General features: G+C 39.9%; 7 protein-coding genes and 1 long non-coding RNA gene across 12 annotated transcripts; 6 read left to right on the top strand and 2 right to left on the bottom strand.

The window, feature by feature from the left end:
* The first annotated feature begins 81,672 nt into the window (after positions 1–81,672).
* SELENOK (selenoprotein K) lies at positions 81,673–85,393 on the top strand. Its single transcript, XM_075761991.1, has 5 exons — positions 81,673–81,805; positions 82,391–82,481; positions 83,241–83,321; positions 83,959–84,051; positions 85,169–85,393. Exons 1-5 carry the CDS (start codon positions 81,715–81,717, stop codon positions 85,170–85,172), a joined length of 360 nt encoding a protein of 119 aa, XP_075618106.1. The 5' UTR covers positions 81,673–81,714; the 3' UTR covers positions 85,173–85,393.
* Positions 85,394–88,043: 2,650 nt separating this feature from the next.
* ACTR8 (actin related protein 8) lies at positions 88,044–97,905 on the top strand. Its single transcript, XM_075761989.1, has 13 exons — positions 88,044–88,266; positions 88,441–88,611; positions 89,477–89,587; positions 89,838–89,942; positions 90,593–90,766; positions 91,327–91,420; positions 93,489–93,621; positions 93,947–94,100; positions 94,651–94,746; positions 95,320–95,460; positions 95,865–96,126; positions 96,446–96,609; positions 97,229–97,905. The coding sequence occupies exons 1-13, from the start codon at positions 88,144–88,146 to the stop codon at positions 97,370–97,372; spliced, it is 1,872 nt and encodes a 623-aa protein (XP_075618104.1). The 5' UTR covers positions 88,044–88,143; the 3' UTR covers positions 97,373–97,905.
* A 7,943-nt stretch (positions 97,906–105,848) lies between these two features.
* Positions 105,849–125,300, top strand: CHDH (choline dehydrogenase). The gene is made up of 9 exons (XM_075761984.1): positions 105,849–106,416; positions 108,189–108,313; positions 110,953–111,747; positions 112,189–112,340; positions 116,134–116,263; positions 116,929–117,063; positions 118,156–118,298; positions 119,111–119,213; positions 119,802–125,300. The coding sequence occupies exons 3-9, from the start codon at positions 111,009–111,011 to the stop codon at positions 120,218–120,220; spliced, it is 1,821 nt and encodes a 606-aa protein (XP_075618099.1). The 5' UTR covers positions 105,849–106,416; positions 108,189–108,313; positions 110,953–111,008; the 3' UTR covers positions 120,221–125,300.
* A 106-nt stretch (positions 125,301–125,406) lies between these two features.
* On the bottom strand, positions 125,407–409,697 carry CACNA1D (calcium voltage-gated channel subunit alpha1 D). 2 transcript variants are annotated; one of them, XM_075761982.1, is made up of 51 exons: positions 409,511–409,697; positions 388,660–388,759; positions 370,461–370,603; positions 315,782–316,100; positions 313,255–313,360; positions 247,850–247,989; positions 244,440–244,582; positions 242,867–243,019; positions 241,683–241,879; positions 228,420–228,523; positions 217,183–217,352; positions 208,635–208,722; positions 207,904–207,930; positions 200,080–200,240; positions 199,264–199,489; positions 198,911–199,118; positions 196,884–197,004; positions 195,699–195,813; positions 194,919–194,988; positions 194,224–194,293; positions 193,288–193,429; positions 192,014–192,143; positions 189,127–189,186; positions 184,669–184,775; positions 183,456–183,543; positions 182,849–182,956; positions 182,626–182,678; positions 182,223–182,369; positions 181,318–181,519; positions 179,951–180,109; positions 178,576–178,686; positions 172,966–173,049; positions 172,553–172,636; positions 162,191–162,229; positions 161,644–161,772; positions 160,840–160,905; positions 159,058–159,149; positions 157,625–157,784; positions 156,250–156,377; positions 156,038–156,134; positions 154,516–154,618; positions 153,632–153,733; positions 147,879–148,009; positions 138,394–138,510; positions 136,505–136,872; positions 136,167–136,193; positions 135,038–135,187; positions 132,660–132,823; positions 129,066–129,187; positions 127,962–128,282; positions 125,407–126,930 (listed from the first exon to the last, which is right to left on the bottom strand). In XM_075761982.1, the coding sequence occupies exons 3-51, from the start codon at positions 370,597–370,599 to the stop codon at positions 126,637–126,639; spliced, it is 6,642 nt and encodes a 2,213-aa protein (XP_075618097.1). In that variant the 5' UTR covers positions 370,600–370,603; positions 388,660–388,759; positions 409,511–409,697; the 3' UTR covers positions 125,407–126,636. The 2 variants fall into 2 exon arrangements, with proteins under 2 accessions (XP_075618097.1, XP_075618098.1); XM_075761983.1 differs by lacking the exons at positions 370,461–370,603; positions 388,660–388,759; positions 409,511–409,697 and adding an exon at positions 318,359–318,451 and having other exon boundaries at positions 193,288–193,432.
* LOC142603142 (uncharacterized) lies at positions 135,085–162,164 on the top strand. Of its 2 annotated transcripts, none has more exons than XR_012837015.1 (3): positions 135,085–135,189; positions 137,174–137,351; positions 161,704–162,164. It is a non-coding gene; the product is annotated as an uncharacterized LOC142603142 (long non-coding RNA). The 2 variants fall into 2 exon arrangements; XR_012837016.1 differs by lacking the exon at positions 161,704–162,164 and adding an exon at positions 145,057–145,147.
* On the top strand, positions 362,935–400,822 carry DCP1A (decapping mRNA 1A). Of its 2 annotated transcripts, none has more exons than XR_012837014.1 (10): positions 362,935–363,145; positions 364,196–364,236; positions 366,023–366,150; positions 375,249–375,315; positions 381,787–381,925; positions 385,939–386,058; positions 389,541–390,305; positions 392,840–392,905; positions 394,984–395,137; positions 396,712–400,822. XR_012837014.1 is itself a non-coding variant. In XM_075761985.1 (10 exons), exons 1-10 carry the CDS (start codon positions 363,011–363,013, stop codon positions 396,790–396,792), a joined length of 1,761 nt encoding a protein of 586 aa, XP_075618100.1. In that variant the 5' UTR covers positions 362,939–363,010; the 3' UTR covers positions 396,793–400,822. The 2 variants fall into 2 exon arrangements, 1 of the variants encoding a protein (XP_075618100.1); XM_075761985.1 differs by having other exon boundaries at positions 362,939–363,145; positions 394,919–395,137.
* Positions 409,698–410,429: 732 nt separating the features above from the next.
* On the top strand, positions 410,430–435,647 carry TKT (transketolase). 2 transcript variants are annotated; one of them, XM_075761978.1, is made up of 14 exons: positions 410,430–410,780; positions 416,208–416,325; positions 417,939–418,052; positions 418,718–418,815; positions 420,478–420,669; positions 421,081–421,199; positions 422,923–423,116; positions 423,750–423,914; positions 425,198–425,354; positions 428,735–428,865; positions 430,201–430,284; positions 430,464–430,557; positions 432,156–432,278; positions 435,345–435,647. In XM_075761978.1, the coding sequence occupies exons 1-14, from the start codon at positions 410,674–410,676 to the stop codon at positions 435,530–435,532; spliced, it is 1,884 nt and encodes a 627-aa protein (XP_075618093.1). In that variant the 5' UTR covers positions 410,430–410,673; the 3' UTR covers positions 435,533–435,647. The 2 variants fall into 2 exon arrangements, with proteins under 2 accessions (XP_075618093.1, XP_075618095.1); XM_075761980.1 differs by lacking the exon at positions 410,430–410,780 and adding an exon at positions 414,313–414,355.
* A 1,236-nt stretch (positions 435,648–436,883) lies between these two features.
* Positions 436,884–451,706, bottom strand: TMEM40 (transmembrane protein 40). The gene is made up of 14 exons (XM_075761981.1): positions 451,626–451,706; positions 451,242–451,298; positions 447,390–447,440; positions 446,652–446,791; positions 445,913–446,066; positions 444,677–444,784; positions 443,734–443,787; positions 442,803–442,838; positions 441,321–441,353; positions 440,064–440,129; positions 439,583–439,654; positions 439,426–439,500; positions 438,608–438,670; positions 436,884–438,158 (listed from the first exon to the last, which is right to left on the bottom strand). Exons 3-14 carry the CDS (start codon positions 447,430–447,432, stop codon positions 438,139–438,141), a joined length of 864 nt encoding a protein of 287 aa, XP_075618096.1. The 5' UTR covers positions 447,433–447,440; positions 451,242–451,298; positions 451,626–451,706; the 3' UTR covers positions 436,884–438,138.
* Between the last annotated feature and the right edge of the window lie 63,604 nt (positions 451,707–515,310).

The following is a 515,310-nucleotide window of genomic DNA, read 5'->3' as shown; positions in this document are numbered from 1 at the left end:
TGTAAAAAAAAAAGCAAACACCACCACACACACAAACAAAACAACCCACAACTACCCACACTTATAAGCAATGAATATTAGACAGATTGTAGAAAATATAGAAAAAGAAGCAAAATTCTGAGCCAAACTTCTTGTCATTGGTGTCATCCCATCCCAGTGTTTTGGGTTACTTTTTTTTTGTTTAGTTTTTTGTGCCATGAAAATACTTTTGCTTAATCTTCAATTTGTTAATAAATGGGGCCTAATACACTAAACTTAGATAATGGATTCAATATGATATTTGATCAAAGGCCAGTCACACCCCCACTGAACCCAAAGGTGATATTTTATTAATAAACAATATATGCCATTTATCAAGGACCTCTCAAATAAGCATAAAAAAGGTTTGTGCAGTTCTCAGTCCTCTGTCTCTCAGACACTACTGGAAATAACTGTGTCCATTTTAATGGAGAATGAACTAAACTTTCCCCAAACTGGTATTTTTGAAATTAGCAGGGGACTGCTGGAAAACACTCAACAGGACAATTTGTCAATGTTTCACAGAAAAGCTTAAGAAAGATATCAGACTCCAAGAGCTTCTCCTGAGCATTACACAACCCGATACATAATTTGGTCCCTGAAAACTAAGGTTCCCTATTTTTCCTCCAATATATCATAGAATGGTTTGGGTTGGAAGGGACCTTAAAGCCCATCTAGTTCCAACCCCCCGCTGCGGGCAGGGACACCCTCCACTAGACCACGTTGCCCAAAGCCTCGTCCAACCTGGGTCTTAAACACTTCCAGGGATGGGGCATCCACAACCTAATATTTACCCCCCTAAATATAATACTCCCATTCTTCATTATAAGTGTAGTAAAGGCTATTTCATGCTAGATACCCTTCCGACTCATACAGACTGCTGCCCATAGTCTTACTACTGGAGAACAGAAAGCCATCTAAATCACAGCCTATGTTCAACTGTCTTTAAAATTACCAGAAATCCAAACTGCAGAAGCTGCTCAGCTTCCAGAACAGGAGGTGTCAGAAATTCATGAAAAACCTTCCTTATAAGATGTGCTATGCTCACGTGACACTTGCCTAGTAATCAAGTGTTAAAGCTGCAAGCTCATAAGAGTACCTATTATCATCCATCACTGATCAAGACCACTGACCCACTCATCAGTGCACTGCTAATTCACTTCGGGTTTATTGCTCACCAGGGAATATCCACCCGAGGTATCATCTACTTACACTGTTTAAAATTCTCCTCCCAAGCAGCTGTTCTAGGAAACTTCTTACTTTATTTCAAGCTTTAAGATCTAAAGTGAGATCTTTTTAGTTGCCAAAGGAAAGCAATACTGTGAGGGTTTTGTTTTTAAGGAAAAGAATTAATAATTACCACTGCAAGACTTCAATAGCACTTCTTGTTAACAGGTTTGGGGTAGTAATCAGACATAGAAGATAACTGTGTTTCTGGAGATGCTTCATATCCATATATTTTTCACTTAATGTGTTAACCAGTACACGTACTTCAGTGTATTTGTGTTGCAGATACTTTTGTAATCACAGTAACGATTTGATTGTTTATTGCTTCCTAGATTCAGAAAAAGAAAACCTATGAGGAGATTAAAGAAGCATAAGAAGCATGTTCTATACAAGATAATAAATGGTTGAACATTAGAAATCATTGATAAGTCAGCACTCTTTCTAGCATGTTTTATCAGGATGTTGCGCCATGCCCTTCAAAGCTCGTGCCATTCTCTCACTCCCAGGCAAGTTTCCAAACTACTCAGTCCCAATGCAGACTCTGCACTCCTAAAATAGTTTCCCCCCACCCCTCCCCAAACTGCACTCCCTACATGTGAGAGAGGGAGTAATAGTGGGAATTACTAGGTCTCCTGTACTTGTGCCTACCCTGCCAAGAAGTGACTAAAACTAACTTTTAGGAAAGGATAGAAAAAAAACAATAGAGAGAGAGATACCTATCTGTCTATACATCTGTGTACATACACACAGCACTGAGTGTAAGAGATTAAGGAGAATAAAGTTATGACTAAATGCTTTTTCTAGACATTTACTTTAGTCCAACAGAAGTTATTCACATCAATAAAATCATAACTGGAAATTATGGTATTACATTTGTTACAAAGTTAGTGGACCTACTCTGGTTAACCTACTTGTTAACCAAAGTAATTATTCCCAGGCAAAGAAAGATAGCCATAATGCACAGGCAAGAAGCTGCAGATCTCTGAAGATATAAAATCTCCAAAAATCAAGTAAACAAAAAGCTTCTAACAGTTTCCTGAGACAATGTCTAAAGTTATTCTGGATATAATCTGTACATGGCCAGCCATGAACCTACTGATGCATACAGTCAATACAATCCTTTAGATAAACCGAACAACTCTTTCATACTACCCTGGGTAACATCTGATAGCACAGTTCTGGTGTCAGGGAAAGGCAGCACTCCACAACAGCAGACAGTTCAAACAGCACTTCTCAGAGCAGCAGTTACTGCTTCAAGAAACAGGCAAGACCAGGGAACTGCAGTAGTTGAAGACACCACATGTCATCTTTCTGGGCATCTTGCCTTAACTCTATTCCCAAGAGAGCTGGCGTTTTACATTTAAGAATTGTAGATGAAGTGACTAGGGATTTATTTAGAAAAACTACAGTGTCCTAATTGACCTTGTGTACCACAATTGGCACAAATGCACCATCCAGCATACTGCCATCCCCGAGCGCACACACTCTGCAAGAATACAAATTGCCAATGGGGAAAAGTAATAATCTCAAGGCTTGCATCATTTCACAGCCGAGTTGTTTGAAGACAAGCTAGCCATTACATAAAGCAGCTATGTATTCCGGCTTTTCCTTTCATTCATTTAGAGATTCGAGCTGTTTTTCTAAGTCAGTTAAACTATTTTCCTCATTACAGGTTTTTGTTCAATATGCAAGGAACTTAGCCATAGCAAAAAACTACAAAGGCTTCTGTTCTGTACATGTCAATATTTTAGAGACATCGTTAAATCAGAAGCCCATTCGGGTTCTCCAGATACGTTACAGTATTGGCTGGAATTCACCACGACACAACAGGAAAATCTGTCTCTGCAAACTTGTGCAACCTTCCTTTTCACTGAGCTGACTAACATTACTTCATTGTGCATCTTGGTGTTATCAGACAGACAATGTAAGGAGCAAAGACACTATCCTCTATTAACAAAACAGAATAATCCAACAGTAATGAAAAAAGTAAGTTTTAGCACATTTAGTTTTTAGTTCCCAGTTGCAGGCTTTGAAGCCCTCCTCCTGATGGACACTGTTCCATTACTTTAAAAAACAGTATTCTATGTAGAAGAAAAATATTCTGCAAAATCCATTACTACTCCATAAAAGTCTCATACAGAGGTATTTACATAATGAACTGCAATTACTCACATTATATTTATCTAGTGAAGAATGAACCTATTGTGTGCAGTGAAACATATCTGTTCTGCACTAATACACGCACATAGTAAGTTACCTAGTGAAATAACACATCAATCACAGGTTAACACTAAGCCTGCATCCGTATAATGCCATTTCCAGTTCATTAAGAAAAACAGCTGCAGAATCTGCAGTGGTGCCAGATTGTCAAGGCTCAGCAAGAGGTTAGGAAGAGATGTGCGGTGAGCTCGAGAGTTTTTAGCTGTGGACAGGGAAAATCTTTCTATTGAAAGTGCTGTGACAATGATCATCTGAAGCTGTAAAGATTATGCATGCACTGTAAATATGCCTCTGCTAGAGCAGAGCCCTCAGCTCCTGGCTAATAGGTGTTATGATATACAAATAGCACCACAGTGATAGCTGAGTAGCAATCCACCATCACAGATACTAAAGTCCTGAATCCGTACCCAGCCAGGAGAAATTATTTTCTTTGCTGACAGCACAAACCTGCATATGTATTTTAAAATTTAATGAAAACTTGACAGTGAAAAAGTCTGCTGTTCTTAGTCTGTTCAAAGTTTGCAGGCTAAGTAAGGTTGGGGGAGCCTCCTGTTAATGCGCACGCAACATTCAAAAACGCATACAAAAATCCGCCAGCAAACTGGACCTTGATTTCTGGATTAGAAGGCACTTGATCAATTTTTGCACACAACTGAACGTTGCCAGAGTTAGGTATGCACATTTGTACTGTACCTTGGACTTCTAATAGCACATTCGTAAATAAAGTATAGTTTACTAGGGAGTACATGCAGATCAGATGCAGTTTCCTCTGCACCTCATCTTTGAGTCTTTCTCTTCAAAGCATTGGGAGGCTATGAAACCCCTTCATTTTACTTGTCAGAATAAGACTGCACTTAAATGCTCCGATACAACAATGATCAAGCCACTGGTAGACTGAAAAGCAAGAACCAGGTACATTTAGACATTTTGTAGCATTTCTTAATTCTATTCTTTAATATTAACAAAGTCCATCACTTAGCACTAATTTTCTTCTGTCATGGTGTTTTAAAATAACACAATCTTTGCACAGTACCTGTGTGGGTGCAGCAGGTCTCCACACGTATAAAGACTCTCCCACCTTATTAAAGTGAGATTTTTCCTCTCCTCACATTTCCTTTAACAATTATATTCAAATGCTCTTCCAGCATTTCACAGCATTAAGGCACAGTCCACTTCGAGTGGCATGCTGTGGGACAGTGGAAGGAAGAGGAGGCAGATATAGAAGCCAAGCACATGTTCTAGTCCAAAGCAAAGTGGAGTTCGAGCAGCTGTAACCAGGCATCTTTACACTCAGAAACCTATGCTGTTAGTTCTATGCACACATATATCAGCCAAAAGCAAAAATAAAATAGAAAAATGTTACTACGTATTTACACCTTTCCTCTTTTCAGTGGTCTTTAGTTTCCCCCACCACAGCTGAGAAGATTCAGGAGTTTGGCTCTCCTCAGCATGCGAGATGCTGAGCAGGTCCTTTCCCCAACAATAGGTTTCGCAGATCCTGCCCTTGCTGATGAGAAGGTAACTCCACTTTCCGCTATGCTTTACTCCTCTCTTTTCTCTATGGTTTGGTATCTTCAGCTACCCCAATTTGAGAATTTAAGAGATTAATTAAAACATACTGAAATTACCTGTGTAACAGCCACTTGAGATTAATAGGAATGTCAGTTCACTGTACCACAGAGCCCATAATCTACTGAACTACAATACAAGATTTCAAATTAGTGACATAATTCCTTCCCCCAAAGGTCTTAAATTTTCAGTGTGAGAGTTTATCTTCACAGTAAATTTCTGCCTTCTGTGAGTATTGACCAACAGCAGAGAAGTGGTCAAGCAGAAAAGAGGACGACAGCTGGGAACTGGCAAGCAAGCACCATTCTAATTTTACCTAAGGCTCCAAAAAATTAAAACGCAGCAGAATCAGCTCCTCAAATCCAGGATCTGCAAGCACAACAGAAACAGCTTCAAGGTGCTTAAAGGAAATCAAACTATTCAGTCTTCTCTGCCTTCCCTTGGCCACTCCTTTTTCAGGGATTAAGAGATGGCTTTAAAATTTAACTTAAAGATACGCAATTTTTACCAAAATAAAAGTTAATGTTTCATCTTAATACCTTCAGTTTAAGAAAATCCATTTTCCTCAAAAGAAAAAGAGAAATTGCAATTCTCTATAAGGAAAATAAACCCAGTTCATACTGCAGTTTTTGTTAACAATATTTTTCACTTTCACAATAAGTACTCAAAGAATACTCTAAAGCCTGACATGTACTAGTCTATCACTATTCTCCCTTCCCACCCCTCAAACTATACCTTTACTGGAGGCTAATGTGAAAAGCAGACTTTTGATAATTTACAACTTTCAAAGTGTTCCCCCCTCCTTCTGTACAGTCCCATTCAGACGCACTCAGCTACTGTTTATCTACAGGTTGATACAATGTAATTCCAGGGCTTGACTATTTCGTTTGTTTACACCACATTGATTTGTGTAAGCAAAGAATTTCAAACACAAGGTTTAAAACAAGAATGACCCACTGCTAAATAAATCCTCAAAAAACAGGAAAAAAAAAAAGGTGCAACTGCATCATGTCTTCCAGTGCTATTGGCAGGCATGCCTCACACCACTTGGTAATGTTAACACTATTTCCAGTAAAAAGATTACAATTTTCTATTACCCCTGTGATCCTGATCAGGCAGGACACATTGTACACGAGTCCTCTGCAAGAGACAGTAAGCAAAATTTGAAACCGAGTTTAACTGCACTGTATCACATACAGGTCCAAGAGTTTACATACAAGTTTTTATGCTTACAGACACACAAAACAATTTTTTATGAGACAGCAAGGTACAATAAACAACTCCTTCCAGTTTTATAAAGTCTGCAAATCTACTAGTTAACAATGGAAATAGTACACAACAGTGAGAATGAGGAATAAGTTGGGTTTTGTTGGATTTTTTTAACTTGGTGTAAGAACTAGAATTACACTTTAAGAATTGTACTACAGCTGAAATGAAATTACTGCACACTGGAATAAGAGCTGGAACCAATTCATTACTATGGATCTAAAATAACGCTAGGACAAGCGTGCAAAAAGTTGTTCATTGAATGGGTACAGAATTGCATATAAAAACTTGGCATAAAATGAAACTGCAGGCAGATATGTACTCTGAGCATCAGCAGGTGGCATTAGCAGAGCATATTTAATGTGTTGTTTCTTAGCTGAAGCCTTAGGCTACTTAAAAAAAAAAAACTTGGCAACTTTGCATTAATTAAATTGTAAAGTAGCAAACAGTGATATTAGTAATAGTTATATGCCCACAGGAGGCGAATCAAATGTGTCAGTCTCTAAGGAACAGGCTGGTTCAGTCTTCAGATTGAGAATAGCCTATTACTCATTAGTCCCTTCAGGAGGGAATTATTCTAGAATGACACTATAGAACACACAGAATAACCTGCCACTTAAATATTAAAAATATCTGACCCAGGATGCTAGGAGGACTAACAGTGCCAGATCGATACAGAGATAACTAGGGTAAAGGTATTACTGCTTAAGCAGGAGTTCACAGTATCAATAACAAGGAAGTATTAGTTAAAGCTTGCAAGGCTTTGAAACTACCAACTGAAAATATCTTTACTTCTGAAAAACTTGCCATTACAAGGTACCAATCCAAGCAAAAAAATCACACAAAGTTATATGATTCTTTTCACAGATTTCAGCTTTTATTCTGTGCTCTGTCTGTAACGTTCTGTAATGATTACTAAGGTATTAGTACAGTCACCCTGGACTTGCATAGAAAGAAAACTTGTTCTTTACTCATATTACTACAATTTATTTCAAATTCTTTCAAGACTGAAGACTCAAAAGAAAAAGAAAATGCATGCTTTTTAGTAGATGTTTTCACACGTATTCTGGGAGTGGATTAGAAAAAGGAAGTGCTATACATTGTATATACAAGTAGGATAATCCTGTTAAAGAAACAGTGCAATCACATCTATGCACATACATCAAGAAAGGACCCATCCTACTGCACAGTAGATCTAGTAATGCACAAAGAGAAACAGCAGCACCCAGTCCCTCAGAAGTCTCTACCGCCTCATCCCTGACCACTCCCCACTCATCAGGGAAAGAGGAGAATCATAGAATCTTTAAGGTTGGAAAATACCTCTAAGATCATCAAGTCCAACCATCAACCCAACACCACCATGCTTACTAAACCACGTCCCGAAGTGCCATGTCTACATGCTTTTTGAACACCTCCAGGGACGGTGACTCTACCACCTCCCTGGGGAGCCTGTTCCAATGTCTGACCACCCTTTACATGAAGAAACTTTTCCTAATATCCAACCTAAACCTCCCCTGGAGCAATTTGAGGCCATTTCCTCTTGTCCTTTCACTTGTTGCTTGGGAGAAGAGACCAACACCCACCTCACCACAACCTCCTTTCAGGTAGTTGTAGAGAGCAATAACGTCTTCCTCTTAGCCTCCTCTTCTCCAGACTAAACAACCCCAGTTCCCTCAGCCGCTCCAGAAGAGGAAAGAAAAGAAAATTACACCGTGCAAACCTTTTAGAGAAAGGATATTCAAGTCTCCAGGATATGAATTTGCTCTTTAAACTATTTTACAATTAAATATTGCTGCCTCCATGCCAAGTGTCCATCTGTGCTATAAGCTGATTTATTTTAAAGCAGGTAGCTATGGCCTATTTTGGGGGAAATCTTTCCTGCTGGTGTATACCGGGCAGATGAAGACACACTCACTAGACTGGTTCCCCAGACAAAATCCCTGCCATTGGGCGTGGAAGAGCTTCATAGCTCAACCCTTCCACAGCACAACTCCTAGCGTGCAGAGAATCAAAACTGTCCATATTAAGGAAAATGTATTGATATCCAGAGGGACAGCAGTTCTGAAGATCAAGTATCAACAGCTAAACTTCATTTAACTGGCAAGTTAAGCCTACGTCATATTCTGGCCCAGCATACTGCACAAGACATGTTCAAAGCGCTGTATTTAACTAAATCAACTACATTGCTCCTATCCAATTTCCTGCTTCAGAACCAGGATCGGTTTTTTTAACAGCCATCACTGATTTTTTGGTCCAAGATTCTTTTGTGCCTTTCTTTTGTGCTACTTAACTTCTTTATCAAATAATCTGCCCCTTACCTCCACCTCTGTTCACCTTTTCTGCTGTACTTACTCCATACACCTTTCCTCTTTATGCTTAGAGGATGTACTCAGAGAATCCATTTGGAAAATAAAATAGTATTTCACAAAAGCTTTGATCTATTATTATTTGCATGCTCCTCCCCATTTCAAACTGTTTCAGATCTTTGTTTACTATAGCTACAAAAAAACCCCCCATCCTCCCACAAAACACCACACACAGCACACACCAAATTTCTTTACAGAATTTTAAACTAACAAGCTGTTAGTTTCACATGCCATATTGGGAAAATTCCTCCTAAAATATAAAACACTTACAAAACCCATTATAATCTTTACAGGATGTTAAAAATATCTCTCATTCACTGTAAATTTGGACATTCTTGCAAACAGTTGCAATCACAAGCATAAATCATTACACTTAAACAAAGACCTTTACAAATCAGCTAGATGTAAATGTAGCGTGTTCATCACATTCTTCCTACATAACGAGCAAGCCAAAGGGCCAGGGGAGAGAAGGAGGAGTTCAAGACTATTTGAAAACAGCTTGTTTTGGTTTTAAGGATATATAGACAGTTTGGCTTTTAAGGGGTTATATATGTGCATTTCTACATATAGTGTTCATTCCAAACTTAATCATTTTGTGGATTCTAATTTAGCTTTATTAAGCTATATAATGACAGAAATTCTATTAAAACCCCAAAACCAGAACTATAAACTATGTCCTCCATGTTATTAGAAGGTGCTGACCAAAGGATACTCAAAAGGACCTGCATCTACTGTATCACATAATCCGTTCTTATTTATGAAGCCTGCCTCAACATTCCCCTTACTTTATTAGTAATAAAGTAAGAGGAAAGACTTAGTCTCATACTAGATGAGGTAAGCTTTTGTACCAGAAGGTACATATTTATTGAAAACACACTTTTAAAACAGGACTAAGTGACTTTTCCTTTCCCCAGCCTCCCACATTTTCAGAGAACCGAAATACAATTTAATCATTAAACTGTCTCTACAACGAAATACTCAAGCAAGGTAATGCTTCAAACGCCATGCAGAAACTCAGAAGAAACCAAAAATAAGACAAGAATCCGTGCTACTTTTAATGAAGACTCTTTTACAGTTAGGAAATATCTCCCTAACAAAAAGTTCTAGATTAAGCCTTGATAGCACAGACCTGTGTGTAATGCAATCATCAACTCTCCACTTCTGCTAAAGAACAACAGGCTTGCATCTGTCAGCCCTTCAACATCAAAATAAAAATCAGTTAAGTAATTTGCTTTGGTTTTGCCTATGCCTTTTCCACACCACTCAAATAACGCCGCTCTTCCCTTTGAGGAACTTATAGCTATGCAACTGTGCACCAGTTTTGCAGGAGACCTAGGGAAAATAGCAGCTAGGCATACCACATCACCATCAAACCATGCTTCTAGTGGCAAGAGTAGCATGGTAGCCACCAGCTCACACCATTCCTGCACTCTCAAGACAAATTGCTCCAATTCAAATCCTGTTCATCTGGAAATACAACTTTGAGATTTCTCTGTTCTAGAATCAATATCAAAAGATGATTGGTTAGCCTATACTTGCCAGTCAGAAATGCATTCCATCTGGCTATTATTGCTGCTAGGCAAGCACAATGCTATATCTTCAAATTCTGTATTATTATAAAAAACCCTACCTACCAGGCAGCAAAAGTGATGGCTTTTATGTGCAGCATAGTTATAATATATAGATAGGAAAAAAAGTTAGTTGGAGCCATTAAAGTGGCTAAATGAGTTAGAAGACTGGACTCATGACCAGTCAGATGAAGCACACAGTGAGATATAGCTAAAACATACATATATGCACCTGGTGACACAGCCCAGCATATTTAAATAGCCAAATGTCATCCCTTAGAAGAGAAAGAAATTTAAAACAAACAATCACACCCTCTCACCAGCTAACAAGCTACTCTACCAAATGACAGAGAAAATTGAATATTGGGGTAACAGATAGGTAATCTTCAGCTTTGGAGAAAAGTCATCCACAGACAGATCTGCAGAGCTAGGACTATCCCTTCCTGCGGGCACCTGGGGGTTCTCGGTATCCTCCAGCAGCAGCAGAGGAAGCTCAGTGCCATGCTAAAACAGGAATTACCTTTTGAGAGTCAGATCTTTCACATATATTTGTATTTCTGAAGAAAGTTGTAGCCTATCTATATTGCAGCATCCATAACAATGTAAGTCTGGCTGTTCTGGTTCAAGCTAAGAGTTGCTGTAATCCTGTGGTCTGTGTCCAACAGTATCTACAAACAGATGGTTAGTGAAGAATGATGCCATACTTTCACCAAAAATCAGTTACAGCTTTCAGCTCTGAGTATGGCATGTTCTCTTTAGATTTAGGCTTTACAGACTCTTAGATTTGAGCAAATTTTACAGAATTTGATCAAAGAAAACTGTTCAACTGCTGATGACAGGCAGCACTTCTGTCGCATGACTAGTAGCTTGCAGTATAATCTTCAAAAGTACTCTCCAGTAATATAATTTTCATAGAGTATAAACTTATTAAAAGATCTTATATTATTTACTATACACAAACAGGCTAATTAGACAATTCTCTCACCTAGTCACTTCATATATTACTCCACAAGTTCTATTTTCCCCTCACTGTGCTATTTGAAGACTGAGACCTCTCATGTATTGCTACCCACAAGAAACAGACTTTGGCTTTGTGAAAATTTTGCAAAAAGGTGAGAAACATCTAGCAGATAAAGACAATTCTAAGTTATCATAAGATAAAATAATAGATCTGTGAAAAATCATAATTATATATCACTTTTCTGCTACCATGAGCATAATTGTAATTAAGAACAGTTTCCTTCTAGAAGCTCCAATATGTAAAATAATTATACTCCAGAGCATGCAAATTCATGCAAGTTTTAAATGTATATTTCTTCAGTCCATCAGGTTCTTCTGGGAGTAACAGTTTCATTACCCTCGCATGCAATGCTAGCAACAGCACATCATAATGCTGCAAGTTTCAAGTACATTGTGAGAGACAAGTTAAGGGATGTTTCCATTCTCCTATGCCACATTTAAATGAAAACCATACACATAATTATTCTAGATGCCTGCTGCCATGTATAAATGAGATATGAGAAAGTCTTCTCTGCAGTAATTCACCTCGCAAAGTAGATCTTGAATACATTAATAGCACCCTTTAAAGCTGACTAATTTTATCACTTTCACGGTAATTTTAATGACTTCTTTCTCACTTCCATCAGAATTTTGTTTCACTGTTAAGCCACTGTTGCCTCCCACCCATTCACAGCCATTAAGAATAAAATTACCTGATAGACTTTATTCCTCATGGGTAAAACATTTACTAAAAGCAAGCAGGCCAGGTGGCAGTACAATGCCTGAATGGCTAACAGAAGCGGTGGGATAGAATTTAAACTTAGCTAGTGAATGGTGTACCAGCCAATAAGATGGCAATAGATGCTTAACAGCAGCTCTCTTGAAGGCATCATCCCCCCAAAGGATGCCAAATTTATCTGTCCAGCTATGTAGATTTTTATTTTCTTATTGTCTTCGCAAGAGAGCTTAAAAACCAAGGAATACTTATTCTACTCTAGACATCACTGAAGTCCCAAAGCTTTGAGCCCCCAAGCAGTAGCTTCAGGATTTTCACTTAGGTTAGCAAGCTTGCTGCTTCAACCCCATCCCCCATGCTTTTTTTTTTTCCTTGAGAACAATGGCCAAGGTTGCTTGGCAGGGAGTTATGCACAGTGTTATCCAGGACATCAATCAACATCATCACAAAGGTCAGAGCCACCACATGCCAAGGCCCAGAAATTTTCCATTTCACTGATAAACCTTCTTTCACATCTCAAAAAGGAGTGTCAACCATAGGAAGCAAAGAAGGTATCTGCCAAACCACCACCTCAAATTATGATTTAAGTGTTCTCCCAGCTATTCCTTACCATTCTCTGCGTGTATTTAGAGAAAAACACCCCAGCACCGGAACAACAGAATCTCACTAACTGACTCTTAGTCCTCATCAAGCATAACTAATGCCATCTATGGGAATATCAAGTACAAATATCATTTTGAGAAAGCCTCAATAGGAGAAATGTGTATAGAGTTAAGTTAAAAGGCTTAAGAGGTACATCTTCGTCAGCTATGGTTTGAAATACTCATTACCTTATATTTAAATTACATTGTGGATGCTTGACACTTCTACCCTCATTCCAGAATTTCTATTCCAGTCTCTGCAAACCAAACTACAGACAGTGGAAACACTGAATAAGCCCAGCTGATAATGCCCTTTCCGGTACTGGACAAAGAGGATTGGACAGCCTATCTGAAGTTTCCAGCAAACTAAGGAAAGCTACATTTAAGCACATTTGAACTAAAAAAAAAAAACAAAAAAAACACAACAAAACAGGGTATATTCAGAAGGGTTTATCTAATTATTTTTCTTGAAGAAACAAGAATGTGAATAGCCTCATAGAAAGAGGGCTTCTGAAGAGAACTGACAGCAGAAGAAAGTAGTCTGAAGCTTTAAGGTATGCACTTCTGTCATGACCAAAACAAAGACCTACTCCTCACTCAAAGAAGGTACATGTAGCCTAGACAGATAGCAGAAGGAGAAAGAACTGTTGATGGTGGTACCAAAGGTAAAAATCAGAAATCATTTTTATGAGTGTTTGTATCCAAATAATACCATGAAGAACCACCTTTGTTACCATTTCAGTGAACAGTAAGTTTCTGGTGATGTTGCATTGTTTGAAAGTAAAATATCCTGTAAGTCTCTCAAAATGTTCATAGCGTTTGCAGAAAACAAGTTAATAAAACAGATAGTTTCTGTACCTGCATTAATTTACCATGAAAATTCTAGTGGTATCTTCAGGGATTTTTTAACTTTTTCAGACAAGATTCTGAAATGTTGTTCAAGAACCTAAAAATAGAGTTAGACATCTGCTAGAATTTTCAAAAGCATCTAGCACTTCAGATGCCTTACTTGGCGAGAATTGACTACAATTGCTTTCCACTCAAAAACAGCAGCCAGCTTTTCCCACCCAATAGATTAATAATTCTTATTCAATTCATCTTAAGTGTTACACAAAAACAACAACAGGCTGCAAAGTCAATATCCATTTCCAAAACAATACAATCCACTTTCATTAATACCAGTGTATGTTCAAAACACATCTGAATAGCACTAACCACAAACTGTACCAGCAGGCATACATGTCCTGCACATCCTGTACCCACATAACCCAGAAAAATGTTTATTCAGTCTTATGCCTTTTAGACAAGTAACTTTGAGTTAGTGTGAGGCATTTCCAGAGCACGTAATGACAGAATTCTTAGCTTACTTTACAGTGAGTCAAATTTGCATGTTAACAGGACCTACCTCTGAGAAAGTGCTGAAGATCTGGTTCTTGATTTTATATTCCAATTTTGATTGGAAGTTTTACCAATTACTGAATTATTTTTAGTTAAAAATTAACTGTAAAAAAGTTTATCGTAATCCAAGAAGCATATATCTTTTACAAATTCTATTCTTTTACTTTTTTAATCAATGCTTTGTTGTTTGGCAAGAGAACACATCTTTGCTACTGAACCCCCTACAGTCGTCTTTTGTTTCCTACCACACCATCATATGTACTGAAAACACTCCCCAAATGTGAGCTACTCTATATATTCCCACTATAGACTTTTTTTCATTTATCCTGCTGTTTTCCAAACCAGCTGCCGCTGATCACCATCAGATGCAGGTAATGGAGCAGAAGAACCACTACTCCAGTCAGAGATGACAGTTTCTAGGTCAGCATTCTCACTAAAGGGAAAAAGTCAAACGAGATCCAAATACCAGACAGCAGCTGCTTATACATTACACCAACCTGTACAGCAGTAGTGCATCCAACTTAATTATTTATTACAGGCTTACAACAAAGATGACAAGAAAGCAATTCTGAGTAGAGCTGAGTAAACATTAAAAATAATTTTGCATCACTGTTTATTTGGATCTTCAAAAGCATTTGCTACTATTCTATTTTTCCTCCTTTTGAAATACTAAAAGAAGGTAAGAAAAATGAAGTCTCAAAATAGAAAAAGCGGACCTCAAATGCTCTAGTATTACTTGGAAAATAGAGTGTTGTATTCGTCTACAGAAGATAGCACTGCAAATTTGAAAGGTCAGCTGCAAAGCTTGGCTTCAAAAGCAACTCACAATCACACCACCAGAACAGAAATAACTCTTCCTGGGCCAGAGAAGAAGTACAGGATCCTGGAGATTGTTTTTAGGCAAAACTGATGACAGAGCCAAATATTTCTTGATGCAATCCTGCCCATCTTTAGTGAGACCGTATAAAGTCACATTTCCTTCAAGGCAGGGAGAACTAAGCAACAGGAAGCAGTTTCTGTGCTTATTGCCCATGCTTCTTTCCTGACAGCTCTGTGCATTTGCTCATTCTGCACTGACTCCTGTTCCCAACAGTTCCAGGCTTCTAACACCACTCGTCAGAAATGGTTTCCTCTACCAACCAATATACACGGCTCTTCTTTCTACATCCCATCTTCCTTAAAATCCTTAATTGGTTTTATGTACATCATGAATGGCAAGTAGAGGATCTAAAACATCAGTCTGAGATGCTTGGGTTGAACCTCTTTCCCCCTAATTTGTTCACAATAAGCAAAGTTCAAATGTGGAGACGGATACAGAAATAGTAACATTTTTCTTTGATGAAATTCACAGACTATAGGTCTGTCAGGTTGATTCTTTTCCCTCCCCAGTAAGACCCATGCATAAGAAATTCACAGCATGTTTAGGCAAATATGTTTGTATTTACTAAATATGTTTGTTTATACTGGGAATAAGCATTGTATAGCTGACAGCCAGCAATATTTTCCAAAAAATGAGCAATCCAGTACCACTCACCTAGTTAGTGTTACTATTACTAGTTACTACTACTGATTTATTAATATTCTACCACCAAAATTTAATATAAAAAAATGGGTAGCCCTACAGTGACTGAAGTTTGTTGTGTATTATGATTTAGCCTGCTGGAGCCAATAAACATCTTCAGCAGTACTCGCAGACAGCAGAACATTACTCTGCTACGCCACATATTTTCCTCCCCCCTTTTCATGTTGTTTCATTTGATGGAAGGATCAAAGCATTAAGTAATTTTTTCACCCCAACTCAATCAGGCAAGGAACTCTTTGAAGTAGGTGGGGTTGTTGTTGGGGTTTTTTTTCTTGTTTTTCCTTTCCCTCCCCCACTTCATTAGGTAGAATCTTTCCAAAAAAAATCTGATATTCTGAAGTTTCATAATTCTATTTCTAGTCATTTCTATATGACTGAAAGCAATGCTCCGATGGTTTATTTCTGGGCTTTACTCTTTCCTTCCATTTAAGGAGAGACCTTGAATATGTTTTCATATATCCAACATATATTTACAAACTCTAAAGGCAGCATCCATTCATCAAAAACATAAAAACTAAAGACAAGAGTTCAAACAAAAAATTTGAAAAGCCATTTGTGGCTACGGCTTAAGGCTATCATGGAAAGAAGTATATCAAAATACCTCCATTAATGATTGCCTTGCAAGCAATGCAAAGTTGAAAGCCTGTTACTAAGGTTCTTTTCTCTAATGGGAATTCACACTACTGCGTAAAAGAAGGTGAATAAGAGATGCAAAAAAACAAATTCAAAATGGTTTAATTTCAGAAGTCAAGAAACATGGCACTTTTTTCAGCAACACAAAAGAAGAGACACCATAATTTTCTCCTGACCCTTGATAACACAGAGAAAGCAGGAATCATCCAAAGCAGCAGGAGCCAGAAAATTTAGTAATCACTGACAACAAGTACCATTAGAAAAAGCTTAGTGAATCACTGTATAGTTAATGCATGCTTGTCACTGAAGATTTTTTTAACATATTTCAACACCCGCATTACAAAGAGCATTGAGAAACGATATAAACAAAAAAATCATTGTATTCTGATCATATTGTGACATTTTATTAGTCCTATTTAAAATTAAGAAATAAAACAAAAAGCTACCAGAGGACACTAAATTGAGAGCTAGTACACACTAGCCAGGTGACATGCCCATAACAGTCAAGAATAAATCAAAAGAAGTGAGCAGGGAAAGGCACAGATAGGCAGCAGAAGTCCCAGCCTTTCACGTGTAAATAATATCTGAAATAGCACATGCTTCTAGCTGTTATAGAGCAACGGTGTAACTGAACAGCCTCCATCTCTCCATCCAAATGGTGGCGTAGGGCTCAAGAAGAATTGTTTGAGATTGATCTTGAATTGTTCCCCACAGCTGATACCACTGAAGAAACATCTGAATGAAGAACCACAGAGTTTGGACGATCAAAATATGTAGCTTCTGTAATCATTTAAAAAGACATTGGAGCTGTTGTGTATATGGGTTTTCAAAATAGAAACTTTAATCACAATCTAATTTATTTTAATAGCATTAATTTACATTCATATAGAACTCAGGGGGGAAAGAATCTTTAAAATATCACAATTGCCTTATTCAGGCAGAAATTTTTATCACCAGCTTGTAGACCTCAAAACTGAGGTACAACAATTTGCACAAAATCAGAAATATAGGTTTTAAGAGCAAGGAACTGGAAACCTGGGGGTGCAAGAAAATACAACTAGTGCTGCTCTTTCTAAAAACAAACCTACACTTGGCTTCCTCCCATTTTCACTTATTCACATCTTCAAAAAGACTCTTCAAGTTTGCAGTGGAATTACTAATTTAAGTGCAGTATTACAGAGCAGTTACCTTTGAATTCAAATTAAAGAGAGCCCTGATAAAAATTACCATGTGTATTCATTTCTGAACCATACTTGTACTGGAAAGAAAAGAAGAAAAAGCCCTATTCAAAACTCAGACCCATTCCATCTGGGACGAATCTCCACAAAGTACAAGATAAATGAAGGCAAGAATAAGAGGAACTAGAAACTGCTATTTGAAGAGTAAAACAAGGCAAACATCCAATTCCCTTGTCTCCATTTTCTGTGTAAGTAATGGACAAAATACATCTCTTCAGTAATCTTGGCCCCATAACTCTTATACTGTGTTTGGTTATTTTAGATTTCTTTTTGGATTGCCGCAATTAAGATGCAAGAACTTTAAAGCAGTTCTTCAGTATCAATGTTTCTCCTCTCTCTCTCTCCCCTCAGGGCAGATACAGGGTACTGTGATCCAGTGCTTCCAGCTCACAGAGACTGATGCTAATGGAAAATCTATTTCATTTAAACTCTTAATTCAGCTGCATAAGGAAGGTCAGAAGGTCCTGGCTCTTGTTTTAATATTGCCTGCACATTTAAGATAGAAATCAGTGATGCATTTCAAGATGTCATCCAGTTTCCCTTAAAGCTCCACTGTATACCTCAAATGAACTGGTAAAGTTTGGAACAGCACCTATTCCAGTCAAAAAAATAGTTATTTATAGAACAAGTGTTCTATAAAAACAACAGAAAATTTATAAATACAATGTAATAGTATATATAAGAGAACATTTACAGATAACATTTGTTTTGTTGTTATTTTTGTGAGTTATGGCAAGACAGGGAACTTGAAAACATTACCAAGCTTCAAGAAGTCAAACGTGAGCAAGTGATAGCTCCAGAAGTTGTGTTAGTCTAGCAGTGGGTATCCTCTATCAGATAAACAAAAAAAGCCACCAAACAGAAGATCTGCATGACACTACCGAAATACAACACAGAAGTAGTTAGCGTGGGTCAAGGATTTTCTTAGCCCCAGTCACTTAAACACAAATTATACTGTTTAAGTGCATTAAAACCAACACACACACAGATAAAAATTATGGTTGGCTGAAAAGACATTCCATTATTACTTTGTTTTTTGTGGTTTAGAGGAACACAAGTTCAGAATACCCACAAGTGACATGTGGGGCCAAAGGACAAAATACAGGCAGGTTAGAATCTTCTTTCAGAGTCACAGTAAGGGGTTTATTGCTCTGCTGTAAAAGTTCAAGCAGTATTAATAACATTAATATTGATAAAACTAAAAACTTGTGTGTACTGCAAGAATTTGAGTATTGTATATTCTAATATCCCAGCATGATATAAATTATGGTTATAATAATTTTTAAATACCAGTCAGTTGCACATACTAAGAATAAAAATATGGTTACATTGTGATAATGCCATAATAGATGTTTTCAGCATCTGCTATTGCATTTGTGTCAAATGAACTGTCCACTTCACATGTGTACTTATGAACTAAAACCTCCTCATATCTAGCTGTATTGCTTAATATTTGTTTCTATTTCAGCACCATTTGCAAACTCTGCTTTCACTGTCATAATTGCTAAGGAGTTAACACAGAATACTACTACATTTGTTGTTTGGGGGTTTTGTTTGTTTTGCTTTATACTGGCCATTTAAAGTTTAGATCTTCTAGGTCGCAAGTCTTGCATAATTCAACTTATATCAAACTCAGCTTGGTATAAGATTGTAATTTCCATACATTAAACAATCACAGAAATTATGTGGAACTCCAAATAAATAAATAAATAAACAAAACACAGTTTCTTTCTGTGATGAGACACAGGCCTGTTATTACCTATCACACCATAGAGTATGCAAACTATAAATAGGAATATTGAGTAGACTTGATGTTAGTCATTTAAAATTTCTGTTATGTATACAACATTAAAAGTTATCAATATCAGCAGCTATGAGACCTTTGAAATAGTGTATTAGTTATTGGCCATTAGTCCTTTCCTTACATTAAAAGCACTTTCAAGTACACAGGTTTCTTAACTAAGTGGAAAACATACCCATGCTGACACTTGCAAGTCAAAAAGCATACAGCTACTATTTATTATATTTGATCTTCACATATAAGTCTTCAGAAATCCCCAGTATGTATTTGAAGACATACTTCAATTTTTTCCACAAAAAATTTTTTGTATTGATTCTTTTTTACATATCCTTGCTAATGAATTAAACCCCAATTTTTATTGACAGAATTCTAACAAGCCAGGATTTCTCACAAGTACTGTAGGGCAAAGATGTCTACCTACCAACAAAGAGTATGGATGTCTATGTGTCTCTCCCAGGTCTATTAAAGCTATGCAGGCTGCTAGCATGCCAGATGACTTTTTTTTAAAAATACGTAAATTAAAAAAGCTAGCTATGTGCAAGGTCTCCAAGATGTTAATTATGATATGAGAAAAAACAACTGCAATACCTAGACAAATTGATAATGCTGTTTGCCAGACTCAAACATGATTTTCCACATAACTCGAAGTAACAGCTTAGCTTTTATGAGTGACGATAAAAAAGCATATTGTAACCTTTTTAACCTACTTTCTTTTCAAAGAAAATTACAGCCCATAACACTTTTTCCCCTCTTGCACTTAAAGAAAAAAAAATTGTATTTTTTTCCAGCTCTGGTTAGTGTTGCTCCATAGACCTTCACTTATTAAAAAAAGGAGGAAAAAAAGATTGAAATGTGTTTTATAGGTAGCAGAAAATTGGAAGCAATGGAATAAAACTAGCAAGTCATTTCTGCACCTGGGAAAGCATTATCCTTCTCCACGATATGTGATGTTTCATGAAAAGGCTAGCTAATGGTTCCACTGCTATAGGACTTGCTGTGTTATTTTATAATACAAAGGTTCAGCCTGTCAAGTTAGAACTCATTATCAATATTTCCTGTTTTCTTTTCAAAGAAATTCCTTCAACAAGACAGCTCACCATACATACTTTCAGCACACTCACAGCTATTCAAGCCCTGAAGCAGAACAAAAGTATCTTACTACTTCATAATTGAAAAGTCAATGATACCTGTGGTGTACAGGTTTCCAGAATCACAAGCACCGGAGATAATCCTTAGAAAAAGGGGACTTGATAAATTCTCCGTTACAATTATCCAAGAAAATTCACAGGTTTGAAGCATATTATTAAATCTAATTCTTGGAATGGCTGGTTGTGCTCCAGATGGGCTTTTACCTACTATCTTAGATACATACAATGTCACAGTTGATTTCTAGCTAAGTATTCAAACTTTCTTTCTTGAGTAGTAGAATGACTACAAAGAAGGAGACAATATTTCAAAAAAAAGCACAAGATTGCCTGAAAGTTGATGAGTATTACACATGCATCTGGTGCTCCTATGGATAAGCATCACCTTTGTGCTTTATTGATCACTGTGAAGAATGTTTTTCTTTTACCACATTCAATTGTTTTATACTTTATGTTCTCCTGTACTCAACTGGAACCAAGTACAAAATTCCAATATAATAGAAATATATCAACAAATTATATAGACAATCCAGAAAAAAAAAAACCAAACACAGGCAACAGACTGGATATTGCTTATTTTTAAATGAAGATTGAAACCGTTCATCAGTATAGCTTATCTAACCATCAGGGAAAAGGAGAAGCTGCAAGTAGGACAGGAGTCGGTATCATTCAAAATGTATACAGCTTTCAAAGTTAGAATAAACAGTGTGAAAAAACAGACTCTAGATTGAAATTAATAAATGTTTTACCACAAGCTATGCTAAACAAAGAAATAACACACTACTGAGTCATTTAAAAAATAACAAAGCTTTGAAAAATATACAGCCAAATTCACCAAAGGTAAGAAGAATACCTAGTCAAATACTTAGTTTTATCTTATATCTACAAAGCTATCAAATCAAGAAAGACTCATCAATTTCTCATTTTAAGTGAAAATACTTCAGTGACAAAGAAGGGTCAAAATAAAGGTGAATAAGCCTTGACTTTCACTATTTAAATATAGTTTATGCATATTCTGGCACCACTGAAAGTCTTCTTTAAACCAATCCTAATTTTAAAGGTATCTTTCATTTTTTAGAAATGAAATATCCTCTATACATATTCACTTACTTTATCTTCATTCATTTTGTCTCTACAGTTTGCACAGAAAGCAAAAAAAAAAGGTAAATTAGAAAAGTGATGTTTCACAAAAAAGAAAGCAAGCAAGTTTGAAGTATACATGTTAGAAGGACAGGTAAGTAGATACAGAAGCACATTAATTGCAAGGTTTGTTAAGAGTATTGGTTTCTAAGTCAGGTAGAAATCAGCTTTTCCTTGCTCTGTAAAGCAGCAGATATTCTCCGTTTCCAGAAAGCAGCCCACGACCCTTCAAGGACCTTCTACATGGGCATACAGAGGATTGTTATTGCCCCAGACATTGTGTTTCAATATTGCTGTTATATCAGATACCTAATGAAGTGGCTATTGAAGCTAGTAAATGGCAGAACAGTTGCAGGTAATGACCTACTGCTGCTACTATTGCTCTTCATATAGAGAGTAACTACACCGCAGCGTGCCAGGTAGCAAAATATGAATTTATTACCCCTGCTACATCCAAGGGAGGAAGTCTACAGGCTTTAGAGAGAGAAAAATCTAACTGGAATATTCAAAGTTCTCAAAGCAATCCACAAGTTGTATACATCAAATAACCTGCTCATTTTTGTTTCTATAAATTCTTCATGTACCAGGTTCCTTCTCATTTTTAGCCAGAACTGGAAGCAACTGTTCTAAATACATACTGGAGTCCCACTAGTAGTTTTTACCTTACCATATTCTAGGCTAAAGCTTTTTTCTCCAAATATCTAGTGATATGAAATGATGGTAATTATGAAAAAGAACAAGTTATATTATGAAATTATAGTTTTACTAGCACAGATGTTTATAAGCACTTGTAATAGTAGCCATGAAGTAAAGTTCATGTACTTGAGAAGTCTTAATGATGATCTTTCACCAGTAACTTCCCATTTGTTAACAGAATTGGACAATTTCATTAAAAATATTCATACTTTTATTTCTATTCTTACTATTTAGTGTACAGTACAGTCTCTCTGTACCATATATTACTGTCCTGGCAGAAATGTCAGTAAATGGCATTTCCTTCGTTGATGTTAAGACAGTGACACATGTACTCTTAAAGTCATTTTCATAATTTAAGAAGTCATGCTTTTCTTGTCTGTCTCCCCCACTGCACCCCCTAAGTCATACTTTCGTAATAGAAAATAAAGAGATAACAATGCAAGGACTAGGGAAAACAAGGCAAAACCAGCATCACTTTTTTTGTTGTTGTTAATCGATGAGTAAAGTGCATACATGTGCAGGTTATCTGACATACTAAAAGCAGATACATGTAAACCCAGCCACCACTAGTATCATCTGGGATTTTTATTTTAAGATTACACAAGACATACAAAGCATAAGCATGTCTGCAAACTCACTGCTGTTGGCTTGATGGCCAGTCCCAAGTTCTGCAGCTGTCAGCTGCAGCAATCTAACAGAGTCAGAGTCTGCAGCAAGCAGATTGTAATTTGGTTCCCAAGAGAACTGGGCAAGGGATGCCAAAGGTAAGTCATATTTATCTATGGACTGGAGTGAAATGCCAGGCATAAGCAAGGTATTATTAGATCTTCTTTGTTTTCAAATCCTTTTCTTTGTCCAGACTCTATTGCTCAGTAAGTGAATCACAGCTTTGTTCTGAAGAAGCTTTAACTTCTGTTTAACTTCATATTTCCTACAGCAACCCAAAATAAAATTTTTTGTAGGTACCAAGGTCACTGGACCACCTGATCACTAGCTAAGACACTAGTAGATGAGACAGGATGATTCAGCAGTACAAGGAGTTAGAGCATAATAACTGAACATAACAATAATGCAGCAATCCAGGCTGAATTGCCACCTCAGTGGGACCCAAAGTAGAATAGATCTTTCTGGGAGGAGATGTAATTAGCACTGGGGGGAAGGAGGAGGGAAAGGGAAGAGAAGCAAGCAGCTTACTGTAGCAGCTAAATTGGATGGCTTGTGATGAACTCGAAATTAACATTATACCAGTGAAATTTTCTAACACATGGAATTCAGATATGTCTATGTCAGACTGTAAACTTAAGGAACATCACAAAACTGAGTGAAAAACATTTATCTCCATACCAACACAAGAGAGATTCCTGTAAACAACAGAAGTCAAACTTCAGTTCTCAAGTCTTAATAGTTATGCATTACTACGCAAAAGTAATTACTGCTAATTGCAAGACAAGCTTTTCATATCAGAACTCCAAGGGAGTAACTACATAACCACCTGGACATGGACGTATACCTTCAGAGCAAACATACCATATGAAAGCTTTGGAAAGGAAGCCATCACTTGTAAGAACAAAAAGGTCTCACAGGCTATTTTAGAGACCAGAAGGGCATTGACTGCTACATCAGAGAGTAAACACTTAATGATTCAGCAGGAAATTTATAGGCAGGAGAGGAAGGACAAGATAGCCCTTAGGGGATTCTGCTCTAAGCCAAACAGCTTTTGAGGAGTTAACAAAAAACTGTAACAAGGAATTTCATGCACCTGCATTATCTAGATCAGTCATTTTCAGCTGCTTTCAAATGGACTCATACATGGCAAATACATGTCTGCTGACAGTAGGTACTTTTTCCTCAGTTACCTTTCAATCACCCTTTAGAAGTAGCCCACAGATTCTCAACATTGCTAGTCTATACATAATTCTAGGTGCTTTGAGGTGGAAGGGGAAACTAAACAATTAGGTCCATTTCCCATGCAGTGCCAGTAGACGGAGATATGTGCCGTAGATGGGAAATCTAGTATGGTTAATAAAAGATGCAAAAAGTGAGAAGCGTTGTATTATCAGCCTTAATGATCCTCAAATAACCATTGAGAAAGTCTGATGTGAAGCATATGTCCACAGTTAAAGGATAATAAGGCATTAAGTACAACCTAGAAACTCTCAAGATGGCCCATCCAGACAGGCACAGCATTTATACCAGCCTGACGAACATCTCAACACCAGCCCAAGATCTAAAAACTGGTTAGCTGAGACCTAGCTCTGCACTGATATGCCTACATGGCTCCCTATTAAAAAAAAAAAAAAAAAAGGAGCAACAGCAGACTGGGACACTCAGCACTGTTCTTCATTCATGCAGCATAGTCCTACCCTTATAGTGATAGTCTGGAATAAGTGCTTTTCAAATTACAGCTCTGCAGGACAAGCACAGGAACAGTCGAACATGATATCTAGCCACAACCAAAAAATATTGGGAGGGGTAGAAGTCATCTGTGAGGTAACATCTGACTCATGGCTAAAGTGACAAGCCTCCATTTCTATATACTTATGAAATCCCAGAACATTTTCCCATGCCTGATCGTCACCGATTTTACACTTCTGTTCTGCATAAACACAAAGCATTATCATTATAAGCAGCACTTATAGTCAATGACGCATTACTGGAGATTTCTCAGAGCACACAATAACATCCAGTGTGCTCAACTTTGAGAGAAGACTTTCTGCACCAGAAAAGAAATATTAGGAAACAAAGATTATTAACCTCTCTTCTAACTTGTTCACACTACAGTACAACCTTCCTCTACTACAAGACCACAGGGGGGTTTTGTTTCAGGTTTTTTTTCTTTTTTTTTTAAACACTGTTAAGCTTCAACTTAGGAACACAAAAACCTCAAAAAAAAGCATATTTGCTTTTCATAGTACCATCCTTATGGGCTAGAAGCACCACATCTTGAAACATCAGTGCTCAATACCTTAATCACTAGGCAGTGTTAAACAGACCCTTAAAACTCAGAGCAATATGAACAGCAGGTGATACTACCATGTGCACCATTATGAGCTGAAACTACCAAGCACTGCATAACTGAGACAAGTTTTATGAGTCAAATGGACCTCAGACATTTCTGTTATGTGTGATAATGGTATAAGCAAGAAACACAATTTTTTGTACAAATTTGTGGTGAATTGACAGGTACAACACATATCTATGCTGTGCCAAAACATATTAGAGATAGTAAAGGACATCAGGGTCATGTGAGAAAGATAAATAAAGCTTAAGAAAAGCTGGTTTACTATAAAAATTGATACAGCAGTAGCTACTTCAGAAAAGTATTTTATTTTAAAGAATTATGCTAATAATTCAAGTAGCTTTCAGTTCTTGGTAGTATGTCCAAACATGAAAACATAAGCGGGGTATCTAGTTAAGCTTATACTACCAGGATACTAAAGTTTGAGGTACGATGTACTAAGAACTTGTCCTGACACTGTGGACAGAAAATGATGCAATGGCTTTAAGACCCATACCATTCAAGTGAAAACATTTGGAAGTGAGCTTTAACATTCAGTTTAAGCATACCTTGCCCACCCATAAGTTAAATCTACATTTTGATATACCAAATTCACTGGAAGCAGCAACTGTAGACTTTACACAAATATGAAGAAAAGATGTACTGCTATGCACGTTTCTCATTTTTACATTTTATTCACTTATTACTAGCATTTAATGAAACAAAAACAAGATCTCTTGAAGAACCAATGGGTCTAACCATTCTCACTCTAAAGATTAGAAGCCCAAAAGATCTGGTAGTTTAAAAAAAAAAAAAAAAAAAGAGAAGCTTTGAAGGTCTTTTAAGTATTAGAAGAAAACAACAGAGCTTAGATAATGTAGAGTCAGAATAGAGAATGAGAGTTTACTGAGAAGACACAGTTTGTCAGAGAGCTTTCTCACAGTATCACGTATCATCATTTCCCCCCCCACCCAAGACAGAAAAGTCACAACCACTTAACCCACTGTTTTGTTGTAAAAATAGGAGTTCTACATCATCTTATTGCATTTTATTTTTAAATAAAAAGCAGTATTTCAACAAGCAGGTCTAATACTAGAAATACTACTAACTGCATACACACATACTACAAAGGCTACTACAAGACTGAAAACTGCATGTACTTAACTTCACAAACAGTGAGACCCATCAAAACCAGGATGAACAGAAGCCAGACAGACCATACACCACACAGTAGATGAGGATAGGAACCTGTACTCACCCACATGCAGGCCTCACATATGTCCTCTCACAAATCACAAGAATATATTCGTCATACAGTAAGAAAATTCAACAGGACAAACTTCAACCACCCCTTAGTTCTACATTCTTTACTCTCCAGCTCTTTTTCCCACTATATCTTTCTCCACAATCAACATCATTTCACATAACCTGGGATGTTGTCTCTAGAGCACCTGAATCTAATGGGTTGATTGGTCCCAGCTGGGGAAGATAATGAGGCACACAATGAGGTCCACATGTATGGGGTGGGTTCTTTTTAAAGTAACCACATAGAATTTGTTGAAAGATCTTTACCAGCTTATACCTTTCTAAAGTTATTTACTACAAATTTTATCTCTGCAATTTACCCTGTAAGGTGAACTTGAACTTAATTTAAGTTTCTCTTTATTAAGTGAACATGCTATTGTGAATGCTTTAGAAATAGCCCATTAAACCTTCAAGAATTACTGGATCCATGATCTAAAACAATGAAGAATTTTATTGTTGATAAAACTTTTTATCATGATGGTTTTTTTAGGTGAAGGTTTTGTTTGTAGTAGTAATTTATTTTTCTAGTCCAGAGAGGTGCAATTTGTATGTCCTGAAGAATTAGAGGATTCCTATTTTTTACAAGTACAAAAAATCTTTACCTCTAACAGAAGAGCCAACTGAGGTGCTTTGAGGGCAGAGACAGACACCTGTTATGTGTGATAAAATATCAAAATACATTATCTCTACCATTATCACTGATTCATGTTGGTGTCTATAGCCACTACTGCGATGAACATGAGTAATCTGAGCTCAAGAATGCAGATTATCTCAACACATGCTGCTGATAATAGGATGTGCTAAAAATGCATAATAGATACAATTTGGGTCCAAATAAACTGAATAAATTAAAAATATTTTTCATTTTCAGGTGTTCTAATTAAAATATCTGAAGCCATCATTGCTGTATGCCAGCACTGAACCCCATGTCTAAACATCTAATACACATATCCTAATATTTCAGCAGTTTTCAGGTCCCCTGACTTAAATAAAAAACCTTGGCATGAAACATGTGCAAATGAAGCAACTTTACAAGTTGCCTAAGTACAAACTTAACATGGGTGTGTTACCCTAAATTTTCCATAATTCTATCCTTAGTATTACAGCATTAAAACAAGCTTTTCTTATTGTATTAGTGAATGCTGGTCTCCTTACAGCATAAATACTTTGGGGTTTTTTGTTCTGTGGCTTATTGTAAAAGAAATGCAGGAGTTAAGTAATTTATTTAGATCTAGCAAGATGCATGCCTACGAGAAAAAAGTCAAAGAACAGGCACCAGACCAAAGCCACTTTTATGATCCTTAACAAAACAAGGCTCAGTCTCCCAAATGCAACTGCCAGAATCATTAAGACCTTAAACATCAAAAAGTATTTGCATCTAGCAACCTGATCTACTGAAAGATGTCCCTGCCCATGGCAGGGGCATTGGACTTGAGGATCTTTAAAGGTCCCTTCCAACCCAAACCATTCTATAATTCTATTACATATTTGAATATTTCAACTGGCATCCCCAACAGGTATTTGGAGTTATTCAAGCCTGAGATTCTCTGCTTCTTCTTCCTTGTTTTTCTTTCATTTCCCCAACCAACCAAATAAAATTCAAAATTATGCCAACTTCTATTGAAGTAATGGCCATCTTAAAATGAGAATATATTATTGTTTACAGCTTAGTCCTTGGTAAGACCCAGAGGAAAAAGCAATTTTATATATATATATATATATATACTCAATAGAGAGACAGAGCAACTAGCTCTTTAGTCATTTTGTAATTTCACATCACTCAAAATACATCCAGAAAAGTAATTCCATGGGGCAAACTAAGCAGATAAGGTGGGTTAGCGAGGTTACATGGATATGTAGTTTGAAACTTCATCCTTAGAATCTGCTCCGCACAAACAGACAATTCTATACAGAAAAGCCTTAATTGAAGCTATGGAACTGCTTAGGGGAAAAGGCTGGCATTTACAGTTCAAATGCAGCTAAGCAAGCAGAGACTCAATGCAGCTGTTATCCCTGGCTGTTGTTCATTGCTCTGTGTAATGTGACTGTCCTGATCCAAGTCCTATAGGATAAGTTTCCACATCAAAATCACTATTCCTATCTTTACATTCTCAGTAGAAATCTAATCTAAACTCTTATACCAACTGACTGTTTCTCCAGGCTGAGACATTTCAAAGAACAATTTCTAGGAAACTTGCATGTGCATTGGTTGCGCATTATCTCCTGGAAGGATAAATAAAGAGACTTCTGACTCCATAGGTAACAGAACTTTTACAGAACTTTTCACCAAAGCTAAAGTAGCACAATGAAGAAATGAAATAATTCTGCAAACAAATAATTAAACACACAAAACCAGTAAAAGAGCTAGAGGAACTTTCCTTAGTAAGTCAGTTAACCAGAAACAGAACATATCTCCGGATGTCTGGGTTTAGAACAATGTATATTTGCTCTAAAGAAATCTTTGGGGATTTTTTCAACAATTTTGCCGTGGAATTTACAACAGACCTAAATCTGCACTGCAGTACTTCCAATGCAGTTTAAATGTTAAAAATGACTGTGAAAAAATACCATTCGTTTATTGAATGGACATATAGGTGAGACTTTTAGTAAGGTTCTGATTCAAAAAATGAGTTTTGTCTATTCAATGAGGAGGTTCAATCCAGTCTCTATTTGAATTCAGGACTGCTTCTTCTAGTAGCCATCCTGCTGTCTGCCAATGATGTCTAATCTTCTTCACACATTAACTTACGTCTTCTATTTTTTATTAAGCATTAAAATACCATACATGACACAAATAATTGTAACATACTTTCGAGGTAATGAACATTTTCCCATCTTTTTTTAATGTAATTAAAGTAAGGAGTTACTTTCTAAGAGCCTACTCATCCTTCAGCAATTGAAAAGCACCTTTGGCATTTCAGGGATTTCATACCCTTGCAAATTCTTCATTAATCAAGATATTCAGAGGCAAAATTGTAAAACAGTGTCCAGTACAAGTGAGTAGATTGGAAGCCACATTACGCTGGTAAAAAGTACATAGTATTGGAAATACAGAAATTAGTTTTGTATTTGGAGCAGGATATGAAAGACACAAAGGAATTTAAGGTTACAGTTGTTTTCATGTTTCTCTCAAGATATTCAGGTATGGACACTTTAGCTCTTTAGTTGGCTGGGTCCATGATAGCATACAGAATCTTTGCTATAAACTTTACCACCTTTGACTTTCCTCTCTGCTCAACTCATGGAACAACTGCTAATGTGTTTCACATAAAAACAATATTACCTGTAAATAAACCCACTGAAAACAAATTTAAAATTCATTGTTGACACCCTCACCTTTCAAAGGTACTCAGACTTTCATTGTTCTGCCTTTTGGTTCTGGCTCTTTTTATGAACAAGGTGTTTGTCTTTTCTAAATGCATTCAAGCATTTAATTCTGCTTTGGTGTTTCAGTTTATGCCTTCTGTATGTGCTTGCAAGGCACAGAGGTAAGAGATAAAATTAATTTATGTGTCTAAGATCCAGAAAAGAAAATGGGTATTCAATGCAAAGAAATATTAGTGTTCACTATTATACACCAGATAGTTTTAGAAATCTCCCTCTCCCACACGATTATAGCTAGTGGCAAAATTTTAGGAATAAGAAGAAACTACAAACATGATGGTTTAATAGTACTTTTGTGATCCCAAATCAACTCCACTCAACACAGTTGTGTATATTTTTCCCAAATGCCTTTACTATGTATTGGAACAAGCATTCAGAGGATTATTTATGACGTGACCAGAAAAGAAATCACTAAACTATTCAGCTCTAGTAACTGTTTGAATGTGTACTAGATTTCCTGCTAAATTCCTCAAGGCAAAAAGAAAAGATGCACAGATGGGAACTATCTCTCTGCAAACTGATGCATCCGGAAAGGAAAATCTGATTAAATCAGAGTTAGTCTCACCCACTTCATGAAACACAAGAGACCTAGAATATCAGTGGTTGTAACTTCAACCTATCCTTGGAAAATATTTGTAAAAAGATGATGATATGCAGGTACTTTGATATAAACACTGATAAAAGATTTGACCAAGGCAGAGACACACACTCTGAGATGAGTGAGAGCTTGATCTGTACCAGAGGAAAGGGGTGCACATGCTACACTGGGTCACTCTCAGTTTCTTACACAAGGTTATGTAGTGTTTGGTTCCTCAGGAGATAACACAGACTGCAGTGTTAGAAGCCTACACCTGCCAAATGTCATAGTAGAGCAGGAAGAGGCAGAAGTTAATGAAGAAGTAAATGTCCCATGTTGTTTCTTCTCTCCAGTAAATCCTTTTTTGGGGAAGATCCTGGAAATCCTTCATTCTTTATTAGTGAGTTTTTATTCTAGTTTGCCTTCTGCATCTGGTCAGGCACAGCAGCAAGGGCATTTGCATTTGTATCAAAAATTTAAATCCTTAAGGAATAAATGACACTATAAATAGGAATGGAGTCAACCAGATCTTAAGAGTAATTTCAGCTTTCGTTTCATAATTTCTACAAACTCTAGACTCTGAAGCTAAGATATGCCAAAGGTACTCCAGATGAGTGACACAGAAAAACTGGTAATGTTTGTTACATATATATTTTATACTCATTTCACTTTTCTTTTTTCACACTTATAACTAAAACCCTGTACTAAAAAGCAGCTAAATGGACATTGGTATGTTTTACTACTAATCTCCCATGCTGTTGCAAACCAAGATTTCATTAGCAAAGTTATAGGGCATTGTCTTCACTGAAGTAATGAATCAAAATAAAATTGCTTAGATGGTCTTGAAGGAACTGGGGATTAGGATGCATTCAGCACAGTTTGCAAACATGGTATTGAAAATAGGTGCCAGCTCTATGAAAGACGTTTTCTGTACTATGAGCAAACTAGCCTCTCTCTGGCCAGGAGCAAGCAGCAGAGAAATTTCCCTTGGCTCCTGATGACCACAAGCATCATTGTTGTGAGCTCCCTAAACAAAAGGAACCCCTATAAGGTTTATGCACTGAGCTATCCAAAGACAAACACCTTCCTCTACCTAGGATGCAAAACCTCTTTCAGTTACACAGATTACCTCTATTTGCAAAGAAATCCTGAAAGAAAATGCAGGCACTGCCATCTACAATTTCTGCAGTGTGGTGTCAAGACCTCATTCCAATTTCTTGTCATCAAATTAGGCAAAATAGGGATTTGTATCTACTTGCAACTGCTTTAATCACTGGATTGTTCAAGAGAGACACACATATCCAAAGCGTACTCAGAGTAAGCCTATGGGCCTGATCCTCAGTGCCAGACAGGCAGAGAAACAACTCACAGTCAAAAGTACCATTAAGATCTCCTCTCCTATGTCTTTCAAGCAGCACAGCTATATTGACATCCTGCAAGTTAATTGGTCTTGATAAAGAGTTCAGATTATTACCTTATTAATGGAAGCTAAATCTTGACTCTATCCTGCTCTATGAAGAGTTATCAGCTGTTTGGGGTTCCCTGCACTATACTCCACTACTTAGTGTAGACATACCCTTATGTTGATATTAATACATTATGAAGTTTCTTGGGAACAAGATCCTATGATAGTGCAAAATACTTACTATTTTATGTTTATAGTACAGTAAAACACACACGCGATAAACAGCATTAAGCTTTTGTACAAGCACAAAGAGAGCACGAGAATGTCTGACCCCAGAGTGAATACAGGTGGAAGCTATTTGGCAAAAGTCTGCATTTACATGCATGAACACCTGCGACAGAATTCAGTTAAGCGCTGCATCAGTTTATGTCAGGTTCAGTCCAAAACATTTGAAATCATTTGAAAGTAATAGCCATTGGAGCTAATCATGCAAAACCACCTTGGAAACTGCAAACATTTATTGACAAGGCTCCTTTTTGTCAACTCCTTCTAGTACTTACTAGATATTCCAGACTTAAAAACTCATTACTAGGATCTATAGATATTCTTTGTGATGTTCTTTCTCCCACTGATTTATCATCTATTTCACTGTAAAACCTTCAGTATAGGACTGAAATGATTTCAGATTTGCATACAGCTTCGTTAAAGTATTTTAGAGATATTTCAAGTAGCATTAAATTGAGGCATTTGACCTTGGCAAATCATTTTATTATAGTTTTGTTAGATGTCTCAGAAAGATTGCCCACCTCCCTTACTGCTAATTTCTCAGTATAGCACACATTTCTAATTTTAGATTTACAGAGCTATTGAACTTCCCCTGAAAACAAAGTATCTGAAGTCCTTCCAACACCCAGTCTCCCTCTCCTTTTCCCTTCTGCTCTGTAACTGAGCATTTGGACTAGCATAAGAAAGATATTCCTTATTCAAATTGACCTTGTTCTATTTCATTGAAAATAGCCAAGTTTTATCAGTGTCATTGATTGCTTAGCAGCAGCCAAAAACATTTCCATCCCTCAAAAGAAAGAAGGAAAAAAAAAAAAGAAAAAAAAAACCATCGGAAACAGCTCCAGTGCAATTTTAGGTTTGAACAAAACAGTAAATTAGTTTCTAACCTGTGTAAAACTAACCTATTTGAAGAGAATTAGACAAAAGCCTCTGCCATCTTAAACAGCAGAATTCACTTCAGCTCAATAAAGCCTTCTAAATTTTTCACTAAAATAAAATACTTAACTTTGCCTAGATCCTTGAATCTCATCTTACATGAGTCTAATCGCATTTTTTTAAATAATTGATGTTACTATTAAAAAAGTGAGCTTGGGTCTATAGCTCCAACTTGCAATATTATTGCATGACAGAGAAAGGTAATGACAACATGTAGTCACTCACCTGTACTCACATTAGTATAGAGTGATGTATATTTAGGCAATGGCCTCGCATTTTGTGTTAGAACCACAAAAAAAGTGTTTATAAAATATTAATTATGACTTTTCTTAACCTGAATTTTCACTACTATGGAACTTTCTTTTTTTTTTTTTTTTTTTTTTTTTTGTGATGATGTGTCATAATATTTAACTTTAAAATTGCTAGGTCTATGTTTTTTAGACTGGAAGTGTGAGTGCAGTTATGCCCGCTGTCTTGCTTCATATGGCCGTATGTAAATGTTGCAAGGCTAATCTTTATATGGTTTGGGGAAACAAAATATTTTTAAATCTGGAAAGTCCCATCATTTCTGTGGAATTAAGTATCTTAGTAAGACCTACTGCAGCAGCTGAGCTTATATTTTATCAATAGCAGCTAGTACCTGAATTCACAAACATGTTTGCATTGCAACAGCTTTCCCATTACCTCCCAGTCAAGGAGAGTTGTAAGACTGACTTACTACTTCCATGAAAAGACACATTTAAGGTTCAAAATTTCTGGCTTTCAATCTTCACCAAGGCACCTTTAGTGTTGTCTTTAGTTTTTGCCCAGAAGTCACAGAATACTACAATATGTGAAAGTGGTTTCTATGTGTGTAATACCAGCTTGCAAAAGAAATCACAAGGTGCTGATCATGGCAAGTCTGCACCCTTGCACCATAGTAGTTTGGGGGGCTGCTCTACCTTGCAAAGATGACCACATTTGTCCTGGCTGCAGTAGTATGAAGTAGGAGCAAATTAGATTAGTCAAGGGAAAGTAAATCCAGGCAGACTCCATCAAATGGCTGTGTTAAAGCACTTTACCCGTAACACCTTCACCCGTCTGACAAGAGATCCTATGGGCTAGTCAGTATCTATCTAGTTACAGGCTTCCATGGGATTCTGGATGCCATTTATCCTGGACTTTGTCAAAACAGCCATAGATGGAATCTTTTTCACCCTATACAGAACCATATAACAATTGAACTATAGGTATTTAATCATCCTAGGACTTCAAGAAAATTCATGGTTACCCTGGCAACTTTATGTGTTTCCCTATGGATACAAAAAAACCCACGTAGAAGGAAAATGCCTTTATCAATATGACAAATTCATCGGCTGTTTCTAAATCAAACATTCAAGCTAGTCAGAATAAAGTAGCTATACTCTTTGAAAGATCTAATAACTTATTCCAACATATTTCAGGCACCGCCTTGGATGTCTCAGTGTGTACTGTGTGCAGGTGTACATAAACACACACTTATGTATATCAATTACATCTCCGGGAATTCATAATTCCATCCAAGTTCATTACTTAAACAATACAGTACTATGGAATAATACTAACAGAATACAGGCAATGTTGTGATAGCAATTTCCTTTTTTCCATTTGGAGTCTTTTGAAAAACTGTGAAATCAATATGAATAAATTATCATGCAGAGAGTATCAATGTGAATTGCTTTTAAGCTAGAGTTACAATTAGAGGATGCAACTATTAAGCAAAAATACTTCTTTGAAGTATCTAAGTTATATATTCTAAGGTTTTAGTCATTTTTGTATTCCTGGCATAGTAAATCTGTATAAAATCAAAAATCCACATCCCTAGGGAAAAAAAAAAGTTAAGGGGAAAATCATCTAATCTTCATGATCAGAACATAAATATATTCAGTAGAACCTGCTTTCCTTCAGTAGACCATTCAAGTGTGACATTTTGGTCATTTGCATGCAGCCATTCCAACATTCCTCACTTGTAACTCTAATTTTACATAGGCAGATGTCAGAACTGTAGCAAGATTTAACCTAACCTATATGTAAGCTTAGAAGTGACCATAAACCCCAAGTAAGTGAATGCAAGCCAAAATCCAGCATACATAATCACACGTTCCGATTCAATTTCTAATACTCTCAACTTTTTACTTTTATGAGGTATTTTGGGGAATCAATAGCTATGTTGATTTCTTCTGTGAATTGTTTCCAATGATTGTGACACGAGTCAAGTTGATTTGCCTTTTCCAAACCTTTTAATGTTACATGTAAATACCAGTAGCACTTATATACCAATTAATGTCTTTCCCTACTTTCAATCACTATATTTCAAACTTCTATTTTGCTTCAGTCTGCTATCCACTGCTATCCACTGCTATCTATTTTCACTCTCAGTATTTATTCTCTGCTTTTGAGTGTATTTCAAATTGTTTGCTTTGCAGACATATTACCTTCCAGAGGCAGAAAGTGCATTATCACTAATGTCAGCTCTCTTTTTAGTTTTCCAGAGTTATTATTCACCATAGCTGCTTCCTGTAATGCTCTTTCCTTAATGGATAAGGGAACAAAGGGCTGCAGTTCATTTAATTGTTCCAAACTTTCTTCTCTTCTCATTACCTGCCCCTTCACTAGCATGTAGTAAAAGCAAGTGTGCTTCATAGGAATAGGCCTCCAAGCACCATTCACACACTGAAAAACAGTATTGTAGATGAGTCTGTGAATGGGTGAATATGAAATGCTTCCTTTTCCTGAGACATCATACCTGATAACTTTTATTTCCTTCCTTCTATTTTTTATCCCTAAGCAAGGGACAGAGTACATCAAATCTCCTATCAACATTTGCTATTTCTCATCTTGGTTTTTATTTAATCTCTTATGCTGGAAGATGTGCCTGAATGAGAAGAAATTTCATTTTGGAAATCCACCTGATTTTAAAATAAGTCAAAAGGTGCAGGGGTCATACGTTTGAACTATACTCCTCATATATTCATTTAAAGCAAAACTAGTATCAAGTAGCAACATTTCTCTTCTAGGAAAAAGGATGTTCACAGACATTAAGAAGAAATAAATAACCTGCCTTCCATGGTCAAAATCAGTCAGACTGATTAGGTCAATGACACACAGGACAGAGATATTTTGATGATAAATTTGGGTACAAACTAGTGCCACAAAGACCAGAAGCATGAATGAAGATAGAAATTCTGTCATGATCATCAAACAATGCAGCAAAATGATATTGTAAGCAGTAGATGATATTGCAAAAGATTTCATGACCAAATATTTACAGTTACACAGGGACAGAGGTTTTATTAACAATGATTTGAATAACAATCCTGTATTGCACTAATGCCAAAAATTCATTTAATGCACACTACTGAAAATCTACCACTCTGGATTCCTGTTGAAACATAAGACAGATGAAAGGCTTCATGAATTTACCTTGAGCTGTCTAATACCTCGAATGTTTTGCTTTTTTTTTTTTTTTTTGACAGATTGACTTGCTTATACCAAATACCTTCTCTAAGTCATTCCTAACATTGAATAGGCAAGATTTACCAAGGCAAGTACCACTGAAAATACCAGGCAATTCAATCTCAAACTAAATAAAATGCTCTAACATTTTCGTCATCACGCAGAGGAATTTAAAAAATCTGTCACTTTGCAATTTTCATTGAGGTGTTTGATCTTTGAATGATTGATATAAAGGCAAATCAGAGAGGTATTTTCACTATTTGCATTCATTACTTACACTTTTAACTAGCATTTGTGTCTACAGGCCAACAGACTGGGAGCTACTGTAGCAAGACATAAGGGAAGTGTCCTGCCCTATTCTTAAAAACAAGACTAGATGCAACAGGAGCTGCAGTCAGAACTCGTTATCTGCTGATCTTTACAGAGAAACTCGAAAAAAGGACAAGTGTCTTATTTTTGGCTGAACATAAAAGCTAGCACAAACAAATGATGAAAATATTAATCGCAGAATTAGACAGTTAGCTTGTTGACAACAGCTTTGCTACGAGACCAGAGGTTGGCCATGCTTCTTCCTCTGTAGGGAAACTGTGACCTGTTGGATATGAGAGTTGTAAATGTGATAGATCTTCCTTTATCTAAGATTTTGACACAGTCTCACATAATATTTTATTACTAAATGAGGGACTTAGATAACATCCCCTCCCACAGGGCAAATGGTTGAAAAACCAATCTTAAAGGATATTTCTGGAGGCTACACCTAATGTGAGCCCTGCCACAGTCCTTCCTTTGTCTGAAGCTTCAGCAATGGAAAAGGATGCTAGGATGACACCCCGCTCACCAGGATTATTCATCGTACATAAAGATATCATTCTGCATGGTTCAAAATAATTTCCTTCTAATTTTTTTCCATGTAAATTATTTCTGTACTTCTATACAAGTATTCCAGTGTTTTCAAATGATGGTGGGAATATTGCAAAGTTGACCTCTCAAGTTAGGGTTCCAATTAACACATACCAGTTTCTGAAGCCATTAACACACAAAAAAATGATATTCTGTCTTCATTCCCTTGTTACAATTATTTTGACTGGATTTGCTTTTTCACCCCTAAATCCACTCTGGGATGTCATAATTACGCTAACTTGTGGTTGAGGACACATTACAAAGAAATTTGAGAAGAAAACGGAGAGCACACTTTGCATTCACTTTGGTTTTGTTCTTAACATTCAGATAATACATAAACTCTCATGTCGAAGAACATCAGACAACTTTTTGGCTGAAAACTCTAGGATGTCTGATTGACAGACCCCCGATAGTAATGTTTATGTAACTTATGAATATTATTTGTTGATAACGTGCATACATTTATCATTAGAGATCTTACATCTCAATTATTTTAAAAATAATCTAATACTGTTTATTCACTTCAGAAAGCATTTCTACATTATACCGAATTAATTAGCCGAGGATTTTATCTCCTCTGAAAATGATGACTATGTATCACAAGTATAAGATGAACATAAAGAACAAATAAAGGAAAAGGTCACTCATCTCTCCCCCTCCTGACTCACCACTCCTTTTCTCATGCAGTCAGCCTGTTTTTCCCTAATGTATAAAATGCTGCATCTACAAATTTTCACCAAGGTATATCAGGTTGCATCACCACAAATAATTCATCTTAGGTGATCTGAATATTTTAGGGGAGTGCATTATTTTAAGAGCAATTATTTCTGATCAAAAAAGCTTGCCACAAAAGATGAGTGATAATTACAATAATAGGTGAGCTACTGAAAAGTCAAAGAAACAGGAATAATATATTGCAGGTTTACAGAGGATTTACCCACCAAAAGGAAATTGCCTCTCATACAATTATAATTAATTATATATTCATCTACATATGTTACTTATGTAAAGAACCTCCATTTTCTAACAACTTCCCTATGCTGTTTGGCACAGTTTCAGTATATGTGGCTGTTTCACAACTGCAAGGAGAAAAATGCAGCCAAATACTGGAGAGATGATTAACAGAATATGCATTCAAGTATTTTAAGACTTGTACAGGAAAATATATTTTGGGGGAAAAAAAAGGAGGGAAAATCACCAAGTGTTGTGCTCATAATATTTCTAAATCTCCTTTTTCCATTATTTCTATTTTCCCATAGCCTCTCAAACTTACATAGAGCTGCCTGCATATGCCCAAAGGATACATCAAATTAGTATCCTCCCAGCTCACACAAATTGCTGAAGAAACAATATTAAAGACTAAAACAATAACATATTTTTCCATTGCTGTGCAGTTACTCATTGAAAAATGTAAGCATTGAAGACAATAGGACTAAACAGGCAACAGCAGGAGAAAGGCATTCACAATCTGGTCCTAAGTAATGGGTCCTCAGTTTCTCAAACCTCCTTGAGTTGTGGCTCAGAAACTCACTATGAATTCTGTAATGATCAGATAAGCAGAGAGAATTTTTCCATAAAAAGATATAATTACCATATCAGTTATCATCTTTTTAATGGTCATTGCTCTGTGAATACTCACAGAGCCCTCACCAACCTCTCAAATCTTTCTTTCAAGAGCCATTAAACTAACTTAAAATTCAGAAAGGATTTTCTGTGTATAACCTTTTCTTTGATTCCAAATCTTGTTAAAAAATTCTAGAAAAGTGTCTAGATGCAAATAGATGGATACAAACTAGTGTAGCATTACTGTGTTTAATGTTCTGTTACTAAAATATGGAACCACAACAATTATTAACATTTTAACTGTTTGCACAATAACAATAATAAAATTAAAGCAGTAAATTGTAAATTATGGAGTCTAAAGTATTATTTCACTATTAAATCAAGCACATTACAGCCAAAAGGCCAAGTCCAGTCCTCACTACTATTCACCGCCACATGATTCAATTTCCTGACCTGGTGAAGACGTTAGATATTATAGGACCCTGTGAGGTGTCAGGTCAATTTGCCATTTTCACAAGTGTTACCCCTGTGGCCACATGACCATCAGTGCTGATGCAAGGGAAACAGTGGGAACACACAGATGAGGACAAGTCTTGCATCTGCTCAGTCTCCACCTCTGTGACAAATCTGACCGATCAGAGGAAAATGCACTACAGCAAAAGTTTTCATTAAACATTCAGACTTAATAATGTAGCATTTTCCAACAGAACACTGTTCTATGAGATAATTCCTGTCCAGGTCTACTTCTGTGTTAACTCAAACTGACATTTATTCCATTTAGCTCAGTTTACATCTGAGAAGTTCATAAATATTCAGTAAAGGGGCACTTACAGAGCATCTGGATTTAAACACCTGGTCATCTGAGTACATGACCTTCAGTTTCAAAATTCAAAACTGCATAAGTTCATTAATAACTTTTCATTCACAACATTTCACAAAGCTCAACAGAAAAAATGTAGATGTGCCAAAAAGAAAAAAAGAGTTATTGTATATATTATAGAAATCACAGCCAAAAGTCCAAGTTTTCCAGACTCTGATACCTAAAACCAGTCTCTGGTGTCTATACCACGGGAATAGTTTCCATTGCTTCAGTATGACTGACTAATATTCAGTCCTCTGAAAATCAGGTCAGTTATATTTAGGCACCAATCTATGGATTTCAAATCTGATTTCAGACTTCTGAATTGAAAATTTACCTCAATATCCACAGAAATCTACTCAATATTCTTGGCAACTAATAAAATGACTAGAGAAATTTGAAATTTTGGTCTACATATACTTTTAATTTCCTAAGGACATATTTTCAACAAAGGTACAACAAACATGTAATGTAGATAATAGGGCTTTGGCTTCTTTTAGCATTGACCATGTGGATATTTTATTCATTTTCCATATTCTTTGAAATATATAGGTTTAATAATTTTGAAAATAAAGATTACAGTAAGAGATAAAAAATGTGTACAAGAAAAGCAAAAGAAAACCAAGCAATAAAGAATGTGTTCTGTCTTCACAGAAACATACATCCCCACTAAATCATCAAATCATGTTCACATCACTGTAGCTCAAATGTCTTTCAGAATACAGAATGATAAGAATATTAACATTGCACAGCTTCCTCAGCAGATGCTATTAACCTAATAAATCCAAAAATGAAGTTGCACAGAAAGCCAACAGTTCTGTTTTCCACAAGTACACTACTATGAACACAACAGGCTTAGTATAAGATGGACTATAGGCTTATATATTAATATGTTTAAATATATGATTTTACTACAGTTAGGACCAATGAAATGAAAAGTTAGCCCTGCTGTGCTAGTAATGCTATGTGTCTGGCATATTATTGTAAGTATGCAAAAACTATATATGAGGAGTTAATATAACTATCATTCTCTGTACTAACCAGTTCTCCAAAATTAAAGTACTGCAGTCTATGAGTATTTGCAGAGAAGGTAGTCATAACTCCCTGGCAGAGACCGAGATCATTGAACATACAATTGCTGAAAGTGGCCCAGAATTAAAATCCCATATGTCTAGTCATGGCTCACGTTTTTTGCTGTCAGAAAGCTTTGGCAAACCCAAACGACAGCGCAGGTAAAAAAAAAAAAAAAATAGAAAAAAACTTACAGTACTCTGGATTGTCCCGAGATGCTTCTAAGCAGTGAACACCAAAAGACACGTGCCTTACTCTCTTACACTCTACTTTCTCAGAGGCTCCTGTGTCTTCCTGCTGTGCCTGTGATAGGTGAACTCACCTACATCTCCTCCTGACTGCCATGCATGCTTTTATCCATTTCATTAAATAACAAGTATTAGGTAACTAACCTGATAAATTTCTTACAGCAGAGAGGACTTCTTGAAGCAAGGGTTTAAGCATGGGGAGTAATTTGCAGGGGACAGCAGGGAGGACATACTTCCTATCAATTTCACAACAGGAAAAATCTCTGTTCACAGTCATCGGTGTAAAGCAGGTACAAGTCTTCATTAAATATATTACTGGGTCTGAGATACACAAGTCGAGGTAAGAGTTGAAAATTCTATATGCTCTATAACATTAAAGATTTCAGGTAGACTTTTTTTTTTTTTAAATCTACACTGTCAACAACAAAAAGTAATGCTACTTTTGTCCACCTCATATTAGGTCTAGAAAAAGACTGGTTATACTTCCTCTATAAATAAGAAAAGGTGGTAAGAATACATCTGGACTGGAGAGCAGCTGAACTTCCAAGAGACCTCTTTTCCAAAATAAACTCTTTTATACCAATATTTTTTTATATTATGGGCAAAAGCATTCAAAGAAATTGTTGTGTCATCTCTGATGGCAGCCCTGCTTCCCTTGTAAAGAACTCTCCATCTTTAAAAGAAGACTAGTGGAATCATCCACTATATGAAGGAAAATAACATAAAAGCTGGAACAGGAGCAAGAAGAAAGGAAAAAAAATGCTACACACTCACATAGTGATATAAAACTGTAATAAAAGCTGTCAATAACTTGAGTGAAACAGAAAACCCCCTCCATTATCAGTTCTTCCACTATATCACATTTGCTCTGTTTGTGATGTGGGAAAAAGAAGGAAACCCTGTCTAAGAAAAATCTTTGCAAATTCTTTGGTATTACTACAAGTATTTTATATTTCAAAAAATTTTCCATCCAGATAGTTTCATCCAAGACTAAGGTAGCATCTCAAGCACATTATACATACTTACTCCTTTATGATTCATTTCTCTCGAATGTCAGATTTGTTTTAGAAGTGACATGCAATACCTCATCCTACCATAGAATCCAGATGAAGGATTATATATCTTTTCAAGTCCGGGTTAATTTGGAATTAATTGTAATTACTTGGAATTCACAGCAATATATAATGAACATATAGACATGTCCAGTACAAAGGCCACTAGAAAAAATAGGGAACCTGTAACTGCCTGATATTTTAGATGATATAATGATGCTCAGAATTTCACTGATATTTTATCTCTTTTTTTCAAATTCTAGACTAAAAAAAATAGCTGACATACAAAAAAGTGAATGCAAACATAACTATATGTGGCAAATATATTTTATTAAATAAAAAGGCTCAGTCACGAAGCTTGATAATAAAGCCTAGTGTATTGTTCAGCACTGAAATTTCTAAAATTATAATGAGATGGTTCATGAACATTCTCATTATGTTAATCCAGATTCCTTCAGGAACATCCAAGATAAAAGCTGAATCTGACAGAAACCATTTGTGGCTAAGCAACAGTTTCTGCACTCACATATCTGAAGTGCATGTTAGTTCTACAAAAATGCTTTGTTCCTAATCTTTTGAGCTGTTCTTCATTAGACATGTAAAGCTCACTCTTGTATAATTTGACTGAGTTAAACAGGCAAACCAGAAAAAGTTTACATCCTATACAGCTGTAACAGCAAATATGTAAGTGAAATTCTATTCAGATGGTCAAGCAATAGAAGCAATCATTTATTCTTTTTTGCAAAAATTTGGATACAGTTTTAAATGCACTATGGTTAGCACATAATGATTAAACCATCCACAATAGCAACTTTATTACATGACTTCAGGTATTATTTCTTAAACAAAACCAACGTACATGTATTTTGTCATGCAAAGATATGTGTTTTACTTCTGAAGGAATTTGAAGACATTTCTTTTTGTGATTTTCAAAGGGAAAACCCTGATATTTATTTTGTTACATATGTTTTACTAATTATTCAAATACCAAACAAAGAGTTTAAAGAATAATTCTAGTATTACAAAAATTTTCCTTCTTATTGGAACCTCATGGTCCTTAGCCTTGTAGCATGATTTGCAAACCTTAATTAAAGTTGGCATTAAAAATGCCTCTTGTAAGCTGGAAGCGGAGTCTTTCCTTGTGCAGTTAGCAACATTCCAACTTACGTAAATATTTCTTAAAACTCTAGTCAACTTTTCTCCTCTCCAGTAAACCCACAAAAGGATGTGAAAATTTCAGGGAACGATATATTTACATTTTCAATCTCCTCACTAGAAATATAGTATCTTTGCACTCAGCAAATACAAACACACTTTCATGAAGAAAAAAAAATAAAAATCCAAGAAATAATACATCCATCATCTGCTTACGGCCAGTGGTATGGCACCCTCACTAAAATCACCAAGACCATCAAAAGTTTGACTTTCTGTTGTAAATAACAGCCTAATTTGTTGTAAATAACATCCCTAATTTTCTTACATCTTACGTACATTTTCAAGCACTAACATTTCAGAAATTATGCAATTCTCATAACACATCTTTTACTAGTAAGTCAAGGAAACAGGGTTAGTATGAGGTAGGATCAATGCCTAACAAAATTGTTTTAAGAATACGTAATATGTAGCCTAATGACATGATCTTCTATCGTCATCTGGCTCAGGCTCTACATATCTAGAGGTTTTTTGCTCGTGCCACACACAGTTCTGCAAACCTGTATTTATTTTGCTGTGCCTCACTACCTCTGTGTTTAGCTACCACAGTAATATATCATCTACAATATGAAAAGCTTAACAGAACCCCCAGGCATTTATAAATTTAGCCTCATAGTGCCTAAGGAAAGCAAACTATCAGTATTGCCATCAGTAGGAGCATACCTGAAGACAGGCTGATTGAGGATCAAATGTTCTAAAGCAAATAAATGAAGTGAAAGGAGATATTATATATATACAAATATATAAGTAAATCTGAAAAATCAGGATCATTGACATGTGAAGAACTTCCTGTTTTTCTTTAAGTGCAGCTGACATATGTACCTTACTCAAAACTATTGCATGTAAGTGATGGGCCACAGCAATGAATATAATGCCAAAATCCCAAATCTGGAGGAAAGTTCTCTCAAACCAGTTTTGCCTTTCTGACTACCAGGAAGTGTCCTGGTTTCAGCTTGGGGGAGGGAAGGATGAGCGAGTGGCTGCCTGGTGCTTAGTTACTGGCTGGGGTTAAACCACGACAGGAACTTATGCACCTTAGTATTCACTGGCTAGCCAAATAGCACTAGGAATGAAACATATTTGTCTACACACCCCAATTATCATTTTTTGTCTTACCCTAAAGTTGAAACACTGCAACACTACTCATTATCACATCATGGATAGTGTTTGGATTTAAAAGTAAACATTCTTGCAGAATTCTATTTAACTATGGCTACTCATTTTAGTGTAGACTTGAAACTAAATGCTTGTAGAAATTCCAGTGTGGAAACAGTACAGTATGCAGCAGCTTATCTTCTAGACAACATGAGACATAAAGCATGCATCATTTTGTCATTTCTTATGTTATACCAGCTACTGATTTAATCCTCAGGTCCTACTCTCCAAAATATGATATATTCAAAAATTCATAAACACAATTTCAGAAATATTTGTTCTCATCAACAGTTCTCAGAGATTATGAAAAAAAAAAATTGAAAACCAGCAAAGACCAACATTTACTTTCACAACTTATTAGCAGTCACAAAGACGAATGCTGACTAAAGATTAAGAGTATTGTTTTAGAATCCTGGTAGTATTCTGATTCAGTGACACACATACCTGATTGTTTACAGAGAAAAGCTTCCCTACATAGCTTTGCTGGAAAGGAAGACATAGCATTTCTTATCCTTTTCCACAAAAGAAGGTTCACGGACCAAGGTAGACATGAATCTGTATTATTCATGCCAATCCTTACACTTTTTGATGAGTCACCAGTGAGGGATCTACAACTTCAATGTGGAAGCTATTATGAGACAAAGCACATGAACATAGGCATCCTTTTGCATTGAAGAGCTCAAAATTTTTCAAATGTCAACAAGCTTCTGTTTCTGGTCTATATTTAAACCAGTGAACTATAAAATGAGGTATAATAAATAATAATTAAAATTAAACAAAGGGTATGAGTTTTCCTTGGACTCCTCCAACAGATAGTTTCCTTTATCTTGTGTTACTCATGACCACTTCGTTTTCTTTGCATTCATTGGTCAACTTTCACTTTGTGTGAGCCAAGACTTTTATCCAAACCAATTTAATCAAATCCATTCAGTAAGTTCTTTAGTATATAGCTGCATGCTTTAAAACAGCTCTTTGTTGTGGCATTTGCAATAGCCTGCAGTTATCAACTATTCACAGTTACAAAGGCTGACAGTGCTATTAATTGCAATATAGGTTTTTAGTGAAAAATTTCACTTAACTATTTATGTGGTCAACTAATTGTTTTGAACAGGAAAATAAAATACAGTTTTGTTATAAACACAATTTACAGTAATGGGATGGATGAGTCCAAATAAAGAATGGATGAGTATGTTTGAAACAACTGTAAAAAACCTGCATAGGTATGTCTTCAGCCATTGTGATTATTTTTTAAACCAGTCTTAGAACCAAATTTAATATTAAATCTAGTTCACAGCTCTTAAGCATATGGAAGATTAAGACTGTCACATGACCTAGCAGTCCTTATTCTGAAATTGCAATAACAATATATTATGACATCTTTAAGTATGAGTCTTCACATCCTTTGTTTTTTAATATGGGGGTTTCAAAAGTGAGCATGGTGGGACAGCAAATTAATATTAACAAAATGCTTAGTCATTTGCTAGCTCTGAAGGCAAGTGGCATTTCTGATAGTATTTAGTGAGCATAAATTGAACTGACCTTGGAAGAAACCTTAATGTCCTCATGTGCATAAACCAGTGAGGAGCTATCTATATGCAGTTTCACACCTCATGAACTTTTACACATTATTCATCTAAATCGGAGATCAAAATACAAAATCTGGCACTTGGGACATCATGTGGATTTCAGATATTCCTTGGCAAATGTAGGGTCCTGAAATAAATGGCTATATTTAAATGATTTACAGATGTAAGAGTAGGATAGTGAGGGAGAGGGTTATTTTCATTTTTTATTCCAGATGCATACCTAAAGTATAGATAATCATTGTTCTGTCTAAATGGTGTTTCAAAACACCACATTTGAGAGAGCACAATGGCATGGAAACTGATTATACAAAACATGAGTGGAGACTGCAGAATTTCCTAGCATCTGGCATACTCAGTTAAATGAAGAGCTTGTCATATGCTGGCTTTTCAACTGTGGCGTGTCACCTAAAGTCTGCAGTGCTATAGCGTGGGTGAAATGACACAGCTGATATGCCAGTATGTGACTTACCTTTAATTTCACGTGCCATGCATAGCTGCATCCCCCACTGTGAAATGTTGCAGGGGCATATTTTTCAGGTGAAGTTACATTGTTTTGCTGGACTATTTGCTCCAATTTAAAGTCACATTAGCATTTGAGATTAGAGGAAAAATGTTAGCCAAGCTGTTTGAGTGGTACACTTTAACTGGAGACTGTTTTTTCTCCTCTCATAATGCTAATCACCATTGCTACTGTAATTTATTTTATGTCCAGGAGATTTTTTATTTTTTTTTCTGAATTGGACTATCAAAGAAGGCACACAGCAAATGCATGATAGAAACCTCGACGTAACTATTTTTGGCAGAAGTCAATAGCAAAATAAAACGGCAAAATATGCTATATATTCAATATACAGAAATCTACAAAATATATGGTTTAACGCACATTATCAAAATTTCCAGTAATATGTTTTCATACACAAATGACAAAACATACAGAACAAGACTGCTTTAAAAAGCTACAGCAACAGCATAAATACCAAAGGGATGTACTGCTATGAATGTAATTACAGAAATAATCTTTCATGTTGTAAAATTGCAAAATATAGTCACAAACACATAGTTGAAAGACAGAGTTCCAAAACAAAGTTTTTGATAGGGCTCCTCATACAATGACAAAGGAAAGATCTATATCACTTTGCTCTGAAACTTTAGATATCATGTTATGCAAATAAAATAGGCTATTCTCAGTCCCCTTTTTATGAACTTGCTTCTTTAAATATGACCTGCATCTCCACCTCATGTCTGCCTTTGCATCTCTTGTTGGAAGAGTAATTCACATCTTTATTTGAGAAAGAATGCAAAATGCTGACCACTTGATGACTAGCAAACATTCCAGCTAGGTTAAGGCTTTATTTTTATAAATACACAATATATAACAATTTTTTTTTCTAAATAATAATGGTATTTTTAGAACTATAAACATAATTTAAATGCTACTAGAAGTACTTTTTGAGTAGCAATGGAAACTTAAAGTTATGTTTGAGAGGATAGGCCCAACATAAGGAAATAGCCATAGAGGATTTAACACTGACTTGCAATATATATATACCTCAGTCATTGTCTGGATGTACTGATCATAGAGTAACTCTGTCTCTGTGCCTATTCAGTCCTTGGTCTTTCTGCTAAAACAAATATGTAATTTGCCTATTCTGAAGAGAGTGTGTAATCCAAAGGATTTGATGTGGATTGATACCGCCACCTCAGTTATAATGTGACAGTACAGTGAACCAGGGTCCAACTCAAGCCAAAGTAAAAGCAGTGGAACTAGTGGCAAGCTCTGTATCCTATTGCCACTCCCAATAAATCCATTATCACCATTTTGACACAGTAGTGGGGAAACTAACAATCCATTCTCCATTTATTCAAATTCTAGGACACATAAAGCCTGTACATAGCCTTTTCCACATTTACGTAGCCCTATTGTTTTTGTACACTTCTAATATAAAGACTCACAAAGGGATTCTAAACTACAGTTCCTCTATGTTGATATTTTTCAAAATTTTGTGGAGGAACAAGTCAATTATTGATGGGATATAAGCTGGAAAGAAAGAAGGAAAGAAAGAAGGAAAGAAAGAAGGAAAGAAAGAAGGAAAGAAAGAAGGAAAGAAAGAAATCATTACTAACTCCTCAGAGAAGAAAAAATGGTATTGAATCATCAATAAATGCAGTGTGAGCAGTCTGTGAGATATACACTCTGAACTATCAGAGAAAATAATTTTGAAGTATAAAAAGAGCTCCACAAACTAGATAAAAGAATGTAAACAAAAGATATTCTTTTTATTCTGAATTACCGACCTGACTCAGTGCCATAATTTTCTAGGTAGGAGGAGAAAGAAAAGAGAAAAGCTTGAATATCTTTTCCTTTTACTCTCTTTCTCAGGAAGAAATGGCTGAAGAAAATGTAAGAATCTGAAAGGGCACATTTTCCATTGTGATTGCAAAAGCTGTGATATACTGTAAAGCCTGGTACCTTTTAGCTGTCTTAAAATTTGTGATGGTATTTTAAAAATGAATAATTTATGAAAAATTATAAAATTAAAATGCTTCCCACAACTCCCCTAACAATTTCATGCAAATATCTTAACTACACATCCCTTGTTCTTCATCTCCTATTAACCCCTTCCAGTGGAATGAGGGGCTATATACACTGCGTTGAATATAACCCTAGGCATGAATAGCCTTGAAGTTAAATTCACAGACTGGGACATTTCTATCACAATGATAATGATGCAGCAAAAAAACAGAAATACATTGATTAAATTACTTTTCCTAGAATTTTAACTGAAACTATCATGAATTTAACATAGTACAGATTGCATATACAATAAAAACACAAACCAATCTGTGTACCACATGAGTACACCGTAAATACTTCTCCTCAAACACTGGCTGAGGAGTGGGCTGTCTGCGCATTCATTGGTCTAGTCTTTTCACATAAATCATAGCTATCCAAAGTCTAATCGGATTTACACAGGCTGCCAACGTTCCCAAAGGCTTCTGCACTAGCCAGCTTGGCAGTTCTATAAGGAAGGCCCAACCACACGCTGTACAGCCTCCAGGGAGAATCCTTATGTTGAGCACATCCCTCCATGGTCAATTAAACTGGCTTTAGAGTCACCTTGCACTGTTGGCATGGTGCAAAGAGCCTGCAGTGCAGCTGAGGACTAGGGCCAAGGTGTTGTCAGTTCGGATCCTAAGGTTGGGGAATGCTCTATTAGAGAAATTTTAGAGTTATTTTCACAGCTCATTGCAAAAGCACCACACTCATAACCTTCTCATAAAATAAAAGCCTTCCCCATGATAAAAGCTGCAAATGAAAGCATTCTCACCTCAACACAGAGCAGCTCCAATACCGGACAAAGCAGGACTGGAAGACATTATGGTTATGGCTGTTGACTACAGAAATTTCTGATAGAAGCCTCAGAAAATATTACGTATATATTTTGTAGGTATAACAGATTAAAAGATATTTAGAAAGCTCTTTATTTTAGGAAGCATTTTAAGGATTATGTTGCTTGCAAAAGTTCTACGTTTATTAAATATATATATGAAATTATTCAGTACAGCATTTTTACTGCCATACTATACAATGACAATCATCTATAAAATGCTGACTAACCAGCAGCAGCTGTTGAAGAACTAGCTGGAATTGCGAACCAACCTTTCTCAGAAGTTCAAAGTACAAGCTGAGAAAGCTGAAATATTAAGGAAAGAGCAAATGGAAACAATGAATAAAAACTGGCAGCTGACTTCACAGTGCTTTCAGAAATTGAAGATTCAAAATCTAACACCACAGTCACCTGCAACTTCAAGAACCTTATGAGAACCTTACAAAAATTTGGAAGTACACTAAAAGGACTCGAGGAAGCAGCTTTTTAAATAGTGACACAAGCATTTCACATTAATTGTGAAACACAAGCAAGAATTATTATGTGCAGAATTCTTTTTTATGAATACACATGTATATATCCATCTGTGTGTGTGTGTTTGTGTATATATACATATATATAAAAGTATATTTAAATGCAAAGCCTTTTTGGTAAGGTCACATTTTGAGCTGAAGCAAAGCTATCTGCTCCACAGAGTATACATGGTTTTATTACATATTTCCTATACACGTGCATATATATGGCATAACTCTCCTTGGCTTTAGTAAGAATGTGCTCAGGCTCTGTGTTGGCTAATTAGTTACAATCAGGAAGCTGTGTGTCTATTATGAATTTAATTAAATCAAATTGCAGAGATTTTCTTTGAAGCATATTTTTAACATGCGTTGCCCAGCAATGTTTCGTATTTTGGGACACATCTTAATATCAACACATTCCTGTGGACCACCAATCCTTTGAAATGCTAGAACTATACTTTACCAGACATACTTATTAGTTCTGTACTAATTGCACAACTGAAGGATCTTTCCTTGCCTCTTATTTTATACTTTCTTTGCATCAAATCATGGCCTGGCTTATATTAAAATTGATTGGGTGTATTTTAAAATGAAAATAATTTCTTTAACACAGTACATGTTGGTGACATTTTTTCTATGCATAATATACATTCGATTTTTGGTCATGTACTTATGGTAGGAAGAGGCAAAGTCAAAAGCAGAGAACATCAGAAGTGGACGAATTCAAGATGCTTAATAGCATCAGAACTGTGGAATTCAAACCCAGATCACCTATTTGTCTTGAGAAAAGAGCAAACACTGAAAGGCAGACAAGTCTGCGTGCGTTCACATTTACTTTTGATAGCATCCTTTCTTCAATGGAAATGGACAGTATTTCTTTATACAAGTGGACTTCTAGGGATGTCTCAAAGCTTAATAATCCAGGCAAGGGGTATATTGACAGAATGATTTATGATTGCCATGATGCAGTCATAGAAATAAATGTTAATGAGCTAAGATACCTTGTAGAGTAAAGCGTATATATTCCTTTAAAAACAATGTGCTTCAGTAACAGATAGCAGCTCCCAAGACGCTGCCTTCTGATGCAAATATCATGGATTCTTACAGCATAGTCATTTAATTCTTTTGATCATTTCCCAAAATATACCACTTAGATATGGACACACTAAAATGAAATTTTTCTCCATCCTTTCTGGTACTGTAAATAGTACTCAGAATAAAGTAACAGTCATGTAAAGAAAATAAAGAAAAAAGAGCATTTCTTTGTCTGAATCCAGGTATTCTTTTCCATAGCTGTATTAGTTTCATGATACAGTTTCATTAGCTAAGTATCAGGAAAATACATTCCATCCAATTAAAAAAAAAAAGATTATTATTTATATTTACTATTTAATAATACATGGGAAACACAAGAAAAACACTTGTAGTCATACTATGGTGAATCACCAACCAATCAAACTGTTTCTTAATTACAGTGTCTCTCCTCTGTGCTCTAAGCTTCTCAGCAGAGGGAATGGGAATTTGAGATTTTGCACAATGTCAAGAGCAAAATCAGCACTGAGTAAAAATCATACGTCTTTCTTGTTGTAACTTCATGGCACAAAAAAATGAGCAATTTGTTCTAAACAAGGAGAGAACGCAATCTTCACGTTGTGGATTCAGTAACTTAGACTCATTTGTATTTGGTACAGGGTCCTCTATTAGCAGGAACATTTACTATTTAAACAAATGTAGTGGAAAATGAAATCTTGTTTCTCTTATATTTCAAATAGGAGATGATATAGATCAGTTATGAATAATAAAGTAGGAGCATATGAGTCCAGACTTGAGGTTATTTCTAGCTATATGACAGCCTTTTTGTGGACTCTAAGTGAACATTTCTGGCTTTGTGCTTTAGCTTTCGTATCTGCAAAATGGAAATAAAATTTTAAAAAAGTTCTTCAGATGTATTTCCACATTTTTAGAAAATACCGGGCATATGAAATGCCATAACACACTATTGGTGAGATAAGAAAATTATACACTAAGTTTAATAAATACAGCCATATTAAAACTCTTAAATATAACTAATATAAGAAGGTAGGTTACAACTGACAGTTTTTGCATTCAATGTGTCTCATGGGATACCCAACTGAATATGGGCAGAAAAGCATTTGCAAAAAAATATTCTTCAATTCATTCTGGTGTAGTTGAATTTAAGGACCAGAAACTATGAGCAAGTGATGATACTAATGGCAAGATTTTGTTTCCTTATTGATTCATTCCGACAGACCACAAATGACAGCATCCATCATCTGTAAAAATAAAGTTGGAAGCACACAGCTGCAGAACTGTGTAGAAGCAGGCATGGTGTATCCACTAAATGTTATGCCCTGTAGACCACAACTCACTATAAATCCATCTATCTAGCAATTAGACACTGCAGCCTGAACTTTCTGTTAAAAAGGGCACTGGTACAGACTGCACTGAAACTAATAATTATTCTCACACACGCCAGTTCATAGCACAAAGAGAAAAGAACGTCTCAGGAACCAATCATTAAAGGCTTCCCAACAGTACACAACAGTACCACCAGTGGCATCTGTCTGTATATGTTTAATAAACATATTCCATGCTGTCCTAGGGAAAATGAATAACCATGCTTAATTGAAAACTGCTTTTTTTTTACAGGTGTGTTCATGAAACACAAGAGTAATTGTTTTGGTATGAACATTGCCAAAACACATGGAGAAATGTTTTGATATAAATAAGCATATTTTCTTCCATGTTCTCTCTCTCCTAATGGATAAAGTTTACAAAAGGAAACAACACTGCCTGCTGGCCTGCATGGCAAAAGCAGCAAAAAGGTAACCAAATCAATATGGAAGTGACTTTGAGCTGAGCAAGTGACTTTTAAGCTGTATTTTACTATCCTTACAAAAATACATAATTAAAAACACATGACATACACTTGTAAAAGAGAGGGTTCCACATTTCTTAACACTAACTCATGCAACTTCCATTGAACTGCAGCAACACCTCTACACATTAGGCTTGTACTTGCAATAGAGAGGGGAAAAGATGGTAGACCCCAAAGGGAAGTTAATAGGCAGTAGATTGTCTTTTCATTAGAAAAGAAACTGATGAAAACCAGTCAATGAGGGATGAGGAAAATGCCTACATCAGCAATCTGGTGTTCCTCCTAGGTGGGTTCATGTTAGAATTTAGAAATAACATCCATTTCATTGTAGATTTTTATGGGGTTTTTTAACATGACATTCCAGAAAAAAACTATGAATGAAGAAGCTAACAGTTCCTGCTGAACTGTAAGAGTCCTTTGCTCAGCATTAGAAGTTCAAAATGTTCAATATCCATTCAAGGGTTTATTAGTTTGCCAGCTCTAAGACAGACTTCCCCCAGATGTAAAAACAACAGTGTTACCTAGCTGTGCCCCTGTAACTATGAGCTGCTTAACAGCTATTTAAATGTTTAAAACAAAATTGAAATCTACAGAGGCAGTTCAAAAATGTTTCACTTTAGAAAAAAAAAAAACCCACCTAGATTTAATAATATTTTAATCTCAATGATTTTATGTATTTTTTCTTTACACTGGACTCACCTGTTGACCTGTCAGGATGTACAATATCACTATCACAGCAATTTACCACTAATATTACTACAAGGTAATATGATTCTGGAACAGCAGATCCCATTCTACATGCTCACCTATGACTCATTTTGGCACATTCAGTTCATCACAGCAGTGGCCTAGGAAACACTTTGAAATTTTTAACACTTAGATTTTTCCACTGTGTATTTATAGCAAGTGGGAGCGAAAGCACAGAAACTGTCAGGAATCTACATTGTCAAGGACTGAACGTGGATTCTTAGACGACCACAAAAATGGTCTTCTACTGTATCATATGCCACAGATTTTCATCCACTGAGCTCTTTAATGAGCTCTAAGTCAAGTATAGCTGAGGCTAAAAAGAAATCTCCAAAAAGCATCCAGTGTTATGATGAAGACTTCAAGACATGGAAAGCTTTACTTCCCTTGGAGAAGTTTGTCATAAGCTTCTTCGCCATACTAGTGTCTCACATGGGCTCTTTTGCCCAGAAATCCTACACAGGTGAGGTTCTCAAGGTGCACTTCAGACTGACACTGCACTAAGAGGCCTTCCAGAATACAGCTTCCCCCTTTAGACACATGGCTGGAGGGACTCCCAGGCGTGAAGTATTTCACTAACTGTGAAATGCAGTCTATCAACAGTAATCCAAATGGTATGGCTGATGCTGGAATTAAACCTACCTCAAAGTTCTGTAAGAATTGCAGTGTTTGGCAACTGTGATGAAATGATATCTCTTCTGATTGTCAGAATTATTGATCACTCCAAAGAGAAACTGGATTACGACATCTACCTTGTCTACCATGCAGATGCACTTTGGTTTCATCACATGTCCACAAAGTGGCAATGCCAACTTTTTGTAATCCCAAACAAAAAGCAAAAGGATGGATAACCTAGTAGGTGCTTTTACACATCTCTGTAGCCAGCATAAGGATGCTGTAAGCCCTGACAGTGTGCATGCTGAGAGTTAAAAAAAACCCAGCACAGAGAGACTCTGTCACAGTGCTCCGGAGAATACTGAAGAGCAATGCGGACATGGCCATTCTGCCTGCAGTGAAGAGCATGGTGGAGAACCCACGTCTACGAGAAACAGGCTCCAGGGATTACCTGGTGGTTAGTTAATTTCAAAGCTATCAATCATTGTCATGACAGTGTGACAGATGACTGTCTGCAGCCAAAGGTGAAACACATTTAGAAAGTGCTAGCAAATGTCTAATTCAAAAGAAGAATGTCGATCAGAGTTCTGTAAGTAATGTACAGGTTAAAAAAAAGACAGCAAGATTTTGGAATTTCTCTTTCCATTGGACACTCATTTCCAGTTTGGTACTATACTGGGAGAGGAGTTCCTCAAAGTTAGATCAACATAGAAAGAATAACTTTATCAGCACACATTTCTAAATTTTTTGGTGAATGGAAGAAAAGTCAGCTGCCACTCAAAGCTTCAGATCTTGACGACAAGGTCAGTGTAGATATGCTCTTTTTTTTTTTTTTATTTACTGTTGAACTGTGTTTCACAACATGCTTTTTAATACTCACACATTCCTTGAGCTATCATGTATTTGCTTTGAAAAGAAACACTGCATGTCCTTCTTATGTAGTGTGGAGACACCCAGTGGAAAAAACAAAGTAGAACAGGAATTTAATGACACTATGGTAACTCGAGCTGTTGTTAAGAAAAATCGTTTCTATCTCCACTTATGCTGCGATTTCCAGCAATTTTAGTCCCACAATTGAAAGCCAAGAGGCAACACTAAGAAGTTCTCATTTTAAAATCTTCACAATCAATACCGAAATAAACAATACATTTTAATTTCCCAATAGCAATTTCTTCTTTGAGATTTCTTTTTCTTTTTTCCTACGATTTGGAAGGAATAGAAGATGATATAAAACTACAAAAGAATTAAACCTCATACTTTTTCTTCTTTAACAATCATAAATATCTCCACAAACTGTTTCAGTTTTATATTCTGAATAAAGATTTCTTTTTTCATTCTATTTCTGATCTGATTTTATCCTCCTTTCCTTAAAAAGTATTGTAATACAGAAACAGGGAAATAGTTTAAGAGAAAACATATGTCTGCTACTTACTTTGGCAACTTAGAGAGAAGGGCAGCTTACTAGCTGTTCTTTCTATTGTGTAGAAATCAAAATAATAAATTTCCTATTTTAAAGAAACATTTTGCTTAAGGTAAGTACTCCTTTATTGTACATCTTGTGACTAATGAGATCCTCACAAATTTTTGTACATGTATCAGGAGAAATTGTCTAAAAGACTCAGTTTCACATCTCCCTAATACTTTTTAGAATTTTTTTTTTTTTTTTTAATTGGACAACCATTATTCAGAAAAACAGTAGGGTACAAATTCTTCTTGCATTATGTTATCTCCTACATTCTTCATCTGACCTGTGCAGCAGATGAAAAACAAGGAAATAATTACAGCTCCACAATTCTGTGAGCAAGCCAACACCAATCTAATGTCCTAGCAACACATGTTTTTCATAAGACATTACACATCAGCTGGATTAATGGATCAAAATTTTGTCCCTCTTCTGATGTCAGAGAGGCAGAAGTGTTTGGAGCAGAAGCCAGCTCTATGTGCTTTATTCCAGCTGAGAGCTTTCCATCAACAGAACAATTCTCTGCTGATTAATTACAGGCAGCATCTGGCTCCTTTATATCACCTGAACAGTGAAAGATGTCAGATCAGTGTGGTGATATCTGTCCTTTCATGTAGCAGTTAGTGAAACCAGTACTACAGGATGTAGTACTTAATTATTACATAGTATATATGTAATTCTTTGAATAAATTAATGGTATGAATCACAGCATTAAGTGCCACTAGAAATGACTGATGGAAAGGAATAGCATATTAATATTAAACAAAACAAAAAGACAATAGGGCTTCTCATTTTACTTGATATTTTCTGTTAATTTTGGATATTTAGGTATCTTAACTTTCTTTGATTTGCTTTAAAGGAACTAGATGGATATGAGAACACTTTTAAAAAAGATAGGGGTTTTTTTGAAAATGGATTTGTTAAAAAAGCATACACATTTCATCAAAAGGAGTATTTTCTAAAGCCACTTGGAATAATCCAGTGTAAACCTTCAGCTGACATTTTTAGAGAACTATCCAGAATACTTCAGAGATTTTTTTTTCTCCTGAATAACAACAGCCAATTTAGAGATCATTGTGTATAATTCTATTTGGTTTTCCTCTTCATATTACTTGGCATTTTTTGAAAATTTATTATATGACTGTATCATACAGTACTAAAAGATCTTTCTCAAACTCTCTGCAGTCAAATTAAGTTTTCATTGTTTAAAATAATTGGGGAAACAAGATTTGTTGTTGATACATATTATTTAGCCTTTGTTAATAAGTTATTACTGTATAGAATTAGAGAGAACAGCACAAGTCTATGGACAGCTCTTTGTGGGACTTCATGACTAACTTCGTAATGAAAATGCATAATTTATTCCTTATCTCTCTTCAAAAAAACCAGTATTTCAAATATTCTTCTAATCATTATTGAAAAGCAGCAATGATCCTTTTTCAAAGATCCTTTATATGTGTGTACATTTGGAAAAAGCAGATCTAAATCTTAATGCATATGGTTTTCTCTTTGACAACTTGATAGGGGAATACATAAGGTAACAGGAGTATTTGACTACAATTCCAGTAAATATAGGCCTTGTCTTTTTCCATAAACACAGGTAATCACATATTCAGTAAACTTTTTAAATAGCCATTCAATATAAAATCATTCTAAGAGAGATATGCAAAATCTTACTCTATATGACTAAAATTCAACAGATTACACTAGCATTGCAGCTCTACAGCTGGATCTCTAGACACCCATTACATTTTGTGAGCTGTTTGTACTGTAGCTTTTGATACTCTTAAAGGATTGACAGCATCCATTTCCTTTCAAATAAGGTCATTTTCAATTTAGCAGTATTCAGCAACCTGCAAATCTGAGTCTGCAAGGCACTCTTAAGAATATCACTTTCAGACGATGGATGTTTTCCAGGTGGTTTTGCAGAGAACCATGAAATGCAGCTGCTACAAAACCTTTGATGAGACATAAGTAGAACAACATCAAAAGTGTGTTTCTTTTTGAGCAAATACATGAAAGCACAAAACTAGCTGACAGTGTCACATCATGGAATTCATTTTAACTTGCAGACAGAAACCAAGAGGAAAGATGATTTCTATGGCTTGCTTGGAGCATGGCCTATACAGTATAAAAACACAGAAACAGATTTTTAACTCCATCATTATATAAGCAGACACAAAGCAAGAATTAAGCCTTTCAAATAGAAATACATACACACATATATGCATGGTATCATAAATTGTGATAATAACTTCTCCAAAATTTCATTTCATTGCAAACAGCAAGGTGCATAAACAAAATTCACAATGGCAACTCTCCTCCCAGCCTCACCCAGCCCTTGAAAGGTACAGCAGCTGGAAAGGACAACAATGCTCAGTAAGCCTAAGGCAAGCACGGTATACTCCTTTATCTAGTTTGTTAACAGCCAGGTCAGTCTAAATGTTTCATCAAACATTTATAAAACATAACACTGGCTGCTATATAAAAGGTCAGTTGTCTAGACAGAAATAATTGAGTCCAACTTGATTATATGCTTAAGTTCCTAATATATATTTCTTTATATCCTTTATAATTTTGTTCAGAAGGTGGAAAGTTTAAATGACAAAGCCACCTTTCTGAATTGCCTATGCACATTTGGACCCATTAGACTTGTCTCAGTTATGTGCAGAGATGGACAAAATAATCTTATCTGTAATTAAAAATAATTTCTTAAAAAGTCTTTTCCTGAAGAAAACATAATATAGAAAATATCATTGGAGGTATACTATTGAGAACACATTTCTTCAACTCACAGGAAACGACTCAGGGGCAGGGGGTGGGGGGATAGGGGACCATACATTTAACAATTAATGCCTTGACTCAGTAAATTTACCAGATAATATTTCACCAAATTTGAATACATCAGGCTTTATTTTGATCAGCATTTGGGACCATTCTGATGAATGAGAGGAATCTGAAACAGTGTTTACCTGAATTCTTACAAAAGTTGATTACCAACTACAGAAAAACAAAAGGATTTCTCTTTTTAATGTGTGTGAGGTTTATTGCAAGGAGAAAATTGTTGCTATTGCAGCCACAAGTGCATGTTCCAAAATCTTTTGCTTTAATTAGAGTAAGCAGTGCATTTTGTTTCTACAGTTAAGGATGTCGGCAATTCCACTGAAACCCTTTATAGCGATATATGTAACCTATAACCTAATCACAAAATATGCTCAAAGCTGGCAACTAGTACATCTCAGCTACAGAGAATTTCTCGCATTTTCTAAACATTTTTTTAAGTGTGTTTCTCTGGTTAAAGCCAGAAGAAAGAAACTTGATAGATCAGCAGATATAAGTTGGATCCATGGTAAATAGGTACTTAGTCTACTTAGCTCTGCTGCTGCTAGAACTAGCTTTGATTGTAGTCATATCCCAAACTTACAGTTCACTCATAAGTACACTCTATGCCAACTTTAAAGGAGTTTTAATTCTTATGGACTGATCATACAAACTGATTTTTCTCCACTGGAATCCAAGGAGACACTTGAAACTAAAAGGCTGAGCAGTTTATGCAAATAATCTTCTGTCATATTTATACTGTCAGATTGTATACCAGCAGAAAATCTATATGCCAATGTTTGCAAAAATGCCACAAGTATCTTTCTGGCCTCCACAAAAGAAAAATCCAAAGATTTGCTTCTTACCTTAGGAAGGACACTCACACACCTGATCTACGGAGACTTTTCTTTGGCTTGTTGTTCTGAAATAAACCTGATCTTGTAGCAAGGACTAAAGCTATCAAGCTGTTAACATGAAATTATGATGAGGAAAAATATTTTTAAAATTTAAAGTGTGCTTTAGCTGTATTATTTAGTAATTTTTTTCAATATCTGGATATTTTGTTTATTTTCACTTTAACACACATCTTTATTCACATTTGCTCTTCAGTATCAGTGCAGTTGTAAGTACTGTATTCTCTTTTGGTCCACTGAACTCCCCCAGCATTTTGCAGTGAAAAAATCAATTTTATTGGGCTCAGAAAACAAAAAAAAGTTTCATTTCAGTGCCATTTACAGCCATATTAATTGTTAAACATCATTAAGTATAAAGACATTTCAAATCTGTTATCTTTCAAGAATTTCTTCCAATAAAACAGAAACTGAATATACTCTGTTCATGAAGTCACTGACTAAATCACAGTTAGAGCAGTGTTTCAGTAGCTCTCTCCCTTCTATTGCCACTATCCTCAGGTACCATTAGATTTCCTGGCAACATCCTTGCCAACACACAATGGTCCCACAGCCATTCACAAGTTTCTCTTTCTGGTCAAACTCATTCAATTCAGGTTTTTTCCCTTTCATGGTTCTTGCAGAACAGCCACAAGAGCAAAAGGGTCCTCGTCCTAGGCTTAGCATGCATATCCCTTCACTCTCAACTACAGGAGCTGGTTTTACTCCTTGTTATCCTACTACTCTATCTGGAATTTCTAAAATATTTTTGGTCCACAGGACATGTAGGCAGTTATTCAGATGGTTTCATTGAGTCCTGTATCTGTGGCAACTTTTCCATCTAATTAACTTTTCCAAGCTGGTCCCACTCACACGCGCATATACAAAGAAATTTAACTCACTCAATAGGAGTCCCACCTGCGCATCTGCTCTTGTTACTGTCATTTACAAGGCACTTGTAAATTTTGTGCATTTTATACAAATGTTTTTGCAAGCTGAAAAATAAGCATCCCATTCACAGTGCTAAGTAATGACAAAAGATAGTGAAGAGAATATAACCTTTACACAAAAGCTGCAAATAGCATAGAAGCACAGCAATGTATTTCAGAATGTTATCCAGAATGATAACTTTAATATTGTTATTCTATATCTGTCCATTATCAGAAAAATGTCTATTGTCAGTATCATTCAGCCTTGCTCCAGAAAACTATATACAAAGCACTTCTTGATGAGCCCAGAAGGATTTTTTTCCTTGTTGCTATAGGATATTTACACTTTCAAGGATGCCCTGACTGGAAGCAGCACTTAAAATATATCAGCAATATTTCTTTGACATCTGTCATACACATTTCAGCACAGTCCTTTCCAACACATTCTCATGAATCATCTACTTAAAATCTACCTCATGTGCCAGAGAGATGGTGATAATGGAAACCTGACAGTTTTTTGGATTTGTTACACTGATGAAACCAGGCAATATGCTGAGACAAGTCCAAGCACCTATAGGGAAGGAGATGGAATGATACAGTTGAATTCCATCTGTGCTACATTTGGCTTTTCCACACAATAAACTAAATTATTCACATTACTTCCCATTCCACACCAGGTTAGCAACTCAGCCACCACTGACCATCTTAAAAAGAGGGGAACTAAGTCAGGTAGACTAAGCTTATTGGTAGAACCCCAGTAGGTCCAGCAATCAAGGAGATGGCAACACAGATATTTAGATTCAAGAAGATACAAACATATTTACCCTCAGTGCAGAGGCTATCACCAACACCACCTTATCTGCTAAGTGCTGAAGCACTCACAAAACATTTGATAAAGTGTTTGTTATTAAACAATTTTAAATTTTCTAGTGAAAATCCTTAAAGTATTGTAAGAACTTAGCATAAGAATATCTGCATTAAGCCAGCCAACCAATTCAGTACCCCACCTCCAAAAGATACCAAGAGTGGATGTAAAGGAAAAAAAAATGAAAAATAACTTGGAATGATAATTCCAAAGTATACTCTCCCAACTTCCACCAGTTTGCAACTCAGACTTCTCGACCCAGAGGTGATATCTTTGTGCTTCCCCATCCTTCAAGAATTTGTCTTTCATGAATTTTCATAGCCACTTTTTGAATTCACATAAAATCTACAGCATGATAGAAAGGTTCCTCTGCCTAATTGTATGGTGAGAATCACACACAGCTTTTTGTACACCTGCCACTTGCAGCTCCTCTGTGCCAAAAAGGATGAAACTGACTGGAGTTACTTCTTCAGTGCACACTATAATGGAACTATTACAGCATGTACTACACACAAATTATCAATCAGTAATTTGGAGATGATCCCTGCAATGAAAACCTGTTGTACAGAATCTGCCAGGGCACAGTTAGATAAATGATGCCACAGACAATCTGCACGTTTAGTGAATAACTGGATCACTATCCTTGAAATTATGAAATGAACTGCATCTGCACCTGCCAAATCAGTGAATGCATATGCATTAACCACAGACCGAAATAAACAGAGAAGTGCAAGCTGCAAATTTTTTTAGCAAAAAGATTGATGAGAGGAGGATAGTGTGAAAGGTCATTTCAGTGTAGATAAGAAAGAGGATATTCACATCTGAAATGAATATCTAACATCTTGTAAGTGCCTCATATTACATCTAAAATGCTTTCACAAAAGAGTATTATTACAATGGACCTCTTCAAATAGCACTAAGGGCTGACATTTTTACCCTACCCTATTGACTATTCATTCTATATTTTTTTCCATAATTGTTATTTTACAATATAGCCCACAAGTAGCAGGGTCTTTTGTAGATGTACTCTTGAAGTTCAGTATTATTTACATGAATATATGCTTTGCCTTTTAACAGTTGTTGCCAGGTTTTGTTTGCTTGGGTCTTTTGACAGTTTTGATATTGCTTCTGCCATTGAGTTTGCAATGATGCAGTGAGAACATGACAGTCAAATTTTGTTGCTCTGCAAAATTCTGAAATCCCAAGATGCAAACCAAAGTCCATTATCTGCAATGATACCCACTGGAAATGCATGCTAGACAAGCCATGCCATGGGAGAAGTTTCCATTACTGTATGAAAAAGATCTATTTCTTAATTGGAAAAGCAACAAACTATCACAAGGTATACTTGATTTGTTTCATGCTATCCCTCTCTTGCTAATTCGCTGGAAACCTACTGCAGACACTACATTGGCTTTATTGGGTTTTATGCCTAAAACTGTCGAATCTATAATGAACTTGCTTTGCAAAGGAGATTAACTGTCTGGAAAGGGTCAAATATGGATTGGCCATGAGGGCCTGAAAAGTCTCCATTTTTCAGACTTTTTTTTCCCAAGTTTTTGCACATACAAAAGCGACCTGGAAAAGAACTTGTGGTTTTCACATGAGAAGAAGTACTTGCATTAAAAAGAGAGGCAGAAAGGTAGTTATTTTCTGTACCCAGAATCACCATAACTTTGTGCATGTCAGCTACGGGTAATTATCTGTTAGTTATCTATACATACACACTGATATTTATACTGTTCTTGCATGCCATTTATTGAATATAGGTATTACATGACATGGCCACTAAGTTCCAAATATTCCAATATATTTAGAACCAAAGTCAAAATGTAGTTTAAAGTCCTAGCAAAAATGGTGAACTAAGCAAATTCCCTAAGAAGATTCGGTCTTGACAATGAAAGAGCAATGCACACAATGTAGATTTTATCTCTCTTTCGTTCATGTTTATGGTATAGTTATTTTACTTTACTTGTTAATTTGAAACATTATGACCATTTTATTCTGCTTATAAATTACTCCATCTTAATTTAAACACAGCTACTTTGAGTCATTCTTTCTAAGCAGCTGATAAAAGCAATTTATAGAAACAGGAAGCAAAGCACTATCTGTCACTTAATTTATAAAACTTAGGTTTTCCTTTAGTGTCATATTTTTAATTGGATACATCTGTAATTTATGTATTTTTACCCCAAGAGAAAATATATCATAAAATGGCTACATATTAATGATGAATACATCAATCAATGCAGAACACAGCCTCTTTGACCTACAACGCTGATTATAGAGGTTCTTAAAGTTGGTGCAGTGAGTGAAACTAGTGCACCGGTAATGAATTAACACCAGGATATCAGCCAAGAGATGCCCACAAACTCTTTGCTATGCTACACTGACTTTAACATTATCAAATAACAGTAGTTGTCTGCAAATAAAGTCAACTGTTCTTCCAAATGTCTAGGTTAACAACAAACAGAACTCCCCAGATTCTGTATCATAAATACTGAATTCAATGCCAGTAAGAATAACAGTTTAAAAGGCTTCATTTAGAAAACATAATTCATGCATTTTTTGTATACTCATTCCATTACGATAACCTCTTTTAACCTTGAAATGCACATTTTTTTTCAGTTTGCATGATTTCCATCTGAAAGATTTGAAAAATCGATCCTGGGGATAATTTTTCACTAGTCTGGGACCTAAAATTTCTTATCCTCAGATAGCTCTGTGTTCTCTGAGGAACTAATGAGTTCATCATATATGAAAAAAATTTATACATAAAATTTGGAGACTTTTTATCTGAGCCTACAGGAAATAACATCTAAAGGTCTTGGCATCACTGCATAATGCTTCTTAACTCCCTGAATTTATTTTATGTGCCATAGATCCTTTGGAATGAAATCAAAACAGGTTGCTACCACTTTATCTTGGAGGGACACATAATAAAATCATTCATCTCTTTTTTTATCCATAAAGGAAGCCCATGGTATCTTCAGATAAGTCTTTCTTTCTCTTCTCAGGTGAGGATTTCATAGGGTCCCTCATTTAGATAAGTATCTTCTTCACTTCCCACCTGCCCTCTATATTACTCATGACAGGTGCATGCCATGAAAAAAAATTTCAGGATCCAGTTAATTTTCACAGGAAAAGCAAGTCCTCTGGGGAACTGTGAGGCATTTCTAACTCCTTTCAGTTGATTGCTGCATGGGAAAGCCTTTGTTTCCTTAAAAGACATCATACTGCTTCAGAAAGATTAAAATACTAATTGTGTGACTCAACCAGTTTGCTATGCACCTGGGTCAGTTTCAAAACACAAGGTATGATTTTGATAGTCACCAATGTTGATTGGACCAATGTCCAGCCTGTTATACAGTGAACACTACACTAACAGGGGCCAAATATCTGCAGTTCTTAAGTTTTGCAGGAGCAAGAGACTTGCCTATTTTGCCAAGTACATGGAAAAGGAAATCTCCAGAGAACATACCCTAGGTTTTAACATTTTAAATATAGAAAATTTTGTTAGTATTTGAGGAAGATGCAAAGGATAGAAGAGTAGATATACCTTCTCTGTGCAAAAACATATTTTGTGGAGGATTTTGCCCAGAAGAGGTCCTATTTTCTCACAAGGAAGTGGACTAGCTCATTAAAAAGAATTTTTCTTAAGCATTATATATTCTTGATCCCAATTTTGTAAAAGTTTGGAAATGTCCAAGAAGGAAAAAATTCTCCTCTCTCTCACCCTCCCTCCCAATCAAATACTATTCTAGAACTACATGCCTACTGGATCAAACAAACTGATGGATTGCACACTTTAAAATCACTAACTAATGAAGTGAAGGTCATCACAAATTAAAAATTGAAGCTAAACTGTACATTAGCAACTAACTATATAGTCGCCAAGACTATAGATCAGACTGTGCAATATGGGATCTGTGGAATCCATCTGGCTAGTGCACCAGAAAAACTCCATCTTCTTTGGTACTTATCAAGTCATATGATTCTACAGAACTGTGAAAGTTCTCTCAGTTTATTTCAAGATAGAATGTACTGCAGACATATGCCTTCAAAGGCTGCCTAGACAAAAAACTCAACAATTTTAGAACAGAAGGGCTATTAGAGATCATTCAGTTTATGGTATGCAGCAGAGCTGAAAGTGAAAAAGCTAACCTCTAACCAGAAGTACAACCTTTTCTCCAGAATGTATTTCAAGGAATGATGCGGCTATGAAAAAAGTTAATTAACACAACATGTCTCCTGCTCTACACCAGGGAGACAGAATCCACCATATTCTTCACCAGCTCTATAGAAACAGTTTTGTATACATTTCATTCTGACTCTCCAGGTCAAACTGCAAAACAAAGGGAAATTTTTTCAAAACTACAAGCACTTGGGAAAAAAACCCCAACAAACAAGAAAGAGGTTGAAAGCAAGCATAATTATTGACATGTAGATTTTCATACAGACTAGTACATAAAAAAAAGTAACACTGCCTGTTCCAGAAAGAGATCTAATTGTTTTATGCGCTTCATAGGTTACACATTCTTAAAAAGAAATATCAAAAATAAAAATAAATGTTTTCACAATCACTTTACACTTTCATTAGAGCCCTTCTCATTGTCTTTAATACAGTACAGATCTCATTTATTGAGGTCTTACCTTTCTTTAGTAAAGCTAACTGAACTATGATGACTGTTCCTATGTATACAAACCCTTAGACACCTATGTACTTTTCTACACATGGAACAGTATACTATAAGCTAGGGAAGATTTTACAGCGCACTCACCAGCCCATCCTAACTCCCTTTTTGGGCACTCTTTTACCTTTCACTATGCACAAAACAGCCTACTCTGATATCTGTAAGAGTATTTATAAGGATTTAATGGAAAGTCAGCAGACTAAAACCTCACAATCAATTTTTTTTTTCTTTTATTATCTCCCCCTGAAAATCATTCCAGGCACATCTGACCAATCACCCAGTTCCTCAGATTATACATTTTGTTGTTCCATAGACATGGCAGGTTGCACAAATGGTGGCCTACTTACATATCTCCTTTTTCCTCCACAAAGCCCCTATGCACAACCTCCCTAGGCTGGAACTGGTCTGTGCCCCCATATGCTAGGAGCTTTGTGTGTCCTTTCCCATATTCCTGTTGATTGCTACTACTCTCTCTTCCTCTTCTCTTTGCACTACAAGGGCACACTATAATCTGCATTATAACCTTCTGCCTATCTACCAAACACTATTCTTAATTTCTCTATTTCTTTCAGATGAGATTTAAACCTTTCTTCTTTTTTTTTTTTTTTGAGCTTGCAGTCTTGCATCATTTGGTCAAGAAGTCCCGCCTCCTATCTCAGAGCTGTGAATGTAATCTAATCTCAGTGGGAATGAGTTCACAGATCTAATTTTCACACTAGTTCCTAACAGACTTTTTCACATGTCATGGTGGAGGGACCCAACACCCTTGAGATTTTTAGTACCTGTCTTTACTTGGGAAAGTTTTAAAAGTAGAATAGCAGGAACATTTGAAGATCATGTCTGAAATCCACTAGCAGATATACGTGTTTACTCAATGCTTTTCTAGAAATTTCTTCAGATATGGAGCCACATGAGTATATTTCCTCTTCATCTTAAGTTCAAGTCCAAGGACTTGTTCCCCTAAGATCAAATATATGCAAATTCTAAACTAAGAATTTATTTTAGACATTTTTCTTACTCTTGCTCCTACATGCGAAAAATGAGTGCGGTGCCAAACTGATGTCTGTAATAATGAAAATCAATGCATTCCTTTTTCTTCTTTTCTTACAGTAAGTTTCTAGCACACAGATATTTTTATATGTGATATTAATTCACTTCCTTGTTTCAAGTACATGAGGTATATTTGATAAAGACTAGAAGCTGCCTGCATCAACTGCTACCTGAATAAATGTTTCTACAGGTTCATGGTTGTGTAACTGACATCAGAACCTTTCCCCAAGTCTTTGTAGAATGAACTTCAATTACATGAACATGGATCATCAGGACGGTTCTAAATAAGAGCCAATTTTCAAAAACCAACCCATTTTCTATACAGTTTTTGCCATTATTAAAGTTATTTCTAAAAAACATTTAACCTTTGTCTAGACCTACTACCCACTGTTGATTCATCTTCAGGTAGCCCTTATAGCCACCTCCAGCCAGTCCCAATAGTTGTGACTAGAAAGTTGAGCATGCCTTGACCTACCTTTTGAATAAAAAGAACTGCTTGAAAAACATCTAATTATTTCTTCTGAATTACCTTGCATCATATCCTTTACAGGACCAATGAACATCTCTATCTTTTTTTTTTTTATTCTAGGCAACCTTGAAGGTAACCTAAAAGAGCATCCATCAAGATAAAAACCACGCACACAACTGGCTAAACACCAATAGGTTTGCAAATTATTGCTCTAGAGACACTTGCTATTATTTCAGTAGGAGTTTCAAGTGGCTAAAGGGTATAGTGCTGAATTTTTTCCCCTTTTGGTCCAATTCCTAATACATGAACAGTTTGAGTAATATCTTGAGAACCAGAGAAGCATCAATATATTGTTGATCCAAGCGAATGGTAAGCATTAGTATCTTCCCTAAATAAGGTAAATGCAGTAGGGAGAACATGATGACAGTGTTAAAGTTAACGACCCGGTGCAATAGTATTTAAAACAGACTTGGCACTAGCTTAATCACATTAATTGCTACATTGGACAAACTGAAGAACAATGAATACATTGTCCCTGAAAGTCCTGAAGCAGTATCTTGTCCATTATCTTAAGGATGCAGTGACATTCATGATCTTCAGGTAACTGAAACTTTGAGTCTACTTTGTTTGTCCTGCTACATCAGCTAACTATGAATTATTAATCTAAGCCATTCTCAAATTATTTTTTTCATACTCTGTGATGTACCTTTAACAAGGCAATCTGTGTCTTAATCACAGCAATACAGGTCAAAGACTACTATTGATTTTGGGATACGATGGTAAGAACAGGAGAGGGAGACAGATGTCATTTAGTGCTACTGCCCTAAGATGGTTGGCACTCAGCTTAAAATATATGCACTCTTCCCTTTAAAAAAAAAAATTCATCATGAAGGAACTAGCTTTCTCAGCGAGCACCAGCAACCATTCCCCCAAAAGTAACCGCACATACCCCAGTTCCGCCATGGTCAAAACAGTCTGGGAAGTTTACAGAGTCTTTTTGAATGTGAAGTTTCAAGATGATTTAGGGCAGTTGCGCTGTGGTCCTGGAGCAGTCTATCACCAAGTACCACTGCAGTCTCATGCTGTCCATAGCCATCTGAAAAGCCTGTGGTCCTTTGGTTCTGGGGGGAGAGGGGGTGGGGGGGTGTCTTTTTTTTTTTCCCTATAGTCTCAGGGTAAGTATATCAATAAATTAATGGTCCCTCAGACATTCCTCTCCCAAGACTATCTAGCTCTCCTGGGAGTTCAAGTAATGCATGAGAGTTCCCATATTTCCTCCAGAGGCCCAGAAATAAAGAATGAATAAACTAAAGAAAAAGAAAAATTATAAATAGCACTGTCTTGCTAACCTCTGCACAATCACAGGAAAAGACAGACATGGTAGCACTTAACCAAGTCAGAATGCTATAAAACAAAAACATATCATGGCTGATGGCACTTAGATCTGATTTGGTTAACAATAATAAAATAAAAATATGTAAAACAGTATATGTGCTAGAAGAGCATGAATCAGACTTCACATAACCTGACTGCTATCACAGCCATCAGATATTTAAAATAGAATCCTTGACAAAAGGAAAAGAGGAAATTATTGGAATAGGATTTCCCATGATACAACAAACATGGTCAGATGAAAATGTCTATTTTCATTTAAGAGGGTCTAAGGGCACATACTCACTAATGAAATAGAGAATATAATCAATCAGATAACTTTGTAGAATAAGGACAATACTCATGCCTTTTTAATTAAAGATTTGCACGGAAATCAAAAATAAAATCAAAAAACTTATTTTCTTTTCTTTTTTCCTTAGCAGATCTGCTACATTAAACGGAACGAATAGATATAAAAAAGTAGAAAAATCTGTATTGGTTCAGATCTCAGAGAGCACAATTTTTAATAAAAAATTCTTAGAAAAAACAATTAATATAGTTACCTTTCAAGTCAAGTTCCTAGACTCTAGCTTATTTTTCCTCTTTCTTCAGAAAATCCGTCAAGTTTGTGTATAGCACTATCTACGCATTGTTTTAGCGACAAAGATAGGAAGTCTTTTAATTACATCCAAGGTCATAGAACTCAAGTGGGCAACAAGTCTTCCAGATTTTTTTCTGCTTACACTATCACATTATGTTTTCTTCTTGCAAGCATTATCTCTTAAGGGAAAGAATCTGCTGTCAGCAACTGCAGTATTTTCTTCTAAGTCATTCCACCACCTTGCAAAGGCATTTGAAAACATAAAAGTGATTTACAACAACATTTTACAACAAAATGCTGCACTAGATATACGAGAGATGAGCCCAATATATCAATATGCAGAGTAGGAAAGATCCTGAAAAAATATTAGCAACAATCTATAGGAGTTCTGCAGAGTCACAGCAGGCCTAGGAGCTCAAAGACCCTTATGATTTCACATAGTAATACATTCTGATGAAGCAGTGATCAAGCTTAAGAACTCTGTAAAGACTCTGCGAAGACCCTACCTGAAGAATTATGAATTAGAAAAATTAAACTGACTTTACAATACAGGTTGTGAAAACTGTATCTACTATAACACATGTAGTGACTTCTTCAGACAAGTGAGATATACTTTTGCGTTGCACTAGCCAGTAGAAGCCACAACATAGTCTCATAGAAACAAATTCAGTTATTAATGGAGGCTTGAAGAGCCACAAAGACATTTACTTCAAAGGGAGGGTCTGCAGACCTCAGAGGAAAAATTCTGAAGATGACCTGGGTTTTCAGTACCATCCACACCAGCAAGGAGACCTAAGTAGTTGCAGCACATACATAAACAACCACTTGCACAGAAAACACTCTTCTCCCGCCTTGTTTCCGTATTTTATTTCTTTATTTATATGCTTCCTCTAGTTTCTGCCAGTGGCTACACACAGGTGCCACAAAATACTGAAGGAATTAAATGCTGAGGTGAGGAGAATTGCATAATTTGCAGGGTATCTATTACTACAGATAATATATTGCAAAGGAGATCTACACTTCACAGTCAGGGGACAGAAGTTTTAGGAAGGCCAGCAAGAGTGGGAGGGAAATTACAGAATGACATGAGGAAGCTCATTTTATGTTGAAGGACTGAGATGATTATGGATCCTCACAATATCAGTAATACAAATTCTCTAGGATAAAAAAAATCACACTATAGAATTAAAGTTCTTTTGTTCTCACAGTTAATATACATTGAGTCCATTCTGAAGCAGTTACGTTTTCAGTGTACCAGCTGCACAGAGGGAAAGTTTATGTGATGAAATGGAGAGGACTGCAATCTCTGTTCTGTCCCTTTTAATTCTGACTTTTTAAATGACATGAAGAACCCAGGTGGAAAGATATGCTCTGCATGTCTGGCCATGTGGCAGAGAGGAAAATGTAATTGATTATTCTTATTAAGGAAACTGGTTTTGCCAGAAGTATGAAATTCATTCAGTTTCATCCTTAAAATGAAATATGCAGTGTAGTTAAATATTCTATCTTTATTTTATACATAGCTTGAGCTGACTATAAGTATTTCAATGATAACAATAACAAAAAGGGCAATATTAACTTAATTATAAAATTAATGGAGAGGGAAGGATGCTGTGACCAGAAACTCAGATCTTTACATGCTAATAATCCATACCCTGTCACTGCTTCTGTCTGTAAAAATGTGAAGAGCTGCCTCAAGACCATCAAAAAGGAAGAATGGCTAGAAAAAGACAGATATATTCAACGTTAAGAGATTCTAATGGCTTCAGAGAGTGAAAGGAACAAGCTCTCTTCCAGTTTTTCTTTTGTATCAGTCTGATAATAAATTTATCTTCTGTGCTTCATCACTCTTTGCAGAAACATTACTTTGTGGCTACCCAAATACTAGGTATACTCAGACACTGGATATGTTATCATTGTAGTATTTGTAAATGTATCAGAATCTTCTGAAGCTAAGGTTCAGGGAAGATATGGAACCATATGAGCAATTTACCCAATGGAAGAGATCCCCAGATTTTATATTGTTGGCAAGAAAACACTCAAGAAATCTCTACATTTGCATCCCCAAAGAACACATACTTTCCATTAGTATATCAGGAGTCTACTATTGGCTATGCAAATTAGGTAACTTATTATCAAATTATGCAATTTCCATGCAAAAAGGTAGGTTGCATGAGCTATTATTACATTTTCATTTTTAAAAATGTATTAGTTTAGTCAGGTGTCATCTGAAAAACAGCTTTAGAAAACAAGCCTTAGGCAAAAAAAAAAAAAAACAAAAACAAAAAACCCCGCAAAATCAACACGTGATGCTTTCAAGCATATCTGAACATCTGACATCTGATCTGTCAAACATCTCTGAAATTTGGAGGCAACAGTGTCACTGTTTCTACTAACCCAAAGTAGCAGAAGGAACTTTAAGAAGCTATCAGTGAAGTTTCTGTCTCTTCAGAGCAGCTGTAATTGACAACAGCAAGCAACCTGACAAAATACAGCTCACTGGTTCCAGAACTTAGATTCTGCCTCTCAGCATTAAACAAGTAAAGTCTGATGGGACCAGTCACATTGCAGCAGAAGAACAAGTGATGGCCAAAACTACTCTATTGATTTTTTTTTTTTTTAACTTGCTCTCAGGAGCATGTTTTGAACAGCTTCAAGAGGAAGCAATCTGTAAACAAGCACTTTCTAAAGTCTATTAGCCTAATAAAGCACTGTAATCTATTGTGAGTTCCGTTATTTGGAAGCCTCCCTCATACCATTTTAGTTTTCATTTCTCTGATCAGCACTACAGTAATTCATATACCTGGCTAACAGCCTGGAAGAAAATCTTGCAATATAAAGGATGAAGACTGAAATTGAGAAATAGGCAGAATAGAGAGCCAAAATGTTCAAGGTGGAAGTATAAACCCAGAGGAAACAATTCTTTTTACACTTTCTCTCTCTCCTTAATGACCTAAAATTATGAAAGGTTTAAAGGGTGCAGGAAGTATCTTTAAGTTAAGGAAATACCCAAGAAAATACAGAACTTCCTTACCAACTGTCTCCTGCTTACCTTGCTGCCACACACCTGGAGACCTCCTGTACAGTGAACAAAAGCAGCTGTCTCAAGCCTGGCTTCCTTGTCCTTCTTGATCTCTGGTGGCTATATGAAGGGCCAAATACTGACCTCTTCTCTTTTCTTACATCTCAGGGAACGTGTCTGGTGTGTTGGGTCAATAGTAAAGACAAGCCTACAGGGACATGTTGTAGGTGGGGAACGTTCAGGTGCACCTTCTCTGTGAGTCACACCCACCTAAAGCATCATACAAAAGATATCCAACATCATTTAGAGAACTTTAATAGATAATGTAGCCTTGCTACTTTGGCAGCATCTAAATTTTGACTGAGATATATGGTTAATAAGAAAGCTAGCCATGGGACCTTTTTGTTTAAAATACTTGCATTTTCACACTGGTGCCTGACTTCACTCTCACAATTAACTTGAGCTGATTCCTACTGGTTCTCAGCAAGATCGTGTCTCAGAATGGGACCATGCAGTACATTATTATCACGCCTTAGAAACAAGTTAGACAAACACTGCCAAGACAGCATGTGGAAACTTCTGTTAATGATGAAAAAAACTGAAGCTGTACCACAAACAGAATGAGAGAAGCAAATATTCCAGAAGCCTAATGACTGCTTCTAATATCCATAAGAAAGGCTGCAGGTCTGCAGCAGCAAGGTAAGCAGGAGACAGCAATGATGATTGGAAAGTCTCTGAAAGGAATTCCAGGCATCAAATGCTCTGCTATAGCTCTTTCCAGTACCTGATGTCAAACACTTCAAAGAAAAGTACGAGAGATACCATATGAGATAAATATAGGAATAAGCTACTTCAATCAAATGTCTCACCGTAATTCCTATTGCTTGGAGATTCATGTATGATTGTTTATATCCCTGACTTTTTAAAGCATAAATTAAAACTCATTTCTTACTCAAAAGCATCCACATCCTTTTGATTCTTACTGACTATTTTTCTTTTGTCCCAGGGCAACAAAAAATGAAAGAATCCAATGCCTAGGGGAAAAGTGTCTTTCTTAAAATCACCCCTACTCCTTCCAAAAGAAATTTGACAGTAGCCTAGAATGTGAGGATCCTACTATGAAAGCATAAAATCTAAAATGCTTTATTTCCAAAGTATTTATAAAGAAAAAAGTCTTACAGTGCAGGTTTTGGTAGGGGTTTTGTTTGAAGAAGCACAACCTCCTTCTGCATGGAACTGTCTTTCTGTCAAGAGACTATAAAGGGCTTCCTGATACCTGTTATCACCCACTAATTTTCATTGTCATCAAATGTTTTTCTTACCAAGGAAAATGCAAAACTTTGTGCTACTTAATCAATTTACATTTTTATATATTTCAACTCTCTTATTATTTCTCAGATACCGAGGTATTACTACATATCCGGGGTTAAGCCTGACTTTGCTTCTAAAAGAAATCAGCTTTTACTACCATCCTCTGTACTGCTATAATGTCTATTTTTTTTTTTATGATGCAGTAATTATAACTCAACATACTACTCTATGGAAGAGTTTAACTAGAAATTTTATCAGCTCATTACTTAGTCTGACTTGCATTCTTTTTCTCTACCACTGAAGCCCAGCTTCATGCTGACTGGATTGCTGGAGAACCTTAATTTTTATGATAGTTTTTGGTGAATTAAATTAGCACTTAGGAATTCTTTACAGGCTAGGTTTTTTTATTCGTTGAGCATGAAACACATGACAATTCAATTGCAACTAATTGTCAACATAAAGAAGTTACTGAGGATTCTTCTCAATGTCCTGAATTTTTTCCTTCTGAGTTTAAAAACTACTTAAGCCAGGCAGAAAAGGGAGAATTTTAAAAGTCATGATGATAAGAACATAGAGAACTGAAAGCATGATTTTGACACCCAGTCTGATGGAGGTGGACAAAAATATTAAGTAAGTTTATATGTAATTATTTCTTACTGAGGGCTAGTTCTGCTTCCAATAGCACTGAGCCAGTGTACGTTATGTTCTAGATTATGAGGTATAAGTCAGTGGACTATCCTAAATGAGAAAAAATGGAAAATGCAATAAAGAGGATAATAAAGAATTTCAGCTGTACTTTAAAATCAGATTCTTTCAGGTCCTCTATCATGTGATAATGACAGAAGCAAATGTGATATTCACATAAAAGCTAAACTGGGGTTGAGCTATATGTTCCCCAATAAGATATTACATAATACTTCTTTTATTAACTCTACTATAAAAAGTCTCACATGTACCTAAATTGATTTCATATGGTAATTCAAAACCATTTTTGCAACCCATGAGACACTGCACAGCATGGCATACCAACCTCCAGCAAAATGTGGAATTTGGGGGTGTGTTGTCCCAGATTAGTTCTATAGCTCGTAGGGAATTTTTTCCTACTGGAAGACTACTGTTTTAAATACATCTTTCAGAGGAGGCAATCTGGTTTGCAATGCTTCTTTTGTCATGGCTGTAGCTTCCCTTTTATGTTCAGTAACACCAAGAATGGCAATGCTGCATACAGAGAAACATCAAAATCAGGAGCAATAAGAATGGACCAAGAATGCTGCAGCCTCAACACAAGTTCCTTTTAAAATCTCTACAGAATCATTGTGTCAGCACCCATTGCAGGCTTCACACCACCTGCATCTCCCCAAACACCCCCTAACAAATCATAAACGTGTGCTTTTAAAATATTGACACTGCTTGCACCCATTGAAAGGTTTTTCGATTGCATTAACATATTCCATTAAAGTAATAACTTTTCAGAAGACAGAAAAAAAGATATTAATACTCCAACACAACTATAAGAGCTCTTCAGAACAATGTGTCAATTATCACATCACTGTTGTATTCACCAAATGGATTATGGAATTGGCTTCATCCACCTACTTCTGACAAGTACCTTAACTGTTATTTTTATCTTGGCTGTTAAGTGTGAAACAGTTACAAGAAAGTTCAAAAGCTACAGCTGTAGATCAAGTATCAGAGATGCCTCTAGCAACAGTTAGAGCCTTTTTTAATTTGTCACCTTACTTGCATTACCCTTTCTAGTGCAGTAATGGACATTCTCAAAATTTACGTTAATCTTGTCATATACGATTTCCATTGACAAGTCTCCATTGCTGGCCATTATGCTGAAAAGAGGGGGAAAAACTAGGTTTCATTTGCTGAAATCTGGTATGATTCCAGGACTGCATATCCACATTACATCTTTACCAGCAGCACAGTTCATGCCAGCTCCCAGTCCTCAGTGTTCACAGCATATGAACAGAGTGCTAATAACTCTCTGTCCACACTGCAAGAGTGTTCCAGCTGCTGTGCAAGCTCAGCCTTGGATCATCAGGAAGGCATCCACTCTTTGCACAACAGTAGTATGTTCAAGTGCCTACCACAAGACTCCAAATGCAGACACAAAACTCCAAACATATAGTAAAGCAAATCTGCATCAAGAAGAAACATTCCTGCTTACTCAATCATCAGTGTAGATGCAACCCATGCATATCCAGCAGAAAGCAGCACTGTCTATATCTTCACTGCATGTATTTTCAGGGACAAGTGCCATGTCAGTTGAGTTGATGAAAAGTAAGAAACAATTAGGTGAGTTTATCTTTGTTCTTTAACAATATTTAACAATTTAGCAATAGAAGTGCTGATTATATTAAAAGGATTAACATAATCAAGAAATATAATTCATGCATAAATATCTCAGTCGACAAATATTCAGCAAATCTCCCAAGAGCTATAGCTGGAGATATTACTGATGTGCTATGCAAGTTAATGTTTGAGGATGCAATTTTCATTTTCAGTTGACTCATCTGATGATCATTATTTTTCCTACCTACTGTACTTAAAAAGGTAATTATTACACTTACTTATGTCCACCTTTTCTCATTTATACAAAAAAATTGCCAACGGCACTTCTCAGCTTCTCCCTAGACTAACTGGGGGTAGGAAAAAAAAAGGCCAACAAAACCAGCCAACAAAAAAAAAAAACAAAAAACAAAAACAAAAAAAAAAAAAAAAAAAAAAACACCTCCAATCTTTGCCATTATATAATAATCACATGTAAACACACAAGCATTTATCCAACTTTACCGAAGTCCCGACCAGTATGAGACTTCTAGCAAATTCCCAAAACAGTATACATTTGTGTATTCACCACTGGTCCTTAATCCAGTAGGAATGTGCCACTTATGCACTACGTAAGTGTCTAGCATCACTGGACTAAGGATTTTTATATAAAGTAGAATCCGAACACTGTATGACTAACTCGGCAGAAAGCTTGCAGTGTAATTAAAGCAAGCAGATAGCGTTATTTCACACTTACGCTGCCACCTGATGGATATTCGAAGTATTGCCACTACTCAATAACCATGCGTGAAACACGGGTGTTTCCTCACGGTGGTCAGACAGTTTCACCAATTAATATGCTTTTTTTTCTGCCTGAACAGAAAATTTAGCACACTATTCGCCCTACGTACAGGAGTGTGGCAGTTCCTTTCTAGACTCTCATACAACTTTAAATTGAGGACCAACGATTTCATTCTACTGAGGGCTGAAGTCTTTGTTACTGAGAATACGTAACATTTACAGACAGTTATTGCTTTCTGTATGTAAGGATATGCTGTTATCTAAAGAAATATAAAAGCACAAGACAGTCCTTTGACATTCCTCCAGCATACATTTGCTTTCAAATTGTTAACAGTAGTAATTTTGCACAAAATTGATATCAATAAATGGTATATTTAAAACAAACAAACAAACAAACAAAGAAAACCCAACAACAACAATTTGCAGACAAATTCTGTTACTAGAACACCTAGTCTCTGTCCTAGCTAGGGAGAAAAAATAGCTCACTGCATTATGTGCTTATTTTCTTGACCTGATTTTATGCTGAGATCAGAGCTGCTGATTTTGCAAAATGTATCTTCCATTTGAAATCTGCACAAGGTATCTTTAACTCAAACCCCACAGTACACAAGTATGTCATTCTCTGGGGCACCAAAGAATAAAGAAATTAGGTCTTCAATCAATTATTCAGAACTGAAGCTTACTTAAACAGGTAAGTTCTGTTTAAAATTCTGACATTAAATCAACATAATTTAGTTCCAAGAACTGAGTTTCAACTCTTCCACAAACAGAAACTTTTTTTTTTTCTTATAAGAGCTGCTAAAAAACAGAATCCCATGAAATATCCTCTGAATTTTATGTTTATGTTGCAATGAACATTCTACATTTGCAATCTGGAGTTTAGAAGACCTCACTCCAATGCATACAGTATTAATTGTGTGTGCATAAGACAAATACTACATGACAATCAGCTCTTCTATGAATAATTCAAGTGCAAATTAAGTTTTAAATGTTTCCATTTAAATTATGTGATGGTGCAACATGATAATCACTATAAGAAAAAAATCTATAGGTCAGCAAAAAAAGATGCCTTTTCTATTTCTGCTATTCAAATGTGGTCAACAGTTTGCAAATCCTCCTTAGGGCAGGGTCAAGTTTCCCCAGTTTAGCTTTTAATTCAAAAGTATTTCTCTTAAAAAGTTTACATTCATATTAAAATGTAGCATAGATTTTAGAGAGTATAAGCCCTGTTCGTGCTGTATCACCACTTCTCTATGAACACAATTTTCTAATTTTCATGCATCACAAAAAAAAAAGGTCATCCCTCAGTATATAAGATGCTATAAAAATAGCTGACCCATGATCTTGCTACTGTTGAAAAAGTTACTAAAGCACAGTAGTATGTTACTCAGACACCAGTACTTAGGTATCAATATGTAAATACATGATTCACAAGGAATCAAACTATACAAAGCTACATCTGGAACAAAGCCTAAAGAAACAAACCACCTAAAACCAGAAGGTATCCCATTGAGAGTTCAGATTGCATTAAAGAAAATGAAAAGCCCATCTAGTATTGGTCTTTTTCAATTACTTAATATATGGCTTACACTACTCTTCACAGCTTTGTGCACATATTTACTTTGCCAGACATCAAAAGGATCACATCTTTCCAGTTCCCATATGGCATATATGGTAACTTCTAACTCTTATACACCAGTGACTGCCCAGCTCTATTCCTCATGGTACCCACCTTCAGAATGGCAACCCAGCTGTTTTGTATTTCTGTTGCTGGCTTTCAAAATGCCTTCTTCTACTGGTTCTCATTAAGCACAGGTGCACTGCTCCTGTGGTCCTTGGAACTTCCGAACATCAGGCACACAGACTGCAAGGAAAGGTGTGGGTGACTGAAGGGCTCTAGCTAGCAACAGCTAGAGACACCTGCCCTGCTCTTTGTGAAGAAGTAGCTGCTTGGAGTGGGATGCCAGGGCTGCATCACTACCAGAAAGGGGCTCCCACCAGAGCTTATGTCTGCACCTGCTGTCCCAACTGTACCATAAACTGCAAATGCACCTGAATAACTGTTTCCCTATTCCTCTTTACTCCATTCCTGACCCAAGAACGGGCCAACGGCCGATAAGCTTGATAATGCAATGCTAACCATTGATTTTTAAGCACACCTTTTAAATTTCACATTTTTGTGTGTGAAACTTGAATATGAAAATAAATAAATAAATAATCTTATGTAAGTACTTAAAAAATAGTTATAAATACTAAAATTTCCATGTATCATTTGATGCAATGTTACATGGAAATTTTAGTATTTATAATCCAATTGCTAGTGGTTATTTTGCCATTGTTAAGTACCTGGACATGCTTTCTCGGAAAAATAAAACTGTCAGGAATACACATACACTGCTACTCTTAATTTAAAAAGTATATTTCTTTAATTTCATTCACCAAAAACACATTTCACAGAGAAAGTTTGCATTGTAATTATACAATTTTAGGGCACTGACACAATACTTATTATTACTTTATCATTAAACAAACCAAGACTATCATCTAACTATGATTTTACTTAAAAAAAAAACCCAAAAAAACCAAAAACATAACTGAAGAGCCCACTAATCATCATCTTTGCTGTTTGGTTTTTGGGGAGGGTTTTTTTGTCATTTCGAAAACGAAAGATACATTGTTCCTTCCTGCATAATTAACCCATTCTCTCTGAAAAATAATACATTAAAAAAGTGAATTAATTGTTCTAACTTCATTACATTAATTCATGCAGGACAACATCAACTGCATACAGAGCATGAGTTCAGGTAGAATAATTACCTGCTCATATTCAAGGTCACTATCATGTTTCTGACTAAAGTACAGTGAAAAGTTTGGACTGTGATGTTTGTTTTTATACAAGAGTCAGTTTGTGTGTGTGTTTTCAATACATCACAAAATTTACTATATGTCCTTTATCTCTACTTACTGCCATTATCTTCCCATTGTCATCCTCTCTCTTTTTGTTTTCTTCTTGGTAAATGTTCTAACTACAACTTGTGTAACAGTTCTTTAAACATAAGCTAATTTGCTGTTTTGCCTCAAAGTCTAGTGAAAAGAAAACAAAGTAGATTTATTAAAATCATTTAAAAACAAGACTGTATCATTTTCACGTTAGCATACTAATACAAAGGTATGCATTCGTCATATACTTTCCTTGAGTACTGTTGTTTTCCTATTATTTGACAATACCTTTTTAAAGTAGTATTTTCACTTTCCATATAAACTTAGTATTTATATAACAGTATCACCTAACGCATGATATCAGACCTATGATGCATTCCATAAATTAAAAGTACATCAATACATCTGTCTTCCAGTTTATTGTTCCATTTATCTGGTTTCACTGAGAATGTAGAAACAGTGTCCAAATGCCTTACTGACTGAATCTCTGTTTTTCTTCTATACCTACGTAGCTGTTTTGCAATATATAAACTGAAACTGATCGGACTACACTTGACTATTATTTGAAAAAATAATCATAAATGTAGCTCATTAAGAAAAAGTATAGGTGCTGTCCCTGAAAGTTTTAACATACTGCCTGCATTTATGCCCATTATGCACTGTGTAGCACCCACTAGTTTCTAAACATTTTTGTATTTCCCCATTTATTGAGTGGTAGATTACCTAGCTATTACAGTAATTATAAATATTTATTCTATATACCTGGTGATAGATACATTTCTTTTACAATTGCTTTCAGTTGTTTACAAAAGTTTATCTCTGGAACACCGAACATTTAAAAAGACCCGTCAGTTGCAAACAATTTCTTTACTAGAGGACAACAATTTTTCCTACTGCTGTTTCCCAGCAGAATTATACATCCCTTCTCTACTAGTTGAGTTTAAAAAAAGAGGGGTGTTATATTAAATTTGTCTATATAGCTACATAGTTGCCTCCAATTCTGCACACATGGACTCTCCATGAGAAGAAATGCTAGGCACTATTTGCAGGGCAAAGTTTTTGTTAAAATAAAGTAAGTTAAAACAAATGCTCAGCTTTGGGCTGAGGATTCCCACCAACATAAAACGGGAAGATACACAGCCACATACCAGTCATTATGTAAAAAGAACAAATGTTCCCTTTGGAGAGAAGTTTTACATGAATAATCTGCATTTGGTCGTATTTCTAAGATCACTACAGCGAGTTATCACTTTTACCATTACAGATGAGGCTCTTTTCAACAACTAGAGAAAATTGAGGTGGTGATAAAAGACAAAAGCACCAGATTTTATGTAAGATCCAGCAGAAGTTACCGATGGAAGACTACGAAGTCCTTTGATTTTTATGAAAGCTATCCTGGCATACTACTAACTAGGGTTATTGTTTCCTGCTGCTGTTGGTAAAATCACACGTTTGCCGGGCACAGCACGTAAGTTCCGACACAGCATTATTCAGCGGTGTAACTACTAAAATAAATACATTTTAGGGGTGAAGCAGAACCGCCCGCTCTGAGGGAGGAGACGCCCCACCTGAACACCTCCCGCCCCAGACCGGCCGGCCCCGCAGCCAGGCTGCTGAGAGGGCTCCCTCGTTAAAAGGGGGCTACACGCCTCTCCATTACGGTAGCAAGGGAACCAAGAAAGCAAGGGCCAACCAGCACGGCCCCCACCATGCCGGCACGGCCCCACCATCACCCCTTTCCCCTCAGCCCCGTCAGCCGGAAGCGAGGAGCCGGCAGCATGGCAGGTTCTGGGCATGCGCCTCCCGCCCGCGCTCGCGCAGTGGGGCCGACGGCGGGTGACGGGGCAGCGGCCGCGGCCGTCCGCCATGGTGTACATCTCCAACGGTGAGGGGCGGCTGGTGGGAGGGGGCCGCGCCTGTTCCCCTCAGCAGGGCGGCGGGGAACAGGCCGGAGTGCGGGTAGCGAGCGGGTGGCTGCTGGGGGGGGCATCGGGCCTGCGCTGGGCAGAGCGCTGCCTCCGCTGCCCGGGGGAGCCCAGCACGGCGCCCCGAGCGAGCGGCGCCTCTCGGCCGCTGACAAATCTTCCCCACATCCATGCGCGTCTGTGCGGCCCGAATCCGAGCCTTACGTGCTTCTAAACAGTTTTTAAGGACTTTGAAAAGTCCAGGTGTGTTCCACAGACACCGGGAGCGCAACAGATCCGCAGCTTAACAACGTTCAGGGAAGGGGGAGTGCACTGGTATTTTTTGTAGGTTTACCGGACACGGTGTCTGCTCGTGGTGGCCGTCCGATTATTTCAAGTACCTGGACGATACCCTGTAGGGAATGAAACTTGCTACCGCTGCCCGTGAAGTGTAGTTTCTCCATCCTGTTTGCCAGTGCTAGGCTGTCAGGTGTGTTTTTACGTAATACACTGTGCAGCGTCGCACACTAAACATCGCTGGATGTTTCATATCTTGTATGTTACAGGACAAGTGCTGGAGAACCAGAGTCGGGCTCCTTGGCGTTTGTCAGCTATAACAGATTTCTTCTGGTCGATAGCAGATTTTGTGGTTCTGTTGTAAGTAGAAATTAATTCTTTTGATGAGCTTTATTTTAGATTTGTCATAGGTAGAAGCTGCTCAGTGCTGTCAATAACACAACAGTAAAAATGTTAGATTTACTCTTTACCACTCCGTATCTACTGTTCCCAACACATCTATGAATGCTTTACTATGACTGTGTGGCTTTGGTTATTAAGCACTATAGTACATTTAATGAAAAGTGATCCTAACTTACTGGCAGTTCAAATGAGTTTTCTTACATTTCTTCCATTTTAGGACCGCAAAAAGAAAAAGCATTCACTTTTGCTAAACAGCTAGCTTCTAATAGCTGATCAAATAATTAAGATATTATTTGGAAAATTTCTACTGGTGACAATAGATTCTGACTATGTAAAAATAATCACACAGCAGTAATCACAAATTTATGGCCTCAGGTTGAAGCCAGTTAACAAACAAAAATTTCTTTTGATGTACTTAACAGTCTTTCATTATTTCAGTTACAGGTTTACTTTATGCATTTCTTGCACTTTATTTACCAGAAAAAAATTATATTTTATGGTTTGAGCCTTATTGTAATTTGGAATTACTTGATATTTTTAATTCATATGTTGAAGAAGTATTGCAAAGATTTATTACACAAGAGTAACCTTGAGAAGATAAACTGTTCATTCCTGAACACTACTTACTGTTTTTCAGCCCATTTCCTATCTTGCAATCCAAAAGTTCAGAAACTATATCTAGCAATCAATTCACCCAACTCCTGGTTTATTTTTCAGTTTCCAGAGCATTATTCAACCAGATTTGAGAAGAAGAGGTTACACATCTTCCTCCTATTCAGGATACAATGACGGAAGAGGGTATTTTTTCATATTCATACTAGTTCTGAATTTTTTTCCTATCTTAGCAAAATGACAACATATTCAGATTACAGTTGTGATTTCCATTGAATCAGGTCATGTAAGATGACTAAAGTGTTGTTTATCTGTGGTATTTTGTCTGAAACTCATCAATAACAATACATAGCTTTTGATAGCTGTATTAACAGTATAGTCTAAGGCTCACTGAAACAATTTTTCAAGCCTGCCTAATAGACAATGTGGATCTTTGTTAAAATTCTTCATTAGACTTGCTTATACTGAGTATTTGATTTACAGTAAAACAGCCATTTGATGTATTAGATTATCTACAGATAAAGCAAAAGACTTTGTTACTGTGTTTCTTTGTTCTTAATGGTTTGCCTAACTCTTTTGTAGGACTGTGTAAAAGCCTGGTAGCTGTAGCTTCTTGTGAGACAGGAGTAGTTAGAACAGTTTGCGTAAGAGAATTTGTGAAAGTGGGGTCAGGGTTGTTTGTTAATTTTTTTTAATTTCATGTGAAAAGCAACTTTTCCAGGGGTTCTAACTTCCTCCTTACTATCATTTAGAGACAGTGTTGTTATATTTCTAGTTTAGCAACTCAATACCGATTGAATAGATGTTTTTCTTGCTTTGTCAGGCCTCCGGCACTTCCTCGCCGTAGAATGGGTCGAATAAATCACTGGGGTGGAGGCCCCAGTCCACCACCAATGGCTGGAGGTGGATGAGGAAGGTAATTCCAAATCTGCTGTATCCTGCTTTGAACTTTAGAAAAAAAAACAAAACAAAACAAGATCATTGAAGGTTAAGGTAGAATGGAGTGTTTTGTCCTCCTTTTGCAAAAGTTACCAAAACAGGAAGAGAATCAAAGTGGTTAGATACTTTCAATAAAGTGTGAGGGGGTGGGGGGTGGGTGTTAAAGTTTTGGCTCAGAAGTGGTGAGTTCACATAGAAGTGGATATACAAAGCATAGCAAAGATTTTTGAACACAGCTGATAAACTATTTAGAGTGATAAAAAGCTATTTAGAACTCTTCATCATTTTTGGCTGCTAATTTGAAGTCCAGATAAGTAGTGACTGAAACTTTGTTTGCATTTCTAATATTTATCATGTGACATGAGTTTTTGTTTGAAGTACATACTTGTTAATAGAAAGGAAAATTAATAAAGTTGTTAAAAGACTATAAGTAAAAATCTTTTTCCTGTTACAGTGATATAGCTATGCAAATCTTGAATTCTAGTACAGCATAAAAAAAATCAGAATTGCTTAAAAAGGGGGGCAAAAGTTATTTAAAAAGCCTTGGTCTTTAAGTTTCTTACAGCTGCCTCATCTTTAATGAATGAAACAGAATTAGTTTGGCTGGTGGGAGTTTCTTCTAACACTGAATGTATATATAGTATGGTTTAATTTACTCTAACAAAAAGGATTGTTTACTTAAGTCTATTTCATTTCATCAACTCCCCATTGTTAGCATAACAAAAGTTACAAGGAAAAACCCACACATGCAGGTGGTTAATACCTGTACAACTTTTTCCTACAAGTTCATATTACAAAAAGCACATACACACCAGTATTTCAGTTCCCTAGAAAAAGGATAAGCTTCTTCCCATGATTTTTTTCACTGGGATTTTTTTTTTCTTTTTGACCAGCCATGAGGCCACAAAAGCTGCAGGGAGGGCTTTTGGGTAATAATAGCAATGTGTAATCTGCTCACCAACATAAGTTTGCAAGCATATGTCATTTAGCTAAATTAAAAACAAAATTTAAATTGTTACTTACAAAATTTTGTCTTGCAAAAAAAAAAAAGGCCTTGTTGTCTTTAAGTGTGCTGTGATTACTTTATCTTTTAGGTAAACACCTGCTGAAGAGGCAGGCAAAAGACCATACACATTTGCAAGATGAAAGGAAAGAAGAGTTCAATGGTGGACCAAATGAGTTTGAATGCTGTGAATGTGCATGGCTAACTGGAAACTGTTCTGCGATATAAGCCGATTAATGAAGTTGTACTGGGAACTCCTTCAAGGATCCAGTGTAACTGAACCACAGTTTTATTAAATATATGTTTACTGTCTTAAGTCTTTGTATAGTTTCTGAACATTTTACTGTAGTTGCAAAGTAATAAGTAAATTATATTTGGCTTGTCACAAGGCTACTTTTCCATCAATTTTAGAAAAAAAAATTATGTTTCAAGTACAGTAAACCCTTTTCTGTTCTGGTGAGGAAGAACACATTTATATTTGATACAGAAGATCCCTCAAGAGTCAGACTTAAAGCAGTGCTTCCTAATAGGTTTTGTATTTATTTTTGTCAGTACTAACAATCTGTACCTTGCTGTATTTTTATGATGATAATGATACTCTAAAAGTACTTTTTAAATGCAGCTTCCAAATTACCATGTCTTACAGTTCTTGCCTTTTATAAAGTCAATTCCTTAAGGTCCATAATGGGGTTTAGAACATGTCTTTTATAAGCAACTCTTGAAACAAGTTCTTTCTCCATTATAAACTTACTCAAATGTATAGCCTATTTGCTGTACAAATCACTTTTCTTCCAATAAAATTAGTCTTTTTATTACAGGTAGAAAAGGTAGTGAACTCAAATACAAAGTGCTATCACAGAAGAGTTCTTTCTTTCAAACTACCTTTTAACTAATTTACCCCATTTTAGGAGGCAGGTTTCCTACTGTTCTTAGAATTTCATAGAATCATTAAGGTTGGAAAATACCTCTAAGATCATCAAGTCCAACTGTCAACCCAATACCACCATGCTTACTAAACCATGTCCCAAAGTGCCACATCTACACATTTTTTGAACACTTCCAGAGATGGTGACTCCACCACCTCTCTGGACAGCCTGTTCCAATGCCTGACCACTCTTTCGGTGAAGAAATTTTTCCTAACATCCAATCTCAACCTCCCCTGGCACAACTTGAGGCCTCTTGTCCTATTGCTTGTTACTTGGGAGAAGAGACCAACACCCACCTGGCTACAACCTCCTTTCAGGTAGTTGTAGAGAGCAGTAAGATCTCCCCTCAGCCCCCTCTTCTCTAGGCTAAACAATCCCAGTTCCCTCAGCCACTCCTCCTAAGACTTATTTTCCAGACCCTTTACCAGCTTTGCTGCTGTTCTCTGGACACACTCCAGCACCTCAACATCCTTTTTGTAGCGAGGGGCCCAAAACCAAACACAGTACTCGAGGTGCAGCCTCACCAGAGCCAAGTAAAAAGGGGCACAATTACTTCCCTAGGCCTGCTGGCCACACTACTCCTGATAGAAACCAGGATGTTATTGGCCTCCTTGGCCACCTGGGCACACTGCTGACTCATGTTCAGCCAGCTGTCAACCAGCACCCCCAGGTCCTTTTCCTCCAGGCAGCTTTCCAGCCACTCTGCCCCAAGCCTGTAGCATTGCTTGGGGTTGTTGTGACCAAAGTGCAGGACCCAGCACTTGGCCTCGTTAAACTTCATACAGTTGGCCTCAGCCATCGATCCAGCCTGTCCAGATCCCTCTGCAGAGCCTTCCTACCCTCAAGCAGATCAACACTCCCACCGAATTTGGTGTCATCTGCAAACCTACTGAGGGTGCACTCAATCCCCTCATCCAGATCATTGATAAAGATATTAAACAAGACTGGCCCCAAAACTGAGCCCTGGGGAACACCGCTTGTGACCAGCTGCCAACTGGATTTAACTCCATTCACCACAACTGGCTCGGCCATCCAGCCAGTTTTTTTAGTCAGCAAAGAGTGCACCTAAGCCATAAGCCGCCAGTTTCTCTAGGAGAATGCTGTGGAAGACAGTGTCAAAAGGCTTTACTGAAGTCCATCCACAGCCTTTCCCTCATCCACTATGTGGGTCACCTGGTCACAGAAGGAGATCAGGTTGGTCAAGCAGGACCTGCCTTTCATGAGCCCATAAAGCCCATTCTTCTTGGGTTTTGTTTGGGTGTTTTCGTTCAACTGGAGAGAGCTGTGTCTATGTGACACAAAAAAATCCAGACTGAATTATCTTTTACAAGGTGCCACTGCAAATTTTTTACTTAAACCTCTCAGTCTCCTTAGGAAATAGTTTCTTGTAGGAAATTATAACATTAAACAACACCCCTTAGTTAACATAAGCATCTACTAATTGGCTGGCTTTTGCCAGCTAGTCATGGCCAAATCACCCCACCTGGCAGTTCCCACTCCTGCGGCACATACCCAACACGGTTACACCTCCCAGCCTTGCTGTGGGCCTGCGGTCTAACGAGCGCAGCTTCCTCCGCTCCACTCACGGCACGTCTTCAGAACAGAGCTTCCGACCCGCAGATCAGGTGTGCACAGCTAGTAGGTAGGTCACCGTTAGTTCTTCACGGGTGTCTCACACATCTATCAGCTGTACTGGGGTACTTTCACAAGCAGTATTTTTTAAGTTGTTCGGATGACTGTATTACCCTTCCTCCAGCCCCACCAGCAGTTAACAGCGCAGCTGACAGGGTTTGCTACTGCTAGGCGAGACCTCCCGCAGCGGCGGCGCTCCCCAGGCTCTCTGCTCGTCCCCTCAGCGCAGAGGCCGGGGTAGTCCCCCGGCGCAGCCGCTGCGTCCCTGAACCGAGCCGAAGCGGCCCAAAGCAGTCCCCCCTGGGTTAATCTCCCGGCGCCGCTGAGGGGACGGCCGGGCTGGCGAGCCCCCTCCCGCCTCTTGCCAACGCTGTACCTGCCGGGGGGGGGGGGGGGCGGCGCCAGGCACGGGTCCGCCCGCTTCCGCCCCGCGCGAACGCCAGCCTCGGCGCCGCTCGGGCCCTCGCAGGAGCGGCTTCCGCTCGGCGCCGCTCGCCCGGCGGGGAGCATGACCCAGGCGGAGAAGGGCGAGGCGGAGAACGGGAAGGATAAGGAGCGCGACCGGGAACGCGAGCAGCGCGGCGTCAAGCGGCCCATCGTCCCCGCCGCCGTGCCCGAGTCCCTGCAGGAGGTGAGGCCCGGGCGAGCGGCAGCTTCTCGGGACGGCACTCCCTTCCCGCTGGTAGAGCGGCTGCGCTGGGGGCGGGCTCGGCCTTTTAAAGGCCTGGGCGCGGGGAGACGGCGGGGCGGCTCCAGGTGGGTGTGGGGACACCTGCTGACTCCCGTGCGCCTTGTGTGCTTTCAGCAAATACAGAGCAACTTCATCGTGGTGATACACCCCGGCTCGACCACTCTGCGGCTCGGGAGGGCCACGGACACGCTGCCCGTGGGCATTCCCCACGTCATCGCGCGGCGGCACAAGCAGCAGGGGCAGGCGGCCTACAGAGACAGCTGGCTGCTCAGGGACGGGCTCAACGTAAGCCGGGGCAGGCACCGACCGAGGGGCGCGTCTTCCAAACTGGCTAAAATGGGTGTTTTCGCTACTTATTTCTGTTGCATTTTTTAGTTGTGTAATGCATATCTTCCCCTCGTGCATCACGCTTTTCCGGAGAGCAATATGTCTCAAGACAAACATTTTTTTCCCTTTTTATGTTCTGTAGATGCCACCTTACTGAAGTCAGTAGATTTGCTCCAGTCTGTGTAGGGCTTTATTTGATTTGGCTGCAATGAACTAAATTAATAAATTGATAGGTTGAGGGTTTGTACACATTGATTTCTCTGCTCTGTGGGTCTGATATCACACACAGTATTTCTGATCATGGAATCACAGCTGTAGAACTAGAATTGGACTGCTCTGTGAATGCGTTGGTTATAAGTTGGGTTGTAACCTGGATAGCATAGCCAGTAATTTTAGTCTAACCTGCTCAAAAAATGCATTCATACTTCGAATCAGTACAAAAAATTGTTAATCCAATTAATGTCTCTAATATTAAACCTCACCTTTAAATAATTGAGAGCTATTGAAACATTTTTTGCTCATACTTAGTATTTTTGTAGTTAAATAGATAATGTCCTGAGCTCATCACTTTGGAGATTAAATCCAGCACCCATTACAATCAGTTAAAAGATTCAAGTTAACTTAGACAAATAGGTGTCTAATATAAAAAAGAGTTTCTTTGAAACTAAGCCTATGTTCATAGTACTATGGGCAAACCTTCTGTCCTTTCTACAGTCTATCACTACAGTAATGATTTCATTGTTTAATAATAGCTACCGTATTACCAGCATACAGACACATAGTTAGAAAGTATTTACATTGCATATTTTTGGGTTTTATTTAGAAACCTGAAAGTACTGAGCAGAGACAAAATGGCCTTAAAATGGTGGACCAAGCGATATGGTCCAAAAAGATGTCAAATGGCGCCAGGCGCATACCAGTGTCACCTGATCAGGTAACTCATTCTTAAGATTTTATTAAATTGTTTGTTCATATAGTCATTTGGTTCATGCTCTATTTTAGTGGAGAAGAATAGATATCCTTTATATAGCAAATATGAATAGTGCTGTTGCGTGGCCTAATTCTGCTGAGAAAATGAAGATTTAAAATGGTTCTTCGAGGGGTGGGGGATTATTTTTTCTTTCATGTATAACAAGTTACTGGTAAAATATTTATCAACAGCATTTGTTTTGATTACATTTCAGGCCAGGTCATACAACAGACAGATGCGGCCAGCTATTTTAGATCACAGCTCTGGGGCCAAGTGGACAAACACATCAAATCATCCCGAATTTTTGGTAGGAGAAGAGGTAAGATTCATTTTCCCACTGAAATGAGGCTTACTATTACATTTTAATGCAGCTGTGTAATCAGTAGCAGTTTGCTATATGTTAGTATGTATTGAAAGGCATATAAATTTAGTCAAGAGATACATGAGATGCTTTACTATGGACTAACTGAATGTTTATTGTCATTCAGCAAGACCAGACAGTTTCTCTCATTTGTCTAGGAAGTAACCTTGATCCTTTGCTGCTATAAATCAGTGTTTCTGCAGGGACTAGGTGAAAACTTTGTCCACGTGGTATAATTTGGAAAAAGGCAAGAAACTGACAAAGGGATCGCTACATGGAATCGCTGCTGAGTAATTAGGTATTCATGAGCTTCAAAGAGTCTTTAAATTATTTTAGTTATGAATTTGAGATAATGCGAAAATATACTGTTATGTTCATAGTAGATGGCCATGGATATGAATATTCAAATAAATTAAACTATGTATTTAATGCCTTTTTTATTTTAATGCTTTTTAACCAAGCCCTGTTGAAAAGAAATCTGGTGTATTGCTGTCACATCAGTCTGAGTGCTGCTCTATGTCTTGTATCTGCTTCTGAAATATTTTTCTAGTATTTGTTACTAATTTTTTGGCAAAAACAATGCATAGAACATTGTCTCTTATTTCCAGGCACTGTATGTTAATCCACTAGATTCTTATAACATACATTGGCCCATTAGAAGAGGGCAGCTGAATCTCCACCCAGGACCTGGTGGCTCCCTCACTGCAGTATTAGCAGACCTTGAAGTTATATGGTCACATGCAATACAAAAATATCTGGAAATACCATTGAAAGACCTAAAGGTGAGCTGGAAACACATTACTGTGGGCTGTACCCACTTCTGTAAACCTTACTGTACAAAAGCAACATGCTGTTATTGTTAGAATTTATTCTTTAAGAAAGCCACCAGTAAGAGGCTTTCTCCTGGTGAATATGGTTCCTAAGACTTTTGTGCGTGTCTTTAAGACAAAAATTGTTCATAGAACTTCTACCAAGGAGGTTTGGAAATCCCATTATAGAAGTATAGAAGTATAGTCTGTTTGGGATTTATTTTGTTGATTAAACAGGAAGCCATTGAGGAACGGGTGCCTAATACTTGCATAATTTCTTCTCCTTGCCGAGTAGGTGTTTTTCTTGTAGATGATGTATTTTTTAAACATTTCAGTGACCTATAAACTCTTAACTTGGTACTTACTCTGAACTAATTTTTTTTGAATTATTAAAACCCTTCCTCCGTCCATAATTTTGCTTCTTTTAATAACTTATATATATATCCTGCTTTCTTCCTTAGCATCAGGTATTCAAGAATGCAAAGAGAAACTCAATTTGAAAGCTTGCTTTAATTTACTGTTCTTATCTTCAGTACTACAGATGCATTTTACTAATTCCAGACATCTACAATAAACAACATGTGAAAGAACTGGTGAATATGATCCTAATGAAGATGGGCTTCTCAGGTAAAACTGTACATAAGCAAGCACTTAATGATTAATAGTGTAAAGATTTAATTTTTTTTACCTTTAAGGCACATTTTTGTACATCAATCCCAGTTTGGCTGGGACTAGCACCTTTCATTTTTTGCTATTCCCATAACTGTCATCTCCTTTAATGGGGCAAAATGGTTGGCTAGCACTGAAACAAGGTTCTTGGTTTGCTTTTAGGTATTCCAACTGTGGGCTTCTCACTTCAGCTGAGATAAAAGTAGCAACAGTCTGGTTTCTCAAGTATTTCTAAAATGCATGATGTTAACTCCACAGAATATTAAGATTCTTAGACTTCAAAACAAAAGTATGTGATGTAAGACACTGCTACTGCCCTCTCTACAGGATGACATAATAGGAGGTTTCAGAGTTGCATAAGTGCATACACTAAATATAGAAGGCAATACAATTTTAAAAAAATAACCAAGTAGTTGTTAGCTGCTTCTGCATATTTATTTTTGGAAAGCCCTCTGATGTGAGGAAAGAGTAATGCATTTCCTTTCAGTTAAACTGCTGGAAGTCTCTGGCTAGTCTTCTGGAAAGAACTGCTGTAGCCTTAGCCAATTTTCTCTGATTTCACATTTAGAGAAAAGACAGCAAGTCATTATGGAAGGCACAGTAACTCAACCATATGGACCATATTTAATTTGAAATAATCATACTAGTAGTACCTTTGGTGCTGCAAAGTCCTTTTTTGTATTAGGTATGCAAGGAAAGAGGCTTAAAAAGTGGACAAGAATAGTAAGTTAAATGATAGAGACTAGTCAAACAGTAAGTTAATTGTAAGATGTTGGAGATTAATAGTGCTCTTGTTTAATAATTAATCGGTACAAAATAAGTGCAAGCGGTTCCCAAGTATTACTCTTAGCAGAATGTGTGCTTAGATATTATTGCTTCCCATCTGAAAGAATTAAATAGGTGGTAAATAAACACTGCAAAAAGAGAGACTGATCTCATGAGATCTAAATTTTGTTGACATGCATATATATATATTTGATTTGTTTCATTGTGTTAAAATGAACAAGCCAGATTTGCTGTTAGTTTTAGATTTTGATCAGAATGGTTCTAAATCTTACTTTGTTTGATTCCTCCTCAGTTTTTACATAGAAGTAATGTGAACAGTACCTAATAATACTACTATGTAAAAATGTACCAGTACTAGGACAGAAGAATTTGTAATTGAAATGCGTTAGCTTCAGAGGAACAGGAAGAATACTAAAAAAATAATGCAAAGCTTCATATTCCTCTGATACTTGAAAGTGAAAATTAAACAGTATCATTAATCAGAGTGTCATTTCCTAAATAATAATTTGGTGAAGAGCTGAACTAATTATGCAGCATAACTAAATTATCTTAATCTATTCAAAAGTATTTCATAGAATCATAGAATGGTTTGGGTTGGAAGGGACCTTAAAGATCATCTAGTTCCAACCTCCTGTTTAAAAGAGTAATTCTACTTAGTTTTTGTCTACAAAGCACAGCTGAATTGAGCTATTCTTTTCCTTCGTTGGCTAGAAGAATATACTGAAGCCTCCAGTTCTTCTCTAGTATGAGGTGGTGATAGAAATACAAACATATTCTTTTTACAGAAGTAAAGGTGGATTGAACGGAAAGCAGACAGTGAAATTAGAGTTTGTTTTGTAACTACTTAAAGAACCTATCTAAAATGCTAACAGTAATGATACTTGAAAAAATTAGGAAAATGCTTCATGTGGACCTTATAACCAAGACCCTGCAATACTGGTTACAAAAACAAGTCAAGTCTGGAGACAGTATCTTTAAACTTGCAAAAATAAGAACCTTTGAATATAGGCATCCACCCCACTCAGCTTTTCTCAGGACTTCAAGGGCCTACTCAACAAAAAAAAAATCTGTAAGTCGTCCCCCCCACACAAACCCCATCTTCACTAAATATACAAACTTTCAGTGCAGAGTCAGGCCATTAGTAGGTTTTAAAAGACATTAGGATGTCCTTTAAATGTCAGCAGCATGGCTCTGGAGCTTGGCATAAATTGGATATTTTTTTTTTTTCTCATATTGCTAGGAATTGTTGTACATCAGGAGTCTGTCTGTGCTACTTTTGGAAGTGGTTTAAGCAGTGCGTGCATAGTAGATGTGGGAGATCAGAAGACAAGCGTTTGCTGTGTAGAAGATGGTGTTTCCCATCGCAACACCAGGTATCTTTTAATATGCGGAATTATTATAAGCATGTACTTAGTTGCTTAACAGAGACTTGACTTTAAAAACAAATTTTTTTTTTTACAAATACAAGGTTTTTTACTGTGAGCTGCATGACAGGGTCATCACATTACAGTATGAGCCTTAAAGAATTCTGATATCTTTAAAAGAAGAAAACAGGCAGAACTTATACTGTGCTCTGTGAACTACGTGATCATGATCACAGCATGTCTAAAATGTTGCTTGTATTCCTATGTATGTTACTGTAAAAGGTCAGTATTTCAGCAAATTAATAAAATAATCTTTTTCTTCTCTGTGTTTTAGGCTGTGCCTTGCATACGGAGGATCTGACGTGTCAAGGTGTTTTTATTGGCTTATGCAACGAGCAGGATTCCCATATAGAGACTGTCAGTTAACGAATAAGTTGGATTGCTTGCTGCTTCAGCACTTAAAGGAGACATTTTGTCATCTAGACCAGGTGAGAAGGGAAAATGGTATATTCTCCTGAGTATTTTTTTTTTTCCTTTACAGCTTGCTTCTCTGGGCAACCCTTTTGCAAGTCTACAATTGCTTATAAATGGAATAAAATGTAATATTTCACTTAGTAGAATACTGGAAAAAGCTGGAGAAGCTTTAAACTTGAAGTATTTGTAACTAGTTTTATTTTTCTTCTAGTTGAAAGAATCCCAACTCTTAAAAAGGTAGTTTCTTTGCTCATAGTACTGAAAGAAGCTGATAGTAGCTGCATATTTGCTGTTTTTCAACTTAAGTTTTGTAAGATCTGCCAGCAGGTCTCTTCTTTCTGCACAAACCCTTATTTTAGGGGCTTAGGCACGTAGAAAGCTGTTTCGGTAGATTGTGCTACAAGGAAAAGACTTTAAAAAGACTTCAAGAATAGGTAAATTAAAGTCACAGTCTGAAGAGTTTTGTTACTTTTTGTTGTTTCCTACAGTTTAAATAGATTATGCAGCTTGATAGAGAGATATACAAGATACTTTACTTTTTTTTAACATTGTTTTTGACCTTAGGATATTTCTGGATTGCAAGACCATGAGTTCCAGATTCGTCATCCGGATTCTCCAGCTTTGTTATACCAGTTCCGATTAGGAGATGAAAAATTACAGGTAATTTTTTTTTTAATTACAAGAATTACATTCAGCATATTCAGGCTCAGTGCCTAACTTTGTATTGGTCCAGTGCTGCTAAGCCAACATGATTTATGGATTGTTCTTAACACATGCTCGTTGATAGTTTTAAAATTAATTCCTATATGTATGAATGGGCCTAATGCAGCACTAGTGGATGCACGAGACTTCACAACAAGCTTTGGCCAGAAAGGTTGTAGCTTCAACCAAATATGATGATTTTTATCCTTCAAGGGCAAGGAATAAGTGCTAATTTTGCAAGTTTTTCACCTCACCATTGAATTTTTCTAATTTTCTAACAAACTGCATTTGAATACTTATTTGTCATACAATGCCAATATCTGTAAAGAAACCTATATACATGTACAATTGTATCTTTTGGGGTTTTTTAATTATACAAAGCTGAAGACCCTTTAGCCTTTTACAAAACTATTTGAAAAAAACGTGTCTTTAATTTTCAGTTGTGAGAAAAATAGAACAAGCTTATTTATAGTAAATACCAAAAAACCCACAACTGTATAGTAAAACCATGTCAAATCTCTCTTCCTTCAGGCTCCAATGGCTCTGTTTTATCCAGCAACTTTTGGAATTATTGGACAAAAAATGACAACTTTGCAACACAGGTCACAAGGTGACCCTGAGGATCCTCATGATGAACATTATCTGCTAGCCACACAAAGTAAGCAGGAGCAGGTGTGTGAATGCTCATTTTATTTTTCATTAAGTATTATTTAATTGGGGAATAAAGTCAGGACTCATTAGCTCATCTCAGAAACCAAAGTTTGTTATCTGGGCCAGAAGCATTAAGAAATAGAGTAAGGAATTTCGGGTGTCTAGACAAGTCCTTACTTAGAACTGTTTCTTTTCAGAGTCTAAGAGGGCTTCATAATATCGCATTGATATATCTGATAGAGTTCAAAATAAAACTCTTACTTTGAAAGTGGGGATTAAAATGAAAAAAATACAATGCTCAACCTTTCTGTGCATAAAGGTGACAAGAAGTACAGTGATGTTTAGTGAAGTGTTTGTATTGTTCTGTAACCTGCCGAAGATCTGTTTGCATTTTTCATAGTTCAACTTGTTTTCTCATTTTTAAGTCTGCAAAAGCTACAGCTGATAGAAAATCTATGTCAAAGCCTGGCACATTTGAAGGAGAGTTGAGAGGCCAAGCCTCAGACATTTCAGAGAGGATTTACCCACAAGAAGTGGAACTGGGATCTTCCCAGAGTGATTGTATATCTGGAAATGATTCAGAGGAACCTTTAACTGCACACATGTCCAGGAAAACAGCTATTTCTCAGTTTGAAGGCAAAGCCTTAGGCCTTGACAAAGCCATTCTTCATAGTATTGACTGCTGCGGTAAGAATTACATTTGTAATCAATTCTATAAGGTATGCATGTCAGTGTGGATTAATGTTAACTCCTCTATTTTACCAAAGTAACACATATGTCCCTAAGTTTTCATCATCTCTAGAGCAGCTACACTGATCCTTATATTTGATTCTTTGTTGAGGTTTCTTGAGCTAGCTGTTTTGAATCTCCAAGGAATAGAAAAAGAATTTTAAAAGCAAACACTTAGCAGTTTCTATCTGGTTTGACTTGCACTAAATTCTTTATAATACAAATACAGACCGTATTAACTTTAAAACCCAGATATATTTCTATATATCTATTCCAGCATCTGATGATACAAAAAAGAAGATGTACAGCTCTATCTTAGTAGTGGGAGGAGGCCTTATGTTTCATAAAGCTCAAGAGTTTCTTCAACACCGAATTCTCAACAAAATGCCACCTTCTTTTAGAAGAGTCGTTGAAAATGTTGAAGTCATCACAAGACCTAAGGTATACTGTTAACCGATAGCTAAATGGTTAATGAACAATGATTGGTTGAAATCTTCAAAGGATTAAAAAAAATCTATTCTTTCAAAACCACAGATTCATTGCATATGTGAGGAGATTTAGGATAGCTTTCAGCTCATAATACAGCACTCTCCAGCTATAGGCAGGAAATTAGAGGTATGGCACCAGTGTTACTAATATTGATCACTGAAGTGTTTATTAACTAAAGGCCATATTCTTAAAGGAGCAGTTAGTACTGGCCCATGAGGGTAACCTGTCTGCTCAGCAAAAAACTGTGTTAAGAGTTTTTTATTACTATTAAGGTAAAAGAAAGTATGGCATTAAAAGAGCAATTTTCATTTGGCATTAATTAGGTAAAATTTTTAAAATCAAAACAAGTCTACAAGACATCTTAAAAAACGTGACTTCTCTAAACACAATAAATATTCTTTCTATATTTATCTCACTATTTTTTCCTGAATAATTTTGAGAAACTTCTTTTCTCCTCCCCTCACCCGCGAGATTCTAAGTGGTGAAAACTACTGGAAAAATTAGGATACAAGTTTTGAGAACTATGCAAATTTACAGCAGTGATTGTGTACAATCTGTGTTTTGAATTTAGGATATGGATCCCCGCTTAATTGCATGGAAAGGAGGTGCAGTTTTAGCCTGTCTTGATACAACTCAGGAGCTATGGATATATCAGCGAGAGTGGCAGCGTTTTGGTGTCCGAATGTTACGAGAGCGAGCTGCATTTGTATGGTAAAGGATGTGTTTACAGTGGGACATGATTAACTGAGGATTCCTTTCCCCACATGCCCCCTTTTTCCAGTGCAGATGTATTGATCTTCTGCTGATAGGTATTTTTGTATTTTATTAAAACTAACTTCAACTGAGATTTTTCCAAAAGTGGCGCAAAAGACTTCAGCATTGCTATACTTTATCTTTTGAACGGTATGCACTGAATTCTGTGTATGGAGTATCAGAGTCATCGCTAAAATCACTACATTTGTATAGGTTACATATATTAAAATTGCACAGTGTGGGAATTAGAGGTATAAAATATTGATGTGGCAGATGTTAAGCCGAGATTCACTCCTGATACACGTACACAGAAGCAATAGCTGAGGAACGCAGGGTGTGGGTTTAATGCCTTGTTCTGATTCATACTCTCATGTTATCAGGAGATGAAATTGTTATATAAGTGATTGTCATGGAAAAAGTGAAATGGAGAACCCAAACTGCAGTTGCTGTTGGTATTTTGCTTATATAATAAACTATATTACTCAGTGGAAAGAATTTGAAAGTGGAGTTTTTCTCTTGCCTGTTCTCATCATCAAAAGCTTTTGCTAGCTTTTCATTATCCATGGTAGTTATCCTCTCTTTTCCCTATTTAAAAAAATCCAATATAATACACTCAAAAGAACTAGCTGCATTTTTATATAGCCAGCACCAACCTCAATCTTGTGGTACAGGGACGTGGGCTTTTTCTCCAACAAATAATCCTTAGTTACAGAAGTGTATTTGTTTGGGGTTTTTTCCTTCTGTAATAAAGGCTCCCGCCACTCTCAGATCACACCTCAAATCCATATCTGAAATTAGAATCTATATTAAAACTATTAAAACACTTGTAAGAATGTAATAAATATCAAAGATCAATGACTGTAGTTTGTACAAAGCATATGAGAAAGAACTGACTTCCCTTTAATCTGCTTTCATTGAAAGTTCTAAAGAGAAAGGATATTTCCACCCAAATTATGCTGTAACCTTATCTGAAAGTAGATTCCACCCTGCAATACGAACCAACCCATAGTGAGGCCAGTGGGCAATTCCCTTCAAAAGCACAATACTGATTCAGACTAAAACATTCATGTAGCCATATCTGGAGTGTCCTAAACAAACTTGAGAGAGTTTCTATTACAATGATACCTAAAAGGTAGTGTCCTTCATATGATCTTATGTCATCTAAAAGGACGCTTGCAGCAAAACTCAAAGGAACAGGAATTACAGAAATACTAAAGGTCAAAAAAAAAAAAAGAACTTTTACCTTGGTCTGTGATGACGCAAGCTACCTCAGCTATAATACATACTATCACGAGGAGGGCACCGAGGAGAATGCACACAAATCTTCCCACTGAATTGGTTGTGAGGATCTCTGGAAGAAAAAGAACAATCACTTTGAAACAAGACAGCTGAAAAAGCTGTCTTCAGTTAAAGAATTATTGAAAGGAGCATTTCTAGTGTCCGTACATGGAAGAGAAAGTGTGCTAAAAGGCAATGCAAAATGGTTAATAATCACAGTGAGAGCTACAGAGCTGCTGACCAAGTTACAGAATTTTCTTCCCTGCTTTGAAAGAAACAAAACGTAGCAGTCTGAATCTGCTCCCTCCATGTTCCTCCTACGTTTCTGGAACATACCTCCTCCCGCAGCCTGCCATCTCATCAGTTGTTCTCCTCTCTTCCCTTTTGTTTAGAGTTTTACCATGAGCAATAGTTACAAAATAACTAATTCTGGAACTGTGGCATTACTGTATTAAGGATAAAACTTCAACATTTAAGAAGATGAAAGGCAAAATTTGCCAAGGCTGGTGTGCATAAAGTCAGCTAAGACCAAAGTCACCTGCTTTTTAACTGGATTTTGACAGTCAAGTATCTGTATACCAAAACATACATTTTCCCAGATTTTTTGGAAACATGGGGTGGGGGGGGGAATCTGCTGAGTATACACGATCCATAATGCAACAAACAACACTGAGCAGTTTCTGTTTAGCTTACATTTAATATTGACTCAAGAAAGATAAATACTCAGCTAACCACTGGCTTTCATCTGCACGCAGGTTATTAGGTTTTCTGTAAGCCTTGGGCAGTCATATTCACACTTACTGAAGTAAGGAATTATGTGGAAGAAAAAAAAAAAGAGTAATTCCAATATGCAGTTACATGGGATTTCTGCACAGATTAATTACTTTCATGTATTTCCTTCTGTACTAGTCTTTTCACTGAAAATAAATAAAAAATGTTACTTACCTCTACAGAATTATCAGTGCTGTTATCATTCCCTAATATCCTCACAGAAATTCTAGTTTCAGTTATCTAATAATGAAATGAAATCCCAAAGAGTGTGGGAGGGAGAAAAAAGTTAGACATTTATCATAACAGGAGTCATTACTAAGTTAAATCACATTTAATATTTAATTGCATTTCAAACTGCATTTAATAGGCTTTAAAACCATTATATATTCTTAACATCAGAATTACAGATCATGCATATATTTATCTTTAAATCTACTAGTCTACTATAACAAAATAGGGTGAATATCTTAGTAGGAATTCCAAACGGTGCATTTCACATTAGTGAAGCCTAATTAATATAGATTTTCATGTTCATTGATTAATCAATCTCTTTCTGAATAAAATAATATTGTTTAAAAACATTCTTAAAAATAAAGAATATCATCTCAAAAGTAAAATAACAGTGGAGCAGAGCTCTTCTGAAAGCAACCACAGTTCTTTTTTTCTGTTTGCTGGCCAGCGCTGCTGATTTGACTTCAGTGGAAGCGTATGCTTCCTGCTCTGCTAATACAGAAGGAGAACTTAGACAACTATGTTTTCAATTTATTATGATTTAACAGAAAATTACCTTTGCTTCCACATTTTTTTCAAGAAGCACAGTATTAAATATTCAAGCCCAAGACTGCTTGTTGTAAAATTCACTTCTGTCTCTATTTTACAAACAGTTATATTTGGATTCCACAAACTTCCTGAGAGTTGAAAAGGTTTCAGTTTAAAATTGTTAATAACCATGTAAGTGATCAAATGGATTTCTGCTATAACTGTGGTTGTGCTAGGCACCATAGACCCTGCAGATGGCACCTTATGACCTAACAGAGTGTTTGTGCTTTCGAAGGGACAAGAGAGACGTGTTCGTTACAACAGAGACTCCCTGCAGTTGTTTGAATTCAGACACTGTTGCTTGAAAATGTACGTGGTAAAAATATCTAGCCCATTAAACCTCCAACAGCTTTAGAAACCGTAGTACTTAGTATTAATGACACATCTGCATGCTCAAATCTGCAAGGAATTTGTTTAGTCTACTAAAGGTACTTTTGTTGGTGTCATAGTGTACCAACCAGTAACTAGATTAAGTTCATCATCTCAGAGAATCCAAGCAAATTTCTCAATCTCATATTCACAGATTGGCAATCTTAAAATTTGCCATGTACTTGATCCTTTGGCCTGTTTATAGAACTAACGCCAGGGACTGTAATACCATTCTCAATTTGTTTTTATCCAGTTCATGCCATGCTCATCACTCCAAAGCAAAAAAAGTCCGAGTTATTAAAGCACAAAACATTTAAGTAATACTCCCTGCTTTTCTGCTCCCCACTCAGTCACAGATATACTTCCATTGTGTCTTTGTACCCATGTCTGTCCTTGCAGATCTAATAAAGTGATTTTCAGTCTTTTCATTGCAGACCTAAAACCATCCCACTGAAGGCAGGAAATCCTATATAAAATAGCTTATATCCTAACAAGTGTGGTCCCAGATCTGGGAACCAGAATTTGTAATTCTGCTGAGGAAAAGTGGACTTTGAAATTTTATAGGATATTATAATTTCTCACCCTCTCCATGTCCACAAGCTATAAGCTACCTTTATGTCCCCTCCACTCCACCTACCTTATCTTTTGTGAGAATATGAGTAAGATACTCTCCTCCCTAGACTCCAAACAATTTTCTCCAGCTTTTCTCTTTGACATTCACTACTTTTGTTTCTAGCATAAAGAACTGTTTGATGCCCAAAAGCTTGGCAAGTTTTTCTCAACATAGTACTTTTGCCTACACGTCCTGTCCTGTCCATGGTTCTCAGTGGCATAGTATCTTGTGGATTTATGACTGCAACCATGTCATTAACAAATAAAAGCTTTACTGAGCATGTATTTACTCCTTAGACGGGCCAGCTGCATTCACTACAATGATGCACCCAGAGCCACAAAGTCAGTTAATATATTTGTCAATCCAAGAGAAAATACTTCTGTGGATTTGGAAGCATGTAGGTTTATACAAACCAATCTCTTCAGATCGATTATCTATCTAAAACCTTGACAATTAAACTGAAAAGCAGTAGGATACCTTTTATTTGCTCATGCCACTTTTCTGGCATTACCCTCTGCAGTTCATTTTCTTATTCTCCTTAGGATCCCAACCAGCCACTGTGACAACAAACTTACTATCTGTGCTGGGGATCCAACTTATCTTCAAGAAATAGGACAGGAATCGTGTTTCAACTTCTTTTTCAACCAATACAGCACTGAGATTATGAAGATCAACTGGTGCAATGCCATACCACCTTCTCAGCTCAGAACCTTGTGAAGAAACGTCGCCAGGAATTAAAATAGGCTGATCATAGCTATCATACCTCCATCTGTCCATCAGTGTCTGGATTGCATGTTTACTGGGGGGGGGGGGGGGGGGGGGGATTTAAAAAAAAAAAAATGACACTTTGAATTTTGAATTTCAGTATCAGTTTACGAATAACAAAGCCATTCTTCTCCCATACACCCAGAAAAATCTCTCTCTAGAAATCACAGAATGAAGAACCTGATGTTTACTCCTTTTCTTGTTTATCTAGATGAAAACCATTTGTCTCAAGCTTCAGTAACTGATACAAATCAAGAGACATAAGCAGATAAAGCCATAATACTAGCATAAGTTTGTAGATCAAGTTTGTGGGATGTTTTCTATACCAGTATATACATATGTCTCTCATTAAACGTAAGGTAAAAACATTTCTTGTGAAAGACACTAAGCCATACTTTTTAAAAGTATGCAAAATGCATGGTTTGCACAATGCAATAGCCCTGGGACTCATGAACTACTCCTGTGTCTCTGGCAACGCAATGAGCTGAAACAAACTGTCAGAATTCCAGCGTTCCTTTGGATGGACCAGAAGTTAGGTGACACACATGGAACCCCTCCTCTCCTGCAGAACTGAGCAATGCCCCTTATCCTAAGGGTTTGTCAGGGAGAAGTTGGGAGGCAACTAGAAATCCATCTGAGAAGGGAGATAAGTTCCGGGGACCATTGAGATGCAGAAAACAAATTTTACTGGAATCTGTCTTATCAGTAAGATAGAGAGAGCAAATTTAAAGAAGGACAGTGCAACACAAGTTCCAGGTATGTAAAGAAAGTATGCCACTGTTAGTTTATTTTAGCAATCACAGATCAGAAATTGGGTTTTCTGAAAACTTTCTATTTGTATGTACCTGTTTCTAAACCACACACAACAGACTGTATGAAAGAGAAGTAGTGGTTTGGTTGGTTTTCTTTTTAAATGCACAATTTGAGCAGTTATCTTTATCGCAGCTTTACTTCAAGTTGTTTTGTTTGCTCACCGGGTTTTTGAGCAGAAGACAATATACAGTGCAACAAATGCTTCTTTCTCCACAACACTACTTATAGGCTTGGCTTCTGCAACAGTCTTTTTGTCAATGACTCTCTAAAGCAAGACCAGGCCATACTTCTTTTTGACTAAAACTGATCAGAAAGACCATCACATCAAATGCTTATTAGCACCTCTTATCCTAAATGGTTAGCTTTACTCAATTTTCATGTGCTATTTTAAACATTTTTCTTTTAAGGATTTTTAACGTCACAGTGATCAGATAGGTTTCTATTAATACAGTTATGGTAACTAAGCACATTTTATGTGGCTTTTTTTGTCACTGACCATAAATAAAGCTTTCAGTTAAGGCTTTCTCTTTTACCCATCAATATTTTGATTCTCACATTGATGAAATTAGGTGTTGATTCCACTGAAGTAAACTAAGTTATCCCAGTGGAGGAGGAGGAAGTGGAGGAGTAAGAAGAGGAGGAAGGGGGAAAAAAAGATGCAACAGAAAAATCCACATCCTTTCTCCAAAATTGAGAAATAATTGTTCATATCTTTCACATGCCAGCCCGTTGGTTGAATAAGGCAGAGAAAGAAAACTTACACAGTTTAACTTCCTGATACTGCTTTCAGTTTTACAGCCAAATACTGTGCTAACTCAACAACCTCTATCTTCTACTACAACAATGTAATAAAGTATCCTTCAGAATTCTGTAATCTAGCCATTGACGCAGGAATATTAATGGCTTCCTAGGTAACTAATAGTGCCACTTGTTCAACTCGCTTGTTCAAGATACAAACATAAGTTTATTAACACTTCCTAAAAATACCGTACTGCATCTAAGTCCCACTCTCTAATAGTTAGGACTAATGTTAGCAGGGCAGTTGCTAGTATTGCTTACAAAAATCATCCCTCTCTATTATAACACAGATCTTGAAGTGCATGGCGACTGCCAGTAACACTTTTTTTTGCATGCAGCTATTCCTACAAATATTTAGCAAAAATGTGAAACATCAACTTCTGTTCTCAATTGAAATGCAAATTCAAGGATGCAAACATACTCCCAAGAGCAAAAGTTATCCATAATGCATTTCATGAAATGTGCTAACATGAAATTTTGCATGTCTCTTTAAAAGGAGATTACATTATAAAATTAAGGTAAATATACTATTATATTTTATGTTTATATGTACTTTTCATCATAAAGGATTTTAAAGTGCTTTAAAGAAATATTTAGGTACTACAGTCACTTTTGAGGTCTCATAGACACCAAAACAACCATTAATTGTACTTTGCAAAAGTGGTTATTATCCATTTGTGAGAACTGCCGTAGAAATAAAAGGATGCTATTTATTTTGAAGTTCACATGGTCATTACAACAGTATTTGAGCAGTTTACTAAGAATAGCTTAGGGAACATATTCATTAACATTTAAGCCCCAAGTACAAATGAAGAATTGAGGGAGAGACACTGAGGAACTTTCTTAAAAGGAGACTTGCTCAAGAACAAAGAACTCAAATGTATGTAGAAAGAAACCCTAAAGCTTAAGTTTTCCACTGTATCCCTATTTGTGCCATTGAGTAGTAGGATACCTATGAAAGAAAGACCAGTAACAAATAGGTTCATGCTATATATGGTCAGTGTGCCAAGATTCAAAAAATTAGGCACAGAAGCTTAAATTTTGTATAATCAGGTCAACACCACAACACATCAACCACATCTAGGCCTTGCACGTATACACATATATCCAATATTTGTTTTTAGCCCTCATCATTATACTTATTCTGGTCACACAGGGGTAATTTTCGAGCATGTCTCATGGAAATTTATTAGAGAACGGCTTATTAAAAATGGATATATTTTTCCTCTACTGTCAACACAGCTAAAGAGAGATGGGTGCCTTTTTGTTGTACGCTTACAAGTAGGATTGACTCAACAAGACAGGAGCCCTGCCTGCATGCTGGTTTGGGAGATCCAAACAGGGCACTTTTAGAAAACAGAAACTGAAAGGAATAATGGAGTCTCTGTTAAACAAAGTCAGTGTGCAGCAGGACACTGCATGACTAGAAACGGGCAATGACAGTACTGGCGAAAAGCAACAGAAGACAACAACAGAAAAGATTTAGATGATAATGATGGGACAAAGCAATAGAAAAGATCAGATGCTGATCCAAGGCCAGAAGGGCTGATCCCCAGAGCAGCCAAGCATAAGGCAGCATCACCGATTTGTAAAATGTGACCGAACACCCATGAAATACCCTACACCTGCAGAAGGAGCCCCTGCAATGAAGTGGGAAACGCCTCCCGGTTTTTTGTATCCAAAACTAGCACAATATTCTGCCTGTGTTCACTCAGATCTGCTCCTGCTTAACTGCTGAAATTACTGCTTCATAAAAACCTTTTTTTAAGCCAACATCTCAACAAAGGATAAGTCATTGGGCATCAGGAAGTAGAAACATAGAAGGATTGGGGGAAAACTCCCGGACTCCCAGGCAGACGACTCCCTCATGAGGGAATGGCTCTCTGAACAGCTGATTTCTGTTTAGTGTCTGAAACAACTATTTCTAATTGCCCTTACCATAATTGCTGGATACTTTTAATTATATGGTTGGTAGACTGTATAACGAAACTAAAAACGCCGCCCGGGGACTCCAACGGAGGGGGTGAGGCGGCGGACTTCGGCCCGCTGCCGCTCTGGCCGGCTTCGAAACAGCACGCAGCCGCTCGAGACATCTTCCCGGCGGCCAAAGGGTGCATTCCTGTGGGAAGTTCTCCCCGCTCTCCTGCCCTGCCTCCCCGCGGACCTCTCCCCCTCCCGGGGCCAGTCCTGAGCGCGGGCCACCCCCCCGCCCTGCGCCTCCCGCCCTCTGCTCCGCGCCCTCCCGCCGGCGGCCCCAGCACCTCTCCGGCACCACCGCCGTCCTTCCTCCGCGCTGGGGAGCTGCGAAGGGGAGAGCCGCCGGGGCTTCCCACGCAGGGCGTGTGAGTGAGTGAGGCCGCAGCCGGTGGGCTGAGGAGCCTCTGAGGGGGAGTTCCTGGGAGCCGGAGGAGGAGTGAGGAGGAAGGGCCGGGGGAGGGCGAGGAGGGGGAGTGAGGCCGCGGCGGGACAGGAGCGGGTGGTGGCTGCTCGACGCTCTCTGCTCGACAGCCGGTGGCAGCCCCACGCACACAAGCGGCTCTGAGGGAGGCAGAGGCCTCCCCGGCCGGGAAGGAGAGAGTCGCGGGCCGTGCGTGCCCCGTCCTGCGGAGGGGACCGGGAAAGCCCTCCTCTTCGGAGCGGCTGGGCGGGAGCCGGCCCCGGCCCCCGGCCCTTGTGTGAAGCAGGAGCCGTTGCAGGCGCCCGCGGACCTGCCGGAGTTCACAGCAGCCTGACGGCCTCGGCCGGCAGATACGTTTGTTCATAAAAGAGCGAATGGTGAGGTAAGTAGGCGTGAACAGTTTCAGCCGTGGAAATGAAACCTACTACAAGGTTTCTGTAAGTGAATGAACTTTTTTACTAGCAGGGCTGAAGGAAAAGTTAATCCAAAACATTCCCACAGGAGGTCAATTTAAACAGTGTACACAGTCTGCAGTGTGGAGGAAAACCCAGCAAACAGCGAGAGCTGCTTTTACCTGAGAAGCTCTTCCTCCTGCATCTTACACAGGCAGACCTGACAAGATTTGGCAGCGCAGTGCTGTGAAGGGTAAATGTCCTGCAAAGGTCCCGTTGCTCTGCTGCACCGTGTGTTGTCCATGCTGTTGGACATCTCTGTTTACATCTGCCAGAGTGGATATTACTGTTTTAGCCTTGGCAAAATAGGACGGGGAGTAAAGTTTCAGCCGCAGTGACCATCTCCTCTTTGTTTCAGGATCAGTTTAGAGGAAATGAAGCAGGACAGTGCTCATGCAGGAGGACCACATATTTTGATCCATACAGACTCTCATCTATGACAAAAAGAATTGTGCATTGAAAATAGTATTTTAATCCATACACTCCAACTATGTATGCTGGATTTAAATCAGAATGGCTTGGGGGTTTGACCTGTGTGCTTCCAAACTTAAAAGCACAGAAGTTTGTGAGTCATCTACACATTGGTTTTCAAAGTTACTTGAATATTATGAGCAGGACACTGTTGACTGAGTTCACTCCCAACTCTCTCTTTGCAAGATAAAAATTCTCTCAAATGTTACTCTGCCAGTCCTGTTCCATTTGACATAAAACAACAAAAAAAGCAAAGAAAATCATGAAATAACATCTAATTATAAATCTGACAAACATATGTGGTAGAGTAGATTCAAAACACTATTACATTTACTTAAAAATATCATTAGATTTAGCTTGCTTGGTAATTCTAGCTTCTAGTGGATACCCTGTCTCAGTACATATTTTTGATCACTCTTATTTCTGGTTTTATCAAAGAACAGTACAACTCTGGTTAACGGTAGTGATGCCCAGTGCCCTGTACCTTTTTTAGATTAGCCACTATATCCACCTACAGAACCATTTCATTACTACCCATTTTTCAATATAACCCCTTCCTTCCCCCCCCCATGCGTGCAGGATACCTACCCTGCTTTCTTAGTTGTGGACTGTGAGCCCTTTACATCTAGAAGTCTAGGAGTAAGATCCCTGGGCTGAATCCTAGCACTTTTGCTTAGCTTTCTTACAGAGAGGGCAAGCAATTTAGGCCTTAGATACCCTATGCAGCCTCTTACATATCTTTTTCTCTCCTTTTTGTCTCCTCCCCCCCCCGCCCCTTTTTTTTTTTTTTAAAGTAACACATTCTTCACCTTTCACAGCATCACTGTTCCTTAGAAAAGTCTGTTTTCACATGTGTTTCACATGTGACCCAAAATGCAGACTTGAAGTGATAGGTACCTATGGGTTACATCAGAGTTTACTTCCCCTGTGCAAATCTGATACTGTATTCAGAAATGTGTTACAGTGATGCAGAGAGCCCCAAACACTTCAGAACTCCACTACTAACTTCTAGCTTCCTGGTGTACAATTACATGTATTAAATTGTAACAACAGAATTTTCCTGCTAAGATGCTCCTGCTCTCCTCACTCTTGTAAGACTACTGTCTATAGGCCCTGCTCAATAGTAATAATATCTGTAAATACATACTTTTTAAAAATGACCTCCAGATTTTGAAGCTCTAGTGCCTTACAGTGAATATATTTTGTGTTGCTGCCATATGCATTTCTGCAGGTCTGCTCACTGATTCCTGAGGAACATCTTACTACATGTTCATAAAGAGGTCATGATATGCGAGAAATGAGATAAAGACATGCAGTAATATCCAGTAAAGACCAAAAGACAGCGTTTTGTTGGTGGTAAGTACAGAGCATTCCAGTAGAACCACGTTGTGTAAACCTCCCTGTTTCTACATATATTATTTTGACATAGCCACTACAATATTTAATAGACCTGGCCATCAAACTACAGTTCCCTGCTGGGTAAATTGGGTCCTCTTCCATGGCACAGCTCAGAGCTTCAGATGACTCTACCTATTAAGATAACAACTTGATTTTTTCCAGTTACTGGAAAAGGCATATTCTTGCTGGAATGCAGTTCTTAGGAACACTGTACAGGTAGTAAATTCTCCCTGGCAAAAAAGCCAGATAAAATAAGGGAAAGTTGAGTATGAAGATGCATTAGGTTAGTTTTTGACTGATGTTCTCTTGTTCAAAGAGGGACTCCTGCAAAATTCCACAAAACTACCTTCTGTAGAAGAACTTGAACTGTGATAAAGCCATGCATGCTCATAGAGCTACATGGATTAGAGAGAAGCATCATCACATTCTAATTTCAGGGCTTCGTGATCTTAGTCCTTGATACCAACCCCTTCAATACAAGGTTGAATTGTTTTATGAGTTTCAAAGCCTGCACAAGTGAGAGGCTCTTAACAAATCAGCTTTTAAAAGAGTGTAGACTTTAGTATTAGGGTTGTGACATAAGGCAAGAAACAAACACTTAGGCCTGTAACATCAGTGCTGCCTTCGAAGCGTCACTTGAAAGAGTATTTTCAGGAGCTCAGTAGCCACTGCTTATGCTGTAGCAAGCTGTAGAACTACAGCCTCCAGCACTACCAGAGTAAGTCAGTCCCTGACTGAACACAATTCCAGAGATTCTGCAGAATCTACCCTCTTTACAGCCAACAACTAGGTAGGGGGTAGGCTTAACAGCTGGCATTCTGGGTAGGAGGCACAGTAATATTTGATAGCATAACAGATCACATGCCAACATATGCCAGCTAGTACTTGTTCCAGAGTCTGTGAGCCCTGCCTATTAAATAGTAAGCATTGACAATTTGTAGGACCCAAATCTGAGAGTTTACTTCCTCAGGAATAAGGTCAATCACCTCATCATAGTAAATCTCCAACAGAAAAAAAGGAAACAATTCACATTATAGGGACAAAGCATCTTTCCCAGATTATCAGAGCCTAGCAACCCTACAAACTCCATCAGCAATCTGCTGTTCCTGAAACAATAAAGTCCCATGACCCACCAGTTCTGTAGGTTGAACATAGGTGCTTCAGAATTGTAGCCCTCTTCATCACAAACAAGGGGAAAAGAAAAGAGAGAAGGAAGACCTCTTTACCTCCTCCTCTGCTGAATCACAGGAAATTGCTAGAACTTCTTTCTAAGAAAGAATCCTTTAATAGTCTCCACCTGTAAAAGAAAACATCACCTTCAGCTGGGATCAATTTTGAATTAGCCATGTGAGAATCAGCTGTGTTAATTCTGGGCTCAGAACTATCCCCTGTATCCTTTTTTTTTTTTTTTTTTCCTAGCAGAGCAAACTGTTCTCCATGATTGGTCGTTCATTTTCCAGAAGTTTGAGGGTTTGTACAGCCTTTTATAAGTTTTTCTGAGAAGAGTAAGAGATGTATGCTTCTTCTCATCCTTTCCCTGAGAGAAAAAAAATACTTTTGCATATGAGATTGTACATTAAATTGTAAATAAATATAGTTGTATGTGGAAGACTTTTAATATTTGTCGGGAACCTGCACCTAATTTTGTTACAGAGTTGGGCTTTAAGGGTTTGTGTGTGCTCTCACAAACTTACATTGTAGAGGTTCAGCCAAGAAAATGAGTGCAGTTCTGTTCCACCTTTTAATAAGAAAAAGCTGATTGTTTCAGTGATTCATTAAGACATTTTCTTTTAGTGAAAAAACCCAGACATTTTATAAAAATATAGGGTTTGTATTACAAAATATTGGATTACTATGAAACATGAATGTATGATATTCAACATTCACAACCTAATTAATTTCTGAAAAATTAGATTTCACAAACATAATACAGTATTCAATATATTTCCAGCAGAAAGCTTGCTTATCTCTTTCAGATGGGCAGTGCATTATACTATAACAGCCTCTAGAATCCAAGACAACCACCTGGGCCAGGGAGAAATACTTTATACAGCCCAAGGATATCAACTTTCATTAATTGTTTATATCAAGATAAATGGTTTCAAGGGGAGAGGGCAAGAGAAACACACTTGATTTGGTCTGGCAGAAGCTCCAGTGGACACGGTCATAATTTCCACTGTTGTGAATTGGCTATGTGATACCACTGACTGTCATAAACTTACAGACAAGTTTATGAAATTGTTGTTTTTCTTGAATTCTTACCTGCTAGAGGCAGATGAAGAGAGATTACAAGGTAAGCAAAGGTTTCCATCCTTTATGGTTATGGTCTATCTCAGGAACCAGAAGCAAAGTAAAATCAGATTGCATATAATATAAAATTATGTATGCCACTTGACTGGTGCATAGACTGCATTAAAATAAGACAGCAAGTTACAGAGTAAATGTCTATTGTTTTATTGACATTGTTGTTAACCTTTTGGATAGTGAGAATGGGTAAAGTATACCAGCTTTACCTGAAAATGACTGACATTTTAGAGGTCATACATTGTATTAAGATTTACATCTTAATTAGGATTTTTGTTTATTTGCTTTTTTAGGATAAAACACTGGATTTTTCTTAGAAATTTCTGCAAGAGTGATACTATCAGTAAAGATGTCATACTTAACAAAAGGAGTTAAATGTTGCAGTCCTGTGAATCAGATGCACAAAGTAGCAGGAACTCTGTTTAAAGCACACATACTGGGCATCAATGAACAATTCAAAATTTCACGAACATCATCTCAACTTAGTTCTGAAAAGGCAAACTCTTATAATTATGTTATTGTTGGAGCTGGCTCAGCAGGGTGTGTATTGGCCAACAGGTTGACTGAAGACCCTCTCAATACTGTACTACTTTTGGAAGCAGGCCCTAAAGATACCCTTCTAGGTAGTAAAAGACTGATGTGGAAGATTCATATGCCTGCTGCATTAACCTACAACCTCTGTGATGAGAAATATAATTGGTATTACCACACAACATCACAAAAACATATGGATAACCGAATTATGTACTGGCCTCGTGGAAGAGTGTGGGGTGGCTCCTCTTCTCTCAATGCTATGGTATACATTCGGGGGCATGCAGAAGATTATAATCGATGGAGCAGGGAAGGGGCTATAGGATGGGACTATGAACATTGCTTGCCCTATTTCAAGAAGGCACAGACACATGAACTGGGGCCAGATCAGTACAGAGGTGGAAATGGACCTCTGTATGTGTCAAGAGGGAAAACAAACCATCCTCTTCATCATGCATTCCTGGAGGCAACCCAGCAAGCTGGGTATCCCTTCACAGATGATATGAATGGCTATCAGCAAGAAGGATTTGGCTGGATGGACATGACTATACACCAAGGTAAATCATAAAGTAGTCCTTAAGTAATTTGTATTTCTGACCCACCAGTGGTACTTCTGAAAGCATTTTGGAATATGGACATATAATTTGCACTGAATGCCATTTGGTTGTTTAGATTACTGAACAGCTATGGCACTATATACACCCTGTTTATTTCACAGCAGCTTGTTATCAGTCTAGCGTGTATTTCACTGAAGATTGCATTAGCATGCAAGTCTTCATTCATAGTTAAATTTGGGAAGGAGAGTAGGTTTTCAGAATGTCATTGTGAAATTTGTTATGTTAAAATAAAATCGTTAGTTATATCAAATCAAATTTGCTTTGAACGCTACAAACTCTATGAAGGCTTTCCCTCTGTAAACATATTGATGGTTATTGGCCAAAATCTGGAAGAGTACTGAGCCTGACTATTTTGATGTTTAATGTAAATATACCTTGTAGGTCAAAGATGGAGCACAGCTAGTGCTTACCTTCACTCAGCCATATCGCGTCCAAATTTGTCAGTTGCAGAGAGGACACTTGTAACAAAAATCCTGTTTCAAGGAACAAAATCCATTGGTGTTGAGTATGTGAAAAATGGGCAACAGAAAAAGGTAAGAGATTTTTATTTCCCGGTATGAAAAGTATGAGTCAAAGCAAAATTATTTTTTTTTAAAACAAACTTTTATTAAAAGTGGCACTTTACTATGCAAAATGTCTGCTTTTCAGATGTTATGTTGTCTCTTCCAGTATATGATTCCTTACATATTTTACTGTAGGTGATATTTCAGCTGTGTTGATTTAGAGATTAACAACTCCATTATATTTCCATCTCTTGGTACTGAGGGGACATGCCATAACTTGATGTTACACAAGAGTGTTGTGTAAGATTTCTGGCTGGAACCTATGGTGCAATCATGCACTGTCTCAGCCTATTGACTAGTGTGCTGAAATGCTCTCATTTCTGAAAAACAATTCTGAAAATGCTGTTCTGGCATAGGAAAATCTGTAAAAGCTAGATACTGAAATCTGAATGGCTCAGGGGATAAATAATGAGTCATTCACTTCTACTTTGCCATTATGTATTGAGTTTTGGGATAGTAATGATGAAACGTGCCTCATGGTTGTTTGTGGAATTAATATTTTTCAGTCTCAGTCCAGCTTCCACTGAACATGTGATCATGTGGACGTAAGCTTGATTTGCCATTACAACTTTACTCTGTGGATAAACAGTTCATTTTATGCAGCTTTCAATCCATGGACTTCTATAAGACCTAAAACATTCTCATTTCCCTTACCTTTTTACTATTACAGCTGATTATGGAGTATGTAATTAGGAAATTGCCTAAAAGGGATTTGTATGTTAATAACTTAAGATACTTAGTCACAAACAATTATAAAACAATTAAAAAGTGTAATAGTAATATCCTAAAGAGAGGAGACTACAAATTTTGATGGTTTGAGTTCAGTAAGGCTTACAAGACTCAATGGACAAGTGGTCTGTGACTGAACACCTCCTAAAAGTTAAAATGCAATATAAATAAACTATTCTTTCATTTTCTAATGCACAGAAAAAAATCTGTTGTTTTCCAAGTGGATTGGTAATGATAACCCTTTTAACAATGCAAAACAAAAGTTGCAGAAAATCTAATTGATTTCATGAGCTATTAAATGTCTGTGAAAACAGTGTCTACTTGCTGTTCTTGTGACATTGTCAAGATTAATTTTATTGAAGAAAGTTTTGGAAAGCTAATTAAATATGATCAAAGACTTTCTGAATACTGGACCACTTTAATTGCAAAATTCTTTAATTGCTATGAATTTTCATACATAGTAATACATGTATGAATTATACATAGTGAATGATCTATATTTATAGCATATATCATAAAAAGTACACCTTCAAAGTATTTCCCTTCAGTTTTTTCCCCCCACCATCAAAATTGCAGAACCTGTCTGGTTTTACTTTCTGGAAAATTTTATACCTGTCAGGATGGAAGAGCTAATAATTTTATTACATTATGAACATCCAGATGAAACACTTGATTACATTAAAGCATTTTTGGTTTTACAGTCTATTTTAGATAGGCTCTCTTTTATGTCAGTCATCAGTAAAGTTAAAAGATCACCAAAACCTGATTCGAGCATGATTCAAAACCTAGTCATCAAGCCAGTGACTTAATTGTTATTTCAGTAGATGTTGGGGTCCTGGAGAGCTCCCAGGACTCCAGTAAGCCCTGTGACAAAAGTAGGGGAGGTAGACTGAACATTCCTGGAGTTTCTGAGTTCAGAATCAAGCAGAAAAGCATATTTAAAGGGCAAAAATGTTTTTAATGTATCAGAGACTAAATAACCCATACAGAAATGTTTCAAAGTCAGTTTTTCCTCTTTGCATGTCAGCTTTAAGCACAATGAAAAACTAGGTGGGCTGGGAATAACTACAGTGCTGACTTTGCAGTGAACATCATTGACCAAATGAGCATCATTTGAACATTACCTGAAACAAACTGGCACCAGTTCTGTGGGTACCATAGAAAATATAAGTTATATTTGTATAACATGCAAAATACAGATCTAGGTATTGATTCAGCAGTCACAGATATGCTGTGTATTAGTCTTAACATACTAATGATTGCACAGAGCAAAACAATAACGAACAAAAAAAAAATCACCACCGGCATCCATTGACAATATCAGATAAATAGCATGGAAACAATTTACCAAAATTTATCTTCTTACTACATTTTGGTCTTATTAATAGCAAGAATCTCATTCACCATCATTCTGTATAGCCGAGGTGTCATTCAAAAAGGACAGGATTACCACAAGTTACTATGCACTCCATGCTACTCTGTTAACACTTCACCATACTACAGAAAAAAATTAGCACTTTTTAATGTTGCTTTAGAAGCTAAATGTCTTATCTAAAATAAAAACAAGCAGCTACTCATGACAACACCTAACATTCTGCAAAAGGGGAGAATGCGGATGAGCAATACTAGATATGTTTCCTTCAACCCTTGTGGGTTTTGCTTGCTAATGAGAGGAAGTTCAGGGGCATAATTGTGTGACTCATCTATTTCTTCTTCACTGTGATCACACTGATATATTAGAATTCACAGATAAATGCTATGGTATTACTTTTGCAAAGTGTATTGCTTTAAAACATTGGAGTAGCTTAGCATCAGAATTTGCATCAAATATAAAATGTTGCTTACTTTTTGTTTCTTCTGTGGTGCAGCTGGTCTTTCTTAAGGACAGGTGAACCTTGAAGCTTTTTTCTAATGTGCAAGAATTACTATCCAGTTTGTAATCAACTACCTAACTCAGTGTGTATACAAAGGATAGCTTACATTTCAACAGGCAACATACATGTAGCTAGGGAGGATGCAGTGCATCCAGCGTGTGAGTGTGTTCATGAGCCATCTCACTGGAACAGAAGGGGATAGCTTGAACAATGTTGGGTTCACCCACATCATCCTCTTTCAAAGAGTAAAGGAAGAAGGAAGAGGGTATTGGTATTTTCTTACTCCACACAGTTTTCCATTTTAACATTGAAAAGCACTAAGAGAGGTAGTCCTGATCCTAAATTTAATAGATATGGCAACAGGGAAGAGGTAGCCACCCTAGGTACAAATGACACAGAGAAGGATTTTGGTATTGCTAAATGAGAATATTTTGGGGCAGAAATCCTGGGAAAGAAGATGTGCCAAAAATACTTGCAGAGAAGGTTCTAGAAAAAGAACTACCCAGCACAGAAAACTGAATCAAAGTTGGAGGAACAGTTTGCAGCCCATATCATGACCAGCTCAGGGCTCAGACTCAAACTGATGAAAAGTCTGTCAGAATTATATATATGCCTGCAGTAAGAGTTTTCTCAGTAGTGCTTTAGTGGTTGAGGGGCTTCTGAGGACTACAGTGAGCTAAGAAACCAAACATTAGTCTTAGTTGAATTCAGAAAATAAGCTCTTGAGAATTTTTGAGCTAGCATATCTCTGAATTCAAAATCCTCCGTAGGAGTTTCAGTTTTAATTTACAAACTGTTATTGAAAATGGAAGTGGTGCTAAGCTGACTGATCTGAGTGTCATAGGTACTTTTTGCCTGGAGAGTAGCACGGGAGTTCAGTGGCAGTGATGGTACTGGCTGAGCTGAATGTTTGTGTGCTGTACAGTTTGAATGGATTGTAAACATGGGAATAAATACAGACATTATCTAAGTGAAAACTTGATCATTTCTCTCTGCAGAAACTTCTGGCAAGATAGGAATACATTTAAATTGAGAAAAATGTGAGGGAAGGGTGTCTAATCTGGATCAGAATAACATATGAGAACAGAAGCTCTTGACATGTTGCTTGCATTCAGATCAGGGTTAATAACGTTCAGACTTTTGTGCTTATTTCCTTTTAGGCTTTTGCCAGTAAAGAAGTGATTTTAAGTGGAGGTGCCATAAATTCTCCACAGCTGCTTATGTTGTCTGGGATTGGCAATGCAGATGATCTAAAAAAACTGGGGATCCCTATTGTTTGCCATCTTCCTGGTAATTTTATTATTTCTTTTAAACTTACATCTTCCTATGGATGCAATTCAAAGATCGTCAAATGAATCAAATACATGAAATTCAATTGTCTTTATGTCAGGTTGCGTGGACTGAAATGTGTTACAAATCAGTGGAAACATGCACTGATTTTAGAACTGAGCAATAAACTCCTACACCTTCTTTACTACATTTGATAGTGAAAGATGCTTTTCTGAAAAATGCCACTGAATACTTTTAAAGTAAAGCAGCATACTTATTTAGAATTTTGAATGAGTTTTGATCCACAACAGATTGCATAAACTCCCACTGTCATGTATATTCAAAGATAGAAGGAATAACATGAACTTTTCCTTAAAACTAGAAAAGCTAGTACTATATTTAGAAGTCATATTTGGCAATTTTAGAACAAGTGATATGTCTGCCATTTAACTTTCTATTTTCATTCTAGTTATGTTATGTTTATGTAAAACCTTATTCTGACATGATCAAAAGGCTGATATGACTCATGGTCTTGGTCTTAGTCATCACTGCCCTTGTAAGAAGTTAGTTTAGTTCCCATTTATGCTGTTTTCTGGTTGAAAATGTTGTGTATAATTGTTCTGTATGAAATAACTTTTCTTTTTCCCCTTTCTTTTCCCTCCTTCCCCTTTTTACTCCCCACCCAGGAGTAGGCCAGAACCTTCAAGATCATTTAGAAGTGTACGTCCAGCAAAAGTGCACCAAACCCATTACTCTATATAACGCACAAAAGCCAGTTAACATGATGAGGATTGGTCTAGAATGGCTTTGGAAGTTTACAGGTATGAAACAAAGTATGCAATCGTTCTATCATTGATTGATTTAGAATTATTACAGCCTTTTATCCATGATTTTCAAAGTCTGGAAGCCTTCCTATATAATTTTTTCATGTTCTGGGAAATAACTGGAGCTTGCAAATGGACTTGAACTATTTTTTTCTATATCAGAATCTTTTAAAACAGTTGTTATATCTTAGGTAACAAGGGAGATTTTTAACATTTTTATATCTCTTATTGTAAGAAAAAATCCAGATTTAAAAATCTTGGTGCTACTGACAAAAGCTATTGTAAAAAAATGAAAAAAAATTCTATTTGAAATAGATGTTGTGCCAATAAAAAACATATTGTTGAACTAAACTAAGTTTTTTGTATGATTGCCCCAAAATAATTAGTTTGTTGCTCTGATCAGAACCCATTAGGCTTGCATGTAAATCAGAAGTGACTTTCGTTAAAATGACACGCTCCTTTTACAGTAAGCCAGCTGTATGTTGTACCTGGAAAAGAATCTGTAAAAGTAATAGTCAAAATCAGTAAAATAGTTTGGCCAAAGTTGAGGTCTTCATCATTTGTTGAATTATTGTTAGTACTTGACAACTCATGCTGGGTATATGTGGCTTTTTACCATGCAAGTAAATATTGAGAGCTAACTTATGGTTTTAAATGGATGTGAAAATAACATAATATGAGGAGCATTGTAGGCTCTTCATCTTTCCCCTTCAGGGTAGGTACTGTGGCTGGCTCTGCCTCTGACATGTGACTGATGGGATAACTATACCACATGTCACGGACCATGCAGTGCAGTAATAGTGGGATGCTGCAGTCAGTTCCCTCCACACCTGTTAGCATCCTAGGACCAAATCTGCCTCTGGAGTTAGACCCTAGGCCTGCCAGTTACAGTGAGATAACTGTAACATCCTACTCTCAAAAGCAGGTGAAAATGATGCATATTGCTTAAATTACAAGCTGTTCATAATGGATTTGCGTTCCTTGCAATTGCCACGTTTTTCATAGTAGCGAAACCAAGGGTTAAGAAGTAGATTTCTTGCTTTACTGAGGTCTTCTAATGGCATTTTCTCTCTCATTTACACTCTCTAGGTGAGGGAGCCACTGCCCACTTAGAATCTGGTGGTTTTATCCGAAGTGAACCAGGGGTTCCTCACCCTGACATTCAGTTCCACTTTCTCCCTTCTCAGGTGATTGATCATGGTCGGGTTGCTTCCACAATGGAAGCTTACCAGGTGCGTTGTTGAAGAACGTATTCCAGTAATGTTCTTTATTAATTAACAAGGAGGCTTACACTCTATTATAAATATTGATGATTTGGCTATATACTGAAAAATACTTTGTTCAGTATAATACAAAGGAGCTGGCTTAACCTCCTACATTGGGGAAAAAACATGAGCTTGTTATTTGATGTTGCTACTAAAATTACGTTACTTTTTACCTCTGGGAAAGTAGGCATGTATTGAACTGCTGGTTAAGCATTTGCACTACTGAAGTGCCATAGTGCTATTGATTAGGATGGCATTGTGCTAGATGCTATACAAAACTAAAACAAGGTGTTCCCTGTTTAGACAGAGGTTTAAGCGAGAATGTAGGAGGCCACTCATTCATTGGCACAAATCCAAGCCCCATTTTAGACTATGGTCTTGATCCAAAAGTCTATGCTAATGCTGGGGAACTGTTACTGAATATATGCATTTCTTCTTGCTAATCTCTTTACTTCAGTGATGATAGTAATTTGGTCTGATTGCTGATTGTATTAGAATGCTCTGCTACTACTAAATTGGAATGGTTGTATTTTAAATTAAAAGAACAGCTGTGAGTTGATAGGTATATTTCCTTCCCCTTTTGGAGTATCATATTTACAACAAATCTATATAAAATGGAAAAACCTGCAGTGGCATTTTCTATTATCTCCCTTTTATGTTTATATTTGCTTAATTTGTAAAGACTGACCAAATTGAAAAAAAAAAAAACAAAGAAATCATACTGGATTTGGAAATACGTCTGGTGGGATTGTGTCACGAGTATAGCATGGGTGTTGCAGGTCCATGTGGGACCCATGAGGAGCACGAGTGTGGGCTGGCTAAAGCTGAAGAGTACAGACCCAAATGACCACCCTATCATTGAGCCTAACTACATGTCAACAGGTAAATGCAGCCTCTCCTTGCTCTGATGTCAACTTATTTCCTGCCTCTTTCAGTAGTAGATTTTCATATGTACTCAATACCAGTTCAGAAGTGCTGGTTGGTGCACTGTTATCTATTTCTTATTTATAAAAGTCATTTAGTATCAAGAGAGGCCATTGTGCAAAGCACTGTATAAACCAAAACAGAATTCCCTGTTGGGGATGCAGTCAGGGTTCTTAGTGTTTGCAGCATCATGCTGTTTATTTCATCCTTTCCTCTGCTTGTGAAGGAATGGATCTTGTTTGCTCCTTTTTGCTGAGACTGGTGTCCTTGTCTAGACAGTGGGTATAGCGAAATAAAGAGCAGTTCTTCATAACTCACCTATTCCCTTTTGGGATTGTGCAATGTGACAGTTTTGTTCACAGTGAACGTAAATATAAATATCTGTGACTTTGAAAAATATCCTACTTTATTATAGCTTTCACCAATAAGTGAGAGACTTTACCTCTAGCCTTTTTTTCTTTGATGCTATTTTTTTCTGTTATGCATTCTGTATGTAATACTAAATTAAGGGTGTACTTACAGTTCTCTTGTTTTCTCTCCATACAGAAAGAGATATCTGGGAATTCCGCCAGTGTGTCAAGTTGACCAGAGAGATCTTTGCTCAGAAAGCTTTTGAAAAATTTCGCGGACCTGAAATTCAACCAGGAAACCATGTTCAGTCTGACAAAGAAATAGATGCTTTCATAAGGCAGAAGGCTGATAGTGCTTATCATCCTTCCTGCACCTGTAAAATGGGTCAGCTTTCAGATACCACTGCTGTGGTTGATCCCCAAACAAAAGTAATTGGCGTTGAAAACTTGAGAGTAGTAGATGCTTCAATAATGCCCAGTGTGGTCAGTGGGAATTTGAATGCCCCAACTATTATGATAGCAGAGAAAGCTGCAGATATAATTAAGGGCCTCCCATCACTTCAGGAAAAAAATGTTCCTGTATATAAGCCCAAGACCTTGGAAACACAGAGATAAACAAATGTACTCACCCTTTCACATCTTTTGCTACTTAGGTTTTCATCAGCACGTTGGTATCTTGTACTGAACATGCCAGCAAAATAAATACCATGCAAAACAACATATCCTATTAAAATAACTATTAATTTGAGCCATTCTCTTATATTAGACAACCTATTCATTTTTTTAATTGGTTGGCTTAAGCTGCTTTCAGTAGTTAAATGTGACCTTTTGTGGTACAATTCAAATTTTTTTTTTGAAGAGAAGCTATTTCTAAATGACGGGACAGTTGTGCACATAAAGCAGAAATACTGTGCAATTGCATGAGGAACGGAAGAAATTAATGTGCACTATTTTGAAAATCATTATGGTATGCCTTGTTATTTAAAGGACAGATTTTAATGGCTATGAGAACGTTACCCAAGATAACAGCTAGTCAGTAATCCCCACATCCTGCAAAGACTGGTTAAGTAAATGCAAGCATTTATACAATTTCATATTCACAGGCCAAAATAGTACGTACCAGAATTCATAGGAAAGAGAGGAACCTGCATGTGTTCAGAATTTGTTAAATGTGGTTTTTGTATGAGAGGAATGCAGTTTACAAATTCTCGCGGAAAGTTAGAATTCACCATACGTAGCAATCCTAACTGTATAGTATTCAGAAAGAAGACATATTTTATTTATCAGAAACTTATTTTTCTAATAAATGCAGAACAAGAGCTGATATTTTTAAAATATACTGGAAAACTGGAATTTCTCCTTGCTTTTCTCGCAAGGAGCTTAGTAGAATTCAGTTCACAATTTCAGCTGATTTACTTGCACCAGTTTATCACTTGGTTCAGTAAGAGGTCTGCATTTCCTATAATGTCCTTAAAGTTACTGGTCTTTGCTCAAAGATGAGTGTTTGCAAAAGATATTTCTCAGCAAATATTCTAAATGGTGCCTTACTATCCTTTAAATTTTATTAAAAAAATATAGCCAAGGTAGATTTAAAATGAAGGGTTACTCAAAATAACTGCATAAGGTCAGATATTGATGATACAGGAAGAGATCTGTTTAAATTAGAAGGCAAGTAACCTATTCAGTGCACCAATACCATATTTTAGTTAGGACTTAAATCTTTGTTTTACTATCTTCAGATGTGTAAAGCAAGATACATGATCTTTCATGGCTCTTTTCTGTCAGTCACTTTCAGGTACTGATTGTTTTGAAACAAATCAAAACAAACTACTTAAAGAAATTGAACTAATTGAATTAAATTTAACCCACTGAGTTGTTTGGATTTATTAAGTATTCTGAAATAACTTCTTACTAAGCAGCTGTCAAATTATAAAGTAAAAGCTTCTGCAGCTTAAGATTGCTCAGGACTTGTGGTAAACAAAATAAACTCTTTTTTTTGCAGAAAAAATGGAATTTTACACCATTTGAGCAGATTGTGAAAAAACTTGCTGACTCAGATGTTGGCTAGAGACACAACTGCAGATGTTTAAGGCAGATACTTTACCTGGTGCTGCTTGCTGTAAGGCAGTGGTTGGAAGCCCTGCTGCTAACTGAGGGAAAGGACTTAATTCACTAGAGTATCTGCATAAAGAGTAAACAAACATACTGAAGATGGAAGATGATAGCAGTGAACTCTGCTCCAAAAGGAGACAGGTAAACCCTTTCTATGTATGTGATGCATTCTTTTGGAATGAGGGGAAGAGCAAGAATATTTTAAGTCATAGGTGATTGATTAGCTGTGTTAATAAGACAATTTCATCTGGTGCAACTGTGTGTTTAGGGAAAGCATGAACTCTGTATAGTGCAACCTTTTTATGGCAAATCATTTTTATTCAGCACTTGTGCTTTTGAGATTATCATTTAAAGGTATTCAGTAGATATTTTAGTGTCATTTGGAATACAAAGTATTAGGATACTCAGAGTAATATATACTGGTGAGACTTACCATAGTCTTGTGCAGCTGAGAGGAGAAGCAATTTGGAAGGATGGAATACTTGAAGTTCCTGCATTTGCAGATTTACAAGGTGGGTTTCCACTCTAGGCATGCAAGATGGGAATTGTTATTATGCAACTGCAGAGGATTAACTAGCCACTGTCTTACATAACTTATTACCGAACATGCACAGAACTATCCTCTGCCATTATGTCAAGCTCTGAAAGATGATGAAATAGCAAGGTTAGATATACATGCCAAACTGCATGTGTGTCTTCTGTTCAGGTACACATTGCTGCATTGTGCAACCAGAGAATCGGGCATTTCTTCCGAAACATCATCAGCTTTTCTGGCAGTTCTAAACATCCATAGAGAGCATGCAAATTTCTCCCTTTCTAAACACTTCAATATTTTCATTGCTGTGAACCGCAATTGCTTTATTAATTTAGGCCTCACTGCTATAGGATGTAGAGGCTCCTTCATGATGTTCCTTTGATGCAGTGCTAAAGAAACGGCTCAGGTAGTTGAAAGTTTTGTTGACCTGGGGAAATCTTTAGGTAGCATCAAGCTACCATTAGTTTTGTCTGCATTGTATCTGGTTGCTGATATTGAATTCCTGTTAAAATTGTTCTTACTTCTAGCAGAGTCAAGTTTCCTAAGGGATACTTAGAACAGCACAAGATATTTTAACGTGCTCTAGCACCGGCAGCCTGCTAGCTAAAATTAACCATCTTTTACACCTTGTTGGATTGCAGAGCACAGGCTGCTAATTTGAGTTTTACTTATTTAACAAAATAATACAGTGTATAATTGAATATTATTCCCAGTTCTACCCAGATATAAATTTTTCTGTAAATGTGCAGATGATACTACATTATACGTTCAAAACCAGTTAATTATAAAAGCTGTTTGACATAATAATTTGGAAGTTACTAGACCTGCCGGCATGGCTTGAACCTGCAACATACTGTGAGTGAGAATACCAGCACTTCCATAGTAAAACTTGCTGCAGATGCTGCTGACACAGCTGGAGGTCTCTGGCTGGGGACAGTGAGATTAAGAAAGAGGAGTGACCAAAAATGTTTCTTTTCTACACATACTTCAATTCAAGTTGCTTTAGTATGAGAAGTGCTTTTAAAAGCAGCAGCAAATACCAGTATTTGTAAAACTGCATTTTATTCATGTAAGGCCACTCAAGGTTTTGTACACCAGAAACTTTGATGTTTCTACAGCTTAAAATCCTTTTTCAATTAGTCTGCAACCAAATGAGGCAGCTATATAAACACTGGCAAACTGGAAAGTGGGCTTGGAACATGCATTTTCTATAAAATTTTGAGGAATAATAAAAGCATGAAGAGTTACTGAAGACAGAACACAAACATCTTATTACAGTATTATAATTTTTAGTCTCTATTATTCTGTCATCCAAGCTCCATAAAAAGACACTGTTCAAATATGAATATGTATTTGCTTTTTCAGTTAATTTACTTCACTGTAAAAGAATTAGCAATGTTTAATTCTTTACTAATGTTTTCTGTAATTATATACATGTATAAACAATCTGGAAACTCATGAAATATGCTTTAATTCTTGAGATTACTCAATATGGAAAAACTAGAAGTTATTATTATGATTGGCAGTATTTTAAGGGTGCCAATTACCATGTAATTGTGCCTATATCGATTACTTTTTTCCGTATACTTCTGTAATAAAATTGAACAGGTATTCTATGTATCTATCTATATATGTTCTCCCTTAAACCATTAACTGTATAGAACCTGGTTTGTAACTAACTTCCCTTCATTATTTATTTTTGTAAGGACTTTTTTCTCATAAAATAGCATATCTGCCCTAAAGAGTCTCTCATCAGACTATTGAAAGCTAAGGACTAACCATATTAGCAAGAAAATACAGTGAAGTCAGCATACTGTTTTCTGTCTCCTAAAAAATTGTCGTTCAGCTCAATCTGCCAAATTTGATGTGCTACCCAAAGTCCATGCAGTTAAGTAACATGGTCTGGGATTTTTTCCTTCTTTTTTTAAAACGTTTAACTTCAGTTGCCTTAAAGGTGGTTTTCAGAAGTGGGTATACCACAGTTGGTAGAACTTTGAGAACTACTCGTAGCTATTTCACAGTGATACCAGATCAGAAAGCTCCGTTTTGGTCTCCTCAAATTTGTTTCTGTAAGCTGGGAAAGCGTAACAAAGTGACTACTCCTGGATGACCTACGCAAGTGTTTCCTGCCAGACAGCATCAAAGAGTTGTTTTGACATTTTAGGGGATTTCAGTCAGATTTTGCTAATCATTTCCATAGATCTGTATCTAGGGAAGTAATAATCCTCTAGGTAGTAGGGGAGTAATAGTACCCTTTTTCATACAAATACTCTAAAATCACTCCATTTCTTTCCAGTTCACAGCATTTGTTCATAAAAGACTTGCACGCTACAGAAGTGTAGACTGATGATCATATTCCACACATTCCCTTCCATTCTTCAAACAGTGCAAACAGAATTTAACTTTTGGAGCTTTTTGATGAAAAACTATTAGTAAAAGGAGTCCCAAGTATAATAAAATTATTACACAGTTTTATTTTGAAGAACATTTTGCATTTGTTTTAATACAAAATGATGTAGCTCAAGAAATAATTTACAAACCTTTAAGTTCTTATCCTGGCATTTGAAATAAGAATGATTTCAGAGGAAGTCTGCAAGTTATTCATAGGAAACTGTCATTATGTACAAAATGTTTATTGACATGTTTTAAACATCACATTTGTAAAAATGTGAACTGGATTGCTATCTAGCATATGAAGTACAGGTAAAACCTGATAACTTGTTAGAACAAGTCATTGTTATCCAGTGCTAACAAAATAGACAGTAGCTTTTCAGTGGGTTTTTTTTTTTTTTATTTTCCTCCAAGGTTGTATTAGCCTCAAAGTAATTTCGGGGTTTTACTGCATTCTGAACAATATCTAAGCCCTCTCTTGATTGCATAAAAATAAATCTTTGAAATAGTACACATAGAACAACAGAAAGGTAGAGGCAATAAAATAGTATAGTTCTTATATCAAGTTTTTTGGTTCTGTGAAGAATCATTTTATCGTATTTCCTGTCTGTCCAAGCAGAGTAAGTAGTACTGAAGTAAAACATTTTCACATTTTCATTTACCTGTGAATTATTTTCTGCCCAAGATGCTTCCTGTCAAAGTAGGGTATGTAGGTAATATACTTTGTCACAACTAATTGTCTGATGACCAGTAATAACCCTGGCATGAACTTGCCAAATTTGTAATGATTTTAATATTTATTTTTAGCATGGGATTAATACAAAAATAAAATTAGAGCTTATTTTTCAATCAAAAAATTTAAAATAACTTTAAATTTTTTACCTTTCCAAGTATAAGACTGTAAATAGTCAACTGTGCATCCCTTATGCAGAGAGATTCGTTTGACTCAATTACTTAAAAAAAAAATCTGTTCTGTTGCCAAGTTCAAACTTGACACTTTATCCCAAAAAGAGATTTACACTGAGAGGTGGCTCTATTTAAATATTTATGCTATAGATCTATATATTCCAAGTAAAAATACTTCTATCTAGAATTCTGTGGAGAGTTACAATAGTTAGGGTCCATAAATATTGCTGCAGTTCAATTACGGTACAATAATTACAAAATATAGAACATCTCTTTACAAATACAAATCATTGTATATTACAATTCATTTACAATAATTTCAACTATATATTTTTTAGCAAACTATCTTATCTAATTCTACTATAACCTGGTTGCAAATGCATTAGTAAGAATGCAATTATTCCAGTATATTTTGCCCTTAACGTGATAGTCATAAAACAGACTATCTGAATGATATTTTCCTATGTAAACTGGTGTTACATATGACAGATTATTCTTTATATAACTTCTTTTTCCAATGATCTCTAACAGGTAGAGCATGACAAACTGTATTTTAGAAGAGCATTAAGAAAAGAAATCAGGAGGCAAGTTTGAGAACAATGTTAGAATGGATATGCAACAAGTAGCGGATATGCTAATTGAGTACTGAGGTAATGACATTATTGGTTGTCATCACTCATCTCATGTTGCTATTTCCCACGCAATTTTGTGCTGGACTTATACAGACATTTTCACTGACAAAATCCTGCTCTACTATGAAGGACAGCAGCACAAGGCTGAAAGACAGGCAAGATATAACACCTCAGAATCCTGCTCTAGCCCTCAAAAAATGATTGTCACAATCTGCTTGGTTTCAAAATAACCTTATTCCTACAGAGGAACTGAAGATTCTGTGGGAGGAGACGATGTACTGCAGCTCTGATCACATTTCGGCAACCTGGAGATAATCAATTTATTAGTTATGGCTTCCTTGAGGTGTGACATCACTTGTACAAAACTTGATTGGTTATTCACTCCAGCTAGTGCCTAGCATCTTTAAACTATGAGGCACTTTTTCTGTTACTAAAATCATTTTCCTTGTTAAATACTATAAGCTCGTAATGCATATCATTTCATCAGCTAAATCTTCTTCATATCGTCCCGTTTCTGGTTCTTCATCACTGTAGCCAGGACCAAAATCTTGAAGTTCATAATCTTGTCTGCTTAAAATGGGAAACATATCCCCATTGGTCCCATTGCTAATGTTTCCATTGAGAAGATTACTTGCTGCACTTTCCATCTCATCAATAGTCATGTCACATGCATCAGCAATCTCATGTTTTGTAGCTGAAACAAATTTAGGGTCCTTTGCGTACCTTCCTAGGCCTTCAGATATAAGTACCTGGCAGATGGAGGGGAAAGAATGAGATACACAGTGGAATTACAGAACAGACAGGTCATAGCAATGTTTCTCATTCGTGGAAAATACTAGAAACCCCATGTGGAATCACTACAGCAACCCACGACAAACTGCACATGTAAAGAACAATCAGATCAACAATCATATGGCTCCAAAGCACACTGTATCAGTTATGTGATAATTGAACTGATAATGCAATACATCTGACTTTTCTCTTTAGAAATTTAAGACTAATCTTTGATAAACATCAATCATCAGGCTGATACACTAAAGACAACAGTTAATACATCACAGATTGTGTGATTAAAACCAATTGCCTGAATTGTACAAGTCTAGGAATGTTCTCAGTACTTTAGACTACATGGAAGAAAGATGCTGAAGTCACATTTGCAAATAAAATTTAATGAAGTATATTGTTTAGCTTGTAGCAATGGAAAGGAAGTGATAGATGGAAGCAAGAACAGGAACTATGATTCAGAAATGCTGTATACTCTATCTTCAAATCTTTTTCAATATAAAAGGGAATTCTTAACATTCTTTACTACACCTACAAATCAATGCTTGTAGTTGTTATTCACCTGTCTGTATTTAGTACACTGATTCATAGAGTTCTTGTTCTTTTATTCAGATTACTGCAAAACTGGTGATGTATTTCTATAGAAACAACAGAGAGAACGGGCATGTGCATCATGTCTTCCCTGTCAGCCATTGTGGAAGGACACTTGTTCATAATTGATCCTCATCTAGAAAACTTAAATTTCAAATCTCTCTGAAATCTCTCCAGTCCTCTGATACACTAATGTTAAGATCTGGATTCAGTAGAAATCTTTTACTACTTGACAACTACAAATAAGTTCCCCTGTCTTTGCCTAAAAGTAGTTTTGGGCTTGGAAACTGAAAATACTACATTTTCAGAGAGATAATGCGGACTGAATGATATACTTTTTAAAGTTAACACAAAAACTGAACAGACAGACACTCTTGGCTACTTCAGAGGTTTCTGTAATACTTACCGCTTCTACCAAACTGTCTGCACTCCTCTGTTTGTCACTATGTTTATGCCTAAAGTCATTAGGTACAGTTAAATTGGCTGGTGTAAATGTTCGGTAGGAAATATCAGTGTCGTCTGTGTACCAAGAGCTCCTATGCAAGGAAGGCAGGCTACCATTCATATGCTCTGTAGATTCAGCCCTATCGACCTGGATTAGAGGTGTATAATACGGAGTACGGTCCCTGTTGGGAGGGGTTGCAGGTGGGGTAGCCCAGGAACGCGTTGATCGACTTGGTGAATGTTTATGAGCTTTGCTGGAATCCAGACCTGCAACAGCCATGACCTGGTAATGGGAAGAATTTTAGAAGTTAGTGATTTCAAATGCTCAGTTGTACTCATTTCTTGTTTCAGCAGTTAGTTCAAACCAATTGTTCAGGCAGCAGCTATGCAAAATTAACATTTTCTGATGTTCAATAGTCATGTAAAGGAGGAACAGGATTGAAATTGGTAAAATGACAGGATAAAATGGTATTTTTTCTATTATTACTCAGATCACAAAATCTTGCTATTAGCATTAATAAAGAAAAATAAATGCTTATACAATATATTAAACAAAGAAAGCGAAGTGTAGAAACATTCCTTCTGTCCTGCAGGGACAGGATAGGAAGCTGTCAGCATTTTCCAAGCATTCTGGATGGTGTCTGTAGGCAATGGAAATTGCTGTCCTCTCAGGGCCATGTCAGAGCTGGGCATTGAGCCGCAGAAGATGTGTATGTTGCACTTGCAAATTCTCACAAAGGGAGCTGAGTAACTGCATAGGCAAAGATGACGAGACAGTTGCAGTATTATGCAGTCCTGATCAAAATTCCTTAGGGCATCTCAAGTCTTTGTTGACACTTACAGAGTCATAGGGGCAAACTACTCATTTTCAATGTTTTGCAGAAGGTCAATGTTTGAGAAGCCCTGGGTCTAGCAACTACAAGCCTGCGCTTGGCCTAGAAGTTGTGCGCAGGCAAACTACATAATACACTAGTACTGTTTCAAACAGCAATGAAAGTCGGAAGTACAATATAGAAGCTGAAGAGACATAATTCATTATTAGTTAAATGTAAGATTTTGTGTTTACCTGCTGTTGCATTAAGTGAAGTGGTAAAGCAGTGCGATGGTGGAAATTAGGAGAGAGTGGTATGTCATCTTGACTACCTTGTCGGCGGAGGCATTCGAAGTTAAAGGAAGATCGTCTATTTGCTACGGGGAAATCATAATTCATTAGGAAAATAAAATACTTTTCCTCAAAGTCTACGTGCAATATGAAAACCATATCCAAGTCAAAGCTGACTCATGTTGTCAATCCGTGATGTTTATTCTGTTACTTATGACAATGATAAGCCATGGTCTCTGCTGCTATATATGCTGTTGTAACTCATGTAAATGCTAGAAAGGAAAAAGTAGAAATCGAAACTGGATGCAGAGATGTTTGGCTGAAGTGGAAATGTTTCAGCTGCTCTTCGTGAAAGCCTGCGGAACAATGAGAAGCAGCACATGGGCATCGTTCCTCTGTGTCAGCTTCAGTGTGAAGAAAGCCTGGACGCTGAACAGCAGCTGGAATCCAGAGACATCCTCACAGCTGTGAGCATCACAGTGGAAAACTGGAAAGAGCCTGACTGCACAAAACAACGATAGAAAATTGTGCTCTTTTGAAACTTAGTGAAACTATTCTTGGTATCTTTTTTCCCCAACACCAAGAATTTTGTGAACAGAATTGAAGAGTTAAGTGCCAGAGACTTAGGACTGATTCCTCATAGCTACCACCAGACACTTAAGGCTGAATACTAACAAGCAAGGTTTCTTAAAGAGACATTGGACCAAAGCAGACACCTCCAGGAGGTGACTCAGTCCACTATTGTAAACTTTGTGACTCTCTCCATTGTCTCTATGGTAAATTGATATACAGGACTGTAAACCTGTATATCCCGATCCTAACAAATGCTAAATGTCCCAATACCAAAATGAATAAAAACAAACCAAAAAGTCCCCTCATCCAAAACAAGACACTTCTTTGCACGTGCTTCTCCCCAGGAAAGAGTCTGAAAGAACATCTTAATCATTTCTCAGTATACTTCTGGAAGTTGCTCAAATACTGTGGTGATGAGTTTGGTATAAAAACCTCTAGAAAGCTTGATGCAGAGCTCAGTTTACTAACTGCAGTACTCAGCCAAGGCACTGTATGTTACATTAGCTTGGACTGAATCCAGATGCTAGCCATAAACTGTTTAGTGGCAATGCTGCAGATTTTTTCTATTTTCTTTTTTCTTTCTTTACATGAGGACATCAAGGCTTCCTCCCCAGGCCAAACAGCCCATAGCTGCAAATAATAGGTTCAAGCTTCTTTTAAACTCTGCTGAGATACTGAGCCTCTAACATTTCCCAACTGTGTTCCTGGACATTAAATATGTTGTTAGGACAGGAGGCCTGACTGTGCTCTTGTGACATTACACAGGTGTAAGTCAAAGGACGTCCTACATTACCCTTACACAACTTAGAAGTCGGTCTTCTTATCCTAGGATATCAAATACCCTCTTATCTAGAGCATTTATCTAGTCTCTTGTACATGAGAAAAAGTGCAAGCTTCCTCTACAGAATTGTCTGCTTAACACTGTCATCAAAACTTTATCAGAAAAGTTAAATGAATCCCAAAGGCTGCAGTCAAAGGAAGCCTTCAACCCTCCCCTCGCAACACTTCCATGGAAAGACCCCAGAGGATTTTATAAGAAGGTTGCTCTCCTGCAATGTATGGAATGGATATACAAAGCACCCAAATATTTCTTTGGCTTAAAATTCCTCTGCTATCAGAAAAGCTTGTAGAAAGATCTACAGGGAGTCTCCTTGACAGTCCCCTCTTTGTCTGACGTCTTTTCCTTCTGCCTCTGGAAGAGAGCTAGCAGCTTCCTGCACGTTTCACTGTCATTCAAGTTATTTACCCTCTATAAGGCAAGACTCATAGTCTTTCTGCTTTTTCCATCTGTGCCTCTTAAGGTCAGAAAGCCAAACGACAGAGAGTGTTACTAGTCTGTTGTAAGGAGCCGAGTGCCACAAGTGAGGATCCAGCACTGACGGTATCGCTGAAGAATATTTCCTATATAATATAATACAATAATATATTTTGCTGCTGCCCTTGACTACAGTTTTCTGTAGTTTTAAACATGTCTGTACCTCAGACATTGTATAATGATCCCACTACACTTGTCTCTGAAGCACTTATTTTTCAAATCTATACCTGCATTTTCTTCAGGGTGTCTGAGACAGAAAAGGGCTGAAACCCATTTTCCTACCCACAGAGTCCTTTTAGTCATACTTCCACAGACAAACGGACTATGACACTGGCTGCTAACATCATCACAATGAAAGACAACTCTGATTTTGCTAGAAAGCAGACAGGACGTGGAGCCTATTCAAGAACTCATCCTGTATAGTGTCACCTGGATGACACTGGTCAGATGGCATCATCCACGGACACATGTAACAGACCTGGCTGTGCTGACCGTACTATGCGTAAGAGTACTCTTAGGGATATTGTGGGGTTGCATGGAGCTGAGTGTTGTTTCTGGTGCACCAACAAGAAACAGCCTTAGAAAGAGGTTTATTTTGCACTTCACAGCCCCAAGTGCTTTCTCTCTGTGAAGCGTCAGAGAATCCAAGAGTTTTGAGTCTGTGCCTAGTTTCACCAGAGGACTAGCGCTGCTCATCTCTGCAGTATGGGTTGGAACATACAAAAGCAAAATTACAAGATAAAAAGCATGAGAGCTTTTAGAAATGCAGACAAAGCTATATCGCGCTTGAGATAAGGAGAAACCGAGGGAAAAGATCTAAAGAGGAAAAAAATGAATATTAAAGAAACAGGTTAAAAAAATCAGTTGACAACAGTAATTCAATATATAAATTGAAACATTTTCTCCCTCAGAAGAAATACAGAATATTAAGCATTGTTCTTGCAATTGCAGAATAAAGTACGAACGTGAATCTAAAATAAGATGCTTAGCTCAGGATAACACTTTTATTTTTCACAGGGAATTGAGAAACTAACATTTAAAAGCTAAAGGCACTTCAAAAGTAAGGAAAAAAAAGCCAGAACCAAAGCACCATTAAGTTCGCTATTGGTTCTCTTTTCCCTGAAAATTATCCTACTTCAGTCTCAAGTGTTTACTACAACAGTAGGAGGTAAAGATGCAAGTGGAAGCGATTACATCATTAAGCAGCATGGCTGTAAAGAGCCAGGGGAGGTGCCAGCAGGGGAGTCACTGGAGACAACAGCACTGACTCAGGCAACCTCGCCCATCTGTAGGTGCGAATAAAGGACACACGGATCGAAACCCTTTGATCAAAGTTTCAAAGCAAACTACTGCTGCATTCTACCTTGCTCTTTCTTCACTTGTCAAATCAAGTTAAAGCTGGCAATCAAATTGGTTATTTTTATACTATTGGATTAGTGAGGCAAGAGATATTAGAAAGACTGACTTGTAAGCTAGGGTCCACAGAGCCTCTGACCAGTCTCTCAGGATGGATAGATATTTCTGCCGTACGCAATAACCCACCAGCACCAGCAATCAAGAAACGTCATGTTTGAAATCCAAGTTAAAAAGAAGCCTTTTTAAACTGGAACATGTCTGAATGCATTTAAATATTTCTAGATTTGCAAACAAATTGTCCTTTATGTACTTACGTGTTGGTGTTGGAGGTAGCAGCCGTCTCCTAGGAGATCTTTTTGTATCATAACAGATCTGTGAATCATCTTCCTCAAAAAACCCATGTGGGTGATGGTAACCTTTTGGTCTCTCAAAATCTGAGTCATGGCAGTGATATCTACAGTGGTAATCATACATATGCCTGTGTTTTAAATACAATGAAGAAAATGTTCTTTCAGTGAGTTTCTGTAAATTGATCTATTAGATTTCTTCCAGAAGATTTTCAAATCTACTCTTTCTCCACCAAGATAATCAAACATTGCATTATACCATTACATGACTCAATTTTAAAATCCAGTTTCTGTACGCAAACTGATTTTGAGATAGCGAGCATACACTTTTGTACTAGTATAGTTACATAGTAAGTTCTCAGGTTAAATTTTTATCAAATTATATTTTCAATGAAGTTATTCTTGCCAGTACAGGCTAAAATGTAGGACCTCAGTTGTACATTGCTTAAAAAACAAAAAAAAAACCCGACACAAAACCCCCTCTGTTCTACTCCTGCCATGTCCTCTTGTGAACCCTGGGTAATGTCTGGGAGCACAGAAACTGAGAATGCATTTAAGCCTTTTACATTGTGGATACATCTCTTGTTGAAAATCAAATCTTGGAAGAGTATTATTTGACTGTAATTATCATATAAAAAAATTAATGACCTGCGAATTCTGCAAAATTTAGCTTTCCTGCAAATCTTGGCTTTTATGCAAACCAACAAGATGCAGATCAGGGTGCCAATCTTGCCAGAATTCAGATAGCAAAGACAGACAGTAGAGAAGGAGGAGGAAGAGAATTAAGCGTGTCTGGCACTTGTGCATATGCACTTATGGATCTAAGATAAAACAGCAATAAATTCCTCTACTTCTGGGCTGGAATTCAAAATAAAAAATTATTGACAGAAGTGGAAGATATTTTTGAGAAGTTATTGAATTTATTGACCAGAAGGGAAACATAGCTGTTGGAAGGAAGATATTCACAATCTACTCAAGATCTTGTAAATGCATGTATCTTTCTACGTCACGATGAGAAGGTAAGTATTCTGGAACTAAAAAAATCATGAGATATTTGGGAAAAAGCTGCATTTCTTTTTTTTTTTTTTAAATAGGAAGCCTTTCAGTATTACCAAATATAGGTTCTGTTCCATGACAGTTTGGTATTCAGAAAACACCAGAACAATCACATTTTAAAGACTAAATCAGGAATATCAGGACTTCCTCCCAAAGCCGCAACGAAGCATTGCCTGAACAACTAGAAACCTATTATTTATGTACAAGAGCGGTCCCAGTGCAAAGTGAGGACCTGTCCTGTTGCTGAATCTATCACTGCCTGAAGCCAATGCCACAGCACTCAAATCAAACTACTTTGGTAATGCTCAAAGCTGAACTAACTTGGGAGCTACTGTTTTAAAGTTAGAAAACCCCACCCCAGTCCATTTCTGAAGAAACTGTGTGAAATAAAGTTGCAGAGAAAAGCTTAAGTTTACCAAAATTAAATCAAGGCCTTTTCTTCTTAAATCTGAAATTAAGATATTGCATGCAAAGATCACAGGAGTTAGATACACACGATCGGGCAAGAGTTGTTAAAATAACTACTGGGCCTTGGAAAACCCTACTGGACAGAAATACTATCATTAACTAGGACACTATTCCTAGTTTTGCCGCAGAAAACAGAAACGAGTTAGCAAACTGAGAGAAACCAGGTTACAAAATGAGAGCTCTGCAGTTACAAATTTGGACATTAGGCAGTAACACCGATTTGTAAGAAATGCTAGTTGTTGACTAAAATTCAGTTGAGGGCATTTCCATAAAGCTTATAAATAAAACTTGAAAAAACATCTATTCCAAACATACAAGGGCCAGGACAACTATGACAGTGTTAAGTGTTTGTACTAAGGAGACAAAAACTGGTGGCAAGAGGAGGGTTATTAACAAAGATGTATAATGAGAATTTTCAAAAAGAAGTCGTCCAATTCTTTACTGGTCCAGCTAGTACTACCTGATGATCTCAGTCCATAGTTCACCAGTTTCACCTTTCTTTTTAAGTTAAAAGAAGAAAAACATTTCTAAAAGTTCCTCAATCTGAGCTTGATCCATCTTCCATTGTATGTGAAATTTTATTTATAAACTAAATGCTTCTTTGGTTATGCACTATCTAGTTTATATTCAGTTCAAAGGAACTTTGTGCTTTCCTTTGAATTTGGTAGACACACTATTCCTGTTCACCATTTGACTTGCCAGCAGTTATGGAATATTAACTTCATTAGAGAATTTTCAGTATAAGTGTGCTTAGTGAAGCCTTCACTGATAGGTACCTAATTTACTGAAATATTTTTCCCCAGTTTAATGAACATCCTCACCTGGTTCCTGACAACATACTGTCATCTTCATAATATTCTTCTCCACTAAAATATTCCTGTTCTCCCAAATAATGATCATCATTGCAATAGTCTTGAACTTCACGTTCTTCACGGCAAATAGTAGGTCGACGCCCATCACCAGAGTCAGATCTGTAAGTAACAAACGAATACTTGTATTTTTAACATTTTATTTATATAAATTATATATTGTATATTTTATACAAATGTTTTAATTTAAATATTTTAATTATACAAATTCTTTTAACGTGCTTCAGGGGCGGAGGGGGAACAAAAAACCCCCAAACCACAAAGACATGCATTAACAACTTTCTTGTCAGAATGTGATGTTACAGTACATTGCACAGAACTGCAGTTCAGAACATAACTATTTTATCTGTTTCTTAAAATGACCTCCCTTTATTTCCTTATGGTACAAATAGGAAAATAATTAATATGGGGATGCTCAGTGAAGTCAAATATATTTAAGACACTTTTACAAAATATAAATGCAGAGTACTTTGAAGAAACAGCCTCTCTCAAATGTCTGAAGTTTGCCTAATAGCTAAAATGTTAAGCAGTGCTCACTGAAGTATTCTAAGAAAAATCTGAAAGGGATGTGCAAATGTAGACATGAAAAACTAACACTGAATGTACATTTAGCAATGCACTTCAAACAACACAATATATCCTACTTTTAAAAGTTGTCTTAGAAAATATTCAGACATAAGATCAGGAAAGATTTTGGGCTCCCTATAAATGGAACTGTACTCATTAATATTTATTAAAGCTAAACCCAGTGTTTTTTCCAGTCTTTGCAAGTCAATTTTAAACAAGAGCTACCATCAGGTGTGATCTTTTGTCTGTTGAAAACTGCACAAACCTGCCTGGACTTTTAAAAGTGCTTGAATGATTTTGAACTTTACCAGAAGCTTATCCTTTTAGAACAGGCAGTGGGAAAAATGACTTAGAAATCATCACTTAAGTTACTCAGCATATGCATTGTCATACAGTTAATTTTGAAAATTGTACTGTAGGGGAAAAAAAAAAAGAGAAAAAGAAAAAAAAGGAAAAAAAAAGAAAAAACTACTTTGTCCTCCCTCTTCAGTGCTGTCAAACAATATCAACTCACCTAATATATGTTTCATAGTAGCGGGTTCTATCCAGGTAAGCCATGAAAATAAGGAGAAAGATATTTTAAAATCAGGTAGTTTTGAGAAATTCATTGGTGATTACAATGTGTGTGCTGTAACTAATGATTTCACTTTAAAGAAAACTACTACTTTCAAACCTTCTTACAGTTAATATACATTTCCCATGCATCAGAGTTATATTTTAAATGTTTCATACATCAGTAGGCAACAGAAATTAAGCTAAATATACAAATTAGTTTCACGTAGCATAAGTTTTCTTATTGTGTATTTATAATATATATATTTATTTAAAAGCAAATACATATTGCAAGTTTACCTCCTACTGCTTGGCCTTCTACGCTTCTCATGATCAGTTCTGGAGTAAGAATGGTAACCATTTTCAGATCTACGCTCGTGATGTCCAAAATTTGTGTGTTTTCCATGAACAGCTTTGGACACGTTGGCATTATTGAGATTGGCATTAGTTGAGTTTGAAACTTGCTTTCCTAGTGAGTTGTGATTATGATGATTGTGGTATACAGAATTTCCTGCCTGAGAATATATATTTTTCTCAGTATCACTTGCAGATGGAATTGAAGGCCGCTGAACATGTAAGGGACGGTGTGTGGTGTTGATCTGTTGAAATGAATCTCGTCTGTCACTGCTAATATGGTTTATGTGGTTGCCAAAGAGGGCACCATTCCTCTGTTTTAGGGGAAGAGAAAGAAAAAATTACATCAGATACTTTAACAGAATACATTTTTGACAGTGATAACTTACTGTATTCTCCTACATGCATTCAAAAGTAGCAATTAAAATAATCTGTGATTTTTCTTTCTGATTTTATGATGCTTCAGATGGGATCTCTCCTGAAGTGATAGAGATGTGATTGTGACAATGACTATATTTGTATTTCAGAGTCAAATCAACATTATGCTGTGATCATTATTCTTTTTTCCACACAACTAAATGTGACATCCAGCTTTCTCCATATCTTATTACGCAGGAGAAACCTAGTTTCCCATACATTAACATGCACCAGCTTCCTGAGAAAAGGAGATGTCTGCTTAATTTTGGAGAACGCTTTGGTGGAATTCTCTCCTATTCTCCCAGAGCATCGGTTTGCAACAGGCATCACTCAGACAGGATGGAGTGCCATGCAACAGCTCGCAAGCATATCTCAAGTAGGTAACATTAAGCTTCAGTGCTTCCGTTCTTTCTTCTTGCAGAGGTACAAGAAAGAGTAGTAACTCTTTATCAGCCCTGACGAGTGTAATGGATGGTGAAAAAGAGAATGAAGTGCTGAGTTATGAGGATGACATGCAGCTCTCTTTTACATCTGACCCAGATTATGTAGCCTCCCTGTCTAGCCAGGTGTGGGTCTTGGATGACAGCAGTCTGTCTTGAAGCTCAATCTAGGGAAGACAGGAGTAATGATGGTTGGCTGAGAAATGCACCTACTGGCGGCAGTTGCGGCACCGTCTCCAGCGCCACATTCTCCTTGTTTGCAAAGGGCAATAGCAAGCTATGGGGCTTCGGACATAATTACTGCACAAGCATGCTTTTGCATCTGCTGCTTCTGAAATGCTTGGGGAAAATTAAGTTTTCATGTTGGCTGACAAATGATTTGCAGATCGCTCCTGACTATAATACCAACTTTATGTGTTCACCACTAGACTGAATATCTACAGCATAAAAGAGGAAATCTTTTTTTCTGATTAGTTCTTACTGATATCCTTCACAGGAAATTGGAAATGGCACTTATATTTAGTTGACTTCTGTGTAAATGCAGGCTTTCATTTTAAAATATGCAGCTCTGTGCCTGTTGTGGTTTGGCTGCATAGAATTTCATTCTCTTCTTCCTGTCTACCACTGCAGAAGTTAAGACACTTCCAGTTTAACCTTGCCACTATCAAAATTTGAGATGGCAAGGTTCGTACCTTTTCTTAGGATTTGCTCAAGAAAAAAATTAAGAATTAATGAGGAAGAATTAGGGGCAGGAGAATCAACCTGCAGGAACTGCTTCCTAAATTTATCGTGAGATGCAAGTGTTCTGGGGTAATACCATTTTTATAGATAAAGATATATAAAAATATATTTATTTATATTTATATTGTTCTGGTTTGAGGGGTACTTTTTATTATTATTACATACTCAGGGATATGCTCATTCTTTAATCTCATATTATATGATAAAATAATTCACATAGCTGTGTTCTGCCATTACTTTATAAACATCTTCCTCCTCCTCTGGATTGTTTTCCTCTGGTTCATCATCTTGCAAGTCACAGGATATAGCTCGGCGTATTTCAGGGCCAATATCATGAAGTGTCCTTAGTCCTGCCTAAATCAATGACAATATCATAATACATTAGGAATGCAAATTCTTTTTTGTTATTTAATTACAGGCGTGTAAATTTATTTTAAAGGACAGTTAACAAGTTTTTGTATCCTGTCATCCATAGAGGATGCATCCTGCTATACGTCTCTTTATTGTTGTTAATAAAAGGCTTATATTCCTACAACCCTGCTGAGGCAATCATGTTTATTATCACAGTATAGATCCTGATATTTATGGAATCCTATGGAAATAAAATTCATCTTATAATAAAGTATAAGCAATCAGCAAGAACGATAACAAAACGCATTTCAATGAGATGCATATTTCATGTTAAAAACATGTTTGCAGCCTGCGTCCACAGAGGAAACACAAGATCTTTGCTATAGCAACAGCAGTTTTAGCAGAGCTCAGATGGAAAAGAAAGCAGTGAAATAATTCCAGCCCATCTGCACTGCACTGTGATATGCAGATATTTGATTCAAAGCTTTAGTTTAGGACAGAAAACCATTTAGCTACAGTAGCATGGACCTCAGCGTGTACGGGTTCATATTCCTCTCAAGCCTGCTACCACAAGCAAGCTTCAGGAAAACAGAAAATGCTGAAATGGCCAAGGACAGACCTGCACATTAGAGAGGAAACAAACATCAAACTCAGGGCCAAGAATTCAGTGGTTTTGTATAGGTCTGACTTACTTCAAAAAAGAGGTATGTTCCCCGTTTTAACTCTTCTGGCTGTCATGGTCCAAAGCAAAAAACGCAATCTTGTTCTTCCCAACTCTTTTTTTTTTTTAAATCTCCTCAGGTTCAGAAGAAATCAAAGATTTGTTTGTTTAGCCCTTTACTAACACTACATTTACACTACTAATAATCATGCACAGCACTTGGCTCAATTCTTGATGATGATAATCTAAAAGCCTGATTTATGATTTTTCTGCATTTTTTGGTACAGATGAGGGCTGTTCCCAGCCCATCAGAGCTGTACTTCTACTGCATGACATTGCCTGTTAATCGCCCTGGGGTGGCATGAAGATGTGTAGAAACATTTGTGTGTTTCACAGCTCCAAAAGGAGCTGGAGGACACCAAACGTGGCTTGGTCCCATTCATGCTGCTTATCACACGCGTTCCCTGGAGTACACCACAGCAGCGCAGTCAGGTTTCAGCTCAAAATGGAAATAGTTGGATTGCTGGGGAGCAAAATGGCATTTACGCAGTGTGGGCAATCAGAACTTCGAAGGGGATGACCAAAAAACTTTGTATCTAACAGTGTAGATTTACTACAGGCTCCTCTTCAGGTTTCATTCATACCAGTATTTGCCTTCCTGAAAATGGGGCTTGACTAATCATATTAGCTACATGTATTTGGCAATTATATTTTCTTCCTGAGGGATGAACTTCAAGAGTTATGCTATGATTGAACATGGCTCTAAAAATCATTTACTAGTGAGTTAATATACAATATACATTTCATGAATACATTAGGCTTTCTCCCACTTCTTCTGGTAATTGCATAGTCAAGACCTTAGCAAAGTTGCTAATGTCATCATTTTTTAAGGTGCTAAAGGAAGTAAAATTAACACTTTAAGGAACACATTTTGAAGCAGAAGACCAAAGGCTTCTATTTATTTAGCAAAGGCACTATTTATTTAGCAGAGGATTACTATTATATTTTGGTTATTCAATCATTAGCAAGAAGAGTCACTTGCATTTCACACTCCCTACCTGCTTATTTAATAGCAAAGAAAACCAAAAAGAACAAAAAACCCCAAAGCTGACACGTTAACATAAAAATAAACTGAGGTTAGTATGAACTGAATACAAGGCAAGAACTGCTAAAATAAGAAGGTAAGCATGCAGAAAAGTAGCTGAGGAGACCTACGCTATAGCAGTGAACATAAGAGACATAGTAGTCAAGTCTCGATTCCCCCGTGTTACGCATCTTCACAGAGCCCATCTTCTAACGCTGAAGCGGAGTGCACTGCTCTGCAACTACCCAAGAGCTCTGTGCTTTCGGTCAAACCCAGACCCCCTTCAAGCTAAGCCCTTCTGTGAGCAGACCACTCGCAGACAGCAGTATTACAAGTTTTAACCCTGGCAAGAACTACTAGCTTATATTCCTGCCTGCCAAGTTGTGACAAAGTCCCACAAATATATGCCTAAAAGCTGAGAAAAGCCATGTGTTTGGCAGCAACATATTCAATAGTAATTTAATTTTGATTACATTTCCAGCTGCCTTCTGGTTTACTTCTTGGTGAATTACTCCTCCTTTATTCAAGAGAAAGCAAGCAGCTTTTATCATCTCACCTTCCTTCAGTAATTCTCATTTTCAGGTAACAGATCTCTTGCAATGACAAAGTCAACAGCAAAGGACCAAAATCTGGATCACCATATGTAAAAGTATACGTTAATTAAACTAGACCGATAGCTTTATTCACTCACAGCCAGTAGGGAAGCCACAGGTTCTACAAGCAACATCTGCCTGCAGAATTAAAATATTCCTCAGTTTATTTGCTCTAACAGAACTACCTACAACAATTTTGTGAAACCTATCATTAAAATGACTACTCTCATGTACTGCCTCATTTTACCTGGTGCAATCTAAAAGTATTCTAAGTATTCTAAGAAGAATTTTTATGACAGGAGAGCACTGCATAGTGAGACTCACCAGCTCTTACAATCCGTCACTAGATCAGTCAGCTATGACAGAAGTGGGGCTGATGTAAAAATGCAGGAATCGGTACTTAACTGTCAGCAGGAAAATCCTTCCGCTGAACCACATCTAATGTCTTTTGTGAAGGTCACAGAGGTAGCATGGGCTGATAAAATGTTTGACTTTACCATTTCAGAACCAAATCGAAGATCTCTTAAATAAAAGAATGCACACAAAAATCAAAACAACCTTCCCCACATCTCTCCATTAGTTTACAGGGAAGAAGGGTCCTTCTGATATACATTTCCCTATATAATGCTGCCCGTTTTAGTCTACGCAGCAAGAATTCTAGAGACACTGTAACACGCAAGAGGGCAATGGGAGTTTACGTTGTCCTCCGTTTGTGAAGTTCTAAAAATTGCTACATTTAAATTTGAGATTTCTTCTCTTAGAAAATAACCTGAGTAGATAGATGGGACTTTTCAAAAAGAGAGTCTGGAGAGTGATTTATCTACAATTGCCAGAGGCATGCTTGTTTCTTTTTCACTATGACTGCTTAAGTTCTTACGAGGCAAATAGTCCCCTAAGTAGAACTTTATAAGACCTTTTGTTGTTATTACATAGAATGATTCAAGACTAGCCACATTCCTGAAGGATCATCCTATAAAGACTTAAAAAAAAAAAAAAAGTCAAGTTTGAGTCTTATACAGAAATTACTTCCTCACAGTCTTTGAGCATGGCTTGTCAGAGCTGCAGAGGAAAGGAAATCACAGCTAAATCATCTTTACTTTCCCCAAACGGAACGAGTAGACGCTGAAGACCAATATAAGAACTTTGATAACATTTCTGTGATAACTAGAGAGGGTCATGCCCTCTCTAGTCTCCCTTATATCCTTAGTTTTTATAGCAGATTCTTAATTCCTGAAGATTTTCTCACATCCAGAGAAGTCTCACCTTTCCTTAAAGGAAGCTTCAAGGTTATTTTATGCCATTTCAGCAGTAAAAAAACACCTTTAATTTTTTTTCCCTAAATAAATGGAAATGTGAATAATAAATACTGATTGATTTCCTATTTTTTGAGGACCAAAATACAATTCACATCACTGCAAGAAGCAAGGGGCCAGTTCTGCCATCATATACATGTAATATCCATCTCAGCTCACCAGACTGAAAACCTGCCTGGTTCACAAGTCTGCTGAATCAGTCAGGCGGAACACATTTCTAAGAAAATCTGTTTAATAATCCCAGTATATTGCAGAACACAAAATTGTTCAGTTCTGTTCATCTCTAACTTTCCAACACAGAGTATTATTATTTGCCATGCACAAATGTCTTTTCCTAATGTACCTGTAACTGGAAGAAATACATATTTTTTTCTCACATGGGTGAGAAATATTTATGTGCATTTACCTATACCTTTTAGCAAATTTTGGTTTCATCAAAGACATTGGAAGATGAAAGGGTCTAACAGAACAGATAAAACATGCAAGAGACATGATTAGGCACCAGTTCTATAGGGGTAACTGATTAAAACTGCATCATTGAATTATTCGTGCTGTTCTGCAAGAGGACATCTGTGGTTTCTACTCAGGTTTTTCTATTTTGTTGTTCTTTGAAGTAGAGGAAGAAAAAAAGAGTAATGCTACTGTTTGATTTCCTCCAATTCTATTCTAGAGATTTCACTAGAAGTTTGCAAAAGTTGTTTCTTATTCAGACATTTTCTCTCCAAATTTTAATTTTTGATGCGTTCCTTGCTTAATTTTTCCCTTGTAGGCATGAGAAAGATGAGACGTATCAGTCCAATGGTTAGTGAGCAAACCAGTGACACACAGGGCGCTAGGCAACATAATTACATAATAAACCCAAGCATGTCTTTAAATAGGCTTTCCTGTAAATGCACAAGATGACTTCAAATTAACATGGCCACTCTGTGCAGCTGTGCTTTGAGGCATAGTAGCACCTGCAATGTTTTCAAGATGGCACGAGGAACTAATACACCAGTGCTGCCTCCTAAATAGCATCTCAAGAGACAATTAATGATGCCCCTGTCTCTGACACAGCATTGAGGTAACACACATGTGCTTTCAAATGCTGAAATAATAGAGCTGTAGGAGTCCCTCAGTGAGAAAAAATGTCATATGATTAATAACTGTATTTCTGAATTGGTTGTTTAGAGAGAGATAAGCTTAAAGATGCCTGAAAAGCACCTCATGCCAAAACATCAAAACATTTAGAAGTTAAACATTAAAACACTAAACAGTTAAACATTTTAAAAAGACTACTTTTAACAAATGCCAAATAGATTTTAAATCAATTTTCCACATCTATAGTATGCATAAAACAGTAACACCCTTCTGGATATATGTCATATTAAGAAATTTGTGTATAATGCAAGATTCTAGAGTCATGACTTTCAGAAAAACATTTAAATGCTTATAAATACTGGAACACAAAAAGATAATCTTACCTATACCTAAACTCAGCCCACATCCATTCTGAGGTATGGTGCAACCTACACAGATATGCAGTTTAAGCTTAGTTTAAGAAGGGCAAGCACAATACCCTTATTTAAATAATAAGAATCACTATCACCTACACTACTTCAAGTCATGTAAAATATATAACACTCCCTCTTTTGAGGCACCTTATACTGATACCAGAAAATGGAAGAGACAGTTGTAAGCTTTGCTCCATGGATTTTAGAAGAATGATGGATATTTAAGTATATTGGTATATAAACTCACTGTATCTGAAACAAAGCATAAACGTGAATTCTAAATACTTCAGTCTTCAAAACTTCAGAATACTGAAAGCCTATGACTCTGAAAATGTTCATATAAACCATTACCTTTGTAGATAATGAACATGTTTTTGCTACCTACTTATTTAACAAAAAAACCCCAAAGCTGACACGTTAACATAAAAATAAACTGAGGTTAGTATGAACTGAATACAAGGCAAGAACTGCTAAAATAAGAAGGTAAGCATGCAGAAAAGTAGCTGAGGAGACCTACGCTATAGCAGTGAACATAAGAGACATAGTAGTCAAGTCTCGATTCCCCCGTGTTACGCATCTTCACAGAGCCCATCTTCTAACGCTGAAGCGGAGTGCACTGCTCTGCAACTACCCAAGAGCTCTGTGCTTTCGGTCAAACCCAGACCCCCTTCAAGCTAAGCCCTTCTGTGAGCACATGAACACAGAAGCGCAATTACATTGAACTTGAGCAACATATTAACCCCTCAGCTGATGCCTTCTAGAGGGGATTTTTTTCTTTTTTTCTTTTACTGTTTACTGCAGGGTTGATATTACTTACACAATTTGCAGAGAGAAAAAAACATAATTAGTTTTATCTGAAACGTGTTCCCAAAATCAAGTTCAGCTCAATAAATCAGAGCTTTTGTGTACTTGTGATGTGAAAGAACACATCCTTTAACTTTTATTGGCATGTATTACCAAAGAGGGCTACATGTAAATAAATATGAAATATAGATGCAAACACTACATAGTTTACAGTAAGTATTTTCCATGGGGAAAAAAGTATGGAATTAATTCATTGACTAAGTACTAGATGACAGTAATTAACCTAGTTCATGCTTCACTTAACATTTATTTTACTAGCAATGTGACTACTGTTTGGCTCAATGCAAATTTCCATCACTACAAAAAGACATCTCCTAAACTACTGCTACAAATATAATTTTGTTCTGATTTTACCCAGAAAATACATTTGTTCTCACTGCTTAAGTATCAGTCAATAGCATAAGAACGGCACTGAGAGTCCTAAGGACTTTTGTCCTCATGTCCTAGGAGCATGTGTCACACCACATAGATGGTAGTAGATGGCTAACGTGAACTGGTCACCTGTCCTCTCAGAACCACTTGTTTTTCCTCCCTTCCTAAGGAGTGAAATCCCCCGGGTCTGCAGGAGACAGACTGTTGTAATTCCAAGGAATATTGTTTCCTTTCTGAAGATGCTTTTTGTTACAATACGCAAGATCAGACAAACTGCTGTTGGTTATAATTTGAATCGTCCTTTTCTGAGTGAGGAGGAATTTGAAACTTCACGGCAAAAAGACTACACTGAATAGCCCAAGCAGATAATCTCCTGAGACCCCCTTCCCTTTCTAGAGTGCTTCCTCTTCTCTGATTACACGTACCCAAACAGCAGCCTGTGTCAGGCTAACAGCAAATGCTGCATCCTTGAGGAAAAACTGAGCTATAGAGACTAAAAATCACCCTGATTGCAGTTCTTGTGGAGTGAGAAGGGGAATTCCTGCCTGCTGCATGCTCTGGCTTTCACAAAGCAAATCTGGTTTTGCAGGGAGCTCTGTTCTAATCTCCTATCTCAGCCCAAACTTTTATTGTTTCTTCTCCCACCCAAACATTTCTCAAACCCAATATATCAGAATAAGCTGTTTTCTTTATTCCAGGGGGGTCAAGGTTCTGGCCTCAAAATGGTGAGGGGGCTACTTGTGACATTCTCATGACACAGTACGCACGTTTTGGCATCATGCAACCAAATAAAATTCAGGCAAAGGATGAGATTTTCACAGTTTCATGTGTTAAAATTCCTAGAGTCATAACGACAAAAAACCCCCTATTCTGCACTTATTCTGGTGCTAATTCAGAAGCTGCTGATTTTACAGCTTCTACAACGTGCCCTGAGGGGCAGCCACAGCCACTCCTCACACTACAGTGACTGGAGGAGTCTTTCTCTTAGAAAGATATCCAGGTCTGGTTTAAACCTGTGTCCTCATATAATTAATTATTCTAACAAACATGGCATTTTGACTTTGAATTTGACTTGTAGCTTCCACTATTGAACTACAGTATTCCTGTATACACTGGACTGAAACCCCATAAGCCCGGGCTTTTTCCCCACCATAGGTTTCAGGTTTCTTTGAAATGGTATTTCCACTTTTCTTTGGTAAATCGAGTTGAGTTACTACTGATTTGTTAGAAAGACAAAAGTAGGAGAGAGGCAAATGGAGAGAAAGAATGAACCTTCCCATCTACCAGCCTGACTCATCTTATTACCACAGGAGCATTGTTTCAATCAGCAAAAAACTAATTGCCATGCCTCCAATCCCATAAGCCTTCGTAGATTCCTAGCAGACATTCATTGTCATTTTTTAGCTGTTCTGAATTGAAAAAATACTTGTCAAAGACAGAGGAAGAGCTAATTCTTTCTAGTTTCATCTTGCTCTCCATTTGTTATTGAACAGGAAGCGCGATCTGATAATAAACAAGAGAGCATACTCACATTTGGAAACTCAATGTTTGTTTCGATATTATTACGTGTGCAACTTCGAAAACCCAAGTGGAAAACTGTAATGCTGTGCCTTAAAACTAACTTTGATGCCCTTATGCTCACATGCTTCTGAAATGAAGACGTCTGCAAAGTCCTTCCTAAAAATCCAGTGTCTTTGACTTCCCTCTCAACTGTTTCCAGTTTTTTTTCTTTTTATCTCTTCCATTCCCCATTTTCCCCTCTCTCATGATATGCAAATACAGTTCATACTGTCCTGGCAAGCCATGTGCTCACACAGCAGCAGCAAGAATTGTGATGAATCTCTGCCTGTTGCATCGCATGCTTACGGCTGGAACATAGTTTGTGTCAGAGCTGCCAGCAGAGACATTCTCAGGAAATAGGAATGAAACAAATTACCTGCTTAAGACAGCAAAGATTGTTCTGTGAGATCAAAGTACAATCCAGCAGGATTTTTAACAAAGAAAACAGTCTCTGAATCAGGTTAACACATTCCTCCACTTTTAGAAAGGGATTTTCACAACATATTCCTAAATTTTGGCATCAGAATAAAAAGCTATCAGAAACATTAAATATCTTCATAGTTTGTAGGAATCTACTCAGCATTAACCAAAATTCAGAAAGTCCCAATCCGATAAGAATGGTGCAGTGTATGATGTCTGGAATTATTTGAGGACAGCCTTCCATTTGCCTGTTTCAAAGTTTATAATACAAAGGGTATCACTGGACAGAAACGTTCAGAATATACTCTTTAGATGACATATACTCTATGGACTGCTTGCTGCAGGCCTCGTGAGAGACAGATGGCAAAATCTATTGTCCTGGTTTCCATTTGACAGCTGGTTTTAAGAGACAGACAGAAGTATATGACATTAATGTAGTATGCTAATATTACTTCCTAGAAAAAAAATTCATTAACGTGAAGTTCAAAATTTGCAAATATTAAAAAAATACTGATAGGAAGGTATTTCACCAGCAATCAAAAGTGGAGAAGAAAAAGAATAATGAGAATTAAGAAGAAAAATGATACTGTATAAAACTTTCTTTACTATAAGTTCGTACACATTAGGAAGTTTTTGGAGAACTGGCTTATACCATTGTATGAACACTAGAAATTAAACAGTGAAAGGAAAACAAAGAGTGGAAATTATAGCTCAGAATTTCATTTATCTGATTTTACATCAGCAACTTTAGACCGTGATGTATCAACTAGACTTGCTAAGAAATTTTATAACTGTTGCTACTGTTTGAGTAATCCACAGAGAATAATTTTTTGCACTTACCTGGTTATAGACAGAATAGCAGGATTACGTTTTACTTTTCTGGCGAATAAGGGCCAAAGTGTCCCAGCTAAATAAAATCCTTGCAGCACTGCACAATCATCAAAATTCATCTACCTGCTATTCCAAGTAAGCTCACAAAATGGTTAGTTAAAAATGTAAAAACAAAATCACCTGCAGAGCAATCGTGGTATTCTTCGCAGGATATTTCCCCACCAGTCCTTGTTCTTTGCGTTTCTTGAATTTCCTAAAGTAGTCCTGTATCAGGAAGGTGGCATAGAACTTCCCCACGGTTACCTCATCATCTAAATGAACAGACCAGACAGATCTCTCCCAAGTCAGCACATTTATCAATAGCCTGTACACTCATATCTGATTTGGGGGGAAAAACGTGATGGGTGCAATAGGTACTATGCTTTCAGCTTACAACAATGGAACCTGTAACTAGCTTAAAAGCAATGTTTTAGCAAGCAGCTTAGGCTCAGTCGGTTAAGTGAACTCAACCTTAATAGAGAAGAAAATACAATACTTTACCAAGTCTCATGTACTTCCAAGTAAGTTTGTGTAAGTTTCTAACAAAGCCATAAACATGTTTGCGTATGCGTAGAAGCTGAAAGACTGGCTTTAGTTACTTGGAATAAATGGATTAAAATAAAAGCTACTATGACTTACACACACTGATGTTTGTAAGAGTGACTCTATTAAAAAAAAGGTCCTGCTTACAACATCTCTTTTTTTTTTTTTTTACTGCTGAATCTAATTGCATAAGGACTTTGACATCTTTACAGCCTGCTTTGCTTTGCACATTTTTATTGGTGTCATGCCCTCACTGTAATATCCGAGCATCTTCCAGTTTGAATTTTATTCGTGTCCCAGATGCTCATGTTGGGCAGTATCTTCTGCTACCTTACTGTCACCTGATGGAGTCTAGACTCTGAGGAAATCCCGTAGAGGTTACAACTTCAGATATTTTCTATAAGGCTCTTGTTTATGTGAAGATGCAATCCTTAGCCACCTTCTAAGATAGATGATGATAATAGTAAATGTGAAACAATACGGCGCTTTCCCACATTATTGTACTGTCAGCTCTGCAATGCTGACAGAAATGAAAATTACTTCCATCAGTTAATTTAGTACAATTCAAAAGATACACAAACGGCAAGTGCAGTAAAACTTTGCATTTCTACAGAGTCACTGTTGTGAACAAAATCCAAATTGCAAAGTGTTCAAAGTTCAAAGGCAAGTATCTTACGAGGCTATCGAAATCGCCTGGTTCATCGCATTTTAAGAATGTACGTGCCTGTTTTATGAGTCCCATTGAATCATTCAGCTGTGCAAGTTTGATCTCTTGGTAAGTAATGCTTGCCAGAAAACTAGGAATAGTTTTCTATTCAAAAACATTGCTTTTGTTTTCAAACACTTTTTCCCCCCCTGGAGCCTTCTGGCATGAAGTTAGCTATTTCCCTTTCTGCTGTGTTGCCTAATCTCGCGATTCTTTTCAGCATCTTGAGATAGCTATTTGCAACAGGGTTGCTAGTTGGCCGTTGCCATGCATAAAGGAGGGCTGGTGGGTTTTGGGCATTGAAGTTCTCGCCACTGTCAGGGCCCACATCCTGATGGACAGCAGGTTCCCGTCGTCCCAGTTGCCGTGCTGGGACAGACAGGTGCTTAACGCATCTCAGGATCTGTACAGCTGTGACTTGACTAAATGCGGAAAACCTTAACGTGTCCAGATACGTTTTCAGACACATTTGTTGGAAAGTATGGATTTTTTTTTTAGTTTTATGTCATTTGTTTTCTCCATATTTTAACTCTCTAGTGGAGCTTTAGGACAGACTTGAGTTTGTTTTTTTGTTTTGTGAGGTTTTGGTTTTTTAACATACAAACACATTCTGCTAAGCAAGCTTTTTCTCTAATTGACTGTCAAGCAAATACTCTAATCGATTGTCATATACTGTAACGTCATACATTAACATTTTATTAAAGCAGTGTCCTTGTGTCTTCATTTTATCAGTAATAGTATGTCCCAATATATCTCACTAATGATAGTATTTCTAATAGTATATTTACCTGTAATACGACAGCTTTTGCTAATTTCAATTTAATTAACTTTCTTCTTTCCGTGACTTGATTTCACATCAATAAAAAGGATGGGGAAATCCAATTCATGTACAATACTGTTTAAACTCATTTTTACCTCTGTGACAAAATTTGTTTCAAAATGAATCCTCTATCATTCCAAATACGCTCAATATAATGTCTGAAATGGACTGTATACGTGTGAAAAAGTACGACAGGCTTTACCTTCAGTAAAAGCATACCAGGGATGTATTATCCCAGCATTTGATTTGCCTTTAAATGTATCAAAGTAAAAATAATTACAATTGCTTTATAATATCTTGGTTGGGAGACCAGTCTGTTGCAGGAAATATCCTAGCACATTAAAAAGCCTGCTCTGCCAAACACTGACATCTCTTCAAGGGCCCGAGGCCCCGCAGTTCCCGCTAGGAAATAGCAGGAACTCCAACTCCACAGCTCACAGGAAAAGCTCACCAGTCTACAGATTCAGTCTCAGCAGTGAAAAGCTTTTTAGTTAACTCTCCAAATCTAATTTCGAAACTTTCAGTGAACATTGGCTTTGATGTTTATCTGTAATCTCCCTTGGCAGCTCCTCAGGAGGCTAATGGTGTTTTGTATTAGAGATCTCTTATAAAGCATCTAATCTAAACTTGCCTTCCCTAGTTTAGCCAAACCTGCTGATCTCCAGCAGAGCCTTGGTCAAACTCCCCAGATAAGCCTTTCCCCATCCTTTATGCTATTTTGTTTCAAGTATTTGAATAGAACTTTGAAGGAAGTGATATAGCAAACGGCTCCTAGAAAGGACAAGCACATAGAAGTGACAGACTTGGTATAACATACACTACCATGGGTTGCACCTGGAGCACGTCTCCAGTCAGGCTATGACATTGCACGACTACTGACTGTACCTGAGATGACAATACCTGTGAAATCTCAGTATGCAGAAATGAAGGGCCCTTATTGATCACTCTGGACATGCACCAACTTTTTATAAGCATATTAGACGAACTCATTACTGGTTTGCTGAATTGTGCATGCCAAAGTCGAACGTGTACGAACAAGATGCGCGCGTACTTCACAGGCACAGTCAGTTGTACTGCAGACACGGGCACACAAGAACTGAAGCCTGGCCAAGGGGAGCCATCCTTGACTTTGTTTTTTTGAGTAACACACATATAGCCAGATATGGACAGGTATAGGGAGGCAGCTAAGCATAACTGACCACAGAATAGACAAATCTAGAATTACAGTTAGTGACAGCAAAAGGAATCATTTCAGTAGGATGTTTTTGGAAGAGGGCAAAAAGTATTAGGCAGGATTCAACGGGTTTGCAGGTGGAGATTGGGGAGTTTAGAGAATACAGGTGAATCTTTAGTGAGCTGTATGTATTTCTCTTACTCTCTAGTCTCCTAAGAATGTTAACTCGTTCATACATTCAGGCATTTGACTGACATTCTATGTTTTTGCAAAGCAGTTTCATTTTTCTGTACTGAAAATGTGTTGCTAACTATTAACAGTTCAATGAAGTTATAGCAATGAGTTCTTTGGCCAGTACCAATAATTAACTACCTGTTAATTTCTAGTGCATCTATTTATAATTCAGGAAAAAAAATGCTATACTGATTATTTTCATTGTGCTCTGCAAATAATTGCTCTGTTTGTGTTCTGGAGGCACGGTCATGAGCACACGAAGGATCTAGCATTCAGTAATATCAGCAAAAGTAATACTAGAGAAAAACATTATAAACTAGAATGCTCAATATATTTAAGTGCAAGTGATTTTAACAGATTGAATATGGATGCTTGGTTGATTTAGACTGAAGAGAATTTTCTGTCTCCTAGCAGACTGTTATTATCAGCTGTCTCTGGTGTCATATACAATTTTGTATTGAATATTAAGCACCAATTTCTACTGTATACTAAGCTATTTTACACTCCTGTGGCATATGAATGTAAAATAGCCATATTCCTCTCTTTTCTAGGTGGGTTATGATATTTTCAATTTTCAGGTAAGTCACAACAAGGTCTACAGAGAAACAAACCAAGCTAAAATAAAAAATTTGTAAATTTTAAGGACTTCCCAACATGTTCTTATTTATACTGGGTTGTAGAAGCCATACTGTTTCCTACCAATCGAGCAGTGATCCAGGTTTTCAGCCTTCTAGCTACACTGAAGAGCTACATTTGCAGAATAAATATTAGCAATGAATTTTAGTATAGCTGAAAATAAATATACAGCTTATATTCAGCAATGAAGTGAAGCTGAAGTTAACAGTGAGTTACTATAAGATTAGTTCTAGGAATGTAATCTTTGCAGATTCTTTGTCAGATTGATTTAGGCAGGCACAGCTTGCTATTCTGAAGCATGCATCTCTATTTCAATAAAAAAAATGTAGGGGAATAAAGTTGGCAAGAGGCAACACTAATTCCATGCCACCACCCTAAAACAGAATTGCTTCAGAATATTCGGAAAGACTCATAGTTGAAAGGAACAGAGGCTGCAGAAAAAGCTCAAGCACATAGTTACAACAATAACAAAGCAATTCATCTATGCCATGCAAGCACTTAGGTGTAAGGCTCAAAACAACAGAGTAGAACACAAAAAGTTGTTTTAAATGTGCAGTATCAGTTCCCCTTTGGATAGTCAAATTTGCTAGGTTTTTGCCTTCATCCCCACTGTTATCTGGCAGCCACCACACCGATAGCAGTGACTCCCTCCAGCGACAAAGCTAATGCTGCTTCTTGGGTCATGCTGAACAGCAGTGCAGCCAGCATGCTCTTCCTCCCCTCGAGACTGGGAGTATCACCTTCAGAAAGGGATCAGCCTCCACCACCATCGGGCCTGGGTTCTTGAGTCTGCTTCCAAACCTGAGTCTGATCAGTCTTGAAAGCTGCCGTAACACTATAAAAGTACAATAAACTACAAGAAATACCAGATGATTACAACGGATCTGTGTATTGGATGTCTAGATAAATATATCCTGGGTGTGGGTGACAGTACAACAGATCCTGCACCTTTAAAACTTGAAAAAGCAAGTAAAAACAGTCACCTAAACCTACACTACAGCATATTAATAAAAATGTATATATTGAAAAAAGCTAAATATATATATTAGAATATATATATTTAAAGAGAGAGATATAACAAATATTTGACATGTCATTTTACAGCACGTAGGAACACCTAATACACGTGCCTCGTAGTTCTCGCAAACGTATCGGTGTCATTAGAATTTAGATATCTCTACATGGGCCATATTCCCATCTCAGTCACACTGGCATGAATCTGACCCACTTCCATTATCTGTTGGCTATGGAGCTGCTCTGGTTTAAACTAGTGCAACTGAGATAATTTAGCCTCTTGCTTTATCAGTTTAGCAGCAGAATTATTTTTAAGCTGGCAATTAATTTTCAGTTTTCTCCCAGAAGTATTCAACATATACAAGGATATAAGCTATAATGTAGTGTACATTGTCAAGCTTAATTAGCACAAAACATGTTATTTTGCTAAATGCATTGAAATAAAACTAAGTTTAGTTTATTTTGCTGAATGACTTGAAATCAAGACTAGATTTAGGTCTAAGAAGGTGGGTTTTTTTCAAGCAAGAAAATAAGCACAAGATTTTCCTCTCTTTCTTTCTGATCTAAGGAAGTTGTACTTATCAGTCCTATATGTATTACCTAGTGTAACAGGATATAATTTTCTCTGTGTTTGTTTTGGTTTTGTTTGTTGTCCTTTAATGACATTATAATTGCAAAACTGAGTAATTTTATTTCTTTGGTTCCTGACAATCTAGAAAGACCAAAACGCACAGAGAATAGCATATTGCAAAGTTTATCAGACTGACCGCCAGCTGGAGGGACAACTTGGTCAAGTAATTTCATGCTCGTTTTCTTCCATATTTTCTTTATAACTGCTCTAAGTTCTTCATTTGCTTGCTCTAGGTTACCTGTGGCAATGAAATAGAAAAATGGAAGATGGCAATTATTTGTTCAGTCATAGTAATTACTCATCTGTACAGGCTTGAAAGTTCAAGCAACTGACTCCTGCGCAGTTTTTCATCTCTGACAGCGCTCACCTAACCACAGCGATGCCTGAGGGGGCTTTATCTAATCAGTTTGTTATTGGCAGTGGAACTCAAATTCTGCTGAGAATAACAGAAGACATGGACCAGAGAGTAGCAAAAGTTGGTAAAATAATGAACAAAACTATGAAAATAGAAAGAAAATTCTTTGAAATGCACCACTATTTTTTTAAAACTTTTCCCTCCTTGATGCAAATGACAGAAATCCATTCGACCCAGTCAGAACTGGCCTCAGCCAAACTGGGGATTTTGCTTTCAAGTGTGCAAAAGTTGCAGTTGCACCAATGTGGGATCCACAGCACCGAGTTAAAGAGTAGGGAGGAAGGAGCATCTTGGGACAGAAAGTGGAACTCATTCATTCCTTGCAGTAGAACTCCTGTGATGCCAATGCCACATGTTTTTATCTGATCAGATAAAAGCATATAATAATTTCTGAGATTTCTTGGGCTCTGGCCTCACTATCCCTTTCCTTTCATTTTCCAGCAAATCATTCCTAGCAACAGTGAATACAACTCGTGACTCAAAACCAAACCCAGTGTCACTAAGGCAGTCTCACTCATGTCCAACAAAATTAATAAACTGTAACTTTTCGTCATTACACCACCTCCTGACAAGTGCAGTAAAGGCTTTACAGCTAAGAACCTTACCTTCTGTTTTTATCTTTAGAGCAGTCCTAACCAAGGCAAACAAAGTAGCATTGAACATGACGGTTCCATCACTGTTTAGTGGCATATTCATGGCTACTAACCTCTGCAAATCAGAAAAGGAAAACAAATTTTGATCCGCCTTTATTTGAAAAAAATCTCCTGTAATGTTCATTTCTGAAAAGCTGATGTGGTTCAAAGAATAATATCCAGAGGCATAAAAATGATGTAAGTCTTTGAAAAAAGTTGAGTCTTCCATGTTAGCTGTGTATAATAACCACCAAATATTGCTTCTTTCTGGTATTAATCACATGCATGCTTATACAAAAGCTAAAACTGTCCAGTAGTTTTCCTGAGCAATTTACTGAGTTAATTTGCAAACACCGAAGTCCAGTCCCTGGCTGCGACTATAAGCCACACTACATGAGTATTAAGCACAAACACAGTTATTTAAGAGCATGCACTCCTGCTGCAGTCACGTTCCGGGTTTCCCATGGGTTCCTCCAGCCTCATGCTCCATGAAGAGCCACAGCACCAGGTCTGCCTTGTATAAGCAGATTCATTTCTCGGGTAACTCTGCAGTGATGCCATGCATCTCTCATGCTATCTGCGCTGAAATAGCAGGAAAGGGACTTTCCTCTTTGGATTAGTCCATCTCTGCCTTAGTGTTGTTCTTTTAGAGCAGTATGGCTGTGACCCTGTCTGTCAGAAGAACACTATTTAATCTATCAAAATCTTTTCCTAATGTCTGACTTGGATTTTCTTCTATTCTAGTTTAAAAGCATTACTCAATTGGATAATTTATCTTAATGTATAGATACAGATTTGCTTTAAGTATGCCTTGTGGCATTGCATTTGAACTGGTTTATACATCAACTTACCTATTTATAAAACAGATATAAAAGAAGTCCAAATGACAGTGCTGTTGTAACAATCCTTTAATTAAATGCTTGATCTTATTCCTACTGAAATTGCTAAAACCACACTATCCACAGTTCTGAAGCCCTCAAATAACGTAATAATTATTCACCTCTGCGTTGCTTTTCAACTTCTATATAAAAATGCAATTCATCTCATCTAAATTACACATCGTGCCTGACATTCTACATCATTTTAAATTCCCTTTAATTTTCAGTCTTCTCACTCACTGTTTCATATTATATTGCACACCGTTATTCACTTCAGCTTGGTTTATCATCTTGCAGTCCCCACTCTTCAGTCTCATTTCTGTGTTTCATGTGCAGCAAACTTCTCATGAATGTGACTGTATAAGTACTGTATCAGAACTTAATTGTCAATTAAACTGCCACCCTCTCCTCCCCGGGACTGAAGAGAATTTGGAAGTGTCACTGGGTTGAAGTAGTTCTGTATGTGACACTGGGTCACCAGAAATGCTGGGATGAGGTATTTCATATATATGACATTAACAGACTAATGACAGATTTACAGACTAACCCCCTTCAATTTGATGCTCTGCGAAATGAACCGAGAGAGAAAGCTAGAAAGAAAATAGGGTAAAACCTACCTTGCAGGCCACTCGGTGAGGGCATAGTTTGCCAAAACCAAGTGGTGGCTGAATGCGTCTCAGTAATGTAACCACATCAAGATGCTTTATCCTTCCCCTAGAACCAACACACATCAGTTACCAAACATACATCCATTCCCAAAGAATATACTATGCTCTGCTTTTATTGTTTTTTACCAGATAAATCTTATCAGAGAAATGATCTAACTTACTTTGCTTCAGGGTCATATTCTGACCATATCCTTTTGAACTCATCCAAATGATGGGGACCCAGAATAGACCAGTCACGTGTCAAATAATCAAAATTATCCATAATGACAGCCACAAATAAGTTTATAATCTAAAAAAGTAATTAAGAACAATCTGTCTTAATTATTTTGACATTTTTAAAACAAATCAATAAATAAAATAATTTTATAAGGTAGCAGGTTAAGAATTCAAGCAAATAGATTGATCTCATAAATGATGATTGTTGGCAAACCGTATCAAATATCACAGAAAAGACTTGCTAACCATTTAACTAAGTGGAACTCTATCAAGTAATCATGCGACAAGAGCGTGATTCTCTCCTGGAGTACTCAGTCTTTGCCATAGGCTGTAACATGGCTTTGTTGCTCTTCCTTGATTTGCCAGATGCCACTACATCAAATTAAAGAATGGATCCAATACATGTATTTGACACAGTGTGGATCTTGGGAAACAGCTTTTGTATTAAAAGGATTCAATGTCATGACAATAAGACTTCTGCATACATTTGCTAACACAGAAGATGATACAGAACAGCAGAAGGTGTACGTTTACATTGTTAGTTCACAGAACACTGTCTGACCACTCTCCTTTTGCAAGGGGAACAGTACTGTGAATAGAACAAATCAACCAGCTTAGACCAGACACCTGCAATGAGGAAAAACATTTTTCAAAGATTATTTCAAAGCAAATAATCCATTATGCCACGAATTAGGGAGAAAGGTTATTGTTCACATGAGATGTGCCACAGTTTGAGCACACTTGTAGACACATGAATCCAAATTCTGCTAAGTACAAATAGCATTACTAGTAAGTCAAAGGAATTGCAGCTTTATTATTAATGAATATTTAATGATACTATTGAGAAATTAATGAAATAATAGCTGATGAAAAGACTGTTAACTTCGCTTTGAAACGTACAACCAACCACTCCTGCATACATGCAGTCAGAAGAACATCTTGCACATGGGAATTTAGAATCATAGAAAAGTTTGGGTTGGAAGGGACCTTTAAAGGCCATCTAGTCCAAACCCCCTGCAATAAGCAGGGACATCTTCAATGAGACCAGGTTCCTCAAAGCCCCGTCCAACCTGACCTTGAATGTTTCCAGGGATGGGAAATCTACAGCCTCTCTGGGCAAACTGTTCCAGTCTTTCACTACCCTCACCGCAAAAATCAGCATAAGATACAAGATTTAGGACTGTGTACGGAAAAATATCACTTTACAAAAATATTTTAACTATGGGATTTTCAATTGCTCTCTGAACCCACTACTCTTGGCTCAGAAGAAAGTAAAAATGCCAAAGCTCATTTCTGTTAGTAAGCACAAGCTAGACTCACCAAAAATGCACAAAGCATGTAAAAACTGATAAAATAAATGATGGCAAAATTGCTTCCACAGGTGTATTCTTCCCCTGGATTATAATCGGATTCTGGATCACAGCGTTTTCCAGGCAAACACGCCAGCATGATTTCCTGCCAGGCTTCTCCAGTTGCACACCTTTATAAGGTCACAAAGATAAATTAAGCATTATTTTATCCAAATGGATTAAAGATGTATTAATCTGTTAAGTTCTGACAAAATGCTTGGAGCTGTACAAGCACAAATGTGAATACAGATCGTGAACTTTTCAGAGCAGGAACATAGATCTGACATTGCAGACGCGATTTATAAGGTAGACTAATGCACCATAGAGACTTGCATGTAAAAAATTGAACCCCAAACTGTGATTTACAAGTTTGCAGTGGAGCTGTTGTCTACGAAAGCAGTGTTGTGTATGAAAACCTGTCATAAAACTTGAAAGTATCTGTTTGTAAAAGAATTGCCTTTTCCTCAGCATGGTTGAGGAAATGCTCATCTCTAACTTCTGCTATTGCACTTTTTGCCTGTGTACAGACTTGTGATTTCAAATATTTAAAAGACAATTACATATTTCTGACATTTTTGGCTGTGTTCATTATCTAGTTTCAGAGGCAAAAGTCTCTACATGCGTAAAGTGACTCAGATCTCACTGGGTGACGCCCTTGGTCTCAGATAAGGAATGACCTGCCAGTTTGGGCTACCAGGTCAGTAACAATGCATAGGAGCCAAGAGGAATTATAGAATCACAGACAAGAGAACTCTCAAGGTTGTCACCTTTAGAGGCACCCCTGTTCCACGTCATTCCCTCTCCTTGCTCCAGGACATTTTGAAGCACTCCTGGCAAATGTTTACCCTCTTCTTAAGTTCTGTAGTGACGGAGATTCCATAATCCCCCTACATCAAGATTTAGCTACCTTTGCCATCAGAAAGTTTTACCTACTGCTTATCTAATATTTCCCTTCTGCAAGTTACAACCTCTATTTCTTGTCATCTCTTCAGCAAATGTAAAGAACAGTTTATTTCTTTATGTTTGCAAAAACTTTTCATTTCTTCAAACTGTCACGCTAGCTCTGCTTCTAAAGAATACAGTAAGGGCACAGTCTTTTTCACCTTTCCCAACACCTACAAAGTGGTATCAGGGCTGACTATGTTTGGGCTCTACTTGAAGACAATTACTCCATAAATGAGATGTTTCACAATAGCTGTAATGAGTTGAGGTCTGTACCACTTGATTAGAACCCTGCTGTGCTGACGGACACTCAGCATACAGCCACAGAGAGTATGTGCTTGTTATGCTAAATTGCTTCTCGCTTGCAAACACATTTTGAACAAATCCGTGGTACAAGAGCTGCAGACATTTTTCATAATCAACAAAATGGAATGCAGTAAGAAAGAGTTAAGGTTTACTCACCTGAAGAGTAGTAGTACAGCTTGGGGGAAAGTCTGAAAATTGTTGTTTCTGTTTATTTGATTGTTGTCCCTCATGGCCACTTTTCCAAATACCTAAAATAAAACAGGATTTTGACTTTCATCCTAGTGACCAGTACTGTCAGAAGCTGTAGGCTTTGCCATCTAAACTTGCTTCTCAATGTATGAAAAACACACCAATACACTTTCTTTACTCTATTTTTTCCTGCTAATGATGTAAATACAAGATAATTCTTAATCAAGTAATTTAGGATTAATAAACCATTATAATACTAATACATATTCCTGTATTTCAGGTGAGAAAATATTATTTGCTTTAAACTAGCACCTAGAGTCCTTTATTGATATTAAGCCCTACTGCACTAAATATTGTACATACTTGTATGTACAGAAATAACTGCTGTCCTGAAAACCTCGAATCTAACAGAGAAAGAGAGATGCAAAGACGGAAACCAAAGCACAGAGAGTCTGAGCATCCTGTCTCAACCAGAGGTGGAAATGAATTCCGCTCCTCAAAATTAAATTGCAATTCCTTGGCCACAAGACCATTCTTTTTCCCCAATATAATACATTTATATCCTCCTACAACAGAGTGAAGGCTGTTACTTGGTTTAGAGAGATTAACACTATTATGCTCTGTGTACAGGCTGCTGGACTGTAGGACATTAAGTTGCTTTTGGATAAATGAAGAGAAGAAATATGGAAGAAAACCATATTCAAGCATATTTCTTCTATTCATCCCTTTTAATTAGGACCTCCTTTTGTGTTGATTTGAAGAACCTTACAACTTTAAGAACAAAGGAAAACATCTGTACAGTTTTACAGAATGCAGAGGTATCCTAGGGGGGGAAGAGAGAGAGAGAGAACTGCAGCCCAAATTCAGGATACCTAACAGGAACTCCTGTCAACGTGCAGATGGTCACCCAGCCATGCTCCTCGGGCACCTCCTCATGCAAGCACTAGACTTCATGCATGGCACAGAGACTACCATGCAAGTCATCTGCACTGCCGATCCCAGCTCCGTGCCAGGGGCCTTCATCTGCTCCTTTCCTGCAGGACGTGCAGTCCCCTCTCAAACGGCTATCCCACCCTCACACTAGAAATGGTCCGGTAGTACGAATGTTAGCAACAGTTTCCTGACGGGTTTCTCCTATCTAGCTATCTCCAGTCACTAAGACTGGAGAACCTGTTCTGCCCTACAGCGCTGCTGCTGATGCGAGGAGTGGCACCTTCATCCCAACAGCACCTTTTTACAGTTTGAGTTACCAAAACCCTTTCTGCACTTGTACATCTTGTACATATATCCTACTCTTGATTAACCACAGGGTCAGCTGTGCATGAATCTTTAGCTAGATTATTTTCCTAGTTCTTTTCATATGGGAAAAAATATTTAAGAGCTGGAGTTTTAATGCCTGATTCCCAAAGCAAGTCTACAGTAAAAAAAAAAAAAAAAAAAAAAGAAAAAAGCCACGCATTCTTTCATAGATCCATGCATAGGAATAAACGTCACAGTACATGGAAGAGGAGTGGCTCCTTTCAGCAAACCAAGATACTATAAGCTTACACCAAGCTCTTCTCTTGCATCTTTTTGTATTTTCTGACTACCAATATCCTAGCCAGAAAAAGATTTTTCCGTTACTCTGAAAGCTCTGCCTTATATATAGCACCACTATCAAAGGAATGTTTCAACGAGCACCTCAGTAAACAAGTCTCGGCATAGCCAACACTGCACTTTTGTTTAATGCTAAAAAAATTCTATAATTACCTGCATTCCGATGACAGCATAGATGAAAAACAGCATGGCTATCAGAAGGGCAACGTAAGGCAATGCCTAGAAACAGGACAGGTGCATTGTCTTTTAATAATTTCACATCATAATTTCAATTTCCATTTACAAAAATAATGTCTCTGTACAACACAGGCATTTCCAAGGTTTTTCTTCCTATGCAAGTGCTTATTATAAAATGTTATTACCTGTCACTCTTAACATCCTGCTGCATACACTGAACACAAGCTTCTTTATATTTTAAATTATTTCTGCCAGCAATCCAGGGGAAAGAATCATCGTTAGCAGTTTTTAATTTTATTTTCATTACTGATTCTGACAACACAAATATACTGCCTTCTATACCATTAGAGAGTTCCATTAACTTCACATTCATCAGATTTTCAGGAGCAAGGATTCAAATATCTATTTGTTACACTTATGAAATCAGATTTATATAAAATAATAGATTAAATTCCTCTTTTGTAGTCATCTAATAAAATGTGTGGAAGCATGAGACTTGTGTGCATTAAATCTATCCTATCGCTTTTAGATATTCCAAATATTTTTTTATAAAGTTCCATGGAAATCTCATGGTAACAGCTAAAACAACAAAGAATGACTTGGACTCACTGAAGTAACTGGGGAAATTTATTTTGGCAGTAGCAAATAATATTTAAATATGTCATTATTGATAGCAAGAATTTCAAAATAAGTGGGTTTTGCACTCTACAAGTTATTGTTTCATAAAAATTAGTTTATAAATGATTGTAATTATAAAGCAAACAAATAAGTTTTGCTAACCTGAAATGACTTAATAAATGTCCAGAGCAAAGTCCTGATTCCTTCTCCTCTGCTAAGCAGCTTCACCAACCTCATCACCCGGAAGAGACGGAAAAAAGTGATGGAGATTCTAGCGCTGTCTTCAGAGTTCTGAAGAGCATCATGGAGAAGTCAAACCAAATACAAACTCAAACATGCAACACTTCCAGAAAAACAACATCAAATGCAAAGGTGGAAGAGGTAAGATTTGAAAATGTATCTTGAGGGCCTTTTCACCTTGATAAGCATGATATGAAAGGAAAAATTACATGCTAAAAACACAGGACCTGTAGAAATGCTTCACACATCACATGCATTTCCAAGTTTTCTGGTTTGTTAATAAGGATCATACTGGGTTTGTTTGTAGTAGACTTCAATAGTACATTGACAATGAATGCAAACCACTGCGTAACACCTTTGTAGTAAGACAGTTATGAAAAATACAGAAAAAATTGGTGGAAAATAGACATGGTAAAAAGAATAAACTCAAGTATAGGTAAAACCACTGGGGCCAGTTTACTAATCTTACCCCAGACTCATCAGTTGTGACTGTTTCAGTTGGCTTTGGCTTTAAGAAATTAAGAACATTAAATATTAAAATCAAATAAAAGATAAAAAAAATCAGCTTAACCATAAACAGAAGGAAGGACATTTTTCATTTCTAAATGTAAATGAACATCTTTCAACTCAATATACTTCCTGAACAAAACATTAATATTCTTATTAAAACCTTCCCTTTAGCATTTCATGTTGGCTGACTCATACTAAAACATTGTTGACTGACTCATATTAAAATCTGCTAGTATAAAACACCTTTAAAAGACTCAGTGGAAAGTAAATAGAAAATAAAATATCTGCTCCTATGTAAGCCAAACAAAATTAGCCATCGACTCCCACAGGTTGTATGAAATTGTAGCAGTAAGCCTAAGTAAAACTCAAGAGCAAAGCTTTGGGGTCAAACTAGCCTTTCAAGGTCCCTTTTCTGCTGTGCTCTTTTTGAAAATTAATTACTCCATCACTGGAATCTAACCATATTCAAGTAACTTGTGTTTTATATTACATCAGGAGCTCCCTCAAAGCAAAGTAATTCACTGAGTTAACTCAGTGATGAACACTGGGTTTTGCAGCACTTAACAAGGACAGATTTTCACTCTGCCCAAGCAATAGATGTTTTTAGCACAATGACACGGAGGCTAACCCTCCCACAGAGGTGCAAACAAGAAGGCAATACTTGTACTCTTTCACCATCTACAAAGTACTCAGACACCTGAGCTGATGTAACAGGATCAGGGATGGAGAAAGGGCTTCAGGATTTGATTGACCCTTTTGGAACAGATCTGTACAACCCTCAGGAGCTACAGGGAGGAGAGAGGCACACACCAACTTCTTGTTCACAGGAGAAACTGTCTCGATAGCCTAAATGGTCAGACACTCAGCAAAGCAGCTAGCAAAGCTTAAATGACCAACTGTCTATGCTTGCTAGTGCACTGACAGATTCCCAGCAGCTTCTTCCAAAATTGATTGGAAACGTCTTTAAAAGCATTTATAGCACTAGAACAAATGGGATTCAGGACGATGGATCCAAGTGATGGGTCTTACTTTCTTGCCTAAAATATCCTCCATTTAAAGGGGCACCTTCCAATAATTATTGTCACATATAAAGGCGATGACCATGATGCCTCCTCAGTGCTGCTTCCTGCACATTATGGATGCATCAGACACACTCTCAATGCCATCATTGACTGAGAAAAATCGCAAGTATTGCTGTTACCTCAGATAAAACTTGAGGAGAAGGGAGGGAAAAGAGAGGAGCAGATTCTGCTGAAAATACCAAGAGAGGAGCAGATTCTGCTGAAAATACCATCAGTGTATTATACAAAATACTATGGTAAAAAACCCAAGAATAGGTAGTACTTTGTTAAAGTCAGATCATTAGCGGTATTTACTAGATTACTAATTGTTTTGTCTATTACTTTTTTGCAAAACATATATAAATGTATCACAACGGGAAAATGAGGTAAAAATAACTGTTTGTTCAACTATGTGCAATCTATATCTGTATACGTTACTGCCCTGCCAGGGTATCAGTATTTTCTGAAACAAAGAGTTTTAAAACTTTTTAAGGGATTATTACTAAATTGATGCATTAATATTAACCAAAACCCAGATCTCCTCATTAGACTTCAGTAAGCACAATATTTGTAAAATCAGCTGCAACATCTAAGCTTTGTAAGCACTTATATAAAATACACAAAAAAAATGCTGCCAATGAAAGACAGTTGCTGCATTAGAAAATCCCTGCATATTCCAACAATCTGAAATAAAACCATCAAAATATAGATTAAGGAGAAATTCATCATCACAAACACCATAAATGCCAAAATATCACAAAAATTGAAACAATCTTGCAAAGCTGTCTACCTACATCAATCACAAACCTGTACTGGTGTACACAAACCTACATTGGTATTGACTTTTTGGTACAGAAAAAAAATTCCTTTGTATCTGGAACTTTTAAAGGAAAAGGGTTTCAATATACCTTCTGCAGAGGAAGCCTGAAATTTCGTATTAATCTCTAGTGACTGACGCTGAGCTTCATACTGTCTTGATCAGTGAGCAAATGACTTAATTAGCATTCAATATTTTGTATCATCAAAAATTAAATGAAGTATTTGACAGATACAGAACAGATTAAATTGCAGTATCATCACAAATGACACTAAAAAATGAAGTTAAATGCTGGGTCTTGCATTCGGGAATTTTTCCTGCTAGCTTTTATAGGAGAAGGATTGGGCCCCAAATACACTAGGAACAGCATTAGGATAGCAATATGTAATGGGATAGACAAGAACAGAAAAAGGATACTTTAGTCCTACAGATTTTTATTTAATTGCTTTCCAAAAGAAAAAAATAATGAGTATGCATTATGATTTGGTTATGGAAAAACGCTCACAAAAGGAAAGGAAAAAACCCACCCTTTTTCTATGTACAACTCGCTTAGTAATTACTTAATTCTCACTTTTGAAAATGCAGCCAGAGATCAGCTTTCCAAAACTATGTGAACAGTTCTACTGCAGGTGCTCAGGAATGATGAGTGCAAAATCCCTCAACTTTTTTTTGGTTTTTTTTTTTTTTGTCTGAAGAGTACTGAATGTGTTTGTGTATGCACAGGAGTGTGTAATGCACACTCCTCATAGATCACTCTTTCACATCTTCTTTGGACTAAGCAGTCCTAATTGCCTGTTTCTGAGGCTGATCTGCTGCTGCTGGGAAGTGTTAGGATGTGATATGCAAGAGATTATAAACTATGGACACTGAGAAGAGCAAGTCAGAAATGAAAAAGGAAAACACCCTATTCACAAAAAGTAAATTATACAAAAATACTGAGGTGGAGATAGATGCTAGAAACAAACAATGAAAATGAACTTCTCATACCAGGGGATTTTTTTTTTTCTGGTGAAGCTGAAAATATTCAACTTCTGCCCATCATTGGCCAAGTGTTTTGGGTACTGACAGTTTAAAGTGAGCGCACCTAATTTTTTTACCCTCTCTGCCATTTCCCTCTGATAATACAGCAGCTTGGTTTATATTATTAATACTAATTATAATGAAGCTAATATAGTGCTATACCACAAAGAAAACATTATTCATACTTATTTATAAAGGAAATGCTCATCGATGAGACAAAGTTAGTTAATGTTTATGTGTGGCCCTCCAGCATGAAGTAATACTAAGACCTGGGAAACTAAAATTAAGCTAACAATCTTCAGTAGCAATAACAGACAGCCTGACAATAACGGAGAACATCTGCTTCCTACAGATAAGGAAAAAATATATACTACCCAAACACATACTCCTATTTGCAACTTCAGTAATATTACTTGACACGTGTAGGTGGCACGTTAAGGATATGTAGGGCAAGTATTAGAGCAGACTTGAGATGGAGAGGGGGACAGGTTGAGCAGAGTGTGTCTCTCTGTATGATGGTTGCTGACAAAAATGCAAATAAAAATATTTTCTGCAGTCAGGCAATCTACCTACAACCTCCTCTTTCCTCTCACCTTCCACCAATCATTCCAATACTACTCGTGTCCCAAACGCTTCGGGACTGGCTGGTCGTGGTCACGATTGTTTTGCCCCCGTGGGGCTCTGTGGCTCCTAAGAGGACAGGAGTGCTTCTGGGGTCACTGCTAGAAGCCCGGTAATGGGCACGACTAGAATAAATGGGCGCCTGCTTTTGCTGCTTGGCTAACAGATGCGCTGCAATCAGGTACACGAGGACAGAGACGGGCTTAATCATTCCACCTTTTCTGTCAGCCACGTGCCAGCTACACTGAGAGCCTAGTTCAGCAAAGCACTTCATAACTATGTAATTTTAACCAATTCTTAAACACTTCTAATGGGCAGTAACATACAATTTTTCTCTTAATCAAAGTTCATCACAGCAGCTTTTTTCCCCCAAAACAATCCCAATCCTCTGAAAAGATTAACCAATGATCAACTTAAGTTTCTGACTCGCCGGTTAAAAAGTTTGCAACCTGCTAGCAATTTCGGTCAAATATTTACTGCTGCTTATGAAAAATTTAGCACATTTCCTAAACAGTAACTCCTCGTTACACCATATTGCAAGAAAAGTCCGAAATAAACATCCTAACAGAAAAAAGCTTCAATGTCAAAACTGTGAAGTGTGAAACAGATTGCATCATGCATTGGAAGCAAACTGTAGCTCTGTGTTTAAGAAACAATAAACGTGGTGAAAATCAGTGGATATTAGTATACGGTGTTGGCCAAACACTTCTTTTTTACAGACTGTGCCAAAGGGTACGAGAGAATGCCAAAACAAATGAACACATAATGATGATATAACCACGATTACAAATACAGAAGGAAACATCTGAACGACAAATACATATGATGACAATGACAATATACAGGAAAGCATTCAGGTTGCCAAAATATCTTCAGAAATGTGTAGCGTGCATGTGTCTGCATGCATGTATGTATATACATGTACGATTTGTTCAGGGAATAATTACTGGAATTCAAATGTGCTAAGCAAGTAATTTTCTTCATAGTCTTATCGGTTCTCTCTGTATTCCCTGTTCAACATGAACCAAATGCCCATATACATAATTTAGTAAAAGTTTTGAATCAATGTGAAGAACCGTAAAGTAGATTAAAAAAAAAAAAAGTAACTTTTCCCTTGTAAAAGATGTATTTAAAACTCTTAAGTTCATAACTAATATGTTGATGGCATGGTGTATTATTATGATAACTAATAAATATTCAGTTGTGCAATAAAGTAAATAATTAGTATTAACACTTTCATGAAAGTAGCTCAGAAATTTACTTCTATTTCCAAATTAAATATTGCAACATAGTACAGATTTCACATTGCAAAAAGACTTCATACTAACAAAAGCAAAGCCATATGAGAATGTATTTTTCTGACCTATCCTTAGGCCTAAAGAAACACATTTGCAGAAGTCTACAAAATGTGTTAACAGTATTCAAAAATATCAATTAGTAGCAACAAAACACAAGTTCTAACATATGATACTGATGCATAAAGCAGGATTTAAACCAAATTGCAGTGCATTTGTTCGAAATCGGAACTGAGAATCCCTTACAGGAGGTAGGTAGGAGGCTTTTAATCCACTCCTCCGCCCAAGCAAGACCAGCTGTCCCACCAGCCACCAGGTGAGGGGGCCACTATATCAAAATAAGCACCAGCCCTCCCAGCACACGCTCCGCGGGCAGTCCAGCAAACGAAAGGAGCATCCCACTGCTGCAAGTCAACCTGAGGCGCTGCATAGTGCCGAAATGGTACTGCCGGTGCTCCTTCTCGCCAAACGGCAGCATATCCAGTTCTGGTTTTGAGAGAGGCTTTTTTCATGTATGACACTGCTGCTAAGCACTGTTCGTTGTTACGGTAGTGCAAGCATGGAATAAGCCTCATGTGTTTACAGTGGTGATTCAAGAGGTTTTTCTCGAGGGGCTCTGGAGGAAGATTTCAATGCTGTTCCTTTAAGCCCTGTTTCAGCAAAGAACTTGAATTTTACTTAACTTCAAGCACAAAATTAGTCCCATAGGGACTGCATTAAACATTTGCACAAAAGGAGGAAAGTAAACTTTCCGTTCTTTTCTCGACATTTTGGCAGCACATGAATGGTAAAAGAAACTTTAAAAAAAAAAGTTAATTAAAACCTTTGTAACTACTACTGTAACAATGTGATCATGCCTCTAAGTCATCCAGTGCTGGTCATTCAAATGGTTTCTGAGCTGACACATAAGATAATTTATATACAGTCAGGCCAGTTTGAAACTTGTCTGCTAGTTCCATTTAAGAACTTACTCGTTTATTCAGAATTTATTTCCAATTTATTTATCTCTCATTGTCTTAAGTTATAGATGTCCATCTCCCAGAATGGACTGACCATATCTTGTGTCTCACAATCACTACTCTGCTTTTTTTTAACTGAAAAGGAACCATTTTTATGACCACACGAGATCTTGTGTGTCACGTGAAACTTTTTGAAAACCAAAGGTCACAAAACCCAAAAGTAATTAAATAGGTTTTAGTAGTGTTTTTAATTTTTTTACTGCTATACCATATATATATATTTACTTATATATACTTGCCTCTAAAAATTTCTAAAAATAAAATGAACATGAAAACCAATTAGGTTCATAAAAGGGGTACTGATTAAAGGAAGGGATATTAAATGACAGAGTAAATTAAAAAAAACAATCATAGAAAACAGTGTATTGCCCAAATATATGTTGCTCTGAGGTGGTTCATTTCTGAAGTTGGTCACTGACCCAGTCCCTCGAGGATGCTGAGCAGTCCTGTAAATTACTTAACACATTAAACGCTGATTTCCACAGGCACCAAAAATATTCAAACCAAGGCAATTTCCTGGATTATATGTGAATGGGAAGTTACTGGATCAGAAGAATCAGCCTCAGGACACCATATACATTATTGTAAAGCATTAAAAAAAAAAAAAAAAAAAACAAGAAAAAGAACAGCAAAATAAAAAGATGACATTCAATTTCCAGAATTTAATACTGAAATCAAGGTGATATGTAACTAGAAAGTCCAACTCACTCTCTTGAAAAAAATAGGTCAGATACAAACACATTATATACTAGAAGAACTTGCTGGCCTTTGGAATTAGTCTAAATGTACCCAGCTAGACTAACAGAATGATGCTGAGTTGTTTCCACAGCATGAGGCAATTCTATATGCAACCCTGTAAGAATGTTTAGTTCATCTTGAGTACAATTTTTTGGGTATTCACGTTCTTTCAACTCTTTTTTTATATTGGTGAATTAAGATGGCTGTACTTGTGCAGTTAGAACTGCAGCAAGATCTGATGTTCCATTAGTGTTAGCAATTTCCACTGTTTCAGATCACCCCTGAAACAAGGCTGAGCTTCCTCAGTTTAAGAAGTTTCTATAGCGGGAATTTTCACAAGTGCCATTTCAATCACGCTTGAAATCCCATTGAAAACAAAGCCCTGTTAGCATCTCAGCAGAGCTGTAGATTTCCCAGGATCACTGTCAGGTTAGATAAAAAGTACAGGTGGAATGGCACAACTCAGAAGGCCAAAAAAATATTAAGAAAAAGATTCCAAAATACTGAATTTAGATTACAGAAATTTACACAAAACTAATGAAGCAGAAGTAGAATCAAAACAATGAAAGTAATACAAATCTAAAATTTCCCTGGACACTCTGCAGGATTCACTGTTTCATGTTGAAAATGGGAAATCAAGCCCAGAAATATATTGAAACTGTAATACATTAATGACTTGCACAAACAAAGCACAAAAAAGTGGAACAGACCAGAAACAGACAATATTTAGTAGACACACAGTCTGCTGTGCAGTACTAGAAGACATCCAAGATGAGCCTTTTTCCTCTAGTGAGTATAGCATGAAAAACTAAGAAATGACAGGGGTAGTTGCTGACTGTGGTGCATACTTTTCCCCAAAGATCACTACCTGATCTCCAGAATATCTTCAAGACAACTGTGTGAAGTCCTGAAACGACAGTGTTCTTCACAGCTGAAAGCTCAGCAGTGAGCAGTTGCAAGTAATGCTGTCAAATTAACCATCTTCTACAGTCACAGAAGCACATTTGAGCTATTTTTCACTCTCTTCACAATCAAGTACATTTTGCGGTTATTAGGGAAAGCTATTCTAAATGATTGGTCTTTTTATGCTCCTCAGATATTATGCTCATCTACACCAGAACTACTACGAATGAAAATAGTGGGTAAACTGTAAATACTTGGAGCTGAAAGTCTAAGTCCAAACTTTTCGGGGCGGGGGGGGAACCAAAAAACCAAAACCAAACAACCCACCCCCCCAGTAAAAAATTAGAAGTAGCTTTTTAAAATCTGCTCCATGAACTGTAATTATATTTTGAGAAATGTCTCCATGGGACAATGCAATTCTGATGCTGTCAGCTCAGGTTCCTTCAGTTCACAGAGAGAAAGATCCATCGCCCGCTGAGAGCTGAGCAAAATCAGTCTGAAATCTAAGGGTCAGGCTAAGGTCCTTGATTATGTTACTCTTTGAGATGGCAATGTAGAATTTGCAGCTTTACAAAGAAATCTGAAGTCTTTAATGAGGGCTAATAGATTCTGTGTATGCTTAAGATATTCAGCCATCTTAAAAAAAAAAGATAAAAGAATACATTTGTTTTCTATATTTGCTTGAAATGTATTTATAACAGGTATTACTATGCTTACCAAATAGTCTAGAACCAAAGACAATTAAAACCTACGTACATCACTGTTTCTCAACAGCAGCTACTGCCTCTAATTGACAATGTCTGTGCCAACGCTAATATGCTCTGAAGGGAGACCCGTGTAGGCACAGGGTAAGAAGTATTTCCTTTGGCAGCAGCCTTATCCTCTCATTTCTGCCCTACCATGGCCCACACTTGTGCCAATACTTCGTGCTCAACACCTCATCCAGCCACCTGTGAAGTCCTCAAACTCTTGTGGAAGCACAGCTCTCACAGCCACAGGGGTAAGAAGGCCTGTGGGCAAAGGCTGCTTACACTCACGGAGACGCCAAAAGAAATCCTCATCAAACCATGGCCTCAATCAAGACCAGCCTGACAAATCCAAGCTCCTAGTAGGTGGTCTGCTGATCTGAACCACGCACTGAAAGCCAGAAACTGTATTCTAGACAGATCTCACTCGAGAATGATGCATCCCCCCCCATCCTGGAATGCCTGGAACAGATCACATTGTTTTCAAATACAGTTTCTATTCCATGTTCCTGAGCAACTTTATTATCATGGTATTCACAGTTCCAAAATCCAGGTACTGTCTAAATGGAGTATTAAGGGTATTGTTTCTGCTACTGACTGGAGAATTGGCTTCCTGACATAAACCACTTGGAAAATAAATTTAAAATATGTTTTCTCTGAAAAACTGTTTCAATTAAATGGCAATGATAGCAATGGGATGGATTTGCTTCCCCAAAATATGATAGAGATATAGCAACTTAAATATTCACCACTGAAGAATATTTATTCAAATTTAGAAGTATTTTAAAAAATGATGTATATTAAATATCCCCACTGAAAAGAAACCATTTGGGTAAGTACTAAAATCCACTGAGGCAAAAAAAGATGTCTAGCAAGTAGCTTACTAAAACAAATTTAAGAGAAAAGGAATGTTATTAGCCAGCTCATAAACTGTGACTGCTGCAGAAAACCACACAAGCTGTCTTCCAAGAATACCAAGTAACTATTTATGTCTACAGCTTTCTCTGATTAATCTGTTCTTTGATACAGGGAAAACATGTGAATGTGGGGGATCTCCTGCATCACGGGTATTTCTGGATAACTTAGTTCTCAGACTGATAAACCGGTAAGATCTTCAGCAGGTAGGAGACGCTAACCTCACCCACCCAGCCTGTGTGCTCCCTCAGCATTTTCAGTGGCTGGTTGGATCCAGGTCTCACCTTCTCCAGCCTCCCTTTTTGAGGTCTCAAGAAGCATTAGAGGGAAGAGGCACCTTCCTCTGAAGCTTTGTTCTGACTAGTTAAGCAAAGAAACATGCAAGTATGGGAAGCACTTGCCTATCTACTACAGAACTGGTATGTATTTGTTATCTTTCATTTGTCACTTTTGTGATACAGCTTTCCGTGTTAAAACCAGCAAGTCAGATAGAAAACAGGCAAAAATCAGTATTTCCCTATTTTTTTCTTGGACAGGGATCTTTCTGTTGTCCAAACACCTATACGTGTAATGGCCATCAGTCAACATTTTGGTGAAAACATGAAGTTTTCCAAGTACTTTAAGCGTAATTCAAATTTCAAAGCATTTACTGGAGGATAGGAAAAGCAAAAGGAATAGAAAAAAACCCCAACATTCTATTTTCCACAGCATGGAAAGCCTTACTTTCTCTAAGTACCCTTCTTCTGCTACTTCATGAGACATGAATGCTAACATCGCCATAAAAACCCAACCTCCCACAGAGAAAAAAAAATAAAAAATCATTATTTGTTAAACTGAGCCACTGAAACAACTTATAGAATCTCGAATTATCTTGGTCAAGCTACCTACAAAAATCACTGGGCTTCAAGTAAAACAGTAACAGAGGGTTAATTCCTTTTTTATACATAAACTGTTTTAAATATATTCTGTACATATATAGAAAAATATAATTCTCATTGTCTCACTATGCTGTGTGCATATGCAACTATATGTGTATATAGATTTATAACATCTGTATCAATGTTTTGGTCTTTGATTCCAGGATAAAATATACTTTTCTAAAAGGATTTTGGGGGATAAAATTTACATTTTCTGTATTTCTTGATGACAGCAATTACTTTTTAGTGCATGAACAGTTGCTACTTACATTAACTTCTGTTATAGCAATATCAACGACGCTACCAACAACAATTAAGGCATCAAAAGTGTTCCATGCATCAGTGAAATAGTGCTGTTAGGACAAGCATTCAGCAGAAAGAGAGCAAGAGAAAAACACAAACAGAAAAAGAGAAGAAAAGGACAGTGTTATAACACAGAAACACTCTAGGCTTCTCTGATGTACCACTATACAATCTAATCTTTCCCTTTCATAGCTAAAAAAAATTGGCAGAAAAAAAAGGCTATTTATTTCCCATATCAACATAATTGACCTATGACTGGTCTGTACTCAAACTTTAGAAACATCAGATCAAAATCTGTGACTTGTCCAGATGATGGAAATAGTGGGGAGACAGAGAAAGAGAAGTAGGGACTGGGGAAAGTAAGCTGGGGTATACTCACATCAGCTTCACTGAGAACGACGTCTACTATGCTGCCAATAACGATGAGGGAGTCAAACGTATTCCAGGCATCACTAAAATAGCCCTGAACAGAGCAGGCAGGGTGCAAACGTTTGTGATTACACATGAAATGTCAAATATTTGCATACTTCTGTTTAGTTTTGCATAAACAGAAATTAGTTAAACAAAACCTGTGGTCTAATGAGAAAACAAAACAAACCAAACAATATTGCCTACTGAAGGAAAAGCAACATATATGTGCATGTGTGTGTGTATATATATATACTTTATATATACATGTACAGACACACACACAGACACACACACGCGCGCACACACGCAGTACACATGCATAATACACCGTCGTATAAGCACAATGTTGGCAAGCAAGCCATCATCCAAAACTGGGTTTGGACTTCTAGCAAGGCTGAAAAATTCTAACATACGTACCCTAACAAGCACGACAAAATCCCTTTAATAATATTTCTACAAGACCAAGCCAATTGAAATCTCCTTCACATTAATGACTTTACGATAGCCCTAAGTGACTGGTAAACATATTCAAAGGGTCAAAGCTCATCACCGGTTAATCATGCACAATTATTAATGTGGAACTGCGCATAAATGTTAGAGAACTGACCTAATCTCCTGTTCATAAACTAGGTTTAATATAGGAACTCAAGCTGCATTTGCAGTCCGGGCCTGATTCTGTAACCAGTGACGTCAGTGCTAGGAACCGCAGCAACTAGAACAATTTCTTAATGCTTTTAATGCAGCCAGTCCAGCGTCCAAAAATTCATTTTCATAAATTGCTTAGTCACCCTTCTGACATTTTATGGCTTTAAATATATTCCCCATGTGTACATTACTGGCACACTGCTGCAAATGGTTATAAAGTGTTATCATGCAATTAGCTGTCTACTGGCATCAAAACCGCATGTTTGAGCAAAAAGATATTTCAGAAGAAACCTTGAAGTAGGTTCCAGGATCAATCTGTCACTGGGAACAAATCAAGGTGTATTACTCTGTTGAAGGCAATTCTACAGAGACAAGAGATGTAGGTTTTCTGCAATATATGGATCTTGCCTAGTTATTACAGAAAATCAGAACTGCAAAAATACTGAAGTTGCCCTTTTTCTCATTCAGATATATTAATTTATCAGCCAACCGTGACTAAAGAACGTGTGTTACATGACAAAGGCTGAAATGCATATTTTGTACACGTACATTCTTCTTTCCTGGTAATTAATTTTAAAATACTAACTTGTCAGCCACTACTGAAGCTCTAAAAAATAAATTTAGCAAAAAGTTTAAAATGGCAAGTGTGCAAATCTAACCTTATGTCTAGTACACTTATTATTACACTGTTTACTATAAGATAATATTTTAGCTGAGTAGTTTAAGTTGTTACATGTGGTGTTAGCACAGAAAAGCAAAATCAGCTACAAATTTTAGAACTGGACAATATTTTTCTCAAGATTTTAAGCTGTTAGAATTTCTAGTAACTTCACAGCTTAAAAGGTTACACTCAAGTGCATTACTATTTCAAAACCAAAGCTAACTGCATGTGGAAATATGCTCTTGGAGACTACGAAACTGCTGCAGAAGACAACAGCTCTACCGCGTATTCTAGGAGAGCAAGCACTGAGCAGGGTCAGGAAAATCTCACTATGTTTCTAATGCTCCTCTCTCAGCTCTTTTAAAACACAAATTGCTATAATCATTCCCTCATTTAAGGAAGGGGAAAATAGATCAGAGTATGATTATCACTACAGCCCTTTGTGTCACATGCTTTGTTTCTTTGGGATTAACGACCAATTCCAGGCTTGGGGCAAAAGCCAGTGTTCATGGATTTGGCCTCCTGGACAAACGCATCCATTTCCGAGAGCTCCTGCAAAATTCCCTACCGCTCCCTTCCTTACTCGTGCTGCTTCACGAGAACAAGCCGTTCCCAAAGTTTCTACTGACCATCACGCTGAAGCACCTCAACAATACTGAAATTTATAATCCTGAAGAGATTAGCAGCTGCCAACTAAAGAAGGGGAGCTACTCTCACGATATTCTTCCTGATCATTCATATTCCTTATTTCTCTTATTTAAAAGAAGTATATTTCTTGATATATACATAAAATAAGAGACTCTTGGCAAACAGCAAACAGATAACCAGCACAATCCTGAGGTGTGCTATCCATCTTCCTCTACAACAATGGGAACCAAAAAAGGTCCTCCAAATAAAGGTTAATTTCAGCTATAGAAAAAGTTACTTTACTAGACATGCTACAATATAAGGCACTGAAATAACAAATTCACATTTTGATTCAACACAGCTAAAATACTTTACACATTTATTTATTTTATGAAACCTTTTCCATCAGTATAGACAAATATTGTTCAAAGTAAAATGTAAAGCAAAAGCATACAAATAAACAAAAAAACTAAGAGAAAATAAAGATGGTTTTGGAAAAGGGAGGAATGGACAAGTCACAGCAAATAAACATCATGCAAAGAAGTTGTTTTCACCACTGCAATGACCCAAGATCGATTCACTTACTAGCCATCTTTCCTTTTTTCTTACAAAAATCTGATGTAAAACGACATTGAAAATCATTACAAGTTTAAGTAACAGCTAGCTATCACAAAGCTGTACACATGGTATGTGTCGATGTATTATTTTAGATTTCATAGCTGTATTTTGGTTTGTACTGTACTAAACCATGGTAACAGGTTTTAGCCAATGTGAAGAAAAAATGCCTGCTCTTTTAACTTACATTATGTAAAATGTGTTCATTGAGAAATGCTGAAGGATAAAAATCACAAATCTTGGGGAATATGTAGGCATGGAGAATTAACACCAAAATATGTTTCTATAGATCTACCACACAAATATTTTAGTCCTTTTAGAAGTCTCTTGAAAAGTTTAGGGCCTCATTCTGCAGAGTACTGTGTGTTCCCATCTCCCCGTCAAGAAGTGTGCCAGACACTCAGCATCACCTTTAGTAACTATCACTTATCCAAGTTTTATATATTTCAGAGCTGGAAGGCCGTCTGCAGTACCTTGGCTTTAAGCAATACAATATCATTGTAAGAGTATCAATAATTTACAATAGCCTTAAGTCTCCATGACCAGCGAAACCAAGAGATCACAGTTTTCACAGCACTTTTGTTAACATATTAAGGGGACACTGTCAAGCAGATGAGATAAAAACTAACATGTTTTTAAAAACTAAAATGTTTTTATCAATTCTTATTTTTATAGAGCAATGGAGTTTTTATTTGATGCTTTGAGCATCTTCGAAATAATTTTTTAAATGCACAAAATTAATAATTAAAACTGTTCATTCTGCCCGACTAGACTAAGGAACCCACCAGTGACACAAACATAAAGGAAATGAATTAGTCTTTCCTCACGGACGCTACAGCAAAGCATTAAGTTGGGTTTCGGATTGTTCCTACTATTATTAAATCTTAATATGAGTTAAAGCAATTCATTGTTGTTTTAAGCACGTATCAAGTTAAAAACTTAAATTACTAAAAGACATTCACATTCTGCTTAAGACTATGAGCTGATTTGCAATTATTAATGAACTATGTAATATACGTTGCCAAGAGGTGTTTCGTTAGAGTATCTGACAATTTTAAAAGTTACAATCTTCAAAGTATAATTAAGCTCTGCCAAAAGTATGATTAACACCATGGCCTTTTAACCTTGTCCTGCTAATTAACAAGTTTAAGGTGTTCTGCATCTACAGGGGAACAAAATTCAGGAAATGAGAACCTTTCACTGACAGTGTCTGCCCTTCAAACTCTCAGGGTTCAGATCAAGGGATCTCTCACTGTAAAAGCATCCAATCAGAAAGAAAGCATGCTGCAACAGAGTTTAAACTCAAACTGTACAAAGTCTTAGAGACCAGTATTAAGACATTGCATTTGATAATGAGTAGGAAGTCCATAATACAAATGGAGCACTGTGATTTATACACTCATGATCGGACCACTATATTTTGCATTAGCTGCTATTTCTGACTAGAGCCACAAGTGCATGGAGAACCATACAAGGATTCACAATCTTCTTTCAAAGAGCAGATGATAAAATGCAGCAAAGTCTTCCAAAACTTCAGTGTGAAACAAGGATATAGAACAGGAAATACAAGTCAGGAAACACAATTAGCATACTCATGACACTGTGGTCAACGTATCTGAGCTATCTCCTCTGGGGCCTCATATTGTGTTATTTTTAATGTTAAATTCTTAGCATTTAAATAAGATAGGTGACACAGAAATACGAACAAATTCATTAGAAATGTACAATGGACTGGACAGTGCAGAGCGAGACTACGGGAGAGTGGGTAAGCATTCACCCAGAACTCCACACTTCACATCTCAACACCAGACCTCAAGTGATGCATAATTTGTTTATTTTGCAGGTAAATATAAGTTAGTTTTAAATCAAGTAGCTCAGGCTTCACAGCCGAGCTCATGACTAAATGCAAGCTGAATAAATAGTTTTGAAAAGCTGGAAGGTAGTTTTACATCTATTCCATGCTGAGCTCTGGGCAGCGATGACTATGTTGCTGTAAGTACGAGAGCTAGCTTGTTGAAAGCAAGAGTAAGATTGCCCACACAGCCCACGGTCATCCAGTTCGATACTGAACACCCAGAAAGGGCACAGTTCATAGCCAATCACAGATGCAGATATCCTGATTACTTTAAAAGAAGAGCAATGGAAAATGAAAAATACCAGCCTTAGATGGTGAGATCAGTAAACTTCAAATGGCATGTCTGTTTTTTTTCAAATTCCATGTATAGCCAGTGACCACACTTTATTTACATAGATATAAACCCAGAATAAACATTGATTTCATTATACTGAAAAAATTTAGTTTAGTTTTTAATTAACTTTTGCACTGTCATAAATGCAGTATGAGAACTGAACAAAAAGACTGCATTAACTGTCACAGTCTGATTTTCGTCTCTTTTTTTCAATTATCATAGTTATCAGTTTCTCTTGCATATCTGCTTTTGAAAATGTGTTCTGCATTACTCGTTTTGACAGTGTCCCTTTAAGGCAAGGAATCAACTACTCAGTGTGGGGCCCTCTGCCAAATACTATGTACCTACAACTGAAAACATAAAAATCCAAAAAGGCTATTGAATATGCAAATTAGTTATGTGTATGTTTGTAGTACTCAGCTATATTTTATGAAGCAAAGAAATAATTTTGCATTTTAGAATAGGAAATATAATATACAGGTCTTTACTGGAGATTAATTTAGTGTAAAGGTATGAATGTATTCTCCATGCATAGGAGAAGTGGTAATGCTTGTAACAGAAAATGATTTATCTGATTTACAAACGGGCATTTTCATAACCTCAAAACATTCCAGATCTCATCAACCACCTTGTAATATTTTTTCCTGATATCTGCATTTCACTTCCTGGAGCTACATATACACATATTATCAGATTAACATTTCTATTACAATTTCACTAACAGATAAATGTGGGAAATATAGGTTCTTTTTGGGTTTTGAATAATACATAACTAGTGTGAAACTTACGTTGTACTTAATTCCTGTGGTGATGACCTAATTAAATCATATCTAAAACTTACCTTGGGTTTGAATGCAATCAGTTTCAAAACCATTTCAACAGTGAACACTCCTGTGAAAACCATATTCATAATGTCCATTGCATCATTAAAGAGCTTAGACTGTCCATAATGCTGTGAATGAAAAATACGATACTTTTAAAAGTAAAGGCTTTAAAATATTGTGAAAGTAAGGCAGCCTAAGACAAAGCAGGCAAAAATGCAGCACAGTAAAATATTTTCTGGTAGTATTTATGATGCACACCTATATAGATAGAAGACTACCTGAATATCTCCGGTCAAGAATGGAGTTGTTTACATCTATTCGGTTTAGGCACCGAGTGGAACAAAAGTGTCATTCCTCTACATCCTAAGGGAATCTCCAGAGAGATGGTTTTGAGAGGGAAACTGTTCCCTCAGAAAAGGAGTATTAGACAACAGCAATTTCCTGTATTATATGCTAGGTTTTAAAATTACATAAGCTTGTGTCACACCTGCTTAGAAAGCCTGCAGTTAGTCACAGGATAACATATATTGTGTAGGAGAGATATTTTTAAGAGAATACATTGTATGCAGGTTTACTGAAAAAAGTAGAATGGTTTTGTAAACTGAATTTGAGCCATTCTTTTTCTCATCAAAATCTGAAGTACTCAGGGAAAAGAGACAACTTGGAAAAGTAGATAAGAAGTAGGTGGTTAAGAACGGTATGCATAATGTAGAAAAAATCAAAACATGCAAAAATACACACAGGTATATATAGATATACAACTAATATACATAAACGTGTTTGTGTGACGTTTGCATTAGCACAAAAAACTAAAGTAGCTCCATATATTAAGTTTTTAAACTTCTTCAGAAGATATAGACACAGATGATAGAAATATCAGAATGGTTTGGGTTGGAATGGACCTTAGTCCAGTCCAACCAACTATTGAGTAGTACACATACAAAACGAACACACAACAAGTACAGAAACTACACAGAGGTGAAGTAGTGCTTAAAGGCACTGCATAAAAGATTAGATAAAAGAATCTGAGGGGTTAAGAGAAATATTTGCTAACAAAATTAGACTTTTCAGATTTTCTTGCAGATTCATAACCTTGGGAATACACACATACAGTATAAATTAAATTACACTGCAGGTACAAAATAAAGCTCAAAGAGCTAGATTAGGTTAGGAAGACCTTTATCAACATCAAGCTGTTTCAAACAATTTATTTCAGAGTACTGATGAACAGACTAGAACATGTCACAGAGGAGTACTACGATCAGAGGTGCTTTTTTTGAAATTTTACTTCATAAAAATATACAAGTTGCCATAAATTAAAGGCATTGTATCGCCCATATCCTTCCCTGCAATTTATGCCAACAGCTTCAAAAGAGCTTCTGGTTTTCCTACCTGCATAGCCAAGCAAAGTGTGTTCAGCATGATGAGGACAAACATGATGTATTCAAATCCAGTAGAATTCACCACATACCAGAATTTGTACTGGTAAGGATTTTTTGGAATATATCTACGAAGAGGACGTGCCTTCAAGGCATATTCTACACACTGACGCTGTAAAAGCAAATACATAAAAAATCGTCAGACCATACTTAACAGTTAATCAACTGATAATATAATTAATAAGTGCAAATTGTTAAATGTAAGTCTCAAAAACAGGCAGTTATCTACTTGATGTAGGATTTTTTTATTACTAAGTGTTAATGAAGTAATCAAGCAGCTTACCAATCCTCACTTGGTTATTTACAAGTGTACCTAATCATATACACTACTCAGCCACATACAAAGAATCAAATAATGCTCAAGGAAGTTCCGAAGTGTTTCACATTTATACAATGTAGTAGTACACCGTAGACTACACCTATGAATATGTACAGTGTACAGCATGACTATTAATAACATGACTATCAATTTATAAGTCATGCCTTGTCTTTACTAAGTTTTCAACCACCAATGTAACTGCATAGCATAAAACCATACAGTCAGCAAAATAAATACTGAGGAAGTGTTATTCCTAATAGTTCAGTTAAACTGCCCAGCAAAATCATGTCACATATGTTAAGAACATCACAGATTCATCTCCTGCTCTATTAGTGCCTGGAATCTTCATGCAGGCTGGGCCTTCCACCTGGCTTTTGAAGAACGCTTACAAAAGCTGACTGACAGGGCACAAAATGTAGAATGAGTGCTGGCTAAAGTTTCATGCTTAACTTTGTTTAAATGGAGTGTGTTACAGTTGGACAAGAGTACCTGAAAAATCATGACTGGTGACTGATGAGTTTCTCAAAGAATTAAACACTAAAAGGGGACACTTTAAAAAAAAAAAAAAATTGAATCTGAATATCCCCTCTGAATTTCTAAATAAATAGGGTGAAAAAGGAAAAAAAAAAAAAGTAGAACATTTTGAATGCTTTCAGACTATTCAGAACACAAAATTTGTTTTCATGTTCTTATTGTAAAAGCTACCTCTACCTATGGATAAACTGGCAAGTGCTGTATTCTTCTTAATGTGACACCAACAAACGAGACACCAAGAAGCTAACAAGCTTGATGTAACACCTTTCACAACAAAAAGACTGATATGTTGGGCTTCCGGAAAGAGGAACATACAATGACCTGAATACCAGTCGATAGCAGTAAAAAAATGGAATTAGAACATAAGTTATGTGTTTGGTGCCCTCTTCTGACTCAAAGCAGAAAGGAAACTCTTCATGCATAAATAATAAAGAATACTTTCAATAGAGTTCATTATTTATTTTAACCTGATTTTTGTCCAGCTCACAGTTCTTATACTCTTGTTCTCCCTGTTCTTGGAATGTAACAATCACAAAACCAACAAATATGTTCATCATAAAGAAAGCAATAATGATGATATAGATGATGAAAAAAATGGAGATCTCCACTCTATAGTTGTACACAGGTCCTACATTCTCGCCATTTGAATCAATGGCTTTGTACAGCAGCCTGAAAAACAAACAAAATTATTTTTATTAGCATTAAAATGACAAAAGAGAGTAAAATACACAGACTCAGAAGACAGGTTTCAGAAATGGTCTGCTGTTTACTGTTATCTTTTTCTAGTTACTGACAGTGCTTACAAGCACATCGAAAACAGAAGAATCATATCACACAATGTTATATGCTTTTTTCCAAAACAATCCAGGTAATCACCAGATGGTTGTATATTTTCTTTTGGTGGTTTTTTCCAGACTTTTCTCATTCAGGGAAATAGTGAGTGGTAGTTTGCTCTTCCTGGGTTTCCCTATGCAGCGTACTATTGCTTGACTTTTTAGTAAAAGTTTTACTCAAAGGCCTGAAATTTTCATATTACTATTATTTAGAGGGCCTCGATGGATAAACATCTAAAAGGATTACTTCCATTAGAGCTAAGGAATAGCTCATTATAGCAAAAGTAGCTGAAAGATTACGAATCAAACAATATAAAACCAGTTTGCCCTTTATAGATAGAGGTGAATGAAGAAATACAGGACAAGTGCACAGATTCAGAAGTATAGTAGGGGTTTTTTTTCCTTCCTCCATTAACAAGTTTTTATACCATCACTTAAGACTGCTTTGTTGCCCAAAAATGCCTGGTAAACGAGAGTGAACTGTTCTGGAAAACATAGCCATCTTAACAATGCTGTGAAAACACGGAGAAGTCACTCACGCTGGCCAGCCTTCAAAAGTGGATACTGTAAAAAGGGCCATCATAGCAGACAGAACATTATCAAAGTTGAAATCACTATTTTGCCAGACCCTCTCTTTGACCATGGGATTATCAACATCTCCATCTTTATAAACGATGTATATCCCTCTGTGGGAAAGAAACACACTGTCATTAGTGAAATATTAAATTAGCCTCAAAATTACTCAATGCTCTATTCAAAACAATTTATTTCACTCCCTCCCTAAGCTTGTGTTAGTTCCTTGCTATGTTTTCTGCTGGATTTAAGATGATAATTCCAATTTACGCAAACCTAAATGGCCTGACACATGCCTGCCCATATCTGCTACAGTTTAAGTTGTTCAGAATATCATGTGTCACATTCTTAGATCAAGGATGTTCTCACCGGCATTCCTCAGGATTCTGTTTTGCCTCGTCAGTGCACCTGTAGAATTTTCCCTACGCATAAAACAAAAAGCAATGACAAAATGCAGAATATGCAAAATAAACACAATTATACTATGATTGGTTCAGAACGGGACCAACCCAGTTCCCGCAGCAAGCCACCAAGAGTTCAACTCAGCTTTGCTTTTCTTGATGCAGTGTAAATTTTGAGAGCATTTACTTACCTTGAACAGCTGCACTCCAATACAAGCAAACATGAACTGCAGCAGAGTTGTAACAATCATGATATTACCAATAGTTCTAATAGCCACAAAGACACATTGAACAACATGCTGGAAAGAAAGAAAGAAAAAAAGATTTTTAAAACAACTTGTTAGTTAGTATCACAGAATACATACAGTAAAAGTCTATTTTATCAAACTCAAATTATATTTTAAATGACTATTCTTGTGTTGTCAGTATTATACTATCACAATTAAACTTGTTTTCTAAATCTGTCTATAAATCTGTTGACTTAGATCCATCAGCATCACCTGACTAAAAATTACATAAGCACTATGGAAAACCAATTAAAATATTGCTCTGACATATTGGTTCACAGTAAGTATTATGGTCAAAATCTGCTCTCCGTGGCACTGGTGCTCCTCCACATATAAATTGTTGAAACGGTGGGCAGAACCTGACCTGGTATGTTTAAGAATCAGGAACCAGTTTATGTCCTTGCCCTGGGAACTTCTCTGGGCAATTTTTCTTGCTCAAAAATTTTTAATCTGAGGCAGGACTGAAGAATCAGGCCAACAGAAATGTAACTTAAAAAATATAAACAAACACCTTAAGTCCTTTTGCTCTGTTTATTGCTCTTAGAGGCCTCAAGACTCTTAAAACTCTGAGGATCTTCACAACTGAGATAGCACTTGATCTGGGAGGGGGAAAAAAAGTTAGTTAGTTAGTCTGTTACTTTTAAGGTAACTGATTTTATTACTAATAATGTTCTTGCAACTTCCTTACACATGAAATTTCAAAAAGTCTCAAGAGATATATATATACACACACAAGATTTTTTAAAGTATTTCTTTAGTGATCCTTTCTTAATATTAGAAAACAGTATCAATCTCAAATAGCCTAAGAATTATTTTGATTTCTGGAGCAACCTGGCAATTAACAGCTCAGAAGCTTGTCTGGCACTGTAATGCGGTTAAGTTTGGTCAGGAGCAAAATAGTCCCCAAGGTATTTTGCAGTGTTGACAAGCTCTTTCAAAGACACTGTGTAAGTCCTCTAAATCAATGAATACCTTAATTTCCAACCAGCTGGAGATGAAAAGATCCCAAGTGACTCACCTTCTCTTTAAGTAGCTAGGAACGCATTTTGAGGAAATAGCAGCAGCCAGCCTTTTAAGAACATACTGTGAAACTGAAAGCTGGTGTAACAGGTATTCCAGTACAAGCAGAATGCCAACTGGGAAGCAGTCGACTGACACTCAGCCCTTGCTCTTTTCTAAGTCACTAAGGATTTCAGAGATGACTTTCAGTGAGGCACGACTGCTCAGTGAATCAATAAGAACCTTCAGACTCTTTTATAATGTTTAGCCTGATTCAAACAAAGCAAAAGAATTTCTTCACTAGCACTTACAGTCCTGGTTCAGGCACAACTTCTCTCCCCTGCAAACATCGTCAAGTTACACATCCCAGTAGGTCAGTGCTGAAAGAGCAAGCTCGTAGAACTAGACTGTAGATGTGGCAATAGCACAAGAGAGGGTATATAAACCTCCCGAAGCCCCAGGAATTACGTCCTATACAACACAGTGTCATGGTGCTCTTCCTTGTTCTCTTGGTAATAGCGGGAAGTAGTAATTTGTTTCCAACCCATACTAGTAATGAGTTCCAACACTCTCCATATAAAGCACTACCTCTTGCCAGTCCCAACCCTGAATACTGACACTGCGCACCCACACACAACGGGGGAACGAAAGCAGCTGAAACACCGATTTTGTTGTAAAACCCCAAAGCAAAAATAAATCATTTGCATTATAAGTATAGTACTTACTGAATACCAAATGATACCAGAGAAACACCCACAACCAGCAAATCCAGCAAATTAAAATAATTCCTGCAGAAGGACCCTTTATGAAGGAACGCTCCAAAAGCTGTCATCTAAAAATAGAATTGTTACACATTTAGTCTATATTTCAATTTATTCAAATTCACATTTAGGCTGTTTACAAGACACTTGCCTAGAGTGTGAATGCATACAGTATTACCTCACTTTCTAAAAGCAATTGAAATATAAAACAATCCCACTACGTTCATTAAATCTTTCATTTAAATGATAAAAATTCTGCTCAAGCAACACCAGCAAATGTGTTGTTTCTGATGTCAACAAATGTTATATTTTGTGTAAGAATTGATTAGGCTGAGCTGATTACACTAAATTCATTGGGTATTTGTTAGAAAAATGATTACAAGAATCATAAAATTTCCACGCTAACTAAACTGTAAGGTCCAGATGCTGACTCCATTCATATTGTCTTGAGAACTGAAGGAGCTGAAAATGTATTGCAAAAACATGAGTCAAATCTGGTACAGAACCAGCACAAATAGCATTACGCTGCTATTTGCCTTTGGCTGACAGGAGACATGGTAAGATCATGAGTGGAATAACCTGGAACAACCCACAGATTGTTTTGTACTATGTGTTGACAAGGGTCCCCAAGTTTTGCTGGTCTGCGGGGAACATCAAACATTACTCTCCCTGTTGGACTCTTCATTTTTTGCTCTCTGTGCCTACATTAAGAGGAAAGAATTACACAAGGGTTATCTCATGAAGGAACCTGCATGCATCATTTGCAGGTTTCATTAGGAACTGAGAGTAAGTACCAGTCAAAAAATGCACAGAGGAATCCAGTTAAGCAATTAGAAGCACAGAATCTGCACTTGAGTAGAATTTTGAACGGGTTTTTCCATAGTTACGGGCTAAGAGTGAAACACAAACTAAACTTGAAATTAAAATAAGGATACATTTGAAAAATACCTAGTAGTCAGTTCAGGCACATGGATTCTAATTTCTTCAGCCTTAAGGTCCTCTTAAAGTACTCTCAGCTACTCATTGTTTTTTACAGGCAAGAAAACTCGATGCCAGCCAGAGAACATCTGATATTGACTGTGCATTTTAAATCCATTACTTTCTGTTCTGTTCCTCAAGATGGAGCAAAAAGATTTTAGTTCCTTTCCTCTTGCAGCAGACGATTACATCTTTCAAGACTGTTCCACAATGTAGAACAGAGCTGCTGTCAATGGGCATCTTGGTCTACTGCGTCACTAGTTGTGTGCACAAACGTGTGGACCTTTTGCATGAAAAACCATCAGCCAGTGAAAGCTATGTATCTCCCAAGGAATGCAATCTACAAAAGATGTATTTTCCTTGGAAGCCCTTCTCTCCTTATTCTCATGTTAAACTTTCTTTTGTCATGATCAAAATATTAAACATTCCTCAAAACTAGAAGGATAAAAATCCTAAAGCTTTAACCCATGCCATGACATTATAATATCACTATATCATAGAATTTCCAATAAATTCCTAGCTCTTTTCACTTAAGAGTTGTACAGAGTATGGCTAACCTCATTAACATCAGTGGGAGCTGAACACTAAATAACCCCAAATATCAAACCTCCATCTATCTACAAATATTCACTTGCACTGTAGCATGTTCTCAGCTAGCAGCACACAAAGTTTCATGTAAAGACTCCCACAAAAAGTAAAGATATATTGACCTAAAAAGACAGGTGAAGTATGTATCTCCCCATCTTTATATGGAGACTCGTATTTCAATCACTACAAATCCCAGCAGAAGCATTTGACTAAAACTCTCTGTAGCAAATCATTCTATCCTTTGCGTGGATCAAGACCAAAGCAAAGCCTGGAGCAGGTCTGAGGTGGCGAGCGCTGTCACACAGCCTCCAGCGGAGCAGATGCTGCAGGACACGTGCTGAGCCGGGTGCCTGGGGCACCACCAGTGCTGCTCCTTTCCTCCTGCCTGTACTTCCACACCAGTGGGGACTGGTTTCATGGTGTGAGCACAGCTGGGGCAAGGTTAAAAGCACAAGTCCCTAACCTGACCTTTGCTCTGACGGTTTCACGTTTTCCAAGTACTGCAAACAGGATGTTAAGCTGGATTTCAACACCATGTAGGGATTACATAAGAGAATTCTTAAATGCTTTAAACTGATGTTGCAGCTTTTCTGTTATTCATATCCTCATGCATATACTCAACACCACATAATATGGAAATCCTCATGTCTGCAGACCAGTCACTAAGAGCACAGGGAGACTCTCCACATGCTGAGAATTACTCTGTTCAAGTGCTTGGTTTTTTTGACATTTACGAGTTTCTTCGCTGCAGCTGATAACATTGCCTCTGGTTATCTTAATTTTGGTTTCATGCACTTTTTGCCTGGAAATTAAGGAATGCTATTGTTACTGCAGGTCCAGTCTTGAATTTACTCCTTGCAGAACACACGCAGCTCCTGTATGACTTGGATACTGTGGAAAGCACAGCGCAAAACCCAGCACGGAAGACATGGAGGACTCCAGCCATAAGCAAGCAAAGCCATTGTCTGAGACATGTTAGTAAAGCAGGCACTGTATATGTACGTGTGTCATGTTCTGGTTGTCCATTACATTTTTTATCATACAATTTATTTTCCTGTGTAAATACACGGGAGTGCACTGCAAGGCAGAGCTTCCTGGAGAAAGTGGAGTCAGGAGCATCAACATTTTTGGCTATAATGGGGCTTCTTGTTTCTTTGTAATATTTTACAACGCCAGATTTCAGCAGCCCAAGCTCTAGAGCTTCTTACATTCCTTGGACTGCTCTTCACTTGCTCAGCATCAGAATATTTGCAGTTAGTAGGAATGTTGCTTTTCTTAACACATCCAGTTATGCCTCTTTGTGCCAGGTGTTATAATTCCTCTGTCTCCTAGAGAAACACAACTGGAACTGCAGGAGCTATATGACCTGCTGCTCAGAGCATGTGGAAGTTTATCGACCCTCTTCTGCCCCAGAAATGGTGGTAAAATGTTGTATGGCTTCTCAAATTCAGAGTTGGGAACTAGTTTGATCTAATGCTGCAGATCTTTTCAGTGCTTCATTCTTTCCTTTAGTTTGGCCTTTCTCTAGCAGTGAAAAACTGGGTATTTATTTTAGATTGCTACAAATGCTATACAATTAATCAATTCTACAGCAAGCTCCTCACTGCTGAAAATGAGAAATAAGGGGATAAATGTAAGTCTGGGAGAATATTTGCAAGCATAAAAATAGTCTACTACTTACAGTACAGCTTATCTTGTAAACAGCCCAAATATTGCATCAATTAGCATTAATCAAATCGCATTGTGAAGAGTATGCACAGCAATATGAGCAAAAGCTGGGAGAAGAGATTTTGTTAAGCTTAATCCTCAACTGGAAATGCAAAGTTTATGTACAGATTCTTAGTGTACCAGAAATTTTTAAATGTATAGATCAGGGTTACTCAACCAAACACTCATGGTGAATATGCATAGCATGACACTTTTAGGAATCTTGTATATATCTCTGAAAAAATATTTCTTGTATATATCTCTGAAAAAATATTTTGCAAATGCCCACCAAAAATTTTGATTTCTTTGTTCAGCATTTTCTTATATGTGAACCTAATCCTCAGTTATATGGCTTCTTTGCCAGAGTAAGCCTCATACATCTAAAATCCGAGTAACCCCAATGGATATTCTTAATAATCAGTACACAAACTATACATTAAAATGCCAATTTTTGACTCATGCATGGGTAATACATTTAAGCAAGCATATTTATGCCTTTCTGTATATTTAAATGTATGCCCAAGATAAATGCAAAGTATCTTAGTATATAGATAGATAAATGCAAGATATCTTGCAAGTCCTATTGCAAGAAAATAGTTATCTACTATTTCAGCTCTGTGAATATAGTTCAGCAAAAGAAATGAGAAATTACATGCTCCCTCCTTAAAAGACTGATTATCTCTTTTGGAAATGCCAGAGCAAGGAGAAGGAAAAGCTCATGCGCAGTGAATTATTTTTCCCTTTTCTGAGAACTGTCAGTTTAAAAAGGGTAAAAAATGAATTATTAAATTGATGCAATGATAAAAAATTAGCTTCTTCATGCATCCAATGGTAAAAAATAACCAATCAAAACTATGAGGAACTGTCAAATAAAAAAAATCCTCTGGTTTAAAAAAAGTTTAGCTTTGATCGCTTAGAGAAAAGGCGGAGAACACTTCAAGTGCCTTTTCTTGGCAGGTGACACACAAGGAAAATCCTTTTAAACAAACTTCCTTTAAAAACCTGTTACCTTCAAAATGATCTCAAATGTAAACATACTAGTGAAGACATAATCTGCATACCCTAGGATCTGGAAGGTAAACAAAAAGTTACAAACATTATTGCTAAAACTGCTTTTGAGCTAACAAGGATCAATTAACAATGCATTACCTTTAACAGGATTTCAACAGTAAAGATGGCTGTGAAAGCATAGTCAAAGTAACCAAGTATCTGCAAGGTATAATATGTGCCACAGTAAGAAATCCATCTATTAATAAATGTTTACAATTTAGACCACATGCACAACACCACCTGAATTAATCTAAGTAGGTAGATGGGGAATTTAGACAAAGTAGTTTAAAATTCCAGCTATTGCGCAACCATTTTTATTTACTAAAAAATTTATCAGATGCCACTTTGCTTATATACTAGATTTTACCCCTAAAGACTTAACAGGACCAACACTTTCTTTCAGTTCTGACTTTCTTCTATCAGCTTTCACAGGTACTTTCTTCAGTCTTTAGCAGAAATACAGGATCTTACACAAAACCACTTATTCACAAAGAATAAATACTTATTAATAATGTCTTTTTTTTTTTTTTTAACCAAAGTATCACATCAAAAAAATAAAACTTCAGTGGATACTTCTGGACTGCATATCATTCGACATTCTGCTACATTAGATTGTTCCTGTATAGACTGGGCTAGAGTGTTACAAAGCAAATTAACAAATAACTTAATTACTTAAAATCAGCACTACAGCTCTTTTTTCTTGAACTTGGAAGATATAGCAGTGATTTATTTGTATGAAATTTAAAAGAACCCACAACAGTTGCATAGTGAAATGCAAACTTTTAAAAAGATTGTGGATGTGGTATTGATCTCACTGCTGTCGACAGGAACACTGCCATATATTGTAGTAGAACCAAGATTTCACCCTTTCAGGGTGGCCATATCGCTTGCACCTAATTTAGTGATCGACATGAACTGCAGTATGTACTAGTTTAGTTTCAAGGATCCAGCAATCCAATTCGCAAACAGTTGTGCACAGAAACATGTTGCCTGCAGTTCAGCAACTAATAAAATGGGAAGGAGAAATAAAATAAAGAGCCAACACACAAAGTATTCCTATTAGATCATATAAAAGGAAATATTTTTTCCCCATGTTCAGTTGAAGAACACAACCTTCTGTCCCTTGCTGTGGCTGAAAAAATAGGCAAATATTAAAGCCATTCATGAAAGATTAATCCGTCAGGAATTCATTCTAGAGTTAAAAGAAAATATATTAAGGCATTCCAGTTTGTAAACTTTCATTCCCTTGCCAAGCTGGCTGGTTGAAGGAATGTGATCATTGAAGGCAGTAACGAGAAAAATATTCAGGTTTGGTGCATTTGTGAATATTCACAAGAAGGCAATGCCTTCTGGAAATCATTCACACATTTTAACTGTGTCCCAAACAGGAATAATCCTTCCAGCTATCACCACTCCCCAGTTACATTTTCCTAGTACTCATCTAGTTACAAAAACAATTATCAGCCCTTCAAACCATTTCTACAATACCAATTTCAGTATTCACCACCAGCTCCCTTACCCATTAGTGTGATTTATTCATAAGATTGCACTTGTCCAGTTTTATAGATATGGGAAGCACACAGCTCCACTGAATAGAACATGAAGAGTATCTTTGTGCTTTGACCTCTTTTTACCTTTGAAGAAAGTTTTAGCTTTCCGGATTTTACTGTTACTGAAAAAATGTTCAGAGAATTTCAACAGCCAAAAGAGGACTTTCAGAGGCCGCATCTATACTAGCAAGAACTAGAGGGAAACAACCTCTACTGACCCAGCAGGCTCATCTTTCCTGTAAGAGGTGGAAGTTTCTCTAACTCCATGGCAAGCTCTACAGATCAATTTATATCTAAAACAGGAGAGACCTGGAATTTCTGTCAAAGTACCCCAAAAGCCCCCACAGACTATTACCAGTTGCATCACCTCACAGCTATTTCACACGCCTAATCTAAGGCATGCACAACTCACGTGAGAGGCTTGCCTCACCACTAATACAAGTGCAACAAGTGTAAGGCAAACATTAGTCATGAGAGTGGATTTATTTTTGTTTCTCTGTCTAATAATTGTGCGTTTGAGTAACAGGCAAGTCTACTATATTAAGAACTTTAAATGGGGGATATTCAGGAATTTGTTTTAGGAGAACATGGATGTTTACTCACCACACAAACTACATTTTTATTGAATAATAGAGACATTTCTGAAATTAATAATCTTACAAATATTTTGTTTCTACAAGTATATCTAAAAAAGGATGCAGAAACACTTCCAAATTTTCAGATTTGTATATAGGCTGAGATGGCATTTGGCTCTGAATCAAGGCAAGAGGTGGACATGCTCTGATCATCATCTTACATGTGAGTTCAGAAAAAAGTGTTCAGTTTCTGATATAGCCAATCAGGAATCCAAGGATCTTCGGGTCCGACGTAGTGGTACACAAACTCATTATTGCGGCCACACTAGCTTCTTTGAAAGAAGAGGTAGTATCCTTATGAATCCATACACTAACAGAGTGATACTCTGAGTTCCCCAAGACCATATAATAGAGACAATGAAGGAGAAGAGAGGACAGGTCAGAGTCTATTCCCAACATGTTATAAACACTGATAATTCTAACTGACATTTTTAAATCCGTGTCAAACACTGAAAGGCCCTAAGAGTGATTCAGGAAATGCGTATCAGGTACATCAGCTGAAAATTATGAAAAAATATGACAATTACATAGATTATGCTCAGCTTGAGCATATTTTATTCCGATATTTTTATAGCAAAAGGAAAAACATTATGTACATAATAAATGGTTCTAATACCTACGATGTTCCATCAATACAGTTACTTATTTTTAAAGAGCTATGTTTTTTAAAGGAAAGAAAAAATGTATGACTTGAAAAAGGGAAGTTTCTTAACTTGAAAATTAAAAACCAGGCACTAGTTCCAAAGGATTGTTATTCTGTGAGGATATATTTATCTTCAGACATAAAAATGAAGGGCTTACATTATTTCGAAAAGAGTGGCTGCGAATTGGATCTTCTGCTGCTAGGGAAACACTGCTCAGCATGATGAACACAAGGATGAGATTGGTAAAGATGTGGTGATTGATGAGTCTGTGGCATCCCACTCGAATTCTGAAGAAGAAATACAAAAACATACCATGTGTGCAAATAGAATTCAGCAGATGGCTAATATACAACATGTTTTCTATTACTCTGTCAACAGTGACAGAACAATCAGCAGCAGCTAAAAGAAGTGCAATTGCTGAAACTATTGCTCTGATTTCTAAAAATGTAAATAAATTCAAAATCCAATCCACCTGTAGTGAAGACACACATCAAAGGAATCAGTATTTCCGAGCTCCTATTGGTTTTCAATGGGTTATGAATGCCACTACCAGTTCCAGTGTTTGTACCACTGTGCACACACAAACGCCAATGTCAAAAGGATCAGCACTAGATAATAAGTCATTTCAGATCCCCAATTTGATTTGATTTGATTCTTATTAAGTTGTCAAAAATACTCATCTAGTGAGATGTGGCTTAGGCTGCAGATTTCATTGTGCTACTTAGAGGCTCAACTCACATCAGAATCTCCTGTAAAGATTTTCTTATAGAATTACAGGACAAGTGGGTGTTGAAGATCACAGAGCTAAGTTTCAGCCACATAACATGAAGTGGAACTGTACATATGCTTACATTCACTGAGCCCGAGGTTATTACAAATGCCATTGAACACCTTGGTAGAGTAGGTCTGGGATCAAGTTGGCAAAAAGACAGGATCAGGTTCGTAACTAAGACTGAAGTTGTCTAAATTCTGCCGAAGAATCAGAAGATTCTTGGGGAAAATTTGTTCTCCTGTTATTAAGTAGGTGATTTGAGTATGATGATTCTCCTTCCTCACCTGTATCGCTCCACAAAGGTTCCTAGGGTTATTAGGAATCCTATCTCATGTAGAAGATGCTCAAGTCCTGTGTCACGGCTTTTATATTCAGTGACTAATGTACTAAATGGCTAATATACATTAAAGGGTACTTTTCAGATGTGCAGACTTAACAGACTATATATACAAAATGCTATTATCTTCAACAGTGGGAAGCAAATTAACATATTTCTCAAACTCTCTTCATTTACCAAGTCATTCAGAAAATTTTAGGAGAGAAGCCAATCTCTCTCCTGTTGAAGATACTGGAGTTCTATTCCTAACCTCACTGGAAGGAGGCCTGTTCCTTCACCACTAAACCTTGACTAAAACAGTATTTTTCAAAATTATATTTACGGGTTGGTGCTGCTGAAAATGAAGAAGGCACTCCCTTCAGGGATTGGCGTTATCTTCTCCTTCATGTTTAGTTCTGATATTCTACGGGGACGTGGGCCTGCTGGTACCTCTGGTTCATCCTCCTCATCTTCTTCATCTTCACCTACTTTAAATTAAACACTTTTTTACTATAAAATAAAACACACTGAGGATCTTTTCATAACAATATAAAAGCGTAGCTTGTATTAAAATATATATGGTTTATAAGAAATATATTCACAGTATGGCTTTAAAAATCTATGAATCAATATATGAACATCCATACAATTCTCACGAGCTTATACACCTTTACGTGCATATGTGCCCTGTGTGCACTTACAGACTTTGCTGGCCCCGACCAGCCTCATCTGGGGACTCCACTCACACCCCTGCATGTGGGCTCTGGAGCCCCACCCAAGCTCAGCCCCTGACCGTCAGTCCATGCCCGAGCTGTGCGGTGGGGTGCTGAGCTCTGTGCACTGGTTGAGCACCGAGTGCTCAAAAGGTAGGGCAGATTTCTGTAACAGGCATCCAGACAATCAGACAGAGCTGATTGTTAGATAAGTATGATCACTGAACTGGAAGAAGCTAAGACAAAATTGATCAAACATCATCAGCCCTGGAATGTCCTTTTTTGCCAAATGTTTCAGAAAAGTTTAGAATTTGCTCTCACACCCAGATAGAATTACCACAGCAGTCTTCAGGCTTACAGTATTAACTGTCATATGCTGTTTGTACTGCCAAGGAAGCTGCAGGAAAAGATAATACGTAGCAGCTTACAGGTCCATTTCTCCACTGATAATAGAGCACAACTTCACTGACTCCAAAGGAATTGATTCAGGGTTCAGCAAGAGCAAGTTTAGGGGATTTTAGCAAACAAACTTAAATGTGTTTGTTTTCTGGCTGGTTTTCACATACCTGGTACATCACAGGGTGGATAGGGATCTTTATCCTCTTCCTCTCCTTCTCCATATTCAGCAATTGTCACCTACAGCAATGAAAGGGATGCACAAGAAGAAAAATAAATTTAAATATAGATTGAAGTATAAAGTTCAAAAGAAAGCAAACCAAATAAGCCTCTGAGGTCGAGGAAGTGATCCCTATGCTTAGTCTGAGTTTTCTGAAACAGGGTACCTCTGAGAACAGAAGAGACCTGACAGTTTAATATGTATTTTTTAAAAGATAATTTTTTATAGTATCCATATTCCTCTGGTTATGTAGATCACAATGAGAATATAACCAACAGACTATGGTAAAAATTACCAAAAATGTTTGACCATTCTAGGAGTTTATCATTCACTAATCTCTTCCATTGGATTTATCAGGTAAAATACCCACAGGTATCCTAAAATATCATAATTTTAAAAATTTTTCAAACATTAACTATTTCATGATCTAAGAGCTTCCCTTCTCAGGATATCCCGAAACCAAATGGATTTTCTGGATTAAGAGATGCAAAGCATCAGAACTAAGTTTCCTTGGCCTGGAAAGAAAAGGTAGGGATGATGTATTCATAAAAGAAATTGTACAATGCACAGTAATCTTGAAAAGTACTCCCTAGCAAAATCAGTAAAACTGCTTCTTAGAAAAGACACAATTTTTAGAATAAACACCTTACTATCCTTGGGCTTCTTTTGGTCACCTTCTGACTTCTCACTTTTTTTATTTTCCAGACTCTCTTTTCTACAAAACAATACAATAACAATTACAAAGCACATCATGTAAAGACAGAAGATTTTAAGTGAAGTATACCCATTCTATGAAAAGCTAAGAGAGCATACCTAAAACCATATAGTAAAATATTTTAAATGATTTGCACAGCCACAGGTGTCAGAGCAATAAAATCTATTGCATTTGAATGCAATGATCCATTTAAAAGATCATAATTTTGAACACAATTCCAGAAGCTAATCCCTAAAAAATTCAATGCGTGATCATTACTCCTTTCTAGGGGGATAAACTGTGCCCTTGGACTCACACAAACAACTTGCATTGACTTCAATAGGCCTGCACTGATTTCAAAGGAAGGTTTTCTTCTTGTCTATATAAGGCTTAGAGAACTGATTCCACGGGGAGTTGTGAACTGGCAACAACGGATACATTCTTGCTCTAATTGAGCAATAAATCCTACCGCTGCAATGTTTAAATATCAGTTGGCTTATCGTTATGTCCTTAATTCACCCCGTTTTCCCAATTACTACCCAACTTTTATCTAAAATCATACTGATTGGGTCTTATTTTAATGTCTAGGTAAACTCTTTCATTTTTTCCTTAGTTCAATAAATTTTGAAGATGGTAAAGAGATTTATATAAAAGTGAAGAAAATCCTTTAAAGAATTCAGTACCCTCCTCCTTCCCTCTCCTGCTTATTCAACAGGCCCATGCTATTTTACCTCGCATTCTTTTTCCTTTCCTTTTCTTCAGCTTCTTCTTTCTGAGCTGTATTTAGACTTTCAGCATCTGCCAAGTTATCCACAGCAATGGCCAAGAAGACATTTAGCAAGATATCTATTTCAAATCATTTTAAGGACTTTATGCCTTACCATACTTGTTTGGTTTATTATCAGCATAAACACTGACAATGTGAGAGATATAAAACGCGTGTTCCCAATCTACAGTGTAGAGATTTGTGATGCTGGAGTGTAGTGCAAGTAACACTCATTTAATGGACTAGATTAATATTGGGTGTAAAAGCAGCAGAAATCCATTAGGGTCACTGATTTTAAAACAGCAGAATGTTTGATGTATTTTTCTTTTAAAAAATGAAATTCAACTTCATGTTAGCCTGAGCAAGTTTCAAATATGAAACATTGTCTATTAAAAGCAAAGACTGTTCAGGCATTTTGAAAAATTCATTTTTATAATGCACTATCTTCTGCATCTACAACAATCTGCATCAAATGCTGTACTTCAGTCCACATCAGTTAAGTACAACTACTGATACAAGTACCGTATAATAAAGAATATAGAATATTTTTGCCCTTTTATCACTTCCTGACCTTTTAAGAACTTCTGAGAATGACACTAGTTTCTGTTGCTACATGGGGCCGAGGAAGTATTTCCACTGCACTGAAGACAGGGAAGGGGAATGCTTCAGCAGACTTAAATGCTAACTGACTCAACACTTGGCCGTGCAGGTTTCTCTCATCTGGTCCCTGCACTCTATGGTGGATCACTGGCTCCACTGTCAGGGTGTGTCAGAATTAACGGGGCTACACCAAGCGTCAGAAGCATGAACGGGAAACCACTGCCACAGAGATCAGACTGCACCCATGCATTTTCAGAGGGAGAGATGTCAAACAGAGACAAGCAGGTAGAATGAGGCTGTTCTCCCACTGAAGGAAGAAAGAAAAAATCCTCTGTTTTCTGTCACTGTGGTGGCTGGACATGGACTCAGAGATCCCTGGAGTCTCATTCATTAGGGAATGGGTGTACAAAGAAAAGTCGATCTAAAGGACTTAGCACGTGCAGAAAGCGCTTGCACGTCCGCTGCAATTTACTCCCTCCTAGAGAAATTTTGCATATGTCCCTGGCACACAGCCCCATTTGGAGATGTTTCCAGTGAGTACAAAGGATACAGTTACCACAGATGAAGAGGATAATGAAATATATACAGACTATCATGCCTGAAGATGATGGGCCACCATATGCCATTATGCCATCATACATAACAGCATTCCAGTCTTCACCTGTTAGAATCTAAGAAGCAGATATATTATTAGTAACTCAACATCAAAAAAAGCAATTAAAAAATATGTTTCCTCTGAGCACAATACACAATAAGGCTAACCTTCTGTATACATAAAGCAATACCATAATCTTTTCATGCATTGTTTTAAAATTTCCACTTAAATAAGCATCTCCTGAAAGCTTGGGTTTAGCTCTACTAGCTTTTATTTTATGCCACGCGTTTACATCACTGAACTTCAAAGGCAAAAATAATAAAAACAGAAGCCTATAATTTTATTGATTTTGGCACGCAAAAGTAAAAGCCCTGATTTTCAGTAATGCCACATATGTAGTAATGCACAAATGTTCTTCACTCTTGAAAACCAAGTTAGTGTATGTTTTAATGTTCTCTTTTTTTGAAATAGTGGCCACAAATCTTTTCTAGTGTATGCCATTTGTTAGTCCTGCAAACTGGTCTACCCAATTGCAGTTTTAACAGGGACTGGCTGCCTTATCATAAATTATATAATATACATATCACACGTACACTATCGCTATAGCTTTTGAAATGGTAGCTATTTTAAACTGAATGGAGCTCAATGCTGTGGGAGAATTACATGATTTTCTTATTGGCTATTGTTCCACATAATTTCGCCAAAGTCTAAAAGAATTTTACAGAAATCTGTGGATTAGTTAAAAGGATAGTTTACAATGAGATAGCTCCACTTTTTCTGAACTACAACAAAAATTCTGAATATTACAATGCAGGTTATAGGGGCACTTTATGTATTTCTAAGTAACCTCTTAAAAATTATCAGTTCTATCCTGAGAAAACATGCAATATTGACTCTCCTTCCAAGTAACTAAGTGGTTGTTCAAGAAAATTACATGCATGACAATTTCTGAAATTCATTTTTGGAGTGCTAAACTTATCAAGCCAATTTTCATAGTTGTTAAGCACCCAATAGGTAGGTTGTTCCTGTGAGTGCATTCTGAAACTGAAGGAAGTCTATTCCTTTTAACATGAGGCAGCCCAAAATCTGAATAAAATCCAACTCTGCTGAGTTGGTAAGTACAGCCTTAATTTTTTAAAGGGGCAATGTCAGGTCAAATGCAGACACTTTTCCTCTTAAGGAAATTTCTCCTTAAGATTTCCTTATGTTAAAATTACATAGAGAGATTTTTTTTTGCTTGCTCTGGGCAGCCACCAGACAGAACTTCTACCAAAGAGATAGGAAGTTGACACAAAGTTGAGAGTCAGAGTCAGCTTTAAACACTCACCTACAATGTCTGAAACCAAACACTGTGGGAATGTGCAAAGCTGAATGTGAAAATGGCTACAAAGATGAAACCAAATAGCCTAATTCCAGTGTCCAAATTGGGAAATATTAAAAAAAAAGGATCATAAAATAGTGAAAAGTAAACTGTAAGCAGGGCGCTATCTTTTCACAAACAGACAAGTGGCTTTAAAATTGCAATAAACCTGAGTGCCTCTTAAAAAAAATTCATACTTATTTTCATATTATATTAAGTGGTGTGACCCATATGCAAATATGCACTCTTACAATGCTTCTCATTTTTTCCTGCTTGGGAATAGCTGAACTTTTATATAGCTAATCAAGTTACAGAAAACAATTTGATTAAAATAAAAATAACGTTCCACCTCTTTTTCTAGTCATGTATTTGAAGGACAAAGGAGATTTAATTTTGTGAAGTAATATGACAGATATGTTGCATAGATAGATCAAATAAGACATGAAACAAATGGTACAAATGGTGCAGAGTTACCAGAGTACTGAATTTAATGAGCAGAATGCTACTTAAAGTAAACGGAATAAATAGTATTCATGATTTTATTTTCAGGCAACATGATCACTTAAACAGTTTTGTTGATCATCAAAGGTAAAATGTTTCATACGGGATGAAAGAAAGTTACCTGGAATACAGTTAAAAGAGCTTGTGGAAAATTATCGAAGGTGCTCCGTTTTGTTTGAGTTTCATCAAAATTAAATTTGCCTCCAAACAGCTGCATTCCAAGCAACGAGAAGATTATGATGAAGAGGAAAAGCAGAAGCAACAGTGAAGCAATGGACTTCATTGAGTTTAACAAGGATGCTACCAAGTTGCTCAGGGATGCCCAGTGCCTATAAATTAAAATGCGTGTGTTAACACACACCAAAAAAAACCCAAACAAAACAGTAAAAGAGCAGCGCGTGATGAAGTATTACAAAAAGAATTGCTGATCACCCTTCAGCTATCCCTATAGTTAGCAGTATTAGTTAATCTTACCTTGTTACTTTAAAAATACGCAGGAGACGAACACAGCGAAACACTGAAATTCCAAGGGGTGACATAATTTCCAACTCCACCAAAATGGTTTCAACAATGCCACCACAAACAACGAAGCAATCAAAGCGGTTAAAAAGAGAAACAAAATAAGCCTGCAGGCCCAAGCTGTACATCTTTACTAACATTTCACAGGTGAATAAAGCCAGAAGAACTTTATTTGCGATATCTGGAACAAAATATTAAAAAAAAAAAAAAAAGACATTCCTGAATTGTCTCATAGATTTCATTTTTATTTTAACATATTAGTGCTACACTTTCTATACTAGTTTGCAGCTTTTTGCTTAAGAAGAAAGTATTGGTTTTATATGTTGGACTGTATTTGATGCCTAAGTGGCAAAAGTTATACAAGGACGTAAAGTTTCCTGCCACCTATAAGCTACTCGTCTTTCCAATCTGTTCTGCAGTTCATGGCTGCTGAACTCACAACCCGAGTCCACACTGTAACTTAAGCAACACAGCCCACAGCACGTTCTGCTGTGCCAGTTACCATTTCCTTCCTCATCTTTCAAGCATGGTTTAACAGTAGAAGTACAGGTATTTACAATTTAGTATTGTCAGGTTTTTGCTAGTATGCCATTAAGCTGTGTTACAGTTGTGGAAATCAAATGCATTCAGTCATTTCTTTTATCTCCCTTCGGCTGGGCTGAATATCCTTCAGGACAGCAAACAACAACAAAATGACAAAGTACAAAAGTGGCCAGTGATAGAATAGAAGTATCCATAGTCAAAAACAGGAGAAAAAATTTCTGATTGTACCTTGGATCTGGGTCAGCCAGTCAGGTTGATTATAATGCTCCGATGAGATAGTTAATGTGTTCAGAAAGACCAAGACAATAACAAGCCAATAAAATGTGACAGATTTTACTGCAGCTCTGCATTTTCTTCGATTGAATCGATTCCAGCGACGCCAGCGTCGACTGAAAGTTCAAATAAAAACAACTTTATTATTATACAGAAAACACATATGAACTTAAGGTAGTTTTCTTCTATGTAGAAAACATAGTGCAAGTATGTATGTGTGAGCAGGTGTATTTTCATAAATATGTGCACAATACTTCAGATAGTTGTGTAAATTATTACAATAATTTACAGATTAGGGACTGCTAATTTGTTATTCCTTTTTTAGGTTTCATTATAGATTTTCAAATGGAAACCACAACTTTTGGAGACTAACTGCCTGTGACATAATTAGATTAAGCAGCATGTAACATTTCATTGAGTAATAAGATATATCTGTCTTTCCAGACCCCGTACACTTACTAGCAGTAAAGAAAAGCCAATGAAGCAATTTAGAATTCAAATTACATTTAGTCTGAAAATGTAGGCTTTGAGTTAAACCACAGGTGTGATTCTGGCAGGATTAAACAAGTCAGGAATTCTGAGGTCAACTTTTAGAAATCTACCCTGTAATGTTAGAAATCTCAGTCAGCGACTCTAGAGATTTCTGCTGATGTGCCTTGAATTGTGTCAGTGGGCAAATGTCTGTGAAATGAGTAGGAGTGACAATCGAGGGCAAGTAAACAGGCCCTATCTAGAGATGAGTTGGATTCACAAGTGAGAGTGTCAGCTTAGCTTTGGACTCATAAAACCAGATTGCTCTGCTTCGCTTCTTAGAACTCCAGTAAACCAATTAGTCTCCGTGGGTTGCATTTCCATTTGTGAAATAGGAAGAAAATATATTGCTGGGTCACAGGAAGAGAAGGATTAGGAAGCACTTGATATTACCTAAAAGAATGACATATAAAATTCACACACCCAGAACTACAGCCGTGGACTCAGATAATTAATTTTAGGAACTGACAACTGCTTCATCCAAAATTCAAGGTACAGAGCAGGCAAAGACTCCAGCAGAAGCCTGACCTAGCCTTAAAATAGCAAAGAACTGAGCAGAGTGTGCATGCACAAGCTTCTTCCACTATAGTTTCACTATCAAGCCAGTCTAGCACAAATCTGTTGTGATGGAAAGGGGTGGTGGGCTCTCATTGTTCTGGCCTCTCCTTTCTCTTTTGCAAAAACTAGCCCTAATGAAGTGAGTCAGACCTGAGAATTGACTGGCGGAAACCAATTTCTTTTTTTCTGGGGTGATTTTAGCTGGTCAGTTGTCTGATCCCATTCATTGTACTGCTGCATCCAGAAAGAGCAGGAAGAAGGAGTGGCTGAGAGGGGAAGGGCACTGCAGCCTTTTTTGGCAATACCAAAACAGGGAACTACGGCTTTTGAAAATTGTTACAAAATAAGTAGGTGAATTTCTTAATACTTTTAGTGTCTGAATTAGCAGGTATTGTATTCTATAGAATCAGAAATGCTTTAAATCTGCCTCAGAAAATAGAACCAATATGCCAATATGCAATAACACCACCATAAAAATAACTGAGCTTGGCACTGCATTCAAGCATTAGCTGCGTTTTCCTTATGTACCTTAAATTTGTACTTGTAGTAATTGAAATTAATGCTGGTATTAGATATCAGTACAAAAATGTTTCAAGACTTTGCAGTATTCTAACCATATAAAGGAAAAATATCCTGTCCTGACCTAAATCAAGCCACTATTCAAGAACATTCTTATCTTGCCAGTCCCCTGCTAACCAGTGCTATGTCCATGGCCATCATGAGGGTGGGTCACTCCCTGGGTAGGTAAACCAGCCTTTTTTTATGCTTACAGAACATCCTATCATTGAAGTCAATGAGATAAGAATAATATTGTTTGGATATCTCTACTCATAGGAGCCAAAAGCAGTCTCAAAGTGTATAAATCACAGCTCTCTGAAGCCAATGGGGCTTTTTTTTTCCCAAAAGGTCTGTGGAATTGGTGACAAAACAGTATAGTTAAGTGGTGCACATATGAAAAAGCTGCCAAAGGGTGTGCAATGGCACTCACATGCAGAAGTGTACGAATAATATAAATGTATATCAGAAGCCTACAGAAATAAAGCAAAAATTCAAAAAGGAGAATAGGAGTAATTTTCTACCTTCCTTAGAATGGTACAATTAAAGAAATAAACAGTAACAGACTGAAGTAGATGGCCTGTTGTGCCAGGAAAACCTGTGGCTATATAAAATAGGAAAATGTCACACTATTTTTACTCAACAGTTTTCTGTTTTTTAGTAACCTCCCCTCCTAGTTTTAACCAAATAGCATAATTTTTTTTTCTGGAAGAATGAAATGTACCCTTTTATTTTAGAGAGAAATTCCATTTTCATAAATTTGCAATGATGTAATTTTTTTTTCATGAAATTATCAAGCATTTTTCACAAAATATAGCAGTTGAATAAATATTAAAATCACAGAGGACACATAGTCGACAGTTCGTTACAATAAACCAAATTATTCACTGCTTTTGTTCTCATTAAATAATTTATCATTTTTTCTTCATAACTATTTATGAGAAAATCATTATTCTTACAAACGCGTTCCCAATTTCACTTTCACTCAGGTATTCACGTTTAGGTGGTCCTTTAGGCCCTGGTCTTAAATCTGACTCCACACATGGGAAATCCAGCCTTGCATTGAGTCTGACTGTACTCAGTGTCAGTCAGTCATGCAGAATCTATGAAGTTTAGTTTGTTTACTTGCTATTCATGTGTGCTTGTGTATTGCTACTACATCTACGCAAAGGTAAGAACATTCATTTTCAGAATATTTTCTATCAGCAGCCTTTCATTATAACATGGTATTTTTCTAAACTGGACTTTCTGTTTAGAACCGTATGCATAAGCCCTGTACCTGTGAAACTGGCATGCCTCATTTTCACCAGTAAGATCACAAAGTAGTAAATATTAATGCCCAAGATTAATTCTTCTGTAATTGTGAGTGCTAATATCTGTGCAGAGACCCTACGCTTCACTACTCTTATTTATGAAATATGGGACAGAAGAATTGCACCAGAGCACGCAGTCATTATGAAAAAATAGAAGCCTTTGAGATTATTTTTCCATTCCTCATTTTTGTACTTACAGGATTCAGGGCATAGTACCAACTTATTAGCACGACTTAAAGGTTAATGTAATCATATAATCATACTGACACATGAGGAAGTGAATTCTTAAAAAAGGGATCTTCATGGAGGACAACGTGCACAAATCTCTTCAATAACAGATCCCCATCTTCCTCTAATCATAGCTCTGTCACTTCCATGTAAGGAGGAGGAGGAAAAAAAGAAGTTGTTCTAGTATCAAAACATTTCCAATTCCACCTGGAAAATTACAAATATGCATCACAGATCATATTTACCCATATATATCCTCGCATAATGTGCGGTTAATAAACTTCCCTTAATAAACTGGCAGATAATTGCCATATCTTGCTAAGATGTAATTCTCTTGACTAAGTACCCATCTGACTGTATATAAACATATTTCCAAGGATTAACTTCTAATTTCACTTGCGGTAGAGCAGGTAGGCTAGCTTGCAATAAAAAGCGTTTTCTATTTTGATCCAAAGGCAAAGACGCTTATGGTGAAACCAATATCCTTGATAAGTTATGTCCTGATTTACTTCGCCCTGAAACACAGTGTCCTGCCATTGCAGAGCAACATTCCCACAGCTGGAGTGAGGATCAGGCCAGAAGAGTGAGAAATAGACCAAGATTTAGCATTTGGCTTAGGATGTGCTAGGACATCCCTGACAGTTGAACACATAATCTAGGGCTTTGCTGCAGAACTGAGAATTTCTGTATTTTAGGTAGAGCTTTTTAGAAACTAGTGATTCCAATGAAAATCATCTACATTCTTCTGACATATCAGAAAAATTGATTTTGCAATTATGAGATATTAGGTATCTAGAAGCAATGGGATGAACACCATGAGTCTATAGAACCTTATAGAGACAGAAGAGCAGATACACTCTGTTCTTAGTGGCATTGCAAAGCCAGCAGCTCTCCAAAGTGCTTTTTCTCTCTGGTAACAAATGTTGTCAGCTGTTTTTAGGAATCTGAGACATGGTGCAAGCCACATCTCTTTGGAAGACAATGGCACAACTATAATTTTCATAGAATCATAGAATGGTTTGGGTTGAAAGGGACCTTGAAGCCCATCTAGTTCCAACCCCCCTGCCATGGGCAGGGACACCCTCCACTAGACCAGGTTGCCCAAAGCCCCCATCCAACCTGGTCTTAAACACTTCCAGGGATGGGGCATCCACAACCTCTCTGGGCAACCCGTGCCAGTTCCTCAGCACTCTAACAGTAAAGAATTTCTTTCTAACATCTAATCTAAATCGACCCTCCTTCAGCTTAAACCCATTCCCCCTTGTCCTGTCACTACACTCCCAGATTAACAGTCCCTCACCATCTTTCCTGTAGGTCCCCTTCAGGTACTGGCAGGCCGCAATTAGGTCTCCCCAGAGCTTTCTCTTCTCCAGGCTGAACAACCCCAACTCTCTCAGCCTGTCCTCACAGGAGGGGTGCTCCAGCCCTCCAATCAGCTTCGTGGCCCTCCTCTGGACTCGCTCCAACAGCTCCATGTCTCTCCTGTAATGGAGCCCCCAGAGCTGGATGCAGTACTCCAGGTGGGGTCTCACAAGAGCTGAGCAGATGGGCAGGATCCCCTCCCTCGACCTGCTGGTCACGCCTCTTTTGATGCAGCCCACGACACTGTTGGCTTTCTGGGTTGCAGGCACACACTGCTGGCTCATGTTGAGCTTTTCATCAATCAATACCCCTGAGTCCTTCTCCTCAGGGCCGCTTTCAATCCATTCCTCACCCAGCCTATAGTCGTGCTTGGGATTCCGCCAACCCACGTGCAGGACCTTGCACTTGACCTTGTTGAACTTCATGAGGTTCACACGGGCCCACCTCTCCAGCCTGTCAAGGTCCCTCTGGATGACATTCCTTCCTTCCAGCATGTCGACCACACCACACAGCTTGGTGTCGTTGACAAACTTGCTGAGGGTGCACTCGATCCCACCGTCCATGTCGCTGACAAAGATGTTAAACAGTGCCGGTCCCAGTACCGACCCCTGAGGAACACAACTCGTCACCGTTCTCCACTTGGACATTGTGCCGTTGACCACAACTCTTTGAGTGCGACCATCCAAGCAATTCCTTATCCACCAAGTGGTCCATCCATCGAATCCATGTCTCTCCAATTTAGAAACAAGGATGTCATGTGGGACAGTGTCAAATGCCTTGCACCAGTCAGTCGCCCTTCCCTTATCCACCAGTGCTGTAACACCATCATAGGCCACCAAGTTTGTCAGGCACGATTTGCCCCTAGTGAAGTCGTGTTGGCTGTCACCAATCACCTCCTTATTTTCCATGTGCCTGAGCATAGTCTCCAGGAGGGTCTGCTCCATAATCTTGCCAGGCACAGAGGTGAGACTGACCAGGCCTGTAGTTCCCTGGGTCTTCCTTTTTACCCTTCTTAAACACGGGGGTTATGTTCCCCCTCTTCCAGTCGGCGGGAACTTCGCCAGACTTCTGAGCTCTGTTGCCTCAAAACTGCTCCTCACATGGATTCATTAAATTAAGTCCTTCTCCAATGCTATAAGTAAAGATGTGAAAGTTGAAGGGGCAATTCCCATTACCAAATTCAGCTTAAAAAGTTTAAGTATGATTGAAGACCTTAAGCAGCTGCAGACCCCTGCAGCACTTCCAAATGAGAGACACCAACATCCCATTGCCAGTTGCTACAATTTCTCTGAACAGATGCAGCAACACATGTATGAATGAACTGTGTGACTTGCGTTTTTTTTAATGCCACAAGGACAGATTCTGATCAAAGAACTCATGTAAGAGACATTTAGGACAGTGGCAGAATTTAGACAGCTAGAGATACTTTGGAGACTTTCTGGCTCACAAATAAGTTTTCTTTCAAACTGAAGTGCTGAATATGAACATTGCTTGTAGAGATGGATAGCACTGCCTGGACTATTTAAAACATCAGGTTTGGGTAGAAATTTTCCTTTCTCAAAGATGATGTAGCAGCTTTCATTTAACAGAGCTTCTAGAGTTCTCTTCTTCCTTAAAATATGAATAATGGGTATGGTTCAGAACGTAAGCATTACTTTGCTTTTTTCTCTGTAATGTTTCTATGAGTCCCCAACGTGCAAATAGACCAAACTTGGAGAACATAGTATAATGGCAGTCTATTGCACTGCCTGGCATTTGAGGTTTCATGAAACCACTTTATATTCGAGCTTCTCCTTTAAAACCAGCATTAGCATGCTTCATAGCAATAAACAGTATGCTATAAGGTTGATTGGAGACAATCTCATGATTCAAAATAATGATGCTTGTTTGGGATTCTCAGCTAATGAAATACTAAACAAATTGTTCCATTTGTTCTACTATTATGGTAACTGGAAGCAATGGCAGAAGAAATTACAGACCATTAGCACACTGAATTGCTTCTTTTTATTAAGCTAAAAGCAGTCTCATCTCTCATAATTCTCATGAAGGGTTAAGCTCAAAGGTCCACATGGACATAACTGGTCCATTCAGTTGGTGTAGCTAAGCCCAGTTTCTGTAGCAGAAGGCATACAAGAAATGATACAGCTTTTATAATTAATGACGAAACTTCTAAAAAGTCAGTTGTGTATCCACTACCATCCTAAATGGCCAGATCTCCATTGGCCACAGTCTTCAGCAGAGTGAGGTGCATTTATATGCTGTCACCAGTGCGCTGACTGAAAGGGATGAAAAAATAAAGCTCGATCATAGTGTCACCCAAAAAAACCCTCCGTATAGAAAAGCACCAGTTAACTGTTGCCTGTGCGCTCTTCAAAAAAGAAAGACTGTTCAGAAGAAATACAAGTCCGCTTGCAACTGGTCAGCACTGGTTGCTCATTACAGCTAGTAAGGCTAGTAGAATAAACCTGAGTATGCTATTCCTCGTCATTGCCGCAAGGAGAATACACTGCTGTTACCAATGAACTACTTGCTATGCATCCAACACTGAAATCAGTTTTACTAGGGTTAAGAAATTGGAATTATTCCAGATGTTGCTGAATTGTCTCTATTGTCCCCTTTTTTCACTGAAAATTTTCTGTGAAAAATATTTATTCCATGGGTTGTCAGCAACTGTAGGAGTGTCTTTGCCCTTCGTGCTTCACTAAGTCTATCACTTGGTTACTCACCTTAAATCACATAGCTTTTTTTTAATTATTCCTTCACGGAGTAACCTAACCTTTTTGAACAAAATGAGGTATCTCTTCTGTGTTTGCAGTTATCCTTTCCAGTTACTAAACATATGTCCTATAAAACTAGAAAATAAAATCAAAATAAAGAAACCTATTGGGTTTGTACCAGCACATCCAGTGTCTACAATACCAGGACTATTAATTCTTAATTTTGCCTATAACACTTCTCTTCTGTAATCACACTTGAAAACAGAGGCTCATATTCCCAAGTGCTCCTAGTAAGTGAAAAGAGAGCCACAAATATCAGCAAAGCAGATCAGGGAGTTTGATTTCCAAGAGTGTTCACGGATACTTTACTTTTGTACTCACCAGTAACTGTTAGGAAGAATTTTCACAAAGTAAAATTTAAAGTACAGTAAAATAAAGAATAATCTTATGATATCACCGTGATGTGTAATTAGTCACAAGGAAAGAAAGTGATGAAGGGAGAGAAAAATACTGACCTGAATTTGGATTTTGAGATGGTTTGACTAGAAGAAAAAGAAAATACATCTTTAAGAATGTGGAAAAAATTAATACAAATTTGTTCTCTTCAGAATTTTGCAAATCAGTACATTGGAATTACATATACATAAAGACAGGCTTTTAACAAAATGCATCACGAATGTTGAAATTCTATTGTCTGTTATTTATTTTCTGAAATACCATTCCTAAAGCATTACAAATTTTCTAAGTGAAATCTCCTTTAAAACCAAGTAAATAAACTGCTCATGTAGAAGCTGCTTGGAATTCATGAAAGGCTGAGCAAATAAATGGTGAACACCATGGGATGTAGAAATACTCCTATACATTCTGTAATTGCCTAAAAAAATACATATTCTCCAGATCATGCACAATTTAACAGAAAACATTTCTTTTTACATATCATAGGGGACTTCCATTCTTTTCTTATTATTGTGGCAAATAATTATATTTTATAAAAGCTTTCAGGAAAACATGACTCCACTTGAAGTTTAGTTGAATTGTCTTATATCTTAACTTGAGAATTTTAGGAGCGGTAATGCTGTATTCATTGGTCTAATATTAAACTACCAAAAGGCAAAAAACTCCCAACCGTCATACAAAGCCTGACAACTTGAAAGCACTTTTGCCTAAATAAACAATGGGGAAAGAATGATTCTTTTAAATTTTGAGAGGATGAAGGTGGGTACTTGAAAACAGTCTGCGTACTCACCATAAACTCCCACAGCACGCTGGGTTCTCTCCTTCTCCACTCACATTCTCTGTGTTCACGGATTCAGTTTCACTGGTGGGCATGCTTGCTGTTAGGAGACAGGAATTGCTTTAGATTGATAGCCGAGCACGGTATTACACAGAATGTGATCTCCTGTTCTATTGCAAGCATGCCTCCGCTTTTTGCGGGTCTAATGAGAAGATCTGAGGAACAGCAGATGAAGTTAGACACTTCATCAGGCTTCCTCTTATAACAAAAGAAAGCACGCAGAATTCCAGAATGTATTATAGCTTTTTTGTTTCTTTTCAATGATTCAACATAACTGTTGAAAATGCACTACAGAATACAATGTAGAGGAGTTTTGTTACAAAGAGCATGCTACCCCTAGTAGAGAAATAAACCTGAGCTAGGTTTTGTGACTTTTCATTTTAAGAAGTGTTCTGTTAATACTTTGGAGGTGCTTATCAGTTTAAGTGGTGTTAACATGCTCGCTAATTCCAAGAAATGTCATCAAAGTTCTTCTGAAAACAGGAACTATCACACTGATCATACTGACCACTCTATGGCAGAATGGGTGCTACAAAGAATGATGAGAACTACTACTAAGAAAAAGGGGATTATTACATTTGTTACACAGTGAATTACTGTACATATAGTGGATCATTTCTGAATCATTAGCAATTGCAGCTAATGGGGTTTTTTTAGACAAAACTAATTTCCAGATTGGTCATCACCGTTTATCTTCAACTGAAATATAGAGGGAGGACAACATATGTCAAAAGGTGTTCAGAAATGATGAACAGGCAAAATTATCAGGACTACCTAGGAGAGAACACTACTTCCATGTCTGCAAAGCAAGCATGAAAGGAAACCCTCAGGAACAAGGAAAATGTAAAATTAATGTTGCTGGTTTATATGTAGAAATACCATATAAAGCAGGAAAAAATGAGAGAGGTGGAAGATGCACTGAAATTACTGTAGAACAGCAAAACCAAAAGAAAAACAGAGTATCTTAAAGGTATTCTGGGGTGTACCTTCTGCTGTTTTGGTGGTTTACTTGTTTGGATTTTTGTTTTGTTGGGAAGGGTTTAAGCCAATGTCCGTGGACTGAGAGTACTGAAGGCAGAAGGGCTACAATGCCTATTTCTGTTAGGGATGTCTCAATATTTTGGTAGCCTAAAGGAGGCTTAAAGCAGGCTTAATTACACATATCTTAATGTAAGTGAGACTCAACAATCGGGCCTTGAATTAGAAAATTTGTTTACAGAGCAGGTACAAAATGAGAACTGTTAGTTTCTCTGCACAGCCTCTATATTGCCTCAACACTGACATAGAGATACATGGAAGTGGTAAATGGTACTTCGGTTTCCATGCCCATCAATTCATCCAAGTTGAGAGACTGACAGGTCTATGCAGGCTAGATGCTCAGCTACAACTTGCAACAGCTGAGAATCTGTCCCCATAAATGTAAGTCACCATTACATGAAATATTAAACACAGAGTTGGCATAACAAAGAAAGATCCAAAATGTCCATGCAGGTGTTTGAATAAACAAGGCACTTCAGGCAGTAAGCACAGCAAAACCTTCTTTCACAAGGTTCTTCTATTTTGATGATTAAAACATTACTGTAATTGCTTTATATATGAAAAATCCCTGGTTAGCACCTGCAAGTGCCTCAATTGTAATATCATGCTTCTCTTTAAAAATCAGTTTTAAAAAATGAATATTGCTAGTCTTGTGTGAACTTCACAGCTCACAGTCACAGAGTTCAAGAGGAATTTCATTCAAAAATAAAGCAGTCTTTGCTGATATCCAAATTCAAGAATTAAAATTTCAAAGGGTTTAACAAAAAAAAAAATTACAAAACTATTTCAGACTTAGCCTCAGATCTTCAGAACAAATAGTTTTTATTTAAAAATGCCAGGATCTTTTACAATAAACACAAGGAAGGAGTTTCCCTGTGGGTAAAGAACTGAAACGGTTGTCTGGTGCTGGGCGGCTTGCATGCTGTTAGGAGACACAACGTTATAGCCACCTAATGATGAACACTTTAGCACATGTGATAGGAAACTGCAAAATATGAGTGCAGAAGTCTTGTTTCATACATGGTTACTAAGAGCTGCTTTGAAAACAGAGCTAGGCCCACTTTTGCAAGTATTACATATGTGCAATCTGTGTCTCACACTTGTGTTTCAAATTCATCAACCCTTCCTCCATCTAAAAGCAGTACCTACAATCCAGTTCTTCATAAAGTGTCACACAAATGCTATTATTTAATACATGCCAAAGTCTAAGGTAATATAATTTTAATTCAAGTCTACCCAGACTTGATGCGTTAACCCACAGTAAGAAATACAGCCCTTTTTGAACATGACTGCATGAAGAAAAACAAAGTACTAAAGAAAAAAACCTTTGTCCCCAATGAAGCCAATGTCAGTTCTGCTAATTATTAAATACAGCCAGAATGTCACTCTCTATTTCAGAAAGGGCTATTGCTCTAGCTCCATTAGTGACTTGCAGGTGCTGTGTTACAAAAACGGCAGAGGAAAAGCAGAACCATAGACTGTTCAGTTTACATTAGAAACTCAGCTATCATTATACTGTAATTTATATGCCAAAAGAAAAACTCAACAGAAGTAATGAGAAAGGCACCATGTGGAAGTCTAGCTCCAGCCATGTTAGCAAGTCATGAAATCTTTAGCCAGAAGAAAGCAGCAGCAGCACTGCATGACCACATCCACTCTCACTAATGCAAGCAACTTGGCAAGTCTTGAAAAGACCCAATTTCATGACCACAGCTTTTTAAGGGTGGTGTTCACTTGGCAAAGTACAGCACACAATGAACTGTGGAAAAACCATCTGATTTCAGTGAGGCCAGCTTTGAGATTGTTAAACTGCTACTCCAGTATTCAAAGGAAGATACCAAATTTTCTCTATTCTTTATTCACCTTTTGCCCTTATTTTACTGGCATTCTTCTGGAAATATTATCTAGATTTCTAGACAGTATTAGCTCTCTTCAATTATGGTAACTGGTTTCAAACAAATAATGCTTGCATTAGGCAATATAAACAACCCATATAGCATGCAGCTTAATACTTTCCTGAGTATACAGAAAATAGGTCAAATACATCAATCACTACATTTTATTTCTGTGGATAAGAAAATAGATTCGTTTTCTCATGTTATAATGTTCACTATTTACTCTAAACAGTTTTCAGATTTTAGAGCAGGAATTTCAAACTCCACTCCAGGACATAACGTAACTAATAATGCACAGCTAAGCGCAAGTCAGTGTCCATCAGCTTTGATATGTCCTAGTCAGCTGGAGCTGGAAGAAATAAATTCCATAATCCTGCGATATTACAATTTAGTGTCGCTGTAGAATCCAGAAGCAGGCTTAATTATATCCCAAATTATTGAATTGTGGTGGCAAGTATTATTGTTGGAAAAGTTTTCCTCTAGAAAGTATACAATATTTTAATCTGGTTCAACTTCAGCTATGCATTTTTGATCATTTCCACACTGAGGCACCTCGGGTGGCTTTCTGGTTACACCTGCCAAAAGAAAAGAGCTGCAGAAGTGGAGTGACCTGCACAGCTAGGCAGATAATCTTTAATAGCTACTAGAGAGAATCTTACAATTATTAAAAAAAGGTACTATACTGGCAAAATTTTAGATCAACCTTGCAAAATGGTCATCTGTCTGCTAGCAACATCCAACCAACTCCATGAGCTCCAAAATCCTCCTAATTCTTTCTCAAATCAGTACGTGGATTTTCTGAATCCTTTACACCAAATCTTTGAGGTAATCAAACAGGAAAACAGAACAAAAAAAATTCCCCAAAGAGGCAACATTATCATTGCAAATTCATCTCAAATTTTCCTAAGTCCGCTGTATGCCCAGAAAACGCATCGGAAAGAAGTAGTACTATCTATTCTGACTGCAGAAAGAAGTAGTACTATCTATTCTGACTGTGAAGCTTCTCGGGGTAAGTTCATTTTAAGGAGGGGCTGCCTGGAAGACGTTCTACATGATACTGCAGTGAGGCACCTGTTTTCATAGTGCAGATGTAATGTTGATACTATCAGCAATCACTTTTATAGGCTCTCTTTTTATAAGCAGCCCATTGAAACTCAATACAAGGGTGAATGGTTGCATAGCAATGGAAGGAGAGCAAAATAACCAGTCCTCATTACAAAAGCATCACTAAAGCAACCACTTCTAGCCTGAAGGATGACACTATGAATCTTGGGGATGTTGTATTCTCTACAGATATGGTGCTTTTAATAGAAACAGAGGCAGAAGTAATAAAAAGAAAAATATTTATGGTGAGAATTCTAATCCAGTGGTAGTCTAAGTTTGAGGTACTCAGATCAGCATAATAGTCTCACAAATAGAGAAAGAAGTAGACTTAGGCCACCAATTTGTACTTTGGAAAAATCCTACTCATAAAAAAGTATAAGGTATACCTGCCCCGCCAGACACAGATGAAACTCAGTCAGTGCCCACATGCTTGAGAACGCTTTTGACCAGCAAGGTCAGGTACTGGTAATGAGACCACATTTGTGGCCAGCAGACAACAGCAAGTTTCCAGCCAGTTCCATGCTTCTTCATGACTGACATCAGAACCTGAACCTGCTAGTTGAAAGGCTATGTTGAAACACATATCCAAAGTAAAATTGCAACCACTGTCTTTTAGCAATTTTTATGCAAAAATGATTCCAGTCTGTAAAGTTGTGCAAGCTATTAGACTATTTATGTAACAGTTACACAAATAATTTCAACCAGACTCAGTATTTGTAGAAAATGAGTCCACTGCGTCCTAGCAATTTCTGACTTATTCTGCATTCTCTAAAGTAACTGGATAAGATTTGTCAGCCTCAGTCTGAGCCACAACAGTGATTCTTAGGACAGCAAGGAAGTCAGTTGCTGCAGTAACTTTGTTGTAGGTAGGATTAAAACTAGATCTCCTAATAACTACAACTGTGATTATGTCAAATCAATATGTTTGTCAGCATTAAAAGACTGCAGATTTGAAAATAACTGTCATACTCTAAAAAAACCCTGTCCATCTCCATTGTGGGTGGGAAAGAAATTGAATAAAACACAAATTACAGAAACAAAACCATCAATACCAAGAAGAGATACAGTAAAAGTTTGTTATGTTTTGTTAGATTCTACATTAAAAGTATAAATAGCAAATATTATCATCATACTGCTTGAAGATTACACTATGATCCATTATAAAGCTTGTAAAATACTTTGATTAATTTCTTCACATCTGAATTTAAAATACGTTTGTTATCTGATTTACCTGACTTTGAAAAGGAAAACCTATTCTTCAACAAGAACAGTCACAAAGACACTTCAGTGGAAATCTAAATGGATTAAAGACTATGCTTTAGGAAGGTAGAGCACTGCAGCACCAGTCTATTTCAGACATGCACTTAAAAGAGCAGAACTGCATGCACGAGTGTCTACATGCTAAAGATGTATATGCCTTTGTTATAGAAAACGCATACAATATGTGCTTTCAAAAGCTAACATATCAAATGCGGTATTGGCACAAAAGAAAGTTCAACTGCAAATCAGAACATGTTTTACCATGTTTATTGGAAGAACGGCCAAAGCAACTAAGTCTGCTTTTCTTCTTCTCTTCCATTAAGTCAGCCAATGTAACCCCTTCGCGTTAAGTACATGTAATCCCAGCATTTACACAGCAGATGGCAGCAGTTGCAACGCAAAAAATAAAAATGTGTCCATATATACAACACAAGCAATTTTAGGCAAAACAAATTGAAATTACCGGCAGCATAACTAATCAGAGCTAAATCCCTCACCTCTCATTGATTTTTGCATTTTGAGTTAAATATGCAATGCTTTGAAGTCAATAGAAGCTTTTCATTGACTTCAGGGTAACTAGCTATTGGTTCACAATAAAGACTTATGACTTTTACTAAAGGCATATTTACAATTCCAGTAGTTAAAAGGTATTCCATTATTCAACAGCACTGAATACCTGCCCACTAGCAGCAGCAGACATGTACAAATACAGGGGGTTAATATATGTATTACTTGACTTAATGACTTCTCTGGTTAGAAATTTTAAAATGCTGGGGTTGCTGAACATAAACTACATTTTTAAAGGATAATGTAAGCAGCTGTTAATCACCAATTTAACTGCCATTGAAATCTGTACCTTTTCCTGCCATAGAGAGATCTTCTGCATCCTAAACCCAGAGCTCTTCCACATCGTTGAAGAGCATTATGGTGACCTTCTGTCAACACAAATCAGCAGTAATCTTGATCATCCAGAGGTTTAGGTATTCAAAGTAGGGACACAGCTGTCTAGAAGCCTGCAAATGATCACTCTGCCTATCTTGAGATACCTTATCTTGAATATATCTTGCCCTATATCTTGCCCTACCTTATGCTTCAAAGACAGTTCCAAACACACATCACCAGTATAGATGGACTTACAACTCAAGATGATTAACCTAGTGATAACTAGCTCAATTTCACCTGACTTCCTGTAATAAGCTGTAGCTTATTATCAGAACTATGCTCCTAACCCAAAAGCTTCCCACAGAATAACTAAATAGATAGCTTGTGTTGTCTCTCATCATACCTCCCCATGCAATGTGATATGCAGCAGAACATGTCTTGAATGCAAGGAGGTGGAGCAATTCAGCAACCCTTCCTCCTTTACACCCTGTTGTACCCGATATTAAAAATCAAATTCCATGCCACACATTTAAGCACAGCTGCACAAATCCAGAGGAGTGCTAGAAGATTGCCTATTCACTGGAAATTTCCACTCAAAATACATATGCATGCCTGAAAGTTAATTCTTCAGATTCTATGATTTATGAAAGACCTATATGACCTACAAGCTGTTCAAGGAATGCTGGAGCAAATGGTTTTTCTGCAGCATACTAACAAACATTCAATTTGAACAGGATGCAAGAAGTTCCTGGGATTTCACCCGCAGACTTGGAAACCAAGTCCATCAGCATCATAGCCGACAGCATGGGCGTTCAACACTCTTGTGCAAATTTGGCATCACCTACAATTCTGCATGGTAGTCTTGTACAAAGTGTATTTACTCCATAAAACGTACAATCTTTACTTCTCAGTCTCGGGATTTTATACTAATACTCAAACCCACAGTTTATGTATTCCTTCCACACAACATTACTAGCAATAACCAAGGATAGTGAAGTAGTGGCTTTTTTGCTCTGCTCTATATAAAAAAATCTGTATGTGCTATTTTCATATAGACATAAATTATTCCTTTCTGGGTGATGCTGGTATCAACATCAACCCACAAGTTGCCTTCCAGCCTCTCAAAGTCATCTTGTTTCCTTCCAGTCAGTAACACAGATTCATACCCTGCTTTTAGCGCGAACTAAAGGACTAATAAAATTCTGAAACTCAAAAATATAAAGATTTTTTTAAAACTTTACATGCAATACAGAGATAAGTTTAAAAACAGATACCTCAATATCAAATCACATAATTTGCACTATTTTACTACTTCTGAAAAATACTATGGTTTAAAAGAATAGTTCACAATAAATTAGCAGGACTAGAAGGAAAAGGACAGTAATAATGTATTATTTCAACACAGAAAATAATATTCCAAGTTGGTTTTGACAAACCACTTGTAGATGCATTTTCTTATATATACTCAATGGTATCTAAATGAATAAATATCATGACTTTCCGGAGTATCACATGAATAATAAGGTGCTATTTAGCATTAGTATACATATTGAAATTTGGACTTTAATCTTACATTTAGTATTAAATCATAAACCACATCCTGAATTTGTGTTCTCATTTATGTACAGCACTAAAAGTTCTCATGGAAATTTTAACCGCTACTATGTAAACATGGCTAAGAGGCTAAAATAACCTCTACTAAATTGTGACAGTAAAATACTGCTGCTGTTCAAAATTTCTAACACAGAGAAACTGATTATAACTTTTACAGTTGTTGCAATATCATGAAACTAACTTGTTCTTTTGCATTAGGACTCAGATCAGAAGCACTAGAGGGCCACTACAGCATAAATTACCTTTCCCGTAATATTCTACATGCTACTGTCAAATACATACATTGTAAGTAAGTGATAATTATATTTCTCAGTGTCAAACAAAAATCCCACAAGATTTCATTTATTTCACACCCAGTTAATACATCTACTAAAAAAAGATTTTATATAGTTTTTTTTTAGTATCAGAAAAAAGATCCAGAATGTCATTTCCCTACTTCAAAAATCAAAGAAATCCTCACTATTAGCACAAGGTTATTTCTTGGCTGTAGTTTTGGCCATATTTTTAATTTTTTTTTATATTGTTATTATTTCTATTGCATGTACCTACAAACACATATTAATTGACATGATCACTCTGTTAATGAACCCTTTTGCAAACTGGAAATCAGAAAGCGACATCAGATAGGCTGCATTCACCCTAGTGGAACATCCTTTAAAGCATCAAACTGTCCCACACAGTAATAGTACTGAGTAAAGAACACGTACTGTTCCGTTTCCCTTCTTCATCAACCTCTTCGTCGTTCTCAGGGTCAATGTCTTCTGCCTGTGTAATCCAGTCTAAATATCCCTTCAGATCTTCTTCAAGCTGCTGTTTTTCACGTAGCTTCTGAAAGTCCCCCCGGGCCTTGGCTTTTTCTCTTTCCTTGGAAAATTCTCTATCAAATTCAGATAAAGCAGAAAAAAAAATACTGATTGCCAAACTCCCAGGCATTTCGACTTAGGTCTTGACATTGCAGAATAACATACTGACATAGAAAATGAACTGAATAAACTATACCAAAAGATTTGAGAGCTTCTTTGAAAACAAGACAATGGCATGAAGAAGTCATGGCAAATCCCTATCACGTTACATCAAAACTTTCAGAGATTTTATGATTTAATTGAAAATTAAGCAGTGTTCTTGACTCCTCCAGTGTGGAAGAGTCCATTTCCCCCCCCCCCCCCCTTCCCCACAGGCCCATTTAGTTATGTGCTCTTCTATATAGATTCTAAAATTTTACAATCAGTTTTATGTAATGGCTACAAAGAGAAATTGACTTGCAGTAATGAAGTAATTTCAAAGAGTTGAGTACTAGTTTCAATGAAAAGGAAATTCTGGCAGTCAGTTCTAAAAATCCTTCCTCTTCCAGCCATAGTTTATTGGCCATGTCCAAACATACTTATTTCGGTGCATGGTTCACAGAATTCCATTAATAAGCTCTCTCTCACATCGTGCATAGACACCTGTGCTGTTCGAGATACCGATATTTTGCCCTTTTGCTCTCTGTAACAGAACTTAGAAATCCTGTTCTCACAGATCAGAAATGCATCTTTTCATAGAAATTGAATCCTCTGTCTCAGTGTCCCAATCTCAAGACAATGTATTTGACTGTCTGTCTAGTTTAGTTCATGATTTGGGTGAATCCTTAAATTATCATGGAATGATAATTAAAATAATTAAGCCATGCTCTTTGAGAAGGAGGCTGGATAAAATGGCCTACTGAGTTCTCTTCCAACCTGAATTACCCCATGAATCTATGATTCCCTTAATGATATATGACTCAAGACAACTATCAAGTAAATTCGTGCATCATGACACTATTACAACATTTTATATGATACACAGCTCCAAATGTGTAACTGCCTTCACTAGAGGGATCAAACATTTTCCAATTTATCTGAGTATCAATACGTATCAGGAGTAGGCAAGCATCTTTCAAATGGTATTGTAACTACATACTGATTCAGTATTTAAAATTAAGCCTGTTCTAACCTGTTAATTTTACAATAGGCCTGAAATTAAACCTTAAAAATGGCTACAGTAATTTCATTTACTACGAATTTGCAACCCCTTTATCTATTGTGAACTTTCACTTGAAAATATTCCCCAGTTGATACACTCTCAAGGGGAAATTTATTAAAGCACTCAATAATATCCTTTTTGAAGTGGAAAAATATTAGGAAATTAGTGTAAGACTTGCAAAATATTTTAACGAGGTGAACACAATTATCAATACGATGCTGCCCTGCTAATAAAATATAGCAGAATAATAGAAAGTCTCATAAATTTTCAACATAGTATTTCAGTTCAGTAACAGATATTACTTATTTGGAATTGCAAAGATAGAATCTCTCCAGGTTTGGGGTTTTTTTAATTTTAGTTTTATTTGCAGTTTTAAAACACATCTTCTAAATACTAAATTTCTGCTTTGACATTAGTAAAATTGAGAGTTAAGCTCTTTACACGCAACCATACAAATTTTGCAATTTTTTTTAATGTTATGTTGCAGAAGCTAAATGCTTTCTGCTGCAACAGCTAAAAGGCAGGCACTACACCTTTTACAGTAGAGGACTTAATTCAACAAAAATTCAGTTTGGCATGTAGAGATCATCCTGTTCCATCTGATGGCACTGTAACAAAGCTGAAGAACACCAGTGCTTGCTTTGCATTTGCTACCCTTCGCCTAGCATCCAAGGACAAGGTCCTTCCAAAGGCCATCACAAAAACGCTCGTGAAAGACCGCTCAACAGATCTCTCAGAGATAATTGCTTTTTAAAAAGAAAAACAAAACTATTTCATTGTTTTGGCAGAAGATGTCACAAGCCTATAAGAAATTATTTAGTTTATGGAATGCTGGGTTTAAGCTTCTCTCAGAGTATCAAAGAGACCGTCCTTTGCATCTGATAGAGGCAACATATTTGTGACTCACTCCATAGTCAGTATCTTTGAAAAAAAGAGCTTTCACGGCATAGTATGACATCAGAGGTAACAAGCCTTGCTAGCTTTTACTAAGTATTCATGTTTTGTTAAGTCCTTCAAGTGTTTTTCATTAGGGTGAAGGACTGTGATCTGTGTGGGGAAACTAAAATGAAAGCTGCTGTTATTGTATGGAGTGAAGTGAAAGAAAGAATTTAAAAATGAAACCCTTGGCAAGGCTGATACTTGCAACAGCACTTCACCCATGACTGAACCACCTTTTAACTTTGACTTGACATTAAAATGGCTGCATGCAGAGACTAAAACAGTTTTTTTCATAACACAGCTAACTATGACCTTTCCCTTCAATACAGCACAGAGGTCAGACATTGTCTCGTTAAATGCTGCTCCAATTTATCAGTAGGGGGAGATGCAATGGTGCTTAATTTCCATGATATTTAAAAGTCTTATTTTTATTTTTAAAACCTGACTGTAAGGAAGTATGACACCTAGGAAGACTGCATTTTCTTCAGGGGAGGGAAGAATCTGGCTCTATGGTATTTTTTCCCTATCACAGCCACAACGAAGTGACATCCCTCAGACACACGTACGTATGTATTCTTTTTACTGAAATACGATGAATAAGGAAGTGGAATTAAATGGAATTAGAATGTAATGCATTTGCTGTTAGCAGAACAAAAACTTTTTTTTCAAAAACAAGAAGTTATTTGAAAAAAGATGATGGGGGTGAGTTGAGGGACAGACATTGGCTCTTTAAAGCCTCCGACAAAGACATTTAGACAACAGCTATTTGAATATTTAGACAAAAATATGTAGACATCAGCTGATCTCCTGGAAGAAGGAATAAGACAGCTGCTTGTGCAGCATTTCATGGCTACAGGAAGCATAGGCTGGGTCCTGGGCAGAAAGAAAAAGCTTTGGGCTACGTAGGCAGCACAGGTACTGACGTGGTTAGACTAATGGCCTGAACCGGCCTCCCCAACCATCAGCAAGTAAGCACTCAGTCCAGAAGCCTGTGAAGCTGACAGGCTTAGGAAGGGGCACGTTAATTGTGGTAAGTGGACTTAAGCTCTGTAAATATTTGGTTTCACAAATGCCTGTGCTAAGAGCTAATTCCAAAATACGTATTTCATTGTGGGCTGATAAAACGACCTGGATCTGGCATTTGAAAAATGTATATTGAGGGGGGGTGTTCATTGACTAAACTGACAAAAATTGTATTCAAAGGGCTGGTGTGACTATGCTAGCATTCATAAAGGTGTCTCCACTAAAATGTGATTTAAATCAGTCTCCACCCAAGTTGCAAACTGAAAGATTCTGAGGACCTACTCTGATTTGATACCAGCATACGCGAAATGAAAATCAAGCCTCTTGCCTGTAAAATTTTAGTTTAAAAATAAAACAGATTTAAGTAGTTTTCATAAAACATAGGACTCAAAGAATAAGTTTTTGTCCTAATTTCAACAACTACAAAAAGCAAGCTCACTACTGTCTCATATTTTAAAGGATAATATGCTTCAAAATTAAGACTATAGGCTAGCAGGGCTTGAAAGAGTTTTTTCAAATCTCTACTTCTGAAGAATCTTATAAAGCAGACCTGTGTAATTTATGTAACACTACCTTGTTATCTGTCTGCCTTCAAAAATATCTTTCCTTCAAAACAGTCTATTGCTACCTGGATGGAGGCAATTCAGTTTTTGATTTCACTGCAAATGTAAATAAATCAGATGACCCAGCACCAGCCAGCCTAATTTTCATCCAGTTAAATATGACTAAAAATTGCAGCATATGACAATATCCTGTAAACTGAGTAAAGCTTCAAACTGCAGCCACAGTGTAAATAAACTCAGTCAGTTCCACCCACAGCAGGAGACATTACTTGCAAAATAAAGCATTATGTGGAGATTCACCTATATAATCTAACCTATTTTAGGGATAGCTAAACTGTTATATAAAATGCAAGTTTTACTTCTATTGCCCAAAAATTCTTTGTCTCCTTGCAGAAAAATGATCTCAGTTCTCTGTTTAGGCAGAACACCATCTCATCATCAACAGCTGTTGAGGCAGAAGCATATAAAATGCAGGTTTGGAGTTCATGCTTCAATAGTCTGGGGCAATCATTTTCATGCCAGGTTTTTCTTTCTTCAATAGCGTGAAATAACTCCTGCTGGTATGCATCACCTTGGAATGGCTTGATGCAACAGGGTGGAGGTGGCAGCAGGGAGTACTTACTGGGACTCAATCACAGCTCCCTGGTTCCCACACCTTAATCTGAGGCAGGGTCATATTAACCAAAAATCCTACGACAACAATTTGCTTAAACATATCTGGTATACTCTCCCTTCGTTCTGTAATTCATATGGACATAATAGCTAAGGAGACACAGCTGGCCTCCTGTCAGCTGAAAGTTCTTCCATGCTATAGGCTAGACACTTTTTGTAAGGGGGGGCTTGTGCACCAACATGAGTGTTGTTGTATCTCCCATTTACTAGGCATTGATAATAGGAAACAAACAGTTGCCTTCAATGTCTAAGCATAAACCAGATCACTAATCCTTCATTGGCCATATTTACTGCCCTTCTGCGTCACTGCAAACACAGTGAGGAAGAGGATTCATCTGCAGTATGCAACTTACTGCACACAGGGTCTGGTATGAGGAAAGTGTTATGCTAATGCTATATGTAGAACTGTCACCTAGACATCCTAGACTCTCATTTATTCATAGAGAACAGTCACATAATAACAAAAATGTACTCACAGGAGTACAGTGTTGGCCACCAGACGCACAGAAGAGGTTTCACACAGTGGTAACCATACCAACCAACAAATCAGCAGAATCAAATCAGAGAACTCAAACTGCTTAAACTGTACAGATAAGCATGGACAACAGCTCACAGCTGGGTGTAATGTGTAACAGATGTAGAGAGACAAAAAAGTAACATCACATCTTTAATTACTAGAGATCACTATACTAACATCTTTAATTAGAGTTCAGTATACTAACAATCATCATGACATGCACTGTCAACACACTTTTTGAAATCAATGTGGTTCATTACCTGCCAGGAGCTCATCAGCTCATCTCCCAGGACTAATTGCTAACAAGCCTTGGTGTGGTAAATTCAAACAGGACAAATAAAATCAGTTCCCTTCAAGCTCTTATTCAAGAGTACTGAACTACTCCCATTGATTTTAGTGGTCTCTGTCAAGTGGTTAGAGTTACTGCTGTATATAGCTGAAAGTATTTGCTGATTATTGTTAGTATATTTGATTGATCAATCAAGGATAATATGTCCTTGGGTTTGTACCTATTTGTGTTTGAGTTTTATTTTTACCAGCCATACAGCAAACAAAAGGACCTGCTTTACCTCATAACCTGCTGAGATCTAGAGCTGAAGTCCCTCTCCTCTTTTTGAATGTATATTCTGTTTATTTATGTGAAGCAGTTAAATTTTTATCCATAACTGTTTTTTTTTTTAACTAAGCCTTCCCTCTGCTGTGAAAAGGAACACTGTCAAAACCAGTTCATTCCCCTTTTGCTGAAAGACTATGGATGACAGTTCACTGCCGTTTTCGATTTGGTGCATCATTATTCAAATATCTTTTTCTACGATTTTTTTCCATATATATTGTAGACAACAGTTCTTAGGTATATATGCTTATCTGTGCCAACGTATTTTATATGACATTGACAGATATTGCCGTGAGATTAGCATGGATGAGTACATACCCTTAGCTTTTAAAATTATTATGTACATTGAAAATAATACTATGGGAAAGAAATGGAAAAAATCAACATTCTCTTAGTAACCTGCAAGACTTGCATGTAGGAGGATGTATGTAAGGACATGTCAAAGCTTATGCTTTGGTGTCCTTTAGCAAGGCAATAAAGTCAACTTACAGCTTTATTAAAGTGTATTTAAAAGGTCTTATTTGTTCCCACGGCTACCCAAAGAAATACTAATGCCTTGAGTAGAAAATGCTGTCAGCAGAAACCATCCCCTAACGATAAGGACTATCTTGAGGAATAGATTATCATGCCTCATGAAAAGCCATGCCTCTTGATAAATGAGTTATGAAGTTTTATAATTTATTATTTTCTCTGTTCATAGTAAAACAGTTTAATGCATGCTGAATTACTGGCATATTTATTTTAACTTTCAACACACTTTTAAAGGTACTTTCAGGGTGGATGAGTATCTCAATTCCCTTAAGACTTAGCTTTATTTGTTAACTTTCTAAAAACCTTAACTTCACAATTTCTAACTTAACTTCCTAACTGTAGCTCACTGTCTCTTGCACCAATACTCATTATATGCTCTGGTCTTTTAACCTGGAATATTTGGAGGAGGCCTGTCCTCAGCTCCCAATTTCTGTGCCAAGTATTTCACGGCTTCAGAGAACACACGTCCAGTTTATGCCTGTTACACACACTGTGTAACCAAAGCTACATGTAAAAGCAGGCTCCTGAAGCCATCCACCACCCTTCACAGATCTAGAATTGCTGGGCAGCTCCTCAGTGGCAATTTCTGTGCCGTTCCATCAAGTGTGAAGTGGTATCTCCTACAGACTGGACTTACTCCCTGCTGCTGGCTCAAAAGACATAGCAATCCAAATAGTGTGAGCATGTCATGATCACCCTGCGATTTCTAGGGGCTGAAACAATTATTTGGAGCCACATATAGCTTTAAATTTGTAATGTGAATGAGCAAAATGCAGACCAGCACAAGATAGTGAAAATGCAAAGATATCTGAACGCATCTATGGCAGCTTTCCAAAGCTGCAAGCATTTTGCTCTGTATTTCCAAAAATTGAAAGAATTCAAAAAATGCAGTTTTATTGTGAAAGATCAACTGACAGTTCCAGGTGTCTGGCTAGATTCCTAAGAAATTCACTCTGCTGAAAGAAATCACCAACATGCATGTGTTTTGAAGCACACTTCCAAACACATTTCTGGAGCTGGATCTAGAGCCATTTTTTTCTAATAAGTTTAGGGAGGAGCTGTTTGTCAGGTCTGCTCTCAGGTCAGAGCTACAGCCTTCTTCAGAGCCCTCTGTTGGAGTTGGACCAAGAGCCATCAGTAGAGCCCTTTCCTCAAGCCACGTCTGTAGTTGGCTCTAAAGCACTTTCCAGAAATAGATCTTAGGCCAGTTTTTAGAGCCCTTTCCCAGAGCGGGACCAGGGCCATTTCTTGAGGTCTTTTCCAGAGCTGGATCTAGGCTGAATTGCCATTTACTGGAGATAGATTTACAGCATGTTCTGGAGCCCTTTCCGGAGCTCTTTGTAGAGGCCTTCACTAGAGCGTCTTATCTCACAATCCCTTTCTAGAGCTGAATCTAGAGCCTGTTTCTGAAGGGCATATCTAGAGCTGGGTCTAGGACAATTTGTATAGGTCATCGCTGGAGCTGGAACCATTTTTGGTGTCTTTTTTAAAGCTGGCTCCATAATTTCTGAGATGGAACTAGAGCCTGAGCTGGGATCTGAAGCCATTTCTAAAACCTGACCTGGAGTCTTTTTCTAGAACGCCTTTTCCTGTAGAGTCCTGCAAACTGAAATAGCTTTTCAATTGAGAATTCACTTTCAGAATAATGTGAATAATATTAGTGTCTAATACAGAGTAAAAAATGGAGTATTTTGAAAAAGCTGAATTGCCTCAAGCCTATGAATTCTCTCCATCCTTGTTACTCAAGAGAATATTTAGAAAAAAATCTCCACAGTCAGTTTCCATACAGAAATTAAAATATTTACCACATGCAGATTCCACACACATATATTACTTCTATTAATTTACATATCTGTTATTAAAAATATGAACTCTATTTTTAAGAATGTCACCTTCAGCAGGCAAAACTGACATGGATCACCAGGAAATACTCACCTTCAGAAACGGCTAGATGTAAAACAAAAGATCTCCCCAATCATCATTCTCATCCATTTGTACAGTATCTAAATACATCAAACATGCAGTGCACAAGAGGCATTACAGAAATACAAAGGGGCAGATGGTCACAGAATAACAAAGGAGTGCAAAGAGAATGAATGAATATTTTAAAACTGCAAACAGATCAAAACAGCAGACAGATTTAAATGTACACAGCATACCTTGATATTACAGGAAGTAACACTTTCATACAGAAAAGGCGTATTAGGCACTCAGATTTCATTTCCAAAATCTGTATGCAAAGCCATGCTTTTCAAGTAAGTTGGCATAATTTTTGCATTCTTGAAGTTTGATTGGTTTAGTAAAGTTTAACTTTCTTTGTAGGTTTATCATAAACCAAATTTCATGCTATGGTTTGAAGAGCATAAAACATAAAAGCTAATAACTCTTAAATAAAAACAAAGAATGCATGTGTTATATATCCAACACTTGGCTCAGAATGAAAAATACTAGCTTTCCCATAGGCTCTTACTAGTACATCATTTTTACCCATAAAATTTAGACAGGTAGGTCTAAATAGAACGTATGTGAAAAATATTTTTTATTTATATACAGACAGCATTTAGTGATCAAAATAAATCAGTGTAACAGTATTCCACACTGGCCCTTGTCAGAGTTTCAAACAAGTATGCCAAGACATTTTGTTCACTTATGTACCAAACATTATTTTGGTATCATAGGTATCTTTCAGGATTACTCTCTTTTCCTTTCTCCTTCTGCTTTTAATGTCACATGTCTCGGTTCACTAGTATCATTTTTTCAGCACAGAAAACAAAAAACAATAGGAAAAAAAAGGAGTGATAGGAAGTCTTTCACATCTTTAGGGCAAACATGAATTCAAACAATTCATTAAGCACCTTGAGCACTCAAGTGACACTGCAGTTAGGTGAAACTATGGCAGAAAATAAATTCAGGAGTGAATGAATTTAAGGAGTGTTCACATCACACTTGACACTGCCATTTCTGTTCGCTGGAAATCAAAGGCAAGCCAGCAAGGGTTCTGAAGAGCATTAGAGCTCTACGGAGCAAGCAATACCTAGAAGTGAGTGGTGATTTCTTGTCTGCAGAATGGAACCCAAGGACAAGGGGACACCTCTTCCCCTGTATTGTAACAGCAGCTAAAGAACAACTTCATATTCCAACAAATATACGTATCATAACATTGCAAACGTTATAAAGTATTTTAAATGTATTAAGTCAAATGTAAAGCTTAGCTGTGAGACTGTTTCTAAATTTCCAAGGCTTCAGTAGAAGAAATGAACACGTGCAACAAAATACCAAATCTGGCATTACCTTCCCCACAACTTATTTTTAAAAATAACATAAAAACCTGAAACCAATAACAACTTGACTCATGCAAGGGAAAAGGGAAATATTTAGTTAACTGTTAGCACAAGACACCTTCACACAACAGGAAGAAAACTAATTGCTGCTCATGACCTTCTTAAGGGCCAGGGAAAGGAACCGTGAAAACCTAATCCTCTAATGACTGCAGTGGGAAGTCTAGTCACACAGCAACCCTAGGTAACAGTTCCAAAAGAAGAAATAAATTATACCGCAACTACCCTCATTTATCTGTCCTTCTCCTTCTTTTGTGTGGCTGTGACATGAAAGCTAGGCCCTTAGTTTTGCAACAATTTGTTGTTGAATTTGTTCCATTTGTTCCTGAATAAAATAAAGCCAATACAACTGCATAAAACCAGACTTTACAGGGTAGGTCCTGGAAGGAAGAGATTAAATCTAAAAATCAGCAATGTGGTTTTAGCACTATCTCTTTGCTTTTAAACATCTGCTTTGCAAAGCAATTGACAGTAAGGTAAAACTTTGCTTTCCCTAGTTTCCTGTGTGCGACTAATCTAACACAGATAAATGACTTATGATTTTAAAAAACACATTGTAAAACTACTCATCAGATAAAAACACTCTTGTAACAGAGTTGTTATATCAGCAACTTGAAATTTTGTTTGATTGCCTGATTTCCAGGAATATAATAATGCATTATAATTCCTTTCATATCTAATGTTCAACATGGCAAAGCCGTGAATAGGGCTGCACACACAATCAGCAGTCTGATGACACCACTAACCATGGTGTCAGGCTTTCTATGCAAGAGAAGTTTTTCTGTTGGCTAACAAAGACGGCACAGCTTGCCTAAGATTGCCAGAATATCGTCTGTTGTGTAACTAAAAGCTAATACATACAATTATCATAATTTTCCTTTAGTATTCAAATTCTAGCAGGACGTTTTATTTATTTATCAGAAAAATATCTTTACCATGAACTGGAGTTTCCCAAGCTCAAGTGTGTTAGAAACCAGGAAACAGCAGAGGACGTGGAGCTGTAACCTCAGTAAGGGGGCTTTGTAAGAAGAAAACCTTACACAGTGTTGCCATAAACTACAGTTTTAAATCACATTATACAGCTACAACTGACACCACTTCAGTTCTTGGCTGGTGCCTGGAGTACACAAATCAACAAAAAGCTTTGACAACCTCCCACGGACAAGTATATTAAATTGATACTTGATTATTGATAAATATATCATCTTGCTGGTGCAGGTTGTCACAGCAGTTCACAGCTCTACAACGCAGCAAGCACGAAACAGTGTGTCAAGGTAACCTAGTCATACTCTTTCTGTAAGACAGATCTTGAAGTGCTCATTAAAAATAGTTTGCAATGTGACCGGTAAACACAAATAACACTTAAATTACTTTATGGATATTTGAACAAAAGCAAAAGTTGGGCTTTCAGAAAAGGACACACTGTCTACAACTATAGGGAAGAATATTTCTACATGTGCGCTACCCATCTCTCTGTGCAAAGTAATGTTACTCCCTGCTGGAATATTATAGAATAAGGAGATTAGTGCCTCATTTAATGAATGTTTTTGGCAAGCATGGTGAATGTGATGTCAGACAGATACAGGCACTAGAATCACACAGTTCAGTCAAAAGAGCAAACACTGGTAGGACGACATAAGAATCTCAAGGGCATGCAAAAAAGCCATCGCTGAGAAGCTCGAGTAAATGCAGAGGCCATCTTACAAGTAGCAGTAGCATACACAATGTTAACTCAACTGCTTACCCACTAAGTACACCAAGAACCAGGTTAAGTACGAAAAATGAGCCAAGGATGATAAGACTAACAAAATAGATCCATGGCCATTCACATCCTATTGCATCATTTACCTGTAAAATGTAAGGAAATAAGTTATGATTCAGTCATTCATTAAACAGCAGAGTCCTTTTTGCAGCTGCCAGATCACGTAGGTTTCAACACTGAAAGTTTATGGCTTACTCAGTTCTTAAAAAAAAAAAATAATAATGAATATTTAATTTCTTTACTTACCCAAATTATGTTGTAGAAGTGATGCCTTAGAAGATGAATTAAAATAACATTTAAATAACTGAAGGAGAATTATTAGTCCTTTTTATAATTTTGCCACAAATACGGACATGAAGAATATATACTGGTACGTCTAAACTCTGATTTTGGTATTTGTATGTTACTTATACGATAGCTACAGAAAACTGTTTCTGTTCTAATTACAGGAGGAAGAAATAGAAGTTTATCAAAAGATGTCATCACAACTGAAGTCTCACCTGCATAAGATAACCTGTGTGTTCATGGCAACTGAATTCAGGACTCTGCCTTCATGATGAAAAAGGTGTATGCTTACCCGCTCAATACACCAAGAACAAGATTTAGTACGAAAAATGACCCAAAGATGACGAGACTGACAAAATACACCCATGGCAATTCAAATCCCATAGCATCATTCATCTGCAAGAAATAAGATGATCTTATAGGGTAGATCACTATAGTAATAGCAATGAAGAGTCAGAGAAAAAGATAATTTAATCATTCAGGTGAAATAGCATTCTATGCATTGCTTCAGTATTCAAAGAAGAACAATACAAGAAAGGCGGCACTGGCCACATTCACTTTGCATTTCTAATACATACTCTAAAACAAAATACTGAGTGAACCTAGCATTCAGATCAAAAACATTATCAAATGCAAATGGAGCACTGCAACAGTTCTGCTCTTTAATGCCTAGAACATGAACTAAATTTCAGATCTCGCTAATTAAAACGATGCTTACAAAGTATATTGAAATATTGGGATTTTTAGTTCATATATATCCTAGCTACATGAATGATCCTTTGAGAAAAGAACCAGTAATATGTATCTCACCAGTACAAGCAATATTATGTTTTTCTGTAACATGGAATTTCAATATTTTTTTTCCTGAAATACTACAGTTGGATGCAACCAGACATTTTAAATTACTTCATAAATAAATAAATGAGAACGTATAAAAACATAAACACAATTTTAGGAAAATGAAAAAATAAAATAAAATTTTAGAAACATGGTGGAAACATGGAAATAGTCCAGAAACACTTCTGAACAAGAATTATATCAAGATCAAGGTTAAACGAAGTTTAAAAGGTGTTACTGTTTTGGGGTTTTTTAAAAGTAAGGTTGAAGTAACTGAGCTTTAAATACACTCTTTACAGACTCACACAAGCTTTTCTATAAAGACCTTTTCCATGGTCTATTCTTAGTGAGCTCATTATACCTATCAAATGATGGACTTAACATACATACTCATGGAAATCTAAAAAGGCCTATTCAGAAAAACAGAACTTTTAAAACACAGGGTAATTCTTTTTGTGTGTAGCATTCAGGTGCAAAAAGACATTTTGATAAGATACAAAAATAATTCTGACTTGGAACTTCTTGGAAATGTCTCTTGTGGGAGAGGAATTATTCTGGCTTTTTTGTTTATACCGACAAGTTTGCATTAGATTCTTAAGATGCTTTTTAGCCATGAACATTCAGCAGACAATAAAAACTGCATGAGAATTCAAGACTGGATATGGTATTGTAGGACAGTCTTCGGGCAAACCTTCTTCCTCTTCCGTGAATGCTGCTGTGTTTGTTGTATCTGAAATTTGTGATTAGGCTTTGAGCTCTACTGATAGTCAAGTTTGACTCCTGTTCTTAACATTTCTATCGGAACAGGCATATTAAACATGGGAACAAATGTTTTCCAAACTGCACTATTTATTTTATTTTTTCCTCTATCTTTCAAAAACATATCATAATTTCAGTTTCTGCAAGGTGGCTCTGTGGATGGTTAGATAAAAGCACACACATTAAGTCTTTGCAGGTTAAGGTCCATAGGTGGTTTTTTCAGTGGTGATCTGTAATAATACCACCTTAACTAAAGTAAACAAATTCCTAAGTAACCAAAGAAGATTATTTCATACAATTTCTTCATGCTTCCTTTAAAATAATCTATGTATCACCTTTCAAAATACTTTAGTAATTGAACTGAGGCACTGAAAAGTAACTTAAAATTACTTAGACTTGCTAGAGAGAAAAGAAAACTGCAAAATATGTATCTGATTTGGATTTTTCCCTTTTATTGTCAATAAAACTATATTTTGGAGAAATTAAAATGGAGGAAAAGGGTTATAACCATTCAGAAAGGCTGAGACCATTAACTTCAATTTTAAAAGATCCCAAGTTTCCACAGTACAATTCTGCAACAGCATATTCATATGGAAAATAAAGTCTTGCATAATGCTGCCATTACACTGACCTACTTATACTTCGCCTCCTGTGCAATACTTTTAGCCATACTTAGCATGTCAGGTGCCCATGCTAAGGAGATAAATTGTGGTTTGTTTTTGTTTGGTTTTTTTTTTAAATCATCCATGCCCATTGCCTCAGAGTAAGTCCCCTACATTTGAGAAGTCTTAACAACAAAGACGCTCAGGTAAAATACCCTATTGCCCAGACTGGATTCCTGCTTTGTGCCAGTGTATGTTGCCCTTTGCACCGTCTTTCAATTGTAGGCATCTGGCCTTAAGGTTTAGGAATAAAATTTACTCAATGGGTTTTTTTTAAAAAGCATATTCATAATTATTACTTTAGAATTGAGTTTGCTTCATAGCAATGATTCATATGATACAAAGTGTTTTTCTAACAGTAACTGGTAAGGGCAAACATTTTGATTAAATTTCAAATACATATGAATGTGTTTTGCATTTAACTGAACTATACCATTAGCAAATAGTTGTTCAAAAGCACCAGAGTTCAGAGTGAAGGCATACGTTCATCTCGTGTTGATGCCAACATTTTCCTGCTATAAATCCTTTTAAAAACCTGAAAGATTAATATTTGCAATTTTACTTCAAGAAAAAAAGAGCTCTGGGAATCACTGCAATCCAACTTGATACACTTTTTTTGCTCACAAAGAGAACGTATTCAAGAAGCCAGGCATTGTGTTTAGTAACCCAGGAGCAAAGCTGAAATTTCCATGCTCTGTCAAAAAAGGCTCTATTAGCATAGACAACTGTGATTTGCATTTTCTTCATTCATTTTATAGTGCCTAATATATGAAAAAATTCCTTCTCATGTATGCACTTTGATTTTAAGCCCAATGTTTTAGGCTAATCTGTCTAGGACTAATGACCTGTGATGTAAAAGTTGGAAACTGCAGCTAACCAGTGCTAGAAGAAACGCTTTGGTTTGGACAGAACTAATTTAAAAACATTCCTAACTCAGGAACCCTTAATCTAGTAGAACACCTTGGCAGTAATCTAAAGAGTGAATTCCTAAAAGCAACAGCCTGAAACTGCATCTACTCAAGAATTTAACATTTCATTCTAGAGACAATTAAACTCTATTCAAATAATGCATTGTAATTTCTATTCATGAAGTAATATTTCTGATTGCATTAATACCAGAGATGAAAGTATAAAAAGAAGTCTTTTACTTTTGGAAAACTCCACTGCTCATTTCATGCATGTCAAGTGGCATTTTCCATAACTTTCAATTAAAGAAAGATTAAAGGAGTCAATTTGCCTTCTGATTAAAAATTGAGGCATAACTTGGTTAATATATGAGCACAGGAAAATCTCCATCCTCAGAAACAAGGTTTCCTTTTCAGCTGAAAGGAATAATGCTGACTTCTCACCCAAAGTGCAGAATAAGGAGTTAGAAAAACACAAATTCCAGATGCATTGGAAGTTGCAACTAAAAAACAGAAATAAAAGTCCCTGAATTATGCTAAAGTAACACCATCTAGGAGATATCACATCTCAAATACTCAGCAAGTAGTCTTGCAAGACTCCCACCCTGTGTGGCTCAGGGACGTACTATACCAAAGGAGGTGTCATATTTAATGGCTCTCAATGGACTCGTCCCATCTCTTTTTGAGTTCATTAAGCTTTTAGCATCCATAACACCTATTGCAGAGACACCTCCAAGTACCATCCTTCTTGGCCTTCTCTGTGCATTTTTCCAGATCTAGTCTTACTGTTTGGATTTCAATTCTAATTAGTTTGTCCATCATGTCAAGCAGAGGAGATGATGGATGATATGAAGGACAAAGTATTTTTATATCAATTCTGTTTCACCATAAGGGTATATGTGTACACTACTCAGGTGAGTGTTTAAAAACGCTTATTCTCCAGAGATGTCACTTACAGCTATGCTGTGGCATTTTCAGTCCTTTCACACAGATGTTAAATTAGATTTGTATGTTTAAACAGCTTTGAAAAGAATTTTGAACTGAACTCTAAAGCTCTTCCTATCCCTTTCATGAGGGATGCAGTAACTAACAGTTCAAAAGTCCATTTGTTGATGTTACCAGATCTGGAGACAAGTTATTCTATGCAAGTTAAATTGGTGGAGAATAATTGATTTTCATTGTATATTTGGATCTTTATATTTACATGTATATGTTTGTGAGTATAACTCTGCAAAGTCCTGAAGAATTATCTTGAGCTGACAGGACAAACTTGGTACAGTTTGAAACTGCCTCATCTGCATTTGAAGAGAATTATCTTGTTAGATGTGCTGTAGTTGGAGTCAACTTACAACGCAATGTAGATGATCAGAGACCAAGACTCTGAAGTGAAACAGGGAGAAAGCCAAATTTACAGCAGACATAACCATTAGTATTGCACAGCAGCAGATGGCACACTCCAAACTAAATTATCAATTAGAAATCACTAAAATATCTCTTTTATCCCTATCTGTGGTAATTGTGAATAAAATCCCCATATGCAATTGAATGCAGATCAAGGTCTGTACACTCAATACTGGTTTGCTGAAAATTGTTGCAAGCTCTTTGTATGTATCAATTAATATAAGCTTTAACCGGGGATAATGATAAAGCAATGCAGTAACATCTCTAATTCTGCATACGTACTATTACAGTTGCAATGCACTGATACACAAACCTATTTTCAATTATTTTCCACAATGTTTCAAACTTGCTTAAGTTCCTTGGTTTCCTTAGGTTTCAATTTTACCTTCCTCCTTTTATAACATTCCAACAGACGCATAACTGGTGGGTTTATTGTTACCTATAATCTACCTAATCTTAAAAATTATTAACACTAACAAACTCAGTCTCTTGATGGGTGAAAAAATCCTTCAGAAATCAGTATTTTGTGAAATGGGACTAATCCTGCATTCTTTGAAGCATACAGCGTAGGTTCACAAAGCCTCAGATCACAGGCTATTTATTCTACTCATTTTAGAGCATACCAGACAGCTTCTCAAAGCTTTCTACCTTCAAAGATTGTGTTCTGGGATATCCTAGGCTGAAGCGGAGTTCACTTAAAGCTGACTTAAATCAGGCCGTGCTTGAAGCAGGCTGGTTTGTAAAAGCACGTAGTTTTATCTTCAACCTTCTCTGGGTTCTGGAGTTAAAGCATGGATTTCCCTGACATTCTCCTGGTTGCCCAGATTGAACTTTTAGTACTGCTGAGACAGAAATGAGCCAAGATACACTGGTGGGATGTGAACTCAAAGACCACTGCTTTGTTAAGCATTTCAGCTCAGCAACAAGTGGAAAATCAGAATTTCATGGCTCAGGCATTAAGGCTGGCTAAAGAGAAATATTTCCTTTGGAGAAGTGAAGAATTGCTACAGTACCTAGAAAGCCTAATAGGTAATTATACTTAATTACCTCTAAATTTGGCCCCCATCTTCTGAATGTAAACCATGCTATAAAGTTGCACATAGGACGCATATAAGTGACCATCTCAAGTTAAACCTCAACTTTTAAGATGCTGCTTCAGTTTTATTAATTTGCTTTGATCTATCTGAACAGAACTCAATTTCTACCTTCTGTTCTTTTTATCTTTTGTTAGCTAATGAAGCATATAATTTAGGTAGTCACATAAAGCATTTGTTCTTCAAAGCTAATTGCTTATAATTTTTTTTTCTCATATTGATTAGAAATAAGTTTAGATGCAGGTCTTAACTTTTTTTCCATTAAGATACTTTAATTTGCTTCTAATGCTATTTTAGCTAATTACTGTTGATGGCATTTCATTAATCAGCTTACTGTCTTTAACTAGGGGAAGAAAAAAAAAAAATCAAATAATTGTTCCAAGGAAAGCCTGGCTGTCAAATGTGACTGCTAAGAAATTATTTTCTCTTTTTCAGGTAGCTATCCCAGGTTGAATCTGCAGAGCAGATGGACACTACCATAACAAAATTAAGAGTACTGCCTCTGCAAAGTAGTAACCCAGAGAAGATTTTCTATTGGGTTGTGGGAGAACTCTACCAGGTTTAACAAACTCTGTATTCCAGGTATAAAAAAAAAAGGAAGTGTTTGATTCCTTCATTGGTTGCAGCCTGCTAATTTAGGATTAACAATGTTAGTGCTTCTACTTATTTATCTCTATTGCCCAAACTAATTTCACATATATATATATAAAATTTTATTAAACCTTTGTACTGATTTGGTTTATTAAATCTAAGGGCTCAAAAAACTATTGACATTCACTAACTAGTGTGATGAACAGTGTGTTTATTTTAAAATATTTAGTTACAATGTATTAAAATGCATCGAGTAACAGTATCCATTTTGATGATACGTACTAAATGCCTTTTTTCTTTTTGTATCTGCTATGCCACCTATATATGTACCATACAACATTATACAAATAGTTGGATGAATTTAATATTTCCCACATGCTGGATACAAAAAAAATGCAAGCATAATAGCACATACTATTTGGATAGATGATGTAAAATCATTACTTTAGTTTATGTAGAAACAATGAACAAACCCCCAACATTCAAGGTAGATGTGAATGTCTCTACTAAACTGTTATCCTGGGACAGTCTGGGAATTAGGATGGGTTTAAAAGGATTGTTTGGGTTTTGTGGCAAAGTTTTTGGAGGAAGCTCTAGTTATTCAACTAGTGGTGTTCTTAGCACTACTTAAAGTCTAGCCTACTTCTAGTCCAGTTTCTATCCATTTTATTTAAACTTTCTGGGGAGAAATAGTATGTTCTTTTGAATATTTGCACTGATCTATGAAGAGAAATTAGTTCCATGCTTTGACTGCAGTACGGGTCCACAGTCAGCTAAGACTAAGATACCGGATATCTTGTCAAAGTAAATCCAGTTCAGTTCATGGGAAAGATATTTCCCTGTGAGGTAGTAATTCAAACTTTTAATATGTATATCCCTTGGCTTGGTAGCTCTGTTTGCATGTCTGAATTTGATTATTCCCCTCTTCTCTCTTCTCTGAGGTTTCTAATTTAAGTCTTGTCACTTTGCAATCTAAAATTGGTTGATTTGGAGCTTTTTATATCTAGAGAATATAAAAAAGTAATTAGTCCAAATCATTACCTAAAAGGTGAGGGGGTTAAGATAGATTTTAATATGAAATTGGATTCAAGTAATTAACACGCAAATTAAAAAAATCCTGCCTGCAATTCCTGGCCCAAGTATCATTTATGCAGTATATTAATACTGTCATTCAAAATTTCTATCACTCTTTCTCCAGCTGGAGATCATGTGTTAAATTTCTGGCTATGTAGTCATCAAAGGCTGGGTGCACTGTGCATCCAGCACATCAATGCCTTTGGGGATGAGCTGCCTTGTTTCACTGAAGAGTCTCCCTCAGATGACCTGTGCACAGTGTTGAGTGATGCTAAGAGAACAGTATTAAGCTATCCTTAGTATATAACAAAGGCAGAAATAAATGTTTTCTAAGATTTTTCTAGCATATTCCCTCACAATTTTTAACATTGTTTGCTGAATATTTGCAGCTGATGTACAAAAGGAAAAAAAGCTGTCAAGCATCATTTGACTTCTCTCAGAGCGTAAGCTGAAATTCATTGCTGACAAGTATTGTTTGGATGCAATAACATGCCTTCCATTTCTGCAGCTATAATGTGACTAGTATGACTTAAATCACCCAAAGTAGTTACTTCCCATTGGTTTATTAATTCATTCAAAGTTCTAGAGTATTATTGCTTATTTGACTGTTGGTCACATTTTTGGAAAAAATTTTTAGAGATTCCTGCTCAGCACACTGATGACAGTTTTGATAATACTTCAAATATATTTTGCAACTTTTTGTTTATGGACTAAACCACCCCTTGGCTCAGGCACAAAATGTGTTTCTTGTGAGATATATTTGCAAAATATTTGCTTCTGTTTAGGAAAAATCTTTGGCTCCACATCAGCTGCTTTTAAGCATATTATATCTCCTTATAATACTTCTGAGTAGGCTGTCCTTTAAGATTCTTCAGCTAGAGGCATTCTAAAAAGTGAGATGGTTACAAGATTTTCTGAGTTCCTGATCATCTGACTGACACTCTGAAAAATCAATAGACCGCTTTGTTTTATTATTGTAATTATTTTCTTTTCTATGCATAGTTTTATGTGTGAGTTAGAGCCATTTTTTTCAAATTCTCATCCAGTTAGAAAACCAACACATAGTGATTTTCTACCTTTTAGTTTACATGTAATAAAGTCATCTTGTACTACTGGAAAGCTAGTAAGGAAGCCACAGCTCTTGTACTTGGTCATGGAAATACATTTAAAGAAATATTGCTATAGTCTTTTGTATCTTGATATGTTACTTCCAGTAACATTAATGCACTGGCTGTGTAGACACTTGCATACTAGACATACTCAGAAGTGCAGTGCAGCCTAAACAGACTGTGTTACAGAAATGACTGATTTTCTTCAAATGTTTTAAGATATATGTTGGGGCATATAAAGCTTAATTTCTAAAGAAACAGATTTCTAAATGCACACTTTTTGTTATAAAGGCAGAGAAATTAGTATTTCTTTGATGATTACATAAGTTACTACCAAACAGTAGTAAAGGGGACAGTTTTAAGAAGTTGCCATATTAGTAAAGGGTATATTAAAAGAACATGACACCCCTTTCCTTAAATCTTATGCAAGTTTTAGATATATTTTAGATTGCTTAGACATTTCAAGTAATGAATTGTGTATTTTAAACATGAATCCTTGACAGAATTTCTTGTTAACATATCACTAGGTGTATTAATAGGCAAAACCATCTAAGACATCAATGTACCATTCGTTCTTTAGCAATTTCAGCTTGAGTGCTTCAATCTCAAAAATCTCCAAATCAATCTGAATAGTGCTAGCTAGGTGCCAGAGAACTGAGGAGCGGTTAATATTAGAGCTAGTAATGCAATGTCTGTCCATAAAATTGACTTAGTAAAATTCAGTAGCCACTAATACAGTTGCTCCATCATTGAATCAACTGTGCTGGCAACCCATCACATAAAGTAGTTTGCTTCACAAAGACCCTGCCCATCTCTCATTCTAGTAGTGTCAGTGTAGATTATTCCAGTGTAGTAACTCAAGATAACTTCACCACAGTGAAAACAAGAAGAATTAAATGTGATAATTCTGGTATTCATTGGAAAATTGGGGGGTTTACTGGCAAGTACTGCTGCTCATCATGTGTGTTCCTATGTATCAAGTGAAATAGCTAAAAATATAAAGCAATTTACAAAATATGTGTTTGCCATTAATAGACTATAAGTCTAGGTGTTTGAAAGACATGGAAAAAATCTAGAGCCAGATATGCAAATGCAGACTCAGATTTTGTAATTCTTGAGTGTTTGCTAGCATAAATTGAAAATGAGGCAAAGAATACTCTGCTCTCAGCTTTGGAATGTGAGCCAGAGCATTTAAAAAACTTGGGCACACAGAAGCTGCCACTTTGCCAATAACAAGGACCGCACTGGGATCCAAAACTAATAGTGTAAGCCTTTGGTTAGGGCTAGAGAGCCAACAGAAAGGACTGTGCCTGGGAATATACACAGTCCTGATATAAACGGAGATGGTGTACAGATGCGCAGCCACAAACATATTCAGCTATTTGGGAACACATAGGCTGCACTGGCTGGTAAAAACAGACATAACCCCTTCACCTCTATAGTTAAGTCTAGCATTTGGCACTAAGGAGTCACATTTTTTAGTGGATAAAACATGTAATACATGCTACCCAGTGAGCTACATGTCAATTAGAGAAAAGTAGCCAGATGAAGACACTCCAGAATAAATAACAGGACATGTGGGATTCAGATGCAAACTGGTGAGCAGCAGGATGTCCATGTGAGTCACCAGGATCTGAAGGGTGCCTAGCAGCAGCAGGATCAAGCCCTCAACCTATAATAGATATGCATAAGAGAAAAATCATTCTTGATGCTTGAAGAATATTTAAGCCCAGTTTACTGTTGTTAACCAGGTGATAACGAGCTGTGCTAGTGAGTGTTACTGGAAGCTGTCATTTTCAGCTGTCATTCTTGCTAACAGAATGCCACATAACATGATGCAAACTATTGCACATATTTCACCCACTCAGATTACACTTGGTAGCAAGATAAGCCTACATCGTTAATTTTACTGTTCACACAGTGACCAAATAGAAATCAGAATTTTGTGCAGTTTCTAATATTTGTGGGTTTGGGTGTATTTGTTTGTGTTTTGTATAAAGTTCATTCGGTCCGTGTATCATCAGATTTCTAAGTAAAAAGCAACCCACAAAACCCATGCACCTCCAGCTAAAATGCTTTCCTTAGATTCTTTGGATGTTTTTATTTCAACCTAGTATATCCCTAATGTTTTCACAAATTGTAATTAAAACTTTTTTTTTTTCCAATTTTTAGCTAGCAATAACTAAATCTACCTCAGCTTTAACCCAGGGGTAAAATTAAAACATATAAACTGTCATTTCTCTTGTCCTCAGCAAGTAATTTCGGCTTGACAATGGGCAGTTTGATGGTTTACAGATAGAAGGAATGCAAATCTATAATTTAATTATATAAACATAAATTAAGACAGATTCCAAAGCCACTTGAATATTTGACTGTGATATTTCACTAGGTCAATAAATATTTGCTTCTCTGCCTAATAATCCCAGTATGATTTCTAATAAAATGAAAACTGACATCTGTGCACCTGCAAATATCTTCTAGATTGGGAACTTGTTATAGAGAAACAAAATAACTCATGTGTGCAGTTTTGAATTTTTTTAAGTTTTAATTTTCTCACGCCTTGCATTTTGTCTGATCATGACAATATTCAGCATTCTATTTTAATGCTTTTATTTTTTGTGCTGACAATGGAGACTAAAAAGATTTAAGATGCATCAAATCAATAAACTCATTAGTTCTTAGGAGAAAAAAATGTTTAATACTGAGCCACTCAAATTGTTTCTATATCTTTTGTAACAATCATATTCTAAATACAGTAACTCCCTGAAGTTTTTACATTAATTTTCTTTGAAAAAATTGGTAACAGTTGGAGGAATGATCAGGTACTGAAATACGGGCATAATTTTGCCTTGGAAGATGTTAACTATGGGGGGGGGTTCCTAGAGTATCATGGCAAACTTTCCCTTTTCTTTCAGGAGGGATAAAAATAACTGTCATCATCACAAAGACAAATCATATAAAGCACATACTAACTCTACATTCACACAGTCTCTGAGAAAACTAGGAAGAGTTGGAGAGCAAAACCCAAAGAGCTGATAAATCTACACTATGAGAAACAAAATGTTAGCCTATCTGTAGTTATGCATTATTGTTAAACTCTTTAGTATTGAAGGTTCGTATGTTTATAGCCAATTTTTATCTCTGATAACAGACAGTGGAAGCAGAGATTCATACTTTCCCAAATTTTTTTTGTCTTTCAATCCCAAAAGAATGCCACTTTACCATCTTTATTATCTTTAACAGAGATATTCTATACTATCGATATTCTATACTATCACAGATTTTATCTGAGACTACACTCCAGTGTTACATTTTTTATCAACAGAGTATTTCACCTTGATTTGCAACAAATGACCACATAAAATTAAGTGTTCATTCACCAGGTAATGCTACATCTTTAATTGCATTCAATACTCCGCAAGAGAGGTGCTATTAGTAAATAGTCCCACTTGGCCTGACAAACTTGAAGACATTCAAAATGTGAGCTGCTGTGAGCAACACAGTAGTTCCAGTAAGATACATCTTGAGATAGCTCATCTATTTTTAACGGCTGGCTAATAGTGATCCCTACTAGTAATCAGTTTTCTTCTTTCATTTTCCAACATTTGACTGTTAGAATTGTATTGGTCCTAATTGCTGCAAAGACTTACTGCTGAGTACCAAGTAGTACAGAATTTCTCATTGATTTTCAGCACCTATGGTAGCTGAAATGAATGGCCTTGGACAAACCACTCGCATCAGATATTTACGTGCTTAAAGATTCACAAAAGACCATAACGTCCTTAAATTAGAATGGGGTTAGGCAGAGAAATGTCTACCTGTATATTTAGGTGACTCTATTCCTTTAAAAATCGGTGTGTTGTTTTTCCTCCCTTCTCATTTGTAAAATCAGGACTAACCATACCTTCAGTTTCCCAGTCTGTCTCCAGCTGTTTATGTTGTAAGATTGTAGAGGTTCCATACCTGATGCTAGAGTAGCATTTAAAGATGGGGACACACAGAGTTTGGTTTTTTAATACCTTTTGCTGCTTCTACGGAGACAGCGTCAGGCTCACAGCTCTTGGGATTTGTAGTTTCTGAATGGTTAACAAATGGTTTGCAGTCCCCATGGCAAGCAATGACAGTTGAGAGCTTGCTTTGTTCTAATTTATGTTAATATTGTGAAATATTTTGCAGAAATACTGCAAAAGGAGAGCTCTTAAGCTTAATCAGAAAAGACATACTTAAAAACTGTAGGCTTGCACAAAAAAATGCTAGTCCAAAGGACATAAACGTAATATTACGTTTATCCAAATGGAATAGGCAAAAAAATCCCTCTAATAAGCAATGAATAAATTTGTTTCTAAAATGTCTTTTTAGCCTGAGGAGTCCAGTAAGACGCTGTGACTGGAAAAAGTATGCAGCTGAGCTCATCTCCTGCAAAACTCACCAAGATTTCCTGCTGACGTACTGTAAACACAGCTTATTTCTCACTTGAACATTGAAGCTTGTTTAAAAGTAAACAAAGCTCAATGATTTATGAACTTACCCAGTATAACACATCAGTCCATCCTTCCATGGTTATACACTGGAACACAGTCAACATTGCAAATGCGAAATTATCAAAGTTGGTTATGCCTCCATTTGGTCCAACCCATCCACCCTTACATTCAGTGCCGTTCATGACACACTGACGTCCGTTCCCTGAGAATGCACAAGGTGCTGGATCTTCTTCAACTAGTATATCTGAAAATTGACAAAAAATATCAGAACTTTCAGTTCTCAAATGTTTGCGAGTTAACTCTTCGCATGAAGAGGTTTCAACCCTGTTGGAAGGTAAATCCAGGTATCAACCTCAGAAAAGTAACCCATGGGAGCTTCAGAGTTTTAGTTTCTCTCACGTCTGGGCTTTACAACTTTAAAATAGGTTAATCAAGACTGAATGTATAAAAGAGTTTGAGTAATTAAGCAGTTGAAAGTAGCATGTAATAATACAATATAAACTTTTCAGAATCTCCTCAAGCTTTTTTTTTTTTCCCCCCCCCTCTTCATTGCTGTTTCTTCACTTCATGCCACTTCATACTAACAAAGGGACCACCCAGGAAAACACGTCTGGACTAATTCCTACAGAGTCTACTTCATGGACTTAGCTGACAGAAATATGCCCTTAGCCATCAGACAAGATCTCTCCCTCATGATGTTTCACTCCTTCAAAATTATCCCATAACACACACACTTCCATTTCATATTTTCACCTGGATGGAGGAACACCATTTTATTTCTTTACTCATTTCAGAACTGCACTTCTTACCGCACTGCCACAATCTTGAAGGAGAGACACTGCCAGATTGTGAACTCAGGAAAGTATATCTTCCCTGGAGTAGGTAGGACTAGTTAGCATTTCAGTAAACAGAAAAAACTACTGAGTTGTTCCTTGTGGATAGACAGTCTTACCATTTTCACAACAGACATTTCAGTTCCACATTTCAAAAATTAAAACCTTTCAGAGCATGTTCTAGTCTCTAACTGGATTGCATTTTTGTTAGTGGGGTTTTTTTGTTTGTTTTTTTATTTTATTTTAATGCACTCTTCCTAAAATTATGAAGGACAGTGAAAACTGGGGTTACAACAGTTTTAGTGCTTTGGTCTCTATTCTATTTCAAACTGAAATCCCACAGACTTGAAAGAAAACAGAATCAATCCCTTATCTTAGTCAATAATTTCATGACTTACCTGAATCAATAAGAAAACAAGATTTGTGCATTTTTCCAATAAAAAGTTCCAATCCTATAATAGCATAGATTATGATTACAAACAATACCAAAAGGGCAATATGGAGGAGGGGGACCATGGCTTTTATAATGGAGTTCAGGACAACTTGTAAACCTAAAAGAGAAAAAGAGGATACAAGATATGAACCAGACTTCTATGTCTTGGCTTACCAACTTTTCTATAAATACACATTATTAGAAATTAATGATACAGGCATGCAGAGTGAATTAGTTTTTAAAAAATTGCTACTGACCAGAACCACAAAATGTTCCTACAACATAAAATACTTCATAAGAATCTAAAATGTTGTGTCAAAGTCTAATTATTTCCTCTGTTAATAAAGGTTATGTCATAGAAGTCAATGCTGGAAATGTGTCACAAGAATTTATGGGTTTTTTAGAAAGAAAGGGCATGTAGTCAGTGTGTGGCTGGAGGTCATTTTATAAGACCTTTAAAAAGTCCCGTGCTACAACCACAACTTTGTGGCAAGTCCTGAGAAAACATACACTCAGCCAATTGCAGAACTGTAAACTGTAATTTTGGTCTGGAGAGATAAATAGAGGGAAACCTGGGAAAACACATTTTTACTCTGAACAAACTTTTTCATTATTTATCCCTCACATCACTTCCAGAACTACTTCGTTTTTCTTTTCTCCTTAATTACATATTTAGTCAAATTTTGGTTTTACCAAAAGAAGTTAATTCCAGACTAATGAAGCTGCCATAGTACCAACGAGAACAAAATATGCTTCATTTTTATTTTAATAGGCTTCCTTTCTGACATTTCATAAGACTACTTCTTTCTTCACTGAAGTTCTTTTGCTAAATATATACCATCATGATCATTTCCATGTAACAGACTATGATATTATAAACACAGCATTAGAATTCTCCTTTTGAATGTCTTGGAAAGGGCTAAATTTTAAGCCATGAACCTCTTACTCAGCTCAAATAGCTTCAGTAATTAATAATGTATTAAAAGAAAACAGGAAAGATTAGCAGAAAATTCAATTGCTTTCTTTAAATAATATTGTTCTACTTTTTAAGTTTCCTAATTTATCTGTTAGCTCTACCGAGATAAACAGAAGGCATTCATGTGCATTGGAGGGGGCAGGAAATATGAAATGCGTAATGTGCTTTGGCATACACTTACCAACATATAAACCATTTTAGGACCACCTACACTTTCAGATCTGCCGGGTTTTGGAATTAAAAAAATCTGAATTTTATTTTCTGGTGTATTTGCATTTTAACATGTAATTTACTTTTATATAAAGCTTCTAAAAAAGAAGTGTATTCCCCTGTCTGCTTATTGAACTGTGTAAGAAGATCATACACTGAATGAATTCACAATCCTTTGTTCAACTTGAAATAGGGTATCATTCATCTTGAAACTCACTTTATCTACATAACCAGATAACAAAAAAATCAACTTTATATTATCTCATTTCTGTTAGTGTCTGGAACAAGAAAGTTAAATAATCAAATCAGTTACAGCATGCATTCCAATGGAATTAAATAGAAAAGAGCTTACTGGGCACTCCTGATACAAGCCGGAGAGGTCGCAATACACGAAAGGCTCTTAGGGCTTTGACATCAAAGCCACCAGGTTTGCCACCTGAGTGGCTGCCACCTTCTGTTTCTTTGGTTAATTGTTCCAATATTACACTAAATAATCTAGAAAATGAGATGAAGGGTAAGGTCATCACCATCCATTTACCATGCAATTAAAGGTATTAGGAAATTACTTGAACTGCAGACAATTCTGAAATGCTGTTCAGCTGTCAAAATGAGACATATAGTTACACAGTAAATCATGACAGGAAGAGTTATGAAGTGCAAGAGCTTCTACTCCCTCCAGAGAGCGATGATCACACAGTATCCAATAAATTAGCATTCTGCTTGTATACACAATCTGCTATTTTTATATAGACGAAGCTTCTTTTCCACTTCTTTGTTCAAACATTTTAGCTGTAAGGTTTGGCGAATTCGTCTTCTCTTTAGAACATGAAATAGATAATCACTAGAAACCATCTGTTCTAATTTTGGTGGAATATATGAACTCCAAGTGACACTGCAGTTCAATATTCTAAATACAGTCAGCAAAAACTGAATATATTAAAAATAATTAAAGTCCAACATTTAATAACACCAACAAGATTTGTTTCTTACACGTAATATCTTTGAGGATAAAAATATTCCCAGATGACTCATTTATTATATTGTATTTCTTCACTGCAGAAATGAGCTAATCATTCATTAGAACATTTTGGAAGACAAGAATTTTATTTTTCTTTCCCACTTCTAACAGTAATTCAAAGTGATGCAAGTGGTGGAAGTGCAAAGTAATCTTAGGTTTATTTTAGTTCGGACCTGCATTTCAGATGCATGGTTTTCTAGACTGTGGCTAGACCATGCAAACCATATCATCCTTTGCACAGAATCTGTAGTCCAGTAGTTGCAAAACTGAACTTCTCCTGAAAGGATTACCAAGTCAATAGTGTTTTGTAATCCTGAAAAACGTGTCAGACTTGGAAAGGACTCCTGAAGTGTCCAGGTTCTTGGTTTGGTCAAGAAAAGTCTTCACAACTCTGGTTCACAACTCTGTCCTGCCGGATAGTTGCTAGACATTGTGTAATATTTAATAGGTTGCCCAAACTAGAATATTGAAGTCTTTCTCTTCCACCAGTAAGCAACTGACCCGTATCAGCCAATATCCATCCCTACTCTGCTTCATTTTCCTCTAGAGTAAAACCCAGCCACGAACACTGCATACCTCAGAATGAAAACCAGCAACCTACATACTGCTATAACCATAGAAATCCAGACATTTAATATTTCAGGTTCTGATTCAGCCCTATAATTTAATAGAAGCATAATTCTAAGCAAATGAGCCACCTGATGATTTCAGAGTGACTATTCATGCTCTAAAGGCAGACATGATTAAACAGACTTCTGAATCAAGTCCCAAGTTAAGAGAAGCTGCTTTCAACCTGTCAGTTCATAAATCATTAGAAAATTAAAGGGCTACAGGCATAGGAAGGTGCTATGAAAGCTTTCTGTACCAGGATGTTATTCTTTCACAAAAATCAATGGAAACTATGTGGCATAGCATGCAGGCAAGTAGTAGACTGCTCTGAAAGTAATTCATACTCTGACTGGTTTCAGAGAGAAGTGACAAAGGCAGGAGCAAACGTCACATTCACAGCTATGTCTATAGCTCTGTCATTTTATGTCTATTCTATAAAGCCATTAAGATATAAAACCATTGATCTCTTCTTAAAATTGACATTTATTCTCCTGTACAGTTTACCAAAGTTTAAATGCCAAATTTGATGTTGTGGAAAAAAGTCTCTATGTGTGCTTCCCTTTTGCTAGTAGACATTTCTTCTGGTATAATTAAGATTTATGCATTTGGACTGCTACAGTTTCTACTGAGAAAGCACATGAAGCAAATTTCATCTAATACATTCAATATAGGACATTGTGGCAGCTCTTTCAAAGCTATTAAAATACCTAATGAAATTTCACAATGAAACTAGTCAAACAGAATCAGATCCAGAAGTGATTCAATATCCACCTTGAATTATATATGAAAATCAATTTTTCACTGGGCTTTTAAGTATTAATTAAATAAATGGACTTGTGCTTACTCACTTGCTTATGTGGGTTGTGTTCTTCTTAAAAGAAGAAACAAAAATTTTGCTCAAATTGCAAGAACAAAAATATTGCTCACAGTTTTCTTAGTGTCTGATGTTATGAAAGGTCCACCTTGTCTTCCAGGTAGACTGATGACATCCTATACAATAGTTTATATTCCAAAACTTTTGGGTTTGAGCCAGGATTTAAATCTTAGTGTGATATTTTAGGTATTTGATAAGATTTAGTCCTTTTTTCTTTGTATTTTCCATGAATTCAGTGTAAGCATTTGACCTAACTAGATTTAGCCTCCAATGAGTGTTTTATGAGTTAATGGAAAATTTTTTTAGTTATCATGTATTTAGGACAGCCAAAGATAGAGGTCATGTTAATTAGACTGCTCCAGGGTTTACTGTAACTCCATGGTCACTTGACAAGAGGGAAAAGGTCTATTCAAGTGACTGCCTGGCAAGAGAACAGAGCTTTTATGTCTGATAGTCTCCATACCTGCCCACCAAGCTTCCCCTTCAGGCATAGAGGCCAATCTGTTGAGAATGACCTGACCTGATGAAAGAGCTATTTATATTCAAATTTTAGTCCTGGACCAAAACTGCCTGAATGCCAAGCAACTGGCCCAAATACAATCTTCTCAGTAACATTTGCTATCTCAGAATCAAATAGTTATCATAGGGTATTCATACGTTCATTTTTAGCATGCATTCTCCCCCCAGGCAAGCCAAAATCATACAGATGTGGGGCCTCATCTGCAGCACCCCAAAGGAAAGTACTTAAGTCCAGTTTTCCTCAGATTTTGGGAAGGCCAAGGAACCACTCAGTTAACTCTGTCTCCCCTGACCACTCTCTGCTTCGAAACATGTAGGTTCTCCCAGAGGTCTTTGCAGAATAGACGAACTCCACATAACTGCAGTATGGGGATAAATGAATAAATGACAATGTGTGGACCTAAACAGATCAACCTTTATCACATGGAAAGACATCAGGAGTTCACCTTGGGAAAAAAAATCAGATTAAAAAGATTCTGTAAGACAACCACCAAGGATATTGTTTCACACAACTCAGTTCCCTGGGAACTTCTACTATAAGGCTGATTGTGCAACACAGCCTGTGGCCACAGATAATGTGGAAGACTTTTAGGACTTTGTTTTGAATTTTCCACTCATATCTGTTCATTCTTTTACTCCAAAGGAATAGATATCAAGCACAGGCCATTACTCACAGCCAGACCTGTATCTACCTCACTGCAAAGATTTTAAGTCTTTGTATAATGAAGGATAAGTTACTTACCCTACTACTACTATTACAAAATCCAATAAATTCCATCCATTTCTAACATACGCATTGGGGTGTAATAATAATCCATATGCTATAATCTTCAAAAACGTTTCAACTGTAAAAATTATCAGGAAGGCATATTCTACTTTTTCCTGTAAAAGACAAAAAGGTACAATGAAAGACAATGTAATTTAACAGCTCTTTTACTAGTTAGAATTTGAAGTGGGTAAGTTGTATTGATCAGGACTAAGGAAATACTATACCTCATAGCAGTTTACAGGTTTTAATTGCATAGCACTTAACGATAGCTGTACTGACAAAGTTATAATTATATAATTGCATGAGATTTTCCTGTTTTCACATTGAGAGAGAAAAAGGCTCTGTTTCTGTAAACATGGAAGTATACTGTACCTTTGCTTAAGCAAATAGTCCCATCCAGGTCAATAGGATTCTTTGCACTCATTAAACCCAGAAAATGCTGTAAAACAGAGTCCTGGAAATATCCTTACAAGGTATACAGTGGTATACTTACTTTCACTATTCATTATGACAGCCTTTAATTAGGACCCACAGAGGAGTTTCAGACTGTGCTATCCCATACTAAGGAGACTCAGAAAGTTAAGCTATTTAAGAGGGTCTTCATTTAATTTTACACTGTCTTACAACTTTTTCAATTTTGACATGGAAGTTTACATTGACTTATTCTTCCTTCAACATCGTCAGAATTTCTTTAAATCACCCTAATATGCTTGAAGAAATTTTAAATTAATATATCACCACCTTGTATCATTGAAGCTCCAACTTCAGATTTGTGTCAATACTTTTTTTTAAACACTATTAGTTTCTTAATTTTACCAAAATTCTTCCTTTAAACAGAGTTATACATTGAATCTTTTCTCCCAGCTAAATGGAGAATATATTTTTGTAGCTTCTTCTTTCTATAGTAATAGCATATTTGATTTGGATAAATTATAAAAGTCACTCCTATCAAAACAGATCAGTTAACATATTTGTTCTTTCTACCTTCAGATATCATCATTTCATCACTTTGTATAATACTTTTAGTTATCTGTTGCTATGCAAACATTAGAGCCAAGAATAAAAGACACAGAGAATGATTCATTTTTTTTGAACTTGTTCAGGAACACATGATGTTGCTCACTTGTCACACACAGCATTAATTATATGGACTATAACTGCTCAGTAAGGATTACAATCTTCTACTATCATATCTCAAATATAGCACAGATGTTACACACAAAACTATGCATTTGCTATTTGTTACGTAGCTTGGCACTTTCACATACAACCAAATGAAAAACAAGCCTTGACCGTTTGCAATTTAAAGATCTTTATATTCTCATGTGCAAAGTCTTTAATTTGGGAGGCTAGATTTCTTTTCCTCAGGAAAAGGCCATTTAGGGTTGGTTATGTATAGGATGTGATAAATCTGATACTGGTGACTTAAACGTAGAGGCTTATCAATAAACTACATACTTCTCTCCAAGTCTTCATCTCCAACAAGCAGCACCCTGGGATCACTATGAGAGATAAGGCTTTCTTCTAGTGCAAAGTGAGGATTCCTGGATCTCATTCTCTGCTCAGCTCAGTCTCATACTCCTGCCTTTTTCTTCTGCTTTGAGTACACTTCATAAACACTGTAGAGCTTCACCCAAGGCAGCTTCTCCTCAGCTGCATGATATTTTGCATGAGATCATCTGGCCCAGTGAAACTGATGGACATACTCCTCCTCCTCCTCAATTTTTTCCTTATACTTACTTCAAAATTGTCCCTTCCACTTAATCTATCACCAATAAACCAAAACAATTACTGGATAGCAAGCATGAAGAGGCCTCACAGAAGAAACGTGAATGGTTTGTGCACCAAAAGCCATCAGATTTCTTTGGCTAGAGAGCACCACAGAGACTACAATATTATGAATTATCAGCATTCCTGAGAAACATACAGGAAAACCTCTTTAATTCACGCAAATCCTACCATGTACACATTTCACAATAACTATTTTTGTCTCCCTGCATGTAACTAAGTCTGCAGCTTGGATATAGAAAGATAAATAATGTAAGACAACATAAGGAAGACAAAAATATTACGGTTGGCATTTGCTATAGGCAAAATATATATCAAAATCATAGTAGTATAAAGAAAAGGTAAGACAAAAGAGATATGAAGTTTCATATATGCAAAATTTCAACAGCTTCTTTACATAAAGGGAGCATAGGACACAGGACTGGATAGGACCTTCTGGGCCAAGATGACCTCTTGGGTCATCATGTCCAGTGTCCCATTATTACAGGTAAATACGTAATATAATTCCATCCATCAACCTACCACATTTCATCCTAAAAAACATCCTTGCCCTTCACTGCTCCCCTTCAAAGAAGGTTCTAATGCTCTTCTGCTATTTGGGCTAGGTACTAGTCCTAGTCCCAGCATAACTTGCTTAATGGTCAAGCCCCTGCAGTTCAAATCTAACAACTCTATCCTATCACTTAGCATCCATTACTTTTTTATAATAATATTGGTCTTGTTCCTGTTTATTTTTTAATGGATTGAAAGCAGCCCCGAGGAGAAGGACTCAGGGGTATTGATTGATGAGAAGCTCAACATGAGCCAGCAGTGTGCGCCTGCAACCCAGAAAGCCAACAGTGTCGTGGGCTGCATCAAAAGAGGCGTGACCAGCAGGTCGAGGGAGGGGATCCTGCCCCTCTACTCCGCTCTTGTGAGACCCCACCTGGGGTACTGCATCCAGCTCTGGGGGCTCCATTACAGGAGAGACATGGAGCTGTTGGAGCGAGTCCAGAGGAGGGCCACGAAGCTGATTGGAGGGCTGGAGCACCCCTCCTGTGAAGACAGGCTGAGAGAGTTGGGGTTGTTCAGCCTGGAGAAGAGAAAGCTCTGGGGAGAACTAATTGCAGCTTACCAGTACCTGAAGGGGACCTACAGGAAAGATGGTGAGGGACTGTTAATCAGGGAGTGTAGTGACAGGACAAGGGGGAATGGGTTTAAGCTGAAGGAGGGTCGATTTAGATTAGATGTTAGAAAGAAATTCTTTACTGTTAGAGTGCTGAGGAACTGGCACGGGTTGCCCAGAGATGTTGTGGATGCCCCATCCCTGGAAGTGTTTAAGACCAGGTTGGATGGGGCTTTGGGCAACCTGGTCTAGTGGAGGGTGTCCCTGCCCATGGCAGGGGGGTTGGAACTAGATGGGGTTTAAGGTCCCTTTCAACCCAAACCACTCTATGATTCTATGATTTTATTTTCTTTTTATGGAAGCATGACTGTTTCTTATGTCCTAAACAGTATTGCAAGCATTCTATTCAAACAATATGGGATGTAAGACAAGCTCATTTTTTAAATCCAATTGTGGGCTTAAGAGGTCAGTGTGTGTCACCTAGCAAATGGACCACAAGAAACCTTGACAGTTAGACCAACAGAAGCCACATGAATTTCAGCATGGAAGAATGTAAAGTTCTGCACCTCAGGTTAAATAATCCCACATCAATATGGGCTGAGAAAGGACCTGGAACTCACAGTGGGCACCAAGTTAAACATGGACTCATTGTAAATCAGACAAATTCCACATTGGGCTGTATTAGGTACAGCATGGTGAGCAGATAGAGGGAAAGTATTATCCACCTTTACTCAGTGCTGTGAGGCAGCAACACTACTACAGTTTTACGTCTCTTAGTTCAAAAAGGGTGCTGAGAAAGTACAGACTCCAATGAAGGAAAGATATCCTCCACAGCAAGGAGGATCTCCTCTTCATCAAAGAGGAGGCTCAGTGAAGGTCTAACAGTAGAGTACAATTAACTTGAAGGGGGGTTAAAGAACCCAACTATGAAGCTAAATGCTGAGTAGTAGCACATGGTAAAATAAGGGGAAACAGCCACAAGCTGCAGGTTTGGAGGACATTAAGTAAAACTTCTTTATCAGAAGGGTAGTTGTGGTGGGTTAACCCTGGCTGGGGGCCAGGTGCCCACCAGAGCCGCTCTATCACTCCCCTCGTTCACTAGACAGGGGAGAAAAAGTACAACAGAAAAAACTTTGGGTCGAGACAAGGACAGGGAGAGATCACTCACTAATTATCATCACGAACAAAACAGACTGAACTGAGAGAGGAAATTCATCTAATTTATTACTAAGCAAAACAGAGTAGAGGAATGAGGAATAAAATCAAATCTTAAAACACCTCCCCCCACCCCTCCCATCTTCCCGGGCTCAACTTCACTCCTGGCTTCAACCTCCGCGCCCCCCCTCAGCGGCACAGGGGGACAGGGAATGGGGGTTAGGGTCAGCTTGTCACACATTGTTTCTGCCACTTCTTCATCCTCAGGGGGAGAACTCCTCTCATAGTTCCCCCGCTCCAACATGGAGTCCCTCTCACGGGAGACAGTCCTTCACAAACTTCTCCAACGTGAGTCTCTCCCACGGGGTGCAGACCTTCAGGAGCAAACTGCTCCAGCGTGGGTCCCCCACGGGGTCACAAATCCTGCCAGCAAACCTGCTCCGGCGTGGGCTCCTCTCTCCACAGGTCCACAGGTCCTGCCAGGAGCTTGCTCCAGCGCAGGCTTCCCACGGGACACAGCTTCCTTCAGGTGCCTCCACATGCTCCGGCGTGGTGTCCTCCACGGCCTGCAGGTGGAATCTCTACACCCCCTCATCCTTCCTCCATGGGCTGCAGGGGGACAGCCTGCTTCACCATGGTCTTCACCACGGGCTGCCGGGGGATCTCTGCTCCGGCGCCTGGAGCACCTCCTGCCCCTCCTTCTGCACTGACCTTGGTGTCTGCAGAGTTTCTTACATCTTCTCACTCCTCTCTCTGGCTGGCAAAAGCTCTAACTATTTTTTTCCTTCTTAAATATGTTATCACAGAAGCGCTGATTGGCTTGGCCTTGGCCAGCGGCAGGTCCGTCCTGGAACTGGCAGGCATTGGCTCCATCAGACACAGGGGAAGCTTCTAGCAGCTTCTCACAGAAGCCACCCCTGTAGCCCCTCCCCCCCGCTACCAAAACCTTGCCACGCAAACCCAACACAGTAGTGCAGAACAGGAACATGCAGCTTCAAAGCAGGACATTTTGAAGATGCAGCTAGGCAAAGGTACAGCTGACCTGCTCTAGTGCTGGTGACAGTCCTGCTAGTAGCTGAAGGACTAGATAAACTCCAGAGGTCTCGCCCAGTTAACATTTCTGTAATTTCTATTATTCTGATATGATTCTGATAATTCCTACATGATCATAGTGAAAAGTACAGATAGATTCAGGGCACGTACAACTACCTATACCCACTACACATTCAACATGTAAAAGGCCTTGCACTCTATACAACGTTGAACACCAGGCAAGTTTTCCTTCTGTTCTGTGGAAGAATGGAAGCGTTTCCTTCCATCCTTGCTCCCTGTTCTAATGCATTTATATGCCTAGTTTCAGAATTTGCCCCTAGAAACTCACATTCGTAATGGATACAAGATAGAACCAAACCATTTTATGATGCTTTTAGCAGAGCCATAACCACTGGGCAATCCAAGAGCCAGGAGTGCTTGAAATCCTTGAGAAAAGAAACAGAGATACTTGTTCTACAACAAGAGAGGCCTATTATTTTCCAGTGTTTCATTTTCCCTCCCTTCCTCTTTTCCTCTATTTTTCTTTCATGCTTTCTCATACTCTTTTTTTTTTTAAATTACAACTTGTGCCTTCCACAAAGGCCAGATGAATGATTTGGCCCAGTAGTTAACAATATTCAAAGTACAGGCTGTGCTGCCTTTACAGACTGTTTGGTTTGGGTTTTTTTTTTTTTTTAGTAAGTAGGCAGCCAACAGATGTTCTAACACAAACTGCAAAGTTAACAACCTGCTCGCTCTTAGGAAGGTACTGGCAGTCCCTTCTCACACTTCTGTAACTTCTTGCCAGTCACCACGGACATCAATTTTTGCCTCTGCAACAGATACACATCTGTAGGCCATACATCACCTAACACCTCCAGAGCTTAAGCAACCATTACTCAAGAGTAAATAAAGCTTAGTCTATCATACAATTTTCAGTATTATTGGAAGAGTTGCAGAGGTAGGGTTGCTATGTAAAAATAAATCTAAAGTAGTAAAAGATAATTTAAAAATACAGACTGAAGACTGCAGTTCTAACAGTTTGATGCACACATTTATCTGCTTTCTTTTCTCTATAGTGGAGAAAACTATCCCTGCACATCTTATTTTGTTCAAATTAGTTGAGATCTTTAAGTGAATACTTTATTTAATTAAAAATGGAAGTAGGAACACTAAGAAATAAGACGACCAGACAAAAAAAATAAGGAAATATATAAGACTGACTGCCTGAAAACCAAAATCTGTATTAAAACAAACTTAGAGGATACTTTTGGTTCTAAGAAATTGTACAGATTAAATTAGAAATTTTACATAATTTCTAATATCTATTATTGCATTTAGTTCTATATTGCACTAGAAAGCAGCAGAGGAAAAAAATGACAGCTGTAAATCTAACGAAGATATGAAGCACAAAAATATGTCTGTGTTACTAAGGTTCTAATCCTACAGCTGTACAGATTAATAGTAGTTCATTCACTGATTTGATACCACACAGAGCTAGGTCATCTCTCTTTACAGGAGGCTGATTCCTGCAAGGCTGTCTAACACTTTTGTTAATGTTACTCAAAATCTTCAAGTCTCAATCTTTTTCTGAATATATGATGCACAACAGGACTTGATAAGATACGTTGCCTTTCTGATAGAGACCAATGAGCTCCACTTTGATATTGATCATCAAGTACAAAACAAAGGCTACCCTTATCCACTGGGTTTCAGTAAAGTCGTTAGAATTTCATTTTCTCAGGAAAAAAATATGCATTTGCTTTCTTATTTTAAAAAAATCAGCTTAGCAGAAACCCTCTTACTCAGGAAGAAATCTTTTTTTTTCCCCACCCTAGCCAGATGGTGCACATTAGTCACATTTATTATCTTCATATTTTCAAAATCTCTGAAAGAAATATGCAAAGCTACTGTTACATGTTGTAATGTGATGTACCAAAACTCTGCATTTAATTTGTCTCACAAGATAATTGTTTCAAAATAAAAAGTCATTAATTTGCAAAACCTTAATCTATTATGCTATGTAATTAAGTCTTCTCATATTAATTTCTACTCCCTGGGCATAAGAGATCAGAACTATTTCTTAACTGGGGAAATAGATTTTTGCACACAGAGTAACATACATGTATCAGAGTAAAAACTGCTCGGCAGATAAAGTGACTCAATTTAAGGGAAGTAATCAAACAGATCAGCTTTCTACAGTTTAGACATACACAAACCAGATACTTTGACATTCTTGATTTGGAGACTAATAATCAATCACATGCTATAAGATGTGTGACTGATGCCTTGACAACATACAAAGTCATTTATCTTTTTGACAAACAGCCATTCTTTCAAATTCTGCCACCAGGAAAACACAGCATTCATAAGACAGAAAAGTAACTGAGTTTTGAATTCTGAAATACATTAATTTAATTTTTCACTTCATATACCTGTATTCCCCTGAAAATCACTTGTGACCTACACCACAGTAATATTAAAGAAAGAAAAGAAAACCTATTTATTCCCACATGTGGAAAATGTTACAGCAGTTTTCCAATATACAAAATAAAACAAACATGAAATCCATATACTGGGCAAAAAGAAAACAGCACTAAAGCTTTACTTTCTTTCTGCTTTTAAAGCTGATTAAATAATTTACTTCCTATTTTAGACATGAAAATTACTCTCCCTTTATTAGAAGAATTAGAATTATTTATCACTCAAGAATTCGGTGATAACTATTGGGTTAACTACATCTTTAGATACGTAATAGCAAACAAGGGAGGGAGAGTCTGAAAAACAATGTTTTAAGGATTTGTATTCTGATCAATCCAATTAAATTATGTTGCATCTTCCTGATTAGTCCTGATCCATCTGAGGGAATACAACTACTGCTCTCAACTATGCCAGATATCTGCATTAGCGTTCTTGTAAGTGCACCTTTGCTTTTTGACAGAGGAGCTCTGCAGCAACTTTAGAATCTGTAATTACATACCTATAATTCTACTTCTTTAATACAGACACAGGCCAATAGACATTGTTTCCATATTTGAAGCGCACGTGATGTTCCACGTACACAAGACCATTTAATGTTTGACCAGCAACATCCCCTGACCTTAAATTGCTCCCAGGATACTCTCATCCTCACATCTCAGAGTACGAAGAGTTGGACAGACCTCAGAATTTCCAAGGACTAGGATTCCAGCGTGGAAAAGGAAACAGCTTGTGTAGACATTGTGTTTTAAAGAATCATTTAACTGTCGATATAGATTACACTTTTGGTGACTAAATTATCTGTTTCTAGGTGAGTAGTAACATTCCTTCTTAAACAGAAACTGCTGAACAATTCTATCAAAAAGGCACGCCATCAAGATATATATACTAAGGAAAAATGTTTTACGAAGGTTTTACAAAACATTCAAAGATCTGAGAAGTTCTTTCCAAAACGCAGAAATTTGGAAGGGATTAGTGGAAGAAGTACTGACATGGCTAAGCCATTTTCAGTATATTAACTTACAATATGCCTTTATGCATTCTGAAGACTATTTTGGGGAACTTTGAGAATACGTTTCCTAACCTTTATGATACTATCCAGCGGTCAGAGTCCAAGCACGTTCTTGAATTTAAAAACTAACTACTACAAAAAGAAATTTAGGTTTAGTTGTGAAAGTCTGGAATAATAAAACTGAAATTAATATATTGGCTCACATGGTAAAATCCAGGGAAACTCTGGGCAGGAATTTGGCATTAGGCCCAGAAATATCTCCAATCTTCTGAGGCTCTTCATAAGACACCATCATACTACTGCAGATCCACATGCTTTGGCAGTCGGCACCAATACATCTGATAGCAAGGTTGATGCTTAAAAGTCAATACCAAATGCAAACTCCATATTTAGGAGTAGAAGAAGGTGCTACACACCTTAAGCATTCTTAAATCTGTTTTAAATAAAACTGAAGGGATTTCAAATTGCTAGTACCACAGATCTCACTCACAGAATCTTCACTCTTTCCAAAAAGGACACACAAATCTTAATCTCATTTGAACTCTGAATTCACAATCACTTGGTATAGCCCCAATTAACAACAGTTCCACGTTCTAGATACCAAGCAGGCATTTATGCTTGCAAGAAAAGAATGTGCAATGAAACATCTCAAATATTGAGCGCAGCAAATGAACAAAATGGATGTGCAAACTATATATGCTGAAGTGTAATTAAGTATAATTAAGATTCTTAAAGTCCCTTTTTATCGATGTAGTCTGAAGTAGCATTTGAATAACTTACATCCCTGAAATAGTATCCCAGCCTTCAAAGAGTTTTAGGTAGCAGTAATGCCTATACTTTCATCTGACAGATTCTGGCAGCCAGAGATAGAAGAATAAGTAGATCATGTTTAACAGTTCAATTACTTTTTTCCATTATTTCCTGTAATCACTTCCTCTAAATGCACTGTAGACCTACATTGCATCTTTGAGTGTGATGGCTTCCCATATTTTTAATCATGTATTTTCCACTTTATCTTGTAAATAACACACTAATGGAGTTTAATTAAATCTCAGTTCTGTAAATAAGCATTTGTACAGACAGGAAAATGTTGCATCCAAACAAGAAATTTTCATACTGATTACAGGTATCTGCATGGATTCATGCTGGATTTGTTCATGTAAAAGCATATGCTAAATATGTACTTTCCAGTCATAACATTAAATAGGAAAAATCCAAGTTCATTGTCTAGTTTTTTCCTATGCTATATTTAGGTGGAACTCACTCTGACAGCTAGGTAGAAACAGACATATCCATTCTGCACATACATTATTAAATACACTATTTGCACTCCCTTACATACCCTTATAGAGGCACAGACTATCTTTCTGTTGTTTCATGTTCTAAAGGAACAAGGTAAACGGCATGATTTTGGAAATTTGCTCATAAATTACTAAAGCAGCAACAGACCTCTCATTTACCATCTACTGAAAAACTATTAAGAAAGGGACAGTGAACCAATCACTTCACATTGACTACATGCCTGCAAGGTGTGAAAGGCAAATTGTAGAAATGCTAATAGGCAGTGACACATGAGTTTCAATCCTAAATCCACACAACTCCTACTGAAGATGGAGCACAGTATGCCAAACAATCTGAATTGCACAACAGAAAGCAGGCCAAGTAAGCAATAAAGAATATAACTGGAATAGAATCCAAATTACTTGGGTGTCTTTCTGCCACTCTCTAATTGATGATATTCAGGAAAATAAGGTCAGCAAAATAAGGACAGTAGAAGAGACAATATTTATGTATACTGTCACTTGTCACACAATTTTGCTTTACATAGTTGACTAGTCAGTGTCAAGTGATGAATTAAACCTGCACCTAGTCATAAAACAGCATTAGTGTTAAATATATTTTCTTACTTGTTAGCAGTCTTATTCATTTGGAAGAGAGCAGGTTTTGGCTACAAACCCAGGAGCAAGAATGTTACTAGGTGTCAGGTACTTTAGAGAAAGTCTTCAAATTCTCTGAGAATTTATAAACCAAGAGAATTTTCTAATCCCTATAAATTCACCTTTGACCATGCAGAAACCCATGAGCAGAAAACAGACAGGGACAATGACAATAGTAAATCCTCTACTGATTTTTTTTTTTTTTTTAATATATATATAGTGTTAGAACTTGGGAAACTTTCAAATCTTACAGGACTAGAAGTCCACTTTTTGTGTTCAACAAGTGTTTCTTGGATACAGACTTCCCAGAACATTCAAAGAAAAACTAAAAAACAAGGGCAAGGTGGATTAAAAAACCCCACAACTCCAAAAGCCAAAATAAATTAAATTTTCCTTAAAACAGAAAAATTCCAGGCCAAAAACTCACCAATTAAATCAAACTATAATGCATTTCAATATTTCAATATGAAATATACAAGAAAAAAATTCTGCTCTGAAAATATTCCTATGTGAGCTTTCCCCATGTTTTCTGTGAGCACATATGCATCTTCTTTCTAACCATACTTTAAATATATATATTGATTATCTATACATTTCTTAAAAAACCTATCATAGTCAACTACTCAGGTGATACTGCAATGGCCTGCATTTAAGCCTATCCACTTTTTCATGTGTCCATTTTTGATTCCTGCAGGTTTTCCAACCTGATTATTTCATTCTACAATTAATACAGTTCTGAAACGTACCAAAGAGTGGCTCTCATATCTCATATGAGTTAATGCTCATTTTGTCCTCAGCTTTTATTTAGGTGAGCTTGCCAAAAGCAAAAGTCTATCTCAACAGCCAGATTATTTTCCAGGAGATACTTCATGCAAGCTTTCACCAAGCTCTGAAGGAATATGGCATCCCAAATGAAAAGGAAGTGAAAAGACCAAAAAGGTAACATTTTTGTGGGTTAACTATTCATTGACAGCTCTATAATGTTCCAGTGCTATGTTTTAAGAATGTCAAGGACTTTCTGTTAAAAAAAAGATTAAACAACAATATGGAGAACAGATTGTGTTTGTAGTTATGTTCTGCACTGATAGTGTCAGCTAGAAAACAGAACAATGACATATTCATTGCATAGGTGGGTTTTGCCCTAGATTTATCCATCTGATTGCAAATCTAATTTACACTTTGATTACAAAAGAACTGAGTAAAAGCAATAGGATAGTTTCATTACAGTACTTTACTCAATCTGTCAGATATATGACTACAGTGGTTTGCCTTTGTCAGTTTAAAAACAACAGAATGTTAAAAGCCTACCCAATGGGACAGACCAATGGCCCACCAAAGCCACTCTATCACTCCCCTCAGCCAGACAGGGGAGAGAAAAATATTACAAAAGGCTCCTGGGGCAAGATAAGGGCAGGGAAAGATCACTCACCAATTACCATCATGGGCAAAACAGACTCAAGTCAGGAAAATTAATTTAATTTATTACCAATCAGATCAGAGTCAAGTAGTCACCTTCCCCCCCCACTCCTCTCTTCTTACTGGGCTTAACTTCACTCCCAATTTCTCTCCCTCCTCCCGCCAGCGGCCCAAGGGGACAGAGAACGAGGGTTGTGGTCAGTTCATCACACGGTGTCTCTGCCACTCCTTCCTCCTCAGGAGGTTCAGCCTTGGCCAGCAGTGGGTCTGTCTTGGAGCTGTCTGGCATTGGCTCTATCAGACACTGGGGAAGCTTTAGCAGAAGCCACCCTTGTAGCCCCCTGCTACCAAAACCTTGCCACGCAAACCCAATACAGTATTATAAAAAATAATCAATAAGGGCTTTTAAAAGTACTCGCAGATGTGAATCCCTTATATTTGGATAACAATGTTAAGAAATTTGATCAGAACAATATGTATTTAGTTCTTAGTTTCTTGTTTAATACTTCCTAACATCAGACCATCACTAGAATTTCATACAGAAGGTACCGAATGCAATACATGATGTGGATAGGACACTTTGATATTGAGGAGGAGGTACAATTGGCAAATAATATGTTCCACTGTGAAAGACCTAATGCTTTTCTGATAATGACATGCTACACGTTCTAGCATCTCTTTGGAATTTTTTCCTTCTAGAAATAATTTCTTATCTACTTAGATACACATTAATTTACTTTATATTTGTTAGTAAGTAACATTCAGTACTGCACTGTAAAAGATAATACTCAAATAAGGCTAAGGTAACTGCATTACTTATGAGTGGACAACCTGCCAGACCATTAGAAGTCAAACTACAAAAATGTCAACAGCAATTATGTTAATGAAATTAATTTTCATCTATAGGAGAGGGCAGGATACAATACTCCTTGTAGACACTATTCAGAACAACAATATGAAGAACAAAAAAATGCATTTATCTGAACTGACAGGAAAATGGTCTGCAATATCCATGAAAATGTTAAAGCAGTTTGCTGAAGAAGTTCTTCCTAGTACTTTTATTCTATGGTTGTTTTTGAATCAAATATTTGAAGTGTCTACTTAATTTTATTCCACAATCATCAAAAATCAAAGCTTTTCCACTGATAAAAGACTTTGTTATGAAATACCATCTTGTAGCAAATTCCAGATATGCAAAATTTAATTTGGCTGCAGAAATTGGTATTTCCCTGCAGCAATAAAATGCAGGGAGAATCCCATTTTGTGTGCCCAGCAAGCATTTGGAAAACTATGAAAGGGAAGACCTCTAATTATTTCAACTTGAACAGAAGGCTGAATGAACCTGAGAACATTTTCATTATGCATCTGAGGGTCAGATTGCTCTGGCTGTTCCATAACCAAGAAAATACTGATCTGTAGAGAAAATCTAGTTGCAAGGAGGAACATACACTTCTGCCATGATCGTGTTTAATGGAAGCCCTTTGATCCCTAACATCAAAGGGCAGTAGCCTGGACATACATTGCAAACATAGAGCACAAGGAGAAGAAACATTAGAAGGTGGAATGGCTTCCTATAAAGGAGTTCCAAGAAAAATTCAAAGAATAGCACAGCTAAAACACCAATTTGTACACAGTCCACAAACAAGATCAGTGATACACTTGTTTTGATTTCAGCTGTACTCAGGTACAACAGTGGTCCACTCTTCTGGAAATTCATTAAGAAGTGAAAACATATTTAGCTTAGTTCTAGTAACAGCACCATCATGAAGCCTTACTCTTTCCTTCATTTTAACCATAAGAAAGCGTTCAACAAAAGTAACAATAAATATACTAATTTGGAAAGAAATAAACACATGGAATACTACTGATAGTCATTACTAAAGTATCAGGAAAACACACCACATTATTCAGCTATTTCAGTTTTGTTTTTAAAGTTGAAAAAATATTTTTTGTTCACTTCCTGTGATCTACAGATCAAACCTTACTGATAAAATATCTTCAAATGCTGACAGAAAGGAAAATATGAGTCTGCCTGCCCTGAAGCCAAATTTCTTTCTTCTCTATGGACGAATCAGTTTTCCTTCTATCTTGCAGAATGTTACTAACATTAGTTTGTGCCCCTCCAGTGGCTGCTACAATTACAGCTCCAGATTCAGCAAACTACCCATGTATTTTTTTTAATTACATAGCCAGCCAGAGTATTAAAGGCAGTAAGCAGTACTCAAAATTTCAAACCCTTCTAAGTGCATCCTTGTAATTTCAAAGTCGCAATGCAAAATAATTTTCTTCCTTTCATTCCTATACCATTTGGCAGCCCAGGAGATGTATTTAGGTTTTTAATTTCTCATTTCATGTTCCACTTCTCCACACAGAACACTTTATCAGGAAGATTATTTTGTTATTATTCCCATCTGAACTGCATCTAAGCCTTTTTTAATTTATTCCCCTATCTGGGTTATCAGGTTTGATTTCCAGAGAACTCACTGTCCGCAACAATATATTCATAAGTGCTCTGTCACTGTTTCAAGTTCACCTCCGTTACCGCTATAAGCCAATTTGAGTGTACCAACACCTGCTTTTTCTCCACCTATAAAACTGCTCCCCAGTTGATGTAAAATGTCACAGTCCCTGTGATTTTCTCCCACCTATTCAGTGAGACAATCCCTAAAGCATATTTACAAATTGTGTTCTTGAAAGTAATCACAGGGTACAAGAGCTGTTACTTCCCTTTTGGAAAAATCAGGTTTTTCCACCTAGAGAATTGGAGTTTCTACTGCTTCCAGGTAGGCAAGAAAAAGCTATTATTTTCATCAGATACAAATCACTGAGACTCCAAGAGCCAAAAAGTTTTTTCTCCTTCAGTTATATGCACAGAATTTCAAAAACACACATTTGCTGAAGATGATCATGTGTAGTCAGTTCTACATTTTTCCAGCTTTTGCATGCTTCAATACTTGTAAAAATGAAAGAGCAATCATTAGGAATTCCCCAAAAGCTAGGCTAATTTAATCTCGTGCGCATTCTATGTAAATGTCCTCATGAATTTGTATTAGCCATTCCTATGCTTTTTTTTATATATATATATATATGAACAGAACTTGACAATTCTACTAATGGCCCTCAGCCTACCTGGCCCACATGGACATTGCATCCAGATTTTCCCATTTTGTCAAGGACAGAGGAAGAGTTGTTAGGTAGCATGTAAAGCCAAAAAGTCAAATTCTATGTACTTTTCTGTGAGACTATTTTTATTATAATGTACAAGGCAGAATTTGTTGCTGGTGCCTTTTTTTTTTTTAAAAAAAACCTCAAACCCAAAACAAGCAACAAAAAACCTCCAAACAAAGAAGTTCAGATGCTTAAAAAGGATGTGAACTAAAAGTACCTGACTAAAGGCAGTCAAGTACTAGTAGTACATTTAAGCAAGGACTTAAATGCATGAACAGCAGAAAAGAAATCCAATGGAGTTAGTTGTGAAGCTCTTCTTTGGTTTGATGGCAAAAAACACCATCATTTGTTAAAAATAAAGAAAATTACTGAATTAATAGCACGCATCACCTCCAGAAGCAGGAGAGAATTCATTGTTATCAGCCTAAGGTGTTATCTGTTAACGCATCCCACTTTGTCCACGTGGGTAGGATATAAGAATTAGGCCACAAACTCCTTTTTTGATGTGACCTATTCCAAACCATTTATGTTATCTCTCTCATATCAAACTTACTGCTTACATCCATAGAGATACTCAGATTAGCCCTTGTCCTGGCTTCAGCTGAGAGTTAATTTTCATTCTAGTAGGCAGTACAGTGCTGTGGTTTGGATTTAGTATGAGAATAATGTTGGTAACACACTGATGTTTTAGCTGTTGCTAGGTAGTTGTAGTGCTTAGACCAAGTCAAGGACTTGTCAGCTTCCCACGCCCTGCCAGGTGCACAAGAAGCTGGGAGAGCACAGCCAGGACAGCTGACCCAGCCTGGCCAAAGGGATATTCCCCACCATACAGCATCGTGCTCCGTATAGAACTGGAGAAGCTAGCCAGGAGGTGGGATCGCTGCTCAGAAACAAACTGGGCATCAGGGTTTGTTTTTTCCCTTCCACATGTAGTAAGCAATTGCAATTGTGCATTACTTGTGGTTTTTTAATTATTATTCTCTTCCTTTGTTATACTATTAAACTGTCTTCATCTCAACCCATGAGTCTGGTTTTTTTCATTCTCCTCCCCATCCCCTTGTGGGTGGAGGGGTGAACAAGTGGCTTTACAGTACTTAGCTGCCGACTGGGGCAAAACCACAACAGCCCCTAGATCTTCTCTGTTGCACAAAGAGCAAAAAGAAGAATCTTCTTCACTTCTAGGGAATCTGATTCCCTAAGTGAGGACATTTCACAGCCAGAATAGCTGCACTGAGAATGCTAATAGACTCCCACTGTTTCAGTGATTTGAAGAAAGCTCTAAAAATGATGATTCTATTTTAAGTTTTAATAAGTATAACAACTAAAATACAAATCTTTGTACCTTAATGGCCTGGAATTTGCTGACATATTGAAATAAGTTTATACTTCATAATGTTTTTTAAAATAGCTATTGAAACATTTGCAAATATTTTCACAATCCATTACAACATCGAATGACCAGTGAAAATACTGGCAGAATTGAGGTTTGAATGTTAGCCCTTAACATGGGATGAAGGCTAAAAGGAATTTACCCTACAGAGACAGCATTAACTCAGAATTATTTTGGAATAAGCAACTATCATTTTTTGTTCTCTTTTGCTAACTGGCAATTTTACATTGCAAGTTTTCTAGTGTGATTTCACAACACCAATTCCTTGATTTTAAAAAGAGGGTCTTCATCTCTGCAGAAAAAATGCCCAATACTCTGCAAAGTCCCCATAGAGAAACAAAATGCTTTAATTAAAGCTATTTCTTTTGCTTAGTGCTATTTCTAGCTTATGATTTGCCAAAGGCATTGTTTTACTCATGTTTCTTCGGAATACTTAGCACAGCATGAAATAGATGGCATCTCTTCTGTAGCAAAAGTGAAAGGTTGACTTCTGCCCTAGGCATCTTTTATTTTCTATGAAAGCTTAGAGGCAGAAACTGAAGCATGATAATTGAACCTTGAAGGAAAAAATAGTGACATTATAACAACTGCTTCTGTCAAGTGATAAATATCCTGTGTTGCGATATATTTAATTTGTAAAAATTGATAGTGTTGATAAACATTAAGGGAGTTATGCCATACCAAATTGAACATGCTGATAGCTAGTAAATCCCACATCGTTCTGAGAAAAGGTGCATGTTACTATCTGACAAAAAATGTATAATTCATCTAATCTTTAAAAAAAATAATCAGCATTTAACATTTATTATACAAGGCATATTAAAAAGGCGGTTTTCATATTCTCCAGTGCCCAAGGCATAAACCTGAAAACGCCAGTGGAAATAACAAATGATGTAATAGAAGTGTGTAAAACCTGAGGCAATAATACATCATAGTCAGAGTCCAATGGTTTTGCTCAAGTGACATACACATTTGCACTCAAAACTTTTGCTTTTTTTTTTCCTTTGGTTATAGCTATCAAAGCAGCAGTATCCTAGTGAGATGTGTCAGAACTAATGTAGCTGAATGTAGTTCACTGTAATTGAAAGTAATTCATGCTGTCACATTTACTGTAATGAGAGGTCACATCTCGAGGGCCATAAATGTTGTTCACATTAATCGTAACTGACACCTTCCTCCTCCTTCAGGGAAATTCAGCCATATTACAGGGCTTAGTTCACATCCTTTTGAAGCATCTGAACTTCTTTATGTTTGGAGGTTTTTGTTGCTTGTTTGGGTTTTTTTTTTTTAAAAGACAAAATAGGCACCACAACAAATTCTGCCTTGTACATTATAATATATATAATCTCACAGAAAAGTATGTAATTACAGTTACACTGATCTCCAAAAATCCCACAGATTACTAAAAATTATGACCTAAAATCTGCCTATTCCAGAAGCAGATACAGTCCTTAAATTATGTATAAGCCATATTCAAAAGCAATAAATAAGAATGCAACATACCACATAACAACCAGCTGACTGCATAGGTATATGATGATTTAGGAATCATAAGGTCACACAGTAAACGTCTTTACTTTGGAACGTTAAAATCTGTACTGTCCATACCAGCAAATGAACCTCTATTCTCAACATGATCGTCTATTTCAAACCTGACATTTACATTATGATTCCATTTCCTTTTTAAATATTAACGAATCATTTCAGGTTTTTACAGCACATCAGACAACCTTTTTTTTCCCCCATTTGACAGAGCTACACACTTGAAGAAAGCTCTTGAAAGCAATGGGTACACGTGTACTCCATGTATAATTAATACAGTTTTCTGTAAACAACAAGCTTTTAATCAGCATGCTTAGTTTATCCTGGAAACAATCCTGAAAGATGCCAAAGAAGTAAAAGTGGCATGCGAAAACAGAGTGGAGAGAGTACGATGTCCTTGTTGACCAGAGAATAACCTTAATTTCTTAGTTTTCTGGCTTTTGTCTTTTGCTTTTTTCTGGCTTTTCTCCTTGAAAAGTTAAGTACCTGAGCCATAATTAACAAGTGGCATCTTAGCTCAGATTTAAAAGCTTAGTGTTTGTTCTAATGTATATTTATGGGAATGCAAAATATAAATTTTCATTTATTAAAAGCAACAAATGATAATATTTACAATAGAAAGGTTCACTGATGACTCTCAGAATTGAGTATTAAACCATTGAATAAGACAAAAACAGGAACATAAAGACAGTTTCAATTCTACAACAGGTTAGAATAATTCGTTATTTTTTGAAAGGCAGATTAGCCTTAATCTTACAATTATTTAAAATGGAATATAGCCCTGCAAGAAAATCCGTTCCCTGATTCTCCTCTAGCATAAATTGGTAGTAATGCCACTGAAATCAGATAAATTAGATAAGTATATGAATTTTAGAAGAACCAGCAGTGAAAGACTCTGGACTTACTATCACAGAACACAACTCTTCAGGGATAAACAGAAGCAATTCTTTTAAAGACTTATTTTTCGGTTGTCTGACAGTGTCATTTCGTGAGGCAACCAGCAATTGTGTAGTTTCCTACAGTAGTATTTGGTGTAGAGCTACATAAAACATTCCTACGATCCCTGCAGCAAAAGTGTGCTGAAAGACCTAGTCCTATTCTTCAAAGAAACATCAAAAACAAAACTGCATGATTTCACTGACATAAAAAGGCCATATTACACTTGTTCCTCTTATTTAGGATTAATCTTAACTACTGTTACATTTTTAGCTATCGCTCAACACTTTTTGGAAATAAACCTAGGTTTTGCCTCAAAACAGGAATGCACTTCACATTTTAATATTTCTACACTATTACATAATATTTGTCCTGTGCCAGTATCTACGATATTCTTGATGGTTCTTGTTGTACCAAACATACAATTAACAAGAATGAAAACATGACTTACATTTAAAGTAGTTCTCCATCTTTAGTCTTATCTACATTATAATTCCATCAGTTTCTTTCTCTGTATGAGACATTTCAGCACTTCTGCCCAGCTACCTCATTTATTCCTAACTTCACAGGTTATTATTAATCTATACATTTCCAATATATTATGACTTAGGGAAGAAGCTCAAAAATCATAGGGAAACTATATTCCAATAAATCATCATTGTCATTAATCCCTCATTATTACAAAAAGTATATATAATTAAATACCTACAGACCTTTCTAACTAAGGAAGTGATTTCTGCTTTACAAATACTATCCTTTCTTGTTCTATAAAGAATAAGCCAGAAAGTAAAAAAAACAACCACCACATTTAGACAATAAAACATGGACTACTATTGAATCCTAAGAGACTAGCTATTTGAAGCAGGTTAGTTACTTGCTTAGGACTGACTCTCAATGTACTTCAACCCATCAATCACAATGTCAAAATTTTTGGTGAGAAGCAGCAGCACCACCAGTTAACCGTTCTGAATAAACTCTGGCTATTTTATGATTTTGCAGATATTCTAAAGCTATTTTTTTTTTTAATTTCACAAAAAAAATATACAGTCTGGCACTTTATTAAGTTTGAGGGCAGATCAAGATTGCTTTATCAGTATCTCAGTAAATTGAGATTTCATCTTTTATCTATTTTATTGATAGATTCTTTGCTACACTCTTCCAGCAGAGATAACAGCATTTAGATAATACGTGAAGTTGGGGGGGCCCAGTCCTGCAAAAATGAATGTCCTGTTCACACCTACTAGAAGTCTGTTCCCATATCTCACCCTTCTGGTGTTTAGAAAGTTCTTCTAATCTCTAATGTAACTTTACTCACAGGTAGTCAATACCAAACTGGTTTTGTGCCAACATCATCCTTTAGCTTAAGCAGCTTTTCTCTCCCCGTCATGTTCCCCCAATGAGATTCTCTCTCATTCTTCAATTTTCCTACTGAAAAATGTCATGCTGTTACAATTCCCTCTTATAAAATAAGTTCTCTTTACACAGTCATCCTATTATCCTTCCTCTGCACCTATTTATTTGAATTGATCCAAAACAGTATGATTAACTTACCCTCTGTCAGAAAGCAATTTCCAGTGTGACAAAGTATGCACATAAATCTGTTATGTAATTTAAAAATACGTATTTCTTATACGTCTCTGTTTCGGAGAATCTCTCTAAACTCCCTACCTTCAAATCCTTACGTTAGGGGCAAATTTTTCACCACTTGAACTCTACCAAAGAATCAACACTAGTTTTTCCAGTCACATTTGATCAAAATTTCTTACACTAGTATTTGAAGCGCCCCATTCCAGTAGGGCACCTTAACCATGTATCCTTTCTATGTAAACATACAGAGCTTCATAACATTTCACACTTGGGGAGTCCTTTCTGTGGGGATCCTTAAAACGTACATTAATGTTCTTAGAGAAAAGGATTGATCTGGTTAGTATGTGTAAAGTTGTCTTTTCACACATTACATAAGCCTTGACAATGTCTGTACTATTGTGTAGTTATGTCTAGAGTTAAACAATATTCTCTTTTAAGTCAAAAGGAACAGGACTGCATCCAGAATTTGGAAGGTATCCAGTGATACTTTGTTGTAGTAATGTTTTCTTTGGATGAAATATGTTGGACAAATGCAAAGCCTTTTTACTATTGTTATAAAATATGGTTAGATTAGGTCTTCAGGCTATATACTTGTCATTTAGATTCTGTGACAGCAATAAGCAATGAGAAGAGCACAGAGAAGTTACGCAATCAGCCCTTGAGATTCTTGAAAAATCCTACATTTCTGTAAAAAATAGCTCATATTAAAAGGAAGAATTATTTTTTTACCTTTATTCGCAGTCTTCCAGAAGTATGATTTACCAGGGACTATGCTATGTGGCTGTTTATTTTCATATATTTTCCACAGCATATACTGACACAGATCATTTAAAATGCTGTCACGTGTTGTCTGTCTCTTAAATGAGTGTACCTTTTTATATTAAATTGCTTTCCCAAAAGATAACAAGAAAATACCACAGACAGCATCATTATGATACTACCTAGCCAAGCTAAAAGACGACAATTTGAAAGTTAGACTATAAATTATTGCAACAATTATCCCATCTAACAACCACAAATACGGGTATTCTAACACTGTTTTATGCCTCAGTTTAGTTTTGGTTCATTACATAAGAAAGAGCAGTACAGATGTGTTATCAAACAAGATCAAATTATGTATTTTAATTTCTGAAGAATTATGTGTTGAGATGCCATCCATTCTCCCCTCTAGAAAAGCATAAAAGGTCTCTAGAAAAGGCCAAGATAACTTAGGTCAGCTGCTAGGTGACCCAGGGTATTTTCCAGACCAAACCCCCAGCCGCTGGCCATGTAGAACACTGCGTCCTCGGAGGACTTAAGATGCTACAAGTCAGGTCAAGTCTGAAGTCAGATAGCAAAGTATTACTACAGTGATGGGACAACGAAATTTATTCAATATGCTGAAGACAAACTGATAACAAGCTTCTTTACCTCCAAGTTTCAGCAAATTTCACAAAAATTCAGAGCAAAATACATTTGCAAAAGGGAAAGAAAAAACATGCCATATTTGCTTATATTTATTGCATTCTCCTGCCTTTCTCACATTACTACGTTTGCTCTAAGCTAGAGAAAAATACTTTGTATTCACCTTGTGTGTCATTACTTTAGATTGTCTATCACAACAGGTATTTTACTTCTAAATTACTGCTACACTTTGATCATATTTAATTAGTTTAACAGAGTCAAAAATAATTAATACACATATACACTGTAAACTTGATTGCATCAAGGACAGATACATGGACATGTATTTATCTTAACATATATAATTTTACCTATAGTGCTAATAGCAAAGTGACCATAGCAGAAATAGGTAGACTAGCATCAACTGAATCAAGCTGATTATCAATAGCCTTAAAGTTGTAGAAACAAAACATCAGCAGAGGTTATTAACCTGCATAGTGGAGTCACTGACACTGTAGTTGCACTGATCTTCATGCCCAAGCCAGCTAGCTTTAAATCTACCCTATATATTCTGTAATTAAACTTCCGACTACAGTATATACCAGCTAGACACAGCAGTTTGATAGCACCATAAAACCTGGTATTGGCTGGCAAATAAAGCAGTCTGGTAAGTTACAGCATTCCAGCTGTCTAGGGTCTCAATTCCAGCACCTAAGAATCATCTACAGAAATGTACACTCTCCATCTACCACTAAGCATATATGGCGGTGACAAAACCAGGCACTGCAAACAGACTGGGAATCTGGCCCAACACCACTCTGTTGGAGTTCAGACAGCTAAAAGACTGCACAAATTCTAGATGCATCACATTTTCTTTAATATTTTAATGGTATCTTAGATAAATATACAGACTATAATCTGTATATTGTAATATACAGCCCATATAGTACAGACTATAGTCTGCATATATGTAATACACAAACTATTGGTACAGCAGAGAACACAAAGTGTAACACTTTTTAAGTGTTGTAACTAATAGGGACTCCTTGTAGTAGCATGTTCTGAGAAGTGGCGAGAAAGCGAGGAGATTTCAAACCAATCCCCTCTATTTGGGCTTATTCCCAAATGCATCTAAAGGACAGTACAAGGATAGAAAAGTATTCTCCTGCCCTTCAAAGATTAAGTAGGTCAGTATGACCTGGTGCTGTTTCCTGACATTTTTATGCTGGCCAACTATTGCAGACTGCAAGGGAGAAAATTAAAATATATATCCATCAGAAGTTTTTCCATATGTTTGCTATACCATTACATATAGAGCAGAGGAAGCAACCAGATGTAGGAAACTGAAAATGTAAATGCAGAGCTTTTATATCTAAATTATCCCTGTCCCAATCCTAATTACAGAATTCCTCCTTGCCACACCAATATAATGCAGATGAATGTTTCTTTAAAAAAATAAAATTGTAATTGAATATAGGAAGCAAAAATTAAAGAATATCTTTGCTCTTTAAAAGCAAAAGGCAAAAATATAAGCCTTTTCCCCCTCATGTGAGATGGCAGCTTCCATATGCTGTTAATATTAAAACTATGTCACTGACACTCTTTCATAAAGACTTGCATGAAGTTTTGGTTTTCAGCAGGAAAATGAGATTAGGGCAAAAAGTCTAAAAACTGTGTGTGTTCATCTTAGCATGAACACAAATACACAAAGTTCACGTAAGAAAAGATTTTGCAGATGACTAAAGTTTTAAAACATAGCTGAAGAGTAGGTTATAACAGGATATAAATCCTTTCACCTTTCAATCATTTGTTTAAACTGAATTTAGGTGCACAGTGGTTGAAATCGGAGTCTTTGATGTTCTTCTGTAGCCTACAGTATAATCAACTAGTAAGCTTACAGCAAATCCTACTGTGTGTCCACATAAATAGCTGGACTATCTGTTTGGCAGAAACAGTGAAAAAGCTAACACCCTCTAACTTTACCCTTGACTGAACTGTGGATGAAGTTATTTTCTAGTTAGTAAATATTACTAAAATTTAAATAATATACACTAAAATTTAGAGACTCTATTTAGGTGTGCAAAGATTCAGTTTGTCACAACTTGAAGTCTATATTCAGTACAGATAAAAGACTCAATTATAAATATGATTTCTAATGTACACAAAGGCTCATACATATGATTACAGAAGGAAATAACTTTGTAAATCATAACCATTTTTCTATTTTCTGTTCTTTTACCAAGCATGAAAACAGAAGAATTCAAGGAAGGAGCTGAATCCTTTTGGTATGCTGAGGGAAACCTGCCCTGAGTTACAGATTACATGGCATGAACCTTGTAATCCTTACATTGTGCCTACTTGAAAAATGTCAGTATATCAATTTAATAAAGTTTAGGTCAAGTGCTTCAGAATCCATTCTACTATCTGTCTTCAATCACTTGCCCAGCCAGACCAAGTTCTAAGTACATAACAGTAACTACAGTACTTGAGGCTCACAATGAAGCATCTGACAGCTTTCATGAGGACTGTCTGGATAGTATCTTTTTGCAGATAAAGAAGTTCAGTTTGCTTCAAGCAATAAATTCACTTTCCATAAAGAATGCAGATGTTTAGATACCAATATGATGAATGTTCTACAAGCCTTACATGAAGGATTTAAGCAAGCAGTTATTCTATCCATCAGTTATGAAAAATTCAGTTCATTTAGCATTTAATTTGCAAGAGAATATTTATTATTTGTCATACGTAGGTGTTTGCCATAATATTTTCCTGTGCTAGTATGTTTGTATGCTACCTTACCTCAATTTACCAAAGTGCATTAAAAATAATCAATCATGAAATCATGCCAATTTTAAAATGTAGTTTAAGACTTTCCATCGCTGAACTGTACAACATATACTGAGACTACATCCTTAACTTTCTGTAGAACAGATGTTATTACATTAATTCTAAAGTCACACAATATCAAAAAAAAAAGTCTGTTAAACTCGCATCCTTTTCCCTCAACATTTTCATAACTACCTTCCAGTAAAGCATTACAAGTGCTTAAACACTGCATACTCTGCAGATAACTCGTATAGTTGTTACAATACTTTGAGTCACTTTACACATAATATTCGTGCTTCTTCCACTGACAGAAGCAACCATGATAATGTACTTCTAATCAAACTGCCAACACCAAAATCAGTTCCAAACAAAAACTCATTAGCCTACAGGACTTAAAGACACAGAGGAGAAAACAGGAGTCAGAAATATTCTGTAAAATATTGTGTCTCAAAAGTTATTTTTACTATAGTGTTGGGGAATATTTTTGCCATCATTTCACATGTATTCATTCAAACTTCAGAAATCCACAGATGGAAGGTCTGAGCCCACAAGTCCCAGTGGTTTGCTAAAATATGTTCTTTCCTTAAAATTCTGCTCAGAGAATTCAAAACTGAGACAAGTCTGGAGGCTGAGGCTGTAAATTCACAATACATCTATGTCAGTTCACCCAGTAGTAAAAATTTTGATTCACATCAGACATGGCCCATGATCATGTATCTCTTCAATTATTCATGGCACATAATAGGGAGCCTATAGAAGTTTTTGACAGCTATAGTAGGTCAGATGATCCCTAAACCAGAAAAAGACCTACTAGGCCAAAGAGACAATACCTGCACTGCATGAAGTGTCAATGAAAAGTTTATCTACAGAAAAAATGTTTAGCAAACTTGAAACAGCTACATGAATCTACATAAGTTCAGAATGCTACACCACACACATATGGCACTTCTTGTTTAGTACTTTCAGCCTCTAAACAAAACTGTATTTTATTGGACTGACTTAAAAGCTAAGTTTTCCACAGTTTCTCATTTTACATTAGTTCTACATTCAATGAAATACCTATGGTTTTAAGTCCAGTCTGCTACAGGATAAGAAATGCAGGGAAGAACACCGACAAGCCTGTTTTTCCAGCAGCAGCACTGAATTAAACTGAGCATTTTTCCCCTCTTTCCATCTTGTCACTCTTTCTCCTAAAGGCAACACCATTTCAACTACGTGAGAACAACTGGGCATAAGTTGATCCAGTTAATTTTTAAGTTTATTAAAAATTTTAGGGAGGGGCCATTTTAACACAAATTTGTTCATTGATCTGTCTCAACACAGCTGTACACAGAGTTACACCAGCACAATCAAAGCAGCAGAAACATGCACTGGAGCATGAAGGCAATGCTCAAGCAAGCAGTGAAACTGAAAACCGTTCATGAAGCTAAAATCTTAGATGTTCTATTTTTGAGGGGGAAAAAAGTAGTTTTCAGAAGATAAAGAGTAGATATAAAAAATAAAATGACACAGGAAACCATAACTGAAGACATATCATCTAGCAGGGGAATTGTTGAAGTATCAAGAGTTGGATCCTCTAAGTAACTTCAGCACAAGGAGAAAAGAAGAAAGCAAAGCTAGCTTGATACCAGATTTCATCTTCCAAGAATTTGAAGATGAGACCACAGAAGTTACCAATAACAGCAACAGAGCTATAAAACCAAGCAGAACTCACCATTCTCTGATCTCCCATATAACAAAAGCCTATACTGGTTTTGCCTCTGACCAGCCTGAAACAAAGACTGCCACAGCAACCCATGGAAATGTTTTTTTTTTTTAAACAGACTTGACTAGAGCTACCAAAACAAAAAGAGTGATTCAGCTCAATGAATAAAAGCTTCTCCCTTCAGGACAAAAAAGCAGTGCCCCTTCAATCAACAGAGAGGAAATAAATTAATCTATGAATAAAAAAGCATCCTTTAATAAGTTTAGTAACTCCATTTTGCCCTCAAAACATACCTCTGACCTTCATTGCTCTTTCTTGACTGAGACCATATGTAAACTTGTCAGAAGAAAACCACAACACACGAAACTGTGTTTAAGTATTAGGAGTGAATACTCAAGCCTTGTGTCATTCACTAAAGAGCTGGGTCAAAGGCTGACAGGTCCCTAAACAAACCTTGTGTACAATTCCAAACATAAAAATTTGCTTCTGCCCTCTGAGCAGCATTGCCAGTCAAAGAGTATCCCATCCAGATTTTTAGAACAGTCAGATGCACGTGGGTTCAAAATTTTCACCTTGCAACTCAGAGTTTGCCTAGCTTCAGCTTCTAGCGTTAAAACATTTAAGATCACTGTATCTGAGATGTTTAGGATTTCCATGGGAAAAAATGTAATAATACAGTCCAAGTGTTTCATGGCCTATCCAGAACTCTTCCAGTCCTATTATATGTAGGCATTGACATATCTTGACAAAATGTCCTCAGGTACTCTAAATCCAATTACTCTGAAAATGAATAACAATACACTATAGCCTGTCTAAAAAATATGGAATTACAAGATTAGAAGAGTTGCATGTTATAATGAGGGGTGATGCAGTTAAGTTTAAAGAAGATACAAACATCTCTAGCTAGACTAGCAAGAAAAAACATTTGATTAGAAAAACAAAATTTAAAGAATGAAAATAGTTAACAGCAGTCACAACTAAGTCAGCCTACACAAACCTAAGTTCAGAAAAACGGAGCAAGTCTACCATAATTTCACAGACAGTAATTCGCACTAGGCAAAGTCATGCAATCTAATGCATAATGGGAACAAACTGGATTAGCACCAATTGCATAGCAGTGAAATGCAGGAGTGCTTAATGGAAGAGAAGAGACATGCAAATTGCTTTCATAGATTATGATTTTTCTTTGGGACCGCAGATATTAACCCAGCTTGTTTCAGTAACTGAAGAGGAAGTGAATTATTGATAGTTTTAAATAAAAGAACCTATTTTCAATGATGGAGAATGAGGAGTAATTTTTAGGAAGCCGTTTAACTGTATATTTAAGAGAACATGATGGGAAAGATTTTTACAGCCCAGTTGGAAAGCAAAAATTAGATAAAATAAAATTTTGACCAAATTATTTTCTTCAAATTGTCTTTTTTTCACCAGAACTCCTTTCAGGTTCTCTTTGCTTCTACAGGTATATCAGTAGCTTATGGAGGTAACCTTGTTCAATCTTCTGATCTTACAAGGTAGAACTAAGCAAAAGTTCCACTTACCCAAACACAGAGTTCTTTCCTTCATATTAACTATGTTCAATAAAATTGCACTAACAGCAACAACAAAAAACCCACAGTGGCATGTGCTGCATGATCTCACTCCAAACAAATTTCTCACTATAGTATTTTGCTGTAACAAGTTTCTTTGAATGCTCGATGAAATAATCATACATTTCTAGTGCACTGAGAAATAACTTGCAGCTTGGCTATATGTTACTGAAATTTTTTTAAACCTAGCAAAAACTGTATTAAAAAACCACATTCACATTAAGGAGACTGGAAAGGGGAGTTTAAGAATGCAAAGCCAAATTAGTTTTTAACTGCCTATACTAATGCATCAATATTTACGTCAAATGGCCTGAAGAAAGTATAGCTTATTTTGTTCAATAGTTCATATTATTTAAACCAAAGATGCTTTGATTAGTGGATTACATTTTATTCATCTTCACTACAGTTTAATGAAGTTGTTCTAGCTATATCATTTTTGAAAACTCTTTCAATGCAGTTATTTTTGGTAAAACAGGTGACTACCTATCATGGAACCAAAACTACAAATACAAAATTCAAAATTTATCAGAATGAATTTCACTCTCATCTGCACACCATTAAAATATTAAGTTTCTATTGCTGTTGTTTCTTACTATCTGAACACCCAAGTACAAATAACCAGAAAGATCTGCTCACATATGTAATCAGAACACCTTCCTGGTAGCTTGGTGCTATAAAAAAAAGTGTCTCTGGAAGCTTTGCCCAACAGTGAAGTTTGCAGAAAAATATGGAAATTACCTGTCCCCAGAAATTATTTATGTCATTGTTTTAAAGTTAGTGGCCCCCTTGGTACATGTAAATCACCTCCTGCTCCCAGAGGCCTCTGTTCTTATGCATCAGGATTCCTATTTCTCTCCTTACAGCCATAGGATGACTTTCTAACTAGAATTCTGGCAGGACTTTAGAAGGTCATCAGCCTCCAACTATTTCTTGTTGACTACAGACGTGTTGCTCAAAGAAAAGTAACACATTCTCCACTGTGATCACAGCCCCTTCTAAGGAAACGATTGAGAACACGATGGAATCCTAAAATATTTAACAAGGATGTATTTTAGAAGCTGCTGCTGACAACTTTACTATTTCTGTGAGTATGTTTTACAGCATGACTTTCTTCCAGTTTTGAAATATTACTACCTTATTTGGGAATACTGAAATGAAAATCTTACACAGGATAAAAGCTCATAAATTGTACAGAATGGAATGTAGGTAAATGCTGAATATTCTTTCATTACCTGTTATGATATGATCTTTAATTTATGGGATGATGACAGACTAAGATAAAGTAAAAGCTTCAAAGTTCTGAAGAACATCAGCACAAGTTAGTGCAACACCAAACTGAGAAAAAGCACCCAAAAGCCTGTGGTGCTTTCAGGATAATGGCAGCGCACAGAAATATACTCCTACCAACCCAGTGGAAGCAAAACAATGTGCCTGTTAAACCAGTATTCATTGAATGATATCAGTGTTAAAAGTTAAAAAACAAGACTTTGCATATTCAAAGTAGTTCCAGCTCTGTATTACTGCATTTTTCACCCTCTAATTTGGTCTTATATAGGAAGTTGAACAACAAGTTGGCTCATATTTCTGCACATATAGATATATAAAGTATCCCTCAAAACTAACGTGCTCAAGTGCGCTGGCAGTGGCCATATTAAGTACAGAAAATGAGTATGTACTGAAACCAGACAGCAATTTGAAATTTCTTTCCATTTCATATGTTCAATTCTTACATCCTTGTTCATATTCAGTAATAACATGGTCTAGAAAATCCTAATTTCATAGAAGCCAGTCATTGGAAAAAACCCTGCTATTTAATGTACACCTTAGAACACCTACAGAGTAAGGACTTACTCTCCTCTGTCAACATACTGGGGTCCATTTCTTTTCAGTACAGCATAAGAATATAAATATTTACTAAAAATAGTTCAGCATGAGGATGAGTCACAGCACCATGTCCTTGGAGGCTAATTAAATGTGGAGTCATTCTGATCAAGTGTTACAATAACCATCTAATAATCAAAACAAATAGAATTACACCTTGAGTAAGTACTATTTAATGCAAGAACAGCTGAATCATACCTTAAGTTTTAAAAGGTTCTGTTGTGTGCGTAATTTCACTACTTACAATGGGTTACACATGATAACAAGGTTTAAAATATTGGTTTTCACTTTTGGAAGTAAGTTAGAATGCATGTGGGACATGAACTTAATGAAATTTTGCTGAAGAACCCACTCATCACCAGTTATTTGCTACACATTATGAACTGAAGAAACTGGCAGAACTAGGCTCTGCTCTATTTGCTAAGCAGACCAAGCAAAGGCCAGTCTCGGGGAAAGAAAAAACAACTTTTTGACCTTGGCTTACACAAGTCCATAGCATAGTGTGGCTGGTATTTTGTGTGTAAGGTTAGTGAATAAACATCCCAGCAGAATTATTGCAAACCTCTCCAGTTAATACCATGTGCCTCCTAAAGACTGGGTAGAACCTGTCTTTTGGAGGCAAAGAGTGCCTGAAACTGGGCACCTCCGTTAAAGGATCAATTTCTTTTTTAACTGCCAGATTAACCAGAATCATAAGACCAAACAATAATTTCTGGGAACTATGAGGGCAAATACAGACCAATATTAAACATGTGGCTCTGTCTTTTACTCCTCAAATGAATCAACATTTCCTTAGTTGGAAGAAAATAGAGACACATGGGATATTTACATGGGGCTCAAATACATAAATGTTTTCTTGGACATTTTCTGATATTCACAATACTTCAAACAAAATAAAAAAATGACCAAAATAAAAATTGCTGTAGAACAACTAAAAAAGATTGTCAAAAATTTTGAATGTAGTAAATAATTTGCTTTAAAAAGTGAAAAACAAGTAAACAATTTCAAGAACTTGTTCACCATAGTACCCATACTATGAAAGATTTTAAGTCATTAATGAAAATGAAAAAAACTGTCAGGATCCAATTATGCTGTTGTGAACTCTGTATGAGAAACAGCTAATGTTTCTCCAGATCATAATTTTTTCATTATTCATGTCAGAAAAGTTTTCAGCAATCCCAATTTAAATGAAGATTCAGAATAAATAGAAGAAAAATAGAAGGTTGGACAATTGGCTAGTCATTGACTAAGGTTGTGGGCTGTGTGCTCATTAGCTTCGAAGCTGTGATTTATTACAATAAGGCTCTGCACCACTGTAACTGAGTATTTAGAATGAAACTAGCTGAACTTCATTCCTATGCCAATCTGTACTCATAGACTGTACTTTTGTACTCATTTACATTTGAATACCTATTCTGATACTTAAGTGAATTCCTATAGAAGATATTTTATTAAATAAAAGCAGTTCTAGTAATTCTAATCATGAGTATTTGTTATTCTATATGTATGTAATTTATGGTACAGGTCAAAATAAGTCACAATAAAACCTGGAACATTCCTCTACCACCTCAACCTGACAGATATTGCAGATAAGATGGTTAATATTTAAACTTCTCCTCTAGCAAAAATAGTCATACTCTTGCTTTAGCTGCTTTTATGCAAGGAGAAAAATCCAGAGATGAGGTACTAAAAATTGCCAATCCAGGCACAGAATTTTGTTGGTTCGACTATTGCAAAGACACACATACTGCTGCCTACAAAATAAAGCGTTGAGCAGTTAAGTGAGGTTAAATGAATATGCTTGAGTACTGAAATTAAAGATTAGGTTTTTGCTTGCAAAAATCTCAACTTGGTTAACACAATGCGTGAAAGAGTATTAGATATGTACTGTCTTCTGCTGACCATTACCCCTTTTTGACTTTAAATACAGTAACAGTAAATAAGCCTAAGTATCCTTAACTGTAACTTAATAAAATATTCTGAATCAATAAAGAGCTAACGAAAATAAATTTGCAATTGCATATGGACCGCATTAGTACTAAATTAGTAAAGATTCTCCTAAAATATATGTCTATCCCACAGACACACACAGTCCCTGTATTTACCCTTTCCACAGAATTCTTCTTTACTTTAAAAAAATTTAATGACATGTTCAGTTGTTCTACTGATTCGACTACAAACCATACATTTTATATAAGTGGAAGCATAAAAGTAGCTTTGAAAAACTAAGGGATAGTAAGCAGATCAATTCAAAGATTCTTCGTAGTCTGGGCTGGACCAAAAAATGAACAATGAAATTTTACATGATAGAAGTAATTTTGCTGCTAGAGGGGACAGTCACAGCTGACTGCTGCTAGAAAACAAAATATGTTACCTATTTTTGGCAAAGATTATTTAGAGTTCTTAAGCATATTACTAAATGTAATGTCACTTCAAGAACAGAGTCATCTGTAACGAAGTAACATTTAGAAAATGCATCTAAAGCAACTCCCATTACATAATTAATATAGGCCTACTTCCTATATTAGTACCTTCATAACGGAAGTTTTCTTTATATGGAGCTCTGATTACAAGATTGCAGAAAAGCTAACGAGTTCCCAAGGCAGGTGACTGTCATTCATTGTCTTTTACTCCTCCACAAGGAAAAAACTTATACAGAGTAACTACTGAAGGAGAAACGCAAAGTAATTCAGACCAGAATATATTTAAAATATCTTTATCATATCAGTAAACCAACTTTAATTCTAACTCTATACAAGACTTTTTTTTTAAAGACCTAGATTACATTCCTGTAATTTCTTAGCTATCCATCTTAAAACATATAGAAACACTAAGCTGAAAGTGTTCCAAAATGTAGCTTTTCAGGTGTATATAGAAATCAGAAAAAGATTCTGTCCCAAAACAAGAAACATGCATATGTTCTGAATAATCTGTCTTCTACATTAGCAACCTATCATCCCCTTTCTCTCAGATTAACTATTATTAACAGTTGACACTTGTATTGCACTTTCCTTATCAGAAGCTTAGGTAATGCCTTAAAACCTATAAGGACCTATATGAAATTATTGTTTCTTTTTAGATATAAAAGTGTTTTCTCCCCTATGTGCTTGGCACAGAATTCAAAAATTCATAATTTCAGACATGAATATAGCCAACAGGCTCATGCTTGACATTCTTCCAGTACGCCTTAAAAAAATCCAATCCAAAATATCACATAATTAAAAGTTACTGCAGAAGGGATGACAATTTCAAACAATTTTGTGACCTGCACAGCTGGCACCTTTCCCAGAAAGGTCTTAGGTGGTCACCTGTGCTACTACATGTTTTTATTGACCAAAACCACAGTTTTCCTGCAAAATCAGGTCTTTGCCAATGAGTCAGATCAATTTGGCTTTCTGTATAAAATATTCTTTCAATTTACACTGGTCTGTGATTAAACCAGGATTATATAATTGAGCTCCTGGTAACTGGCTTGCAAAACCACCCACAAAAAATACCAGTAAAAACAGCACATTCCATTGAGAGCAATCTGAAGTGCTGCAGCAGCTGCTATCTTTGAACAGCTCAAATTTCCCATAGAAATGCTTATGTGTTGTGTAGAAATGCAACCATTTCCTTCCTACTTTTTTTTTAATCACAGGGAAAAGTTAAAAGAAAAATGAAGCCATAATTCTTCATGCTTTGGACCTCTATATCAGAATTTAAAAAGTAGCATTAGGTGAGCAGACAGACCTAGCCAAGATCAGAAAATAGAAATAGATCAATTGTTTTTCAAGTCGCAATGGTGAGGAGTTTGGTTTTTTCCAATTCATAGCCATACATAAGAAAAAAAGGTCAAGATATTTGGAAAAATAAAGTTGTAACATGTTCATCTACAAGGTTAGTGTCTCAAAGAAGGGAACTTCCATTTTGTGGGGTTTTGTGATCTTACATGAGGTGCAATTAACCTCATTAGAAAGTTAACCTGACCAAAAGGTTAACAAAGAAGAAATTAGCATTCAGGGGGAAAAAGCGTTCTGCCTGTGAATATCCATGCCAGCCTGGTACAACATTGTTCCCATCCTGATCAATCTTACTTTACAGAATGTGATTTTTGTAACAGTACAGAACTTGACAGGTAGACTCCATACCTAGTACTCAAACCCACTACTTCCCATCTCCTGAGAACACACAGGGTGTGAGAATACAGAAGCCATGACCACTTTAACATGACTATCTTTGTACACAGTCAGCAAAAATTGTACGGATCATGTTACTTGAACGCATGTTATTAAACATGACTCATTCCTTCTTCCAATACAGAAATTCCAATAGCAGACTTCCAAATACAGGTCTCTAGTACTTCAAGATATTTTGGAATACCTTAAAAAAATCAAACTAGACCTATAGGCCTAACTAAGCCTAGCACACTTATTTGGGCATAATCACAGTATTGTTTATAATTCATGTTTATTGATCTGTACCTTCGCTCCAGTAGAAAAGAATGACTTGGTTTGATTTCATTGAAAAATTAAATAGGCACTTAAAAAATGCCTAAAGAAAATGTTGCTGATTAATATTTCATATTTTTAAAGAACGCAATTAATCTATTTAGTTATAATAAAAATATGCTGTCTCTTACACAATTTTTCAGCAGTATAAAGCACAGTCAATGAGTGTACTTACTAGCTTTCTACCCATATTTTTCCCCCTGTTATTCCAGTATCAAGTAAATCTCCTACAGAGGTGAATTACACCTCTTTATTTACTTGATAAGATCATAAAAGACAAAAATGTATGAAGTTCCCTTCTTTAGGGAACTAACCTTGTGTATGAACATTATATTTAAAATTTTATTCAAACTGTGCACTTTTTCCAGTATCAGTTACTCCATGACTCATTCAGTCTGCAGTCATGCACGCACACACATATTTCTTTACTTTCTTCCTGCATACTCTCAGATTTCCCCCATTTCTGTGCTCTTGTTTAGTTAATTTGGTGCAATAAGGAGAGCTTTTATTAGTGATCAGTTTTGCCATTATTCCTGCCAAAGACACTATTTTTGAGAATGAACTTAGGAAGCGTTCTCTTCTAAAGCTGATATATTCCTCTCTTACCTTCTGTAAGACTGAAACAAAACTGAGTTCAGAGAAGAACCACTCCTAATCAAGGAGCAACTGGATAAGGAATAGGGTGAGATACACTACTTCCTCGAAGAAAAAAATACTGTAACTTCATTCCTTTTGTGAGAACTTTTATACACACAGTTTTAGGACTGCACTGTCTACAACACATTCAGTAAGGGTGAAGCATGATTTGATCTTGCAAATAATCATGAGGGCAGTCAAGAGATGAAAGCATAATACTGTTATTTCATTCTGGTTTTAGTTCTTCTCCTGCATGTGTACATCCAAGCCTTTGAGCGCATTAAGAAAAAATAGAAGTAAAAAGCAGAATCTGATAAATAAGATGAAACTGCACATAAGAACTATGGTTTATTTCTCATCTTCATTTCTTATACTCCAACTTTTGTCAGAAAACATCTGAAAATTAATCCCATGTGAGCAGCAGACACTGAAATTGTCTTTTCCTGGCATTTTATGTGCATTTTAGTTTCTTTTTTAAATGAACAGACAATCTGTTTAGTTTATCATCACATTAAACAACTACGACTGTTCCCAATTTTAATTTAGAAAACTATTGCAGCAACACTGGGAAGCTATAGAGTTGCTCAAGAGTAACACTGCTGCTTTGACATTAACTCTGTATTCAAGTAAGGCATCCAAGATCATCTAAGACTAAACTGAGTGTTATATGTATCTCAGGATTTCTCTGAAGGAAAAAATTCAAGGTTATTGCCTTAAAACTATCATGACAGATACATCTGCACCACCTGTTAACCATCAACTGTGCAAGTTTCCTTCCTACTCTAAAACCTATACTGAAAATGAGAACAGGTAGGGTAGACATGTAAGGTTTCACTATATTAGCAGTTTGTTCCCAGTTAATACTTAAATAGGTAAGTTAAGTAGAAAGGAGTTTTATCACTTCACTTGCACTGCAGTGGTTGAAAATATCTCTCTCGGATAGCTCTCATAGCATGTATTACACCATGAGGATATGCCTGCCAATCTGAGGCAACAGGACACAGGAAGAGAACAAGTGGTGGCATTATCTTGTCCAAGCTACACTTGCTGAGGGTCATTCCCTATTCAGCTTTCATACACAGACACTCCCATATTACCATAGCATCAGTGCGTCAGTATAAAGCACTGGTCCTTTTTTCCCCTGTAGTTAACTGTCCCCAAAGGTACTGACCCAAGAAAATGTTCAGTATTACAGTTTGCAAAGACCCACAGCACACCTTGGAGCAACAACTACGACCTTACTGCATTGGTTCTAAACTTCTCTTTGCAGTTCACATATATGCATTGTATTTCTAATGTATAACTAAGTCAAAACAGAGTTTATATAACATGTTACGGAATGTTATACATTTGTAAATCCAGTAACTGCTACAAGTATCTGTAAGTATGTGCTCCTCAAAGCATGCATGCCCCTCACCAGTCCCAGCTGTTTCTGATAAATGAGAGTTTTGGGAACACATCTGCTGCCAAAATAATTTATACAGCTTCCTCATAACCACCTCTTTGGAGGGACATCTCAGAAGCTGTATAGGTTTGCAACCAAAAACTTAAAAGATTACTCTTACGATTGCAATCCAGCCTCACAGACCAACTTTTCAGTATTACTTTGACCTCTTCTCCATCATATCAGAGACAAACTGTAGCCCTGTAAATACATACAGTATTGCCGATGACAGGACACAGGCTCCATACTCAGCATGCTGGGTCTCAGGACCAAGGCTCATCAGGCAGACTTCGTCTGAACTTGTCTCAACCACCTGAAACTTTCTTTTCACTTGGTTTAGCTGTAACAGCAATTCTTTTTAATGACTAGGTAACTATACCTGATTTGTTTTACTTTTTCTTATTTTCATACAGCATAACTGTAGCTGTATCTAGCTATGTATATAGCAGTAACAAGTAGTCAGAAATGCAGACTTGGAGAGGGGCAAACTAATTTGGTGGTAACAAAGAGAACAAAGTAGTATGTAACCTGCGTATAACACACCATATATATTAAATTTTGACATAACTTGCACACCACTGAAGAGCAAGATGTAAAAGTATAAGCAAATGTATAAAAATGATCCCCAAGCAGATCCTGGAATGAGAAAGAAGAAACCATGAAACAGCCCCCAGGTCACACATGCAACACCATATGAGCTTTAACTCTGCAGTCATAGGAGAGAACTGCCCCTGCACTGCCAGTCAGCAAAAGCTTCAGGAATATAAACACAAAGGCAGGTGCCTAAAGCTGGACGTCCACACTATGTCAGTATCTGTGTTTCAAATGTAATAAAATATTTACCTAGCACAGCAGGACAGGAAGAGTAATCAATAAGATCCAATTATACAACATATTTAAAAGATCCCTGGTAACACATTCCAACTTTGAGCTCCTTGCTTACACACCTAAGCAGGACTAAAACCACACTTTGTGAACACACTCCTCTGTTCTGGCACTGCTGTAGCACACCAGCAAAATTAATAGCTCTCCATAGAGGGGTAAGAGGTTGGTGCATCCAGATCAGCTTACACAACCACAAATATATAATTTTGGTAGTGTTTCAGATAGGCTGTACTTTATTTCCTAGTGAAGGACATTCATATTAAGTTTAAAAAACAATCTCTGTCCCTAAGATGTATTACTGACCAGAGAGTACCGTGCCGTACTGGAGCTGCTTTTGATCACCAAACCCACTCTTACAAAAAACGTTAATGCTACTATACCATTTGGAAGTAAGATCTGACAAGAAACAGATTATTACACAGTAATTTTAAGGTCATACATGCCTCCTGTAATTATGAATTAGCATTTTAATTAAAAATTAAGATCCTGTCTTATTTTTTTCCTAAACCTATTTAATGAAATATCCCAGGAAAATGAAGAAGCTCTTCTGGGTTGCTGTTGAACCCCTTAATTTTTTTAGGCCAAAACAGACTCTAGTGACAATTTCTCATTGGGGGATTGGGGAGGGGGGACTTCAGTTTTTTATGCTTTTCATAACAGATACATGGCATATTCATTTCTGGTAGAGTATTACTAACAATGCTTTCACTAGTACAGGAACACCTTTCAGGTACCTTCTCCTCCAGAAGCATCAGCAAAATGTGCCCAGGAAAGTACGTTTTTGCTCAATGATTTGCTATGGCCACAACTTTGCTGCATCAGCAGAATGTCACTAAAACAATACAGTAACAGCAACTGTTGATCACGCACCCTTTCTCTGCTGCATCTGGTGACACAAGAGGCTTCATTCAGATCATCTGCATTATACCACTGTAGCTCTGATGCCATTTAAGCCGTCAATCACTCCTCAGCAATACCCAACACTGTCAGCTTCAACGTATATAATCTTTCTGATCACAGACCTCTATTTCCAAGCCCCAAGTTTCAGAAGATACTTTGCATAGATAAGAACATTATCCTGATGATCAAAGAAGTTAAATTCACCAGAAGTGTGCCTGACAACATCTTTTCTATTTTATAATCAGATTGGAATACTAGCAGCTTCTCACATCTCCAAGAGCATAGTAAAATCAACGTGAAAAATACATGTAAGGAAACTACAAACAGTACTGGTTTTTATAATCAGACACATCAATGACAGTGAAGGCAAACAACTCACAAAACATATTAGAAACAGAAAAGCTTTACCCAGCTCTTTGCTAAGTATACAGTAGACCATAATACCATTACTGACCTCAAGCTCTGACAATGTCAACAGAGAGCAGATGCTCTATTACTGGCAAAGTACACTGTTCCTTAAGATAACGGCAGCTTGACACAACATGCTTTAAATTATAGCCACACTTTTCACAAGTATGTGGACTGTTATAGGCATTTGTCACCTTACCTTACAAAACATGAAAATAAAGAAGCTGCTCCTAACTGAAGACCATGCATATTTAATAATGCAGAAATCAAGACAAATAATTAAACTCCAAAGAATAGTCTTTAGCCCACTTCATTGCATGTATGCATCACAAGAGAATTTCTCACTACAGGATAAGTTAAATGTAATAATTAAATCATCTATTTGCTTTGGTACCTGAAAAAAAGCACTAAGTATTTTTCAGATACTATCTTTGTTCCCCACCCCACCCCCCCCCAAAGCCAGGACTAAAATCAGGTATAATTCTAGAACTGCAGAATTATAGTCAACATCAGTATAACTAAAAGAAGAACTTGGCAACATGTCTCTTCATGCTTTGTATAGCATTAAAGGTACCATCTGTGCACTTAACAAATTGGTAACAATGTCTCATTACCAAATGTTGCATGCTCATGTATGTATTAAGCTTCTGTGCTGCATATGCATTGAAGCATTAAAAAAAGACATTAATTCTGAATTACCTGAACTAGTACAATTAATGTCTTAGCCATGTGCTAATGTAAGTACCATTTATCCACAAAACAGAAACAGTCCACAGAGGGCAAAACCAAAACAAACAAAAAACCCCCAAGTTTCTATTCCCAGAATTTCAGTTCTTTTTCTTCACTGATGCTGGAATTGCATCCCTCCACAAAGGAGGCCTCACAGCATTCAAATGCTGCTGTAAATTTATTGAAAAAAGACTATAGACTGTAATCCATCACAGGCAACTTCATACAAGCTCCTCGCTCAAGCACTCCTGCCTGCTTTGGTCCAATCTTTGCTGCTGTGTAGTAACAGAAAGCTCTCAACCTCTGTCACCTCCTGAGCTTCCAATAAAAGGAGGGAGATTCTGGTTGCAGAATCCCCCACAGAAGGGAAACCTTGTAAACTAAGGATTATGTCTCAAACTTGGAAATGAAACTCGACAAACATCATCTGGATCCAGCTACAGAGCAGAAAGCAGAACCCCATTAAATTTGTCCTTAGCTGCTCATCACTGATGAGTTTGGGAAAGCAAGGCTTATTGTTTAAACTGTTTTATTTAACTCACTTCGAAACACTAGGGTAGGGAACCACCACAGCAAGAGTTTGGCCAGCAGATATGAGACAATGGTTTCCTCTGGCAGAAAGGAATATACAGGAGCTAATGATCAATCTAGATTTAAATACATTCCAATATACTATGAAAACTACTCATAACATCTTGTATATGTATAACTGAACTTCAATTCTGAACATCAGTCTTAACATAGTATTTAACAAGTTTCTAAAACTTGTCCACGTGAGTTTATACAAAACACATTTATCCCATCTTTGCCAATGTATTCTACCTTTCAGACTAAAGGTCATGTTATATTTTTAAAGTGCTTGGATTTAAGAAAAGGCTTTTCATAAGACAGGTCTTCTGAATATGCAATCACAACTGCTTTATCTAATCTTTGTATTTATAATATTCATGATGCCTAACCTGTTTGACAATTCTAAATGTTTTGTGAATGCTTATCATTTAGTAAAATATAATAGTTTTCTTTCTCCTTCTTCCTCAGCCCCACAAAAATAATTTCATCAAGACATAGTCTCTTAGCTTGCTGAAATCAAAATTGGAAGCCAGGCATTGAATAGCTAGTCTATACTACTAAGCAAAATTCTTTTCTGCTTCTCTGGTTTTTCATTACTTCATTTTATAACAATTTTCTAAAAAGCTAGATTTCTCCACAAAGATTTTGTACTTTTTTCATAATTTACCTTTCAATCAATATATTACACTTGAAAGATTATTGAAATCTGATGATTTTAACACACACCATAAGCAAACCAAAGATATATAAACAAGGAATTAGATAAAACAATGTCAGGGAAAACTCAAGTATTTGTTAATTTCATCCCTTTTAAATGGCATCCAGTGTTAAATAAGCAATACAGGAAAGTACATAACTTACATCTTCAAGTTACTAATTTTTAATTGTTTAACAAATTGAGACAGATTGGGATCCCTTAAATTATACTGTTAATAGTTACTGAAATAAATATGCTCATTGAAATCAATAGGGTAAGTCAGCTAAATGCTTGTATATACATAACCAGGCCTCTTGTTCAACAGCCAATAAACTCTCCTATTTAACAGGCTGGAAAGCTAGCATAGATCATATATTCAGGCAACGGAATAAGAAAAAATTAGTGCTATAATAAAGAAAGTTCACCACACACCGTTGTCTATAATATCCAAGACTCCTCTGTATGGTTTCTATTTATGGAAGGTTGGGATGGGGTGCCTCCCCAAAATGAAACCTCTAACTTCCTTAGATATGCAAGTTTATTGGTAGTAAAAGAATCAGTAAATGAAGTAATTATAAAGCAAATGTGGTATGAGACTGTTTGTCATTTTAAACAATTACAGGCATTTCTTCGAAACAGGCACTGAGAACCACAACTCACATGTGTATAAATTCACAGTACATTGCCCAGTTCAACACTTGAAATCTAAAGAATTACATGATCTTGAAATCCCCCCAAAAATTCCAAAAGCAAATTCAACAATATAATTAGAAAGCAACCACACCTCGATTCTGGCAACATTCTGAACAAACGACAGATAAAATGATACATCATCCTTGTGCATTGTCTCTGCTGACAATCAAAGTATCCGCATTCCAAGATCCTTCTATCCCCTCCTCCACCATAATTGCAGGCTCAGGTATTGAAAAGCGTTGAAAAACTTGTAGATCATTGACATTTCAACTTAAAAGGTGATGGGCCACGTTCTTATCAGAACTAGATATCTGAAATCAGCTTGACAATAAAACTATACTGCTAAGCCATAAAGGAATATTTCAGATATGCATTTACTTGTGACCTTTTTAATCCTCAATCATGTAACTCATTTTAGTACAAAGACTAACATACAAAAGCACTTGCTTTAGGAACTTCCAGTCATGAGCTCCCCTTTGCAAACTGCTAAACCTTGTGTTATTGCCTTATTTTTCTATGTTGTCACTGTTTAAAATAAAAAAAATTAAATTCTAATTTCATCATATCATAGTACATTTTTGCCTAAAAACATTCCATAAAGCAACTGATGAAGCAAGCAAACTCTGTAATATTAGTGTTGTTTAAATGTGATATTAAGAATCTCATTTTACAAAAAGACCCAAAGAAAGAATCACAGATTACACATAAGTGTCTTGACTCTGCATAACCTGTCATTTAATAGGTTTTGACACTGCAAAACAGACATCTGGCTATAGAAACTTGACATTTCTTCACAAGCTAACCAGAAAAATCTTCATATGGGCCAAAGTTTAGACACAAACTAAAATTTTAAAAGTGTTCTGGTCCAAAGCAAAAAGCTTCTAGACTATAACTTCAAATAACAATGTTATATTCACTGCATTTCTTACTGCATATGACCTTGACCCTAATTCCATGCAAAGTGTGCAGTAAGGACTTTGCTATTTCTTCCCCATCCCCCAAACAAAACTGGACTAATGCACAGAATTTGAGTTGCAAGCTCACTTTGTAAGCTGCTGTTTGCAAGGGATAAAATGACATTATGACAGCTGAGAATAATGCTAAAAAACTGCAGGCTTATTCTTCTAGAGGTAGCTGAGAGATTTGTAACAGATAATGTTAATACTAATGAGACACACAAAGTCGTCTACATTTTTATAGAAGGACAGACAACGAAGCAGAATTTTTCCACAGCATGAAAGAGCCTTCTCTAATGATTTTTGAAGTATTTATCAGCAATGAAAGCAACCCAGAGCATTCCTCTCCCAGCTGTTGTCTACATTTGAAGATAAAAATTAAAGTTACAGCTAACTGATGAGCTAAATGAAAAGGCTCTTCTAATTTTTACAGACATCAGCCTTCAGCACAGAATAACTTTCTAATTTAAAAAAAATGGCAAGTTGTACTATATAAAAATTATGGTAACAACTTCTAAAGATGCACTAACCTGCATTTTGAGGGATGACAGAAAACACAAAAACACAGAATACAAATGAAAAAGTACTATAAAACACACTAACTTAAAGACTGGAAAATGATGTATGTGTTCCACAACATATCTCCCTGTTTTCTTCATAGTTTCTGGTCAAGATGATACACCATCATTAATAGTACATCCTGATGCATAAGTCACATTGATTATTTTGCAAAATTTTTGTTGCTCTCAGGAACTACATCAGCATCGTAGACTGTCAGCACAAGCATAGCAAGGCAGTGGCTGGAGTTTCCTTGGGCCCCATTTAGCACCTGAGCCCAACTTTGTCTTATCCCCGCACCATGAGGACAGAAGACAGGGCTGAGGGAGGAGCAGAACATGCTATCAGGCTCCCCACTTCCTCATCCCACTCGAGGTGCATGCCTGTGGCCAGCGGAGAAAGATGGGAAGCACAGCGACCAGCTGCTCCCATGTGCCCTATGGGCAGGTCAGCTTGGGGGCTTTCCTAGACAGACCCCACCAGGGTATGCAGCAAGGGCAACTGGCATTCCCAGGCATCCTGCATGGAAACTTTCTTTTAAACTGTGGCATGCAGATATTAAGTTACCAAAGTCCTGTATCCACGTGGTGTGGGTACACCAAACAGACCCAGTTAGCCCACTGAATCCTCTCTAGCCTCCTAGAAGATGTTATTTACAAAGGCACAAAGCTCAGTTGAGATGAATAATCTACGAGATTCCTCAACTGAGTCTGCTGACCTTAGACAAGCAATGTAGCTGCTTGTAAGATGGCTCCTTACCTAGTAATCTGCACTGCTTGGAGGCAAAGCCTCCTTTAAGAACTCATAGAAGCTGTTATCAGTGATCCAGAAGCATCTTAATAGGAAAAGGAATTTCTGTAGCATAGTTTCATCATTACTGTACTGATTACTACATACTTCAGTTCAGCAGTAGCTGCTAAAGAGAGCTCTTCCCAAGGAAGTAGAACAACCTCCTAATTAAAATTTGAATTACATTCAACATCAAGACAAGAGAAAGAAATGGGGGAGTGGGGGGGTATTCTGGTTATTCCAGCAGTCTTACTAGGCCCCCAAAAATCAGGACAAGTGACTATTTTGACTAGTCTATGTGGAACTTTCTTCTACACATCAACTCTGTTTTCTCATACAGAGGAATCATTCTGGACCAATGTGGTATCATATGTATATTCTTAGAAAGTTATAGTATATATATTTATGTGCATGCACGCACACACACAGATACTCTACGGAAACAATATCAACTTCAGCAGTGACAATTTCCTGAATAAAAGTAGCAGACTTCCAAAGCAGTAGTTCTGAAGATCTTATCCACTGAGGACTTTATACACTATATGTTAAGTTACAAACCAGTGGACATAAAACAGGATCCATTTATTTTCTCTGCAAGCAACCAGAAATACTCCTGGCAAATAAGGAAATGTTAGGAATTTTTCTTTAATATTCATATAAAATAAGGAAAGAGATTTTTCTGAGCTTGTTTACCTGGCTTCTCATCTTCATTTCTTACTTTTATGCAGTATTAAGACTTATAATTTCCCCTAAATTACAGTGCAACATCTCTATGGGCATGGTTTAACCCCAGCCGGTAAATGAGCACCACACAGCTGCTCACTCACCTCTCCCCTCCCCCAAGGGGACAGGGACAAGAACAGAAAAAAACCTCATGGGTTGAGATAAAGACAGTTTAATAGGATAACAAAGGAAGAGAATAATAATAATAATACAAGTAAGGCACAATTGCAATTGCTCACCACATGCAGAAGGAAAAAAAATACCAACCCTGACGCCCAGTTTGTTTCCGAGCAGCGATCCCACCTCCTGGCTAGCTTCTCCAGTTCTATACGGAGCACGATGCTGTATGGTGGGGAATATCCCTTTGGCCAGGCTGGGTCAGCTGTCCTGGCTGTGCTCTCCCAGCTTCTTGTGCACCTTGCAGGGGGTGGGAAGCTGACAAGTCCTTGACTTGGTCTAAGCACTACAACTACCTAGCAACAACTAAAACATCAGTGTGTTACCAACATTGTCATACTAAATCCAAACCACAGCACTGTACTGCCTACTAGAATGAAAATTAACTCTCTCTCAGCTGAAACCAGGACACATATAAATGGAAAACATTTACTTTATTCTGGAGACTTCCAGATTTGGTTAATGGTACTTAAAAGTGAGGGAACCTTCCATAATCTAGGCAATTTTAAAATTAAGTGTGTTTCATTGATGAAACAATGGACAGAAAAAATGGCAGAGAAAAAGGGGTGTAAGCACAATTTTGTTGGGAAACGGAAGTATACAGACATGAAGCCTTTACACCAACTGCCAAACAAAATCCCATGGGTTTAGCTTTTAGAGATTGGAAGATTTAGAAGTTAACAATTTTACAGATGAGGTGTGTTCTCTGGGATGACACTATCCCTTGCTTGTTATTCATCTTCCCTGCTTTATTGTAGCTACCTTTCTCAATGAGATAACTAGAAGATTCCACATAATGGAGAAATAAATATGCAGTCTGCTCCTCCTCAACGCCTGGTTTAACGAAGGCCCAGATAGCTGAAGGATAACACCAACTGCTTGACAAGCTAGGAAAAGAAAAGTTTGAGTGGAATGATATGTATTCACTAAGAAGGCAATGCATCTTTTCATATCTTGGCTGTGCGTTTATTAGAATCGCTGCAATATTGAAGATAGACAACACTTGGTCTGTAGGGCAAAAGAAGGAGACCTGATAAAGAAGATTGCTCCCCAGAAGCATTCCCATTCCTCTTTCCTGAACAGTGTCTCTAGTAGCAAATTTAGCACCACAGCCATGGAAAGCATATTTGAACAGGATCTGAAAGCTCTTCCAATGGATAATTAGGAAGGTTCTATCAATCTGGGCCTCATAGAGACTTTGGTCACTCACTGGAAAACAACAAAGTGACAGGATTGCCATCATCATCATCTCTTACAGGACTGGGAAAAACCAGGTTCATGAATCAGGGTTGGGATACTGTCCTTCAGGCCTTCAACGCTTCTACAAAAAGACTTATTTTTAGGAAGCAAAGAGGGAGAATAAATTTCTAAACAAAACACACACAGTTTGGCACATTTTAATTCTAACTTCTGCTTTCTACTGTAACTATGTCTTATTTTCTCCTAGATACTTCCATGCTGACTGCTTGATTAACTAATTCACTATTCATCAGGTAACGAAGATAGCATAAGTGGGCTGAAAACAGAACAGTTCATTTTCTTTTAACAGCTGTTGCCTATTGTTGACCAATTTCAGTCCAACTGTGTTCTCCCTCTTCAGCTGGAATCACTAGCTTCTTTTATTATCTTTTAAGACTAAGAATAGGCTATTGGCTTATTGTATATGTTAATTTGGTAATCTGGTAATAGAAAATTGTTTTTAAGAAAACTATGCAATAATCAATAACATAAGATGCCAAATTAGAATAAAATCTTGGGAGAATAAAATAAAGCAAGAAATAGTTGTTAAATTGTATCGACCACACATTTTGATTCACAAACAAAACGTTTCAATATTCTGTCACTTCATCACTACTGGCTGACTTTACAAAAACACCACAGAATATGAACAAATTTGTGGTGGGATGATATGGAGTATGTTTCTATTTACTAAGAAGTAAACTAGGAAGATATTTCAGAATACTACAATATACTTTTATGAGAAATACCACAAACATGGTATACTCAGGAACAGTGTTCTGAGCCATCATTATATGATACTACATCACATATACTTACATCACCAATAATGTGCAGAAACTATAAATATCTGGAAATAATCTGATTTAGCTAAAGTCATTATTAGAATTTGTCCAGGACCTACTGCCTTTACCTTCTACCAATAAAATTACTCAAAGGTGGTACAGTGAAATGATACAATTAAAATGAGAAACTTGTGACAATGTGAAATCTGCTGAAATGCATAGCTGTCAGCCCTAAACAACACAGAAAGTTCCACACACATATTCAGTTTACTTGTGGTATAGAAGCAGCAGATATTACAACCACCGCTGCTACTTTCTCAAAATGCACTTTTCTTACTATCCCTTCCATTACACAAGAAATACTGCTACAATTCAGAGTATCAGAAACACAGAAAATCAGATGCTGGGGTGGAATAGCTGCAGTATGCAAAAAGTAACTCTTGAATCACAGGGGCAGCTGAGGGGGGAATCAGACCAGCATCAGTATCAACTTTGCCACTGGATTCTATTTGACATCTGAAAGAAAATACTTAGACTACTTTTGAATTTCAAACTTTATGCTTGCCAAAATAAATATTAGATTAATAACAAGATACTATTAAGTGCAGTTTGTAACAGACATCTGCTTTATTTTAACAGAAAATCTTTTTATTCCTCCATGAATAGTATGGTTAGTAAATAAATAGTATCTATTATATGCTAAAGGAGACCAGAAAACCTTCAAAGGCAGGAAAAACAAACCCAGAATATTCTAGTAACCCAGATCACTACTTGGTAAATACTGGGTCAGAATCAATCTGAAACAATACTGAATTATGACACACTATACATGACTGCATCTCAGATCATCTTTCCAAGGAATCCAAATGTCATGAAAGCATGAACACTTCTGGTTCAAAACATTATTTCTGAATACCTCTGCAGCAACAATCACCACAGTCTTAAATTTTACTTTGCTACAGGTGCAGAAAAAGAAAAGTAGTATCTACTACAGTGACAAAAGAATAAAATAGCCTGTTAAAGGAGCAATGGAAAGAGTAACAAAAAAATTGCAGGTGAGTAGGAGATTGCTCCATAATGGAAGGGTTTTTTATGGGAGAGATGTTAGAAAATTTGTCTCAGCTGAAACATCTTTAGAAAAAATTGAGAACAATTAAGAAAGCACAATGAACTGATGATCTTTTCTCAAAACTTTTAAAGAAAGTATGGCATGAAACTACTGAATTATTAACTGTTATGTGTATTGTCTCATTTAAAACCATTAAACAGAGACTTCTCCTCTGGCTCAGAAAGTTCTTGAGATGATGACTGCTGAATCCAGTACTGTGCATTTATTTTTGTCAATGTTAGAGCTAGGACTGGGGCGGGGGGGGGGGGATTTGATGCTGTAACCCAGTATAGCTGTTATAATTTGCTCTTCCTACATTAAGGAAAATATTGCTAAAACACACAGTTGCTTCTAGCATGACCAAGTTAATTTTGGGGCACATCCAAACTGAAAGAAAAATCTTGACATTTAACTTCCAACTAATTACGGTGCTTAAATTATTGATAAAAATAACCTTCTAGTCCTTTTTAAGGCATGAATGCTTTTCAAATTTACATGAAAACAATGCATGCAGACTAGAAATCTATAGCTCAGAACAAACACATTGCTCTATTTTAGGCTGATATATATACAATATAGTAAAATAAAAACAAAACTGAGTGCTTGATTCTGCCCTTTTGAATATCTGTGTCTGTCCAAGCTGAAAAGGTCTCCAATCACTATGCACAATTAGGACACTATGCAGAATACAGGCCAGATTTAGCCCTCCAAAGAGTTTCTAAGCATGTCTTTGATTATCTTTTTCTTACACTTATTCCCAGCAATGAAGGTCACTACAAACCACACCGTGCACATTTTACTGCTTGTTACTGCTTACACAAAAATCACAGTTAGCAACTATAAGCTAAAATATGTGATAGGAAAGAGTTAACTAGATGCAACAAAATATCCATAATAGAGCTAATACTACAAGTGGCAAAATACAAACTTAAACTTAGATAAGCTTCTTCTGATTTCAAAACCAGTACAGTAATTGAATTACGAAGCTAGTAATTTAGAAAGGCAAGTTCTATACACAATATTCACACTCTAAGCTTAGCTTCAAAAGTACAATCCCTTCAGACTCTATATCCTACTCGGAGTGATAAGAATTCTAACATTTAATTAATTACAATCTGAAAGCTGAAAATTTCTCTGCTCAAGAGTCAGGTATTTTCACGTGATCATAAGACCGCAGCAGTTTATCACTCATTAGCTAAGTCATTCTACTTTAAGTGTTTGTGTTTAACATGTCTGAACTGCAAGTAAAATGCATTAATTTAAAACATGAGCAGCCATCAAAAAGGTGATTCATTCTGCAACTGCGGTTGTCCAAGAGCAGCACCCAATCATTTCTAATTAAGTCAATACACAAAGACTGATTCATATTTTGTTTAAGGATAAACAATAATTTTAAGATAAAAATTTCAGGCTCCATTTTATCTTCTAGATAGATTAATATTCTTTAATTTTTTTAACCTACAAACCAAAGCTATAAAATCAATTTCTAGTGAAGCATCTACCACCATTACTAGTGCTAAGCTGTCAGATTGTTAAAACGCAGAAGAGATGCAAATCTTCAAGTACTTCACCTGTGACATCTTCAAAAGAGAATTGCATGTCAAAACCGAATAAGCCCTTTTAACTTCCCTAAGTCAAGATAAACACCTATAGTTACTCCTTTTTTTTGTTTTAGAGAAACAAATATTCCACCACAAACTTAAAAAATTAGTATAGTAACATTCAAATTCAAGGATTCAACTTCACGGAGTTTCTTTCATTCCAGTAGGGCTTTAACATGCACTATTCGTGGCTGGAGTAAGAGCAAGTAACAGCGAGGAACCATTTGCAACTTCACAAGTCTTTGCTAAAATACACGATCACAGTTTTGTAGGGTACATCCTGAAATGCCCCTGCACACAGTAAACTCATGGACTTTTTACTCATGGCTACTCCTCCAAAGGATAGGAAAGCTTGCCATCTTTACCTCAAGATTTCCCTGTCTTGTCTTCATGTACTGAGGAGGAGTTACGAATTGTACAATGCAGAAATGCTGATGTTTCACAGTCACCTTATATGCGGAGTGCTGACCCTGCGTTGGAGTGTCTGGCACACTGAATACTGCTTGTCAGTTGAGGAAATGCCTCCTCCAGACAAATGTGCACCCACGTATCTACCCCTTGCCCAGGAAACTGAAGTATCTCTGACCTCCCTAACACTTTAGTGAAGAGCAGGCATCAGCACAGTACTCTAATTATGCAGACTACAAGTGTGCAATAACTATGAAGAGATGCCCAAATCCTCTAAGTTCATTGATAGTTGATTAGGTTACTGATTAGTTCATATCCTTCAAGATTTAGTTCACAGAAGAACAGATGAGCTACCACTACTTGCCAAGATTAAAAAAAATTACATTGTTACCGTGGAAATATCAGCTTGGAGCCTCCACTACCAGCTTTCTTCCAAAGAAGGAGGAGAAAAAGTTGAGAAAGAAAACAAACAAACAACTAATTGGAAAAGAGCCCGAGTACCTGGACCACTAGCACCCTAATTTGTCCTTTACATTTGCCAGGGACTTATTTTGAGATTACTGGCTAACAGGATAGGCTATATATCTCAAACACAAACTCTTTGAAATGCCATACAGGAAGCAAGAGTCTGATTAAAAAAATTACACTTTTGTGGTATAAAATGGCCATACTCACTTATATTTTTAATAGTTTGAAGAAGATTTAAAGAAGTGGGTTTAAACTTTTTTGTGGGTTTAAACTTTTTCTTCAACATTTAGCAAAAACATGTTTTACATGCTTGGTAGAAAAGTTGGATAATCTCTTCTAGAAACTAAATCCTCTTCACATGATTTACATCTTCTGGCATGCCCTTGGAAACATAGGGTTTTTTCTTTCTTTTCCCTGACTTATAAACAAAATTAAAAGTGCAAACATTCATCTTACAAGAATAAATAAATTCTGCACTCCAAAGATCTCAAATCCAAATAATGAACTATCTACATGTAAAATTTGTTCTTTATAAGAAATGAAACTTTTGAATAAGTGTATTGGGTTTGCATGGCAAGATTTTGGTAGCAGAGGGGCTACAAGAGTGGCTTCTGTGAGAAGCTGCTAGAAGCTTTCCCCATGTCCAATAGAGCCAATGCCAGACAGCTCCAAGACAGACCCACCACTGGCCAAGACCAAGCCCATCAGCAACAGTGGTAGCACCTCTAAGATGACATAGTTAAGAAGGCGAAAAAAAACTCACCAAGAGCAATTGCAGCCAGAGGAAGGAGAGTATGTGAGAAAACTGCAGGACGCCAAGGTCAGCAAAGGAGGGGGAGGAGGTGCTCCAGACACTGGAGCAGAGATTCCGCTGCAGCCCATGGAGAAGACCATGGCGAAGCAGGCTGTGTCTCTGCAGCCCCTGGAGGTTAACAATGGAGCAGATATCCACCTGCAGTCCATGGAGGAGCCCATGGCAGAGCAGGTGGATGCCCGAGGGAGGCTGTGACCCCATGGGAAGCCCGCACTGGAGCAGACTCCTGACAGGACCTGTGGACCAATGGAGAGAGTAGCCCAGGCCAGAGCAGGTTTGCTGGCAGGACTTGTGACCCCATGGGGGACCCACGCTGGAGCAGTCTGTTCCTGAAGGTCTGCACCCCATGAAAGGGAGTCATGCTGGAGTCGTTCATGAAGAACTGCAGCCCATAGGAAGGACTCACATTGGAGAAGTCTGAAGGACTGCAACCCATGGGAGGGACCCCACAGTGGAGCAGGGGAAGAGTGTGAGGAGTCCTCCCCATGAGGAGGAAGGAGTGGCAGAGAACGTGTGATGAACTGACCACAACCTCCATTCCCCATCCCCCTGTGCTGCTTGGAGGGAGGAGGGAGAGAAAGTCAGGAGTGAAGTTAAGCCCAGGAAGGAGGGAGGGATGGGGGGGAAGGTGTTTGTAAGATTTTATTTCTCATTACTTGACTCTGATCTGATTGGTAATAAACTAAATTAATTTTCCTGACTTGAGTCTATTTTGCCCATGACAGTAATTGGTGAGTGATCTCTCCCTGCCCTTATCTCAACCCAGGAGCTTTTTATTATATTTTCTCTCCTCTGCCTGGCACAGGAGGGGAGTGATAGAGCAGCTTTGGTGGAAACTGGCATCTAGCTGGGGTCAACCCCACCACAGTATGTTACAAGTTTTGTACTTCTGTAAAAGCAAATTCAAAAGTATTTTATAGTTTCAGTAGTATTTCACAAAGTCACGTATCAAAGAAAATAACATTACTGTTTATTCCCACTTCCCTGGAAGTGTTCAGGGCCAGTATAGATGGGGCTTTGAGCAACCTGTCTAGTGGAGGGTGTCCCTGCCCATGGCAGGGGGATTGGAACGACCCAAACCATCCTACGATTCTATCTTTTTACACTAAGTGAGGAAATACAGAATTTAAGCTAACATTTGTGAACGCAGAAACTTCCTATCTAAAAAGACTACATTGGTCTTGCAATCTGAGGCTGACACAAGGGGCAATTAAGCCTTTTTCCAGCATCATTGCCTTGACTTAAAGATAACCTCTTTATAGGCAAAATAGGCATTTTCAAAGAATGCTTTTACAAAGTCATCTAGCTACAAAATAATGTATCTACTTTTCTTACATGTGTAACCATATTCTTTAGAAGTATATTTATATTGATAAATACTGTATGAAGGATATTGACGCACCCTTGACAATTTATCACTTCTCTAACCGTTAGAAAACAGCTATTGTACAGGAGCCCTTAAGCACAGAGCTTTAATCCATCTCTTTAAATACTTCCAGTATCCTCAGCCCAGAAATCTATAGTATTCTTAACTCAGTCATCACGATTGATTTGCCTGAAGGTTATCTGCTAACACATTTGTATTTTGTTACCTCTGCACTACTTTAAAGGCAAGAAAAAGACAATTCTAATATGCTTACAATCCATGTTACTTAACCCTTCACTGGAAACCCTCCATTCACTGAATACCCCCTCATGTCAAGGTCTCAGAAATCTGTAAATCTTCACCCTATTTTCACTAGAACAGAACAAAGCATATGCAAGACAATCTAGCATAGCCTTATCTTTGCACACAGAATGGATCAAGCTCATTCAGATTGTTTATTAAAATGGGGTATGTCATACCACACTAAAATATACCATTTTTGTACACTTGTTCTTTTAAGTTTGCTTTCTTTCCATTAGCCTTTCCAGTTGCTACTTTTCTTCTGATACTTTCTGAAGCAGTCTCATTCACAAACATGAACAAAGGGGACTAGATAAAGCCCAGCACAGAGTCCCTGTGCAGACACCAATTCCAGTAGTCAGTGCTCTTCACTTCTACCCCCCCTTAAACTGTCTTCTGAAGGTTTGCAGAGTATCTAATCCATTCTTTAACTGATTAGCTAACTTTCCTGAAAGTTTAAATGTAAAAAGAGTCTCCAGAATGCATTTAATGTCCTATTCTTCCTATTTCGTATTTCTTTATTTCAATTACTATTACAAAAATGAAACTTTTATCCACCTAGTTATTTGCTTAGTCTGCAAGCTAAAGTCCTTAACGTGATTCCAGAATTTGCACTGACCAGTACATAAACAGAGGTACACACATCATGCAATGCCTCAGCCTTAGCATTCATTGAGTAAAATGAGTATTAAGGTCCTGTATTTGAGCTTTCATACATATATTTAAAATAATTTTTTGGGTCTATGAAGTATGTAATAGTTGGATTAATAGTAACATTGCTGCAAGGGTTTCTAAAAATACCTTTGTCATTCATGTGTCACATGGTCATGCTAAAAAAACCTTTGGTGGAACCATTCCCACCAGCCGGACAGTTCACATGAGCATGTTTGTGAATGCTCAAAATATCATGTTTTCTTTTGCTATGTGCAATTTCTGCTGAATGGGACATTGTCTGCCTTGGTTTCATTCACAGATCACCTGTTCAAAGAAGTCACTGAACTTCCCACCAAAAAAGAAAAAAAAAAAACATTGAGGGGTGCTTGTGCTAGTAATATAACAACACTTAACATTAGCATTTTCAGATACACATGAAACACCGTATGGAAGCTTACTGTATCTTCCGAGACATCTACCATTAACTCCCCCAAATTTCCTTTCCTACTGCTGTTTACCTAAATGTCACCGCTTTTGCTGTATCACTATGGGAACAGTGGCTGTTCCTTCTGTTCCTATATTGCCACTACCAATCACTTTTTCTTCGCCAAAATTTGCTGCCAAAACATTCTACGTTCTCAAACTTAAAATATAGCCTCTGACAACAAAATTCACCAGAAAGTGTTCACCAGAAAGTCAGCCAAACCATTTCCAAATAAAGACAAAATAAGAAACTAAGAGAACTCTCTAGATCTCATTCTACAGTTCATATGAACTCTATCACCGAATCTGAACGTCTCACAGCTTCAAATTTACTTTTCCTTTTGATATGCTTTTAGAGCAGGAAAGTATTTTATAGGTGGGAAACTGAAATCCTAAAAAGACAAATAGCCTGTCCAAGAACACAACACAAAATTAGGGGCAAACTAAAAAATTCAGTGCTCATTTCTGAAGTTTCTGGCTAGCATTGTTACCTACCTTTTCTTACCCTTTCCACTATGGCAACAAACCATTTTATTTCCTTAACCCGCATAATTCAGTGTTTCTCTTAGAGCAGACAAGCAGTTCTGTAAGCATGAAAATTAATAAAGCCTCATCCCTACAGCCTGGCATTGGTTGATGAGTTTTGGTATGACATGTGGGCTCCTGCTGCAGTCTGTCTTTGAGGAAAGGGAGAACACAAAGTTTCGCTCTTCCTGTTCTCAAAACACATGTAAAAATAACTTTGAAATCTTTGTTTCTGCTGTATTTGGTTGAAATCAGATGCTCTCAGAAGTTACAGAGCTCAAAGAGATATATGTATAGAACATGACTGCAAAAACTTTTTTTTTTTGCTTTTCCCCCTCTCCCTTTCTAATAGGAAGCTCCTGGAAGAACAGCCTCAGCTACATCACAGCTTGTGGCCCATATATTTTTCAACCACATTGATAAATACTCTCAGTCATACAGAGCTTTGGGAAGACACAGATGTGAAAAGCAGCTGAGAGTCCTTTACTACAGGAGACAAAGTTGACAAAGTCCTTAAAGTCACAAATCTAACCTATGCTGACAGACTAGGTCTGTGCATGCTCAGTCTTACCTATGCTCAATCTGCATTAACTATGGGTGTTAAGCTTACAAAGCCTCCAGCAAGTTTCAGAGTTCAGGGTAAGGTCTTCTTATTGTATTAAGAATACAGATGGCAGGCACGTCTGGTGTTAAGATGGGCTTACACCAACACACCCATGACAATGCAAACATAAAACTGAATCATTAGCCAGTAAAGTAACATGGACTCTGCTGAAACCATGCTTTAGGGAACTTCAATTAAATGTGATAGTTTCATTACGTTTAAGGCAAAATGTAGAAAATACCATTCAATTTGGTACTAGAACATAGAGAAACTGTGTTCTATACTATGACTCGAGAATTACGGCAGCTAAGGCACTTTAACAGGAGACAGAGCTAGCTGCATTGCACTGCTAACGCAGGCCAGTCACAGAGACTTTGTAGGTGGAAGTACTCTTCTTTGCTCTAGCAGTCAGAGCACAGACTGTAGTAACCATCATTTAATACCGTGAGGCGTTTAGGTACAGCTGGATTAAACATTGCTCCTTTTTACTACTGAATTTTTTTCATTTAGTTTTTCTGAAGTCAGTGGTGTCAAGAGATTGAGACCTTATTTTACTAACTGTACAAGATGTACATAGTTTGGTAGGTTGTTTTCTTTCAGCTTTTTACTTTGCTATAGTAAGAAATAAATTCTTGAACAATAAAACCTACCTGAACTCAGAACTATAAAGTTTTATTGGGATGAAGATAGGCATAATTACTTAAATATCATTTCATGATGAATAACTGACACCACACATCGTTAGTATGTGTTTTAAAGTATTCTGGGTGAATGTTTGAAAAAATTAAGTGAAGGCCTCATAATAAATCCATCAGAGTGAAAACTGCACTAACAAAATGTCTGAAAAACATAATATGGCTTTGGGGTATTTGCTACTCATTACCTTGGAAGGACTGCATTTTTCTGATTAGCTGAGTGGCACAAGATGCGATCTTGCTGGAGGCTGCTGCACTGCTGCAACCACCGTCAGCCAACCCAGAAAAGTGTAATTATGGAATAACTGAACCTTATAAATGAACATTGTTTATGTTCTTACATTGCAAAGAGCTTTTCAGCCTTTATGCCATACAAATGCAACTGGCTCTGTATGGTCCTTTGTGCCACTGGATCTCCCACAAAATTTTACTGAAATACAACCTGGTAGTTCAGTATGACATATTTAAGCTGTCAAGTGTGATAACATTCATCATATCTGTACCTGTTCTGTATCATATGAGAAGATGACAACTAAACCAGTTGGCCAAATGAATACTTGGGCTGAACTACTTGCCTCAATTAAGATACATCGAATATTAGTTTCTTAGAAAATATGCAATAAAAATAAATTTGAAGATAAAGCTCTGATCTTCTGCCATACTGACCAACACTGACCACAGTTTGTATTGTGTGATTTACCACAGTAACAAATAGCAAGATCTGGATCCTTAATAATGACATTATCAAAAGGTATAATTCCACAAGTTTTAAAACTTGCAAGCAGCTCTCTACCCCATGAATAGTGACCACTGTGAAAATCATCACATAATGGCAACAAAGGAGTTAAGACACTACCCAACTTTTAGCCAGGAAACAAAACTGAAAATGTATTCACATATCTTTAGTGTTAAATAAGAGGAAAAAATTCTTGGTTCATAACCATAAAAAAAAATCTATGCAAATCACCTGCTCATCATTTCAAAGTTTTGTGTTACTATCAACCACCACAGTATTATTCTAGAATAATACCAACACTGAACAGGCAAATGATTATCCTAGTCAGTTGTATTGATTTAATTGAAAATGTTATTTGCATAGTTAAATTTTGAGCATAAATCTCAAATCTTTATTTAAAGTTTGGTGTCAAATGCTGAAGTCAAGCTCCTAGGTTTTTAAGACTCACACTCTGTTTAATCAAGGCATTCTTTAAGAAGAATGGAACTCTACAAGCACTTTTCTTCATAAAAATTACTGTGAAAAAACACAAACAGTAGGCTGCTAATCAGTGCTACTAAGTGAATTTTACACAAGCAGGAACTAAAGGCATGCTCTCAATCTCCTCTGAAGGGATGAGGGGATGATACCGTACAATTCATTAAATGAAAATTTTATTGCAGAGGATTACACGATAACCAAAAAAATCTAACATTGAAAAGCAAATCCATCCTAATTAACATTCTCCCACTATCACTATATATTCATTTTACCTTTCTTCACAGCCCTGTCCTTCCAGATGACCCAACAAAAGAAAGGTTTTGGTGCATGACAGCAGGATAAATAAATGTGAATTCTGGCAAAACGAATGGCAAACCAAATCACACATTCAATTAACCATCACTGAAAACAGTTTGTCATTAAAGCTCACCAGATTAGAAAATACATTTTAGTTGATCTTAACAGCTACATAAGTCTTTTGAAGTACTCAGGGACTGGCTTTTCAGAAGCACCCAGAACCTTCTCCATTTCTGCTCAAATTAAGCAAGCAAGCCTTGACCAGCACTTTCAAAAGCCATGGATCCCAAATCTGTGGTATTTCAAGACACAGCACCCACAAGCACACAGACCATATAAAAAACCCCACAACCCACAGTTCTCAATGCATAATATGCTGCTTGTATGAAACTTGTTTTTAAAAGAAAGTAAACACCCATATTCTGCATAACCTAGAGTTTTAAATAAGGTTTTATAAAGCAAATGCAATTATTATTTATGACAATCTACTCTTGGTGTGGCACCGATACATGGCAACATGTCAAGATTCTCAATTTTATGTGCTCAATTTTTGAGTAAAAACTTCAGAAACGATTTTCAGCGTTTCCTTTAGCATAGCAGCTATTGTCAAGGAATAAAACTGTAGATTAATATTTTGATAAATTTACATGCTCAATATTGGAGGAAATTAGTAATTCAGATGGTTTACATACAGTCAGTAAACTGTTTTTAACCTACTTTTGTTCATGTTTTTTTCAGAGCACTTAAAAAAATCAACTTTTACCCTATTCCAATAGTTTGTATGAAAAGTACAAGCTTCACCACCTCATCTTAAATGCTCACTTTAGATTTGAATTACAACAATTTTAATGTCAAAACCACCTACTTTCCCACTGACATAGTAACTAATAAGATTATTCTGTGTATTTGGAAGTATACAGATTTGCTTTTTACCATGACCAGTCTATAAAGTTTTGCAGGCACACCTTTATCAAAGAGGGAGTAAGGGAAAAGGGCAGGGGTGTAGGGGAATCACTGCTCTTCACAGCACAATTAAACCAGGGAAAAAACCTTCTACCAGTGCAGCGCTATTCTGTTTGGGAGACTGACTTTAGGCTATAATAGAAAAAGAACTCTTTCTGGTGTATGCTGTATCTCCCTAGGCAGTTTGCCAGTAAAGCACTACCAGCAAATCTTTCTGAGGAGAGACAAGTCCTTAGTAGGAATTCCCCACAGGAACAAGCTTGCAACTTTAAACACAGGAAAAACATTTCCTTTCAAATGGGAATTATTGAGTACATCTTTTTGTAGGGCCTTCTGATTTGGATAACTGAGAAATTATCTCCTGCTTTTTTTTTTAATGGGAAATTATTTCTGCAGTGTCATTAACTGAAACCTGTAAAACTATGTTGTGGACCTTCTCATACTTTTGCACTCCAAACAGCCATTTTCATCTGTGCTGAAGCAGCTAGATCCTAAGTTGTATTGGGGCACACAAAATAAAATAAAGGAGAACAAGGACTAGTCTATGTTATTCCCAAACCTCTACTAACCCAAGTGACCCTTCTACCAGTTGGAAATTGCCAGTCATCTTGGTCATCTCTTTCAGGAATGTCCCTTTTCCTAAGCTGGACTGTGAAATAAAATTTGTTCCAACACTAGAGATAGACTTAACACATGCAATTATGTTTACCAAAAAAATCCAGCTCTACTGGTAGAGTGCAGAGCAGACAGAATAGGCCTAGAAACTGGCTGCAGGACAAAGTGGGTGTAAAACACTACCAGCTCAGAATTTTCATCTGTTTTGTACAGGTGTGCATTACGACACATAGGAAAAAAGGTTTCTAAATACATAATCTGCACTGACAGAAGTCAAAGCAATCCATAAATAGCTAATGCATACTACTGGAAGTTTTGAGCTGCCAGTAATATAAAAAATTTGAAATATGAAGATAGGGATGAGTGCAGCATTATAGTATTTTTTAATAATTCCCTTGCAGAAATGTCATTTAAGTAATTCTTGCAGTTGTGCAAAGGTTACTTACTGATGCATACTGTCTCACCTAATAACCAAACAGCTTTACTATTAATTTGCAGAAAGATAAGTCAGGTTGCTCCAGTAATTAAATAGTTACTTCATGTTTTTTTGAATGAGAAAATAGATGCCAGGGTAATTCATGTATATTAAACATAGCAGGAAAAAAATTATCAAAACTATTTGTCAGAGCATTTCATATGCAGACAAAAACCAGTAAGGAGAGAATTCAAGTCTCTTCATTTTTAAGCCCGCATGAAAAGAAAGAGGACAGCTCCTAACATTTGGGGGTTTTTTTTCAAAATCAAACTGACTTTCTCTCAGGCCCTTCTGACTCCTCACACACAGAGCTATAAATACATTTCACTGACTTAAGTCCATATGCAACATAAAATTAGATCCAATATTTTTGAATCTTTTTTCAAATTAAGCATAATGACATTTTCCCTTACAAATAATTTATCTTGTACTTTTAGTACCAGTAGTTAGGTGCTTGGCTAAATACATACAAAACATTACAATGTGTCCATCATGTTTTCCTATATGCAAAATTAAGTATTTTCAGTAGAGTCCAATTATCTTGCATCTTTCCTGAAAAGTTTACTTGTGTGACTTTTGTACCAGCTAGCAGAGACATTTGGAGAGAATGTTAGCTAAGAATCCAAAAGCAGAAAAAAAGATCAGAAACAGTGACAAGTTATTTAGATTGGAAGATATTCTAAGTGAAGAGAGACACACCTAGGCCTCAAAGACCTCTGAACTGAAAAAGTAAACACAGCAGAGCAGTAGACGTATTTTAGAAAGACTTCTACATATATCAGAAAAAATAGCAATTAAAGAAAAATCTTTAATAAGTAATTCTAAATGTGGTTAAAATTACTAACATTCTACAACAATATTTTCAGATAAGCTACATATAGAGGATAACTGGGTGCAAGGTAAAAAGCAAAAACCTTTTCAATGGATGGATTAATTAGTCATGTGGCCTTAGAACTGAATGAGTCATGGGGTTGCTAATGAGATAAGGATAGGAAGCCTGACACCTTAAAGTCAAGAGTTCAACGGGTTCTTCTCAGAGTACTCTCCTGCTGTGCCCTAGATTGAAGGCACAACTAACAGTTCAGGGACAACACTGGCTTTCCTACTGCTGAAGGCACTGAAAGATCCACCTAAATCTATTTACAGAGGAAATCTTTGCCTGAAAGATAGGACACAAGCAGTTACCTTTCTGTAGCAGTGTCCCCCCACTAAGGCTCTCCCAGTCCCAACTGCCTGGCAGGAAGAAGAGGTGTCCAGGACAATCACCTGACCTGCTCTGTAAGCACAGGCTGGAGAGACCTTTTCATCCAGAACCTCACTCTTTGAGAGGGCTCCCCACTGACAGCGGTAGTCAGAAACAAGGCTCAAGAATCCTGCTGTCAGGGGCATAGAGTCTTTAAATTATAATTAGATTCCAGACCTTTATGCATTAGGGTCAAGCCCTTTACTCATGTGACACTGCACTTGCCAATTTGCTGTAATTTATGCAAGTAAGCCTCCCAAAATGCACACACAGGCTTTCAAGTAGAAGAGTGTCACCAGTGAAAACATTCAGGGTCTAGTCACAAGAGATGTTGTACACCCAAAGCAGACTCAACTCGAACTTCAGGGGTCTGGTTTTCATAGACTCAGTATGGACACCTTATTGTTCACATTTATTTTTAAAAAAAAAGAAAAAGGATAACCAAAAATATCTTAATCACAGCCAAAATCCAGACTTGTATTGGGCCAGTCTGCCTGCACATTGTAGAGCAGCCCAGTGCTGGTCAGACCAATGGGAAAGTTAGTAGGCAAAGCACAGAAGAACACAACATGGTACAGCAGGATGATACAAGAAAGAAAAATTGAGGTGGGAGAGTGAGATAGAGCAAAGCATCCTGCAGAAGAGGACAAACAAGAGTAAACACAGGAGGAAGCCAGAGGGCAGAGACAAAAGATAACAAGAAAGAAAGAAATGAGTGGGAAGTTAAAAACAAAAGACATGAAGGGAAATAACATAACACAGATGGGGGGGGGGGGAAATGGAAAAGACAGAAACTGTAGATAGATATATACAGGAAACCCATCCTGCCAGAAACTGTTTCTTATCAAGCTCAGACAAGAAACACTGCCAAATGAAGAGCTGAATCAGGCATGGAAAGTTCAGATCACCTGAAACTTCTGAAGACAGATGAAAGAAACTACATTAAAATATGAATGAGGGACTGAGCTTATGAGGATTTCATCCCAGAGTACACTGGCCCTGTTCTGCTGTAAGAGAAAAACACTTCTTCAGTTCAATAATAGTCTCACCCATCTACCTGCAGAAACACAGGACTAACACTGGCAAATGGTCAAGCACAGACCAGTCTGAATTTAACTCCACATTTCCACTTTGTTTGAAATGCATTGATTTGTATGACCCAGTACTAACATATTCTTGAAAGAGAATAAGGATTAACACGAACCCACTGTGCAAGAAGATAGCTGTAGTGCACCCTCTACTCTCAGAGAATGGCAAAAAGGCAAAACAAATCTAAGCTTGTCTATTCAGAAGATGAAAAGACAGACAAAAAAACTAATGAGACTCCTGTCCTACAACATCACTGATTACCATCTGCTTAATTTAGTCACTGATATCACAAAGAAACCCTTTCTTGCTTCCTTAAGTTATCACAAATATATCGTATCTCATAGCATGCTGCTGGCTCGGTCACAAAAACTTCAATAATCACAACTTGCATCTCAGCAAAGATGAGCAACCACACAAACACACAGTTGTCCCATCCTTACACTTAGCTTGTACTGTCAATTTTCTGTAACGGTCTGCTGTTCCAAAAACAAGGGTGTGGAACCTTCTCAGACATCTACCTTCAGATATTTAAGATTAAAAATTGACTCACATTCAAGAACAACAGATACCCAAGATACTTCCTATTTAAAAAAAAAAGTAAATATGCATACATTTGATTTACTATTTCTTTTAAGACATATCTACCTGTTTCTTAAAACGTTATATTTTTGGTTAATTTGTACTAAAATTTCTTTTGCCATTACTACTGCAACGTATAACTGACTCTGCGTTGATTACAGACACCACACATTGAAACGTTCATGAGAAAGTAAGAACAGAGTTCACTCACAGCTCAGCCAGTGGTGAGGTGGTTGACATATGGTCAGTGTTTCACTGGCTCAGTCACGGGTGAAGAAAGACTCAGAAACTGTATCTCAGGTTTCTCTTACAAGTCTTGGAAATTCCATCATACAGAAGCTGTCTTCTAACATCCCGTCACAAAAGGGAATAAATACCTGTTCTGCACATGCACCCTTGGATTGAGGTTGCCATTGCAGACTGAAGTCATAAAGAATGAACACTTTGACTGCTCAGCTTCTCATATATGCAAACAGCCTTCTTCCTAGCCCAAGCAAAACTGGAAAGTTTCCATTTCTAGTCCCCACTTACCCCTGTTCCACTGTTTGTTGCCCTCTTGTACCATTGCTTCCTCTTTCCACAGCTGATTGCAAATTATGTATAATTTATATTCGCAAAAAAATCAACATGCATAAATATTTAATTTTTCTGTTTACAAATTTAAAAAATATGAGCCAGTTCAGCTAGCTGCTGGAAAGCAATTAATCTATTCAACTCAATGACACAACATTGATTTACTCCCTGATAACCAAGCCCTAGATATAATATCCATATACAAACTAAAATTTATAAAGCTGAACTTTTGAGGTTTACATCATGAGGAAGTGAAGACACTGGAGGCAGACCATGTTGCTGTTCCTCACTCCAGTCTCTCCCCTCCAAGGCACTAAATTATATAAGTGCTGCAATCTGTACAGTGCCACTGGATGCCTGTGTCCAGAGAAAGGAAAGGACGGAGAAGAGAAGAGCCTGTGGGGTTAATAGGACCAAACGCCTGGGCCGGAAGGAGAGGGGATATTATCTTATTTCCCTCAACTTTTGAATTTGAATTAAAGCCAGAGCGGGGTACAGTCTCCTAGCAAGATCAAACTGGCTGTGTAGGGTTCATGGAAGAGAAACATGTCTACATGCAGGGGGCTAAAATCCTACCAAACCTATTCATAAGATTTAATACTGATTTTTAAGATTTGGTCTGGTTTTTAGACCAGTATCACAAAAGATCTGGACATTATTCAACAGAATAATCTCTACTTACACTACAAGACAACTGACAGCCCTCTCAAATATCTATCTGTACAGACACCTCAAGCATCAGGAAACACATGCTCAAGGTTCCCAGGCAAGGCTGAAGATTCCTAATTCAGCTCTTCTAGGATATTTCCTCACAGTACACTTGAATCCACACTAAGAGTTAAACAAAGGAAGTAGGTCTACACCAGGAAAAATGTCAGTGAAATACCAGAGGAAGATGTGAACTCAGATCACTGGTTAGTGTATCTCATTATGTACAACCTTAGTCATAAGAAAAGCCAATGCTGCTCGTTCCACACCTAGTTATTTTATTAGATCAGGTACACAGGATGCGCCTGTGTGTTCCCTTATTGGGCTTATATCTCTCCCAGCACCTGAAAGTACATTGTCAGGATAAATTCTGTTCTTCGAGCACTTAGTGGAATTACTCAACATCAGTATAAACAGGATGCAAATTTAAATGAGAATTTGAGATAATTTAAATGGCCAAGTAAACTTTATATATATATAACTGGGAGTGTTCAAGACCCTTTCTACTTAAAATGGATAAGAATCTCTTACTAAAAAAATGTGATTTATTTCTGCTTAGACAGACCTGGCCACATTAGATAAAAAAAGAAAAAACAACAGGGATGAAAATGTCCATTTCTTTCTAACTACTAACACATTGTAGAACAAGGATGAAAACATCCATTTCTTTCTAAATACTAGCGCATTGTAGAATTAGGTCAGAAATACGTTAGCCTAACAGAACTAATGCTAAAAACATTTCTTTCAAATGTTTAGCCTCTGACACAAGTAACTGCTTTACCCTTTTCATGTAACACTTTATGAAATTAGTTGTTAGCGGATCTCTTGGTGGATTGACAGCTATGGAGATTTGTGCCCTGAATTTCTCAGGGGCGGGAGGAAGGAGAGATAAAGACTTGGTTGGCTAAATACACAGCTGCATAAATCGTTCTTTACATTGACCTGAATTATTCTACCTTTCGCTAGCATTTTTTATTGTCCATATTTGCTTAATCTTGATAAACAAAAAATATATAAAATGGATTGTATGCACAGAAAAACAAACAAGCTTACAGACCACAAATCACGCAAACATGTTCATAAATAGAAGACCTCATATCAACCTAAGTTTTCCACATAAAACCTACTTACTGATATCCAATTCTTTATTCATGAATAGCCTCCCAAAAAAGAAGTCACATGGGGATTTCGAGTGCTGAACTCCACTAAGTATTTCAAGATAGTGTTTAGTATAAACAATGAAATTATTGCAATGTAATTCAATATTACCCTTAAGTGTGACAATCTTTATAAGTTTTATTAAAAGAATTAAAACAAAATTAGTTTTCATGATATGTTTTCGAGCACAACACTAGTATACTATTGTCCAAGAAATACATCTCTACACGCTACTTACTGCAGTCCCATCCTTTTTTGAATTATCACTTATACCAGCAGTGACTGCTTTTAAAATCCACACTGATGTTCCTATCACTTTAAAATGTATTAATGTAAATTTTCCCACCATCTCCTCATTAAAAACTAAAATATATAGCTAAATAACACCATTAAAAATTGAAAACAGACTAGAAAAGTATACTAGGAAAGGCAGTAAAACTTCAGAAGGACTGAAACAAGTGTCAGAAACACAATAACAGCTAGTAAATATATTTAATCAGTATAAGCAATAGAAATTCAAATTAAAGTTTTTATATCACACAAATATACATATATATGCAGCATAATATTAATGTACATTCCCCTCCAAAGAATTTTACTGCTGGAAAATATCAAACATATGTCGTAAGGGAACACAATTAAAACTGGGGGGAAAAAAAACCAAAGCAATTCCATATACATTTTGAAGTATCACTATATACCAATTTTTTTTTTTTTTACTAAAATCATCTATACTTAATACAATCTTAAATACTAGCAGCTAATCATGACCATCAAGTTAAAAGTATAGCAAACAAATATAAAATAAAAAGCTCAAGAGTACATACCAAATTATGATTAGTTGAATTAGAATCATCTTCTGGGAATGGGATGTAAACAGCTAAGGCCACACAATTGGCAAAAATAGACAATAGTATAAATATGTCAAATGGTCTGGAAAATTTTGTTAAGGAATTCATGAATTAAGAGTATCTACAAACTTCTAAATCTAGTTCTCCTTTCATCATCAACACTTGTAAAACAAGTCTTACTTTTAAGGCAATCTTTTGACCGATAACTATGACAAACACTATTGCCTTTAGTTATATCACTATACCATGTTATTTTCCATCTCAATGATCTTTCAGCATCCCCTACTCTTTGGAAAAGATAAAACTATTACTCTTGCTGCCACAGAGCACTTTATATTAAATTCCAGAGATTAATATAACTATACAATGTTAAATCAACACATGGGTCATCATGATGGGTAAGGAATACTTATTGAGCTGTTCTGTCCTCATATGCTCACATAAGTCTCATTAACATTAACAGAAATGTGTTTGTACAAAGGAGAAAAATCATTTGGGATCTAGTTTGTAGTAGGATACAAGAAAGATTCCCAGCAAATCACAGCTGTTCTCCTGTACGAGAGCTGTACAATGGACTCCGGAAAATTCTCAGCCCCTCTTCATGTCTTTGACAGCTGGACTCCTGAACAATTTTGCTTTGGCCAGTTTAGGCGAGTAGACTGGGGAACAGAATACCATTACTGGCTTGGCAGCCATGCATACTGAGAGGCCATGGACTCCCACACTGACAACAGCATGAATTGCAGCTACACTTTTTATACCACATCTGGATGACCACTGTTGAAACCTGGAGGTACCTTTTGTCTTCCAGAAAGAAAAATATTTCTTAAAATTCATACCTATGCAGTTCATCCTTCAGTTTATCATTAATTTGCCTTTACCTCAAAGTATTTCATTATTTTCTTGTAACCACAAACACAGAGGTACCCAGATTAACTTATCTGTGGAAGTTTGGAAAGGGAGTATTTTGGGCTTTAGCTATGATTTTTGACATCCTTTCCTCAATTCAATGCACAGCGTCCTCATACATGTCCATAGAGTCCCATAAAAGACTGAGGGAAGAGTACCAAATATACTCGAAAGCATGTTTTTGTAAGTTTAAAATATTTTTTCCTGGGAAAAAACCTCCTATGAAGCCTACATGCCCCTTAAGGTCTGTTAAACTTTGTTTGTTGGCCCACAAAGTTTTGTCACCTTAAGGGCTCAGTTTATGTTCACAAAACCTATCAAGGTCAACAGCTACTATGTTGTGTACAAAAATAAAGTTACAGCTTCCAGACTGAAATGAACAAAAGATACCAGCACAAGACTGACAGTCTTGTTTTATGATGTAGTGCTACTGGGACAAACTGCCCTGAGTTATTCCACTCTAGATCCATAGTAATTTCATTTAACTGACCTTAGCCAAGGGGAGGCCAATTTACTGAAATTAGTTGGACTTCTACCAGTTTAAATGAAAGCAGAATCTTTAATTTGCAATTGAATTACATTCAAAGAATTGAAAAAACCAAGCCCTATAAATGAGTAACAGTTCCTATTGCCAGGTTGTCTGTTCTGTTTAAAGTAACAAAATGAGTTTTACTTCAGTAATCTACTCTTGAACAGCTGTTCCCCATTACAGGGATGTTGCCATGGCTAATAGTTCTGTTGAGGTACAAGGAGAAAAATATTTGCTTATTTGCTATTTTCTTGAGAATTAAATAATACACAAAATCAACATGCTATCAGTTCTGCCAAAGAAATCCACATACTTCCACATCACAACCACTGAACTCAAGATAAAGTGATCCTTCCCAGCATAAAAGTCATCATGAATACAGGCCAATATATCTCATCTCCGGTATACAGATGTACATGCTTCCAAATATGTTTGGTGGTAGACATATGTTGCAAAAGTTCAGAAGATTAACATATTTCAGACGCTTGTATGTACTTAGAGTGAGTCCTTGGCTTAACTTAAAAATCTTCCCTACTTTTAGTACTTGGAAAAATAATCTTTTTTAAAAGATTTCTACATCTGACTCATCTGCCCTAATGGCAATACACCAAATTGCAATATGAAAGATACAGGTTTGACATCTTACGTCATCTCCCAATTAACACTGCTAGATGCACTCCTAGCCATTCGACCTTATTTGGAAGGGCAACAAATGCCATACAGGGATTTGCTGGGCTATAACGTAAGCTTGTAACTTTAAAAAGTTCTGAAAACGTTCCCCCATCTCCTCCAAGAAAAAAAATGAACAGCTATGAGCTCTTCTCTGACTTTGAACTACTTCAGTAAAATTATATTCTATGTCATTCTGACACAAATTAAGAGGATATCTTTAACAGCAATTTAAGTAAAATTAACTACCATCAACATTAATGACAGTTACCCACATGTGCAAGTGAACTAATGTGTTAGCTGTGATATTACGAGAGATGCTGTAAAACAACCCCCTTGATACATTCAGAAAACGCAGGGAACAGATCGTAAAAACAAAACCACATCAAAGGATACTTCCATTCTACTAGACTAATGCAGGCTCTTCGTATTGGGTTGTTGAGGGATAAACAGAAAAGGGCACGGGGTGGCCGACTATTAGACGTATTACCCTGTTTTTTGCTCTTGGCATATTGCTGGCGTTTTCTTTGGGACAGAGATCCTACAGGCTGGGCTGTGGTGGTACTCATATTTTGGGCAGCCTTTGCTTGTCTAGCAGCATCAATTGCAGCTTGCCAAGATAGAACAGTTTGCTTGGATGGCGCTGAACTGTTTGACTGAATAGCTGGTCCGTCACCAGGGAGAGGAATTCTGGTGCTACTTGCATAGTTCACCTCTGTGGGACAAAAGAAAAAAGTACTTAATTATAATTTTTTATGCTAAAAGGTGTCACAATATTTCTGACAAAGATCACTTCAAGACCTCTTGGCAGTGTGATGCTTCCATTACATATACTACAGAGCACAAGGATATGCATATATATAATGTGATTGAACAGTAGCAAAAAATGCTCAGGAATCAGAATTATAACTTCAAGTTTAATCCAAGCACCAAGACAAGTGCTACACAAACACTTCACATTTTGATTTTTCCCCACTTAATGCATTTTCCTAACTGGATGGCAGCTTACCTGTCACCATGTTTATCCAATAAAACATACATCCTCCTCAAGACCAACTTTGCTGTAGTACCTTAGCATTTACTATTTTCTCACTTCATTTTGGTCAAAAAAGTAGTCGTTTAAAATTCTTAGACATTGTTCAATTAAGGATAACCAACACTTGGCAGGGGGAGTCCTGTAAGCAAGTTAAATGCTGCCCTATTCTGCATTCTCAAAGAAAAATGCGTGGATGCCTCCCACGAGTGAAAAATCCAGCACTGTCTGCTGATAAACATGTTCATAAAGCACTTGTATCTTTCACACTAGAAATTACGACGACAAAACCACTGTAAAGAGATGGGGTTTGGTTTTGCTTTTTCACAAGGATTTACACAATATTATTATTATTTGGTAGGTGCAGTTTAAAGTCCTCTTTATCCAGATGACAGCAAACACAAACCACCACCTCCTCGCAAGGATCCTTCCTTGCGAGCTCTTTGACTAGAGCAACAGAGTCTACTCCTACATGCACCTGTAGGAAGGAGAGACTCCTAAGTGAAATTCAAAACTTGAAGATGCCTGGATGGGAAAAAAATGGAGGAACTGCACAATATACGTGCTGGGAATTAGGGCTGGCAGGCGGGATGACTGAAATGGATCTACCCAGGCAGCAGAGGAAAATAGCTCCCCGGCGATAGCAGCTCGTCAAACAGAGGAGAGCCACGAAAAGCACACCCCTCCTTTTCTAGACGGGAGGGGGGGAACAGACAACGAGAAAGACGGGAGAGCCGCGAACATGCGTGGACGCGGACGAGCCCGGCCTCAGCCGCCGCTTCCCGCCGCCCCGCTCTGCTCGCGCCCCTGCCTGCGTAAGGGGCGGCAGCACGCGCCGGGGGCGAGGGGACGCGGGAGCACTAAGATGGCTCCCCGGGATGGCGGCGGGGGCGACGGGAGGGTCGCTCGGGGGCCCGCGCCCGTCGCCCACGGAGGCGGCCGAGCTGCCGTGGGGACCCGGCACCAGCGCGGCGAGCGCTGGTCAGCGGCGAGCCGGCGGCGCATCAAGAGCCGGGTGACACGGGGTGCAGTGCCGCCTCGGGGGCGGGCTCACACCGGGGGCAAAGGTGGGAATTTCAGCTCCAACATTTCTCCAAAGCATCCCTGCTCCCCCTCCCCGCCTTTTTTCTTTTCTTTTTTTTTTTTTTTTAATAAAAAAGCAATGGCACAGCCATCTCCCCCGCCTTCCGCCTGCCCTTTGGGATGCCATGAAACGCTGCTCGGCGCAAATAAACCACCCACCCATCCATCCATCGTCTTTTCAAATCAATACTTGGAAACAAAGCTCGGGTGCCTGCATTCCCCGGGGGAGCCCCTGCCCCCCACCCCCCGACAGGAGCAAAACCACAAACTTATTGCTAATTGAGGAGCGAGGAATCATTTAAAAACAACGGTGGGGGATGTGGCAGCGCCGGAGCCCGCGGGCGGAGGGGATTAACGCCGAGGAGCCCCGCGTCTCGCCCCCGTGCGCCCCGGCAGGGCGGGGGCCGAGCACATCGCACCCACCGCCCTGCCCTAACCCCTCGCTGCCCTCCCGCCCCGGCGCGGGGAAGTCCCCGGGGAGCCGCATCTCCGGGCAGGTTTATCCACAATTACACAAGACGGAAATGTAGACCAAGCCGTGTCCTCCCCCAGCGCGGCCAGCTGATATTAATGGCCCCAGGACAAGAGACAGACGCGCATAAACCCTCCCGCACGTTGGTCACACGCCGAGGGCAGCACCTTATCCCGCCTTCACCTCATCCCCTGCCCTTCCCGGTCCCTCCTCGAACCCAGCCGCTCATCCCTTCCCATCCCAAAAGTACCCCATCCTCAACCCCTTCCCTAATCCCCCCCAATCCCCGACTCCCAAATCCCTCATAAATCCTCCCCCGCGCCCCCCCCTCCCTCCCCTCAGCCCCAGGCACGCCGCTGCCCTTGGTGGGCGCTCCGGCGCTTACCTTCTGGGTGCTGCTCCGGCTGCTGCTGGTGGTGCATTATTATCACTTTCTCCGGTACGTGAGAGGAAAATGAAAAAAAAAAAACCAAAAACCAAAAAAGGGCAGAGACGCCCCCCACCCCGCCCCGAGCCAGGTGTGCGCTGCCCCCTGCGCTCCCCGCTACCCGACCCCCATGGTAGTGACTAGCGACGTGCGAGGGGCTGCTCCTGCTCCTCCTCCTGCCGCTGCTGCTTCGCCGCTGCCAAATCTCTCAGAGTTTGGGCCAACATGACACTCACATCCGGGTGACACGGGATCTCTCCATCCCTAGCAACCCGGCTGCTGCTGCCGTCGCCTGCTCCTCAATCCCCCTCCTGCTACTGCTGCCTGCTCTTCCTCAGTCCCCCCCTCCTGCTGCCGCCGCCTGCTCCTCCGTCCCCCTCCTCCTGCCGCCGCCGCCACAGGGTTAACTCCCTCGCTGCTGCCACCGCCACCTGCTGCTGCCGCGCTCCCGCGGCCGGGCCGGGCGGGGGCGCGGAGCCGCTCTCTAATCGCCTGGAGCTCCGGCAGCCGCAAATAGAGCCGCCGCCTTAACCCCTCTGCTGCCGCGCTAACCCCTTCGCCGCCGCGCAGCAGCTCCCGCTGGCCGGGCTCCTGCCCCACACGCCGCCTCACCTGGTTCCAGCCCCTCAGCCGCGCCGTTCCCGCTAGCCGTCCTGCCCCGCGGTCGCCACGTCCCGGCCGAGGACCCGTCCTCTCAGGGCGCCCGGGGCCGCGCAGCGCCCCGCGTACCCCGCCCTCAGCCCTTTCCCCCTCCGCCCCGTCGCGCTGCCCCACACGGCAGGTACGGGTGTAACGCCCGGGACGCCACCGAGACACGAGCGGCTTTAGCGTGTCCCTCTCCACGCACTCCGGCGAGCGCGTCCCTCGGTACCGACAACCCGGCGCTCACGGCCCCGGTACGACCTGCCCCGTCCACCCCTGCCTGCGCCCTTCCCCTCAGCGCGCTCGCGCTGCTCCCGCGCCACCCCCGCGCCGCCCGGGGCTCCGCTCAGCCCTGAGCTGCCCGCCGACCCCACGGACCTGTTGAAACGCCGTCACTCTGACTCCAAGCTAACGCCGAGATTTTCAGAGTTTATCCAAATAAATAATTTGAATAAACGTGGCTTTGAAAAAAAAAAAATTGTTTGGCGTTACGTTTCACTGCAGAACCATAAAACTTTCATTCAGGTTTTGTTTCGTTGGTCTTGCAGCTACCACAGACATCTTGGGTACAGGTGCACATGGCTGGAGGGGCCATGAGGTGTACTGCAAAGGAGAAAACTCGGGGCAGCTGCCTTGCAGTAATTGAATCACTAAAGTAATTAATAAAGGTTATAGACATACAAATTCAAGACACAATTGATACTTCAAAACTAAAGTTTGTTTTTTCTGCAATGAACAGTTTCCAATATTTAAGAGCACTTAAGCATTATTTTTTTGAACAAGCCATGATCAAACCCAATGGTTTTGAACCTTTATCTTTGACAAAGGTGGTCTTTCATTAAGAAAAGATTTCATAGAAACTACTTCTACTATGTCTTTCTTCTACCACTCCTTATTTGTGTCCCTAGCCACTCCTTTAGCCATCCTTCATCCACAACTACCTCCATCTAACTAATAATAAATAACAACTACAGACAGTAATTAGAAGAGCAGTAAAACCTTAGTACCACTGATATTCTCAGTATTCCCCAGTGAAGAACACCCACCCTCCAGCTTATGAGAAGCTCTCTGTTAGGTGAAGCCTATCCCCTTTGGCATTACCTTTGTAAGTCAAAGGATAAAATACATCAGCAGCAAGGCTAGTTTACAGAGAAGATCCCAATGCCCCCCATCTTGACCTTGGGTTCAGCACTTCCTTTTTTATAATCTTCTGACCTGAATGGATTCAGCTGTTGCAGTCGTGAGTCAATCTGTTGGTTTGGTTTAACTGGGAAGGTACCACACCCATTTGACAGGTTTCTATCATTACAGCGCATGTTTTTCCAGATTAAAACAGTCTACTATGTACTTAGGTACTTGCCTTAAATGTCCATGAAAGTCACTAGGACTTCTTTTCTCAACAGGCAGATATTTAAGTGTCAAAAATGCTTGGTACATTTTCAAAAGTATCTAAATCAAGACTAGTTGCCTAACAACCACTGCAGGCACTGGAAGTAGGCACCTAACGTGCTTAGCAGGAGTTAGTGCCTAACCTGCTTAGGCACTTAGTACCTTTACAAATCTAGACTCAAGTATCTCGATCATTTTTTTAAATGAGGCTTATGAAGTTAAGCACTGAGGCACTATTGAGAAATTCATAACTAATAAGGCCTGGGTCTGACATAAGCAAAAAGCATCCCATAGAAAAGGGCTGCTTCCCTTGCAAATGTTTTCATGAAATTCCTGGATTCTGGCCTTGCCAATGCCTATTTTCTAACCCCCAGTCCCTATAATAGACCATAGCAATGTGTACTAGAAGCTACCAAATACTCCTCAAAACCAAACTTTGTGAGCCTCCCAATTAAACCATGAAACAGAGAGAAAAAATTTTCACAGTTGGTCCAAACCCATAAGCACATAGTTTTGCATGTTTCAAAAGCTAACTGACTCTTTATTGCTAGATCAAGTTAACTATTATACTTTCAAAGTCAAAATTGTAGTTAAAAAAGAAATGCAAGTCCTTTTAGAAAGTTTTGAGAAAGTATTCAAGAACACTCATACTGTTCAGTTACAGAAGTGCTAATTAGTGAAGCCATCAGTTCTTCTCTAAACAGCTGGTTTCCCTTCTTCTAGAAACTTGCGTCTAATTATTTCACTAAGATTGCTTCACTCTTATGTCACTTTGATATTAGTTACTCATTCCTGAATGAATGGCCAGCATTATATGGATATTTTAGAATGTGTACCAGCTACCATAATAAGTGATGACAATTTGAATGGAAACCACCATTGTTCAGAGAAAAAAGAAATATGACTGTCCTCATCTGTCATACACTTTGTGCTATACCATATCCTGTGTACTTCCTTTATATGTTAAAGAATGGTAGAGCAGGGAACAAATACATTTAATATTATCATACACTTATTGCAGATTTGCAATCAAATTACTATCATTTCTCCCTCAATAACATTTATTGCTTGTCGGGGACGTATTTTCTGTAAGGGAAAAAGCCAGGAAAAGAAGCAGTCTCTTATGGACGTCATAGGAGCAAAAGCCCATTAAGAATTTAGGAGCTTTGTGCAGAAGAATAAACCTACTCAACCAAAACTCCAGCCACTAAGAACGTGTGGAGCGGTGCACGCCAATACTGTGCAGCAGTTCACTGCAGGAAGAAAGAACAAATCCAATTGTCATGCATGTGGGAGGAACTTACGTAACAAATACGTAATTTTATAAAAAATAGGAAGCAACACAACTAGGCTAGCCCTTAACAAGGCAGGGATTCTCACTCATGCGGGTTAATCCATTATTAATTCTAATAGTCCAGCTGAAGTTATTAGTATGCTAATATATACTAAACTATTACTATCCTTATATATGGGAGGAATATTTTAATGAAAGATGGCTATGTTGCAAGGAAGGACTTGCAGGATTCATTTTCATCCATGTTAGGTATTTCCTTTTAATTTTGCATATACTTTCAGGTGCATCCTCTTTTTCTTTTTGCCTAAAGACTTCTATTTTCGTTCTTCTCATCTGAAGTACGGTAGAGCTACAGATTGAGTTTGAAGATGTTTGAATTTTTATCTAAAAAGACCATGATGAAATTTAAATATGTCCGCATATTGTTTATGTCAGATCAGTGAATATCCTCTTTCTGATGTCAGTACAAGTAATGGTGACTCTCTACAGAATTTAAAATAGCATTTTGTTATTATGAATGTAGTTTATATGGACAACTATAAAAAGTGCATGCTTCTGAAAACCCATTAACCAAGATCTCAAAAATAGATTGAAATGTGCATAAATGGATTTTAAAATACATTAATCCACTATAGAATAAAGATGACGAGAGGGAGGCTTAATTGTCCGTGTTATTGACCTTATCCACGCTCAAGATTTAATAGGTAAAAAAACTTCCAAGAGGATATAACACTGAATTTTTATTTGCCCTCTGCAAGAATAGTCTTTTATGGTTTTGCATATTTGTTTTTTATTAATTTGTGTGAGCAGAGTATCCTAATACTAAGCATAATTTTGTTTTTCTTCTCTCCTATTTAGTGTTTGACAAAAATATTCAAGATACGAGAAACCTACCACACTGAGGTCTTACCATGCAATCATTTGCATATAAGCTCACCAAAAATACAAATTTTTGAAAGCTAAATGGAAATGAAGTGAGTAACACTACTTCAGCCTAGCGGGAGATCTAGCTGTACATTTTGTGAAAAAAATCTCATTGTGAAAACTTGTACAGAAACTGGGAGGGAGGGAGGGAGAAGAGGGAGAGAAGGAGGGAAGGCAGCAGGGTGTGCAGACAATGCTCTTTTCATTTCCTTGGCTCAGCTACAGCTTCAAGTATGTCTCAGATTGCCTGTGGATTAAAGAAATGGGTGACGGTCTCCAGTAATGCTTACCAACTCCACAAAAGTCCTAATTTATTTTTTCCATCCTCTCAGCAGAACTTTATATAATGGTACCCAGATAGTAAGGGACAACTGCAAACACAATTTGAATTAAACCCTTTCTTGTACATGTCTCCAAAACTTTATTTTTCATTTTCTCTATATGCAAGTATAAACAGAGTAATCTGCTCTGAACATACTGAAAATCTGTTAACTTTTAAATCCAGTTGGATTTTTTCAAAACAAATTACTAAGAATGTAATGAAATGTGTTTTCCTGACTAATTAGATTCTTCGGCTTTCTGTGGCTTCAATTAGGATGCTATTACTCAGCAACACAGTTTATATTCTTCCAGCAGTTCCCTCTCCTAGCTATAGTTCTTCACTATTTTCAGTGTTTATCATATCTTTTCACTAACTTGCTCTGATTATTTGACTGAAAATAAAGCCACCTCAGAGTTACTGGATATTCTATTGTTCTTTATCTCAAACAGTCATTTCCTCGTAGTCGTCTTTTTCTCCCTGTTCCCCTCTGATCCACAGTCACGGATTGTCTTCACACTTTTCTCCAGTAATCCCGTGTTACTAATAAATATTTTCCACCCTGTGTGTTATCCACCTTCCAGAACTCTTCCATGCCTATGCCAGTCCTAGTCATCTGAGGCCCAAGTGAATTGGTTTTGGTGGGCACCAGACTGGGTTCCTCATTTCCAACTATATCACTGTGCTAGCAAGGTGAACTGAAGTGGTGACAGCAGGACTACATCACCTTAAATTTAGAGTATCCATATTTAGGATAGAAAATATTTAAACTGTTGACTGCAGGAACACATTTCAAACTGTCATTTAAGTAGATTCAAAATTTTCTCTGAAGAGTTTCATGTCTATTTTTAGTGCTCAGTAGAATGATGATTTCACAGATGGGCAACATAGCCAGCTACCAAAAAAATTCCACTACACATAATTGTGCTTGAAAATGTCACAGTAAAATGGACGGATGACTCACAGTATCAGCACATGTGCCTCATGCAAACAAATAACTTTTATAAATACGAGCCACACTCCAGCTTCTGCAGGATGTTCTGACGGTGGCTTGTGATGGAGTTTCAAAACCCCGCACCGGAGGCTGGAAGACTACTAAAAATTGCACAGATTTTAGACAGAAGCAAACACGTTTGTGTGGGGGCTCTCCCACGGCGACTGCAGGAGACAACAGCCAGGCAGCACCAGCCCTCGGCGGGCGCCGCGGGAGGCAGCAGGAGAGGAGGTGGCTGGGTCCGACAGCGTCGAGTGGGAATTCCAGCCCTGGGAGCTTCTCCCAATGCATCCCGTGGGAGCCGCTCGAGGCACTGCCCAAGCGCCGCTCCTGAGTGGAGCCCAGCCCAAATGAAAATACGCTGTCGGGCAGGAGTCCTTGCTCTTCCCACAAAGACCTTTGATTTGTCCTATGAAAGCACAAATGTAGCCTTTCAAATGTAAGCTTACTTTGCGCTCTTAAACCAACTTGTTCTGCTGCGGTATCTGGAAGTGTTTTTTCCAGAACAAGTAAAATTCATGTATTAAATATTAAGAAACTGACACTTACAGAGATTAGGGAATTAGTAAAAATTTGTGGTTTTTAACATATAGCAGAGTACAGAGTGAAATCAAATTCTCAGGTTTGCCTGTCTCTGCTCCAGTTACTAAACACAACACATTACCTGGGGTTCAAAAAATGTTTCTGTCTTGCCAGATACAGGAAACATGAATTTAGCAAAATTCCCTGCAGAATCTCTCCCAAATAGATTTTTCAAATGACTTTGAGGGACATTCCTTGTCCAAAGTAGCTGTTGAAGAAGACTAGAGCTGCACGGTTGAGCACACCAAGGTCAAGAAATGTCCTACTTCATTCTGGGGCTGCATCATGACACAGCTTCACATGATCCATTCTTCCTTTCACAGGCATACGCACTACGTAGCGTGCGAGACAGCCTACACTTACAGCAAGAAACTGACAGTACATATTTCTATTTATCTTTTCATCCAATAATTAATTTGTATATTCAGCAATAGATATACACAAAATGTATTCCATACTTATTTTGTTGGAAGGCAAAATTCTATTGCAGCAAAGGCACGCAGGATTTGCCCGTACCTGCTTCACAATAAGTAGGGTTAGCAGTAAGCACACACAAGCTTTCGGGTGAGCAGGAGCTAACAACCACTGCAAAAAGAAAGCTTTCGATCTGTGCTAATTGGTGCCTACCGAAGAAAATATAGTCATGTCTCTTTGTTGGTGTTGGCACCCCACACTGAAACAGGAATCACTGATAATAAGAAAATCACAGGGCCATAGAATGAGGGAGGCGTCGTAGTAACTGCATTAGAGAATGGGGGGGGGAAGTATAAAATGCTGCTACTGAAGTAAAATGCAAGTCTAGGTTTTCAGATCTGGACCAAGCTTTAAAGCCTTTTTTATTTAAAGTTTTACATTCTTACAAGATCCAATGAGCTGCACTACTCACAGAAATAAAGGATTACAATTATTAAATATTTTAGAAATTGTGTTATAATCTCAGCAGTAGATGATATGACAATCATTTTTGAACTGTCTCACTAGGTAGAACAGAGACTTGGCATGTAAAGATCCCATCTGTGGCTTTAACATGAACATCTCACATATATATTCAGTCTTTGTTTTTATGGATACATAAACACATATACGAATTGCATATTGCTCAAAAACTCCTTTCCCTGTCTCTCTGAATCCTGTAGGATATCAAGATTTCTACCCTACCAAAATTTTTTCTTCCTGGCTTTATGGTGACATTCAGCAAAACATGTAACCATGTTAGGTCAAATCTCTGACAACTGTGCTTTCACTGGAGTTCAAAGAGTTTGAAAGGACAAAAGCATAAATAAGAAAGCAAAGTAAATATCCTTTCATATCATAAGACTTCACTGTGTAGCTCTTGACAACACAAAGACCAGCTTAATAGACTGGGGAAACAAATCCCTATAGAAAAGTGCAGAAGGATCATGCTAGTAGTAGACAAGGCGACAGAGAAGCTTTCAATCAGTAATAGAGTAGCTGTAAATAACATAACTTATTTAGGACACAATGGACTCTCTCTTTATGTTTTTCAGCTAGCAGGTGCAATTATCAAAAGGTGTTTGTGGGGTACGGTTTGTTATTTAGAGGGTTTGGGGATTGTTTTATTTTTGTCACAGACACCACTGCCCAAGCATGTCAAATGAGGATGTGCTATGATGTGTTTAATAGATATATTCCATTTTACATCATATTAATATTTCTAAAACAACTAACAAATTCTGTTACACTTTTGCTTTCTTCCTCATGCCCTTGAAACTAATTGAAAATCAGCGAGTGCAGCCAAATCTCAATATTCTATAATCACCTGCCTCACACAGTTGGCTCGTTGATGCAGTTCACTTACAGCTTTGAACTGATGTGTACAGCTCCTTTCAATGACCGTGGAACTGGCATCTCAACGTAGGGTGCCATTTCCCGATGAAGGAGTTGCATCCCGTTATGGATATCTGCTTGAGATAGCTGACAGACCTGTCAATGTACTCTGCGGTTTCAAACACAATAAAGCTCTATTAGACATGCAAAATAAAACTTAGGCTCAGGTGAATTATGTCTTAGGGCTTTTCCAGTTTGCTATTGTAGAGCAATTCTCCAAGCATTTCTTTATGCAGAAACCTAGCTATGAAAACATTGGACACTAATATCTTCAGTCATTTAATGTGCATGCTTTTTTTTTTTTTTTTTTTTTTTTTTTTTTGCCTGGGGTCTTTATTTCCTGTCAGATAAAAGGATTATTCCTGAAAATGATTCTCACTAGACTCGGCAAGATTTTTATCCATTTCTGCATCTGAAAGGTTTGCATCATCAAATAAGAAACTAGAGATTATGGCTATGAAAATATGTGAGTAAAAGCAAAGAGACAGATGCCGAAGCCATAAAAATTACTAAGGCATAATCTGTTTTTGCTGTTCCATGTAAATACACAGTTTTAAAAAAAAAAAAAACCAACAACAACATAGCGTACAATCTCAAAATTTATTTTCAGCTTCTAGCCAATTTAGTATATGGTTCAGGGGTTTTTTTGTTCTGTACAAAGGCCAGTGAGCTTATTTTAATTCTCTGAAGATACAGATTGCTTCCTCTTGTCTCATACTGAATTTAGAAAATTGTAAACAAACCAAATGGTGAGTTTCACTTAGAAGTTCATTTTAGATTAAGTTGATTTAGGTTTAACGGCTCTGCTTAGCTGTAGCACATTTATACCTACTTTGTGTACTATACAGAGGGTGAAACAACACTTGATGAGAGAGAAATGATGTTTAGTATGCCCCCTGAGAGCTAATATAGCTAATATAGCTAATATACGTACTTAGCAATATAAAACACATTTGAGAGCCTTACACACACAAAATCATATACTACAGTCACACAACGTGGGCATGTTACGGCCGTACCTTGCATGTTACACAGTCTGTCATAAATTCCTGCACAATTTTGATTAAAAAAATTCAAGGTTTAAACAAAGTTGAAAGAGATAAACACAAGTATTAAAAAAAAGCCTAGCAAAGACTTTGTCTCGACCATCACTATATTTTAAGTTTTGGTGTCTCAGAGGAACCCCAGAACTGCTTTAGCCCTCAGTACATGGTGTTCTCAATGGAAATACAAATGATTGTGACCTTTGCCAAGGAGATCCCTGGCTAACGATACAGTTTATTAGCATCTTGCGGTCAGGCATATACTTGAAGAGTCTCCAAGGTAAATTAATGTATGTCAGATACTAGACTATCCCCTAGATGTAGTTCTGGATTCCCAGACCATAAGGATATCTGCAAAGTACCTGTTTCCGTCAGTGCCATCTCTCCACAGTGCCGTTCTAATTGGAGAACAAATTGTAGTTGAATGTTTTCTTTCAGAATGGAAAGGATGAAAAAGAGCTCAAATATTTCAGGCAGTTTTGACAACAACAACAAAAAAAAGTTCTGCAGATCTTTTATTAATTTTGGTATGCGACACAAGAAAAGGCGGCTAACGCTGAATTTCCTGCTGCCTGTACCCTTGAACAGTAGATCTCACCTGGAAATGCACTGCCGGCAGGTACTGAGGTACACACACAGAGCATACATATGCCCACACATGAGCGCGCACCCTAGTTAGGGAGTAGCTCGTTATAATGAGCCATTAAAATGTTCCTGGTTGATGGCAGTGAGACATGGTGCCGAGATGGCGGGGAGGTACAGCTTCAGAACGCTGGAGAGAGCAAATGTAACAGGGACTTCAAAAAAGGGTTGTTGTGAACCTATGTTTTAGAATAATGAGCTGTTAAACTACTTAGAAAACACGGGGAATCAAGCTATATAAAAATAGACATGAATGCTTCTTCAGTAGGCTGGATTTTTGTCAAATAGTCTACACTGTAAACCCATGTGAAACACTCTTTTTCTCCATCCTTCCATTCTAAATCTGTTTTCAGATATGATATTTCAATGTCACAACTTCATCAGAAACATTACTTAGATTATATTCAAATATGAAGGTTTGGGGTTGAAGTATGTGTGTAGAAAACAGATTTGATCTTGCCTCTGATGCACAGGTGCCCACTGTAAAACCACATGCCAGGTATGCACAGTGCATTAGCTGATGTACTCGACAGAGGGATTTTTCTGGCTTCCTAGAAATTCAGCACATTATCTGACAAACACAGCAATTTAAGTTTATTTTTTACCTCTGCCTAAGCATCCTGCTTACGTACAAATTTACCTTTCAGCAAGCAAAATCTGTATCTATTCAGTCTGCGCCTGTTGCATCACCAAGCACCACCTTCTCTGCTGTTCAAATGAGCCAGCAATGCAGCAGTGGCCCGGGGGCAAAGGCTGACTCAGAACCACTGAAGCTAAACATCAATGCTTCCCCTAAATAGGCAGACGCTTCAATATCATTGACTTCCATGAGATCTGGTATTTCTTTCAATCCAGCCACATCCAGTGCTAAATAATGAACAAAACAGAAGTTGGGGCAAGGGAGGGAGGTCAAGGGATTGTGAGAGCGTGAGCAAGATCGGCTATTCTAGGCATAAAAGAAGGATAAGACTGATGTGGATGACTAAGAATGTCAGAAGAGTTCTTGAGGAAAAATAGAGGTTATATGACATATATAAGAACATGAAATCTGAAGAGGATTAAGAGAATTACGAACTGAAACTGAAAGGCTGTAAAAAAAACCCAAACCCAACAACAGCACTGTTTAAGGCTGCCAGAACTGACAAAGTGAGAAGACTGCTCAGAAAGGGGAGAAAAACAATAAAGAATCTCAAAATATTTAAGTGATGTGAAGATCAACAAGGAATTAGCTACTGAGCTGTTAAGAGAACCCGTACCTGAGAGGACTTCCAAAATGACAAGATAAATCTAGAAATGTAAATGCACGCTTCTATTCAATATTCACACGGCAAAGAAAAGTGAAATGCCAGAAAAGAGAACCCAACTTCCAGAAGAGGATACCGTAAAAATAAGATTTTAAGAGCAATAAAATAAGAACTAACCTTTGTGCCATCTAGAATAACCAATAACACAGAGAAGCTGTGAGGCTAGATTATTTGTGACAAATATACTTGGAAGAAAATTTCAAATAACAGCGATCCTTTAACAGTGATTGTGCAGAAAGAGCTCAAGATGAACACAAAAATAAGTGACTGTTACTCCAGCCTTCAGAAACCAAACCTGAAAGAGCTAGGAAAGCAGAGATGACTCATTATAACCTGAGTAGCCAGAGTGATCCTACCAACATTAAAGCACGAGATCAGTAACCATGTCTAGCATTAGGGAGAAACAAAAAGCATTCCATAACAATCCACAATGGGACAACCTTTGCAAATAGAGTATGTTTGCAACTTCATTCTCAATTACTTAGAAGTGAAGTCAGAGACAATGGTCTGCAATCCCCCCCCCCCCCCCAGTTTCTGTCCTCGCTTTTTTACAGAAACCAGTGGCTCACTACTTAGGCAGAATCATTGGAGAGCAGCAGCACCCATATTCACCATGTCAGGGAAACCGTACGACTGATTCTATTAAAATCCAATGGCAGATCTGAAAATATTGATGGGTATTTCAGGATGGGTATTTCAGGATCAGTCATGAGCCCTATTTCAGCACCGTCAAATAACCCCAAGGCTGAAAGACCTTCACACCAGGGTATTTACCTTATATTCTACTAGCTCTTTGTATAAAAGGTCAGTGGGCCCATCTTGCATCAGATCACTGGCCTTAGATTTAGCAGCATGAAGGAAGGAATTCACTGCCGCTCTTAGATTCAAAAGATATTATCGGACAAAATTAAAGAATGTAATATTTTGTTGCAACTTAAAGTTAGTTTAATTAAACCTTTTGTATCAATTAAATAATTTAGTCAACCACAGAAAAAGAGAGAAGCTAGTGCCGCCTTGGCTTCCCTTCACCCAAGTATGCAGTAACACTGTTTACTTTCTTTGATTAATTAACACATTTTCTGCTGTGAAGAGGTTATTGAAGTGATGGCTGAAGCTTAAGAACTGTCAAAACAGGCTTCATTAGACTCAGAATGCTTCTGCCCAGATTTTGCACACTAAATAAACTCGCCACTATGCAACTGGCATTTCTTTTTCTCTGCAGATACCTGTCTTTCTAAATGCACATTCAAACAACCTTGTGGGTTTTTCACCTTTATGTCATTGAATGCTGCTTAATTTAAATGTCTGTGGGTATGCTTCTTACCTACCTACTGACCTTTCCCTAATAGCCTACACTATCCCGTGTTTCAGGCTGTACTGAAACTACTATGGATGCTCTATTTGATGACATTACATTAAAGAGATTCATGCCAAAACTCTTTGGCCACCACCGTCATTGCTGATGTCAGCATAGCTTTAAGAACAAGGCTAGTTAGCTAATTGCTTTACAGAGCAATCACAGGCAACACAGAACTTGGAGCCAAGTGTTTTGCTGGAGCAAGCAGGCAAAACGCCATTGAAGACATCTAGTCTATCAGGCCGAAATTCACCCTTGCAACGCCAACCAGCACGAAGGTTTACGTATATGCCTGGAAACCAAAGAATAAGGTTTCAGGAGGCTTGCATCCCATGTGAGCACACCACCAATTGTCTGCATCAGACTGAATTTTGATTACAAGCAATCTGATGATTTGTGGGCACCCCAAAGCAGTAGGCTTCATTTCTTTATATTGATTTTATCAACATCAGCAAAGGTTATGCATTTAGGATAAAATAATGGAATTACTGAAACCAGAGGGAGCTCTGCTGTTAATTTCAATTGTTTTAGGACTTAACTTTCTCCTGCAGAAACTATTCCCGCAATGTAATGAAAATGAAATGGAAGAAAACTCACTGATGTTAGATAGCAAGCCAGTGTACAAGCAGGCAGAATTCAGATCCAGATTTTTTATAGTGTCATTGATATCAAAGAACCTGTTCCATAAGATTTGTCACAATAGATCCTACACACTATAAAATACACGTTGATCCCACAGTTAGAATCACTACTAAAACTTGTAAATAAAATAAATCATGACAAAATTTATTATCTAAAGAGATTAAAATGGCACATTTTAATATTAAATATTTTTTCATAGTAAAGGAGAAGGAAAAAGTTAAATACCTCTATAATAGAATAAAACTGTGAAAAATTATGCAATACTATTGAAGTAACTTAGAATAATTTAAAGACATTAAAATGGGCACTGAAGTAGAATAGACATATATAGAATCAAATTTGTAAAGCTAAACCAACAAATCTTCAGGAAAGTACATTGTATTGAATAGCATAATACTTTTTAATGGAAAAACAGCCTTCAAATCATGGTATTTTGGCAATGAAGTTGCAGCCAGGAGAAACATTAGAGCTTAGTTTTAATCATCATCTACTGTTTAGTATGGGACGCAAAGTATTAAAGTAGTAAATCTTTGGAAGTCTACAGAGAAATCTAAGAGACTAGCATATTAATTTTAAAAAGTTTCCTAAACAATTTTTTTCCTCTTACAGAGTTTTAGTAATGTGAAGATTTTGCTCATGTTCCATGATGATATAGTTACTTTAAGCACTACTAAAACTAACATTTGATTTTGTTTGTGTGTCTGCAACAAAGAAAGAATGAATGTGCCCATTCTAGAAAACCCCACAAGTGTCTTTTACTACTTTTATATTTAAAAATGTAGTGCAGTACTCTGGTAAACCGGAATGCTCTCTTGAAGGACTTGCACACTGAATTCATAATCAGCCCATGATGGTTTTGAGTTCTCCTAAAGATTAATTTGCTCTTGCAAATTACTTAATAACTAGCAAAATGGTCCTTCTTTGTTTTAACTCATCATCATTTGACCTCTAAATAAATTATTATAAATCTTTAAGTAGTAATACAACCTATCATCCCAACTTGCACTTCCATGTGCAGGAATTCCAGTGCTGCAAAGTCATCCTATGCTCACTGACCACTGAATTAAACACTTCAGAAGAATAAGTATTCAAATTCTTGCTCCAGCAAAGTTAATTCTTAAAAAAAAGTATCATATTTTAAGTTGTCCTCCATTGCTAGAGGGTTAGGTTTTTTTAATTATTTGGAAAATATTTTTATGTCTCAATGGCATACACTGGTGGTTTCACGATGTGAACAATACAGTGTCAGTTATTATTTTTAAAATTTCCAAGGACAATTTCCTAACTTGGAAGGAGAATTCAATACTAAAATTCAGCTTGACAGAAAAAAAGCTAAATCATGCCAAATTTGAACAGAGTAAATGGAAGGACCAAGGTAATTATAGGTCTGTCAGACTGAGAGCAATCCTGGGCAAAATAGTAGAAAAGCCAGCACTGGAATTTTTAAGTAACAAAAAATTAAAGGAAGGTAATAGAATTCATGCAAGTTGCCATAGGACAACAGAAAATAAATCTTTCAGACCGCCTTGCTTTTTTTTTTCTTTTGAGACTAGGAGATGTTTTGACTTCATTAGTGTATTATATTTAGACTTCTCTATGGTATTTGACATGTCCTTCTGATTACTGAAACAGGATAATAACATCAGTGTGACACACAATGTATTAAAAATTGTCTGATGTACCTTATGAAGAAGGTGTATACTGTGGGCCTGCAAAGGACTTTGCATCACTGAAAATCTTCAAATCAAAGTTGGGTATTTTTCTAAAAGCTCAGTTCCCTTTCAGTCATAAGTGTTGGATGTGATACAATGATTCATTCATAAAATTACATAGACTGAAATAGACAGTCACAATGGTCTCTTATGGTTTTAAAATCTACAGCTCTATACTTTATATACTGTCATGTAGAGTCACTGTTAAGTGAAGATCATTCTTTCAACATCTTTCCAAGGCACAAATTAATGGTTCATATATCTCCACACATTCAAAAGCTAATACTGAAAACAGGAAAGACTGTTAGTGGGTAGGTTGGATTATGGCACCTTTATAAAAGACACTCAGGTTTCTTCTTTAAACTGAACATTAATTCCTTTGATTTGTGTTTTGAGTTTCAAAAAATAAATAAAATCAGTAATGTCATGAATTCAAGCAGGAAAATGAGAAAAAAAAAATTAATAGATCGGTATAGGAAATGCAATAAGTCTGATAAACATATAGACCTTCCTTTGCATTGTATTAATGCATCAGTATTTCAACAGAAACCTTATGTTCCGTTACAAGCAGACATATTTATCTTCCAGGAAGCACAAATCATGGTTTTTATAAGATTTTATGGAAAGTATTCAAAATTTATAGGGAAACAAGGAAGTCAACTCTTGACTAGAGCTCCTCCTAGAAAGATGCAATAAAATTTTTCACCTTTACATTTAATCATTTCATTTCAGCTAAGCAATCAAATATTTTGTCTCAGTCTGTGAAACTTTGGTATAACAACAGTTACCCATTAAGAAAGCCAAACATATAAGATGGCATAAGAAACTATTCAAAAGTAATTGAAACATGCATAGGGAAGCTCACAGTGCAAGGAACTACAGGAAGCACAGGTCTCAGACAGACATCATTTCATTCAGCTAAGGTGGTCGGAAGTAGAACAGCTACAAAGCATCAGAGGCAAGAAGCAAAAGAATTAGTAGAGTTAGCACAAATAAACCTGACTGCGAATGACAAAATACATGTATCTGCATGCCCTGTTAGGTGAAAGTAACTTTATATTTGTGAAGATAAGAAGAGCTTTGCAGTGAGATGGTGTTTCTCTCATGTTGAATTCATTGTTGGAGAGGTTTCCATCTAGAAGGCTTCTAGAGCTTCTTCAGAGCTTTCTCTCTGATTCTTCAATTGGGTAAGCTTTTCTTCCTGATAGGCTGGCAGCCTGTTACAAAAACCTGTTTGACATTGGTAGGTGTGCGAGTTTTGTACTTTAGTCATGCATGATTTATTTATAGAGTGTCTATACTGCATTGTATTTTATTTACTTGTTGTGTCCTTTTTTAAAAAAATGTTTTCTTTAAAGATCTTCTAAATTTACTGTGATGATTGCCTAGTTCATTTTGGGCAGGTGCCTCAGCAGTAATTTGTTCCCAGTTCTGGAAGTCAGGATATGAGTGGGATTTTTGCAGGTGCCTGCAGCAAAAGGTACAGCTAATGGCTTTGCTGGAGACTGACTGCCTCAGCAATTCAGAGGCAGCGGGATTTACAATTAAAAAATGCATTGAAAGAGAGGAAAAGATATCATATGACAGTGGGCCAGGAGGTTCTACTATCATGTGCTTAAATTGGCCACTTCACTTGCAATGCTGAAGATACAAACTAATACAGCTGTGCACATTCGTGCTGAGCTAAGTTAAACTGATTTTTAAAAGATCATACACTATGTATTAGAAATATTATTCTTTTCTTAATATAATATTCAAATATAATTTTTACCAGAATTATGACCACACATTGAGTGCAAAATGGACGAGAACCAGCTTCCTCATATATAATTATGACATGCCTTTAATTCCCTTTACTCCTGAAACTACAACAGCCAGAAGAATATAGTAATTAGACTTCCAAAGAGTAGGGAATTGTCACTTTGTGATCACATCTTTTTCCAGTTCCCAACACAGCAGTAACAGTACCTCATCTGCTACTGCCTGCTCTCATTTCCAAACTCACATTTTAGTGGTCACAGCAATATACATTTGCAGAGAAAGTAAAAGACATTTCCCTGAAGGCATCTTTCAGAAAAACCTTCTCCTTGCATAAATCTATTAAAAGTCTGGAAAAAGAAGCAACTATTGAACTTCCCATCATTTCTTCATAAATGTTATTTAGTACTGAAAAACTGAAGTAAGAAAACCTTAGAAATAGGCTTAGACAGAAAGCAGTTAAACATGTACAGGAAGAATAAAATTTTACTAAACTATTCCTTTAGTTCCTTAACAGTCTCTTTTTGGCAATTTTACACACAATGAACACTCCTTTCTCCAAAATGTTGTTTCATTTATGTCAGGGAGTCAAGCAGTGATCAGTCCACTATCCCTTCAATTTCTGAATCATTGTGGCTGCATTTTTCATAACTTTTTTCAAACACAGGAATGCCCCACCAAGCAATGTCTGTGATCTGGATACATCATCAGTTGTTTCCCATTGACTGCAGTTCTTTAAATCTGGGAATTAACTCAAAATTGCAGGGTTTAAATTCTCCATCAGCTGTTAATTAGTATCTATTGTGAGTATCTAATAATTTTAGAGCATTTTTAAAATAGATGCTGTCGATGTGTTTTCCTTCCTCTTTTTCTACTCTTTCTAACACTAAACAAGATTCTCATTCAGTTTACATGTATTTGACGTTACTGAGTGTAAAGGACAATGAAGAAGATAATAATCTGGGTTATTGCGTAGCCAAATCTTAACAGAAAAATGTCTCCCAGCTAAAGGCACATAGATGAATGAACTTTTGTTAGCAATGAAATGGTTTCAGAAACATTAAATAGCCATTTCCCTATTTTTTCTGCCCCTCAACTCCTCTCTAGTCATTGTGGCTCTTTGTTAAGTCATCCCTCAAATTGCATTCACAACAGCAGGTACAGTTTGCATTTCAGTGCATGTGTGTGTGATTTTGATGCTTAGTTATCACAAGAAAATTATTTCTTCCGTTTGGTTTTCCGAACATTGCTTCATGCCCATAAAGAGAAGGCTTTATTGAAGAAAATAAATGTTCTTGCTCAGTACAGTCCTTATCAGGTTTCATCTTGACTAGGAGTTCACACAGAAATTTACTATTAGCTCTGACACCACTGAAGCCAGTTGCAGCATTGGCCATTTTCATTTATGCTCATTCTGAACTGGGTTAAGAGCTAACCTTAAAATCCCAGCAGACATTTCACTTTGGGCTCACCCTGCACATTAGTCTGAAATGGAAATACAATGTGCAAAGCTGTGCAGCAGTCATAAGAATTAAACTTTTCTTAACTGCTTTAGAGGAATGTCTCAAAATGCTCCCTGAGATGTTTTTGAACTCAGCTGATGAAATTATTGCCTGACCTGAATAAAGCTGCTGTTCATAATCAAGGAAATGCTAGACTCTTAAAGAATTGTATCTTCCAGGAGACTAGCTGACTCTCACTTCAGTAGTAGAGTGACCACAGCCCATCACTATAAACAATGGCACTGAAAGGTCCACTGGGTGTAAGAAATAAATGTATAAAATAATCTTTTTTTGTGACTGGCTACTTACGGAATATATTTGTCTGTCCACCCATTAACACACAACAGTAAAGCAAAGTTCCACAGTGAAATGAAACAGATATTTGTCAACAGATATTTGTAAGTTGGCCAGATGTATAGCTTGAAAGGCATTGTCAAAATACGTTTTCATTCTTATGAACCAGGAGCTTAAGAGTGACTCGAAAGCTGAACCATCATGTCCTGTGAGGTTTTCGGTCAGTATACTACAAAATGAGTGTAAGATATATAACCAGAGTTTAAGCTTTCACATTTTCTCAAACATAAAGCACTAAGCCTTTTATATTAAAGTATCTCAGCATTAGGAAAATTATGTGGGTTTACATACCATTTGTGTTCCAAACTCTTTTGCACGCTGTGTACAGTGCGTAGTACAACAGTGGACCTGGCAGTTGTAAGAGCAGGCATGGTCAACAAATAATTTATTAAATTATAAACACAAAATCTAGAGGGATTATATGTCAGAAGACAAATAGTTGTGTGAAGATTTACCTCTATAAGATTACTAAATTACCTTCATCTGACTACATCGTCTGGGAAGGGTATGTGTCTGTAACTAGCTGTCACAATGCCGCAAGGCTTTCTGCAGAAAAAAAAAGTGTAAGCAAGGTTGGATTTAAAACCAAAGCAAATAGAATTTGTATGAGACTGATTCTCATAAACCAGAAAAAGATCCTGAAAACAAAATTTGCCATATAACTGTATTTAACTTCAGAACATTTGGGATAACATTCATGCATTTCATTTCAAGCTATACAGAACAAATATATAGCTTGTTTCTCACATACCAAATACATATTTGTCAAAATTAAATGTTCTCAACAATAAGAATCCTTTTTCTGTCCTTTTGCACTGAAATCTGTGGGGAAAAGGACAGGATGGCTCTTCCTTGGAAGAAATACTCCTAAACAGAAAGATACCAGGTCTTCACTGGAGAGACAGAAGAGTCTCGAACTCTTCAGGGAGAGGAAAATAAGTATCTCAGTGGTGGTTGTCCCAGTTTCCACCTATGCCACCAGAATAATCTGGAAACTCAGTGCCACTGCTTTCCCCCACTCCTTCACAAGCACATCTTTCTTGCTTCTCTCCTGTTCTCTCCACACACATGGTTTTGAATAGCAGAGAGGCATATGTAGACTCCAGGTATCATAGAACAATCTCGTACTGGTGAGGAGATGGAGTGGGCTGGCCTACAAGAACTTTCCCTCACTAAAGTCTGTAATTCTGTTGCTCTCTGTCACGATGATGACAGCGCTAATTTATGAATGGCTGGGTCACAAGACAATTAATGTACCACAGCAATGGAGTGCAATATGCAGATTGGATGTAGGAAGAATGCGGAGCTCAGCATATCACTCCTTTCTCATATAAACTGATGCTCAGCTTAGAGAGGAAAACCATACTAATGATGCAGCTGATGTCTTGTTAGAAAATATCTGAACTGTGACCAATTTTTCTTGACAAGAATTTTTATTCAGTATAAAAATGAGATGCTTAGTCATTTGGAAAATAAAGACTAAATCAGTGATGTAATTTTGTTCAATGATGGAATTTCAAAGAGGGGTTTTTTTTTTCTTTATTATAATGAAAATCTTTTAACAAGTCTATTGAACCAGCCCATTAATAAACCTCTTTTCTATCAGCATCAAAAGAGAAGTGAGAGCACAGTGCCTAGAGCATAAACAAGGATATAGAACCTTTTCTTACCATTTTAAAATTCAAAGTTTCCAAGTCTCTGCATAAGGCTGTCTGTGTATGTTCATGCACAAATAAGAGTGACAAGCAACAAATATCCTTGACAATTTTTAGCCTCTTGCCGTACACGAATGAAGGGCAAATATAAAAGAAAATGTAATGTGTCAGACAGCTACACACTTTTTTCTCCTCACAAGATAGATGCTAGTTCTCCATAGGGAAATCTGCAGGAAAGTAATTCTCAGAATAGAATGCAGATTGCTGATGATGTAATACATACGTTTAAGTGAGGAAAAGGGAAATATGCTAAACTAGTTAGGGAAAGTTCTAGCTGCACTTTATCAAAGTTGGTGAGTGAGCCCCAAGTCAGGGAGACAGCCGACGGGACTGTTGTCTCCTACAGATCTCTGCCAAAGTCCCTCTGAAAATGAAATTCTAGTTTTCTCTTTGCATCCAGTGAAAAGGCTGCCAGGAAAAGGTCACCGGGCAGAGGTGGCTGAGAGCACACCCACACACTGGTCTGTCTCTTCGCAGGGCTTTTCTCTCCATGACTGTCTGACTAAGCCACATATACAGTGTCGGTATGAACCAACATGGGTTTACATGTTGCCATATATACCAGAATGTCCTAGTGTCAAATATCGCCTCTGTATTCAGGGATGAAAAATTGTGTGGCTTCTTGGGCAGAATATATATATTTGGTTTTCTAAAGCTTTCCTCTTGACATGACACACTCAAATTCCCATAAGCTATTTGGAAAAGTGGTATAAAGGACAAAAAGTCTAGAAGTTATTACACTTATGCTGGTGTTTTTGGAAGTTCTCAAAGTTTACTAGACCTCAACAATTCCATATTTTTTATACTTCAGCTCATATCTGTCTCTCAAAGAGCAATCAGAATAATGCTTAACACTCAAGTCTTACTAATCATTGCATAACTTTGGTTGTACACTCAAGAAAATACATGTATCTGTCTCCTGTACCTATATTCCCAACCCAGGAGTTACTGAGATCATCACGTATCTGTTCTGGAGGTGCTATATAACTGCATTTTCTGCCAAGGTTTCTTTATGAACTCTTTATGTCACTCTGCAAAACAAGAGTCCAGAAAATCATTCACAAAAAACACATCTGGGTTTTATTGCCATTGTCACCCAGCACAGCAGGCTCCTAACCAGCAAAGCTTTGGACTCACATGTCGTCTTCTAAATATTTCAAAATACTTTACAAAGATGAATGGATTAAGCTTCTAATCCTCCTTTTTAATTTAAATCAAAAAATCTACATTTTACATGGAGGTAAGATGAACCAATGAGAGATGGAACAAATTTTGTTGCAATTACAGGTCTGGGGTAAGAGTAAAACCCCAAAAGTTCTGACTTTCCTTCATGTGCTGTGATCTGCTCTGGAGTACAATGATGGTAAAGCAAAATAAAGTAGGCAGGTTACTTGGATCTTTTTCCATAAATTTTCTTGCGCTTATATGCTTTATGACCAGCAGAATGGTGTCAATGAAGATCCCAGAAATACAGAAAACTGTTTTAGCTGAAGAGTCAGACATAATCCAGAGAAGGCTGTTATTACCTATTTTGCAATTCTGATTCTCAGAAGCTTCTTCTGATGATTTTTTTACCTTCTTTAATCAAACCTGACTCAGAGAATCATGATAGCACCCCACTGCTGCTATTCTCACTCTTATTGGCATTGTTGGCAAAGACAATGAATAACTGGTGGTAGCTGTCAGTTCAAGAAACCAAGTGTTACACCCAGTTGTGCAGACAGTGTGTCTGTGTAGTGAAATCCTGAAAGATAAAGGGGAGTTAAAGAGAGACAATGATCTGAAGAGTTTGTGCTGTTTCTTATGGAAAGCAGCTTGCAGCAGTGTTCCCTGGACCAGCCACATCTGTGTAATACAGTTACAGGAACTCTCCAAGTCAGACCCCAGAGAACCTGAGAAGTGGGTGCAAGGCCCACGATATAATGCTGTCACATGTGAAAAGTAGAAAAGAAAATGAGAGCAAAGGCAGGTATGATGCACAGTAATCTCTTCTCCGTGAATCAACATAATTTCCATACAGTAAAGCAAAGGAAATGTGGGAAGATTTCAGACAAAGCAGGTGAGTTCTTGAGTAATAAGCATTTTGATTCCAAGATCATAGTAAAGAATGAGAGAAATACAAATGTCATAGTGACAGCGAAGCACAGGAGATCAGATCAAAGTTTGTACCCTAACTTTGCTGACAGCAATGAGCTCATCTGTTGCTGGTGTAAAACACTTGAAGGGTCTTTCCTCAATGATCCTGCCAGAGCTATTTATCTCTCTCTAGGCAGGTCTAAGCACCCGCTGGCTCGGTAGTTTAGTCAGATTCACAGCACAAAGGACAATGATTTCACTACTAATCCTGCTTTTCATAGACTAGATTTGTGGAATGATACCGGCTGGAAAGGACCTCGGAAGGTCACATGGACCAGTCCCCTGCTCAGAGCAGGACCAACTTGAGCAGGTTGCTCAAGGCCTTGCCCATTCAAGTCTTCTCCATGTCCAAAGACAAGGATTTCACTTCTCCAACAGGGAAATGGGGCTGAGCTTCATGAGACTCATGTCAGTCGATGTCCATAGGTTGTTAACATCCCTCTGCACATACGCCTTGTTTTATCTTTTCAATATATGCATACCGTATTTATTTTGTTCAAATTAATACAGTGTTAATCTCAGTCACCATGGGAAGATACATGATGGAGCTAAAGGGATTATAGTTACCCTCTTCTTTTGCATAACCTGGTCACACGGTATAGCAAGCGCCACACATCCACCCACATAGTAATTGCATCCAACTGGAATCAGGCAGATACTGTCCAGAGGCAATTCTCAGAGCCAAATCCTTGTCTAGTATAATATGGTAGGGCATATTCAAGATGAAAGCACTTCTGCCATTTTAGAAAAGCTAGAGATCTAATCCAAAAGAAAATTTGTTTCTGCTTTCACTTACACCACTGGGAAACTCCATAGGATCATTACTTCCATTGCTGCAGTGTCAGGTACATGCAGACAGCGAGCGGGCACTTCAGTGTGGATTCATATCTACTCCATGCATTATTTGTGCTGTGGTAATGCCACAAATGTTTTGGACAGCATCCATACACACAGGAATGCAGACATCCTGCTTCAAATGACTTACAGTCTAAAATATTAATGCCTACATCACCAACTAATACTTCTTTACTATGAGCTAAATTTTTCTCACTCTTAAGGCTTCACTCTTTTGCCCTTTACAATACAAAATGCCCTGTTTCTTCCACCTTAGAGGACACTGAGACCTTACCTCAGTCAGAGGTATATAAAATAAGGGGTCGTTAGAGTAAGTGGTCACAGGTGCCAAAGTTGATGGCAGTGCTGGAATGGCAATGCAGTATCGAACATCTTGCTAACAGTGTTTCTCCTCTTCAAACCTTACACTTTTCCACACCTCTAAAATGAAGAAGGTAGCCCCCGGAGAGGAGTCCTTCCACCCCACTGAACAACTCACTTAACTGCACAACTTCTAAGCCATAAACCACTTGAGTAATCCCACTGCTCAACACAGGATAAAAGGAGAAAATAGCATTAAAGATTTAAAGTAAAGAACACAGCAAACTCAAATGATATCTGTGCCATTCACGTCATTACAGCTAAGGGTTTGTCAGCACTTTCATTATACTGCTCATTTCTCTGCTGTCACTCCAGGCTAAAATTTGGCAGAGCATAAAACCTAAAGCACAGACAGACACAATAAGAGCGCAGTGAAAAGGAAAGCAAAGGCTTCAAGGACGGCATCCTAAGATACCTTCACATGTCAAGAACAAACGGCATCTTACAAAGCATGATGCAAGAAGTTAAGCTAGGAGAACTATCCCTTCTCTCATTAAGACGGTGTGATAAAGAGGGAATTGCACTGAAAGCTCAGTAAGATATATTGTTATGAAACTACTATGCATGGCTTAAAAGATCCAGAAGGCTAAGTATTAATATGGTAATTTAAGTTAAAATTATGCTGCAGTACAATGGAAATAAATAAGCTAGAAAGAAAAGGCAGACCACACACAAATATTACATCTGAGCAGTTGATATCAGACTTCACTTAAGGAATGTATGAAAATATATCTGCTTGGACTGGTTTGGGGAGTGGAAACTGCTACTAACATAAGATTTCTCTCAAGGAGTGTAGAGTACCTTTCTCCTTTCCCCCTTTAGAGTTGAGACTGTTGCTCCAACAAATGTCCAAACACAAGAAGAAAGCAGGAGTGAGCATAGCATGAAATTCTCTCTTCTACTCCAACAGTAAGCCTTACATTGTAGGGTAGCATGAATTAGTACTACCACTGACAGAAATGATCTCACTTGCCCCTCTCCTTCATCCCCTCAGCTCCTTTGTCAGCCTAAATACTGCTACCCATATGGATGCAGAATGACCTAAAGAACTGAGTTAGACTGAAACTAAGCTATGATGGTGGGTCAGTTTTAACTTGTACAAAGCCCTGAGCAACCTAGCCTGAGATGAGTACTGATGCCTGCTTTGAGCAGGAGGTTGGACTGGGTGACCTCCCAAGGTCCCTTCCAACCTGCGAGAATCGCTGTTCCTATGGATCAGCTCGTGGACAAGGTCAGAGAGGTTTAGGACCACTTCTTGCAGTAACAGAGCTAGCTAATGCTAGGTTAAAGTGTGTGTAGAACCACAGTATTAGTTGTTTGGGTTTTTTTAAGTTTTTAAGAGGTTTGATTGCTTTCATAGAAAATGGTAAGAACCACAAAGACACAGTTACTGTTACACGGACTTGGTGCATTGGATGGGTTATTCACTCCCCATGAATAGAGGGGCGTAGGTGCCATGGGACTTAGCACAAGCCGCTTAATTTTGTTTCAGCATCAATGAAGATACTTCTTATCTTTAGAAAGCACTTAGAGATGAACAGTACGATCTATGCAACATATAATTGCTATTATTATCTCAGTAGATTTTTATGAGAATTTCAAGAATTCCAGTAAGTTAAAAAACAAGTTGCTTAGTTCCCATGTTCACAATTAGTTATAACAAAGATGTTAAGATAACAATTATATAGGTCACCTAAGCCCATTGAGTTTGCTAGGGTAGCATCTTCCTTGGCTTCAGAAATGAGTGCAGGTTTGGACTGTGATATTCTTTCAGCAGCTCTTGAAGAAGGGCAGCTGTGCATCCTTCATACTCTATGTTCAAGTGTTTGAGGAAGCCCAGGGCATCGTTCTTAAAGCAGTGCAACTGCTGAACATGAAAAAAAATATATTGTGCTCATCATATGAGAGCTCTGATGGTTATAAGAAACAGGGAATTAAAGGCAATATTAAAACAAACACATGTCCACACAACATCAGTTTAATTTGGTAGCAAAGGAATTATTTTCACTGTAGTTATTAACAATGCTGTTGCTTAAGAAACACAGTTCTGTCATAAGTTTATCAGGACACGCATGCAAGTTATAATATAAAATTTACTGTCATTTATCACAGAGAAGAGGTGGAACTTCGCTCCCCAGCTTGCCTGTGTTGTCAGGGAATGGCATGCTGTTTGCATAAGATACAGGTCACACATTCAAAATCATTTTTCTGGTACTCAGTCTTTTTCCTTTGTGCAAAATGCTGACGCTTTTGAGATGCAACGACTTAGCGTGTCACTGTGCTAGCATAACAGATGGCACAGGAGTGTAGAATGAATGAACAATGAATGAGGAACTACGTTTCGCTTTTGTCAGTGTGCGATCTTTCAGCGGTTCTGATACAAGACATCTATTATTCACTCTTCTTAGATCAGTCTGCTCCCTTTGTTTAACACCACCCAGTTAGTAGTGAGATACATTGTATGAAAATTTAGGTTAAAAGTTAGTGCAGTATGCAGAATTACCACAAGAGCCTGGTCTTTTTAAACCTGAGGTCCCCATTTCCTTCTAATGGGACCCTAGAATGACGAGTATTGTCTTCAGCTTGTATCTGAACACACAGCTCCGTGAATCAAAGCCAAGTGTTTCCTACTCCTCTGTCTCCAGGCCTCCCCTGCAAAGTCTGGAACAGCCTTTCTGTGTCACTGAAAACCCAGGCAACACCTGAAGCAAGGTTTGTAAGTGGGGTCAAGCATTCTTGCCCTTAGACTGGACCTTAGACTTTGCACTGATTCTTTATACAATATTAAAGCTAACTTTGAAAAGAGTAAGAAAAAGAGAAAATAGGTGGAAACCGCAAGTCTTCAAGGCAGCATTCAGATGAGTGGCCGTACGTATTCACTGAATAGGAATAAGGAGCAAAGACAGTGAATTAAAAAAAAATAAAATGGTCTTACCCACAGGTAACCAGGAAATAGCTGCAAGATAAAATGCAAAGGATCACCTCTCCTCTCACATGAGTTAAGGATCACTGAGACTCAGCAATATTCTTACATTTTGTCAGACCTCAGGCAGCTGTTTCACATATTTCAGTGAGTGCACAAAGGAAAGAGTGATATTCTTAAATACCAGTGTATATGTTAAGTTGGGTAGAGGATGTATCAGGTAGAAAATAAATTATAAGCTCTTCAAGTGTAGGTATTAAAACATCAAGCTATGAAAAGCACTGCAGCGTTCTATAGTAACAGTTCAAACATTGCAGTCTAAAAATGTTACAGAAATGTTTACATAACCGGATCTAAGGACCTAATCCAATGCTTACAGACTTCAGTGAGACTAAAAATCTTGATGTAACTTCTTTTTTTCTTTAAATAATCCTTTCAAACTGTAAAAAACAGTTCTGTGCTATTTACTTGGAGACCAAGGGCTTTCCACTGATAAAAATCCTGGAAAAGCCATTATTTTCTAAAGTTATTGATATCTCTGAAGGTTAATTAACATTGGTTTGATTTAGTGTTAAGGTGAAAAGAAACATGATTTTTTTGGTCTTAATTCCCTTTGATTTTAAACAATGTGTTACTGATACACAGCTTGTATGTGCTACACATTTTTTCTCATCTGACACCTCTCCTGTTTTTATAGTCAAGACAACAAGAGGAAGCACACTGCTTTGTGTAATATGGTTATGGATCCTACTTTAGGGAGCTCTGTGGCAAAACTCCTTTTAGTTTTAGAGTAATAAATTGTCTATCGTTTGGGAAATCCAGACATTTAAAAATTTATTTTCATCCTAAGTGTGTAAAAAATATTGAAACCCCAAAATGTTTAGCAAAATGCCGATTCCACTGTCTTTTCATTTGGAAATATCAGCCAGGCCCTGTTGAAATATTTTTACAGTAATATCAAAATATTGTAGTCTGTACATCTACAAGCTTGAACATAAAAAAAATTACAAATTGAAAATGGAAATGTGGAAGTAGAGTATTCAATTTTATTTTTGAAATGTTTTGAATGTTTTCCATATCAAGTTCTTCTTCCATAGTACTAGAAGACATTTTGAATTTAGTATTTTCCAACAGTAAAAATTCTTTTTTCTACAGTTTATTGAAAATGTTTAATTTTATTAGCTTTCAAAGAAACAGTAAAATTAAAAAGAACTACCTGAAGCTGCCCTGACTTTTAGCAATGTGTCTGCACTTGCACACATTTTATAAATCCTACATCCTGTGTCTGTGATCCATATTCGGGGGGGAGGAAAAAAGACACTAGAAAAAGCTGCTATTAACTTAACGACTATACCAAATTCAGAAACTATGATGTTTAAAGGTGTTTAAAAGCTAATGCACTGGGCAATTTCTTAAGTCAATATTTTATATTATCACAAAAAGGAACTACAGTATCTTTCTTGAAAAGATATGAACAAATACATTTTTTTACAAGCTTCTTCCCTTTGAACTGCTGAAGACACTTAAAAGTTGCTTTTATCCCAAACATAGCTTCCACATCACCTTTTTTTACATAGTTATTTTCAAAGCCTTAAATGCCCTACCAGCCAGTCAGAAATGTGTGTCAAGTTATTCAGTACCTATTTCCATACTATTCTCCAAACTCAATCCCCAGATTTTTTAGTGGGATTCTGAGTGTATAGAAGTCTTTTGAGCATGAAGCCTGGGCAAAGTCCAGCATGCTCTGCAAGTGTCTCTGCCTGGCCTGGAAATTATGTGGGAACTTCCACTTGGTTGGTCTCGGTGCAGTTTCAAAACAGAGCAAAAGGGAGAAAGGGGTCCGAGGGGAGCAAGGCCACGGAGGGCACTCCTCCATAGCTCTGCAAGGTGGGAACTCTTGCATTTGAAATGCATTATTAGCTTTTCCTGCCATGCCTCTGAACTCGTATCATGGAAAGCCTGATAGATATGGGGATATGTAAGAGCAGCGAAATGACCTCTTGGTGGGTGCTTCATCCGGTATTTAGTTCCTGTGCAAGCCCACTTGTGGCAAGAGGAAAAGGAACCATTTTCACACAGAATGCAGGTATAGACCCACTACGTCTGCTCCAACACAGAGGTTGACAGAGCAGAGGAAAAGCCTCTTGTTTAGGGTGAAATACAAATACTTGTCCACAAATGGATGAGTCAGAAAAGAAATTTTTCACAACAGTTATGCAATCATTTTCCCAGTAGAAAGTTATATTAATTACTTCCTGAAGGCCATTAGATTTTAGATGTAAGTGTAAGATCCATGAAGTAGATAAGAATTATAGTGAAAAACAAGCAGCCAGAACAACCCTTTGCTGGTATATACTTGGAGAAGGTTAAAGGCAATTTAACCTCTGCTGTCCGAGTGGAGGTTGTGCAGTTGTAAAACCTCTCACGTCCAACTCTCTAGCACATCCTAAACCAACACCGTCTCAAGGCTGATCTGTCAGCTGGGGAAACAGGCTTGTTTAAAGGCACCTTTCATCCCTCTCCCTTACACATAGAAAGATCTTGTTGGGGAAAAAAAAAAAGATGTGGCAGGACTTTGAAGATAAACAATTCACTGGAGAAATAAAAAGCCTCCTAGGCCTTGCCAGGTCTCTGTCATACATAGGCAGTATCGGTGCATCATAAAATGTGAGATCAGTCAGCATGTCATTATTAATTAATAATGGGAAATACAAAGGAAAAGTTAAAGCCTGAGTGCAATGGAGAATGAGAGCTTCGATCACTTTTTTGTCTCACAAGTTATAAGTGTGTTTTCTAAAATATTAGAAATAAAACTGAGCTACAGAGTCCACAATGCAAGATGCAAGTCTTATGTGACATCAAACATAAGGAATGCATGGAAATTGCTTCTCTCAAAGTAATGATCTTCATACATGTTGCTGAAACACTTGAAAGTGTGCATCAGGTCATGTAAACAAACCAGGATGAAATAAAACTTCAGCGGGTTTTACAAAAACAAAAGGCAGCAGCTCCAGCTCTCAGTGATATACACAAGCTGCAATAGTAACCATTCTGATGGCAATCCTTCAGGTCTTCACAAAAGAGCAAACTGGCACCACCATCTGAAAGTTTTCTGAATTCAGTGTAATTCTGTACCTAATTCCACTTAACCATTTAATTGAAACAAAAACATTCTAAACAGCCTTTAATAACACTTCAGTAAAGAGAGATTTAAAAAAAAAAAATCAAAAAGAATCATCATTGTTTTAAAGGATCATTACTAACCCTTTCTGCCTTGAAAACTAACGAAAGATGACCTGGTCTGTGTTGTCCACACCCATGATTTCTGCTCTGTAACAAGAGGACAGTGCAATCTTTCAGCCTTGTTCTTTAACACAGTTTCGTCCTGGTGTGAGTTAGTCGCCTCCATTATGCAAAAATTTCTTTTCTGTGCTATTTACTGCTTTAAGATTCTAAAATTGTGGGATGAAACAACAGTGAAACTGCCCAACCACAAACATCTCTCAAGAATGGGCAGGTGTTTACTCAAGGAAGAACTAACAGACATCAAAACTTATTATTTAGGTCTCTGCCTATTATGTATGAATATCTAAAATAATAGTTTCTTTCTTTGTACCATACAAATTTCATTTAAAACAAAAGTTTCATGATTTCACACAAATTCAAAACGTGGCAGAAAAGTTCTTGATAAAACTAAAATTTAAATTATTTTAACAAATAGACTACAGGGGTTTTAAAATTGTTTTATATGACCATACCATGAAGTACAGTCATATACATTTAAACTAGAGTTACCAAGCCAGGTCCCCAATTTTATTACATTTGCTTGTCTACTTACTACTTTGCAAAAAGGGCTCTCTTCAAATTAATCTTCTGCAGCACATTAAATTATTCAGTATATTAAGATATGGAGGTAATCCTTGTTTTCCCTGCAGAAAAGCTGCAACAGTTGTGTAGAATAATGTTTTAACACGTGTGTGTTCAGTTTTGCAGGAACCATGCACTGCAAAGGAGTACCTGAAAAACTGGAGCGAGCTTCCTCACCAGTTAGCATATCCCAGCATTAAAACTGACCATTGGTATTACTCCTTAATACATAGGAAATACCTGTGTGTAACTTTTGTGTACTAACATACCTTAGATATGCTGCAAGGATTGGTCTTGAAAGAACTGGGTTAGACCTAACCATTGAATCTACTGACCTTCCATTTTCACAATTTATACAGTAATATTTATATATATATATATATATATAAAACCAGCATATCATCTGATAAGGCATTAGAGTAACAGAGGGCTTGTGCTTTTTTCAAATTGCTGACAAGAATGACTATGGTACATAGCCTCTCTTTTCCAAATAACAGCTGTCTCTACCCTGCAGGAAAGAGAAGAAAAGCACTTGGGCTTTTGGACTCCAGAGGGGGTTCAGAAAAAGAGATAAAGAGCTGGCAAATTTCAAAACACTGCCTTTACACATACCTGCTCACACTCACCAGTAGATTTTCTGTTTATAAAACAATAACAATAAGGATTACTTTGGGGGGAAGGAGAGTGTGGTAGTGTGAGCTGAACTGACAAAATGAGGTGTTGATTCCAGACCATATGTACTGAGTTCTCCCCCAGAAACCGAAAGAACAGTCACCGAGTCCATCTGGTCCCCATACTGCAGAATAAAGCCTCCTTTGCTCGCAGCACTCGGTGCAGCACATGTATGCTATTTCACTTCACCTTCCTGTAATTATCTCAGTACATTCCCCAGGAAGCTTGTCTTATCCACTTGACAGCTACCAAGTGATCTGGGCAGACCCCAGCGCTCTCGCTGAGCCAGTGGCATGTTAATGGACAGCCGCACCGCAGAAAATGTGACAGAGAAGCCGAGCAAAAGGTTTATCGTGCATTTCCTCTGTACGTTTCCCAAGCCACTACACAAGCATCAGCACTTAGTGGAGCTGATTCTCCCTATCTAAGCAGCCTTGCTAAGGCTATGACAGTGATTCCTGTTTGAAATGTTACACCACATTCCCGAGGAGGCCAAGATTGCATTAACTGTGGAAGAAAAGGATAGTCGCTATCTCCTCCGAAATTATGTTGCATCCTCACTTGAGGAACAACTGGATTAATTCCCTGAGCTCTGTGAGCCAAGAGAAAGGTATGACAGAAAGGTTCATAAGCAATTGAAAAGATATGCCCTGTATTTCCTTACGTCCCTTTTTTTGCCATGAGATACACCAAGTAATTAGTGCTTTTTTATAAAATACTATTGGGGCTGCCTGAATAGTCTTGTAGTTACTTAATAAATTACTCGGCAAAGGAGTGAATTTAGCCAGGCATCCACTGGTGAGGAGACTGCTAATTAACTGATATCCAGGCAGGCAGCAATTATCCTTCTCCTCCCAGACAAAAAGTATATCTCTATTCCAAATATGTGTCCAGACAGAATTAAGAGCTCTGAAATGTTTGTCTCTTCCAGTAGGAAGTGATTCGGAATGGAGTAGCAGTCAACTCAAAGATCTCAAATAATTTGAACTAAATACAAAACAAAATAAAATAAAGAATCTGTGCTTTATGAAGGGAGTGAACTGGCTTCAGAAATAAGTTTCCAGCTGGGACCAGATTGCAAATGCTTTTATTCACTCTGCGGGAGTAGTTATTCACGCGAACAGTCCCTGTAAAGCCAGGGAAACAAACTCACGTGAGCATGTAGTCACGACTGTGCACATGACGCTTGCCATCTGACCTTCAAAACCAACAGAATTTTGTGGTGTTTTTACTGAAAATACTATAGGGATGCTGGAGGTTGTTTTTATTTTTCTTAAATATGATTTTTCTGTCATTTCATATCAAATGTCTTGTGTCCAGCCATAAAGCAGACTTCCCGTGGCCACCTGGAGCTGGGGCTCTGATGATGAAATTAACTGATTTCATTTTTAATTTATGGAGAGTTTTTCATTCTGCCACAAATGCCAAAATAAGCCAATTTACAGGTTAGCGTCTCAGCAACAGATTTCTAGCAAACAGGATGCTGGGATTTATCAGGCTTGCACTCGTTTTGTTTTCTGGAACGTCCAGCCATAAAGCAGATTTCCCGTGGCCACCTGGGGCTGAGGCTCTGCTGATGGGCACCCACCCACCTGCACGGAGGCCAGGAGCCATCCTAACGGATAACTGTGTGCACAAAGGCAACCAAGTGACTACCCAGGTTGAGTAGGAAGCGAGGATGCCTGGAGGAGTGTCCAAACAGCTCTGCATCCGCAGTTTAATGACCCATGAGAGAAAGGATGCATTTAGAATGGAGCAACATGGAGCTGTTCTGATTACAAGAGTTTTGACTCATTTACACAAAGGCTGAAAAAGAAATGTAAGAAGTACAATTAGTGACCTAAGGGGAAAATTTCGAAAGCACAAATAACACTTAAGTGCCAAGCTGCAATAAGCAGTTAAAGCTAATATCAGAAGCCATAATCCAAGCCTAGGACAAGAAGCAATCTGGCACCCAAAGATCAGCAATCAGGTTACCAAAGGTCACGAGCCTGAGTCAGAAACCAAGATACAAGCCAAAGGTTAGGACTGAAATAGGTCCTGGGTGCAAGCCAAAGGTCACAAAATGAGCATTTTTCAAATAGCCACACACCTCACCTACTGACTAGTCAGAGAAGAAATTTCGATGGCCCCTTAAACAGCACTGATGTTAGCACCAGAGAGCATTCACAGAGGTGACCATAGTCATCATGAGTGTGCCTTGCTGAAAGGGTCAGCGCAGCCAGCAGTCCTTAACAGCCCACCACTCAGGTCAGTCCGGGTCATTCAGATCCGCAGTCAGGCTGGTAATAGCTCCCCCTGATTGCAGAGATGAGCGAAGCCCCTAACAGCCACACGTATGTTTGCAGCTTCCCATTGGAAAAATAAGTTATGGAGATTTGTAAAGTTCCTCTCTTCCATAAGCTCAGTGTAAGTGCAAAAAAAAGGCAGTGCCAGCTGAAATATGAGAAAAAAATGGACCCCAAAGAGACCGTAGACATCTCAAAAACCCATGAACTAACAGCAGATCTTGCTACAGATCTACATTTTAGATGCCTTTTTCCTCGATGACCATTTTGTGATTATAATAGAAGTATATATACAAGCCCTGCTACTACTGTATTCCTTTGGCTACTTACAAATAAGCAACATATTCTCTTTTGATAATTTTACAGGGTAAACATTTTCTAGTATTAGATTATTTTTAATGAGAAACAGGTAACAAAATATCAAAAGAACCATTTTATGTGTAAATTAAAAGAATAAATGAATCTCGATGTCCCTTTATATGCCTCATTAGCATATACTCTCGAGAATGCTTGATGGTTTTGGGAACCTTTCAAGAACCACTACAATGTTGCTTAAAACTACAATTAAGAGATATCTTAAATAATAATCTCAGTGAACAGTTTGCAAATAGCCCATATACCAGAATATGTTTTTGCAAACATCAATAATTAAATTCTGACTAGAGATGCAAATGAAAAATCAACTTAAAGAGATAGAATATAGACAATTTCCTTATTGTCCTCTCTGATTTTTTGTCAAGGTTATAAAGAATTAATGTGGATTGGATTAAGTTTAATAAGTCTCTCTGCTCTGCTGACATGATGGTAATAAACAAAATACATTTGTACAATTACCTTAATTATTATACTTTTTTTTTACTTTCTTGAAGTGTTTGACAAAGTGCCCTTATACTGGCAGCCATGCCCACATGACAAAGTCAGTGTTTCAGTTAACTAGCTTTCACTTGCAGTGGATTTTACTCAGTAGGTCTCTCATTGTCTAAAAACAAACAAACAGTTACTACCACTCAAACATCTCAGCAGTTGGTACGGTGCCACTAAGCCATGGAGAGCTCTTTGCAGAAGTGTGACCATTAAACAAGCACCATGAAGTAGGTTAGGGCCTATAAAAGGACCATCTGATGTTGAATAAATGTAAAACCCCTGATACTACACAGTAGTATTTTGGTGATTTTCTAAAGAAGCAAGAATAACAGATTATTGCTCTTTTAAACTTAAGCGTTCCCCACAGCTGTTTGTAAGCCAACAGGATTGCCTGGCTCTCGTGTCACAGAAGCTCATGGTGCCCCTGAAGTGCTAAATCTCAAAAGTTCACACAGCCTAATTGGCCAGCTCCCCACTACAGCTGGAATTTAGGACTGAGTCCAAAAAAACCAAGAAAAAACCCAAAACAGACTGTAATGGGAGAATCTTACCAAAAATATACACCTATGATATTACCAAAGTCAAACAGTCCCCCTCCCACACAAATACATTGCAAAGACACATCTGTCTTTGCTTGCTAAGACCTTCCTTCAGCCTGAGCTCCTCTGCTACTCTTGTGCAGACACACTTGCTGCTGAGAGCTAAAGCAAAGAGCAGAAGGAGCAGTCTGCCGTCTCCTTCAGCTGGTTCCACACTCCCCTTCCACGCACCACAGGTACACCAACAGCTCTCCCTCTATATTCAGCTTACCTCCTAGGCATAACCACTCACCAGTTATTCAAGTGACAAGTCCATCATGAAAACAGAGCTGATCGGAATTTTTCTTAATCAAAAAAAGAGGAAAAGGATGCCAGTTTTATCTCAGAGTAAAAACATGTCAGAGAGGCAAATTTTTGTTCTATTTTTTGATAACTGATTTTGAATTTTTTTTCCATTAGGGTAAATAGCGGACCTTGGTCAATCCACCCCTGTTCATCACTTCTGGAACTCAGCTCTCTTGGTTAGCAGGTCTGTTTTGCCATGGAAGTGTCAATCCTCCTAAAAACGTGTCTCTCTCTGACCACCATCAGGTGCACACATGCACTCAGGGACAGGGAAAAGGCAAGCATGGCAAGTTTGACGTACCCATCACCCATTTCTCTGCCAGCTGTCATCAGCCAGAGATTGCACTCACAGGTAGAGGAGGAGCTGGGGAGTTAGGCAGCCATGAGGTTTAGACCTCCAGGAGTGCAGAGCTTGGCTGAACTGGCCAGCTCTGAAAGGCATCATGCCAGAAGGAAAAAGTGAGAGGAGATGTGGCCTTTCGGCTGTTTTTGCATACGTGCATTATTTACACTGCAGCTCTCCAAGTCTGGTAAATTTGTTTTGGAGATCACTAACTTATATAGACTTTAGAAGAGGCAATCATTTTGAAAATGAGAAACAGTCACCACATTGACCATGAGAGTTTTGAAAGACCCTGTCAGAGCCTGTCATGCAAACTGGTACTCCGGAAGTGTTTAAATAGATATTTGTGATTATTACAATCTGTTGGAGAGCTGCTCATCAGCTCTTCAACCACTTACCTGACAAAATGTATCACCCCTACACAAGCTCTTCGGATTCATCATTTTAGTACACTAATTCCACAGGGTAAAAGTAATTTTATTGTTAAATACACTGAGGAAAAATTACTGTACGAATGCAGAGGATGGTTTCAACACACAACATACTAGTTATGTCTTTTGCCTTTGAAAACATTCCAAGGTAAGCAAATTATTGTAAATTAATCTCCAAAGTTACATTCGTTTTCAAAGTAAAAACTCAGTAAATCTGTAACAGAATTTTGTAGAAAATTTTTTACTAGTTGACTACCATTTTGCTTTATGCACATAACTGCACACAACCTGTATGCAATTAATTAAATAAGATGTTATTGCTTTTGTTCTTAAATAATTCCCTACTGTATGATCACTTGTTTTCTAACACCACAGTCAAGGGACATGAGGTCCCAAAATTAAAGGCAGCAATTGCACTTCCGTCACAGCCCTTAAGGCCTGCCTGAACTACAGCAGTCTCTTATACTAAAGCTTTTTGCCACAGTTTGGTTGCAAATTTCCACAGCATTGCGTGTTAATGCCTTCCCCTTGTAACGCCCTTCTTATGCCATTCCTCGCACATCTTAACCACGGGCCTCCCCAGAGGATCTTCAGCAGACAGCTTTATGGCTCTCTTCTGAGTGACTATAGCAAAGGAGTTCTCCATCAGCCAGAACTCAATTGGCGAAAAGAAGCCAAATACGAGGTTAGGACCTCATCCAGCTTATTTACTTAGTCATGATGTAATTGAGCTTCCCTTTCGCCAGTATGGTGACTCCTTGCCACTTTTTCTTAGCCTGCCTTCCTTACCCCCTGGAGGAAAACCACCCTATCCCAAACTGGATGGGTCTGCCTCAGCATTTCAGTTCAAAGCAGAAACATGTTATGTATTCTTGACTGCAAGTGTTAGGGTCAGAATTTATCACACAACAGACAGTAAATCCACGTGGTTATGTCACCGAATACTCTTGGACACGATACAACCTGGAGAAAGCTGACAAAGCAAAGAGCAAGAGATACATGTGCTTACACTAAGAATTAACCGGTGCTGTGCCTCAGGTCTCTGGCTATGTCTGTGTACCTTTCAGTTGGCAGCCCAACCCTGGCAGGCAGATGAGCACCCAGAGAAGGTGTTAGGGGGCTGAGGAAACCCACCCTGCCAGAGCAGAGCAGCATTCCTGAACCTGCTCCTTTGTCATGACTGCAGCATCAGGGCGGCAGCAGTCAGTGCAGCTGCTGCCCTCACCTTCAAACACAGTCTTGTGATAGATCAGCAATCCACCAACCCTTCCCTGGATGAGTGAAATATCATCATAATGCCTACTATTTTATATTACCCTTAAAAAAAGTATGTCAATTACATTTATAATGATGAGTAAATACATTGTACTCATTTTATGTCTGGAAAAACGAAGGTACAGATAACTGAAGTGGTTTAATAAAGTATGAAATGAATGCAAGATTACCGATTCACATTCCTCTCACACTGAACTACCTAAGAAGCATCAAAAGCAGGAAAAATCACCCGGCTGTTTTACATTACATTTGTTCCCAGTCATGTCTGAAAAGCTCTAGAAGCTATTTACTCTCAGAATTGTGTTGCATCTTTATTAGTAGCGTACCACATCAAGAAAAGCCTATTGAAAAATACACATTTAGTCATAAAAATTTATCTAACCTATTTTAAAGATGATTGGTCTGATATGTGCATAGCTTGCAAGAGGATCAGCTAAAAATGTTAAAAAGGAATTCTGACTTGCCATTTTACAGCAAGGCTTCAGAGATAAAGAAGCATATAAACCCACATTACAAAATATATGTGATAGTCTCAATATTTAAAGGGCTAGATATACAGAGGCATCAAAAGTGGCTCAGGAACATTAGGGGAGACAAAAGGATGCTTACAAGAAAACAAAATATAAGCACACAATAATACCATAAAACTGACACAGTACATTTAAGGTAGATAACTCAATAATTAAAAATTGGCCAAGTTAAAAACTGACATAGTTCTACTAAAGTAGCTTTCTCAAGGCTCAAGGTATCTACTACTGATGCACAGTTATTCTGATGTCTCAATTCTGTACAGAACAGAACTTTGCTAATCTAATTGTTGTTTTTTTTTTTTATCTGTGCAGTCTATTATCTGTACAAGAAGACTGAGGAGAACAGGCTACTCTGCCTCGTGATAGTAATTGCATATTGGTTTTTCCTAATGTTATTATACCAATAAAACAGAAACTACATGTAAAATGAAATAAGCAATAGAGAATCCTTGATGGTGCACCTTTGCTTCTGCAATATTTTGTCCAATTGCTAATTTGCCATAATGGAGATTTGCAATAGAGTTCATTTGCAGTAATGAAATTAGTACAGTTCTAATATATTCAGCAGGAGTCCTTGTATCTACTGTTGGATAAAATATGACAAAACTGGCTAAAGATGCATGTTCAAAGCCCTACATATTACTATAAGTATATAAATCAATAAAAGTCAGGCTGTACACCTACATCTAATGTACCTACAGAGGCTGCGATTGCTGAAAGGCTTGTATTCAAAAGTAAGTTCTATTTAAATTTTTGGGCAAATTTAGTCAGGAAGAACACATTACTGGATATTTATGCAAAATGCAGAGTCTCAGGAATAACGTTTTCTCTCTAGTTCTGATTTATGTCAATGATAAACTTCTCTCTTTACTCTGTTCTGTGGCAGATTATAACTAAGGATGAACATGGTATAATTTCTGAGCCGAACCTCTGTGCTCTAGTTTAAAAAAGTTAGTTTTACCTGTCTAATTTTACTACCTACCTTCGTCAGAGAAGAGCTATCATATTTTGATGCAAATTCCAGCAATTTAGGTGTTTCAAGCTGGCGGGCAATGTCTTCCTAGAAAAAATTGCCACCCTTCCACAATCCCCTGTGAAACGGCAAACCAGGTTAGAAAGATATAGGAGATTGGATTACCTGTCTGCGCCAGATCATTGTTTCTAGGAGATAATCCATAAATGATTAATCCTTCTAATGTTCTTGAGCAATGTAAGGAGGGCTGCCTGTGACCTATTTCAACCTCTTGCACTGTTGTTGTGGGAACAGCTTTACTGTATAAATCGAATTGAGCATTTTCATTCTCTTGGGTTTATTGAATTGTAAGTGTAATTTAATGCCATTTCTTTGTTCAATGGGGGTTTTTTTAGCATTTCTTAGAGGGTTCATAACTGTTGGTAATACTCATGTCCAAAATGGCAGTGAACACATAGATGGCTAAATGTTTTTTTTAATGTCATTTTCCTTGTACTTTATTAAATTACATTATTTCAGTAATTCACTGTTGTTTTTAATGCTTCCTGCTTCACATTTTCTAGAATATTTTGCCATTTGTACAAAAAGGAAGAAAAAAGAAAGAAGAAAGAAAAACTCATCCATTCCTGTTAAAGAATCATGACTGCAAATATTACATGACAAAATGACATCAAAGTAATTTATAGTTAAATTCAGATTTCAGTATCACAACATCTGAGAAACTCAGATACTCTACAAAGTTGTTATGTATTATCTCTATTTTAGGTACAGCACAGAAATAGGAAAACATCCCATACCTACAGCTCTCTCAGCAGCCCTAGAACTATTTTCCTATACCCTGTCACTTCAATGTGATGACCATCCAAACTAGAAGTCACGTTACACACCAACCTATCCCATGGATTTTAATTGTTTAGATTACCCACGCTCTGTATCCTGTCTTTGCAGGTGTAATCACACAAAAACCCTGTTGACAAAACCCAGGCCAGAAACTGTCACCTTTGGTGTGAAGAACTGTAGAAACACATAGCTGGTTTATTTCATAATTCTGACTTAAACATTGACTTGGCAGAAGTGAAGGGGTACTGCTCTCCTAAGAAAGGTGAGAGAGAAATGAGACAATAGCAAAATGGAATAATTACCTTAAATAAAAGGCTCTGCAGAGAGGTAAGAACAAGTATGTAAAGATCACCCCTGATAGATATTGTATCATCTAAGCCTAAAAAACAACAGTGAAGGAGACACCATAACATCCTTCAGTAACTTCTTATATTGCTTAACAATTCCTACTGATCAGGATTGTTAGGATCCAGCCTAATTACTTTTGCTGCACGTTAACCTGATTTCATTTTGTCCTTTTGCCAGTAAGTGTGGAGAACCAATTTCTCTAACAACCATTTACACATCAAATGTGTAAACTCCCATGTTCTTTTCTTTTTTTTTTTTAATTTTCTCTTTCCTTTGACCCAGCACTGTAATAATTTCTTTTGTTTTCTCTTGCAAGGCATGTGGTCTAAGTCTTTTGCCATTCCTCTAGCTTTACCCCCAGAGTCTCCTCAGTTTGTCTACAATTCCTATGTAGTGTATCACTCAAGTAAGACATTATGAATTGACAAATTTATCGTGGAATTAATTACAAAAAATCCAAGGAAAGTGTATTAGTTGTACATCTGGTGGTATTTTATCCTGATGACAATCAACAAGTGTTTTAACAAGTTTATTTTTGTAGCCAGAGGAAGAAGGATAAAAGGAAACTGATTTGGTCACCAACAGATACTGCAGAGTATCCAAATTTTAAAACCTCTTGGGTAAAAAGGAAAACTGATGCTGCCCTATAGCACTGTAATGTGTAACCATTTAGAACACTTTCCTCTAAAGGTGGAAAAAGATTTTTCACAACTAAAAATAAACATCTGTCACCATGAATATGCAATAAGATACCTGCGGATGCAGGTTTAGTGCAGAAAGAGCCTACTGCAAGTTGGAAGACCTATGAAAGGCTTATGCTTCACTCGACACTCCTAAAGAGCAGAACAGTTGCCAGGAAAGGTAACTTTTCTTTATGTACATAAATATGGTATAACCTGCTGTTGAGTAGCATACAAGGTCATTTCTGTGCTAATCCGCAAAATGTGAGATTTTTACAAATCTCATTTACAAAGAGATGGGCCATAATCTCTAACTGTAGCAGTTTTCAGTTATCCTTTATCAGCCTGGAGAATCGCTAGAGGAAGAACTATTTGTACAGTGAGGTATAGTAAGGAGACTAAATATCAGGAACTGTCAGCCTCACCAATAGCAAAGATCAAATGTGCATTCACAGTAGAGCGAAGAATACAACTGAAGTAAACACTGTAATAAATAATAAGCAAATAAAAACGCTCAGGTAATGCTTCCTGTGAAATAAAATTATTTTTCAAACAAAATGGCAACCTTGCAAACTTCTAGCATCCCCCTCACCCTTGTTGTTTTAACCACTTTCAAGTAACAGAGAAATTTTCGTCTCTCAAAAAAAGACAGGCTAAAGACTTGCAGGCTTGCTCAGAGAATTAAAATGCAAAAATAAAAGTTCATTAAATTATTGATTAAGGAAGTTATCATCAGGACAACTTGTCGTAGCTAGGACAAAGCTCAAATAAACAGTCTGTAGAATTACAGCCATAATTACTGAAATTTAAGGTATAGATAACAATGCAATTACTAATTAATAGCCCAAGAATTGTCTGCTGTTACAGTTCAAGGGAAACCATCTGTAAGCAAACCAATAAAAACTGTGTCATTTGCAAAATATCTCATGAAACCAGATACTTCCAACAATCGTTTCAAGTGGAAAACAGCAAAGAAAGAATATGAGCTCTATGAGTCACTCAGATTTGCTGGACTCCACTGGACCCTAATTCAGCTTTTAGTAATAACAGAAAATGCACTGACCGGGAATGCTTACTACTCTTCTCCATCATCTTAACAGCAGCAATATATTCTTTCCTGATGAAATTCAGCTAACAAGGGAAAAACAAAGAGGCTGCAGACTGAAGATGACTTTTTCTGTACAAAGTCTGAAAGGAGTGACTGCAGCCCAAATAAGCTTTGGGAATACATAAGTAATCTGCTCTGTGAAAAACAGGGGCCAGGAAAAGAGTTTGTATAACATCAGTGGAAAGACCCAGCCATGCTCTCACAAGCAACTGAAGGCGTAAAAGGGCCTTTATTATTTCACCTACCATAATATTAACATATATCACGTAGATAATAGTACTCATGGTAATATATCATCATATCCTGTCCTACAAAATCTCCAGAGTAACTGAAATATAGAACATAATGTTCTCTTCACTTGTTGAAACACAAATGGAATCTGTCCCACTCACAGAGAAAACATCAAAAGGGCATTATGTACATCATCCCACCTCTGCCTGGTTCAGTGCAAGAATCAGGAATAGAGAGTGAGAGAGGAACATTTCCCCAGCAGTAATTGCCGCACAGCTTCAAGGGTGGACAAAGAGATTTGCGATATACAGTAATCACAGAACAAGCTTGAATGGATACAACTAACATTTCAGTTTACACTGAGGTCACAGCTGGAGTCTAAGTATACTATATACTTTGGTGTACTTCAAGGTGGAGGAAGCAGCTGGCAGGCCATATGACTCATTTCTGATACAAAATATTTTATTCCAAGGCAACAACAGTGAAGAAGGGCAGGGAGAATAAATTCATTAAAATGCAGAACTGGAATTAGCAGATGAAGGAGGAAAACAATCCATAACCAGAAACCACCACTTCTCTTTTTTTATCAATGCTCCTCATGTTTCACTTTTAATTCAAGATGAAGCCAAGGAGTTTTCACACTTGAGATCTCACACAGCAGAAGGCTGTCCTTTACCAAGAAGTTTTCTTACTTTGAAAGATACCTTTGCTTTGCAGTAATCTTGCAGAAAGGAGCGGTTTGGTGAAGATGTTTAAGATGCCATTTAAAACCAGCTCCTAAAAATTTTTTTGTCATTTTCTTTCTATTTCATTTGAGACCTTAGAATGTTGATTGTCTCTTTTAAAAAGATTGTTTTCAAACTTTAAGTTCCTCATACTGTCTTTTCCTAGAGTGTTACTGAATAATAACTAGACATTTCACATAAAAGTATTTTTGACATCATACTAAGTGCCATTGTTTGCCCTTGATGTAAGCAGTTTTATGTACTTTACTAACAGAACCAGTGAAAACCCAAATTTTATGGATTAGATTGGGCCCTCCTGAGGTAAAACCATTAGAAATGGATGGAAGATTTATGAAGCTCTAAAACATTTTATATGATTGGGTTTTGGGTTTTTTTTACTGACACTTAGGTTTTGGGATTCAGGGGTGAGTTACTGGGATGAAGTACATAGGAATTTTGTGTCCAGATTGCATTTTTTTTCTAAGAAATGTCTTTTTACTTTGTACTAGAACTGCTTGACATCAAAACAGGTAAATTAATGTTCTCTCCAGAAAGCTTTACTTTTATAATTTTAAAAATTGTATTATACTGGCACATGATATTTCCCCTGTTTGTCAGAAAGACTTTTTATGAAACCACACAACTGCTTGATCCTTGCTTATAGCTTGTGCATTAAATGCCTGCCATTGTGGGAGAGGATAGCTGAATTAAAATCAGAAGTATGTCCACCTGCAATGGAGAAGAACATGACCAGTGGTGATATAGAGCTTAGCGGCAATTCCTTACATTCTCAGAAGGGTCAGAAGCTGCCACAAACATGCGTTTGGTTAGAAATTTACAATCCTGTCTTTTTCCTGTCAGATTGCACAAACTGTTACAAACATAGTTGAATCTCAATGATGTTATCTTGGAAGTCATTCATGCCTTGGTCCTAATAAATACTCTATACTTTCCTGTTCCTAAAATCCACTAATGATCAAAAAAATTGCAGGAACAAAGCTCAGGGCACTGTATGTTACCTTGCTCTTGTTCCAGCAAACTTAAATATGTACTATATAGGACATAAATTCTTTAAAAATATTGAAAATTCCATATCCCAGTGCAGACTACGAAATATTCAGATACCAGATAATGACGAACACATGAACAAACAGCATCACCCCCAAAGTACTGGAAGATAATTCCTCCAGCCTGTGACTCAGCTCATCACACTTCATATGCCAGCCTGCAATAAACTCAGAAGCCTTTATATTACTGATATCAGTAAATACATGATAACAATAAAAATAACAACCGTTTACAGTGTAAACAGTACACAGATTTTTAGCTTAATCTGTTCGATTGAAACAAAGAAGCTATTTGTCTTCATGACATGTCCAGATGTGGAGAGGCAACTCAGAAGTCAACTGAAAATCTCATGCAACGTGCTCAGGGACTAAGTAGAGGGAGCGGTGCTGGTAGAGTGGCTGAGAGGATCCCTTCTTCAACAAAGGACTGCAAGTCCTTTTCTCACAGCGTGAGTGAGCTGAACCAGAGCGACATGTCTGCCAGAAACATCCTGGACGGAGGTACAGCCGGCTGAAACGGAGGGAAGCACAGCTCTCTGCTCGGCAGGGTATGGCAGCGGTCAGTCTCTTTGGACGCTTGGCAGCACAGGAGCGTGGAGGCCGTCACCCAGCTGTGCCAGCTCCGATGGAGGAGCACGGCCAAACCTTGCAGCTGGTGGAGGCACAGCCTCCGCGGCGCACAATGCCCGGCAGCACCGGGGGCCGGGTTGAACCCCATGAAGCTGGTTTTCCGCCCAGCCGCCGCCCTGTGGCCCACGGCCCCGTGCCACAAGGCCACTGACCCCTCCGCAGCGCTGCGTGAACGCCAGCCCTCAGCCCTGGGCCACGCGTGTCGGCAGCGGCTGGGGCTGCCTCTGGCACGACCCGTGCCCAAACCCACGGCTGTGGGGCACCGCCAGCGCTCCACGGGCAAGGCCCGGGCAGCCTCCGCCACAGGGCGGCCTCGGGCACGGGAGACGCGAGGTGAGGCCCGGGGAGTGGGGCTCCGGCTGCCGAGGGGGCAGAAAGGGCCTCGCTGCTCCGGGCTGCCGCAGCGCAGCTCTGCAGCGGGGCGGGGGAAGAGGCCTCACCGCCGACCGGAACGGCAGGTGCGGGGCTTGGCGTTCCGGCCGGCGGCGGGGACGGGTGCGCCGGTGACACCGCGCGGCTGCTTCTTGCCCTCCCCCGTGAGTGGCTGCCGGGATCCAAGATGGAGTCGGTGAGCAGAGCGGGGCAGGAGATCAGTCTGGCGGCCCTGAAGCAGCACGACCCATACATCACCAGCATCGCCGACGTGACCGGCCAGGTAGCGCTCTACAGCTTCAGCCCGAAGGCCAACGAGTGGGTAAGTCCGGAGGAGCGGGCCCTGCTTTCCCCACGCCCGGGCCGGGGGGCGGCGGCGGCGCGGCCTTAGGCAGGGCGTTCGCGGCTCCGGTCGCCCTTGCCCTCGCCCCAGCAGCCGCCTGGCCCGGCATTTCCACTCGGGACCTCGGCAGGGGCAGCTCTCGCCCAAGGGGAATTTTGGCGTTTGAGTGCCTTCCTCCCGGAGAGGTGCCGACCCCGCGGGGGGCGGAGGGGCTGTGCTCGCGTGGGGGCGCACGGCGTCGGTCACCCACTCGGGGTGGCTGAGCCCGAGGCAGCTGTGGGGCTCGAGGTTTGTTTTGCTTTTGGTGGCCGTTGCTGGGTTGACTTTTTTCTTAATTGTAATTTATTGTTGTTGCTCATGCGTGTTGAACAGAGCCCTGATTCAGGAGGAGTGGGATTTGGGAAATGTTAGTATTCGTCACTGCATTAAAATGCAATTTTTGCTTGACCGCCAGTTTTATCACAAAACCGTAAAAAAGGAAATATGTGGAACTTTGCATAGTTGCATGCAGCACTAGAGCTGCATGCAACTTTCTGTGCTTGCGGGTCACAAGCACGTGGTAAAGGCTGCTTTGAAAATTGAAGTCTGAAACAGAGCCGTGGTCTGTAGGTATATTGTTTTGTTGTTGGCTGGGCGGTCATTGCCATTGTTTTAAGTAACAGTTGTGCAAAACAACCTATCCAATATTTGCAGACTAATGAACTGTAGTCCATCTTTAAAATAAGGAGTTGTGAGGAAGGTGTTCAGCTCTGACCGGTCAGGATCAGCATAGGGAAGCTGTAGAATACTGTATATTGTATTGTCAGATTGATAGCATGAACAAAATCTTCTGGAAATGGATTTAATTATCTAATCTTACTAAGAAAAAATAGGTGTTTTTTGAAAATAAGAGATCATATTTCTAGTCCTGCGATGTCAAACGTCATGGAAATATAAGGATATTGTAAATCCTTGTAATTAAAATGTTATACAAAAGCTACATAACTGTGAACAAGCATATCCTTTAAATGTGATTGTTGTCTTTTGTAGGAGAAAACTGACATAGAAGGGACCTTATTTGTGTACAGAAGGTAAGGGGTTCTTTTTGTTGTTTTCTTTTATTTTTCCTTCCTTAAGGAAAATCTCAGTTGGCTTCATGTGTAGCTTTCATTCTGGATTTACTGCATGCAGTAAACTCATAATTACTTATTTGTCCAGCTGTTAACATCTGTATACTCATTTGAAAAGAATAAACTCTGCACATGGGTGAATAAAAAGTGAAAGTACTGCTGAAAAAACATAAAACTTGATGAACGCTGCTTATGTATCCACACAGAAACCTAATTTATCAAGCTTATTTTGTTAATTCAATAGCATTTGTTAATGTGTTGAGTTTAAATGCTGAGTCTTCCTTTGTCTCCTAAAATCCATAAAGTTAATTATGAAAACAATACAGATTACAAATGAAATAATCTGCCCTAACTTTATTTCTGCCATTTCCAGGCAGCTTTGTAAATGGACAAATTTGCCTCAGAGCTGGAGATGTGCTAGTGTATAGTTTTGGGGGCTACTTGATTTCTTCATCAAATCCATGAAAGAAATTTCCAGTCATATGGGATGGGGGAAGGGGCTGGGGGGAGAGCCAACACATAAAACCAATCATGGATTTAAGTTTTAAATTACAGGCAAATAAAAAATTTGGCAATGAAATAACATTCTGTTGAATGTAAGAAATGTAAATACTGCGGACTTAACCCATCCTGAAACAGACTATCGTAGACAAGGTCATTACAGTATTTTATCCTGGCACTGTGAAAGGGATATTAGTAACTGGTTCCTGTCTACTTCACTTTAGCTCCAAGCTTGGAAATATTTAGTGTAAGAAAGCCAAGCAAACTAAAAACCAAAAAACTAAGCAAAAAGTTTCCTTGTGATTAGCTGATTACTTCAAACAAGTGCTGTTAGGCGCATTACAAGACTAACTCATGATGGTAAGGATTGTTCACCTCTTCCTTAGAAGCTCTTGACAGATTTTGTTGTTGATCGCTTGGTGAGGTGGCCACATTGTTATAGGAATCTTAATATTTACTAGCTAATTATATCTGACTTTACCCTGCCTTCATCACGCTGCTGTGTTGATTATATGACTGCTTGCAGGCACAGCTGAGTTGCTGACATGATGATCATGCAGCAAGAGAAAACAGATCTAAAACTGTCTTGAACTTCCAGTGCTTGCTTGCTCGCTCAATGTTTTCTTTTTCCACCTGGTGTCTAGCAAAAATCTGGATAATAAAAATTGTTTCACTAAGCAATACAATTCTGAATAATTTAATATCTACTTTGAGGACACTGGGTTAAGTATTTTAAGAGTCTTCCTTTAGGAAGAAGTTACTGCTTCTAGTTCCCTTCTAAGTATTTCATGTTATTTAAGCTAATAGCTTTTTTTATTGTTGCACCTATTTACAGTAAGGTAAATGTTGCTGTGTAAGTGGTTTGTTTTTTCTCTTCTAATAAAAAAATCTAAATTGCCTCAAAACTATCTTATATGAAGTATTGAATACACTTGCTTTTTAATCCTGGATCTGCCCTAGTTTTTTTAATAGATTTTTTTGAGACTTATCTTTGATTCAGCAGTTTAGCAGTGTAGAACTGTAACGTTAATACTAATCCTCCTTTGAGGTAAGTGTAGTTTCAAATTGAAATTAGTTGACATGCCAAGAAACAGCATAGAGGAACAACTATTAGAGCTTCAGAACTGCTAAAGCTTCAGCTAATAAAGCAGTGGAGATTTGAAGATTAATTCATAACTCTGTTTCAGAAAATTGTATATGTTGGTCAAGGTATTAACCCTTGTCTTTATTTTAATTGAAACAATAGGTCAGCTTCTCCTTATCATGGTTTTACGATAGTGAATCGACTGAACATGCACAACCTGGTTGAACCAGTAAATAAAGATTTGGAGTTTCAGCTCCATGAACCTTTTCTTCTCTACAGAAATGCTAGCTGTGAGTATAACTTCCTTTAATCCATATAAACTTCATGTTCTGTTCTATAACTTAGACTGCTTCCAATTACTGTGATGTCTGTTTCAAGTATAATGTAATGGGGCAGGTACCAATGAAATGTCTGATGACATTTTCTGTCTACAGTGCTAGTTTTCCTTATATAGCTGTGCTATTAATCAGTACCTGATTGAAGAAGTTGAGAAAATTGCTCAGGTTTCTTTCTCCATAGTAGGTTTTGGACTCTGGAGACAGATGTCTATACTAAATTTCCTGGAGTCTAGACTCCAGCAAGTCTGGGTGTTGGGACAGTCATTATACAGATGAGTGGTAACATAGTAGTCAGTATCTTCTCGCTGTTTTTTGAATTCTAGTAGTGTTTTGGGTCATCGGTTGAACTTCAGAGTCCCTGTGTACTGTGTTCTAATTAGGTACGGGCTAAAAATCCTGTTACTCCAAAGAGCTCAAAGTATAAATTATGTAGTCTTTAAAGAGAGGAGGAGGGAGTATAGATGTGTATGAAATTCACATTACTTAAGTAGATAAATAAAAGGCATCCCACAGAGCAGAGTGTCCTCCTGATACAAAGGTACCATTTCACATACTCTTTTCTAGGCGAAGTTCTTGAAACTAGTTTGCTGCTGCCTAGTGAGAGATTCCCCTTACTGAGTTACTCGACGAACCTGTATGCTGTCTGGATATAGTACTTCCTCAACATCATGTCTTCTTCCTCTCTGAATGTCCCCTTGAATTACAGTTAGGAACACTGCTTTGGCTGTGCTTCACTGTACCTAAAAGAACAGTCAAATGTTAATCCCTTCCCGTTTCCTCCTTGGAAGAAGCCTCTAGGATCTGTGGGAAGTAGGATAGATTCCATTATGGTGACAACAGCTTAAGGTAGGTGATCTCCTGTTTAATAGTGTTAGTGATCCTCCTTCTGTGTCATAGAGAGGAAAAAGTCAAAACTTGTCAGTAAGTTGAGAAGTCTAGTAGATTAGGGAAGTAAATTACAAGAAATTGGGAAGCAAAAAAATACTGCCTTGAGTTGGATGTTTAAGCACATTGCTTGGTTTGGAAGGAAGAGGAGCAGTAGATGATGATGGTAGGGGTAGGATGGCCAGTGAGGTGACAGTAGAGGAAAGAATTGCCATTGTGAAATTGGTGACATAAGGGAAGCAGGAAGTTGATTTGTTTGTTGGAACTGCTGATGGTATCAGGAAGCAGGAGCTGCTGTGAAATTACCAGTGAATGCTAGTGGGAGTGACTAGAGGATCACTTAAAGGAAGCAATCAGAGAAGGTAGGCTGTATGTGAGTTCATTAGAAACCGCTAAAGCTAATTATATGTCTGTCTCATTGATAAAAGCTCTCCTTTTCCTATGGGACACTGTTGTCTAAGATCTGTGGGAGACTCATGGGAGTTAGGATAGAGGTGACATAAAAAAGTATAAGGAAGAAAGGAATTTATACAAAGGTGAGCAAGGAAAATATTATAGACTGGGTGTGGGAAATAATTGCATTCTGAAGTAATCAAGGAGGGTTTTCTTTTCCCCTTAACTTTCCCATTGTCATTTTAAAACACTTTGGTCAGAAACTCTCCTTTATTTTGTAACTCTGTCCTGTCTCCTGGAAGAGGGTGGTAGCATGCCCAGAAACAGTCTACACTGACTGCAAATTGAAAATGTTCAATGTAGTTAGTATTTCATTAGTTATTTCCCAGAATGCCAGCAATAAGCAACAGATCAGTTTTTGTGTGCTCTGCTAGCATTCACTTTGTTCAAATACAAGCTTAAAAGCACAGAAAACAGCAATTTCAGCACTGCTAACTCCCTTACACTTCGCATTTAGTTGTTGCATTTTGGATTTTCTTCCTTATATGCAGTTTCCCATATTTCCTGACCTCTGTCCCTGGAATTAGTTAAAAAACCCTCAGATTACATGATTGAAATGTTAAGTGTTAAATCTATTTGCCTGTATGTGCACAGTATTTGTGAAACTCTAATTAAAAAAAAAAAGGGCAAAAAAACCCCCCAAACACACACCCAAAAGATCCTTCTGGATTGATTTGGATTTACATGTTTCAACATGTACATGTTTAATTTTTATGGGTAGATTAGGAGGTTCTTGTCCAAGTTTTTTTTCATGCAGAAGGGCGTCCACTTCTGCTCAGCTGCCTGCTGGCATGAAAAACCTTTGCATTTTTGGGACTAATTCAAATAAGAGTTTTAAGCCAATGGTTAATGTAATTTTTATCTCTAAAGGCTTCACGTGGTGTATCTCTAATGGCTTAATGTGAAGTTCTTCTGAGATGCTTTAATGACTGAAAGAGGATGGACTGCTAGGTTGTGCAAGGAAAAACTCTCTTATACAGAGCATTGGCAGCCTCTTTCTTGTAGAGTGGTTTGGGTTTTTCTATTTGTATCCTCCTTGCGGAAATCTACTGTGAACATTAGAAACTCGTAAGAGTAACTTGTCCTGTTAAGATTGCTGAATGATTGAACTGATGTCTGTTTCCTTAACTTACAGATGGGGAATGGTTCAGACTACCTGATAAAAAAACTAAAATCATGTTTATTAATACTGCTGTTTGGCAGAGACAAACATATTTTGTGCCTGTGTATTTAGGTTGTAACACAATCAATGACAAATCGTGGTTTACACTTCCCCAGGGCATGGTAGAAATAGTAGAAGATGATCAAAGCAAAATTATGCCACCACATATTTAGGGAAGGTAACATGTCAACAATCTTTATAACTGAATGTCATATTACTGTTTTATAAGCTTCACTTTTTGACTTTGTTCTGGGATTCTGTCTTGACTTAAGGTAATAAAGGCAAAGTCTGTTATGTATACCAGATCAGACCTCTGGCATTTCTGACTTAAATGGCATGAGAACTGTTCTGAGTATATCAAGTGACGTGCTCCAGTCTGTGCAGAGCTGCTACCAACTTATGCGAGGAACTCTGTGAGCAGTATATGAACATTATTTTTGCTGGGCTGGAGGCTATAAGAATGATTTGCCTATCGATCTAGATCATAATATTTTTGATGGGTTTTACCATTCTTTTATAGTTTTATTTGTTCAAATACTTACTTTTAATATACAATGGAACTTTTAGTTTGCTGTATACTAGAACTTACTTTTGTTGAGCCGTATACATGAGACCCTTTATCCAATTGCACAAAAGCTTTTTCATTCTCTTAGAACAAGACTAGGTAATTGCCATTCTATTCTCATGGGAAAGGAGGCCTGACGTATATTTCATAGTTGTTGTAGGGGGGTTCCCACTTTTTTGCAGGGTGGGGTATGAAGGAATCATGGATATTCTGGAAGAAGAATAGACCAAGTGATACAGTACCTTTCTTATATCTACCTTTTGTTGCGTTCACTGAGTGAAATGGAAGACATTCGGGTCAATTTGTTATTCGCTATTCTAGTTAGATGCAAGACATGTAGAGGCTTTTTTTTTTTTGTAAAACAAGTAATACCTTTTTAATATTTTAGCCACCAATGGGGAAATCTTTCCCAACTCCAGACTTTTTTTTTTCTCAATATCATTCTGGCTATGTAATATGGTTCCAGCCCCAAAAGAATACTTAAACTCAGCATTTTGAGAAAGGCTATGTCTACTTCAAAAGCTAGCTGTACTTAATGCTACCCAAAAACTTACACCATTTATTCATAAGGCATCAGATCCTAAAGCAAAAATGATGAAGTGTGACTAAGAAGCTGTGAGGTATTATACCAGTTACAGTGGTAAATAGAAAAAAAGGTATTCTGCTTCTCATTGTCAGAGAGAATTAAAGAAAGCAAATATCTCCAAATGTGAACAAATCAAGAAATTAAGTCAAGCAATTTCTTTTCATTTCAGTAATGTGAAATATTTTTAATTTAGAATTCCTCTTAAAAGGTAGAGGTTTTTGGATTATACTTCATACTTAATATGCTATTTATTATTGCTTAATCTGGTATATGTGTTGCCAGGTACATTTGATCCTTGTCTAACTTTCCCTCTGGACGCGTGCACATTCTTTAGAGCACTCAGAGTATTTGTTCATGAAGCACTGAATCCCATTGACTTTTTTTTTTTCATGAACCTAAGCCTGTTTCCTCTTATCTGTGTTTTGTGAAAAGTATGTCAAATTCTGTTTAAAAACTAAATGCACAGTGCTGCCAGTAACAGTAATCATAGTCCAATCTGAAATTTCAGTAGTTTGTTTCAATCTGTAACATGAGAATTTGGAGTTTACAGCTGATAGTTTGCTTAATAATAGAGGAAAACTAGTCAAAGGTTTAAACAATGGCCAACTTACCTCTTAAAGTCTTCAAGAAGTATTCTTCTAAGTCTTCCTCGTTTATAACTTTCCCTCTGTATCGATGGTGTTGGTCTTGATTAAAAGGCTTTTTAATCCAAGCTAGTTCACTTGGGAGGTCAGGCAGATTGATTTCCATGGTGCTGAAAAGAGAGATGCTAAGCATAAGACTTGGGTATTAAAATAAATAGCCCTTGTTTGGTGTAGATTTTTTGTGTTAGGTTCTTGGTTTGGTTTTTTCTTGCTTCTTATTCCTGTCCAAGGGTAAGAGTTAGTAAAGCGAAAATAATAGATTTTGTAGAGGTTTATATATTTAAGTGGAAAACTCGGTTACAAAGTGCTGTCTTCCAGGCTTGTTGTATTATCATTAATCAAACAAACTTGTATTCAGAACAGCAAAAGCAAAATGAGTTGCATTGTTTCGAATGGCTTTTAAAATTCTTTGGAATAGCTCCTGCCTGGTTCCAAAACAGGGCATCTTCACTGGTAAGGAAAGTCTCTCATTATCACCTTTGTTCCTGGCTGGCAATGCATTAAGTATAACATTTCTCTGTGATTGCCGAAGCTGAATGGCTCTCCAGCAATCGCATTAACTCAGTGGTTTAGTCTGAGATAAGAAAGGAGCCTGTTCTTGATACCTTTATAGCAGAAGCAGCAATGCAAGCCAGGGGGAGGAACCATTGAAAGCTGTTAAGAAGTTCTAAAAATATTTCCTTTGACCTGAAAGATGGCACTCTAACTGGAAGGGGTTTTCCACTCTGGTTCAGTGTTAAAAACTAGCAATCCCTTTTATTCCACACTATACTTTGTCAGATCGTGGTTTAAGTGTTCCTGATCTTGGATGCTGTTTGCCACCTGCTGAATTACTCCAGTGCAACTGCTTGTGAATTGTATTTGTGAAATGGCCTTTGATACTCAAAACAACAAGAAAGGGAGGGAGTTGGGGTTTTTTAATTAATTCTAATGATTTATAAATCTATGTGGCAGGCTGATATTTAAATTGAGGAAAACATGAATAGTGAATGAGGAATCCCAGTGAAAAAGATATTAGAGCAGAGTGACTGAGGAAAGGGGGCATTTTCAGCCAACCTTGCTACGGGAAGAAATATGAACCTTGAGAGAGATTGCTTTATGAGCTTATTGCTTTATGGCTTAAACTCTATTTGAAGTGTAAAATGATGCATCTACCATATGCAAAAGATGCATATATGAGCTTTTCTTTATGGGAGTGAGATCAGGTTAAGTTGATTTCCATGATTACCCTATAGCACGTTTCAGAATATGAGTCCTTTCTTTCCAGAGAGAGTTTGGAAGGTTACTGTCCTCCACTTCCAGTTGTTCTGCTTCATTGTATAGCAACATCTAAAATGGAACTGTAGAATAGAAGACAGAAAAGTTTTATAAGCTCTTCCAACTAGTTAAGGTAACTTTTAAACAGGTCATCTTTTTGAATGAGATGAAGCTATATCTGCACAAATGGCTAAACTGCCTAAGGCAAGCGAGTGATAGTGTCTGGAATCTCTGAATCTGGCTCTGCTGATGGGTCCCATGTACACTTCTTCTGGCACAGCATTCTCAGCCTACAGCTTCATCAACATTTTAACAGGTTTGCCTTACTGTGCTGCCCCTAGCTTCCTGTTTCTGCCCTCTCTCTTGTGCTAGACAGCATGTTTGTGTGGCTGATCTGCAAACAGTATCAAAGAACTGGTCTGGACTAAAATGTGTCCAGCTGACGTAAAGGACAAGAGTGAACTGGGGTAGAATGAGTTAATGGCAAAGTTGTGGGGACAGAAGGGTGGTGACACTGCTTCTTTCTGCTTAAAATGAAAACTGAAGTGAAACCACAGCTTTGGGAGACAACTTCATTTTATGTTGCCAAAAAGCGAGGCCTTTGTCCCACTGTGGCACTGCTGTCCCCACTTTTCATTCAGATCTACTAACTGGGCAGCGATGGACCAGTAGGCTGACTGCCCCATGAAGCAATGGGAGCACAATGTAGAAAAGACCCAGACCTTTCTTTTGATGTTATCTGGCTGTTAGACTTGAGCAGGAAGATTTCCATAATGCTTTCATTTTCTCGAAATCTCTGTGTTTTCCCATAGCAATTTCAATCAAGTTTTAATGATTGATCCAGTCAAATTTGGAGAGAAGTTGAGTGTTACCTGTTTAGATAAATATTTTTGGGTCGGTGTTTCTAATAAAAGCAACAATATGTTAGAAGAATGTAGATGAGGATAACTGATGACTTCTTTTATTTTATGAAATCTGATTTGTCTGGCATATGGGTTACTTAGGACTTCATGTGTGTCAAAATGTAGTATGAATCCAGCTGAAAGATATTTCTGATGATGATTCTACTTGATTACTAAAGATGCTGCCCAGCATTCAGTGTAGAAAAGCTGGATGGAAAGTGTTAAACTAGATAGAAAATTGAGTAAATTTAGTGGCTTCCATTGGGTGAAACTCTTAAAAGAACTGCAGACAAGATATGCCATTAGACATATAAATATTCAGCTAATGTTTTTGCTGGGTGTAGTAAAAGGATCACGGATTTGAGCAGAACTGGTAAGCACCAACTCTGTTTTTAATAAAAGAATGTTAATAGCTAGAGTTGCATGCATGTAAGAAATATATCAAATACAGTAATGCAGTTGGGAGACACACACGCATACTTCTGCGGCAAGGGAGCTGAACTGATAGTACAAATGAGTCCTCTTTTGAAAAGAGGAAGGTAAACATTCCAGCCTGTTGGACCATATCTATCTTAATGCCCAAGTTTACTTGTTCATAATCTGCTTTACATCTTTATACTGTTTTGCAGTGACTCCCTATGATTGCTTGCCGGTAGTACAAAGTGGAAAAAAGCCTGATGCTCTGTTCACCAAACTGAGATTTGGATCTACTTCGGGTCTTGTGTAGGCCTGTTTCTGGCAGAATTGAGTGTGACTTATCATTTGTGCCATTAAGATGTCATTATAGGTTCCTTATCTTCATTTCTTCAGCAAGTATGCTTTTGAAGAAGCTTTCTTCTCTTGGCAGTTTGTCTGATAATGGAGACAGGGAAGGGAAAGAGCTTTTTTTCAGCGTTAAAATATGCTACATGACTAAAGTAGTAGCTCAGAGTGGAAACATTTTCAGGTTTCCATGCAGTAGACGATCCAGTTGTATTAAACTGTAAATATTAATATGTATTTCATAAGCATTGGATATGTATATGAAATGCTTTTTTTTACTGGCTTATGTCTTTTGTAAGAAGAAAGTTCCTTAAATTGTGCTGGATTGATTTGTTAGTCATAGACTTGAAAAGCTTTGTTGTCTGTTACTTAAGCTGTAACTTCTAAAGAAACAAACACCCAAATGAATACAGTTGAGGTGTGGACATGACTTTTTTGAGAGGTTTGGTCCAACACAGTAAGCTTAGGATAACTGGAAGGTCTAGAAAAAAGTTTAGTAAATAATTGCCTTCTCTGTTGTGGCTCAAAATAATTTTGAGTTTGCTTTGGTTGAGATTTTTGAGTGTTTTGAGGAAGGAAGAAAAAGTAATGAAGGGGAGGGAAGGATTTTACTTTGAAGTAAAAATCTACATCTGGCTGGAAAAGGCTGTGTATTCTTTTTATTTTTTTAAAACATTCCTTTCCTTCACTTTAAGTTATATTTTTATAATCAGTTAGCGATTTCAACTTCATAAAAACATTGGCATGAACTGCAGTATGAACATGAGTTTTAAAAGGCTAAAAGCATCTTTTCAGAAATGAAAATATTGTAATGCTAACATACATAAATTGTTCAATTGCCTTTGATGTACTTGCACGCTATCCATTGACAAACTTCATAGGTGACCCAAGATTTAAAATAACCTGCTTTGTGGGTTGAATTTAATAAAATTCTGAAAAGACTTCTGCAGGTTGTTGTTCTGTTGTGTTGGCACAACTGTGGGGACAGTGAGGAGATGAGTATGTGTGTGGGTAAAAATGGCCTCTTGAAGTGGGATCGCTTGATGAAGAAATAGTACACGGCACGACTGACGGAGTTTCTGTCTCTGGAATATCTTTCAGCTTTAGTGATCGGGGTCTAACTCCCAACTCTCAGTGGAATTTTACTTATTCTGAAAGCCAGAATGGGGCTTCGTGTCTTGCTGAGCTGGAACCTTTTGCCCTCATTGCTTTGTCCTTGATACCTTCAAAGAGCAGAGTTCAAGACGAATCTAGTTTTAAGCTGCTCCATGAATGTGACAGTATGATTGGAGCTTTGGTACTCCTTCCTTCCTATGCAGTTACTTCTCTTAAAAAAAGAATTTGGAGAGGGAACCTTCCAGAGCGCCTCTGACTGAACTGTCATACTATAATTAAAACTGTCAATTTTTGAAGCTCCACAAAAAAAATTGAAACCTTAAATGAGTGTTCAAAAAAACATGGATATTTTTTAGCCTATTCTTTAGTTTAAGTGGTAAAATCAGTAATTTGAAACAGAAGGTTGCAGCTGTAGTGAGAAGGCATCTGGTAGTTAAATACCATTTTCCTGCCACTTTATTTACAAACAGTATCAACATTTTGTAGTTCTTGCATTTAATCTGACTGACATTGCGTTTGTTTCCACATGTGCTATTTCTGATTACTTTATAGATGGTACTTGGTCACACAAAGAATATTTGAGTGAAAATTAATGGTAATTTGTATATTGCAGATTTAATGGACTGATGGGGTTTTTTTGGCTTTTTTTCCCTATTGATTTGCTTTCTATTTTTTTGAAACCTTTGTCTTACACATGCATTTTTTTCTTATTTTCAAGTGTCAATTTACAGTATCTGGTTTTATGACAAGAATGACTGTCATCGAATAGCAAAACTCATGGCTAAGTAAGTACTGTGGTCTTATTATTCTGTAATTCTTTTATGCAATACAGAAAAAAATGGAACCTATTAAGCGTGTTTGGGTTTTTTCTCACTCTCCTTAAACAGAAAAATACAACGTTCTTGCTGGTACCGGGTTTTTTAGTAATCAAAATTATGTAGGTGTGGATTGGTTGGTGTTTGGGTTTTTTTTTTTTTAAAAAACCCACAGCATTAAAGTTTCCAGTTAAGTGGTAAAAAATCAGTTGAAGTATTAGTTGGCATTCTCCAAAGAAAGCCAGTATGAACAGTATTTCTTATTTTATATTTCATTTTGTATAGACATGCTGGCAAAAGGTCATCTGATGCAGAAAGTATAATCAAATAAATCGTCGCCATGGATTTTTTTGTTGTTGTTGGTTTTGTGGTTTGTTTGGTAGTGGGCTGGTTTTTTGGGTTTTTGTAAAGCCTTAATTATTTTTCCTGACTAAAGTGAAAAGGTTAGAGAATAGTGGGAGAAGTAGGTATAATCTTATAGAATTAAAGTCATGTTAGGAGAACAAGCAAAACTCTGAAATAATAGGAGCTTGTTGTTGCTAACTTCTGGATGGAGGTTTAAGTTTGATTATTTTTTTTCTTTTTCCCCCCCCCGCTTTGGCGATAAAGCTGCTATGTCACTTGCTCATGTTTTGTAGTGCCCAGGGTCCCTAGAGATGTCATGCAGCAGGAGAATTTCTGAAGTGATCTCAATTTAAAGAAACCTTAAAAGACTGTGTTTGCAATAACATGGTTTTGTTAGTTTGTTTAAGCTATCACTGTAGCAACGTAGTTAGTGTATCTGTACTGTAGATGGTTGCACTGCCACCGCAGAGGAGGGCTTCAGACTGGAGTACAGAAGTTTGAGTGAAGAGAGGTCAAAGAAGGCTGGAACTGATTGAGTTGGCAACGTGGCATAAAGTCTTTAAAACATGTGTTTGAAGGGTATTCTTGCACCTTTCTGGTCCTTCAGGTGAGATGCCTTGCAGATTAAGACAAGATTTTTTTACTAATAGAAAAGGATGGGAATTAACTTATGCAAATCATCGATGTTCTTACAAAAGGAAGGAGCTTGAAGTGTGTGACAGGGTAGTTACGCTAGCAAAAATGCAAAATTGCAAAATGCAGATGTGCTGCACAGAATATCTTCTCATCCCTTGTTCTCTGCTTTGCTTTTCTTCACCATCACATTCTAATTTCCTGAACTTACTTTTCTATCGCACGCCTTAATCAGCATGTCATATCTTGCAAGTTAGGACATTGACTGGCAAAACTTAATTATATGGAAACTAGTCATAGGCATTTTAGGCTGAATTCTAATTTCTTGTTCTGGGGTTTTTGCTTTGGGTTATTCTAGTTTTTCCCCACAGAAGCAATGTAAGACAACACAAATGTCAGACTTTGATATCACGGTCTCTTTCTAAATTCTTACTTTTCTATTTTCTCATCCTGACAACTCTATACAGTTCCCATTTCATACTTTTTTTTTTGTCCTCAACCTGTTGGACTTGTTGCTGTTATTTGGCTTGTCCAAATATAAGGATTAATGGAAAACAGTTGTGTGAAACTGACTCTCAGAAATTGCTACCAAAGCAAATGAAATGTCTGTGGCCTCTCCACTTTATAAACAAGGGCAAAGTTTTCTTTTTCAATGCACCCTTTTAATTTAAAACCATGATTAATGTTTGCAGTGGGGGAGAGAACTCAACCGTTTAAAATACCATGTTCTTATTCTGTCATGCTCAGCTATGCTGCAGATCTAAGTGTCATACAGCAAAACTTGAGCTCATTTGGTATTAAACTAGTCAGGTCACTATAGCCCAAATCAGGCACTACAGATACTTCAGGGATCTTTAAAAGTGTAATCAGGTAACAGACCAGTCTAGCCATAGCTCAGCAGTCCATAAAGCTTGTCTACCCTTTTTGCTGGGTTCTGTAATATTCTGGAAATAACTGTAACCCAGTAGGTTCATTTAAAGTCAGTCTGGGAATAATCTAAGCTTTATTGTCATCTCCTTTTGCAGCTTTACTAACACACAGAGGCAGAAGTGCTAAAGTTGGCATTATTGCTTTGCCCCTGTTTATGGTGCAGATACACACTCTTGTAGCATCTGAGCACCCTAGAAAGTTTCTGAGATTACAAATTATTTTGGAAGGTCAGAAAGCTGAAATGCATTTTTTTAAATGTTGTGATTTTTTTCTGGTAGATGTTGGAATGGTTGTGGATTAAAAGCATCTTTGACACTGAAATTAGAGTTAATGCATCAAGCAGACTTTGGGGACCACACATTGACTTTGTCACTTTAGACTTATGCAAGTGAAACTAGAGAAACCAAATGTGGACATAAAAGAGATTTATTGATTGGATATTGATAGAATACAGATAGTTATATTTTGCTGAGCTGGCTAGTACCTCACTTCAGTATGATTTTTAGTCTTCACTGGCATTACCTTGGTAAAAAACGGTATAAGTGATCTTTGCTAGCCTAAGTACTGCTAGTAATAAGTCTTTTATTATCTGAGTGCTTTTTTCATAATGCCTTTCTTCATTATTAGATTATGGAATGTCTGAATACTTCTAGTTCTTTTTTCCTTTAAAATTGTATATTGGTTTGGGGATAACAAAAGTATTTGCAGAAGCCATTTTATACTGAGAAAGGTATTTAAGGTAAGTGTATTTACTTCTATTTGTTGAAAAAGCACTGTAGAAAAATCACACTTCATTTGGTACCACATGTATTATAGCTTCTGAGTATCTAAAGATTCATATTAGGGGAAATGAGATGAAATGCACATTACTGTAAGAGGGAAAAGCTGCACTTCTGCGGCTGTTGTTACAGACCTGATGCAAAGTGGATTGATACTATTTTGCTGACATCCATTTCCACAAACATCAAGCTTTATCTCTGCCAAAATGGGTAGAAGGCAGACAGAAGAAAAGTAAAAATGCTGATATGTTTGTGTCCTTCTCTACAAGGAGGCTGAAACTGCAGGAATTACTTCATCCTGGGATGAAAGATGTATTTAAGAAAACTTAAAATACACTTTTTCATTTCAAAAAAAGAAAATAAAATTGGGTCTTAAGGAAAACTGCATTTCAGCACATGTTAGCAGGCTCCACCAGGTTTAGTTCAGTATATTTTCAAATAAAAATTTACGTTGCCTTCCAAGAGTATTAATATTGTTCCACAGTTTTTGTTTTTGTCTTGGGTGGAAATTTGGATTGGCACCCATTCGTTTAGGTGGCGTTTTCTTGTATCACTGGTAGGAAAGAGTAGTGCCTTTAATAGTACCTCAGAGCTTCAAAAACATAACCATAAAAGGTTTCAAGGAGATTTGCATTCTGTTTCCTGCTGTTTGACTTGACCTTATTGTGTCAGACTGAGTTAACAAGATTGTAGGCCATCCATTTATATTTTGATGCCTTATCTTTCAAAAGAAAAGTAAATTAATGTTTGTGGGCTTTGTAATCACAGGCTTCACTTCTCACATTCTCTCTCTCTCTGTCCCTGCTCCCCACCTCCCCTTCTGTGAGGCTGTGCCAGGTATATTTTCAATGTTATAACTGCAGATATTCTGAAGCATACTGTCACAGCAGCTACTGTGTCCCCGAAGGAATGTGTGCCTCTTCCACTATCTGATATAATGGAAAGAAACAGCAGGCCTTGCTTAAAAAAGATTTAATCCTGGATTGCACATAGAGCATGCTCAGTGTACAGATTTGCGTTAGTTGACTTTTTTCTCAGCAAAGGTATTGGATTTACAGAATGTTCTTAGATTTTTTTTTTGAAGGAATTCTAGAATTTTCTGAAATGAAAAAAGTTGTGGGAGTTGTCAAACTGCTAACTTTAAAAGGAATTAATTTGGGTCAAGTTAAGTCAAGATGATTGCTTATGAGGGATAAGCTTTCTAGAATAGAAACCAGGGTTTTTCAAATCTTTGTGAAACTATTGCATTCTGACATGTAAATTTGTAAGGGGGGGTTATTTTGGGTTAGTTTATAGGCTTGTTTTACCCTGTTTCAACAGTCAGACCCAAACTGACTTCTGAGATATTTTACAGGCAGCAAGCTAGAAGTAGTATCTCAGAGAGTTTTGGGAGTGTACTGTTTTCACAGTTACTCCATCACCACCATCTGAATGTAATCCACACAATACAGAAGATGGAAGAAGAGCTATTAGACAATTACCTACATGAGAAGATAATTTAACTGTTATTCTTCAAACAAACAAAAAACCCCCTAAACTTTAAAATGGTAACAAATAGTTCATAATCATAGAATCACAGAATTGTTTTACTTGGAAAAGACCTTTAAGATCATCAAATCCAACCATTAACCTAACACTGCCAAGTCCAACTACTAAACCATGTCCCTAAGTGCCACATCTGTGTGTCTTTTAAATACCTCCAGGGATGGTGGTTCAACCAGTTCCCTGGGTAGCCTGTTCCAGTGATTAATAACCCTTTCAGTGAAGAAATTTTTCTTGATATCTAACCTAAACCTCCCCTGACACAACTTGAGGCCATTTCTTCTTGTCCTAGCACTTGTTACTTGGGAGAAGAGACCAACACCCACCTGGCTACAACCTCCTTTCAGGTAGTTAGAGAGCAATAAGGTCTCCCCTCAGCCTTCTTTTGTGAAATGGATGTACTCCTTGAAGATGTCTTGCTATGAGACCCATTAGTACTATTTTAATGGGAAGATGTCTTGTTGAAACCTTCTGGACCAACTATTTAAGAGCAGGAGGAGGGTCTCAAGACTGAAGCCTTTGTTTCACCCATCAGGCAGCACATGCATGACTTCAGCTGTCCAGAATTTTCCCCTTAACTGACATATTTCTTTTTTCTGATACAACTATGTTTGCACTTGAAATCTCAGCAAAATATTCTAGTTCTTTTACTTTGCCCTTTCTCATCCCTAATTTCAGAGTGGAGTTTAGACAAGTCCTAAGTCAGGACTGTATGACCGTGTGGGGTGCTAGAACAAAATGTTCTCTCAGGGTGTCACCATAGAAACATTTGCATAGTATTGAGCTGCTTCATCCAGGCTGCAGTTCTTAGAAATTGCCAGACAGAGTGTAGATTGGCCTCCCTATTCTGATTTATGTTTGCAGGTGAATGCTTGCTTACAGACAAAGCTGTCCTAACAATGAGAAGCTGGTTAAATTAGCAGCCTGTATGATTAAAAAAAAAAAAAAGGGCTTGTTTGCTAGAAAACTGTTAAGAAATTTCCAAGACTTGAACTATATTTTTCCTCAGAAATGGCAACACAGAGGTGCATATAAATATCTAATTACTCTACAGCCTATAAAATCTGCTCCTGAATCCTAACTGACCCAAAGAAACTGGAGGCTGGAATGATTGACGCTTTCTGTGATTGTTATGATGGTACCTCTTGGCTCCCCCATCAGCCATCAGTTCCACAGCATGAGAGTTCTCAAGTGATGTGCCAGCTCCAGAGCTCTGCCCTGTTTACAGTGCTTGTTTTTTCTTAACATATTTGATTAATGCAGGCTTAAAAAAGAAGGGATTACAGGCTGGTGTGTGTTTATTTCAAGAGGATAAGCTTTAGCGCATTCTGCAGCCATGTATATCTTGTGAACTGTGTATGGATCAAGAGTAGAAATATATGCTGCCTTTACTTTTGTTAATGAAATGTACCAGGTACCCATCATCTTGCATATCTTAACAGTCTTTTAAACTGAATTTTTTGATGTTTGAGCCGGGTAGGGATGGAGTAGAAGTGGTGAATGACCTGTAGGCTCCAAAGGCTGGAGGAAAAGACGTGTTGTAGACCTGCAAGTAATTGTAATGGCTGCAGGGCAGCTAGCGAAGAAAATGGCTTGCCCTTCTTTCCAGAGCCTTAAGTGAGGGAATAAAGGATAACTTGCTCTAAGCCTCCTTGCAGCCTGACTCCAGAGACATTTGGTGTGAGCCAGCTCTCTTCTTTCCCAGTGTCTTTGTTTTGTGGTATGGCAGGCCTCGTCCTAAATTAGAACTGTTTTGTAATTGAATTTGTTGAGTAACATGGCTTGATTTGGCTAAATATGGAAAAAATGCATGTTAGGAAGTAAAGAGTAAAAAATGTATTTTACTCAGTCTACGGTGTAATATGTGTGCTCTTTGTATAACATGTGCTTGAATGTCCGTGCATTTTGTTGCAAAAATGTCTAAATATGACAGTTTTATAGAAGTAGTGTTTACTGTAGGCAAACTTTGTGAGAGACAGACCAGTGCTGTCTGGATTAGAGATAAATTGTACAGACCATTTGACAGTTTGACTTATATAAACCTTGTAGCAAATGAAAACTTGTGTAACTTTTGGTCAAATATGTGTTAGGTTTTTATACAGGTGGAACAAAATGTGTTAATATGCCAGGACTACATTTTTCTTTACTGCTTTTTGCAAGATGCTAACTCCAGATAAAATTTTAAAATCCTGCTTCTCCTTTCCTGTTACAGAGTGGTAGAACAAGAAGCTCAGAGATCGCAGCAAGTTTCCCAGGACAGAAGAAGTCCCAGCAGAACCAATGGCTGCAACGAAAACAGGCCCATTGACATCCTGGAAATGCTTAGTAAAGCCAAGGATGAATATGAACGAGTAAGGAAATGTCTCTTCTTTTTTTTTTCCCCCATAACTTTGTGAACAAATAAAACCACTACTTGTATTTCTGAATAAGGGGCTTAGGTCATTGTATGGAGTCCACTGAAATAGCATGCCCTGTGATTTCTGAGAGAGATATGATAGGGAAAATTCTGATAATACACTCTAACCGAAGATTGCAAAGTAGTGCACCTGATCCATAATTTCATGGGCCTGTATATTCTTATGTTTGAATTGCTACCTTTGAGGGGGGTGGAGAGGGAATACAACTTTAAAAACAGATACCTGGAGATACAGATGCAACAAAACGTTTTTCTAAAATAGGTGCATGGGCTGCTTAATCCTAGTACTCATCTACTGTCTTGTTTTGTGAGATCATTGTCAAAGAAAACATGAACAAATAGGTATATGTATCACTGTAGAAAAACATACCACTGAACATAACTGGTTTTGTGATCTTGAAGTGCCATTATTGTAAATATTCCTCATAGTGACTGACACTTTGGTTTTTCAGTTTTTTCCTCTGTAATGAAAGTCACTGGAGGAGATCTGCTATGATTCATGCCATAATCAAGAGCATTCATTGAGCTGCACGCTAAAATGCTTTGGCATGTTGAATAATTTAACATAAGCCCAGGAACTTTGTGAACTATCCCATGTCTGTGATACAAGCACAGATGTACACAGACTTAGAGAAGGGGTAGTGTGGGGGAAAATTCATATTTTAAAACAGTGGGATGTTGCATGGATTCGTAAGTTTTATTTCTGTAATTGTTACTTTAGTGGGCAACTCTTCACCTATTTTTTTCATTTTTAAGAAAGCTTATCTGGAAACTAGTTTTATCACACCAGTTGTGCTGTGTTTAAAGAGTAGGCATTCCTTACAATTGTTTCAGTAGCCTTGCTTTCAGACTGTCTTGTTCCCTCCCTCAAGTACACTTTACTAGGAAACAGTCTCTGATTTCAGGAAAGCTGGGTTGAATACTGATTATGAGATCCAACTTGAAATGTAGCTTGGTAGACCCATTTTACTATTCTACTGCTATAAGAAAATTTTGTCTATGGGAATAACAAATAAAAAATTGTACCCAACAGCGTCTGTCTCTTCTTAGTCTCAAAAGAAGTTTTGTGGTATTAGAGATCAGAGATTTAGCAGTTCAGTACATTTGTAGACTCTGTGAAGCATATCTTTAAGTGTAACAATATTGTTCCCCTATCTTTCTCTTCCCCAGTTTACTGTTTTTGTCCTGTCTACTGTTTGTCTATCCTATTAATAAACTAATTGATTTCAGAAGGGTGAGTCTGGTATCTTTCACCAGTGCTAAGTTCACAAGTTTACATAATGGAGCAGAATATTAGTTCTCTCAGGAAGGAATTACTTTATATAGTCCTGACCACCAAATTCATACATGCAGGACGAAATAAGGGTAATATGTGGGAGATCCAAAAAAGGAAACAAAGATTCTGAACATGCTTCTCCCCAAGTATAATAATACAAGAATGTGCAATAGTAATGTGTGAGTATAACATTGCAGAGATGTGGTATGATTTTTGTTGTTGTACTGACGGGAGAAGAGTTAGCACATTAGTAGAGTGCTTGATTCCTTCCAGAACTTGCTTGTACAGTAGGTCAGAGCAGAATTCCTTTGAGTACTTGAGATTTGAGTCTTTTGTAGGATTCTAGATTGTTACAGTACAATGATGAGGATAAAAGAATGAACATGTAGATTAAGTCTTGTGTGAGCCAACTTGTCACTTTCTGACATAGATTGAGAGTAGGTGAATGTGACAAACTGTACAATATATTTGACCCAGGCTAGATTCTAGTTTCTGAAAATCAGTGTGTGTTTTTGAATGCTTTAAATACAGATTAAGAAAATAAATTGCTTCTGATTTCTTTGAGCATCAGTGCTGTTTGGGGAGAAGGTATCTTTGGTACAAAGGCCAGCATTGTGGAAGTAGCAGCTTTTGTGAGGGCAGAGGAGGAAGCATTAAAACCTGAATGACCCATTTTTCAATGTTGTATCAATTGAGACATATTTGGAGAAATTGAAGGATTTTTGGGAAGAAGGAGAAAAAAAAACCCCACACACCACAAGAAACTGTTTTGGTAGTGCCCTCTTAGGGTGTGATGAAGTCTTTCTGTCTTTGTCCTTGCAGTATTGGATAATATGCATTTCCAAAAGATCTTTCTTTAAAATGATTCAGAAAGGATATTCCAGCTTCCTCTCTCCTAATTTTCAGATCTTTTTCATGTGAGAGTACTGAAAAGCTTTTGCTAGAAACAAAGTTCCTAAGCATCGTGGATGAAGCTCTGTAGACAAGTAAAATACTGATAAACAGGCAATGATATGCAGATTTTGTGGAGGACAGTCAACGTCTGTGGTGCTTAAAATATAATAGGGAAATATGCAGGGCATGGACTACAGTAGAGCTACTATATAGTTTGGGGTTTGTGTCTTGATCTTGATTAGTTACTCTGTGTGTTTTGTTTCTTGATGCTTTTAGAACACTAGTGAAACTAGAATAATTATTTAATTTCCTTTTTGTGTTTATGTGAACTGTAAACTGAATCTGTTGAACGTAATCCCATAGCCTGCTATGGTTGTAGTTATGTAGAAGTTGCCAGATAAACAGAATTGAGCAATGTTGGTCACGTTTCAAACAAACTTCTTCGGAGAGTGTTCTGTTGACCACCTCAGCTTTAGCAGCAAGCCTCTGGTGTAGTCAAGGTATGTCAATGCTAACATGATTAGGTAACCAGCTTGTTTTGAAGATGGCTTCTTGAGAGATCTTTCCTGTCTTAATTTTTTTTTTAATATTATTTTATGGCACTTGGTAATTATGCATGAATTTGTATTTAGGAGCAGAAAGTACTTATCTGCCTGGTACATTCCAGATGGATCATACAGTAATCCTTGTGTGCAGCCCACATGAGATTGGCAGAGTGTCAGCATGAGAAGGGGGCAGAGAGAGTGAAAAAGAGATTTATGAAGGTCTGAGTGATTTAATCTAGGATTCCAAATCAGCTTAATCCTTCAAGTACTCGCTACATCAAGTCCATATGTGAAAATGAATGAATTCTGAGATTATTTTTTTTTTTAATGAAGTGAATGGATGCTTTTTATAGTGTGGTGTTTTGTGTGTGTGTATGTTTCAGCATGAGCATGGAAATATACTGCAGGTCATCCTCTAGTGAAAAGAAAACTATGCTTTGTCTGATTTTTGTAACCACAAGACATCCAGCATTTCAGGCACAAAGAGTTTTGACCTTCAAGTTAGTGGCTAAAAGTCGGAAAGATGGGACAAGTTGCTTCCTGCCTCTGTCCCTAAATCGCAATATACAGGGTCACACCTCTTTTGATGCAGCCCAAGGTGTAGTTTAACTTTTCAGTGCTAGACTGTCTACAGCTTGGGTCTTTTCACTGGTGATTTAAACTGTAATACAACTTCTATTTGTTTATGTATATATTTAGAAAAGATGAAAGTCAACATGATCTGTAAACATACTGTCTGTTGTAATGCTACTCTCTTGTCTGTTTTGTGCCTTGTTCACAGACAACCAAATTAACATCTTCTGAAAATACGTGTACATGGTTAATCAAATCTAGTGGAAATAAGTCCGTAACAAGCTCTGTTGCCAGCCACTTCGAATGATTTCTGACATGATTTTTTTCCTAAGTTGTTTTTAGTTTGGGTTCTTGATTTAATGAAGTGTAGCTAACTTCCTCATTAGCAACTAACACAGATAAAGGATGTGAAAAGCCTGCTTTTTTGCTTTTTTCTTTTTTTAATACAATGTAAAAGCTTTATGAATACGTACCGGATGGTGGCTGTCTTGGTATGATTTTTATTTCCTTAAATTTGTGAATTCTACAGTGTCTTACAAAAATCAGTACCCTGTACATCATCTGTATTTCAAAGTCCCATGTAAACAGGATTGTAGTAGTGGATAAATGTAGACTTAAAACTCATGTATTTCTATTAACTACTTTTTTTTTTTCCTCCAGAATCAGATTAGTGACTTAAGTATTATATCAAGTTCTAGAATGCAACAAAATGCAAATCCTCCAAAGCCAGAAAGCACAGAGCCTTCAGAACAAAAAACTTCATTACAAGTGCAAGAGCAGGTATGCTGCATCCAAACCTAAATAAGGTGCTTTTTTTTTTTATCCTTTCATTAAGTTTCACGCACTCTGCTAGTGTGACTGGTAAAGACAGCGGTCACCTTGGCTGATTCCTTCGTGCTTCAATTGTGGAAAAAATTTATGTGATTTTTGTGTTGCTTTTCTTCAGTGTTTTTTTTCTTTTGTTTTGGGCAGGGAGAGTGGTGTTTGAGGGGGTTTTTCCCTGTGTTAAGAACTTTTTGACAGTATATGCCTTCCGCCGTGGGAAAGGAAATATTGGGGGGGGATGTCATTGTTGGGGACAGATGTTGCACAAATTGTGGTAATACTAGTGTTGAGATCTAGTTCAGGTAAGTGTTAGATACAAAATGTTGTATCAGCATGTATCCAAATATCTACAAATTCTACAGCTTGGTGTTATTCCTGTAATTAAAGTTTAAACCATAGTACAAGTGCAACTGAAAATAACCTCAGCTTCATGTAAATGTTGTCGTTGAACCATGGGAAACTTTTTACAAAATACTTGGTATCGTCACTGGAGTGGCTGGAATAGGTAGGAGTAGTTCAGTATTTGGCTCCATTTTCTAGTAAGCATTTGTACACGAGGAAACTGTAACTTTGTACAAAACTTTTTAGAAATAAATTATTAAAAAAAAAAAAATTCTGCAATAACTAAATTCCCTGTAACTCTTAGTTTGGGCCAGCTTACGGTGCCACCCAGTGGGCACAGAAAGGTCAGTGGTGGTTCTCCTCAGAAAATACCCCACTGAGGTTAGCTGCTACACCTGCCTCCCATCCTGGCCATTTTACTGTTGTGTTTATGATGCAGTAAACCACCGCATCTGAAAAATGAACTGCCCTATGAAAATATGTGCAACCTCGCACTTAGTACTTGTGAACAAAATTCTTCCTTTGTAGTAGTAGTAAATAATTTCCAGTACAAGCTAGGACTAGGATATGGGCTGCAGGAATCTGTTTTAAGGGATGGGGTAGTAACAGTTAATTCAAATGAGGGCTGGGGAGTTCACTGGTATTATTGGCTGTCACAACCACCTCTACCCCTTCACCAGCCCCTCTGCTTTTGGATCAGCCAGCTCTGCTTGTTGCACGCCTGGTCTTGAGACCTGGCAGCAGGGTTGCCTGAGGCTTTGTTTTAAAAGAAGATACTTTCTTTTGGGTCACTTCATGTAGATTGTACACAGTCCGCTGAAGTGCCTCACCTGACAGCGCATGAAATTGCAGAGCAGAAATCAAATAACTAGTAAAGGAAAAATTAGATAAGATTATAAGAAATTGCTCTGAAGTAATTAGAGGGAAACAGTCAACTTATAGAAGAGGTGAAATGCCATATTTTTAATTCTGTTGAGCTATTTAAAATAATAGCTGCAGAGATAGTGGAAAGAATTAATTGGGTGATATAAGTGATAATTCTTTAAAGCTAGTTAACTGCGTTCAACTATATCACAAATGTGTTAGTCACATTTTTAATAACATGGACAACTAGGAGGCTACTAGAAAAACATTCTATTTCAACTGTAAAAATACATTTTTCATCTAATTGGAACAGGTGACCAGTAAAATTAAATAGTGTACACGTAAGTATGGTGAGTTTCCTAAACCCCCTCCAATATGTCATACATGTTGATTGACTAACTTCATTTCATGCTAAAGATATGACATACTTGGGAATAAAAGTGTCTTCTTTGTGATATTCTGAAGTTTATGGGTTTTGTCTTGGCACTTCAAAATGAAAATCAGTTGTAGCATGAAATGCTTTTGTGCCAGTGATTGGCATAACTGAATCAGAACTCTGAAATCAAACTTCATAGTGCTAGCTCTGACTGCTAATTCATGTTTCAGTATATCTGAAATTATTTCTGGAGAAGCCCTCTGAGCAGCACTCGGTTCCTATCAAGTAAAGTGATCATGTTGCCTTTTTGCAGCCCCTGCTGATAAGGGTCTTCATAACACACTGAGTTGATGATACACTCAAAATATACCTCATCCAGAGATGGGGCAGGCAAAAGATGTGGTTTATACTTCAGACTGGAAATTAACTTCATGTTTGAAACTGTATCCACGTAAGGGACTAGTCTGACTTGGATCAGAGCATCGTAGAGATTTCTGTTTATTATTTGAATATTGTAATGTATTAAAGGAAAGCTAGTCAATTTAACATACTGAACTGAAAAGCCGAGTTTAAAATGAGATGGAATAGTGATTTTTCACTTAATAGAATCTTTACAGTTGAAGGACAGGTCTCCAGAACAGTAAGATCAGTGGAGAAAAGTAAGAACAACTTTCTAGGAAGAATTCCTAACATAATTACAAGGTTTACAAACTATAGAATGTCTCAGCTGCAAAATGAAAGTGTGCCTGACTTTAACTAAAAATGAGTAACAATAGTGGCAGTAGAGATTAGTGACCTGGGCAGAAGTCAAATATGATTTCAAGCTCAAGGATTTCTTTTGTTAGGCTACTTGCATGCTACCTGTACTGCCATACTTTCATTGCTGTTATCTGTGCTAGTAAAATTAGAGCTAGCATAGCAATGTCATGGTACAGTAGTTGTCACTGTAAAATAGCAGCTTTGTTTAGACATACCATCAGAATACACTGGTATTATGCTGCAGGCATTCAGTCTTCTGAACAGAATGTTGTATTTTAGTCCAGCTGTTTTACATAACTTCTGGTCCTATGCAACCTAAAAAAAAAAAGGAAAATTTTGAGATTAAGGGTATTAATTGCTGTTTCTTTTCACTTTAGTGAAACACATTTTTAAACACTTTGAGCAAAATACTAAGATGATGATATTGTTAAAATCAGATTTAATGTCGGTGCTGTAGGCTAGATGTATGTTTTTTGGGGAGACTAAAGGACTGGTAGATGTAATTGTGTGCATAAATACACACTTTTCAAGGAGATATATATATGCATCTGTTTAGGTCTATAAAAATTCTTCTACCTATTATAACATCTATTGCATTGTTAATGAAAAGGGTGAGACAAACTCTCTAGGCATATATGGCTAGAGCAGTTGTGTACCTTCAGGTTTCTCTGTTCCTTTCCCATTTTTTTACGCCGTTTATTAATTATTTCCAACTCTCTAAATTCTAAGTGGATTTTATTCAACATGTTCTTTTTGTTCATTTTTTTCCCCTCTGCAGTGCTTTGTATAGTTAGGGCTAATCAATGATGGCAGGTGCCACCTTAATGACAGAATTAGCTTTTTCCCTTCTTTACTACTAGCACACAGGCTGTCCATAGAAGGCTGCAGAGAAAAAGCTTACCTAGACAGGATGTTTCTTGTAAATGAAACTGATTTCAAAATTCCCATAAATAGGGCACACTTGATATCCAAACTGTATTTTAAATGCATGACCTAGTTGTGTCTCATAGTTTTCTTGAAATTGTAATAAACCTTGTGAGATGCGCAGTAGTGTGTATGTTTCTAAACTGAAAACTTCCTTTTCCCTTCTTTCTAGCCATTTCAGTCAAGGCAGAAGCATCTGACTTTGGAGGAACTGTTTGGAACCTCTGTACCAAAGGAACAGTCCACAGCTCCGTATCCCAATCCAGAGAGAATGGAAAAGCTGCAGACTGACACCTCTAACAGAGAGCAGCACAGTTTGCTCTTGCCTTTTTCCTTTGACCAGTCAACAGTAATACAACAATCACTAGGGAAATCTGAAAGTCCAGGCGTTAAAACCAGTGCCAATCCTTTGAATCAGCAGGAATGTTTAGCACCTATGCTAATACCTCCAGCTTCAGTGTCCCAGCCTGATGTAAAAAATGTTTCAAGCTATTCGGTTCGTTTAAGCCCTATTCTTAATTCAGCCTCGACAACGGAAGCTGCCCCTGCTCAGATGCTTCCTGGCCTAAAACAAAACAACAGTATAATGCAAGTTATGCAGCAAGCTGCCAAGCAGATATCCCCACTGGTGAATCAGCCACCATCTGAAGTGAACCACGCTCCACAAAATCTAATGGCTGGCCAAAGCCAGCTTATAGCACCCTTGACATCAGGAAATACGGGAACTGTCTCAAATACATCCCATACAAGTGTTGATCTTCTCCAGAAACTCAGGTTGACCCCACAGCATGACCAAATGCAACAGCAGTCTCTCACTAAGACTTCCTTAACACCAAACATCTCTGCCTCGGTTGGCCAACTTGCAACACCAGAAAGCTTCAAAGAATCTCACAATAAGCCATCAACCTTGAACAGCAAGATAATCTCTCCCCTTCAGGTATTCTGTGGGTATTTATATCCATGAAGCTTTAGAGTGTTTTTAGACTACGTGTATTTTCCCTTGGAAAATGTGTGTTATGTATTAACCTTTTAAAAATAATTAAGGACTTCTACTCTGTGATAACGGATTGACTTGCTAACTTAGAAATCCAGTTCTGTTAGTTTTAGATCATTAGCATCTGCTGTCAGCGACAGACCTGTCTGTAGAGGAAGAGGTTTTTCAAGCTGGTGCTGTTAGGGGATGAATAAGTCCTAAAGAATTCATCTGTTCTTGTGTCAGAAAAATACTGCTAAGACCTGATGATCTGAGAAGGGACAGAAGGTTACAGACTGATCAGTGTTACAAGAGTTGATGCTGTGGAGGTCTAGTCTGTACCTTCTTTGAAGGTACAAAATTAGCAATTTCCTGTTTCTGGTTATTTTGCTTTGGATGTTTTGTACTCCTTCAGTTTTGACCCCCTTCTGCTGGGGATATCTGTGGGCTACCTTGAAATATTTTTAGTTATTTAGTAAAATGATTGTAAACTGATTTGTCTAATTGACCGCCTTGTTTTGTTTTATCCTAGTATTGCTTACAAAGGACCTCTTAAACTTTTTATTTCTTGGAGGAGAATCTATTGTCTAGGCCTTAATATAAGCCAAAGCAGTAAATTTGTTTTGAGAGACTAGGTGAAAATGTCACTGCTAGTCTGTAAGGTTAATATATATGGCCTGGTGTTATAAATTATTTTCTATCAATTAGTGTTGCCCTGCTATATAATTGGCTACCTCACTAGTAAAGACATTAATGAGTTTGGGTTATTGGATTTTATTTAGAGAAAAACTCCAAAGGGAGTAACTTTCTGTAGTGCCCACCTCTGAGGTTATCCAAAGACTTCCTTTTGTTGCATTATTTATTTTATTTACATTCATGCAGACTAAGCCAGTGTTAGATCGTGTCTTCTTGCATCTTGAGTACAGTGATAAAGGAAGAATAAAAAACACCAAACAAAACTCCTTACAGCTACATCTGCATGAATTTCCTGATGTTTATTATGTCTGATGTGTGGGTCTGCTGCTACTCTGCTACATGAATATGGTGATGACTTACTCATAACAAATCTAATCAAAAGCTCAACTCTTCAGCCTGTAACTTGTCCTAAGCGTTATTTTAGAATACCCTGTATTTTTCAAGTGTTGCTTTTCTTTCCTCAGAAGTTACCCCTGTCTTAATGTTTAAGAAATGGGTGTGTTTTCATTGTGCTGTCTTTCTAATTACCTTATTTTTAATCTACTGCTGATCTTGAAAATTTTCAAGAAGGCTGTGATTGCTACATGCTAGGATTTTTTTACTAGCGATCACCTTTTTGAGATGTTTGGGCTGATATATTTTGCAGAGGGAGGACGAGGAGGTCCAAGTACAGCATTGACCAGCTATCTTGATCTAGTATTGAAGAACTGTACATTCTGAGCAGTATTTTTTTTCATGTACTACTAAAACTTGGTACAAATTTGACTGAAGATTGTGATATATATTCGAGCATTTAGAAAAGCTGTTTGAGTTTATCCATAACTGCCCTTGACTGCATCTATCCAATGTATGCCATCGATAGCTTTGGGAATTAGCTCTTCATATGCCAGTCTTGTAACATTTTTTTTCCTTATACCGTGTCCACTGTGTGTATGTATTTTCATTGGACAAAATTCCATAGTCCAAATATATTCTCAAACCAGCAAAAGACGACTTAACTCTTGTTTAATTAGACTTTAAGAATTGGATCTTGTGCTTGTTACCACTTCATAAAGCTAATTTTATTTTTGTCGCCAAACCAGTTCCCTGAGTGTTTTTCATTGCAGTTTAAGTAAGCTAGGTACTGTCTGTTGCGAATGTTGGGGTTTTTTTCTGCTCTGTGCTGCTAAGAGGTATTCCAAATGGCTATAACAAGCCTTTCCAAGAATGACACAGTTTACTGAAGTACCTTATCTACATGTCTTTTATTGTATTTTCTAATATTTTATAATACTGAATTTTATTGTATTACAGTCTTGAAATCTGACTAAAGAAATATCTGGATGCTGTTTGTAAAGGTATAAAATAATTCTGAAATTATACCAGAAAACGGCATTTAATTTTTGTGGAAGTGATTAGATAAAACTCCTAGAAAAAAATAGTGAATGTAGCCTTCCTGGCAATTTACCAAACCGATTACAAGGTACTGAACTCTTTACTTTGTAGCATTTGTTTTGTTCCTAGTATCAGTCTTTAAATATTTAGATACTTTTTTTTTTTTTCCACCCTAGTAGTCTTTCTTCAAAAGTGTTTTGTTATTGCTTTACAGGTTTGCTGTAATATTGAAAGCATAAAACATAAACTAAATTCTTTCTTCTTTTTCCAGCTTCCCATTGATCATCTCAGTTTTACAAATGGTTCAAATTGCATCTAAAAATGTGTTGAAATTTGGGGGGTTTTGTGCTTTCATAATAACACAGAACCACTGCTCTAAACAGAGCTGTGGATGCTAACTCGTGACTTATACTTTCTTTTTAACTTAGACTGTACAACAAAACAAGGAATCAGAAGTATTTCAACAGCCGAAGACCTTGCCTAAAGCAAATCAAGTAAGTGAATAAATACTTCTGCTAATTGTTGGGTTTCTTAAGAAAAGGGGAGGGGTTTACAACTGTGGTAAAAAGTTGGTATGTCAAATAGTCCCTGACCATATTTAAAGTGCTGTTATGAAGCAGAAACAAGCTGTACTGAAGTAAGGGGGAGCTTCCGTAGACTGCTATGAATAAGTACTCTTTTTTTAATTGTACAGTGCCTCCTATTGTTGGTGCTAATGCAGAAATGAGAATGCATTTTTTTGGATCTGCAATCTTGCATTGAGTTTGCACCATTTGAACTGTTTTGGGTTTTTTGTGGTGGGTATGGGGGTTTTGGTTTGGGTTGGGTTTTTTTGGTGTTTTTTTTTTTTGTCTTGTAAGCAAGCAGTACTAATGCTGTAATATTGGAGTAGGATCTATTGGCCTTAGCCCAACCTTAAGCACCCCAGAGACATAAAATGCAATCCTTGCCTTGCTGTCTCTTTCAGTTTTCCTGAGATACCTTGGATTTTATGGAAAAGATACCAAGCAAAAAAAAAAAAAGGAAGATAGAGGAAGAAAAGAATAACAAGCATTTGCTACTGCAAAACTTTCTAATAGCAAATTTTAGTTGTCTAAATACAGATTTAACATTATTAGAACTGCCTTTGAATAACAGTTCTGAATAATGTCAATATGAAATTTCAGGTTGCAGTTTAAAAAACAACTGGTAATAGTCTTCAAGAATTGTTTTTAATTCTTTTTGTTATGTATTCTTTTCAGAATACCATCTGTAATTTAATTCTACTTTTCCTTTACCCACTCCCGTTTTTATATCTGTTGAATTGCCCTGTTCTTGTTCAACTTGCGCTGCATAAAAGCAGTTTTAGTAGCATGCCCAGGTCTGATTGTGAAGGCAGTAAAAATGATCCTGCTTAAAGTCAAATGCTGTTTTAGCTACTGGCCTGCTATAAGACAAGCTCTACAGTCTGTTCATGACAGTTAGTAAATAATTATTTAAATAAAAGCATTTTACATGGATTTTGGAATTAAGAAATGTGTGCATGTTATGTGGTAAACTGCATTTGTTGGTTTAAACATGCTGTCTTCAGCTGAAATCCCACGCTGTAAGTCTTCATAGTTTTGACTATAACAAAATAAATTTGCTAGTTCTTCTGTTGTTGATGTTACTGTATACACATTAACTTTAGATGGCTTTGCAGGTTTTTTCTTCTGAAGATTTTTGATTATCCAAGGGGAACTCTTTCTGCTGATGTATCAAATATCTTTACATATCACAGTCAGTCTTGCTTTCTTTTGAGTGAGATTGGTTGGTTTGTTTTCTCCCTCTACCCCATGCTGGTGATTCTGGAAGCCTAAGCAAGATGTAGATTATCACTAAATAATAATTGCAGTTACCAGGAGATGTCAGAGTTGCTCAAGGGCTGATGTTTGTTCATGTCCACTTTATGCAAATATCATATTCCTACACATTTGCGATTTATGTTTAAAATGAAAAGTGGTAAAGGCAGTGTGTGGATTTCTGTAATTTTCAATGGACTCCAATAATTTAATCATACTTAAAATGACTGATGAACTATCTTTGAGATACTTCAAATTATAAGTGTATTTGTTGGATACCATAGAAGCAGGGGAGCAGGAAGCAAGACTAGCCTTTCTGTAAACAACTAAGGAAAATAATAATTTGCAAAACAACTGTAGGCTCCCTTGATTACCTAGCTGAAAAGCTCATCTTCTATTCTATGTGTTATGTTTCAAAAATTCTGGATGGTAGCAACCACATGAGGAAGAAGGAGTCTGCATACAAGAATATCGAAGACTCTTACTTTCTTCAGCTTTTAAAATTAGAATTACTATTGATATTAATCTTCATAGGTAGATATTTCTTCATTAGGAGCAGCTGTTCTGTAATGCCTGACTGAATAATAGTGGCTACACTTTATTTTTTTTATGCTCATCTCTCCAGCTTTTATAACAGCATTCTTTCGTAATGGAGACAGTGCTTATTAATTTTCTGTTCTCTTACAGGTTGCACCTCCACAGTTTGTTACAGCCACAACTACAGTAACACCTTCAATCCTCTTGTCTCCTAGTGTTTTTCAGCAATCAGCTACAAAACCTACTGAAGTGGAGAATAAAGTAAATTCCTCTTCACCTTCAACACTGGGAACAACAGAAATTCAGACTACACCTCCTACTGTTCTCAGTAGGTCTCAGCTTCAAGAAGCACTGATACATCTAATAAAGGTCCTGTCTTTACAGAGCTCAATTTCTGAGGGATGGGGTTCCAAGTAGCTAGTACTGAGAAATTCCGTGTACCCCTATAACTCCTTTTGCCCAGAAACATTACAAAAGCTATTTCTTTGTTGGAAGGGGTACATTACTCCACACTGTACACACAGTATGGCACAGCTTGCTCCTCTTGGTTGTGAGATGAAGGATTTAGAAGGACAGAGCTGTACATCAGATGTGTCCTTTCACATCTGTATGAATTTGTGGATGAGGAAAAAGTTGCACTAATAGAAGCTCTGGTCTGGGGATGGAGGCTGGTTTTGTTGTCTTTGTAAGTGTTCCTGCTTTTCCAAGGAAAGCTTTCCTGTTTCCAGTTCCCTAGAACTGTTCCTGATCTTTAATTGAAGTATATGTCTTTGAAATGGAAATTGCCACATTCTAGTTCTGGTACTTCTAGGGACTAAAAAGTTTAAGTCTGTGATGTTGGGAGTAGCCATGCAGTGAGATCATTCTGACCTCTAATGTTATGGTGAAGTTGCCATGAATGACAAACATTTCTTTGTTAACTCGGGATTCTCTTGCTCTCTCCGTGCTGATGTTAGTAGAGCTCACACCCAGAATGCAAGTCCAAAAGTAGCAAACAATATCTTCCCAGCGATAAAGTTGTTAGGACCAAAAAGGGCCACTACCAGATCCCATCATCAGCTAGGTTGCCTGATTTATCTGTTGTTCATTTTTGTGTGTTGGTGTGTATGTTTTTTTTTTTTCTTTAAAGACTTAAACTAGCTTAATTGTAAGTCTGGCAACTGAACTCAACTGCCAGAAGTCTTATTCTATTAGAGACACAGTGCACTGATTCTCACCCAGTGGTCTGAAGAACATCATTGTAGTGACTTTAGAGAGCTGATTGGAATATTTGTCTCTCATCCTCTCTTTATATAGAGTGATAGCTGAATGAAGGCCAAAATAGCCATATACTCTGCAGCATGGGAGTACTTGCACAGCACTCCAAGCAGGATACCAAACTTGTGGTGCAGATCTTGTAAAAAGAATATTACATCTTCAAGCTAGATGATTACATACCAGTTTTATAAACTTGTCATTTGAAGGAATTAAACTGAGAAATATCTCTAAATATTATCTGTAGATTAAACAAATTCACTTCCCAGTAATGCTTTGCCACGAGAGTTCTTGTATAACACACTCCCTTTCAGGCTGGTCTGATGCTCATGCAGACTTTATTTGGGAGCCTGTACACAGGATAGAATTCTCTGTGTCTATAACTAAGGCTTGGACTCTGGAGGGAAGTGAAATTAGGTGGCCAAGGCTGACCTAGTGACCCCTGTTTTGTTTGTATGAGCATTCAGTCTGCTTAGTCATCTCTTCAGCTATCTTACTGGCTTCATGGTTCAAAGTCTGTATGTTGTCCAAAAAGCATCGCCTTTTGTACAAGTACCCAGCTAGTTACCTTCTCTTACCTCTCAGATAGCTAGCACTATAAGGAATCCTTATGCACAACTTCAATGGCATTAAATTAAACTTTATTTTCATCTTTTTACTAATGTTTCTAATATGTTTTTTCCCTGCAGAATGATTCCCGTTTTCTCAGCACTATTCATGAAGTCTACTTGCAAGTTCTAACCAAGAATACAGACAACATTAAGCTATAATTGAAGCTAAATCTACTTAAAATATATCCATTTTTGAAACAATTATGCCTTGTGTATAAAACTAATATTTTTGTAAAAGAATATTTAGTTTTCAATGTCTTGAATTTGAACCTATTGGGAAAGACTATTCCTTAAATACTTAAGAAAGTAATGTTCTCAGAAGTGATCTAGGTTTTCACTGTGATCATCACCAGCAAACCTTTGTTTTTATTGGGGAGGGGACTTAAGTTGCATTTGAGCTCTCACTAACATTGAGTGAACGTGCAAATGTTTGCTCTGACTTTCCCAGCTGTATTCACTGTTCAAGGATTACAGACTCAATACTATTTAAACCAGCAGATACATAGTACAGTACACTACACCACACCAGAACAAAATTCACTTGTGGAAACTTAGTTCCAGTTTGAAGGAATGAGGAAAAGGAGAGCAAAATGCCTTGTGATCAAGTCGGCAGGTGTGGGGAAGGAACAGATTTGGAAGCCAGGCCTTTGGAGCTAAGCCTTTAACAAAAGGTTTAAAACTGTGATTTTGCCCAGTACATTGACAGTCTCTAGCTAATGCACATAAATTCATCTTTTAATTGTTCCATTAATCTTATTTGCCTCTGTGTTGCTGACATTAAACAGGTATCCAAGTGAGTAAGGCCATTTTCTCTAAAAAGGCAAAATTTGAAATATGCAAAATCCTCAGTGATTGTATCTTTTTTTTTTTTTTTTTTTTTTTAAGCAACAGAGTAGTTCTGTTGCATGTTGAAGTTCTCTTGTTTTAAATTTATAGTTAGGAGACCACCCCTGGAAGACCGTCTTCCTGTTCAGCAGTGTTTGAGATAATTTAAGTACTTTGTTTCCCTTCTAGCTTAAGAATGGACCATGTTATAGTTGGCTTTCATTCCTCAGTTGCATTGGCGCTGCAGTGTTGAAAACTATGCAGATGGGGAACAAATCCATGCTTTTCTTCTGTTGTCCTCTCCCTAAATTGTTAGTGTATACTTCATAGTCTGAAGTTTATCTGATTAAAATGTTATTGCTTCTTGTGTGATTTAGTAATTCACTATTCACTAATGTAAGAATTTAACTGGATACTTTCCTATTTGAAGTCAGAAAATTTCTAATTATAGTTTCTTATGCTGCTGTGTTTGTTTGCCCATGGCTTATATTTATTTCTTAAAGGCATGCCAAGGTAATTAATAAGACTTCAGGTCCCAACCTTTTCCAGCAATAGTAGTTTTAAAGAATACTTTTCCAGTAGAAAAGTTTGGTTTATTGAGTAAAAAGATAATCTGTAGTGAGGTATGATGCACTGCTTTCTCTTCCCTCAAGGACTATTGAAATACAAAGAAAAAAAATTGTTTGACTCCTTACAACATATATGTATGTATATATATCCTAAGGATTAGTTAATGTTGATGTAGTCAAGGTGCATGGTCATTTCATTGGAAACCGGTAATTGAGCTTTAATTGTGACTTGTTCACAAATCAGTATGTTTTAGATACAACAAATATTTACATTTGTATGTATTTGATCTATTTTAGGTTTTTTTCATAGCTTTTTAGTGGAAAATATATTTTGTTTAGCATTGCCTGCCTTTAAAGCTCTTCTCAACCTTTGAGTTCAGTGTTTCCAGTTAAAATATATCGTATTTTGTTAGAAAATGTGCAAGATTCAGGGAAAGATGCTAATGACATGCACATTCATCAAGAAATAGATTGGCTTTAATGGTAGCAGTTGAATTCAGCAATATAAACTCAGCCTTGTTAAGGAAGATAGGAGCTTCCTACATAAATTCTAGAGTTACAATACTGTGTATGCGCATAAACAATGAGACTCAATTAGATCTAAGGTCTAAACCAATTTATTTTTTTCAGGTTTTTTAGAAAAACTTCCACTAAAAGGGGCAGACCAGTAAGCAGTTTCTCCAAACAAAAATTCATAGCCTAAACCAAATAGAGAGTTGCTTTTTATCTGGATTTAGGAAGGATGAAGTCCGTAACTTCCTACTTCTTATGGACAGCTTCATGTTTCTTCAAAGGAAGATTTGATGAAAATTTTTAAGAATAGAAATATTGGAAGCTGATAGTGCATATTTGTACTGTTTGCTAAATATAGTCATATCCAAAGATCTGTAGAAAAGATAGGAAGGAGTTATTTTTTGAGTTCTTCAGTCACCTACAGTTGACAAAAATAATATTGTTTAGAGTAGCAATGCTGTTATGAGAGTTTGACTCTATTTTGAATGTCCTTAACTTGTTTCCAGCTGTCCAGGAACCCCCACCAGCAGCTGGCAGATCCTTACTTTACTTTGGTTTTGTAGTGTACTAGTAGCAATACATTATTGGTTTACTTTCCCCCCCTGCCCCAACTTTCAAAATTAATTGGAAGAGAAAGAGTTGAAGTCACAGTTACTAGGCAGACATGTTTACAACAAGCAAACCTCTTCATCTTGAACACCTGCACATTTGTTCTGATGTCTCTACGTGTCGCCAACAGACACTGGAACCAACCTACGTGTCATCCATACACTGCAGAGTTACAGTCTGTGATTTATGACAAGTGCCAGGGTAGTGGATTTAACAGATAAATCTTTTTAATTAAAAGTTGCATTGCAAAACACAAGCTCAGCTATGGTGTAAAATTTAAATATTGGATTTTTTTAAATGCGGACTGTGTTATTTAACAACTTTTTTTCCTGATTATTTTAACTTTTTGTATAAATCTAATATTACCACCTTGTTGAAGAGCTTGATTCACGTTAGCCACATGTAGTGATAACTAGTGTGTAGCAAGTTACCATGGGTCATCACAGGAAATTGTGACTGTTTTCAGTGATTTTTTTTTTTTTTTTTTCCTTAAAACTACTGGCTTAATGGGATTTTACCTATTAGTTCTGAGAATTAAAAGATTATTAGTTGAGATTATACTCCCCAAATTAATTGTGTTATCTAAGCATGTGTTTTGTGGCTAGCATTAAGTCACTTAAAAAAACCAAAACAAACAAACCCCACCAAACTCAAACCTAATCAAGGACAGTTTTAAAACCTACAGCTGCTGAATTGTTCAGGAAAATCAAAATGGTCAGTTTTGTAGTTAGACTTTATGTGCTGTTATTTAATAATGCAAAGTTTATATGAAAGGTGCCTAACAGCTCTTAACTTAGAAGCAGTATATCTTTCCAAATTAAATAAGATTTGCAGAGTGATTGAATAAAGTTTAAAAAAAAAAAATTAAGTAATTCATCTTGATTTTGTATAATATCTTTAATTCTGTGTATAAATACTCAATATTTAAATACTCGCTGCTGGATGTATCTTATTTTTGCTTGCATTTCTAATTGCTTCATTTTGGTATATTTCTGAAACTCATTATGCCATGTGTAGTCACTGATGTAATTTCTGAAATATTTTTGAAAACAAACTTTAATTTGGGACTTTTTTTTTTTTAAAAAAGTGTTCTAAACAAATCAGCCACTTCTTTGCCAGGTATTTGGGTTGCTTTGTACAGCATATCTTAACAGGAGGAATGTGTGCAATATGTATCACCTCAGTTTTGTCTGGCAACATTACGAAAATGTTAAGATGCAATATCTTCCTTTCACTTCAAGTTGGAAAAATTGCAGTATCTCTGATTTGGTGGTCTATTTATTTTTATCTATTCAGTGTATGGGCATATAGGTAGTTCAGTTTTTTTAATGTACGTTATGTGCTTTTAGTAACTTTTGAGTTTTATCACTTTTGTGGATGCACCAGTTGTACCCATTTGCATGTTCTTTCAATATGAAGACCATAGGGAAGGAGGGCTTCAGGAAAGATTTCTGGAACCAGGAATGAGAATAATTGTAAGTCAATAAACGTAGATACTGCATCATTAATGTTTTTGGTATGGTATGGATTTTATAGCACCTGTGTATGTTTGCAGTTACTAAGTTATTGCGTAAATGTTTAAGAATGAGCATTTTTTCATCCAAAGTTTTGTATGTTTGCAAATATATTTTTGTAATAAAACTTCAAAACAAATGTTTCAGCACCTCCTAAAATCTTCCAACGTTTCCTTTTATTTCTAGAGCTAGTAGCCTGCTAGAAGGGTAAGTTTATATTTTGTTCAGGGTTAATATTTTCCAGATTAAAAACTCAGACTTCTTCATTCTGGGGGCAAAACCAAACTGCATTTATTCGCTGAAGAAAATGCAGCATGCCTGCTTGAGGACAGTTGAGAACAGTATCTGTCACTTGTAACAGCTTCTGGCTATCCCTCTGTATTGCTCTGAGTAGGCTTGCATTTTGAATTTGATAACGAGACCGATTTCCTTTCAAGTTAAGAAATGCAGCTGCAAGTTCACTATCTTACAAGTACAGCTGTAACTGGTTTTAGTGCCTGATCACTTTTTTTAATGGTATCCCCTCTCATCCATGCAGAGATGGCATATGATATTCAATCCAGTGTCAGTCTTTGATCATAGACTTTGGAAATTGCAGTTGTCCTCTTACCATATCTGATTGGTATCATGCAACTGATTGATCCAAATTTCACAAAGTAAAATAGAGAAGCTGATGAGGAGGAAAACCATATCAGAAGTTCTTTCGGAATAGCTCTTGAAATTAAACAAAACACTTAGCTAGATGCTTATTCCCATCCTAACTACCCATAAGAGTTAAAGATTGTCAGAAATACCAGGTCAGGAGAGGCCACTGAAGAATAGTGTTTGCTGCTCTACCTGTACTAGACTACCATACAAAGCAAGTACAGAAGTCTTTACTGTAAGATAATTGAGAAAAGGTGGAAACAGCCTAAGGCCTAGAATCTAACTTTAAATTTTATATTTTATTTTAAATGTCTAAATTAAAATTTATAATTAGATGTGTTGCCTGTTTGGTCAATATTGAAGGGTTAGGGGTTTTTTTTTTCATTGCTGATGCTCTTAACCTTTTTTTGTCTTCTCTGGATCTGGGTATTCCTGGTTACTGTTATTCCTTTGAAGTGCTTCCCTTTGGTTTGGAAATAAAATACTACTTCTGACTTACTATGTATAGCTGCAGCTAAATCAGGCACTGTACAAAAAAAATAATGCAGACCAAAATGTTTCTGGCATCTTCTCTCTTGCTAGTGTATGCTCTACAGTCATGTTTTCTGAGAGTGCATGAGAGCATTAAGTCTCTACTAGGATGGTTTAAATGAAGTTGTAGCTTGTGTTCATGGGCCAAATTAATTGAAGTCAGCGGACTCATGTATTTGGTAAGGATTCAGCTATACGTCATTCTTGATACACAAGATACTGGCGGGGTTAACATTAGAGGCTAAGAAATCTGTCATTCATACAACACTGCAATCAAATCACTAAATACAGTCTTTAGTATAGCTGAGGTAAATTTCTTTAGTGACCTAATCTGAAATTCAAAAGATTAGAAATTATAATGTAAAACAATTTTGAAAGTTATTTTCAGTGCCCAATAGTGGAATTTTTTCTCCTATCTTCACACAACTGCAAGTGTGAATCAGCTTTTTGCTCTCTTCCAGATCATATGATTGAGGCATTTACTTTTGAACTGACCTAATAATTTAGGAGAATTAAATTTCAGTGGTAGACCTGTAACTGAAATACAGCTGTTAACTGTAAAGCTCATCCTCGTCAGTTACCCAACAATTTTTCACTTCCTCTTAGAATCATTCTTCATATGAGACTCCTACTTAGGTTTAAAAAACCTTGGGAAAAGAAGGCAATGAAGAGAGAATACTTCTATCAGTTGCTGCATTTTTGAAAGAGCACTTGCCATAAAATGAAAGGGGAAAGACCAGTGAATTGAAGATTCCTGAGAAGTGAGCAAGGGAAGGAATAGCAAAAAATGTGTAAGTAAATGTGAAAGGGAATATTGTAGAGACAAGTATGGCCTGTGAAGGTACTTCCTGAAACACAGAGGAATTTAAGTTACAGTTTTGTTTCTGTACTGTTGTATGTCATCTTCAGGTATTTCCAAAGCTCAAATGTGGTTTGCCTGTAAGAATCCAGAATATTTCAGGGTGGTTTCAAAACCAGACTGGTTAGGCATGATTTCACTGCTTTAATTCTTGAGGCAGCAATACATCATTTGCCAGGTCTGCTATGGGGTTTTTTAACCTCCAGTTATGAAGCAGCATAATGGGAGTTGACTGACTCATAGCAGTGCTTAATTTTTATCTTTGCTTGTTGGCCTCACGTTACAGCTTAAAATCAGCTACATAGAATAAGGCTGCTCAGACCTAGTTGCCCTTTATCTTTCATTTTAAATAGGCCTTTAAAAATATTTCTACCATAATCCATTCTTCAAAATTCAAGAAGTTCCATTTTACAAAATCAACCCTGAGAAATATAACCACAAAAGAATAAGCTTTCTATGCTGGCTGAAATGAAAGCACTTGCCCTTAGGCCTTACAGGAAAATATGCAGGTATGTGATGTAAATGGACAAGTATGGTTTTTTTCTCCTCATAAATAGAAGCTTTAAGAGTATCTACAGAGCAAAGATCTCCCAGCCTGTCTCACATATGCAAAACTACATGATCTTAATTTAGAGAGCATATGGCTTGCACATCCTGATTTGCTTCTTGCGGTTCATAAGAGGGATGGGAAAGGCTTAGCAGGTTATCCATTTGACTTTCTCATGTAGACTTGAGATTTATGGATAATGCTAAGTGCCTTCTCTAGTTTATTTTTTAAGCATCAAATAAATTAGCTTCTGTTCTCTGGGGAGATAGTTCTCCCATGTAACAAAATTGCTGTAAAGGAAGCTTCTGCTATCTTAAACTTACCACAAGAATTGAGATACAAGGGTGAAATTAAAGCCTACAGGATTCAGATATGTACAGAATCTGTTGTGGTTTACAGCAAGCCTCACTGCTGGTGTAACCTACAAGATGGAAGGCACAGGGCACCCATTATAAAGAGAGATCTCTGCTTTCCAGTGATCGAATAGGAAAATCCTGCCACAAGAGAAGCCCTTACAGAAAACCCAAAGGCTTGGTTAGAAACTTATGCAGTGCTTTTAATAAGGGGTTGAAAATAAATATAAATCAATATTCTGTGCAGATATGAGGGTAGCTGTCTGAAGGAAACTGCTAAGGTAAAAGATGTAGCATGCAATCTACATTACTTTCACATACATAGTGACGGAGCCCGGGCCCATGATGTAGCTCTATCTGTAGCTTCATTTTAGATTTAAAAAAAAAGACAGCCTGATCTTACTACTACACCTATACCTATTCTCATGCAGTACGTATCGTTATTTCTTGCAATTTTTCATGCTATGTTGCACAGAAATTGGAGGGGTTTTAATTTTTTTTTACTTTAAATTCATTAACAACTAAATGTTATTACTGAAGACTAGCTGAACAATATGTTTGATGTATAACTGAAGTCACTGTATTTTTGCAGATGTGGAGGGATGTGCTGGTGATGCATCATGGTCTGCATAATTAGAGAATGCTTTGGCATAAATCCATCTCATCCATTCTTGAACAGTTCCCTTCTTGAAGGGCTTCTAATGCAGCTGTTCTTTCAAAGGGCAAGAATAGTCAAAGCCTGTCGTGTTGCAGAGGACAAGCTGAAGAGAATTGCTTTCAGTTTCTTTCCATAGATATTACAGCACAAATAAATCCTGCTTTATTTGGTCATTACAGCTGTCTCTCCTACTTTCTTTCTAAATTTGCACCACCTATGAAAGCATTGCTGTTTGAAATATTTCTCTTAGCACAAGTTATTGATGATAACTTTATTCTTTTAATTTTACTAAATTCAGTTGTTTGAATACAGATACTAATTTAAACAGCCTGCAGTGACTAATAACTTCCCAGCTTGTTTGAAGAGTAAGTGTTATGGAAGCAGGATTACTAAGATTATTAAGAATCAAATAGAGAAAGCAAATATGATGAAGTGACTGTGGAACATTTATGTATTCAGCAAGTCTTTCAAGCACAGATGCAAGCAAGTGCCTCCAACTCTTACTACATAAGTATTTCATAGTTACATTAACAGATAATATGAAAAAATTACAAGTGAAAATTCAGTTTGTAAATTTACAAAAAAAAGTGTAAATAATATTAATATTAGCAATTAAATAAAACTAATCCAAATACCATTGCTGCATTAGCATTACAAACTTCAATTTAAATATTGTAAAATTTTTGCATTGTTAGCAGAAATGCTTCTCTAAATATCCTCAAACAGCAGAGCAACTACCAAAACCTGTCACAGTGAATTCCTTTTAACTGTATGAGACATACAATGATTTGTTTTTTTCTCTGAGGGACTATGTGCTAGATAGAGATAAATAAGTCTCTTTGTATAAAACTTGTCTCAACTTATTTGGTTTAATCTGAACAATTTTTCATGTGTCATTAAATTTTCATAATATTTTGGAAACTTTGCAAATTTTTGTTTGTTTTCCAGTTGTTTTTTTAAAATGACATTTTATTTAGAGGCAATAAAAAAATGTCTATGATTTTAAATTTATTTTTATCCAATATTTGGCTGCCTGTAGTTCAAAAATGGTCTGTTCTGATATGAAGATTTCCATAATTGTTTTTCCTTTTGCAGATTACTTTGTCAGCTGTATCTGAGGAGAAGGTTATAGTTGAGTTGAACTAAGAATGTATTCCTTATGTATGTATCTTTTTCTTGTATGTTGCTGTTATGAACTTCAAAGGTGAATTGATTTCTCTGTCTGAGTATTTCTGGATCAGGTGCTGCATGAGAACCTTGCATTTTCCAGGTTGCTGGTTATGGCTGTTTGTACCCTGTGTAGCAGAGACAACTCCTGTTCTATGGAAACTAAAGGATGCTTTTCATGCTCCAATGGGAACTGCAGACCTGATCTTTATTTCACAGCCTGCTGAATATTCTTTTCACAGGGTGTTTACTTGAGTGTGCACTTGTGCTTAACTAAAACCACTTGCTATTGCTGACAAAAGAATAGAATTTATTTTGAGTAAGGTATGACAGTAGGGACTGAATCTCTGGAAAAGTTGCAGCACCAGATTTGTTCTGAGAATACACTGCGTTCCCGTACACCAGACTACAATGACTGGAACTCCACCACATAACTTACCCTTTTTTTTTTTTTAAGGTACCCTGCAAATGAAAGGAAACCCTGTATGCTATATGAAGATGTACGGGACTAGCAAGGTTACAATCTATGCTAGCAGTGATTGCCAGATTGCAGTTCAGTTTGGAATCCGTACAGTGTTTAAACTGCAATTGCACAGCGCATTGGTCTCCTCCCATCCCTCCACTCATTTTCTTTACTCACTATTGTTTGGATTTTGTAGATGATGAGCTACCTAACCACTCAGTGTTCTTACTAGCCTTTGATTTTGGAATTTCTATTGAGAAGAGTTTTTAAGGCAAAATTGGGGGCATAGCCCCATAGTAGCTAAATGGCCTGAACTGCAGCAGTACTGAGTATATGCAGCTCCTGCTCTAGTAAACAGGGTTCCATGTACTTATGTCAGCAATGCATTTTTGCAGTCTCTCAGCAAATGACAGTCATAGCTCAGCTTCCATGCTTCTACTGCACATAATTCCCTGACTGTGAAATGTGTGGAGGAGGGGATGGAAAAACCCAGTTGTCCTGTGTATGTATTTAAGAAGCTGTCTAGTCTAGTAGTTAATATTGAAGCTAACGAGATGTGATTGTATATACTGAAGCAAGACTGTCCATGCATTTGCATCCTTGTTTTAATCATGTTGTATGTGGTTTCTGAGGCAAGTGCGAAGAATGTGGAAGAAATGTTGACTGTTGTACGCAATGTATATCATGACTTCAGCTATTGCTGTACAGTCTATCACACTTGGTTAAAGTTGCAGAAACAACATGACATTCAGTAGATCAAAGTGGAGGCACTGACACAAGGTGGAATTTCATTCTGCGTATGCTTGAGCTGCTGTTTAACAACACAATACCATAAATAAGCACTCAGTGATGCAGCATGAGGATTCAGGGAAAGGAGGTTGAGTTGCAGGCAGTAATCTCCCAATGACATTATCTAAGCTAAGTCTATCTTAAAGTCTTTCTGCCATCCAGATAACAATGGAGGAAACTTAAGTTGTGAGCCATAGTAATACTGGTCTTATCCAGATCATCCCCCTTATTTTCTTACAGGAGGCAAAAAAGAAAACACCGTATGTCCAGCCTAAGAAGGCTGTTGATAAGATTGCCATTGCTACAGTACACTTGGGAGGCAGTTTGTTAGGGAGCCATTCTTACAATGAAGATTCAAGAGCACATCTTCACTGTAATCACAGAGACTTGATCACAGGCCTTACTCTTCAGCCAAAGAATGAAATCAACCTGGATCAATAAAGCCAAAATTGAGGCTATGATCTAGTCAGTGTATATTTAAAAGAATTGCGAGGGAAAACAAAGGATGTTGACTAAGGAGCAGAAAGTGACTGAACTCTGTTTTAGTTGACTGTTATCTCACTTTGTCACTACTAATGATGTATGCAGAGAGAAACAGTAACAGCCTGGCAATGCTCACATCTTAATCACACTGTATATACATAAAACATGGAGTAAATTCATCTATTAGAAACAAAAACATAGGGTAGAAATTACTTGAATGTTCTCATGATACCTGCTTCTGTTATGATATTTTTCTACTGTGTTTATAGATAGTACCAGCTATCCAGAAAGATGAAATACCCATATCTCTAAAGTACGTTTTTTGTTTCCTGATGCAAATGTATTTTGGAAGGTTTTGAAAACTTACTGTCTGCAGCTGAAATTGGAAGGGTGTACAGTCATGTTTTCTTAATGTATCTTCAGTTCACACTAAATACTGTGGAGTTGTGCATCATAACCATTATTTCACTTATGCTTGGCCTCATTTGTAGAATTTATTTTATGCGCTGCTTCTAAACCACAAATTAGGGTAGACCAAGTTATCCTGCCTAACCTCGCTCAACTGACGTGAAGTTATCCACATCACTGAGATGATGGTTGAGCCAGATGTCAACATCTGTCTAAAGTACAGTGTTTAAACAGCAGGGATGATAGAAAAATTGCCATTCGCTTCCCTAGCGCAGCCAGTATTTTAGCAACTGCTCTTAATCGGTAAGCATGGAGCAGAGCTCAAGCTAATAAATGCTGCTACACTAGTAACATGGTTCTATGGCTTTGTCTACACCAGACTCCAGTATAGCAGGGCTATAGGGCACATGAGACAGTGCTGAAGACTCAACATCCACACTATATGTGGTTTTCAATTCTGCTCCAGACTAGCTCTTGTCTGTCCTGTTGGACTGAATACTCATTAATGACTGGGGTGTATTAGCTGCTTTCTCAGGCTGAATCTTCTGTTTCATCTTTATTTGAAAGGAATCCGGTTCATGAGCTCTGAGACTGCTCTGCAGGGCAAGCCAAAGCACAGTAAGCAGGGATGATCAGGAGATTTGGTCCAGGATGGTACTTCTGGCTCAAGCAACTTTAGACTTACCTTCTGACGATATGGCTGCAGACAGAATCAAGTGTGGTGTTGCCTGGAGAAAGGCTAAGAGGTAGTGGAAAGGATGCAAGGAAGGACAAAGGAGAAGGGGGAAAGTTGTGTAAGTTGCTTAGAGAGGTTGGTAACCCTCACTCTACAAGATTAGACTGATTTTAGGCCTATTTGAGGCTATGGCACAGTCAGATGCCTTGCAAGATATTTGCTGATATATAGCATATATAAGGTTTATGGGGAACTTAAAGTTTGAATTTACTCTTACTTCTCCAATAGTTAACATAGGTTTTATAGTTGAAAATCTGAAAAGGAGGAACCCTAAATCAGTAATTCTCTTGTAGATGCTAATTGTAACTCTTGAGATCTTTCATAGTCCCCCTACTGACCATATTCCTTTGGGCATAATAGCTCCAGGAGCACAAAAGAAGTCTATGTATTGTTGAACCGAAGTGGATTTCAACAGGAATACTGTGAGGAAACTGCTACTAAGAATGGCTGTTTATTGCCTCCACCATGTCTGGCAGTCCTTTTTCTATGTTCCGTCAGCTAGGATCTCTTTGTTATGTTTTCCTACACAACTAGCTAATTTCTAGCTATTGAGCTAATTTCCAAGTTGCCATTTAGACATAGAATGTTACAGGGTATATGACATGTCTTTCTGTACCTTGAGACAGTAGCAGATCTGCACAATGACCCTCGAAGTGCATTAACAACTTCAGTTCTTGGCGGTCTGCTCTAAGGGTGTATTGCTCTGCCATTGGAAGCTCTTGGCATTATAGGCCATGTCTTCAGAGTTCCTAAATTTAAACCAAGGCTTATGCAATTCTCATCAGGCTCTTCCATATCCCAATTTTATTGTCCATATCACTTCAAAGTGTGCTACTGAAATAAAAATATTTGGGTAATTGATTCTGTGAAAAGAAAATTAAGTAGTTGGCCTACCTAATTATTTTAAAGTGGAATATAGATTGGAGCACAGCAAACGGCAGTTGCATCAACTAACCTTTGTATAGTGCTCTCTAAAATGAACTCCACACTTTGCTACTGTCAAGTTTAGCTGTTTGACTCCATTTTTTCTTCTTCCTGGCATATAGCTTATTTCCAGTCTAGTTTTTCTTCTGAGGTTTTTTATTAAAAGGATTTTTGAAAAGACAACTGATGGAGCAGTTTAAGAAAACAGTTAAGCTAAAGGAATAGCGTCTGCTTTTATTTCTTCCAACAAAGCGGTTAGTTTATGGAAGAAAGTTTTATCTTACCTTGCTAAGAGTTTCACGTGTTACTTTCTAGTTGCAATTTGCCAAGTGAGAATGGATACTTTGTAAATACAGGAGGCTTCCTTTGTTTCTGAAACCCAGAGTCTTCAGTCTTGAAGACAAAGGTGTAGTTTTCTTAATGTAAATGGTACACATCAGTAGTGTCTTCTGAAATGAGATGATAGCACTAGTTCACTAGATGTAACACTTTTTACATTTAAAACAGATTTTTAAAATACATATTTTTAAATCATACAATACAGCTTCCAGGACAGAATACTAGTGGACAGAACACTAAAATACATGGAGAGTGCAGTGCAGGAATACCAGGTTTCATGAGCCAGATGTGAAGTATTTCAATTTTTTTGTCTGTTTAAAAGTCAAATTGTGACTTCTAGTGCTACTTGAGCTTTCTAGAACAGATATGAAATACCTAACTTGCCTAGTTAAGTCTGTATCTTTAATGTCATAGTGTTCAGAATTGCTAATGTATTTCCTGATTGATGGCTGGTGAAGTCAATCTTTTATGCAAAAGTCTCTGTATTTGTAAAATTTTGAAATGTATATTATAGAAATATGAACTATTTCTTGAAAGGCAGCCACACAGGGTCGTTCTATTACTATTTCTCCTGACTGTGTAGAGGAACAAGGTTACTGATGAGAGACGTTGGATGCAGTGGCGTTGTTTTACACACAGGAACAGGCTGGAGGTGGAAACCCACTGCAATAGCTTTATCGAACAGGGTTTGAACGGTGGAAAAAAACCCAAAAACGTGAGATAGAGTCCCCTCCTCTCAGGCTTACCCCCACTCACCGCGCACAGCCCTGAGGGGCCGTCAGGCCGAGGGAAATGGCGCCAACGGCGCCTGCGCGCTGCCACGGGCGGGCACCCAGAGCCGCCTCCTGGCGCCGGCAGGGGGAGCTGGCGGCCTCACGAGGCCGGGCCCGCCCCGCCTCGCTTCTCCTGCGGGCGCTGCGTTGGTGAGCGCGGGCAAGCCTGGTGCAGCGGGAGGCGGGACGCCGCCGTCTCTCTCTTTCCGTGCCCCGCCCCACCGTACGGCCCGGCTGAGGCGCGCTGTCCACAGCCCTCGCGGACCGCCGCCGTCCCTGCCCAGCTCCAGGTGCCGCCGCCCCAGCTCCGCTGCCGCCCTCCTTGCTTCGCCCCCATGGAGGATTACCACAAGCCCGACCAGCAGACCCTGCAGGCCCTGAAGGATACGGCCAACCGGCTCCGCATCAGCTCCATCAAGGCCACGACTGCGGCCGGCTCTGGGTGAGTGAGGCAGGCGGGCTGCCTCCCAGCCCAGGCTGCAGACCGGCCCCGGGGTGCGCCCGCGTGTACGCGGCGCCCACCCCTCCGGCGAGCGCCGCTCCTGCATCCCGGGTCGTGCATTCGTTCAGCGGTGAGGCCGAAGCGGGGTGGCGCTGGGAGGGGCTGTGCCGGGCTCCCGCTGCCAGTTACCCGCTGCTGGGGTACACGCCGGTGTCTCCCGAGGGCAGAACTTTCCCCCCACTCTGTTTTCTGCCCGTCGTGAGAACACGCGGCGGGCGGGGATGCTGAGGGCCCATCCGTGCCTCCCCCAGGTGGGCGGGAGGGCTGAGGCGGCGGCGTGGCGGGACGTGCTCTGCGCGGGCATGGGGGGCCCGAGCGCGGGATGTGGGACGATACCGCGGGGGTCACGGCCGCATCCTCTGTACGCCCCCGCCCCGAGACCCCCCCGGCACGTCGGAGGCTTCGCACGAAGCTGCTTGGTGTGGATGCTACATCTGGAAATGGCGGCCGCGGGCGAGGTGTGGGGCTACCGCGGCCAAAGGCCGCCCGGCCCGGCCCAGCTCGGGGGCGGGAGTCGGTCGCTGGGGCCGCGGGTGTTGTGACTGTGCAGAGAGAGACCGGGAATGCTAAGTTGATGCAGGACTGAAAACCAAAGAATTTGTGCCTGAGGCGCAAGCGGTTTCTTTTTCATTTCGTGCCCGTCAGTTGGAACTAATTCTGCACGGAATTTCAAGTGAACCCGAGTGGGATTATCTGTGAAATGCCCGCGGTCTCAAATGGGCAGTTTATTCAGGCCTCTGGACAGGATTTAGTGTAGGCTCTGATGTGTGCAGATTCCAGGGTTATCCTTCCTTTGATCGTGCTTTACCTATGGAAAAAAAATCTCTGCAAACAATCCGTTTTTACTCATGTAAAATTAAAGTCATTTTTTCTGCTTGAATAATACATTTGAGTGTTTCCGTATAGAGTTCGTTCTTTTTTTCTCTTTCTTTCTTTCCCTTTCCCTTTCCCATCATGTTGTAATTTCCTCTGGACCTCTTTGAAACTGGCTGTAGTGTTCTAAGGAAAACAAAAAACAAAAAAAACCACCCCAGAAAAATGATTTGAAGGAATCCTTTGGAAACTGAGGTTTGTGTGGAGGAAGGTGGTGTGTAAAATTTTTTAAAGCTGCTTCTTTGAATTGCCTTACACTTTCCACCCTGTGTCTGCATGGGCTACCTCACATGGCTCTTTCTCAAAGCATACAGAAACTGAACTTTACTAGTTCCTTTTGCACACAGCAAATGAAAATGATGCTTTGGTTCTTCCTGTAAAAATGGAGAGTTGGGACACTGGGAACCTCTCAGCTAGCCATGGGAGTGGGTTTTTGCAAAGCCATAGCTTGTTTGGTCCAGTCTGGAGAGAGAAGTACAGGATACCCAACAATTGCTCTTTTTATTCTTTGTTTGTTTCAAAGCTACAATGTACAGGCAGTATTACACGAGCCTGCGTGAAATTGTAGGTAAGAAAAATTGTGTTAAATCTACTTAGTAGAGCTTGGGCTTCAGTCTTGAGCTTCTAGTTTGTATTTTAAGCAGACCACAGAGATTTACGGTATCAGTTGTCTTATCTACAGGTAAAATTATTGCTCTTTTTTGTCTGATATGCTATTAAAGAATAAGGATCTTGCTATACAGCCTTTGCTTCTCTTCTGTGGTCCATGAAATTCAATAGTAAAACCATTCTCCACATACTGATGAAGAAACAATAAAAACAGGTTTACACAAGCTTTTTATTCCTCGTTCATGTATGCTACAATACTGAATACTTCTTGCACAAAGTGATTAATTTCATCAGTCACTCTAGTTTATTCTAGCACTAGAGTTGTGTAGAGTCTGAAAGTATTACACAACCTGATAATGAGCAGATTATGAAAGATGGGCTCTGGAGGGAAGATTCTGTTGACAGGTCATGTATTTTCTTAATTAATAAGATTTGGTTACCGAGATGGTGGTGTAGTAATGTGCCCAAAAGACACTGAGACTCTGTTGCAGCATTAGGCAAATCACATACATTTGTGAAACAGCTATATATTATGAATGTGTTTTCCAAAACCTGAATGAGATAGGCTTAAAGTGCTGGTATACACTAAGAATGTAGAAAGATGTTTCAATGCAAGTTAAATTTAAATATAAACATACAGTTCATTAAAAAAAAAAAAATCCTGCTTGCATTGACTTTGTTAAGGAAATGTGTGTTTGTTAAAGGTGTAGTTTGTAAAACTGAAGGAAATACTTGCAATAAAAGCACTTCAAACAAAACAGGACCTGTCCTTTCAGGGAAGTAATTTCTGTAAACTGTGGCACATATTGCAACACAAGCGGTTCTGTGGTAGATCTGACACACTAGTTCTTGCATTCCTTACTCGTACTAGCTTTTGTTAAAGAAAGTACAGCCTTTGTCTGAACAACAGCTAAAAGATCAGGTAGTCAGATCCTGAAGATGCTCAAACATATACTTTACCAGCTGCAGTAGAAAAATTCAGTGAAATGGAAAAAAAAATTGTGCCTAAAACGCCTTAGGTGGGCAAAAAATGTGATTAAGTTAGTTGTAAAGATTGAATATACTTGCTTTTGGGTGTGGAAGAAGTTTTTCTTTTAAGTGGTGCGGACTTTTTCATAAAAACTGGTCAAGTCTCTTTTGTAGCTGATGATAAATTTCTGCAGTTTTGAAACAGCGCCTAGGTTCCTAGAATTAGATACTTAAATTCTTAAAAGTGGAAGTGGCAAGAGTTTCTTAAGAGGCAGTTGAGTTTCATAACATGTGGTGTGATCACTTGTTGCAAACTATTTTCTCCTTCAATTTTTTAGCTTTTCTTTTTCACTCAGTATTCCATTTTAACATTCCACCACTATTCTTTTTAGTTGAAATGCGTAGATGGAGCGAATATAAATTAATGCAGAGTAATTAAAAAAACCCCAAACCCCAACAATACTGCTGGCTAGTAATTATTTTACTCTTGTGTGGATCCAGGATTTCAGTGTTCTAAGGTACTTTGGTTTCCTGCTAAAGGGCTACATTTCAAAGTTTAAGGTAGTCCTTCAGCAGAAGCTATCTGGCAGAGAAGCATCAATCAGACCACCACCGCAAAGTTCTAGGTTGTTCGTCACTCAGGAACGGAACATGGAGAATAGTGGCAGTGACTTGCTGTTGGTTTTTTCTCCCCTTGTACAAGTACTCCAAGTACACTTTGCTAGGGTTAACAAGGAGTTCTTTTAACAGAACTTATTAGAAAAGTATGAGTTATTAGAAAAGTATGAGTTATTAGAAGACTGGTAGATGTAGTTAAGATCGCTGTATTTAAAGAAAATGGTGTAGTTGGTTTTAGAATGATTTCTGGTATCCGGTATGTAGTTCAATTTTGGGTAACTTCTGTTAGTAGGAAACCATTTAATTAACCTGTAGTTTTAACAAGATTATTTTTTTCTGATTTTCAGGTAATTTATTAAATTTTTCTACCTTTTTTTTTTATTTCCACATGCTACCATTTTAGGTTGTTTAAAACTTTTTTTCCCCAAGACCAGGAGTTCATAGAAGTATGGTTAAGTATAAAGTTAATAAAATTAAAGGAATGAAAGCTTTAAACAAGCATGTAAGGCTTATTGATTAACTCAAATACATAAATATTTACTAATATGTTTGAGCCATGGTTTAAAGCTAATTCTTTTGGTTCCCTGTGTGTACTTACCAAGGGATGGACACTAACCGTAATTCATATTTTGCTAGTGTTTTGCATGTTTTTATGATCTTGTTTCAGCACTGTTGGGGATGTTGGGAGGGAACTTTTATTACTACCAGAAGAGAATATTCTGATTAAAGTTGTAGTGAAAGTAGTGTTGTCTAATCCTAACATGCATGGTAAATGTACATGCGGGAAGTAAAGTGAAATGTGACACTTTCATAGTAAAATTGTCATGTTTTACAAGTACAGTCAAATATTTTAGGGGTGTTGTGTTAAAGATGAAAACCAAACATTGGTAGAAGAGAAACTGAGGTGAGACTGCAGGTTATTTTCAAAGCTGGTGTGGATTTCTGCAGCCATAACCTTATTGTTCATCATTCAATTTCCCGTACTTCAGTAGCAACCACTGATGTCAAGAATTATCCTGTTTACACCAGAAAAATCTGAAAAATGCTACTTTCTGCACTCAATAAAGGTTTTTAAAGAGCCTTCTTACCCCTTTTAAGCATTACTGCAAGTGAAAAGCCAAGGGTGATACATTCAGGTGGTCAGTTGTCTTTCCTTTAAGGTGCATAAGAATTACAATGATCGTTATTTAAATTACAGTAATGTAGGTAAATAAATGTAATCATGTGCCCTTCTATTACACTTCAAGTGAAATATATACCTTGTATTGAAATAATTCAATATTTGCCACTTGGAAATAACCCTTTCATGTAACTTGGTATTTGTTTGTTGGTAACTATAGTATATGGCGTAGCTGCTTCTGAAATGTATATTTCTGTGTATTTCTAAGGCAACTTACTGTTGAAGTATTAATTTGTGCTACTGTTGAAAATTGTTGCAAAAGTTGTCCCAGATAGTTCAGTGGGACAGACTATCCCAGATACTTACAAACATTTGATATACCAACTAGTCCAATATTTCAAACTGATAAAGATGTAAATGTAGAAAATTTTGGTTCCTCTCTTAATCAAATATTAAGCAAGTTAGTGTTTTACAATGTGTATCTGGATGTTTACTGGAGGCAGTAAATTTCTGTGTCCAGTTTCAGTAGAAGTAAGTTGAAATGGAAGCATTGTATTATTTAATGTCCGCTTTAGAAATCAGAATTCTAGTTCTATCAGCTCTAACAGTAAAATAAATATTTTTTAAAGTGATACTTGTGTTATAAATTTCTAAATGTTCCAGAACTTTCTGCAAAAGTTAATCTTGTGTTAGCAATCCCTGCCTGTACAACGGGGCCTTAACAAGTCTTTTAATTCCTTCACTCAGTGACTGGCTAAAGTACTGTGAAAAGCTGTCGTTCTCTTCTCTGCATCCATGTGAATTTCTGCCATCAGATAAATCAGTAGAATATGATTTCAGGCACAGGGTCATAGTGCTTCCTGTGCTTCACAGTCATCAATTAGAATGGTGTTCCTTGGCCTGAAGAAGAACAGAGAACTCTAAAAGATATGTCTTTCAGCTGTCACCAGGGACTGTCATTTAACATCCACTTTAACTAGATAAGAAGGCTCCCTTTGTCTCAAAGTACAACTAATTGGCATAATGGTAGATGGCATGGGTTATCAGTTATCAAAAACACTTAGGACTCTCTATTTTAATGCTGAGGAGTAGGGGACTGGTAAAGTGATATTTTAAAGATACGGTCCTGAGCAAACAATAATGAGAAGTGGTAATCTTGGGTCTGTTTTGACTTGTAGCCACCCTACGTCATGTTGCAGTGCAGCAGAGATTATGTCTGTGCTGTTTTTCCATACCATGAGGTACAAAGTGCAAGATCCCAGAAATGCCAGCAACGACCGGTTTGTTCTTTCAAAGGTAAAATCATAACTGTTATGCTATACTGTTGCAGTCTGCTAGTAAAGAGCTGTTTGTCTGTACATTAAATTGACTTGTCTTCCTTGACTTACACTTGCTTATGCTTGCATCTACACAGAAGTCTATTGGAAATATTTGAGAGCTTGGAAACTGTCTGCTTCAGAAAGACAGATAAAAGCTAGTTTAGTTAAATTGTTACATAATTCAAAATAATTAAAAAGTGTCTGTATAATGTGTCTTTATACGTCTTAATTTCACTATGTTAACTTGTTCTAATATTAAATAATAAATGTTATTACATTGTCTATAAAAAATCTATCACGAAATATTAACTTCTGTTTTATTTTGGCATAACCAATTTTCTAATGAGTGAGTTGCAGTTAGCTTTTGTGCTCTACTTGTTAAATGCAGCCATACTGTTATGCCTGCAGTCACGTCACAATGTGCACTAATTAATGTCAGCTTTTCAGGGAGCATTATATGAAATAGTTACAGTAGGCTAGTGGGAATTTTGCATTCCTACTGTGCCAGTATGATATTAAAGTCATTAATACTTCTGAAGCCACTGTGGTTCTGAAAATACATAAAACCACAATCTGGACTGGCCATTAGTGTTTCTATCGCCTCTTGCATTGTGTCTTTGCAAATCACAGGGACCTTTCAATTATATGACATAAAGGCAGTTGAGGGGCCTTCAGAAAACATAATGATGTAAAAAAATGGCAGATGAAGTACTCCAGTGAGAGGCAGGTTCCATCTTTGAGTCAGAGTTCTTCACACAGTAGTTTACAATAGCACTGCATAGCTGATGGTATATATCCTTGCATTGGATATAACTGTTGCCACTTGCGATTGCCATTCCGAAATAAGTAATTGGATGTGGAGCAAGTAGGTAATGCTGAGATGGTAAAGCAATAAGAGAGAGTTGCTTCTTCATGTTTGCTTTACCTCTCTGTAATTAATCAGGGCTTCTGCTCAGAGTTGCTAAAGAGCTTCAAACCTCTGCATGTTTTTTTGACTCCTAATGACTCCATGGGTGGAAGATGACTGCTACTTTGCAGTTGTCCAGTTGGACTTGACCATGGGGATCTGAAGGTATAAAGCTTAAAATTTTGCTTGTTGTCACTCACTGCATCTTACCTTGAATGCATGTGTATTGAAGAAGTTCTAATGGGATAACACGTGCTCATCCATCTGCCTACTGCTTTAGTGAACAGTACTCTGTTCTTGAAACTGGTACCTAAGCAAATTGAATCAAGGGGGTTTTTGTATGGGTACCAAAACTACTTTTTGGAATTGGACCTGCATGGCTGAGAAACACCTTCTTACTCTTCAGCGTTGATTTTCTTGAGGGCATCCTAAATCCCTTAAGAGTGCTGCATTCTTTCTGTCTTATCTGTAGTCAGCTATCTGGGGTGCTCGAAGCAGGGCCGTGGGGGACTTGGAAGCAAGGATCAGCGTGAATGTTGTGTTGTAAAAGTGTTTTACAAGTTGATCCCTATTTAGTGGATATAAGAACGTGATTCCAGGGTTTATCAACTTTGTAGAATTTTACTTTGATACCAGGATATTGTGAAACTTGTGCTTTGCTTAAAACTTACATTTCTTTCTAGGGTCATGCGGCACCAATTTTATATTCTGTTTGGGCAGAGGCTGGCTTTCTACAAGAAACAGAATTACTGAACTTGAGGAAAATTGATTCTGTCTTAGAAGGACACCCAGTACCAGTGAGTGCTCACAACCTTTGATATAAGACGGTGTTTTCTGTAAAACAAGAAGCACATGTATTTTGCAGCAATTCTTGGTTGCCAGCTACAGTACAGGAAAGATAAAGACTTATAAGACGGATGATGATATTTATGTCTTCACAACTGAATCAGTGTCTGCGTTTGAATAAACATGCAAAAATGACCTTTATTGTTGTAGTAAAGTTACCTACAGTCCTGTAGGTCAATATTTTCCATTTTAAAGAGATTTAGGTAAAGCTGCAGCATGACTTTTCTTATGCTTTAAGAAGCTTTGAGGTATTTCAAGAGTTTATATCCAGTTTGGTCACTTCATTGGTCTTTGCATTCCCAGCCAGTTGTTTCAATTGATTCTATTTTACACAGAAGCATCCATTCTTAACTGTTGCCATCCAAGGCACAGCTGAGAAATTCCTGGGCCACAAGTACCGTTCCCTCTCAGAGAGCCTAGTTGGCTTGTGACACTGATCATCAAGGTACATGCATGGCAGGGAAAGAAGGGGAACAGGGCAAGATTTGAAGGGGCTTGCACTCTATTGTTATGGCTGAGAAGCTGAATTATGATGTATGTTGAATGATCTCCTAGCATTGGAATTTAGTTCCTCTTTTTCTCAACTGTAAAATAATTGTTGTCTTTTTATTCTCAGAAACAAGCATTCACTGATGTGGCTACTGGATCCCTTGGTCAGGGTCTTGGTGCTGCATGTGGAATGGCATACACTGGCAAATTCTTTGACAGAGCCAGGTAATTCTGTCTTCATATTTCATGATTATAGGCATTCAATGGGAATATTTTGTGAAAAGAAATTATATTCTTATCTAAATCAGGAAAAAAAGAAACCTCCTTTATTCTATTCTCCATTGCCAAATCTAATTTTAAGTTCAGATTTTAGATGGTAGATTACTAGCCTGATAATTACAAAGCCATTGCCAGTGAAACTATGAAGAGTTTAAAGATTAGCAAGAATTAGTGCATATGTGTGTTCCTTTTGTAACCTGATAGCATTGCAAGGTGATGTTCCTGAACAGAGAAGACAGTAAGTTGTTGGAGCAGCCTCCAACTTCCAGAGAGTAATTGATAGCTATTTTGAGACTGTATGTGCCCCCTTAGCAGGAAGATGCAAACTAGAGATGCGTCTGTTCAAAGTCAGATGACAAATAATGGAGAACACGTATCTAGATAAGGAACTGTTATGGTCAATATTAGCACCATTGAATCATAAAGTAGGGCTTCAAAATGTTATCAGAAAGGCACTCAACTCCATAGAGACAAAAATGACTGCTTCTGCCATTTGTTCTGTGGACAAGAAAAGTAGATGTCTAAAGGCAAAGCTGTACAAGGAGGAAAATAGCCTGATGTAGTTGATATATTTTATGTGACAGTTCTAGTACATTCGAGCATAGGCTGCCCAGTTAATGTGTGCTACACTTCACTAGCTTGAAATCATTTCTGTGAAAGATGACTTGCTGATTTTAATTGAGTTTAACAGATGCTATGTGTGGAAAAAATCTAACCAGTGCTTACATGACAGAAGAAAAAAAGTGGTCTCACATGCAGTACTGGGGAGCAGCTTGTGTGGAAGGAGTTCAGATTTAGCTGAAGGGTGGTGGGATTCAGATCAAAAGTCTGTTATAGTTTAATGTCTAGTAAAAAAAATTACTAACAGCCATCTTGATTATTTTGTTTTAAAATTACATATTTGAAGGCTAATTTACTATTCTTTTTTTAATTTTAGTAGATATTAAACATTTATAAAGCTCTGTCATCCAAAAAAACCTGACCGGTAATAAAAGAAAAATACAGTGTCTGAATCCCGCAGAGGTCAGGCAGTACTCTTGCTGAGTTTTACCTAAATAAAAAGCTTCAGTGTTTGGAGAACTAGTCTACAAAGTCATATCATGCTGGTTATCTTTTTCCTGAAATCTGAATTTGGTTATGCAACATGCTTGAATCTGTAGTTGAGTTCATCCTCAATTTGTAGTTTCCTGAAATTAAATTATTGGTCATCCTTCCAGGGAGTATATGGTAGGAATGAGGAAGCAGACAGTAACCTTTCGTGCATTGTTAGTGATCTTGCTGAGTCACAGTGACAGTGTTTAATGGGCCTGTTCATTCAAGCCTTGCAATAGGAGGCTTAAGACCTCATTTTTTTTTCAGACAAAAATTTAAAAAGGGGTACAGTATTTCTAAATCTTTTTTTTTTTCATGTGTAACAGCTCAAAAGTATTTTCATTTAATTTGTCTAAGGTTGCATAAGGTTATCTGAGGTGAATGCATTGAGCAATAGGGGTTGAGTTTAGGATAGAAAAAGCAGTGAATTCTCACTATGAATTGTTGGAGGGGTTTTGCTTTTGATTTAATTGTGCTTACACATGAAACTTAATTTTTTTTAATTTATTCTTCTAGCTATCGAGTGTATTGTCTGCTTGGAGATGGAGAGTTATCTGAAGGCTCTGTTTGGGAGGCAATGGCCTTTGCTGGGTTTTACAAGCTTGATAACCTGGTTGCTATATTTGATGTTAACCGTCTTGGACAAAGTGACCCTGCGCCTCTGCAGCATCATGTTGAAATTTACCAGAAACGCTGTGAAGCCTTTGGGTATGTGATTGGAAAGAACTTCAGTATAGTCTCCCATTTGAAACTGTATGTTTTATTTGCTTTTCAGAATTTTTCAAATGAGCTTTCGGCTCTAAAGGGTACCATCACCGAGAAAGATGGTCTTTCATAATGCCTGATGTTGGTCATCTTTATTTGTACAGCAAGAATTATCTGTGGGCTGTTAATTTTGCTAGTAGCTGTTAATCCCTCTGTGACTCATTTTGCATTATAAAAAAGGGACTATGGTGTTTTATAATCTCAAATGCTAGTTCATGTTTCTGGCATACTTAGGGTCTTTTAAAAAGACACTGCATTGGAATGAAGTTAGTATTCATTATTGTTATTGCTAACTGCCAGACAGTGTCACATGCTAAAACCCTTTAGAAACAGTTGATCTGTTTGTGTTCTTAGCTGGCATGCTATCATCGTTGATGGACACAGTGTGGAGGAACTCTGCAAAGCCTTTGGCCAGGCCAAACATCAGCCAACGGCTATCATTGCAAAGACTTTTAAAGGCAAAGGCATATCAGGTAATAAAACTTCTATTGCTTTGTATATACATGTGTATATAATAATATGTACATAGTGCTGCAGTAAAGGTGCAATCGAAAAATACAGAAGTTTAACATTCCATGCATTAGAAAAAGGTTGGTATCCTATCAGCTTTTTGATTGATGATACTACCATACAATCTGAAAACTCAGAATTTCACCTTTTTTTTTTTTCCTTTGTTGCCTTTTCTTATGGAGGACATTAGATTGATGCATCATTGGAAGCAGGCAAAGATGTGGCTCTCAGTTCTTCACTTTATCCAGCCAGATGTGCTTCCATATTGACTGAGCTTTTACAGATCCGCAGTTGCAGAGTGGGATTTCCTCTGCTGTCAGCTGTGCTTGAGTTGTTACTCTTTAAAAAGTCTTTTCTAGTCTGGAAGATGGCCGGGGCAGAGGGGAACATTGGACCATATGACTTGGTCTTGAAAATTGCCCTAGCGAAAGAGGGCAATCTTCTTGCCTTGCTCTTGATCCCTAGGCTCACAGAGACTACTCTGAGACAGAGGAGGGAGTAACTTTGTCATAGTAGCTCTCTCCTCCATATGTTGCAGATAACTGGGTCTGCTTGTTACCAGCCAGGCAGTATAAATACATAGAAAATGAGGAGGGATTCTGCATTTACAGTTTAGACAAAGCTGCGTGAGAGGTGATACATAAGCTACCTCATCATACTACAGGTTATTTCATATGATCTGATGTGTAATTCATTGAGATACAGGATACAGTAGTCCATAGAAATTATTTCATAGGTTAGCAGCTGTTTGAATTTTGGAGTTCATGGTGCCTCTAAGATCCTTTTCTTGTTTTCACGTGGTGTGAAACTTACCTAAATGTCATTGTCTAGGGGACATATGTGTACCTACACATTTGAGCAACAGCATGCAGAAAGTCTTTCAAACTCTTCATGCTTCTAAATAGCTTTAGTGCTAAGAAAATTGTTTTGGTTCTTGCAAGTGAGATACGTGCTAGCTACTGAGCATTGTATCTGTAGAATGGAGTAAATGCATGTTCGGTGTGTTGGGGTTGCCATGATTCTGTTCAGCTACAGATTTTAGCAGCATTTTATGAATTTGTCTTTCTGACCAGATAAATAGTAACAGGAGTGAAGATCTTCATTCCTTTGCCTTGAGTAAGCAAGCAAAATTCATAATTCTTAGTGACTTAGTGAAAAGCAGCATAATCAGCCAGAGAGGTAATTTTGCTGTTAGTGACGAGTGCACAAAGATAAGAGTCATCAGAAGCTGTTAACCTAAAGCTGTAAAACTTAGGTCTTGTTTGAATTAGACAGCTTGGCTAACTGTTGTTTGAAACTTAACCTGAGTGTGTTTATTTAGACCTAGCTATTGAAATTTCCTGTTAACATTTCACACTGATTTACTCTTTACTTCTTGCCATGCTTATGGACCGGGTCTTTTAGGTGCCAATTTAAAAACAATTTCAGTAGAAGACACTGGAATTGCATGACTGATTTGGAACATATGGAATTTGACTATTTGTCTTATGTATTTAAACATACCTGTATTAATGCAATTGAATACTATTGTAATTGTTCACAGCGGGAATAATGAGGAAATGCTTCCTTGGAAGACTATACTACACTGTCATACTCCACTGCACTTTTATTTAGGTAAAATTTGAAGCTAAAAACTTAAATAGTTTTTGTAGTTTTCTTATTTGTAATGTAATTTTTAATACACAGGTGTTGAAGATAAGGAAAGCTGGCATGGAAAGCCCCTTCCAAAAAACATGGCTGAACAAGTCATTCAGGAAATAGATGATAAAATCCAAAATAAGAAAAAGCTTTCTCCAGCCCTCCCAGAAGAAGATGCACCTGTAGTAAATATTAGAAACATTAAAATGCCATCTCCACCAACTTACAAAGTGGGAGAGAAGGTACTCCTTTCCTTTTTCACTGTTTGTCAATTTGTCAGATAGCTTTGAAGTGTGAGACTGTTTAATGGGTGGCAGGAGGTTTTGTGGTATCCCTTGCCAAGATTTCAACTACCCACCTCTTCTCTCCTATTTTGAGTATCCTTGTAAACGCTTACCTCTGTGGTATGACGCACAGAAATTTAACTTACTGGGTATTGAAAGGATATATTCAAATATATATAGTCTTAATAAAGACTGAAGTCACTCTTCTTCATTTTGTTGTTGTTATAAATTATCCAAACTATTTTATGTGTATTTAAAATTAAAATCCACAAGGTTCAGTGAATTTCCATGATTCACTGATTTGAAAACCAAGGTTTTCAAAATTTCCTAGGGGGATTGGTAGGAATTTGCTGATTTCAGCACAGATGTGTGTCCTGATGTTTTGCTGTATTTTTCTTTTTTGTTTACTCTTCTGTGTGTTGCTGTTCTCATATGTACTTTTGATATTGCTAACATGTAAAACGTTTTTGATTGCGTTCTATTTTTTTTAATTGTATGTGCATGCACTTGTGGAAAAACGAGAAAATGAAAAAAAAAAAGCTTCTAGAAACAGAAAATTATAACAGTACTACTGTATCTTTCTTTTCCTAGTGGGCTACCCGCAAAGCTTACGGTGTTGCACTTGCAAAACTGGGCCATGCTAATGATCGAGTGATTGCTTTGGATGGAGACACAAAGAACTCCACCTTCTCAGAGCTTTTTAAGAAAGAACATCCCAGTCGCTACATCGAATGCTACATTGCTGAACAGAACATGGTAACTGGTCTCTTGGTTTCATGAAATACTGGTATTACACAACAGGATCTGAGACCATTCAGGCTAAGTCTTCAGAGAGTGGGGTTTTAATATTTGCTTTTCACATCTGTATTCATGAATATTTAATTTGACTTGCTCACTTCTTAGGGAAAAACTAGGCTATGGCAAAAGCTTATAAATGTAATACAACAGGAGTGCTTCTAATTATTCTTTCCAAAATCCCCCTCTTTTTTTTTTTTTTTTTTTAACTTTTGTGATCATATTGTCTGCATTTCAGCAGAACACAAGGAGATGGCAACATGTAAACAACAGCAATACTTTCCACACTGTGATTTGTAGAGATTTAACTCTAAAAAGACTTTAGGGTTTGGGTTTTTTTCCTTCACAGGAAATGGAATGTCACAACATGACAATGGGTTCTATGCTAGACTGGGCTATAAGGATGAGGACAGAAAAACAGCTAATAAATTTAGCCTGATGACATTTGTACAGAAAGGACTGAAATAATTTGATAACTCATCTGTTTGAGTCTTCAGTTGCTACCTGTATGGGTTCACTGAAGCAAATGAAATTAAAGACACAAATTCAGGCAAAAAATTGTTGTTGTCGTTAATGATTTATAACCAAAGAACTCATGGACTGTCTCTTGCAAATTTTATACTAGGGCAGTTTCATGAGCTTTAGTCAGGCATTTTGGATTTACATCAGCTTAGGAAAAATTTGCTGTGAAGAGCAGACCAATTTCTGTGTAAAATAAATGTATGGGGTAATTGTAGCAATAAACAATGTAAGGACCTTGTTCTAATTTCCATCTTGCTAAAGAAGGGCCTTTTTAGTAAACATGAGTGCAAATAACATGGGTAAAAGCCATTCCACTTAGTAATGATAATTTTTGTCTGCTGGAGATAGTAAAACCCTGTCCTTTGAATTGAAAGTGTAAGCCTTTGATCCAGGAAAAGAAAGGGGGAGGGAGGGTCAGAATAAGTCTTAAAACTCTGAATGGCAGCTTGGAGTAGATGAAGAAAAGAAGCTGCCAGTAAGGATCAACAATAACAGCTGGCACAAGGGGCAGAGGAGATGCTGGAGGATAGATACTGGGAGAGTGAGTTGCCTCCTTTCTTTTTTGGAAAGTCCAACAATTAGGAGCAGGACTGGATAGAGATTTTTAGTCTGCATTGAGAGCTTCTTGCTGAAGTTTTACAGTAGGAAGTCCCACAGATGATCTCTTGGAAACAGTCAATAAATGAGGTATTCACTATCCTGTACAATCTCCCTCTTTTCAGGTGAGCATTGCAGTTGGTTGTGCCACTCGTGACAGAACTGTTGCTTTTGCCAGCACCTTTGCTACCTTCTTCACACGGGCGTTTGACCAGATCCGTATGGCTGCCATCTCCGAGAGTAACATCAATCTCTGTGGGTCGCACTGCGGTGTTTCTATTGGTAAGGGCAGCCTTGGCTTATTTATCAGCAGTTCCAATCCATTTAGTGATAAGTGTCTGGCAGTCAAACTGATGATGTTTTGTGGAGGCAATCAGTAATATAGCTGTGATGGTTTAACAGTGGCACCATTTACAGGAAGAAGTCATATTTGCAATTCACTTTCGTCAGACACGTTGTATTTAGAAAGAATGAGAAAGATTTCAAACCTTCATCAGCTTACCTGTTTTTTTTCCCTCTTTTATTGGTTTGGCCTGATAAAAATAAGACTTTTCCCTACAAACTTTTCTAGTCTACGAGTATAGAGTGATATAAAGGGATTGGAGTGAAAATGAGGAGCTTAGGTTCCTTTCTGTCTTTGCAGTTGAGGTCCTCTGTCATGAGAATAGTCCTGTACCTTTGTTTCCCAGTCCCTGAAATGAGAAATTAATGATACTTATTCTTGCACAGATGCTCTTGTCCACCAATCTCAAAAAGCCTTTACAAGGGATAAATGTTTTTGTTTTATTATTCCTTTGAAGATCACCGATTTGAAATAATTGCTTTAACTTATCTCAGTATTTCTTATTACTGGAGCAGTTAATGTGTTGATTAAAAAACCCTGAAACCTCAAAGTACTAATGGAACTGTGAAGCTGTTATGTAATTCAGGAAATTGGCAGTACCTTCTCCGGTCTTTGCTTCCCATCATAACTGTTTGGTACATGTCAGATCATATTGGGGTTTGAGGGAGGAAGGGAGTTTTGTTTTTTTAATGAAATGCATAGACATCACCCATGAAAACGGGAGCAGACTTGCTTACCAAGAAGGAAAATGCCAGTAGACCTTCATGCTTGAAAAACTACTAGGTGTTTATAGGGGAAAAGAAAGAGAAGGAGAGCTGACAGGGGTAGTAAATTAAGGCACTCTGCATATATCAGTTTTTCAGTTGATCTAATAATTTTGGCTAGCAGTATGGTTTGGAGGAGCGTTGGGGTTTTTGTTTAAAGCAAAATAGTTAGTTTGACCTGTAATACTGGTAAAGATTTAAAGATGCTTCATAAACACTTGTTGTCTCATCTAGAACCTCAAGCTTAACTCACAGCAGTATAGAGTATGCTTTAGTAGTGGAGACTGTAAGTAGAGTATATCAGATTATGGCTTGTGTATGTCATTAAGGGAGGGATTCTATTACAAGCCTCTTTTCTTTTTAAAATCAGTCCTCCCACCTCATCGTAGTGTAGTTCAATCCAGTTTAAGTCTTTTAGCAAGCAGCAAAGGGTGTTGGTACAAAAGCCAATTAGCTTTGGTCTTTGCTCATTTAAGAAGATAAAACTCCTCTGGGTTACCTGAACTGTCTCCTAGAACTACACTTCCAAGTTTCAATTTTCAGCACTTGAAATGTTCTGCTGGGAGCTACGATTGTGAGGTGCATACTTAGATTTATAAAACTGTTTGAATTACAAATCTGATTCAGGCCTCAACTCTGATTTTCAAAAAAGAATTTGAACCCAAAGTTTTGCAATCAAGTTGTAAAAGAAAGTAATTCAGAGAAATCCTTTAGCTGTTAGAAAATTCAATTTTAAATAGAAGGGTATGAATTAAGCATACTTCCTATTAGAACTTTGGGCCTGCATGGAATTCAGAATCCTAACTGAACCTGTGGTGAAAATTGAAATTTTATGTATGCAGTTCTAGGTAGACCTGGGCTTCTGCTGCACTGAAATTTGGACCCATTAAATTTATGAGAAATAACTGTCACAATGACCTTCTGAAGTTGTACTGGGTTCACTCCTAGACCAATAGTTGCTGACAGAGCAAATTATCTAGCAAAACTTTAAATATGTTTTCAAGAGAATAATGGAAAATCTGTATTTTCCAAACTGAACATATAGGGAAATAAATCATAGTGTACACATGTCAAAAATAGAAATATCAGTTGTTTAGACAAACAGTTTTATATTCTAGATATTTGATACTGTTCATATTAAGCACTCAGGTTTTTTTAAGCTATAAATGTAGGTTTTGCAGATGTAACTGAAAATTACTCTCTTTTGATCTGCGTTGCTCTAGAACCATGTAAATCAGGATTTTCATAAAGATGCACTTGGGGCCAAGCTCAACTTAGTGCTAGTCTGCAAATTACTCGTATGAACTGTGAATGCTGGTACTGTTGGTACCAAGTTAGCAAAAGCATGAATACTCTCTTTACTTTGGGTAAGCTTCTGATTCAGGTACCTGTTAATTTTATTCTTCATAATTTCACTTTTCTGCATCATGTATACATCATGTGGGTGCATTTTAGGAAAGGAATATGCCTAACTGAGGTCACGCTCATTCAGTCAGTGTGCATACAGATTTGGAAACTGTGATGTTGAGAATTTTTTTCATGTCGTGACTGAAAGCAGAGATGCTCTCTTTTCCTGGTTCGTGCTTACTTTATTAGTAATGTGTAGTGGCAGAGTTCAATGATTGATTTCTTTAACATGTTTAAAGTTCTTCAGAGTTTTGTGCTGCTCTTATGAAAATACTGTCCTCCTTCCTCGTGAACTCGTCCTTCTTGAGTAACAGGTAGTGGGTGCATGTGGGAAGGCTTATTGCCCTGCTCTGCAGGCTGTGACATGAGTGGATTCAGAACTCTCTGCATGGTTAGTTTGGAACAGTGCCATTCCTAAAGCGCCGTTACATAAGATCATGGGGGGCGGGGGGGTGTTGTGGTGATTGTTTCTTTAACTATGGAAAATCATGGCATCCAGCACGTGTTCTGGATAACGATTCTTTTCTGTAGATCTGCAGTTTATGCCATAAGGCACTTGAGTTGTTAAATTAACAACATGGATGCCCTGTTGCTCTTTAGAAGACTTTTGATAGTATTGAAAAATACATACCCTTCATTTAATCTTGAAGTGAGCCAAAGAATTTGAGAGCAGTTGTACCAAGTGCACTCTCCATTTCTGATGGAACACACACAATTCTCCTTTCACATTTCCAGCAGTTTAAATCTAGAGGAACACTTTTGACAAATACAGATTTTGCTTGTGCAGCCCCAGTACATGTAAATCTGAAGATGCTCACATATCTTGTGACCCTCTCTCTGTATCTGTGCCCTTTCTGCTTTGATTGTCTTCCTTTTGTGTTGTTTTATTGTTCTATTTTCTATTTTTTCTTTTTAACCCCAGTTCTCTTTCTTTTTAGTCTCTTTCTATCTTTATTTACTGTTTAGATGGTTCCAAGTTTAAGGAGAAGATGATTCTTTTCTCAAGCAGGTAGACTTGCATGTCCTGTGTGTGCCTGATTTTATACTTTTTTTTTTTTTTCCTGGTTTACATTGAACCTCACTGCTATATTGAGTGATTGTCAAAAATGTGCACTTACTCTTTTGTAACCCTGGTTTAATTCTTTTAGGTGAGGATGGGCCATCTCAGATGGGACTGGAGGATCTGTGCATGTTCCGGGCTGTTCCCAATGCCACTGTGTTTTACCCTAGCGATGCTGTAGCCACTGAAAAAGCAGTGGAAATAGCTGCCAACACCAAGGTTTGCACCACAGTATTTCTAAGCCAGAGAATAACTTCTTTTTGGTACCACTTTTGTTGCTTCTGGCATGTTTCTTGCATGTCTCCTCCTACATAAATTCTTTCAAAGGCTCCAGCGTGGCAGTGGGATGTTTTCTTTGCATGGAAAGGTTGCAGACATTCTGTCCAGGCTAGTGCAGAATGAACAGTCTGGAATGCTGTGGGCCAGATTTGGGGAGATGTAAATGATTACACAGCGATTGCAGTTTGGGTCTAAATTGGCTCAGAAATAAGGGCAAGTGTAACTCTCTTGTTGGTCTTTAGCAAACTTGCAGAAAGTACACTCCTAATATGATATCTCTGGGGTCAAAATTGAAGCTGGATATGGAAAGGAAATTTATCTTGAGGATTTTGATCATAAAGTGCCTGTACATGAAAGCTCAGGAGTCAGGTCCTCTCTTAGTCTAAGACAATCTACGTCTTTTGGAGATACTGAGAGCTGGTGCTTATATTAGTTGACAGTCTCACTGGTCATCTTTTAGTCCTCTCTTGCCAGTGATGGATTGCAGTTAAATTGGACTGTGTCTGAAGACAACTAAGACTTCCCATGTGGTTGTGATAGTTTCTGATTTCTCTTAACCTTCAGCTAATTTGACATACTTATGGTCACATGTCATTTGCAGCATTGAGTTGGATCATCTCCTTGATTGGTACTTCTTTTGGCTGCCATAGGAGTTTACCTTGAGAAAGGAGCAAATAATCTAAAAAATATCAGTCTTGCTAATACAGCTTTTAAGTGAAGGAGTGTGGAAATTTGGTACGTAACAAATGTGATGAGTGGTTTATGAACAAAAATATGGAGTGGTAGGGAAAGGAGTGTAAGGTAGTGTTAGGGAAAGATTAAATGTAAGTACTGGTTGCATCTGAACATTAATTGATGGAAAGTATTTTTCCTTGTTTTCAGCTGAACATTTCTTCTTTCTCTTTAAAGTGGGTAGAGTAAAATTTGCAACATGTAAAGTTGTAAGATTACAATTCTCTTGTTCCACAAGAGAACAAAAGAGAAATAAAGATCTTGGAATCAGAAATGAAATTGTCAGTTATCAGTGTGCTCTAAAAAGAGATCAACTGTATTGTGTCTGAAACAACCAGCTATTGAAAAAGGACTAATGGGAATGGAGGGTGGGGGGTGTCTGTGTGTAAAAGTTTACTCAGTAGAACCAGAGGTAACATAGAAGGGTGAAAACCAGATAAATAGTAAAAGTTGTTTTGCTGTATTTTTTCCTTAGGGTTTACAAACTAGAATGTCAACACCTTTCTGGTTTTGTAACTTATAACATGTTTACTTCGGAAACAGGGCATTTGTTTCATAAGAACTAGTCGTCCTGAAAATCCTGTCATTTACAACAACAATGAGGACTTCCATATTGGACAGGCAAAGGTAAATATTGCCCAGATAAATAGAATCAGAAAAAAATATGCAAAGTTCCTCCTATAAAAGCCCCTTTCCCTCTAAAGTATTCCAATGCCAAAGGTTTGATCTATTTAATAAAATTTCTAGAAATGTTAGAAATATCAATAAATTTATTGTTAAAAATACATGGAAACATTTTCTTGCAGGTGGTTCTGAAGAGTAAGGATGACCAAGTGACTGTAATCGGAGCAGGAGTCACTCTGCATGAGGCTCTGGCTGCAGCAGAGCTCCTGAGAAAAGGTGATCAGATTATGGGTTTGGGTTTTTTTTCCTTTTTTATCATTTAACACAGCAAAGAAATCAATACCACTCAGCCTAACTGCTCACCCTTTGTACTGGTAAACATTAATTTAAATGTTACAGACAACTGGTCATCTGTTAAGCTGATACAGTGCAACATAGTATGCATCTGCCAATCTTGCCTAATTGAGTAGGTTTTAGTTAGCTTAGCAGCATTAGTAGCCATGAAAATTGCCAAACTCATCAGATCAAAGTCTCCTTAGAATTGCTAATCTGTCTGAAAGTGTCCTGCAGGCAGAATCTTAGAGGAAGTGTGTAAGAAGCTGGAGTGATCCTTCCCTGGTATATTATCTGGGTGGGCTAGGCTACCAACACAATAGAACGCGATCAGGCTGCGGCCAGTTACCAAAATACAGGTTGTCAGCTGAGCTACAGCAACTGCGTGTGCTCTTGCACAATGCTGTCAATACACAGTGCCTTTGTGTGGATATGGTTCACTGCTAACTTGGTGGTTTTGAATGAATGTATCAACTTTTAACTAGCGTGGGAGGCAATAATTCTACAAGAGTGCTCAAATGTACTGACATTTCACAACGAAGATAAAAATCCTTCAATGAAATGAGAAAGAAACCATCAAAAATCCATCTGTGAGTCAGTAGCTTACACCCAGGAAGAGATTACAAATAATAAGAGGTAACACAATTAATGCTGCCTGTGGCTTATGGGTAGCTTTGTATGCTGTTTCTAAGTGGACAGATACTTTGTCATGACATTGAGCCAACAGGCTTAGGACATTTTGAAAGTTGTATTTTCAGAACTATTGTTATTTTTCCGCATTTACCTTACTTTGCGATGCTCAGCTGCTCTTGAAATGTGAATAACCGGCTATGGAGAGATAATCCCTTAGTGTAAAGGCAGTGTCTAATACCTAAAATATATTGGCCACTAAAGAGCCTTCAGTCACAAAACTGATAACATTCTTTATGTATGACAAGAGTTGGTTCACTGTTCAGCTAGCCGAGATAAGACAAAACCTCATGGAATTTGCTATTCTTTATAAACAATTGCCATTTGTACATAGCTTTAATAAGCAATGTGGGCCTGCCTTGTGATGACAAGACAAATTCTCATTTTGATGCCAAACTTAAGGGTGCTGTGATCAGGGCTGAGGCGGTTCAAATAGACATACCTGTCAGGCGGGCAGCCTGCAATGAAGAATTCAGGACGCAGAAGGAAATTGTGCTTGACTTGACAACAAAGTTAAAGATAAAATAAAGGTCTGAAAAAAATTGTGATTGACAATCTGAATAGGAAGGATTTCCTGGTGACTAGATTCTGCTTGTACGTGTGAGAAGGCCTTTTAGATTACTGTTTTGCTGACAGGCACTCCTAATGACCTTGAGTCGCTTATTCAAGGCTTTTCTGCCTCAAGAGTTTCATCTGCAGAATGGATGGATGTTACTGTCTCACAAGGTGCATGAAGAAAGAATACATACAAAAATTAGGGTTGATGAGGTTCTGTGGTAGACAAGCCATAAGTACAGTAGTACATAAGTACATTCTCCAAATTCATGTTGCAAATCATTTTATTTCTGCAGATAAAATCTTCATCCGTGTGATTGATCCCTTCACTATAAAGCCCCTGGATAAGAAGACAATACTTGAAAATGCAAGAGCAACCAAAGGCAGAATCATCACTGTTGAGGACCATTACCATGAAGGTGAGCTGGGTCCAGGAGGTCACAGCCCACACAGTTGTTCCTTCAGGAGCTGGAAGCTCACAGCTTCTCCTGACCTGAGAGAGAAGTATGGGACCTGATGTTGTCATTCAGTTACAGCAGAAGAGAGGTATTAGCCTTTCTCATTGCTGTTACAATTGTAAGATGACACTGAGGGTTGAAAGTTTCCTAAGATAATGGGTTAATCAGGACTGCCTTTCTGATTAGCTTGGCCTTGTGTGCCCTTCTGTATACTTGGACCAAGTGAAGTCTTGATTCGTTTGTTCCCAGTGAGACTGTAAATTCCTGCTGCGGTGCAGTCGCTCTGCGCAGAATAGTCTCAGAATAGCTTTATAGCAGCTGCTCTGCAGTTTATTAAGTTGTAAGACAGACCATTGCTGTGTGGGTTTCTTAAGTTTTCCCTGTGTCCAAAAGCTTGGTTCCAGGTTGCTTGAAATCAGATGGTTTGGGCAGTTTCTGCAGTCACTCTGGAATAAATTCCTCTCTTTCTTCTCCACTACTATAGAAGAGCAGATCAGGGCCTGTGAAGAGCCAGAGCACTTTACATCCTCGCTTGACTCTCTTTGTTCCTTCATTTCACCTGCTTAGAGGCCGTTTCAGAGTCTGTTGGTGCTATATGGTAGTGTTCTTAAACTGAGGGTAAAAAGTGCATGATGCATGCGAGAAGGAATTTCTAAGATGACTCCCAGGTAAATCTTCAGATAAAATGCTTCTTGGGAGAAGCAGAGTAGTCTCTATAAGACTCCCTCTCCTTCTGTGCCAGGATTTTACTTAGAATCATAGACTCATAGAATCGTTTAGATTGGAAAAGACCCTTAAGATCATCGAGTCCAACCGTTAACCTAACAGTACCAAGTCCACCACTAAACCATGCCCCTAAGCACCACATCTGTGTGTCTTTTAAATACCTCCAGGGATGGTGGCTCAACCACTTCCCTGGGCAGCCTGCTCCAATGCTTGATAACCCTTTCAGTGAAGAAATTTTTCCTAATATCCAATCTAAACCTCCCCTGGTGCAACTTGAGGCCATTTCCTCTTGTCCTTCACTAGTTACTTGGGAGAAGAGACCAGCACCCACCTGGCTACAACTTCCTTTCAGGTAGCTGTAGAGCGTGATAAGTTCTCCCCTCGGCCTCATTTTCTCCAGGCTAAACAACCCCAGTTCTCTCAGCCGTTCATCATAAGACTTGTTCTCCAGACCCTTCACCAGCTTTGTTGCCCTTCTTTGGACGCGCTCGAGCACCTCAATGTCCTTCTTGTAGTGAGGGGCCCAAAACTGAACACAGTACTTGAGGTGCAGCTTCACCAGCGCCAATTACAGGGGACAATCACTTCCCTAGGCCCGCTGGCCACGTAATTTCTGATACAAGCCAGGATGCTGTTGGCCTCCTTGGCCACCTGGGCACACTGCAGGCTCATATTCAGCTGGCTGTTGACTAACACCACCTTATGCAGTGGGCAGCTTTCCAGCCACTCTTCCCCGAGCCTGTAGCATTTCCTGGGGTTGTTGTTACCGAAGTGCAGGACTCAGCATTGAGTCTTGTTGAACCTCATATAGTTGGCGCTGGGTCATCAATCCAGCCTGTCCAGATCCTCTGTAGAGCCTTCCTACCCTCAAGCAGATCAACGCTCCTGCACAGCTTGGTGTCATCTGCAAACTGACTGAGGGTGCCCTCGATCCCCTCATCCAGATCATTGGCAAAGATATTAAACAAAACTGGCCCCAATGCTGAGCCGCTTGGTCTCTGACATGCCTTGTTTGCACAGGCTTTCAGGGCCGCGCCTGTGCAAACATGTCCCATGAAGATGAGACCGTATGTAAACAGAGAGCAGCTGTTGTGAATTGCAGGTCAGGCTTGCTCCTCTTGGGGGAGACAGAGAAATTAGCAGAGAGGCAGCTGTGAACTGTGGCATTAGTAGATATCATAGATATCTACTAATAGAAATTAGTAAATATCATGAGAATATTATCCTGCTTTAAGGTGAGCATCACTCTTGCCAGGTATCTGAAGTGAGCTAGTATTACCATTAAGTGCTGGTTACACCATACTTTTTGTTCCAGACTATGGATGGTGATAGCATTGCTGAGCTTCGTCATTTTCTAGCTTATCTTTCAACTCTGGACAAATATTTTACTGCAGATCTGCAAGATGGCAAAATCATCACGCTTTGAGGTGATGAACATGCAGTTTACACTGGCACAGCTTTATGTGATGCAGTCACGGAAGGTCGGGTGTACACGCATCACAAGCCTGAATGCATTGCAAGGCCACATCAGGCTGATCTCACCAGCCGCATCCATGGCTGGAGGCTCAGTTTGACTGGTTAAATCACACCGTGCCCAGAGCTGTGAAAAGCCCTGCATTCCCAGGTGCACCCTAACTGAAGTGCAGCACCGAGGTGTCTCTACTACCAGGTCTCAGAGCATGTGCTCTTGATGCTAGTCCTGTGTTTTCTTCTTCCCCAGTACTCCTGCATCCAGTGTCTCTCCTGCTGCCACGCAGTTGCCTGTTTTATCCTTTGTCCCTGTGACTGATGGTGATTCAGTCTGAGCTGAGCTCTAAGCAGAGGTTGTGGATGTATTACATAATGCAGAGAGGTGCCTAGCGCCATGTACAGGCATTGTGAAAAGATGGAGCTCTTAAATGCTGTTGAGATTGGTGGGAATTAAGACTTTGAGTGCATTAAGTATATTTGAAAATACTCCTCAGACTAAATATATTTTTAAACCTGGCTCTTGGTGGCTGATGGTGAAGTGGTGAGGGCTTCCTGACAGTCCTGGGCCCTTTAGAGGTACATGTCTCTTACTGCCAGTTTGTAAATACTTCAGAAATGTCAGGCTGTTGTCCTCAGAATGCCTTTGAAAGAGGGAATTGCTTTCATTTCAGAAATGGGCAACTCAGACGTATATTGTGATTGATGTTTTCTCATAAGCATGCGAATTGAGGATTTAACTTGCACAGACCTTTGCATCAGATATACATGCAATCTATATGTTGCCAGTTGAAGCATACAGACACCTGTTGTGTTTGACTTTTTTTTTCATAGGTGGCATTGGAGAAGCAGTGAGCGCTGCAGTAGTGGGTGAGCCTGGTATCACAGTCAGTCGCTTGGCTGTATCTCAGGTGCCACGTAGCGGGAAGTCAGCTGAGCTCCTGAAGATGTTTGGCATTGATAAAGATGCCATTGCGCAAGCTGTTAAGTCGGCAGTGTCCAAATCAAGAAACGCGGAGTAGTTTGAAGCATCTTGTGCTGTGTTACTGAAGAGCAGTGTTCAGAGAAGTACTGTAAGTTTAAGGCAGGCAAAGGTGCTTTATGTAGAGTTCTAATAAAAATACCAGCTTAAAAAAACCTTCTGGGGTTTAATCTTTTTTTTTTTTCTCTGTGGTTTTTCTGTGCAGTGGGGTAACATCTGAATGTTTTCAATCATTGAAGAACCTTCAGGTCATTTAGCACTTAGTGGGTAGTGGCCCTTTGTCTGCCTGCTGAACAGCAGGAGCATTTTCTGCTTTGCAACTAACCTTCCCCACTGTGAGCTCTGGCCTGGGAGCAGTTGGGTGTTCACTGAAGGTGCGAGTGGGCTGTACTTCAGCAGGGACATAGACATTGGGCATTGATAAAGTGAATCAAGTAACTTTTTTTCAATGTTTGGTCCAACTTACTGCTGAAGATTAAAATCCTGTCTTGAAGGGAGTTTGGTGAAAAGAGAGTTCCTCCCTTGCTGCCAGCAGAGTTCACTAGTCCCTCTTCTGGGCAGAAATGTGAGGCGTTGGATAGTGAAAAGCAGGAGTGTGTATTGCGGAAGAGTGGCTAGTGCCCTTGCTTCAGTTCCTCCTCTCTGCATTGCCCCCCAGCCATTTAAAACCGAAGACAAAAGGAAACACCCTACGTGCTGGATGATGTCAAAGGGGAGGGAGGTGTACCAAGTCCTGGGGAACCAGCGGGGCAGCAGAGGCCCAGCAGAGCTATGGGCACAGGTGATGAGCCGTGGGCTCAGGAGGGACTTGCTGGACTTGGAGAACGGTAGCCCAGTGAGCACAAGCTCATTTAAGGAAGTTGAAAGTCTTTGTGTTTTTGAGTGCTTGGCCAGTGCTGGAGCACAGGTGATACGTGAGACCAGAAGCAGTGCCGTTGGGCAGGAGGCAGGAATGATTAAAGTGCTGAGATGGACTCAAGAAGGATCTGAAAGAGCAGCAGGAAATTCCCAGATACGTGAGAGGATGCGGCTGAACGTGTTAGTTGCTTTTTTCTATAGAATTGAATCTTCTCATGTAAGCTGCTTTAAGTTGGGCAAGCTGTTCATCTCGCATGATGGTTCCACTGGGTGAGTTTTAAATGTTTTGCTTATTTTACCCTTAAGCTGCTTCTGTTTAAAAAGAAATTAAAAATTCCTTTTGTTGACTGCAGAGTACCAAATTTGAAAACATATTTAATACTAAAATATCTTTCTCATCCTGACCATTCCACAAATTACCTTTCAGAAGTTAAACAGCAAAGGAAACTACAAAAAGCAATTTTCCTCAGAGCAGGGCGACTGTGCATAGTTTTCAGTTGACCCGAAAGTGATTTAGCATTAACAATGCTACACTGGTCTAAGCAAGACTTTATTTGCAGACTAACAACACAAAATATACAGTATTTTGGTATGACAGACTATTTCTACAAAGACATGTAAATAGTACATGTAAACAAGAATATAAATATTACAAAATAGCTTGTATTCATCCTCATTGCTTAATTTAACCCTTGGCATGTTAGGTAGCTGCTGTGCTGTGTTGGTACAGGCCTGCATACAATTGTTGGTATTTCTGGATGTGCAAACAGAACTGCTACACAAGAATGACCAACACTGCTGCTTAACATTAAATACAACTAAAAAGTAACTTTTTAATTTCTGAGCAAAGCTTGAAATTGCTTCTGTAAAACACTGGGCTGTTTGGGGTAATGGCTTTTAGATCTACATTTCCTTACGATTTCATGTTTTGTGGCGCTCTGTCTGACTTGACTTGATGCCTTCATCCTTCTATGGGTATGAAGAAGTTGCCTTTAAATTTTTAGTAAAAATGCATCCCCTTTTTTGCAGTCTGCCTATGATTGCATTAGCCCTACATGTGTAACATGTCCCTATAAAATGGAATATCAAATTTGCACTTTCTTTTAGTAAAAAAAAAAGTAGGCAGATAGATCAAATCAAGCACTTTATTTTTCCCCTCAGAAGGAGAGATGAAATTTGCTACTATTAATAATCTCATTACTGCACCATTATGTCACTGCATGTAAAATCTCACCCAGCTTTCACTGGGTGAAATCATTATATGCCTACTATATTGAGTTCTGCCACAATAAATTAATCTGCTTCAGTGCTATTGCACTGTTGGGGCTCAACTGTGTGAGCAGTAGCTGGTGTTTGCCTGGTTTGCAGCATCACACAGGGTGAAGAGGAGGTGGCTTTGTGGTGCCAGGATTCCCACTGAAACATCCAGATCCTCATCCAGAACCAGCTGAGGATCATGTTGGTCACTTTGGTACACTGTAGGCAGGCCATCATGGTTGCATGGGGGAGGGAAGGAGAATGTGTTTATATTTAATGGAATTAAATGTAAACATACATCTAGGTTGTCTTGTGAGCTCTGCTGAGCCACAAATCACTTCAGAAGAAAGAATGGAGCCTGTACTGCAGTTTCAGCTTCATTTTTGAGGGGAGGGAATGATGTCTTTCTGTGGTCTAACATTTCAATATTTCACATTAGCCATTAGGTTTTGATGTTTGCCTCAAAGCAGTTCTTTTAATACAAGAAATTCAGCCAGCAGGGTTTTGCGGAAGTCTGCTGAAATACTCCTCCTAGGCTGCTTTCCTCACACCTGCAGGTTGAAGAAAAAGATGACTGTCAGGACTATTATGTTCAAATCATCATGTATCCATGCAGCTTTTCAGCATTCTTCAGATCTTGTATTCATGAACACAGATAGACATGAGCCTGGAGTCTGAAGACCTAACAAGAGAAACCTACCCCACTCCCTGAATTTTTAATTGAGCTATAGAATTCTTACTCAGACATTGTCAGGAAATAGTTAATCCCCCATACAGGGCAGAGTATTAAAAATGTGAAAATGCTCTGCCACATGCAAAGAGTCAAGGATAATTCATTTTCAAACCTAAGCAGCTGTAATAAACTGTAGTAATTTTTTTTTTTACATTAGGAAGATTGGGAATTGTAATTTAGAGAAGTTGATCTTAGGACTTGACCAAAATGAAGTACCCAGGAAGGTCTAGGGAATATGCATGCAGTCAGCAAGAGGATCACTGTTACCTGTTAGCTTGAATTTGTTGATCAGAGGAACAAAACTGTCAAGTACACTCCGAATTCGATACACTAAGTGTGAAAACAAACATTTTTTTCTAAGATGAGCCAAATCACACCATAAAACACGAAAAATAGAAAAATGGCAAAACCCAAATACTGATGCTTGCAATATTAATGAACCCAAGATTACTGTTTAAACAAGCACTGTTGTGATAACACTAATAACAAAGTAGTGAGAAGGCTGATTCCTGAGAGAACCATCTACAGCCTACCAAAAATATTAGCACAAGATTACAAGGGAGACTTCTATTCCCAGCTGGGTAACCATAACTTGCTGCTAGTTGCACCTTCCCTACAGATTGCCAAGAATCCCCATTTTTTTTAAATATCATTTTCAGTAGCTGCTGCTATCCAGGTTCTGCCGAGAGCTCTTCCTCAGGGTGTTCAGCCGCCTCAGTCTCAGGGGAACGAATGGCAGGCTGAGTGCATAGCACCTCATAGAGTGCATCTGAGAAGACTGCCTTGCTGCTAAAATTATACATTGCCATGCTAACTTAGCATTCAGCCATTGCTGCAGAAAGAGGTGACTCAGGGTCTTGTGATCACTGAGGACAAAAAAATGAGTCAACCCTTCCCTTCAGTGTCACTAAGGCATGTCTGTCTCCAGCCACATTGTGTAGTTGTGAATGAGACGTTACAGGATAGTTACGGGATGATTTACAGAATCTGGGCACTAGCAGTTTTACAGACTGGTGTAGTTTAATGACTCTGTGACCTTGTATCCTTAGTGTGGACACAGAGCTGGCTGCTGTAGATACACTTACCTAGACCAAAGTATATCCCAGTGGTTTCCAGGGAAGCAAAGGTGATTAAACCAATTCCAACAGAAATTGTCCAATCTAAGGCAACAAAATAAATGTTTGGCTTTGTTCATTTTTCTAGTGTGCAAGCAGTTATCCTTCTATTGAAGTCTTGCCTTACCTTTGTAGTAGTAGTAGCAAATTAGTAAAGCTCCAATTGCAAAGCAAAGAATGACAAAATGAAAGAATTCATCTGAAATAGAGAGGGAAAATTAGGTCACAACTGTAGGCATGGCCCTTACAAATACACATAGAACACCTGCAAAGTTTAAAAACTGGTAGTACTCATAGAATTGTTTAGGTTGGAAAAGACCTTTAAGATCATCAAGTCCAACCGTTGCACCTTAAGGTACAGCGTATTGCTCAGTGAATAAAGTCTATTTCCACAAGATGTCTCATACACTGAATTCAACTGCAAAACACACATGCACGCAAGTTGTTACGAGAAGCCTCGACGATTTTCGAGAAGTGTTGATGCACTTCAACAAAGTACTTGTGTCAGGTTAAAAAAAAGGGTTTTTTTGAACCAGAAGTCTTATTTGTGGACCAAGGTTCAACAGTGTTGACATCGGTTGAATTTAAAAAAAAAAATTAAAAGTTACCATCCTTCCGTATTCCCATCCACCGTACTGTCCACTGATGGAGGTGAGTATTCTCGTTCTCATATGCTACAAGAAAACAGAAGTCTTTTACTGATATGGAACTCTGAAATTAAGGAGTTTTAAGTTTATTTCCCTTTTTGTATCTGAAATCAATTCTCAGAGCAGAATATATGTAAAACTTTGTTCAAAGGAAAGATCTGCAAGCCTTTTGGAAAGATCAAATTAGCAATTTTAAAATCACCCCAAAAAGAGCAGGTTAAAAAAAAAAAAGCGTAATCAGACGGTTGCATTAACAATACAGAATTGTTTTAAAGCACTCTGGGTCTTTTCTATCTAGTCTGGGGCAATCAATAGGCTCTGAATTACAGCGGAGAAGAGTAAAGCTGTAGTACAAGGGATCTTCAGTTTGATCCTTGGGTGCTTTGCACGATCACAGTTACAATAATATAAGCAGCTGCATTGCTAAGCATATGAGTACCATCAGTCTACTTAAGCCTGATGTTGAAGTTCTTCTGCACCCCCAAATTAAGAATTGTAGCTGACAATTAGTCTCCTATAGCTACTAGCTATACTGACACATAGAACAACTTAAGAACAAGCTAGATATTTTTAGAGGTTTAAATGGAGAGCATTTTGCTCTATGCCAGTTGTGAGCAGAATTGCCAAATTCTGTTCTTTCCTCAGTTGTGTTGTCAGAAAGAGCTGAATATTTTACCAGATTTCCAATGATGTGTTCAAAGCAGAAGGGGTTTTTTTTCCTTTTTTGTTTGTTGATTGCTTGAGAAGACCCCTAGGCAGTCTGCTGTGTAGAAGCCTTTTGGAGTTGATTCATCACAAGTTTTAGATGCCAATTTCACTTACATTGGGCTGTGCATCCAGGAAACCGCTGCCTGGCGGTGAATTTAATTTTCTCTAAAGACATACTGGAAATGTACTCCAAATGAGCTACAGACTTTTGCTGTTGTGCTTTTGAACCAGGAAGCAACTAAACTTTGCCAAGAAATTCTGTTCTGGGTCACCTGATACTGGAGTCACACTTTTGAGTTTTTGATTCTTTGAGCATTCTGGATTCATCAAGTTCTAGTTTGGGGACAAACTCAGTTCTGTGATCATATAACTATTCCCAAACTTCTATTTTTTTTATTAGGAAGTATCTAGGTATCAAGGAGAGCTGGTATAGCTATCCTCACTAAGCAAAACTCAGTCCTGAAAGACAGTATCCGCAAGAAAAACTTCTGTTTGCTTGTTTGCATTTACCATCTGCAACTGAATCTTCTCTTCTGGTAATCTCTGAAAAGCAACATAGTTTTATTATTTTTGATGGTAAAAATACAACTATATTGTTTCCCACCTTTATCAGCACTAGCAAGCACAGCAAGTATTGACGTATTTGGTGACTCAGTATAGACAAAACAGTACTTGAAAGTGCCAGGAAAAAGAAGGGAGTTAAAATGGCCCAAGAACAGATAACAATAAACCAAACTATTCACAGTCATCCCAGGTTCTCTGAAATGGCTGGGCAGTAGAAGACTGATGGCCTCTGTGTTAATATTCAGCTGCTAGAACTGAAGCTGGAACCAAGCAGACCTGGGATCACAAGTGCTGCATCTGTGTATCACCTGGACCTCTCCAGTGCAGTAGGCATGGTGTCCTGCACTAGCTAAGTATTTTCAATGTCTCTGTCTGGTGTACTGAAGTAATCTAGAACTGAAGCAACAAAGGCCATGGTGAGAGGTGGAGAGGCCAACTACCAAATGGAAAAGTACTGTAATCCTCTTTGTGCACCTGACAACATGGGGAGAATATTGTGTTGCAATATATTCCTCTACCCTGGTGTTTTACATAGCTCCTTGGGGACAGGTAACTCAAAAACCTCCCCCTAGGGATTATACTGCAACTTATATCTTCTTCCCAGCTCCCTTCTCAGCTGAAACAGTCTGATTCACAGCAACTATTCCCCGCTCCACAGAAGAAAAACTGTTGAGCAGGTGTCCTCTCAAAAAGGCCAGTCTGCTGGGCTCTCTGCCTCTCATAACTAAGGAACATGGTGTTAGCCTGGGAGTGGGAGTGATGAGGTCCATAATGCAATCAAGCCACTGAAAGCTTCCTACTGTGGGCTTTTTACATCTGTTCTGCTGCTGCTCAGCAATGCCTGGTAAAAGGAAATCTGCCTTACATTCAAGCTTCAAGTTCAAGCTTCTCAGCTGGCACTGTTTCTCTGTTGCTTTTCCTTCGGCTTTCACCTAGCACCTTCTGTGGTGAATGCTCTAAGCTAAGTGAGGAAGGCGTTCAGAGCAGAGTGTCTCTATTTTGCAGAAACCAGGTTCCAGCGCCTTCCCAATCTCACCTTCCTATGCAGCAGGAGACAGAGGGCTGCAGAGAATGCTGAAAACTCCCTGGCTTTCTTAGGAAAGACTGAATAGTTGCCCAATAGAATTGCTGGGTTTTCCCAAAAAAAACACATCTGCTGTGAGCTGATCATGTGAGAACCTGGCAGGCCTACAAAAAATGGCTTAATCTGCTAGAACACCTTGTACAGGTGTACACCTGCTATCAGCCAGCCACTGTGACAAGCTTGCAACAGAATGTCTGCACCATGCCCAGGTCCAACACCAGGGTAACTGGGAACCAACAGATTTAGAGCCAGGGGGTTGTTGTTTAATACATAAGCATGTCAGAAAGAAGAAACTGAAGTTACAGTTTTCCTTCCAGCAGGATGAGTTATCTGGGAATGCTTACCTGAATGTCCATAGGGAACAACCTCTGCTGGTGTGCCTAAAATATTATGCAAAGATAATGTAGATTAATATCCATCATGAGTATGCATTTCTTGCTGCCAGTCCTAGCCAATGCAACTCTACTGAAATCAGTGTGGTTGTGTAGAAGTGGCAAGGTAGATTCCAATTCTAACTCATTCAGGAGGGCAGCTCAGTTGCGGGTTATGCAGTTTGGAAGTGGGAAACATTAACAGACTATTGACACCCCCATATTTCATCTATCTCAATATCTGGAGTCAGGTAGAATCATACTCCTGTGGACAAATTAGATCTCCTAATGTCAGTTTAGATGAGCTGCTCTTACATCTGGGCTAAGATCAATTTCAGACATTAATTAAATGATTAAAGCATTAACTTTTTTACATCCATGGTGCTATACCACAAGCTGATAGCTATTTCTGTCTGTTGACATAGCACTTTTTTTTTAATCTACATTGTACTTATTTTTCATTTTTCCTTTGGAAGGAAAGGAAAAGCCTCAAGAACAAGATCCAAGGTGTGGTCCTCGCTGATGATCTCCAGCCAGCACTGAGGGCTGACTGCAGACCCTGTAAGTAGTGGCTGCAATAGATACTGTCAAAACTCTTTTGCTGCATTTCAACAGCAACTGTGCAGACCCAGGCAGCAGGACCTCTCCCAGAACAGTAGATTTTGCTATTCTCCTGATTTGACTATAACCACAGGGCATGGCTGAATGTTAGTATTACTAACATTCATTTTGTAGGAAATGCCTTTCCTACAGCCAAATTCTGACTGGTCCTTTTCCTATGTCTACACATGTTTATATACCTTTGTTCAGGAGTCAAACCAAAGAACGCCAGAAATTATCCTTTTCTTTTTGTTTATATTGGTCGTCTCTAGTAAAAACCGATACTGTTGTCACTTGGTCCTACCTCCAAATAATTGGCCTTCAGTCTTCTGTCTTCCTAAATCTTCCTCATCACTGTCTGGATAGAGAAAGTGTTTTTTCATCAGATTAAAGAAAAACGTGCCAGCAGTATCAGGAACAGCAGCACTCCAGTTCTTTGCTCATAATATAATAACAGCAGTGGAATATGTAGGTAAAAGAAAAAAAAAAAAAATCAAAGCTTTGAAATGCAAGGATCATTATCAACTGCTCTCTCCAAAGCTGGCTGAATAGGAAAAAAAGCCAGCAAAATCTGATGATGGATTAATTTGTATAAAGGGGTGTAGAGAGAAAGTTCTTATTTTAAACACATACATCATCAGCACTGCCAATTAGTTCAAAAGTTTTATTTCTAAATGCCACTCATTTTATCTCAATCAGCTAGTGGCTTTCTGTGGCAGAATAAGCCAGTATCAGCATTATCACTTCCATGTTGCCTGTCACTGCTTAGTCTCTCTCATCTTCCATGAATGAAATGGTCTAGTGGCAGCCAAAGTGACTTTTGATACACTGTTGATGTTTGCTAATAAGAAAAGAAATGCTAGAGAAGTACTATACCATTGCCAGCTACTACTGTGCATTGACTATTCTTTACCTCCTGCTATAGCACAGGCTTCAGCTAGACCATAAACGCACTGAAGATCATAGAAGTTATGATCTTATATTTGGGAAGAAATCTTGCAGCAGATTTCTACATTTCTGAAACCTCCAACTTCCACAACAGTGGGAGGCAGCCACTATTTTGCTATGAATCTAGAGGTGCTGATTATTTTCTATGTTCTCTCTTTTGCACAATTTCTTACTTTTTTCAGAGTTCTGAGAATTGCTACTGTATTCCTGCAAATCTCCTATGTGAATCTCTTTTGAACTATGAACATGCAATCTGACTAAATTATGTGTCAGGGAAAAATAAAATAAATCCTTTTTACTTTGTGTATCTTCATCTGTGGACTCATGGGATGAGTTTTCAGCCTTTTTTTCCCCTTGAGAAAGCATGAGATTCCTTTCCAGTCTCTTCAGGGGTTTCAATTTTTCATCTGTTTTAAATATATGAGAAAAAATATTAGAAACAACTATTTACAATTTCTCTTTTACAATGACAGATTCCACAATCCTTTATTAAAGGTTGTCTCACAGGAAAGCAAACCCTTAGTCTTCTTTCAGCTGTGTTTTTCACACATAAGGAATGGTACAAAGCATTACAAATGAAAGCATCATATACACTACTGTTTAGACTTCCTTTAATGGTTCTGGTAAATGCCAAAAGTTTCATATTCTGGCCTTTAATCTACCCATAATGCTATCCCTGTGAAAATTCCCACTCCCTAAAACAACAGCAGCTGAAACATAAAGGTGTTTAGCTGAAGAAAAGTTCACCATTCCCTGGGCTACGTCTCCCTTCACCCCTGTGGTTTCTGCTGGGCTCCCTGTGTTTACACCACAGGGCCAGATCCCTCTTGTGGCACAGCAGCAGAGCCCTCAAAGCCAGCTAGGCCAAACCACGCAGGAGGAGAAACCTGCAGGGTGCTGGCTCCTGGGTCAGGCAGTGAAGTGAAGTGCTCCTGGCTTGTGTGGCTGCAGGTGGTTCTTAACAGCTTCAAATTCAGTTTCTTATTGCACAACTGAGCCAATGAGAAGTGCAGTGGAGTCTATTTGTATCTTGCCAGGCTCAGCACCCTGAGTGGCATCCTCTATTCATTCCTTTTAGTTACTGCTACATGTGCTGCTAGGGTGATTTACAAAAATACTTTCATCAGCTCAGCTCGGATTTCTTACCGCTATGAAAGCGCAGAGAGGTCCAGGCTGGCTGGATAACAGTCCATGCAAAACAGTATCATGACTGTCATTGAATCCAGCTAGACAGGAAAAACTGGGACACCACTTTAAGTCAGAGAAATTTCTGTGGCATCATCATCCCAGGACATCCTCTTTCCCTAAACAAAGAAGGGACACTTCCCCAGAAGCCGCCAAGTCAAACTAAAGTAAAATACTATCTTTGGCTCCCATTATCACCATACCTGACTTTTCTAAGCAGTGTTTCTAAACATTGTAGTTGTTCACTCATAATTACTTCCAAACATGTATCAGAGTTTTCAAACTGGTGTCAAGTCCCACTGGCACTGCAGTAATTTTAACAAAATAGCTGAGGAGCAGGTAGGACTCACCCTTTCCCTTGGAGCTGGGCAGCTGCCTATATCCCAATGGGTTGCTTGTCTTCAGCAAAAGGTAAAGAACAGCCATTGCCCTGACTTCTTTCTTCTCAATGACTTTCAGGCAGGCTGCACAGCCTCCAGGCAGGACACTGCAGCTGTTGAGGAGCTGAAAGAAATGTAAGTAAATAGCAAAGAGTCTTTCCAATAAAACATAGCCTGCAAAAACATACCCTGCTATACAATCAATGTGTCTCACCCCATCTGTGGGAAATGTAATTCTCTGCCCCTACTATACAAGGGGAAGATCAGGGACAAAGAGTAATGCCAGAGCTGGAAAGAGAACGTAAACTCCAAACTCAGAGCAGAGACAAAAAAAACCCATGGTGTGTAATAGTTAACTATTTTAAGAGCTGGAGAAATATAGTGATAGGGTCTGAAAATAGACCTGCAGTATCTTACAGCAAAATGTCACTAACAATGGTTCTGCTTAGAAAATAGTGAGCTGAACTGATCCTGAGGAATTTATACAAAGCCAGGGTTTTTTTCACATGGAGAACAATGAAGTAAAAAGCAGAGGCCCGAGTCTCATTTATCTAAGTGCCCTTTTACAGCATTTAGCATGTTTTAGATAAGTTTTAGCATATCAAATAATTGGACTGTATGTTTTCTCTCCCCAAAGTATATCAAAGAAGTATAAAAGTATCTGTGTAACAATGTCTTACAAAGGATGCATGTTTCTTTAGTAACTTACATTGTGCTTTTCTTCAGTATTCAGGATAGGTGGGTCAGTGGTGGCTAAACATTTTACAAGTGATTCCCAGAAGGACTGGTTCATTTTCTCATGATTCTCCAAGTAATTGGCATCAGCAGTAAAAGCCCTCTGGAAAATGTCTGAGAGGAAAAACGAGCAAATCCCTGTGCAGCAGTAGAGGTGGGTTTGCACAGTAACGTTCCTGCAGTGCTCTGTGTAGGTGTGGTAACAGACATCAGACGCTGACATCAGCCTCTAACATGCTGCCCAACATCAGCAAGTTAGCCCATGGGAAGGAGAGTAGTGCTGTATTGTATAAAGCAACTCAGTCTGCCAGAAATCAGTAGAAAGACTCACTAGTCTGTACAAATTACTGATGTCTTTGTGATGCTATTGTCTGAGTTAGAGAAGCAGATTCCTAGCTCTTTAACGGGTGCTTATTCTGACAATGCCATTTTGCAGAGAGGCACAAAGACACAAAGGGCTGGATACCAAGGTATTGAGATAACTCATTAGGCATTTAATGCACAGCAAAAACTCCTTCATGCATTTAAATTCCCACAAGCACATGCCCAAGGCCTGATGAGAAGCCTGTGGAAGAGCTGCGAACTGACTGCTGGTCTCTTCTACATGCAAGATGATGGATGGAGGCAGTGTGTTTTCAGAGGAAACAAGTTTCACTACCACTCTAGCAAAAACTGTTGTGTAGTGCGAATGGGTGGTATGTGCTACCCTTACCTTGTTGTTCTTCAGTAAGATCTGGGACATTCAAGTTCTCCATCGCTGTGCCTGTTCAAAAGGGGAGAAAAAGCATATTTAGCAACAGATCTGTCTGACCTTCTCTATTTTTCTGTCTCACACTTGATTTTCTGCAAATATGGCGTCTTTCTCCCGCACTTTGGTTTTGAAATCACTTCTCTGTTGCAATGGCAGTTTCGCACCATGATTCATTTACCTTCCTAGGACCCATTCTCAACTCATCTGTGTGACTCTTGCTGAGCTGGCCTTTGGTTATTAAGAAAGAACAAAAGTCCGATCATCATGAGTAAAGTGAAATGAAGTCCAACTTGATCATTCACATTGTTGGTGTGGGAGTTTTTTTTGTTTGGGTGGTTTTTTTTGTTTTTTTTTTACAACTACCAAGGTGTCTAATTAACTATTTACCACAGATGTGTGTAACTTAATAGGTCCTGTTCCATTCACAAAACAGAATGATTATTCTGTACTTTTGACAGCCCTATACTTAAAGTGTACCGATCCGGGAGAATAGTAGAAATAGTTCATAGGAGAGCCCTGCAAGATTTGGAATCCTTGCCTCACAGAAGACTTTGGCACTTCAATGTCTGTTCTTCCCAAGTTGTCATGAAAAGGAAATTTCCACTAGTTTTAGGTTTATGAATTAAAAAATTTTAAGTGTCAATCCCAGATTTCTTACTGGTATTTGCCATGGAAACAAAACATTCTAACATCACCAAATGCAATGCTTCCTTTTGTTTTGCTAAACTTGCGCCAGAAATTTTGTTTTGAGGCTATTTTGTTCTGATGATGCCTTTTTTGTGGTGGTTGTGGCTCTGAACAGTTGCCTCCACCTACTCCCGTTCAGGCATCCTGCACTGACTGCATCTCCCCTCATGCAGCATTTCAGCTAAAGCACTGTACTATTGAGAGGTGCAAAGGGAGATTTTTGAGGAGCCTGAAGTACAGTTTCCACTATGCAGAACTCAATACGAAAACAGTTTATACACTCACAGCTTTTCTTACAATACGACTTTTGGGTCCGTTCAACAAAACACTTGCAATCAAGCAGTTTGAAAACTAAGTATTTCCTTTAAATTTTCCAGACGGAAAACTGTCTCTGTTCCTACAGGCTGTTTCAGTTCTCTAGAGACCATACAAGTCAGAAAAATATTCTGATACAAAATCTAAACCAAGTCTAGTTAATATCTTCAGAAAGATAGCATAAGACACAAGCAAAAACATCTTCATTCGGGAAACAGAACAACTCTTTAGTGTGTCAGTTCTTAGATAGAAGTTAGACACAGATTCCAAAGTAGCTGGAAAACCCATCCCTCCTCTGGAACCAGGCTCGAGGTCCCACATTTTCCATATATAGGTGATTCTGGGGGCTTTCTCCTTTCCTACACTGCAAGTGTTCAAGTGATGAGGTGCATAGTTTGAAATTCTTTTTAGCCACTGGTTTGCTGTTTGGGAAAATTACATAACCTCTTTAAACACTTCTAAAGGCTGAGCCCAGAAAACTGCTTATCTACCTCCAAGGTGTGTTGTGAGAAAAAATAATTTAATATTTTAAGAACACTTTGAAATTATTCCTGATGATGAATCTATGCAAGACATCTACAACAGCAGATAATAACTTTTATTTAACTGCCTGACATACCTGGAAAAACTGGCGAGTTTTTGGACAAGCAAGCTTTGAACTCTATCAGTTAGTCTAATAAAAGTTTTTACCTCTCCCACAAACCTTGCCTGACTTACAGCCTTTGCCACTGCAGCTGTGGCAGCGGCACTGTGCAACGGTCGCTGGCAATGCGAAGCTGTGAGCACCCAACAGGGAATGCAGGAAACACATCTGTTCTCTCTGCCCCAGTAAGCAACAGCTAATGTTGAAATACAGGAACCCAGCATACCGCACCCTGGATAAACTCGTTCTTGGCCACACAATAAAGAATGTAATTTCTCTGCATTTATATGGTTTTCAGCCTTTTTCAGTACCTTTCTTGCCCTCCTATTTACTCAGCTTAAACCTTGCAACAGTGTGTGCTTTTGTAAGTGAAATCCTTTAGGCCTCTTTGTGGACTACATGGTTGAAATACGAGGCCTAAAGGAACAAACTTACTTCAAACAGAAAGATTTCTGACTGATGAATTCCATTTCATAAAAATATTTATAAACATCCATGGATTTTACTGTTGAGTGAAATTCAGGAGGTTTGTCTTTGGGGCTCCCAATAACTAGCGAAGGCCACTTTCATTGGCACATTCAAGGCAGATTGCTCTTCCTGTGACCCAAACCTGTCCCAGCAGCTGCCTTATGCCAGCTTTGCATCATCCCAGAGTGTGCAGATAGGCACTACCAAACCTGTCCCATCATGCACAAAGGAAGAGCAGATACAACACTGAAACCAGAAGAGACACTGTCAACCTCATTTGCTATCAGACTTATTTACCTTAAAAGTGTTCATTTGCTGGACCAAATGACCAGACTGCTCAGCTGTACCAGCAACAGAAACATATTTGCTTAATGCACTTATGCATCCCACTTCAATAAGACCTGAATGCCACAAGAGGATCCAGGAGCAGCCAGCATCTGCTCCCATCTTCCTTTCTGTGCCTCCAGCACAGTTAAGCCCAGCCAGTCACCAAGCTTTACATAACTACGGAAGTTGGGTTCCTGGTTTCTGTTAGACTATGGACAATTAATTTCCCTGTGGCTCTTCTGGGAAGAAAATCAGATCTAAACAAAGGATAAGTATAGACATTTAATTATTGTATGTTTTAAAAGTGATTTAGTTGATTACACCTCATAACGAGAGAAGGACAATGATATACTGGCATTTCAGCCTGGCCATGACCTCACTGGGAAGTGACACGAACAACAGACCTCATCTTGCTTTCCCCACAGTAAATCAGAACTTAATTGCAGTGACGTCTTTCTAACATGTTAGAATAAAACTTCTGTCCAGAGTCAGACTTCTCCTAGTTGTTTAGAAAGTAAGGCTAATAACTGCCACATACAACAACTTTTTGCTTAGCTGCTGAAATATATCCGAGTGAAATTGTTCAATGGGATAGCATAACATGTAAATAAAGTGAAATAAGGTTGTTTTGACTTCAAGACAAAAAACAGACAATCCTAAAGCTTTTCCATTTGAAACTACTTTTACCTTTCATTTTAAGTTATATGCTGACACCAAATCTTGCTAAATTTTATTTTAAACATAAACGTTAAGCCTTCCTGACCTCCTCTCAAACCAAACACAACACACTTCATAAAGCACACCTGCAAGTCTTAGGCAGGTCCTAGCGGTTGGTTCCACAGGAGGATGTCCAGAAGGGCTATGGTGAAAGCTGGTAGCTTCTTCTAGTGAGACAAAAACTGATCCACACCAGCTCAGCTTGAAACCATTCCTACTCTAGTCTCCTCAGGCAATGCCACCAGTGAGAAAATTCTGCTATTTGTCTGCTTGCCTTCCTGTTGTCAAATGTAGTTGAAATGTGACAGAAGTAGCAAAACTCAAAGACTTTTCATTCTTTATGGTGTCCTTGAGCACAGGCAGGTGGAGAGACCCAGTGAGTGCGTGGCACCATGGGGAGGGCAGCTCCCCAGGCTCAGTGTGATCGTCCCCAGGGGGGTGAGCAGGGAGCAGGCGCAGCCTGTCCATCACTTGCCACAGCGGCAGCACGTCCTTCTTCCTCTCCCGGCTCTCACAACAAGCCCAGACAGAGTGGCTGCACTGCTGCCAGCCCTACACCCACAAACCTGGGGCAGTTTGCTGCCTGTTTCCCAGCCGGGCTGGTAAAAACAATGGCAGCGTTCCCGTATGCGTTTACATATGCCATTTGAAATTACCTGGTTTGTATTTATCCTGGTGTGCTGTGTGCTCCTCTGGGTGGTCGTTGGAAAGCTCTGAAGGGAAGAAAATGAGCTCATCAGAAGCCAGAAGAGCTTGTGTTTGTAGTCTGAGTAAAGTTAAAGCAAGCAAATTTTCCTCTACACATAAAATGCAGGGGTTGCCATGAGGATTTTAGAGGAAAAAAAAAAAATTAAAAGATGTGGCAGTCCAGTCAGGAAGACAGAGAGGTTACAGGGAAGTCCCATGCCTTGCCTCATACAGCGTCGTGATGCCTCGGCGAGTAATCAACCACCCAGCCGTGTATCGAAAGCCAGGACACAATGCTGAAACACCCTCGGTTTCAGTCACAAGAAGCTCCTGAACCCCTCCCCGGCACTTACCTGCAGGGCTGTGTGGTGGGTCAGGATCCTGGGGCAGGGTGTGTGCAGCTCTGGCCCTCACACGCAATGGCGGGTGGGCGGGAAGGCGTCAGGGCCGGCACTGCAGCCTCACGTGCCCTGCTCTGACTCACAGCAAGAGCAGCAGCAGCCCCACATTTCCTTCCAGTCACCAGCAGTCACACTCCATGCATGGCGGGAGGAGCTGTGTGTTTTCTGTGTCCCCGAGCTCTGGGGAATGCAGCCAAGAACCGATCCTGCCAGAGTGAGGCAGAGGAGCTGGGCAGCCTCCCCTCCTGTCTCAGGCACCGATAGGTCTCAGCAGCCCTGTCCAGCTGGGACCCCCGAGCCCTGCCCATGGCTGCTCCAGCACAGCCCCTGCTCAGGCTGGAGGCCCAGCCTGGTTTGTTTGGTCTGTCAGGAGCACAAGGGGGAGGCCAGGGACACAGGGATCTCTCTGAGGGGAAACACCCTGTGCTCCCATAAATCTGAATGGGGATGCCATGATAGCAGTTTAGAGGCCCAGGCAGGCTGCCCTCCTGCCCAGAGCATCCCCAGACTCAAGGAGGCAGACACAGGGGGACACAACCTTGCAGGGAGCAAGGAGAAGGGTGGGTTTCATACCACACTCTCACCAGGACCAGGACATTGCCAGCAGGGGGCAGGTCCAGCCTGCTGGGCTGAGAGGCCCAGGAAAGGCCCCCAGCCTCATCCCTGAGGCAGCCCTGGGGCTAGGGTGCCCTGTGATGGAGCAGCTGGGCTGCTGACAGGGAAGGGAAACATACCCTCCATCACACCTGTCTCCAGCAGAGAGAGAGTGCCGAAAACACAAAGCCAGAACCACCTTTGGATTACAGATGTACTCACCAAGGCACAACAGTGAGCCATGTTCAAAAATCTTCCTCTACTTTTTGCTGTGGACATGTAGTCACTGAGAGCTCCCACATAGGTTAGAAGCACAGCTACCCTTCTGGGGAAAAGGGCTTTATATCACCCTGACCAGCTGATAAACTCAAAACCAGCACAATCTCCTGCTGTGTTTGGAGGAGGTGGAGTAGTCTGTGTTGGTTGCCAGGAGCCAGCTGGGTTACGAGGAGCAGTGCTGGCCATTTACTCCCAGGTAGTCCACCCTACTTGGACCAGCCTTCAGCCCCAGGCATGCTCAGTTCCCCTGAATATCAGGCCTTATCTGCTTAGTATCAGACAGGAATCCCAGTACCTAAGTCAGTTGAGGCAAAGAAAACATTAGTATTTCCTAAGCAACCCTTCCCAGCCTAGCATTTGTGACAAGGGGTCTCTCAAGTCTTGTCATGCACCCTGTGATAGATTTCCACCTGACCCTTTGCTAGGTACAAAAGTTCTCTGGATTTCATAGCTGGAAGTTAGATTTTTATCAAATGAGGTGTGCTTTTTCCAGCAACACATACAATAAGTGAGTGGGTGCAAATCCTCCATTTGTTATATGGTCAAGTCATTTGCAGTGCATTGTCTGTTTGTTTTTACAAAGCAACGCTGGAACCAGCCTCCAGTCTCTGATTAGCCTGAGGGAATGGTGGTAAACAGGGGAGTTTCTCTTTGCCCTTTTGCAGCAATCTCTTTTGCTATCTGTAACTCTTATTAATGGCCTCTTAAGTTCTGATAATAGCAAATATCAGAGATCAGGATGGACAGTCCTGAAAGACGAAGGTCTTTCAGATCTTGAGTTGTCCATAGATAATTTCCTGCATGCTAGTGTCACCGAAATCCGGGAATAAACCTCGTAACACCAATGTAGTGTTAAAAGGCAGGCATTCTTTATTGCAGCGCTGGATGCACGGGGGATAGCTCCACCCAACGTGCATGCCAGGTGATCACCAACACACAGGTTATGTAGGATCAAAACATACATATTCATCATCTTTCTCAGAAAAGGCAGTCCTATGATAATCATTTCTTAGAATCCATTTCCATATTCTCCTCCCTGTCACGCATGCTCAGTGATTTGAGTTGGTGGTCCTCAGGGGTCTCTGGTGGTCGTCAGTGGTCTTGCACCCGTGCCCGCTGGGTGACCCTCTTCTTGTGGGCATGTGCAGTACCCTTGCTGTGGATGCACCTGTCCATAGCGACTTCACAAGATTAATATCTCCAAACCTATTGTTCAGTTTGGTAGGGACTGTACATGGAACATAGCAGCATTGTACCTTGCCATGGTCAGTTAGCTTCATTACATATTACCTTGGTTACAAACTAATTATCTCAACCTGATTCTATAGTTTCTGTTTCACGACCCCTATCCTACGGTTACACTAGCAACACCTGCACATCCTTGCTGCCTGGCTGCACAGCACCTGTGTGCTCTGGCTCTCTTGCTCTGTATAGGCTGCTACCCACTCTCGGCCACTCAGGATACCAATTTACTTTGATTACAGGTTTAATGCTCTGTCTTCTGGCAGGAGGAAAAGATATGAACTGTTTCCTCATAATTCTCACTTTCTTTCTTAGAATAACCTAAACCAAAGCATCCCCCTATTTGACTTTGCTTGTCCTATACCTGCGGTAGGCTGCTCTCCTCTGAGCCCTTCTTGTCCATCTCTGATGCATATAATGTCTTCAGCACAATATTAAAGTGAAGCCACCTCAGGGCTGTTTTCTGTTTAGAGAAGCTGCTCCTTCACTAGCAGACAATGGTTGATGACCCCACCAGCCTTCTGCAGAAGGCAACAGAAAGTAGAAAATCGGCACAGACCTCTCCTGTACACAAGAGCAGCAAATGGAAATCCAGCTCAACCTAACACTAGCTGCACTGAAACAGGCATTTTTACCTTGATGTATCCCACTGCAGCTGCCCCTGGGTAGATAATTAACTCATGAATTAAGCCTTTCTTAGGCCAATCTCTTGCCTTTGCCCCCAGTATTCTTACCTAAGGAAGCACTCCAACCCCCCTGACCTCCTGAGGTCCTTCTAGGCTCACTCAGAGGTAACCCAACCTTTCAGTTGCTGCAGTAAAGTTCTGGGTTTGACTTGTGTTACATCCTTTGTGTTACATCCTGGTGCAAGAGTTCCTTTTCCTCTGCATGCATTGCCTCTGTCTAAGCACGATGTCTGGTCACTGAAAACGTGAAAAGCAATAGCTGGTGTCGTAGGAGATTACTAGGGACATTCCAATAGCACGGTGTGTCTATTGATTATACAAGGTGTGATCACGTTAAGTCATTTGTCAAATGAAGCTAACGGTTTCACCTTGGTGCAGTTGGTGCCTGAGGAGGGGCTATGCAGAGCAGGTTGTGTACCCTCCCTCTGCTTTCCTCTCTTCATGTACTGATGCTTCTGGAGAGACTGGGACACAGATATAGAAAGTAATTTATACTTCCTGTAGTAGGTGTGTATTGATTTTCTTCTTTTCCAGTTGTGGGTTTTTTTTTGTTTGGAGTTGTGGTTTTTTAAGCAGGCTGTTTCACTAGTTTTCCACAAGTGCCTGTTCAAGTGCCTTGTCTCACCCTGACATTTAATTACATGTAATGTTTAACACATAAGCAGCTAATACTCTACATCTACTTTGGCTGGGAGAATATTATCTAATTAATTAGAATGCTTTATCATGTATTACATGTGTTTATTTTGTCCTTATTTGGGAACTGTCCTCTGAGAGAGTTAGAATGGTGATTTATTCTTTGTATGCTGGGAAAATTGCTTCCAGGAGGGGTTTAGAGACACGAAAGACTTGACGCTAATTGGGTACAGTGTGTGTGTGTGTATGTGCAGATTTGTCACACAGGTGGGTTGCATAAGAAATGTAGAAATACTCCTAAGTGAGTGCAGGAGGGGCCCAGTAATGGTACACATTCAGAGTAGTAATTACCCATTTAGTCATCACATTTCTGTTGGGTTAAACCACTCCCATGACACCTTTTGCCCTACCCTGACTTTTATCCAAAGGGTTGGTGAAATTAGTCCCTTCTGTGCATTTACTCAGTTGCTACTTTTTTTTTTTTTCTTTATATAAAGTCTGCTTAAACAATTGTGAGACTGTGAAGTACAAGTAACTGAGGGAGGATTATGCTTCAACATCAGCTGCATTTTGCAGGCTACAGCTAGTTTACAAATACCTTTCTGTTTTTAAACCCTGAATACCTTTGAGAGAGAGAAGAGGAAAGCAACAAGTACTAAGTACAATCCACTCTAACGCTCCAGACTATCACTGAACTAATAACACCCTCTTACACTGGGAGATCATGAGAGAGCAGCCGTTTGCCTTGGCTGAGCTGAGAGGAAGTCAGAGGTTTAGCCATAAAAGTTTTTGCAGAATTACATGGGAGAGTGGATCATGTTGCACCTTACTGAGACCTTTTGGAGATTTTTCTTCTCATTCTGTACCCTTTGGTGGAATTACTTGCCACAATAACTAATTCATTATATTAATATTTCAAACACAGTAAAATTTTTGCTAAAGCCTGTTAAATTTAAGAACTATGCCTAATTTTATTTATCTAGAAACAGGAGTTTCATGTTCTGTACAGATGTTTTAGCACCTCTCCTAAACCCCATCAAGAATGAAGCAGAATGCTATGCTCACCTCTATGCCTGTTTTTCCTTATTGTTTCCTTAAACTTTTACTTCTAGTCAAAATTGTATTTTCTTCAAATTCATTAGAAGCTTTCCAATATGATGTGTTTTAGAAAGTGGCTTAGGATGCTGTAGCTATATTCATACAGTAAAATGTTCTTATTTACATTAAAAATCTCCAGTTTCTAATCACTACTGAGACAGTAGCGATAGAGGTTGAAGATGCCCAAGATGAAATTAGTGTGTGTTGCAGGCCCTATTGGCAAACTCCAGAGAAATGTCCTCCTTTGTTTCTCCTTATTACCAATGACAATATTGCTAATAGCAGGCTACTCTGCAGAGTCTTGAGTCTCACACTTTTTCATTTTGTTGGCCGGGTGCTATGGAGACACTGAGCAGCAGTCCTGTGCCTTTGCTGGCAAGCCAAGTGCGTACAGACCTTGAAATTAATGAGCATCAGATTTTGCTACAGCATGTCTGGAACTGTGTGGAGCAGCTATGGAGCCACCAGCAGCATTGTTACGCCACAGTGCGCATTGCTTAGGTATGTCACAGGTATACGGACGCAACCCTTAATATTTTGTGCTGCTCAGAAAGTGGCTGTGGCAGCTCTTGCAAATGCAGCTCCCAGTTTGGCAAAGGCCAAATGCTCCAAGTTTCTGCGACTCCCCAGAGGTATTCCTTTTTTCCCTCTACAAGTCATCAACATTTCAACATCCACCCTCTTGTGGGGTCAGAAGTCAGGGTAAAAAGCCACCAGCTCGTCAACACTGCTGAAGTCCCTGGAGGGCCTTCACTGTGTGCTGAAGCATTTGTGCAGAAAGGTTGCCATCGTGTGGCCTTGTCCCTATGGGGACAGGGTGCAGGAAGCCTCTGCCAGCAGCTTTGCTCCAACCCTGTCCTCCATATCCCTCTCCAGGGGTGCTTTTAGTTTTACTTGGCTCCACTGATGCTCAGCTCCACAGGCCTTTGCAGGCACAGGGTGTCCCAGCCCACCAGAGCAAACCCTTTCCCAGCTGTGGTGGGCTCTTTAGCTGCTGTGCTGTAAAACGAGAAGCTCTGGCTTTCCTGCCTTTCTGTACACGCAGGAATAAAGCAGAACTGAAGGCCAGTTCCGAGTACTGACCTGCAAAGCAAAAATGTCGTTTCACACCTCAGACTTCTTGTGGAAATGTGCTGAGTTTCTTAGCATAGAAACACAGCAGCTTCAATGGTAGTCTCTCTTAAAGACCGGAGATGCGAAGGTGGCAGCACTAATCAGAATGTCAAGCACCTCCACATGCACAGACCTTCAGGTCATAAACCTCAGCTAAGGTAGTTGCTATTAGATTTGAGTTTATGCTTTTCTCACACTTAAAGCATTTGTCTGAAATGCAAACCCAGGCTGGTTTGCAACAACAGGAAAGCGGCCCTAGGTCTGGTACTTGCCCTGTGAGTCTATTTCTTTCCCTGACTAGTCTCTTAAACAAAAAATGGCCTTTGTTTTTACAGTAGTTGTGTGCGATCACACAGGAAAGAAGTAACTGCTGTAGCAAAGCAGATTCATGGACTGTTTCATCTCTGTGTTTTCCCTGACAGTGGACTAATTAAACACTGTTCAGAGGCATGCACAAGCACTGAAAGACAGCCAGCGTGTAATCCTCATTCCCACAGAGACATGGACACCGAGAGACAGTGATCCACAACTTCAGGTTTTCTCCTGAGGGATGGGTGGTGCTACTGAGGGTTAGGGAGAGGAGGAGAGTTAAGATCTTCCAGTCCAGTTCCTCCACTACATATAGAGCTGGAACTGACAAGCACCACAAGTTGGAGGACCGCGTGCCCAGCCCCTGCCTGCCGCCACCACGGGCATCCACGGCTCCACCGGGCTGGTGCCTCGTGGGGTTTGCTGTTGGTACCACTCGGACACTTGTGCAACAGCTCCGTCCATCTTTATTCAGAGACAAACGGCCGACTGGTCCCAGAAGCTGTTGGTCAGGGGTCTGTGAGCGTGCCGCAATGCCGACCCTGGCGGGGTCACCTTCAGTGGTGTCCAGAGGGCCGGGGAGGCCGTTTGGGTTGAGGCTGGAGGGCACCAGACTGGTCCTGCAGCTGCAGGGTAGTTAGGGTTGGGCGGGGGGGGGGGCGGGCGCCATGGGGACCATGGGGAGCCGAAGCGTGCTGGTTTGCCAGGCAGGAGCACTGGATGCTGGCTTTCAGTCCGACTCTCAGGGCTACCGGGGTAGCTGGTCCAGCTGGCGATGCTGCTCTGGCTCTTCTTTTTAGAGACGCTTCATCATCAATTTCATGCCAGTTACCAGCGGGCCTCCGTAAGCGTCCATGGCAAGCCTGTGGAGAGAGGAGGCTGCTGAGGCCCTGAACTCCAGTCAGAACAAGCTCCTGAGAACGCCACCCAGGAATTAAGTTCAAGCATCTGACAGCAGCAGCAGAAGCCTCGGCAGAGTTTGTTCGCCAACCACTAATTCGCCGCTCCGCAGCAGCCTGGCGAGAAAAGCTTCGTGGCTCTGAGCAGCCACCTGAGGAAGCAGCGCGCATATGTGCGTGTGTGTGTGTGTGTGGAGAAGTAAATCAACGACTCACTCTTTTATCTTCTTCCGCTGCCAGCGGATGACAATACAGCACACCACTATGATAACTGGCACGGCAATCACGCCTGCTGCTGTGCCTATCATACAGCGCCTTCGCACATCTTGGGGGCATAAAACACCTGCGGTCCTCTGGGGACGGTCAGCACTTGCGATTCTCTTTCTGTCCACATCTGGAGGAGGAATTCAGGATGTTAGTCCGTCCTGTGCACCACTGGTGAGCTTGCAGCAGCTCTCTTTGATATGGCCAGCTTTTGGGACGTGCCTCCCACTTGGGGACCCCAGCGACACTGCTCAGTACCTGAGTCCGCTCGAATAAAATCGTATCTGCTGGCCTGGTGGTCTTCTCCGGACTCTGACAGCACTGCCAAAAAGCAGAGACGACAGGTAAAGCCTGAGGTGCTGACGGGACGTGCAAGAGCGGGCGCTGGGGGAAGAGCCTGCTGAGACACAGCCATCCTGAGGGCTGGCACCGGCTGACCGCGGGACAGCAAGTACCTGGCGTGCCGGCGCCTTGCATTGCCTGCGCTTCGTCGGGAGGGACTGGCAGGGAGCCGCTGCTTCCGTCTGGAAACAAGAGCTTCTTCACAGCCTCTCGGTCCGTCTCTTGAGAAAGCAAGCAGGACAGCTGGATTAGATGGAACTGTTCCCCATCAGGCAGATGGCAGCATCAGGAGGCAAGACTTCTCAAAGACACCGATAAGGTTTAGGAACGAGGCCCGGGCTTTTGGGGCTGCGCCTGGTCACTACTCCAAACCACAGTCACACCTGACCTGCCGGCAGACCAGGAAATGGCGTGTGATCTTCTGGCTTGCCTTGCACGTAGGGCGTTTTGGGCGAACGGCAAGGGGATGATGCTAAGTGCCTTCCTCCTTCAAAGAGGACGGGAAGAAGCTGCAGCCAGGCCAGCCGGGGAAACAGCCCTTCTGAGAAGGGCCCTCACGCCCTTCCCTGTGAGCACCAGCAACAGGCACATTCGTCCCATCCCAGCTCTCAATCTGCAGACGGGAAATCGAGCGCAGCCCAAAAAGCCTGCTGAATCAGCGCAGGCCACAGCGTCTCCAGACGTGTATCTAAAACTTCCGGCTGCCCAGTCTCACAGCTAAGGCAGAGTGAAAAATACCCACCGTGTCGTCTCTCCACTTCATCCAGCATTTTCTTCAGGAGTGGAGATGGCTCCGGGCGCTTTTTTCCTCCTTCAGGTTGGTGGTACCGCGCTCTCGGAGGACCTTAACAGAACGTATTTGGTTCAATTTCACAGGACTAAATTATGGAAAACCAGTGCTTAGCCTGTGAGGTCAGCAGAGACAGACTGACTCACCCCTGCGGTGCCAGCCGGCCTGTGGCACAGACTCCAGCCGAGGAGCTGGAAAAGTCCTTCCCTCGGGCACTTCTGTAACTGAACAGGCAGAGAAGCTTCCGTCATGGATTGCCAGCTGCATCGGCAGAACTGACCGGCAGAAGCGGTGAGGGGATCACGCGAGGAGGGGGCACACGCGTGCAGGGCTCCATCCTCACAGCTGCAGAGGCGCCCGGCTGGCTGACCTTTGGGCTTTGGGCTGGCAGCTCGCAGAGGGAGGGAAAAGCCACAACGTACCCATGCGATCTGCCAGAGCCTCGCTCCTGGAAGCCAGCCGCGAAGCGGGATCACCTTCGCCCGCAGGCACAGCTGCAAACAAGCGCAGGACAGAACAGCTCCCGTTACACAGTTTAAGACGATACTTCCCATCAGAGTTGTGCAGGCAAGTGCAATGCAAAGAGGGGGGCACTCCACGGCACTCGTCTCTGGGGGATTGCTCTCAGGCTCAAGGAAAGGGACACTGAGAACTTACTTACCTCCAGGGTGCTCCAAGGGCTCCAAATCAACATCCAGCCGAGAAGCATCATTGTTGGCATCCTCATCTAGAAGCAAGCACAGATGAGAAACGTTTCCATTGCACTTTGGGATGCACTGCTGCCTCAGTGAATTCCAGGCTCTGGAAGGGGCTCAGGTAACAAGGTGGGAGCCAGACGAAGGTCCAGCTTGGCAAAGGTGCAGAGGGGCCTGGTGGCCTCTTGGCTGGCTCCTGGCAGCTCTCCACACACTCTTGCCAGGCCATCTGCAACACCCTGGAGGAGCGGATGGACCAACATGCGGCCCCTGGGGGCTTTCGTTCCGGGAGAGCTCTCACGCACACAGCGGAAACCCTCGCTAAAGCACTGGAGGAAACAAACCAGCACCCACGCGTCTCGAGGAGAGGAGCCCACTGGCCCGTGAAAGGCTGCACCAGCGTCGCCTGCTTACCTGCTCCCTGTGCTCGCCATGGAGCAGCCCGGGCAGCCCTGGCATGCAGGGCCACCAGGAGGAGGAAGACGAGGAGAAGGCGGTGGGTGGGGGCCATGCTCCCCCGCACTCACACAAGAACACTGCTGCTGCTGCTGCTGCAGTAGTCGGGGGCCAGAGGCTGAGCACTCAGTTTATATGGCTGATGCGGCACTGCTGGGCTCTGTGACGTCACAGCCCCACTGTGACCTCATGGCTGGGCCAAGGCTGCGTGGGGAGAGCTCTCAGGGTGCTGGCAGAGAGCCGCTGGAGCACAGCCGGGGGAGCTGCCCTCGTGGGGAGGGGAGCACGTCCCGCTGGGCAGCTCCGTCCAAGGGCTGGGACACAGTCCCACCGGGCTGAGCCCACAGCTCTGCCGTTTTCCGGGCACTGTCACGGGGGTACGAGGAGCTTGCAGGCCCCAGAACAACAGGGAACCACAGACGAGGGATTTCGGGCCCAGCGAGAAGCAGCAGCCCGGCCACTCGAGACCGAAGGAGCTCTCCCTTATTGTAGGTGCCGTGGCGTGACGTGTCTGGCCTCAGCCTGTCCGTGCACGAGTTAGTGCGCAGTCAGCGACCTGAGAGTCACTTTCCTTGCCAGTTAATGAACAAACAAGGGACTGGCAGGGGGTGGGAGAGACACAGGCCTGGTGCATACCCTTGCTTCCGCACAATTCTTCTGTTTGAGTAGTCTAAATAGATTCAAGGTGTACACCAGGTCGTCTTGCTCTCGGGAGAATTACTGACCTCCTCGGGTGCTGTTACCAGCAGCTCATGAGGCTAAAGGGTGAGTGATTTTGAAGATTGTCCATTCTGTCACATCCATTTTCAGCTCCTTTCGGGAATTCCCTTGTTATGAATGCAAAAACATTTGCCCTGCTCCCAGATGGCTGCGAAGGAGGAAGGGCAAGGCTTGCTGGGCCAGGGATGCGAGCAAGGGGCTGCTGGCTGCCTGAGAAATGGAGAGCAGTGAGCTACACCCAGCCGCTCACCTGGCTGAGCCCACAAATCCTGCAGCAAGCACGTGGGATCAGTGCAGGGTCTGGGGGCACGCTCCCCCATCTACCGCCCTGACCGGTCTTCCAGGAGCAACCTGCAACCAAACCCGCTCAAAATGAGCGCTTTTCTTCGTCATCCTCCCCCTTCCCTGGGGTCTCTTCCCGCCTCCATTCTTCTGGCCTCGCGGTGGGGCTGGAAGCGCCTGCGGAGGCAGAGCGGAGCACAACACTCCCTGGCAAGCACAGGGAGCCCGAGACACCATTCCCTGCTCCAGCTGATCCTCCCTCGATAGGGCCCCTTTCCTGAGCGCACAGGCATCGCAAAGGATGTCAGTATTCAATCCTCACCTTTTGGGGAGGACTTTTGTGGCAGGGCCAGCCTTCTCTTTGAGAGACAACTACCGGAGCTGACTTCCGCTGCTGGCAGGGCCTTGGCCCCAGAATGCAAGTGGACACCATCTTCTGGGGTCTTTAAAGAATAAAGCCCAGCTTTGCAAAGCTACTGGGGACAAAGCGCAGCTCTCCCTCAACACCTCAGCTGTGTCCTAACCCATGTGTCAGTGGTGGGTTGACCCTGGCTGGGGGCCAGGTGCCCACCAGAGCCGCTCTATCCCTCCCCTCGTTCACTAGACAGGGGAGAAAAGGTGTAACAAAAAGCTTATGGGTCGAGACAAGGACAGGGAGAGATCACTCACTAATTATCATCACGAATAAAACAGACTGAACTGAGAGAGGAAATTCATCTAATTTATTACTAAGCAAAACAGAGTAGAGGAATGAGGAATAAAATCAAATCTTAGAACACCTCCCCCCACCCCTCCCATCTTCCCGGGCTCAACTTCACTCCTGGCTTCAACCTCCGCACCCCCTCAGCGGCACAGGGGGACGGGGAATGGGGGTTAGGGTCAGCTCGTCACATGTTGTTTCTGCCGCTTCTTCATCCTCAGGGGGAGAACTCCTCTCATCGTTCCCCCGCTCCAACATGGAGTCCCTCTCACGGGAGACAGTCCTTCACAAACTTCTCCAACGTGAGTCTCCTCCACGGGGTGCAGACCTTCAGGAGCAAACTGCTCCAGCGTGGGTCCCCCACGGGGTCACAAATCCTGCCAGCAAACCTGCTCCGGCGTGGGCTCCTCTCTCCACGGGTCCACAGGTCCTGCCAGGAGCTTGCTCCAGTGCGGGCTTCCCACGGGACACAGCTTCCTTCAGGTGCCTCCACATGCTCCGGCGTGGTGTCCTCCACGGCCTGCAGGTGGAATCTCTACACCCCCTCATCCTTCCTCCATGGGCTGCAGGGGGACAGCCTGCTTCACCATGGTCTTCACCACGGGCTGCCGGGGGATCTCTGCTCCGGTGCCTGGAGCACCTCCTGCCCCTCCTTCTGCACTGACCTTGGTGTCTGCAGAGTTTCTTACATCTTCTCACTCCTCTCTCTGGCTGCAGAAGCTCTCTCTAACTATTTTTTTTCCTTCTTAAATGTGTTATCACAGAAGCGCTGATTGGCTTGGCCTTGGCCAGCGGTGGGTCCGTCCTGGAACTGGCAGGCATTGGCTCCATCAGACACAGGGGAAGCTTCTAGCAGCTTCTCACAGAAGCCACCCCTGTAGCCCCCTCCCGCTGCCAAAACCTTGCCACGCAAACCCAATACATCATCTCTTGAGATCACCTCTGGTCACTGAATTATTACCAGGCTCAATCACCTGCAACGTGGCGGGGATGAAGGGACATTTGACTTGAAAGCTGTTTCCTAAAATCAAGGCTCTGCCAGCAGTAGCCACCTAGAGAGCCCAAAGGTGATTTACTGCAAGCCGGAATTATTGGAGAAGGCTGCTCCAATCCATTCACCTAAAAACACGTGCTTTGGATCAGACACTACAACCTTCGTGGGGCAGGCAAAGCCCATGAGTGCAAGCTCTATCCCCCTCTTCTGTTGACACCTGAAAAACAGTGAGCCAACACAGTATCGCCTTCTCTCCCACCCGAGGTCAAAATTCAGTACTACCGCTCGTTCCCAAAGCTCACAACTCTTCACTCCAATGAGGCCGGCAGGATTGCTCCCATCACGCCGTGGGGTCTGGCTGCCTGTCCAGCAGGCAGCGAGCGCTAAAAGCCCACTGGTTACCATCTGGGAGTGCAAACCTGTCTCGAGCTACAGATGTGGCTCAGGCTCTCGTGAAACTGCTCCATCCTGGCACCTTCAAAACAGCTTGCTCTGCAGTTCAGGCTCTGGGAAGAGGTCTCGGCTACCAATAGCCAGAGCTGCAAGGCTGCCCGAGCACCCAGCTCGCTCAGGACAAGAGGAAAGCATGCTTTGAGGACACAGAGCGCATTGTCTTCTCCTGCTACCTTAACTGTGCAGGGGGGAGAACAGCACCACTAACACGGCACCTAAATCAATCTTTTCATTTTTTTATCGGAGTAGCTCTTGTAGCTGAGCCAAAGCTCAGCTCAAAGAAAAGAGGGGAGCTCAGGAAACCCGAGCCATGCTCCAGTGCACGACCAGGCAGCGGGGCACCGGCACCAGCCAGCTGCCTTGCCATGCGTTCGGATGAGCCTGGATCTGGAGGCTTGCCACTGCCAAGCCACTCGTTTTGGTAACACTCTCCTACTTGTCAAGTGGGGAAACGCTTCAGAGGTCTGATTTGGCAGCTGTAGCCTCAGGGACATGCCATCACGAGACAAGTGCAGTTCCACATGCCTAACGAAGCAATGAAGGCTGCCAGCATGGACCAACATACAGCCCCTCGGGCCTTTCTTACCGGGAGAGAGCGCTCTCACGCACACAGAGGGATCATAGAATCATCGTAGAATGGTTTGGGTTGGAAGGGACCTCAAAGACCATCTAGTTCCAACCCCCCTGCCAGGGCCAGGGACACCCTCCACTAGCCCAGGTTGCCCAAAGCCTGGGTATGCCATTTGAGCAGGTCCGTGGCCAGATGACCCTGCTGCAATAAACGTTCCCTCACCAGTCCGTGCCACCGCCCAGGTGGGGCTCCCGTACCCTGCGGCGCTCGGGTTGGTGTCGCTGGCCGTGGCCGTGGGCTCCCCCAGCGCGTCGTGGCACCGCCACTGGTTGGAGGAGCCGCGTGCCCGGCCCCTGCCTGCCGCCACCACGGGCATCCACGGCTGCACCGGGCTGGTGCCTCGCGGGGTTTGCCGTTGGTACCACTCGGACACTTGTGCAACAGCTCCGTCCATCTTTATTCAGAGACAAACGGCCGACTGGTCCCAGAAGCTGTCGGTCAGGGGTCTGTGACTGCGCTGCAACGCCGACCCTGGCGGGGCGCTGGCTGCTGGTTTTCATTCCAGCTCTCAGGGCTGCTGGAGCAGGTGGTCCAGCTGCCGATGCTGCTCTGGCTGATGGGGCTGACCAGGCGCGAGGGCTGTGTGGAGGCCTGGTGCAAGGGCCGTGGGCAGGCTGAGCACGCCTGTTTGCCAGGAAGGAGCCCTGGCTGCTGGCTTACTGTCCAGCTCTCAGGGCTGCCGGGGCAGCTGGTGCAGCTGGCAATGCTGCTCCGGCTAATGTGGTTGTCCGGGCGCGAGGGCTGTGTGGAGGCCAGGCGCGAGTGTCGTGGGGAAACCAGGTGCGAGGGATGTGGGGTCCATGGGGAGCCCGAGCGCGCCGGTTTGCCAGGCAGGAGCACTGGCTGCTGGCTTTCGGTCCACCTCTCAGGGCTGCCGGGGCGGCTGGTCCAGCTGGCGATGCTGCTCTGGCTGATGGGGCTGCCTGGGCGCGAGGGCCGTGGGGAGGCCAGGCACGAGGGCCATGGGGAGGCTGGGTGCAAGGGCATGGGGGCCGTGGGGAGGCCGAGTGCGCTGGGTTTGCCAGACAGGACCACTGGCTGCTGGTTTTCGGTCGAACTGTCAGGGCTGCCGGGGCGGATGGTCCAACTGTCGATGCTGCTCTGGCTGATAGGGCTGTCCGCGCATGATGGCCGTATGGAGGCCGGGTGCGGGGGCCGTGGGGAGGCCGAGCGTGCCAGTTTGCCAGGCAGGAGCACTGGCTGCTGGCTTTCGGTCCACCTCTCAGGGCTGCCGGGGCGGCTGGTCCAGCTGGCGATGCTGCTCCTGCTCGTACGGCTGTCCGGGCGCAAAGGGCGGCCGCCTGTTTCCAGCCGGTCTCTGGAACCTGCCAAGGCGCGCCTGTGGAGAGAGGAGGCTGCTGAGGCCCTGAACCCCAGTCAGAACGAGCTCCTGAGAACGCCGCCCAGGAATTAAGTTGAAGCGTCTGACGGCAGCAGCAGAAGCCTCAGCAGAGTTTTTCGCCAACCACTAATTCGTCGCTCCGCAGCAGCCTGGCGAGAAAAGCTGCGTGGCTATGAGCAGCCACCTGAGGAAGCAGCGTGTGTGTGCGTGCGTAGAACTAAATCAACGACTCTTGTTTTTCTTCTGCCGCTGCCAATGGATCCCGATACAGCACACCACTATGATAACTGGCACGGCAATCACGCCTGCTGCTGTGCCTATCATACAGCGCCTTCGCACATCTGGGGGGCATAAAACACCTGCAGTCCTCTGGGGACGGTCAGCACTTGTGATTCTCTTTCCGAGCACATCTGCAGGAGCAATTCAGGATGTTAGTCTGTCCTGTGCACCACTGGTGAGCTTGCAGCAGCTCTCTTTGATATGGCCAGCTTTTGGGACGTGTCTCCCACTTGGGGACCCCAGCAAGACTGCTCAGTACCTGAGTCCGCTCGGAAAAAATCATATCTGCTGGCCTGGTGGTCTTCTCCGGACTCTTGACAGCACTGCCAAAAAAGCAGAGACGACAGGTAAAGCCTGAGGTGCTGACGGGACGTGCAAGAGCGGGCGCTGGGGGAAGAGCCTGCTGAGACACAGCCATCCTGAGGGCTGGCACCGGCTGACCGCGGGACAGCAAGTACCTGGCGTGCCGGCGCCTTGCATTGCCTGCGCTTCGTCGGGAGGGACTGGCAGGGAGCCGCTGCTTCCGTCTGGAAACGAGAGCTTCTTCACAGCCTCTCGGTCCGTCTCTTGAGAAAGCAAGCAGGACAGCTGGATTAGATGGAACTGTTCCCCATCAGGCAGATGGCAGCATCAGGAGGCAAGACTTCTCAAAGACACCGATAAGGTTTAGGAACGAGGCCCGGGCTTTTGGGGCTGCGCCTGGTCACTACTCCAAACCACAGTCACACCTGACCTGCCGGCAGACCAGGAAATGGCGTGTGATCTTCTGGCTTGCCTTGCACGTAGGGCGTTTTGGGCGAACGGCAAGGGGATGATGCTAAGTGCCTTCCTCCTTCAAAGAGGATGGGAAGAAGCTGCAGCCAGGCCAGCCGGGGAAACAGCCCTTCTGAGAAGGGCCCTCACGCCCTTCCCTGTGAGCACCAGCAACAGTCACATTCGTCCCATCCCAGCTCTCAATCTGCAGACGGGAAATCGAGCGCAGCCCAAAAAGCCTGCTGAACCAGCGCAGGCCACAGCGTCTCCAGACGTGTATCTAAAACTTCCGGCTGCCCAGTCTCACAGCTAAGGCAGAGTGAAAAATACCCACCGTGTCGTCTCTCCACTTCATCCAGCATTTTCTTCAGGAGTGGAGATGGCTCCGGGCGCTTTTTTCCTCCTTCAGGTTGGTGGTACTGCGCGCTCAGAGGACCTTAACAGAACGTATTTGGTTCAGTTTCACAGGACTAAATTATGGAAAACCAGTGCTTAGCCTGTGAGGTCAGCAGAGACAGACTGACTCACCCCTGCGGTGCCAGCCGGCCTGCGGCACAGCATCCAGCCGAGGAGCCGGAAAAGTCCTTCCCTCGGGCACATCTGTAACTGAACAGGCAGAGAAGCTTCCGTCATGGATTGCCAGCTGCATCGGCAGAACTGACCGGCAGAAGCAGTGAGGGGATCACGCGAGGAGGGGGCACACGCGTGCAGGGCTCCATCCTCACAGCTGCAGAGGCGCCCGGCTGGCTGACCTTTGGGCTTTGGGCTGGCAGCTCTCAGAGGGAGGGAAAAGCCACAACGTACCCATGCGATCTGCCGGAGCCTCGCTCCTGGAAGCCAGCCGCGAAGCGGGATTGCCTTCGCCCGCAGGCACAGCTGCAAACAAGTGCAGGACAGAACAGCTCCTGTGTGTCATGGAAGCACACAAACTTGGCCAGTCCAGTTAACAAGCAAACAATCAAAAATACTTATTTTACAAGATGGAAGGGAAAAAACTAAGTTTTCTTCTAGGTGAAACCGCTCTGGCTTCTTTAACAATCCACAGGTTCATGATGTCGGTTGGGACATTAATGCTACGCCACTGACTGAAGAGCTCCTAAGGTTTATGATTGATGACCCAAAATGCACAAAATCACTCACCCGTGTAAGATGAGGTCTCTCAATCTGTACAGAAGATGAACCGCAGGTGCCGTTCCAACACACGGGGAGGGCCCTCAACTGCAGACCCGCTGCTCTGAGGGAGACTGACTCAAGATGGCCCCCTCGCAGGACTCCCTTTATACCCAATTCGACTCTGACCTGTGGTCATATATGGTCACGTAGGTCCCTATTGGCCAAAGATCTCAGCTTTGTCTCCAAAGTGCCGGTGCCCTGTGGGCATGATTCAAACTGCGGCAGGAATGTTTGCCCTCAGACTGTCGGGACGGGTGCATCTGCCACATAATCCACCCTGTGACAGCAGTCATGATTCGATTGGTTTCCTTAGAGTAGTGGTACAGTCACCTCTTGCCTCCACAGTGAAAAGGAAGCGCAGTCTTGGTGAGTCTTAATGCTCATTGTGGATCATTGTTTCTCAATTGTTCTATGGCTATATATCACTTACATGAACAGGTTCAAAGGGAGTATGTGTTACAACTGACACAGATCTTACTATCGTGCGCTTAATATAAGTTATTATAATTGTTGTAATCTGTATTATAACTACAATCATATCAAAGACTGAAGGAGACTGGTTAGCCATCCAGCAAGAGGAAATCCAAACACGTCAAAAACTTTCCCCAGCCAGTTCGTTCCTAGTCCAGCAACAACCGCTTCTCAATCTTTGGCTACTTTCTTCATCTTGTTGATTTGGTCTTGAAGTGGTATTGATACATTTGGGATGTGGACACAACAGTTATCCACTGACAGGTTCAGAACTCCACATACGCCTTTCTCCTTTAACAGCCTGAGGTCTGAAACAGCTCGGTTTGGAATGGTCATTTTACTGGTATGTTGTAATTGATCATTTAAAAACTTCAGATTGTCAGATGTGTTGGCTAAAGCTGATAGTTGTAAGCCTAGATCCAAAACAGCTTGTCAGTTTTGCACTGGGGCAATTCGTACTCCAAATAATGATTCCATCCACCACCCAATTCGTGTTAGGGCTTCTTGCCATCCTTTCCGTAAATCCCTTGGTCTACGGTCCCACCACTGCTGTGGGATTGGCCCTTCCCGATAAATGGGGCAGAGGGAGAGCACAGCCAGTGTACAGGCTAGCCCAGGAACAGGTGAATGTAGTCGGAGTATAGGTGACCATCAGAGCATGCCCATACTAAGTTAGGGGGTGCAAGGACAGTGGAGGTTTGGCATGAACCTGGTACAGTACTAACAGGACGACAATAGCCTTTCTTACTACAATCTAAGACAGAGAGTCGTGAGTAAGCGGTATTACTGCACAAGCAGCCCTGTCCTGTAGGTCTCTTAATGGGAGGGTAGAGCCATAGTAATGGCACCTTGTCAATGTCTTTGCATCCAATGTCTACTTGGCAGTTCCAGAGAGCAGATTTCCTCACTGGGGGTATCTTATCCTTGTTCCCATCCCAACTGGGCATATAGCCCATGTGTAGTTCAGGGGACAGTCAAATGAGTTTCCATTACATGTGCTGGGACACTCATTACTATCCCTTTCACAGTGTTTAATACACCATGAGGCATTTAACAATTTTGTATACTGTTGAGACTGATCATCAGCACTCCAAGTATTACATTCAGTAGCTCCCTATGATTTCATGGTACAGTGCCATTCACACTCCACCTCGTGGTGTCAATAGGGGGTTGGAGAATATAATTGCATCTTGCACCCCATACCAAGCTCACATTTAAGGCACCTGGTGACCAACTATAGACAACATAAGCGTAACCTTTGCCTTCAGGCCTTTTGAAATACCAGCTATAATTGTTATACTGCTTCCGTGTGAGCTCAAGAACACATGATATGTTAATGTCTTGCACAAAATTTGTTAAGGGGTCTTCTGCTGACATGGGGGTAGGTGGACAAACTGTCACTGAGGTTAGATTCATCATTTGGGCAAACCCTACCGTCATTTTCACTACCATGTTATCATCCGGGTCTTCGCTGTCCGCATCAACCAGTATTACTATTGCTAGTAGGAGTCGCAGCAGGACAGCCCTCCTCTTCAGTGTCCTGTAAGAAAGCACCAAAAAAAAAAAAAAAAAAAAAAAAAAAATCAACCCTTGGTTCTTTGAACCAGGTTTCAGTGTTAAAAATCAGGGATTATCCACCGAGTACTAATATGGTGGGTCTTTCCGCTCCTGTCTAGGGCTTCCCAGGCATATAAACCTTTTGGTTTTGCCAGGGTCATGGGTACAATGCCAATAGAAGGTAGTTTCTCCATGACAGGTTGGCCTACACGTGATCAAAAGGATCAGTTCCCACTGAGGACATCAGGTATGGGGGCGTCACCCATCAATGGTCCCATGGGACAAAATGCTCATGTCTTTGGGCTTCCATAATTTCCCCATCAGTTATTAACAGTGAAGACTGCCTGTGGCAATCCTATGTCCCAGTTATGGTGCAAGACATCAGCATGTCTTTTAACCAAACCCTTGGTTCGCTCAGCTGTCCCATTGGCCTGGGGATAATATGGTGTGTGAAACGCCCATTTGATACCTTCTATCCACGCCCAGTCTTGTACCACTGTGGCTGTGAAATGTGACCCATTGTCACTCTGAATACGTTCAGGAATGGGCAAAATACCAAACCATTCTTTGCAGCACTTGGACTGTCTGATCTCCTGTGGCTGTGCCAACAGCTGTGGCCATGGTTAATCCTGCTATCACCTCTACTCCTATCAAAATTTATCTTTTTCCATGTGAAGGTCTCAAGGGCCCGACATCATTTGCCAGGTGCTCCAAAGAGCTTTGCCTCCTTTGATATGCTGGGCAGGGGCTTGATTTGGGTGGCTGGCCCTGAGCCTTATTTGGCATTGTGGGCAATGGTAGTAGAGTGTTTATATCCTTGAGGCAGTTGGTTAAAGGTGGACCGCACTCCTTCCCAAGTGAAAGCAAATTGGGGTTTATCCTCTTCTCTCAGGGGTATCAAAGAACGTGTCTTTAACATCTGAAGTGGCCATCCATGCATGAGCGGCTGCCTGGATTGCCATCACCACTGATGTTATGCTCGGCATAGCAGCACTTAAGGGTGGAGTATTACTATTCAATTTTCTATAATCAATTGTTAGACGCCACCATCCATCAGGCTTACGGACTGGCCAAACTGGAGAATTGTATGGTGAGTGGGTCCAGCTTATGATTTGCTTTTTTTCAAGACTGTTAATTACACCTGTAACGCCCTGTTTTGCTGCAGTTGGCAAAGGGTATTGAGAAACACAGGTTACTTTAGATTGTGGTAGCGCAGGTGCAAGCTGCAGGGTTCTAACATGGGCAGCTTTTGCCCATTGACTTCCAAAACTCCAGCTTGCCATTAGGTACACACCACCGCCTGCCTGCTAATACATCAAATCCCAACATATTTTCCTTGTGGGGGCTTAGGGCCACTTACACAGCTGCCATTCTTTCCTCCCCAGGGAGCCAAAGCTGAATCTGAGCTAAAGGACATTTTGCTGCTGTACCTGTTACACCTCTCCTATTTATACCTCTCCTTGAGGGTTTAATTCCCAATTTCTCAGCGTGTTGCTTATTCAAAACGCTAATCTGGACTCCTGTATCAATTAAAAAGTCTAAACTTAGCCGTCTTGGACCCACAGGAATAGGGATGTAAGGTTCATTACCAGGAATTCACCATGCTGAGTGGGCGGCCCGAACACCAAACCGCGGCTTCCAGTTTTGTAACTCTTGCAGCTCCTCTCGCAGAGGCCCCAAAGGGTTCAGGTTCCTTTCCCGGGCGGGCGCGGCTGCCGGCACCTCCTGCTGTTCTTTAATCTTCCCCCCTAGCAATTCCACCAGTTTCCGGACCTGAGCCGTGGATTGCCCGTGCAGCACTGTTCTAGCTGTTCCTAGTGCTAACCCCTTTCCCCAAAGGCTATTTATTTCTGAATCCTAAATCCGGTCCGACCCGACCCGGAAAAGGCTCCGGTCTCCGGCGCGGACGCCGCTCAGGGTGGGGTTTGCGATCCGCTTGTCGGGCCCTCCTGTTCCCCTCGGCGCCACCCCCGGGAGCAGTCCGTCCCATCTCGCGCCGCGCCGGTAAATCACTAGGTTGTGTAACGTCTCCGCCCAAGTCAAAATGTGGGCGGGGGGGTTCTGAAGGTATTGCCGATTTTGCTCAATGGCTCTCTGCACGCTTTCTCTCAGGGATTGAACATGTATTTTCAAAGCGTCCGGCAATCCCCTAATAAAAGGTCTCAGGTGGTTGGGGTCTACTGGTGCAGCCACCAGTATCACTTGCTGCCCTCTCTCATACACTGCCTGAATACAAGCGGCTTTTTGCACTCCTTTGGCTAGCTCTGACAATCCCTTTATTTTAATGGGAATAGGTTCCCCCCTGCTCTTTGGGGTCCACACCCTCAGCCCAATAAGCCACTCAGGATGTTAATGGCTGGTTGCCCTGCGGTCCGTCAGTCAGAAACACTCCCGGACCCCAAAACCCTCTTGCTTCGTCATCACTCAACAGCATCCGATCAGCCCCGTTAGACTCTCCACAAATACTCCATTTCTGTCTCTCCAGGTTTTCACGAGAACTTTGCTTGCAATTCGCTGAGCTGGGGTCCTGACCAGGGAATGGTGCGGACTGTGGTTCGTGGGTTCCTGCCTTGCAGACCCGTGTGCCTCTCTGGTTTAATAAGAGGTCGCACGTCCCTTTCCTCCAGTTCCTCCATTTCCTCGGAGCTGTTTTCATCAGGGTCTCCCCAGATATCCCCATCCCAATCCTTGGGGTCTGCACCCAAAATTAATTTTCGATTTGGAAGATACTGGGATTTTTCTCTGCTTGTGTTAGCATTAGTTCAATTTTTTGTTGCAACAGATGTGTCTGCTCTTTCTCTTCAAGATTCTCCTTTCAAACAATCTATTTCTAGCTGTTTCTTTAAATTGTCCGTGGCTAATCTTTCACAATCATTATTTTGTTTCTATGCTTGAATCAAGCAGGCACCTACAATGGCACACATAGTTCCTTTAGCCATTTCGACTATTTCCACAGCATTGTTCCATCCCCTCCATGACCACTACTGGGTCGGATCATTTCTCCTTTGCCCAATCTAAACCTGGAGGAAGATTTCAGCTGTGCTTCCGTAACAGCTCCTCAACAGACATCCTGCCGACTACGCCAATTTAAAATGTCACAGAACCACACAAACTGGGCCAGTCCAGTTAACAAGCAAACAATCAAAAATACTTATTTTACAAGATGGAAGGGGAAAAACTAAGTTTTCTTCTAGGTGAAACCACTCTGGCTTCTTTAACAATCCACAGGTTCATGATGTCGGTTGGGACATTAATACTACGCCACTGACTGAAGAGCTCCTAAGGTTTATGATTGATGACCCAAAATGCACAAAATCACTCACCCGTGTAAGATGAGGTCTCTCAATCTGTACAGAAGATGAACCGCAGGTGCCATTCCAACACACGGGGAGGGCCCTCAACTGCAGACCCGCTGCTCTGAGGGAGACTGACTCAAGATGGCCCCCTCGCAGGACTCCCTTTATACCCAATTCGACTCTGACCTGTGGTCATATATGGTCACGTAGGTCCCTATTGGCCAAAGATCTCAGCTTTGTCTCCAAAGTGCCGGTGCCCTGCGGGCATGATTCAAACTGCGGCAGGAATGTTTGCCCTCAGGCTTTGTCGGGGTGAGTGCATCTGCCACACCATAACACAGCTTCAGATACTTCCCATCAGAGTTGTGCAGGCGAGTGCAATGCAAAGAGGGGGGCACTCCACGGCACTCGTCTCTGGGGGATTGCTCTCAGGCTCAGGGAAAGGGACACTGAGAACTTACTTACCTCCAGGGTGCTCCAAGGGCTCCAAATCAACATCCAGCCAAGAAGCACCATTGTCGGCATCCTCGTCTAGAAGCAAGCACAGATGAGAAATGTTTCCGTTGCACTTTGGGATGCACTGCTGCCTCAGTGAATTCCAGGCTCTGGAAGGGGCTCAGGTAACAAGGTGGGAGCCAGACGAAGGTCCAGCTTGGCAAAGGTGCAGAGGGGCCTGGTGGCCTCTTGGCTGGCTCCTGGCAGCTCTCCACACACTCTTGCCAGGCCATCTGCAACACCCTGGAGGAGCGGATGGACCAACATGCGGCCCCTGGGGGCTTTCTTTCCGGGAGAGCTCTCACGCACACAGCGGAAACCCTCGCTAAAGCACTGGAGGAAACAAACCAGCACCCATGCGTCTCGGGGAGAGGAGCCAGCTGAGCTCTGTGACGTATTGCTATCAGGAGAATACTGACCTGCTCGGGTGCTGTTACCTGCAGCTCATGAGGCTAAAGCGTGATTGATTTTGAAGATTGTCCATTCAATCACATCCATTTTCATGTCCTTCGTGCAATTCCCTTTCATTCTCAAACCTTTTTCTCCATGATGCACCCAATGAGGAGAATCCTCCTCTCCACAAAAAGGGGGCTCTGCCAACTACTGGCCTCACATTTCTGTGCTATCAGGGGAAAACACACAGGAATGTGTCAGGCTGCAAAGGAGAGAGGGACGGTGAGGGGAAAGGTAAGCTGATGGTGATGTCTACACCCTACAGCTTTTAGGTGCACTAGGACCAAGTCCCAGGCCATCAGGGCTGCACAGAGTTCAGAGCAATGCTGCTAGCAGCTTTTTGGACATTGGACACGACAGCCTCAGGCAATCTGGAGACCTTCCATACACCGTGACTTTTCCAGCTCACTGACTTGGTGTGATCAGCGGGCAATTGCAGGCAGGCAGGGCCAGCCTTCTCTTTGAGAGACAACTACCGGAGCTGACTTCCGCTGCTGGCAGGGCCTTGGCCCCAGAATGCAAGCGGACACCATCTTCTGGGGTCTTTAAAGAATAAAGCCCAGCTTTGCAAAGCTACTGGGGACAAAGCGCAGCTCTCCCTCAACACCTCAGCTGTGTCCTAACCCATGTGTCAGTGGTGGGTTGACCCTGGCTGGGGGCCAGGTGCCCACCAGAGCCGCTCTATCCCTCCCCTCGTTCACTAGACAGGGGAGAAAAGGTATAACAAAAAGCTTATGGGTCGAGACAAGGACAGGGAGAGATCACTCACTAATTATCATCACGAATAAAACAGACTGAACTGAGAGAGGAAATTCATCTAATTTATTACTAAGCAAAACAGAGTAGAGGAATGAGGAATAAAATCAAATCTTAGAACACCTCCCCCCACCCCTCCCATCTTCCCGGGCTCAACTTCACTCCTGGCTTCAACCTCCGCCCCCCCTCAGCGGCACAGGGGGACAGGGAATGGGGGTTAGGGTCAGCTCGTCACACGTTGTTTCTGCCGCTTCTTCATTCTCAGGGGGAGGACCCCTCTCATCGTTCCCCCGCTCCAACATGGAGTCCCTCTCATGGGAGACAGTCCTTCACAAACTTCTCCAACGTGAGTCTCTCCCACGGGGTGCAGACCTTCAGGAGCAAACTGCTCCAGCGTGGGTCCCCCACGGGGTCACAAATCCTGCCAGCAAACCTGCTCCGGCCTGGGCTCCTCTCTCCACGGGTCCACAGGTCCTGCCAGGAGCTTGCTCCAGCGCAGGCTTCCCACGGGACACAGCTTCCTTCAGGTGCCTCCACATGCTCCGGCGTGGTGTCCTCCACGGCCTGCAGGTGGAATCTCCACACCCCCTCATCCTTCCTCCATGGGCTGCAGGGGGACAGCCTGCTTCACCATGGTCTTCACCACGGGCTGCCGGGGGATCTCTGCTCCGGTGCCTGGAGCACCTCCTGCCCCTCCTTCTGCACTGACCTTGGTGTCTGCAGAGTTTCTTACATCTTCTCACTCCTCTCTCTGGCTGCAGAAGCTCTCTCTAACTATTTTTTTTCCTTCTTAAATGTGTTATCACAGAAGCGCTGATTGGCTTGGCCTTGGCCAGCGGTGGGTCCGTCCTGGAACTGGCAGGCATTGGCTCCATCAGACACAGGGGAAGCTTCTAGCAGCTTCTCACAGAAGCCACCCCTGTAGCCCCCTCCCGCTGCCAAAACCTTGCCACGCAAACCCAATACATCATCTCTTGAGATCACCTCTGGTCACTGAATTATTACCAGGCTCAATCACCTGCAACGTGGCGGGGATGAAGGGACATTTGACTTGAAAGCTGTTTCCTAAAATCAAGGCTCTGCCAGCAGTAGCCACCTAGAGAGCCCAAAGGTGATTTACTGCAAGCCGGAATTATTGGAGAAGGCTGCTCCAATCCATTCACCTAAAAACACGTGCTTTGGATCAGACACTACAACCTTCGTGGGGCAGGCAAAGCCCATGAGTGCAAGCTCTATCCCCCTCTTCTGTTGACACCTGAAAAACAGTGAGCCAACACAGTATCGCCTTCTCTCCCACCCGAGGTCAAAATTCAGTACTACCGCTCGTTCCCAAAGCTCACAACTCTTCACTCCAATGAGGCCGGCAGGATTGCTCCCATCACGCCGTGGGGTCTGGCTGCCTGTCCAGCAGGCAGCGAGCGCTAAAAGCCCACTGGTTACCATCTGGGAGTGCAAACCTGTCTCGAGCTACAGATGTGGCTCAGGCTCTCGTGAAACTGCTCCATCCTGGCACCTTCAAAACAGCTTGCTCTGCAGTTCAGGCTCTGGGAAGAGGTCTCGGCTACCAATAGCCAGAGCTGCAAGGCTGCCCGAGCACCCAGCTCGCTCAGGACAAGAGGAAAGCATGCTTTGAGGACACAGAGCGCATTGTCTTCTCCTGCTACCTTAACTGTGCAGGGGGGAGAACAGCACCACTAACACGGCACCTAAATCAATCTTTTCATTTTTTTATCGGAGTAGCTCTTGTAGCTGAGCCAAAGCTCAGCTCAAAGAAAAGAGGGGAGCTCAGGAAACCCGAGCCATGCTCCAGTGCACGACCAGGCAGCGGGGCACCGGCACCAGCCAGCTGCCTTGCCATGCGTTCGGATGAGCCTGGATCTGGAGGCTTGCCACTGCCAAGCCACTCGTTTTGATAACACTCTCCTACTTGTCAAGTGGGGAAACGCTTCAGAGGTCTGATTTGGCAGCTGTAGCCTCAGGGACATGCCATCACGAGACAAGTGCAGTTCCACATGCCTAACGAAGCAATGAAGGCTGCCAGCATGGACCAACATACAGCCCCTCGGGCCTTTCTTACCGGGAGAGAGCGCTCTCACGCACACAGAGGGATCATAGAATCATCGTAGAATGGTTTGGGTTGGAAGGGACCTCAAAGACCATCTAGTTCCAACCCCCCTGCCAGGGCCAGGGACACCCTCCACTAGCCCAGGTTGCCCAAAGCCTGGGTATGCCATTTGAGCAGGTCCGTGGCCAGATGACCCTGCTGCAATAAACGTTCCCTCACCAGTCCGTGCCACTGCCCAGGTGGGGCTCCCGTACCGTGCGGCGCTCGGGTTGGTGTCGCTGGCTGTGGCCGTGGGCTCCCCCAGCGCGTCGTGGCACCGCCACTGGTTGGAGGAGCCGCGTGCCCGGCCCCTGCCTGCCGCCACCGTTGGCATCCATGGCTGCACCGGGCTGGTGCCTCGCGGGGTTTGCTGTTGGTACCACTCGGACACTTGTGCAACAGCTCCGTCCATCTTTATTCAGAGACAAACGGCCGACTGGTCCCAGAAGCTGCCGGTCAGGAGTCGGTGAGCGCGCCGCAACGCCGACCCTGGCGGGGTCACCTTCAGTGGTGTCCGGAGGGTTAGGGGGGCCGTTTGGGTTGAGGCCTGAGGGCGCGACGCTGTTCCTGCAGCTGCTGGGCGGTTGGGGTCAGCCTGTGGGGATGCGGGGGCCGTGGGGATGGTGTGGAGGGCAGGCGCGAGAGTTGTGTGGATTCTGGGCGCGAGGGCTGTGCAGAGGCTGGCTGTGAGGACTGTGTGGAGGCCGGCTGTGAGGGCTGCGTTGAGGGTGGAGGTGGGGGCCGTGGGGGCCGTGGGGGCCGTGGGGGCTGTGGGGGCCTCGGGGAGTCCAAGTGCGCCGGTTTGCCAGGCAGGAGCACTGGCTGCTGGCTTTCAGTCCACCTCTCAGGGCTGCCGGGGCGGCTGGTCCGGTTGGTGATGCTGCTCCGCCTGGTGCGGCCATCTGGGCGCGAGGGGCGACTGCCGGTTTCCAGCCGGTCTCCGGAACCTGCCAAGGCGCGCCTGTGGAGAGAGGAGGCTGCTGAGGCCCTGAATTCCAGTCAGAACGAGCTCCTGAGAATGCCGCCCAGGAATTAAGTTGAAGCATCTGATGGCAGCAGCAGAAGCCTCGGCAGAGTTTGTTCGCCAACCACTAATTCGCCGCTCCACAGCAGCCTGGCGAGAAAAGCTTCGTGGCTATGAGCAGCCACCTGAGGAAGCAGCGCGCATGTGTGTGTGTGTGTGTGTGTGGAGAAGTAAATCGACGACTCACTCTTTTTTCTTCTGCCGCCGCCAGTGGATCACAATACAGCACACCACTATGATAACTGGCACGGCAATCACGCCTGCTGCTGTGCCTATCATACAGCGCCTTCGCACATCTTGGGGGCATAAAACACCTGCGGTCCTCTGGGGATGGTCAGCACTTGCGATTCTCTTTCTGTCCACATCTGGAGGAGGAATTCAGGATGTTAGTCCGTCCTGTGCACCACTGGTGAGCTTGCAGCACCTCTCTTTGATACGGCCGGCTTTTGGGACGTGCCTCCCACTTGGGGAGCCCAGCGAGACTGCTCAGTACCTGAGTCCACTCGAATAAAATGGTATCTGCTGGCCTGGTGGTCTTCTCCGGACTCTGACAGCACTGCCAAAAAGCAGAGACGACAGGTAAAGCCTGAGGTGCTGACGGGACGTGCAAGAGCGGGCGCTGGGGGAAGAGCCTGCTGAGACACAGCCCTCCTGAGGGCTGGCACCGGCTGACCGCGGGACAGCAAGTACCTGGCGTGCCGGCGCCTTGCATTGCCTGCGCTTCGTCGGGAGGGACTGGCAGGGAGCCGCTGCTTCCGTCTGGAAACAAGAGCTTCTTCACAGCCTCTCGGTCCGTCTCTTGAGAAAGCAAGCAGGACAGCTGGATTAGATGGAACTGTTCCCCATCAGGGAGATGGCAGCATCAGGAGGCAAGACTTCTCAAAGACACCGATAAGGTTTAGGAACGAGGCCCGGGCTTTTGGGGCTGCGCCTGGTCACTACTCCAAACCACAGTCACACCTGACCTGCCGGCAGACCAGGAAATGGCGTGTGATCTTCTGGCTTGCCTTGCACGTAGGGCGTTTTGGGCGAACGGCAAGGGGATGATGCTAAGTGCCTTCCTCCTTCAAAGAGGATGGGAAGAAGCTGCAGCCAGGCCAGCCGGGGAAACAGCCCTTCTGAGAAGGGCCCTCACGCCCTTCCCTGTGAGCACCAGCAACAGTCACATTCGTCCCATCCCAGCTCTCAATCTGCAGACGGGAAATCGAGCGCAGCCCAAAAAGCCTGCTGAATCAGCGCAGGCCACAGCGTCTCCAGACGTGTATCTAAAACTTCCGGCTGCCCAGTCTCACAGCTAAGGCAGAGTGAAAAATACCCACCGTGTCGTCTCTCCACTTCATCCAGCATTTTCTTCAGGAGTGGAGATGGCTCCGGGCGCTTTTTTCCTCCTTCAGGTTGGTGGTACTGCGCGCTCAGAGGACCTTAACAGAACGTATTTGGTTCAGTTTCACAGGACTAAATTATGGAAAACCAGTGCTTAGCCTGTGAGGTCAGCAGAGACAGACTGACTCACCCCTGCGGTGCCAGCCGGCCTGTGGCACAGCATCCAGCCGAGGAGCCGGAAAAGTCCTTCCCTCGGGCACATCTGTAACTGAACAGGCAGAGAAGCTTCCGTCATGGATTGCCAGCTGCATCGGCAGAACTGACCGGCAGAAGCGGTGAGGGGATCACGCGAGGAGGGGGCACACGCGTGCAGGGCTCCATCCTCACAGCTGCAGAGGCGCCCGGCTGGCTGACCTTTGGGCTTTGGGCTGGCAGCTCTCAGAGGGAGGGAAAAGCCACAACGTACCCATGCGATCTGCCGGAGCCTCGCTCCTGGAAGCCAGCCACGAAGCGGGATTGCCTTCGCCCACAGGCACAGCTGCAAACAAGCGCAGGACAGAACAGCTCCCGTGACAAAGTTTAAGATAATACTTCCCATCAGAGTTGTGCAGGCAAGTGCAATGCAAAGAGGGGGGCACTCCACGGCACTCGTCTCTGGGGGATTGCTCTCAGGCTCAGGGAAAGGGACACTGAGAACTTACTTACCTCCAGGGTGCTCCAAGGGCTCCAGATCAACATCCAGCCAAGAAGCACCATTGTCGGCATCCTCGTCTAGAAGCAAGCACAGATGAGAAATGTTTCCGTTGCACTTTGGGATGCACTGCTGCCTCAGTGAATTCCAGGCTCTGGAAGGGGCTCAGGTAACAAGGTGGGAGCCAGACGAAGGTCCAGCTTGGCAAAGGTGCAGAGGGGCCTGGTGGCCTCTTGGCTGGCTCCTGGCAGCTCTCCACACACTCTTGCCAGGCCATCTGCAACACCCTGGAGGAGCGGATGGACCAACATGCGGCCCCTGGGGGCTTTCGTTCCGGGAGAGCTCTCACGCACACAGCGGAAACCCTCGCTAAAGCACTGGAGGAAACAAACCAGCACCCACGCGTCTCGAGGAGAGGAGCCCACTGGCCCGTGAAAGGCTGCACCAGCGTCGCCTGCTTACCTGCTCCCTGTGCTCGCCATGGAGCAGCCCGGGCAGCCCTGGCATGCAGGGCCACCAGGAGGAGGAAGACGAGGAGAAGGCGGTGGGTGGGGGCCATGCTCCCCCGCACTCACACAAGAACACTGCTGCTGCTGCTGCTGCTGCTGCAGTAGTCGGGGGCCAGAGGCTGAGCACTCAGTTTATATGGCTGATGCGGCACTGCTGGGCTCTGTGACATCACAGCCCCACTGTGACCTCATGGCTGGGCCAAGGCTGCGTGGGGAGAGCTCTCAGGGTGCTGGCAGAGAGCCGCTGGAGCACAGCTGCCCTCACGGGGAGGGGAGCACGTCCCGCTGGGCAGCTCCGTCCAAGGGCTGGGACGCAGTCCCACCGGGCTGAGCCCACAGCTCTGCCATTTTCCGGGCACTGTCACCGGGGTACGAGGAGCACGCAGGCATTCGCAGGCCTGGTGCATTCCCTTGGTTCTGCACGATTCTTCTGTTTGAGCAGTCTAAATGGATCCAAGGTGTACACCGGGACGTCTTGCTCTCGGGAGAATTACTGACCTCCTCGGGTGCTGTTACCAGCAGCTCATGAGGCTAAAGGGTGAGTGATTTGAAGATTGTCCATTCTGTCACATCCATTTTCAGCTCCTTTCGGGAATTCCCTTGTTATGAATGCAAAAACATTTGCCCTGCTCCCAGATGGCTGCGAAGGAGGAAGGGCAAGGCTTGCTGGGCCAGGGATGCGAGCAAGGGGCTGCTGGCTGCCTGAGAAATGGAGAGCAGTGAGCTACACCCAGCCGCTCACCTGGCTGAGCCCACAAATCCTGCAGCAAGCACGTGGGATCAGTGCAGGGTCTGGGGGCACGCTCCCCCATCTACCGCCCTGACCGGTCTTCCAGGAGCAACCTGCAACCAAACCCGCTCAAAATGAGCGCTTTTCTTCGTCATCCTCCCCCTTCCCTGGGGTCTCTTCCCGCCTCCATTCTTCTGGCCTCGCGGTGGGGCTGGAAGCGCCTGCGGAGGCAGAGCGGAGCACAACACTCCCTGGCAAGCGCAGGGAGCCCGAGACACCATTCCCTGCTCCAGCTGATCCTCCCTCGATAGGGCCCCTTTCCTGAGCGCACAGGCATCGCAAAGGATGTCAGTATTCAATCCTCACCTTTTGGGGAGGACTTTTGTGGCAGGGCCAGCCTTCTCTTTGAGAGACAACTACCGGAGCTGACTTCCGCTGCTGGCAGGGCCTTGGCCCCAGAATGCAAGCGGACACCATCTTCTGGGGTCTTTAAAGAATAAAGCCCAGCTTTGCAAAGCTACTGGGGACAAAGCGCAGCTCTCCCTCAACACCTCAGCTGTGTCCTAACCCATGTGTCAGTGGTGGGTTGACCCTGGCTGGGGGCCAGGTGCCCACCAGAGCCGCTCTATCCCTCCCCTCGTTCACTAGACAGGGGAGAAAAGGTATAACAAAAAGCTTATGGGTCGAGACAAGGACAGGGAGAGATCACTCACTAATTATCATCACGAATAAAACAGACTGAACTGAGAGAGGAAATTCATCTAATTTATTACTAAGCAAAACAGAGTAGAGGAATGAGGAATAAAATCAAATCTTAGAACACCTCCCCCCACCCCTCCCATCTTCCCGGGCTCAACTTCACTCCTGGCTTCAACCTCCGCCCCCCCTCAGCGGCACAGGGGGACAGGGAATGGGGGTTAGGGTCAGCTCGTCACACGTTGTTTCTGCCGCTTCTTCATCCTCAGGGGGAGAACTCCTCTCATCGTTCCCCCGCTCCAACATGGAGACCCTCTCACGGGAGACAGTCCTTCACAAACTTCTCCAACGTGAGTCTCTCCCACGGGGTGCAGACCTTCAGGAGCAAACTGCTCCAGCGTGGGTCCCCCACGGGGTCACAAATCCTGCCAGCAAACCTGCTCCAGCCTGGGCTCCTCTCTCCACGGGTCCACAGGTCCTGCCAGGAGCTTGCTCCAGCGCAGGCTTCCCACGGGACACAGCTTCCTTCAGGTGCCTCCACATGCTCCGGCGTGGTGTCCTCCACAGCCTGCAGGTGGAATCTCTACACCCCCTCATCCTTCCTCCATGGGCTGCAGGGGGACAGCCTGCTTCACCATGGTCTTCACCACGGGCTGCCGGGGGATCTCTGCTCCGGTGCCTGGAGCACCTCCTGCCCCTCCTTCTGCACTGACCTTGGTGTCTGCAGAGTTTCTTACATCTTCTCACTCCTCTCTCTGGCTGCAGAAGCTCTTTCTAACTATTTTTTTTCCTTCTTAAATGTGTTATCACAGAAGCGCTGATTGGCTTGGCCTTGGCCAGCGGTGGGTCCGTCCTGGAACTGGCAGGCATTGGCTCCATCAGACACAGGGGAAGCTTCTAGCAGCTTCTCACAGAAGCCACCCCTGTAGCCCCCTCCCGCTGCCAAAACCTTGCCACGCAAACCCAATACATCATCTCTTGAGATCACCTCTGGTCACTGAATTATTACCAGGCTCAATCACCTGCAACGTGGCGGGGATGAAGGGACATTTGACTTGAAAGCTGTTTCCTAAAATCAAGGCTCTGCCAGCAGTAGCCACCTAGAGAGCCCAAAGGTGATTTACTGCAAGCCGGAATTATTGGAGAAGGCTGCTCCAATCCATTCACCTAAAAACACGTGCTTTGGATCAGACACTACAACCTTCGTGGGGCAGGCAAAGCCCATGAGTGCAAGCTCTATCCCCCTCTTCTGTTGACACCTGAAAAACAGTGAGCCAACACAGTATCGCCTTCTCTCCCGCCCGAGGTCAAAATTCAGTACTACCGCTCGTTCCCAAAGCTCACAACTCTTCACTCCAATGAGGCCGGCAGGATTGCTCCCATCACGCCGTGGGGTCTGGCTGCCTGTCCAGCAGGCAGCGAGCGCTAAAAGCCCACTGGTTACCATCTGGGAGTGCAAACCTGTCTCGAGCTACAGATGTGGCTCAGGCTCTCGTGAAACTGCTCCATCCTGGCACCTTCAAAACAGCTTGCTCTGCAGTTCAGGCTCTGGGAAGAGGTCTCGGCTACCAATAGCCAGAGCTGCAAGGCTGCCCGAGCACCCAGCTCGCTCAGGACAAGAGGAAAGCATGCTTTGAGGACACAGAGCGCATTGTCTTCTCCTGCTACCTTAACTGTGCAGGGGGGAGAACAGCACCACTAACACGGCACCTAAATCAATCTTTTCATTTTTTTATCGGAGTAGCTCTTGTAGCTGAGCCAAAGCTCAGCTCAAAGAAAAGAGGGGAGCTCAGGAAACCCGAGCCATGCTCCAGTGCACGACCAGGCAGCGGGGCACCGGCACCAGCCAGCTGCCTTGCCATGCGTTCGGATGAGCCTGGATCTGGAGGCTTGCCACTGCCAAGCCACTCGTTTTGATAACACTCTCCTACTTGTCAAGTGGGGAAACGCTTCAGAGGTCTGATTTGGCAGCTGTAGCCTCAGGGACATGCCATCACGAGACAAGTGCAGTTCCACATGCCTAACGAAGCAATGAAGGCTGCCAGCATGGACCAACATACAGCCCCTCGGGCCTTTCTTACCGGGAGAGAGCGCTCTCACGCACACAGAGGGATCATAGAATCATCGTAGAATGGTTTGGGTTGGAAGGGACCTCAAAGACCATCTAGTTCCAACCCCCCTGCCAGGGCCAGGGACACCCTCCACTAGCCCAGGTTGCCCAAAGCCTGGGTATGCCATTTGAGCAGGTCCGTGGCCAGATGACCCTGCTGCAATAAACGTTCCCTCACCAGTCCGTGCCACTGCCCAGGTGGGGCTCCCGTACCGTGCGGCGCTCGGGTTGGTGTCGCTGGCTGTGGCCGTGGGCTCCCCCAGCGCGTCGTGGCACCGCCACTGGTTGGAGGAGCCGCGTGCCCAGGCCCCTGCCTGCCGCCACCGTTGGCATCCATGGCTGCACCGGGCTGGTGCCTCGCGGGGTTTGCTGTTGGTACCACTCGGACACTTGTGCAACAGCTCCGTCCATCTTTATTCAGAGACAAACGGCCGACTGGTCCCAGAAGCTGCCGGTCAGGAGTCGGTGAGCACGCCGCAACGCCGACCCTGGCGGGGTCACCTTCAGTGGTGTCCGGAGGGCTAGGGGGGCCGTTTGGGTTGAGGCTTGAGGGCGCGACGCTGTTCCTGCAGCTGCTGGGCGGTTGGGGTCAGCCTGTGGGGATGCGGGGGCCGTGGGGATGGTGTGGAGGGCAGGCGCGAGAGTTGTGTGGATTCTGGGCGCGAGGGCTGTGCGGAGGCTGGCTGTGCGGACTGTGTGGAGGCCGGCTGTGAGGGCTGCGTTGAGGGTGGAGGTGGGGGCCGTGGGGGCCGTGGGGGCCTCGGGGAGTCCAAGTGCGCCGGTTTGCCAGGCAGGAGCACTGGCTGCTGGTTTTCATTCCGGCTCTCAGGGCTGCTGGAGCAGCTGGTCCAGCTGCTCATGCTGCTCTGGCTGATGGGGCTCTCCGGGCGCGAGGGCTGTGTGGAGGCCGGCTGTGAGGGCTGCGTTGAGGCCGGACGTGGGGGCTGTGGAGGCCGTGGGGGCCGTGGGGGCCGTGGGGGCCTCGGGGAGTCCAAGTGCGCCGGTTTGCCAGGCAGGAGCCCTGGCTGCTGGCTTTCAGTCCACCTCTCAGGGCTGCCGGGGCGGCTGGTCCAGCTGGCGATGCTGCTCCCGCTCGTACGGCTGTCCGGGCGCGAAGAGCGACCGCCGGTTTCCAGCCGGTCTCCGGAACCTGCCAAGGCGCGCCTGTGGAGAGAGGTGGCTGCTGAGGCCCTGAACTCCAGTCAGAACGAGCTCCTGAGAATGCCGCCCAGGAATTAAGTTGAAGCATCTGACGGCAGCAGCAGAAGCCTCGGCAGAGTTTTTTCGCCAACCACTAATTCGTCGCTCCGCAGCAGCCTGGCGAGAAAAGCTGCGTGGCTATGAGCAGCCACCTGAGGAAGCAGCGCGCATGTGTGTGTGTGTGTGTGTGTGGAGAAGTAAATCGACGACTCACTCTTTTTTCTTCTGCCGCCGCCAGTGGATCACAATACAGCACACCACTATGATAACTGGCACGGCAATCACGCCTGCTGCTGTGCCTATCATACAGCGCCTTCGCACATCTGGGGGGCATAAAACACCTGCGGTCCTCTGGGGACGGTCAGCACTTGCGATTCTCTTTCTGTCCACATCTGGAGGAGGAATTCAGGATGTTAGTCCGTCCTGTGCACCACTGGTGAGCTTGCAGCACCTCTCTTTGATACGGCCAGCTTTTGGGACGTGCGTCCCACTTGGGGACCCCAGCGACACTGCTCAGTACCTGAGTCCGCTGGAATAAAATGGTATCTGCTGGCCTGGTGGTCTTCTCCGGACTCTGACAGCACTGCCAAAAAGCAGAGACGACAGGTAAAGCCTGAGGTGCTGACGGGACGTGCAAGAGCAGGCGCTGGGGGAAGAGCCTGCTGAGACACAGCCGTCCTGAGGGCTGGCACCGGCTGACCGCGGGACAGCAAGTACCTGGCGTGCCGGCGCCTTGCATTGCCTGCGCTTCGTCGGGAGGGACTGGCAGGGAGCCGCTGCTTCCGTCTGGAAACAAGAGCTTCTTCACAGCCTCTCGGTCCGTCTCTTGAGAAAGCAAGCAGGACAGCTGGATTAGATGGAACTGTTCCCCATCAGGCAGATGGCAGCATCAGGAGGCAAGACTTCTCAAAGACACCGATAAGGTTTAGGAACGAGGCCCGGGCTTTTGGGGCTGCGCCTGGTCACTACTCCAAACCACAGTCACACCTGACCTGCCGGCAGACCAGGAAATGGCGTGTGATCTTCTGGCTTGCCTTGCACGTAGGGCGTTTTGGGCGAACGGCAAGGGGATGATGCTAAGTGCCTTCCTCCTTCAAAGAGGACGGGAAGAAGCTGCAGCCAGGCCAGCCGGGGAAACAGCCCTTCTGAGAAGGGCCCTCACGCCCTTCCCTGTGAGCACCAGCAACAGTCACATTCGTCCCATCCCAGCTCTCAATCTGCAGACGGGAAATCGAGCGCAGCCCAAAAAGCCTGCTGAATCAGCGCAGGCCACAGCGTCTCCAGACGTGTATCTAAAACTTCCGGCTGCCCAGTCTCACAGCTAAGGCAGAGTGAAAAATACCCACCGTGTCGTCTCTCCACTTCATCCAGCATTTTCTTCAGGAGTGGAGATGGCTCCGGGCGCTTTTTTCCTCCTTCAGGTTGGTGGTACTGCGCGCTCAGAGGACCTTAACAGAACGTATTTGGTTCAGTTTCACAGGACTAAATTATGGAAAACCAGTGCTTAGCCTGTGAGGTCAGCAGAGACAGACTGACTCACCCCTGCGGTGCCAGCCGGCCTGTGGCACAGCATCCAGCCGAGGAGCCGGAAAAGTCCTTCCCTTGGGCACATCTGTAACTGAACAGGCAGAGAAGCTTCCATCATGGATTGCCAGCTGCATCGGCAGAACTGACCGGCAGAAGCGGTGAGGGGATCACGCGAGGAGGGGGCACACGCGTGCAGGGCTCCATCCTCACAGCTGCAGAGGCGCCCGGCTGGCTGACCTTTGGGCTTTGGGCTGGCAGCTCGCAGAGGGAGGGAAAAGCCACAACGTACCCATGCGATCTGCCGGAGCCTCGCTCCTGGAAGCCAGCCGCGAAGCGGGATTGCCTTCGCCCGCAGGCACAGCTGCAAACAAGCGCAGGACAGAACAGCTCCCGTGACAAAGTTTAAGATAATACTTCCCATCAGAGTTGTGCAGGCAAGTGCAATGCAAAGAGGGGGGCACTCCACGGCACTCGTCTCTGGGGGATTGCTCTCAGGCTCAGGGAAAGGGACACTGAGAACTTACTTACCTCCAGGGTGCTCCAAGGGCTCCAGATCAACATCCAGCCAAGAAGCACCATTGTCGGCATCCTCGTCTAGAAGCAAGCACAGATGAGAAATGTTTCCGTTGCACTTTGGGATGCACTGCTGCCTCAGTGAATTCCAGGCTCTGGAAGGGGCTCAGGTAACAAGGTGGGAGCCAGACGAAGGTCCAGCTTGGCAAAGGTGCAGAGGGGCCTGGTGGCCTCTTGGCTGGCTCCTGGCAGCTCTCCACACACTCTTGCCAGGCCATCTGCAACACCCTGGAGGAGCGGATGGACCAACATGCGGCCCCTGGGGGCTTTCGTTCCGGGAGAGCTCTCACGCACACAGCGGAAACCCTCGCTAAAGCACTGGAGGAAACAAACCAGCACCCACGCGTCTCGAGGAGAGGAGCCCACTGGCCCGTGAAAGGCTGCACCAGCGTCGCCTGCTTACCTGCTCCCTGTGCTCGCCATGGAGCAGCCCGGGCAGCCCTGGCATGCAGGGCCACCAGGAGGAGGAAGACGAGGAGAAGGCGGTGGGTGGGGGCCATGCTCCCCCGCACTCACACAAGAACACTGCTGCTGCTGCTGCTGCTGCTGCAGTAGTCGGGGGCCAGAGGCTGAGCACTCAGTTTATATGGCTGATGCGGCACTGCTGGGCTCTGTGACATCACAGCCCCACTGTGACCTCATGGCTGGGCCAAGGCTGCGTGGGGAGAGCTCTCAGGGTGCTGGCAGAGAGCCGCTGGAGCACAGCTGCCCTCACGGGGAGGGGAGCACGTCCCGCTGGGCAGCTCCGTCCAAGGGCTGGGACGCAGTCCCACCGGGCTGAGCCCACAGCTCTGCCGTTTTCCGGGCACTGTCACCGGGGTACGAGGAGCACGCAGGCATTCGCAGGCCTGGTGCATTCCCTTGGTTCTGCACGATTCTTCTGTTTGAGCAGTCTAAATAGATCCAAGGTGTACACCGGGACGTCTTGCTCTCGGGAGAATTACTGACCTCCTCGGGTGCTGTTACCAGCAGCTCATGAGGCTAAAGGGTGAGTGATTTTGAAGATTGTCCATTCTGTCACATCCATTTTCAGCTCCTTTCGGGAATTCCCTTGTTATGAATGCAAAAACATTTGCCCTGCTCCCAGATGGCTGCGAAGGAGGAAGGGCAAGGCTTGCTGGGCCAGGGATGCGAGCAAGGGGCTGCTGGCTGCCTGAGAAATGGAGAGCAGTGAGCTACACCCAGCCGCTCACCTGGCTGAGCCCACAAATCCTGCAGCAAGCACGTGGGATCAGTGCAGGGTCTGGGGGCACGCTCCCCCATCTACCGCCCTGACCGGTCTTCCAGGAGCAACCTGCAACCAAACCCGCTCAAAATGAGCGCTTTTCTTCGTCATCCTCCCCCTTCCCTGGGGTCTCTTCCCGCCTCCATTCTTCTGGCCTCGCGGTGGGGCTGGAAGCGCCTGCGGAGGCAGAGCGGAGCACAACACTCCCTGGCAAGCACAGGGAGCCCGAGACACCATTCCCTGCTCCAGCTGATCCTCCCTCGATAGGGCCCCTTTCCTGAGCGCACAGGCATCGCAAAGGATGTCAGTATTCAATCCTCACCTTTTGGGGAGGACTTTTGTGGCAGGGCCAGCCTTCTCTTTGAGAGACAACTACCGGAGCTGACTTCCGCTGCTGGCAGGGCCTTGGCCCCAGAATGCAAGCGGACACCATCTTCTGGGGTCTTTAAAGAATAAAGCCCAGCTTTGCAAAGCTACTGGGGACAAAGCGCAGCTCTCCCTCAACACCTCAGCTGTGTCCTAACCCATGTGTCAGTGGTGGGTTGACCCTGGCTGGGGGCCAGGTGCCCACCAGAGCCGCTCTATCCCTCCCCTCGTTCACTAGACAGGGGAGAAAAGGTATAACAAAAAGCTTATGGGTCGAGACAAGGACAGGGAGAGATCACTCACTAATTATCATCACGAATAAAACAGACTGAACTGAGAGAGGAAATTCATCTAATTTATTACTAAGCAAAACAGAGTAGAGGAATGAGGAATAAAATCAAATCTTAGAACACCTCCCCCCACCCCTCCCATCTTCCCGGGCTCAACTTCACTCCTGGCTTCAACCTCCGCCCCCCCTCAGCGGCACAGGGGGACAGGGAATGGGGGTTAGGGTCAGCTCGTCACACGTTGTTTCTGCCGCTTCTTCATCCTCAGGGGGAGAACTCCTCTCATCGTTCCCCCGCTCCAACATGGAGACCCTCTCACGGGAGACAGTCCTTCACAAACTTCTCCAACGTGAGTCTCTCCCACGGGGTGAAGACCTTCAGGAGCAAACTGCTCCAGCGTGGGTCCCCCACGGGGTCACAAATCCTGCCAGCAAACCTGCTCCGGCCTGGGCTCCTCTCTCCACGGGTCCACAGGTCCTGCCAGGAGCTTGCTCCAGCGCAGGCTTCCCACGGGACACAGCTTCCTTCAGGTGCCTCCACATGCTCCGGCGTGGTGTCCTCCACGGCCTGCAGGTGGAATCTCTACACCCCCTCATCCTTCCTCCATGGGCTGCAGGGGGACAGCCTGCTTCACCATGGTCTTCACCACGGGCTGCCGGGGGATCTCTGCTCCGGTGCCTGGAGCACCTCCTGCCCCTCCTTCTGCACTGACCTTGGTGTCTGCAGAGTTTCTTACATCTTCTCACTCCTCTCTCTGGCTGCAGAAGCTCTCTCTAACTATTTTTTTTCCTTCTTAAATGTGTTATCACAGAAGCGCTGATTGGCTTGGCCTTGGCCAGCGGTGGGTCCGTCCTGGAACTGGCAGGCATTGGCTCCATCAGACACAGGGGAAGCTTCTAGCAGCTTCTCACAGAAGCCACCCCTGTAGCCCCCTCCCGCTGCCAAAACCTTGCCACGCAAACCCAATACATCATCTCTTGAGATCACCTCTGGTCACTGAATTATTACCAGGCTCAATCACCTGCAACGTGGCGGGGATGAAGGGACATTTGACTTGAAAGCTGTTTCCTAAAATCAAGGCTCTGCCAGCAGTAGCCACCTAGAGAGCCCAAAGGTGATTTACTGCAAGCCGGAATTATTGGAGAAGGCTGCTCCAATCCATTCACCTAAAAACACGTGCTTTGGATCAGACACTACAACCTTCGTGGGGCAGGCAAAGCCCATGAGTGCAAGCTCTATCCCCCCTCTTCTGTTGACACCTGAAAAACAGTGAGCCAACACAGTATCGCCTTCTCTCCCGCCCGAGGTCAAAATTCAGTACTACCGCTCGTTCCCAAAGCTCACAACTCTTCACTCCAATGAGGCCGGCAGGATTGCTCCCATCACGCCGTGGGGTCTGGCTGCCTGTCCAGCAGGCAGTGAGCGCTAAAAGCCCACCTGGTTACCATCTGGGAGTGCAAACCTGTCTCGAGCTACAGATGTGGCTCAGGCTCTCGTGAAACTGCTCCATCCTGGCACCTTCAAAACAGCTTGCTCTGCAGTTCAGGCTCTGGGAAGAGGTCTCGGCTACCAATAGCCAGAGCTGCAAGGCTGCCCGAGCACCCAGCTCGCTCAGGACAAGAGGAAAGCATGCTTTGAGGACACAGAGCGCATTGTCTTCTCCTGCTACCTTAACTGTGCAGGGGGGAGAACAGCACCACTAACACGGCACCTAAATCAATCTTTTCATTTTTTTATCGGAGTAGCTCTTGTAGCTGAGCCAAAGCTCAGCTCAAAGAAAAGAGGGGAGCTCAGGAAACCCGAGCCATGCTCCAGTGCACGACCAGGCAGCGGGGCACCGGCACCAGCCAGCTGCCTTGCCATGCGTTCGGATGAGCCTGGATCTGGAGGCTTGCCACTGCCAAGCCACTCGTTTTGATAACACTCTCCTACTTGTCAAGTGGGGAAACGCTTCAGAGGTCTGATTTGGCAGCTGTAGCCTCAGGGACATGCCATCACGAGACAAGTGCAGTTCCACATGCCTAACGAAGCAATGAAGGCTGCCAGCATGGACCAACATACAGCCCCTCGGGCCTTTCTTACCGGGAGAGAGCGCTCTCACGCACACAGAGGGATCATAGAATCATCGTAGAATGGTTTGGGTTGGAAGGGACCTCAAAGACCATCTAGTTCCAACCCCCCTGCCAGGGCCAGGGACACCCTCCACTAGCCCAGGTTGCCCAAAGCCTGGGTATGCCATTTGAGCAGGTCCGTGGCCAGATGACCCTGCTGCAATAAACGTTCCCTCACCAGTCCGTGCCACTGCCCAGGTGGGGCTCCCGTACCGTGCGGCGCTCGGGTTGGTGTCGCTGGCTGTGGCCGTGGGCTCCCCCAGCGCGTCGTGGCACCGCCACTGGTTGGAGGAGCCGCGTGCCCAGGCCCCTGCCTGCCGCCACCGTTGGCATCCATGGCTGCACCGGGCTGGTGCCTCGCGGGGTTTGCTGTTGGTACCACTCGGACACTTGTGCAACAGCTCCGTCCATCTTTATTCAGAGACAAACGGCCGACTGGTCCCAGAAGCTGCCGGTCAGGAGTCGGTGAGCACGCCGCAACGCCGACCCTGGCGGGGTCACCTTCAGTGGTGTCCGGAGGGCTAGGGGGGCCGTTTGGGTTGAGGCTTGAGGGCGCGACGCTGTTCCTGCAGCTGCTGGGCGGTTGGGGTCAGCCTGTGGGGATGCGGGGGCCGTGGGGATGGTGTGGAGGGCAGGCGCGAGAGTTGTGTGGATTCTGGGCGCGAGGGCTGTGCGGAGGCTGGCTGTGCGGACTGTGTGGAGGCCGGCTGTGAGGGCTGCGTTGAGGGTGGAGGTGGGGGCCGTGGGGGCCGTGGGGGCCTCGGGGAGTCCAAGTGCGCCGGTTTGCCAGGCAGGAGCACTGGCTGCTGGTTTTCATTCCGGCTCTCAGGGCTGCTGGAGCAGCTGGTCCAGCTGCTCATGCTGCTCTGGCTGATGGGGCTCTCCGGGCGCGAGGGCTGTGTGGAGGCCGGCTGTGAGGGCTGCGTTGAGGCCGGACGTGGGGGCTGTGGAGGCCGTGGGGGCCGTGGGGGCCGTGGGGGCCTCGGGGAGTCCAAGTGCGCCGGTTTGCCAGGCAGGAGCACTGGCTGCTGGCTTTCAGTCCACCTCTCAGGGCTGCCGGGGCGGCTGGTCCAGCTGGCGATGCTGCTCCCGCTCGTACGGCTGTCCGGGCGCGAAGAGCGACCGCCGGTTTCCAGCCGGTCTCCGGAACCTGCCAAGGCGCGCCTGTGGAGAGAGGTGGCTGCTGAGGCCCTGAACTCCAGTCAGAACGAGCTCCTGAGAATGCCGCCCAGGAATTAAGTTGAAGCATCTGACGGCAGCAGCAGAAGCCTCGGCAGAGTTTTTTCGCCAACCACTAATTCGTCGCTCCGCAGCAGCCTGGCGAGAAAAGCTGCGTGGCTATGAGCAGCCACCTGAGGAAGCAGCGCGCATGTGTGTGTGTGTGTGTGTGTGGAGAAGTAAATCGACGACTCACTCTTTTTTCTTCTGCCGCCGCCAGTGGATCACAATACAGCACACCACTATGATAACTGGCACGGCAATCACGCCTGCTGCTGTGCCTATCATACAGCGCCTTCGCACATCTGGGGGGCATAAAACACCTGCGGTCCTCTGGGGATGGTCAGCACTTGCGATTCTCTTTCTGTCCACATCTGGAGGAGGAATTCAGGATGTTAGTCCGTCCTGTGCACCACTGGTGAGCTTGCAGCAGCTCTCTTTGATACGGCCAGCTTTTGGGACGTGCGTCCCACTTGGGGACCCCAGCGACACTGCTCAGTACCTGAGTCCGCTGGAATAAAATCGTATCTGCTGGCCTGGTGGTCTTCTCCGGACTCTGACAGCACTGCCAAAAAGCAGAGACGACAGGTAAAGCCTGAGGTGCTGACGGGACGTGCAAGAGCGGGCGCTGGGGGAAGAGCCTGCTGAGACACAGCCGTCCTGAGGGCTGGCACCGGCTGACCGCGGGACAGCAAGTACCTGGCGTGCCGGCGCCTTGCATTGCCTGCGCTTCGTCGGGAGGGACTGGCAGGGAGCCGCTGCTTCCGTCTGGAAACAAGAGCTTCTTCACAGCCTCTCGGTCCGTCTCTTGAGAAAGCAAGCAGGACAGCTGGATTAGATGGAACTGTTCCCCATCAGGCAGATGGCAGCATCAGGAGGCAAGACTTCTCAAAGACACCGATAAGGTTTAGGAACGAGGCCCGGGCTTTTGGGGCTGCGCCTGGTCACTACTCCAAACCACAGTCACACCTGACCTGCCGGCAGACCAGGAAATGGCGTGTGATCTTCTGGCTTGCCTTGCACGTAGGGCGTTTTGGGCGAACGGCAAGGGGATGATGCTAAGTGCCTTCCTCCTTCAAAGAGGATGGGAAGAAGCTGCAGCCAGGCCAGCCGGGGAAACAGCCCTTCTGAGAAGGGCCCTCACGCCCTTCCCTGTGAGCACCAGCAACAGTCACATTCGTCCCATCCCAGCTCTCAATCTGCAGACGGGAAATCGAGCGCAGCCCAAAAAGCCTGCTGAATCAGCGCAGGCCACAGCGTCTCCAGACGTGTATCTAAAACTTCCGGCTGCCCAGTCTCACAGCTAAGGCAGAGTGAAAAATACCCACCGTGTCGTCTCTCCACTTCATCCAGCATTTTCTTCAGGAGTGGAGATGGCTCCGGGCGCTTTTTTCCTCCTTCAGGTTGGTGGTACTGCGCGCTCAGAGGACCTTAACAGAACGTATTTGGTTCAATTTCACAGGACTAAATTATGGAAAACCAGTGCTTAGCCTGTGAGGTCAGCAGAGACAGACTGACTCACCCCTGCGGTGCCAGCCGGCCTGCGGCACAGCATCCAGCCGAGGAGCCGGAAAAGTCCTTCCCTCGGGCACGTCTGTAACTGAACAGGCAGAGAAGCTTCCATCATGGATTGCCAGCTGCATCGGCAGAACTGACCGGCAGAAGCGGTGAGGGGATCACGTGAGGAGGGGGCACACGCGTGCAGGGCTCCATCCTCACAGCTGCAGAGGCGCCCGGCTGGCTGACCTTTGGGCTTTGGGCTGGCAGCTCTCAGAGGGAGGGAAAAGCCACAACGTACCCATGCGATCTGCCGGAGCCTCGCTCCTGGAAGCCAGCCGCGAAGCGGGATTGCCTTCGCCCACAGGCACAGCTGCAAACAAGCGCAGGACAGAACAGCTCCCGTGACAAAGTTTAAGATAATACTTCCCATCAGAGTTGTGCAGGCAAGTGCAATGCAAAGAGGGGGGCACTCCACGGCACTCGTCTCTGGGGGATTGCTCTCAGGCTCAGGGAAAGGGACACTGAGAACTTACTTACCTCCAGGGTGCTCCAAGGGCTCCAGATCAACATCCAGCCAAGAAGCACCATTGTCGGCATCCTCGTCTAGAAGCAAGCACAGATGAGAAATGTTTCCGTTGCACTTTGGGATGCACTGCTGCCTCAGTGAATTCCAGGCTCTGGAAGGGGCTCAGGTAACAAGGTGGGAGCCAGACGAAGGTCCAGCTTGGCAAAGGTGCAGAGGGGCCTGGTGGCCTCTTGGCTGGCTCCTGGCAGCTCTCCACACACTCTTGCCAGGCCATCTGCAACACCCTGGAGGAGCGGATGGACCAACATGCGGCCCCTGGGGGCTTTCGTTCCGGGAGAGCTCTCACGCACACAGCGGAAACCCTCGCTAAAGCACTGGAGGAAACAAACCAGCACCCACGCGTCTCGAGGAGAGGAGCCCACTGGCCCGTGAAAGGCTGCACCAGCGTCGCCTGCTTACCTGCTCCCTGTGCTCGCCATGGAGCAGCCCGGGCAGCCCTGGCATGCAGGGCCACCAGGAGGAGGAAGACGAGGAGAAGGCGGTGGGTGGGGGCCATGCTCCCCCGCACTCACACAAGAACACTGCTGCTGCTGCTGCTGCTGCTGCTGCAGTAGTCGGGGGCCAGAGGCTGAGCACTCAGTTTATATGGCTGATGCGGCACTGCTGGGCTCTGTGACATCACAGCCCCACTGTGACCTCATGGCTGGGCCAAGGCTGCGTGGGGAGAGCTCTCAGGGTGCTGGCAGAGAGCCGCTGGAGCACAGCTGCCCTCACGGGGAGGGGAGCACGTCCCGCTGGGCAGCTCCGTCCAAGGGCTGGGACGCAGTCCCACCGGGCTGAGCCCACAGCTCTGCCGTTTTCCGGGCACTGTCACCGGGGTACGAGGAGCACGCAGGCATTCGCAGGCCTGGTGCATTCCCTTGGTTCTGCACGATTCTTCTGTTTGAGCAGTCTAAATAGATCCAAGGTGTACACCGGGACGTCTTGCTCTCGGGAGAATTACTGACCTCCTCGGGTGCTGTTACCAGCAGCTCATGAGGCTAAAGGGTGAGTGATTTTGAAGATTGTCCATTCTGTCACATCCATTTTCAGCTCCTTTCGGGAATTCCCTTGTTATGAATGCAAAAACATTTGCCCTGCTCCCAGATGGCTGCGAAGGAGGAAGGGCAAGGCTTGCTGGGCCAGGGATGCGAGCAAGGGGCTGCTGGCTGCCTGAGAAATGGAGAGCAGTGAGCTACACCCAGCCGCTCACCTGGCTGAGCCCACAAATCCTGCAGCAAGCACGTGGGATCAGTGCAGGGTCTGGGGGCACGCTCCCCCATCTACCGCCCTGACCGGTCTTCCAGGAGCAACCTGCAACCAAACCCGCTCAAAATGAGCGCTTTTCTTCGTCATCCTCCCCCTTCCCTGGGGTCTCTTCCCGCCTCCATTCTTCTGGCCTCGCGGTGGGGCTGGAAGCGCCTGCGGAGGCAGAGCGGAGCACAACACTCCCTGGCAAGCGCAGGGAGCCCGAGACACCATTCCCTGCTCCAGCTGATCCTCCCTCGATAGGGCCCCTTTCCTGAGCGCACAGGCATCGCAAAGGATGTCAGTATTCAATCCTCACCTTTTGGGGAGGACTTTTGTGGCAGGGCCAGTCTTCTCTTTGAGAGACAACTACCGGAGCTGACTTCCGCTGCTGGCAGGGCCTTGGCCCCAGAATGCAAGCGGACACCATCTTCTGGGGTCTTTAAAGAATAAAGCCCAGCTTTGCAAAGCTACTGGGGACAAAGCGCAGCTCTCCCTCAACACCTCAGCTGTGTCCTAACCCATGTGTCAGTGGTGGGTTGACCCTGGCTGGGGGCCAGGTGCCCACCAGAGCCGCTCTATCCCTCCCCTCGTTCACTAGACAGGGGAGAAAAGGTATAACAAAAAGCTTATGGGTCGAGACAAGGACAGGGAGAGATCACTCACTAATTATCATCACGAATAAAACAGACTGAACTGAGAGAGGAAATTCATCTAATTTATTACTAAGCAAAACAGAGTAGAGGAATGAGGAATAAAATCAAATCTTAGAACACCTCCCCCCACCCCTCCCATCTTCCCGGGCTCAACTTCACTCCTGGCTTCAACCTCCGCCCCCCCTCAGCGGCACAGGGGGACAGGGAATGGGGGTTAGGGTCAGCTCGTCACATGTTGTTTCTGCCGCTTCTTCATCCTCAGGGGGAGAACTCCTCTCATCGTTCCCCCGCTCCAACATGGAGACCCTCTCACGGGAGACAGTCCTTCACAAACTTCTCCAACGTGAGTCTCTCCCACAGGGTGCAGACCTTCAGGAGCAAACTGCTCCAGCGTGGGTCCCCCACGGGGTCACAAATCCTGCCAGCAAACCTGCTCCAGCGTGGGCTCCTCTCTCCACGGGTCCACAGGTCCTGCCAGGAGCTTGCTCCAGTGCAGGCTTCCCACGGGACACAGCTTCCTTCAGGTGCCTCCACATGCTCCGGCGTGGTGTCCTCCACGGCCTGCAGGTGGAATCTCTACACCCCCTCATCCTTCCTCCATGGGCTGCAGGGGGACAGCCTGCTTCACCATGGTCTTCACCACGGGCTGCCGGGGGATCTCTGCTCCGGTGCCTGGAGCACCTCCTGCCCCTCCTTCTGCACTGACCTTGGTGTCTGCAGAGTTTCTTACATCTTCTCACTCCTCTCTCTGGCTGCAGAAGCTCTCTCTAACTATTTTTTTTCCTTCTTAAATGTGTTATCACAGAAGCGCTGATTGGCTTGGCCTTGGCCAGCGGTGGGTCCGTCCTGGAACTGGCAGGCATTGGCTCCATCAGACACAGGGGAAGCTTCTAGCAGCTTCTCACAGAAGCCACCCCTGTAGCCCCCTCCCGCTGCCAAAACCTTGCCACGCAAACCCAATACATCATCTCTTGAGATCACCTCTGGTCACTGAATTATTACCAGGCTCAATCACCTGCAACGTGGCGGGGATGAAGGGACATTTGACTTGAAAGCTGTTTCCTAAAATCAAGGCTCTGCCAGCAGTAGCCACCTAGAGAGCCCAAAGGTGATTTACTGCAAGCCGGAATTATTGGAGAAGGCTGCTCCAATCCATTCACCTAAAAACACGTGCTTTGGATCAGACACTACAACCTTCGTGGGGCAGGCAAAGCCCATGAGTGCAAGCTCTATCCCCCTCTTCTGTTGACACCTGAAAAACAGTGAGCCAACACAGTATCGCCTTCTCTCCCGCCCGAGGTCAAAATTCAGTACTACCGCTCGTTCCCAAAGCTCACAACTCTTCACTCCAATGAGGCCGGCAGGATTGCTCCCATCACGCCGTGGGGTCTGGCTGCCTGTCCAGCAGGCAGTGAGCGCTAAAAGCCCACCGGTTACCATCTGGGAGTGCAAACCTGTCTCGAGCTACAGATGTGGCTCAGGCTCTCGTGAAACTGCTCCATCCTGGCACCTTCAAAACAGCTTGCTCTGCAGTTCAGGCTCTGGGAAGAGGTCTCGGCTACCAATAGCCAGAGCTGCAAGGCTGCCCGAGCACCCAGCTCGCTCAGGACAAGAGGAAAGCATGCTTTGAGGACACAGAGCGCATTGTCTTCTCCTGCTACCTTAACTGTGCAGGGGGGAGAACAGCACCACTAACACGGCACCTAAATCAATCTTTTCATTTTTTTATCGGAGTAGCTCTTGTAGCTGAGCCAAAGCTCAGCTCAAAGAAAAGAGGGGAGCTCAGGAAACCCGAGCCATGCTCCAGTGCACGACCAGGCAGCGGGGCACCGGCACCAGCCAGCTGCCTTGCCATGCGTTCGGATGAGCCTGGATCTGGAGGCTTGCCACTGCCAAGCCACTCGTTTTGATAACACTCTCCTACTTGTCAAGTGGGGAAACGCTTCAGAGGTCTGATTTGGCAGCTGTAGCCTCAGGGACATGCCATCACGAGACAAGTGCAGTTCCACATGCCTAACGAAGCAATGAAGGCTGCCAGCATGGACCAACATACAGCCCCTCGGGCCTTTCTTACCGGGAGAGAGCGCTCTCACGCACACAGAGGGATCATAGAATCATCGTAGAATGGTTTGGGTTGGAAGGGACCTCAAAGACCATCTAGTTCCAACCCCCCTGCCAGGGCCAGGGACACCCTCCACTAGCCCAGGTTGCCCAAAGCCTGGGTATGCCATTTGAGCAGGTCCGTGGCCAGATGACCCTGCTGCAATAAACGTTCCCTCACCAGTCCGTGCCACTGCCCAGGTGGGGCTCCCGTACCGTGCGGCGCTCGGGTTGGTGTCGCTGGCTGTGGCCGTGGGCTCCCCCAGCGCGTCGTGGCACCGCCACTGGTTGGAGGAGCCGCGTGCCCAGCCCCTGCCTGCCGCCACCGTTGGCATCCATGGCTGCACCGGGCTGGTGCCTCGCGGGGTTTGCTGTTGGTACCACTCGGACACTTGTGCAACAGCTCCGTCCATCTTTATTCAGAGACAAACGGCCGACTGGTCCCAGAAGCTGCCGGTCAGGAGTCGGTGAGCACGCCGCAACGCCGACCCTGGCGGGGTCACCTTCAGTGGTGTCCGGAGGGCTAGGGGGGCCGTTTGGGTTGAGGCTTGAGGGCGCGACGCTGTTCCTGCAGCTGCTGGGCGGTTGGGGTCAGCCTGTGGGGATGCGGGGGCCGTGGGGATGGTGTGGAGGGCAGGCGCGAGAGTTGTGTGGATTCTGGGCGCGAGGGCTGTGCGGAGGCTGGCTGTGCGGACTGTGTGGAGGCCGGCTGTGAGGGCTGCGTTGAGGGTGGAGGTGGGGGCCGTGGGGGCCGTGGGGGCCTCGGGGAGTCCAAGTGCGCCGGTTTGCCAGGCAGGAGCACTGGCTGCTGGTTTTCATTCCGGCTCTCAGGGCTGCTGGAGCAGCTGGTCCAGCTGCTCATGCTGCTCTGGCTGATGGGGCTCTCCGGGCGCGAGGGCTGTGTGGAGGCCGGCTGTGAGGGCTGCGTTGAGGCCGGACGTGGGGGCTGTGGAGGCCGTGGGGGCCGTGGGGGCCGTGGGGGCCTCGGGGAGTCCAAGTGCGCCGGTTTGCCAGGCAGGAGCACTGGCTGCTGGCTTTCAGTCCACCTCTCAGGGCTGCCGGGGCGGCTGGTCCAGCTGGCGATGCTGCTCCCGCTCGTACGGCTGTCCGGGCGCGAAGAGCGACCGCCGGTTTCCAGCTGGTCTCCGGAACCTGCCAAGGCGCGCCTGTGGAGAGAGGTGGCTGCTGAGGCCCTGAACTCCAGTCAGAACGAGCTCCTGAGAATGCCGCCCAGGAATTAAGTTGAAGCATCTGACGGCAGCAGCAGAAGCCTCGGCAGAGTTTTTTCGCCAACCACTAATTCGTCGCTCCGCAGCAGCCTGGCTAGAAAAGCTGCGTGGCTATGAGCAGCCACCTGAGGAAGCAGCGCGCATGTGTGTGTGTGTGTGTGTGTGGAGAAGTAAATCGACGACTCACTCTTTTTTCTTCTGCCGCCGCCAGTGGATCACAATACAGCACACCACTATGATAACTGGCACGGCAATCACGCCTGCTGCTGTGCCTATCATACAGCGCCTTCGCACATCTGGGGGGCATAAAACACCTGCGGTCCTCTGGGGATGGTCAGCACTTGCGATTCTCTTTCTGTCCACATCTGGAGGAGGAATTCAGGATGTTAGTCCGTCCTGTGCACCACTGGTGAGCTTGCAGCACCTCTCTTTGATACGGCCAGCTTTTGGGACGTGCGTCCCACTTGGGGACCCCAGCGACACTGCTCAGTACCTGAGTCCGCTGGAATAAAATCGTATCTGCTGGCCTGGTGGTCTTCTCCGGACTCTGACAGCACTGCCAAAAAGCAGAGACGACAGGTAAAGCCTGAGGTGCTGACGGGACGTGCAAGAGCGGGCGCTGGGGGAAGAGCCTGCTGAGACACAGCCGTCCTGAGGGCTGGCACCGGCTGACCGCGGGACAGCAAGTACCTGGCGTGCCGGCGCCTTGCATTGCCTGCGCTTCGTCGGGAGGGACTGGCAGGGAGCCGCTGCTTCCGTCTGGAAACAAGAGCTTCTTCACAGCCTCTCGGTCCGTCTCTTGAGAAAGCAAGCAGGACAGCTGGATTAGATGGAACTGTTCCCCATCAGGCAGATGGCAGCATCAGGAGGCAAGACTTCTCAAAGACACCGATAAGGTTTAGGAACGAGGCCCGGGCTTTTGGGGCTGCGCCTGGTCACTACTCCAAACCACAGTCACACCTGACCTGCCGGCAGACCAGGAAATGGCGTGTGATCTTCTGGCTTGCCTTGCACGTAGGGCGTTTTGGGCGAACGGCAAGGGGATGATGCTAAGTGCCTTCCTCCTTCAAAGAGGATGGGAAGAAGCTGCAGCCAGGCCAGCCGGGGAAACAGCCCTTCTGAGAAGGGCCCTCACGCCCTTCCCTGTGAGCACCAGCAACAGTCACATTCGTCCCATCCCAGCTCTCAATCTGCAGACGGGAAATCGAGCGCAGCCCAAAAAGCCTGCTGAATCAGCGCAGGCCACAGCGTCTCCAGACGTGTATCTAAACACGTGTATCTAATTCCGGCTGCCCAGTCTCACAGCTAAGGCAGAGTGAAAAATACCCACCGTGTCGTCTCTCCACTTCATCCAGCATTTTCTTCAGGAGTGGAGATGGCTCCGGGCGCTTTTTTCCTCCTTCAGGTTGGTGGTACTGCGCGCTCAGAGGACCTTAACAGAACGTATTTGGTTCAGTTTCACAGGACTAAATTATGGAAAACCAGTGCTTAGCCTGTGAGGTCAGCAGAGACAGACTGACTCACCCCTGCGGTGCCAGCCGGCCTGCGGCACAGCATCCAGCCGAGGAGCCGGAAAAGTCCTTCCCTCGGGCACATCTGTAACTGAACAGGCAGAGAAGCTTCCATCATGGATTGCCAGCTGCATCGGCAGAACTGACCGGCAGAAGCGGTGAGGGGATCACGTGAGGAGGGGGCACACGCGTGCAGGGCTCCATCCTCACAGCTGCAGAGGCGCCCGGCTGGCTGACCTTTGGGCTTTGGGCTGGCAGCTCTCAGAGGGAGGGAAAAGCCACAACGTACCCATGCGATCTGCCGGAGCCTCGCTCCTGGAAGCCAGCCGCGAAGCGGGATTGCCTTCGCCCACAGGCACAGCTGCAAACAAGCGCAGGACAGAACAGCTCCCGTGACAAAGTTTAAGATAATACTTCCCATCAGAGTTGTGCAGGCAAGTGCAATGCAAAGAGGGGGGCACTCCACGGCACTCGTCTCTGGGGGATTGCTCTCAGGCTCAGGGAAAGGGACACTGAGAACTTACTTACCTCCAGGGTGCTCCAAGGGCTCCAGATCAACATCCAGCCAAGAAGCACCATTGTCGGCATCCTCGTCTAGAAGCAAGCACAGATGAGAAATGTTTCCGTTGCACTTTGGGATGCACTGCTGCCTCAGTGAATTCCAGGCTCTGGAAGGGGCTCAGGTAACAAGGTGGGAGCCAGACGAAGGTCCAGCTTGGCAAAGGTGCAGAGGGGCCTGGTGGCCTCTTGGCTGGCTCCTGGCAGCTCTCCACACACTCTTGCCAGGCCATCTGCAACACCCTGGAGGAGCGGATGGACCAACATGCGGCCCCTGGGGGCTTTCGTTCCGGGAGAGCTCTCACGCACACAGCGGAAACCCTCGCTAAAGCACTGGAGGAAACAAACCAGCACCCACGCGTCTCGAGGAGAGGAGCCCACTGGCCCGTGAAAGGCTGCACCAGCGTCGCCTGCTTACCTGCTCCCTGTGCTCGCCATGGAGCAGCCCGGGCAGCCCTGGCATGCAGGGCCACCAGGAGGAGGAAGACGAGGAGAAGGCGGTGGGTGGGGGCCATGCTCCCCCGCACTCACACAAGAACACTGCTGCTGCTGCTGCTGCTGCTGCAGTAGTCGGGGGCCAGAGGCTGAGCACTCAGTTTATATGGCTGATGCGGCACTGCTGGGCTCTGTGACATCACAGCCCCACTGTGACCTCATGGCTGGGCCAAGGCTGCGTGGGGAGAGCTCTCAGAGTGCTGGCAGAGAGCCGCTGGAGCACAGCTGCCCTCACGGGGAGGGGAGCACGTCCCGCTGGGCAGCTCCGTCCAAGGGCTGGGACGCAGTCCCACCGGGCTGAGCCCACAGCTCTGCCGTTTTCCGGGCACTGTCACCGGGGTACGAGGAGCACGCAGGCATTCGCAGGCCTGGTGCATTCCCTTGGTTCTGCACGATTCTTCTGTTTGAGCAGTCTAAATAGATCCAAGGTGTACACCGGGACGTCTTGCTCTCGGGAGAATTACTGACCTCCTCGGGTGCTGTTACCAGCAGCTCATGAGGCTAAAGGGTGAGTGATTTTGAAGATTGTCCATTCTGTCACATCCATTTTCAGCTCCTTTCGGGAATTCCCTTGTTATGAATGCAAAAACATTTGCCCTGCTCCCAGATGGCTGCGAAGGAGGAAGGGCAAGGCTTGCTGGGCCAGGGATGCGAGCAAGGGGCTGCTGGCTGCCTGAGAAATGGAGAGCAGTGAGCTACACCCAGCCGCTCACCTGGCTGAGCCCACAAATCCTGCAGCAAGCACGTGGGATCAGTGCAGGGTCTGGGGGCACGCTCCCCCATCTACCGCCCTGACCGGTCTTCCAGGAGCAACCTGCAACCAAACCCGCTCAAAATGAGCGCTTTTCTTCGTCATCCTCCCCCTTCCCTGGGGTCTCTTCCCGCCTCCATTCTTCTGGCCTCGCGGTGGGGCTGGAAGCGCCTGCGGAGGCAGAGCGGAGCACAACACTCCCTGGCAAGCACAGGGAGCCCGAGACACCATTCCCTGCTCCAGCTGATCCTCCCTCGATAGGGCCCCTTTCCTGAGCGCACAGGCATCGCAAAGGATGTCAGTATTCAATCCTCACCTTTTGGGGAGGACTTTTGTGGCAGGGCCAGTCTTCTCTTTGAGAGACAACTACCGGAGCTGACTTCCGCTGCTGGCAGGGCCTTGGCCCCAGAATGCAAGCAGACACCATCTTCTGGGGTCTTTAAAGAATAAAGCCCAGCTTTGCAAAGCTACTGGGGACAAAGCGCAGCTCTCCCTCAACACCTCAGCTGTGTCCTAACCCATGTGTCAGTGGTGGGTTGACACTGGCTGGGGGCCAGGTGCCCACCAGAGCCGCTCTATCCCTCCCCTCGTTCACTAGACAGGGGAGAAAAGGTAAAACAAAAAGCTTATGGGTCGAGACAAGGACAGGGAGAGATCACTCACTAATTATCATCACGAATAAAACAGACTGAACTGAGAGAGGAAATTCATCTAATTTATTACTAAGCAAAACAGAGTAGAGGAATGAGGAATAAAATCAAATCTTAGAACACCTCCCCCCACCCCTCCCATCTTCCCGGGCTCAACTTCACTCCTGGCTTCAACCTCCGCCCCCCCTCAGCGGCACAGGGGGACAGGGAATGGGGGTTAGGGTCAGCTCGTCACATGTTGTTTCTGCCGCTTCTTCATCCTCAGGGGGAGAACTCCTCTCATCGTTCCCCCGCTCCAACATGGAGACCCTCTCACGGGAGACAGTCCTTCACAAACTTCTCCAACGTGAGTCTCTCCCACGGGGTGAAGACCTTCAGGAGCAAACTGCTCCAGCGTGGGTCCCCCACGGGGTCACAAATCCTGCCAGCAAACCTGCTCCGGCCTGGGCTCCTCTCTCCACGGGTCCACAGGTCCTGCCAGGAGCTTGCTCCAGCGCAGGCTTCCCACGGGACACAGCTTCCTTCAGGTGCCTCCACATGCTCCGGCGTGGTGTCCTCCACGGCCTGCAGGTGGAATCTCTACACCCCCTCATCCTTCCTCCATGGGCTGCAGGGGGACAGCCTGCTTCACCATGGTCTTCACCACGGGCTGCCGGGGGATCTCTGCTCCGGTGCCTGGAGCACCTCCTGCCCCTCCTTCTGCACTGACCTTGGTGTCTGCAGAGTTTCTTACATCTTCTCACTCCTCTCTCTGGCTGCAGAAGCTCTCTCTAACTATTTTTTTTCCTTCTTAAATGTGTTATCACAGAAGCGCTGATTGGCTTGGCCTTGGCCAGCGGTGGGTCCGTCCTGGAACTGGCAGGCATTGGCTCTATCAGACACAGGGGAAGCTTCTAGCAGCTTCTCACAGAAGCCACCCCTGTAGCCCCCTCCCGCTGCCAAAACCTTGCCACGCAAACCCAATACATCATCTCTTGAGATCACCTCTGGTCACTGAATTATTACCAGGCTCAATCACCTGCAACGTGGCGGGGATGAAGGGACATTTGACTTGAAAGCTGTTTCCTAAAATCAAGGCTCTGCCAGCAGTAGCCACCTAGAGAGCCCAAAGGTGATTTACTGCAAGCCGGAATTATTGGAGAAGGCTGCTCCAATCCATTCACCTAAAAACACGTGCTTTGGATCAGACACTACAACCTTCGTGGGGCAGGCAAAGCCCATGAGTGCAAGCTCTATCCCCCTCTTCTGTTGACACCTGAAAAACAGTGAGCCAACACAGTATCGCCTTCTCTCCCGCCCGAGGTCAAAATTCAGTACTACCGCTCGTTCCCAAAGCTCACAACTCTTCACTCCAATGAGGCCGGCAGGATTGCTCCCATCACGCCGTGGGGTCTGGCTGCCTGTCCAGCAGGCAGTGAGCGCTAAAAGCCCACCTGGTTACCATCTGGGAGTGCAAACCTGTCTCGAGCTACAGATGTGGCTCAGGCTCTCGTGAAACTGCTCCATCCTGGCACCTTCAAAACAGCTTGCTCTGCAGTTCAGGCTCTGGGAAGAGGTCTCGGCTACCAATAGCCAGAGCTGCAAGGCTGCCCGAGCACCCAGCTCGCTCAGGACAAGAGGAAAGCATGCTTTGAGGACACAGAGCGCATTGTCTTCTCCTGCTACCTTAACTGTGCAGGGGGGAGAACAGCACCACTAACACGGCACCTAAATCAATCTTTTCATTTTTTTATCGGAGTAGCTCTTGTAGCTGAGCCAAAGCTCAGCTCAAAGAAAAGAGGGGAGCTCAGGAAACCCGAGCCATGCTCCAGTGCACGACCAGGCAGCGGGGCACCGGCACCAGCCAGCTGCCTTGCCATGCGTTCGGATGAGCCTGGATCTGGAGGCTTGCCACTGCCAAGCCACTCGTTTTGATAACACTCTCCTACTTGTCAAGTGGGGAAACGCTTCAGAGGTCTGATTTGGCAGCTGTAGCCTCAGGGACATGCCATCACGAGACAAGTGCAGTTCCACATGCCTAACGAAGCAATGAAGGCTGCCAGCATGGACCAACATACAGCCCCTCGGGCCTTTCTTACCGGGAGAGAGCGCTCTCACGCACACAGAGGGATCATAGAATCATCGTAGAATGGTTTGGGTTGGAAGGGACCTCAAAGACCATCTAGTTCCAACCCCCCTGCCAGGGCCAGGGACACCCTCCACTAGCCCAGGTTGCCCAAAGCCTGGGTATGCCATTTGAGCAGGTCCGTGGCCAGATGACCCTGCTGCAATAAACGTTCCCTCACCAGTCCGTGCCACTGCCCAGGTGGGGCTCCCGTACCGTGCGGCGCTCGGGTTGGTGTCGCTGGCTGTGGCCGTGGGCTCCCCCAGCGCGTCGTGGCACCGCCACTGGTTGGAGGAGCCGCGTGCCCAGCCCCTGCCTGCCGCCACCGTTGGCATCCATGGCTGCACCGGGCTGGTGCCTCGCGGGGTTTGCTGTTGGTACCACTCGGACACTTGTGCAACAGCTCCGTCCATCTTTATTCAGAGACAAACGGCCGACTGGTCCCAGAAGCTGCCGGTCAGGAGTCGGTGAGCACGCCGCAACGCCGACCCTGGCGGGGTCACCTTCAGTGGTGTCCGGAGGGCTAGGGGGGCCGTTTGGGTTGAGGCTTGAGGGCGCGACGCTGTTCCTGCAGCTGCTGGGCGGTTGGGGTCAGCCTGTGGGGATGCGGGGGCCGTGGGGATGGTGTGGAGGGCAGGCGCGAGAGTTGTGTGGATTCTGGGCGCGAGGGCTGTGCGGAGGCTGGCTGTGCGGACTGTGTGGAGGCCGGCTGTGAGGGCTGCGTTGAGGGTGGAGGTGGGGGCCGTGGGGGCCGTGGGGGCCTCGGGGAGTCCAAGTGCGCCGGTTTGCCAGGCAGGAGCACTGGCTGCTGGTTTTCATTCCGGCTCTCAGGGCTGCTGGAGCAGCTGGTCCAGCTGCTCATGCTGCTCTGGCTGATGGGGCTCTCCGGGCGCGAGGGCTGTGTGGAGGCCGGCTGTGAGGGCTGTGTTGAGGCCGGACGTGGGGGCTGTGGAGGCCGTGGGGGCCGTGGGGGCCGTGGGGGCCTCGGGGAGTCCAAGTGCGCCGGTTTGCCAGGCAGGAGCACTGGCTGCTGGCTTTCAGTCCACCTCTCAGGGCTGCCGGGGCGGCTGGTCCAGCTGGCGATGCTGCTCCCGCTCGTACGGCTGTCCGGGCGCGAAGAGCGACCGCCGGTTTCCAGCTGGTCTCCGGAACCTGCCAAGGCGCGCCTGTGGAGAGAGGTGGCTGCTGAGGCCCTGAACTCCAGTCAGAACGAGCTCCTGAGAATGCCGCCCAGGAATTAAGTTGAAGCATCTGACGGCAGCAGCAGAAGCCTCGGCAGAGTTTTTTCGCCAACCACTAATTCGTCGCTCCGCAGCAGCCTGGCTAGAAAAGCTGCGTGGCTCTGAGCAGCCACCTGAGGAAGCAGCGCGCATGTGTGTGTGTGTGTGTGTGTGGAGAAGTAAATCGACGACTCACTCTTTTTTCTTCTGCCGCCGCCAGTGGATCACAATACAGCACACCACTATGATAACTGGCATGGCAATCACGCCTGCTGCTGTGCCTATCATACAGCGCCTTCGCACATCTGGGGGGCATAAAACACCTGCGGTCCTCTGGGGATGGTCAGCACTTGCGATTCTCTTTCTGTCCACATCTGGAGGAGGAATTCAGGATGTTAGTCCGTCCTGTGCACCACTGGTGAGCTTGCAGCACCTCTCTTTGATATGGCCGGCTTTTGGGACGTGCGTCCCACTTGGGGACCCCAGCGACACTGCTCAGTACCTGAGTCCGCTGGAATAAAATCGTATCTGCTGGCCTGGTGGTCTTCTCCGGACTCTGACAGCACTGCCAAAAAGCAGAGACGACAGGTAAAGCCTGAGGTGCTGACGGGACGTGCAAGAGCGGGCGCTGGGGGAAGAGCCTGCTGAGACACAGCCGTCCTGAGGGCTGGCACCGGCTGACCGCGGGACAGCAAGTACCTGGCGTGCCGGCGCCTTGCATTGCCTGCGCTTCGTCGGGAGGGACTGGCAGGGAGCCGCTGCTTCCGTCTGGAAACAAGAGCTTCTTCACAGCCTCTCGGTCCGTCTCTTGAGAAAGCAAGCAGGACAGCTGGATTAGATGGAACTGTTCCCCATCAGGCAGATGGCAGCATCAGGAGGCAAGACTTCTCAAAGACACCGATAAGGTTTAGGAACGAGGCCCGGGCTTTTGGGGCTGCGCCTGGTCACTACTCCAAACCACAGTCACACCTGACCTGCCGGCAGACCAGGAAATGGCGTGTGATCTTCTGGCTTGCCTTGCACGTAGGGCGTTTTGGGCGAACGGCAAGGGGATGATGCTAAGTGCCTTCCTCCTTCAAAGAGGATGGGAAGAAGCTGCAGCCAGGCCAGCCGGGGAAACAGCCCTTCTGAGAAGGGCCCTCACGCCCTTCCCTGTGAGCACCAGCAACAGTCACATTCGTCCCATCCCAGCTCTCAATCTGCAGACGGGAAATCGAGCGCAGCCCAAAAAGCCTGCTGAATCAGCGCAGGCCACAGCGTCTCCAGACGTGTATCTAAAACTTCCGGCTGCCCAGTCTCACAGCTAAGGCAGAGTGAAAAATACCCACCGTGTCGTCTCTCCACTTCATCCAGCATTTTCTTCAGGAGTGGAGATGGCTCCGGGCGCTTTTTTCCTCCTTCAGGTTGGTGGTACTGCGCGCTCAGAGGACCTTAACAGAACGTATTTGGTTCAGTTTCACAGGACTAAATTATGGAAAACCAGTGCTTAGCCTGTGAGGTCAGCAGAGACAGACTGACTCACCCCTGCGGTGCCAGCCGGCCTGCGGCACAGCATCCAGCCGAGGAGCCGGAAAAGTCCTTCCCTCGGGCACATCTGTAACTGAACAGGCAGAGAAGCTTCCATCATGGATTGCCAGCTGCATCAGCAGAACTGACCGGCAGAAGCGGTGAGGGGATCACGCGAGGAGGGGGCACACGCGTGCAGGGCTCCATCCTCACAGCTGCAGAGGCGCCCGGCTGGCTGACCTTTGGGCTTTGGGCTGGCAGCTCTCAGAGGGAGGGAAAAGCCACAACGTACCCATGCGATCTGCCGGAGCCTCGCTCCTGGAAGCCAGCCGCGAAGCGGGATTGCCTTCGCCCACAGGCACAGCTGCAAACAAGCGCAGGACAGAACAGCTCCCGTGACAAAGTTTAAGATAATACTTCCCATCAGAGTTGTGCAGGCAAGTGCAATGCAAAGAGGGGGGCACTCCACGGCACTCGTCTCTGGGGGATTGCTCTCAGGCTCAGGGAAAGGGACACTGAGAACTTACTTACCTCCAGGGTGCTCCAAGGGCTCCAGATCAACATCCAGCCAAGAAGCACCATTGTCGGCATCCTCGTCTAGAAGCAAGCACAGATGAGAAATGTTTCCGTTGCACTTTGGGATGCACTGCTGCCTCAGTGAATTCCAGGCTCTGGAAGGGGCTCAGGTAACAAGGTGGGAGCCAGACGAAGGTCCAGCTTGGCAAAGGTGCAGAGGGGCCTGGTGGCCTCTTGGCTGGCTCCTGGCAGCTCTCCACACACTCTTGCCAGGCCATCTGCAACACCCTGGAGGAGCGGATGGACCAACATGCGGCCCCTGGGGGCTTTCGTTCCGGGAGAGCTCTCACGCACACAGCGGAAACCCTCGCTAAAGCACTGGAGGAAACAAACCAGCACCCACGCGTCTCGAGGAGAGGAGCCCACTGGCCCGTGAAAGGCTGCACCAGCGTCGCCTGCTTACCTGCTCCCTGTGCTCGCCATGGAGCAGCCCGGGCAGCCCTGGCATGCAGGGCCACCAGGAGGAGGAAGACGAGGAGAAGGCGGTGGGTGGGGGCCATGCTCCCCCGCACTCACACAAGAACACTGCTGCTGCTGCTGCTGCTGCTGCAGTAGTCGGGGGCCAGAGGCTGAGCACTCAGTTTATATGGCTGATGCAGCACTGCTGGGCTCTGTGACATCACAGCCCCACTGTGACCTCATGGCTGGGCCAAGGCTGCGTGGGGAGAGCTCTCAGGAGTGCTGGCAGAGAGCCGCTGGAGCACAGCTGCCCTCACGGGGAGGGGAGCACGTCCCGCTGGGCAGCTCCGTCCAAGGGCTGGGACGCAGTCCCACCGGGCTGAGCCCACAGCTCTGCCGTTTTCCGGGCACTGTCACCGGGGTACGAGGAGCACGCAGGCATTCGCAGGCCTGGTGCATTCCCTTGGTTCTGCACGATTCTTCTGTTTGAGCAGTCTAAATAGATCCAAGGTGTACACCGGGACGTCTTGCTCTCGGGAGAATTACTGACCTCCTCGGGTGCTGTTACCAGCAGCTCATGAGGCTAAAGGGTGAGCGATTTTGAAGATTGTCCATTCTGTCACATCCATTTTCAGCTCCTTTCGGGAATTCCCTTGTTATGAATGCAAAAACATTTGCCCTGCTCCCAGATGGCTGCGAAGGAGGAAGGGCAAGGCTTGCTGGGCCAGGGATGCGAGCAAGGGGCTGCTGGCTGCCTGAGAAATGGAGAGCAGTGAGCTACACCCAGCCGCTCACCTGGCTGAGCCCACAAATCCTGCAGCAAGCACGTGGGATCAGTGCAGGGTCTGGGGGCACGCTCCCCCATCTACCGCCCTGACCGGTCTTCCAGGAGCAACCTGCAACCAAACCCGCTCAAAATGAGCGCTTTTCTTCGTCATCCTCCCCCTTCCCTGGGGTCTCTTCCCGCCTCCATTCTTCTGGCCTCGCGGTGGGGCTGGAAGCGCCTGCGGAGGCAGAGCGGAGCACAACACTCCCTGGCAAGCACAGGGAGCCCGAGACACCATTCCCTGCTCCAGCTGATCCTCCCTCGATAGGGCCCCTTTCCTGAGCGCACAGGCATCGCAAAGGATGTCAGTATTCAATCCTCACCTTTTGGGGAGGACTTTTGTGGCAGGGCCAGCCTTCTCTTTGAGAGACAACTACCGGAGCTGACTTCCGCTGCTGGCAGGGCCTTGGCCCCAGAATGCAAGCGGACACCATCTTCTGGGGTCTTTAAAGAATAAAGCCCAGCTTTGCAAAGCTACTGGGGACAAAGCGCAGCTCTCCCTCAACACCTCAGCTGTGTCCTAACCCATGTGTCAGTGGTGGGTTGACACTGGCTGGGGGCCAGGTGCCCACCAGAGCCGCTCTATCCCTCCCCTCGTTCACTAGACAGGGGAGAAAAGGTAAAACAAAAAGCTTATGGGTCGAGACAAGGACAGGGAGAGATCACTCACTAATTATCATCACGAATAAAACAGACTGAACTGAGAGAGGAAATTCATCTAATTTATTACTAAGCAAAACAGAGTAGAGGAATGAGGAATAAAATCAAATCTTAGAACACCTCCCCCCACCCCTCCCATCTTCCCGGGCTCAACTTCACTCCTGGCTTCAACCTCCGCACCCCCTCAGCGGCACAGGGGGACAGGGAATGGGGGTTAGGGTCAGCTCGTCACACTGTTGTTTCTGCCGCTTCTTCATCCTCAGGGGGAGAACTCCTCTCATCGTTCCCCCGCTCCAACATGGAGACCCTCTCACGGGAGACAGTCCTTCACAAACTTCTCCAACGTGAGTCTCTCCCACGGGGTGAAGACCTTCAGGAGCAAACTGCTCCAGCGTGGGTCCCCCACGGGGTCACAAATCCTGCCAGCAAACCTGCTCCGGCCTGGGCTCCTCTCTCCACGGGTCCACAGGTCCTGCCAGGAGCTTGCTCCAGCGCAGGCTTCCCACGGGACACAGCTTCCTTCAGGTGCCTCCACATGCTCCGGCGTGGTGTCCTCCACGGCCTGCAGGTGGAATCTCTACACCCCCTCATCCTTCCTCCATGGGCTGCAGGGGGACAGCCTGCTTCACCATGGTCTTCACCTACGGGCTGCCGGGGGATCTCTGCTCCGGTGCCTGGAGCACCTCCTGCCCCTCCTTCTGCACTGACCTTGGTGTCTGCAGAGTTTCTTACATCTTCTCACTCCTCTCTCTGGCTGCAGAAGCTCTCTCTAACTATTTTTTTTCCTTCTTAAATGTGTTATCACAGAAGCGCTGATTGGCTTGGCCTTGGCCAGCGGTGGGTCCGTCCTGGAACTGGCAGGCATTGGCTCTATCAGACACAGGGGAAGCTTCTAGCAGCTTCTCACAGAAGCCACCCCTGTAGCCCCCTCCCGCTGCCAAAACCTTGCCACGCAAACCCAATACATCATCTCTTGAGATCACCTCTGGTCACTGAATTATTACCAGGCTCAATCACCTGCAACGTGGCGGGGATGAAGGGACATTTGACTTGAAAGCTGTTCCTAAAATCAAGGCTCTGCCAGCAGTAGCCACCTAGAGAGCCCAAAGGTGATTTACTGCAAGCCGGAATTATTGGAGAAGGCTGCTCCAATCCATTCACCTAAAAACACGTGCTTTGGATCAGACACTACAACCTTCGTGGGGCAGGCAAAGCCCATGAGTGCAAGCTCTATCCCCCTCTTCTGTTGACACCTGAAAAACAGTGAGCCAACACAGTATCGCCTTCTCTCCCGCCCGAGGTCAAAATTCAGTACTACCGCTCGTTCCCAAAGCTCACAACTCTTCACTCCAATGAGGCCGGCAGGATTGCTCCCATCACGCCGTGGGGTCTGGCTGCCTGTCCAGCAGGCAGTGAGCGCTAAAAGCCCACCGGTTACCATCTGGGAGTGCAAACCTGTCTCGAGCTACAGATGTGGCTCAGGCTCTCGTGAAACTGCTCCATCCTGGCACCTTCAAAACAGCTTGCTCTGCAGTTCAGGCTCTGGGAAGAGGTCTCGGCTACCAATAGCCAGAGCTGCAAGGCTGCCCGAGCACCCAGCTCGCTCAGGACAAGAGGAAAGCATGCTTTGAGGACACAGAGCGCATTGTCTTCTCCTGCTACCTTAACTGTGCAGGGGGGAGAACAGCACCACTAACACGGCACCTAAATCAATCTTTTCATTTTTTTATCGGAGTAGCTCTTGTAGCTGAGCCAAAGCTCAGCTCAAAGAAAAGAGGGGAGCTCAGGAAACCCGAGCCATGCTCCAGTGCACGACCAGGCAGCGGGGCACCGGCACCAGCCAGCTGCCTTGCCATGCGTTCGGATGAGCCTGGATCTGGAGGCTTGCCACTGCCAAGCCACTCGTTTTGATAACACTCTCCTACTTGTCAAGTGGGGAAACGCTTCAGAGGTCTGATTTGGCAGCTGTAGCCTCAGGGACATGCCATCACGAGACAAGTGCAGTTCCACATGCCTAACGAAGCAATGAAGGCTGCCAGCATGGACCAACATACAGCCCCTCGGGCCTTTCTTACCGGGAGAGAGCGCTCTCACGCACACAGAGGGATCATAGAATCATCGTAGAATGGTTTGGGTTGGAAGGGACCTCAAAGACCATCTAGTTCCAACCCCCCTGCCAGGGCCAGGGACACCCTCCACTAGCCCAGGTTGCCCAAAGCCTGGGTATGCCATTTGAGCAGGTCCGTGGCCAGATGACCCTGCTGCAATAAACGTTCCCTCACCAGTCCGTGCCACTGCCCAGGTGGGGCTCCCGTACCGTGCGGCGCTCGGGTTGGTGTCGCTGGCTGTGGCCGTGGGCTCCCCCAGCGCGTCGTGGCACCGCCACTGGTTGGAGGAGCCGCGTGCCCAGCCCCTGCCTGCCGCCACCGTTGGCATCCATGGCTGCACCGGGCTGGTGCCTCGCGGGGTTTGCTGTTGGTACCACTCGGACACTTGTGCAACAGCTCCGTCCATCTTTATTCAGAGACAAACGGCCGACTGGTCCCAGAAGCTGCCGGTCAGGAGTCGGTGAGCACGCCGCAACGCCGACCCTGGCGGGGTCACCTTCAGTGGTGTCCGGAGGGCTAGGGGGGCCGTTTGGGTTGAGGCTTGAGGGCGCGACGCTGTTCCTGCAGCTGCTGGGCGGTTGGGGTCAGCCTGTGGGGATGCGGGGGCCGTGGGGATGGTGTGGAGGGCAGGCGCGAGAGTTGTGTGGATTCTGGGCGCGAGGGCTGTGCGGAGGCTGGCTGTGAGGACTGTGTGGAGGCCGGCTGTGAGGGCTGCGTTGAGGGTGGAGGTGGGGGCCGTGGGGGCCGTGGGGGCCTCGGGGAGTCCAAGTGCGCCGGTTTGCCAGGCAGGAGCCCTGGCTGCTGGCTTTCAGTCCACCTCTCAGGGCTGCCGGGGCGGCTGGTCCAGCTGGCGATGCTGCTCCCGCTCGTACGGCTGTCCGGGCGCGAAGAGCGACCGCCGGTTTCCAGCCGGTCTCCGGAACCTGCCAAGGCGCGCCTGTGGAGAGAGGTGGCTGCTGAGGCCCTGAACTCCAGTCAGAACGAGCTCCTGAGAATGCCGCCCAGGAATTAAGTTGAAGCATCTGACGGCAGCAGCAGAAGCCTCGGCAGAGTTTTTTCGCCAACCACTAATTCGTCGCTCCGCAGCAGCCTGGCTAGAAAAGCTGCGTGGCTATGAGCAGCCACCTGAGGAAGCAGCGCGCATGTGTGTGTGTGTGTGTGTGTGTGGAGAAGTAAATCGACGACTCACTCTTTTTTCTTCTGCCGCCGCCAGTGGATCACAATACAGCACACCACTATGATAACTGGCACGGCAATCACGCCTGCTGCTGTGCCTATCATACAGCGCCTTCGCACATCTGGGGGGCATAAAACACCTGCGGTCCTCTGGGGATGGTCAGCACTTGCGATTCTCTTTCTGTCCACATCTGGAAGAGCAATTCAGGATGTTAGTCCGTCCTGTGCACCACTGGTGAGCTTGCAGCACCTCTCTTTGATACGGCCAGCTTTTGGGACGTGTCTCCCACTTGGGGACCCCAGCGACACTGCTCAGTACCTGAGTCCGCTGGAATAAAATCGTATCT

Source organism: Balearica regulorum, chromosome 10 (genome assembly GCF_011004875.1).
Source record: "Balearica regulorum gibbericeps isolate bBalReg1 chromosome 10, bBalReg1.pri, whole genome shotgun sequence".
In the NCBI taxonomy this organism is placed as follows: Eukaryota; Metazoa; Chordata; class Aves; order Gruiformes; family Gruidae; genus Balearica; species Balearica regulorum.
The sequence above is the reverse complement of the archived record's forward strand: the minus strand, read 5'-3'. Positions and strand labels throughout refer to the sequence as shown.

What these genes read in the sequence shown, in the direction of transcription:
- CACNA1D (XM_075761982.1), bottom strand. Translation starts at nt 370,599, where the DNA reads ATGGAAATCAATCTGCCTGACCTCCCAAGTGAACTAGCTTGGATTAAA. An exon ending in CTTCTTGAAGACTTTAAGAG is followed by an intron (nt 316,101 to 370,460) that starts GTAAGTTGGCCA and finishes TTTGTCCCACAG; the next exon opens with AGGTGAACTATGCAAGTAGC. An exon ending in ATACCACGATTGCTCTGCAG is followed by an intron (nt 138,511 to 147,878) that starts GTGATTTTGTTT and finishes TCATTGATTTAG; the next exon opens with GCAGGACTAAGGACACTTCA.
- TKT (XM_075761978.1), top strand. Translation starts at nt 410,674, where the DNA reads ATGGAGGATTACCACAAGCCCGACCAGCAGACCCTGCAGGCCCTGAAG. An exon ending in CTTACAAAGTGGGAGAGAAG is followed by an intron (nt 423,117 to 423,749) that starts GTACTCCTTTCC and finishes TTCTTTTCCTAG; the next exon opens with TGGGCTACCCGCAAAGCTTA. An exon ending in GCACTGCGGTGTTTCTATTG is followed by an intron (nt 425,355 to 428,734) that starts GTAAGGGCAGCC and finishes TAATTCTTTTAG; the next exon opens with GTGAGGATGGGCCATCTCAG.
- CHDH (XM_075761984.1), top strand. Translation starts at nt 111,009, where the DNA reads ATGTCATACTTAACAAAAGGAGTTAAATGTTGCAGTCCTGTGAATCAG. An exon ending in AAAATGGGCAACAGAAAAAG is followed by an intron (nt 112,341 to 116,133) that starts GTAAGAGATTTT and finishes ATTTCCTTTTAG; the next exon opens with GCTTTTGCCAGTAAAGAAGT. An exon ending in TATTGTTTGCCATCTTCCTG is followed by an intron (nt 116,264 to 116,928) that starts GTAATTTTATTA and finishes CTCCCCACCCAG; the next exon opens with GAGTAGGCCAGAACCTTCAA.
- DCP1A (XM_075761985.1), top strand. Translation starts at nt 363,011, where the DNA reads ATGGAGTCGGTGAGCAGAGCGGGGCAGGAGATCAGTCTGGCGGCCCTG. An exon ending in ACCTTATTTGTGTACAGAAG is followed by an intron (nt 364,237 to 366,022) that starts GTAAGGGGTTCT and finishes TTGAAACAATAG; the next exon opens with GTCAGCTTCTCCTTATCATG. An exon ending in TCTCTACAGAAATGCTAGCT is followed by an intron (nt 366,151 to 375,248) that starts GTGAGTATAACT and finishes CTTATTTTCAAG; the next exon opens with TGTCAATTTACAGTATCTGG.
- ACTR8 (XM_075761989.1), top strand. Translation starts at nt 88,144, where the DNA reads ATGACCCAGGCGGAGAAGGGCGAGGCGGAGAACGGGAAGGATAAGGAG. An exon ending in TACCATTGAAAGACCTAAAG is followed by an intron (nt 90,767 to 91,326) that starts GTGAGCTGGAAA and finishes TCTTATCTTCAG; the next exon opens with TACTACAGATGCATTTTACT. An exon ending in CATTTTGTCATCTAGACCAG is followed by an intron (nt 94,101 to 94,650) that starts GTGAGAAGGGAA and finishes TTTTGACCTTAG; the next exon opens with GATATTTCTGGATTGCAAGA.
- TMEM40 (XM_075761981.1), bottom strand. Translation starts at nt 447,432, where the DNA reads ATGGAGAACTTGAATGTCCCAGATCTTACTGAAGAACAACAAG. An exon ending in GATGGGAATACGGAAGGATG is followed by an intron (nt 439,655 to 440,063) that starts GTAACTTTTAAT and finishes TCTCTATTTCAG; the next exon opens with ATGAATTCTTTCATTTTGTC. An exon ending in TTGCTACTACTACTACAAAG is followed by an intron (nt 439,501 to 439,582) that starts GTAAGGCAAGAC and finishes TTGTTGCCTTAG; the next exon opens with ATTGGACAATTTCTGTTGGA.